We start from the raw sequence: 576,716 nt of genomic DNA, 5'->3' as shown, positions 1-576,716 counted from the left end.
TAAATTTATTTCTTTTCAGATATGGAGAGTCCATGACCCCACTTTTAATTAAGACAGTTATTTTTGACTAAACCTCAGGCACCTCTACACCTTTGTGGTGTTCCTTTTTCCATTTCCCTTCAGTCGAATGACTGGGGATTATGGGTAGGGGAGTGACACTTGACAGCTTTGCTGTGGTGCTCTTTGCCTCCTCCTGCTGGCCAGGAGTGATATTCCCACTAGTAATTGGAATGACGTCATGGACTCTCCATATCCGGAAAGAATGAAATTTATCGGGTAAGCATAAATTTAGTTTTTTTTTAAAAAAAAAAACCCTCTAACATTACACCCCCCGTCCCAATAAAAAAAAAAAAGGTTGAATGCCCTTTTCACTGCCACTTTGTAATTTTGTTTTCTTTTAAGATACGTTATTTTTTTTATTTTTTTTGGTGGGGGGTAGTTAGCGAGTTAATGGGTTTCTTTCTAATGACACGGTGAGTACACGGATCATGTAATTACTATTGGGAATATCACTCCTGCCCAGCAGAAGGCGGCAAAGAGCACCACAGCAAAGCTGTTAAATATCACCTCCCTTACCTCCAACCCCTGTCATTCTCTTTGCCTACGTTAGCGCAAGGAAGTGGTAAAGTTAGGTGTTGGAAAAGAAGATTCTTCTAGCAAGATTTTATTATTTTTCCGCAGTGCAAGATTGTTCTGCTTTGTCCTAGGGTGTAGCCGTAGTCCATATCAGTCTCTTCAGTAGAGCAGTGGTGGCTTTCAAGGAATGGGAACTTGTGGGGTACAATCCTCACTGCGCCTCCCATGTATTAATGCTGCCCTATCCATGCAAGCCTGAGTAAGATTGCTCAGTCTTTGTTTTTATCCACAGGTCCATGTGAGGGAACTGGCCTCCCAAACCTAGTGAGCTGCAGTGCTGCCTGGCAGAAGTCTTAAGGTAAGTGCTAACTTTTATTTTTTTCTGGGACACCTTGCAGAAAAAATAGATTGCGCTTTAAAATGCATTTCTGGGACAAGACACATTCGCCTATTGCTAGGGGGATTGTTTATTAATGGCAGCAATAGCAGGTACTGGGGACGAGGAGATTCTTGGCTCAGTAGGTGGTGGTGTTTTTACTTTACTTCCGACGGCTTTAGTAATACATTTAGCCGAACGGGAGATTAACGTTGTAACGCCCACGATGGGCGGAGTTAGCTAAGGCGGCAGTTTCTATTGCGCGCCCTTTTTCCCTCTTACACTTCCTATGTTCCGGAGTGGGGAAACTGCTGTGTCACAGATATAGCAGCGTTGCGGTTACCGGACCACAATTTACTGAAAAATAAAGTTAGAGTCCGGTTTATCTAACAGAATAGTACACTCTGTTTGCAGTCAGGCAGGTAAGCACCTCAGCTGAGGTGTAGAGGTTGTCCGGAGTGGTTTTTTGGGGCTACTTTATTGTTTTTATTAAAGCAGAAAAATAAAGCAGTTTCTTTTTACATTTTAAAGGAGCATTAATGTTTTTTTGGGGGGTATTTCCTGAATAAAATATCAGTTTGTTTATCTTTTATTCTGTTTATTGGTGAATAAAGATGGACCAAGAGACCCTGCACTATGTTACATATTCTTTATGTTTTGATGCTAATGTGGAACCACCAATCCCTTTCTGTTCCTCATGTATTGAGAGAACTTTACATTACAGGGATAGACTTTTTCCTGAGCTAACATTGTCGAAGGTGGATGCTGTTCAGGAGTCTTCTAACAATGTTCAAGATATGCCGCAGCTTTCTCCTCAAGCATCCCAAAATTTAGTGTCCATACAGCCAGTGCCCTGCGCTTCCTCTATTTCTCCACCTGGAGTTACCTTGCAAGACATCGCTTCCCTAATGTCCTCAGCGGTATCTAATGCATTGTCGGCTTTTCCCATGCTGCATGGACAGTGCAAGAGGAAATGTAAACAATCAGTGAGTAAGGTTGCTGACACAGTACAGTAGTGGCTATTCCGAATGTCCCTTACCAGAAATTTGAGGAGGAAGATACTTCGGTAGCATCTGAGGGTGAAATCTCAGACTCACAGTGTAATTCCTTTGGCTGATACTGAAGTTGTTTCTTTCAGGTTTAAGCTCAAACACCTCCGTTTGTTACTTAAAGGGACATTGAACCCAAAAATTTTCTTACATAGTAGATGAGGTTGAAAAAAGACCGAAGTCCATCGAGTTCAACCTATACAAATCTAAAATATATACAAAAAGCTCCAGTTAAGCGATTTAATACTAGCAATCATATCCATGAATTTTGTTTATAGACAGAAATGTATCCAAATAATTTTTAAATGTATCTAGGGTATTGGCATTCACTACCTCCTTTGGTAATGAGTTCCACAATTTTATTGCTCTTACAGTGAAAAAATGTTTCCGTTGTAGGAGATTAAATCTCCTTTCCTCCATCAGTATTTTATAGCTTTATTGTAAATACAGATACATCAAACAAACAGCGTATGTATTACAATCTTATTGCTCTTACAGTGAAAAAATGTTTCCGTTGTAGGAGATTAAATCTCCTTTCCTCCATCAGTATTTTATAGCTTTATTGTAAATACAGATACATCAAACAAACAGCGTATGTATTACAATCTTTTAGAGCATTATATGTTATACAGTATCTGTTCTACCGTGCCACATAATAATGTTTTAGACATTTAGGTATTTATTTTCACTTTTCTCTGACAATTTATCCTTGTGTGTGTTGTTAAAATGATGAAGCTGTGTTACCCTAGACCTAAAGGAGAACATTTGATGGTCCCACTTTACCAATTCCTCTTGTTTTTTAATCTGGCCCTGGTTCAAATTGTTTTTTGACTATCTTGAGAGTGGATAAGAGTGTCCAGGGATATGTTTATATTCAATCCCTGTTTGCGGGTTTTCATGTATTGGTGTATTGGGCGAGTAGCGGGTGGAAACATGACCTTTAGTTCGGATCAGTTTGTCCCATGTAGAAAACACATCCTCAATTAGTGGGTACTGCTTTATTTGTTGCCAGCCGGTGCTCAGACGAAATCCAAGCTAAGGATCCCACATTGCCCCTCTGGAGTATCTCATCATCAAGATGCACCCAGGCCTTGTTAGGCAGAGTGTGACACCACTCCACCAGTCTCTGCATACGAATAGCTTTACGGTACTGCTCCAAACGAGGAAGCCCAGCTCCCCCCCCCCCCCTCTCTCTTGGGAGGTAAATGGTTCTCCTCTCTATCTTAGGCCTAATTCCATTCCGTATGTATTCCTCAATTGCCTTTTGTATTTGATGCAGGAGGTGTGTGGCCATGGCCAAGGGTATTGTTTGTAAAGCATACAGGATTCTGGGAAGAACATTAATTTTTATTACTGAAATCCTCCACAGCCATGAAATGTTTTTATTTTTTCAGTTGTGTAGGTCTCGCGATATCTCATCCCTGATATGTCTATAGTTGTGCTCCACTAGATCTTTTATACTGGACATGAGGCTGATGCCCAGGTACTTCAGTTTGTTAGGGGCAATTTTGATGGGGTAGTGTAGGCGAAGAGTGTCAAAAGTCCTAGGCTGTTCTGATAAATTTAGAATCTCTGATTTTGTGGGATTAAGCAAGAAGTTTGACACTGTTCCATAATCCGCAAATTCTCTCATGGAGGCATGAAGAGATGGGATTGTATCAGATAACGTTAAGAGTATGTCATCGGCAATTTGTGCTCTGTTTTCCCAACCCTGACGCCTTTTATTGCCGGGTTGGCTCGTATCTTGCAAGCCAGCACCTCTATTGTGAGAGCAAACAGAAGTGGAGACAAGGGACAACCCTGCCAGATGCCATTATTCATTGAAAACTCCTCAGAGAGCACTCCATTAACCCTGACTCTGTCATTAGGTGTGGAGTATAAGGAGAACAACTGATTAACAAAATTAGGCCCAAATCCCCAGCTTGTGCAGTGTAAGGCACATAAATGACCAGTTAACCTGGTAAAATGCCTTCTCTGCATTGGGAGAGACCAACGATAGGGGGATATTTGTGTTGTGGGCATGGGTAATCAGTTGAAGGACCTTTACCGTGTTGTCACGTGCTTCTCTTGCAGGGAGACCAATTGAACTCCTGGAGAGTTTTTCGCGCCACTTGTCTGCGCCGACAGCTATCCCAGCCGCACTTCCTATATTTGTGGTAGTGTTCACTAACAAGGAGAAAGAAGCTGATCGTGATCCTTATTGCTCTGGCAAGTCTTTGGCTGTCACCTTAAATTATAAAGGCATTAGGCTGCTCTTAATGAGGGTTGTGAGAGTTTAGGGCATCAGAGTTTCAGCAAAAAGCAGCCATCTTCAATCGTGGCTTGGCTCCGCCCCAAAATGTTTGTATTTTAACAAAACCGCTGCAATGTAAACTTTAATGAATGAAAGTGCCCCTGTTTTTAATAGTATTTTTAAAAAACGGGCACTCATTCATGAAAATTTACATTTGTAAATTAGTAGCACACATGTATCAGGTGTATCATTTCTGCTACATTCTCAATAACTTTTATTTCTGAAAATGTATTTGTTATTAAATTAAGGTTAGAAATAATATAAAATGATGTCCCATATCGACTGATGCTGCTTCTAAATTCCAGCTATTTTCCAATACGGCTGATAAGAAAAAAGTATCTAACTGTATTAGAATAGAAAATAATAATTTGTTAGAGCTTTAGTGAACTTTGAAGCTATTTAGGCCACTATACTAAATTCACTTTGCTTGGATTATTAATATAAATTTCATTTTTCTTATTTTGTATTTTATACATAATCAATTGTTAAAGATTTTAAAAATAGATATGTATTGCACTGGAACAGTCGTGTGCAAACTTACTGACATAAGGGAACACATGGTCCAGTGAGCCATTGTATTCAAACATATGATTGGAATAATTCTGCTGCAGGCTGTATTACATTATATTACATCTGGAAAGCAAAAAACAAAATGTAAGAACATATTCAACATCTTATGCAAGCTGACAGTGATGCAATCTTAGAATAATGTAAAATTAACAGACTGTGATTGAGATCTTTTGTAATGTTTGTCAAATACGTTGCATTTCCCATCTGCTTTTAACTCGCACTGCACAGCAACCTCCCACCTGGTGTATTTTCATTTCAGATCCTTCTAAATGGTGAACAAATATTTTTTTTAATGTAAGGCAAAATTTTATTTCTTTGTTTGTAGATCAACACTACAGTAGACGAGAGAGACCCTTCAAATCCCTTTCGGTTTCCAAACATTGGAGTTGAGAAGTTTTTGGAGCTAAATTCAGAACAGAACCATGACGATTACTGCTTGGCTTATGTATTTACAGACAGGGATTTTGATGATGGCGTCCTTGGCCTAGCATGGGTTGGTGCACCCTCAGGTAAGAAGAGGGCCTTGAGCTCATTCTTGTAGCATCAGTCTTTATTGGTGCGTATTAGACACATTCAAAAATGTGTTTCCATTATTTGTTTGCAAAGGAATAATTGGTTTGAAATATTTTGTCTGCAAATCACTCATTAACTAAACAAGCAATGAATACAACGTTTGTTCATTTGTGAATATCTCTCTCTCTCTCTCTCTCTCTCTGTGAATTAACTTCTTACAACATATTTACAAATGTGATCTCTATAAAATTACATTCACTATGCATAATTTAGAGTAAGGTTGTTGTTTTGCTTTACCAATTTGATGCTACAGATTTTGTTGCGTGGCTATTAGTGTTATGCACATGCGTTCTGCTCATACAAACAAACACGTGAACGGTGTGCATAACTACATACTTAAATTTCTTTCATATACGTGGCGAGACTCCACGATCAGTTATATATTGGATTACATTCCTACCACTAGGAGGAGGCAGCATGAAGATGTGCATGATTACTTCAGTAAAAGGGGCTTTCTGTCTATGTTAAAGCCCGGTTCCCCTCAGAGTACAGTACTTGTCAGCAGGATGTACTTGGGGTATGGTTTATGATACGTTGGTTTCACTTAATTGGAAATCCCTCATAGTCCCTCTCTAAATTCGGTTGCCTCCCTTAACAGATCTACATTATACTCCTATTCCATTACCTCTGCTGATATTTTTCATTACGGGTTTGGCTGTCTTCTACTTAGTTGACAGTGGGTGAGTGTCTATTGGTAAGTATGTTTTAAATTTGTATATATAGACACTCATATAGCCATATTGTGGGCACTTTTAATTGCTAAAAGTTTATCTATATATAATATATATACTGCCCTGGGACAGAATATCACTATTAACCTTGCTTTGTACATTAACCTGTTTTGGCATGCTTTTTACCAAGCCAGCTGTAGTAGCCCCATGATTAGCTCAGCTACCTAGCAAGCAGACATGTTTAGAAATTGAATCCAGCTGCAGTTACTTACACCTTGATTGTGCCATCAAAAGTTAGTTTAAAAAACTAGACTGAACATGTTCCAAGGGATACTGGTATACCTGCATTAACTATCTGTAAAGCTACTTAAAAATATTATTTCTTCTGTTATGTGTGATCAGTCCACGGGTCATCATTACTTCTGGGATATAACTCCTCCCCAACAGGAAATGCAAGAGGATTCACCCAGCAGAGCTGCATATAGCTCCTCCCCTCTACGTCAGTCCCAGTCATTCTCTTGCACCCAACGACTAGATAGGATGTGTGAGAGGACTATGGTGATTATACTTAGTTTTTATGACTTCAATCAAAAGTTTGTTATTTTACAATAGCACCGGAGCGTGTTATTACTTCTCTGGCAGAGTTTGAGGAAGAATCTACCAGAGTTTTTTACTATGATTTTAACCGGAGTAGTTAAGATCATATTGCTGTTCTCGGCCATCTGAGGGAGGTAAAAGCTTCAGATCAGGGGACAGCGGGCAGATGAATCTGCATTGAGGTATGTAGCAGTTTTTATTTTCTGAATGGAATTGATGAGAAAATCCTGCCATACCGTTATAATGACATGTATGTATACACTTCAGTATTCTGGGGATGGTATTTCACCGGAACTACTCTGTTAAAAGTCACTAATCCTTTTAATAAGTATTTATCATGTTAAACGTTTTTGCTGGAATGTAGAATCGTTTACATTTCTGAGGTACTGAGTGAATAAATATTTGGGCATTATTTTCCACTTGGCAGTTGTTTGGTTTTAATTGTGACAGTTTCGTTTCTCTTCACTGCTGTGTGTGAGGGGGAGGGGCCGTTTTTGGCGCTCTTTGCTACGCATCAAAAATTTCCAGTCAGTTACTCTTATATTTCCTGCATGATCCGGTTCATCTCCGACAGATCTCAGGGGTCTTCAAACTTCTTTAGAGGGAGGTAGATTCTCTCAGCAGAGCTGTGAGAATTTTATATTGACTGTGAATAAAAACGTTGCTCTGTAATTTTTATGTCAAATTTAATTATTGTTATTTTACTAATGGGAACAAACCTTTGCTAAAAGTTGTGTTGTTTTAAAGTTTGATGCTATAACTGTTTTTCAGTTCATTATTTCAACTGTCATTTAATCGTTTAGTACCTCTTTGAGGCACAGTACGTTTTTGCTAAAAAAGATTATAACCAAGTTGCAAGTTTATTGCTAGTGTGTTAAACATGTCTGACTCAGAGGAAGATATCTGTGTCATTTGTTCCAATGCCAAGGTGGAGCCCAATAGAAATTTATGTACTAACTGTATTGATGCTACTTTAAATAAAAGTCAATCTGTACAATTTGAACAAATTTCACCAAACAGCGAGGGGAGAGTTATGCCGACTAACTCGCCTCACGCGGCAGTACCTGCATCTCCCGCCCGGGAGGTGCGTGATATTATGGCGCCTAGTACATCTGGGCGGCCATTACAGATAACATTACAAGATATGGCTACTGTTATGACTGAAGTTTTGTCTAAATTACCAGAACTAAGAGGCAAGCGTGATCACTCTGGGGTGAGAACAGAGTGCGCTGACAATACTAGGGCCATGTCTGATACTGCGTCACAGCTTGCAGAGCATGAGGACGGAGAGCTTCATTCTGTGGGTGACGGTTCTGATCCAAACAGATTGGATTCAGATATTTCAAATTTTAAATTTAAATTGGAGAACCTCCGTGTATTACTAGGGGAGGTTTTAGCAGCTCTCAATGATTGTAACACCGTTGCAATACCAGAGAAACTGTGTAGGTTGGATAAATACTTTGCGGTACCGGCGAGTACTGACGTTTTTCCTATACCTAAGAGACTAACTGAAATTGTTACTAAGGAGTGGGATAGACCCGGTGTGCCGTTCTCACCCCCTCCAATATTTAGAAAGATGTTTCCAATAGACGCCACCACTCGGGACTTATGGCAAACGGTCCCTAAGGTGGAGGGAGCAGTTTCTACTTTAGCTAAGCGTACCACTATCCCGGTGGAGGATAGCTGTGCTTTTTCAGATCCAATGGATAAAAAATTAGAGGGTTACCTTAAGAAAATGTTTGTTCAACAAGGTTTTATATTGCAACCCCTTGCATGTATCGCGCCGATTACGGCTGCGGCAGCATTTTGGATTGAGTCTCTGGAAGAGAACCTTAGTTCATCTACGCTAGACGACATTACGGACAGGCTTAGAGTCCTTAAACTAGCTAATTCATTCATTTCGGAGGCCGTAGTACATTTAACCAAACTTACGGCTAAGAACTCAGGATTCGCCATCCAGGCACGTAGGGCGCTGTGGCTAAAATCCTGGTCAGCTGATGTTACTTCTAAGTCCAAATTACTTAATATACCTTTCAAGGGGCAGTCTTTATTTGGGCCCGGTTTGAAAGAAATTATCGCTGACATTACAGGAGGTAAGGGCCACGCCCTACCTCAAGACAAAGCCAAAGCTAAGGCTAGACAGTCTAATTTTCGTCCCTTTCGGAATTTCAAAACAGGAGCAGCATCAACCTCCACTGCACCAAAACAGGAGGGAGCTGTTGCTCGTTACAGGCAAGGCTGGAAGCCTAACCAGTCCTGGAACAAGGGCAAACAGGCCAGGAAACCTGCTGCTGCCCCAAAGACAGCATGAACCGAGAGCCCCCGATCCGGGACCGGATCTAGTGGGGGGCAGACTTTCTCTCTTCGCCCAGGCCTGGGCAAGAGATGTTCAGGATCCCTGGGCGCTAGAGATCATATCTCAGGGATACCTTCTAGACTTCAAATTATCTCCCCCAAGAGGGAGATTTCATCTGTCAAGGTTGTCAACAAACCAGATAAAGAAAGAAGCGTTTCTACGCTGTGTACAAGATCTGTTATTAATGGGAGTGATCCATCCGGTTCCGCGGTCGGAACAAGGACAAGGGTTCTACTCAAACCTGTTTGTGGTTCCCAAAAAAGAGGGAACTTTCAGGCCAATCTTAGATTTAAAGATTCTAAACAAATTCCTAAGAGTTCCATCGTTCAAAATGGAAACTATTCGGACAATCTTACCCATGATCCAAAAGGGTCAGTACATGACCACAGTGGATTTAAAAGATGCTTACCTTCACATACCGATTCACAAAGATCATCACCGGTATCTAAGGTTTGCCTTCCTAGACAGGCACTACCAGTTTGTAGCTCTTCCATTCGGATTGGCTACGGCTCCAAGAATCTTCACAAAGGTTCTGGGTGCCCTTCTGGCGGTACTAAGACCGTGAGGGATTTCGGTAGCTCCGTACCTAGACGACATTCTAATACAAGCTTCAAGCTTTCAAACTGCCAAGTCTCATACAGAGTTAGTTCTGGCATTTCTAAGGTCGCATGGATGGAAAGTGAACGAAAAGAAGAGTTCTCTTTTTCCTCTCACAAGAGTTCCATTCTTGGGGACTCTTATAGATTCTGTAGAAATGAAGATTTACCTGACAGAAGACAGGTTAACAAAGCTTCAAAATGCATGCCGTGTCCTTCATTCCATTCAACACCCGTCAGTAGCTCAATGCATGGAGGTGATCGGCTTAATGGTAGCGGCAATGGACATAGTACCTTTTGCACGCCTACACCTCAGACCGCTGCAATTGTGCATGCTAAGTCAGTGGAATGGGGATTACTCAGATTTGTCCCCTACTCTGAATCTGAATCAAGAGACCAGAAATTCTCTTCTATGGTGGCTTTATCGGCCACACCTGTCCAGGGGGATGCCATTCAGCAGGCCAGACTGGACAATTGTAACAACAGACGCCAGCCTACTAGGTTGGGGCGCTGTCTGGAATTCTCTGAAGGCTCAGGGACTATGGAATCAGGAGGAGAGTCTCCTTCCAATAAACATTCTGGAATTGAGAGCAGTTCTCAATGCCCTTCTGGCTTGGCCCCAATTAACAACTCGGGGGTTCATCAGGTTTCAGTCGGACAACATCACGACTGTAGCTTACATCAACCATCAGGGAGGGACAAGAAGCTCCCTAGCAATGATGGAAGTATCAAAGATAATTCGCTGGGCAGAGTCTCACTCTTACCACCTGTCAGCAATCCACATCCCGGGAGTGGAGAACTGGGAGGCGGATTTCTTGAGTCGCCAGACTTTTCATCCGGGGGAGTGGGAACTTCATCCGGAGGTCTTTGCCCAAATACTTCGACGTTGGGGCAAACCAGAGATAGATCTCATGGCGTCTCGCCAGAACGCCAAACTTCCTCACTACGGGTCCAGATCCAGGGATCCGGGAGCGGTTATGATAGATGCTTTGACAGCACCTTGGAACTTCGGGATGGCTTATGTGTTTCCACCCTTCCCGCTGCTTCCTCGATTGATTGCCAAAATCAAACAGGAGAGAGCATCAGTGATTCTAATAGCGCCTGCATGGCCACGCAGGACTTGGTATGCAGATCTAGTGGACATGTCATCCTGTCCGCCTTGGTCTCTACCCCTAAGACAGGACCTTCTGATACAGGGTCCATTCAAACATCAAAATCTAACTTCTCTGAAGCTGACTGCTTGGAAATTGAACGCTTGATTTTATCAAAACGTGGTTTTTCTGAGTCGGTTATTGATACCCTGATACAGGCTAGGAAGCCTGTTACCAGAAGGATTTACCATAAAATATGGCGTAAATACCTATACTGGTGCGAATCCAAAGGTTACTCCTGGAGTAAGGTTAGGATCCCTAGGATATTGTCCTTTCTACAAGAAGGTTTAGAAAAGGGTTTATCAGCTAGTTCATTAAAGGGACAGATTTCAGCTCTGTCCATCTTGTTACACAGGCGTCTGTCAGAAAATCCAGACGTCCAGGCCTTTTGTCAGGCTTTAGCTAGGATCAAGCCTGTGTTTAAAGCTGTTGCTCCGCCATGGAGTTTAAACTTAGTTCTTAACGTTTTACAGGGTGTTCCGTTTGAACCCCTTCATTCCATTGATATAAAATTGTTATCTTGGAAAGTTCTGTTTTTAATGGCTATTTCCTCGGCTTGAAGAGTCTCTGAGTTATCAGCCTTACATTGTGATTCTCCTTATCTGATTTTTCACTCAGACAAGGTAGTTCTGCGTACTAAACCTGGGTTCTTACCTAAGGTAGTCACTAACAGGAATATCAATCAAGAGATTGTTGTTCCATCCTTGTGTCCAAATCCTTCTTCAAAGAAGGAACGTCTTCTACACAATCTGGATGTAGTTCGTGCCCTCAAGTTCTACTTGCAGGCAACTAAAGATTTTCGCCAAACTTCTTCCCTGTTTGTCGTTTATTCTGGACAGAGGAGAGGTCAAAAAGCTTCTGCTACCTCTCTCTCTTTTTGGCTTCGTAGCATAATACGTTTAGCCTATGAGACTGCTGGACAGCAGCCTCCTGAAAGAATTACAGCTCACTCCACTAGAGCTGTGGCTTCCACTTGGGCCTTTAAGAATGAGGCCTCTGTTGAACAGATTTGCAAGGCTGCAACTTGGTCTTCGCTTCATACTTTTTCCAAATTTTACAAATTTGACACTTTTGCTTCTTCGGAGGCTATTTTTGGGAGAAAGGTTCTTCAGGCAGTGGTTCCTTCTGTATAATGAGCCTGCCTATCCCTCCCGTCATCCGTGTACTTTTGCTTTGGTATTGGTATCCCAGAAGTAATGATGACCCGTGGACTGATCACACATAACAGAAGAAAACATAATTTATGCTTACCTGATAAATTCCTTTCTTCTGTTGTGTGATCAGTCCACGGCCCGCCCTGTTTTAAGGCAGGTAAATATCTTTTAAATTATACTCCAGTCACCACTTCACCCTTGGTTACTCCTTTCTCGTTGATTCTTGGTCGAATGACTGGGACTGACGTAGAGGGGAGGAGCTATATGCAGCTCTGCTGGGTGAATCCTCTTGCATTTCCTGTTGGGGAGGAGTTATATCCCAGAAGTAATGATGACCCGTGGACTGATCACACAACAGAAGAAAGGAATTTATCAGGTAAGCATAAATTATGTTTTTTTTCCTTTCCTTAAAAGCTTTCTTAAAGGGCAAGTCAACTCAAAAATTATTGCTACTTTATTTAGATTATGTAAATAACGATTTTTACGGCCAACTCTAGCCCAATTTTCATTTAAATATACTTTGCAGGTAAAAACACCTTACTAGTTCTCCTCCAGCCATATTGAAATGGCAGCTTCTACTACAGGATCCATGTCGATCCTGCACGTTCCCGTGTTTCGCGCATTCTAATGTACCGTTTTCGTCAAGAGGTCATTTGAAGTAACAAACAAAAAAAGAATGCTCATTAGCATAACGGTTGTTGTATGCAGAGGACCAGTGTGCGTTCCATTTAGCGGTCTCTGACTTGATTGCTAAGGAATGATTTAAACCGGGTGTGTCTGTTAATCCTTATTGCAAGGTTTAAAAGTGTATCCTTTTTTTCTTCATACTGGTTAAATTCTCAGACCAACTATTTCTATTACTGATGTAGCTACTATTTCTAATCTCCAGTTGTCCAGTCTCTCAGAACATTTTTTATCTGAAAACACTGTTATAGCTATTTAGGTTTGCTTCAGAATACAAATTATTTTATTTGTGATGCTGTATTTGATATTACAAAAATCTATGTCAAAAGCATGTCTGTAGCTATTATTACTAGGAGAGCCCTGTGGCTTATATCCTGGAATGCTTAATATGGTGTCTAAAGTTTAGGTTATTGTCTTTCCTTTAAAAGAAAGATCTCTACTATTATTAGAGATAAAGAAACTTTATTTCCTCAAGACAGGAAGTTTATGGAAACATTTAATCAGATATAATGATCTGACTCCTCTGTTCAAAGCAAGGTTTCCTATGGTTTACTCTGGGGACTTAATGCTCATTGGAACAAGTCAAAACAGGATAAGAAATCGATTCCAACCTTCAAAACTACTATTTCAATAGTATACGCACATATGCTACAATACCACGTGTTCCAGTATTTAAATACCACTCATCTCTGAGTAAGCAGTGAAATGTATTATAAGTGCGGCCCCAGATCCAGTAATAATGCTAGGGACAGTTCAGAACATTATTCTCAAGAATATTGCATTGGTTTAAGAACAAGGCCTCCAAAACTCCTGATATTTCAATGTGGCGGGATAAGGTTTCTGAGATTTTAGAAATGGAAGAGTAGCATTACATAAAGCATGATCAAATGGAGTTATATGCTGAAATAGGAATATTATGGGAAAAATACACTTACGCATTGAAAAAGCCATAACCATACTACCTTTGGACATAGTAACAATTGAATAAAATAGGACCCATCGTATAGATGGAAAATTGAGAGCATACACTACACATAGCTAAGGACTGCAACTAAAACTTAGATTAATTGACTAAGTCCACAAGACCAGATCTAGATGAATTTATATTGTTTTGGTTTGTACTATGGTTTTATAATGTTCAACTGTTGAAAATGAATCAGCATGTATATATAAATTAGGAGCTGCGCCTCCAAATCTGTAACGTTTTGAATAACAAATAAAACGGATTTGAAAAAAAAAATATAATAGAACAAGGCCTCCAAGAGGTTTTTTTTCTATCCATAAATTTTTTTTATTTTTTTTTTCAAACTTTCTCAAATTTCAGGGCTCTTCAATCTTGGCCTCTGTAATTATTCCAGTTTAATGCAAGAACAGGGAATGTGATTTTTTTTTCAAATCTTTGTTGTAGGAAGACACCTTCTGACCAATTTTTGATCTTGAACTCTAAACAGTTTGTAAGAACAAACAGAACTATTCTACCTGAAGCAAGGTAGAATATTTGTCCATGTTAGATTAAAGAATGCTTACCTTCCTAATCTAATTTACTCGAAAAATCAATTTCTGAGGTTTTATTTCTGTTTGTTGCTCTTCAACTATGGTCTAGCTACAACTGCACCCAATCCCTTCTGATCTTGGAAGTTAATCAGGGCCAGGCCTGGTCTGTACCTGAAAAAGAAAATCAAGGTTCAGTGCTTTTGCCACCCAAATTCGTTACCTGAATGATATCTTGGTACTAGCTCAGTCCTTTCCTTTAACAGAATTTCACACAAAACAACTATTGTTTCACTGTTATTAACCTATATGAACCTTTAGTCTCTTTCACTCCCTTTAGTGGCTCTGGGAAAATAATTACTAGGTCTCATGCTTACAGTTTCATATTCAATTTCATTTGCTCACTTTTACATGAGACCTCTTCAGCTTTATATGCTGCGTCAATGACACAAGGTTTATACCCAGCTATCTCAAAATATATTTTAGATTCCAATACAAACCAGTCTGACTTGGTGGCTGAATCATCAATTTATTATTCAGGAAGCTTTTTACTCATCCTACCTCATCTGTGATTACCACAGATACAAATTTTCAGGTTGGAGAGCTGTTTGGGGTTCTCTGACAGCACAGGGTTTGGGATCCTTAGAAGTGAGGTTTCCAATCCATATTATAGAACACTGTGCAATTCTCAGGACCCTTCAAGCTTGGCCTCTGTCAATAAGGGAGTCTTATCTCCATTTCCAGACAGACAATGCCACAACAGTAAACTGTCAACCATCAAGGGGATCTTAAGCGTGAACAATGGGAGGCAGACTTTCTCAGTCAGACTCTACATTAGGATGTGTTTTATCGGATTGTGGATCTTTGGGGCCTACCAGAAATAGATCTAAGGACATCTTGTTTGAATATCGAACTTCCCATGTACTTTGCAAAGTCCATTGATCCTCAAGCAGAGGTAGTGGATGCTCTAGTAGTTCCTTGCTCATTTCAACCTGCTTATCTGTTTTCTCCTCTGGTTCCTTTTTTCAGAGGGATTTTCAAGATAAGACTGGAAAAATAATTTGTAATCTTAATTGCCTCAGCACGGCCTTGCATGGCATACAGATTTTGTTCTTTGCTGGCTTGTTAGCTAAAGATTGAGAGTTCAATTCCATCTATGGCTACATGTTCTTCACAGTGCATATCCTTTCACTGATGTGTTACGAATATCCTTCCAAAAAGTTGCTAAAACCAGCTTTTTTTAAAGTCCAGTTATCTGCCTTGACCTCTTCCTTTGCGGTCAGACCTTTTGTCTCAAGGTCCTTTTTTCCCCACTGGAAAATGAACACTTAGGGCTCGATTTATCAAGCCTCTACGGCTGCAAGTTCTCTCAAGAACTTGCACTCCGTGATTTATCAAGCAGCGGTCACCAGACCGCTGCTTCCCTAACATCTACGCCACCTCTATTGTGGCAAAATTCAATCTCCTCGGTCGAGTCCGACCGAGGAGATTGACAGCTCCTGCCCTCGCGTGATTGGCTGTGCGCGGGCAGGGGGCAATGGCGAATACCTGCGGCTAATTTCGCCCCGCCACAGGCAAGCTGAGGCGTACTGGGGCGCGTATACGCGCCCTTGTACGCCTCAGCCTTAATAAATCTAGCCCTTAGTTCTGAGTCATAGAGGTTTCTCAGAAATCTTGTCTCTTGGAAAATGTATCACAAGTCTGGTAAACTTACGATGAGGTGGAGATCTTGATTGTCTTGACATTCTTTTAGAATCCCATGGATTTTTCAGTTTTTGCAGGATGGTTTACATAAGAGTTTATTTGCCAATTACCTGACAGAGCAGATATCTGCTCTTTGTTTGTTTCTCGGAAGATTGCTAGTCTTCCTGATTATTACTTGTTTTGTTCAGGCCCTCTGAAAAAAAACTGTTATCAAGCCTATTTCTCCTTAACCTAGTTTTAAACGCTCTTCCTTTTGAACCTATATATACAGTGGATATAAAAAGTCTACACACCCCTGTTAAAAAAAATGTAAAAAAATGAGACCAGGATTAATCATTTCAGAACTTTTTACACCTTTAATGTGACCTATAAACTGTACAACTCAATTAAAAAACAAACTGAAATCTTTTAGGTGGAGGAAAGAAAGCAAAAAAGATTAAAATAATGTGGTTGCCTAAGTGTGGATAGTTCAGCTGCTTTGCAGCAGATGGTTTGCGGAATGTGACCAGCTGCAGCTATTGTAATTTGACTGTGTACGGTCTAGCTGTTTATATGAGACCTTTTGGTCTTCTTCTGTTGTCTCCATGTGAGTTAGGTCTCTTTTCAGGGGCCTGGGTTCCCCTCCGGGATATGGTCGTTCCCTGTTAGGGGCACTGGGTGTGGTCTCCTTGGGTGGGGATGCTGTGTGTCCTTTTCTCTCTATGATCCTCTGTATGGAGGTGATGAGGGGACCAGCCTTTACTTGAGTGATTTTGGCCTTGGTGTATCCCCTTGCTTGTTGTCCTGCGGCTGTTTGAGATTCTTTGGCTCTAGTGTTGTCGTACGACTTTTTAACGCCTTAGCACTTTTGGAGTATTGGACTTTGGCAAGGAGTGGTCTCTTCCTTGGGTCGGGACTTGTGAGTTATCTCGTTATCCGGGTTGATCTGGATATTGCATTGATTTCTCCCTGTTGTCTGGTTCTTTTATGTCAGAGGGGGTGTTAAGTTCTCGGATATTGTTTGTTCAAACAATTGGGGGCTCGGATCTGTTTTCTTCCTGGTGCTTCCGGTTGCTGAGGCTTCGCTCAGTGTTTTCCTTTGTGGTGTTGTTGCTGGACTTTTTTACTCTAGGGCTGGTTTGGGGTTCCCCAGTTGCTGGGAACTTGGGCTATGTCCTTTTACTTGAACTAATTGACCTGGTCACGGTTGGCCAGGTTGTCTGAATGCTGATGCTCATTGGGTTTGACTTACGCCTTTATGGTCAGTTTCCTTTGGTCAGCTTGCTGTGGTAACCTTATGGATCACTGCTCTGCAGGCGAATGGGTTTGCAGTGTCTCTGCTGCTGCTATTGCACATTGGATGTGTGTTAGCAAGCAAATTCCTTATGGGGATTCCTTCCAAGTTCATCTGAGTTGGAGATTGATCTCTCCTTTTAGCCTGTGGCTTTGTGTCTTGTGGGCAGGTGCTCTGCTTTTTTGGCCCCATCCCTTTTCTTAGGGTGGGGGCTTATTCTCCTTATGGAGGTGTGGTCCCTTTTCTTAGCGATTCTCTTGGATTCAGGAGGTTGGAACTGAGAATTAACCTTTCAAAGAAGGTATTTTTCTCTGGTTTGTTACATTCCATCTGGAGTCTTGCTGGCTCTGTGTCGAGACTATGGTGGGCCTTTTGTTAGATTCCTTTGGGTCTACGGCCTTGTTGTCTGTTTCTAAGGAGTCGGGTGCGCACCCGTGCTCTGTTGGGATGGCTGTGGCCATACTTCCGCTTGTTTTTGAGCTGGTGTTGGGGTTCTTCTGTTTCCCTGTTTTCAAGACCTACCGATGCTTGGACTGGACCGGTTGGGAGTGGGTTCTGAGATGCGCTGTCATCTTCGGGATCTAGGTTGGCATTGTAGCTAGCCCCCTGGGTTTATTACAAGCTGAGGGTTCTGGGTGTAATTTCTCTCTCTCTCTTGGGGGGTGCAGTGGGTCTTGTTGAGGTTATGTGCTTCCCCTTTTGGAGCCCTGTGTGTAGGTCTAGCGGCTCGATTGCCTAGAGTGTGCCCTCTGTCTGGGAGTTCTCCCTTTGCAATCTGTTCTCTTGCTGGCCGTTTTTTACTTCTCAGCAAGTATTCTTCTGGGTCATCCTAAAGATGGCTGCGTGTTCTTGACTCAGGGTTTTCTTTGTCTGGGTCTGTCACACGTTCTTTTTATGTCTGAATATGATGGTATTCTTAGTTCTGACGAGGTGAAGACTCTGTCTTCAGTTGTCTTTCAGTGCTTTTGCACAATGTTGAGAGAGAGTTTTCTCTGCTCGAGGCCCGGTCCTAAGCCTCTGGTTTCTGCTTGGTCTGGGCATAGCATTCCCTTGTCTGTCAGGACCCATTTGGGTCTTTATGAACTGGGCTCAATATTGGGGGTTTTCCTTTTATGGATTTTGTGGTGACCTTTCGGTTCCCCTTCGGTTCTTCCTTGCCTTATCCCTTGGGGGGTTTAGGCTGGTGTTCCCCTCATTAGTGAGGGGTGAGTGGTGAGGAACCGCCTGTTGGGCGACGGTGTCTCCTGGAGAACTGAGGCTCAGTTGAGTCCGATTTTGCGGCCTCTAGATAGGCTTCTGGACTATCTGCGGGTCAGTGCCCTTGGGGCTTTTCCTTTTCACAATTTTCTCGGCTTCGGACGAAGCAGGGTTTTTGTTGGGTAGTGGTTTCTGGCTTGGTGCCCTCAGAATGGGTCCTCTATTGTACCCTCCCGTTTTGGCATTCAGTGTCCTCTTTAGCTTGTTTTCCCAAAATTAATGAATGCAGCTGTGGACTCTTTCCAATTAGGAAGAAAAACATAAATTATGCTTACCTGATAATTTCCTTTTCTTCCTTTGGAAAGAGTCCACAGCTCCCCACCCTTTTTCTACGTGGGGTGTCTTTTTTTTTTTTTTTTTTTTTTCTTCTGACACCTTTCTTTACCTTGATATTTCTTCTACTGTTCCTTGTTCCTCGGCAGAATGACTGGGGGATGAGGGAAGTGGGAGTAGTATTTAAGCCTTTGGCTGGGGTGTCCTTGTCTCCTCCTGGTGGCCAGGTTCTTATTTCCCAAAAGTAATGAATGCAGCTGTAGACTCCTTCCAACGGAAGAAAAGGAAATTATCAGTTAAGCATAATTTATGGTTTTTAAATGTTTAATGTAGATAGATCTTATTTTCAAATAGATGTTTTTTTCCGGTTTGGCTAAAAAAAATATGCAGTAGTTGCTGAGATAGAAAGGTTCTAAGGGGGTAGAAAGGTCAAAAATTTCAGTTTGAAATAGAAGCATTTTTGCAATAAACTTTCATCAGCAAAAATGCTTCTAGTCAAAGCTATAACTGTTTTTCTTCCGCATGCGCACATATCCTGTAAGGGCCTCTGCACCAGTATTCAAAGACCATGCTTACTCAGAGTTGACGGTGTTATGTATTGCTTCTGTAGACTGTATTTGTGTCAAACAAGCCACTGCTGACTATCTGCGCAGGCATGGTGTTTGAATACTGGTGCACAGGCCCTCACAGGATATGTGCATATGCCGCAGCTTCAAACTCGTTCTTACTGCCATGTGTATAGCCCTTCTTTTTACTGTATTTAATAAATGCTAAGTTTTATTTAAAAATACTTGGTGCACACTTTTTTTGAAAAATTGCCATATGCCGCAGAAAAACACTAATAACTTTTACTAGAAGCATTTTCCTTCTTAATATGAGGGAGAGTCCATGGCTTCATTCCTTGTGGGAAATACTGAACCTGGCCACCAGGAGAAGGCAAAGACACCCCAGCCAAAGGCTAAAATACCTCCCCCACTTCCCTCATCCCCCAGTCATTCTTTGCCTTTTGTCACAGGAGTTGGCAGAGAAGTGTCAGAAGATTTGGAGTAGTTCCTTATGGAGGGTAGTACCCTTTGGAATGGAACTGGAATTTTAAGTAGTCTTGTCAGCCTCTCAGCGAGAGCATTGACGAATTTTAGTCTGGAGATGCAGGGAGAGTCTTTCTGCGATCCCATCCAGACTCTTATTAACAGCTCCTAAGCAATCAGTGTTGACAAGTTTCACTGCCTGCTTCTATCACTCAAGTCCATGTCAGGAGCGATGCTACAAGACTGTCAAACTTGAGAGGCTGTGTTTCTGTTCCACGGCATAGATTCCGGTAGGATAGTTTCATTTTTTATACACACATTTGATAACGCAAGAAGACAGGGTCACAGTGTGACTCCTTTTATCTGAATGGAATCGAGGGTTAATGTCTCCAGAATGGGATTATTGAACGGGGGATTATTCACATATTTTAAATATGGTATTTATGCTATGAGATGAGGCTCAGGCAGATGTTGGAACGTACAGGTTTTACTTTAATTTTGGAGAGCTGCACAGCCTGTTAGGCTTGGCGCGCTTTTAGTGGTGCAGGGGCGGTCCTGCATGGCGCACCAAGTGACCAGGTGTGGTCACATTGATTCACTTCTTCCTGACCGTGCGGTTGTCTGGAGACGAAGCGGTTTCTCTCTTGGGCCTGGGTCATAGGAGATGGTGAGTGCCCCAGCCATTGGGGGTATAAAGGTGCCATTTATCTTTGTCTATAGTCCTATTTATAAGTGCAAGCTATGGAGGACTCTGATACGTTAGAGCAGAGCTTTCCAAACTTTTCATGTTGGTGACACACTTGTTAGACCTACATCATTTCGCGACACAGTAATTCAGTTGTACTGGCAAACAGGAGGTTAAACTAACTTGTTTTAAGAGATACGGACACATACATAAATTATATAATAACAAAATGTATTTACAAGTAACAGTAAGTATGTGCAAGTATTAAACAAAAGTTTAATATCACCAAAAGCTACTTACTATTTTAATAGGATGTATAAGATTGATAGGATGGACACAATTTCTGAATATTTGGTGGAATATTAGATAAAGACACTCGCATTTCATCATTAAGCATTTTTAAGCTTCCCCTTCCTATCCATATATCAAGAGCAGGAGCAGCAATGCACTACTGGGAGCTAGTTGCAAAAAAAAACCCCACTGACTTCTGACTTCAGCTCAGCGTTTAAGCTGCCGCCCTCAGAGCTTGGTGAGTCCGATTGACTACTGCCCGTGCTGCAAACACACTGCTGTCCCACTCACTGACTACACATACAGTCACGAGCCAAATAAGGAGACTACACATGCAGTCAGGAGCCAATGTGCCGCCAAAGCCACCAATGGCAATAGTTTCAGCTCCCACTGATCTGCGCCAATAGGTTAAGATCATCTGTGACCCCCTAGGTATCAATCACGTGTCAACCATGTGATATGCGTAGCAGGCAGACGGAAAGTCAGAAACCACAAAAAAAAAGTTTAAAAAAATTAAATTTTAAAAAATTAGTGCTGAAGCAGGGACACACCTACACACTGCTGCCGACACACAGTTTGGAAAGCACTGCGTTAGAGGATACTCCCTCTTTACCTAAATCTAATGCCTGTCTATATTGTGAGGAGGCCATGGTATACCCGCCTGCTCAATTATGTTCCATATGCCTTGATAAAGTAATTATATCAAAGAAAGCTAATATGTTTAGTACTACTGAGCCTTCTACCTCTGAGGAATCTGTCTCGTGAGGTGCGCCCCCTACAGTCATATCCTCATACACATCCATCTTCCTGTAGCACTCCTATTTCTCTATCTAGAGGGGCCCTTTTTATCGCCAGACTTTACTGAACAGTTACAGGCGGCAGTGTCTGCGGCCTTCAGTGCTTTACCTCACCCTGCTAAGTGCAAGAGAAAGATTAAATATTGCTCTCCTTCCCAGGGGTCATCGACTAGCTTATTGGATTTATCTGATACAAGATTATCCGATGATGAAGATGCCTCCGATACTTCAGAGGATATTCTTTCTGGTGCGGAATCTGCTGCCTCTAAGCCTCCAGCTGCGGAGGAACCAGACTTTAGATTTAGGATTGAACACTTATGCTTTCTACTAAAGGAAGTTTTGGCTACTTTAGAGGTTCCAGAACCTAAATTACCTGAGGAACCTTGTATTCCTAAATTAGATAAGGTTTACGAGGACAGGGTTGTACCACAGACTTTCCCGGTTCCCTTAAAGATGGCGAACATTATTAAGAATGAATGGGAAAGACTTGGTTCTTCTTTTTCCCTTTCTTCTTCCATTAAAAAATTGTTCCCGGTTCCGGACTCTGTTGGAGTTGTGGCGTTCTGTCCCTAAAGTAGATGGTGCTATATCCACGCTTGCTGAGCACACTACTATCCAACTTGAGGATAGTTCGTCATTTAAAGAGCCCATGGATAAGAAGCTGGAAACTCTATTAAGAAAGATGTTTCAGCATACAGGATATTTGTTTCAACCGGCAGTGGCTGTTGCTGCGGTTGCGGGAGCAGCTTCCTACTGGTGGGACTCCTTATCTGAGTTGATCAAGGTGGAGGGTCCCCTCGACACGATCCAGGAAAGGATTAAGGCCTTAAGGGTAGCTAATTCTTTTATTTGTGGTGCAAATATGCAGATTATTCCACTGAAAGCCAAGGCTTCAGGTTTTTCTGTGCTAGCACATGGGGCACTCTGGCTGAAGTCTTGGCCTGCGGACATGACTTCGAAGTCGAGACTTCTTTTCCTCGAATTTAAGGGAAAGATTATTTTTGGTCCAGTCCTGGACTCAATCATATCCACAGTTACTGGAGACAAAGGTGCCTTTTTACCGCAGGATAAGAACAACAAACCTAAGGGACAAGGTCCTAATTTGCATTCCTTTCGTTTAGACAAATCCTAATGTCAGCAGCCCTCTGCAAAGCCAGAGCAGTCCAAGGGAACTTGGAAACCTCTTCAGTCCTAGAATACATCCAAGCAGAATAAGAAGCCGCCGAGTCAGTCAGCATGAAGGGGCCGCCCCCGATCCGGCTTTGGATATGGTAGGGGGCAGACTGTCACTCTTTTCAGAAGCTTGGTTTGGGGACGTGCAAGACCCGTGGGTACTGGAGGTCATCGCTCAGGGATACAGGATAGGTTTCAAGTCTCATCCTCCCAGGGGCAGGTTCCTCTTATCAAACCTGTCTTCAAGGCCAGAAAAGATGTATGCTTTTCTAGGGTGTGTCAGGGATTTCTCCGCCCTGGGGGTCATTGTACCGGTACCTCCAGCAGAGAGAGGTCTGGGATACTACTCAAACCTGTTTGTGGTCCCAAAGAAGGAGGGTACTTTTCGTCTAATTCTGGATCTAAAGTGTTTAAACAAATTCCTGTCTGTCCCCTCGTTCAAGATAGACAATAGGGTCCATTCTTCCTTTAGTCCAGGAAGGACAATTCATGACCACGATAGACCTGAAGGATGCCTACCTTCATGTCCACATGCACAAGAAACAGTTCAAGTTCCTAAGATTTGCATTCCTGGACCAGCACTTCTAGTTTATAGCACATTCGTTTGGTCTAGCTACTGCTCCAAGAGTTTTTATAAAGGTTCTAGGGGCTCTGCTCGCAGTGGCCAGAACCAGAAGGATTGCAGTGGCGTCATACTTAGACGATATTCTGGTCCAGGTACCATCCTGTCATAAGCCCTTCTTACTCTTCTTCGATCTCATAGATGGCAGATAAACTTAAAAAAAGAGTTCTTATTCCCAGTACCAGGGTGGAATTCCTAGGTACGATAATAGACTCCATATCCATGAGGAGAAACGTTGCAAGCTAACTTCCAATTGTCTTGCCCTACAGACCTCCTTAAGGCCCTCTGTGGCTCGGTGTATGGAGGTAATTGGTCTCATGGTGTCCTGCATAGACATCATTCCTTTTGCCAGATTCCATCTCAGGGCTCTTCAGCTATGCATGCTGTGACAGTGGAACGGCAATCATTCAGATCTGTCTCTGATTTCTCTGGACAACCGGTCGAGATAATCGCTCTCCTGGTGGCTCTGTCCAGATCACCTATCCCAAGGGACATCCTTGAGAACATCCTAGGAGGTTGTGACTACAGACGCAAGTCTAACAGGATGGGGAGCAATTTGGGGTGCCAGTAAGGCACAGGGCTGGTTGACTCGAGGCACAGGGCTGGTTGACTCAAGAGGAATCCCTCCTCCCGATCAACATATTGGATCTTCGACCAATACTCTGAAGACTTGGCCTCTTCTGGTTTCGGCACAGTTTATCAGATTCCAATCGGACAACATAACCTCCGGTGGCTTACATCAACCATCGGGGGGGGGGGAATGAAGAGCTCCCTAGCAATAAGGGAAGTATCTTGGTTTCTGGAAAGGGTTCGGAGGCCCACAACTGCTCGCTGTCGGCAGTCCACATTCCGGGTGTGAACAACTGAGAAGCGGATTTCCTCAGCAGACAATCTTTTGACCCGGGGAAATGGTCTCTCCATCCCGAGGTGTTTGCGGAGATTTGCAACATATGGGGTACGCCGGAGATAGATCTCATGGTGTCCCAGGTCAATTCCAAGCTACCCAGATATGGGTCGCGGTCCAGGGATCCTCAGGCGAAGTTAATAGATGCATTAGCAGTACCTTGGAAGTTCAGTCTGATCTACATTTTTCCGCCGTTACCACTTCTCCCTCGTGTCGTGGCCTGCATCAAGCAGGAGCAAACATCAGTGATTCTAATAGCTCAATCATGGCCTCGTAGGATGTGGTTCGCGGACCTGGTGGGGATGTTCTCATCTTCTCCATGGAGGTAACCTTGTCGCATGGATCTGCTGGGGCAAGGTCCTTTGGTCCATCAAAATCTAGATTCTCTCTGAGGCTGACTGCGTGGAGATTGGACACTTAGTCCTAGCCGAGAGAGCTTTCTCTGAAAGAGTTATTGATACTCTCATTCAAGCTCGTAAGCCGGTTACTGGTCGCATCTATCATAAGGTGTGATTCTTTCCTTTCTCCAGGATGGTCTGGAGAAGGGCCTTTCTGCTAGCTCCCTTAAGGGACAGATTTCGACCCTATCTGCTGAGCTTCCAGATGTCCAGTCTTTTGTTCAGGCTCTGACTAGAATCAGGCCTGTGTTTAGATCTAGTGCTCCTCCTTGGAGTTTAAATCTTGTAAAAGTTTTGCAGAAGGCTCCGTTTGAGATGACTACCTTGCAATGTGAGCCCCCTTACCTAGTATTCCAAGCTGATAAGGCTGTTCTTCGTACTGGGTTAGGTTTTCTTCCTAAGGTTGTTTCAGATTGCAACATCAAGAGATTGTGGTTCCTTCCCTGTGTCCTAATCCCTTCTTATTCGAAGGAGCAGTTACTTCATAATTTGGATGTGGTTCGGGCCTTGAAGTTCTATCTTCATGCTACGAAGGAGTTTAGACAAACTTTTTCCTTGTTTGTTCTGGGAAGCGTAGGGGGCAGAAAGCCTTGTCCACTTCCTTGTCCTTTTGGTTGAGGCACATTATTTGCTTATCTTATGAGACAGCGGGACATAAGCCTCCTCAGAGGATTAAGGCTCATTCATCTAGAGCTGTGGCTTCCTCTTGGGCCTTCAAGAAGGAGGCCTCTATGGATCAGATTTGTAGTGCGACTACCTGGTCCTCCTTACATACCTTTTTCAAAATTTTACAAGTTTGACATTTTTGCTTCGGCTGAAGCAACTTTTGGGAGAGAGGTTTTTCAGGCTGTGGTGTCCTCAGAATAGGGTCCGCCTTTCTTTTTACTCTCCCGTTTCATTCAGTGTCCTCTAGAGCTTTGGTATACGTTTCCCACAAGTAAGGAATGAAGCCGTAGACTCTCCTCATATTAAGAAGGAAAACATAAATTATGCTTACCAGATAATTTCCTTTCCTTCTGTATGAGGAGAGTATACGGCTCCCACCCGTATTCTCCGTTGGGCGGAACTACATTTTTGTTTTGTTCCTATGGCACCAATTGTAGCCTGATATTTCTCCTACTGTTCCTTGTTCCCTTGGCAGAATGACTGGGATATGAAGGAAGTGGGGGAGGTATTTAAACCTTTGGCTGGGGTGTCTTTGCCTCCTCTTGGTGGCCAGGTTCAGTATTTCCCACAAGTAAGGCATGAAGCTGTGGACTCTCCTCATACAGAAGGAAAGGAAATTATCTGGTAAGCATAATTTAGGTTTTTGCTGATGAAAGTATATTGCAAAAATGCTTATATTTAGGTAGCCATGCAACGAAGTTGCAGGACAACCTATTGTTATTGTCAGGATTATTATTATTTTTTTAGGTGGCCAGCAACGAAGTTGCAGGACAACCTATTGTTATTGTCAGGATTATTAGGTGGCCATGCAACGAAGTTGCAGGACAACCTATTGTTATTGTCAGGATTATTATTATTTTTTTTTTATTATTATTATTAGGTGGCCATGCAACAAAGTTGCAGGACAACCTATTGTTATTGTCAGGATTATCATTATTAGGTGGCAATGCAACGAAGTTGCAGGACAACCTATTGTTATTGTCAGGATTATTAGGTGGCCATGCAACGAAGTTGCAGGACAACCTATTGTTATTGTCAGGATTATTATTAATTTTTAGGTGGCCAGCAACAAAGTTGCAGGACAACCTATTGTTATTGTTCAGATTATTATTATTATTATTATTCTTTTTATTCCGCCAAGCTTTGTATTCAATTGCCCATAACTGCTTAACTGTTTTTGCAAAGCTCTTAAAATCAGGTATGCTGGTACAGCCTATTGCTGTGCTACATCTCTTGCAAAATTTAACTCATAGGTCACATGCTCTGGCAGCCATATTGCTTTTTGCGCCAAATTTCGTCAACCGCTTAAAAATCTTTAGCTCTGGAGCTGCTTATTTTACAACTTTGAAACTCTCTGTGCTTAGTGCTACTATGACCTGAAATTGCTATTGCTCAAGAGAAGTGCCTTGGTCACATGATGTGGCAGCCATCTTGCATTTTGTGAAAATATTCAAACATCTTCTTCTTCTAAACCACTTAGTGCAATAAAGCGCAATTTTGCACATATGCTCCTTGCAAGGTCCTCTACCAAGTTTGTTCAAACTGCGATTTTTCCATAATCAACATGGCTGCTGTGAGACATTAACCTTTTTATCGCCATTTAATTGCGTAATTTTGCAATTTATACATTGGTTTTACAATATTTAAAAATATTACAGTGTAATAGACACATGATTACACATAGTCATAACCCTTAAAGACAATATTGCAGTTAAAATTCGCATTGCGCAATCGCCTTCGTGAAATAAAACATTTGCAAATTTTCATGAAACTTCTGCAAATTGTAGAGGTCTATAGTGAGCATTATTATGTGCAATTTGAAAGCCATACATTGCATAGCTTGGCGGCCATTTTGTTTCGTATGCGCCATTTTTAAAAACTATAAAAATCTTCTTCTCCGAAACCGCTTATGGGACAGACTTGAAATTTTGTTTATAGAGTTATCTTATGACTAACATTCAGATTTGTTCAAGAGAAGTTGATACGTCATGTGGTTTGGCAGCCATTTTGAATTGTTCAAAATTGCTTAACGATATATTTAAATTAATAATAAAACAAAAACCGTTTTACAAAAATGCTTTATTTTTGCCATGTTTATTGACATCTATAGTGAGCACTATTGTGCGTAATATGGAGGCTGTATATCTTACGATTGGGCAGCCATCTTGGTTTACGTGAAAATTTCGAAAGTCTATTTTCTCTGCAACCGCTTATGTAAGAACTGTGAAATTTGCTATACAGTCTTATATTGTTACCTAGATTCATAATTGCTCATTAGGAGAGAATCAGTCACATGATGCGGCAGCAATATCGGTTTTATGTTTTTCGTAATTATTCATAATTCAATACTTCCTCTTTTGAGTCAATTGCTCATAAAACACAAATTACTTATGCTAAACTCTTTAAATCAGGTATGCTGGTACAGCCTATTGCTCTGCTACATCTCATGCAATATTGAACTTATAGGTCATAAGGTTACGCAGCCATATTGTTTTTTGCGACAAATTTTGAGAACTGCTTAATAATCTTTAGCTCTGGAACTGCTTATGTTGCAACTTTGAAACTTGCTGTGCTTAGTGATGCTATGACCTAGATTTTCCATTGCTCCGAAACCACTTATGGGACAGACTTGAAATTTTGTTTATAGAGTTATCTTATGACTAACATTCAGATTTGTTCAAGAGAAGTTGATACGTCATGTGGTTTGGCAGCCATTTTGAATTGTTCAAAATTGCTTAACGATATATTTAAATTAATAATAAAACAAAAACCGTTTTACAAAAATGCTTTATTTTTGCCATGTTTATTGACATCTATAGTGAGCACTATTGTGCATAATATAGAGGCTGTATATCTTACAATCCGGCAGCCATCTTGTTTTATGCGAAAATTTTCAAAGTCTATTTTCTCTGCAACCGCTTATGTAAGAACTGTGAAATTTGCTGTACAGTCTTATATTGTGACCTAGAGTCACAGTTGTTCATGTTTAAGGAATTAGTCACAAGCTGTGGCAGCCATATTGGTTTACGCAAAAATGTTGAAACTGTGTTTTCTTTCCAACCGCTTATGTTAAAACTGTGAAATTTGCTGTATAACCATATATTGTCACCTAGAGTTACATTTGTTCATGTTGAAAGTGTAGGTCATATGGTGTGGCAGCCATTTTAAAAAAACACAAACATTTCGAAAATGTGTTTTTTTTTTTCAAAATGCTTATGTTAGAACTGTAAACAGTTGTTATATAACTAAGCGGTTTAAGAGAAGAAGATGTTTAAAGATTTTCGCAAAATGCAAGATGACTGCTACATCATGTGACCAAGGCACTTCTGTTGAGCAGTGGCAAATCTAGTTCATATCAGCACTAAGCACAGCAAGTTTCAAAGTTGTAACACAAGCAGTTATTATTCTTTTTATTCCGCCAAGCTTTGTATTCAATTGCCCATAACTGCTTAACTGTTTTTGCAAAGCTCTTAAAATCAGGTATGCTGGTACAGCCTATTGCTGTGCTACATCTCATGCAAAATTGAACTCATAGGTCACATGCTCTGGCAGCCATATTGCTTTTTGCGCCAAATTTCGTCAACCGCTTAAAAATCTTTAGCTCTGGAGCTGCTTATTTTACAACTTTGAAACTCTCTGTGCTTAGTGCTACTATGACCTAAAATTGCTATGGCTCAAGAGAAGTGCCTTGGTCACATGATGTGGCAGCCATCTTGCATTTTGCAAAAATATTCAAACATCTTCTTCTCTTAAACCGCTTAGTGCAATGACGCGCAATTTCTCCAACATAGGTGTGTCCGGTCCACGGCGTCATCCTTACTTGTGGGATATTCTCTTCCCCAACAGGAAATGGCAAAGAGCCCAGCAAAGCTGGTCACATGATCCCTCCTAGGCTCCGCCTTCCCCAGTCATTCTCTTTGCCGTTGTACAAAGGATTTTAGACAAACATCTTCCTTGTTTGTTGTTTATTCTGGTAAAAGGAGAGGTCAAAAAGCAACTTCTACCTCTCTCTCTTTTTGGATTAAAAGCATCATCAGATTGGCTTATGAGACTGCCGGACGGCAGCCTCCTGAAAGAATCACAGCTCATTCCACTAGGGCTGTGGCTTCCACATGGGCCTTCAAGAACGAGGCTTCTGTTGATCAGATATGTAAGGCAGCGACTTGGTCTTCACTGCACACTTTTACTAAATTTTACAAGTTTGATACTTTTGCTTCTTCTGAGGCTATTTTTGGGAGAAAGGTTTTGCAAGCCGTGGTGCCTTCCATCTAGGTGACCTGATTTGCTCCCTCCCTTCATCCGTGTCCTAAAGCTTTGGTATTGGTTCCCACAAGTAAGGATGACGCCGTGGACCGGACACACCTATGTTGGAGAAAACAGAATTTATGTTTTCTCCAACGGTGTGTCCGGTCCACGGCCCGCCCTGGTTTTTTAATCAGGTCTGATATTTTATTTTCTTTAACTACAGTCACCACGGTATCATATGGTTTCTCCTATGCAAATATTCCTCCTTTACGTCGGTCGAATGACTGGGGAAGGCGGAGCCTAGGAGGGATCATGTGACCAGCTTTGCTGGGCTCTTTGCCATTTCCTGTTGGGGAAGAGAATATCCCACAAGTAAGGATGACGCCGTGGACCGGACACACCGTTGGAGAAAGTAATTTATCAGGTAAACATAAATTCTGTTTTTGCACATATGCTCCTTGCAAGGTCCTCTACCAAGTCTGTTCAAACTGCGATTTTTCCATAATCAACATGGCTGCTGTGAGACATTAACCTTTTAATCGCCATTTAATAGCGTAATTTTGCACTTTATACATTAGTTTTACAATATTTAACAATATTACAGTGTAATAGACACATGATTACACATAGTCATAACCCTTAAGGACAATATTGCAGTTAAAATTAGCATTGCGCAATCGCCTTCGTGAAATAAAACATTTGCAAATTTTCATGAAACTAATGCAAATTGTAGAGGTCTATAGTGAGCATTAGTATGTGCAATTTGAAAGCCATACATTGCATAGCTTGGCGGCCATTTTGTTTCGTATGCGCCATTTTTAAAAAATATAAAAATCTTCTTCTCCGAAACCGCTTATGGGACAGACTTGAAATTTTGTTTATAGAGTTATCTTATGACTAACATTCAGATTTGTTCAAGAGAAGTTTATACGTCAAGTGGTTTGGCAGCCATTTTGAATTGTTCAAAATTGCTTAACGATATATTTAAATTGATAATAAAACAAAAACCATTTTACAAAAATGCTTTATTTTTGCCATGTTTATTGACATCTATAGTGAGCACTATTGTGCGTAATATGGAGGCTGTATATCTTACGATCGGGCAGCCATCTTGGTTTACGCGAAAATTTAGAAAGTCTATTTTCTCTGCAACCGCTTATGTAAGAACTGTGAGATTTGCTGTACAGTCTTATATTGTGACCTAGATTCATAATTGTTCATTAGGAGAGAATCAGTCACATGATGCGGCAGCAATATCGTTTTTATGTTTATCGTAATTATTTGTAATTCAATACTTCCTCTTTTGAGTCAGTTGCTCACAAAACACAAATTACTTATGCTAAACTCTTTAAATCAGGTATGCTGGTACAGCCTATTGCAATGCTACATCTCATGCAATATTGAACTCATAGGTCATAAGGTTTTGCAGCCATATTGTTTTTTGCGACAAATTTCGAGAACTGCTTGATAATCTTTAGCTCTGGAACTGCTTATGTTGCAACTTTGAAACTTGCTGTGCTTAGTGCTGCTATAACCTAGATTTGCCATTGCTCAACAGAAGTGACTTGGTCACATGATGTAGCAACCATCTTGCATTTTGCGAAAATCTTTAAACATCTTCTTCTCTTAAACCGCTTAGTGCAATAAAGCGCAATTTTGCACGTATGCTCCTTGCAAGTTCCTCTACCAAGATTGTTAAAATTGCGATTTTTCCATAATCAACATGGCTGCTGTGAGACATTAACCTTTTTATCGCCATTTAATTGCATAATTTTGCACTTTATACATTAGTTTTACAATATTTAACAATATTACAGTGTAATAGACACATGATTACACAGTCATAACCCTTAAATACAATATTGCAGTTAAAATTAGCATTGCGCAATCGCCTTCCTGAAATAAAACATTTGCAAATTTTCATGAAACTTCTGCAAATTGTAGAGGTCCATAGTGAGCATTAGTATGTGCAATTTGAAAGCCATACATTGCAAAGCTTGGCGGCCATTTTGTTTCGTATGCGCCATTTTTAAAAAATATAAAAATCTTCTTCTCCGAAACCGCTTATGGGACACACTTGAAATTTTGTTTATAGAGTTATCTTATGACTAACATTCAGATTTGTTCAAGAGAAGTTTATACGTCAAGTGGTTTGGCAGCCATTTTTAATTGTTCAAAATTGCTTAACGATATATTTAAATTAATAATAAAACAAAAACCGTTTTACAAAAATGCTTTATTTTTGCCATGTTTATTGACATCTATAGTGAGCACTATTGTGCGTAATATGGAGGCTATATATCTTACGATCGGGCAGCCATCTTGGTTTACGCGAAAATTTCGAAAGTCTATTTTCTCAGCAACCGCTTATGTAAGAACTGTAAGATTTGTTGTACAGTCTTATATTGTGACCTAGATTCATAATTGTTCATTAGGAGAGAATCAGTCACATGATGCGGCAGCAATATCGTTTTTATGTTTATCGTAATTATTTGTAATTCAATACTGCCTCTTTTGAGTCAATTGCTCACAAAAACAAAAATTACTTATGCTAAACTCTTGAAATCAGATTTGCTGGTACAGCCTATTGCAATGCTACATCTCATGCAACATTGAACTCATAGGTCATAAGGTTACGCAGCCATATTGTTTTTTGCGACAAATTTCGAGAACTGCTTAATAATCTTTAGCTCTGGAACTGCTTATGTTGCAACTTTGAAACTTGCTGTGCTTAGTGCTGCTATGACCTAGATTTGCCATTGCTCAACAGAATTTCCTTGGTCACATGATGTAGCAACCATCTTGCATTTTGAGCATTAGTAAGTGCAATTTGAAAGCCATACATTGCATAGCTTGGCAGCCATTTTGTTTCGTATGCGCCATTTTAAAAAATTATAAAAATCTTCTTCTCCGAAACCGCTTATGGGACAGACTTGAAATTTTGTTTATAGAGTTATCTTATGACTAACATTCAGATTTGTTCAAGAGAAGTTGATACGTCATGTGGTTTGGCAGCCATTTTGAATTGTTCAAAATTGCTTAACGATATTTTTAAATTAATAATAAAACAAAAACCGTTTTACAAAAATGCTTTATTTTTGCCATGTTTATTGATATCTATGGTGAGAATTATTGTGCATAATATGGAGGCTGTATATCATGTGATCTGGCAGCCATTTTGTTTTATGCGAAAATTTCACAAATCTATTTTCTCTGCAACTGCTTATGTTAGAACTGTGAAACTAGCTGTATAACCTTATATTGTGACCTAGAGTCACATTTGTTCATGTTGAAGGAATTGGTCACAAGCTATGGCAGCCATATTGGTTTACGCGAAAATTTCGAAAATGTGATTTCTTTGCAACCGCTTATGTTAAAGCTGTGAAATTTGCTGTGTAGCTATATATGCTTTTCAAAGGCGATGCGCGTGGCCACCTCTATCGCTGCTTGCAGCTATATTTTTTTATTATTATTATTCCGCCACATTTTTTAAGTGCTTATAAAAACAGCAGCATATCTCAAAAACTCATGAAACATGGCACAATGCTAAAGATCTATGCTGTGCATAATCCCGTGCAACATAAATCTCATAGGTCATGTGATCTAGCAACAATATTGCTTTTTGCGACAAATTTCGACAATCGCTTGAAAATCTTCTCCAGAACCGCTTATGTTACAGCTGTGAAACTTGCTGTGTGCACTGCTGTACTGACCTAGAATAAAGTTTGTTCAAGAGAAGTGATTTAGTCACATGACCTAGCTGCCATTTTGAAATGTGCGAAAATCTTTAAACATCTTCTTCTCTGCAACCGCTAAGTGCAATGAAGCGCAATTTTGCACATGTGCTCCTTGCAAGGTCCTCTACTAAGTTTGTTCAAAATGCGAATTTTCCATAATCAACATGGCTGCTATGAGCCATTCGCCTTTTTATTGCTGTTTAATTGCTTAAATTTGCACTTTATGCATTATGTTTACACTATTTAACTATATTACAGTGTAGCAGACACATGAGTACACATAGTCATGACCCCTAAAGGCAATATTGCAGTAAAAATTTGCACTGCGCAGTCGCCTTCGTGAAATAAAACATTTGCAAATTTTCATAAAACTTCTGCAAATTGTAGAGGTCTATAGTGAGCATTAGTATGTGCAATTTGAAAGCCCTACAATGCATAGCTTGACGGCCATTTTGTTTCGTATGCGCGGTTTTTAAAAACTACAAAAAAATCTTCTTCTCCGAAACCGCTTATGGCACAGACTTGAAATTTTGTTTATAGAGTTATCTTATGACTAACATTCAGATTTGTTGAAGAGAAGTTGATAGGTCATGTGGTTTGGCAGCCATTTTGAATTGTTCAAAAATGCTTAACGATATTTTTAAATTAATAATAAAACAAAAAACGTTTTACAAAAATGCTTTATTTTTGCCATGTTTATTGACCTCTATGGTAAGAACAATTGTGCATAATATGGAGGCTGTATATCATATCATCAATGGCAGCCATTTTGTTTTGCGCAAAAATTTCGAAAATCTATTTTCTTTGCAACCGCTTATGTTAGAACTGTGAAACTAGCTAAGTCACCTTATATTGTGACCTAGAATCACAGTTGTTCATGTTAAAGGAATTGGTCACAAGCTGTGGCAGCCATATTGGTTTACGCAAAAATTTTGAAAATGTGTTTTCTTTGCAACCGCTTATGTTAAAGCTGTGAAATTTGCTGTAAAACAATATCTTATGACCTAGAGTTACATCTGATCGTAATGAATGCATTGGTCATATGGCAGGGCAGCCATCTTGAAAAACGCAAAATTTTTGAAAATGTGTTTTTTTTTCAAAATGCTAATGTTGGAATTTTAAAAATTTCTATAAAGCTTTATATTGTGACTTAGCTGCTTGCATGCCATTGCAAAGTCGATGCGCATGGCCACCTCTATCGCTGCTTGCAGCTATATTATTATTTGTTATTGCTTGTACTATTATTATTATTTTTCCGCCGTTTTTTTTCAAATGCTTATAATAAACACAGCATGACTCAAAAACTCATGAAACTTGGTACAATGGTAGAGATCTATGATGTGCATAATCCTGTGCAAGATAAATCTTATAGGTTATGTGATTAGGCAGCCATATTGCTTTTTGCGACAAATTTCGACAACCGCTTGAAAATCTTCTTCTCCAGAACCGCTTATGTTACAGCTGTGAAACTTGCTGAGTGTACTGCTGTACTGACCTAGAATAAAGTTTGTTCAAGAGAAGTGATTTAGTCACATGATCTAGCTGCCATTTTGAAATGTGCGAAAATCTTTAAACATCTTCTTCTCTGCAACCGCTAAGTGCAATGAAGCGCAATTTTGCACATGTGCTCCTTGCAAGCTCCTCTACCAAGTTTGTTCAAACTGTGAATTTTCCATAATCAACATGGCTGCTATGAGCCATTCACCTTTTTATCGCTGTGTAATTGCGTAAATTTGCAACTTATGAATTATGTCTACACTATTTAACTATATTACAGTGTAGCAGACACATGAGTACACATAGTCATGATCCCTAAAGGCAATATTGCAGTAAAAATTCGCACTGCGCAGTCGCCTTTGTGAAATAAAACATTTGCAAATTTTCATAAAACTTTTGCAAATTGTAGATGTCTATAGTGAGCATTAGTTTGTACAATTTGAAAGCCATACAATGCATGGCTTGGTGGACATTTTGTTTCGTATGCGCTGTTTTTAAAAACTAAAAATCTTCTTCTCTGAAACCGCTTAAGGCACACACTTGAAATTTTGTTTACAGAGTTATCTTATGACTAACATTCAGATTTGTTCAAGAGAAGTGATAGGTCATGTGGTTTGGCAGCCATTTTGAATTGCTCAAAAACGCTTAACGATATTTTAAATTAATAATCAAGCAAAAACCGTTTTACAAAAATGCTTTATTTTTGCCATGTTTATTGACATCTATGGTGACAATTATTGTGCATAATATGGAGGCTGTATATCATGATCTGGCAGCCATTTTGTTTTATGCGAATATTTCAAAAATCTATTTTCTCTTCAACTGCTTATGTTAGAACTGTGAAACTTGCTGTATAACTTTATATTGTGACCTAGAGTCACAGTTGTTCATGATGAAGGAATTGGTCACAAGTTGTGGGAGCCATATTGGTTTATGCAAAAATTTCGAAAACGTGTTTTTTTTCCAACCGCTTATTTTAAAGCTGTGAAATTTGCTGTATAACCATATATTTTCACCTAGCGTTACATCTGATCGTGATGAAAGTATTGGTCATATGGTGGGGCAGCCATCTTGAAAAACGCAAACATTTCGAAAATGTGTTTTCTTTCCAACTGCTAATGTTAGAATTGTAAAAACTTCTATAAAGCTTTATATTGTGACTTAGCTGCTTGTATACCATTGCAATGTCGATGCGCATGGCTACCTCTATCGCTGCTTGCAGCTATATTTATTATTATTCCGCCACTTTTTCAAGTGCTTATAAAAACGGCATAACTCAAAAACTCATGAAACTTGGCACAATGCTAGAGATCTATGCTGTGCATAATGCTGTGCAACATAAATCTTATAGGTCATGTGATCTAGCAGCCATATTGCTTTTTGCGACAAATTTCGACAACCGCTTGAAAATTTCATCTCCAGAACCGCTTATGTTACAGCTGTGAAACTTGCTGTGTGTACTGCTGTACTGACCTAGAATAAAGTTTATTCAAGAGAAGTGATTTAGTCACATGATCTAGCTGCCATTTTGAAATGTGCGAAAATCTTAAAACATCTTCTTCAACCGCTAAGTGCAATGAAGCGTAATTTTGCACATGTGCTCCTTGCAAGTTCCTCTACCAAGTTTGTTCAAACTGAATTTTCCATAATCAACATGGCTGCTATGAGCCATTCGCCTTTTTATTGTTGTTTAATTGTGTAAATTTGCACTTTATGCATTATGTTTACACTATTTAACTATATTACAGTGTAGCAGACACATGAGTACACACAGTCATGATCCCTAAAGGCAATATTGCAGTAAAAATTTGCACTGCGCAGTAGCCTTCGTGAAATAAAACATTTGCAAATTTTCATAAAACTTCTGCAAATTGTAGAGGTCTATAGTGAGCATTAGCATGTGCATTTTGAAAGCCATACAATGCATAGCTTAGCGGCCATTTTGTTTCGTAGGCACCGTTTTTCAAAACTATAAAAAATCTTCTCCGAAACTGCTTATGGCACACACTTGAAATTTTGTTTACAGAGTTATCTTATGACTAACATTCAGATTTGTTCAAGAGAAGTTGATAGGTCATGTGGTTTGGCAGCGATTTTGAATTGTTCAAAAACGCTTAACGATATTTTTAAATTAATAATAAATCAAAAACCGTTTTACAAAAATGATGTGAAGCTTGCTGTATAACCTGATATTGTGACCTAGAGTCACAGTTGTTCATGTTGAAGGAATTGGTCACAAGCTGTGGCAGCCATATTGGTTTTCGCGAAAATTTTGAAAATGTGTTTTCTTTCCAATCGCTTATGTTAAAGCTGTGAAATTTGCTGTATAACCATATATTATCACCTAGAGTTAAATCTGATCGTGCTGAAAGTATTGGTCATATGGTGGGGCAGCCATCTTGAAAAGCGCAAAAATGACGAGAATGTGTTTTCTTTACAACTGCTAATGTTAGAATTGTAAAAAGTTCTATAAAGCTTTATATTGTGACTTAGCTGCTTGTATGTCATTGCAATGTTGATGCGCATGGCCACCTGTATCGCTCTTGCAGCTATATTTATTATTATTTTTTTTTATTATTATTACGCCACTTTTTCAAGTGCTTATAAAAACAGCATAACTCAAAAACTCATGAAACTTGGCACAATGCTAGAGATCTATGCTGTGCATAATCCTATGCAACATAAATCTTAAAGGTCATGTGATCTAGCAGCCATATTGCCTTTTGCGACAAATTTCGACAACCGCTTAAAAATCTTCTTTCCCAGAACTGCTTATGTTAAGCTGTGCAACTTGCTGTGTGTACTGCTGTACTGACCTAGAATAAAATTTGTTCAAGAGAAGTGATTTAGTCACATGATCTAGCTGCCATTTTGAAATGTGCGAAAATCTTTAAACATCTTCTTCTCTGCAACCGCTAAGTGCAATGAAGCGCAATTTTGCACATGTGCTTCTTGCAAGTTCCTCTACCAAGTTCTTTCAAACTGCAAAATTTCCATAATCAACATGGCTGCTATGAGCCATTCGCCTTTTTATTATTATTATTATTATCGGTTATTTGTAGAGCGCCAACAGATTCCGCAGCACTAATCGCGGTTTAATTGCGTAAATTGTATACATTATGTTTACACTATTTAACTATATTGCAGAGTAGCAGACACATATGAGTACACATAGTCATGGCCCCTAAATGCAATATTGCAGTAAAAGTTTGCACTGGGCAGTCGCCTTCGTGAAATAAAACATTTGCAAATTTTCATAAAACTTCTGCCAATTGTAGAGGTCTATAGTGAGCATTATCAGTTTTATATTTACCGTAATTATTTGTAATTCAATACTGCCTCTTTTGAGTAAATTGCTCACAAAACACAAATTGCTTATGCTAAACTCTTGAAATCAGGTTTGGTGGTACAGCCTATTGCAATGCTACATCTCATGTAACATTGAACTCATAGGTCATATGGTTAGGCAGCCATTTTGTTTTTGTGACAAATTTCGAGAATTGCTTAAAAATCTTCAGCTCTGGAACTGCTTATGTTACAACATTAAAACTTGCTGTGCTCAGTGCTGCTATGACCTAGATTTGCTATTGCTCAGCAGAAGTGCCTTGGTCACATGATGTAGCAGCCATCTTGCATTTTGCGAAAATCTTTAAACATCTTCTTCTCTTAAACTGCTTAGTGCAATAAAGCACAATTTTGCATATATACTCCTTGCAAGGACCTCTACCAAGTTTGTTCAAACTGCGTTTTTTCTTTAATAAACATGGCTGCCATGATACATTAACCTTTTTATTGACATTTAATTGCGTATATTTGCACTTTATGCATTAGTTTTACAATATTTAACAATATTACAATGTAATAGACACATGATTACACTTAGTCATAACCCTCAAAGATAATATTGCAGTCAAAATTTGCACTGCACAGTAGCCTTCGTAAAATAAAACATTTGCCAATTTTTGTGAAACTAATGCAAATTGTAGAGGTCTATAGTGAGCATTAGTATGTGCAATTTGAAAGCCATACTTTGCATAGCTTGGCGGCCATTTTGTTTTGTATGCGCTGTTTTTAAAAACTACAAAAATCTTCTTCTCCGAAACCGCTTATGGCACAGACTTGAAATTTTGTTTACAGAGTTAGCTTATAACTAACATTCAGATTTGTTCAAGAGAAGTTAGGTCATGTGCTTTGGCAGCCATTTTGAATTGTTCAAAAACGCTTAACAATATTTTTAAATTAAAGGGACACTGTACCCAAAAATTTTCTTTTGTGATTCAGATTGAGCATGCAATTTTAAGCAACTTTCTAATTTACTCCTATTATCATTTTCTTCGTTCTCTTGCTATCATTATTTGAAAAAGAAGGCATCCAAGCTTTTTTTGGTTTCAGTACTCTGGACAGCAATTTTTTATTGGTGGATGAATTTATCCACCAATAAGCAAGGACAACCCAGGTTGTTCACCAAAAATGGGCCGGCATCTAAACTTAAATTCTTGCATTTCAAATAAAGATACCAAGAGAATGAAGAAAATTTGATAATAGGAGTAAATTAGAAAGTTGCTTAAAATTTCATGCTCAATCTGAATCACAAAATACATTTTTTGGGTACAGTGTCCCTTTAATAATAAAACAAAAACCGTTTCACAAAAATGCTTTATTTTTGCCATGTTTATTGACATTTATGGTTAGAATTATTGTGCATAATATGGAGACTGTTTATCATGTGATCTGGCAGCCTTTTTGTTTTATGCGAAAATTTCACAAATCTATTTTCTCTGCAACTGCTTATGTTAGAACTGTGAAACTAGCTGTATAACATTATATTGTGACCTAGAGTCACATTTGTTCATGTTGAAGGAATTGGTCACAAGCTATGGCAGCCATATTGGTTTACGCAAAAATTTTGAAAATGTCATTTATTTGCAACCGCTTATGTTAAAGCTGTGAAATTTGCTGTGTAGCTATATATTGTGACTTTGCAGCTTGTATGCTTTGCAAAGGCGATCTGCGTGGCCACCCCTATCGCTGCTTGCAGCTATATTTATTATTATTATTCCACCACTTGTTCAAGTGCTTATAAAAACAGCATAATTCAAAAACTCATAAAACTTGGCACAATGCTAGAGATCTATGCTGTGCATAATCCTGTGCAACATAAATCATATAGGTCATGTGATCTAGCAGCCATATTGCTTTTTGCGACAAATTTCAACAACCTCTTGAAAAGCTTCTTCTCCAGAACCGCTTATGTTACAGCTGTGAAACGTGCTGAGTGTACTGCTGTACTGACCTAGAATAAAGTTTGTTCAACAGAAGTGATTTAGTCACATCATCTAGCCGCCATTTTGAAATGTGCGAAAATCTTTAAACATCTTCTTCTCTGCAACCGCTAAGTGCAATACAGCGTAATTTTGCATATGTGCTCCTCTACTAAATTTGTTCAAACTGCAAATTTTCCATAATCAACATGGCTGCTATGAGCCATTCGCCTTTTTATCGCTGTTTAATTGCGTAAATTTGCACTTTATGCATTATGTTTACATTTTTAACTATATTACAGTGTAGCAGACACATGAGTACACATAGTCATGACCCCTAAAGGCAATATTGTAGTAAAAATTTGCACTGCGCAGTCGCCTTCGTGCAATAAAACATTTGCAAATTTTCATAAAACTTCTGCAAATTGTAAAGGTCTATAGTGAGCATTAGGATGTGCAATTTGAAAGCCATACAATGCATAGCTTGGCGGCCATTTTGTTTCATATGCGCTGTTTTTAAAAACTACAAAAATCTTCTCCGAAACCGCTTATGGCACAGACTTGAAATTTTGTTTACAGAGTTATCTTATGACTAACATTTAGATTTGTTCAAGAGAAGTTGATAGGTCATGTTGTTTGGCAGCCATTTTGAATTGTTCAAAAACGCTTAACGATATTTTAAACTAATTATAAAACAAAAACCGTTTTACAAAAATGCTTTATTTTTGCCATGTTTATTGACAACTATGGTGAGCACTATTGTGCGTTATATGGAGTCTGTATATCTTATGATCAGGCAGCCATCTTGTTTCACGCGAAAATAGTTAGAACTGTGAAATTTGCTGTATAATCTTATATTGTGACCTAGATTCATAATTGCTCATTAGGAGAGAATCAGACACATGATGCGGCAGCAATATTAGTTTTATTTTTATCGTAATTATTTATAATTCAATACTGCCTATTGATTCAATTGCTCACAAAACACAAATTACTTATGTTAAACTCTTAAAATCAGGTATGCTGGTACAGCCTATTGCAATGCTACATCTCATGCAAAATTGAACTCATAGGTCATTTGGTTAGGCAGCCATTTTGTTTTTTGCAACAGATTTTGAGAAACGCTTAAAAATCTTCAGCTTTGGAAGTGTTAATTTCGTCGACTAAAACTAGACTAAAATGACTATAAAACTTAAGAAATTCTAATGACTAAAATACGTCTAAAACTAAAATGACATTTTAGTCAAAAGACTATGACTAAAACTAAATCAAAATGACATTTTAGCCAAGACTATGACTAAAACTAAATCAAAATTTGCTGACAAAAACATTTTATGCAAGTTGTTATAATCAATCCATATTCAATTACTGCTCTTTTGTAAAATTTACAAAACTTCATTTTATAAAATTTTAAGATAAACATGTTATATACCACAACAGTTAAATCTGTTAAATCTGTATTGCATGTTCAAACCTTAATACCATAAAAGAAAACAGGTTAATAAACCTTTACTCCAGGAGTTTATAATAGGTTTGGAAGTTCTAGAGCAGTGCTAATATTGTTGCCGAAACGTTTTTGAATCTGTGAACAATCAATTGATTCTTCCTATAGAAATAAGCATAAACCACGAATATAGGTTTAAGTTATGCTGTGCCTGTGCTAGCTGCAGAAACTTTTTGTTGTGTTGAGTTTCTTGATACTTGTTTTAATTATTAACAGAGAACTGTTAAAGTTTTTATATTGGGTAATATGTTCAATACAGCCAATACAGTTTTGTTTTTTTTATATTTTAAAGTTGCACTTCTTTTTGTTTATGAAACTTGGTTTTATTTCATTTTAAGTTTAATAAAGATGTTACATATCACAACGGCTAAATCTGTGTCTGTATTGCATGTTTAAACCTTAATACCATAAATATTAACAGGTGTTATGTTTACTCCTGGAGTATATAATCAGTTTGCAAATGATAGAGAAATGCTTAAATAATGCATTACACTTTAACTAAACCCTTTAGATTTTAGTTGACTAAAATCTACTGGAGATTTAGTCGACTAAAATGTATTGGAGATTCAGTCGACTAAAACTAGACTAAAACTAAAACAATTCAGATGACTAAAATATGACTAAAACTAAAATGGCATTTTAGTCAAAAGACTAAAACTAAGACTAAATTGAAACTTGCCGTCAAAATTAACACTGCTTTGGAACTGCTTATGTTACAGTTTTGAAACTTGCTGTGCTCAGTGCTGCTATGACCTAGATTTGCAATTGTTCAGCAGAAGTTCCTTGGTCACATGTTGTAGCAGCCATCTTGCATTTAGCGAAAATTTTAAACATCTTCTTTTAAACCGGTTAGTGCAATAAGGCAGAATTTTGCACATATACTCCTTACAAGGTCCTCTACCAAGTTTGTTAAAATTGTGATTTTTCCATAATCAACATGGCTGCTGTGAGACATTAACCTTTTTATCGACATTTAATTGCGTACATTTGCACTTTATGCATTAGTTTTACAATATTTAACAATATTACAGTGTAATAGACACATCATTTCACATAGTCATAACCCTCATAGACAAAATTGCAGTTAAAATTCACACTGCGCTGTCGCCTTTGTAAAATAAAACATTTACAAATTTTCATAAAACTTCTGAAAATTGTAGAGGTCTATAGTGAGCATTAGTATGTGTAATTTGAAAGCCATACTTTGCATAGCTTGGCGGCCATTTTGTTTCGTATGTACTGTTTGTAAAAGCTACAAAAATCTTCTTCTCCAAAACCGCTTATGGGACAGACTTGAAATGTTGTTTATAGAGTTATCTTATGACCAACATTCAGATTTGTTCAAGAGAAGTTGATAGGTCATGTGGTTTGGCAGCCATTTTGAATTCAAAAACGCTTAACAATATTTTTAAATTAATAATAAAACAACCGTTTTACAAAAATGCTTTATTTTTGCCATGTTTATTGACATCTATGGTGAGAATTATTGTGCATAATATGGAGGCTGTATATCATATGATCTGGCAGCCATTTTGTTTTATGCAAACATTTAGAAAATCTATTTTATCTGCAACTCCTTATGTTAGAACTGTGAAACTTTCTGTATAATCTTATATTGTAACATAGTCACATTTGTTCACAAGCTATGTCAGTCATATTGGTTTACGCGAAAATTTTGAAAATGTGATTTCTTTGCAACCGCTTATGTTAAATCTTTTAAATTTGCTGTATAGCTATATATTGCGACTTAACAGCTTGTATGCCATTGCAAAGGTGATACATGTGGCCACCTCTTTTGCTGCTTGCAGCTATATTTCAAATTGAAATGCACCCACACACATTTCATTTTGACGTTTCTGAAAGTTGCAGATTTTGATTATTTTGAGCATGCTCAAAAGAAGCAAGCAGGTGTAATAAATTAAAGGCTTGTTCAGTAGCATTTTGGCTATAGAGGTGTATGATAGATGTATTCACAGATAATGGTTTGTATATACTATTACCTGTATGCTACATTAGTTAGGATAAGTAGATTGTTTTCTTTTATTCCACTTTCACTGTGCTGCTTGTGCTTTTTTCCCTGGATGTTCTGTGCTTACTTGCTCAATGCAATGTCTTTTTTTTTTTTTTTTTGTCTGTGTAGCCTTTGTGGACATTAGCTTGAAGCATAGTTGGCTCTACCATTAATCCAAATAGACGTTTGCCTAAGGCCTTACAGGCCTAGGGGCCTTACAGTGTGTCTCTATCCTCATATAGGGATATTTTTTATGTGTGGCATGTGGATAGCATGTCAATGAGTAAAAAAAAAAAAACTGTTGGTTAATTGACATACATAGGAAGTTCCTGTGAGCTTTGTCCCTGACTTTCTGCTGGTTACTATGGTTTACCCAGGGACTACATGTTCCAAAATGCAGTTCTTCATATGGCCATCTGGGAGTATTTTTATATTGCTTATTTTTAAATAAAACATTTCTTTTACAAGATATCACGAGTCCACAGATTTCATCCTTACTTATGGGATTACGCCTCCTGTTTAGCAGGAAGTGGCAAAGAGCACCACAGCAGAGCTGTATATATAGCTCCTCCCTTCCCTCCCACCCCAGTCATTCTTTTTGCCTGTGTTAGTGATAGGAAGAGGTATAGTGAGGTGTTAGTTTAGATTCTTCAATCAAGAAGTTTTTTATTTTAAAATGGTGCCAGTGAGTACTATTTTTCTCAGGGAGAAATTGTCAGTCTATAACTTCCCAAGAGGAGTGGAGACATCTTATTTTCTGCCCTGATGTTGATGATCTTAGCAAACGTTATCTAAGATCCTGCTGGTTCCCACAGAGCAGTTGAAGGTAGTGTAAAGAAACATCTTCAGTGTGGAGAACTGTGTCATGCTACAAGCAGCATTGATGTATGTTCAGTCATTTGTTTCTGGGGAGACTTGATACATCAGAACAGGCTGACATTATTCTCTAACTGGGGAGCGGTAAATCAGTATGCACTATAGGAGAAATGGTGTACCTGGAATTCCCTTTTATTTTGCTTGTTTAATAGTGTGTTTGGTGTTTTCACTTTAAATATACTGTGTGGGCTGACGCTGGGAGATGCAGTTTGCATGACGTTATTATGGCTTCATAGCTAACTTGACAGAGATAGTCAATACTGTTGCACTTTTATTATGTAAAGTGCGTGTATAAGAGGGGCACATGGCGTTTTTTAGTATAAAATTGGAAGACCGACATGATGTTTTGTCGTCCCATGCAGGTCTCAGTATGGCTCGAGGTACGCCCACGGTGGGCGGGGCCTATTTTTGTGCGCCCAGCAGCGCAGTATTCTTCCGGATCGGCAGCAGGGTCCTGAGGCTCAGGTGGCGCCTAAGTCAGTTTTGCACTCGTCTGGTACAGAGAGACTTGGGAGCGCTTCTTCTGGTGGATCCGGGGGCAGGTAGGCGCCGCAGCAGAGCTGTGGCGAGGTGCAGGGGCCTGAAGTGTGTTAAAAATTGGATCCAAGTTGACAGAAATTGATATATAACTTTTCCAAGAACTGAGCAATATTAAGTTAATTTGGGCACATAAGGGCACTTTTTATTGTTGCGAAAGTTGTGTTGACTGATTGCAGTACATTTGTTGCGCTTTTATTATTTAACCCCTTAGTGACCAGAGCACTTTTCCATTTTCTGTCCGTTTGGGACCAAGGCTATTTTTACATTTCTGCGGTGTTTGTGTTTAGCTGAAATTTTCCTCTTACTCATTTACTGTACCCACACATATTATATACCGTTTTTCTCGCCATTAAATGGACTTTCTAAAAATACCATTATTTTCATCATATCTTATCATTTACTATAAAATAATTTATAAAATATGAGGAAAAATGGAAAAAAAAACACTTTTTCTAACTTTGAACCCCAAAATCTGTTACATATCTACAACCACCAAAAAACACCCATGCTAAATAGTTTCTAAATTTTGTCCTGAGTTTAGAAATACCCAATGTTTACATCTTCTTTGCTTTTTTTGTAACTTATAGGGCCATAAATACAAGTAGCACTTTGCTATTTTCAAACCATTTTCTCCAACATAGGTGTGTCCGGTCCACGGCGTCATCCTTACTTGTGGGATATTCTCCTCCCCAACAGGAAATGGCAAAGAGCCCAGCAAAGCTGGTCACATGATCCCTCCTAGGCTCCGCCTTCCCCAGTCATTCTCTTTGCCGTTGCACAGGCAACATCTCCACGGAGATGGCTCAGAGTTTTTTGGTGTTTAAATGTAGTTTTTATTCTTCAATCAAGAGTTTGTTATTTTAAAATAGTGCTGGTATGTACTATTTACTCTGAAACAGAAAAGAGATGAAGATTTCTGTTTGTAAGAGGAAAATGATTTTAGCAACCGTTACTAAAATCGATGGCTGTTTCCACACAGGACTGTTGAGAGGAATTAACTTCAGTTGGGGGAAACAGTGAGCAGACTTTGGCTGCTTGAGGTATGACACATTTCTAACAAGACTTGGTAATGCTGGAAGCTGTCATTTTCCCTATGGGATCCGGTAAGCCATTTTCTTAATTTTCAATATAAGAATAAGGGCTTCACAAGGGCTTTAAAGACTGGTAGACATATTTCTGGGCCAAAACGATTACTTTATAAGCATATTTATTGGTTTACAACTTTGGAGAGTTATTTTAATCTTGGGAATTCTGTTAAAAAAACGGCAGGCACTATATTGGACACCTTTTTCACTGGGGGCCTTCTCTAGTCATAGGCAGAGCCTCATTTTCGCGCCACTAATGCGCAGTTGTTTTTTGAGAAGCAAGGCATGCAGATGCATGTGTGAGGAGCTCAGATCCACTGAAAAAGCTTATTGAAGGTGTCAGTATATTTATGAAAATCTTAGCAGTGCTATCCAAATAATATATATAAGTTTATGGCAGGGTTATAAACACAATACAAAGAAATAGAAACCCTTATCAACCATGCACCTACTAGACCATACAATTAATATAAATATCTGAATTCTTTTATTTAGTTAATATCCATAAACATATTGAAGTATATTTGCAATAAAAGGAAATGAAACAAAATTTATATGCGTTAAAACCAACTCTTAAGATATGCTATCCTTCTTACAAAACCCAGAAAGATATACCTTCACAATTCAGCCTTTTATTTATTTAACACAATGGGACTAAAAACCTTTAACATCCAAGCAATACAATTCTAAACAGTGTTTATAAAACAATAGGATAATATATATATTCTGCTATTTAACTGCAATTTATCCTAATACAAAATTAACTGACAATATCAGAACTTGCATAGATGAGTTACTTGGTCAATCAGATACAGATTTAAACAATATATATATATATATATATAGGCTGTGAAATGCTAACTAAAACACACTGTTTCTTTAAATCTATTAAATACAAATTGACTATGCATATAACTTATTTTATAGTAAAACTTTTATATACATCACCAAATAACAGCAATCCAGTTCCCAGTTTTTGCAACGGATCCAATTTCACACCTCATATAAAATAAGTGTAATTGCAATGGAATAGGAGAAATATGGCCCACTTTGTTTTTGTAGTTTGACTGTGTCCCACGCAAAACAGTTTCAGTCAGTTCAAAAACTCTCTAGACCAGTGTCCCTCCTTCCTTCTTTATACAACTTATTATTGTAATCATTGGTGTGAAATATGGGTGGCCCTTCGAAACCTTGTCCCTCTATTGGTTAACTGGATATTCCATTTCCAACAGCCAAAAATCTTTCTGGCTGTAGTTCTCTCGTGGCAACACCGGGTGGCAGCATTATAATTAGACAGTACAAATAAATGCAGCATGACAAAGAAATACAGTTATACATTAAAACATCTTTCTTTAAAATGTATAATAACTGCCATAATGTCTTGCACCAGTCTTTCCCAATATCAATTATAGGTGAAGCGGCATCAGATTAATTTCCTGATCGTTTTGATATGAGACATCACATATATCTAACATTATATTAAAATAATTTAACACTGTTAATTATTAGCTTAAAATGCATTATAATTGTATCAGTATTCTGGCATTTCTTTGCAAATAACAGCTTATTTTTATATCTCCAGATTGGTAGTATTTAAAACTCCTGATATACTGCATTCACCCAGATGTAGTATGTAATATTTCTGTGTATTTCTTCCTGAATACATAAATCCTGTTTATGTAGATCTGAAATAAAAAATAAATGTTAATGATCACTTCTCTTCAGGTCCATAAACATCTATTCATGTTCTTAAACACACAGAGGTTAAGTAAGATCTTTTGTGTTTTCAAAACATATATATCATTTCTATGTATATCTGAATTTATTTCCTATATGAATATCCCCTGCAGCAATCATCCACCTAATACAATGTGCTTAATTTTAATATATATATATCATGAATCATTCCAAACATACATGGAAAACTGGCATTGTTCCCCTTGCAAAATGTATTTAATTTTATTTGTGTCACCTTCCCCCAAGAGGGGGTTTTGCAGTACGTCTTCAAATAGAGATTCAGTGAGATAGAACTGTTGTATTACACGTGTCAAATTCCAAAGGGGTCCTTGAACACATTCTTTTCTCACCTCACCAAATGTTCTGAAGTTATAAAAATCTGCATATATAGTCAAATGAATAGGGTCACTGAGCTATTTCCTTTAGAAAAGAAATGTTTGTGTGTTTTACACTACAGGGGTCATGCTTCAAAAAGGCTCTACTGATCGTCAATCCTGATAGACGTGTATTAGAAGCTGTGTTCAACAAACTCATGTTCAATTAATCCTGAGGTCTCATCTAACATATACAGTGTATAAAATATACATATATATATATATATATATATATATATATATATATATGTACACATATGTAATATTCATCATAATATTCATATACTCTGACAAAGGCGTCATTTGGTATCGTATTCCCCTCTGGGCTTGGTTGGGTCTCAGCAAAGCAGATACCAGGGACTGTATAGGGGTTAAATGTAAAAACGGCTCCGGTTCCGTTATTTTAAGAGTTAAAGTTAAAGTATTGGTGTGCAATACTTTTAAGGCTTTATGACACTGTGGTGAAATTTTGGTGAATTTTGAACAATTCCTTCATACTTTTGCGTATATTCAGTAAAAAAGTGTGTTCAGTTTAAAATTTAAAGAGACAGTAACGGTTTTATTTTAAAACGTTTTTTGTGCTTTGTTATCAAGTTTATGCCTATTAACATGTCTGAACTATCAGATAGACGACGTTCTGTATGTTCGGAAGCCAAGGTTCCTCTCCATTTAAATATATGTGATGAATGTGACAAACAAAGTAGGGACAATGATGCCACTGATAATGTTGCCCAAAATGATTCCTTAAGTGAGGGGAGTAAGCATGGTACTGCATTATCTCCTTCTATGTCTACACCAGTCTTGCCCACTCAGGAGGTCCCTAGTGCATCTAGTGCGCCAATCCTCCTTACTATGCAACAATTAACGGCTGTAATGAATAATTCTATTAAAAACATTTTAGCCAAAATGCCCACTTATCAGCGTAAGCGCGACTGCTCTGTTTTAGATACTGAAGAGCATGAGGACGCTGATGATAATGGTTCTGACATGCCCTTACACCAGTCTGAAGGGGCTAGGGAGGTTTTGTCTGAGGGAGAAATTTCAGATTCAGGAAAAATTTCTCAACAAGCTGAACCTGACGTTATTACATTCAAATTTAAATTGGAACATCTCCGCGCTCTGCTTAAGGAGGTGTTATCTACTCTGGATGATTGTGACAATTTGGTCATTCCAGAGAAATTATGTAAGATGGACAGGTTCCTAGAGGTCCCGGTGCCCCCCGAAGCTTTTCCTATACCCAAGCGGGTGGCGGACATTGTAAATAAAGAATGGGAAAGGCCCGGCATACCTTTTGTCCCTCCCCCTATATTTAAGAAATTATTTCCTATGGTCGACCCCAGGAAGGACTTATGGCAGACAGTCCCCAAGGTCGAGGGGGCGGTTTCTACTCTAAACAAACGCACCACTATCCCTATAGAAGATAGTTGTGCTTTCAAAGATCCTATGGATAAAAAAATTAGAGGGTTTGCTTAAAAAGATGTTTGTTCAGCAAGGTTACCTTCTACAACCAATTTCATGCATTGTTCCTGTCACTACAGCAGCGTGTTTCTGGTTCGAGGAACTAGAAAAGTCGCTCAATAAAGCATCTTCTTATGAGGAGGTTATGGACAGAGTTCAAGCACTTAAGTTGGCTAACTCTTTTACCTTAGACGCCACTTTGCAATTAGCTAGATTAGCGGCGAAAAATTCAGGTTTTGCTATTGTGGCGCGCAGAGCGCTTTGGCTGAAGTCTTGGTCAGCGGATGTGTCCTCCAAGAACAGATTGCTTAACATCCCTTTCAAGGGGAAAACGCTGTTTGGCCCTGACTTGAAAGAGATTATTTCAGACATCACTGGGGGAAAGGGCCACGCCCTTCCTCAGGATAGGTCTTTTAAGGCTAAAAATAAAACAAATTTTCGTCCCTTTCGCAGAAACGGACCAGCCTCAAATTCTACATCCTCTAAGCAAGAGGGTAATTCTTCTCAAACCAAGCCAGCCTGGAGACCGATGCAAGGCTGGAACAAAGGTAAGCAGGCCAAGAAGCCCGCTACCGCTACCAAGACAGCATGAGATGCTGGCCCCCGATCCGGGACCGGATCTGGTGGGGGGCAGACTCTCTCTCTTCGCTCAGGCTTGGGCAAGAGATGTTCAGGATCCTTGGGCGCTAGAAATAGTTTCTCAAGGTTATCTCCTGGAATTCAAGGAACTACCCCCAAGGGGAAGGTTCCACAGGTCTCAATTGTCTTCAGACCAAATAAAAAGACAGGCATTCTTACATTGTGTAGAAGACCTGTTAAAAATGGGAGTGATTCATCCTGTTCCATTAGGAGAACAAGGGATGGGGTTTTACTCCAATCTGTTCATAGTTCCCAAAAAAGAGGGAACATTCAGGCCAATTTTGGATCTCAAGATCCTAAACAAATTTCTCAAGGTTCCATCGTTCAAGATGGAAACCATTCGGACAATTCTTCCTACCATCCAGGAAGGTCAATTCATGACCACGGTGGATTTAAAGGATGCGTATCTACATATTCCTATCCACAAGGAACATCATCGATTCCTAAGATTCGCCTTTCTGGACAAGCATTACCAGTTTGTGGCACTTCCATTCGGACTAGCCACTGCTCCAAGAATTTTCACAAAGGTACTAGGGTCCCTTCTAGCGGTGCTAAGGCCAAGGGGCATTGCAGTAGTACCCTACTTGGACGACATACTGATTCAAGCGTCGTCTCTGCCACAAGCAAAGGCTCATACGGACATTGTCCTAGCCTTTCTCAGATCTCACGGGTGGAAAGTGAACGTTGAAAAAAGTTCTCTATTCCCGTCAACAAGAGTTCCCTTCTTGGGAACAATAATAGACTCCTTAGAAATGAAGATTTTTCTGACAGAAGCCAGAAAATCAAAACTTCTAAGCTCTTGTCAAGTACTTCATTCTGTTCTTCTTCCTTCCATAGCGCAGTGCATGGAAGTAATAGGTTTGATGGTTGCGGCAATGGACATAGTTCCTTTTGCGCGAATTCATCTAAGACCATTACAACTGTGCATGCTCAGTCAGTGGAATGGGGATTATACAGATTTGTCCCCGACGATCCAAGTAGATCAGAGGACCAGAGATGCACTCCGTTGGTGGCTGACCCTGGACAACCTGTCCCAAGGGATGAGCTTCAGAAGACCAGAGTGGGTCATTGTAACGACCGACGCCAGCCTGGTGGGCTGGGGCGCGGTCTGGAAACACCTGAAAGCTCAGGGTCTATGGTCTCGGGAAGAATCTCTTCTCCCGATAAACATTCTGGAACTGAGAGCGATATTCAATGCTCTCAAGGCTTGGCCTCAACTAGCAAAGGCCAAATTCATAAGGTTTCAATCAGACAACATGACGACTGTTGCATATATCAACCATCAGGGGGGAACAAGGAGTTCCCTGGCGATGGAAGAAGTGACCAAAGTAATTCAATGGGCGGAGATTCACTCCTGCCACTTGTCTGCAATCCACATCCCAGGAGTGGAAAATTGGGAAGCGGATTTTCTGAGTCGTCAGACATTTCATCCGGGGGAGTGGGAACTCCATCCGGAAATCTTTGCCCAAATAACTCAATTATGGGGCATTCCAGACATGGATCTGATGGCGTCTCGTCAGAACTTCAAGGTTCCTTGCTACGGGTCCAGATCCAGGAATCCCAAGGCGACTCTAGTAGATGCACTAGTAGCGCCCTGGACCTTCAACCTAGCTTATGTGTTCCCACCGTTTCCTCTCATTCCCAGGCTGGTAGCCAGGATCAATCAGGAGAGGGCTTCGGTGATCTTGATAGCTCCTGCGTGGCCACGCAGAACTTGGTATGCAGACCTGGTGAATATGTCATCGGCTCCACCATGGAAGCTACCTTTGAGACGGGACCTTCTTGTTCAAGGTCCGTTCGAACATCCGAATCTGGCATCACTCCAACTGACTGCTTGGAGATTGAACGCTTGATCAAAGCGTGGGTTCTCAGATTCTGTCATTGATACTCTTATTCAGGCTAGAAAGCCTGTAACTAGAAAAATTTACCATAAAGTATGGAAGAAATATATCTGTTGGTGCGGATCGAAAGGATTCCCATGGAACAGGGTAAAAATTCCTAAGATTCTATCCTTTCTACAAGAGGGTTTGGAGAAAGGATTATCTGCAAGTTCTTTGAAGGGACAGATTTCTGCTTTATCTGTTTTACTTCACAAGAAGCTGGCGGCTGTGCCAGATGTTCAGGCTTTTGTTCAGGCTCTGGTTAGAATCAAGCCTGTTTACAAACCTTTGACTCCTCCTTGGAGTCTCAATTTAGTTCTTTCAGTTCTTCAAGGGGTTCCGTTTGAACCCTTACATTCCGTAGATATTAAGTTATTATCTTGGAAAGTTTTGTTTTTGGTTGCAATTTTTTCTGCTAGAAGAGTTTCAGAGTTATCTGCTCTGCAGTGTTCTCCTCCTTATCTGGTGTTCCATGCAGATAAGGTGGTTTTGCGTACTAAACCTGGTTTTCTTCCGAAAGTTGTTTCTAACAAAAATATTAACCAGGAGATAGTTGTGCCTTCTTTGTGTCCGAATCCAGTTTCAAAGAAGGAACGTTTGTTGCACAATTTGGATGTAGTTCGTGCTCTAAAATTCTATTTAGAGGCTACAAAGGATTTCAGACAAACATCTTCCTTGTTTGTTGTTTATTCTGGTAAAAGGAGAGGTCAAAAAGCAACTTCTACCTCTCTCTCTTTTTGGCTTAAAAGCATCATCAGATTGGCTTATGAGACTGCCGGACGGCAGCCTCCTGAAAGAATCACAGCTCATTCCACTAGGGCTGTGGCTTCCACATGGGCCTTCAAGAACGAGGCTTCTGTTGATCAGATATGTAAGGCAGCGACTTGGTCTTCACTGCTCACTTTTACCAAATTTTACAAATTTGATACTTTTGCTTCTTCTGAGGCTTTTTTTGGGAGAAAGGTTTTGCAAACCGTGGTGCCTTCCATCTAGGTGACCTGATTTGCTCCCTCCCATCATCCGTGTCCTAAAGCTTTGGTATTGGTTCCCATAAGTAAGGATGACGCCGTGGACCGGACACACCTATGTTGGAGAAAACAGAATTTATGTTTACCTGATAAATTACTTTCTCCAACGGTGTGTCCGGTCCACGGCCCGCCCTGGTTTTTTAATCAGGTCTGATGATTTATTTTCTCTAACTACAGTCACCACGGTATCATATGATTTCTCCTATGCAAATATTCCTCCTTTACGTCGGTCGAATGACTGGGGAAGGCGGAGCCTAGGAGGGATCATGTGACCAGCTTTGCTGGGCTCTTTGCCATTTCCTGTTGGGGAGGAGAATATCCCACAAGTAAGGATGACGCCGTGGACCGGACACACCGTTGGAGAAAGTAATTTATCAGGTAAACATAAATTCTGTTTTTTTTTCAAAATTAGCGCTAGTTACATTGGGACACTGATATCTTTCAGGAATCCCTGAATATCCATTGACATGTATATATTTTTTTTTAGAGGACATCCCAAAGTATTGATCTAGGCCCATTTTGGTATATTTTATGCCACCATTTTACCGCCAAATGCGATCAAATACAAAAAATCGTTCACTTTTTCACAAATTTTTTCACAAACTTTCAGTTTCTCACTGAAATTATTTACAAACTGCTTGTGCAATTATGGCATAAATGGTTGTAAATTCTTCTCTGGGATCCCCTTTGTTCAGAAATAGCAGACATATAAGGCTTTGGCTTTGCTTTTTGGTAATTAGAAGGCCGCTAAATGCCACTGCCCACCACACGTGTATTATGCCCAGCAGTGAAGGGGTTAATTAGGAAGCATGTAAGGAGCTTTTTGGGGTATTTTTAGCTTTAGTGTAGTGTAGTAGACAACCCCAAGTATTGATCTAGGCCCATTTTGGTATATTTCATGCCACCATTTCACCGCCAAATGCGATCAAATTAAAAAAAATGTTACATTTTTCACAATTTTAGGTTTCTCACTGAAATCATTTACAAACAGCTTGTGCAATTATGGCACAAATGGTTGTAAATGCTTCTCTGGGATCCCCTTTGTTCAGAAATAGCAGACATATATGACTTTGGCGTTGCTTTTTGGTAATTAGAATGCTGCTAAATGGCGCTGCGCATCACACGTGTATTATGGCTAGCAGTGAAGGGGTTAATTAGGTAGCTTGTAGGGAGCTTGCAGGGTTAATTTTAGCTTTAGTGTAGAGATCAGCCTCCCACCTGAAACATCAGACCCCCTGATCCCTCCCAAACATCTCTCTTCCCTCCCCTACCCCACAAATGTCCCCGCCATCTTAAGTACTGGCAGAAACTCTGCCAGTACTAAAATAAAAGGAAAATTTTGGCTTTTTTGTGCATTTTTTTTAGCATATTTACATATGCTTATGTGTAGGATCCCCATTAGCCCCCAACCTCACTGATCCCCCACCAAACAGCTCTCTAACCCTCCCCCTCTGACTTAATGTGCGCCATCTTGGGTACTGGCAGCTGTCTGCCAGTACCCATTTTAGTGAAAAATATGCTGTTATATATAAAAAAAAATGTCCCTTTTCTGTAGTGTAGCTTCCCCCCCCCCAATACCAACCCCCCACCCCTTCCTGATCCCTTAGATGCTTTCAAAAAAATAAGTTTATTTTATATTTTTTTACAATCAACTTGTACCTTTTTTCTGTAGTGTAGCGGTTCCCACCCGCTCCCGCCCCGTACACGCGCCCGCCCGCGCCCCCGGCGATACCGCAACCGATCCCGCCCCCCTCTCTGACTAAGAAGCCATCGATGGCCGCCCACCCACCTCCCACTTCAGCTCCCACCCACCAACGAATGCGGCCATCGATGTCCGGTGCAGAGAGGGCCACAGAGTGGCTCTCTCTGCACCAGAGGGGTAAAAAATGTTATTGCAGGATGCCTCAATATCGAGGCATCCTGCAATAACCGGAAATCAGCTGGAAGTGATCAGGATCGCTTCCAGCTGCTTTCCAAACCGAGGACGTGCAGGGTACGTCCTTGGTCGTTAAGTGACTTTTTTAAGAGGACGTACCCTGCACGTCCTCGGTCATTAAGGGGTTAAAGGCGCAGTACACTTTTTTTAGTTCAAATTTTTTGGCTATGTAATTTGACTTCAGAGCTCAATATATCAAGTAAAGAACGACTATTATTGCTTGTCTGTTTAACATGTCTGAACTTGAGGAAAGTACTTGATCTATGTGTTTAGATGCCATTGTGGAACCCCCTCTTACTTTTTGTCCCTCATGTACTGAAAGGGCCTTACAATGTAAAGAGCAGATTTTCTTTAAGGAAAGTGTGTCTAAGGATGCTTCTCAATTTGATGAGAATCAGGGTATGCTGCTACTTTCTCCCCAAGCGTCACAACCTTTAACGCCCACCCAAGCGACGCCGGGTTCTTCAACCGCGTCTACTTCATTTACTCTGCAGGATATGGCTGCAGTTATGTTATCTACCCTTACAGAGGTTTTATCTAAGTTGCCAGTGTTACAGGGCAAACGCAGCAGGACAGAAGTCAATTTGAATACTGAGACCTCTGATGCTTTGTTGGCTATTTCCGATGTACCCTCACAGGGATCTGAATTGGGGGTCAGGGAACTTCTGTCTGAGGGGGAACTTTCCGATTCGGGAAGTTTGTTACCTCAGACGGACTCGCACGTCATGTCCTTTAGATTTAAGCTTGAACACCTCTGCCTGTTACTTCGGGTGGTTTTAGCGACTCTGGATGACTGTGACTCTATTGTGAAACCACCAGAGAAATTGTGTAAGATGGACAAATACTTAGAGGTGCCTGCTTACTCTGATGTTTTTCTGGTTCCTAAGAGAATCTTGGAAATTATTACGCGGGAATGGGAAAGATCCCATATCTGACACTGTTCGGGACTCTTGGCAAACAGTCCCTAAGGTGGAGGGAGCTATATCTATCCTGGCTAAGCGTACAACTATTCCTATTGAGGACAGTTGTGCTTTTAAAGACCCTATGGATAAGAAATTGGAGGGTCTTCTAAAAAAGTCATTTATTCATCAGGGTTTCCTTTTACAACCGACGGCCTGCATTGTACCAGTTACCACTGTGGCGGCCTTCTGGTTTGACGCCTTGAAGAGTCTCTTAAGACGGAGACTCCTTTAGAGGAAATTTTATATAGAATTAAGGCTCTTAAGCTGGCTAATTCTTTTATTACAGATGCTGCCTTTCAAAACTTTGGTCTGCTGATGTGTCATCCAAGTCAAAGCTTTTGGCTATTCTTTTCAAAGGAAAAACCCTATTCAGGCCTGACTTGAAGGAAATCATTTCTGACATTACGGGAGGTAAGGGTCATCTCCTACCTCAGGATAGAACAGCTAAACTGAGGGATCAACAAAATAATTTTCGTTCCTTTCGGAACTTCAAAGGAGTCCCCTCTTCTTCCTCCTCTTCCACTAAACAGGAAGGGAATTTTGCTCAGATCAAGTCCGTCTGGAGAACCAACCATGCTTGGAACATGGGTAAACAACCCAAGAAGCCCGCTGCTGCTACCAAGACAGCATGAAGGGGCGGCCCCCAATCCGGGTACGGATCTATTAGGGGGAAGACTTTCTCTCTTTGGCCAGGCTTGGGTAAGAGATGTTCAGGACCCCTGGACACTGGAAATCGTGTCCCAAGGGTATCAACTGGAATTCAAAAATTCTCTCCCAAGGGGGGGGGGTTTCTTCTTTCACGATTATCTGTAGACCAGATAAAAAGAGAGGCGTTCTTATGTTGTGTAAAAGACCTCTCTACTATGGGAGTAATTCGTCCAGTTCCAATACTGGAACAGGGACAGGGGTTTTACTCCAATCTTTTCGTGGTCCCCAAAAAAAGAGGGCACGTTTCGACCTATTTTAGATCTAAAAAGTCTACACAAGTTTCTCAGAGTCCCATCCTTCAAGACTGAGACTATTCGAACAATTCTGCCATTGATCCAGGAGGGTCAATATATGGCTTCCGTGGACTTGAAGGATGCATATCTTCATATTCCTATCCAGAAGGATCATCACCAGTTCCTAAGGTTTGCCTTCCTGGACAAACATTTTCAGTTTGTGGCTCGTCCCTTCGGGTTGGCCACAGCACCCAGGATCTTCACAAAGGTTCTAGGGTCACTTCTGGCGGTTATCAGGCCACGGGGCATTGCAGTGGCGCCTTATCTGGACGATATTCTGATCCAGGCGTCGTCCTACCATCTGACAAAATCTCATACAGACATGGTTCTGTCCTTTCTGAGGACTCACGGGTTAAAGGTGAATTTAGAAAAGAGTTCATTACTTCCATAGACAAGGGTTCCCTTCTTGGGAACTTTTATAGATTCCTTATCCATGAAAATTTTCTTGACGGAGGTCGGAAAGTTAAATATTCTGAATACATGCCGAGCCCTTCAGTCCAATCCTCGGCCATCAGTGGCTCAGTGCATGGAGGTAATTGGATTGATGGTGGCGGCAATGGACATCATTCCGTTTGCTCGTTTTCATCTCAGACCGTTACAACTGAGCATGCTCAAGCAGTGGAATGGAGATTATGCGAATTTGTCTCCTCAGATAGATCTGGATCAGGAGACAAGAGACTCTCTTCTTTGGTGGTTGTCGCCAGATCATCTGTCCCAAGGGACGTGCTTCCGCTGATCCTCATGGGTGATAGTGACAACGGACGCCAGTCTACTAGGTTGGGGTGCAGTCTGGAATTCCTTGAAGGCTCAGGGTGTGTGGACTCAGAGTCTCTACTTCCAATCAATATTCTGGAATTGAGAGCCATATTCAATGTGCTTCAGGCTTGGCCTCAGTTGGCTTCGGCCAAATTCATCCGTTTTCAGTCGGACAACATCACGACTGTGGCTTACATCAATCATCAGGGAGGAACGAGGAGTTCCTTAGCGATGACAGAAGTATCCAAGATAATTTGATGGGCGGAGGCTCACTCTTGTTATCTGTCAGCAATCTACATCCCAGGAGTGGACAACTGGGAAGCAGACTTTTTAAGCAGACAGACGTTTCATCCGGGGGAGTGGGAACTCCATCCGGAAGTCTTTGCCACTCTGATTCTCAGATGGGGCAGACTGGAATTGGATCTGATGGCGTCTCGTCAGAATGCCAAGCTCCCAAGATACGGATCCAGGTCCAGAGATCCTCAGGCCGAACTGATAGATGCCTTGGTCGTTCAACCTAGCTTATGTGTTTCCACCATTTGCTCTCCTTCCCCGGGTGATTGCACGGATCAAACAGGAGAGGGCTTTGGTAATTCTAATCGCGCCTGCGTGGCCTCGCAGGACTTGGTATGCCGATCTAGTGGACATGTCCTCTCTGCCGGCGTGGAAGCTTCCATTGAGGCAGGACCTTCTCATTCAGGGACCCTTCCGCCATCCGAATCTAGTTTCTCTGCAGCTGACTGCTTGGAGATTGAGCGCTTGATTTTATCTAAGCGGGGGTTCTCTGATTCGGTCATTGATACTTTGATTCAGGCACGTAAGCCTGTCACTAGAAAGATCTACCATAAGATATGGCGTAAATATCTTTATTGGTGCGAATCCAAGGGCTACTCATGGAGTAGAGTTAGGATTCCCAGGATTTTATCTTTTCTCCAAGAAGGATTGGAGAAGGGGTTATCAGCAAGTTCCTTAAAGGGACAAATTTCTGCTTTGTCGATTTTACTACACAAGCGTTTGGCAGATGTTCCAGACGTTCAGTCTTTTTGTCAGGCTCTGACCAGAATCAGGCCTGTGTTTAGACCAATTGCTCCACCCTGGAGTTTGAATTTAGTTCTTAATGTTCTTCAAGGGGTTCCGTTTGAACCCATGCATTCCATAGATATTAAGTTATCATCTTGGAAAGTTTTATTTTTGGTGGCTATTTCTTCTGCTCGTAGAGTTTCTGAGCTTTCAGCGTTACAATGTGACTCTTTTCATTCTGATAAGGTGGTTTTACGTACCAAACCTGGTTTTCTTCCTAAGGTTGTTTCTAATAAGAATATTAATCGGGAAATTGTTGTTCCTTCATTGTGTCCTAATCCTTCTTCTAAGAAGGAACGTTTGTTGCATAACTTGGACGTGGTCCGTGCCCTGAAGTTTTACTTGCAGGCAACTAAAGAATTTCGTCAATCATCTTCTTTATTTGTTTTTTTCTGGAAAGCTTAGGGGTCAGAAAGCTACGGCTACCTCTCTTCCTTTTTGGCTGAAGAGTATCCTCCGTCTGGCATATGAGACTGCTGGACAACAGCCACCTGAAAGAATTACGGCTCATTCCAATAGGGCTGTTACTTCCTCATGGGCATTTAAAAACGATGCTTCTGTTGAACAGATTTGCAAGGCTGCGACTTGGTCGTCTCTTCACACTTTTTCCAAATTTGACACTTTTGCTTCATCTGAGGCTGGTTTTGGGAAAAAGGTTCTTCAAGCAGTGGTGCCTTCCGTTTAGGTTCCTGTCTTGTCCCTCCCTTTCATCCGTGTCCTATAGCTTTGGTATTGTATCCCACAAGTAAGGATGAAATCCGTGGACTCGTCATATCTTGTAAAAGAAAAGGAATTTTATGCTTACCTGATAAATGTATTTATTTTACGATATGACAAGTCCACGGCCCACCCTGTCATTTCTAAGACAGGTAATTAATTTTGTTAAACTTCAGTCACCTCTGCACCTTTGGCTTTTCCTTTCTCTTCCTAACTTCGGTCGAATGACTGGAGTGGGAGGGAAGGGAGGAGCTATATATACAGCTCTGCTGTGGTGCTCTTTGCCACTTCCTGCTAAACAGGAGGCGTAATCCCATAAGTAAGGATGAAATCCGTGGACTTGTTATATCGTAAAAGAAATACATTTATCAGGTAAGCATACATTTCCTTTTTTCACACTTCTAACCAAGCCCCAAAGTTTTAGATGTATACGGATGTATACAGACTTCACATTGCGTCTGTTTGTATAATCGGTCTATTCATATGCAGAGGAGGTTCTGCTCTCAGCCCCTTTCAGTGGATGTTCCAGACTAATCTTATCAACCGTGCTAAATTGGGAGCTTCTGAGTACGTTTTTAAAAGATTTTATACTGGATTTTTATATCCGTACCTCTTCATATTATTCTTTTAAATTAAAATAGGTGTATACTGTCTCTTTAAGGAGAAAACACACAGCACACACACAGTTTAATATTAAGACATACATTAGAAAAAACAAATACACATTTCTGCATCAAACTTCCTCACATACATAGCTTATCATTTCATTATGACTTGGATAAAGAACACTTTACCTGGCACACTTCATCATGGCATATTTTGCTTGTGATATTTCACTGTGCCCAATATCTGGCATTTCTCTTACACTTTTTCATAGTGATATACACTTGATCTGGCACTTTCCCTGTGACACTTTAACTCCAAATCTCACATTTCACTAATTGGTTAGATTCTATACAGGTGAGTTAGTCACAGTGAGTGAGCAGCTGACTTGCCCTGGCAGGTAATAAGAATGTGACCTGTTGGGGGTACTTGAGGGTATAAATGAGACACTGATTTCTGTGATACACTAAATATTCACCTTAGCTGCATTAGGGCAAACACTAATTAATGGGCAAGTACTAGAGTACTTTTTGCCAATGATCCCCCAGGGGTACAGGTTTAGAAACAAGACTCTAAGGGATGATGATCTCATCGTGGATATTTCTGGAGAATGGTAAAGTGTAAAAAAAAATCTTATTGCTCTGAGAGAAATAATGTGTTATGCCAGATGCACAGACACTCCTGGTTTTGCCATAGATGTAATATTGGTTCATTCAGCAGTTCAGGTTAATTTGCAGTCAAAATGCATATACTGCCTCAATATAATATTGTTAGTGTGAAGAAATCCATTTATTATGAAGTATAAATATAAAGTAGAGTGTTTCACATAAAAATGTATATAATAGCTGGCACTTTCCTTTCATCCACATTAACACAGACACAATTTTTTGTGTGTACACCCATAACAGTTTAAAATCAGTGTGCATTCTTTTACAAACATTGCTGTTATTTCTCATTAAATGCTGATAGGCTAAGTAATTGCTGTCTGCGCTGGTTTCAGGCAGCTCCGGTGGGATATGTGAGAAGAGCAAGTTGTACTCTGATGGCAAAAAGAAGTCACTGAACACTGGAATCATCACCGTTCAGAACTATGGCTCTCATGTTCCTCCTAAAGTGTCACATATCACATTTGCACATGAAGTTGGACATAACTTTGGTTCTCCAGTAAGTTTTTTTAATTTTTTTTTCTTTTTTTATTCTTTTTTTCTTACTTTTAAATTTTTTTTTATTTATTTTTTTCTTAAACTTTCTCTTTCTCCCTATTTTTTCGTCTGTCTTTCTGTCTTTGTTTTTCTCTCTCCCTCTCTCTCTCCCTCTGTCTCTAGCTTTCTCTCCTTGTTCCTTTTTTTCTTCTTTTCCTCTAAGTTGGGACTATTATCCTAATTCATTTAGAGTGTTTTCCTCTAGGAACTATTATGTATCTATGTAAATAAAGTATTGCCTAACATTACTGAAATATTATACTGTATATTTAAATACTCCTAAATTAAATTAACATACAGCATGATAAAAGCAAAGCAATGCTATGTTTTAAACAAATAACTGCTTTCTACCCCGTGGGAATTGTTGTCCTTCAGATAAGGTTAATATCAAGAGAACCACATTAGCTTTCTTAATTTTGATGCATTAAATGGACCTTATAATAAAAGTATATTTCAGTACAAATTTATATTTCTTTCATGTAATTGGCAAGAGTCCATGAGCTAGTGACGTATGGGATATACAATCCTACCAGGAGGGCCAAAGTTTCCCAAACCTCAGAATGCCTAGAAATACACCCCTCACCACACCCACAATTCAGTTTTACAAACTTTGCCTCCTATGGAGGTGGTGAAGTAAGTTTGTGCTTGATTTTTATGATTTCTTCTGTGATGAGCGCTTCTAAGCATTCTGAAGCCCAATTCTCTCAGAGTAAAGTGTTTGTCAGAGGGATGTGAAGAGTATCGCCTATTTGATTTTATGGTTTCCCTCGCAGGAAATCTTTTCAAGGGTTCTCTGTTATCGGTTGTGGGATTCATCTTTTACCTCCTTTTTCACATCGACGATATACTCTTATATACCATTACCTCTGCTGATAGCTTTCAGTACTGGTTTGGCTATCTGCTATATGTGGATGGGTGTCTTTCGGGAAGTATGTATCATTATTTAAGACACTCTCAGCTATGGTTTGGCGCTTTATGTATAAAATTTAAATATATGTATTTCTTTCCTAAGATATGGTGAGTCCACGAAATCATCATGTGCAAGTGGGAATATCACTCCTGGCCAGCAGGAGGAGGCAAAGAGCAATAAAGCAAAGCTGCTATATATGTCACTTCCCCTACCCATAACCCCCAGTCATTCTCTTTGCCTCTAGTGCAAGGAGGTGGTGAAGTAATTAGGTGTCCTGATTAAGATTCTTCTATCAAGATTTTTATTTTTATTTTGAAGTCTGGGCAAGATTGCTCTGGCCTTCCATCACAGTTTGGGTATAGCGGTACTCCACGTTAGTTTCTTCAGCAGGGCTGGGGTAGCTTTAAAGCAGTTAGGAACTTGAAAAGCTGCCTTGGTATAGAAAGCCTGAGTAAGTTTACTTTGTCTTTCTTTTTACACAGGTCTTTCTTTTTACACAGGTCTTTCTTTTTACACATGTCTTTGTGAGGAGCGGCATCCTCTCATACTTTGTGAGTCGTCTGACTGCCAGACGGCTGGAATGCAGGTAAGTCCCTTTTTGTCTTCTGGGGCTGGGAGACAGGCACTAAAAGGGTTAAGAACCTCTTTGCAACGTTATGTGGGACATATATATCCTGTGTAAAGGATATGTTTGGCAGGCTGCAGGCACTTTATGGTCGCAGGAGACTAGGGGTTAATATGGATCCCCCTGATATTTGGGCGCATATGCTTATATGAAAGGTACCTAATGGGGTTAAAATTGACTCCTCTATTGATGGATTATATGAGTGTTAAACTGTAGCTTTGTAATGTACAGGCACGGTATTTGGAAAGAGCGTGCTGTTTGCCTTGTCTGCGCATTTGTTTGGCGCCATTGAGATGTTTCTCACTCCGTTCTAGGATCCCTAACGGAGGCGCCTTTGAGACATTGTCTCTCTAGTAGTCCGTGCGGTATAAGTGCGCTGAGTATTGGGGCAGGAATTTTACAATTATGTCCTGTATGGGAGACCTTGATGGTGATGTGCGGCTGGAAGTATAAAGCACAATGTCATTAAATGTTCGCGCTTCATTTCCATTCTGCTGCCGTGTTCCCCGCCTCCTTCACTGTGAAGGAGATACGGCGCCATTCTCTCTCGTGCTTGGTCCGGTCATGTGACCCCACATTATTAGTCTACTCCGGTGGAAAACGGAGTAAATATAGATCTGGGAGAAATATTATTGCAGACGTTTTCTGTTCACATAATGTTGAAAGTCTTTATATTCCTTGTGAGGGATATTGCATAATAAGTCATTTATTTTTCTATACCGTGGTTTTCTCCGTGTAGTGTTAACTATATTATTGCTGTCGTTTTCTCTTCTTCTGTTAAAGTGGCAGTTTGCTTTTCCTATTACATATTTAAATATTCAATTTATGTTCTTAGGAACAAATGTTTTTTGAGGTGCTGATGGATTATCTGTCCCTCATGTTGGCAAAAGAGTTTCATATGCTATTATTTTTTTTAATTTATTTTATCTGCATGTTTAGCTATTGCATATGTAGAGAGATTGTTGCCCTCTGAGTTTTTATGTCTCCCAGGATGATACTGTTCAGGCTATGCCACAGTTTTCTCCTTAATGTCCCAAGCCTATTTTGTGCCACATGCAGTGCCCTGCGGTTTCTCTCAATCTCCTGGAGGAATGTATTGCCAGCAAATTTTGATGCTCAGGTATTCTCTCAATATCTGTGGCTTTTTCTGCCTTTCCTTCAGGGAAGGCCCAAGAGGATATTTTTAAATATTCAGATAGTAAGGTTTCTACTCTATTCTGCTTGATAATGTTGCTATCTCTCTTAGCCTGATGTGGTGCAGTAGCTAGTAGCTTCTGATGGGGATATATCCGTTTCGGACAGTATAATTCCTTCATCTGATGCTAAAAGTTATCCTTCAGATTTAAGTTTGAACACCTTCAGTATGGTTAGAGGGTTTTGGCTAATTTGGGGTGACTCCGATACGTATGTCATTGTAGACCTTTAGAAAATAGAAAATTTTGTAAATTCTGGGATTCTTCTAGGGAAGTTTTTTCCGTTCCAGACCGTGCTAGGAAATTTTTCACAGGAATGGGAGAAATCAGGGATTACTTTTTTCCCCATTTTCTATTTTTGAAAGGATGTTTCCTGTCGCTGTTTCCTTTTAGGGTGCACAGTGCCTAAAGTAGTAGGGCATTTCTACTCTGGCTAGTAGCTATGATACCTAGAGAGGATAGCTGTTCTTTTCAGGATCATTGGGCTAACCTGGTGACTTACATAGAAGTTTGTATGGTTACTGTATCAAGTTCGGCATATTATTGTTACAATGCCTTTTTGGATGCCAGCCTGGTAGAGACTCCTTTGGAGCAGATCCAGTACAGACTTAAGGCTCTTAAGATAGCCACTTCTTTTTTTCTGATGATACCAAGTATTTTCAGCTGGGAGCCACGATATCTGGCTTCACTGTACTAGCCCGCGGGGCGTTTTGGATAGTGGATTTTTACAGATTTTCTGATGCATCCATACAAGGGTAAGGTCTTGTTTGGTACTGATCTGCAGGAATTGTTCTGATAAAGGAGTTTTGCCCCCGGTCCGGGATTGGTCCCAGTGGGGGGTTCATTATTTCTTTTTCTCTTCAGGCATGGATGCGGGATGTCCCAGATCGTCTGTGGACATAGTACTTCAGGATTTCTATGTGGTAGTCATTCCTTCCCTGCTTGAGGCAGATTCCTCCTCTCATTTTTATCTACAGGTCAGATAATTGTGAGGTTTTTTTTTTTTTTGTAGTTCTTTTGGGACTTCTTTCCCTGTGAGGGATAGTTCCAGTCCCTGTAAGAAGAACAAGGCTTAGGATTTTATCATTACTCTTACGTTTCCCGAAAAGGAGGGAATTTCGTCCTGTAGTAGACCTTAGAGTGTGTCAACAGGATGTCTCGGGGTACTGTTCTTTAATTGGAAACCAGTGGTTTACTTCTTCCTTTCTAGGAGGGTCAGTTCATAGTGAGCATAGTCCTGGGGTACACGTATTTGCGAGTTCCTGAGGTTTGTCTTTCTGTCAAACACTTTCAGTTTGGGACTCTCCCTTTCACCTTGCCATGGTTTTCAGAGGGGCTGTATTGGCAGGTATCAGGTTCAGGGAATTGCTGTGGGGTCATTCCTGGACGCCATATTGGTTCAGGCACCATCTTTTCAGCATGCAAACTTTGTTTGAGATTTTGTTGTTTCTTCATTCCTCGAATGGAGGTGAATCTGAAAATGGGGTCCCTTGGTTCAGCTACAGAGAGTTTTTTAGGGACCAGATTGGTTTCCTTCTTTCTGAAGATATTTTGGACAGAGGTCAGGAAATAGAGGATGTTTTCTTCTTTCCACTTCGAGACACTACTGTTTGGCTCTTTTTGGAGTCCAATGTATGGTATGGTCTGATGATTGCTTCATTGGACATCATCCCTTTGCTCGATCCATCTGAGAGTCTACGGTTATGCATGTTCAGATTGTGGACCGAGGATCTTGTGCATCTGTCTTGGAGAATAGATCTAGATGTCTACTGGGTACAGACTTCCTGAGCTGTTAGTTTTTTTTTCATCCCGGGAGTGGGTTTACCCGGAGGGGTTCTCCAGGTTAACTTTTACATGGGGGGTGCTGGAGTTGGAGATAACAGTACGCCAAGTTTCCAGGTTATGTTTAGGGTCAGAGATTAGCAGGCTGCTCTGCTAAATACCCTGGCGGTTCCTTGGGATTTCAGTCTGATGGCTCTCCTCTACGAGTCAATGCTCGTATCAAATGGGAGTGAACATCAGTATTGTTATAAGTTCCTGCATTTTTTTGATAGAAAATAGTGTATATGTGCGCTAGAAGAAAGCTTTCTTCTAGCGCACATATACACTATTTTCTATCCAAAAAATCACCTTTTTTTCCTGTTGTGAGAACAGGGAAGTATATGTAGCAAGGGTTTCAACTAGAGCCACACTAAAACACTTGTATTTTTCTATTCGTTCCTGCATTGTCTCGCATGATCTTGTTTTCAGACCTAGCGGAGATGTATTTTTTCCATCTTGGTGGTTGTTCCTGTGAAAGGACCTTCTAGTTCAGGGTTTTTTCTTTCATTCAACTTCTTTTTCTCTGAATCTTTCTGCTTGGAGATTGATTGCTTAGTTTTATCTGAGCGTGGTTTTTCAGAATCAGTCATTGAGATCATGATTCAGGCTCGCAAGTCTGTTTCTTGTTTGTTTTTACCATAAGGTATGGCGTAAATTCCCTGATTGGTGTGAATCCGTGAACTTCTCTTGGATGTAGGGTCAGAATTCCTAGGGGTTTTGCCCTTCTCCAGGTCTGTCTGGAGGACGGTTTGTCAGTCAGTTCTCTGAAGGGTCAGTTTTCTGCGTTATTTTTTTAAAACATTTTTTTACACAAGTGTCTGGCGGATATGCCAGACGTGTATACTTTTGTCAGAACCTGGTTAGTATCAGGCCTTTTGAAATCTGTTGCTCTTCTTGGAGCTTTATCTTTGTTTTAAGGTTTTTGCAGCAGGCTCAGTTTGAGCCTTAGCATTCCATAAGAGTTTATAGATTTTTTGTTATATACTCTGCTTGGTGAGTTCGGGTACTCTGGGCTTTGCAGTGTGATTCATGTTATCTTTTCGGATAAAGCGTTTTTTTTAACCTAGGTGGAAATTTTGTTTGGGAATTGTGGTTTCCTCTCTGTGTCCTCATTCTTATTTTTTGAGGTACGTGTATGCACAATTTGGATGTTGTGCCAGGCTTTTGTTTTTGTTTGTTTTCTCTGTATTAGAAAACTACTGCTACTTCTCTTTTTTCGGGTTGAGAAGTTTACTTAGTTTTTCAGAACTGTGGGGCTGCAGTTTCCTGAGAGAGTTATGGCTCATTATTCGAGGGTTGTCTCCTCTTCTTTTTGGGCTTTCAAACTGACGTTTCTGTGGAACAGATTTGCAAATCTGCAACTTTGTGTTTCTTTGCATTTTTTTCCCCAAATGTTACAAATTTGATTCCCTGTCTTGTTTGAGGCTTCTTTTGGGATATAGGTTCTTCAAGCAGTGTGGTGCCTTCTGTTTGGGTTACCTGTCTTGTCCCTCCCTAATCATCTGTGTACTCTAGCTTGGGTATTGGTTCCCACTAGTAATTGATGATTCAGTGGACTCACCATATCTTAGGAAAGAAAACATAATTTATGCTTACCTGATAAATGTGTTTCTTTCCGGATATGGTGAGTCCACGGCCCACCCTTTAGTTTAAGACAGTTATTTTTACTAAAACCTCAGGCACCTCTACACCTTTTGTGTTATCTTTTTTCTTTTACCTTCAGCTTTACTGTGGTGCTCTTTGCCTCCTGCTGGCCAGGAGTGATATTCCCACTAGTAATTGATGATTCCGTGGACTCACCATATCTGGAAATAAATAAATTTATCAGGTAAGCATAAATTATGTTTTTACTTATATTTGCCATGAGTCAGGTCTATGTGTATTTCCCTTTGCAGTCTGGCAGTTTCGTTATGGGAATCATGTTTTAGGATGTCTTACCTGGGGTATAGTCTTTTTTTCAATTTGACTTGTTTTTTTCTTTGAAAAACTCGTGGGCAAATTAGGCTTGCGAGGGTGCAAAATGCTGTTGTTTGTGTCACTCTTGGCGTGAGAATTTTTTTTTGTGCGAATGTGTGTCTGTAATGACGCAAGTTCGTCATTTCCTGCATCTTACTTGACGCTAGGTTGTTTGGCATGAAATTGTTTATGACACGAGTTGCGTCATTTCCGAATGTTTGTTGGCGCTAAAAAAAATTCTCAACTTCCTTTTGCGTTGTGTATCATACTTGGCGCCAAAAAAAATTAGTTTTATTTTACCTCACTTCCTATATGCTCCTTGCCTTCTTTATGCTCAGAGGGCTATGCTATTTGCTTTTTTTGCCAATTTTAGCATTTGCATTTTTTCCCATTCCTGAAACTGCTATATGTGGAAATGATATTTCTGTTTAAATGTTTTTTTTTTCTTTTACATTTTACAAGATGTCTCAATCTGATCCTGTCTCAGAATCTGCTGTAGGAACCATGCAGCCTGAACACAGTTCCAAAGCTAAGTGTATCTGTTGTAAGCTAGTGGAGATTATATCTCCCGCTGTAGGGTGTAACAGTTGCTTTTGCATGCAGAAAAGGTTTCTATTAGTGCTAGTACAGTATATGTTGTTCCTTCAACATCTAAAATACATGATATCCCTGTTGATATAAAAAATTATATTGCTAATATTGATATATCCTCCGCTGATGAGGATCTCTCTGACTCAGAAGATCCTACTTCAGACATTGACACTGATAAATCATCTTATCTTTTTAAGATTGAGTATATTTGTTCTTTATTAAAAGAAGTGTTGATAACTTTGGATGTTGAGGAGTCTGGTCCTCTTGATAATAAATCCAGTAAACGTTTAAATTCTGTCTAAACCTCCTGTGACTACTCCTGAGGTTTTTCCTGTTCCTGATGCTATTTCTGATGTGATTGCTAAGGAATGGTCTAAACCTGGTGGTACTTTTGTTCCTTCTTCAAGGTTCAAAAAGGTTGTATCCTTTGCCAGTGGCTAAATTAGAGTTTTGGGAAAAAGTCCCTAAGGTTGATGGGGCCATTTCTACTCTTGCTAAACGTACTACTATTCCTATGGAAGATATTACTTCTTTTAAGAATCCTTTAGATAGGAAAATTGAATATTATCTAAGGAAAGCTTATTTGCATTCTGGCTATATTCTCAGACCTGCCATTTCTATGGCTGATGTTGCAGCTGCATCAACTTTTTGGTTGGATAGCTTAGCACAACGGGAAAAAGACTCTGATTTGCATAGCATTGTTCGTTTGCTTCAACGTGCTAATCATTGTATCTGTGATGCCATTTTTTATTTCATCAAGATTAATGTTAAATCTATGTCTTTGGCTATTTTAGCTAGAAGAGCTTTATGGCTCAAATCATGGAATGCTGAGATGGTATCTATATCTAGGCTACTATCCCTATCATTCCAGGGTAATACTTTGGTTCCCAGTTGGATTCTATTATTTCCACTATTACTGGGGGAAGGGAGTTTTTTGCCTCAAGATAAAAAGTCTAAGGGCAAATCTAAAGCTTCTAATCGGTTTCCTTCCTTTCGTCAGAATAGAGAACAGAAAACCACTCCTTCCCTTAAAGACTCTGGCTCCAATTGGAAGCCATCTTAGAGTTGGAATAAATCCAAGCCCTATAAGAAACCAAAGCCAGCCCCCAAGACTGCATGAAGGTGCGGCCCTCAATCCAGTTCTGCTGGTGGGGGGCCGATTGAAATTATTTCAAGACATTTGGGCATGTTCCGTTCAGAATCGTATTCAGAATATTGTCTCTCAGGGGTATCAAATAGGTTTCTCCTGTGAGAAGATTTGTTCTCTCTCACGTTCCAACAAATCCTGTGAAAGCTCAGGCCTTTCTGAAGTGTGTTTCAGATCTAGAGCTTTCAGGAGTAATTGTACTAGTTCCAATTCTGGAATAGGGTCTGGGTTTTTATTCAAATCTATTCATTGTTCCAAAGAAGGAAAATTCTTTCAGAACAGTTCTGGATCTGAAGTTTTTGAATCAATTTGTAAGGGTCACAACTTTCAAGATGGTGACTATAAGGACTATTCTGCCTTTTGTTCAGCAAGGTCATTACATGTCCTCAATAGACTTACAGGATGCGTATCTTTACTTTCCGATTCATCCAGACCACTATCTATCTCTTTTTTAGACAAGCATTACCAATTTGTTGCTCTTCCATTTGGCCTAGCAACAGCTCCAAGAATCTTTTTGAAGGTTCTCGGTGCCCTTCTATCTGTATTTAGAGAGCAGGGTATTGCGGTGTTTCCTTATTTGCACAATATCTTGGTACTGGCTCAATCTTTTCATTTAGCAGAATCTCACACAAATCAACTTGTGTTGTTTCTTCAAAGACATGGTTGGAGGATCAATTTACCAAAGAGTTCCTTGATTCCTCAGACAAGGGTCACCTTTTTAGGTTTCCAGATAGATTCAGTGTCCATGACACTCTCTTTAACAGACAAGAGACAAATAAAATTGGTTTCTGCCTGTCGAAACCTTCAGTCTTGATCATTCCCTTCAGTGGCTATGTGCATGCTGAATCAATGGTGCAGGCATTATACTCGGATATAAGAGTTGATATAATTAAATCCCAACATTCAACTCTCTCTGTCCTGGTGGTTGGACTATCATCGTATTCTTCAAGGGGCCTCTTTTGTTCGTCCTTCCTGGACTGTGATTTCAACAGATGCATGTCTCACAGGTTGGGTAGCTGTCTAGGGGTCTCTGACAGCACAAGGAGTTTGGAATCCTCAAGAGGCAAGGTTACCAATCAATATTTTAGAACTCTGTGCTATTTTCAGGGCTCTTTGGGTTTGGCCTCTATTAAAGAGAGAATCATTCATTCGTTTTCAGACAGACAATATCACAACTGTGGCATATGTCAAACATCAAGGGGGTATTAGCAGTCCTTTAGCGATGAAAGAAGTATCTCCGATACTTTCTTGGACGGAATCCAACTCATGTCCAATTTCTGCAATACATATCCCAGGTGTAGACAATTGGGATGCAGATTATCTCAGTTGTCAGTCTTTACATCCAGGAGTGTGGTCTCTCGATCCGGATGTATTTGTCAGATTGAGACAGATGGTCTCCCCGAAATAGATCTGATAGCTTCCCATCTAAACAAGAAGCTTCCCAGGTACCTTTTACAGATCCAGGGATCCTCAGGCGGAGATGGTGGATGCGTTAGCAGTTCCTTGGTTTTACCAACCAGCTTATATTTTTCCGCCTCTAGTTCTTCTTCCAAGGATGATCTCCAAGATGTGTTTCTGATAGCACCAGCATGGCCTCACAGGTTTTGGTATGCGGATCTTGTCCAGATGTCCAGTTTCCAACCTTGGCCACTTCCTTTAAGTCCAGACCTTCTGTCTCAAGAGCCGTTTTTCCATCAGGATCTCATCGCTAAATTTGAAGGTATGGAAATTGAACGCTTAGTACTTAGTCATAGAGGTTTCTCTGACTCAGTGATTACTATGCTACAGGCTCGTAAGTCTGTTTCAAGGAAGATTTATTATCGGGTTTGGAAAACTTATATTTCCTGGGGTTTTTCTCATAAATTCTCTTGGCATTCTTTTAGGATTCCTAGAATTTTAGTTTTTTGGTTTTGAAGGGACAAATCTCTGCTCTTTCTGTTTTATTTCATAATAAGATTGCTATACTTCCTGATATTCACTGTTTTGTTCAGGCTTTGGTTCGTATTAAGCCTGTTGTTAAATCAATCTCTCCTCCTTGGAGTCTTAATTTGGTTTTGAAGGCTTTGCAGGCTCCTCCTTTTGGGCCTATGCATTATTTGGATATTAAACTACTTTCTTGGAAAGTGTTGTTTCTTTTGGCTATCTCTTCAGCTAGAAGAGTTTCCGAATTGTCTGCTCTCTCTCGTGAGTCTCCTTTTCTGATTTTCCATCAAGATAAAGCTGTTTTGTGGACTTCGTTTAATTTTTTGCCTAAAGTTGTGAATTCTAACAACATTAATAGGGAAATTATTGTTCCTTCCTTGTGTCCTAATCCTAAGAATACTCTTGAAAGATCTTTACATTCTTTGGATGTGGTAAGTGCTTTGAAATATTATGTTGATGCTACTAAAGATTTCAGAAAGACTTCTAGTCTATTTATTTCTCTTGTAAGATGTATCGAGTCCATGGATTCATCCTTACTTGTGGGATATTCTCCTTCCCTACAGGAAGTGTCAGAGAGAGCACCCACAGCAGTGCTGTCTATATAGCTCCCCCCTTAGCTCCATCCCCCAGTCTTTCTCTCTGCCTGCTTAACTGCTAGGAAGGGCAAAGAGATATGTGGTGACTAAAATGTAGTTTTTTATTTCTCAAGCAAGAGTTTATTATTTTAAATGGTATCGGTGTGTACTATTTACTCTCTGGTAGAAAAGGGATGAAGATTTCTGCAAGAGGGATGATGATCTTAGCACTTTGTAACTAAGATCCACTGCTGTTCTCACAAGGCCTGAAGAGTATAGGACAACTTCAGTTGGGAGAACGGTTTGCAGACTAAGCTGCATATGAGGTATGTGCAGTCTATATTTTTCTAGACAGACTGTGTTAAATCTAGAAAAGGCTGACAATATCCCCATGAGGGAAGGGTAAGCTGTATTCAGATACTTTAACAGGAATTTCAGCTTGCTTGCAAGGGCTCATTAGTTACTGGTGACACTGTTAGGAAAAAACGTTTTATTTTTTGATGCATTTATAACGTTGTTTTTTGAAGGGACTAAAGGGGTCATTGTGGCTTGGTTTTTAGTTTTGTAACTCACATGTTTAATTAAGAAACACTCTGGTGTTTCTCTGGTAGGCCTCAAAACATCAAGTGAGGTGGGAGGGGCCTTTTTTTTCGCACCTCAGTTGCGCAGTTTCCTTTCCCCTGAGACATATCACTGCTTCTCCTGTCGTTTCTGTTGTGTTTGAGGGTTATTAAAGAAGTTTTTCCCCCACAAATCGTTCTGAAGGGCAGGTAGGAGTCACAGCAGAGCTGTGGCTTGGTTCTGAAAGTCTTTTTTACTGGGGTTAACGTTTTTTTCAATCCGTTTTTACCATTTAAGGGTTAATTGTTTATTTGCATAGCTGTGCAAAGTTACTAAGCCTTTATAATTCTACTCTAAAAATTTTGTTAAGTTTACTGCTTTTTTACACTGTTTTGCAGAACTGGTGCAGCTTTTTTTCTCTTAAAGGCACAGTACCGTTTTATTTCTAAGTGTTTTTTACTTTGATTACAGTGTTTTCCAAGCTTGCTTGTTACATTACTAGCCTGTTTAACATGTCTGACACCAAGGAAAATCGTTGTTTAATATGTTTGGAAGCCTTTGTGGAACCGCCTCTTAGAATGTGTCCCAATTGTACTGATATGTCTATAAACTATAAAGAACATATATTAGCACTTAAAAATAGAGCAATAGATGATTCTCAGTCAGAAGTAAATGAGGGTTCGCCCTCTAGCTCTCCCCAAGTGTCACAACAAGTGACGCCAAGTACCTCTAGTGTGTCAAATTCTTTTGCTTTACAAGACATGGCCACAGTTATGAATACAACCCTCACAGAGGTTTTATCTAAACTGCCTGGTTTACAAGGAAAGCGGGACAGCTCTGGGTTTAGGAAAAATGCTGAGCCATCTGACGCTTTAGTAGCCGTATCTGATATGCCCTCACAATGCTCTGAAGTAGGGGTGAGGGATTTCTTATCTGAGGGAGAAATTTCTGATTCAGGAAAGACGCTTCCTCAGACACATTCTGATATGACGGCCTTTAAATTTAAGCTTGAACACCTCCGCTTATTGCTCAGGGAGGTATTAGCGACTCTAGTGGTTCCAGAGAAATTGTGTAAAATGGATAAATACTTAGAGGTTCCTGTTTACACTGTTTTTCCAGTTCCTAAGAGGATTGTGAATATTATTACTAAGGAGTGGGATAGACCAGGTATTCCGTCCCCCCCCCCCCTCCTGTTTTTAAGAAAATGTTTCCCATATCTGACACCATGCGGGACTCGTGGCAGACAGTCCCTAAGGTGGAGGGAGCTATTTCTACTCTGTCTAAGCGTACAACTATACCTATCGAAGACAGTTGTGCTATCAAAGATCCTATGGATAAGAAATTAGAGGGTCTCCTGAAGAAAATTTTTGTTCATCAGGATTTTTCTCTTCAACCTATTGCGTGCATTGTTCCTGTAACTACTGCAGCTGCTTTCTGGTTTGAGGCTCTAGAAGAGGATTTTCAGATGGAGACTCCATTAGAGGAGATTATGGACAGAATCAAGGCCCTTAAATTTGCTAATTCTTTTATTACAGATGCCGCTTTTCAACTGGCTAAATTAGCGGCAAAGAATTCAGGTTTTGCCATTTTAGCACGCAGGGCGTTATGGCTTAAGTCCTGGTCTGCTGATGTGTCATCCAAATCTAAACTTTTGAACATCCCTTTCAAAGGAAAGACCCTATTCGGGCCTGAACTGAAAGAGATTATTTCAGACATCACTGGAGGGAGAGGTCATGCCCTTCCTCAGGATAGATAAAATAAGATGAAGATCAAACAAAGTAATTTTCGTTCCTTTCGGAACTTCAAGAGTGGTTCCATTTCGGCTTCCTTTGCTGCAAAGCAAGAGGGGAATTTTGCCCAATCCAAGTCAGTCTGGAGACCTAACCAGGCTTGGAACAAGGGTAAACAGGCCAAGAAGCCTGCAGCTGCCTCTTAAGACAGCATGAAGGGGTAGCCCCCGATCCGGGACCGGATCTAGTAGGGGGCAGACTCTCTCTCTTCGCTCAGGCTTGGGCAAGAGATGTTCACGATCCCTGGTCTTTAGAAATTGTGTCCCAGGGATATCTTCTGGAATTCAAAGACTCCCTTCCACGGGGGAGATTTCATATTTCTCGATTGTTTGTAAACCAGACAAAGAGAGAGGCGTTCTTACGCTGTGTAGAAGATTTGCTTACCATGGGGGTGATCCGCCCAGTCCCAAAAGAGGAACAGGGACTAGGGTTCTACTCAAACCTGTTTGTGGTTCCCAAAAAAGAGGGAACTTTCAGACCAATCTTGGATCTCAAAATTCTAAACAAGTTCCTCAAGGTTCCATCATTCAAGATGGAGACCATTCGGACTATTCTGCCTCTGATCCAGGAAGGTCAATATATGACTACCGTGGATTTAAAGGATGCGTATCTACACATCCCTATTCACAGAGATCATCATCAATTTCTCAGATTTGCCTTTCTAAACAGGCATTACCAGTTTGTGGCTCTTCCCTTCGGGTTAGCCACGGCTCCAAGAATTTTCACAAAGGTGCTAGGGTCCCTTCTGGCAGTTCTACGACCTCGGGGCATAGCAGTGGCGCCTTATCTAGATGACATCTTAATTCAGGCGTCGACTTTTCAGCTAGCCAAGTCTCATACGGACATTGTGTTGGCTTTTCTGAGATCTCACGGGTGGAAGGTGAACATAAAGGAGTTCTCTCTTCCCTCTCACAAGAGTTTCCTTTCTGGGGACTCTGATAGATTCGGTAGAAATGAAAATATTTCTGACGGAAGTCAGAAAATCAAAACTCTTAACCACTTGCCGAACTCTTCATTCCATTCCTCGGCCATCTGTGGCTCAGTGTATTGAGGTAATCGGACTCATGGTAGCGGCTATGGACATAGTTCCTTTTGCCCGCCTACACCTCAGACTACTGCAACTATGCATGCTCAAACAGTGGAATGGGGATTATGCAGATTTATCTCCTCAACTGCATCTGGACCAGGAGACCAGAGATTCTCTTCTCTGGTGGTTGTCTCAGGACCACCTGTCTCAGGGAATGTACTTCCACAGCCCAGAGGGGCTCATTGTAACGACAGATGCCAGCCTGCTAGGCTGGGGTGCAGTCTGGAAATCCCTGAAAGCACAGGGCCTATTGTCTTGGGAGGAATCTCTTCTTCCGATAAACATCATAGAACTGAGAGCGATATTCAAGGCGCTTCAGGCATGGCCTCAGCTTGCTGCAGCCAAATTCATCAGGTTTCAGTCGGACAACATCACGACTGTAGCTTATATCAATCATCAGGGAGGAACAAGGAGTTCTCTAGCGATGATGGAAGTAACCAAAATAATCCGATGGGCAGAGGATCACTCTTGCCATCTCTCAGCAATCCACATTCCAGGAGTAGAGAACTGGGAGGCTGATTTCCTAAGTCGTCAGACTTTTCATCCGAGGGAGTGGGAACTCCATCCAGAGGTATTTGCTCAGCTGATTCAGCTATGGGGCACACCAGAATTAGATCTGATGGCGTCGCGTCAGAATGCCAAACTTCCTCGTTACGGGTCCAGGTCCCGGGATCCCAAGGCGGTACTGATAGATGCTCTAGCAGTACCTTGGTCCTTCAATCTGGCCTACGTATTTCCACCGCTTCCTCTCCTTCCACGTCTGGTTGCCAGAATCAAGCAGGAGAGAGCTTTGGTGATTCTGATAGCACCTGCATGACCACGCAGGACTTGGTATGTAGACCTAGTGGGCATGTCCTTGGTTCCACCTTGGACCCTGCCAATGAGGCGGGACCTTCTAATCCAAGGTCCGTTCTCACATCCAAATCTAGTTTCTCTGCGTCTGACTGCTTGGAGATTGAACGCCTAGTTCTATCAAAGCATGGATTCTCTGAGTTGGTCATTGATACCCTGATTCAGGCTAGAAAGCCTGTCACCAGGAAGATCTATCATAAGATTTGGCGCAAATATCATTATTGGTGTGAATCCAAAGGTTACTCGTGGAGTAAGATTAGGATTCCTAGAATATTGTCTTTTCTCCAAGAGGGTTTGGTGAAGGGATTATCAGCTAGTTCTCTAAAAGGACAAATATCTGCTTTGTCTATTCTACTACACAAATGTCTGGCAGATGTCCCAGACGTTCAAACTTTTAGTCAGGCCTTGGTCAGAATTCAGCCTGTATTTAAGCCTGCTGCTCCGCCTTGGAGCCTAAACTTAGTCCTTAGAGTTCTTCAAGGGGTTCCGTTTGAACCCATGCATTCCATAGATATTAAGCTTCTATCTTGGAAAGTTTTGTTCTTAGTTGCTATCTCTTCGGCTCGAAGAGTTTCTGAGCTATCTGCTTTACAGTGTGATTCCCCTTATCTTATTTTCCATGCAGATAAGGTGGTTTTGCGTACCAAACCTGGTTTTCTTCCTAAGGTTGTTTCTAATAAGAATATCAATCAAGAGATTGTTGTTCCTTCTCTGTGTCCTAATCCTTCATCAAAGAAGGAACGTCTGTTGCACAATCTTGATGTGGTTCGTGCTTTAAAGTTCTACTTACAAGCAACCAAAGATTTCCGTCAAACATCTTCATTGTTTGTTGTTTATTCTGGTAAGCGGAGAGGCCAAAAGGCTACGGCTACCTCTCTTTCCTTTTGGCTGAAAAGCATCATCCTTTTGACCTATGAGACTTCTGGACAGCAGCCTCCTGAAAGAATTACTGCTCATTCTACTAGAGCTGTGGCTTCCACATGGGCTTTTAAAAATGAGCCTTCTGTTGAACAGATTTGTAAGGCGGCGACTTGGTCTTCGCTTCATACTTTTTCCAAATTTTCCAAATTTGATACTTTTGCTTCTTCAGAGGCTTTTTTTGGGAGAAAGGTTCTACAAGCAATGGTGCCTTCCGTTTAAGGTCCCTGTCTTGTCCCTCCCTTCATCCGTGTCCTAAAGCTTTGATATTGGTATCCCACAAGTAAGGATGAATCCGTGGACTCGATACATCTTACAAGAGAAAACATAATTTATGCTTACCTGATAAATTTATTTCTCTTGTGATGTATCGAGTCCACGGCCCGCCCTGTTTATTTAAGACAGGCATATATATTTTTAAACTTTCAGTCAGCACTGCACCCTATGGTTTCTCCTTTTTCTTCCTAGCCTTCGGTCGAATGACTGGGGGGTGGAGCTAAGGGGGGAGCTATATAGACAGCTCTGCTGTGGGTGCTCTCTCTGCCACTTCCTGTAGGGAAGGAGAATATCCCACAAGTAAGGATGAATCCGTGGACTCGATACATCACAAGAGAAATAAATTTATCAGGTAAGCATAAATTATGTTTTTTTTCTGATTCCAGAAAAGGTCAGAAAGCCTCTGCCATTTCTTTGGCATCTTGGTTGAAACTTCTGATTCACAAAGCTTATTTAGAGGCGCGTCAGTCTCCGCCTCAGAGAGTCAGTTAATTCTACAAGATCAGTTGCCACATCTTGGGCTTTCAAGAATGAAGCTTCATTTGGTCTTCTTTGCATACCTTTTACTAAATTTTACCATTTTGACGTTTTTGCTTCTTCTTTTTTTAAGCAAACTTTTTATAATTTTTTTGGATTTAATTTCTCAGCAGAAATAGCTGTTTTAATTTTATGCCTCCCTCTATAGTACTTCCACATCTTTGGTATTATATCCCATCAGTAACTAGCTTATGGACTCTCGCCACCTATATGAAAGAAAATATAATTTATGTAAGAACGTACCTGATAAATTCATTTGTCAAGAGTCCATGAGACCCATCCATTTTTTGGGGGTTATGATTTTTTTTTATAAAGTACATTATTTTTCCTGTTCCTTTTTTCATGGTTTTACTCCTTATACACCTTACTAACTTGGCTATATGTTAAACTGAGTTATGAGTGAGGTGGGAGGTGTATTTATAGACATTTGGGGAACTTTGCCCCCTCCTGGTAGGAATGTATATCCCATCAGTAACTATCTCATGGTGTCTCGCCTCCATGAAAGAAATTAATTTATCAGGTAAGTTCTTACATAAATTATGTTTTTATTTAGCAAGGTGTATCCAGTCCACGGATTCATCCTTTACTTGTGGGATATTCTCCTTCCCTACTGGAAGTGGCAAAGAGAGCACACAGCAGAGCTGTCCATATAGCTCCCCCTCTAGATCCACCCCCCAGTCATTCTCTTTGCCGGCTCTAAGCACTAGGGTCTCTCTCGGGAGGGTAAAGTGAATGTGGTGTTAGAAAATCTACCATAAGATATGGCGGAAATATCTTTGTTGGTGTGAATCCAAGGGTTACTCATGGAGTAAGATTAGGATTCCCAGGATATTGTCTTTCCTCCTAGAAGGATTGGAGAAAGGATTGTCCGCTAGTTCCTTAAAGGGACAGATATCTGCTCTTTCTATCCTTTTACACAAGCGTCTGGCAGAGGTACCAGACGTTCAAGCGTTTGCTCAGGCTTTAGTCAGAATCAAGCCTGTCTATAAACCTGTGGCTCCGCCATGGAGTCTAAATCTAGTTCTTCAAGGGGTTCCGTTTGAACCTTTACATTCCATAGATATTAAGTTGTTATCTTGGAAAGTTTTGTTTTTGGTAGCTATCTCTTCTGCTCGAAGAGTCTCAGAATTATCTGCCTTACAGTGTGATTCACCTTACCTGGTGTTCCACGCAGATAAGGTAGTTTTGCGTACCAAACCTGGTTTTCTTCCTAAAGTTGTTTCTAACAAGAATATTAACCAGGAAATAGTTGTTCCTTCTCTGTGTCCTAATCCTTCTTCGAAGAAGGAACGTCTGTTACACAATCTTGATGTAGTAAATGCTTTAAAGTTCTATTTACAAGCAACTAAGGATTTCAGACAAACATCTTCCTTGTTTGTTATCTATTCTGGTAAGAGGAGAGGTCGGAAAGCGACTGCTACCTCTCTTTCCTTTTGGCTGAAAAGCATCATCCGTTTGGCCTTTGAGACTGCTGGCCAGCAGCCTCCTGAAACTATTACTGCTCATTCTACCAGAGCAGTGGCTTCCACATGGGCTTTTAAAAACGAGGCTTCTGTGGAACAGATTTGTAAGGCAGCGACTTGGTCTTCACTGCATACTTTTTCCAAATTTTACAAATTCAATACTTTTGCTTCTTCGGAGGCTATTTTTGGGAGAAAGGTTTTGCAAGCAGTGGTACCTTCCGTTTAAGGTACCTGTCTTGTTCCCTCCCTTCATCCGTGTTCTAAAGCTTTGGTATTGGTATCCCACAAGTAAAGGATGAATCCGTGGACTCGATACATCTTACAAGAGAAAACATAATTTCAGGTTTAGGCTTGTGGAAGCTGCCATATGCATTTTAAGTTCTTAGAATTGGGAAAACTTACAATTTTCAGATTTCAGGGGTGGAAAATGTTGCACAATGCATAATTTAGCATGTTATATTACAATCTCATGGTGTTTGCTGTCTCTTTACCAAGTTTCTTCATACAAGGAAACCTGGTGTAACTTTTTAAGCTAAATTTTACATAGTGCTATTGATTTTTACTTATTTTTGAAAGAACATAGCCATATATTTTTTGTGTAATTATATACGATTTTGTCCATATTGAATGGGGTTTGGCAGAAACAGGGGACATTAAACTGAAGGATAGATCATTATATTTTAACAATGAATGTGATATTGAAGCAGAAACAAAGTTAAAGGAAAAGTGTTGATCATATATTTTTTGGCAATTGTCAACTTCACAGAATACTCTACATACAAGCTTAGTTTTATTTTTGTTGTAATCACCAGCCTCACAAAACTTGCCGTGACCCAGATTCGAACAGGGGTTGCTGCAGCCACAATGCAGAGTACTAACCCCTATATGATCACGGCATGGCACAAGCTTAGTTTTTAATGAGTACTATAAATCTAATTCCAGACCATTAGTATGCAACCTTTTACCATGCATATTCTATTGAATTTTCTTGTTGAACTAAAGATTTCCCTTTTCTTTCTAATTGTGGTGAGGGTCCACGATTCATTACTTTTGTGAATTAATCACCTGACCACCATGAGGGAGGCAAAGACACCCTACACCAAGAGCTTTTATATCCCTCCTACTTCCCTGACCTTACCAGTATTTCTTTACCTCGTTCAAGGAGAAGGCGAAGCTGAAGGTGCTTTTTTATTTTATTTCGAATTTTTAGGGATATTCATCCCATTTTTTCCCCTCATAAGGAAACACTTGGAAGAGTGGGACAAAGGAGAGTACCGGCTGTGCTTCTTGTGGGAGTAGTAAACACCATTCTGCCATGGATGTTGCTGGGATAGTTCCTTTAGCCTCCTCCTGTCTGGCCATGAAAATGTACTCCTTTAGTATATCCTCTACTGTTAGTTACAGTACAGGATGGGCTCTCTACTGTGTCCTAGGACTACCATTGGGTAAAAACAGTGGAGGGGACTGTTGCAGGTTAAGTACCCATATGTCTTACATTAGCCAACAGGTTATTAGTAGTTAGACCTTGTGGTTTATTTCATAGCCATTCATAGTAGGATATCACAATACAGCTTTATACCATTCTTAAGCTGGGTTAACATGCTTTGTGTAGGTTTTTGCACAGGGTAGTCTGTGTACAGAAGGGTTTTTTGGGCATTTCACAGCAGTATTCTATGTTAAGCCTCATTAATTATTATCCCCTACATCGTGGTATAATCATTTCTATACCTTATGTGCTTTCAGGTGTGTAAATACTGGGGTTATCACGTAGGGAGTAGCAGCTTCTTTAAATGCTCTTGCTCTCATTGCGGCCGGCCTGTGTATCACTCAGTCATCCTTCAGACTGCATCAGGAGTGCTATTCAACCACCGGATCCTTATTGCAGTGCATTTAGAGGGGAAGGCTGAGCATCAAGCAACGGTCCGGTCGGACGGGAGAGTTTTAAGGACTCTGTGTCACACAGAGTTTTAATGCGCTCTCACTAAGACCCCAGTGGTTGACAGGAGTACATGTGTAACATATTCATTTTTTGGTAAACTATCCCATTTATAAAACACATCTGGAATGTTAGTGATATTTTAGATGGAGTTTCATTCATCAGTTGTAATGAAGATGTGCTATAACTTACTTTTTAATATAGATATGAAATTCAAATACCATGCCTCTGCCGCCCACGTCAGAAGACAATTTTTCTTTGAGCTAAAAGTTTGAATTTCTTGTCCAATCAGCACTCTAGCTACAGCAAAAGTGTCTTTAAGGGGAGATTGCTTATTCGACAACAATTCAAACCTTTATCTCACAGAAAAACTGACTATTTGAAGTGGGCTGGGGAGCGCAGGGTATTTTAATTTTATATGTGTTTTAAAAAGTAAGTTATAGCACATCTTTATTAAAACTGAGTTAAACTCCATCTAAAATATCACTAACATTCCGGATCTGTTTCTTATAAAGGGGAGTTTACCATCACTTTAATATTGCTCTTTAAGCGCAATTACCTCTATTATTTCAGTGATTCTCACAGTTACCGGCATCTTAGTGCTCCTCTCCTTGCTTTTTCACTTCAGGAACGCTAAACTGGTGCCAGGCATAGAGGGAGGAGGCAGAGAGCAGCACGTGGTGAGCAGGCCTTCACCTCTTCTTTTTTCTTTGAGTGGGACTCCATACACACCTAGCAACTAACTGACTTCCTGCTAGATACTGGAGGGGGTAAAGTACCTATGCCAGGTGCAAGGGGAACTTGCTTAGTTTTATTTGGCACACTATTAGTAAGGAGTATTTACTTCTTAATATGAGGAGAGTCCATGGCTTCATTCATTACTTGTGGGAAATACAGAACCTGGCCACCAGGAGGAGGCAAAGACACCCCAGCCAAAGGCTTAAATACCTCCCCCACTTCTCTCATATCCCAGTCATTCTTTGCCTTTCGTCACAGGAGGTTGGCAGAGAAGTGTCAGAAGATACGGAGTAGTTCCTTTTGGAGGGTAGTACCCTTCGAAATGGGACTGGAGTTTTAAGTAGTTTTGTCAGCCTCTCAGTGAGAGCCTTGACGAATGTTAGGGTCTGGAGATGCAGGGAGAGTCTTTCTGCGAACCCATCCAGACTAGTATTAACAGCTCCTAAGCAATCAGTGTTGACGAGTTTCACTGACTGCTTCTATCACTCAAGTCCATGTCAGGAGCGATACTACAAGACTGTCAAACTTGAGAGGCTGTGTGCCTGTTCCACAGCAGAGATTCCAGTAAGATAGTTTCATTTTTATACACATATTATAATGCAAGTAGACAGGGTCACAGTGTGACTCCTTTTATCTGTATGGAATCAAGGGTTAATATCTCAGGAAGGGGATTATTGAACAGGGAGGATTTATCACATAATTTACTTTATTATGTTTTATGCTATGACATGTGTGAGATGAGGCTCAGGCAGATGTTGGAATGTACAGGTTTCTTACTTTCGTTTTTGGTTAGCTGCACAACGTTTTGGGTAAGCTGCGCAACCTGTAAGGTTTGGCACACTTTTTCCGGTAGCAGGGCGCACCATGTGACCGGGTGTGGTCACAATGATTCCGCGGTTTACCGGAGACGAAGCGGTTTCTCTCTTGGGCTTGAGTCATAGGAGGTGGTGAGTGCCCCTGCCATTGGGGGCATAAAGGTGCCATTTATCTTTTTCTATAGTCAATCTTAAAAGTGCAAGTTATGGAGGACTCTGATACGTTGGAGGGTACTGCCTCTTTACATAAATCTAATACCTGTCTATATTGTGAGGAGGCTACGGTATATCCGCCTGCTCAATTATGTTCCACATGCCTTGATAAAGTAGTTTTATCTAAGAAAACAAATATGTTTTAGTACCACTGAGCCGTCCACCTCTGAGGAGTGTCTGGCTTGTAAGGTGTGTTCCCTGCTGTCATCTAGTATTACACATGCAGCTTCCAATTTTACTGCTAATCCTCTTCCTGGAGGGGCCCTTTTCTTCTACAAGATACGACGAGTCCACGGATTTCATCTGTATATATAGCTCCTCCCTTCCCCTCCACCCCCAGTCATTCTTTTTGCCTATGTTATACTAGGAAGAGGTAAAGTGAAAGAGGTGTTAGTTTTAGATTCTTCAATCAAGAAGTTTTTTATTTTAAATGGTACCGGTGTGTACTATTTTCCTCAGGGTGACTGCAGAAATCGTTTCTAGTCAGGAAAGAAGAACTAGACATTGTTCACCCTGATGCAGATGATCTTAGCAATTTTTTCTAAGATCCACTTGTTCCCACTAGCAGCTGAGGGTAACGCAGAGAACAAATCTTCAGAGTGGAGAACGCTGTCATGCTACAAGCAGCATTGAGGTATGTGCAGTCGTTGTTTTTTTCTGGGAGAGACATAGTATACCAGAACAGACCGTCATTTTCACCCATACAGGGGAGGGGTAAGCAGTGTACACTATATGTTACGAACTCAATAGTGTCCCTGGCAGTCCCTTTATTATACATGCCATACATTTTTATAAAGTGTGCACACAGGGTTACAAGCTGTTGTTCCACTTATATGTTTATTACAATTAATAAAGTGTACACACAAGGTTACAAGCTGATGTTTTCACTTTATATGCGTGGTGTGATGCAGGGAGAAGCGTTTCTGACATGATTACAAAAACTAGCTCAGGGATATTTTGTCTCTAAAAAGGAAAGAATTATGAAGTTCCTTATGAAACATGGCTTGGCAGACATTTTATCTTCCCCATGTGGGTTTTCGGACTAGAGTTGCGCTCCCAAGGGGGCGGAGCCTAGTTTTCGCGCACTTGCTGCGCAGTTTATATTCATCACTCAGAGGCTTGTAATAGGGTCTATTTTACTATACAAAACATCTTTTACCAAAGGCTTCAGTGTGTTCTGGGGGCAGGTAGACGCCACAGCACAGCTGTGGCAAGGTGCAGGGTGCTGCTTATAAAATAAATTATTTAAATGGTTATAAAACGATATATTATCAGTTTATTCAAGTGGTGCAATATTGTCAGAGTTTTTGGACTAGTGTCTAATATTGTTGCCTTGTGGAAAACGTTTATGGGTATTGCCAGAAAAATTGTTGCACTTTAAGATTTAAAGGCGCAGTCTATATTTCTCTTGTTAAGTGTATCCAGTCCACGGATCATCCATTACTTGTGGGATATTCTCCTTCCCAACAGGAAGTTGCAAGAGGATCACCCACAGCAGAGCTGCTATATAGCTCCTCCCCTAACTGTCATATCCAGTCATTCTCTTGCAAGCCTCAACCAAGATGGAGGTCGTAAGAGGAGTGTGGTGTTTTATACTTAGTTTATTCTTCAATCAAAAGTTTGTTATTTTTAAATGGTGCCGGAGTGTACTGTTTATCTCAGGCAGTATTTAGAAGAAGAATCTGCCTGCGTTTTCTATGATCTTAGCAGAAGTAACTAAGATCCATGGCTGTTCTCACATATTCTGAGGAGTGAGGTAACTTCAGAGAGGGAATGGCGTGCAGGTTTTCCTGCAATAAGGTATGCGCAGTTAATATTTTTCTAGGGATGGAATTTGCAAGAAAATGCTGCTGATACCGAACTAATGTAAGTAAAGCCTTAAATGCAGTGATAGCAACTGGTATCAGGCTTATTAATAGAGATACATACTCTTATAAAAATGTAATATAAAACGTTTGCTGGCATGTTTAATCGTTTGTATATGTGTTTGGTGATAAAATCTTATTGGGGCCTAGTTTTTTTCCACATGGCTGACTTGAATTTTGCCTAGTAACAGTTTCCTTAGGCTTTCCACTGTTGCAATATGAGTGGGAAGGGCCTATTTTAGTGCTTTTCTGTGCAGATAAAATTACTGACACAGACATCCAGCTTCTTCCTGCATGATCCAGGACATCTCTGGAGGGCTCAAAAGGCTTCAAAGTCGTTTTTGAGGGAGGTAAAAAGCCACAGTAGAGCTGTGGCAGTTGTTGTGACTGTTTGAAAAAAAAAAAAAGAAAAAAAAAAACGTTTTTGTCTTTTATTATTCAGTTTTGGGTATTAAGGGGTTAATCATCCATTTGCAAGTGGGTGCAATGCTCTGCTAACTTGTTACATACACTGTAAAAATTTTGTTAGTGTAACTGCCTTTTTTCACTGTTATTTCAAATTTTGACAATTTGTGTTTCTTAAAGGTGCAGTAACGTTTTTTATATTGCTTGTAAACTTGTTTAAAGTGTTTTCCAAGCTTGCTAGTCTCATTGCCAGTCTGTTTAAACTTGTCTGACACAGAGGAAACTACTTGTTCATTATGTTTGAAAGCCATGGTGGAGCCCCATAGGAGAATGTGTACTAAATGTATTGATTTCACCTTAAACAGTAAAGATCAGTCTTTAACTATAAAAGAAATATCACCAGAAGATTCTGACGAGGGGGAAGTTATGCCGACTAACTCTCCCCACGTGTCAGACCCTTCGCCTCCCGCTCAGGGGATGCACGCTAATATGGCGCCAATTACATCAGGGACACCCATAGCGATTACCTTGCAGGACATGGCTGCAATCATGAATAATACCCTGTCAGAGGTATTATCCAGGTTGCCTGAATTAAGAGGCAAGCGCGATTGCTCTGGGGTTAGGAGAAATACAGAGCGCGCAGATGCTGTAAGGGCCATGTCTGATACTGCATCACAATATGCAGATCATGAGGACGGAGAGCTTCAGTCTGTGGGTGACATCTCTGATTCGGGGAAACCTGATTCAGAGATTTCTAATTTTAAATTTAAGCTTGAGAACCTCCGTGTTTTGCTTGGGGAGGTATTAGCTGCTCTGAATGACTGTAACACAGTTGCAGTACCAGAGAAATTGTGTAGGCTGGATAAATACTATGCAGTACCGGTGTGTACTGATGTTTTTCCTATACCTAAAAGGCTTACATAAATTATTAGCAAGGAGTGGGATAGACCGGGTGTGCCTTTTTCCCCACCTCCTATATTTAGAAAAATGTTTCCAATAGACGCCACTACACGGGACTTATGGCAGACGGTCCCTAAGGTGGAGGGAGCAGTTTCTACTTTAGCAAAGCGTACTTCTATCCCGGTTGAGGACAGTTGTGCTTTTTCAGATCCAATGGATAAAAAATTGGAGGGTTACCTTAAGAAAAGGTTTATTCAACAAGGTTTTATTTTACAGCCCCTTGCATGCATTGCGCCTGTCACGGCCGCGGCGGCATTCTGGTTTGAGGCCCTGGAAGAGGCCATCCATACAGCTCCATTGACTGAAATTGACAAGCTTAGAACACTTAAGCTAGCTAACTCATTTGTTTCTGATGCCATTGTTCATTTGACTAAACTAACGGCTAAGAATTCCGGATTCGCCATCCAAGCGCGTAGGGCGCTATGGCTTAAATCCTGGTCAGCTGACGTGACTTCGAAGTCTAAATTACTCAACATTCCTTTCAAGGAGCAGACCTTATTCGGGCCTGGTTTGAAGGAAATTATTGCTGACATTACTGGAGGTAAGGGTCACACCCTTCCTCAGGACAGGGCCAAATCAAAGGCCAAACAGTCTAATTTTCATGCCTTTCGAAATTTCAAGGCAGGTGCAGCATCAACTTCCTCCGCTTCAAAACAAGAGGGAACTTTTGCTCAATCTAAGCAGGCCTGGAAACCTAACCAGTCCTGGAACAAAGGCAAGCAGGCCAGAAAGCCTGCTGCTGCCTCTAAGACAGCATGAAGGAACGGCCCCCCTATCCGGCGACGTATCTAGTAGGGGGCAGACTTTCTCTCTTCGCCCAGGCATGGGCAAGAGATGTTCAGGATCCCTGGGCGTTGGAGATCATATCTCAGGGATATCTTCTGGACTTCAAAGCTTCCCCTCCACAAGGGAGATTTCATCTTTCAAGGCTATCTGCAAATCAGATAAAGAAAGAGGCATTCCTACGCTGTGTGCAAGACCTCCTAGTTATGGGAGTGATCCATCCAGTTCCGCGGACGGAACAAGGACAGGGTTTTTATTCGAATCTGTTTGTGGTTCCCAAAAAAGAGGGAACCTTCAGACCAATTTTGGATCTAAAGATCTTAAACAAATTCCTCAGAGTTCCATCTTTCAAAATGGAAACTATTCGGACCATCCTACCCATGATCCAAGAAGGTCAGTACATGACCACAGTGGACTTAAAGGATGCCTACCTTCACATACCGATTCACAAAGATCATCATCGGTTTCTAAGGTTTGCCTTTCTAGACAGGCATTACCAATTTGTAGCTCTTCCCTTCGGGTTGGCTACAGCCCCGAGAATCTTTACAAAGGTTCTGGGCTCACTTCTGGCGGTTCTAAGACCGCGAGGCATAGCGGTGGCTCCGTATCTAGACGACATCCTGATACAGGCGTCAAGCTTTCAAGTTGCCAAGTCTCATACAGAGATAGTTCTGGCATTTCTGAGGTCGCACGTATGGAAAGTGAACGAGGAAAAGAGTTCTCTATCCCCACTCACAAGAGTCTCCTTCTTAGGGACTCTTATAGATTCTGTAGAAATTAAAATTTACCTGACGGAGTCCAGGTTATCAAAACTTCTAAATGCTTGCCGTGTTCTTCACTCCATTCCGCGCCCTTCGGTAGCTCAGTGTATGGAGGTAATCGGCTTAATGGTAGCAGCAATGGACATAGTGCCATTTGCACGCCTTCATCTCAGACCGCTTCAATTATGCATGCTGAGTCAGTGGAATGGGGATTACACAGATTTGTCCCTCTGCTAAATCTGGATCAAGAGACCAGAGATTCTCTTCTCTGGTGGTTGTCTCGGGTACACCTGTCCAAGGGTATGACATTTCACAGGCCAGATTGGACAATTGTAATAACAGATGCCAGCCATCTAGGTTGGGTGCAGTCTGGAATTCCCTGAAGGCACAGGGATCGTGGACTCAGGAGGAGAAACTCCTTCCAATAAATATTCTGGAGTTAAGAGCGATATTCAATGCTCTTCTGGCTTGGCCTCAGTTAGCAACACTGAGGTTCATCAGATTTCAGTCGGACAACATCACGACTGTGGCTTACGTCAACCATCAAGGGGGAACCAGGAGTTCCCTAGAGATGTTATAAGTCTCAAAAATAATTCGCTGGGCAGAGTACCACTCTTGCCACCTGTCAGCAATCCATATCCCAGGCGTTGAGAACTGGGAGGCGGATTTTCTAAGTCGTCAGACTTTCCATCCGGGGGAGTGGGAACTCCATCCGGAGGTGTTTGCTCAGTTGATTCATCGTTGGGGCAAACCAGAGTTGGATCTCATGGCGTCTCGCCAGAACGCCAAGCTTCCTTGTTACGGATCCAGGTCCAGGGACCCAGAAGCGACGCTGATGGATGCTCTAGCAGCGCCTTGGTTCTTCAACCTGGCTTATGTGTTTCCACCGTTTCCTCTGCTCCCTCGACTGATTGCCAAAATCAAACAGGAGAGAGCATCAGTGATTCTGATAGCGCCTGCGTGGTCACGCAGGACCTGGTATGCAGACCTAGTGGACATGTCATCCTTTCCACCATGGACTCTGCCTCTAAGACAGGACCTTCTGATACAAGGTCCTTTCAATCATCCAAATCTAATTTCACTGAGACTGACTGCATGGAGATTGAACGCTTGATTCTATCAAAGCGTGGCTTCTCCGAGTCAGTCATTGATACTTTAATACAGGCACGAAAGCCTGTTACCAGGAAAATCTACCACAAGATATGGAGTAAATATCTTTATTGGTGTGAATCCAAGAATTACTCATGGAGTAAGGTTAGGATTCCTAGAATATTGTCTTTTCTCCAAGAGGGCTTGGACAAAAGATTATCAGCTAGTTCCTTAAAGGGACAGATTTCTGCTCTGTCTATTCTTTTGCACAAGCGTCTGGCAGAGGTTCCAGACGTCCAGGCATTTTGCCAGGCTTTGGTTAGAATTAAGCCTGTGTTTAAACCTGTTGCTCCCCCGTGGAGCTTAAACTTGGTTCTTAAGGTTCTTCAAGGGGTTCCGTTTGAACCCCTTCATTCCATTGATATTAAACTTTTATCTTGGAAAGTTCTGTTTTTGATGGCTATTTCCTCGGCTCGGAGAGTCTCTGAGCTATCTGCCTTACAATGTGATTCTCCTTATCTGATTTTTCATGCAGATAAGGTAGTTCTGCGTACCAAACCTGGGTTTTTACCTAAGGTGGTTTCTAACAAGAATATCAATCAAGAGATTGTTGTTCCATCGTTGTTCCCTAATCCTTCTTTAAAGAAGGAACGTCTTTTACATAATCTGGACGTAGTCCGTGCCTTGAAGTTTTACTTTCAAGCTACTAAGGATTTTCGTCAAACATCTTTCCTGTTTGTCGTTTAATCTGGACAGAGGAGAGGTCAAAAAGCTTCGGCAACCTCTCTTTCCTTTTGGCTTCGGAGCGTAATACGCCTAGCCTATGAGACTGCTGGACAGCAGCCCCCTGAAAGGATTACAGCTCATTCTAATAGAGCTGTGGCTTTCACCTGGGCCTTCAAAAATGAGGCCTCTGTTGAACAGATTTGCAAGGTTGCGACTTGGTCTTCGCGTCACACTTTTTCAAAATTTTACAAATTTGATACTTTGCTTCTTCGGAGGCTGTGTTTGGGAGAGAGGTTTTTCAGGCAGTGGTTCCTTCCGCTTAATCCTGCCTTGTCCCTCACATCATCCGTGTACTTTAGCTTTGGTATTGGTATCCCACAAGTAATGGATGATCCGTGGACTGGATACACTTAACAAGAGAAAACATAATTTATGCTTACCTGATAAATTTATTTCTCTTGTAGTGTATCTAGTCCACGGCCCGCCCTGTCCTTTTAAGGCAGGTCTAAATTTTAATTAAACTACAGTCACCACTGCACCCTATGGTTTCTCCTTTCTCTGTTTGTTTTCGGTAGAATGACTGGATATGACAGTTAGGGGAGGAGCTATATAGCAGCTCTGCTGTGGGTGATCCTCTTGCAACTTCCTGTTGGGAAGGAGAATATCCCACAAGTAATGGATGATCCGTGGACTGGATACACTACAAGAGAAATAAATTTATCAGGTAAGCATAAATTATGTTTTTTCTTTAAATTATTTTTTATACATTTTGTGTACACTATACCATAAAGCAATTATAGTTATTGCTAGTCCGTCCAACATGTCTGAGCCTGAGGAAACTACTTGCTCACATGTGTTTAGATGCCATTGTGGAACCCCCCATTACATTTTGTCCCTCATGTACTGAAAGGGCCTTACAGTGTAAAGAGCAAATTTTCCTTAAGGAAAGTATGCCCAAGGATGATTCTCAGTCAGAGGAGAATCAGGGTATGCCGCTAAAACTCTCCCCAAGCGTCACAATCTTTAACACCCACGCAAGCAATGCTGGGTTCTTCAACTGAGTCTGCTTTATTTACTCTGCAAGATAGCTGCAGTTATGTAATCTACCCTTACAGAGGTCTTATCTAAATTGCCAGTGTTGCAGGGCAAACGTAGCAGTCAATGTCAGCACTGCAGTCTCTGAGGCCTTGCTGGTCATTCCCGACGTACCCTCACAAGAATCTGATTTGTTGGTCAGGGAACTATTGTCTGAAGGGGAGCTTTCCTACTCAGGAAGTGCGTTCCCTTAGACGAATATGGACTTTGTGTCCTTTAGATTTAAGCTTGAACACCTCCGCCTGTTACTTCGGGAGGTTTTAGCAACTCTGGATGACACTGATCCTGTTGCGGTGCCACTAGAGAAATTATGTAAGATGGACAAGTTCCTAGAGATACCTACGTATTCTGATGTTTTTTCCGATTCCTAAGAGAATCTCGGAAATTATTACACGGGAATGGAAAGACCAGGTATCCCTTTTTCACCTTATTTTAGAAAAATGTATTCTATTTCTGACACCGTCAGGCACGCTAGGCAATCAGTCCCTAAGGTGGAGGGAGATATTTCTACCCTGGCTAAGCGTACAATTATTTCTATTGAAGACAGTTGTGCTTTCAAAAAACCCTAATGGATCGACTAAAGAAGTTGTTTCTTCATCAGGTTTTTCTTTGCAGCCGACGACTTGTATTGTTCTCCACGGCGGCGGCCTTTTGGTTTGATGCTTTGGAGGAATCTCTTCAGACTGAGAAATCGTGGTCTGCTGATGTGTCATTAAAATCTAAGTTTTTAACTATTCCTTCAAGGGTAGGACCCTATTTGGGCCTGAATTGAAGGAAATAATTTGACATTACTGGAGGTAAAGGCCATGCCCTACCCCAGGACATAAGAGAATAATTTTCGTTCCTTTTCAAAATTTTAAAAGGAATATCTTTGGCTTCCTCCTCTAAGCAGGGAGGGAATTTTGCTCAATCCAAGTCTGTCTGGAGCCTCAACCAGGCTTGGAATAAAGGTAAACAATCCAAGAAGTTATAAAGATACAATAGATAGAGGCGCCAATGGTGCAGATCAATGAGGAATCTCAAGAACTACCAGTAAGAGATATGCACAGGGTACTCACTTGTAGCAAAGGCACTCAATTATGCCCATAGAAACAGGCTGGATTTTTACAGCAGTCCAGCTAGATTATCAAGGCCCCACGAACAACTCCAAGGTGCAGGGGATCATCAGGTCCAAAGTTTAAACCAAGAGGTATATAAGCAGGATAATAGGGTTAGGGATTCACACCCTAATAGTAGCGTAACACCAAGATATAGTGGACACTTAAAGTTGGTAAAATAAAAAAAAATTTATTTAAAAATTGTAAAATACACAACTCATTCTTGTGCCAAATAAAATCTTGGATAAGAGGAGAAACAATTGGTTAAATATTGGGTGTTGTCCTCCTGCCTTAATTTAAGTGGATGATGAAAAATATTGACTGCGGTCGATAGGATTGGCTAACCGAGCAATCCATCATCGACATTTATGATTGACAGGCTTATCCTCCTATCAGCAGGCCCAAATTACGAAAGAAATGGAAAACTTATAAATTAACCACTTGCGATATTAAAAACTACAAGCGCAAACACCATCATTATACTTATCAATAGAGCACATCATAGGGCTCACTATTATTATTGAAAAAACATTCAGCATATATTTCTTTCATATATTTATGGCCCAAACACTGCAGCAAGGGGGGTGTGCAGATGAAGGGTTTCGATTGGTTGTTCTACTTGTATTGAGAGGGGTGGGATTAGGGGAATTGTTAGTAGCGTAGCCCTATATAAGGATCAAACAAACTGATGTGAGACATGCCTGATGAAACAGTTCTTACTGAGAAACGCATTGCATTGTTTCTCCTCTTATCCAAGATTTTATTTGGCACAAGAATGAGTTGTGTATTTTACAATTTTTAAATAAATTTGTTTCTATTTTACCAACTTTAAGTGTCCACTATATCTTGGTGCTACGCTACTATTAGGGTGTGAATCCCTAACCCTATTATCCTGCTTATATACCTCTTGGTTTACACTTTGGACCTGATGATCCCCTGCCCCTTGGAGTTGTTCGTGGGGCCTTGATCAGCTAACTGGACTGCTGTAAAAATCCAGCCTGTTTCTATGGGCATAATTGAGTGCCTTTGCTACAAGTGAGTACCCTGTGCATATATCTTACTGGTAGTTCTTGAGATTCCTCATTGATCTGCACCATTGGCGCCTCTATCTATTGTATCTTTATAACAGATTGTCCATCATTGTATGCTGTTAGAGAGCTGCCTCCTGGATCTTCTCTACAATCAAACACACATTCCCAACATCAAGGATCTAAGCTGACATTTATTTGGACTTTCTTGCCCTCATATATGTACCAGTGGTAATATATCAGCTAATACTCCAGCTATTTTTATTTTATGAGAATTACATTTAGTCTGTGTTATTTAGACATTTTTGTGTATTCTTTGTTTTCCCTGATTTCCTCATTAAACAATCCAAGAAGCCCGCTGCTGCTACTAAGACAGCATGAAGGGACGGCCCCCGAACCGGGACCGGATCTAGTAGGGGGCAGACTTTCTTTGCCCAGGCTTGGGCAAGAGATGTTCAGGACCCCTGGGCACTGGAAATAGTGACCCACGGTTACCAATTGGAATTCAGGGATTTTTCTCCCAAGAGGGAGATTTCATCTTTCAAGATTATCTGCAGACCAGATAAAAAGAGAGGCGTTCTTACGCTGTGTAGAAGACCTTTTTTACAAGAGGGTCAATATATGACTACCGTGGATCTAAAGGATGCTTAACCCCTTAATGACAACAATGTACCCTGTATGTCACTGGTCGTTAAGGTTTTTTTCAGGAGATAATAGCACAAGTCTAGCAAGAACACGCTATTAATTCCCTCTCTCCAGCAGGCTTTGTGGAATAGAGCAGTCTCAATGCTGGTGGCAAGACCACGCTATAAAACAATCAAGTCCCAAAATAAGGCCAGTGACATACAGGGTACGTCGCTGGTCCTTAAGGGGTTAACTTCATATTCCTATCCTCAAGGATCATCATCAGTTTCTAAGGTTTGCCTTCCTGGGCAAACATTATCAGTTCGTGGCTCTTTCCTTCGGGTTGGCCACAGCACCCAGAATCTTCACAAAGGTTCTAGGGTCTCTTCTGGCGGTTCTCAGACCGCGAGGCATAGCAGTGGTGCCTTATCTGGATGATATTCTAATCCAGGCGCCAACGTATCAACTATCAAAATCTCACATGGACACAGTGTTGTCTTTCCTGAGAACTCACGGTTGGAAGGTGAACATAGAGAGGAGTTCACTAGTTCAACAGACAAGGGTTCCTTTCTTGAGAACTCTTGATAGACTCGATAGCCATGAAAATATTTCTGACGGAGGTCAGAAAATCAAAGATTCTAAATACTTGCCGAGCACTTCAGTCTATTCCTCAGCCTTCAGTGGCTCAGTGTATGGAGGTAATTGGATTAATGGTAGCGGCAATGGACATCATTCAGTTTGCTCGCTTTTATCTCAGACCACTGCAGCCATGCATGCTCGGACAGTGGAATGGAGATTATGCAGATTTATTTCCTCAGATAAATCTAGATCAAGAAACCAGAGACTCTCTTCTTGGTGGTTGTCGCCGGATCATCTGTCCCAGGGGACTTGTTTCCGCAGACCCTTGTGGGTAATAGTGACAATGGACGCCAGCCTTCTGGGCTGGGGTGCAGTCTGGAATTCCCCTGAAGGCTCAGGGTGTTTGGGCTCAGGTGGAGTCTCTACTTCCAATCAATATTCTGGAACTGAGAGCTATATTCAATGTGCTTCAGGCGTGGCCTCAGTTGGCTTCAGGCAAATTCATCACATTCCAGTCGGACAACATCACGACTGTGGCATATATCAGTCATCAGGGGGGAACAAGGAGTTCCTTAGCGATGATAGAAGTATCCAAGATAATCTGTCAGCAATATACATCCCAGGAGTAGAGAACTGGGAAGCAGATTTTCTAAGTTGACAGACCTTTCATCCGGGGGAGTGCGTACTCCACCCGGAGGTGTTTGCCTCACTGATTCTCAGATGGGGCAGACCAGAATAGGATTTGATGGCATCTTGAAAGAATGCCAAGCTTCCAAGATACAGATCCAGGTCGAGGGATCTTCAGGCCGAACTGATAGATGCCTTGGCAGTGCCTTGGTCTTTCAGCCTAGCTTATGTGTTTCCACGTTTCCTCTCCTTCCATGCGCGATTGCTCAAATCAAACAGGAGAGAGCTTCAGTAATCCTGATAGCGCCTGTGTGGCCACGCAGGATTTGGTATGCGGATCTAGTGGACATGTCCTCTCTACCACCGTGGAAACTTCCTTTGAGACAGGACCTTCTCATTCAAGGTCCTTTCCAAATCTAATTTCTCTGCAGCTGACTGTGTTGAGATTGATCACTTGATTTTATTGAAGCGAGGATTCTCTGATTCGGTCATCAATACTTTGATACAGGCTAGGAAGCCTGTCACTAGAAAAATCTATCATAAGATATGGCGTAAATATCTTTATTGGTGTGAATTCAAGGGTTACTCATGGAGTAAAGTTGGGATTCCTAGGATTCTGTATTTTCTCCAAGAAGGATTGGAGAAAGGGTTATCAGCAAGTTCCTTAAAGGGACACATTTTTGCTTTGTTAATTTTGTTTCACGAACGTTTGGCAGATGTTCAGTCTTTTTGTCAGGCTCTATCTAGAATTAAATAAAAAGAGAGAAGCGCTCAACCTGGGAACGAACAATAGCATAATAGCTTGTTCTATGGCTAGTTACCACCCTAGAAGCAGCCTCTTTTTGCTCAATATGTGCCTTTCACAGAGAAGAACTTTCCTGTAGCATATCAGTCTGATCCTGACTTCACAGTACAGTCCAGCCCCGAAATACCAGGCAATCCCTCTCTGAACAAGAGAAATGGCAAAACCCCAGACGTACGTTTCGGCCTATTGTGGGCCTCGTCAGTGAGGTGCAGCCATATCTCTCTAGGCACACTGAGCAACGGGTCCACATCTGGATTCCCGCATCACACTTAGGGAGACTTCCCTAAGTGTCATAATTTGCATAAATAAAAAGAGAGAAGCGCTCAACCTGGGAACGAACAATAGCATAATAGCTTGTTCTATGGCTAGTTACCACCCTAGAAGCAGCCTCTTTTTGCTCAATATGTGCCTTTCACAGAGAAGAACTTTCCTGTAGCATATCAGTCTGATCCTGACTTCACAGTACAGTCCAGCCCCGAAATACCAGGCAATCCCTCTCTGAACAAGAGAAACCGCAAAACCCCAGACGTACGTTTCGGCCTATTGTGGGCCTCGTCAGTGAGGTTCAGTGAGGAAAGTTCTTCTCTGTGAAAGGCACATGTTGAGCAAAAAGAGGCTGCTTCTTGGGTGGTAACTAGCCATAGAGCAAGCTATTATGCTATTGTTCGTTCCCTGGTTGAGCGCTTCTCTCTTTTTATTTATGCAAATTATGACATTTTGGTCAGTCTCCCTAAGTGTGATGCGGGAATCCAGACGTGGACCCGTTGCTCAATGTGCCTAGAGGGATATGGCTGCACCTCACTGATGAGGCCCACAATAGGCCGAAACGTACGTCTGGGTTTTTGCTGTTTCTCTCGTTCAGAGAAGGATTGCCTGGTATTTCGGGGCTGGACTGTACTGTGAAGTCAGGATCAGACTGATATGCTTCAGGAAAGTTCTTCTCTGTGAAAGGCACATGTTGAGCAAAAAGAGGCTGCTTCTTGGGTGGTAACTAGCCATAGAGCAAGCTGTTATGCTATTGTTCGTTCCCTGGTTGAGTGCTTCTCTCTTTTTATTTATGCAAATTATGACATTTTGGGAAGTCTCCCTAAGTGTGATGCGGGATTCCAGACGTGGACCCGTTGCTCAGTGTGCCTAGAGGGATATGGCTGCACCTCACTGACGAGGCCCACAATAGGCCGAAACGTACGTCTGGGTTTTTGCTGTTTCTCTCGTTCAGAGAAGGATTGCCTGGTATTTCGGGGGTTGGACTGTACTGTGAAGTCAGGATCAGACTGATATGCTTCAGGAAATTTCTTCTCTGTGAAAGGCACATGTTGAGCAAAAAGAGGCTGCTTCTTGGGTGGTAACTAGCCATAGAGCAAGCTATTATGCTATTGTTCGTTCCCTGGTTGAGCGCTTCTCTCTTTTTATCTATCTAGAATTAAGCCTGTATTTAGACCTATTACTCCTCTTTTTATCTATCTAGAATTAAGCCTGTATTTAGTTCTTCGTGTTCTTCAATTGGTTCCGTTTGAACCTATGCATTCCATAGATATTAAATTGTTATCTTGGAAAGTTCTGTTTTTGGATGCTATTTCTTCTGCTCAGAGTTTCTGAGCTTTCAGTGTTAGTGTGATTCGCCTTATCTCATTTTTCATTCTGATAAGGTGGTTTTACGTACCAAACCCGGATTTCTTCCTAAGGTTGTTTCGAATAAGAATATTAATCAGGAAATTGTTGTTTCTTCCTTGTGTCCTAATCCTTCTTCTAAAAAGGAGTGTATGTTGCATAATCTGGACGTGGTCCGTGCCTTAAAGTTTTACTTACAGGCAACTAAGGATTTCCGTCAATCATCTTCATTATTCATTGTTTATTCTGGAAAGCGTAGGGGTCAGAAAGCTACGGCTACCTCTTTCTTTTTGGCTGAGGAGTATTATCCGCCTGGCATATGAGACTGCTGGACAGCAGCCTCCTGAAAGAATTGCAGCTCATTCTACTAGGGCTGTGGCTTCCACATAGGCCTTTATAAACGATGCATCATCTGAACAGATTTGTAAGGCTGCGACTTGGTTGTCCCTTCATACTTTTTACAAATTTTACAAATTTGATACTTTTTGCTTCTTCTGAGGCTGTTTTTGGGAGAAAAGTTCTTCAAGCAGTGGTGCCTTCCATTTAGGTCTCTGTCTTGTCCCTCCCTCTCATCCGTGTCCTGTAGCTTTGGTATTGTATCCCACAAGTAAGGATGAAATCCGTGGACTCGTCGTATCTTGTAGAAGAAAAGGAAATTTTTGCTTACCTGATAAATTGATTTCTTCTACGATATGAGTCCACGGCCCTCCCTGTCAATTTAAGACAGATTATAGTTTTTATTATTTACAACTTCAGTCACCTCTGCACCTTTTAGCTTTTCTTTTCTCTTCCTATAACCTTCGGTCGAATGACTGGAGGTGGAGGGGAAGGGAGGAGCTATATATACAGCTCTGCTGTGGTGCTCTTTGCCACTTCCTGTTAGCAGGAGGATAATATCCCACAAGTAAGGATGAAATCCGTGGACTCGTATCGTAGAAGAAATCAATTTATCAGGTAAGCATAAATCTCCTTTCTCCGTCAGATTTTACTGAACAGCTACAAACGGCAGTGTCTGCGGCCTTCAGTGCTTTACCTTGCCCAGCTAAGCACAATCGAAAGGTCAAATATTGCTATCCTTCCCAGGGAAGGATTTATCTGATACAAGACTATCCAATGATGACGCCTCTGATACTTCAGAGGATGTTCTTTCTGGGTCGGAATCTGCTGCCTCTAAGCCTCCAGCTGAGAAGGAACCAGACTTTAGATTTAGGATTGAACACTTACGCTTTCTGTTAAAGGAAGTTTTGGCTACTTTAGAGGTTCCGGGAGCCAAAATTACTTGAGGAACCTTGTATTCCTAAACTAGATAAGGTCTACGAGGACAGGGTTGTACCACAGACTTTCTTGGTTCCCGTAAAGATGGCAAATATTATTAAGAATGAATAGGAAAGACTCAGGTCTTCTTTTTCCCCTTCTTACTTTAAGAAATTATTCCCGGTTTCCGGAACTCTTAATTAGAGTTTTTGGGGTTTCGTCCCTAAGGTGGATGGCGCAATCTCCACACTTGCTAAATGCACTACTAATACAGAAAAATGCAAGGTTCTACATTTTGGAAGTAAAAATAAGCAGGCAACGTATTTTTTAAATGGGACAAGACTTAACCAAACACAGGAGGAAAGGGATTTGGGAGTAGTAATAGATGACAAGCTAAAGATGAGTGCTGGGCAGTGGCTTCAACGGCTAATAAGATACTAGCATGTATTAAAAGAGGCATTGATTCAAGGGAGGAAAGCATAATTCTGTCACTATATAAAGCTCTGGTAAGACCTCACCTTGAGTTTGGAGTGCAGTTCTGGGGACTGATCGCTAAAAAAGATATTGCAGAACTAGAAAAAGTTCAGAGGAGGGCCACAAAACTAATAAGGGGCTTGGAGAAATTAACCTATGAGGAGAGGCTAGCCAAACTGGGTTTGTTTTCTTTAGAAAAAAGGTGCTTGAGAGGTGACATGATTACTTTATATAAATATATTCAAGGCCAATATACAGAGATCGCAGAAGCTCTGTTTATTCCAAGAAAATTGTTTATGACGAGGTCATAATTTGAGGTTGGAGGAAAGGAGATTTAATCTCCTGCAACGGAAACGTTTTTTCACTGTAAGAGCAATAAAATTGTGGAACTCATTACCAAAGGAGGTAGTGAATGCCAATACCATAGATACATTTAAAAATAGTCTGGATACATTTCTGTATATAAACAAAATTCATGGATATGATTGCTAGTATTAAATGGGTCACCTTTTAGTGGGGTTATTTAAGCTTAACTGCAGCTTTTTGTAAGTATTTTAGATTTGTATAGGTTGAACTTGATGGACTTCTGTCTTTTTTCAACCTTATCTACTATGTTACTATCCCGCTTTAGGATTGTTCCTAGTTTAAAGAGCCCATGGATAAGAAGCTAGAAACTCTAATGAGAAAGATGTTTCAGCACACAGGATTATTTCAAGCGGCAGTTGCGGCGGTGGCTTGAGCCGCCACTTATTGGTGTGACTCTTTATCTGAGTTGATGGAGGTGGAAGGACCCCTTGAGGCGATCCAGGAAAGAATTAAGGCCTTGAGAGTGGCTAATTCTTTTATTTGTGATGCAAATATGAAAAATATTCGCCTGAATGCCAAGGCTATAGGTTTTTCAGTACTAGCACGTAGGGCTGAAGTCTTGGTCTGCAGACATGGCTTTAAAATCTAGACTTCTTTCCCTGTCATTTAAGGGGAAGATTCTTTTTGGTCCGGTCCTGGACTCAATCATATCCACGGTCACTGGAGTCAACGGTCCCTTTTTACCGCAGGATAAGAACAACAAACCTAAGGGACAAGGTCCTAATTTTCATCCCTTTCGTTCAGATAAACCCAAATGGCAGCAGCCCTCCGTGAAACCTTTCTCCTGGAGGGCATTGCTCAGGGTACAGGATAGGTTTCAGATCTCATCCACCCAGGGGCAGATTCCTCTTGTCAAACCTGTCTTCAAGGCCAGAAAAACGAGAGGCCTTTCTAGGGTGCCAGTACCTCTAGCAGAAAGAGGTCTGGGATACTACTCGAACCTTTTTTTGGTCCCAAAGGAGGAGGGAACTTTTCGCCTGATTCTGGACCTAAAGTGTTTAAACAAGTTCCTGTTGGTCCCATCGTTCAAGATGGAGACGATAAGGTCCATTCTGCCCTTAGTTCAGGAAGGACAGTTCATGACTACTATAGACTTGAAGGATGCTTACCTTCACGTTCCAATACACAAGGAACACTTCAAGTTCCTGAGATTTGCGTTCCTGGACCAGCTCTTCCAGTTTGTTGCACTTTCATTTGGTCTAGCTACTGCCCCAAGAGTCTTTACCAAGGTTCCGGGGCTCTGCTTGCAGTGGCAAGAACCAGAGGGATAGCAGTGGTGCCATATTTAGACATCCTGGTTCAGACCCCATCCTGTCGGCTGGCAGGAGACCATTCAAAAGCTCTTCTATTTCTTCTTCGATCTCATGGATGGAAACTTAGAAAAGAGTTCTCTTGTTCCCAGTACCAGGGTGGAATTCCTGGGTACGATAATAGATTCCATATCCATGAGGATATTTCTTACAGACCAGAAACGTTACAAGCTAACTTCCAATTGTCTTGCCCTACAGACCTCCTTAAGGCCCTCTGTGGCCCGGTGTATGGAGGTATTTGGACTCATGCTGTCCAGCATAGACATAATTCCATTTGCCAGGTTTCATCTCAGGCCTCTTCAGCTGCATGCTGAGCCAATGGAACGGCGACCACTCTGATCTGTCGCAACAGATTTCTCCAGACAAGCGGTCGAGAGAATCGTTCTCTTGGTGGCTCTGTCCAGATCACATGCCCCAAGGGACATCCTTCTTGAGACCATCCTAGGAGATTGTGACTACGGCCGCAGGTCTCTCAGGATGGGGAGCTGTTTGGGGTGCCAGGAAGGCACAGGGCCTGTGGACTAGAGAGGAATTTCTCCTCCCGATTAACATTTTGGTACTTTGAGCGTTCTTCAATGCTCTGAAGGCTTGGCCTCTTCTGGGTTTGTCCCAGTTTTTCAGATTCCAATCAGACATCAAAACTGCGGTGGCTTACATCAACCATCAGGGGGGAACGAGGAGCTCCCTACCAATAAAGGAAGTATCTCGGATTCTGGAATGGGCGGAGGCCCACAACTGCTTGCTGTCAGCGATCCACATTCCGGGTGTGGAAAACAGGGAAGCGGATTTTCTCAGCAGACCATCCTTTCATCCCGGGGGAATGGTCTCTCCATCCCGAGGAGTTTTGCAACAGATGGGGGATGCCGTAGATAGATCTTATGGCGTCCCGACTCAATTCCAAGCTACCCAGTTACGGATCGTCGTCCAGGGATTCTCAGGTAGAGCTGATAGATGCATTAGCAGTGCCTTGGAGGTTGTCTAGTTTACATCTTTCCACCGTTACCACTTCTCCCTCGTGTAGTGGCCCGCATCAAGCAAGAGCAAGCTTCGGCAATACTAATTGCTTCATCATGGCCGCAAAGGATGTGGTTTGCGGACCTGGTGGGGATGTCTTCATCTTCTCCATGGAGGTTACCTTGTCGCAGGGATCTGCTGGAACAGGGTTCTTTTGTTCATCAAAATCTAGATTCTCTGAGGCTGACTGCGTGGAGATTGAACGCTTAGTCCTAGCCAAGAGAGGTTTTTCTGCAAGAGTGATTGATACTCTCATTCAAGCTCAAAAGCCGGTCACTTGTCGCATCTATCATAAGGTGTGGAGGACCTACTTATTCTGGTGTGTAGAGCGTGGATTCCCCTGGCATAAGGTCAAGGTTTCCAGGATTCTTTCCTTTCTCCAGGATGGTATGGAGAAGGGCTTTTCTGCGAGTTCCCTAAAGGGACAGATTTCGGCTCTATTGTTATTGCACAAGAGGCTCACTGAGCTTCCTGATGTACAGTCTTTTGTTCAGGCTCTGTCTAGACTCAGGCCTGTGTTTAGACCTACCGCCGCTCCTTGGAGTTTAAATCTAGTTCTTAAAGTTTTGCAGAGGGCTCCGTTTGAGCCTATGCATTTGATTGACATTAAATTACTGTCTTGGAAGGTTCTTTTTCTACTGACTATTGCTTCGGCACGCAGAGTCACTGAGATGGCGGAATGCGATGTGAGCCTCCTTATCTAGTTTTTCATGCTGATAAGGCTGTTCTTCGTATTGGGTTGGGGTTTCTTCCTAAGGTTGTTTCTAATCGTTACATTAATCAGGAGATTGTGGTTCCTTCCTTGTGTCCTAATCCTTCTTCACAGAAGGAACGGTTACTTCATTATTTGGATGTTGTTCGGGCATTGACATTTTATCTTCAAGCTTCAAAGAATTTTAGATAGGCTTCTTCCTTGTTTGTTATCTATTCTGGGAAGCGTAGAGGGCAGAAGGCCTCCACTTCCTTATCTTTTTTTGGTTGAGGAGTATTATTCGCTTGGCATATGAAACAGCGGGACATAAGCCTCCTCAGAATTACGGCTCATTCAACTAGAGCTGTGGCTTCATCCTGGGCCTTTAAGAATGAGGCCTTTATGGAGCAGATTTGTAGGGTGGCTACCTGGTCCTTCTGACATACCTTTTCAAAATTTTACAAATTGGACGTTTGTGCTTCAACTGAAGCAGCTTTTGGGAGAGAGGTTTTGCAGGCTGTTGTGCCCTCAGAATAAGGGTCTACCTCTCTCTTACCCTCTCGGTTATATTCAGTGTCCTTTAGAGCTTGGGTATATGTTTCCCACAAGTAATGAATGAAGCCGTGGACTCTCCTCATATTAAGAAGGAAAACAATAAATTATGCTTACCAGTTAATTTCCTTTGCTTCTGTATGAGGAGAGTCCACTGCCCCTGCACGTTTTTCTCCGTTGGGCGGACCTAAATTTTTGTTTCTTCTTCTGGCACCCTTTATACCCTGATATTTCTCCTACTGTTACTTGTTCCCTTGGCAGAATGACTGGGATATGAGGGAAAAAAGAGAAAGATAGGGGGCGCCCTAAGTGTAAAAGAGGGAATGTAACCAAATAAATCTATACTTATATGTCTATATATTAAGTACCTGTGTTATAAATATAGTGCTAACAAATCTAAGTATACTAATGGGATATCAATATAATATACTGTGTGTACCAATATCAATACGAATAAGGAGTGGTAAATAATAAAAAATGTGCAATATTATGCATAAATAATTAGTGACAATGTAATACAAAGTGAAACAAATGTTATACAATCATACAAACACAATGGTAATAAAGTGAAAAGTCTCTATTGGGATGGGAGGCAGCTATCTGTGATGATCCAGGCCAGGATCCAGGAGCGGCAATCTATGAGAAGAAAAAAAGTGGGGGAGGTATTTAAGCCTTTGCCTGGGGTGTCTTTGCCTCCTCCTGGTGGCCAGGTTCTGTATTTCCCACAAGTAAGGAATGAAGCCGTGGACTCTCCTCATACAGAAGGAAAGGAAATGATCTGGTAAGCATAATTTGTTTTTATCTACAATAACAGTGCAGTGTTTGCATATGGTTCCTGCTTACATTAAAGGGACAGTCTACACCAGGATTTTGTTTTAAAAGATAGATAATCCCTTTATTATCCTTTGCCCAGTTTTGTATAACCAACACAGTTCTATTAATACACTTTTTACCTCTGTGATTACCTTGTATCTAAGCATCTTCAGACAGCTTCCTGATCACATGACTTTTTATTAACTATTGACTTGCATTTTAGCCAATTAGTGCTGTGCTTCCTCTTAAATAACTCAAAGGGCGTCAGCACAATGTTATTTATATGGCCCACATGAACTAGCAGTCTCCTGTTGTGAAAACAAAATAAAAAAAACAGGTAAGAGGCTATCTGTAATGGCTTAGAAACAGGCAGAAATTTAGAGGTTTATATGATATAAAGTATATTAATATAACAATGTTGGTTGTGCAAAGCTGGGGAATGGGTAGTAAAGGCATTATCTATCTTTTTAAACAATAACAATTTGTGTTGACTGTCCCTTTAATGTGTGTATATGTTGCCCATTTGTTTTGCCTTGTAGGGTCTGATTATGAGGTTGTCATATGTATGCTATACTTCTGTGTGTGCCCTGCTGGTAGCAGTCTGAAGCTGTGATACTAGTCCTTTTAGAGGACAGATAAACAGGTTAATTTTCTTTTATGCAGCATTTAACTTTGAAATTGGTGCCTATTTGTTATCCAACATAATTAACAAGTACATAATAAAAAGACAATGCAATAACACTTGCTCTGATGCTCTGAATTTCAAATAAGCAATAGATTTTTTTTTTTAGCCAAATTTATTTTTCACCCTATTTTCCGGCCCCCTGTGTCATCCGTCGGCTATCAACGAATCGCAGACTAGTATACGTATACCCTATAGCTTGTGCACATGCTCAGTTGGAGCTTGCTCCCCAAAAAGTGTGTATATAAAAAGACTTCTTTAATAATGGAATTAAATTGGAAAGTGTCTTAAAACTGCATGCTCTTTCTGAATCATAAAAGTTTATTTTGACACGAGTTTAAATGTTTATTTAAGACTAAGTAATACTGGAAGGGTCTGGCAAGTAGGAGTGATATTAAAACTCTTGTAGGGTGTGTCTGCCTCCTCCTGGTGACTGGTTGATGCATTTCTAACCGTAATTAATTGTGGACTCTCACCACCAAGAAAGGAAGGAGTTTTAGGTAAGAATGAAAAGTTTTTTTTTGTCTGTCACATTTTTTTTATCAACTAGTCATATATTCTCTGATTTTTCTTTTATACAGCATGATTCTGGTTCTGAGTGCACACCAGGTGAATCAAAAAATATAGGATTTAAAGAGAACGGCAATTTTATTATGTATGCCAGAGCCACATCTGGAGATAAGCTCAACAACAACAAATTCTCCATCTGCAGTGTTAGAAACATCAGCCAAGTTCTAGAAAAGAAGAGGAATTCGTGTTTTGTAGGTATGTGCTTGATCAAAGACTTGGAATAAGTCTGTTGGCCTATGTTAGTTGTGTAATGCTTCAGTTATTAAGTAAAACCACACTGCTACAAGAGAGTTTGTACATTATTATTTTTTTTGGATAGTTCTTGATTTTACCAAGTTACTAGTTTTCCTTTCATTCCATCTATTGTTATGGTTTCCATGACACAGTCCCTTAATGGATGGGTAGAATTATTTAAAGGACATTATAATCTAAATTGAAATTGAATTTTTAAAACCAATTAATGTTATTGAAAGCTCTCACTGCCTTATTGATAGCTTTTACTGTGCACAGGACAAATGAAGTCATTTACGTCTGTAACAATGCATTTAGTCCCTGCTCTTATGGTTTTTATAATTAGAATAAAAAATAACTGGACATCAAATATTAAACTGTATAGCAAAACAAATGAAAATGTGGTAACTGTGTAAAAAATATATATTTGTTATTGCTTGTTATTCATGTATTTGCTCTATCCTATTTGTTACAGAGTCCGGTCAGCCTATCTGTGGAAATGGACTGGTTGAACAAGGAGAAGAATGTGATTGTGGTTATAGTGACCAATGTAAAGATGACTGTTGCTTTGATGCAAATCAACCAGAAGACAGGAAGTGCAAGTTAAAACCTGGGCGACAATGCAGGTATGCAATATACAGACATAGGAATAATGTGTGCATCCGCTTTCCAGGCCTGTAACGCTTGCAGTTAAACTAAAGGCCAGTGCCACCACAGTTTAAGCTTTAGTCACATAAAATTTATTTGATTGATCACAAATGTATACAATTAAACTAGTTAGAAAAAACAATCTAAAACTTTTAAAAATGAAAGTCATGAATAAATGTGATTAATAACTTATTTGAAAATCCTCAATTATGTATCGAGATCCCATTCTGGTAGCTACAGTTGTCTTAAAAACAAACAAACACAATACATAGTGCAACATGTAAAATGTATAAAATTGGGTGTACCAGCAACAACAAAAAAATACTATAAAGTTATAGCAAAGTTAATTGGTAGAATTGTTCTATTGTGTTCCCTCAGATAAAATTCCTGGCAGCAACATGGCAATTGTGTATACATTTCAGCCCTAACATGCGGCCGTTTCTACTTTTCACAGTATAAACATACAAAATAGTGATTGGTCACTTTTCTAAAAATAACAAAAAATTATCTTGATTGAATAACAATCCTAAAAACTATTCTAATAATATAAAAATTAGAGGCCATTATCCGCACAGTCAATTTCTTTTTTTGTGTGAATCCGTTTCACTGTGACAAATAAGTGTCAGTACAGTTAGTACAGGTATAAGAAACTAGTATAGCATTCATAACAGGGAATTAAGTTATTTTGTTGTTTAGCACTGTTACCTTCCAATTGCCACTGAAGTGTCCTTTTCGTTTACATGGGTATACTCACAAAACTATCAGGATCCAATCGGCTGATGTTCCCCTCCGCTAAGAGACGCTGATAGAGTTTTGCACATTTTTTAGGGCAAAATTACACCTACATTTTAATGTAATACTTCTGTGAGTCAAGCTATTGCCCCTTGTTACAAACCAGGGTTCACCAGATAAGAAATATGAATATAAAATAAAGGTTAATTGAAGCTCATTATAATGCATATGATTTGATTTAAAGGGACAGTTTACTCTAATATTTTCTCACTTTTCTCTTTTTTTTCTATTTTAAAATAGCTGATTTGCTTTTGTATTCCCACCAAAATAGATATAAAACAACCCTTCTCATGTTCCTACTGGTCTGTTTTACTGTTCTTAAACTGATAGAATAAAAAAAATTAGACCTGACTGTCAAGTTGGCTTTTTAACAGTTTCCCCAAAGAATCAAACCTGTATTAAAAATGTTTCGTAAATGAGTTGTGTATGAATATTTATTTAACTTGTGATTTCAGCCCCAGTCAGGGACCATGCTGCACTCCACAATGCACCTTTAAGCAGAGGAATGAGAAATGCCGTGATGAATCTGACTGCGCCCAGATGGGAACCTGCAATGGCGCCACTGCTCAGTGTCCTCCTTCTGAACCCAGAGAAAATCTAACCGAGTGTAACAGAGAGACTCAAGTCTGCATCAAAGGGGTATGTATTTACTTGTGCTAGTAGCAGTCATTTGATTTTTCTTTCTTTTTCTCCCTGTTAGTATGTTACAATGCATGAACCTAAAAGTCTCAGTCTGTTGCAAAGTTTATGGAACATAAGAGGCTCTCTGTCTAGGAGAAAAATGCTATTTAGACAATTTTGAAAAATGTTCTTATTTATCCATGTTACACCATGTGCTACACTAACAGCATTAAAGTGATGTGTTATATAACAAAATAAAACTAGCACTTTATGTTGAGCTCAGGTGCCATGGACATTGTCAACATTATGTATCCAAGGAAATAGTTAAACTATATAGAAAACAATTAAAAACAAATCATTTTTAGAAGACTTAATTTTCTTAATAAATGGAAAGAGTCAACAGCTGCATTCATTACTTTTGGGTATTCAGAACCTGGCCACCAAAAGGAGGCAAAGACACCCCAGCCAAAGGCTTAAATACTCCTCCCACTCCTCCCACTCCCCTCATCCCCCAGTCATTCTTTGCCTTTCGTCCCAGGAGGTTGGCAGAGAAGTGTCAGAAATGTTCGTTAGTCTCTTATGGAGGGTAGTACTCTTCGGCATGAGACTGGAGTTTTAAGTAGTCCTGTCAGCCTCTCAGTGAGAGCATGGGTGAAAGTTAGAGTCCGGAGATGCAGGGAGAGTCTTTCTGCGAAACCATCCTGACTCATATTAACAGCTCCACAAGCAATCAACGTTGACAAGTTTTGCTGCCTTCTTTTTTCTTTCAAGTTCATGGCAGAAGCGACGCTACTATCTGTCACACTTGAAGGGCCGTGTTCCTGTTCCACGGCATATATTCCAGTAAGATTGTTTCATTTTACTTTCATCATGGATGTATTGTAATTACAACTGTTTATCCGAGAGGGGCTACAACCTTTCTGGGATAACTTTAACATAGGGTCTCAGTGAGGCTCCTTTTTGTATCTAGGAATCAAGAGTTAATATCTCCTGAGGGGGGTTATTGAACAGGGTGGTTTATAATCATGTTAATGTGATTCTGTCTGTTAATGTGTAGTGTTGCTTCAGGCTCATGGCTATATTGGAACATAATGGCCTATGTCTAGTGACGCGGCCTTTACGGTCGGGCGCACTTTTGCATGGACTGCATGGTTTACCTTGTGACTCCATTTCCGCATTCCTGACCGTGTGGCAACGGAGAAATCCTGGTCCGCTGGTGTCTGGTTCTCTGAAAGTGGTAAGTGGCCCTATCCATTGGGGGTGTAAGGTGCCGTTTAGATTTTTCCTTTTTGGTCCATTGTTTATTCAGTGTCCCAGTTATGGAGGATTCTGATTTTTTGGAGACGGATGTCTCTGATTCAGACTCTACTTCTTGCGAAGAATATGAATTGGCCCGGGTGATACATGCCCATTAGTTATGTTCCGAATGCCGTTTTTAGAGTGCTCTGTTCCTCGAGATCTGGGAATCAGGTGCCCACTGAGCTATCCTCCTCTGGGGATTCTATTTCCCACAAGACGAGTTCCCTACCACCAACTCTTACTACACATGCAGGTAACCCAAATGCTATTTATCTTTCTATGCAGTGTGGCCTGTTCCCACCGGAGGTTATGACACAGTTCTGCATGGCCATGTCTTTGGCGCTGGCACATCTGCACCTCCCGGGAGTGTGCTTACGATATTGTCCTTGTTCCGTTAACCGGGGCTCATCAGGCGTGGCATCGTCTGGTACATTTCAGCCCTCCGGGGGAGCAACTGCCCTAAGGCCTTAGGGGGTCAACCTTCGGGGCCAGTGTTTTCTTTTGTCCCGGTGGAGGTATGTTGTGCCTTTCATTATAGACTGGCACGCCTTCGTGTTCTACTAAGGCACGTTTTTGGCGCTGCTGGATCCCACTCTTAATGGGTCTGGGGATTCTCAGTCTTATTCTTCGACTGGCTTGCATGCATAGACATAAGGGAATGAAGTAATCTTCTTATAGTCTTTATTTGTGTATCCTGTTCCAGTTCTGAGCTTGGAAGTCTCGGACCCCTGTTGGGCTGGTCCTGCGGGTCTGTCCGTTCTTCCTGGGCGATAACCTACGGGTTGCCTTATCTTTTATCTTCATTCGGTGAGGATGATTTTTATTTGGTCTAAAGCTCAGGTTGTGGTGTGATGTTTCCTTCGAGAACTTTCTTCTCTGGAATTGATACTGGCGTTTTTGTGGTCGCACTGTTTACAAAGGTGTGTCTGACTGTTCTTTATCACTCCATCTCGGGGGAGACTCTATGTGGCCTTGACAGTGCTGGGACCCTTGATTTCAGGCTGGTCCTGACTGGGTACAAATCCTTCTGTCTTTGAGGCCTAGTTCAGACACGTGGCGCCTTTTTTGGTCCGATAAAGGGCGCCTAGTGATCACAATATGATTGTGTGATTGTCTTGTTTTACAAGCTTCAACTAGCATCCTTTGAAGACTTGTGGGTCGAGACTTTCTGGACTTCTTCCGGTTTTTGTGGCAGCTTTGGCCGCTTAGTAAGTGAAGGCCGTGAGGCTCTGTCTTCCTTCAGCAGTTAGTCTTCTCCATATCTGGGGCGATAGGAGGTGTTCTTTTTCCAAGCTTTTTGCTTAGGGGATATTTTTCTGCCTGGGTTCAGGATGCTTTGAATTTATCTCCCTTGGGTGTGGTCCTCTGGAACGTTAATCTGAAAGGTTTATGGAGACTAGCCTTTCATCTACTCTTTTTCAGGTGACTGTTTTCGTTCTCATTTCCTTTGGGCCCTAGAGAAATTGCATGACTTTGTCGTGGCCTAGCACCTTGTTGGGGGGGGGGGGGGGTGGTTGACCTCTGGCTAAGGGTGTTCTCTTCCCTTTTGGCTGGGAATTATGAGTGAGTCCTGTACCCGTTCTTCGGGTTTCCCGGTTCTCATCCCCTGTGAGGTCTGATTGCTTCAGACGGGGTATCTTGTGTTCCCTGGAGGTGTCGTTCTAGGACGATTCTGGGTCCAGGGTTCTTGTCTTGGATCCTTCTTGGATGTCTGGAGACTTATGATCCTGTGGACTGGTTTGGGACGACTCATTTTTTTGAGGGACCCTATGTTGCGACATATGGACTTGCTCATTGGGCTTGCAAGTTGGAAGGCCAGATTTCACATCTACCTTCAGGTACTGGTTATCAACTTTAAGGCCTGACTTGTTCTTCGGACGGAGTGTGCTCCTCTTCATGGGGAGTTTTTTCTCTGTTGGGTCAACAGTAGTGTCTGGATGATTTTTTTCATTCAGTCCGTGTTTTGATCATACTATGGCTTCATGTCTTGTGGACATGTACGCTGTTCTTATTTGTGCCCTTCCCTTTTGAGGGGATAGTTTGTCTTCCTTATAAGCTGGGGTTCCTCGCCCTGGAGGGTCTTTGTCCTGCCCTGTGTGTAGGAGGTTGGGTCAGGTAGCTTATCTCTGTAAGGGGCAGCGTCTGCTGCTATGTGGGCTCTGTTCCACCTGTTGGAATTTGATCTCTCTACGTAGACTAAGAGAGCTGTGACAGATCTTCCTTCGGATCTATTGCACTTTTTTCTGTTCCAGGTCCAAGGGGGTTCTCCTTGGGAGTGCCTTATTTTGGAGGAGCAGATTGGGTTGGCACCCAAGCTCTGTTGGGGTGGGTGAGTTCCCCCCTTTTTTTCTTCCATTCCCTGGGGGCTTGTGGTTGGGGTCTTTCTGTCCCCCCTGTCTATCAGACATGTCTGTCGCTTGTGTTGGTCCGGTGTTGGAGCAGGATCTGAGTTCTGTTGCTCTGCTAAATTTGTCCTCAGAGCATTCGAGCCTCTTGAGGTTTCTCCTTTCTCCATGTTCAGGATTTGTGGTAAGGACTGGCGGCTCTTAGCCTGCAACGTTATCCGCTGGTTAGTGGATACTTAGCAATCTGAAGGATACTATCTTCAGCTGCTTTCTGCTTGCCCTGCAAGTATTTAAGTTTGAGTCATTTTTAGATGACTGCAGCGTGCAGTGTTTTTGCTTCAGGTGTTGTTCGTCAGACCTATCTGAGCTTGCTGCACAAGGTTTCGTTTCGGAATATTTCGGTGTATATATGTATATATACAATGTATATATGTGTGTGTGTGTGTAGATAGATAGATAGATAGATAGATAGATAGATAGATAGATAGATAGATAGATAGATAGATATAGATATATATATGTGTGTATATATATATATATATATATATATATATATATATATACGGTGAAGGAAGGCACTCACTGGTCTTTAATTCAAAAGAAAACTTTTAATAAGCGTGACGTTTCGGGGACACACTCCCCTTCCTCAGGAAGGGGAGTGTGTCCCCGAAACGTCACGCTTATTAAAAGTTTTCTTTTGAATTAAAGACCAGTGAGTGCCTTCCTTCACCATGTATACTTAACTGCTGGCACCCTGGCATCAAGATTGGTAAGTGAGAGTGCTCTCTCTCTCTATATATATATATATATATATATATATATATATATATATATATATATATATATATATATATATATATATATATATATATATATATATATATATATATATATATACATACATACATACATACATACATAGAGAAGTGCACTCACAGGAACGAACAACTGGCTCAATACCATTGTTAGCCTGTTCTATGGCGATTTACCACCTGGGTGCAGCTTTTATTTTTATATATATATATATATGTGTGTGTGTATATATGTATATATATGTATATATATATATATATATATATATATATATATATATATATATATATATATATATATGTGTGTGTGTGTGTGTTTTTTTGCAATTATTCATCTCTAGTATGTGTTAAATATATCTGAGTACAAATACACACACTGTTATTCCATCTCAGTTAAAATGTACATAGCATTACTGCAGAAATGTAAGATTGTATTGCTACAGCTATAGAGAAGGCAATGACAGCTATTTTGCCTTTAAATAAATGTAAAAGGTTTTTGCAACATTTTCCTAAACTTAGTAAATTAAGTTCTGGCCTTCAGCATACTGACGTATCCTCTACTGATGGGGGCTCCTCTGATTCATAGGATGCCATGTCAGAGACTGATATAGGCAAATCTTTGTTTTTATTTAAGTTAGAATATATTTGTTCTCTTTTAAAGGAAGTTTTGTTTACTTTGGGTATTGAGGAGTCTAAATCTCCTGATGATAAAGCTAGTAATTGTCTAAATTCTGTATTTAAGACTACTGTTATTACTCCTGAAGTATTTCCTATTCCTGACGTTATCTCTGTGATTGCGAAAGAATGGTCTGCCTGGTACCGCTTTTAAACCCTTCTTCTAGGTTTAAGAAATTGTATCCTTTTCCTGTAGCCAAGGATCCTTTAGATAGGAAGCGTGAATCTTATCCAAGAAGGGCATATTTACATTTTGGCTATATTCTTAGACCTGTTATATCTATGGCTGATGTTGCTGCTGCTGCTTCTACTTTTTGGTTGGACAGTTTAGCACATCAGTTGTCTTCAGATTCTGAATTATCTAACTATTGTTTTAACTCAAGATGCAAATCATTTTTATTTTTTTTAAATATCTTTATTCTATATCCATTTTCGTTTACAGAAGGAAACGGATAAGAAAATCACATTGAAATCATATCTTATATGCATATCTTGAAACATAATGAACAGCCTGAAATTGTACAAGACACACTTTAGATAAATTATATAATTGAAAACAATACACAACCTTCATAAACGAATGATGCAAATCATTTTATTTGTGATGCTTTATTTGACGTTGGGAAGATCAATGTTAAATCCATGTCTTTAGTCGTTCTAACTAGAAGAGCTTTATGGCTTAAAGGGACACTGAACCCAAAAAAAAATTTGTGATTCAGATAGGGCATGCAATTTTAAGCAACTTTCTAATTTACTCCGATTTTCAATTTTTCTTGATATCTTTATTTATTTGAAAAAGAAGGCATCTAAGCTTTTTTTTTTTTTGGTTCAGTACTCTGGACAGAAATTTTTTATTGGTGGATGAATTTATCCACCAATCGGCAAGAACAACCCAGGTTGTTCACCAAAAATGGGCCGGCATCTAAACTTACATTCTTGCATTTCAAATAAAGATAACAAGAGAATGAAGAAAATTTGATAATAGGTGTAAATTAGAAAGTTGCTTAAAATTTCATGCTCTATCTGAATCATGAAAGAAAAAAAATTGGGTTCAGTGTCCCTTTAACCCCTTAATGACAACTGACGTACCAGGTACGTCATGCATTAACTTACAGTTAATGACAATAGACGTACCTGGTACGTCAGTTGTCTAAGAGAGTGCTGGAAGCGATCGCAATCGCTTCCAGCAGCTCTCAGGGTATTGCAGTGATGCCTCCATATGGAGGCATCCTGCAATACCATTTAGAAGACTCCGATGCAGAGAGAGCCACTCTGTGGCCCTCTCTGCACCGGTAGCGATGGTGCCGGTTCGTTGGTGGGTGGGAGCACATCAGGGAGGCGGGTGGGCGGCCCATCGCTACCCGGCATCCGGTTCCTGTAAGTGCTATGTGCACGCCGGGTGCCGGGAGCGTGCGGGGGCGCGCGTGCGCGCGTGCGCGCCCGATTACATGGCCACTGCCACCAATGAGAAAGGAAGGGGGGACAAAAATATAATATAAATAAATAAATATATAAGGATCTGGGAGGGGGAGGGGGTTGGGGTATTGTGGGGGGCTGCTACACTACAGAAAAATGTAAACTGGCAATAAATTGCAAAAAAAAACACTTGTTTTGGGGGCAAATTGGGTACTGGCAGACAGCTGCCAGTACCCAAGATGGCGGCAATTAGGTAGGGGAGAGGGTTAGAGAGCTGGGGGGGGGGATCATGGAGGTTGGGGCTAAGGCAGGAGTCCATCACAGCTAAAACATTTTAATTTTTTTTATTAAAAAAAAGAAAAACTCCTTTTATTTAGTACTGGCAGACTTTCTGCCAGTACTTAAGATGGCGGGGACAATTGTGGGGTGGGGGAGGGAAGAGAACTGTTTGGGAGGGATCAGGGGGTGGGATGTGTCAGGTGGGAGGCTGATCTCTACCCTAAAGCTAAAATTAACCCTGCAAGCTCCCTACAACCTACCTAATTAACCCCTTCACTGCTGGGCATAATTTACGTGTGGTGCGCAGCAGCATTTAGTGGCCTTCTAATTACCAAAAAGCAATGCCAAAGCCATATAAGTCTGCTATTTCTGAACAAAGGGGATCCCAAAGAAGCATTTACAACCATTTGTGCCTTAATTGCACAAGCTGTTTGTAAATAATTTCAGTGGGAAACCTAAAGTTTGTGACAAAATTTGTGAAAAAGTGAACTTATTTTTTTATTTGATGACATTTGGCGGTGAAATGGTGGCATGAAATATACCAAAATGGGCCTAGATCAATACTTTGGGTTGTCTTCTAAAAAAAAATATATACATGTCAGGGGATATTCAGGTATTCCTGACAGATATCAGTGTCCCAATGTAACTAGCGCTAATTTTGAAAAGAAATGGTTTGGAAATAGCAAAGTGCTACTTGTATTTATGGCCCTATAACTTGCAAAAAAAAGCAAAGAACATGTAAACATTGGGTATTTCTAAACTCAGGACAAAATTTAGAAACTATTTAGCATAGGTGTTTTTTGGTGATTGTAGATGTGTAACAGATTTTGGGGGTCAAAGTTAGAAAAAGTGCGTTTTTTTCCATTTTTTCCTCATATTTTATAATTTTTTTTATAGTAAATTATAAGATATGATGAAAATAATGGTATCTTTAGAAAGTCCATTTAATGGCGAGAAAAACGGTATATAATATGTGTGGGTACAGTAAATGAGTAAGAGGAAAATTACAGCTAAACACAAACACCGCAGAAATGTAAAAATAGCCATTGTCATTAAGGGTAAGAAAATTGAAAAATGGTCCGGTCATTAAGGGGTTAAATCTTGGAATGCTGACATGGTGTATATAACGAGATTATTATCTCTCTCTATTCAAGGTAAAAATATTTTTGGTTCACAATTGGATTCTATTATCTCCACTGTTACTGGGGGGTAAGGGAGTTTTTCTGCCCCATGAGAAGAAATCTAAGGGTAAATTTAAAGCTCTCAATTGTTGTCGTTCCTTTCATCAGAATAGAGAACAGAAAACCACTCCTTCACCTAAAGCCTCTGGCTCTAATTGGAGACCATCTCCAAATTGGAATAAATCCAAGCCTGTATAAGAAACCAAATCCTGCCCCTAAACCTATATGAAGGTGCAGCCCTCAAGCCAGTTCTTCTGGTAGGATTCAGACTAAAGCTATTTCAAAGAGTTTGGACAGACTCTGTCCAAAACCAGTGGATTCAGAATATCATTTCTTAGGGGTGTCAAATAGGATTCAAAATATGACTTCCTTTGGGAAGATTCTTTCTTACCCATGTAACAAAAAACCCAGTAAAAATGTGTTTCAGATCTAGAACTTTCAGGGGTAATTCTCAGTTCCACAGGAGGAACAAGGATTTGGGGTTTATTCAAATCTATTCATTATACCTTTGAAGGAAAATTCTTTCAGACCTATTTTGGATCTGAAACCTTTCAATGGTTTTGTAAGAGTCTCAACTTGACTCAAGATGGTGACTATAAGGACTATTCTGCCTTTTGTTCAGCAAGGTCACTTCATGTCCACAATAGACTTACAGGACGCTTACCTTTCCATCGATCGAACAATCGATTCATCCAGATCACTTTCGTTTTCTGAGATTCTTTCTTTTGCAAGATGTACCGAGTCCACGGTTTCATCCTTACTTGTAGGATATTATCCTTCCCAACAGGAAGTGGCAAAGAGAGCACCCACAGCAGAGCTGTCTATATAGCTCCCCCCTTAACTCCACCCCCCAGTAATTCTCTTTGCCGGCTCTAAGCAGGAAGAGTAAAGTGAAAGAGGTGTTAAACTGTTAGTTTTATTTTATCTTCAATCAAGAGTTTATTTTTAAATGGTACCGGTGTTGTACTATTTACTCTCAGGCAGGAGATAGATGAAGATTTCTGCCTGGAGGATGATGATCTTAGCATTTGTAACTAAGGTCCACTGCTGTTCCCACAGAAGCTGGGGAGTACAGGAAAACTTCAGTGTGAGGAACGGTTTCTTGCTATACAGCAATGAGGTATGTTCAGTCATTTTTTCTGCAGAGACTGTGATAACTCAGAAAGGCTGACAGTATCCCCATTAGGGGAAGGGTAAGCAGTAATCCTAGTCTTATAAGGGGCATTACTAGCTTGCATAAAGGGCTAAACTTATGGGCACTCAGTTTGTATATGATATATAAGGCAAACGTTTGTGTGTTCTGGGAGTACTGTTTCTTAAGGGACAACTGTTTTGAGGGTAACACTTGACTTGTTTTTTTTTTTTTACACATGGCTTAAAAATCGTTTGGTAGATTTTGTATAGGCCCTAGCAACATCGAGTGAGATGGGCGGGGCCTATTTTCGCGCCTTTAGTTTGTGTAGACAAGCAGCAAGCTTCATCACCGGAGGTCCTGGTACACTTCTGGGGCCTAATCGAAGCTTTATCCCCACATTATTGATCCCTAAGGACAGGTAGGCGCCACAGCAGAGCTGTAGCAAGGTGCTGACAGGGTTTTTTTTTACCGGTTTTAGACATTTGTCAATCCGGTTTTCACATTTGGGGGGTTATTGCTTTATTTGTGGTGCAATCTAAAGCTTAGTGAGTATACTGTAAAAATTTCAGAAAATTTGAGGTAATTTAAAGCAGTTTTGCAGTTTGTGTATGCCTTTTTTTTCTCTTAAAGGCACAGTACCGTTTTTGAAAATTGTGTTTTTTTCATTAAATAAAGTGTTTTCCAAGCTTGCTTGTCTCATTGCTAGTGCGTCTAATTTGTTCACCTTGCAAGATATGGCCTCAGTTATGAATACTACCCTCACAGAGATTTTATCTAAGCTGCCAGGGTTGCAAGGGAAGCGCAGTAGCTCTGGGTTAAGAACAAATACTGAGCCTTCTGACGCTTTAGTGGCCGTATCCGATATTCCCTCACAATGTTCTGAGGTAGGGATGAGAGATTTGCTATCTGAGGGAGAGATTTCTGATTCAGGAAAAATGTTCCCTCAGACAGATTAAGATATGACGGCATTTAAATTTAAGCTGGAACACCACCGCTTATTGCTCAGGGAGGTTTTAGCGACTCTGGATGATTGTGACCCTATTGTTCCTGTTTACACTGATGTTTTTCTGGTCCCTAAGAGGATTTCGGACATTGTTACTAAGGAGTGGAACAGACCAGGTATTCCTTCGTTCCCCCTCCTGTTTTTAAGAAAATGTTTCCCATATCTGACACCATGTGGGACTCGTGGCAGACGGTCCCTAAGGTGGAGGGAGCTATTTCTACTCTGGCTAAGTGTACAACTATACCTATTGAGGACAGTTGTGCTTTCAAAGATCCTATGGATAAAAAATTAGAGGGTCTCCTAAAGAAAATTTTTGTTTATCAGGGTTTTCTTCTCCAGCCTATAGCGTGCATTGTTCCAGTAAATACTGCAGCTGCCTTTTGGTTTGAGGCTCTGGAAGAGGCTCTTCAGGTGGAGACCCCATTAGATGATATTCTGGACAGAATTAGGGCTCTTAAGCTAGCTATTTCTTTCATTAGAGACGCCGCTTTCCATCTGGCTAAATTAGCGGCTAAGAATTCAGGTTTTGCCATTTTAGCGCGTAGAGTGTTATGGCTTAAGTCCTGGTCTGCTGATGTGTCATCAAAATCTAAGCTTTTGACTATTCCTTTCAAAGGTAAGACCCTATTCGGGCCTGCATTGAAAGAGATAATTTCATATATCACTGGAGGGAAGGGTCATGCCCTCCCTCAGGATAAATCAAATAAGACGAGGACCAAACAAAATAATTTTCGTTCCTTTCGAAACTTCAAAGGTGGTCCCTCTACCTCTTCCCCTGCTGCAAAGCAAGAGGGGAACTTTGCTCAATCCAGGCCAGTCTGGAGACCTAACCAGGCTTGGAACAAGGGTAAGCAGGCCAAGAAGCCTGCTGCTGCCACTAAGACAGCATGAAGGGGTAGCCCTCAATCCGGGACCGGTTCTAGTAGGGGGCAGACTCTCTCTCTTTGCTCAGGCCTGGGCAAGAGACGTTCAGGACTCCTGGGCCGTAGAAATTGTAACCCAGGTGTATCTTCTAGATTTCAAAGATTCTCTGCCAAGGGGGAGATTCCATCTTTCTCAATTGTCTGTAAACCAGACAAAAAGAGAGGAGATCTTACACTGTGTAGAAGACCTTTTTACCATGGGAGTGATCTGCCCAGTTCCGAAAGTAGAGCAGTGGCAGGGGTTCTACTCCAATCTGTTTGTGGTTCCCAAGAAAGAGGGAACTTTCAGACCAATTCTAGATCTCAAGATCCTAAACCAATTCCTAAGAGTTCCATCCTTCAAGATGGAGACCATTCGGACTATTTTACCAATGATCCAGGAGGGTCAATATATTACCACCGTGGACTTAAAGGATGCGTATCTACACATTCCTATCCACAAAGATCATCACCAGTTCCTCAGGTTTGCCTTTCTGGACAAGCATTAACAGTTTGTGGCTCTTCCCTTCAGGTTGGCCACGGCGCCAAGAATCTTCACAAAGGTGCTAGGGTCCCTTCTGGCGGTCCTAAGGCCGCGGGGCATAGCAGTGGCGCCTTATCTAGACGACATCCTAATTCAAGCGTCGACTTTCCAACTAGCCAAGTCTCACACGGACTTAGTGTTGGCCTTTCTAAGATCTCATGGGTGGAAGGTGAACATCCAAAAGAGTTCTCTTTCCCCTTTCACAAGAGTTTCATTTCTAGGGACTCTGATAGACTCGGTAGAAATGAAAATATTTCTGACGGAAGTCAGGAAATCAAAAATTTTAACTACCTGCCGAGCTCTTAATTCCATTCCTCGGCCGTCAGTGGCTCAGTGCATGGAGGTTATCGGTTTAATGGTAGCGGCAATGGACGTAGTTCCATATGCTTGCTTACATCTCAGACCACTGCAACTATGCATGCTCAGACAGTGGAATGGGGATTATGCAGATTTATCTCCTCAGATAAATCTGGATCTAGAGACCAGAGACTCTCTTCTTTGGTGGTTGTCACAGGATCACCTGTCCCGGGGAAAGTGTTTCCGCAGGCCTACGTGGGTTATAGTGACGGCGGACGCCAGACTACTGGGCTGGGGTGCAGTCTGGAATTCCCTGAAAGCACAGGGATTGTGGACTCAGGAGGAGGCTCTCCTACCGATAAATATTCTGGAATTAAGAGCGATATTCAATGCTCTTCAGGAGTGGCCTCAGCTGGCTTCGGCCGGATTCATCAGATTTCAATCGGACAACATCACGACTGTAGCTTATATCAATCATCAGGGGGGAACAAGGAGTTCCTTAGCGATGATAGAAGTTTCCAGGATAATCCGATGGGCAGAGACTCACTCTTGCCATCTTTCAGCGATCTATATCCCAGGAGTAGAGAACTGGGAGGCAGATTTTCTAAGTCGTCAGACTTTTCATCTGGGGGGGTAGGAACTCCATCCGGAGGTGTTTGCTCAACTGGTTCAGCTATGGGGCACACCAGAATTGGATCTGATGGCGTCTCGTCAGAACGCCAAACTTCCTTGTTACGGATCAAGGTCAAGGGATCCTCAGGCAGTACTGATAGATGCTCTAGCAGTACCCTGGTTGTTCAACCTGGCTTATGTGTTTCCACCTTTCCCTCTCCTTCCGCGTCTGATTGCCAGAATCATACAGGAGAGAGCTTCAGTGATTTTGGTAGCGCCTGCGTGGCCACGCAGGACTTGGTATGCAGACCTGGTGGACATGTCATCTCTTCCACCATGGACTCTGCCACTGAGATAGGCCCTTTTGATTCAAGGTCCATTCAAGCATCCAAATCTAATTTCTTTGCAACTAACTGCTTGGAGATTGAACGCTTGATTCTATCAAAGCGGGGTTTCTCTGAGTCGGTCATAGATACCGTGATTCAGGCTCGAAAGCCTGTTACCAGGAAAATCTATCATAAGATATGGCGTAAATATCATTTTTGGTGCAAATCCAAAGGCTACTCATAGAGTTAAATCAGGATTCCTAGGATTTTGTCTTTTCTCCAAGAGAAAGGTTTGTCAGCTAGTTCCCTAAAAGGACAGATATCTGCTCTGTCTATTCTGTTGCACAAGCGTCTGGCAGATGTCCCAGACGTTCGGGCCTTTTGTCAGGCTTTAGCTAGAATTAAGCCTGTGTTTAAACCTGTTGCTCCGCCATGGAGTCTAAATTTAGTTCTTAAAGTTTTTCAGGGGGTTCCGTTTGAACCCATGCATTCCATAGATATTAAGCTTCTATCTTGGAAAGTTCTGTTCCTAGTTGCTATCTCTTCAGCTCAAAGAGTTTCTGAACTATCTGCATTACAATGTGACTCGCCTTATCTTGTTTTCCATGCTGATATGGTGGTTTTGCGTACCAAACCTGGGTTCCTACCTAAGGTTGTTACTAACAGGAATATCAATCAGGAAATTGTTGTTCCTTCTCTGTGTCCTAATCCTTCTTCTAAGAAGGAACGTCTGTTGCACAACTTGGACGTAGTTCGTGCTTTGAAGTTTTATTTGCAGGCAAACAAAGATTTTCGTCAAACATCTTCTTTGTTGTCTATTCTGGAAAGCGTAGGGGTCAAAAGGCTACGGCTACCTCTCTTTCCTTTTGGCTGAAAAGCATCATCCGTTTGGCTTATGAGACTGCTGGACAGCAGCCTCCTGAAAGGATTACAGCTCATTCTACTAGAGCGGTAGCTTCCACATGGGCTTTTAAAAATGATGCTTCTGTTGAACAGATTTGTAAGGCTGCGACTTGGTCTTCGCTCCATACCTTTTCAAAATTTTACAAATTTGATACTTTTGCTTCTTCGGAGGCTATTTTTGGGAGAAAGGTTTTGCAAGCAGTGGTGCCTTCTGTTTAGGTTCCTGTCTTGTCCCTGCCTTCATCCGTGTCCTAAAGCTTTGGTATTGGTATCCCACAAGTAAGGATGAAACCGTGGACTCGGTACATCTTGCAAAAGAAAACAAAATTTATGCTTACCTGATGATAAATTTCTTTCTTTTGCGATGTACCGAGTCCACGGCCCGCCCTGTCTTTTCTAGACTGTTAGTATTTTTTATTAAAAACTTCAGTCACCTCTGCACCTTATAGTTTCTCCTTTTTCTTCCTTGGCCTTCAGTCGAATGACTGGGGAGTGGAGTTAAGGGGGGAGCTATATAGACAGCTCTGCTGTGGGTGCTCTCTTTGCCACTTCCTGTTGGGAAGGATAATATCCCACAAGTAAGGATGAAACCGTGGTACATCGCAAAAGAAAGAAATTTATCAGGTAAGCATACATTTTGTTTTTCTAAACAAGCATTACCAATTTGTTGCTCTTTCGTTTGGCCTTGCAACAGCACCAATAATATTCTTAATAGTTTTAGGTTCCCTTCTATATTTAATCAGAAAGCAGGGTATTACGGTGTTTCCTTATTTGGACAATATCTTGGTACTAGCTCAATAGATTTCCAGATAGATTCAGTGTCCATGACTCTATCCCTAACAGAAAAGAGACGCTTGAGATTGGTTTCAGCTTGTCTAAAACTTCAGTCTCTTATCATCGCTTCAGTGGCTATGTTCATGGAAGTTTTAGGTCTCATGTTTGCAGTATCGGACACAATCTTTTTTGCTTGTTTTCATATGAGACCTCTACAGTTTTGCATGTAGCACCAATGGTCAGTTATTACAACTGATATACTTAAATCCCAACTCTCCACTCTCTCTGACTTGGTGGTTATACCATCACCTTATTGTTTAAGGGGCCTCCTTTGTTTGTCCTACCTGGACTGTGATCATAACAGATGCACGTCTTTCGGGTTGGGGAGCTGTTTGGGGGTCTCTGACAGCACATGGAGTTTTGAATCCTCGAGAGGCGAGGTTACCAATCTATATCATAGAACTCTGTGCTATTTTCAGAGCTCTTCAGGCTTGGCCTCTATTAAGAGAGAATCGTATATTCGGTTTCAAACAGACAATGTCACAACAGTGGTATATGTCAATCATCAAGGGGGGACTCATGGTCCCCTAGCAATAAAAAAGAAGTATCTCTAATACTTTCTGGGGCGGAATCCAATTCTTTTCTAATCACTGCGTTTCATATACCATGTGTAGACAATTTGGAAGCGGATTATCTTAGCTGTCAGATTCTACATCAGGGGAGTAGTCTCTCCATCCAGATGTGTTCTATCAGATTGTGCAGATGTGGGGTCTTCAAGACATAGATCTGATGGCCTCTCGTCTAAACAAGAAATTTCCCAGATACCTTTCCAGGTCCAGGGATTCTCAGGCGGAAATGATGAATGCTCTAGCTGTTTTATGGTTTTACCAACCTGCTTACTTTTTTTTCACCTCTGGGAGTGATCTCAAAGATCACAATGGAACAATTTTATGTGTTTCTGATAGCACCAGCATGGCCTCACAGGTTCTGGTATGCGGAGCTTGCCCAAATGTCCAGTTGCCAGCCTTGGTCACTTCCTATAAGACCAGACCTTCTGTCTCAAGGCGCAGTTTTCCATCAGGATCTCAAATCTCTAAATTTGAAGGCATGGAAATTGAACGCTTAATTACGGAGTCAGAGAAACATTCATGGTGTTCCACTCATAATTATTCTTGACATACTTTCAGGATGGTTTGGATAAGGTTTTGTCTGTAAATACTTTGAAAGGACAAATTTCTGCTCTTTCTGTCTTATTTCATAGAAAGATTGCTATACTTCCTGATATTCACTGTTTTGTTCAGGCTTTGATTCATATCAATAAATAAAAAGAGAGAAGCGCTCAACCTGGAAACGAACAATAGCATAATAGCTTGTTCTATGGCTAGTTACCACCCAAGAAGCAGGCTCTTTTTGCTCAACCTGTGCCTTTCACAGAGAAGAACTTCCCTGAAGCATATCTGTCTGATCCTGACTTTACAGTACAGTCCAGCCCTGAAATACCAGGCAATCCCTCTCTGAACGAGAGAAACAGCAAAACCCCAGACGTACGTTTCGGCCTATTGTGGGCCTCGTCAGTGAGGTGCAGCCATATCCCTCTAGGCACTCTGAGCAACGGGTCCACGTCTGGATTCCCGCATCACACTTAGGGAGACTTCCCAAAATGTCATAATTTGCATAAATAAAAAGAGAAAAGCGCTCAACCTGGAAACGAGCAATAGCATAATAGCTTGTTCTATGGCTAGTTACCACCCAAGAAGCAGCCTCTTTTTGCTCAACATGTGCCTTTCACAGAGAAGAACTTTCCTGAAGCATATCAGGAAATATTATGACACTTAGGGAAGTCTCCAGACGTGGACCCGTTGCTCAGTGTGACTAGAGGGATATGGCTGCATCTCACTGACGAGGCCCACAATAGGCCGAAACGTACGTCTGGGGTTTTGCCGTTTCTCTCATTCAGAGAAGGATTGCCTGGTATTTCGGGGCTGGACTGCACTATTAAGTCAGGATCAGACAGATATGCTACAGGAAAGTTCTTCTCTGTGAAAGGCACATGTTGAGCAAAAAGAGGCTGCTTCTAGGGTTTTAACTAGCCACAGAACAAGCTATTATGCTATTGCTCGTTCCCAGGTTGAGCGCTTCTCTTTATTTAATTGATTCATATCAAACCTGCTATTAAATTTATTTCTCCTCCTTGGAGTCTCAGTTTGGTTTTGAAGATTTTACAGGCTCCTCCTTTTGAGCCTATGCATTCTCTGGATATGAAATTACTTTCTTGGAAAGTGTTATTTCTTTTGGCTATCTCTTCTGCTAGAAGAGTTTCTGAATTGTCCGCTCTCTCTTGCGAGTCTCCTTATCTGATTTTCCATTAAGATAAAGCTGTTTTGCAGACTTCATTTAAATTTTTGCCTAAAGTTGTGAATTCTAACAACATTAATAGGGAAATTGTTGTTCCTTCCTTGTGTCCTAATCCTAAGAATACTCTTGAAAGGTCTTTACATTCTTTGGATGTGGTAAGAGCTTTGAAATATCATGTTGAGCCTACTAAAGATTTCAGAAAGACTTCTAGTCTATTTGTTATTTTCTTTGGCTCCAGGAAAGGTCAAAAAGCCTCTGACATTGCTCTGGCATCTTGTTTGAAACTTTTGATTCACAAAGCTTATTTGGAGTCTCCGCTTCAGAGAATTACAGCTCATTCTACTAGATCAGTTTCCACTTCTTGGGCTTTCAAGAAAGAAGCTTCAGTTGATCAAATTTGCAAAGCAGCAACTTGGTCTTCTTTGCATACTTTTACTAAATTTTACCATTTTGATGTGTTTGCTTCTTTGGAAGCAGCCTTTGATAGAAAGGTTCTTCAGGCAGTTGTTTGTTTGATTCTAGTGCCTTTAATTTGAGTTTTTTCAAAATTTTTAAGAAAACCTAAAAAAAAATTTGGATTTAATTTCTCAGCGGATTTAGCTGTTATTTTATCCCTCCCTCTCTAGTGACTCGTGGATTTCCACATCACTAGCTCATGGACTCTTGATATTTACATGAAAGAAAACATAATTTTTGTAAGAATTTACCTGATAAATTAATTTCTTTCATAGTGGCAAGAGTCCATGAGACCCACCCTATTTTTTGTGGTTATGATTTTTTGTATAAAGCACTATATTTTTTCCAGTTCCTCTTTTTGTATGCTTTTTACTCCTCCTTTTACACCTCACTTCTTGGTTACACGTTAACTAAGGTATGAGTGAGGTGGGATGTGTATTTATAGGCATTTTGAGGTTTGGGAAACTTTGCCTTTTCCTGGTAGGAATGTATATCCCATACGTCACTAGCTCATGGACTCTTGCCACTATGAAAGAAATGAATTTATCAGGTAAGTTCTTACATATATTATGTTTTTTTAATTAAAGGGACAGTGTAGTCAACATTAAAATATTAGGATTCAGACAGGGCATGTAATTTTAAACAACTTTCCAATTTACTTTTATCATCAAATTTGCTTTGTTCTCTATGTGTTCTTTGTTGAAAGCTAAACCTAGGTAGGCCCATATGCTATTCTAAACCATTGAAGGCTGCCTGTTATCTCAGTGCATTTTGACAGTTTTTCCATATCTGCTGATTATATAGTTGGCAAAAATGTGAATGGCTACACATTTTGTGCAAAAACAAGACCCCATAATATAATAAAAGCATAAAGGTTGTCACCTCTGTTAGTATAGCTATACTCAAAACATACACCATCATGTTTAAAATAATTAGGAGCATATCTAAAGCAGACTGTCTTAACTAATTTTGATATACATGATCTTATTATAGTAGCAGAAGTAATTATTATTCCTTCCATTTCTAAAATAACAATTAGTCACTCAGTTTCTTGACTCTTTTTTTCATATCCCTCTCATCTTCTCTAGCAATGTGCAGGCTCTATATGTGAGCGGTATGGATTAGAAGAATGCACATGTGCCAGTACAGACGGAAAGGATGACAAAGAGCTGTGTCATGTCTGCTGCATGGAGAAAAGTGAGATGCTTTAATAATAAATGTGAATTATGAAATATGTCAGCTTACTATTTAAAGGGATTTTAAACCCAAATGTTTTCTTTCATGATTCAGATAGAGCATTTAATTTTAAGAAACTTTCTAATTTACCCCTATTAATTTTTCTTCGTTCTCTTGGTATCTTTCTTTTTTTTTAAAGCAGGAATGTAAGCTTAGGAGCCGGCCCATTTTTGGTTCAGCAAACTGGGTAGCGCTTGCCGATTGGTGGCTTTTCAAATAAAGATACCAAGGGAACAAAGAAAAATTGATAATAGAGCGTGCAATTTTAAGCACCTTTGTACTCCTATCTGAATCATGAGAGAAAAAAATTGGGGTTTTATATTCCTTTAAACAATGCTGTTATAGACTTGAACTGCTAAGTTTAGAATAGAAGCATTTTTGTAATATACAGGTAGCCCTCAGTTTATGCCGGGGTTAGGTTCCAGAAGGAATGGTTGTAAATCGAAACTGTTGTAAATTGAAACCCAGTTTATAATGTAAGTCAATGGGAAGTGAGGGAGATAGGTTCCAGGCCCCTCTCAAAATTGTCATAAGTAACACCTAATACATTATTTTAAAAGCTTTGAAATGAAGACTTTAAATGCTAGACAGCATTATAAACCTAATAAAATAATCACACAACACAGAATATATAAATAAACTAAGTTAAATAAACAAAAACATTTGCTAAACAGCATTATAAAGCTAATAAAATAATCACACAACACAGACTTCACTTGTATTTTTCTGCAAACAGTTCTTTCTATGCATTCCAGTCTGGACTGAGATATAGACAGGAAGATCTTGTTCCTTTGAAATCTGCTCGATAGCTCAGGTCTGGTTAAACTGATTCATTTCAGCTTGCTTGGCTTTGCTGCAACACAAGCGGGCAGCTCCACCTACTGGCTATTTTAATTAATGCACTGCTTCTCAATGCTTTTCAATAGCAGTCACATGACTGGAAAAAAGGTTGTTATTCTGAAACGGTCTAAATTGAACCGTTGTAAAACGAGGGCCACCTGTACTTGTATTAGTAAAAAATACTTCTAATAAAAGCTATAGCTGTATCAAATGTTTATTTAAGTATGTTCCGGGCACCAGCATTTTAAATACAGCGCTTGCTCAGAAAGCATAAGGTGCTTGTACCATCTATTAATCAATTTGTTGACATGATATAAGTCCCACTGGCGCTCTATGCAGTTCCAATATTTAAAATGCGGGTGCATTGAAAATACCTAGCTAAAGTTGTGAATTCTAACATAATAGGGAAATTATTGTTCCTTCATAGATGTAATTTATCTATGTGCAAATCAATTTTGACCGGAATGTACCTTTTAAGTTTAACATACTTAATTATTTTTTATTTATTTGTATATCGTGCATTCCTGTTGTAAGAGAACATATTTTCTTCCCATGCATCCCTGATCAAAATCCTGCCATAGTATTCTATCTAAATGAATATACAGTTACTAGTTATGTATCTTATTCAGTTATAGAGACTAACAAAATCACAGGGCTGATTTATGAATGGTTTCTGAATATAACCAAAACCATACATTGGAACATAAGCCATATGGTCTACTTATGTATATTTTATTTTACATGTTTTACATTTAATATTTTACGCACTGAAGAGTCATCTCTGAAGTAGTATATAATATCACATTTCTGTCATTGTAATTTTTTTTTGCAGTGAAAGCACATACTTGTGCCAGCACTGGTTCAGAGGTTTGGAAAGCTCACTTTAGAGGCAAAACTATTACATTGCAGCCTGGTTCACCCTGCAATGATTTTAAAGGATATTGTGATGTGTTCATGCGATGTCGATTGGTGGATGCTGATGGTCCATTAGCCAGACTGAAAAAGGCCATTTTTAACCCAGAATTGTATGAAAATATTGCAGAGTGGATTGTGGTAAGTAGAGAGACATACTGCTTTAAAAATACTCTCCCACAAATTCTTAAAGGGACACTGAACCCAATTTTTTTCTTTTGTGATTCAGATAGAGCATGCAATTTTAAGCAACTTTCTAATTTACTCCTATTATCAATTTTTCTTCGTTCTCTTGCTATCTTTATTTGAAATAAAAGCCATCTAAGCTTTCTCCAACATAGGTGTGTCCGGTCCACGGCGTCATCCTTACTTGTGGGATATTCTCTTCCCCAACAGGAAATGGCAAAGAGCCCAGCAAAGCTGGTCACATGATCCCTCCTAGGCTCCGCCTTCCCCAGTCATTCTCTTTGCCGTTGCACAGGCAACATCTCCACGGAGATGGCTAAGAGTTTTTTGGTGTTTAAATGTAGTTTTTATTCTTCAATCAAGAATTTGTTATTTTAAAATAGTGCTGGTATGTACTATTTACTCTGAAACAGAAAGGAGATGAAGATTTCTGTTTGTAAGAGGAAAATGATTTTAGCAACCGTTACTAAAATCGATGGCTGTTTCCACACAGGACTGTTGAGATTAATTAACTTCAGTTGGGGGAAACAGTGAGCAGACTTTTGCTGCTTGAGGTATGACACATTTCTAACAAGACTTGGTAATGCTGGAAGCTGTCATTTTCCCTATGGGATCCGGTAAGCCATTTTCTTAATTTTTAATATAAGAATAAAGGGCTTCACAAGGGCTTTAAAGACTGGTAGACATTTTTCTGGGCTAAAACGATTACTTTATAAGCATATTTAATGGTTTATAACTTTGGAGAGTTATTTTAATCTTGGGAATTCTGTTAAAAAAACGGCAGGCACTGTATTGGACACCTTTTTCACTGGGGGCCTTTTCTAGTCATAGGCAGAGCCTCATTTTCGCGCCACTAATGCGCAGTTGTTTTTGAGAAGCAAGGCATGCAGATGCATGTGTGAGGAGCTCAGATCCACTGAAAAAGCTTATTGAAGGCGTCATTTGGTATCGTATTCCCCTCTGGGCTTGGTTGGGTCTCAGCAAAGCAGATACCAGGGACTGTATAGGGGTTAAATGTAAAAACGGCTCCGGTTCCGTTATTTTAAGAGTTAAAGCTTTCAAATTTGGTGTGCAATACTTTTAAGGCTTTAAGACACTGTGGTGAAATTTTGGTGAATTTTGAACAATTCCTTCATACTTTTTCGCATATTCAGTAATAAAGTGTGTTCAGTTTAAAATTTAAAGAGACAGTAACGGTTTTATTTTAAAACGTTTTTTTGTGCTTTGTTATCAAGTTTATGCCTATTAACATGTCTGAACTAGCAGATAGACGATGTTCTGTATGTTCGGAAGCCAAGGTTCCTCTCCATTTAAATATATGTGATGAATGTGACAAACAAAGTAGGGACAATGATGCCACTGATAATAATGTTGCCCAAACTGATTCCTTAAGTGAGGGGAGTAAGCATGGTACTGCATCATCTCCTTCCATGTCTACACCAGTCTTGCCCACTCAGGAGGTCCCTAGTGCATCTAGTGCGCCAATCCTCCTTACTATGCAACAATTAACGGCTGTAATGGATAATTCTATTAAAAACATTTTAGCCAAAATGCCCACTTATCAGCGAAAGCGTGACTGCTCTGTTTTAGATACTGAAGAGCATGAGGACGCTGATGATAATGGTTCTGACATGCCCTTACACCAGTCTGAAGGGGCCAGGGAGGTTTTGTCTGAGGGAGAAATTTCAGATTCAGGAAAAATTTCTCAACAAGCTGAACCTGACGTTATTACATTCAAATTTAAATTGGAACATCTCCGCGCTCTGCTTAAGGAGGTGTTATCTACTCTGGATGATTGTGACAATTTGGTCATTCCAGAGAAATTATGTAAGATGGACAAGTTCCTAGAGGTCCCGGTGCCCCCCGAAGCTTTTCCTATACCCAAGCGGGTGGCGGACATTGTAAATAAAGAATGGGAAAGGCCCGGCATACCTTTTGTCCCTCCCCCTATATTTAAGAAATTATTTCCTATGGTCGACCCCAGGAAGGACTTATGGCAGACAGTCCCCAAGGTCGAGGGGGCGGTTTCTACTCTAAACAAACGCACCACTATCCCTATAGAAGATAGTTGTGCTTTCAAAGATCCTATGGATAAAAAATTAGAGGGTTTGCTTAAAAAGATGTTTGTTCAGCAAGGTTACCTTCTACAACCAATTTCATGCATTGTTCCTGTCACTACAGCAGCGTGTTTCTGGTTCGAAGAACTAGAAAAGTCGCTCAATAAAGCATCTTCTTATGAGGAGGTTATGGACAGAGTTCAAGCACTTAAATTGGCTAACTCTTTTACCTTAGACGCCACTTTGCAATTAGCTAGATTAGCGGCGAAAAATTCAGGTTTTGCTATTGTGGCGCGCAGAGCGCTTTGGCTAAAGTCTTGGTCAGCGGATGTGTCCTCCAAGAACAAATTGCTTAACATCCCTTTCAAGGGGAAAACGCTGTTTGGCCCTGACTTGAAAGAGATTATTTCAGACATCACTGGGGGAAAGGGCCACGCCCTTCCTCAGGATAGGTCTTTTAAGGCTAAAAATAAAACAAATTTTCGTCCCTTTCGCAGAAACGGACCAGCCTCAAACTCTACATCCTCTAAGCAAGAGGGTAATTCTTCTCAAACCAAGCCAGCCTGGAGACCGATGCAAGGCTGGAACAAAGGTAAGCAGGCCAAGAAGCCTGCTACCGCTACCAAGACAGCATGAGATGCTGGCCCCCGATCCGGGACCGGATCTGGTGGGGGGCAGACTCTCTCTCTTCGCTCAGGCTTGGGCAAGAGATGTTCAGGATCCTTGGGCGCTAGAAATAGTTTCTCAAGGTTATCTCCTGGAATTCAAGGAACTACCCCCAAGGGGAAGGTTCCACAGGTCTCAATTGTCTTCAGACCAAATAAAAAGACAGGCATTCTTACATTGTGTAGAAGACCTGTTAAAAATGGGAGTGATTCATCCTGTTCCATTAGGAGAACAAGGGATGGGGTTTTACTCCAATCTGTTCATAGTTCCCAAAAAAGAGGGAACATTCAGGCCAATTTTGGATCTCAAGATCCTAAACAAATTTCTCAGGGTTCCATCGTTCAAAATGGAAACCATTCGGACAATTCTTCCTACCATCCAGGAAGGTCAATTCATGACCACGGTGGATTTAAAGGATGCGTATCTACATATTCCTATCCACAAGGAACATCATCGGTTCCTAAGATTCGCCTTTCTGGACAGGCATTACCAGTTTGTGGCACTTCCATTCGGATTAGCCACTGCTCCAAGAATTTTCACAAAGGTACTAGGGTCCCTTCTAGCGGTGCTAAGGCCAAGAGGCATTGCAGTAGTACCTTACTTGGACGACATTCTAATTCAAGCGTCGTCTCTGCCACAAGCCAAGGCTCATACGGACATTGTCCTAGCCTTTCTCAGATCTCACGGGTGGAAAGTGAACGTAGAAAAAAGTTTTCTATTCCCGTCAACAAGAGTTCCCTTCTTGGGAACAATAATAGACTCCTTAGAAATGAAGATTTTTCTGACAGAGGCCAGAAAATCAAAACTTCTAAGCTCTTGTCAAGTACTTCATTCTGTTCTTCTTCCTTCCATAGCGCAGTGCATGGAAGTAATAGGTTTGATGGTTGCGGCAATGGACATAGTTCCTTTTGCGCGGATTCATCTAAGACCATTACAACTGTGCATGCTCAGACAGTGGAATGGGGATTATACAGACTTGTCCCCGACGATCCAAGTAGATCAGAGGACCAGAGATTCACTCCGTTGGTGGCTGACCCTGGACAACCTGTCTCAAGGGATGAGCTTCCGCAGACCAGAGTGGGTCATTGTCACGACCGACGCCAGTCTGGTGGGCTGGGGCGCGGTCTGGAACTCCCTGAAAGCTCAGGGTCTATGGTCTCGGGAAGAATCTCTTCTCCCGATAAACATTCTGGAACTGAGAGCGATATTCAATGCTCTCAAGGCTTGGCCTCAACTAGCAAAGGCCAAATTCATAAGGTTTCAATCAGACAACATGACGACTGTTGCATATATCAACCATCAGGGGGGAACAAGGAGTTCCCTGGCGATGGAAGAAGTGACCAAAGTAATTCAATGGGCGGAGATTCACTCCTGCCACTTGTCTGCAATCCACATCCCAGGAGTGGAAAATTGGGAAGCGGATTTTCTGAGTCATCAGACATTTCATCCGGGGGAGTGGGAACTCCATCCGGAAATCTTTGCCCACATAACTCAATTATGGGGCATTCCAGACATGGATCTGATGGCGTCTCGTCAGAACTTCAAGGTTCCTTGCTACGGGTCCAGATCCAGGGATCCCAAGGCGACTCTAGTAGATGCACTAGTAGCACCTTGGACCTTCAACCTAGCCTATGTATTCCCACCGTTTCCTCATATTCCCAGGCTGGTAGCCAGGATCAATCAGGAGAGGGCTTCGGTCATCTTGATAGCTCCTGCGTGGCCACGCAGAACTTGGTATGCAGACCTGGTGAATATGTCATCGGCTCCACCATGGAAGCTACTTTTGAGACGGGACCTTCTTGTTCAAGGTCCGTTCGAACATCCGAATCTGGCCTCACTCCAACTGACTGCTTGGAGATTGAACGCTTGATTTTATCAAAGCGTGGGTTCTCAGATTCTGTCATTGATACTCTTATTCAGGCTAGAAAGCCTGTAACTAGAAAAATTTACCATAAAGTATGGAAGAAATATATCTGTTGGTGCGAATCGAAAGGATTCCCATGGAACAGGGTAAAAATTCCTAAAATTCTATCCTTTCTACAAGAGGGTTTGGAGAAAGGATTATCTGCAAGTTCTTTGAAGGGACAGATTTCTGCTTTATCTGTTTTACTTCACAAAAAGCTGGCGGCTGTGCCAGATGTTCAAGCTTTTGTTCAGGCTCTGGTTAGAATCAAGCCTGTTTACAAACCTTTGACTCCTCCTTGGAGTCTCAATTTAGTTCTTTCAGTTCTTCAAGGGGTTCCGTTTGAACCCTTACATTCCGTAGATATTAAGTTATTATTTTGTAAAGTTTTGTTTTTGGTTGCAATTTCTTCTGCTAGAAGAGTTTCAGAGTTATCTGCTCTGCAGTGTTCTCCTCCTTATCTGGTGTTCCATGCAGATAAGGTGGTTTTGCGTACTAAACCTGGTTTTCTTCCGAAAGTTGTTTCTAACAAAAATATTAACCAGGAGATAGTTGTGCCTTCTTTGTGTCCGAATCCAGTTTCAATGAAGGAACGTTTGTTGCACAATTTGGATGTAGTTCGTGCTCTAAACTTCTATTTAGAGGCTACAAAGGATTTCAGACAAACATCTTCCTTGTTTGTTGATTATTCTGGTAAAAGGAGAGGTCAAAAAGCAACTTCTACCTCTCTCTCTTTTTGGCTTAAAAGCATCATCCGATGGCTTATGAGACTGCCGGACGGCAGCCTCCTGAAAGAATCACAGCTCACTCCACTAGGGCTGTGGCTTCCACATGGGCCTTCAAGAACGAGGCTTCTGTTGATCAGATATGTAGGGCAGCGACTTGGTCTTCACTGCACACTTTTACAAAATTTTACAAATTTGATTCTTTTGCTTCTTCTGAGGCTATTTTTGGGAGAAAGGTTTTGCAAGCCGTGGTGCCTTCCATCTAGGTGACCTGATTTGCTCCCTCCCATTATCCGTGTCCTAAAGCTTTGGTATTGGTTCCCACAAGTAAGGATGACGCCGTGGACCGGACACACCTATGTTGGAGAAAACAGAATTTATGCTTACCTGATAAATTACTTTCTCCAACGGTGTGTCCGGTCCACGGCCCGCCCTGGTTTTGTAATCAGGTCTGATGAATTATTTTCTCTAACTACAGTCACCACGGTATCATATGATTTCTCCTATGCATATTCCTCCTTTACGTCGGTCGAATGACTGGGGAAGGCGGAGCCTAGGAGGGATCATGTGACCAGCTTTGCTGGGCTCTTTGCCATTTCCTGTTGGGGAAGAGAATATCCCACAAGTAAGGATGACGCCGTGGACCGGACACACCGTTGGAGAAAGTAATTTATCAGGTAAGCATAAATTCTGTTTTTTTGGGTTAAGAACTCTGGACAGCACTTTTTGATTGGTGGATGGATTTTTTCCACCAATCAGCAAGGACAACCCAGGTTGTTCACCAAAATGGGCCGGCATCTAAACTTAGATTCTTGCATTTCAAATTAAGATACCAAGAGAATAAAGAAAATTTGATAATAGGAGTAAATTAGAAAGTTGCTTAAAAATTCATGCTCTTTCTGAATCGCAAAAGAAAAATTTTGGGTTGTGTCCCTTTAACATGTTTCAATATAATGGGAGCATGGTAGTGCACCTATAGTTTAAAGGGACAAAAGTCAAAATTAAACTAGATTAGAATTAGCAAATATGACAAATGTAAAAATATTTCACAATAAGCTATGTTTGTCTCTTCTTCTATCTTTATTATAATTTGCTAATTTCCTCAAATGAACTGCCACAGCTGTATTGACAGCGACAAGCTGCCTTATGTTTGCAGAGTTATATTTGATTATAAAATATGTATAATATTTTTAAATTGCCTTTTATATAAAACAATTAAGCCCCTTTTTTTAAAAAAGCTTATAACTCCAGTATGCAAATAAAAACTCACTTCCTTGTTTTCCTGTCTGAGGAAAAACTCTGGGAATGAAGTCCTTAGGTTTAAAGGTGATTGATGAAAATTAAAAATGTGAAAGAACATACAAGTAACATTTGTGAGGCCTAGCAGTGCACAGATTTCACCAACTCTCAGGGCATGTGCAAACAAAAATGAATGACATAATCTACATCTGTATTATTGGTGGGTTGCATGCACAGTTGTGACTTCTGCAAGTTGCCTTGCTTCACCCCCAAGATGGGTCTATTTAAATTAAATTTATCCTTGCATGTCCCTTTAAACTCTAAACCCCTGTCCACTTTAGCACTAAATTGAATAGATCTTCATACCCTTAATTTAACAGAAAAGGTTGGTACTACTGCTGATGTGTTTGTGTGTTTTCTTCCTAAATGGAAAGAGTCCACAGCTGCATTAATTACTTTTGGGAAATAAGAACCTGGCCACCAGGAGGAGGCAAAGACACCCCAGCTAAAGGCTTAAATACTCCTCCCACTTCCCTCAACTCCCAGTCATTCTTTGCCTTTCGTCCCAGGAGGTTGGCAGAGAAGTTTCAGAAGTTTGTTTTGTCTCTTATGGAGGGTACTTTTCGACATGGGACGAGAGTTTTAAGTAATCCTATCAGTCTCTGTGAGGGCCTGGATAAGAGTCCGGAGATGCAGGCAGTTTTTCTTCAAAACCATCCCGACTCCTATTAACAGCTCCACAAGCAATCAGCGTTGTCTAACTTTGCTTCGCTGCCTGCTTTCTTCTTTCAAGTCCATGGCAGAGGCGTTGCTACTATTTGTCACACTTGGAGAGCCGTGTTCCTGTTCCACGGCGTAGATTCCGGTAATATCGTTTAATTTTACTTCATCAGAATGTACTATAACTTATTTGTTTTCCCGTAAGGAACTATCTTGCGGTGTTTATTAAGTATATTTATAGGGCCTCAGTGAGTATCTTGGAATCAAGGGTTAATATCTCCCTAGGGGGGGGTTATTGAACAGGGGTGGGTTTAATCATGTTTATGTGATTCAATCTGCTTATGTGTAGTTTTAACTGGGCTCTTAGAACATAAAGACCTTTGGAAGTGACGTGACCTTATGAGACTGGACGTTCTAGTCTTCCATTTCCAATTTCCTGACCGTGTGGCGACTGAAAAATTAGAGTCTGCTTGTGTCAGGTTCTGGAGTGCCCCAGCCATTGTGGATGTCAGGTGCCGTTTTAAGTTTTTTCTTAGTCCATATTATTATCTTCTCTATCTAGTTATGGAGGAGGCTGAGACTGTTCAAATTTCAGATTCTTCAACTTGTGAAGAATGCGAATTGGCCCCATTGACACAGGTCAATCAGTTATGTTTGATATGCTGTATTAGAGCGCCCTGTTCCTCGGGCTCGGGGAATCAGGGGTCTGCTGAGCCATCCAACTCTGGGGGTTCTGTCCTCCAGGAGACGTGTTCCCTACTACTACACTTGCGGGTAACCCAGATTATGTTTATCCTCCTTACAGGGCGGCTTGTTCACCCCCAGACGTTGCAGATCATTTTCGCTTTCACATATTTTTGGCAATTATGTCTCTGCAAAGTCCAGACGTTTATTTGCGTTTGTGCTCGTGCCCGATCGTCCCGGGTCTACCGGCCTGGGGTGGGCCTATATAGTTCCCTGCGGGTGTAGCTGTCCTTGCATGTTGTGCCTTTTGTTACAGAATAGCGCATTTTACTGACACGTTTTTGAGTTATTAGAGGATCCTATCCTTAATGGATACGGGAATCCGCAGTCTTCTACTTCGAATGGCTCACCTCATTAGACATGAGGGGATGACGTAATTCCAAATTGTCTGATTATTGAGATCTTTCCCAGTTTTTTGTTGGAAGATCAGGGTTCCGTTTGGCTGGTCCTGCGGGTATGCCTGCTTTCTTCCTGGGCGTTAACCTACGGGTTGCCTTATTTTCTTTATCCATTTAGGATGTCTTTTAATTTCGATTATGTTTTTCCTTAGGGAACTTCTGGGATCGATTCTCTCTGGTTGCTTCTTCTGAAGTTTAAGGGACTCGTTAGTCCTAGCAAAGAAAGTGATGCAGCGGTACTCCACTGACCCTCTGAGGGAGGATTTAGCCACCTTGACAGTTATGACCCCAGCTGCGGCTGGTCCTGCTGGGATTCAGATCTTCTGTCCTGTGGCTTATTCAGACACGTGGCGCTTGTGTTCTCCCTAGCTGGTCCGGTGGGGTGCTGAGTGCTCACATTATTATTTGTGTGTTTTCTTGTTTTTAATAAAAGTTCAGCTAAACACTCTAAAAGGGTCCGTATGGCTGGGAGGATTGTGTCAGTCCTTATTCAGCATTCAATCTGGTGACCGGGTCAGTGGAGTTCCGCTGCATCACTTTCTTTGCTCCGATTTCCTTGGGGCCTAGAGTTTCTTTCCTCTCTTGGGAGGATTGGGGGCCTAGCACCTCCTTACCGCTGTTCTGAGCGGTTTGGCCTTCTTGGACTTGTTCTTTCTGTGGTTCTCTTCTTGAGACCTTTTGGACTTAGTCCGTTCCTCGGGTTCCTTAGGGGGACCTGGTTCCCTTCAGGAGTTAGTTCCTTTGTAGGGACATGGGCAGTGTGGTCTCCTTGAGCTCTGTTTTGGGTTTCTTCCTTGGAGCTGGGGAATGCTCCACATCCTCCTTTCATCTTCTCCTCTAATTTTTTGGGGGTGATGTGGAGACTAGCCTTTGTTCAAGTGACTTTTTCCTCGAGGTATCCCCTTGTTCTTAGTCGTAGTGTGGCTATTGCGCCTAGGGTTCTAGTGACCTTGTTTCGGTCTTGCTTCCTTAGCTCCTTGGAGCGTTGGACTCTGGCAAGTGGTGGTGGTCTCGTCTTCTGGTTGGGACTTGTGAGTTTTTCTCGTTGTCCATTTTACTTTGGACATTGTATGGTATCTCCCGGGGGTCTGGTTTTATATCAGATGGGGGATTTCAGTTTCCGGGTTCTTGTTTATTTTTGGGCTCGGACCTCTCCTTGCTCTGGTTCTTCCGGTGGCTAAGGTTTTTCTCAGTGTTTCCTTTGTGGATCCCTTTGCGGGTTGTACCGGACTGTTAGGATCTAGAGCTGGTCCCGGGTTCCCCAGTTCCAGGAAACTTGGGCGGTGTCCTTTGGTTGAACTGGTTCAGTTAACCAGGTTTTTCTGGTTGCCGATGCCCCCTGGGCTTGCTTTTCGCCTTGGTCGGCTTGCTGAAGGAGTGTGATAGCTTCACTGTTCTGCAAGCAAAGGGGGTTCGCTTTGGAACCACTGCAGCTATGTCACCTTGTCTGTGTGCTAGCCAGTTAAATTCTTCAGAGGATTCCTTCCAGGTCAGGGCGTTTGGAGATTTGTTCTCTCGGTTCAGCGTATGGCTGTGTCCTGGGGGCAGGTGCTCTGTACTTCCGGCCCGTTTTCCAGCCCCCTTTGTCTTTGGAGGGGGGCTTATATCCTCTTTAGGGCTCTATCTTAGGGCTTCTCCTGGCTTCAAGAGGTTAGGACAGAAGGGTTAACCTATTTCGGAGAGGGGTATGCTCTCTGGGTTGTTCTGTCCATTTGGAGAGTTGCTGGTTCTGCCTTGAGTCTGTTGGGCCTTTAGCTAGATTTCTAGGTCTACGGTCTTGTCGACGGTCTCCATGTGGTATTTCGGGTTGGCACCAGAGCACTATTGTAATGGCTGTGCCATTTTTTTCCGCTCGTTGTTTGAGCCTGGGGGTTTTCTGGTCCCCTGGTTTCAGACCTGCCGATGCTTGGGCTGGCCCAGCTGGGGGTAGGTCCTGAGATCCGTTGTTCTCTTGGATCTTGGGGACACATTGGTACTCGTTGAAGTTCTGGGCTCTCCTTTTATTTTCAAGACCTATGTGTAGGTCTAGCGCTTTAAGTTGCCTAGAGCGTTTAGCACTCTACATTTTTTTTAGCCGCTTCTAGCAATTATTTCTTCTGTGTCATCCTGAGGATGGCTGCGTGTTCTTGACTCAGGTGCAAGTGAAGGGTTGCTCTTTGACACCAGCTACAGCGTTTGCGCCTTGATCGAGTGCTAGCCAGCTGTTTCAAACCTTGCAAGATGTTGGGAGAACTTTTTCTCTGTTCTGCTACCGGTTCTAAACCTTGTGGTTTCTTTTTGGATTAGGCGTGGCCTCCCCTTGTTGCATGACCCATTTAGGTCTTGCAAGCTTGGTTGATGGGGGTTTTTCCTTTTTATGGAGTTTGTGGTAACCTTTTTTCTTCCTTGCCTTATTCCTTTGGGAGTTTCGGCGGGGGCTCCCTTTGTTAGTAAAGGGTGTGTGGTGGGGGACCGACTGTTGGGTGACGGTGTCTCCCGGAGGAATGTTGGCTCAGTTGTGTCTGAGGTGTTGCGGTCTCTAGCTAGGCTTTCGGGCTATCTGCTGCTCAGTGTCCTTGGGGCCTTGTCCCTTTTTTGTTTTCTCGGCTTTGGACGAAGCAGAGTTTTTTGTTGGGTATAGGTTTTCAGGCCTGGTGCCCTCAGAAGGGGCTGCCTATCCTACCCTTCCATTTTGGCATTTAGTGTCCTCTATAGCTTGGGTATTGTTTTCCCAAAAGTAATGAATGCAGCTGTGGACTCTTTCCATTTAGGAAGAAAAACATAAATGATGCTTACCTGATAATTTTTCTTTTTTTCAGATGGAAGGAGTCCACAGCTCCCCATCTGTCTTTTTTTATGTGGGGCATTTTTTATTCTTCTGGCACCTTTTCACCCAGATATTTCTTCTACTGTTCCTTGTTCCTTGGCTGAATGATTGGGGTATGAGGGAAGTGGGAGGAGTATTTAAGCCTTTGACTGGGGTGTCTTTGCCTCCTCCTGGTGGCCAGGTTTTTATTTCCCAAAAGTAATGAATGCAGCTGTGGACTCTTTCAATCTGAAGAAAAGAAAATTATTAGGTAAGCATAATTTGTGTTTTCTGACTTGGTGGTTAAACCATCACCTTATTGTTCAAGGGGCCTCCTTTGTTCGTCCTTCCTGGACTGTAATCGCAACAGATGAAAGTCTTACAGCTTGGGGAGCTGTCTGGGGGGTCTCTGACAGCACAAGGGGTTTGGAATCCTCAAGAGGCGAGGTTACTAATCAATATTTTACAACTCTGTGCTATTTTCAGAGCTCTTCAGGCTTGGCCTCTATTGAAGAGAGAACTTTACATTCGTTTTCAGACAATATCACAACAGTGGCATATTTCAATTATCAACGGGGACTCGCAATCCTTTAGCAATGAAAGAAGTTTCTCTGATACTTTCTTGGGCGGAATCCAATTTTGTTATGCAATTCATATCCCAGGTGTAGACAATTGAGAAGCGGATTATTTCAGCCGTCATTCTCTACATCTGGGGGAGTGGTCTCTCCATCCAGATGTGTTTTTCCAACAGATATGGGGTCTTCCAGAAATAGATCTTCCCAGATACCTTTCCAGGTCCAGGGATCCTCAGGCGGAAATGATGGATGCTCTAGCAGTTCCCTTGTTTTACCAACCTGCTTAAATTTTTTCGCCTCTGGTTCTTCCAAAGGTGATCTCCAAGATCATAATTGAACAATCTTATGTGTTTCTGATAGCACCAGCATGACCTCACAGGTTTTGGTATGCGGACCTTGTCCCAATGTCCAGTTGCCAGCCTTGATCACTTCCTATAAGACCAGACCTTCTGTCTCAAGGCCCAGTTTTCCATCAGGATCTCAAATCTCTAAATTTGAAGGCATGAAAATTGAACTCTTAGTTCTTAGTCATAGAGGTTTTTTTGACTCGGTAATTAACACTATGATACAGGCTCGTAAGTCTGTTTCAAGGAAGATTTATCATAAGGTTTGGAAAACCTATATTTCATGGTGTTCCACTCATGAATATTCTTGGCATTCTTTTAGAATTCCTAGGATTCTACGGTTTCTTCAGGATGGTTTGAATAAAGGTTTGTCTGCAAATACTTTGAAAGGACAAATTTCTGCTCTTTCTGTCTTAGTGAATATCAGGAAGCTTAGCAATCTTTCGATGAAATGTTTTTTTCAGGCTTTAATTCGTATCAAACCTTTTTTCTTAAATCAATTTCTCCCCCTTGGAGTCTCAATTTGGTTTTAAAGATTTTGCAGGCTCCTCCTTTTGAGCCTATGAATTCTTTGGATATTAAAGTACTTTATTGGAAAGGTTTATTTCTTTTGGCTATCTCTTCTGCTAGAAGAGTTTCTGAATTGTCTGCTCTCTCTTGTGAGTCTCCTTATCTGATTTTTCACCCAGATAAAGCGGTTTTGCTGACTTTGTTTATATTTTTACCTAAAGTTGTGAATTTTAACATCAATAGGGAAATTATTGTTCCTTCCTTTTGTCCTAATCCTAAGAATTCTCTTGAAAGGTCTTTCCATTCTTTGGATGTGGTAAGAGCTTTGAAATATTATGTTTGAGACCAGTGTTCCCTCTAAGGCCAGTTTTTTGTGAGGCCCAGCAGTGAAACAGTTATTAAGAGAGCCATACCTTCCAGTCTGCATTGTGCAATGTTTGCTAATTGCTGGGTGTGGTTACTTGATTAACTGTTTTACTGCTGGGCCACACAAAAAACTGGTCTTAGAGGGAACAGTGGTTGAGACTACTAAAGATTTCAGAAAGACTTCTAGTCTATTTATTTTTCTGGTTCCAGAAAAGGTCAGAAAACCTCTGCCATTTCCTTGGCATCTTGGTTGAAGCTTTTGATTCACAAAGCTTATTTGGAGGCAGGGCAGTCTCCGCCTCAGTGAATTACAGCTCATTCTACTAGATCAGTTGCCACATCTTGACTTTCAAGAATGAAGCTTCAGTTGATCAAATTTGCAAAGCAGCAACTTGGTCTTCTTTGCATACATTTACTAAATGTTACCATTTTGATGTGTTTGCTTCTTCAGAAGCAGCCTTTGGTATAAAGGTTCTTCAGGCAGCTGTCTTTTTGATTCTAGTGCCTATGAAATGAGGTTTTTTTTTTTTAAAAAAAATATAAGAAAACTTTGTTAATTTTTGTATTTAATTTCTCAGCGGAAATAGCTGTTTTTATTTTATCCCTCCCTCTAGTGACTTCCACATCTTGGGTATTATATCCCATTCGTCATTGTTCATGGACTCTTTCCACCTATATGGAAGAGAACCTAATTTATGTAAGAACTTACCTGATAAATTTCTTTCATGGTGGTAAGAGTTCATGAGACCCACTCAAGTTTTGGGGGGGTTATGATTTTTTTTATATAAAGCACTTTATCCTCTTCCTCTTTTTTTATGCTTTTACACCTCACTAACTTGGCTATACGTTAAACTGAGGTATGAGTGAGGTGGGAGGTGTGTTTATAGGCAATTGAGGCTTGGGAAACCTTTGTCCCCTCCTGGTAGGAATGTATTTCCCATACGTCACTAGCTCATGGACTCTTGCCACCATGAAAGAAATTAATTTATCAGGTAAGTTCTTAAATTATGTTTCTTTCATGTAATTAGCAAGAGTCCATGAGCTAGTGACGTATGGGATATACATTCCTACCAGGAGGGGCAAAGTTTCCCAAACCTCAAAATACCTACAAATACACCCCTCACCACACCCACAAATCAGTTTTACAAACTTTGCCTCCTATGGAGGTGGTGAAGTAAGTTTGTGCTAGATTCTACGTTGATATGCGCTCCGCAACAGGTTGGAGCCCGGTTTTCCTCTCAGCGTGCAGTGAATGTCAGAGGGATGTGAGGAGAGTATTGCCTATTTGAATGCAATGATCTCCTTCTACGGGGTCTATTTCATAGGTTCTCTGTTATCGGTCGTAGAGATTCATCTCTTACCTCCCTTTTCAGATCGACAATATACTCTTAAATATATATATACCATTTCCTCTGCTGATTTTCGTTTCAGTACTGGTTTGGCTTTCTACAACATGTAGATGAGTGTCCTGGGGTAAGTAAGTCTTATTTTCTGTGACACTCTAAGCTATGGTTGGGCACTTTTTTAATAAAGTTCTAAATATATGTATTCAAACATTTATTTGCCTTGACTCAGGATGTTCAACATTTCCTTATTTTCAGACAGTCAGTTTCATATTTGGGATAATGCATTTGAATCAATCATTTTTCTTACCTTAAAAATTTGACTTTTTTTCCCTGTGGGCTGTTAGGCTCGCGGGGGCTAAAAATGCTTTATTTTATTGCGTCATTCTTGGCGCAGACTTTTTTGGCGCAACAAATCTTTTCTGTTTCCGGCGTCATACGTGTCGCCGGAAGTTGCGTCATTTTTGACGTTCTTTTGCGCCAAAAATGTCGGCGTTCCGGACGTGGCGTCATTTTTGTCGCCGAAAGCATTTAGGCGCCAAATAATGTGGGCGTCTTATTTGGCGCTAAAAAAATATGGGCGTCGCTTTTGTCTCCACATTATTTAAGTCTCATTTTTCTTTTGCTTCTGGTTGCTAGAAGCTTGTTTATTGGCATTTTTTCCCATTCCTGAAACTGTCATTTAAGGAATTTGATCAATTTTGCTTTATATGTTGTTTTTTCTCTTACATATTGCAAGATGTCTCACGTTGCATCTGAAAATCGCTGTCTGGTGCTGGAACTACCAAAGCTAAGTGTATCTGCTGTAAACTTTTGGTAGCTGTTCCTCCAGCTGTTGTTTGTATTAATTGTCATGACAAACTTGTTAATGCAGATAATATTTCCTTTAGTAATGTACCATTACCTGTTGCAGTTCCATCAACATCTAATGTTCAGAGTGTACCTGATAACGTAAGAGATTTTGTTTCTGAATCCATCAAGAAAGCTATGTCTGTTATTCCTCCTTCTAGTAAACATAAAAAAATCTTTTAAAACTTCTCTTTATACAGATGAATTTTTAAATGAACATCATCATTCTGATTCTAATGACTCTTCTGGTTCAGAGGATTCTGTCTCAGAGGTTGATGCTGATAAATCTTCATATTTATTTAAATTGGAATTTATTCGTTCTTTACTTAAAGAAGTACTAATTGCTTTAGAAATTGAGGATTCTGGTCCTCTTGATACTAAATCTAAACGTTTAGATAAGGTCTTTAAATCTCCTGTGGTTATTCCAGAAGTTTTTCCTGTTCCTGGTGCTATTTCTGAAGTAATTTCCAGAGAATGGAATAATTTGGGTAATTCATTTACTTCTTCTAAACGTTTTAAGCAATTATATCCTGTGCCGTCTGACAGATTAGAATTTTGGGACAAAATCCCTAAAGTTGATGGGGCTATTTCTACCCTTGCTAAACGTACTACTATTCCTACGTCAGATGGTACTTCGTTTAAGGATCCTTTAGATAGGAAAATTGAATCCTTTCTAAGAAAAGCTTATCTGTGTTCAGGTAATCTTCTTAGACCTGCTATATCATTGGCTGATGTTGCTGCAGCTTCAACTTTTTGGTTGGAAACTTTAGCGCAACAAGTAACAGATCATGATTCTCATAATATTATTATTCTTCTTCAACATGCTAATAATTTTCTCTGTGATGCCATTTTTGATATTATCAGAGTTGATGTCAGGTTTATGTCTCTAGCTATTTTAGCTAGAAGAGCTTTATGGCTTAAAACTTGGAATGCTGATATGTCTTCTAAATCGACTCTACTTTCCATTTCTTTCCAGGGTAACAAATTATTTGGTTCTCAGTTGGATTCTATTATCTCAACTGTTACTGGTGGGAAAGGAACTTTTTTACCACAGGATAAAAAATCTAAGGGTAAAAACAGGGCTAATAATCGTTTTCGTTCCTTTCGTTTCAACAAAGAACAAAAGCCTGATCCTTCATCCTCAGGAGCAGTTTCAGTTTGGAAACCATCTCCAGTCTGGAATAAATCCAAGCCTTCTAGAAAAGCAAAGCCAGCTTCTAAGTCCACATGAAGGTGCGGCCCTCATTCCAGCTCAGCTGGTAGGGGGCAGGTTACGTTTTTTCAAAGAAATTTGGATCAATTCTGTTCACAATCTTTGGATTCAGAACATTGTTTCAGAAGGGTACAGAATTGGTTTCAAGATAAGACCACCTGCAAAGAGATTTTTTCTTTCCCGTGTCCCAGTAAATCCAGTGAAAGCTCAAGCATTTCTGAAATGTGTTTCAGATCTAGAGTTGGCTGGAGTAATTATGCCAGTTCCAGTTCTGGAACAGGGGCTGGGGTTTTATTCGAATCTCTTCATTGTACCAAAGAAGGAGAATTCCTTCAGACCAGTTCTGGATCTAAAAATATTGAATCGTTATGTAAGGATACCAACGTTCAAAATGGTAACTGTAAGGACTATCTTGCCTTTTGTTCAGCAAGGGCATTATATGTCCACAATAGATTTACAGGATGCATATCTGCATATTCCGATTCATCCAGATCATTATCAGTTCCTGAGATTCTCTTTCCTGGACAAGCATTACCAGTTTGTGGCTCTGCCGTTTGGCCTAGCTACAGCTCCAAGAATTTTTACAAAGGTTCTCGGTGCCCTTCTGTCTGTAATCAGAGAACAGGGTATTGTGGTATTTCCTTATTTGGACGATATCTTGGTACTTGCTCAGTCTTCACATTTAGCAGAATCTCATACGAATCGACTTGTGTTGTTTCTTCAAGATCATGGTTGGAGGATCAATTCACTAAAAAGTTCATTGATTCCTCAGACAAGGGTAACCTTTCTGGGTTTCCAGATAGATTCAGTGTCCATGACTCTGTCTTTGACGGACAAGAGACGTCTAAAATTGATTTCAGCTTGTCGAAACCTTCAGTCACAATCATTCCCTTCGGTAGCCTTATGCATGGAAATTCTAGGTCTTATCACTGCTGCATCGGACGCGATCCCCTTTTCTCGTTTTCACATGCGACCTCTTCAGCTCTGTATGCTGAATCAATGGTGCAGGGATTACACAAAGATATCTCAATTAATATCTTTAAAACCGATTGTACGACACTCTCTAACGTGGTGGACAGATCACCATCGTTTAATTCAGGGGGCTTCTTTTGTTCTTCCGACCTGGACTGTAATTTCAATAGATGCAAGTCTTACAGGTTGGGGAGCTGTGTGGGGATCTCTGACGGCACAAGGAGTTTGGGAATCTCAGGAGGTGAGATTACCGATCAATATTTTGGAACTCCGTGCAATTTTCAGAGCTCTTCAGTCTTGGCCTCTTCTGAAGAGAGAATCGTTCATTTGTTTTCAGACAGACAATGTCACAACTGTGGCATACATCAATCATCAAGGAGGGACTCACAGTCCTCTGGCTATGAAAGAAGTATCTCGAATTCTGGTTTGGGCGGAATCCAGCTCCTGTCTAATCTCTGCGGTTCATATCCCAGGTATAGACAATTGGGAAGTGGATTATCTCAGTCGCCAAACGTTGCATCCGGGCGAATGGTCTCTTCACCCAGAGGTATTTCTTCAGATTGTTCAAATGTGGGAACTTCCAGAAATAGATCTGATGGCGTCTCATATTAACAAGAAACTTCCCAGGTATCTGTCCAGATCCCGGGATCCTCAGGCGGAGGCAGTGGATGCATTATCACTTCCTTGGAAGTATCATCCTGCCTATATCTTTCCGCCTCTAGTTCTTCTTCCAAGAGTAATCTCCAAGATTCTGAAGGAATGCTCGTTTGTTCTGCTGGTAGCTCCGGCATGGCCTCACAGGTTTTGGTATGCGGATCTTGTCCGGATGGCCTCTTGCCATCCGTGGACTCTTCCGTTAAGACCAGACCTTCTGTCGCAAGGTCCTTTTTTCCATCAGGATCTCAAATCCTTAAATTTAAAGGTATGGAGATTGAACGCTTGATTCTTGGTCAAAGAGGTTTCTCTGACTCTGTGATTAATACTATGTTACAGGCTCGTAAATCTGTATCTAGAGAGATATATTATAGAGTCTGGAAGACTTATATTTCTTGGTGTCTTTCTCATCATTTTTCTTGGCATTCTTTTAGAATTCCGAGAATTTTACAGTTTCTTCAGGATGGTTTAGATAAAGGTTTGTCCGCAAGTTCTTTGAAAGGACAAATCTCTGCTCTTTCTGTTCTTTTTCACAGAAAGATTGCTAATCTTCCTGATATTCATTGTTTTGTACAAGCTTTGGTTCGTATAAAACCTGTCATTAAGTCAATTTCTCCTCCTTGGAGTTTGAATTTGGTTCTGGGGGCTCTTCAAGCTCCTCCTTTTGAACCCATGCATTCATTGGACATTAAATTACTTTCTTGCAAAGTTTTGTTCCTTTTGGCGATCTCTTCTGCCAGAAGAGTCTCTGAATTATCTGCTCTTTCTTGTGAGTCTCCTTTTCTGATTTTTCATCAGGATAAGGCGGTGTTGCGAACTTCTTTTGAATTTTTACCTAAGGTTGTGAATTCCAACAACATTAGTAGAGAAATTGTGGTTCCCTCATTATGTCCTAATCCTAAGAATTCTAAGGAGAAATCGTTGCATTCTTTGGATGTTGTTAGAGCTTTGAAATATTATGTTGAAGCTACTAAGTCTTTCCGAAAGACTTCTAGTCTATTTGTTATCTTTTCCGGTTCTAGAAAAGGCCAGAAAGCTTCTGCCATTTCTTAAGCATCTTGGTTGAAATCTTTAATTCATCATGCCTATGTCGAGTCGGGTAAAACTCCGCCTCAAAGGATTACAGCTCATTCTACTAGGTCAGTTTCTACTTCCTGGGCGTTTAGGAATGAAGCTTCGGTTGATCAGATTTGCAAAGCAGCAACTTGGTCCTCTTTGCATACTTTTACTAAATTCTACCATTTTGATGTATTTTCTTCTTCTGAAGCAGTTTTTGGTAGAAAAGTACTTCAGGCAGCGGTTTCAGTTTGAATCTTCTGTTTATGTTTTTCATTAAACTTTATTTTGGGTGTGGATTATTTTCAGCAGGAATTGGCTGTCTTTATTTTATCCCTCCCTCTCTAGTGACTCTTGCTTGGTAAGATCCACATCTTGGGTAGTCATTATCCCATACGTCACTAGCTCATGGACTCTTGCTAATTACATGAAAGAAAACATAATTTATGTAAGAACTTACCTGATAAATTAATTTCTTTCATATTAGCAAGAGTCCATGAGGCCCACCCTTTTTTGTGGTGGTTATGATTTTTTTGTATAAAGCACAATTATTCCAATTCCTTATTTTATATGCTTTCGCACTTTTTTCTTATCACCCCACTTCTTGGCTATTCGTTAAACTGATTTGTGGGTGTGGTGAGGGGTGTATTTGTAGGCATTTTGAGGTTTGGGAAACTTTGCCCCTCCTGGTAGGAATGTATATCCCATACGTCACTAGCTCATGGACTCTTGCTAATATGAAAGAAATGAATTTATCAGGTAAGTTCTTACATAAATTATGTTTTTCCTGCCACTAGGAGGAGGCGAAGAGCTCTATATAAACCTTCCCACCTCTATAGTAATCAGTCTTGTCTTTGCCTCTGCTGGAGGTAGGTGAAGAATGAAGAAGCACAATATTGTTTATTTTTTTTCTAAGATATAGAGAGTACACAACATCATCAATTAGTAGTGTGAATATCACTCCTGGCCAGCAGGAGGAAACAAAAGCACCACAGCAAAGCTGTGTCACTCCCCTACCCACAATCCCCAGTCATTCTCTTTGTCTCGATCAATGGAGGAGGTTAAGTTTTGGTGTCTGAAGAAAATTGGATTTAATTTGCTACAAGCAAGATTTTTTGGGTATAGCTCTGCCGTAGAGTAGTGGTGGCTTTAAAGCAGTTAGGAACTTGTGAGTTGGGCCTTGCTTTATTTCCTAACATATTGCTGCCCTAGTATAGAAAGCCAGAGTAGGTTTACTCTGTTCTTTCTTTTTTCTTTCTCTTTTTTCTTTCTCTTTTGAGAAATGATCTGGGGTTTTCAAAACTGTGAAGGGCTGTGTGTAGTCTCGGTTTGTGGGTACTTCAACTGAGAGACATAGTATTTTTTAGTCAGGATGGCTCTTAGCGTTTTATTCTTGTGTGACTTTAATAGTAGAATGCAAGAGGTATTTCTGGTGTTATTTTGCTCCAATACTCCTGTGTGTTGCACCATTATGAGGGCTTCTCTATGCTAACTTTTAATTGTGGCTGTTTTTCCGGGAGAGGAACGCACGCTTTCTGCTTGATGCACCGTTTCTGGGTGCCGGTCATGTGACCCGCCCCTTCGATATGAAGAGAGAGTGGCGTAATTTTCTTTTCTCTTGCAAGGTGTATCCAGTCCACGGATTCATCATTTACTTGTGGGATATTCTCATTCCCTACAGGAAGTGGCAAAGAGAGCACACAGCAGAGCTGTCCATATAGCTCCCCCTCTAGCTCCACCCCCCAGTCATTCTCTTTGCCGACTCTAAGCACTAGGGTCTCTCTACGGGAGGGTAAAGTGAATGTGGTGTTAGAATTGTACTTTTTATTATATTCAATCAAAAGTTTATTTTAAATGTTACCGGTTTGTACTATTTACTCTCTAGCAGAAAAGTGATGAAGATTTCTGCTGAGAGGAAAATGATTTTAGCATGTTGTAACTAAAATCCAATGCTGTTCCCACACAGGAGGAGTACCAGAAAACTTCAGTTGGGGGGAACGGTTTGCAGGGTAATCTGCAATGAGGTATGTTCAGTCATTTATTTCTAGACAAGACTGAGATAATGCTAGAAGAGACTGACAATATCCCCATGAGGGGAGGGTAAGCTATGTTCACAGACATAGTAAGGAATTGAATGCTTACATAACAGGGCTAATTATGCTGGTTGACACTGATTCAGGGCAATCGATTGTTTATTTAAGAAAAATATCGTTTGTAGACACTTTGAAAGTCCTTTTGGGGTTCTTTCTGGGGTTATTACCCACATGGCTGGTTTTTATTCACTTAAGAGTGATTTACTAGGCCTCACAGCTCCGGAGTAGAGTGGGAGGGGGCTAATTTTGCGCCTCAGGTGCGCAGTTAGAATTGCAGAGAAGTTCATGTGGCTTCACATGGAGGGTCCTGCTGCTGTTTGAGGGCCTTATAGAAGCTATATTCCCCCTAAATCTGATCCCTAAGGGCAGGTAGGGCCACAGCAAGGCTGTGGCAAGGTGCTGTACTATTTTTAACCGGGTGTTGGCTTTAGGCTGCTCCGGTTTGGGCATTAATGGGTTAATCGTTTTGAAACTTGTGGTGCAATCTTATTAAGGCTTTAGGTACATACTGTGAAAATTTCAGGAGAATTGCTGCATTTTTCACTGTTTTGTAAAATTGTGTGCTCTTTTTATCTCTTAAAGGCACAGTAACGTTTTTTTCAAATTGTGTTTTTTATTTGATTAAAGTGATTTCCAAGCCTGCTTGTGTATATTACTAGTCTATTAAACATGTATGACACTAAGTAAAATCCTTGTTCAATGTGTTTTGAAGCCATGGTGGAACCCGATCTCAGAATGTGTCCCACTTGTACTGATATGTCTATACACTTTAAAGATCATATTGTTGCACTTAAGAATGTGGCCCAAGATGATTCTCAGACTGAAGGTAACGAGGGTAGCCCGTCTGCCTCTCCCCAAGTGTCACAACCAGTTACGCCCGCGCAAGCGACGCCTAGTACCTCTTGTGCGTCTAACCCTTTTACATTACAAGACTTAGCGGCAGTCATGGATAATTCTCTTACAGCCTTCTTATCTAAACTGCCCGTGTTACCCGCAAAGCGTGATAGCTCAGTTTTAAGAACAGATTATGAACATTCTGACGCTTTGGTAGCCCTATCCGATATACCCTCACAACGCTCTGAAGTGGGAGCGAGGGATTTGATGTCTGAGGGAGAAGTCTCTGATTCAGAAAGGGTTCCTCCTCAGACAGATTCAGATACATTGGCTTTTAAATTTAAACTAGAACACCTCCGCGTTTTGCTTAGGGAGGTATTATCTACTCTGGATGACTGCGACCCTTTAGTGATCCCAGAGAAATTGTGTAAAATGGACAAATACCTAGAGGTCCCTGTTTACACGGATACGTTTCCGGTCCCTAAGAGGATTGCGGATATCGTTACTAGGGAGTGGGATACACCAGGTGTTCCCTTTGCTCCCCGTCCTGTTTTTAAGAAAATGTTCCCCATACCTGACCCTGTTAGGGACTCGTGGCAGACGGTCCCTAAGGTGGAGGAGGCTGTTTCTACACTTGCTAAACGCACAACCATACCAATTGAAGACAGTTGTGCTTTTAAAGACCCTATGGATAAGAAGTTAGAGGATTTACTTAAGAAAATTTTTTGTTCAACAAGGTTTTCTTCTCCAACCTATTGCCTGCATATTTCCTGTAACTACTGCAGCTGCTTTCTGGTTTGAGGCGCTGGAAGACTCGCTCCAGACGGAGACCGCATATGAGGAAATTATGAATAGAATTAAGGCTCTAAAGCTAGCTAATTCTTTTATCACTGACGCCGCTTTCCAAATAGCTAGGTTAGCAGCAAAAAATTCAGGTTTCGCTATTTTGGTGAGCAGGGCGCTATGGCTAAAGTCCTGGTCAGCCAATGTGTCGTCTAAATCCAAGCTTTTGAACATTCCTTTCAAAGGAAAGACCCTCTTCGGGCCTGAATTGAGATTATTTCAGATATCACCGGGGGAAAAGGCCATGCTCTCCCTCAGGACAAGCCCTTTAAGACAAAGAACAAAGCTAATTTTCGTTCCTTTCGCAATTTCAGGAACGGCCCCGCTTCATCCTCTCCGGCTGCAAAGCAAGAGGGTAACGCTTCACAACCCAAGGCAACCTGGAAACCTTACCAGGGCTGGAATAGGGGTAAACAGGCCAAAAAGCCTGCAGCTGCCACCAAGACAGCATGAAGGGGTAGCCCCTGATCCGGGACCGGATCTAGTAGGGGGCAGACTCTCTCTCTTCGCTCAGGCCTGGGCAAGAGATGTACACGATCCTTGGGCATTAGAGATTGTAGCCCAGGGTTACCTTTTAGAATTCAAGAACTCTCCTCCAAGGGGAAGGTTCCACATTTCTCGTCTGTCTACAGATCAGACAAAGAAAGAGGCGTTTTTATGCTGTGTAGAAGATCTACATACAATGGGAGTGATCCACCCAGTTCCAATTGCAGAACAAGGACTGGGGTTTTACTAAAACCTGTTTGTGGTTCCCAAAAAAGAAGGAACTTTCAGACCAATCCTGGATCTCAAAATTCTAAACAAATTCCTCAGAGTCCCATCATTCAAGATGGAGACCATTCGGACAATCTTACCAATGATCCAGGAGGGTCAATATATGACTACCGTGGATCTAAATGATGCGTATCTGCATATTCCTATCCACAAATATCATCACCAGTTTCTCAGGTTCGCCTTTCTGGACAAGCATTATCAGTTTGTGGCTCTTCCTTTCGGGTTGGCCACTGCTCCCAGAATTTTCACAAAGGTGCTAGGGTCCCTCCTGGCGGTTCTAAGTCCGCGGGGCATAGCAGTGGCGCCTTACCTAGACGACATCTTAATTCAGGCGTCGACTTTCCAAAGAACCAAGTCTCACATGGAGATCGTATTGGCCTTTCTGAGGTCTCACGGGTGGAAGGTGAACGTCAAAAAGAGTTCTCTCTCCCCCTTACAAGAGTTCAATTCCTAGGAACACTGATAGACTCGGTAGAAATGAAAATATTTCTGACGGGAGGTCAGAAAGTTAAAACTGTTAACTACTTGCCGAGCTCTTCATTCCATTCCTCGGCCATCTGTAGCTCAGTGCATGGAGACAATCGGACTAATGGTAGCGGCAATGGACATAGTCCCTTTTGCTCGGATACACCTCAGACCACTGCAACTATGCATGCTCAAACAGTGGAATGGGGATTATGCAGATTTGTCTCCTCAAATTCAGTTGGACCAGGAGACCAGAGATTCTCTTCTCTGGTGGTTGTCTCAGGATCACCTGTCTCAGGGAATATGTTTCCGCAGGCCAGAGTGGATCATTGTAACGACCGACGCCAGTCTGTTAGGCTGGGGTGCGGTCTGGGACTCCCTGAAAGCTCAGGGCTTATGGTCTCGTGAAGAAACTCTTCTCCCGATAAACATTCTGGAACTGAGGGCGATATTCAACGCTCTTCAGGCATGGCCTCAACTAGCTGCGGCCAAATTCATCAGATTTCAGTCGAACAACATCACGACTGTAGCTTACGTCAATCATTAGGGGGGAACAAAGAGTTCCCTAGCAATGACGGAAGTAACCAAAATAATCAGGTGGGCGGAGGATCACTCCTGCCATCTCTCAGCAATTCACATCCCAGGAGTAGACAACTGGGAGGCGGATTTTCTAAGTCATCAGACTTTTCACCCGGGGGAGTGGGAACTCCACCCGGAGGTATTTGCCCAGCTGACTCAGCTTTGGGGCACTCCAGAGTTGGATCTGATGGCGTCCTGTCAGAACACCAAACTTCCTCTCTATGGGTCCAGGTCCCGGGATTCCAAGGCGGTATTGATAGATGCTCTAGCAGCGCCTTGGTCCTTCAATCTGGCTTATGTTTTTCCACCGTTTCCTCCTCTCCCGCGTCTGGTTGCCAGAATCAAGCAGGAGAAGGCTTCGGTGATTCTGATAGCGCCTGCGTGGCCACGCAGGACTTGGTATGCAGACCTAGTGGACATGTCATCTGTCCCACCATGGACATTGCCAATGAGGCAGGATCTTCTGATACAGGGTCCATTCAAGCATCCAAATTTAGTTTCTCTATGTCTGACTGCTTGGAGATTGAACGCTTAATTCTATCAAAGCGTGGGTTCTCTGAGTCAGTTATAGATACTCTGATTCAGGCTAGAAAGCCTGTCACCAGGAAAATCTACCATAAGATATGGCGGAAATATCTTTGTTGGTGTGAATCCAAGGGTTACTCATGGAGTAAGATTAGGATTCCCAGGATATTGTCCTTTCTCCAAGAAGGCTTGGAGAAAGGATTGCAGCTAGTTCCTTAAAAGGACAAATATCTGCTTTGTCTATCCTGTTACACAAGCGTCTGGCAGAGGTACCAGACGTTCAAGCGTTTGCTCAGGCTTTAGTCAGAATTAAGCCTGTTTATAAACCTGTGGCTCCGCCATGGAGTTTGAATCTAGTTCTTTCAGTTCTTCAAGGGGTTCCGTTTGAACCTTTACATTCCATAAACATTAAGTTGTTATCTTGGAAAGTTTTGTTTTTGATAGCTATCTCTTCTGCTCGAAGAGTTTCAGAATTATCTGCCTTACAGTGTGATTCACCTTACCTGGTGTTCCACGCAGATAAGGTAGTTTTGCGTACCAAGCCTGGTTTTCTTCCTAAAGTTGTTTCTAACAAGAATATTAACCAGGAAATAGTTGTTCCTTCTCTGTGTCCTAATCCATCTTCGAAGAAGGAACGTCTATTACACAATCTTGATGTAGTTCATGCTTTAAAGTTCTATTTACAAGCAACTAAGGATTTCAGACAAACATCTTCCTTGTTTGTTATCTATTCTGGTAAGAGGAGAGGTCAGAAAGCGACTGCTACCTCTCTTTCCTTTTGGCTGAAAAGCATCATCCGTTTGGCCTATGAGACTGCTGGCCAGCAGCCTCCTGAAAGAATTACTGCTCATTCTACCAGAGCAGTGGCTTCCACATGGGCTTTCAAAAACGAGGCTTCTGTTGAACAGATTTGTAAGGCAGCGACTTGGTCTAAACTGCATACTTTTGCCAAATTTTACAAATTCGATACTTTTGCTTCTTCGGAGGCTATTTTTGGGACAAAGGTTTTGCAAGCAGTGGTGCCTTCCGTTTAAGGTACCTGTCTTGTTCCCTCCCTTCATCCGTGTCCTAAAGCTTTGGTATTGGTATCCCACAAGTAAAGGATGAATCCGGGGACTGGATACACCTTGCAAGAGAAAACAGAATTTATGCTTACCTGATAAATTACTTTCTCTTGCGGTGTATCCAGTCCACGGCCCGCCCTGGCATTTAAGTCAGGTAAAAAAAATTTTGTTTAAACTACAGTCATCACTGCACCCTATGGTTTCTCCTTTTTCTTCCTAACCTTTGGTCGAATGACTGGAGGGTGGAGCTAGAGGGGGAGCTATATGGACAGCTCTGCTGTGTGCTCTCTTTGCCACTTCCTGTAGGGAATGAGAATATCCCACAAGTAAAGGATGAATCCGTGGACTGGATACACCGCAAGAGAAAGTAATTTATCAGGTAAGCATAAATTCAGTTTTCTTTATTGCTGGTTCGACTTAGAGCGTGCATTGTGTGAGCTAGTCTCTTTGTGCAAGGTCAAAAATTCTTAAGTTCCCTTATGTACAGTAGGGCACCTCAGAAATCTGGGGTGTAAAGGTTGTCAGTATTGAACATTTCATAACGTTTTTGAGACTTTTTGTACTTAAAGTGATAGTAAGGTTTTTTTTCATCAAAATTGTTTATTTAAAATAATTATTTTTTTTAAATCCTTTTTGTGGGATTTCTCCAGCTATGAACATGGAATCTGACCCCATTGTTTTGAATAAATATTTATTATGCCTAGAGACCCATATTGTTGCACCTATGCAATTTTGTGCCTCATGTTTAGCCAGAACTTTAGAATGTAAAGATAAATTATTGCCCGCTGAGCCAAATGTTTCTCAGGATGATGCTGTTCAGGCAATGCCACAGCTTTCTCCTCAAATGTCCCAAGCCTCTATGGCGTCACATACAGTGCCCTGCAGTTCCTCTCAGCCTCCTGGAGGAGTTTATTTGCCTGCAGAAATTGCTGCTCGGGTATCTTCTGCGGTATCTGCGACGACATCTGCTTTTCCTATGTTAAAAGGAAAATGCAAGAGGAAAATAAGAGATTCAGATAGTAATGTTTCTTTTCCACCTTGCCCTTCTTCATAATTCTGAGGAGGATACGTTGGTAGACTGTAGAGTGTAAAATATCAGATTCAGAGAGTATAATTCCTTCATCTGATGCTGAAGTAGTAACCTTCAGATTTAAGCTTGAACACCTTCATGTATTAAAGGAGGTTTTGGCTACCTTGGATGACTCAGATACTCCTGTCGTTGTCAACCCTAAGAAATCTAGTAAACTTAATAAATACTTTGATGTTCCTTCCAGTGTTTCCTGTTCCGGACCATGCCACGGAGATTATTTCACAGGAATGGAAGAAGCCAGGGATACTTTTTTCCCCGTCTCCTGTCTTTAAAAAAGATGTTTCCTGTCACTGACTCCATTAAAGGTTTGTGGCGCACGGTGCCTAAAGTAGAAGGGGCCATTTCTACTCTGGCTAAGATAACTACTATCCCTATAGAGCAGTGTTTCCCAACCGTGGTCCTCAAGTACCCCCACCAGGCCTGGTTTTCATTATAGCTGAACCAGTGCACAGGTGAAGTAATCGGCTGATCAGTAACCAACATGCTCTCATCCATCAGATGATTATTTCACCTGTGCTCTAGTTCAGCTATAATGAAAACCAGGACTGTTGGGGGTACTTGAGGACCACAGTTGGGAAATACTGCTATAGAGGATAGCTGCTCTTTTAAGGATCCAATGGACAAAAAGCTGGAGGCTTATTTGAAGAAGATGTATATTCATCAAGGTCTGCAATGGCAACCTGCAGTTTGTATTGCCACTGTGTCAAGTGTGGCATCTTATTGGTGCAACACCTTGTCTGATTCAATTTTAGTAGAGACTCCTTTGGAGGTGATCCAAGACAGAATTAAGGCTCTCAAACTAACCAATTCCTTTATTTATGATGCTACCATGCAAGTTATTAAACTGGGAGCCAAGATATCTGGCTTTGCTGTCCTAGCCCGCAGGGCGCTGTGGCTGAAATCATGGTCAGCGGATGTTACCTCTAAGTCCAAACTTCTGGCGCTTCCTTACAAGGGTAAGACCTTGTTTGGACCTGGTCTGACAAAAATAATTTCTCTTATTACTGGTGGAAAAGGGTCTTTTTTACCACAAGACAAGAAGAATAGACCTAAAGGACGTCAAAGTAATTTTCTTTCTTTTCGTAACTTCAAAGGAAAGTCTTCCTCTTCCAAGCAGGAACAGTCCAAGTCTTCTTGGAACACCACTCAGTCTTGGAACAAGGGGAAGCAATCTAAGAAACCCACAGCCGAGTTTAAATCAGCATGAATAGTTTGCCCCCGATCTGGGTTCGGATCAAGTGGGGTCAGATTTTCTCTGTTTTATCAAGCTTGGATATGAGATGTCCAAGATCCCTGGGCTGTGGACATAGTATCTCAGGGTTACTAAATAGAATTTAATACTTTTCCTCCCAGGAGCAGGTTCCACCTCTGAAGATTATCTGCAGACCAGATAAAGCGGCGTTCTTGAATTGCGTTCGAGACCTCTCTTCCCTGGGAGCGATATTCGCAGTTCCAGTAAGGGAACAGGGACTAGGATTCTATTCAAATCTGTTCGTGGTTCCCAAAAAAGAGGGGACTTTTTGTCCTATTCTAGACCTAAAGTGTCTCAACAAGTTTCTCAGGATACCATCCTTCAAAATGGAAACCATTCGTTCCATTCTACCTTTGGTCCAAGAGGGTCAGTTCATGACAACCATAGACCTGAAGGATGCGTATCTTCATGTTCCCATCCACAGGGATCATTATAAATTCCTGAGATTAGCCTTTCTAGACAAACACTTTCAGTTTGTGTCTCTTATTTGGTCTTGCCACAGCTCCCAGAATTTCCTCAAAGGTTCTGGGGGCTCTCTTGGCAGTGATCAGGTCTCAGGGGAATTGCAGTGGCGCCATACCTGGACGACATATTGGTTCAGGCGCCATCTTTTTAACAAGCAAACTCTCATACAGAGATCTTGTTGTCTTTTCTATGTTCCCATGGATGGAAAGTGAATCTGGGAAAGAGTTCCCTTGTTCCAGCTACAAGGGTAGTTTTTTTAGGGACCATAATAGATTCCCTATCTATGAGAATATTTCTGACAGAGGTCAGAAAATCGAAGATTCTTGCCTCTCTCTACAGTCTACTGTTCACAAGAATTAATAAATGAGTACAGCACCTGTTAGTACCTTTTAGTGAATATTTGTTCTGTTTGATGCCTGTGGGGAAAGGGTTACTGCCACCCTCACAGCAATGTAGAAGAATAGTATCCACAGCACCAGTTAAGGTAAAAGAAAAAACCTTTATTTTCACATTACATGCAACGTTTCGGCCTTCATGGCCTTAATCATGCATACAAAACATTTCAGCCTCTATCCACAATATATAGGCTGATCAATTAAAACATTAATTACTAACAGATTTGACAAAATGTTTCACACAGAGCAATTACTCCCTTTAGTGTTTATCATATTTTACTCCATCATATAAGATTTAACTCTCAAGTTACCAAAATACAATTGCTAGAGGAGTTTCCACTGAATGCACAAGTGCCATTAAAAACAAGAAAATATATAGGAACAAGTCTTACTGCAATCTTAAATATCTGTAGTTACACCACTAAAATATATTACTAACACCTTTTACCAATCTTTCTGTTAAATCTTACCTATATCTTTAAATAAACAAGAATCAATAGCTGGCTGTTAAATTTTTAAATTTTTAAAGTTTTACATTTAGAGGAAGACAGAGAAGTCTATTTCTCTATTTAACCTTTTAGGGTACAGACTAACTTGTGGATCCAGTAAGTTTCTTTTTGTTTAAGGATCCTCTCCCTGTCACCCCCACCTCTTAATGTGCCTACATTGTCAATGATCTGCCATCTAATTTGACTTATGTTATGGCCTGCCTGAATATAATGATTAGAAACAGGAGCTTCTTTATTACCACATCTCAAGTTAGATTTATCCTGACCTTCCTGGGTGATTGTGGCCACGGACGCCAGCCTGCTCGGTTGGGGAGCAGTCTGGTACTCGTTAAAGGTTCAGGGAATATGGACTTGGGAGGAGTCTGCTCTCCCCATAAATATATTGTAGTTGAGAGCGATTTACAATGCGCTGATGACTTGGCCTCAGTTGTCTTTAGCCCGGTTTATCAGATTCCAGTCGGACAACATCACCTCAGTGGCTTACATCAACCACCAGGGAGGAACTCGGAGTTCCTTAGCCATGAAAGAGGTGACTCTGATTGTTCAGTGGGTGGAAGCTCACAATTGCTATCTGCCATCCACATTCCATGAGTGGACAACTGGGAAGCGGATTTCCTGAGCAGACAGACTTTTTATCCCGGGGAGTGGGTTCTCCATCCGGAGGTGTTTTTCCAGGTTAACCCTCAAATGGGGGGTGCCGGAGTTGGATCTGATGGAGTCTCTGCAGAACGCCAAGCTTCCAAGGTACGGTTCAAGGTCAAAAGATCCGCAGGCCGCCCTGATAGATGCTCTGGCGGTTCCTTGGGATATCAGTCTGGCATATCCGTTCCCTCCATTTGGTCTCCTTCCACGAGTCATTGCTCGTATCAAACAGGAGAGAGCATTGGTAATTCTAATAGTTCCTGCATGGCCTCGCAGGATCTGCTATGCAGACCTAGTGAAGATGTCATCTCTTCCACCTTGGAGGTTTCCTCTGAGGAAGGACCTTCTAACTCAGGGTTTTTTTCCTTCATCCAAATCTCGTTTCTCTAAAGCTGACTGCTTGAAGATTGAACGCTTAGTTGTGGCTAAGCATGGTTTTTCTGAGTCGGTCATTGAGACCAGAATCCAGGCACACAAGCTTGTTACTAGAAATATTTACCTTAAGGTATGGCGTTAATACCTTTATTGGTGTGAATCCAAGGGCTACTCTTGGAGTAGGGTCAGGATTCCTAGGATTTTGTCTTTTCTCCAGGAAGGTCTGGAGAAGGGATGGTTAGTCAGTTCTCTGAAAGGTCAAATTTCTGCTTTGTCTATTTTGCGAATGTGCCAGATCTTCAGTCTCTTTGTCAGGCTCTGGTCAGAATCAGGCCTGTGTTTGTCTGTTGCTCCTCCTTGGAGCCTTAACCTTGTTCTTAAAGTTTTGCAGCAGGCTCAGTTTGAGCCATTGCATTCCATAGATATTAAGTTGTTATCTTGGAAGGTTTTGTTTCTTATTGCTATCTCTTCTGCTCTGAGAGTCTCGGAACTCTTGGCTTTGCAGTGCGATTCACATTACCTTATCTTTCATGGGGATAAGGCGGTTCTTCATACTAAATTGGGCTTTCTTCCTAAAGTGGTTTCGGATAGAAATATTAATCAGGAAATTGTTGTTCCTTCTCTCTGTCCTAATCCTTCCTCTCATAAAGAACGTTTGTTACACAACTTGGTATAATTCGTTTTGCTTATGAGACTGCTAGTCAGCAGCCTCCTGAGAGAATTACAGCTCATTCCACAAGGGCTATCTCCTCTTCTTGGGCTTTCAAAAATGAAGCTTCTGTGGAACAGATTTGCAAGGCTGCAACTTGGTCCTCCCTGCGTACTTTTTCCAAATTTTCCAAATTTGATTATTTTGCCTTGGCTGAGGCTTCTTTTGGGAGAAAGATTCTTCAAGCGGTGGTGCCGTGTCCTCTAAATTGGGTATTGGTTTCCACTAGTAATTGATGATGTTGTGGACTCTCCATATCTTAGGAAAGAAAACAAAATTTATGCTTACCTGATAAATGTATTTCTTTCCGGATATGGAGAGTCCACTACCCAACCCTTTTATTTTAGACACTTTTGTATTTCTTTTTTTTCCCCATTTCCCTTCGGTCAAATGACTGGGGATTGTGTTTAGGGGAGTGACACTTAACAGCTTTGGTGTGGGGTGCTCTTTGCTTCCTCTTGCTGGCCAGGAGTGATATTTCCACTAGTAATTGATGACGTCCTGGACTCTTCATATCTGGAAAGAAATACATTTATCAGGTAAGCATAAATTTTGTTTAGTAGCTTGCCAGAATGTGTTAATAATTTAATACTCTCTCCACTATAGTTATTCCTATACTTTATTGCAGATAGTGTAACAGTAAAATAAGTTCCCGCTATAGAAGGAACTTTTTATTAGCTTAGACTCTAATCTACCCATACATTACTGTGGATTAGTTAGCTCTAATTGTTGGGATACCTGATATTAGCACCATAACAACTACGTATCTGCTTATTGATTTCTTATTGGCGGATGCTACATAGTGTATTACTCTCCATCATCATTCTGGTTGTTAGAAAATTTTAACCTGTGTGTGCTTTTGTATGTTATGACCGGTTCTTTTTAAATTTAAATTCAATAGTTATTTGGCTATGAATGATTGTCACAATGAATACTCTTTGTAAGTATAGCACAGAGTAAGGCTAACTTTCTCTTTGTGGTGCAACTTGTTTTGCATTTTTTGGTAAAATTGTTACTAATTAGCCTTATACTCTGATGTTCAGTAAGCTTAATAATATAGAGTAATATGCAAGATATAGCTGCTTTAACATTAATTACTTATCTCCATACAGCCCTTAATTTGCTTCCTTGATATTTACTCTGTCGGGGGGTTGGTGGGAGGTTGCAACCTCAAAAAAGCTCTGATGCTGACAGCTAAGTTAACAAGCTTGGGATCATCGGATAGAGGAAGATTAGCTTGTTAATAGGGTATAAAATTTCATGCCAAGTGGCATCTTAGTAAGATATTCTGTCAAGCTGAATCTAGGCTGGAGCAGCACTCAAAACTGCGACCTATAATGGCCGCCGCCCGGAAATTCCCCTGACAAAATCATTTTTAAAACTAATTTTAACAAAGCTGCTTTTCTGTTTTCTCTTGTGCACCACACTATTAAAGCAAAGAAGGTAGCAGCACTCTCATAACAAACAAAAAAACTAATAAAAAGATTAAAACATTTTATGAGTGTGCTGCTACCTTAAATTTGATTTTTTTTTTTACTATTTCTGAAAACTGCCGTTTTTACATTTATCTTAGGCTGATTAAAAAAAAGGACTGTCCATGCAGTAACTATAATGTACATTTATATTAACTGTATTTTTGTTTCCTTTCAGGCACATTGGTGGGCTGTTTTGCTTATGGGAATAGCTCTGATAATGTTAATGGCTGGATTTATCAAAATATGCAGTGTCCACACGCCAAGCAGCAATCCGAAGTTGCCGCCACCTAAACCTCTCCCAGGTATGGAGAACAGAACAGAATTTCATGTAATCAGTTGTATTGCTTGTGTGTGTGTGTAAGATACAATAAAGTGAGCATGGCCAGGCTTAAAGGGTCAGTTTACCCAAAATTATTCTCCCCTTTAAATTGTTCCCAATGATCCATTTTACCTGCTGGAGTGAATTAAATAGTTTACAAGTAGTTCCTTTACCTTTATAGCTGATTTAGCCTGTGTTATCCCCACCTATACTGAATGTTTATATACTGGAGTCTATGCTATTGACAAGCCTATGTAAACACTGCCAGCAGAAGAAATTACACTCCCATTGGGGTGCAGGATAGTTAAAGGGACATTATACACTAGATTTCTCCAACATAGGTGTGTCCGGTCCACGGCGTCATCCTTACTTGTGGGATATTCTCTTCCCCAACAGGAAATGGCAAAGAGCCCAGCAAAGCTGGTCACATGATCCCTCCTAGGCTCCGCCTACCCCAGTCATTCTCTTTGCCGTTGCACCGGCAACATCTCCACGGAGATGGTTAAGAGTTTTTTGGTGTTTAAATGTAGTTTTTATCCTTCAATCAAGTGTTTGTTATTTTAAAATAGTGCTGGTATGTACTATTTACTCTGAAACAGAAAAGAGATGAAGATTTCTGTTTGTAAGAGGAAGATGATTTTAGCAAACGTTTCCACACAGGACTGTTGAGATGAAGTAACTTCAGTTGGGGGAAACAGTTGGCAGACTTTTCTGCTTGAGGTATGACTGGCCACATTTCTAACAAGACTTTGTAATGCTGGAAGGCTGTCATTTCCCCTATGGGGACCGGTAAGCCATTTTCTTAGATTAAGTAAAAGAATAAAGGGCTTTATAAGGGCTTAAAAAACTGGTAGACATTTTTCTGGGCTAAAACGATTACTTTGCTAAGCATATTTGGCAGATTATAACTCTTAATAGTTATTATAATCTTGGGGATTGTTGTTAAAAAACGGCAGGCACTGTATTGGACACCTTTTTCAGATGGGGGCCTTTTCTAGTCATAGGCAGAGCCTCATTTTTGCGCCACTAATGCGCAGTTGTTTTTGGAAAGCAAGGCATGCAGATGCATGTGTGAGGAGCTAAGAACCACTGAAAAAGCTTATAGAAGGCGTCATTTGGTATCGTATTCCCCTCTGGGCTTGGTTGGGTCTCAGCAAAGCAGATACCTGGGACTGTATAGGGGTTAAATGTAAAAACTGCTCCGGTTCCGTTATTTTAAGGGTTAAAGCTTTCAAATTTGGTGTGCAATACTTTTAAGGCTTTAAGACACTGTGGTGAACAATTCCTTCATGCTTTTTCACATATTCAGTAATAAAGTGTGTTCTGTTTAAAATTTAAAGTGACAGTAACGGTTTTATTTTAAAACGTTTTTTGTGCTTTGTTGACTAGTTTAAGCCTGTTTAACATGTCTGAACCATCAGATAAGCGATGTTCTATATGTATGAAAGCCAAGGTTTCTCCCCATTTAAATATATGTGATGATTGTGACATAGTGTCCAAACAAAGTAGGGACAATGATGCCTCAGATAATGATATTGCCCAAGATGATTCCTCAAATGAGGGGAGTAAGCATGGTACTGCATCATCCCCTTCTGTGTCTACACCAGTTTTGCCCACACAAGAGGCCCCTAGTACATCTAGTGCGCCAATACTTATTACCATGCAACAATTAACGGCTGTTATGGATAATTCTATTGCAAACATTTTATCTAAAATGCCTACTTATCAGAGAAAGCGCGATTGCTCTGTTTTAAACACTGAAGAGCAAGAGGACGCTGATGATAACGGTTCTGACATACCCTCACACCAATCTGAAGGGGCCAGGAGGGAGGTTTTGTCTGAGGGAGAAATTTCAGATTCAGGAAAAATTTCTCAACAAGCTGAACCTGATGTTGTAACATTTAAATTTAAATTAGAACATCTCCGCGCACTGCTTAAGGAGGTATTATCTACTCTGGATGATTGTGACAATTTGGTCATTCCAGAGAAATTATGTAAGATGGACAAGTTCCTAGAGGTTCCGGTGCCCCCCGATGCTTTTCCTATACCCAAGCGGGTGGCGGAAATAGTAAATAAGGAGTGGGAAAGGCCCGGCATACCTTTTGTTCCTCCCCCTATATTTAAGAAATTATTTACTATAGTCGACCCCAGAAAGGACTTATGGCAGACAGTCCCCAAGGTCGAGGGGGCGGTCTCTACTCTAAACAAACGCACTACTATTCCCATAGAAGATAGTTGTGCTTTCAAAGATCCTATGGATAAAAAATTAGAGGGTTTGCTTAAAAAGATGTTTGTTCAGCAAGGTTACCTTCTACAACCAATTTCATGCATTGTTCCTGTCACTACGGCAGCGTGTTTCTGGTTCGAAGAACTAGAAAAGTCGCTCAATAAAGAATCTTCGTATGAGGAGGTTATGGACAGAGTTCAAGCACTTAAATTGGCTAACTCTTTTATTTTAGATGCCGCTTTGCAATTAGCTAGATTAGCGGCGAAAAATTCAGGGTTTGCTATCGTGGCGCGCAGAGCGCTTTGGCTAAAGTCTTGGTCAGCGGATGTGTCTTCCAAGACAAAATTGCTTAACATCCCTTTCAAGGGTAAAACACTGTTTGGTCCTGATTTGAAAGAGATTATTTCAGACATCACCGGGGGAAAGGGCCACGCCCTTCCTCAGGATAGGTCTTTTAAGGCTAAAAATAAGCCTAATTTTCGTCCCTTTCGCAGAAACGGACCAGCCTCTAATTCTACATCCTCTAAGCAAGAGGGTAATACTTCTCAACCCAAACCAGCCTGGAGACCGATGCAAGGCTGGAACAAGGGTAAGCAGGCCAAGAAGCCTGCCACTGCTACCAAAACAGCATGAAGGGATGGCCCCCGATCCGGGACCGGATCTGGTGGGGGGCAGACTTTCTCTCTTTGCTCAGGCTTGGGCAAGAGATGTTCAGGATCCTTGGGCACTAGAAATAGTTTCTCAGGGTTATCTCCTGGAATTCAAGGAACTACCCCCAAGGGGAAGGTTCCACAGGTCTCAATTATCTTCAAACCAAATAAAAAGACAGGCATTCTTACATTGTGTAGAAGACCTGTTAAAGATGGGAGTAATTCATCCAGTTCCAATAGGAGAACAAGGGATGGGGTTTTACTCCAACCTGTTCATAGTTCCCAAAAAAGAGGGAACATTCAGACCAATTTTAGATCTCAAGATCCTAAACAAATTTCTCAGGGTTCCATCGTTCAAAATGGAAACCATTCGAACGATCCTTCCTACCATCCAGGAAGGTCAATTTATGACCACGGTGGATTTAAAGGATGCGTACCTACATATTCCTATCCACAAGGAACATCATCAGTTCCTAAGGTTCGCTTTTCTGGACAAGCATTACCAGTTTGTGGCACTTCCATTCGGATTAGCCACTGCTCCGAGAATTTTCACAAAGGTACTAGGGTCCCTTCTAGCGGTTCTAAGACCAAGGGGCATTGCAGTAGTACCATACTTGGACGACATCCTGATTCAAGCGCCGTCTCTGTCAAAAGCAAAGGCTCATACGGACATCGTCCTAGCCTTTCTCAGATCTCACGGATGGAAAGTGAACATAGAAAAAAGTTCTCTGTCCCCGTCAACAAGAGTTCCCTTCTTGGGAACAATAATAGATTCCTTAGAAATGAGGATTTTTCTGACAGAGGTCAGAAAATCAAAACTTCTAAGCTCTTGTCAAGTACTTCATTCTGTTCTTCGTCCTTCCATAGCGCAGTGCATGGAAGTAATAGGATTGATGGTTGCAGCAATGGACATAGTTCCTTTTGCACGAATTCATCTAAGACCATTACAACTGTGCATGCTCAGACAGTGGAATGGGGATTATACAGACTTGTCTCCGACGATTCAAGTAGATCAAAGGACCAGAGATTCACTCCGTTGGTGGCTGATCCTGGACAACCTGTCACAGGGAATGAGCTTCCGCAGACCAGAGTGGGTCATTGTCACGACCGACGCCAGTCTGGTGGGCTGGGGCGCGGTCTGGGAACCCCTGAAAGCTCAGGGTCTATGGTCTCGGGAAGAATCTCTTCTCCCGATAAACATTCTGGAACTGAGAGCGATATTCAATGCTCTCAAAGCTTGGCCTCATCTAGCAAAGGCCAAATTCATAAGGTTTCAATCAGACAACATGACGACTGTTGCATATATCAACCATCAGGGGGGAACAAGGAGTTCCCTGGCGATGGAGGAAGTGACCAAGATAATTCAATGGGCGGAGGATCACTCCTGCCACTTGTCTGCAATCCACATCCCAGGAGTGGAAAATTGGGAAGCAGATTTTCTGAGTCGTCAGACATTCCATCCGGGGGAGTGGGAACTCCATCCGGAAATCTTTGCCCAAATAACTCAATTATGGGACATTCCAGACATGGATCTGATGGCCTCCCGTCAGAACTTCAAGGTTCCTTGTTACGGGTCCAGATCCAGGGATCCCAAGGCGACTCTAGTAGATGCACTAGTAGCACCTTGGACCTTCAACCTAGCTTATGTATTCCCACCGTTTCCTCTCATTCCCAGGCTGGTAGCCAGGATCAATCAGGAGAGGGCTTCGGTGATCTTGATAGCTCCTGCGTGGCCACGCAGGACTTGGTATGCAGACCTGGTGAATATGTCATCGGCTCCACCATGGAAGCTACCTTTGAGACAGGACCTTCTTGTTCAAGGTCCATTCGAACATCCGAATCTGGTTTCCCTCCAACTGACTGCTTGGAGATTGAACGCTTGATTTTATCAAAGCGTGGGTTTTCAGATTCTGTAATAGATACTGATTCAGGCTAGAAAGCCTGTAACTAGAAAAATTTACCATAAAATATGGAAAAAATATATCTGTTGGTGTGAATCTAAAGGATTCCCATGGAACAAGATAAAAATTCCTAAGATTCTATCCTTTCTACAAGAAGGTTTGGAGAAAGGATTATCTGCAAGTTCTCTGAAGGGACAGATCTCTACTTTATCTGTTTTACTTCACAAAAGGCTGGCAGCTGTGCCAGACGTTCAAGCGTTTGTTCAGGCTCTGGTTAGAATCAAGCCTGTTTACAGACCTTTGACTCCTCCCTGGAGTCTTAATCTAGTTCTTTCAGTTCTTCAAGGGGTTCCGTTTGAACCCTTACATTCCGTAGATATTAAGTTATTATCTTGGAAAGTTTTGTTTTTGGTTGCAATTTCTTCTGCTAGAAGAGTTTCTGAGTTATCTGCTCTGCAGTGTTCTCCGCCCTATCTGGTTTTCCATGCAGATAAGGTGGTTTTGCGTACTAAGCCTGGTTTTCTTCCGAAAGTTGTTTCCAACAAAAATATTAACCAGGAGATAGTTGTACCTTATTTGTGTCCGAATCCAGTTTCAAAGAAGGAACGTTTGTTACACAATTTGGACGTAGTCCGTGCTCTAAAATTCTATTTAGAGGCCACTAAAGATTTCAGACAAACATCTTCTTTGTTTGTTGTTTATTCTGGTAAAAGGAGAGGTCAAAAAGCAACTTCTACCTCTCTTTCTTTTTGGCTTAAAAGCATTATCCGATTGGCTTATGAGACTGCCGGACGGCAGCCTCCTGAAAGAATCACAGCTCATTCCACTAGGGCTGTGGCTTCCACATGGGCCTTCAAGAACGAGGCTTCTGTTGACCAGATATGTAAGGCAGCGACTTGGTCTTCACTGCACACTTTTGCCAAATTTTACAAATTTGATACTTTTGCTTCTTCTGAGGCTATTTTTGGGAGAAAGGTTTTGCAAGCCGTGGTGCCTTCCATTGAGGTGACCTGATTTGCTCCCTCCCTTCATCCGTGTCCTAAAGCTTTGGTATTGGTTCCCACAAGTAAGGATGACGCCGTGGACCGGACACACCTATGTTGGAGAAAACAGAATTTATGCTTACCTGATAAATTACTTTCTCCAACGGTGTGTCCGGTCCACGGCCCGCCCTGGTTTTTTTAATCAGGTCTGTTGAATTATTTTTTCTAACTACAGTCACCACGGTATCATATGGTTTCTCCTATGCATATTTCCTCCTGTACGTCGGTCGAATGACTGGGGTAGGCAGAGCCTAGGAGGGATCATGTGACCAGCTTTGCTGGGCTCTTTGCCATTTCCTGTTGGGGAAGAGAATATCCCACAAGTAAGGATGACGCAGTGGACCGGACACACCGTTGGAGAAAGTAATTTATCAGGTAAGCATAAATTCTGTTTTTGCTTATTTTTAAATAACAATGCATTGATTTTCAGACTCCTAACCAGCCCCCAAGTTTTAGGCTCCTGTTTGTGTAAAGATTCTTTTCATATGCAGAGGAAGGGAGGGGGGAGTATCTGCTTTTTTATGCTATAGACCACTTTCAGTAGGTGTTCTAGCTAACCTTTTTAACAGTGCTAAACTGGGAGCTTCTAAGTAATTTTTTTTAATGGTTTTATACTGGATTTTTAGATCCATATCTGTGCATATTCTTTATAGTAGTGTCTATCACATGCAGTTAAATGAAAATTGGTGTATACTGTCCCGTTAGTGTTCATTTAAGCTTTGGTTTACTAACAGATATAAGGTAAGGAGCCAATTTTCAATAGGCTGAAGCCAGTTGCTGTTCATAGTTGTAACATTTAGACTATTTTATGTTGGCAGTGGAATCCAACAGGCTTGCAGCCCTGTGTTGGAGTAATTTGTACAAAAATTTACTATAACAAAAATGTTGCATATTCCAGAAGTCATTTTCATTAATTATAACATTGGAAAGCTGCATCATTTAAATATTGTTTTTCTCTATTTTGGAAATACACACTTTTTGTATTGATGTGATACCTGGAACATAAACGGATAATACTTACAGATGCTGGTTTTGAAACCGGTTTAAGACTTTTCATGCTTTACACTGTAATGTACATATTGGATGTCATAATTGTTCAATATTTTATTAAATGAATACCCTAAACTTCTCCTTTTTAGCTCATTTTATTTAATGCTTCTCATATGTAATTGCAGGCACCTTAAAGAGGAGGCGACCACCACAAACAACTCAGCAGCCTCCACGCCAGAGACCCCGAGAAGATTACCAGATGGGACACATGAGACGTTAACTGCAGCTTTTTTTGCCTTTGGTTCTTCCTAGTGCCTACTATGGGAAAGATTCACTCCAAAGAAAAATCTACCAACATTCACTATCCCTTCATTAGCAATTAAAATTAGATCCTGTTAAAAAAGCAAGATCATTACATACAAGAAGAGTTTTGCATTTTTTCCCTTTTAAAATTGAGAAACAGATGAAGAAATAACCGAGCTGTGTGGGTTTTTTTTTCTGTCATAAAACCTTTTTTTAACTCTTCTAATGGCACAAGTATTTAACTATTACAATGCTTTCATTTAATGTCATCCTTCCATTCCTCTGCTTCTTGTTAACTTCCAGTGAAACTTTTACCCAGTCATTGAACAACCTGTCTTTTTCAACTGCCAATCAAGGCTAGGAAGGTAGACCACCTCAGCATTGGAGACATCTCTTGCCAATGTATATAAATTGTTATATGCAGACATGTATTTCTAATGTACAAACGTACGTCTATGTGCAATTGTAAAAAACAAAACAAAAAAAACGAATACTGTAATTGCAATATGGATATGTTTGTATTATAAACATTGTTTTTCCACTCTAAATGAAGACATTACTGTTTAAGTGACATACTCAGGATAACAGAGGATTTGATGTATAAAGCGACTGTTTTTTTTTTGGTTTTTTTGGATTCTTTTACTAGCAGTGAAAAGAGAAATCCATCTGCATCTTTTTCGATAATCGCCTTAGTTGATTTCTTCATTTCATCGTTTTACTCCCAAGAGTTGCTATTTCAAATAGCATCCAAGACTGAACGTTTTTTTTTGGTTAATAATAAGTTACAGTTCTATAATACAAGACACCATTCTGGAAAATAAGACTATTTTTCTGATGATTTTAATATTTTCCTCTAATCCTTCAAATGTCAGCTCCTGATATTGTAGGCATGTAATTTTATTAAAGAGAAAGGCCTTCTCTAAAATTTTCTTTTTAAGAAATCCCTTGACCAAGGAGTAGTTGTACAGTATGATATTTTATGTTAGGAGATGGATTAAGGAGTAGCAAGTTGAAAGTGTATTCCTCCCATACTGTTGATAATACGTCCAGAGGATAATGTGCGCAGCATAAAGCTGTGTAGGTAAATAACCACTAAAGGTAGATTTGTGCTCGACACCCTATTTCTACAATGCCAGAGTTGTTGGTATTTGATTTTAGCTACCTTCTAAATTCAACGTAATAAAAGTTAAATGTCATTGCCATTTCCAATTTTGAACAGTAATCATATGTAATATGTTCATGCAGGTAATACTATGCATGCAATTATTTGGGCATTAAAAAGGCTTCTTATTTGCTATTTAAGTTCCATATGTACCAGTAGTTTGGGATTGACCAAAATGGATTGTGCATCTTAGTATGGGTTGAATAGTATCCATTTATTTATGCCCAAAAATAAATAACACACACTTTTGCTGCCAGAGAGAGCTTTTCTCTGATTGAGAGTTTGTTAATCTTAGAGTATAAAGTTTACACATTCTCATAGTTACATGCCAGCAAGGTAAAAAAAATACATAGCTAAAAACATTAAAAAAAAGTCTCTCAAGACTTAAATACACACAATCTCTTCCTTGTAAAATTGTACAGTGCGTTGTGATTTTTTTCAAATACACATCTTTTTGTACAACGATTTAGAAACAATTTTGTACATCCCGGTCTAGTAGCTAGGTAACTATAAATAATTCTGAAATTAACCTAAATGAATAGCATAGTTTTCAAATCATTTGGATGCAGTTGTTTCCAGAGTAAAGGAGTGTGGATAATGGGTTTGATTTTGGAAATTGTGGGTTTATTTGTAACTCTGTCAATGTGGTAAATACCTTAAATTGTGTAAACCTTATTTTCTGTACCCATGTTTTTTCTGTTAAACTTTGTCTGTGGTAATGTCTGGGGAATAATTCCTTGTTTTTATTTTTTAATTGTAATGTTTGATGAACAGAGAAATGTGCACTGAACCAATCCACAGAAAGTTAATATGTGGTAAGCAAAGCAGGAGAGGGTAAACAAATTAAATCTAATACTACTGTCAATTTAATGTCCACTGTGTTTTATACAGTATTTTTTGTTCACTTTGGAAATTTTTACTAAAATTGCAAAAAATAAAAAACTGTTGTGCAAAGATATGTAAGATTTTTTTCTGAAACTTGAACTGCATTAATAAATAGACTTGATGACAATATTGTATTACTCTACTTTGATATAAATCTACTAATTGTTTTTTGCTTTAGAAATATAGATTAGTATTTTGTTTTTGCTATCAAAGTGTTTGATAATTGTATCTGGAATCCCAGAGCCAGATAACACAAAACAAAAAAACTATAAAGGCTACTATTTTAAAGAGATATCACTAATGAATTGTCAGTTGATATCACAGGCATCATACACACCATAATCACATCAGACATCACACATGACATCTGCAGTCTACACCAGAATTTTTATTGTTTTAAAAGATAGATAATCCCTTTATTACCCATTCCCCAGTTTTGCATAACAAACAGTTATATTAATACCCTTTTTACCTCTGTGATTATCTTGTATCTAAGCCTCTGCAAACTGCCCCTTTATTTCAGTTCTTTTGACAAACTTGCAGTTTAGCCAATCAGTGCCTGCTCCCAGATAACTTCACGCGCACAGTGTTATCTATATGAAATACATGAACTAACACCCTCTAGTGGTGAAAAACTGTTAAAATGCATTCTGAAAAGAGGCGGCCTTCAAGGTCTAAGAAATTAGCATTTGAACCTCCTAGGTTAAGCTTTCAACTAAGAATACCAAGAGAATAAGAATTCCAAGAGAACAAAGCAAAATTGGTGATGAAAGTACAATGGAAAACTGTTTAAAATTACATGCTCTATCTGAATCATGAAAGTTTTTTTTGGCCTAGACTGTCCCTTTAATGACATTGAATGGAAAGCCATGCAAATTTGCACTTTTTGACTTTCCTTGGACTCCAGGTATGCATGGCACAGATTTGATGTGTGTTTGGGATGTTGCTTTAAGCCAGAAGGGATGGCTTGTATCTGCATAAACAAGTGTAGTTAATGTTGTGCAAGTCACCAATTCCAAAATAGGCAAAGCATCTGCACATCTGAATATTTCCTGCACCATATTTAATTGTTTGACATATTAGCTTAACACCAATGTGTAAATCATCTGACATTTTTGCTTGCTGGAATAAGATATTCCTTGTTTAGCTTAGCTTGGATGATCAATGCAGATGTTCTATTTCGTAACTGTTGATTTGGATGAAAAGCATTTGATTTCAGAAAATCTTTTAATTTTGTGTTTTACTGGCCAGTTAGAAATATTAGTTTATTAATTAGCTGCAATTTCTTTCTAGTGAAGTTTTTCAGCACTTAGGATAACAATTTGCTTCACTAAGCATGATTACAAATGTTATTTAAACGAATGTCCTTCAAAGGCCTTCAGGAGTACTAGTAGAAGCACTAGCATGACCATAAAATATTAGGTGTTAATTCTTAAGACAAATACAACTCGTGTGCTAGGATTTTACCCTTTTGAATAAAACTGTCTTACCAATTTTAAATATGTATATGCAAATGGTTTGTAAAAATTAGTTTTGGAGACCAGTCTGTTGCAATACAACTTTCTTATGGCCAGTGTCTGGATGAAGATGATGGTTAGGAAAACTTACTATCAATGTAGTGAAATCAAGATAATGAATGGCCCTTTTGCAGCAGAGAACACCTACACAGAATATGAAAGTAGGATCTGATTCTCCCAGGAGAGTGCCATCATAACTATTGTCTTTCAGAAGCTTGCCAAAAATGAGGGATGCCAGAGGTAGAAAATATCCTCAGACAAGAGGGAGTAGAGGCAATCCAGGTATATATAGAAAATTCACAAGATACAGCTGACAGCTTGAGAGGTAGCATTTGAGAACATTAAATTGCCTGATAAAGTAATTCTAAATATTACTTAAAATAAGCACGATAACCACCTTCTTTACTTATAGAATATGGGATGTGTTTTCTCATACTTAGTCTTTTGAAATTTTTGTTTAAAAAGTTTTGTTTTGGCCTATTTCACAGCTTTTTTTTTTTTGTTTTTGTATCTGCTTTATTAGCCAAAACTGGCTAAAAAATGGAACCCTTAGTCAGAATTTTTTCTCAAGCATCATTGCACATCTGTAGTGTGACAAAGTCAAAAGTCTATCCATGTGATCTCCCAAAGTTTTTGGAAGCTTTGATGTTACCTCTGTTTCAACTATTATTTTACACAGTTTTGTGGAATCTTACCATCAGAACTACATGTATGTTGGCTATTACATTAACAGGTGGAGTTGCATAATTGGCATGTCAATCTCCTTATATTGTATTTCATCATCATAAGATAATTTTCTTTCATATGATAATAGTCCTTAGAGCTCCGTAACATGAGGGATTTAAATACTGCTACTAGGAGGAAGCCAAGAACCCACACAAGCTTAAATTCCTCCCATCTCTCCCCAGTTTTGTTCTTGGACTTTCAGGAGTAGGTTGAGAATAGAGGTATTCCAGCTATTTGCTTGTGAATTTATAGATCAATGTGAGACCCTTTAACCCTGGGACATATCATTCAGAAAAGAAGACTGAAGAGATTTCCAGCAGGGACATAGGAATACCATGTTGTGTGCACAGCATCTCCCTAGGGATTTCAGCCATAACTACCCTCAGTCCCTTAACCTACCTCTGTGAGATAATGGTATTTCCTCTAAAATCCTCTGCTGTACTTGTACAAGCATTGGATGGGCTCTCTACTGGATACTGCTGCAGTTTGGTGCCTAGTAAGTAAGCCAGTCGAATAGTGCTACTTTAGGTAAGTCGCTTACCACAGCACAGACACAGCCCATAGGCTATTAGAAGGTACTTTCACACAGGTACAGCATAGCCAGGGGACTTAGCTACTCTCCTACTGACACCACTTTTTCCAGTTTTAAGGTACATGACTTTTCTACCTCAAATAGGAAGGCATACATAGGACACTTGACACACTTTTTTTACCCTTTGGCAGCCCTGGGACCTTCATTTTAGCGTTACGAAAAATAAGGGTATGACCCGTTCTCGCAACAAGCATCCGTTTTGGCTCTGCAGCACAAAAGCAAGGTTTTGGGGTATGTTTATAAGTGTTTATTATACAGTGTTGTGTGTCTGCTATACTTGTAAGTTTTGCTTATAATGGAACCCAGTGAAGAGTCATCTACTGTTAACTCTCCCAGTACAATTTTTTTTTTCTGTTTTGCGAAGCTGTTCCAGTGTGCCAGGTCAATGAACTTTGTAATAGTTGTGTACCTCATTTTTTTATTTTTTGCATGCAAATCAGCCGCATCCTCTTACTCTAAGGAATCATGTCCTGACCCTGTTTTATTATTTAGGGGGCTACTATGGACATAACCCCTGACTTTAATAATAATTTACACAATCCCTAAGACAAGGAAGCGTAAGGAAGTCTGGGGATTTACCTCAATCTTCTGATGTGAACATGCAAGCTCCTTTCCCTCAATCTCAAATTCTTGTCCTACTTCAGAGCTCTGACTCTGTGGACTCAATTCCATCTAGCTTAGATGGGGAAGTATCATCTGGTGAATTTGACAATGCTTTCAGATTTAATGTGGAGCATATGCACACCTTGTTGCATGAGGTACTGAGAACTCTGGGTATTTCTGAAGAAAAACCTGCTGAAATCAAGCCTATAAATCGGTTAAATGTTTTCAAAGCTCCACCAAAGATTCCAGAGGTATTTCAAGTTCCAGATTTGGTTTATGACTATATATAGCCAAGGTATGGAAACAAACTATTCCATTTGCTCCTTCCAGGTTTAAGAGGATGTACCAGATTCCAGAACAGAATGGGGAATTGTGGGACAACCCAAGATTGATGGAGCTATTTTCACTCTTGCTAGACGTACCACTATCCCCATGGAGGATAGCACATCTACGATAGGTTTAACTGTCAGTTTAAAAACTGACACGAGTGCCGATGACAAACATTACACATCAGATAGCGGGCACGTCATTGGCCAAGCCCCTAAGAGAGAACCAATTATATTAGAGAGGAACTCAACTAAGGCACTGATTGGCTAATGTTTCTTTAGTTGCTCACGCATGCGCCCTGGGTCGGGTTAGACGCCGATAATGGGCTATAAAATTTTGCTACTTTGTATCTGGAATTACACCTGAGGAAGCGGTCTGAGTAACCGGGAAACGCGTAGTGTAACATTGTTTTTAATAAATTTCTATTTTTAACTAACCAGTACTAGTAGCACGGCAATTTTTAGCAACTTTGCACATCCAACACTGGTAGCCATACTTGCACTCATCCGAATATTGAGCTGCAGGGAGATTCTAGTGTGCTACATTAGAGTTCGTTTGTGAGCTGAACAAGTGAACCAAGGGGATATCGATTCTATCAGTGAGCTGGACAGCTGACAAGTGTCCAGGAGGTTTTTGTGGCACTTCTCAAGTGCCCTACATCTTGTGAGTATATTTCATTTGTTGCGCTATATCAAATGATCACACTGATATACACTATTGTGGCACTTTTGTGTTTTTTGTCTTGAACAGCACAGTATAGAAGCAATTTTGATACATATCAGCTAGCTGGACGGCTGCTAACAGTTCAGAAGGCATTTGTGGCACTTCTCAAGTGCTGGAAATTTTGTAAGTAGTTTTTATTTGGGGGCAAGGCCTACTGAATTCAAAACGATACACACCATTTGGCGCCTCTTCTCTCTCTTCTCTTTTTGAAGGTATGGAAACAAACTATTCCATTTGCTCCTTCCAGGTTTAAGAGGATGTACCAGATTCCAGAACAGAATGGGGAATTGTGGGACAACCCAAGATTGATGGAGCTATTTTCACTCTTGCTAGACGTACCACTATCCCCATGGAGGATAGCACATCTTTCTCCTACATTGGTGTGTCCGGTCCACGGCTTCATCCTTACTTGTGGGATATTCTCTTCCCCTACAGGAAATGGCAAAGAGAGCACACAGCAAGAGCTGTCCATATAGTCCCCCCTCTGGCTCCGCCCCCCAGTCATTCTCTTTGCCTGCTCTGAACAAGTAGCATCTCCACGGGGATGGTAAAGAGTATGGGGTGTTAGTTGTAGTTTTATTTCTTCTATCAAGAGTTTATTTTAAAATACTGCCAGTTTGTACTATTTACTCTACAACAGAAAGTGATGAAGAGTTCTGTTAAGAGTATGATTTTAGCAACAGTAACTAAAATCCATTGCTGTTCCCACGCAGGACTGTTGAAACCAGAGAACTTCAGTTGGGGGGAACAGTTTGCAGACTTTTCTGCTCCAGGTATGACTAGTCTCTTTTCTAACAAGACATAGTAATGCTAGAAGACTGTCATTTTCCCTTAGGGGATCGGTAAGCCATTTTCTTAGACTCATAACAGAATGAAGGCTTATAAATGGGCTCTATACTGGTTGACACTATTGTGGGCTAAATCGATTGATTTATATATTATTTATATGACTTTTGGAGTGTTTTGTGATTTTGAAACACCTTTGGGAACGTTTTTATTACGCCTGGCAGTTATTTAGACACCTAATCTAGTTAGGAAGGCCCCTTCACTCTGGTATGCAGAGGGAGGAGGCCTCATTTTCGCGCCTCAGTTGCGCAGTTACTTTCTCCAACATAGGTGTGTCCGGTCCACGGCGTCATCCTTACTTGTGGGATATTCTCTTCCCCAACAGGAAATGGCAAAGAGCCCAGCAAAGCTGGTCACATGATCCCTCCTAGGCTCCGCCTACCCCAGTCATTCTCTTTGCCGTTGTACAGGCAACATCTCCACGGAGATGGCTTAGAGTTTTTTAGTGTTTAACTGTAGTTTTTATTATTCAATCAAGAGTTTGTTATTTTAAAATAGTGCTGGTATGTACTATTTACTCAGAAACAGAAAAGAGATGAAGATTTCTGTTTGTATGAGGAAAATGATTTTAGCAACCGTTACTAAAATCCATGGCTGTTCCACACAGGACTGTTGAGAGGAATTAACTTCAGTTGGGGGAACAGTGAGCAGTCTCTTGCTGCTTGAGGTATGACACATTCTAACAAGACGATGTAATGCTGGAAGCTGTCATTTTCCCTATGGGATCCGGTAAGCCATGTTTATTAAGATAGTAAATAAGGGCTTCACAAGGGCTTATTAAGACTGTAGACTTTTTCTGGGCTAAATCGATTCATTATTAACACATATTTAGCCTTGAGGAATCATTTAATCTGGGTATTTTGATAAGATTATATCGGCAGGCACTTTTTTAGACACCTTATTCTTTAGGGGCTTTCCCAAATCATAGGCAGAGCCTCATTTTCGTGCCGGTGTTGCGCACTTGTTTTTGAGAGGCATGACATGCAGTCGCATGTGTGAGGAGCTCTGATACATAGAAAAGACTTTCTGAAGGCGTCATTTGGTATCGTATTCCCCTTTGGGCTTGGTTGGGTCTCAGCAAAGCAGATACCAGGGACTGTAAAGGGGTTAAAGTTAAAAACGGCTCCGGTTCCGTTATTTTAAGGGTTAAAGCTTCCAAATTTGGTGTGCAATACTTTTAAGGCTTTAAGACACTGTGGTGAAATTTTGGTGAATTTTGAACAATTCCTTCATATATTTTCGCAATTGCAGTAATAAAGTGTGTTCAGTTTAAAATTTAAAGTGACAGTAACGGTTTTATTTTAAAACGTTTTTTGTACTTTGTTATCAAGTTTATGCCTGTTTAACATGTCTGAACTACCAGATAGACTGTGTTCTGAATGTGGGGAAGCCAGAGTTCCTTCTCATTTAAATAAATGTGATTTATGTGACAATGACAATGATGCCCAAGATGATTCCTCAAGTGAGGGGAGTAAGCATGGTACTGCATCATTCCCTCCTTCGTCTACACGAGTCTTGCCCACTCAGGAGGCCCCTAGTACATCTAGCGCGCCAATACTCCTTACTATGCAACAATTAACGGCTGTAATGGATAATTCTGTCAAAAACATTTTAGGCAAAATGCACACTTATCAGCGTAAGCGCGACTGCTCTGTTTTAGATACTGAAGAGCATGACGACGCTGATAATAATGGTTCTGAAGGGCCCCTAAACCAGTCTGATGGGGCCAGGGAGGTTTTGTCTGAGGGAGAAATTACAGATTCAGGGAACATTTCTCAACAAGCTGAACCTGATGTGATTACGTTTAAATTTAAGTTGGAACATCTCCGCGCTCTGCTTAAGGAGGTATTATCCACTCTGGATGATTGTGACAATTTGGTCATCCCAGAGAAGCTATGTAAAATGGACAAGTTCCTAGAGGTCCCGGGGCTCCCAGAAGCTTTTCCTATACCCAAGCGGGTGGCGGACATTGTAAATAAAGAATGGGAAAGGCCCGGTATTCCTTTCGTCCCTCCCCCCATATTTAAAAAATTGTTTCCTATGGTCGACCCCAGAAAGGACTTATGGCAGACAGTCCCCAAGGTCGAGGGAGCGGTTTCCACTTTAAACAAACGCACCACTATACCCATAGAAGATAGTTGTGCTTTCAAAGATCCTATGGATAAAAAATTAGAAGGTTTACTTAAAAAGATGTTTGTTCAGCAGGGTTACCTTCTACAACCAATTTCATGCATTGTCCCTGTCGCTACAGCCGCATGTTTCTGGTTCGATGAGCTGGTAAAGGCGGTCGATAGTGATTCTCCTCCTTATGAGGAGATTATGGACAGAATCAATGCTCTCAAATTGGCTAATTCTTTCACCCTAGACGCCACCTTGCAATTGGCTAGGTTAGCGGCTAAGAATTCTGGGTTTGCTATTGTGGCGCGCAGAGCGCTTTGGTTGAAATCTTGGTCAGCTGATGCGTCTTCCAAGAACAAGCTACTTAACATTCCTTTCAAGGGGAAAACGCTGTTTGGCCCTGACTTGAAAGAGATTATCTCTGATATCACTGGGGGTAAGGGCCATGCCCTTCCTCAGGATCGGCCTTTCAAGGCCAAAAATAAACCTAATTTTCGTCCCTTTCGTAGAAACGGACCAGCCCAAAGTGCTACGTCCTCTAAGCAAGAGGGGTAATACCTCTCAAGCCAAGCAAGCTTGGAGACCAATGCAAGGCTGGAACAAGGGAAAGCAGGCCAAGAAACCTGCCACTGCTACCAAGACAGCATGAAATGTTGGCCCCCGATCCGGGACCGGATCTGGTGGGGGGCAGACTCTCTCTCTTCGCTCAGGCTTGGGCAAGAGATGTTCTGGATCCTTGGACACTAGAAATAGTCTCCCAAGGTTATCTTCTGGAATTCAAGGGGCTTCCCCCAAGGGGGAGGTTCCACAGGTCTCAGTTGTCTTCAGACCACATAAAAAGACAGGCATTCTTACATTGTGTAGAAGACCTGTTAACAATGGGAGTGATTCATCCTGTTCCATTAGGAGAACAAGGGATGGGGTTCTACTCCAATCTGTTCATAGTTCCCAAAAAAGAGGGAACGTTCAGACCAATCTTAGATCTCAAGATCTTAAACAAGTTTCTCAAGGTTCCATCGTTCAAGATGGAAACCATTCGAACAATTCTTCCTTCCATCCAGGAAGGTCAATTCATGACCACGGTGGATTTAAAGGATGCGTATCTACATATTCCTATCCACAAGGAACATCATCGGTTCCTAAGGTTCGCATTCCTGGACAAGCATTACCAGTTCGTGGCGCTTCCTTTCGGATTAGCCACTGCTCCAAGGATTTTCACAAAGGTACTAGGGTCCCTTCTAGCTGTGCTAAGACCAAGGGGCATTGCTGTAGTACCTTACTTGGACGACATTCTGATTCAAGCGTCGTCCCTTCCTCAAGCAAAGGCTCACACGGACATCGTCCTGGCCTTTCTCAGATCTCACGGATGGAAAGTGAACGTGGAAAAGAGTTCTCTATCTCCGTCGACAAGGGTTCCCTTCTTGGGAACAATAATAGACTCCTTAGAAATGAGGATTTTTCTGACAGAGGCCAGAAAAACAAGACTTCTAGACTCTTGTCGGATACTTCATTCCGTTCCTCTTCCTTCCATAGCGCAGTGCATGGAAGTGATAGGTTTGATGGTAGCGGCAATGGACATAGTTCCTTTTGCGCGCATTCATCTAAGACCATTACAACTGTGCATGCTCAGTCAGTGGAATGGGGACTATACAGACTTGTCTCCGAGGATACAAGTAAATCAGAGGACCAGAGACTCACTCCGTTGGTGGCTGTCCCTGGACAACCTGTCACAAGGGATGACCTTCCGCAGACCAGAGTGGGTCATTGTCACGACCGACGCCAGTCTGATGGGCTGGGGCGCGGTCTGGGGATCCCTGAAAGCTCAGGGTCTTTGGTCTCGGGAAGAATCTCTTCTACCGATAAATATTCTGGAACTGAGAGCGATATTCAATGCTCTCAAGGCTTGGCCTCAGCTAGCGAGGGCCAAGTTCATACGGTTTCAATCAGACAACACGACAACTGTTGCGTACATCAACCATCAGGGGGGAACAAGGAGTTCCCTGGCGATGGAAGAAGTGACCAAAATCATTCAATGGGCGGAGTCTCACTCCTGCCACCTGTCTGCAATCCACATCCCAGGAGTGGAAAATTGGGAAGCGGATTTTCTGAGTCGTCAGACATTGCATCCGGGGGAGTGGGAACTCCATCCGGAAATCTTTGTCCAAATCACTCAACTGTGGGGCATTCCAGACATGGATCTGATGGCCTCTCGTCAGAACTTCAAAGTTCCTTGCTACGGGTCCAGATCCAGGGATCCCAAGGCGGCTCTAGTGGATGCACTAGTAGCACCTTGGACCTTCAAACTAGCTTATGTATTCCCGCCGTTTCCTCTCATCCCCAGGCTGGTAGCCAGGATCAATCAGGAGAGGGCGTCGGTGATCTTGATAGCTCCTGCGTGGCCACGCAGGACTTGGTATGCAGATCTGGTGAATATGTCATCGGCTCCACCATGGAAGCTACCTTTGAGACGAGACCTTCTTGTTCAAGGTCCGTTCGAACATCCGAATCTGGTCTCACTCCAGCTGACTGCTTGGAGATTGAACGCTTGATCTTATCGAAGCGAGGGTTCTCAGATTCTGTTATCGATACTCTTGTTCAGGCCAGAAAGCCTGTAACTAGAAAGATTTACCACAAAATTTGGAAAAAATATATCTGTTGGTGTGAATCTAAAGGATTCCCTTGGGACAAGGTTAAGATTCCTATGATTCTATCCTTCCTTCAAGAAGGATTGGAAAAAGGATTATCTGCAAGTTCCCTGAAGGGACAGATTTCTGCCTTGTCTGTGTTACTTCACAAAAAGCTGGCGGCTGTGCCAGATGTTCAAGCCTTTGTTCAGGCTCTGGTTAGAATCAAGCCTGTTTACAAACCTTTGACTCCTCCTTGGAGTCTCAACTTAGTTCTTTCAGTTCTTCAGGGGGTTCCGTTTGAACCCTTACATTCCGTTGATATTAAGTTATTATCTTGGAAAGTTTTGTTTTTGGTTGCAATTTCTTCTGCTAGAAGAGTTTCAGAATTATCTGCTCTGCAGTGTTCTCCTCCTTATCTGGTGTTCCATGCAGATAAGGTGGTTTTACGTACTAAACCTGGTTTTCTTCCAAAAGTTGTTTCTAACAAAAACATTAACCAGGAGATTATCGTACCTTCTCTGTGCCCGAAACCAGTTTCAAAGAAGGAACGTTTGTTGCACAATTTGGATGTTGTTCGCGCTCTAAAATTCTATTTAGACGCTACAAAGGATTTTAGACAAACATCTTCCTTGTTTGTTGTTTATTCCGGTAAAAGGAGAGGTCAAAAAGCAACTTCTACCTCTCTTTCTTTTTGGATTAAAAGCATCATCAGATTGGCTTACGAGACTGCCGGACGGCAGCCTCCCGAAAGAATCACAGCTCATTCCACTAGGGCTGTGGCTTCCACATGGGCCTTCAAGAACGAGGCTTCTGTTGATCAGATATGTAGGGCAGCGACTTGGTCTTCACTGCACACTTTTACCAAATTTTACAAGTTTGATACTTTTGCTTCGTCTGAGGCTATTTTTGGGAGAAAGGTTTTGCAAGCCGTGGTGCCTTCCATCTAGGTGACCTGATTTGCTCCCTCCCATCATCCGTGTCCTAAAGCTTTGGTATTGGTTCCCACAAGTAAGGATGACGCCGTGGACCGGACACACCTATGTTGGAGAAAACAGAATTTATGTTTACCTGATAAATTACTTTCTCCAACGGTGTGTCCGGTCCACGGCCCGCCCTGGTTTTTTAATCAGGTCTGATTATTTATTTTCTTTAACTACAGTCACCACGGTATCATATGGTTTCTCCTATGCAAATATTCCTCCTTAACGTCGGTCGAATGACTGGGGTAGGCGGAGCCTAGGAGGGATCATGTGACCAGCTTTGCTGGGCTCTTTGCCATTTCCTGTTGGGGAAGAGAATATCCCACAAGTAAGGATGACGCCGTGGACCGGACACACCGTTGGAGAAAGTAATTTATCAGGTAAACATAAATTCTGTTTTTGGAAGCAGTGCATGCAGCTTCATGTGAGAGGGTCCTGTGGCCATAAAAACGATTTCAAGAAGGCTTATTTCTGTGGTAAATAACCCCCAAGGAAGGTAAAAGCCGCAGCAAAGGCTGTGGCAGGGACTGTAGTGGGTTTAAACTGGTAAATTGAACAATTGGTGTGCAATACTTTCAAAGCATTAAGACACTAGGGTGCAAATTTTGTAAAGATCGGATATTTCCTTCATAGTTTTTCAAACATTCAGAAATAAAGTGTGCTCTTTTTATTATTTAAAGAGACAGTAACGGTTTTGTTTAAAAACTTTTTTTTTTTTTATTACGCCTGGCAGTTTTTTAGACACCAAATCTAGTCAGGAAGGCCCCTTCACTCTGTTATGCAGAGGGAGGAGGCCTCATTTTCGCGCCTCAGTTGCGCAGTTACTTTTGGAAGCAGTGCATGCAGCTTCATGTGAGAGGGTCCTGTGGCCATAAAAACGATTTCAAGAAGGCTTATTTCTGTGGTGAATAACCCCCAAGGAAGGTAAAAGCCGCAGCAAAGGCTGTGGCAGGGACTGTAGTGGGTTTAAACTGGTAAATTGAACAATTGGTGTGCAATACTTTCAAAGCATTAAGACACTAGGGTGCAAATTTTGTAAAGATCGGATATTTACGTCATAGTTTTTCAAACATTCAGAAATAAAGTGTGCTCTTTTTATTATTTAAAGAGACAGTAACGGTTTTGTTTAAAAACGGTTTTATTGCATTGATAGCCTGCCAAAGTCTGTCTAACATGTCTATACCTTCAGATAGCATATGTTCTGTGTGTATGGAGGCCAAGGTGGTTCCCCCTTTAAATGTATGTTCAAATTGTGCCATGGCGTCCAAACAAAGTAAGGACAGTACTGTCACATTTAATAAGGTTGCCCAATATGATTCTTCAAATGAAGGTAGTGGGGATAGTTCATCATCCTCTCCTTCTGTGTCAACACCAGTTTTGCCTGCGCAGGCGACACCTAGTACATCTAGCGCGCCAATGCTTGTTACTATGCAGCAATTAACTGCAGTAATGGATAATTCTATAGCAAATCTTTTATCCAAACTGCCAGCATTTCCCAGAAAGCGTGATTGCTCAGTTTTAACAGAGGATGAGCAAGTGGGCGCTGACGATAATTTATCTGTTATACCCTCACACCAGTCTGAATTGGCAGTGAGGGAGGGTCTGTCTGAGGGAGAAATTTCTGATTCAGGAAAAGTTTCTCAGCAGGCAGAACCTGATATCGTGGCATTTAAATTTAAGTTAGAACATCTCCGTGCCCTGCTTAAGGAGGTGCTAACTACTCTCGATGATTGTGCTAAATGGACAAATTCCTAGAGGTCCCTGTGCACGCTGATGCCTTTCTGATACCCAAAAGGGTGGCGGACATAGTGACTAAGGAGTGGGAGAAGCCAGGTATACCTTTTGTCCCACCTCCTATATTTAAGAAAATGTTCCCCATTGTCGACCCTAGAAGGGACGCATGGCAAACAGTCCCTAAGGTTGAGGGGGCAGTTTCTACATTGGCCAAGCGCACAACTATTCCCATTGAGGACAGTTGTGCTTTCAAAGATCCTATGGATAAAAAATTGGAAGGATTGCTTAAAAAGATATTTGTTCAGCAAGGTTTCCTTCTCCAACCAATTTCGTGCATTATTCCTGTCACCACGGCGGCGTCTTTTTGGTTCGAGGAACTAGAAAATTCGCTCCATAAGGAGACTCCATATGAGGAAGTCATGGACAGAATTCACGCACTAAAGTTGGCTAATTCCTTTATTTTAGATGACTCTTTTCAATTGGCTAAAAAATTAGCGGCGAAAAATTCAGGTTTTGCTATAGTGGCGCGCAGAGCGCTCTGGGGTTTTACTCAAACCTGTTCGTAGTTCCCAAAAAAGAGGGAACTTTCAGGCCAATTCTGGATTTAAAAATTCTAAACAAATTCCTCAGAGTTCCATCATTCAAAATGGAAACCATTCGAACGATTTTACCAACAATCCAGGAGGGTCAATACATGACTACCGTGGACTTAAAGGATGCGTACCTACATATTCCTATCCACAAAGGTCATCATCAGTTCCTAAGATTCGCCTTTCTGGACAAACATTACCAGTTCGTGGCTCTTCCGTTCGGTTTAGCCACTGCTCCCAGAATTTTCACAAAGGTGCTAGGGTCCCTACTAGCGGTTCTAAGACCGAGGGGCATTGCGGTGGCACCTTACTTAGACGACATCCTAATCCAAGAGTCGTCCCTTTCCAGATCAAGGGCTCATACAGACATTGTATTAGCTTTTCTCAGGTCTCACGGGTGGAAGGTGAACGTAGAAAAGAGTTCCCTGTCCCCGTCTACAAGGGTTCCCTTTCTGGGAACAATAATAGATTCTGTAGAAATGAAGATTTTTCTGACAGAGGTCAGAAAATTAAAACTTCTAAACGCTTGTCAAGTTCTTCAATCTATTCCTCAGCCTTCCATAGCTCAGTGCATGGAGGTAATAGGACTAATGGTTGCAGCAATGGACGTGGTTCCTTTTGCTCGAATTCATCTAAGACCATTGCAACTGTGCATGCTCAAACAGTGGAATGGGGATTATGCAGACTTGTCTCCCCAGATTCAAGTAGACCAGGTAACCAGAGACTCACTCCGCTGGTGGTTGGCTCAGGATCACCTGTCTCAGGGAATGAGTTTCCGCAGACCAGAGTGGGTCATCGTCGCGACCGACACCAGTCTCTTAGGCTGGGGCGCGGTCTGGGACTCCCTGAAAGCTCAGGGTCTATGGTCTTGGGAAGAGTCCCTTCTCCCGATAAACATTTTGGAACTGAGAGCGATATTCAATGCGCTCCTGGCCTGGCCTCACCTAGCGAAGGCCAGATTCATAAGATTTCAGTCGGACAACATGACTGTAGCGTACATCAATCATCAGGGGGGAACAAAGAGTTCCTTGGCAATGACAGAGGTATCCAAGATCATCAAATGGGCGGAGGATCACTCCTGCCACCTATCTGCAATCCACATCCCAGGGGTAGACAACTGGGAGGCGGATTATTTGAGTCGTCAGACTTTCCATCCGGGGGAGTGGGAACTCCACCCGGAGGTCTTTGCCCAGTTAACTCAACTATGGGGCACTCCAGATATGGATCTGATGGCGTCTCGTCAGAACTTCAAAGTTCCTCGATACGGGTCCAGATCCAGGGATCCCAGGGCGACACTGGTGGATGCATTAGTGGCGCCTTGGTCGTTCAATCTAGCTTATGTGTTTCCACCGTTCCCTCTCCTTCCCAGGCTGGTAGCCAGGATCAAACAGGAGAAGGCCTCGGTGATCCTAATAGCTCCTGCGTGGCCACGCAGGACTTGGTATGCAGACCTGGTGAATATGTCATTGGCTCCACCATGGAAGCTACCTTTGAGACAGGATCTTCTAGTACAATGTCCATTCGAACATCCAAATCTAGTCTCTCTGCAACTGACTGCTTGGAATTTGAACGCTTGATTCTATCTAAGCGTGGGTTTTCAGATTCAGTTATAGATACTCTGGTTCAAGCCAGAAAGCCTGTGACTAGGAAGATTTACCATAAGATATGGCACAAATATATCCGTTGGTGCGAATCCAAGGGTTTTTCTTGGAGTAAAATCAAAATCCCTAGGATTCTTTCCTTTCTCCAAGAGGGTTTGGAGAAAGGTCTGTCAGCTAGTTCTCTAAAGGGACAGATATCTGCTCTGTCTGTCTTGTTGCACAAACGTCTGGCAGCCGTGCCAGATGTACAAGCGTTTGTACAGGCGTTAGTCAGAATCAAGCCTGTTTACAGACCTATGACTCCTCCATGGAGTCTAAACTTAGTTCTTTCAGTTCTTCAAGGGGTTCCGTTTGAACCTTTGCATTCCATAGATATTAAGTTACTATCTTGGAAAGTTCTGTTTTTAGTTGCTATTTCTTCTGCTAGAAGAGTTTCTGAATTATCTGCTTTGCAGTGTACTTCTCCCTATCTGGTATTTCATGCAGATAAGGTAGTTTTACGTACCAAACCTGGTTTTCTTCCAAAAGTAGTTTCCAACAGGAATATTAACCAGGAAATAGTTGTTCCTTCCCTATGTCCGAACCCAGTTTCAAAGAAGGAACGTTTGTTACACAACCTAGATGTGGTCCGTGCTTTAAAATTCTATTTAGAAACAACAAAGGATTTCAGACAAACATCATCTTTGTTTGTCGTTTATTCTGGTAAGAGGAGAGGGCAGAAAGCTACTGCTACCTCTCTTTCTTTTTGGCTGAAAAGCATCATCCGATTGGCTTATGAGACTGCCGGACGGCAGCCTCATGAACGAATTACAGCTCACTCTACTAGAGCTGTGGCTTCCACATGGGCCTTCAAGAACGAGGCTTCTGTTGATCAGATCTGTAAGGCAGCGACTTGGTCTTCTCTGCATACTTTTGCCAAATTTTACAAATTCGATACTTATGCTTCTTCGGAGGCTGTTTTTGTGAGAGAGGTTTTGCAAGCCGTGGTGCCTTCCGTTTAGGTAACCTGACTTGCTCCCTCCCTTCATCCGTGTCCTAAAGCTTTGGTATTGGTTCCCACAAGTAAGGATGAAGCCGTGGACCGGACACACCAATGTAGGAGAAAACAGAATTTATGTTTACCTGATAAATTTCTTTCTCCTACGGTGTGTCCGGTCCACGGCCCGCCCTGGCTTTTAGTCAGGTTTGAAAATTTTTTATTCCATACACTACAGTCACCACGGCACCCTATAGTTTCTCCTTTTTCTCCTAACCTTCGGTCGAATGACTGGGGGGCGGAGCCAGAGGGGGGACTATATGGACAGCTCTTGCTGTGTGCTCTCTTTGCCATTTCCTGTAGGGGAAGAGAATATCCCACAAGTAAGGATGAAGCCGTGGACCAGACACACCGTAGGAGAAAGAAATTTATCAGGTAAACATAAATTCTGTTTTTGTCATTTGCAGTCTTTCTTGAGAGAGCTCTTTCTTCAGATAGGTCTTCTGCTTAAACCAGCAGTGTATATCACCTGCATGGCTGCGGCAGGGGCTCTCTGGTTTGATTCCTTACCTAAAAGGGCTGCAGAACAATCCTCTGCTAAGGACCTCCAGAATAGCGTTAAGGCACTTAGAATCGCTAATGCCTTTATATGCAACGCAGTAAATAGATGTCAAAAATGTCTATGACAGTCCTTGCATGAAGTGTCTTATGGTTAAAATCATGGTCAGCAGACATGGGGCCGATTTATCGAGGGGTGAATGGCCCCTGAGGAAACGGCAGTTATGAAGCAGCAGTCTTAAGACCACTGCTCCTTAACTGCTCCACTGCCTCTGAGGCTGCAGACAACAATCCGCCTGATCCTATATGATCGGGTTGATTGACACCCCCTGCTAGCGGCTGATAGAACTGCTTGTGCAATGTTAAATGCAGACAGCGTATGCTGTCGGCATTCAGTGATGTCTGGCGGACATGATACGCTACAGCGTATCATGTCTGCCAGACTTTGATAAATAGGCCCCCTATTATCAAAAATAGGTCGACTCTTTCCTTCCAAGGGAAGATTCTATTTGAATCTAAATCGGAAACAATTATTTAGACTGTTACTGGAGGAAAAGGAGCTTTTCTCTCTTAGGACAAGAAATCTAAGGGAAAGAGCAGACCATGTAACAAGCTTGGGTCCCTTTGTTCTTCAGGAGATCATAAGTCCTACCCCTTCTCGAAAGGCTGAGCTCTCCAAGCCGACCTGGAAGCCTGTTTCTTCCTGGGCAAAGAACAAAAAGTCCAACACTAAATCTGCTTGAAAGTGTGGCAGACTTTTCCAGAAGTCAAGGACCATTTGGTTTCCAATATCATATCCCAGGGTTACAGGATAGGCTTTCACTCAAGGACAATTCCATCTCTTGCATGCACCCAAAAATCCTGTAAATGCGGCTGCCTTTGTGCAATGTGTTTAGGATTTAGACAATATGGAAGTAATCATCACAGTACCTGTGTCTCAAAAGGGGTTAAAGGTTTTACTCCAATCTGTTCCCCAATAAGCAAGGGCCTTTCAAACCCATTTTAGACTTAAAAACCCTAAACAAGTTTTTCTTTCATGTAATTAGCAAGAGTCCATGAGCTAGTGACGTATGGGATATACATTCCTACCAGGAGGGGCAAAGTTTCCCAAACCTTAAAATGCCTATAAATACACCCCTCACCACACCCACAATTCAGTTTTACAAACTTTGCCTCCTATGGAGGTGGTGAAGTAAGTTTGTGCTAGATTCTACGTTGATATGCGCTCCGCAGCAGGTTGGAGCCCGGTTTTCCTCTCAGCGTGCAGTGAATGTCAGAGGGATGTGAGGAGAGTATTGCCTATTTGAATTCAATGATCTCCTTCTACGGGGTCTATTTCATAGGTTCTCTGTTATCGGTCGTAGAGATTCATCTCTTACCTCCCTTTTCAGATCGACGATATACTCTTATATATATACCATTACCTCTGCTGATTTTCGTTTCAGTACTGGTTTGGCTTTCTACAACATGTAGATGAGTGTCCTGGGGTAAGTAAGTAAGCTTATTTTCTGTGACACTCTAAGCTATGGTTAGGCACTTTTTTATAAAGTTCTAAATATATGTATTCAAACATTTATTTGCCTTGACTCAGGATGTTCAACATTCCTTATTTTCAGACAGTCAGTTTCATACTTGGGATAAATGCATTTGTTTCAATCATTTTTTCTTACCTTAAAAAATTTGACTTTTTCCCTGTGGGCTGTTAGGCTCGCGGGGGCTGAAAATGCTTCATTTTATTGCGTCATTCTTGGCGCGGACTTTTTTGGCGCTAAAATGTTTTTCTGTTTCCGGCGTCATATGTGTCGCCGGAAGTTGCGTCATTTTTTGACGTTTTTTTGCGTCAAAAGTGTCGGCGTTCCGGATGTGGCGTCATTTTTGGCGCCAAAAGCATTTAGGCGCCAAATAATGTGGGCGTCTTTTTTGGCGCTAAAAAATATGGGCGTCATTTTTGTCTCCACATTATTTAAGTCTCATTATTTATTGCTTCTGGTTGCTAGAAGCTTGTTCACTGGCATTTTTTTCCCATTCCTGAAACTGTCATTTAAGGAATTTGATCAATTTTGCTTTATATGTTGTTTTTTTCTTTTACATATTGCAAGATGTTCCACGTTGCAACTGAGTCAGAAGATACTTCAGGAAAATCGCTGCCCAGTGCTGGAGCTACCAAGCTAAGTGTATCTGCTATAAACTTTTGGTATCTGTTTCTCCAGCTGTTGTTTGTATTGCATGTCATGACAAACTTATTAATGCAGATAAAATTTCCTTTAGTACTGTTACATTACCTGTTGCTGTTCCGTCAACATCTAATTTTCAGAGTGTTCCTGATAATATAAGAGATTTTATTTTTTAAATCCATTTAGAAGGCTATGTCTGTTATTTCTCCTTCTAGTATACATAAAAGTCTTTTAAAACTTCTCTTTTTTGCAGATGAATTTTTAAATGAACATCATCATTCTGATACTGATAATGGTTCTTCTGGTTCAGAGGTTTCTGTCTCAGAGGTTGATGCTGATAAATCTTTGTATTTGTTCAAGATGGAATTTATTCGTTCTTTACTTAAAGAAGTATTAATTGCATTAGAAATAGAGGATTCTGGTCCTCTTGATACTAAATCTAAACGTTTAAATAAGGTTTTTAAATCTCCTGTAGTTTAAGCATCTCCCTGATGCTATTTCTGAAGTAATTTCCAGGGAATGGAATAATTTGGGTAATTCTTTTACTCCTTCTAAACGTTTAAGCAATTATATCCTGTGCCATCTGACAGATTAGAGTTTTGGGACAAAATCTCTAAGGTTAATGGGGCTGTCTCTACTCCTGCTAAACGTACTACTATTCCTATGGCAGATAGTACTTCATTTAAGGATCCTTTAGATAGGAAAATTGAATCCTTTCTAAGAAAAGCTTACTTATGTTCAGGTAATCTTCTTAGACCTGCTATATTTTTAGCGGATGTTGCTGCAGCTTCAACTTTTTGGTTAGAAGCTTTAGCGCAACAAGTAACAGATCATAATTTTATAGCATTATTATTCTATAACATGCTAATAATTTTATTTGTGATACCATCTTTTGATATCATTAGAGTTGATGTCAGGTATATGTCTCTAGCTATTTTAGCTAGAAAAGCTTTATGGCTTAAAACTTGGAATGCTGATATGTCTTCTAAGTCAACTTTGCTTTCCCTTTCTTTCCAGGGTAATAAATTATTCGATTTTCAGTTGGATTCTATTATCTCAACTGTTACTGGAGGGAAGGGAACTTTTTTACCAAAGGATAAAAAATCTAAGGTAAATTTAGGTCTAATAATCATTTTCGTTCCTTTCCTCACAACAAGGAACAAAAGCCTGGTCCTTCATCCTCAGGAGCGGTATCAGTTTGGAAACCTTTTCCAGTTTGGAATATATCCAAGCCTTATAGAAACCTATAGCCAGCTCCTAAATACCCATGAAGGTGCGGCCCTCATTCCAGCTCAGCTGGTATGGGGCAGTTTATGTTTTCTTCAAGGAAATTTGATCAATTCCGTTCACAATCTCTGGTTTCAGAACATTGTTTCAGAAAGGTACAGAATTGGCTTCAAGTTAAGGCCTCCTGCAAAGAGATTTTTTTCTTTCCCGTGTCCCAGTAAACACAGCAAAGGCTCAGCATTTCTGAAATGTGTTTCAGATCTAGAGTTGGCTGGAGTAATTATGCCAGTTCCAGTTCTGGAACAGGGGCTGGGGTTTTATTCTATCTCTTCATTGTACCAAAGAAGGTCAATTCCTTCAGACCAGTTCCGGATCTATCTATATTGAATCGTTATGTAAGGATACCAACATTCAAGATGGTAACTGTAGGACTATCCTGCCTTTTGTTTAGCAAGGGCATTATATGTCTACAATAGATTTACAGGATGTATATCTGCATATTCCGATTCATCCAGATCACTTTTAGTTTCTGAGATTCTCTTTTTAGACAAGCATTACCAGTTTTGTGGCTCTACCGTTTGGCCTAGCGTCAGCTCCAAGAATTTTTTTCAAAGGTTCTCGGTGCCCTTCTGTCTGTAATCAGAGAACAGGGTTTTGGTATTTCCTTATTTGGACGATATCTTGGTACTTGCTCAGTCTTCACATTTTCGCAGAATCTCATACGAATCGACTTGTGTTGTTTCTTCAAGATCATGGTTGGAGGATCAATTTACCATTCAGTTCATTGTTTCCTCAGACAAGGGTAACCTTTTTAGGTTTCCAGATAGATTCAGTGTCTATGACTCTGTCCTTGTCAGATAAGAGAAATTTAACATTGATATCAGCTTGTCAAAACCTTCAGTCACAATCATTCCCTTTGGTAGCCTTATGCATGGAAATTTTAGGTCTTAGGACTGCCGCATCGGATGCGATCTCCTTTGCTCGTTTTCACATGCGACCTCTTCAGCTCTGTATGCTGAACCAGTGGTGCAGGGATTACACAAAGATATCTCAATTAATATCTTTAAACCGATTATACGACACTCTATGACATGGTGGACAGTTCACCATCGTTTAGTTTAGGGGGCTTCTTTGTTCTTCCGACCTGGACTATAATCTCAACAGATGCAAGTCTTACAGGTTGGGGAGCTGTGTGGGGGTCTCTGACGGCACAAGGGGTTTGGGAATCTCAGGAGGTGAGATTACCGATCAATATTTTGAACTCCGTGCAATTTTCAGAGCTCTTCAGTCTTGGCCTCTTCTGAAGAGAGAGTTGTTCATTTGTTTTCAGATAGACAATGTCACAGCTGTGGCATACATCAATCATCAAGGAGGGACTCACAGTCCTCTGGCTATGAAAGAAGTATCTCAAATTTTGGTTTGGGCGGAATCCAGCTCCTGTCTAATCTCTGCGGTTCATATCCCAGGTATAGACAATTGGGAAGCGGATTATCTCAGTCGCCAAACGTTGCATCCGGGCGAATGGTCTCTTCACCCAGAGGTATTGCTTCAGATTGTTCAAATGTGGGAACTCCCAGAAATAGATCTGATGGCTTCTCATCTAAACAAGAAACTTCCCTGGTATCTGTCCAGATCCCGGGATCCTCGGGCAGAAGCAGTGGATACATTATCACTTCCTTGGAAGTATCATCCTGCCTATATCTTTCCGCCTCTAGTTCTTCTTCCAAGAGTATTCTCCAAGATTCGGTGATTTGGGGTTGACACTGAGCGCCTAGTGCTAGAGGGACCCTAGCTTTAATAAATTGACCCCTAGCGGTCAGAAAGGTGGATAATCAGAGAGAAAATTATCAAAGCGCCAATAGGACAAAGGCCGGGTCTAGGTTTAAAAATATGTCGTTTAATATTACAATAAATGTTTAAAATACAATAAAATATACCTAGAGTACAATAAAAAATATAATCAAGGATCCAAGATTTTACAATATGTGGCAACAATAAAAACAAATGTAACAAACCTTGACAAGATCAGTGCTTTGGACTGTCTAAAACATAATCTGTGTATTGGCAATATGTCTGCTAAAGGGTATACCCGTAGTAGGGGTGGCTGTCTGAGATGATTCACAGTGCTAAAAAGTGTCTCAAATTGACAGTGCTAATAGGTGTCTCCAAATAAATGTGAAAAAATAGTGCAAACAATGTCGCGAACAATGTTAATAATGTCGCGAACAATGTTAATAAAAGAACATGTTGATAAAACGTAGTGGATAAAAAACAGTTGTGGATAAAAAACAGTATGACAATCAGTTGAAATTCAACAATATACAAATTGTGTGGTGTAATCAAACAATAGGTGATTCTTGTGTACTCCAAAAGAAAATTATAACATGATGGCAAACTCCAAAAAATGATTAAAATAATGAAAAATGAAAAAAGAAAGAAAAATTCCTGAAAACAGTGAACAGTTCAACAACAATAAGGAATGTCAGAATTGAAAAAATGTACTTGTGTGTCCCAAACAAATGCAGTAGTTTTCCCAGTGTTATTTCCTAGTGTAGTCTCTCCCAAGTGTGCGGTGCAGATAGGACTCCTAAGTGTAGACCCAATCGGTTAGTTCAGTGTTCTGCCATATTGATCCTGTCTGTAAAAACAAGAGCAATAATAGTGCAGACGTTTTCAAAAATATCTACCTATCAGAGTATTACTTACCAGTCGACGCGTTTCGGTCATGCATTGACCTTTATCAAGACTGGTTTTTGCTAATTCCTTGTGTCTTTTTATACCTTTGTCTAATTATTGATTTTCGTACTACCGGAAGTGCAGTTTCCCACTTCCGGTTTCGGGTGGCAATAGTTAGTTGGTATCGTTATAAGAAAGAGCTTATCTATTAATCTATTTGCCGTTAGTTTATTTAGAATGGGGATAAAGTTTTGTGTCCTAAATACATGCAATTAAGTGTATTTCTTACTTTCCTCTGATTCCCGATTTTCTAGTGCTCTGATTGGTCGGATTTATTGTGATTTCCGACTTTCTAGGTATCTGATTGGTCAGAATTGGGGCGTTTTCCCTATACTTCTTGCTATTGGTGGTTTGTGTAAAACTTGTGAATAGACTCTCACAGCCTATTATATGTGAAGGTGTGTATTATATCCGTCTTCCTATTGGTCCCTGTATATTAGTGTATTAATAGTATGGTAACGATTTCTATACTATTTTAAATAGATATTGGTTGAAAATGTCCCTTTCTGCTCCGGTTTAGGTGGCTGTAAAATGGTGTGGAGACTGTTTGTAACAACCACCATTATGAGTCAAATTAAAAATAAAAATAATAATAAACGTGGAAGTGAGGATTAGGCAATAAAAGTATCCATATTTACATATTTATATATTATAACGAATACGATTTTGTTTTGTGCATTCTTCGCTTTTCGTAATGTTTAAATCTTATGCTGTATTAAACATATTATAAGGTACAGTGACACATCTATAATATATATATTTCCAATATTATTTCAATAGACCCGTACTTTATTGATCACAAATCTGTTCTAGATAGAGGGGATCATTAGCGCTTTTATTAATTAATCCTCAGTGGTATAATACTAATTGCTGTTCTTAAACAGTATTAAAATTCTTTCTGATTATCCAGCTGTATTTATTTTCGAGGAATGGGTTAATGATTTTTTTTCTAGTAGCTGGGTGTTTTGTCTCTTATTTATAAGTGCTCCTATTGTGTTATTCTGTTCCCGAATAAAACAATTCCTTTATATTCTTTTATTGATTTTTGGAGGGCTAATCGTAGGGGCCACTGGCTTAAAAAATTAAAACAACTTATCTGGTGATCTCTATGTTGATTCTTTATTTCTTTTTAGATTAATCAAACTGGAGAGTATATGAACATAGACTATATTCATTAACGCTAAAATATTCCAATGTACTCGAGATTTTTGTGGATGAGATCATGTCCCATCTATAGTTTTATTACATATTAGAATATGTGAATGTTCTCAAATGTAAGTGTGAATCTTATAGGTGTCCTCATGTGTAAGTGTGATGGTCGACATTGACACGGTGAACTGGTCCTTTTATATGGACCGTTTTTAGGTTAGCAATCTGATATATTCAACTGGTCTCCACTTTTGGGGCTAGATAGACAGTTTTAGAAACAGGTTTAGAGATGGTATATAGAGGGAGAAAGATTTGCACATAAATTATATACCAGTTCACCGTGTCAATGTAGACCATCACACTTACACATGAGGACACCTATAAGATTCACACTTACATTTGAGAACATTCACATATTCTAATATGTAATAAAACTATAGATGGGACATGATCTCATCCACAAAAATCTCGAGTACATTGGAATATTTTAGCGTTAATGAATATAGTCTATGTTCATATACTCTCCAGTTTGATTAATCTAAAAAGAAATAAAGAATCAACATAGAGATCACCAGATAAGTTGTTTTAATTTTTTAAGCCAGTGGCCCCTACGATTAGCCCTCCAAAAATCAATAAAAGAATATAAAGGAATTGTTTTATTCGGGAACAGAATAACACAATAGGAGCACTTATAAATAAGAGACAAAACACCCAGCTACTAGAAAAAAAAATCATTAACCCATTCCTCGAAAATAAATACAGCTGGATAATCAGAAAGAATTTTAATACTGTTTAAGAACAGCAATTAGTATTATACCACTGAGGATTAATTAATAAAAGCGCTAATGATCCCCTCTATCTAGAACAGATTTGTGATCAATAAAGTACGGGTCTATTGAAATAATATTGGAAATATATATATTATAGATGTGTCACTGTACCTTATAATATGTTTAATACAGCATAAGATTTAAACATTACGAAAAGCGAAGAATGCACAAAACAAAATCGTATTCGTTATAATATATAAATATGTAAATATGGATACTTTTATTGCCTAATCCTCACTTCCACGTTTATTATTATTTTTATTTTTAATTTGACTCATAATGGTGGTTGTTACAAACAGTCTCCACACCATTTTACAGCCACCTAAACCGGAGCAGAAAGGGACATTTTCAACCAATATCTATTTAAAATAGTATAGAAATCGTTACCATACTATTAATACACTAATATACAGGGACCAATAGGAAGACGGATATAATACACACCTTCACATATAATAGGCTGTGAGAGTCTATTCACAAGTTTTACACAAACCACCAATAGCAAGAAGTATAGGGAAAACGCCCCAATTCTGACCAATCAGATACCTAGAAAGTCGGAAATCACAATAAATCCGACCAATCAGAGCACTAGAAAATCGGGAATCAGAGGAAAGTAAGAAATACACTTAATTGCATGTATTTAGGACACAAAACTTTATCCCCATTCTAAATAAACTAACGGCAAATAGATTAATAGATAAGCTCTTTCTTATAACGATACCAACTAACTATTGCCACCCGAAACCGGAAGTGGGAAACTGCACTTCCGGTAGTACGAAAATCAATAATTAGACAAAGGTATAAAAAGACACAAGGAATTAGCAAAAACCAGTCTTGATAAAGGTCAATGCATGACCGAAACGCGTCGACTGGTAAGTAATACTCTGATAGGTAGATATTTTTGAAAACGTCTGCACTATTATTGCTCTTGTTTTTACAGACAGGATCAATATGGCAGAACACTGAACTAACCGATTGGGTCTACACTTAGGAGTCCTATCTGCACCGCACACTTGGGAGAGACTACACTAGGAAATAACACTGGGAAAACTACTGCATTTGTTTGGGACACACAAGTACATTTTTTCAATTCTGACATTCCTTATTGTTGTTGAACTGTTCACTGTTTTCAGGAATTTTTCTTTCTTTTTTCATTTTTCATTATTTTAATCATTTTTTGGAGTTTGCCATCATGTTATAATTTTCTTTTGGAGTACACAAGAATCACCTATTGTTTGATTACACCACACAATTTGTATATTGTTGAATTTCAACTGATTGTCATACTGTTTTTTATCCACAACTGTTTTTTATCCACTACGTTTTATCAACATGTTCTTTTATTAACATTGTTCGCGACATTATTAACATTGTTCGCGACATTGTTTGCACTATTTTTTCACATTTATTTGGAGACACCTATTAGCACTGTCAATTTGAGACACTTTTTAGCACTGTGAATCATCTCAGACAGCCACCCCTACTACGGGTATACCCTTTAGCAGACATATTGCCAATACACAGATTATGTTTTAGACAGTCCAAAGCACTGATCTTGTCAAGGTTTGTTACATTTGTTTTTATTGTTGCCACATATTGTAAAATCTTGGATCCTTGATTATATTTTTTATTGTACTCTAGGTAACATTTATTGTAATATTAAACGACATATTTTTAAACCTAGACCCGGCCTTTGTCCTATTGGCGCTTTGATAATTTTCTCTCTTATTCTCCAAGATTCTAAAGGAATGCTCGTTTGTCCTGCTGGTAGCTCCAGCATGGTCTCACAGGTTTTGGTATGCGGATCTTGTCCGGATGGCCTCTTGCCAGCTGTGGACTCTTCCGTTAAGACCAGACTTTCTGTCGCAAGGTCATTTTTTCCATCAGGATCTCAAATCCTTAAATTTTAAGGTATGGAGTTTGAACGCTTGATTCTTGGTCAAAGAAGGTTTCTCTGACTCTGTGATTAATACTATGTGACAGGCTCGTAAATCCTGTATCTAGAGAGATATATTATAGAGTCTGGAAGACTTATATTTCTTAGCGTCTTTCTCATCATTTTTTCTTGGCATTCTTTTTGAATACCGAGAATTTTTCAGTTTCTTCAGGATGGTTTAGATAAAGGTTTGTCCGCAAGTTCCTTGAAAGGACAAATCTCTGCTCTTTCTGTTCTTTTTTCACAGAAGGATTGCTAATCTTCCTGATATTTCATTGTTTTGTACAAGCTTTGGTTCGTATAAAACCTCTCATTAAGTCAATTTCTCCTCCTTGGAGTTTGAATTTGGTTCTGGGGGCTTTTCAAGCTCCTCCTTTTGAACCCATGCATTCTTTGGTCGTTATATTACTTTCTTGGAAAGTTTTGTTTCTTTTGGCCATCTCTTCTGCCAGAAGAGTCTCTGAATTATCTGCTCTTTCTTGTGAGTCTCCTTTTCTGATTTTTCATCAGGATAAGGCGGTGCTGCGAACTTCTTTTGAAATTGTGGTTCCTTCATTATGTCCTAATCCTATGAATTCTAAGGAGAAATCATTGCATTCTTTGGATGCTGTTAGTAGCTTAAACATAATAATACAAAGCTCTAAGTCTTTCCGAAAGACTTCTAGTCTATTTGTCATCTTTTCCGGTTCTAGAAAGGCCAGAAAGCTTCTGCCATTTCTTTGGCATCTTGGTTGAAATCTTTATTTCATCATGCCTATGTCGAGTCGGGTAAAATTCCGCCTTGAAGGATTACAGTTCATTCTACTAGGTCAGTTTCTACTTCCTGGGCATTTAGGAATGAAGCTTCGATTGATCAGATTTGCAAAGCAGCAACTTGGTCCTCTTTGCATACTTTTTCTAAATTCTACCATTTTGATGTGTTTTCTTCTTCTGAAGCAGTTTTTGGTAGAAAAGTACATCAGGCAGTGGTTTCAGTTTGAATCTTCTGCTTATGTTTTTCATTAAACTTTATTTTGGGTGTGGATTATTTTCAGTAGGAATTGGCTGTCTTTATTTTATCCCTCCCTCTCTAGTGACTCTTGTGTGGAAAGATCCACATCTTGGGTAGTCATTATCCCATACGTCACTAGCTCATGGACTCTTGCTAATTACATGAAAGAAAACATAATTTATGTAAGAACTTACCTGATAAATTCATTTCTTTCATATTAGCAAGAGTCCATGAGGCCCGCCCTTTTTTGTGGTGGTTATGATTTTTTTGTATAAAGCACAATTATTCCAATTCCTTATTTTATATGCTTTCGCACTTTTTTCTTATCACCCCACTTCTTGGCTATTCGTTAAACTGAATTGTGGGTGTGGTGAGGGGTGTATTTATAGGCATTTTAAGGTTTGGGAAACTTTGCCCCTCCTGGTAGGAATGTATATCCCATACGTCACTAGCTCATGGACTCTTGCTAATATGAAAGAAATGAATTTATCAGGTAAGTTCTTACATAAATTATGTTGTCTAGGTTCTCACTTTCAAGATGGAAACAGTCTTACCTTTAATCCAACAGGGTCAATACATGTCTGCTATAGACCTCAATGATGCATATCTGCATATTCCTATCCACAAAGATCACCATAAATTTCTAAGGTTTGTATTCCTAGACAAAAACTACCAATTTGTCACCCTTCCATTTGGTCTGGCTACAGCTCCTCACACTTTCACATGTGCTAGGAGCATTGTCAGCACAGAGCTCAGGGGATCTCAATTGCTCCTTATCTGGATGATAGCTTAGTGCAGGCTCTTTCCCTGCCTCTAGCTATTGCCCATACTCAAGGGCTTATACTTTTTCTCCAGAACCACTATTGGAGAATCAATCAATTCCAAAGAGCTCTATCTCTAGCTACAACGGTGTCCTTTCTATGATGTATCATAGATTCACTCCTATTGCATCTATTCCTGACAGAATCACTCAGGATAAAACTTCAGAAGGTGTGTCTATCCCTGAAACATGCTTCATTTCCAACAGTAGCTCAATGTATGGTGGTAGTGGGCCTTATGGCTGTGGCTTCAGATGCAGTTCCCTTTCCCCGTCTTCACTTGCGACCCCTTCAACTATCTATGCTCAGTCAGTGGTCAAACAATTATCTGCATTTGGAACAGCAGATTGTTCTGGATTTGTTCATCAGACAATCTTTCTTACAATATAAGGTCCTTCTTTGACTGTTGTGGTGTCTTTTCTTTGTCCATTATGGGCTATTGTGATGAGATGCCAGTCTTTCAGGCTAAGGCACGGTCTGGAATTCTCAAAGTGCAAGGAGTTTGGTCCCCTCTGGAGGTGAGGTTACCAATCAACATTCCAGAACTCTGAGCGATTCTTCATGCTCTTCAGTCCCGGACCCTCTTAAAAGAAGAAAGGTTTATCCATTTTCAGTCTGACAATTTTGTTGCGTTGGCCTACATAAATCATCAAGGGGGAAACAACAGTCAACTGGCTATGCAGGAAGTGTCCCAGATTCTGTCTTGGGCAGAGAGGAATCAATGTTCCCTGTCAGCAGTTCAAATTCTATGAGTGAACAATTGGGAAGCAGATTACCTCAGCTGTCAGTCGGATCCTCCAGAGAGTTGTCACTCCATCAGGACATTTTTGATCAAGTAGTGATCAAATGGGGTCTACCGGACATAGATCTGATGACCTACCATTTAAATTGCCAACTTACAATGTATTGTGCAAGATCAAGGCTCAAATGATAGGTACGCTAGATGAAAACTTCATGAACACATGGTGTCTGTTTCCTCCATTTGTTCTACTACCAAGAAATTGCTCTAATCAAACAAGTCAGCTTCTGTCATCTTGATTGCTCCAGCCTGACCCAGCAGAACATGGTATGTGGATGTTAACCAATGCATTCCATTGATATCAATTTTTTTTATCCTGGAAAGTGTTTTTCTTGCTAGCAATTTTTTCTGCTATGAGAGTTTCTGGGATCAGCTTTTTCTAGTGATTCTCCATTTTTAGTTTTTCACAAAGATAAAGCAGTACTTTGTACTAATTATGATTTTCTTGCTAAGGTGAATTCTTTGGAAAATAACAATCCACAGATTGTTGTTCCTTCATTGTTTCTGGATCCTACTAATTCTAAGGAACAAATTTCACATAATCTTGATGCAGTGAGAGTATTGTAGTTTTACTTTCCATTATTTGTTCATTACTCTGGGACTCGTAAAGGACAGAAGGCCTATACTGTAACTTTGCCTCTTGGCTCAAAAGATAATTCGCAAAGCTTACTTCACAAAGTCGCCCCCTAAATATCACAGCTCTTTCTAGATCAGTTGCTACTTCCTGTGTTTTCAAAATAATGCATCTTTGCAGCAGATTTGCATACCTTTTCAAAATGTTAAGGTTTTGCTGTTTTTGCTTCTTCACAAAATTTATGCTTACCTGATAAAATATTTTCTTTTAGAATGACAATAGTCCTTAGGCTCTGCCCATTTAATTTTTTTGGGCGATAGTTCTAAATTTCACCACTATAGACCCTGCTTTTCCTATCTGTTTCCTTTTCTCTGCTTGGCTATGCGTTAAACTGATTTAAGCTCTTGTGTGGGTTTTTGGCCTCCTCTTAGTGGCGGAAATTATATCCCACATATTACGAGCCCTATTGACTATCATATTCCTGAAAGAATAGAAGTTAAGGTAAGCATACATTTTGTTTTACTGTCAGTTCTTGTGTTTCTACTCAAGGTCATACCAAAATTTGATATTTCTTTCTAATGACAGTGAGAGTCCACGAATTCCATTCATAACCTTTACTTCACCTGGCTACCAGGAATATACAAAGACACCCCAAACAGAGCATTGACATATCCTCCGACTTCCCCTACCCCCTCAGTAGTTCTTTGCCTTGTTCATCAAGGTAGGCAGAGAGAGGTGCTCTGCTGAAGATAATGATTTTATTGTCCTCAATGGATTCTTTCCTGTAAGATATAGCAGGGTAGTTGTTGAAAGCCATGTAATTCTCTTAGTAGAGTTTTGGTGTATGTTAGCTACTGGATGTCGCAGGGAAGTTCCTATGCCTCTTCCAGTGTTATTCTGCTATCCTCCCTTTTAGACAAACCATGTTAGTTACACTAATTTTCCTTTGTGTTACAGAACTCCTGTGTGACAGAAACTGGGTAAGTCCTGACTACATTCTCTTCCCTCTCTAGTGGCTTGTTGCCTAAGGAGTTGGAGGCAATGGATAGATTGCCAGCAGGCTGGTTTATGACCTCATATACGTAGAGGGAATTGCACATGTTTCCCATATAACTTTATTTTTACTAACACTTGGGACAATTATGATTTCCATAAGGGACCTCAGATTAGAGGCCGTTTACTCAAGCGGCTTATACTTTGTAACAGTGTGTGACACCGCAGAGGCAGCACCGGGTCTTTTGACTGGACTTGCTAGTCGGACCCAGTGCATGCTGTATTAGCCGGAGTGGGCTGTAAATTGATGGGCCCATGTGATGCGATGCAGTGTGGTTGTGGGCTTCTCCACTTTCACGCCACAGGCTGCTTTGGCGCCATCCCCCCCTGTCAAGGTATCATTGGCACAAACTACACATCGCTACTACTCATAGCCAGAGCGACAACGTGGCAGAACTGGCCCAATACAGAGGTGGTGAAACACCTCAAACGGAGCATTTTACTGGATGCTAATGATAAAACGTTCAACAACTTAATAATCCCAGTGTAACTTCATGCAACCAGATGCAGGAATCGTTTCCCCTTACTACCAGGACAATCCTTCAGTATTTGAGTTCCACCTTAACATGGTATATGGTTACAGCTTGTAGATCACATCTACGCGTTTTGTCTGGCCTCCTTCAGACTTTTTCAAGACTTTTAGATCAGCCCTCACGACTTGCATCTGTTTTACAGTATCCTTCAAAAGGGATCCTGGGACTCAGGCTCTCATGGTATTCCTTCCCCCCCAACTTATACTGCCCTTGTGCGGTCTGCAGTTTCTCTGACCAGAGTATGCCGTGAGATGCCAATACTACATCTGCTACAGGCGGTGTCACTCCTTTTACATGCAGTACCCTGCTAGCCCGTTTCTCAGACACAATCTTGGATTGGGCCTTTCGCTCATGATTTTGCGACCCAATTACAAGTGCTATGCCAGATACAGGTGAAAGGAAGAGAAAGGGTAAACACTGTTCCTCTGAGTCTAGAACCAACAGTTCTGTCGGATCCATGGCGATTAGCCATGTGCAAATTTCTGATGTGGAGGATTCCTTGTCTAGTTCTGAAGGGGAACGCTCATCCTCTGAGGCCTCTAGAGAATCTGAAAGGGACTTGGAGGATATTACTTTTAGATTTAAAATTGAACACCTAAGATATTTACAGCACATTAGGCATATCTGAGTCTAAAGAGAGAAAAAACAGGTACAGAAATTGGATATTGTCTTTAAACCTAAGTTGAAAACCCTGACGTGTTCCCGGGACCTTCCTTGGTGGTGGACATTATAACCAAGGAGTGGGGAAAACCCTGGTGTTTCATTTCTTGTTGTCCAAATTTAACCGGAAGTGTGGAATACTGTACCTAAGGTAGATTGGCCATTTCCACCCTGGTTAAACACACTAGTATCCCTCTGGAAGAAATCATATCTTTCAAGGACCCAATGGATAGGAAGTTAGAGGGATATCTGTCTATTTTCCAACCAGCCATTAGTATTGCTGGGGCTGCCACCTTATCTGAACTTATTTCTGTAGAATCCCTTTTGGAGGATATCCAAGAATGCATTCAGACCCTAAAAATTGCCAATTCCCTAATTTGTGATGCCACCATTCAAATAAATTGTCTCAATGCCAAGAACTCTGGCTTCGCTGTGCTAGCTAGGAGGGCTCTCTGGCTAAAGTCTTGGTCAGCGGACATGTTCTCCAAGTCTAGGTTACTATCTGTGGCCTTTAAGGGAAAGTCCTTATTTGGCCCGGGCCTGGATTCAATAATTTCAACTGTCACTGGCAGAAAGTGTGCCTTTCCACCCAGAATAAGAAATCTAGAACTAAGGGTCCTCCTATGGAACATTTTTGCTCCTTTCATCTGAATAAGACACAGAGGAGTGCTTCAACAACCAAGTCTGAAACACCCAGGAGTACCTGGAAGACAAACCTGGTGTGTAAAAAGATGAAACCGCCCAAGAAATCGACCCCAGACACCAAGTCAGCATGAAGGGTCTGCCCCCAACCTGAGCTCAGTTCAAGTAGGGGGAAGGTTAGCTCTGTTTTAGGAGGTTTGGGCTCAATCCATTCAGGACCCTTGAGTTCTGGACATATCTCAGGTGTACAAAATAGGTTTCCAATCTCGACCTCCAAGAGGCAGGTTCTTCTATCAAGGATCTTGGGGAAGCTAAAAAAAAACAGCCTTCCTATGCTGTGTAGACTGTCTTCTTCCTGTTGTGCTGGAAGGTCAATTCATAGCTACCATAGATCTGAAGGACGTATACCTTCATATTCCAATTCATCGAGATTATAACCAGTATCTTTGTTTTGCTTTCTTGGACAAGCATTACCAATTCATTGCTATCCCATTTAGCCTAGCTACAACTCCCAGGATTTTTACAAAAATATTGGGGGCCCTCCTCGCTGTAGTCAGACTACAAGACATTGCAGTAGCACCATACTTGGATGACATCTTGGTTCAGGCGCCATCTTTACATTTAGCAACATCTCACACAGAGAAGTTACTCTGGTATCCACGGATGCATGACTGAAAATTAAACCTGGAAAAAGTTCTCTCACTCCCAACACAAGAGTGAACTTCCTAGGGATCATCATAGATGTAATCAGAATACATAATTATCTCACAGATCAACGCAGGGAGAAGCTTCAGGCTACCTGCCGTCTACTTCAGACCACTCCTTGGCCTTCGATGGCTCAATGCATGGAGGTGGAAGGTCTTATGGTTTCCGGCTTCGGACGCTATTCCTTTTGCTCGTTTTCATCTGAAACCTCTACAGTTATGTATGCTCAGGCAATGAAATTGGAATAATTTATACCTGTCTAAGGTAATATCTTTGGGTCCAGAGACAATAAATTCTCTCTCCTGGTGACTGTCTCAGGAACCCATTATCCATGGCATGTGCTTCCTGCCCCCATCCTGGGAAATTTTAACAGATGCGAGTTTGACAGGCTGGCAATCTGTGTGGGGTTCTCTGAGAGCTCAGGGAAACTGGCGACCAGAGGAAGTGACTCTTCCGATTAATTTCCAGGAGCTAAAGGCCAACTTTAATGCTCTTCTGTTGTGGCCCCAGGTACTTTCCATCTGTTATATCCAATTTCAATTGGATAACATTACTACTGGGGCCTATGTCAATCACCTGGGCGGAACTCACAGCTCTCTGGCAATGCTGGAAATGTCTCATATTCTTTAATAGGCTGAGACATACCAATGCCAAACATCAGCTATCCACATTTCAGGTGTGGTAAACTGGGAAGTGAATTTTCTGAGCAGGCAGACTGTTCACTCCAGGGAATGGTCTCTAAACCAGGAGGTTTTTAGCGAGATGACCCGCAGGTGGGGGTGCCCAGAGATGGATCTGATGGCTTCCCGTCTCATTGCCAATCTTCTTCAGGTGGAGTTGGTGGGCGCCTTAGTAGCTCCTTGGCATTTCAATCTACTGTATCTTTTTCCTCCAACTGTTCTGCTCGAGTAATAGCACAATTCAAACAGGAGGGAATTTCAGCAATCCTGTTAGCTCCTGCATGGCCACGCAGGACTTGTTATGTAGACCTTATGAGAATGAATAATTTTTTTCCAGAGAGGATTCTTTGAAGCAGTGATTGATAATCTGATTCAGGTACATAAACCTTTTACCAGACATATTTACCATATGGTATGGAGGGCTTATTTGTCTTTGTGCACGGAACGTAGAGTCCCTTGGCACAAAGTGAAGACTCTGCGTATCCTTCAGTTTCTGCAGAATGGTTTAGCTTTGGTTTCGGCTAGTTCTCTTAATGGTCAGATTGCTGCTCTTTCTGTATTGTTGCATAAGAGGTTGGCTTGTCTGACAGATTTTCTGTCGTTTATCCAAGCTAGCATTTATGAGATTCCCTCCCTATACTGACAAAAAAGTTTGATTTAGGATGTAGATTTTTGATGCTCCGGTTTCCCTGTGTTACAAGTTCTGCCTTCACATTTGAGTGGTACATTGAGGTTGGTGTTGTCACTCACAGTGGTGAAGAAGCTGCTAGAAGTTATATTATAAAGCATTATATATTTAACAGTATATTCCTGTAAACAAAACAATGAGTGATAATCCACATGCTTACATGAGAAACCTATTATGCCAATATAATCTAATTAGTTTCTAAGAGGAAGTAAGTAGGACTGGTATTAGCTGATACTATTAGCACATGAATAAACAACTGGTTGAAAACAGGAGACATAAGAAATGTGATTTTGTTTGACTATGCTTCATAAAACGTTTGGTCCCTCAAGTACTACTTGTATAAATAACCTTGAGGAAGAATTAAGTAGCAACATCTCTATCTTTACAGATTATACTAAATTTGATATGGTGATTAGAAAGGATGTACATTTGGATTCTTCCTTAGGATCCGAATGTGAAAGAAGGAGGCTGGCTATGGCATTCAGCTCTTTTCAAAGCTGGATTTATTCTTGTGAAAGTGCAACACACTAACGCCTAGATTTAGAGGCTCCTAACGCTGGTTTTTACCGCCCGCTGGTATTTAGAGTCAGTCAGGAAAGGGTCTAACGCTCACTTTCCAGCCGCGACTTTTCCATACCGCAGATCCCCTTACATCAATTGCGTATCCTATCTTTTCAATGGGATCTTTCTAACGCCGGTATTTAGAGTCGTGGCTGAAGTGAGCGCTAGAAATCTAACGACAAAACTCCAGCCGCAGCAAAAAGTCAGGAGTTAAGAGCTTTCTGGGCTAACGCCGGTTCATAAAGCTCTTAACTACTGTGCTCTAAAGTACACTAACACCCATAAACTACCTATGTACCCCTAAACCGAGGTCCGCCCACATTGCTGCCACTCTATTAAAAATTTTTAACCCCTAATCTGCCGACCGCACACAGCCGCCACCTACGTTATCCCTATGTACCCCTAATACCGCCGACACCTACATAATATTTATTAACCCCTAATCTACCGCCCCCAACGTCGCCTCCACCTGCCTACACTTATTAACCCCTAATCTGCCGACTGGACCTCACCGCTACTATAATAAATGTATTAACCCCTAATCCGCCTCACTCCCACCTCAATAACCCTATAATAAATAGTATTAACCCCTAATCTTCCCTCCTTAACATCGCCGACACCTAACTTCAAGCATTAACCCCTAATCTGCCGACCGGATCTCACCGCTGCTCTAATAAATTTTTTAACCCCTAAAGCTAATTCTAACACCCCCCTAAGTTAAATATAATTTAAATCTAACAAAATAAATTAACTCTTATTAAATAAATTATTCCTATTTAAAGCTAAATACTTACCTGTAAAATAAACCCTAATATAGCTACAATATAAATTATAATTATATTGTAGCTATTTTAGCATTAATATTTATTTTACAGGCAACTTTGTATTTATTTTAACCAGGTACAATAGCTATTAAATAGTTAAGAACTATTTAATAGCTACCTAGTTAAAATAATTACAAAATTACCTGTAAAATAAATCCTAACCTAAGTTACAATTAAACCTAACACTACACTATCAATAAATTAATTAAATAAAATACCTACAATTATCTACAATTAAACCTAACACTACACTATCAATAAATTAATTAAATACAATACCTACAAATAAATACAATTAAATAAACTAACTAAAGTACAAAAAATAAAAAAGAACTAAGTTACAAAAAATAAAAAAATATTTACAAACATTAGAAAAATATTACAACAATTTTAAACTAATTACACCTACTCTAAGCCCCCTAATAAAATAACAAAGACCCCCAAAATAAAAAAATGCCCTACCCTATTCTAAAATTAAAATAGAAAAGCTCTTTTACCTTACCAGCCCTTAAAAGGGCCCTTTGCGGGGCATGCCCCAAAGAATTCAGCTATTTTGCCTGTAAAAAAAACATACAATACCCCCCCAACATTACAACCCACCACCCACATACCCCTAATCTAACCCAAACCCCCCTTAAATAAACCTAACACTAAGCCCCTGAAGATCTCCCTACCTTGTCTTCACCACACCGGGTCCCGATTTGTCCAGAAGAGCCTCCGATGTCTTGATCCAAGCCCAAGCGGGGGGGCTGAAGACATCCATCCTCCGGCTGAAGTCTTGATCCAAGCGGGCAGAAGAGGACATCCGGACCGGCAAACATCTTCATCCAAGCCGCATCTTCTATGTTCTTCCATCCGATGACGAGCGGCTGATCTTCAAGACCTCCAGCGCGGATCCATCCTCTTCTTCCGACGACTAGACAATGAATGAAGGTTCCTTTAAGGGACGTCATCCAAGATGGCGTCCCTCGAATTCCGATTGGCTGATAGGATTCTATTAGCCAATCGGAATAAAGGTAGGAAAATTCTGATTGGCTGATGGAATCAGCCAATCAGATTCAAGTTCAATCCGATTGGCTGATCCAATCAGATTGAGCTTGCATTCTATTGGCTGTTCCGATCAGCCAATAGAATGCAAGCTCAATCTGATTGGCTGATCGGATCAGCCATTCGGATTGAACTTGATTCTGATTGGCTGATTCCATCAGCCAATCAGAATTTTCCTACCTTAATTCCGATTGGCTGAATCCTATCAGCCAATCGGAATTCGAGGGACGCCATCTTGGATGACGTCCCTTAAAGGAACCTTCATTCGTCGTCTAGCCGTCGGAAAAAGAGGATGGATCCGCGCTGGAGGTCTTCAAGATGGAGCCGGTCATCATCGGATGGAAAAACATAGAAGATGCGGCTTGGATGAAGATGTTTGCCGGTCCGGATCGACTCTTCTGCCCGCTTGGATCAAGACTTCAGCCAGAGGATGGATGTCTTCAGCCCCCCGCTTGGGCTTGGATCAAGACATCGGAGGCTCTTCTGGACAGATCGGGACCCGGTGTGGTGAAGACAAGGTAGGGAGATCTTCAGGGGCTTAGTGTTAGGTTTATTTAAGGGGGGTTTGGGTTAGATTAGGGGTATGTGGGTGGTGGGTTGTAATGTTGGGGGGGGGTATTGTATGGTTTTTTTTTACAGGCAAAAGAGCTGAATTCTTTGGGGCATGCCCCGCAAAGGGCCCTTTTCAGGGCTGGTAAGGTAAAAGAGCTTTTCTATTTTAACTTTAGAATAGGGTAGGGCATTTTTTTATTTTGGGGGTCTTTGTTATTTTATTAGGGGGCTTAGAGTAGGTGTAATTAGTTTAAAATTGTTGTAATATTTTTCTAATGTTTGTAAATATTTTTTATTTTTTGTAACTTAGTTCTTTTTTATTTTTTGTACTTTAGTTAGTTTATGTAATTGTATTTATTTGTAGGTATTGTATTTAATTAATTTATTGATAGTGTAGTGTTAGGTTTAATTGTAGATAATTGTAGGTATTTTATTTAATTAATTTATTGATAGTGTAGTGTTAGGTTTAATTGTAACTTAGGTTAGGATTTATTTTACAGGTAATTTTGTAGTTATTTTATCTAGGTAGCTATTAAATAGTTCTTAACTATTTAATAGCTATTGTACCTGGTTAAAATAAATACAAAGTTACCTGTAAAATAAATATTAATCCTAAAATAGCTACAATATAATTATTCGTTATATTGTAGCTATATTAGGGTTTATTTTACAGGTAAGTATTTAGCTTTAAATAGGAATAATTTATTTAATAAGAGTTAATTTATTTCGTTAGATTTAAATTATATTTAACTTAGGGGGGTGTTAGGGTTCGGGTTAGAGTTAGCTTTAGGGGTTAATACATTTATTATAGTAGCGGTGAGGTCCTGTCGGCAGATTAGGGGTTAATTATTGTAGGTAGGTGGAGGCGACGTTGGGGGTGGCATATTAGGGGTTAATAAATATAATATAGGGGTCGGCGGTGTTAGGGGCAGCAGATTAGGGGTACATAGGTATAATGTAGGTTGCGGCGGTGTACGGAGCGGCAGATTAGGGGTTAAGAAAAATATGCAGGTGTCAGCGATAGCGGGGGCGGCAGATTAGGGGTTAATAAGTGTAAGGTTAGGGGTGTTTAGACTTGGGGTACATGTTAGGGTGTTAGGTGCAGACTTAGGAAGTGTTTCCCCATAGGAAACAATGGGGCTGCGTTAGGAGCTTAACGCTGCTTTTTTGCAGGTGTTTGGGTTTTTTTCAGCTCAAACTGCCCCATTGTTTCCTATGGGGGAATCGTGCACGAGCACGTTTTTGAAGCTGGCCGCGTCCGTAAGCAACGCTGGTATTGAGAGTTGCAGTGGCGGTAAATTATGCTCTACGCTCCCTTTTTGGAGCCTAACGCACTGAAAACCCAGCCATTCTGTGAACTCTAAATACCAGCGGTATTTAAAAGGTGCGGGGGAAAAAAAGCCAGCGTTAGCTACGCGGGTCGTTACCGACAAAACTCTAAATCTAGCCGTAAGATCTATGATCTGATCCAAAAAGAGCCGAATGCCACAAGCAGCCTCCTCCTTTCAAATTCAGATCCTAAGGAAGGATCCAAATGCACATCCCTAGTGATTAGATCAGTAATTACTCTAAGTGAGGACATTTTGAACATTAAATCGCAAGATTTTTAGATTTTCAATAAAAAAAATACCTATTACTTAAACAGGACAAGACTCTGAGAACTAGAGGTGAAAAAGGAATTAAAGGCAAATAGAGCACAGTTTTTGGAAACTAAATATATATATATTGCAGAACTATAGAGGGGACAGGGCTACAAAAGTAAAAAGAGGAATGGAAGATTTAATCTATTAGGAGAGGTTACACAAAATTTGTTGGATGATTTTATATCCAGCTAAGTCTATAAGGAAATTGTGTCACTGTCCAAATACTTAGTTTTGGCAATGTTTATCGCCACAATGGATTTTAAATGTGATTAAAGTGCAGACTTTCATCTTTAATTCAAAGAGTTTAACAAAAATATTGTATGAACTATTAAGAATGCAATGTTCATATATAGTCCCCCCATTTCCAGGGGCTCAAAAATAATTGGACAATCTAATATAACCATAAATAAAATGATCATTGTTAATACTTAGTTAACAAACCTTTTGCAGTGAATGGCTGCCTAAAGCCTAGAACCTATGGACATCATCAAGTTCTGTATTTCCTCCATAGTCATGCACTGCCAGGCCTTTACTGCAGCTATTGTCTAAAGTTGCTGCTTGTGTGTTTGGTCTTTCTGACTTCTTATGTCATGAACATGCATTTCACTTACTGAATTGGGTTGAAGTCAGGTGACTGACTTGTCCATTCAAGAATATTCCACTTATTTGGTTGTATTCACAGTATTTTTTGGTTCATGGTCTCTCTGTACTGTGAAGCTCTACCCTATTTTAGTGACCCAGTTCAATTGGCAGCCATACATGCCCATGCTATAACACTACTCCATGTTTCACAGATGATGTGGTATGCTTTATTTCATAAGTAATTCATTCCCTTCTCTATACACTTCTCTTCCCATCATTGGTGCAGGTTGATCTTAGTTTAATATGTCCAACGAATATTGTTCCAGAACTGGGTAAGCTTATTTTATATGTTTTCTAAAAAAAAGTTTAATCTGGGCATCCTATTCTTCAGGAATACCAATGGTTTGCACTTTGTATTTACTTTCATGAAGTCTTCTTGTGATTGTAAACTTTAACAGAGGATTTACCACAAAGAAATGCCTACCTCCTGCAGAGTCAAAGTGCAAAGACACAGCAGCACCACTTTTATTCTCCAAAGTTATATTTTATTCCATTCACAGGATAGCAAAAACTAAAAACAGAACGACGTTTCGGGTCAAACACCCTTACTCATGTTCATGCAGTGTATATAGACATTACTGCCCTTAAATACCTACAAACAGGTGAGACCACATCTCCTTAATTAACATTCTTAATACATTTAGATGGTACACCTTCATATATACTGACCCCTAGTGGTCAACACCTTGATTAATTTATTCTTAAAGGGACACTGAACCCAATTTTTTTCTTTTGTGATTCAGATAGAGCATGCAATTTTAAGCAAGTTTCTAATTTACTCCTATCATCAAATTTTCTTCATTCTCTTGGTATCTTTATTTGAAAAGCAAGAATGTAAGTTTAGATGCCGGCCCATTTTTGGTGAACAACCTGGGTTGTTCTTGCTGATTGGTATAATAATTTAACCGACCAATCAGCAAGTGCTGTCCATGGTCCTGAACCAAAAAAAGTTTAAATACCTTCTTTTTCAAATAAAGATTGCAAAAGAACGAAGAAAACATGATAATAGGAGTAAATTAGAAAGTTTCTTAAAATTGCATGCTCTATCTGAATCACAAAAGAAAAACATTGGGTTCAGTGTCCCTTTAATATAAAAGATCTTTTTTCTAAAATAAAAACAAAAAAAACACTATGTACATAGACATGGAAAGCAGCAGATCAAATTTACAGATTTAAATCAATGACAATGTACCAATTTTCACATCACAATCTATCCCTTGTCCCAGAGATAAGCCTTTACATAAATACACTCAGATCAATTTCCCTATTCATCCCTTTAGGAATCAATGACTCTAGTTTATCTATCCAAAAGGCTTCATGCCTCCTAAGAAGTTGCTCCCTATTGCCTCCTCTCCTATGTATTGGTATATGATCAATAATTTGAAATCTCAACTGTGAGATAGTATGACCTTTTCCAAAAAATGATGTGCAACAGGAGCATTATGGTCCTTGGTCCTAATATTGGATTTATGCTGAAGCATTCTATCCCTGACCCATTGGGCAACATGGACACTTAATTAGATATATTACAAAGGTGGCATTACAATTGTAATACCCTTTAATACCCATTTCTCTAAGTCTAGCTGGGGCTACTACATCATCGCTCACAATTCTTTTTACCCTCAGCATTTGACTAAAAGGAAGTGACTTAATTAATGATGGGGCATGTGCACTAGTATAGTGAAGGAGGCTATTTTTATCTGTATCTTTTCTATACAAATCTGTTTTTAGAACACCCCTATCCTTCTAAACCTTTGTATCTAAAAAGTTTATAGATTCCTCACTCCAAATTAGTGTAAATTTCATACTCCTTGTTGCAGAGTTTAATTCCAGAACAAATTGTTGGCAGGTGCCAACGTCGCCCCACCAAATGCCAAATATATCATCTATGTAACGCCACCAGGTGGCGCCACATAGGAGAAAAAGTTTATTTTCATATACAAATCTCTCTTCAAAAATATTCATAAAAATATTGGCATAGGTGGGGGCGACGTTGGACCCCATTGCTGTTCCCTGTTTCTGTACATAATACGTATCCTCAAACAAGAAGTAGTTACAGTATAATATAATCTCAAGCAATTCAATGATAAACTGCTGCTGTTCCATTGAGAATCTATTACTTTTAGAAATGGCAAAACCTCTTGCATCCAAGCCACTAGAATGGGGTACTGATGTGTAGAGGCTAACAATATCCAAACTAAACAAAATGCATTTCTCCATAGACCCAGATAAGCTACCAATTTTCTCCAAAAAGTAATTTGTGTCTTTAATAAAAGATATGGACTGGGACACAAACGGTCTTAAAAGCTTGTTAAGGTATATGGAAATATTTGTAAAAATAGAATCAGTTCCAGCCACAATTGGACGCCCAGACGGGGCCTCCAGATTTTTGTGCACCTTAGGGAGTGTCAAGGTATATGGAAATATTTGTAAAAATAGAATTAGTTCATGCCACAATTGGACGCCGAGGCGGGACCTTCAGATTTTTGTGCACCTTAGGGAGTGTATAAAATACTGGGATAACAAATTCATCTTTTATTAAAAAATTCTTAGTATCATTATCAATGATACCATTCAGGGAAGCTCTCATTACACATTTTTTAAGTGTCCATGTGGCCTAATTTGTATTGGCGAGAAATTATTATATTAGGACCAAGGACTATAATGCTCCTGTTGCACATCATTTTTTGGAAAAAGGTCATACTATCTCACAGTAGAGATTTAAATTATTGATCATATACCCATACCTAGGAGAGATAAACTAGAGTCATTGATACCTAAAAGGGATGAATAGGGAAATTGATTTTATGTAAAGGCTTATCTCTGGGACAAGGTATAGATTGTGATGTGAGAATTGGTACATTGTCATTGATTTAAATCTGTAAATGTGATCTGCTGCTTTCCATGTTTATGTACATAGTGTGTTTTTTTGTTTTTATTTTAGAAAAAAAGATTTTTTATGTTAAGAATAGTTAATAGAATTAATCAAGGTGTTGACCACTAGGGGTCAGTATATATGAAGGTGTGCCATCTAAATGTATTAAGAATGTTAATTAAAGAGGTGTGGTCTCACCTGTTTGTAGGTATTTAAGGGCAGTAATGTCTGTATAAACTGCATGAACATAAGTAAGGGTGTTTAACCTGAATCGTTGTTCTGTTTTTAGTTTTTGCTATCCTGTGAATGGAATAAAATATAACTTTGGAGAATAAAAGTGGTGCTGCTGTGTCTTTGCACTTTGATATTGTTTTGGGGAAGTGGCAGTTTACCCCTCACAGTGTGCACATACCCTGGGACATTTGTGCTGGATATTACCTTGAGTTGGAATACATCCTGCAGAGTGTTCCTGACTTGGCTAGATGTTGTGAAAAAGTTTTTCTTCACTAAGGAAATAATTTTGCGATCATCCACCACAGTTGTCTTCTGTGGTTGTGCAGGCCTTTTAGTTTCTGATTTTACAAATGCCTTCTTTCTTTCATCCGATGGTTAGAGTCCATGAGTCATCACATGTGGGAATTAACCTACTAGGAGGGGGCAAAAGATACCCCAAAACACAAGAGCTTTAAATCTACCCCCTTCCCATTATCCTCATTCATTTTCTTCTGCATCCTTGATGCTCCTTCTAAAGGTTCCATTTCCTTTTTCAGATATATCTTGAAGAAATCTGGAACAGGAACACTGGCCAAAAGCTAGTTTTTGGAATACAATTTCAATAGGAAGAAAGCATGTGCTGTTCTCATGTACTAAACTAACCCCCCCCCCCACCACCACCACCAAAGAAATGATCAATGAAAATGTACTTAGTAGACCCAACATGGACATCTTGACAGATACTTCCAAATTTAAGTATTGTGAGGGATACTGCACTGTTAAATAATTTAAGACTGTCTTAGAAAAGATTATTTACTTTCCTATTTATGAGGCTACTTAGTCAGGGAATATTAGGAAATAACATCTGAGTACTTTTACCAAAATGCAAATAGTGCTTGCACAAAAAGATTGCCATACCCTTAACTTTATAGTATGTTTTGGTGCAATTGTATCTTTAAAGAATAATTACAAACTCCAATCCATTCATACTAATTTTTCAAAGAAATAAATGACTAGCCAAACGCTCCGCACACACACTTTCTTTAAAAATTACTTAAACTCTGATTCTATAAGAGTAATATCTGCTGCCGTGGAGTATAATATATAAATAATGTCTAAATTATATACCCCTATCTGCAGCTAAGATCCTTATGTAGCGGGAGCTGATATTACTTTTACTCCATCTATATTTTTCCATTCCTACATGGCAGAGCAAATTATTTTATCATATTAAATCAACAGCATAAGCAATATTAAAAAGTTACAATGCTCTAGTGATGCCATTGACACGCATTTTATATAACCCCTCAGAGGAAGCGTTATGTGAAACGCACATCAGGGGCACCCTCACATAGTCTCTCTTTTTAACCCTTTAGTGACAGGGTGAAAGTGCCTACATCGGAACACCTGTTCTGATGTAGACAAATTGAAACTACGCGATTGTGCATACGATCGCGAGATTTCAATTATTGGATCGCATCTGGGGGGCGTCCCTACAACCCTAGGAATGCCCTCCAGACAGCGATCAAGTCCTAGAAGCACAGAAGGCTTCAGGACAGCCGTTTGTTATGACGTTCTATTCCGTCATAACGGCTTTAAAGCCCAGTGTAATTATGACGGAATAGAACGACATAACGGCGTTAAAAGGTTAATATTGCTTACTCTGTTTATATAATATGATAAAAAATAACTTCTGCCGTGTAGGAATGGAAATATATAGAGAGAGTAAAAGTTATATCAATTATATCATTAAAGGGACAGTCTAGTCAAAAATAAACTTTCATGATTCAGATAGGGCATGTAATTTTAAGCAACTTTCCAATTTAAAACAACAATCTCCAAAATAAGGAGGTTAATTGGTGTGTGTATATATTACACAATAGCGATGTCGCGAATAGTCCCCGGCAAACATAGCATGTTCGCGTTCGCCGCGGCGGGCGAACATATGCGATGTTCGATCCGCCCCCTATTCGTCATCATTCAGTAATACATTGACCCTGTACCTTAAAGTCAGCAGGCACATTCCAGCCAATCAGCAGCAGACCCTCCCTCCCAGACTCTACCTCCTGGACAGCATCCATTTTAGATTCATTCGGAAGCTGCATTCATAGGGAGAGGAGGGACAGTGTAGCTGCTGCTGATTAATAGGGAAATCTATAGCTAGGCTAGTGTATTCAGTGTCCACTACAGTCATGAAGGACTCATCTTATCTCTGCTGTAAGGACAGCACCCCAAAAAGCCCTTTTTAGGGCTGCTTTTTTTTTTCTTCTGTGTAATCTAATTGCAGTTGCCTGCCTGCCAGCGTGTGTCAGGCTCACAGCGTATACTGTGCCCACTTTCCCAGTGCCACCACTCATATCTGGTGTAACAGTAGTGTAGATTTAAAAAAAACAACACTTTTTTGACTGTGTTAAATAATAGCAGTTAGTTTCCTTCACACATGTGCGTTTCAGTGCCTGCCTGCCAGGGCACAGTGTCACCCCAGTGCAACTCATATCTGGTGTAACAGCAGTGTAGATTTAAAAAAAACAACACTTTTTTGACTGTGTTAAATAATAGCAGTCAGTTTCCTTCACACGTGTGCGATTCAGTGCCTGCCTGCCAGGGCACAGTGTCACCCCAGTGCAACTCATATCTGGTGTAACAGCAGTGTAGATTTAAAAAAAAACAACACTTTTTTGACTGTGTTAAATAATAGCAGTCAGTTTTCTTCAAACGTGTGCGCTTCAGTGCCTGCCTGCCAGGGCACAGTATCACCCCAGTGCCACCACTCATATCTGGTGTAACAGTAGTGTAGATTTAAAAAAAAACACTTTTTTGACTGTGTTAAATAATAGCAGTCAGTTTCCTTCATACGTGTGCGTTTCAGTGCCTGCCTGCCAGGGCACAGTGTCACCCCAGTGCAACTCATATGTGGTGTAACAGTAGTGTAGATTTAAAAAAAACAACACTTTTTTGACTGTGTTAAATAATAGCAGTCAGTTTCCTTCACACGTGTGCGCTTCAGTGCCTGCCTGCCAGGGCACAGTATCACCCCAGTGCCACCACTCATATCTGGTGTAACAGTAGTGTAGATTTAAAAAAAAAACACTTTTTTGACTGTGTTAAATAATAGCAGTCAGTTTCCTTCACACGTGTGCGTTTCAGTGCCTGCCTGCCAGGGCACAGTGTCACCACAGTGCAACTCATATCTGGTGTAACGGTAGTGTAGATTTAAAAAAAAAAACCTTTTTTGACTGTGTTAAATAATAGCAGTCAGTTTCCTTCACACGTGTGCGTTTCAGTGCCTGCCTGCCAGGGCACAGTGTCACCCCAGTGCAACTCATATCTGGTATAAAAGTAGTGTATATTTAAAAAAAACGACACTTTTTTGACTGTGTTAAATAATAGCAGTCAGTTTCCTTCACACGTGTGCGCTTCAGTGCCTGCCTGCCAGGGCACAGTATCACCCCAGTGCCACCACTCATATCTGGTGTAACAGTAGTGTAGATTTAAAAAAAAAAAACACTTTTTTGACTGTGTTAAATAATAGCAGTCAGTTTCCTTCACACGTGTGCGTTTCAGTGCCTGCCTGCCAGGGCACAGTGTCACCCCAGTGCAACTCATATGTGGTGTAACAGTAGTGTAGATTTAAAAAAAAAAAAACACTTTTTTGACTGTGTTAAATAATAGCAGTCAGTTTCCTTCACACGTGTGCGCTTCAGTGCCTGCCTGCCAGGGCACAGTATCACCCCAGTGCCACCACTCATATCTGGTGTAACAGTAGTGTAGATTTAAAAAAAACAACACTTTTTTGACTGTGTTAAATAATAGCAGTCAGTTTCCTTCACACGTGTGCGTTTCAGTGCCTGCCTGCCAGGGCACAGTGTCACCCCAGTGCAACTCATATCTGGTGTAACGGTAGTGTAGATTTAAAAAAAAAAAACACTTTTTTGACTGTGTTAAATAATAGCAGTCAGTTTCCTTCACACGTGTGCGTTTCAGTGCCTGCCTGCCAGGGCACAGTGTCACCCCAGTGCAACTCATATCTGGTGTAACGGTAGTGTAGATTTAAAAAAAAAAAAACTTTTTTGACTGTGTTAAATAATAGCAGTCAGTTTCCTTCACACGTGTGCGTTTCAGTGCCTGCCTGCCAGGGCACAGTGTCACCCCAGTGCAACTCATATCTGGTGTAACGGTAGTGTAGATTTTAAAAAAAACACACTTTTTTGACTGTGTTAAATAATAGCAGTCAGTTTCCTTCACACGTGTGCGCTTCAGTGCCTGCCTGCCAGGGCACAGTATCACCCCAGTGCCACCACTCATATCTGGTGTAACAGTAGTGTAGATTTAAAAAAAAACAACACTTTTTTGACTGTGTTAAATAATAGCAGTCAGTTTCCTTCACACATGTGCGTTTCAGTGCCTGCCTGCCAGGGCACAGTGTCACCCCAGTGCAACTCATATCTGGTATAACAGTAGTGTAGATTTAAAAAAAACAACACTTTTTTGACTGTGTTAAATAATAGCAGTCAGTTTCCTTCACACGTGTGCGCTTCAGTGCCTGCCTGCCAGGGCACAGTATCACCCCAGTGCCACCACTCATATCTGGTGTAACAGTAGTGTAGATTTAAAAAAAACAACACTTTTTTGACTGTGTTAAATAATAGCAGTCAGTTTCCTTCACACGTGTGCGTTTCAGTGCCTGCCTGCCAGGGCACAGTGTCACCCCAGTGCAACTCATATCTGGTGTAACAGCAGTGTAGATTTAAAAAAAACAACACTTTTTTGACTGTGTTAAATAATAGCAGTCAGTTTCCTTCACACGTGTGCGATTCAGTGCCTGCCTGCCAGGGCACAGTGTCACCCCAGTGCAACTCATATCTGGTGTAACAGCAGTGTAGATTTAAAAAAAACAACACTTTTTTGACTGTGTTAAATAATAGCAGTCAGTTTCCTTCACACGTGTGCGCTTCAGTGCCTGCCTGCCAGGGCACAGTATCACCCCAGTGCCACCACTCATATCTGGTGTAACAGTAGTGTAGATTTAAAAAAAAACACTTTTTTGACTGTGTTAAATAATAGCAGTCAGTTTCCTTCACACGTGTGCGTTTCAGTGCCTGCCTGCCAGGGCACAGTGTCACCCCAGTGCAACTCATATGTGGTGTAACAGTAGTGTAGATTTAAAAAAAACAACACTTTTTTGACTGTGTTAAATAATAGCAGTCAGTTTCCTTCACACGTGTGCGCTTCAGTGCCTGCCTGCCAGGGCACAGTATCACCCCAGTGCCACCATTCATATCTGGTGTAACAGTAGTGTAGATTTAAAAAAAAAAAACACTTTTTTGACTGTGTTAAATAATAGCAGTCAGTTTCCTTCACACGTGTGCGTTTCAGTGCCTGCCTGCCAGGGCACAGTGTCACCCCAGTGCAACTCATATCTGGTGTAACGGTAGTGTAGATTTAAAAAAAAAAACTTTTTTGACTGTGTTAAATAATAGCAGTCAGTTTCCTTCACACGTGTGCGTTTCAGTGCCTGCCTGCCAGGGCACAGTGTCACCCCAGTGCAACTCATATCTGGTATAAAAGTAGTGTAGATTTAAAAAAAACGACACTTTTTTGACTGTGTTAAATAATAGCAGTCAGTTTCCTTCACACGTGTGCGCTTCAGTGCCTGCCTGCCAGGGCACAGTATCACCCCAGTGCCACCACTCATATCTGGTGTAACAGTAGTGTAGATTTAAAAAAAAAACACTTTTTTGACTGTGTTAAATAATAGCAGTCAGTTTCCATCACACGTGTGCGTTTCAGTGCCTGCCTACCAGGGCACAGTGTCACCCCAGTGCAACTCATATGTGGTGTAACTGTAGTGTAGATTTAAAAAAAAAAAAACACTTTTTTGACTGTGTTAAATAATAGCAGTCAGTTTCCTTCACACGTGTGCGCTTCAGTGCCTGCCTGCCAGGGCACTGTATCACCCCAGTGCCACCACTCATATCTGGTGTAACAGTAGTGTAGATTTAAAAAAAACAACACTTTTTTGACTGTGTTAAATAATAGCAGTCAGTTTCCTTCACACGTGTGCGCTTCAGTGCCTGCCTGCCAGGGCACAGTATCACCCCAGTGCCACCACTCATATCTGGTGTAACAGTAGTGTAGATTTAAAAAAAACAACACTTTTTTGACTGTGTTAAATAATAGCAGTCAGTTTCCTTCACACGTGTGCGTTTCAGTGCCTGCCTGCCAGGGCACAGTGTCACCCCAGTGCAACTCATATCTGGTGTAACGGTAGTGTAGATTTAAAAAAAAAACACTTTTTTGACTGTGTTAAATAATAGCAGTCAGTTTCCTTCACACGTGTGCGTTTCAGTGCTTGCCTGCCAGGGCACAGTATCACCCCAGTGCCACCACTCATATCTGGTGTAACAGTAGTGTAGATTTAAAAAAAAAAAACACTTTTTTGACTGTGTTAAATAATAGCAGTCAGTTTCCTTCACACGTGTGCGCTTCAGGGCCTGCCTGCCAGGGCACAGTATCACCCCAGTGCCACCACTCATATCTGGTGTAACAGTAGTGTAGATTTAAAAAAAACAACACTTTTTTGACTGTGTTAAATAATAGCAGTCAGTTTCCTTCACACGTGTGCGCTTCAGTGCCTGCCTGCCAGGGCACAGTATCACCCCAGTGCCACCACTCATATCTGGTGTAACAGTAGTGTAGATTTAAAAAAAAAACACTTTTTTGACTGTGTTAAATAATAGCAGTCAGTTTCCTTCACACGTGTGCGTTTCAGTGCCTGCCTGCCAGGGCACAGTGTCACCCCAGTGCAACTCATATCTGGTGTAACGGTAGTGTAGATTTAAAAAAAAAACACTTTTTTGACTGTGTTAAATAATAGCAGTCAGTTTCCTTCACACGTGTGCGTTTCAGTGCTTGCCTGCCAGGGCACAGTATCACCCCAGTGCCACCACTCATATCTGGTGTAACAGTAGTGTAGATTTAAAAAAAAAAAACACTTTTTTGACTGTGTTAAATAATAGCAGTCAGTTTCCTTCACACGTGTGCGTTTCAGTGCCTGCCTGCCAGGGCACAGTGTCACCCCAGTGCAACTCATATCTGGCGTAACGGTAGTGTAGATTTAAAAAAAAAAACACTTTTTTGACTGTGTTAAATAATAGCAGTCAGTTTCCTTCACACGTGTGCGTTTCAGTGCCTGCCTGCCAGGGCACAGTGTCACCCCAGTGCAACTCATATCTGGTGTAACGGTAGTGTAGATTTAAAAAAAAAAAAACACTTTTTTGACTGTGTTAAATAATAGCAGTCAGTTTCCTTCACACGTGTGCGTTTCAGTGCCTGCCTGCCAGGGCACAGTGTCACCCCAGTGCAACTCATATCTGGTGTAACGGTAGTGTAGATTTAAAAAAAAAAAACACTTTTTTGACTGTGTTAAATAATAGTAGTCAGTTTCCTTCACACGTGTGCGTTTCAGTGCCTGCCTGCCAGGGCACAGTGTCACCCCAGTGCAACTCATATCTGGTATAACAGTAGTGTAGATTTAAAAAAAACAACACTTTTTTGACTGTGTTAAATAATAGCAGTCAGTTTCCTTCACACGTGTGCGCTTCAGTGCCTGCCTGCCAGGGCACAGTATCACCCCAGTGCCACCACTCATATCTGGTGTAACAGTAGTGTAGATTTAAAAAAAACAACACTTTTTTGACTGTGTTAAATAATAGCAGTCAGTTTCCTTCACACGTGTGCGTTTCAGTGCCTGCCTGCCTGCCAGGGCACAGTGTCACCCTAGTGCAACTCATATGTGGTGTAACAGTAGTGTAGATTTAAAAAAAAAACAACACTTTTTTGACTGTGTTAAATAATAGCAGTCAGTTTCCTTCACACGTGTGCGCTTCAGTGCCTGCCTGCCAGGGCACAGTGTCACCCCAGTGCAACTGATATCTGGTGTAACGGTAGTGTAGATTTAAAAAAAAAAAACACTTTTTTGACTGTGTTAAATAATAGCAGTCAGTTTCCTTCACACGTGTGCGTTTCAGTGCCTGCCTGCCAGGGCACAGTGTCACCCCAGTGCAACTCATATCTGGTGTAACGGTAGTGTAGATTTAAAAAAAAAAAAAATATTTTTTGACTGTGTTAAATAATAGCAGTCAGTTTCTTTCACACGTGTGCGTTTCAGTGCTTGCCTGCCAGGGCACAGTATCACCCCAGTGCCACCACTCATATCTGGTGTAACAGTAGTGTAGATTTAAAAAAAAAACACTTTTTTGACTGTGTTAAATAATAGCAGTCAGTTTCCTTCACACGTGTGCGTTTCAGTGCCTGCCTGCCAGGGCACAGTGTCACCCCAGTGCAACTCATATCTGGTGTAACGGTAGTGTAGATTTAAAAAAAAACAACACTTTTTTGACTGTGTTAAATAATAGCAGTCAGTTTCCTTCACACGTGTGCGTTTCAGTGCCTGCCTGCCAGGGCACAGTGTCACCCCAGTGCAACTCATATCTGGTGTAACAGTAGTGTAGATTTAAAAAAAACAACACTTTTTTGACTGTGTTAAATAATAGCAGTCAGTTTCCTTCACACGTGTGCGTTTCAGTGCCTGCCTGCCTGCCAGGGCACAGTGTCACCCTAGTGCAACTCATATGTGGTGTAACAGTAGTGTAGATTTAAAAAAAAAACAACACTTTTTTGACTGTGTTAAATAATAGCAGTCAGTTTCCTTCACACGTGTGCGCTTCAGTGCCTGCCTGCCAGGGCACAGTGTCACCCCAGTGCAACTGATATCTGGTGTAACGGTAGTGTAGATTTAAAAAAAAAAAACACTTTTTTGACTGTGTTAAATAATAGCAGTCAGTTTCCTTCACACGTGTGCGTTTCAGTGCCTGCCTGCCAGGGCACAGTGTCACCCCAGTGCAACTCATATCTGGTGTAACGGTAGTGTAGATTTAAAAAAAAAAAAAATATTTTTTGACTGTGTTAAATAATAGCAGTCAGTTTCTTTCACACGTGTGCGTTTCAGTGCTTGCCTGCCAGGGCACAGTATCACCCCAGTGCCACCACTCATATCTGGTGTAACAGTAGTGTAGATTTAAAAAAAAAACACTTTTTTGACTGTGTTAAATAATAGCAGTCAGTTTCCTTCACACGTGTGCGTTTCAGTGCCTGCCTGCCAGGGCACAGTGTCACCCCAGTGCAACTCATATCTGGTGTAACGGTAGTGTAGATTTAAAAAAAAACAACACTTTTTTGACTGTGTTAAATAATAGCAGTCAGTTTCCTTCACACGTGTGCGTTTCAGTGCCTGCCTGCCAGGGCACAGTGTCACCCCAGTGCAACTCATATCTGGTGTAACGGTAGTGTAGATTTAAAAAAAAAAACACTTTTTTGACTGTGTTAAATAATAGCAGTCAGTTTCCTTCACACGTGTGCGTTTCAGTGCCTGCCTGCCTGCCAGGGCACAGTGTCACCCCAGTGCAACTCATATCTGGTGTAACGGTAGTGTAGATTTAAAAAAAAAACTTTTTTGACTGTGTTAAATAATAGCAGTCAGTTTCCTTCACACGTGTGCGTTTCAGTGCTTGCCTGCCAGGGCACAGTATCACCCCAGTGCCACCACTCATATCTGGTGTAACAGTAGTGTAGATTTAAAAAAAACAACACTTTTTTGACTGTGTTAAATAATAGCAGTCAGTTTCCTTCACACGTGTGCGTTTCAGTGCCTGCCTGCCAGGGCACAGTGTCACCCCAGTGCAACTCATATCTGGTGTAACGGTAGTGTAGATTTAAAAAAAAAAACACTTTTTTGACTGTGTTAAATAATAGCAGTCAGTTTCCTTCACACGTGTGCGTTTCAGTGCCTGCCTGCCAGGGCACAGTATCACCCCAGTGCAACTCATATCTGGTGTAACGGTAGTGTAGATTTAAAAAAAAACACTTTTTTGACTGTGTTAAATAAAAGCAGTCAGTTTCCTTCACACGTGTGCGTTTCAGTGCCTGTCTGCCTGGGCACAGTGTCACCCCAGTGCAACTCATATCTGGTGTAACGGTAGTGTAGATTTAAAAAAAAAAAAACACTTTTTTGACTGTGTTAAATAATAGCAGTCAGTTTCCTTCACACGTGTGCGTTTCAGTGCTTGCCTGCCAGGGCACAGTATCACCCCAGTGCCACCACTCATATCTGGTGTAACAGTAGTGTAGATTTAAAAAAAAACAACACTTTTTTGACTGTGTTAAATAATAGCAGTCAGTTTCCTTCACACGTGTGCGTTTCAATGCCTGCCTGCCAGGGCACAGTGTCACCCCAGTGCAACTCATATCTGGTGTAACGGTAGTGTAGATTTAAAAAAAAAAAAACACTTTTTTGACTGTGTTAAATAATAGCAGTCAGTTTCCTTCACACGTGTGCGTTTCAGTGCTTGCCTGCCAGGGCACAGTATCACCCCAGTGCCACCACTCATATCTGGTGTAACAGTAGTGTAGATTTAAAAAAAACAACACTTTTTTGACTGTGTTAAATAATAGCAGTCAGTTTCCTTCACACGTGTGCGTTTCAGTGCCTGCCTGCCAGGGCACAGTGTCACCCCAGTACAACTCATATCTGGTGTAACGGTAGTGTAGATTTAAAAAAAAAAAACACTTTTTTTGACTGTGTTAAATAATAGCAGTCAGTTTCCTTCACACGTGTGCGTTTCAGTGCCTGCCTGCCAGGGCACAGTGTCACCCCAGTGCAACTCATATCTGGTGTAACGGTAGTGTAGATTTAAAAAAAAAAAACACTTTTTTGACTGTGTTAAATAATAGCAGTCAGTTTGCTTCACACGTGTGCGTTTCAGTGCTTGCCTGCCAGGGCACAGTGTCACCCCAGTGCCACCACTCATATCTGGTGTAACAGTAGTGTAGATTTAAAAAAAAACAACAACACTTTTTTGACTGTGTTAAATAATAGCAGTCAGTTTCCTTCACACGTTTGCGTTTCAGTGCCTGCCTGCCAGGGCACAGTGTCACCCCAGTGCCACCACCGGGAGTTTGGTCTGTCACTGTGAAGCGGGCGTAACCCTTACACTACCTGAACGATACAACATCATACCTGATGTTTTAAAGCACGTTATTCCAAACAATTTAGGAATGTTAGGGGATTTATGCCCTTTATGGATTAAAACCAGACTCTGCATCAACTTTGTAATTTTCCATGGGAGTTTTGCCATGGATCCCCCTCCGGCATGCCACAGTCCAGGTTTTAGTCCCCTTGAAACAACTTTTCCATCACTATTGTGGCCAGAAAGAGTCCCTGTGGGTTTTAAAGTTCGCCTGCCTATTGAATTCTATCGCGGTTCGCCCGGTTCGCCCGTTCGCAAACAGTTGTGGAAGTTCGTGTTTGCCATTCGCGAACCCAAATTTTTAGGTTCGCGACATCACTATTACAGAACACCTACTTATATAGGCGCACCTAAGTGCTAATTAGGGCTGCAACAAAATGTTAAAATTGCACAGTGCAAACGTGTATATAAATGATCAATACATAATAATCATTCCATAATGAAAAAATATTTATAATAAATGAGGTAACAATATTGTGATTTAAAGTGCTAAATGTCATATGTCAGGGAATATTCACATATGTTCCCAAAGAGTGTTTTTGAAACAACAAAATCCAGAGTTCTGAAAAACTTATTGGCTGCTCTTCTTCTGTGAATGGCCGTTCATTCAAAAGAATCCTATAAATCAAATTAAAGAAGGCGCCACATAGCGTAGTACAGTCTTATAACACAGGTAAAATGATTATGAATGCAAATTCACTCACATTTGATGAAGCACATTGAAGTGCTGTACTTGAAGGCCAGATCTTCTAGAGTAACCTTGCTAACGCGCATCCCGTTTCAGGAACCAGGTAATAGGTATCAATCCGGTGGCAAACTGTAAATGTTGGATCCAAGGGTTGGGTGTACTGCCAGTTAGTTTAACTGCATCATACCAAAACCAACAAGTGTGCAAAAAGCAAATAGGTTAAAATAGTGTTTATTGTGGCAAACACATAGATAAACAGCAACGCGTTTCACAGTGACACACTGTTTCCTCAGGCTGAATTAACCTATTTGCTTTTTGCACACTTATTGGTTTTGGTATGATGCAGTTAAACTAACTGGCAGAACACCCAACCCTTGGATCCAACATTTACAGTTTGCCACTGGATTGATATCTATTACCTGGTTCCTGAAATGGGAGGCGAGTTAGCCAGATTACTCTAGAAGATCTGGCCTGCAAGTACAGCACTTCAATGTGCTTCATCAAATGTAAGTGAATTTTCATTCATAATCGTTTTACCTGTGTTATAAGACTGTACTACGCTATGTGGTGCCTTCTTTAATATGTTTTATAGGATAGCTTTCCAATTTACTTTTATCATCAATTTTGATTTGTTATCTTGGTATTCTTAGTTGAAAGCTAAACCTAGGTACGCTCATATGCTAATTTCTTATCTGAATGCATTTTGACATTTTTTTACAACTAGAGGGTGTTAGTTTATGTATGCCATATAGATAAACATTGTGCTCACGCCCTTAGAGTTACCTAGGAGCCAGCACTGATTGGCTAGAATACAAGTCTGTCAAAAGAACTGAAATGAGGGGGCTGTCTGCAGAGGCTAAGTTATATTAATAAACTTTTTACCTTCGTGATTACTTTGTAACTGAGTTGATTATGTAAAACTGGGGAATATGTAATAAAGGGATTCTCTATCTTTTTAAATAATACAAATTCTGGTGTTGACTGTCCCTTTAACTGCATTTGTTTGTTAGTTTTTTTATTTTATTTTATTAAAGGGTTGTTCATTTATAATTTTTGGAGTAATATTGAATTTAAAAAAAATATATTTTTACATTGTTCCAAAAACAAATGGTTCAAGCAGTGTTTACTCTAAACATTTTTCTTAGATAACTTTAAAATGTTAAAATAATGTTAGGCTAAGATTAATGTTTCTACATTTAAGTTTCAATTTATTTAAAACTTCATTAAGCGGACATGAAACCCAAATTTTTCCATTCATGATTCAGATAGAGCTTGCACTTTTACTTCTTTTATCAAATTTCCTTTGTTTTTTTCCTTTGTTGGAAAGCATACCTAGGTAGACCCAACAGCAATGCACTACTGGGAGCTAGCTGTTAGTTGGTTACTGTGCATATTTGCCTCCTGTCAATGGATCACCTAATGCATCCAGCTAGCTCTTAGTAGAGCATTGCTACGCCTCGAAAAAAGGATTCAAAGAGACTGAAGCAAATTTGATAATAGTGACGTATGTTGGAAAGTTGCTTACAATTATATTCTCTATCTGAATCACAAAATAAATATTTGGTGTTTAATGTCCCTTTAAGTTTCCTTTTTTATCCTTACTGTTTATATATTATGTATAAACTAAATACAATTTCTTTAAATATATATTTATGTGCTGTGGCTGTATGAAATAAAAGTAGTGGCTGTTTTCATTTTGTTATATCTCCTGAAACACTACTAATACACGATCATTAGTCTTTGGCTGGTACTCCACTGACTCGTCTGTCAATAATGCTCAATGCAAGTAGCACACACTGTAATAATCATCTGGAATCAGGTGCCAGTCTTGAAGATTTGAAAAACAAAACAACAACACATAGTTAAACTAATACTATTATTTTCACTAATTGTGTTAAAGCTATACAGGACTATACAGCCTCAGCATATTTCTGTCTCTCCTGAGCTAAAACTTTTTTTGGGCTCTAGTGCTATAGGATGTATACATGTTCATAAAGAAATGTTACTTGAAGAGATCTGTTTGGAAGTACAATATCATACTTGAGATATTTTTTTCCCCTTCTTTTCAGGTACTCCCGTTACAAAAGCTCAATGGAATAATATAAACTTCTGAAATGTTACACTCATCTTCAGGTAAAGACTGGCAACTTTTGCCCCAGACGGGCAAATACTACCCAGTGGCCCTGGTATATCAATCCACCCCTTTTAAAATGCTATATTTGATATTACAAAAAATGGTTGTGAATCATTGGCTATCATATGGCCCTTTCTATGACATGCATGTAGGGCAGCCTCAGAAAAATCAGAGATTAGCTTTATTGCAATTACATTATTATTTGTGCACTAGCTGTATTATGAAACATCCATAGGTAAATTTTGTTATGATTGTTTTACTTCTTTTGTGGTGAAAGCTACAAGAGTTGTGTAAAATATAAGCAGTTTCGTCATCTGCACCAGTTCATTTTTTAATTTGTTTCTGTTTTATTAGAAAGGGGTTTCAGATGAATGTTAGTTTAGATCAGCATGAAGAAATGGCTGTAGATACAGTAGTTCAACAAACTTCTTGCTTTTAAATCTATTGTGCAATGTCTTTTAAATATAAAATATTTAAACTGATATTTGTTATTGTGTCAGGATGAGTTCATCCAGTGGCAAAAGAAACCATTTGTTAAACTACCAGAGGGTTGCAGAGACCAGGAGACTAGTCAGCTGAGTAACTGCTAATATACCAAGCCCACCACGAAGTGCAATTGGCTTTTGCGTCAATTCTGTATTTAGACTACACTTTGAGGCATCCACATATTTTACTTGTATCTTTTGGGCTTTGAGGGTAGTATTGACAACGTTAAATTGTGAAGATTTGTTTATTTTTATCAATTTTTAGATCACATTTTATTTAGCAGTACAAATGAGTTATTTATAAATCCCAAATCAATTTCACATTAGGAAGTCTCTGTTAAAAATTAGGTATAATTAATATTGAATAATATCAAATATACTCACTATCTCTTAATATTTGGAGGAAATGTGAATAGGTAAAAAAGCCAAATGTTGTTAAATGACCTGGTAAAATAAAGGCTTTTTTATTATGTGTTATGAATTCATGATCCTAATTAGAAATTGCCCTATGCTAAAAGTGGCCATGTGTTGGTGATAAAATACTTTTGTAAGTAGGCCTTAAAATGATGGTAAACTTGATCAGTGTAACTATGATATAAATATAGCTATGATATAAATCCCGGCAACGATTTACACTTTTTTTTAATTCAGTGATGTTTCTTCATCCGACCAATTGATTTTCTGGCCTTTAGGCGGTCAAGTCCTTACACAGCATGCCCCTTGGATCAATTGCGTATGTGCTTCTTTATTTTCTTCCGGATCCCTGACTCTGCTGCCTAAAGGCCAGAAAATCAATTGACCGGATAAAGAAACATCACTGAATAATAACAAATGTAGATCGTTACCGAGAGGAGGAGCGGTATGAGTAAATCGGAGCGATTAGCTGTAAAAACACTTTTATTTTGAAGAGAAAAAAAAAAGTGGGGTTCGATTTATATCATAGTTACACTGATTTGTTCCAAAACGATCAAGTTAACCAACAATTTAAGATTGCAAACCTAGAAATAAGCAGATGTCCCATTGCTTTATTGCTGGTCTGTGACGTCTAACGAGCATACAAAAATGACTTTTTTCCACAGTACAGAAAAATCTGCTTAAAAAAAAGACAAAACTTGCGATACATTTTAGAATGATCTCTTTTACATACAATACAGAAAATATATTTCTCTATCATTTGCATGGAAATGAAAGTTCTTTGTGTATCATCTAAAAGAAAGCATTATAAAAGGTATTACTTTTTTCCATTTATGAAGAAAAGATGCTTCTGACCTCCCTGGGGTTTTGCATTGAGCGTTTGTCTTATAGCTTTTGTACCCCTTGTCCTGGCCTGTATGATATAGTGTTGAACCATATGGATTCTCATTTTCTCAGATTCAAGAGGGTTTTCAGATTGAGAGGTCTAATCAGCTTTCTGCTTGCAGCTTCTCCGTGTCCCAGTTTTAAGGGATTGCCACTGCTTCACCCATACCACATCCAGCCAGCCCACACCCCAACTCTACAATGTCCCTGCTGTGACCATGGCACAAAACACAGGTGCACCACTGCCCACCAGTTCCCAAAGCTCCCCATTTTTTTCACCCAAAAAAACATTTTACATGTTTAAATAGAGCTCCTTCATGTGCATGTGATACAATAGTTTTTAAGTTTAATGTCTCTTTAAACCTGGCTGTGTTTTTCCTAAAATTTCTAACATAAATACATCAAGTTCAAAAGTATTAAAAAGAGAATTATTCTCTGAAACATAACCGAAAATTGATCAGCACATTAAGCAAAAATATGACAGAGAAGTGAGTCAGTCACTGAGCACATTAGGTTTGCAATTGCATACTGCAGTGGTTAATAATTTGTCTTTAAATGCTTCCTCAAGTACAGGTCAGTTGTTAAAAATTAATTGAACACAGACATTTAATTAAATTGAGAACATCATATTTAAGGTATCAAAGACAACAGCAAAAAAAGTCTGTTCACAGGCATCTACTTTGAGGATGGCTTATATATATTTTATACATTTTTTGCCTTAATCATCTGTGCCTCTTCACTCTTTTTCTTTTTGGATTCACGCATTTCACATATTTTTTTTCCTGGGATGGAAGAACTTTGATGTTGTCAACATTTTCAGAACAGAAAGTCATTCTGTAAAAAGACAATTTAGAATTCAGCTACAGAAATGATTCTTTAAAACACATTCATTACTTTTGCCTTTTAGATTTTAAGATTAAAAAATCATGTCATTAAAGGGACAGCAAACAATTTAAGATTTGTTATCTTTCTATTGAAGGGTATTTTGCTACCACAATGACATTGGAAAGCCCTGGCTTCACAAAAACAAGGAAAATAGTGAATGGGGTTTAACCATTGAAAAACAATTGCAGTAAAAAAAAAAGTGTTAATATGCTCCAAAATAGTTCAGATTGTGCTGATATTCTAATCAGATTTGTAGTTAAAGGGATACTAAACCCAATTTTGTTTTCTTCATGATTCAGATAGACCATGCAATTTTAAGCAAATTTCTAATATACTCCTATTATCAATTTTCTTCGTTCACTTGCTATCTTTATTTAAAAAAGCAGGAATCTAAGCTAAGGAGCTGGCCTATTATTTGGTTCAGTACCTGGGTTGTGCTTGCTGATTGGTGGCTAAATGTACCCATCAATCAGCAAGCGCTATCCAGGCTTCTTAACCAAAAATGGGCCGTCTCCTTAACTTGGATTCCTGCCTTTTCAAATAAAGATAGCAAGAGTATGAAGAAAAATTGATAATAGGAGTAAATTAGAAAGTTGCCTAAAATTCCATGTTCTATCTGAATCATAAAAGAAAAAAATTGGGTTTATTGTCCCTTTAAACATTAAACAGGCATTGAGTTACTCTTAATTAATTTAATTCACAACATTTTGTACAAATACACTTGTCTAGTTACCTAATGAGACACATGTAACATTTTCACCAGTGTTGCTGAGGAACACACAAAACTCCTTGGAGATCAAGATGTGGGCTGTAGTTTTGCAATCATACATTAAATTAAACAATCTGCCTTTAACTAATCTGAATATACATATTTATATACTGTATATATATATATATATATATATATATATATATATTCCATAGGGGCCACTTAGGTTTCTACCATTATGCAGTATTGTCAGGACAGTAAATATTTAGTTTTCGTTGGCAAGATCAGACATCAAATAGTTAACTTACTTTTACTACACAGAAAATGAATCCCCCATTGAAAATAAGTCTGCTGAGTGTTCATATCCAGGATATAACTACTGCATTATTCTTGTTGAGTACTTACATACAGTTTGCACATATGCTGGCTGTAGCAGTGGTGTATTTCACTTAGATTTTTTTGTAGCCTCTGGAAATTCTACTTCCCTAAAGCCCTCCACCCTCAGCAATGATTATAATGATATATTTCACACAATCTGAAACCAGGGTTGCCCTCGCTAAACACAGGACAGTTGGCCTTGGCCAACATATGACCCTGGATGTACCAAATAAAGGTTGCTCTTTTTTTTGACTCAAGATTATATCTCAAGTAAAACATGCTTTTGTAATCAGATATTTTAATTAATATTTTTGCTTGGAATGCTTTCATTGCTAATAATATTATTCATTACATAAGTATTCCTCAAATGAGCACTAATTTGTCTGTGGACAGAAACCTCATCAGACTTACTAACAAAGAAAAAAAAAAAGTAATCTTCTCTAACGCACCCTGTTATTTTTTTCCTGTATTACTCGATTAAAAAAAATGTTTTTAACCTATTTTCTCTCATACTCAGAATCATAACGTACTAGAGGGGACATGGGAGTAGGTATACATGTTTGCAAGAAGTCTTAAACAGATATAAAACCCAAAATCTTTTTTTCATGATTCAGATAGAGAATGTGATTTTAAACATCTTTCTAATTTACTTCCATTATCATATTTTTCGTTCTTTTGGTATCTTTTGTTGAAAAGCAGGGACGTATGTTTAGGAGCCCGGCCCATTTCTGGAACACTATGTGGCAGAAGTTGTGTAAGAATTGTATCCATTGGCCAGAGTCAGCACTATTTCCTGTCATGTAGTGTTCCAGGTGCCTACCTAGGTATGTCTTCAACACAGAATATCCTGGGAACGAAGCAGATTTGATAATAAATTGGAAACTTTTTTTTTTTTAAATGGTATGCTCTGTCTGAATCACAAAATAATTTTTTTAGGTTTAGACACAATTGTATGTTTGTTTTTTTATTTATTTTTTGTTATGTATTTGTTATATCTTTTGTTAGTTTTTATTATTCTTGAGGTTTCATAAGTTATATCCAGGTGGTATTTTCATTTTTTTAGTTGTGTTTTTACTGGATTATGAGTTTGTGATAGTGTGGCATTCTAAAGAATATTTCCCTTGACTTAAATAAGATGTGCATAAGTAGCTGTAAAACCTTTCTCAATATTTGCATTAAAACACTGGGGTCATTTTAAAAAAAAAGTTTCAAAGTAATAACAATTGCAGGTTTGCAGCTGTTTCTCTGAGCTGAGAAAGTATTTTCATCTTTCCGAAAACAAAATCCCTATATTTAGTATGGAGATGAAATTAAGATCATAATCCATGTTCTTGATACTTTTCTACAGGATTTCAAGACCATTTTACACTTATCAAATTTGACTCCTAAAGGGTATTGATAAAGTCCTGAAATTGCCTTTTTTTTTTTTTTTTTTTTTAACATATTTGCAAGCATTCCAATATGATTTGGAATAATTCTGTTATGTTACACATGTACAAGACCACAGACAAAATATTAGAGTTGTATGTACTTGTATACATGGGGGCCGATTTATCATGGACCTAATGGTGCCAAATACCCCTTTTTACGCGCAAGCTTTCAGATTGCTGCTACTTAATTAATCTGCCGCCTCTGAGGCTGTGGACATCAATCCATTGATTGACACCCCCTGCTAGCGGCCGCAAATCTGCAGGGGGTGGCATTGCACTAGAAGTTCACCAGAACTGCTTGTGCAATGATAAATGCAGATAGCGTATGCTGTCTGCATTTATTGATGTCTAGCAGACATGATCGATACAGCGGTTCATGTCCGCCAGACAAATTATAAATCGGCCCCATGGTCAAGATCCATTAACGCACTATTCATCGCTATTGTATAGTCTGTCTGCAGTGGGCAGGTCATAAATGTACATATTGATATGTATTTAATGCATGATAACCTGTACAGCTAATGGGATCTGCAGGAAAAATGATAAAATGGAAATCACAACCACAAATTCTAGAGATGGCGCATAGCAGTCGTGTTCTGTAAATGTTTGTTTCTAATTCACACTCACATTGTTGTGATTGTCAGTTTCAGTACTATTATCTTCATAATTGTGATTTCAATAAGAATGGCATATTCGTGTATAGGATTTCATTGTTTGTCTTTTTGTTGGCAACCGAGATGTTGTTTTTTTTAAAATTAGAACGCGAGACAATCATGTTTTTAAAAACTGTGATTTATAATTTCTAAAACATCATGTTGCCATTTTCTTTCAATAATAGAAATTGAACAAACCTTGTTCTAAAACAGTGTAATTTGACTTTCTCTTGTAAAGGTGTATCCAGTCCACGGGTTCATCCATTACTTGTGGGATATTCTCCTTCCCAACAGTAAGTTGCAAGAGGACACCCACAGCAGAGCTGTCTATATAGCTCCTCCCCTAACTGCCACCCCCAGTCATTCTCTTGCAACTCTCGACAAGAAAGGAAGTATCAAGAGATATGTGGTGACTTAGTTTGTTATTTTTAAACAGTACCGGCGTTGTACTGTTTTACTCTCAGGCAAGAGTTTGTTATTTTTAAACAGTAACGGCGTTGTACTGTTTTACTCTCAGGCAGAAATTGGAAGAAGAATCTGCCTGGAGGTTGATTATCTTAGCGGTTTGTAACTAAGGTCCATTGCTGTTCTCACACATAACTGAAGAGTATGGACTTCAGTTGGGGGGACGGTTTGCAGATCACCTGCTTTGAGGTATATTCAGTATATTTTTTTCTAGAGAGATGATAAGGTCTAGAAAATGCTGACAATGACTGGTATATTTGAGGTAAGCCTGATACAGTGATTTAACAACGACTGGGATCATGCTTACAAGATAAGGGTAATATTCATGTTAACTCTCATATTACTTAGTGTAAAAACGTTTGCATAACTTACAGAAAAAATGTTTTTTTTCTGAGGGTGATAAATCTTTATTTGGGGCCTAGTTTTCCACATGGCTTGTTAGATCACTCCTAGGAGTACTTTTTTAAGGCCCTCTGACATTGAGTGCATGGTGGGAGGGGCCTATTTTTGCTCACTTTTTGCGCAGTTGATATTCAGACTGAGACATCCAGCTTCCCTAAAGGAGTCCTCTGGCAGCTAGGACCGCTATAGAGGGTTTTTATCCTGCAAAAATCATGTTTAAGGGCAGGTAGGAGCCACAGCAGAGCTGTGGCAGTGTGTTTGACTGTTTTTTAATGGTTTTACCGTTTTTCTAATCCGGTTTGGGGCCTAAGGGGTTAATCATCCATTTGCAAGTGGGTGCAATGCTGCTTTAGTCTCTTATACACACTGTAAAAATTTTGTAGAGTTTACTACTTTTTAACACTGTTTTGCAGTTTATGTGGTAGTTTTTTTCTCTTAAAGGCACAGTACCGTTTTTGTTTAATTGCTTTTTCACATTTATTAAAGTGTTTTCCAAGCTTACTACTTTTTAACACTGTTTTGCAGTTTATGTGGTAGTTTTTTTTCTCTTAAAGGCACAGTACCGTTTTTGTTTAATTGCTTTTTCACATTTATTAAAGTGTTTTCCAAGCTTGCTGGTCTCATTACTAGTCTGTTAAACATGTCTGACATAGAGGAAACTCCTTGTTCATTATGTTTAGAAGCCATTGTGGAACCCCCTCTTAGAATGTGTACTAAATGCACTGACCTTTCTATAAGTTATAAAGACCATATTATGGTTTTTAAAGATTTATCACCAGAGGTTTCTCAGGCTGACAAAAGGGAGGTCAAACCACCTAGCTCTCCCAATGTGTCAGAACCTATATCTCCCGCGCAAGTGATGCCAAGTACATCTGGCGCGTCCAATGCGTTTACCTTACAAGACATGGCGGCAGTTATGAATCATACCCTCACAGAGGTATTGTCCAAACTGCCAGGGTTACAAGGAAAGCGAGACAGATCTGGGTCTAGAACAAATACAGAGCTTTCTGACGCTTTAGTAGCTATGTCTGATATACCCTCACAATGTACAGCCAAAGCAGGAGAGCTTCTATCTGTGGGTGACATTTCTGATTCAGGGAAGGCGTTACTTCAGTCTGACTCTGAAATGACAGCATTTAAATTTAAGCTTGAACACCTCCGCTTGTTGCTCAGGGAGGTTTTAGCAACTCTGGATGACTGTGACACCATTGTAGTCCCAGAGAAATTGTGTAAAATGGACAAATACTTTGCAGTGCCTGTTTACACTGAGGTTTTTCCAATCCCTAAGAGGTTTTCAGAAATTATTACGAAGGAATGGGATAGACCAGTTGTACCTTTCTCTCCCCCTCCTGCTTTTAAAAAGATGTTTCCCATAGATGCCGCTACACGGGACTCGTGGCAGATGGTCCCTAAGGTGGAGGGAGCAGTCTCTACCTTAGCTAAGCGTACAACTATCCCCGTTGAGGACAGTTGTGCTTTCCTAGATCCAATGGATAAAAAATTAAAGGGTTTCCTTAAGAAAATCTTTATACAACAAGGTTTTATTCTCCAGCCTCTTGCATGCATTGCCCCACTCACTGCTGCGGCAGCTTTCTGGTTCGAGTCTCTTGAAGAGACTCTACAGGTGGAGACCCCATTGGATGATATCCTAGACAGGCTTAAAGCTCTTAAGTTAGCCAATTCATTTATTTCTGACGCCGCTTTTCATTTAACAAAGCTAACGGCTAAGAATTCAGGTTTTGCCATTCAGGCGCGTAGAGCACTATGGCTCAAATCCTGGTCAGCTGACGTTACTTCAAAGTCTAAGCTTCTCAACATTCCCTTCAAGGGGCAGACCCTATTCGGGCCTGGACTGAAGGAGATTATTTCTGATATTACTGGAGGAAAAGGCCACGCCCTTCCCCAGGAAAGGTCCAACAAATTAAGGACCAAACAGACTAATTTTTGTTCCTTTCGAAACTTCAAGAGTGGCGCAGCTTCAACTTCCTCTACTGCAAAACAAGAAGGAAATTTTGCCCAGTCCAAGCCAGTCTGGAGACCTAACCAGGCTTGGAGCAAGGGAAAGCAGGCCAAAAAACCTGCTGCTGCCTCTAAAACAGCATGAAGGAGTAGCCCCCGATCCAGGACCGGATCTAGTTGGGGATAGACTTTCTCTCTTCGCCCAGGCTTGGGCAAGAGACGTCCAGGATCCCTGGGCTCTGGAGATTGTTTCCCAGGGATATCTTCTGAATTTCAAAGCCTCATCTCCAAAAGGGAGATTTCATCTCTCACAATTATCTGCAAACCAGATAAAGAGAGAGGCATTCTTACGTTGTGTTCAAGACCTTCTGGTCATGGGAGTGATCCACCCAGTTCCAAGGGAGGAACAGGGGCAAGGATTCTATTCAAATCTGTTTATAGTTCCCAAAAAAGAGGGAACTTTCAGACCAATCTTGGATCTCAAGATCCTAAACAAATTTCTCAGGGTCCCATCCTTCAAGATGGAGACTATTCGAACCATCCTACCTATGATCCAGTATGGTCAATATATGACTACCGTGGACTTAAAGGATGCTTATCTCCACATTCCGATACACAGAGATCATCATCGGTTTCTCAGGTTTGCCTTCCTAGACAGGCATTACCAGTTTGTGGCTCTTCCCTTCGGGTTAGCCACGGCACCAAGAATCTTTACGAAGGTTCTAGGGTCCCTACTGGTGGTTTTAAGGCCACGAGGCATAGCGGTGGCTCCTTACCTAGACAACATTCTGATACGGACATTGTTCTGGCATTCCTGAGGTCTCATGGGTGGAAGGTGAATGAAGAAAAGAGTTCTCTCTCCCCTCTCACAAGAGTTTCCTTCCTAGGAACTCTGATAGATTCAGTAGAAATGAAGATTTTTCTGACAGAGGTCAGGTTGTCAAAGCTTCTAACTTCCTGCCGTGCTCTTTATTCCACTTCTCAGCCGTCAGTGGCTCAGTGTATGGAAGTAATCGGCTTAATGGTAGCGGCAATGGACATAGTTCCATTTGCCCGCCTACATCTCAGACCACTGCAACTTTGCATGCTCAATCAGTGGAATGGGGATTACACAGATTTATCCCCTCTGCTAAATCTGGATGAAGAGACCAGAGATTCTCTTCTCTGGTGGCTATCTCAGGTCCATCTGTCCAGGGGAATGAGCTTCCGCAGGCCAGAATGGACTATAGTGATGACAGATGCCAACCTTCTGGGCTGGGGTGCAGTCTGGAACTCCCTGAAGGCTCAGGGTTCGTGGACTCAGGAGGAAGCCCTCCTTCCAATAAACATTCTGGAACTAAGAGCGATATTCAATGCTCTTCAGGCTTGGCCTCAGCTAGCTGTGGTCAGGTTTATCAGATTTCAGTCAGACAACATCACGACTGTAGCCTATATCAACCATCAGGGGGGTACAAAGAGCCCCCTGGCGATGTTGAAGGTTTCAAAGATAATTCTATGGGCAGAGGTTCACTCTTGCCATCTCTCAGCTATCCATATCCCAGGAGTAGAGAACTGGGAGGCGGATTTCTTAAGTCGGCAGACTTTTCATCCGGGCGAGTGGGTGCTCAATCTGGAGGTATTTGCCCAGTTGATTCAACTATGGGGCAAACCAGAACTGGATCTCATGGCGTCTCGTCAGAACGCCAAGCTTCCTCGTTATGGGTCCAGGTCCAGGGATCCCAAGGCAGCGCTGATAGATGCTCTAGCAGCGCCCTGGTCCTTCAGCCTGGCTTATGTGTTTCCACCATTTCCTCTGCTCCCTCGTCTGATTGCCAAGATCAAGCAGGAGAGAGCTTCGGTGATTTTGATAGCTCCTGCATGGCCACGCAGGACTTGGTATGCAGATCTGGTGGACATGTCATCCTTTCCACCATGGACTCTGCCGCTGAAGCAGGACCTTCTACTTCAAGGTCCTTTCAAACATCCAAATCTAATTTCTCTGCGTCTGACTGCTTGGAGATTGAACTCTTGATTCTATCAAAGCGTGGTTTTTCCGAGTCGGACATTGATACCTTAATTCAGACTCAAAAGCCTGTCACCAGGAAAATCTATCATAGGATATGGTGTAAATATCTTCATTGGTGTGAATCCAAGGGTTACTCATGGAGTAAAGTCAGGATTCCTAGAATCTTATCCTTTCTCCAAGAGGGATTGGAGAAAGGATTGTCTGCTAGTTCCTTAAAGGGACAGATTTCTGCTCTGTCTATTCTTTTGCACAAACGTCTGGCTGAGGTTCCAGACGGACAGGCGTTTTGTCAGGCTTTAGTTAGAATTAAGCCTGTGTTTAAACCTGTTGCTCCGCCATGGAGTTTAAATTTAGTTCTTAAGGTTCTTCAAGGGGTTCCGTTTGAACCTTTGTATTCCATAGATATTAAACTTTTATCTTGGAAAGTTCTGTTTCTAGTAGCTATCTCCTCGGCTCAAAGAGTTTCGGAGTTATGTGCTTTACAGTGTGATTCCCCTTATCTGATTTTCCATGCAGATAAGGTAGTTTTGCGTACCAAACCTGGGTTTCTTCCTAAGGTAGTATCTAATAAGAACATCAATCAGGAGATTGTTGTTCCTTCATTATGTCCTAATCCTTCCTCAAAGAAGGAACGTCTTTTACACAATCTTGATGTGGTTCGTGCTTTAAAGTTTTATTTACAAGCTACAAAGGATTTTCATCAAACATCTGCTTTGTTTGTTGTCTACTCTGGACAGAGGAGAGGCCAAATGGCTTTGGCAACTTCTCTTTCTTTTTGGCTGAGAAGCATAATCTGCTTAGCTTATGAGACTGCTGGCCAGCAGCCTCCTGAAAGAATTACAGCTCATTCCACTAGAGCGGTGGCTTCCACATGGGCTTTTAAAAATGAGGCCTCTGTTGAACAGATTTGTAAGGCGGCGACTTGGTCTTCGCTTCACACTTTTTCTAAATTCTAAATGGTGCCTTCCATTTAAGTTCCTGCCTTGTCCCTCCCTTCATCCGTGTCCTAAAGCTTTGGTATTGGTATCAAACAAGTAATGGATGAACTCGTGGACTGGATACACCTTTACAAGAGAAAACAAAATTTATGCTTACCTGATAAATTTATTTCTCTTGTGGTGTATCCAGTCCACAGCCCGCCCTGTCATTTTAAGGCAGGTGTTTTTTATTTTTAAACTACAGTCACCACTGCACCCTATAGTTTCTCCTTTTTTCTTGTCTTCGAATGACTGGGGGTGGCAGTTAGGGGAGGAGCTATATAGAAAGCTCTGCTGTGGGTGTCCTCTTGCAACTTCCTGTTGGGAAGGAGAATATCCCACAAGTAATGGATGAACCCGTGGACTGGATACACCACAAGAGAAATAAATTTATCAGGTAAGCATAAATTTTGTTTTTTTGGCGGATAAATTATTGCAATGGAAGAAACCTTGTCCCTAAGTGATTTCATGATTTACAGTAAGCGATCTGTTAAAATCCCATTCTAGAAGATGATATCAGCTACTGCCACTTTCTTTTGATAGAAACTAATATCTTGCACTATTCTTTCTGATTTCTGAAGTAAATCTCGCCAACCTGAAAATGGTGCTCTCTCAATCAATAATTGGAAATAATGAAAAAAAAATACTTTTAAAATATTACAATTTATAATATAATCATTGAGCAAACGTCCTGTATACTCATCGGGCCTATATACATATGGTTATCAGGATTGTTTCCCTTACACACTGTACAAAGTGGTTAATTAAAACCAGCTGTATTGTAGCTTTAAGAGGTGTGAAACACCCATTGTATATGTCAAATTCGGTTGCATTCCAAGTTTCGGTTCTGATGACAAGAAATTAACAACCAAAAACATGTTTTCAGGAACTCTTCAAGCAAATACATGTTTTCAGGAACTCTTCAAGCAAAAACATGTTTGCAGCTGTGGGATTTTAACGTCCAAATCCGTTATGGATTGTTATCACTCCAAAAACATTCTTTCCATCTTCACTGAAACTGAAACCTCGTTATTGTAAATAATTGCTCCTATGCACGTGTTCTATGCTTGTCAAACAGGAAAGCTGCAGGATGTTTTGTGAGTTGTGATGAGTAGTATAACTAATAAAGGGTTACATTTGAAAACTTGCTTGTAAAATGGTTTAGAATAGTAGACACAATCTGTGCTGTCCCTGCTCTTAACATGAAGTATATGTCTGCTGCTCTTTGCAGTTTCAGGCTCTGTGCTGCAAGCATGCACTGATGTCATGTGACTTGAAGTGATCATTTGTTGATAAACTTAAAGGGACACTAAACCCAAAATTTTTCTTTCATGATTCAGGTAGAGAATACTATTTTAACCCCTTAATGACAACTGACGTACCAGGTACGTCATGCAAAAACAACCAGTTAATGACAATAGACGTACCTGGTACGTCAGTTGTCTAACAGAGTGCTGGAAGCGATCACAATCACTTCCAGCAGCTCTCAGGGTATTGCAGTGATGCCTCGATATGGAGGCATCCTGCAATACCTTTTTAGAAGACTCTGATGCAGAGAGAGCCACTCTGTGGCCCTCTCTGCACCGGTAGCGATGGTGCCGTTCGTTGGTGGGTGGGAGCGTAACAGGGAGGCGGGTGGGCGGCCCATCGCTACCCGGCATCCGGTTCCTGTAAGTGCAATGTGCATGCCGGGTGCCGGGAGCGTGAGGGGGGGGGGGACGCGCGCATGTTCATGTGTGTGCGTGCGCGCGCGCATTAGGTAGCCACTGACACTAATGAGGAGGGAAGTGGGGGGAAAAGATTTTAAAAATTTTAATATAAAAGGATCTGGGAGGGGGATGGGGATGGGGGTATTGTGGGGGCTGCTACACTACAGAAAACATTAAGAATTGCAAAAGAAAAAAAAAATACTTTTGTTTTTGGGGCAAATTGGGTACTGGCAGACAGCTGCCAGTACCCAGCGCCATTTAGCGGCCTTCTAATTACCAAAAAGCAACCCCAAAGTCATATATGTCTGCTATTTCTGAACAAAGGGGATCCCAAAGAAGCATTTACAACCATTTGTGCCTTAATTGCAGAAGCTGTTTGTAAATAATTTCAGTGGGAAACCTAAAGTTTGTGACAAAATTTGTGAACTTTTTTTTTTTTATTTGATCACATTTGGCGGTGAAATGGTGGCATGAAATATACCAAAATGGACCTAGATCAATACTTTGGGATGTCTTCTAAAAAAAAAATATACACATGTCAAGGGTTATTCAGGTTTTCCTGACAGATATCAGGGTTCCAATGTAACCAGTGCTAATTTTGAAAAAAAGTGGTTTGGAAATAGCAAAGTGCTACTTTTATTTATTGCCCTATAACTTGCAAAAAAAGCAAAGAACATGTAAACATTGGGTATTTCTAAACTCAGGACAAAATTTAGAAACTATTTAGCATGGGTGTTTTTTTTGGTGATTGTAGATGTGTAACAGATTTTGGGGGTCAAAGTTAGAAAAAGTGTGTTTTTTTCCATTTTTTCCCTCATATTTTATAATTTTTTTATAGGAAATTATAAGATATGATAAAAATAATGGTATCTTTAGAAAGTCCATTTAATGGCGAGAAAAACAGTATATAATATGTGTGGGTACAGTAAATGAATAAGAGGAAAATTACAGCTAAACACAAACACAGCAGAAATGTAAAAATAGCCATTGTCATTAAGGATAAGAAATTTGAAAAATGGTCTGGTCATTAAGGGGTTAAACAATATTCCAATTTACTTATATTATCTAATTTGCTTTATTCTTTACATACCTTTTATTGAAGAAATAGCAATGCACATGGGTGAGCCAATCACACGAGGCATGTGGAAAGCCACCAATCAGCAGCTACTGAGCCTATCTAGATATGCTTTTTAGCAAATGATATCAAGACGATAAAGCAAATTGGATAATAGAAGTAAATTAGAAAGTTGTTTAGAATTACAAGCTCTTTCTAAATCATGACATAAAAAAATGTGGGTTTCATGACCCTTTAAAGGTATATTAAATACTAAATAAATGCTAGATAGAATAATGCATTAAAAATATTAGTCTGATTATAACATGTAGATTTTTTTTTTTTTAAGTTTCATTAGGTGGTTAAATATTGACAAAATAAGTGTAAAGTTTAAGGGCCAGATAACAAGTGGAGCACTAAATATTGCTTGTGAGCAAGTGATATTAGCACTCCACTTTGTAATACCTGCGCACGATAATGTGCAGCTGCTATTACAAATGAATTGCAATGCGAACGCGAGCTTGCAATGGGCAGCATTTTTAAATATATATGTATATGAGTATATACATATATATTTATGAGTTAACAACTAAAAACATGTTTTCAGAAACTCTTCAAGCAAAAACATGTTTGCAGCTGTGGGATTCTAACACGTAACACATAAATATATATGTATATCATCATATACATATATATTTACATTGCTGTCTATAGGAACACACACTTCCCATAGACCGCAATGTAAAGGCACTTTTCAGTGCTGTTTTATTTCTAACCCCCACTCCCACTAACTTTTGACCCCAAAAACTGCCTAGTGCAGTTGTTTTTAATTAATTTTTAATTTTAAGGGCATTTGGGGCACTTTTAGAAAATTAACCATAGATCTTATAATTGAGCTTGAGGTAGCAATAACCAGCCACTTGTAATGACTGATTAATTATTGCGCTCCCGCAAACGAACACATTTGCCCGTTTGCGGGAGTGCAATAATTTAGTGCTCCACTTGTAATCTAGCCCTTTGTATCTATAAAACAATGGGAGCTACCATGATGTAACTTCAATTCCAATACTCCACAGCACCAAGGAATTTTATAAATCTTCTTTTATTGTTTTAAAGCATATAAAAACATAGACAGTGTGGATATGCAAGTTTGTAGAAGAAATTAATCAAGAAGTGGCAGGCCTGGAATTTACTCTGGTACATAGCGAAGAGAGAATGGTGTTTCTTGACAATGTAGTGTATAAAAAGGGAAATGACCTAAAAGTGGACATACATTGTAAAGAAACAGATCGTAACACCCTTTTGAGATATGATAGCTTTCATAACATCAAATGAAAGAACTCCTTACCTAGGAGTCAATTAATTAGAGTTGACAGAATTGTAAATGATCAGGAAACTAAGGTTTAAATAAATGGGGTAACAGTTCCTTGATAGAGGTTACCCAGTGGGGCTAATTGATAAAGAAATACAGAATGTATGCCATAGAAGGGATAAAGAAATAGCCAAACAGGCAAAGGATGAGAGATTGATATTCATATCCCAACATAGTGAGTATAGTGATAGGATATCTAATATCATTAGAAAACATTGGCACATTATCCAGAACTGTAATAAAGGAGTAAAAATATTACAGAATAAGCCTATTATGGCTCACAGGCGTGTAAAGAATCTTGGTGATATTTTGGTTAAGTCAGATTTAGGTTCTAATCAGAGAAATAAAGAAAGATATATTACTGAGAAAAATGTTGGTTGTTACCCTTGTTTGGGATGTAATTAAGGGGAGAGAATTTGTTCATCCTAGGAGTGGACATAAATTTAAGTTGAAATCCTATTATACATGTGAATCCACATTTGTGGTTTACATTATAAAATGTTCGTGTGCCCGAATTTATGTAGGAGAGACCACCCAAAGTATGAGAAATAGACTTAACCAGCATAAATCTAACATTCGAAAAAAAGATGAAAAAGCACCTGTAGCATGCCATTTTTTGGAGCATGGCCATCAGATCAGCCAGCTCCGTTGGCAAATCATAGATCAGGTATGTGCACCTAGGGGAGGCGGTAATGGAGAAATGCTTTTAAAACAGAGAGAAGCATTTTGGATCTATAAATTAGACATAATGTACCCCAAGGGGTTAAATAGAGAATGGGATCTGGCTGTCTTCCTCTAGGTGCACAGACCTTATGTCAGTCATTAGGATTGTCCCCACTGTAACCTCTAGTAATGCGTAGCTGTGTTTATTTATTGTAAATTTGATATGTATATTTGATGTGAAAAATATTCTATACATGGAAAAAGTTTTTAGTCTGATATGTACATTTGCTCCTTTATGTGTTTAACCTTGTCTTTTTTGCATTGAAGTTATTTTTGCATTGAAATTGTTTTTAATTGTGACCAGTAGATGTCAGTATATTCCAACTGAAAAGAGCTAGCTTTGAAAGGGTTACATACCTTGCAAGGCATTTTTTGAACTTCACTGTGATTGGCTGGTGTATCGTTATGTTTGCATGATTAAGGGACTGAGGTCCCAAAACGTCGCATATCCACACTGTCTATGTTTTTATATGCTGTAAAACAATAAAAGAAGATTTATAAAATTCCTTGGTGCTGTGGAGTATTGGAATTGGAATCGTATTTGTGGGCTGGAGGTCGCCAGCTTGTCCACTTTGCACCAGGTCCCAGAAAGGGGATTGCCCATTGCCGGTCTCCATGTGTTTTGCTGATGATGTAACTTCAATTACCTTCTCTGCTGTGGCCAATTAGGGACAGTTATAAATAGGTCACTAGAGTGTGCAGCCAATAGCTGTGTGGAATATAACAATGTTCTGCACTTCCATTTCTAACAGGAACTGAAAAGCTCACAATTTCAGAATGGGATTACAGGAAAAAGGGACAAAAAAATAAATAATAAAAGTATATTGCAGATGTTTGTTTTTATATATATATATATATATATATATATATATATATATATATATATATATATAAATCATTTTATATTACCATCTCAAAGTGTTTATTGTCCCTTTAACAGAGGATCACGTGTAGGTAAGTGAAATTAGAGTAGAATTGTCAGTATTTCAGCAGTCTGTCCAGCAAAATCTATACAAACTAATTAGACACTTAATTGCCCATTTTTATAGTCCCCTGAGTAGCAGCAACATTTTAAAGGTGCACTATGTCCCTATGTATAACACATATAGCCCAAAAAGAAGTGACACTGCACGTGTATTGCCCGTTTGTGTTACTGGCAAGCAATGAGGGTATTATACACTGCTTTGTGTTTGTTATTTGGCACCACCGTGGTAAAATCTCTTTTGTGTGGGAGCAGAGCCGGCCGTCTGGGAAATGGCTGCACTTTAAGTGATCTCCATAGGATAGGCCCAGAGTTTTGTTAAATAAGGATACACCACTAAAATGGAGATGCATATCTCCTAAAGCAGGTCCATCAATTTTCGCCAGCGTTGGTGCCCAGAAAATGGCCTAAATTACACACCCGTGACGCGACTGGCCACCACCAGCTACTTTAGTCCCCAGCTTCATTCGGGCCTACTCCAGAACTCCCAGAAAAAAAGCCAATCATGGCATAAACCTCTGCTGGGGAAGGAACCCTATCCCTCTAAGGTACTACCGAAGGCAGCTGTGGGACAGAACCACACGCAGCTCAGTAATCTAGGCCCCGGCTCTTTACTGGCCTACTATGGCCTTCATTGGATCTGGTCCTTATCCACCTCATCGTTGCTGGGAACCTAAAGACCTGCAATCCAAACACAGTAAGGGATGTTTTCTTTACCCTACAATCAATATTATGATCGTTATAACCATATATTCCTGAGGGGCCTGGCACATCAGAAGCCTACTCTGCTTCTATTCCCAAGAATCCAGCAATCCAAGGATCCAGCATGCAAGCCTACTAAGGTACCTCTTTCTTACATTATTAGCCTCATGTACAAATCCACAAATAGTATTATATGAAGACTTTTTACTCTAACATGAGGTGAGCTACAATCTCCTAAACCCTGCTAACAACCCCTACCTGGGCATAAAATATCAACACCAACAATACTACTACTGGGCTACCAGGTTGGATTAATAAACAACTAAAACTGCTTCAGCCTCACACATCTTCTTATAAAGCACTCTTTGAGGGATATATATATATATATATATATATATATATATATAAAAAGAAGCATCTTATCTTAGGATCGCAGCAGGGTTAACACTTCAAGCCTGAGGATTATCAATCAGATATACCTGGAAGGTCACAAGTTTACCTATAATTACTAAACTTCAGGAGAAGAGATATCACATCTATAAGAAGATGTCACTGAAGAAACAAATCAGACCAGACAGAGTGCCTAGAAATCACCATCATACTTAGCGCCGATCGCTATGGACAGATACCACAGGGCCCTGAGGCCCAGACCAAAAGAGAGACTACCGCTTAGAGATGTGATATTAAAATTCCAGGATTACCAACAGAAAGGGTAAATCATGAAGCAAGCTAGATCGTTATCACCCCTGAGCTTCCAGGGAACAGCACTCTCTATATACGCTGAGTAGAACCCTACAAAGAAGAAGGGAATTTGCACCTCTTCCCATTCTACTGCAAAAAACAACATCCCCTACAGGTGGGGATTCCCATGTAAAGTACAGCTCACATGGGAAGGCCAGAGGAAAACTTGTCCAAGCCCTGGAGACATTGAAGAATGTTGCAAGGAGTTGAATCTGCACCTTCCAAGCAGCAACAACCCATCATCAGCTCCATCCAGTCAGAGGGACACATCCTCTCATATAGCCCCCAGACCACAGAGAGCGCCTCTAATATAGAAAATGGGTGAGATCAATCCTTTTTCATTGTTTTGCCTTTCTTCTCTCCCTCTATCGAGACGTTAAACACGCAGGGCTCATGAACTATATGTACCCCTTGATTAAAACCTTAAATGGCGAGTAATTCTTTGTAGCTATTGTGTCTTCAATGATCAAACCATTGTCAAACTCTGGGGCACCATTAGCCCCCTATTGAATACTCAAGAGCTAACAGAATTGTTTTATGATTATGATGTTAATTACATATGAAACACTCTTCTCCACAGTTGAGAGAAGGGCACACGTTAGCTCACTATTGTTCAAAAATTGTTATGTTTAAAAATGTTTTGCTCACAAATGTTTTAGTTCCACTGTCACTATTCCATGTACTGTTCATAATGATGTTACCTACATGCTATTGTACCTATCAATGTATAACCCAACTAGAGATCTTTATCACACTCTCACGAACACAAACACCATGACAGCGGAAAAGAAAGATTAATTGTTTACTAGTATACCCATTAACACTAAAGGCCTCAATTCCCCTTTTAAAAGGTCGAAGGCATTTCCTGACCTCAATCACAAAAATGGTGATATCTTGTTTCTGCAAGAAACACATTTTAAACAGGGCAAAGAGCCAAAGTACTTCTCATCCAAATACCCCTATAATTTCCACAGCAGTAACCCTAAAAAGAAAACAAATGGAGTGAGTATACTTTCCACAAATCTACCCCATTCAAACTCCTTCATAAGGAGCAAGATAGAGAGGGCAGATACTTAGGCCTTTTTGGCCTCCTATATGGAAAACCAATAACATTAGTCAATATTTATGCCCCAAACACAAATCAAGCTTCCTTTTTTTCAGCACACAACAAACTCCATACTTGAGTACATAAAGGGTCCACTAGTGCTCGCAGGAGACTTTAACTTCCATTTGAATCCCATTACAGACAGCACCAACCCTCACTTAAAGCTCCCTACTAACACATTATATACAGTCTGGAACAACCTCTCACTGCTAACTCTCCATGACACTTGGAGGCATCTTTACCCCCATAAACAAGACTACACTTTTTTCCCTAACTCCTATAAATCTTATTCCAGAATCGACTACATAATGGCAGACAATCTTTCCCTTTTAAATCTCAGATATGCATGTATTATCCCTATTAGCTGGTCGGACCACTCAGCTGTCAGCAGCTCTTTCACCTGGCCTTCTATACCACTACGCCCATTTCAATGGAGGTTAGATGAAACGTTACAATCAGACCCTTTGATCAGAATAGATGTAGAGCGAGCACTACAAGAGTACTTCACTTTTAATGTCTCAGAAGATACAACACCCATCACCACTTGGGAGGCCCACAAGTGTGTTTTACAGGGTATCCTGATGAAGCATAAAGCCATAAAAAATAAACAAGCAAGACAAAAATATATCACACTGACCCAGACAATAGCAAATTTAGACTGTACCCACAAGAGGCACTCGACAGACTTGGTAACCCAACAAAAATCAGATTAAGCTAGAATACAATTTAATAAATTTTTAGACATCGAAGCCCAAAATACAGCTTTCTTTCTGCATCAAAAATACCACATACAAGGTAACAAACTGAGTAAACTGTTGGTGAGAGCTCTTAGGCGCAAAATTACCTAAACTTATATACACTCACTGACGACCAATGACTCAAACTAAAACAACAAATTCTCAAAAAATTTCCAACAAATTCTGTCAATATTATACCAAACTGTATGACCTATTTGCCAACCGCAGCATGGAGAGTCCCAGACAGAAATGCGAGAAGTACCTTGAACAGATACAATTACAACAAATCCACCCTGACCAACTTCAATCTTTAATCACCTACCAAGAGCTAGAACTAGCCATCAAATCACTCAAACAGGGGAAGAGACCAGGACCAGATGGGTATAGCAATTTTTATTACAAACAATTTAAACAACTCCTTTTACCACATCTCTTAAAATGATTCAACTACATAGGCCCTGACCACACATTCCCGTCAAGCATGTTAACAGCAAATATAACTGTCCGCCCCAAACCTGGTAAATTGACTGACTTACCTTCCAATTTTAGACCTATTTCCCTACTTAATGTTGACGTAAAACTCTACTCCAAGATATTCGCCAACAGACTTAACGTCACAAATTTTGCCTACCTAAGGAATTTATATCCAAAATCTCAGCACTATATACGACACCCTCTGCCAAGATCAAAGGTAATGGCCTTCTACCAGACCCCTTCCCAATACGTAATGGAACTAGGCAGGGGTGCCCCCTCTCGCCCCTCTTGTTTGTTCTCTCTATGGAAGTACTTGCTACTATTCTACGCACATCTCAGTATGTTGCAGGCATTAAAATTAAAGCCTCTGAATATAAATTAGCGCTATTTGTGGATGACCTTCTCATGACCCTCACAAACCCTCTAAGATCCCTTGTAGCAGCTCATTCCATTCTTACAACATACGGCTCTATATCTAACTTTTCTATAAACTTTGGAAAATCAGATCTCCTCCCAGTTCATATAGCAAAAGAGGATCTAAAATCCCTTTTATCGATTGCACCATTTTCCTTCAGATCCAGACTCCCTAAAGTACCTAGGTATTCACCTATCCCCTAATTTGACAGAATTGATTAAGCTAAATTATGAGTTACTCACATCTAATATAACCTCAAACGTAGAACAATGGGCCATCAAACCCATTTCATGGCTGGGGAGAATCAGCGCGGCGAAAATAACACTACTCCCCAAAATGTTATACGTCTTACAGAATGTTCCTATACCCCTTCCAAACAACCTGATCCCAAAATTGCAATCTATAATCAATTCTTAAATTTGGAAATCCAAACAGCCGAGGATTGCCAAATCCACACTATATAGAAACCCTATATAGAAAGACAATCTTTCCCTTTTAAATCTCAGATATGCATGTATTATCCCTATTAGCTGGTTGGACCACTCAGCTGTCAGCAGCTCTTTCATGTGGCCTTCTATACCACTACGCCCGTTTCAATGGAGGTTAGATGAAACGTTACAATCAGACCCTTTGATCAGAATAGATGTAGAGCGAGCACTACAAGAGTACTTCACTTTTAATGTCTCAGAAGATACAACACCCATCACCACTTGGGAGGCCCACAAGTGTGTTTTACAGGGTATCCTGATGAAGCATAAAGCCATAAAAAATAAACAAGCAAGACAAAAATATATCACACTTACCCAGACAATAGCAAATTTAGACTGTACCCACAAGAGGCACTCGACAGACTTGGTAACCCAACAAAAATCAGATTAAGCTAGACTACAACTTAACAAATTTTTAGACATCGAAGCCCAAAATACAGCTTTCTTTCTGCATTAAAAATACCACATACAAGGTAACAAATCGGGTAAACTGTTGGTGAGAGCTCTTAGGCGCAAAATTACCTAAACTTATATACACTCACTGACGACCAATGACTCAACTAAAACAACAAATTCTCAAAAAATTCCAACAAGTTCTGTCAATATTATACCAAACTATATAACCTATTTGCCAACCGCAGCATGGAGAGCCCCAGACAGAAATGCGAGAAGTATCTTGAACAGATACAATTACAACAAATCCACCCTGACCAACTTCAATCTTTAATCACCTACCAAGAGCTAGAACTAGCCATCAAATCGCTCAAACAGGGGAAGAGACCAGGACCAGATGGGTATAGCAATTTTTATTACAAACAATTTAAACAACTCCTTTTACCACATCTCTTAAAATGATTCAACTACATAGGCCCTGACCACACATTCCCGTCAAGCATGTTAACAGCAAATATAACTGTGCGCCCCAAAAAAATTTATATCCAAAATCTCAGCACTATATACGACACCCTCTGCCAAGATCAAAGTTAATGGCCTTCTATCAGACCCCTTCCCAATACGTAATGGAACTAGGCAGGGGTGCCCCCTCTCGCCCTTCTTGTTTGTTCTCTCTATGGAAGTACTTGCTACTATTCTACGCACATCTCAGTATGTTGCAGGCATTAAAATTAAAGCCTCTGAATATAAATTAGCGCTATTTGTGGATGACCCTCACAAACCCTCTAAGATCCCTTGTAGCAGCTCATTCCATTCTTACAACGTACGGTTCTATATCTAACTTTTCTATAAACTTTGGAAAATCAGATCTCCTCCCAGTTCATATAGCAAAAGAGGATCTAAAATCCCTTCAATCGATTGCACCATTTTCCTTCAGATCCAGACTCCCTAACGTACTTAGGTATTCACCTATCCCCTAATTTGACAGAATTGATTAAGCTAAATTATGAGTTACTCACATCTAATATAACCTCAAACGTAGAACAATGGGCCATCAAATGCATTTCATGGCTGGGGAGAATCAGTGCGGCGAAAATAACACTACTCCCCAAAATGTTATACGTCTTACAGAATGTTCCTATCCCCCTTCCAAATAACATGATCCCAAAATTGCAATCTATAATCAATTCTTAAATTTTGAAATCCAAACAGCCGAGGATTGCCAAATCCACACTATATAGAAACCCCCTTGTGGGAGGACTGGGAGTCCCAAACATTCACGACTACCGTAATGCTGTTTTCCTATCCAGAATCATAGTCTGGTGCTCATATGAGGAGCATCACCACAAGGAATGGGTAAAGCTCGAACATGATCTCTCAAATTACCCCCCAGCTAGGGTCCCTCTGAAAGACTGAAATTTGCCAAATAAAACGAATTACCCTAGTAATCCCTTAATCTCAGAAACTCCTAAAGTCTGGGCAGGCATAGTCAAAACCCACCCAAGCCTCTCCACGATACCATCCCCACTTACACCCACCCTAAGAAACACCAATTTTAAGCCAGGCATTTCCTATACTCCAACTGGTATCAGAGATATACACCTCCTCCTGCCCACATATGCTCTGGTGGAAGAAGGTAGGCTGCTAGACAAACAATCAATCCAACACTTAGGAGACGGGTTCTTCGCACACTGGTTTAGATACCTACAACTAAATCATTTTCTTCAAACTAAACAAAAAGACAATTTAACAAGACAACGAACCCCGTTTGAAAAGCTATGCAGTTCTTCCTCACCAATCCATCACGCTATTTCTTTGACTTATAAACTCCTGACTACACCTAGAGAGAATGACTTGCCGACTTACACTAAATCATAGGACAAAGACTTACCCTTCTTAATCTCATCGGCGGAATGGTGCTCAATCTTTACCTCAATAAAAAAGCCAAACACACTCAGCGAAACTGTTAGAGACGAATATTAAATTGCTAACAAAATGGTACCTCACATGATAAAGACTTAAATATATCTTCTCAAATTCCTCCAACCTTTGTTGGAGACTTTGCTCTAATGAGGGATTCCTGTTTCACATTTGGGCAGCATGCCCCAAAATCCAACCATTTTGGGCCTCAATCATATCATATACACAACGCACTTTAGAAACCCCTATAGACCCAAATTTGGATAAAAGACTAGCAATAAATTGAATTAATATATAAAGTTTGATATAAACATATTAAATATATTATAAATATATAGAGCAGTCTCTAAGATTAGCGCAATCAAATAAATAGATAGAATAAATCTAGTAACATTAAAATAGTATTTAATATTCAAGTTCAATGAAACACTTGGTTAAAAATAATGATGCCGGCATCTAAAAACAAACAAACATATGAGTGCGATAAATAATTGCACTGAAAAGTTAGATGTGTAACTTTAGCTAAAATAAATAAAATCATAAATATAATGCATATACGATAATGGAAACCTGAGTCCTCCTGGTTTGGATGATTATAACGATAATGTCCGGAAAAGAAATCTGTACAAACTTTGTTGCAAAAGTGAACTCCGGAATGTATATTGTATCCTCTTTTATTTCCTTTGGTGTGTAAACTGTTCAACGTTCTCTGTGAGCGGTGGAGGAAGCAGTACTCCCCGTGTGAACAAAACAGATCCGAATTGGAGTTCAAAGGTATTCCGGTGTAAACACCTGAGTGTTACCAGGGTCACAATTGTAGACCGGTGTTTTAGCCGGGATGTTACTAAACAGATGGATCAGTATGAGTAGGTCCTGGGACAGGAATTACACATATGGAGTCAGCTCAAACAAAGTTTATATAGCTGCTCGATGTACCTGTCCTCTCTACTTACGTATCCAATCTGAAATTAGCAAAGTATATAAGTTCGGTGCACAAGAGCAATAGGCAAATCAATGTTTCTTTGTTCTCTTGCTATCTTTATTTAAAAAGCTTAAGAGCCAGCCCATTTTAGCTTCAGAACTATGGATAGCGCTTGCTTATTGGTGGATACATTTAGCAAACCAATAAGCAAGTATAACTCAGGTTGTCAACCAAAAATGGGACGACTCTTAAGCTTTACATTCCTGCTTTTTATATAAAGTTAGCAAGAGAATGACACAAAAATTGATAATAGGAGTAAATTAGAAAGTTACTTCAAATTGCATGCTCTATTTGGATCATTAAAGGAAACATTTGGGTTTAGTGTCCCTTTAAAGGGACATTAAAGACTTTGAGATGGTAATATAAAATGATAAATTGTATATAATAAAACAACTCTGCAATATACTTTCATTATTTATTTTGTCCTCTTTGCCTGTTATTCCATTCTGAAATTGTGAGCTTTTCAGTTCCTGTTAGAAATGGAAGTGCAGAACACTGTTAAATCCAGCACAGCCATTGGCTGCACACTCTAGTGACCAGTTTCAGATGTGTCTGTAGGTGAGAACTTAGGATCCAGTGATCATCAATCTGTTTGGTTTAGTATTCATGTTCAGGAACTGTACACCCAGACTAAAACAAAAGTTTTAGACTTTAGGACGGCAGATTTTTCATTAATGGGAGAATACCTAAAAAACTATTTAAAGGGGAAAAATCTTATTACAGGGGTTCAAGAACAGTGGGAATTTGTGAAAGGTGCCATTTTAGATGCAACCGCACACTGTATTAGACATGTCTGTAAAAGTAAAAGAAAGCGGAAACCAATTTGGTTTTCCAAAGAAGTAGCACATGCTGTAAAGACAAAAAAGATAGCTTATAAAAATTACAGACACACACAAGCAGATGATGATATGAAAATATGGAGACTCCAACAAAAAAAGACTAAGCAGTTAATTAGGAAGGTTAAAGCTGATGCAGAAGAGAAGATAGCACAGTCAGTAAAACATGGGGACAAAACATTCTTTAGATATATCAGTGAAAGAAGAAAAAATAAGGTAGGAATAGTAAAATTGAAATCAGTTGATGGTAGAATAATAGAAGGAGATAAGCAGATTGCAGACTGTCTCAATGATTACTTCTGTTCTGTTTTCACTAAAGATTGTGAAGATACAATGTCTACATTAAGGGATGCTATGCAAAATAGAAACAAGCTTAACAGTAATCTTTTTACAGAGGATGAGGTTTTGTTAGCATTATCAAAAATAAATGTTACAAAGGCAGTGGGTCCTGATAATATTCATCCAAGGGTTTTAAAAGAACTTCGTTCAGTGCTAACTGTCCCATTAACTGATCTGTTTAATCAGTCACTATTAACAGGAGCTGTCCCAGATGATTGGAGAATAGCAAATGTAATACCTCTTCATAAAAAGGGCAGTAGAGAAGAATCTGGCAACTACAGGCCAGTTAGTTTAACTTCAGTAGTAGGGAAATTAATGGAAAGCCTCTTAAAGGAAAGAATTATGACTTACATAAAGACAAACAATTTAGAGGACCAAAATCAGCATGGTTTTACTTCAGGGAGATCATGTCAGACTAATCTAATTGACTTCTTTGATTATGTAACAAAAGTATTAGACAAGGGAGGAGCAGTTGATGTAGCATATCTAGATTTCAGCAAAGCATTTGACACCGTCCCACACAATAAACTTATTCACAAACTATATCTCCTTGGTCTAGATTCAAAAATTGTGAACTGGGTGGAATGCTGGCTTAAGGACAGAAAACAAAGTGTCTTAGTAAATGGAGTTCATTCAGCAGAGGGGGCTGTTACTAGTGGTGTTCCTCAGGGGTCAGTTCTGGGGCCTGTTTTGTTTAACATATTTATCTGCGATATCAGCAAAGGGCTACAGGGGAAAGTATGTCTCTTTGCAGATGATACAAAAATTTGCAACAGAGTGGATGTTCCAGGGGGGGTAGACAAAATGAGAAGTGATATACAACAATTGGAGGATTGGACAAACGACTGGGATCTAAAGTTTAACACAGCAAAGTGTAAAATAATGCATTTAGGGAAGAAAAATCCAAATGTTAATTACAGACTCAATGACACTTTACTGACTGTTACAGACGAGGAACAGGACTTGGGAATTATTATTTCAGATGATTTAAAACTTAGTAAACAATGTAGTAAGGCAGCGAGTAAGGCTAGCAGAATGCTTGGATGTATTGGTAGAGGTATTTGCAGCAGAAATAGTAAGGTTCTTATGCCACTTTATAGATCATTAGTTAGGCCTCATCTTGAGTATTGTGTGCAGTTCTGGAGGCCATATCTTCAGAAGGATATTAACAAACTTGAATCTGTGCAAAGGAGGGCTACCAAAATGGTACATGGTCTAAAAAATAAAACTTACCAGGATAGGCTCAATGACCTAAATATGTATAGCTTAGAGGAGAGAAGGGAAAGAGGTGATATGATAGCAACTTTCAAGTACATTAAAGGGTTTAGTAAAACTGAGGCTGTGGGTATTTTACATAAAATGGAAAATTCAAGAACAAGGGGTCATGAGCTCAAGCTAAAGGGTAGTAGATTCAGGAGTAATTTGAGGAAGCACTTCTTTACAGAAAGAGTGATTGATTTATGGAATAAACTTCCTCAAGAGGTAGTAGCAACAAACACTGTGGGGGACTTTAAAAATGCATGGGACAAGCATAGGGCTATCCTACGAACTAGATAAGTTTATACTGTTAGGTAAGGTGGGGCAGACTTGCTGGGCCTATGGCTCTTATCTGCCGTCAATATCTATGTTTCTATGTTTCTATGTTTCTATTTATAACTGACCCTAATTGGCCACAGCAGAGAAGGTAACACAAGTTACAACATGGCAGCTCCTAGTGTTTTATAGACACTAAAACTTTAAACTTAATTTGTCACTTTTTAAACAACTAATGAAACTTTAAAAAATACATCTACATGTTAGTCATGGACTAATCTTTTCTTTGAATGCATCATTCTATCTAGCATGTATTTAGTGTTTAATGTCCCTTTAAGCATTTATGTAGACTAATAAGTGAATATATGTTTCTAATCAGTAGACTTGGTAATAGTAATCATTTTCTGTGAGATTAAGACTGATTTTCTATTAGTTTGTATAGTAAAAAACAAAAGTTAAATGTCATTTTAACGCTATTCTGTAAACTACAGTTTCCATAACAACATTCTAGCTGGTGATTGGTCACGGTTAGTTTAAATAGAATTTCTTGCATAGATTATTTTATGACTAAGTGCCGCACGCCACAAAACATGTAAGGATTTTTCTTCCTCCTAATAAGCTGTATATTTTTTTTTACTTTATGGAATAAAGATGATGTTTCAACCACGTATTGGGTCACTGGAGTACTGCCGTATTCCTTCATACAATTGTACAACTTTCCAATTTACTTATGTTATCAATTTTGCTTTATTCTCTCTGCATCTTTTGTTGAAGGAGCAACAAAACACTACTAGTACAGATAAAAGAAGTACATTGCAAAGTTGTTTAAAATGTAATGCTCTATCTGAATCATGAAAGAAAATTTTTAGGTTTCATGTCCCTGTAAGATAAAATTAGTTCTTTTACCACTAGATTTTGAGTTCTGTGGCCAAAGGGGTGCGTTAGCTACGCGTGCTTTTTTCCCCCCGCACCTTTTAAATACTGCTGGTATTTAGAGTTAACAGAAGGGCTGCGTTAGGCTCCAAAAAGGGAGCGTACAGGCATATTTACCGCCACTGCAACTCTCAATACCAGCGGTGCTTACGGACGTGACCAGCTTCAAAAACGTGCTCGTGCACGATTCCCCCATAGGAAACAATGGGGCAGTTTGAGCTGAAAAAAAACCTAACACCTGCAAAAAAGCAGCGTTCAGCTCCTAACACTGCCCCATTGTTTCCTATGGGGAAACACTTCCTAAGTCTGCACCTAACACCCTAACATGTACCCCGAGTCTAAACACCCCTAACCTTACACTTATTAACCCCTAATCTGCCGCCCCCGCTATCACTGACCCCTGCATTATACAATTAACCCCTAATCTGCCGCTCCATACACCGCAGCAACCTACGTTATCCCTATGAACCCCTAATCTGCTGCCCCTAACCCCCGCCGACCTCTATATTATATTTATTACCCCCTAATCTGCCCCCCCAACGTCGCCGCTACCTACCTACAATTTTTGACCCCTAATCTTCTGACCGGACCTCACCGCTACTCTAATAAATGTATTAACCCCTAAAGCTAAGTCTAACCCTAACCCTAACACCCCCCTAAGTTAAATATAATTTTTATCTAACGAAATAAAATAAATCTTATTAACTAAATTAATCCTATTTAAAGCTAAATACTTACCTGTAAAATAAACCCTAATATAGCTACAATATAAATAATAATTATATTGTAGCTATTTTAGGATTAATATTTATTTTACAGGCAACTTTGTATTTATTTTAACCAGGTACAATAGCTATTAAATAGTTAATAACTATTTAATAGCTACCTAGTTAAAATAATTACAAAAGTACCTGTAAAATAAATCCTAACCTAAGTTACAATTAAACCTAACACTACACTATCAATAAATTAATTAATTAAATAAACTACCTACAATTATCTACAATTAAACCTAACACTAAACTATCAATAAATAAATTAAATACAAATACCTACAAATAAATACAAATAAATACACTAACTAAAGTACAAAAAATACAAAAAGAACTAAGTTACAAAAAAATAAAAAAATAAATAAATAAATATTCTTTGGGGCATGCCCCGCAAAAGGCCCTTTTAAGGGCTGGTAAGGTAAAAGAGCTTTTCAATTTTTATTTTAGAATAGGGTAGGGCATTTTTTTATTTTGGGGGGCTTTGTTATTTTATTAGGGGGCTTAGAGTAGGTGTAATTAGCTTAAAATTGTTGTAATATTTTTATAATGTTTGTAAATTATTTTTTTATTTTTTGTAACTTAGTTCTTTTTTTATTTTTTGTACTTTAGTTAGTGTATTTATTTGTATTTATTTGTAGGTATTTGTATTTAATTTATTTATTGATAGTGTAGTGTTAGGTTTAATTGTAACTTGGGTTAGGATTTATTTTACAGGTACTTCTGTAATTATTTTAACTAGGTAGCTATTAAATAGTTATTAACTATTTAATAGCTATTGTACCTGGTTAAAATAAACACAAAGTTGCCTGTAAAATAAACATTAATCCTAAAATAGCTACAATATAATTATTATTTATATTGTAGATATATTAGGGTTTATTTTACAGGTAAGTATTTAGCTTTAAATAGGATTAATTTATTTAATAAGATTTATTTTATTTCGTTCGATAAAAATTATATTTAACTTAGGGGGGTGTTAGGGTTAGACTTAGCTTTAGGGGTTAATACATTTATTAGAGTAGCGGTGAGGTCCAGTCGGCAGATTAGGGGTTAATAAGTGTAGGTAAGGTACTGGCGACATTGGGGGGGCAGATTAGGGGTTAATAAATATTATGTAGGGGTCGGCGGTGTTAGGGGCAGCAGATTAGGGGTACATAGGGATAATGTAGGTTGCGGCGGTGTGCGGTCGGCAGATTAGGGGTTAAATTTTTTTATTAGAGTGGCGGCGATGTGGGGGGGGGGCCTCGGTTTAGGGGTACATAGGTAGTTTATGGGTGTTAGTGTACTTTAGAGCACAGTAGTTAAGAGCTTTATGAACCGGCGTTAGCCCAGAAAGCTCTTAACTTCTGGCTTTTCTCTGCGGCTGGAGTTTTGTCGTTAGATTTCTAACGCTCACTTCAGCCAAAACTCTAAATACCGGCGTTAGAATGATCCCATTGAAAAGATAGGCTACGCAATTGGCGTAGGGGGATCTGTGGTATGGAAAAGTCGCGGCTGGAAAGTGAGCGTTAGACCCTTTCCTGACTGATTCTAAATACCAGCGGGCGGCCAAAACCAGCATTAGGACGCCCTAACGCTGGTTTTGACGGCTTACACAGAACTCTAAATCTAGGCGTTAGTGTTTTATGACACAACAGTATCTAGCACTGAGGAGATGAAATTGAAATGCCAGGATGTTTGGATCCTCCAACCCATAAATAGTTGTTTTTAATGTATATTTTATGTTATCTGTTATCTTATTATAAGAGAATTAGTAACAAACCTCTGGATTCTCTTAGCATATGAAGAAACTAGAAATGTTCAAGAAGCACAGAGGCAAAACAATTTGTATTTATTTGTATACTAGACACACTGTTATATAATTCATTTTGATGCATGGAAAATGTAAATGTTCTGTTTATATTAGCAAAGTGCATAGATATGTGTTAATTGGCAATGTTTGCTTTGCTTAACTAATTTGTAATGCTGATTTTTATGGTTTACATACTGATTTAATGGTTTTGTAAAGCATTTTGTAAATGTGTTATGTCCCTTTATGATTTAAGAAAATCGTGACTGTCTTACATTATGTAAACAATATGCTCTGTATTGTTGAGCAACGTCATATTATTAACCCAGCAATTAGCAACTATACTTACTGCTCTTGAGTCTCTCCAGATTTGACTCGTATGGTCTTAATGAGAAGCCCTGGGCGATCTGCTTCTGAGGTCCAAGGCATGATTGTTTGCACTGAATCCCAGATATTTGTCCAGACATCAAGTCCCTCCCATTTAAACTTGATCACAAGTAGATCCCCAATGTCCGTGTCCAGTGTAATAAGGAATGAATATGTTTTGTTACCTTTAACCCTTTCATTTCTATACAATGGAAAACAAAAGACGTTATTACAAATAATAGCAAAAGGAGGTTATACAGTACATTATTTTTCTTACTACTTTCAAAAAGTTTCAGGCATTGCAATAAGATTTTCTTCATGACTCAAGCAGGATCCAGTACTGTTCTCATGAATAGACAGATCATCAAGAGATACGGGTCAACTTTGTAAAATTTTGAAGCTGCAGCTTCTTACATTAAATACCAAACTAAATTAACCAAAACCTGCTTGTCTATTAAAAATTGCAACATATTAAAGTGATGGTAAGGCATAGTGTTTCTGAATTGCTAGCTTGTATCTAAGGATTAATATAAATGGACCTTCATCGTGAATTTTAAACACGCGATAAAACACACCTTAATTTTTTTTCTCTTTCTACTAAAATATCCCCCTCTGGCCGACCACCACAAACTATTTCTTTTTTTACGAAGTGACGTTTCCTCCTCTTCTCCAATAGCTGTGCTAGCCATACGGCACTCACCAGTTGATATTTAATACACCAGTGCTTAATTGTACACAGTCTATGTACATTAAAATTACTTTTAAGGGACATTCCAGCTAAAATTGGAATCCACACTGATGTAAATGTATTAGAAAAAAATCTTCTGACAAAAGCTATAGCTGTTTCAAAAGTGTGTGTAAATATGCACCAGCATTTTAAACGCAGCATTTACTCAGAGAGTCTACGGTGCTTGTACCCTCTGGTAATGACTCAGCTGCAGTATTTGAAATGCTGATGCACTGAGAATATCTAGCTATGCTTTACATGCACGTGCAGAGAAAAACGTTATCACTAAAACAGTGATACATTTTACTATAATCATTTTCGCCAATACATGTATATTACAAATATGTTTCTATTTAAAGATGTATTTCCTCTATGATCATTTAATTTGTGACCGGAATTTTATGCATTCCTCTGTTCTAGTCTGTACTTGCTTCTTATAGGTCTGTTTTTTTTCCTATTTAATTAGATTTAACTGTTATACAGTTTTCTCATTTAAATGGTTTATCTAATAAAAATGTAGGTCCTCTTATTGATTTGAATACTGATCAGAATCCAGGTGACCAAAAGAAGAAGAATATTAAATATATAAATAGCAACAACTATTACTCTCTTTGAGGACATTTTAAAAAAGGACATTTTATCATTGTGTCTTGGTCGTGACATCATAGACTTAGTGTGTTGCTACAATATGCTCTAGTTTCAATTATCTTCTAAAAATGGATGCAAACTTCAAAGTGAAGTTAACATTACAAAAAACATTTTCTTACTACTGAGTGCCTCCATATTTAACTCTGGCTCCTATCTTATAAAGGTACTAGTGTTTTCCCTGCATTAACAAAATACTCTCACTCTTCCATATCCCTCCATACAATAAACTCTAACTGTGACTTCTCTTCACTGAAATGAACATTCTATACCTCACTGCTATGAAATCCTACCCACAATGATTAACTCTAACCAGAGACCCCTACTGATATACATAAAATAACCAGATCCACAAAACAATTAACTTTCCACCTCCAAAATGGCATGTGCATTAACCCTTGTTGTAGTGGTACTCACGGCAAAAAAGGCACATTTTCAACATCTTGTTTTGTCCCTGTCAAAGATACAGTGAAAGTTGGTTCCAGCTCTCTCTCCTTAAGCTGATTGATTAAATGGATCTTGAACTGGTAATGGTAAACTGCATAGCATAAAGAAACAAAAACAAACATAGGCATCATATAATGGACTATACATTTATGTAATCAAAAAACTCAAGGGGTAAATATACAAAATGATGCTCTAGGGGGATTATAAAAATCACCTACCAGCTGCTGGTGCACATAGGCAAGGTGAAAAGTTTGAACAAAAAACAGTCACTCTTTATTGCAAGTGCTCAATACACAGTCACAATATGAAGGACAACCTTTCTATGCCTTGCTAATAATGTACATAATAACGATTGTATTACTTCTTGAAGACATCCCAGGAAATTAACACTATCAATGTTTTTGCCTACATGTTTAAGGAAATACTAAGTGTGACCTACTGTAAATGAAACAATTTGTAAATAAGGGAAAATTCAAGCACTTAAAAGAATGATGACTCTTGGTATAAGATATACTAAACATCAAGGGTAAACGTTTTTAATATAGTGTACATTTAAAAAACCCTGTGGGGGATTTGAGAAAAAAGTTGCCCCAAAAAGTTTTTTTTTTTTTTTTTTTAAATTCTTTATTTATACATCCAGCACTGAGTAGGGCAACAAATGATACATACAGAAAATTTGTAAAATATGATGACAATAGTTGCAACCAAAGACAGCACTGTATTTTCTTCTATAATCTATTAACATAGCTACTCCAGACATTACTTGTCTTCCCTCACTTCACATCTAACTTCCTACATCTAGTTCCCCTATTTGATAAGGCAACAGATAACAGTATAGTTTGCATAACATATTAGAGCCGATCAAAAGCTTTCCAAGAGTCTTTGGTGTTTTGTAGCTCTTTACAATCAGCAAGTCATTGCAGCTCCACTATGAATGCGTCTTTCCTTCGAAGTTGGGTGTTATATATCGACAGCTTAATTTCCCCTCCTCCCCATCCATCTCTGCTTCCTATTTCCTCCTGACTTGACCCAGAGCGCCCCCCCAGGGTTCCGTCCCAGCCTCTCATCTTTAGTGTCTCTATTGGTTCGGTACCTTGTTAATTGGAATGTTTAGAAAATGTTCCATTTGCCTCGTAACTGGGCTTCCAGAACAACCTCTGAATTTTTGAGTGGGTACAGTATTTGTCTCTGATGTGTTAAGTCTAAGGTATGAATCAAGGGTTCCCATTTGTTGAGGAAATGTTTAGTTCGTTTTATGATGTCACCCTGTGTGTCTACTTGTTCCCGAATCATTTGCTGTTGTAGTTCTAATTTGAGATGTGTCAGTGTTGGCGGGTCAGGTTCCATCCACTTCTTGAGGATAAGCTTTCTGGCAATCAGTATAACATTATGAACAAATATCATGTGTTTGTTTGTGTCCGATTGTGTGTGGAGGAATATCACTACGTGGATATTTAGGTCTATACTCCCTCCCGTAACTCTCATTGCCCATTTGTGTGCCATGTTCCAGAATCTCGTGAGTTTTGGGCATTGCCAAATCATGTGGAGGATGTTGGGGTTTGAGTGCGTGCATTTTGGGCAAAGTCCCGAAGTCTCAGGGCACCATTTGTGGAACATCTTTGGTGTTATGTAAGCATTATGTAGTAGTTTTGTATGTGATTCCCTGATGTCGTTTGATAATGATGCCTTCCTCACCTTTAAAACACTTTGTTCAATAATTTGGTCCGTGACTGGGTTTGGAGTCCAGGTGCTCCATGTATGTTGAATTTGATCTCTCGTGGTCCTGTTAGTCAGTGTTTGGAGTGCTTTATATGTATGTGAGATTGAAGTCAGTCCTCCCTTTGTCAGAGTCAGTAGTTTGTATATTTCACAGTTGGTGTCCGGCATGTCACCCGTCGCCAGAATGCTTTGAACATAGTGTCTTGTCTGTAAGAATGCGAAGTGGTGTTTGTAAGGTAGATTAAATTCTATTTGTAATTCGGCAAACGATTTGACTGATTTTTGGTCTGGCGTCAGGACTTGTCTGATAGTAGTCAGTCCCCTTGTTTCCCATTGTCTGAAAGGCGATGTAGTGAAACCCGCCTGAAAGTCTGGGTTACCTCGTAGGGGTAGGTATACTGTATTTTTGCATTTTATTTTCAAGGTTCTGCAGATTTTCCGCCATGCTCTTACAGGTTGGAGGAAGATAGTATTGTGCCCTACTGTTCTTTCTAACTGTGTGTGAGTCATGTGTGGGAGCATTTTTAATGACCAAGGAGCAATAAGTTCTGACTCTAGCGTACCATTTGTGAAGACATTTCTGTCCAAAAGCCAATCCATTACATATTTAGCTAAAGCTGCCCAGTTGTAGTACTCTATATTTGGGAGTGCTAGTCCCCCCATCTCTGGTGAGCACGTCATTTTTTTATGTCCTATTCTATGTCTTTTCCCCTTCCATAGAAAGTGAAGTATATCTCTATTCAGTGTTTGTAGGTCTTGTTTATGTAGGAGTTCGGGTAGCATTTGTAATGCATATAGCAGTTTGGGAAACAGGATCATCTTAATTAGCCCTACTCTTCCTGATAGTGTCAGTGGTAGTGGTATCCAATTTAGGAGTGTGCGTCTTAGTTCCTTGATTAGTGGTCTGAAATTAAGTCCATACCACTCTCTGGGGTCTCTAGAGAGGTTAATACCTAGATATTTAAACGAGTTAGTAACAATCTTAAAGTTGTCTTGTAGTGGTTCTGCTGGTGACTTATTCCTTAACCATAGCAGCTCTGGTTCGCCATTAACTAGAATTGCTGCTCGGGGTTCGTCATACAGTGCGTAGGTGGCTGTCATAAAGTCGCCCTGGATCCCAAATTTCCCAAGGGTTGTGAAGAGATGGTCCCACAGTATCTTATCAAACGCTTTTTCGGCATCAACCAATAAAATACAGGCGTCTCCCTCCTTCTGATCTCCCTCCTGTTTTCCTTCCTCCCAGTAGTGTGACAGAACTAGCTGCAATTTTCTCATGTTCTTAACTGAGGATCTCCCTCTAACAAACCCTGTCTGGTCTTCGTGTAGCAAGTCCGGTAATATCCCTGTCAGTCTGTTGGCTAGAATTTTGGTGAACAGTTTGTAGTCTGAGTTGAGTAATGAAATAGGTCTATACGAGGCTGTCAGTAATGGATCTCTGTCTGGTTTGGGGATAACTGTCACATTTGCTTCCGTGAATCTATTTGATAGGTCTGCCCTTCCTTTCATTATGCCATTGAACAATAAGGTGAGTGTCTCCGCCACCTCCTCTCTGATCATTTTATAGAACTCTCCCGGCAGGCCGTCAGGTCCGGGGGTTTTTTCAAGAGGCAAAGCGTCAATAGCCCTAGTGATCTCTAGGGAGTCCACTGGGCCATTTAGGATCTGTAACTGTGTCTCAGTTATTTGAGGGAGGGCCAAGTCCTTCCAAAAGTTTTGCTTCAATGCCTCATCTACTCTCTGTGGGCTATACAGTTTGGAATAGTAGTCTACGAATGTTTTGTGTATATCCTCTTTTTTTGTTAGTATTGTTCCCTGTTTCTGTATGGCTGCAATAGTGTTAGGTTTCCTGGTTAGTTTGGTGATTTTTGCTAGTAATTTACCTGTGCGATTACCATAATGATAGAATTTAGCCTGCATTCGAGTTTGGGCTCTGCCTGCTGTCTGAATAAGGTGGGTGTCTCTGAGGGTCTTGATGTCTTTGTAATGTAATCTGTTTTGGTCTGTCGGGTGTCTGAGGTATTGATTCCTTGCATTTAGGAGTTGGCGGAGAAGTAGTTCACCTCTCTCTCTGCAAATTTTTTTTATTCTGATTGCGTAAGTCGTGATCCCCCCTCTTAGCACCGCTTTTGCCGTTTCCCAAAACAGCGAAATGTCATTCATGTGTTGTTTGTTCAGATCTTTGTAAGCTAACCACTCTCCCACCAAGTGTTTTCGCAAGTTGAGGTCATGATACAGATGCGTAGGGAATCTCCATCCACACATCTTTCTCTGGGGGGCATCGGTAGTTAACACTAGTGTCACTGGTGAGTGGTCTGAAATGGTTATGGGATCTATCTTGATATCTCCTATCCTAGAGGCTAAGTGACTTGAGACTAGGAAATAGTCTATGCGGGAGAGTGTGGTTTTCGATGGATGTGCACATGTGTAATCCCGGGCCTCAGGGTTTCTTTCTCTCCATATATCTGTAAGACCTAGACTATTTTTAAAATTTTTAAGAATCAATGTTTCTCTTCTAGATCCTGTCCATAGCTGTTTGGGTTTTGTGTTGCTAGTGGGGTTACGGAATCTGTCTGCAGGTGTCTGAGGCGCTATATTGTAATCTCCACCCACTATAATGGGTAGGTCTGCAAATTGCAAGAGTTTGCTTTGGAGGTGTATTAAAAATTCTCTCTTCTGTGTCTGGGGGCCATATATACCGCAAAGAATCAGGGATAGTGCGTCAATTTTTAGTTTTATAATCAGATATCTACCCTCAACGTCAGAGATCACCTGTAAAATGTCGTAATTCAGTCCCTTTCGAAACAATATTGCAATACCTCTCGCTCTTTTGTTTTCATAGGGTGTGAAGAGTACTTCTCCCACCCATCCCTGTTTAAGTTTTTGATGTTCTATCTGCGATAGATGTGTTTCCTCTAGTATGGCTATGTCGGCCTTTTTTGTGTTTAATTGTCTCAGTATCGCCTTTCTTTTAATGGGTGATGTTATCCCTCCCACATTCCAGGTGGTGATTTTCATTGTGCTACAGTGGGTGTCCTGTGTGTATGGGTGTCACGAATTGTCTGGGTTGTGAGGTGTGAAGTGCTATGTATGAGTGTTGCAATATAGGTTAATAAGCGTTACTTACTGTTTCTTGCAGTGTCCAAAATCTGGCTATTTTCCCCCCTGGGGGAGCGCTCTTAGGTCTGATGGAGTCTATCTATCACTATGATAAACAATAAGCAATCAGGTTAGTGAGTTTTAACTTTTAAACTTTCAAAACCGTTTCTTGAATTTGTGCAAAAGAGACAAATACATGTAATAAACTTCAACAATATGACAGGCAATAAACAGTAACAAAATTTTCCCCGTTTCCCATTCCCCCCCCCCCACTTGTAAAGGATATAGGTTATCATGTCCTTTAGTTTTTAAGAGGCTTTACTCTATACTTCTTGAGGCCTTAAGTAGTGTCTCTTGTTTTCAAAAATCATGTGGCAGAGCGTGGTGGCCCTGTTGGATTATTATTTCTTGGTGTTTAAAGTGCTTTATATTTCTTCTTCTATGATCCTGACAGCAATTCTCATCTTCCTGAGATAGAGGGGCGGTTTTCTTGGTCTTGTGTTTGTCGCTGTTCACTCTCTCTCTGCAGGTGTAGCTTGAGCTGTTGTGGTGACTCAAAGAACAGAGGACCATTGGTTGTGTGCAGCCGTAATCTCGCTGGATATAGCAGGGCTGCAGGCCTGCCTTGCTCGATGAGTTGTTTGCAATAAGGTGTAAATTCTTTTCTTCTGGCTGCTACTGTTGCAGAATAGTCCTGGAACAAATATAATTTTCTGCCTTCAAATTCCAGCGACGGGACTTTTCTGTAGGCTTGAAGAATTGCTATTTTTGTTTTAAAGTTGAGATACTTCACCATAACTTGTCTCGATTGTTGGGTATTTTCCTCCTGTTTTCGCAGGTCGCCAACTCTGTGGGCCCTCTCTACTGTGCATGGAAGACATGACTGAGGAATGTGCAACAACTTTGGCAGGGTGTTTTCTGCAAAATCTATGAGTTGTGATCCTGGGAGAGACTCTGGAATTCCTACAACCCGTAGGTTGTTTCTTCTGGACCTGTTCTCCAGGTCGTCGATTTTGGCCCATAGCCTATCATTCTGCTGTTGCAGTGTTTGAATATTGGTCTCAGCTTCTCTATGGCGAGTCTCTCCCTCTGCCACTCTTTGTTCCACTTGAGTGAGTCTGCCATTAAAAGATTTTACTTCTGTTGTAAGAGAATCCATCCCTGTTTGTAACTGCTCAATTTTCGGTAAGAACAGGGCAGAGATCTGTGAGACAATTGGGTGGGTGTCCATAGGAATAGAGTTCGGCATATCCTCTGCCTCTACAGGTGTCTGTGTCGTCTCCATTTGATTTCTTTTCTTGTCAGCATTCTTAAGTCTGCTAGCCATTGTTCCTGTCTTTTTGTTATAGGAGTTATAGTATTTTTGCATGCAGCTTTAAAAGTCCCAGCTAGTGCTGCCCTATATGGTGTGTTTTTATATTTGGTTCACTACAAATTCGCAGCTTCTGTCTGTTTCCTTTCAGATCATAGAATGATGTCAAACTTAAGGCCAGTGATATGTTTGATAAGCGGTGGGTGGGCAGGGGGGGGCTAGGCCCGAGCCCTCTAGCCCTGCATGATGTATTGGTTACAGTTGATGTTTGAAAAAGGGGTTAATGGTTCTAGTGGTTTTAGGTTTTAGCCACCAGGACTCCCAATGTAGCCTTTTCAAAGTGTGCCCTAATTCCAGGGCTGAAGTGAGAGCCAGTTTCAAGGAGCAGGTTTTCTTAAAGTTGTGGCCTGTCTTTCAATGTCTGAGAGAGCATGCAGCATGTGTAATTTTATGCCCTTTTCCCTGCGTGACTGTTTTCTTTACCCCCTGTGACTTAGTTTTTGTTCCCTGTGATTCTGCAGTTTATGTGATTTTATGCGGGGCTTTTCCCTTTGCTGTGCGAGTGTGGTATGTAGAGAATGAATGTCAGCACTTTTCACTGCAGTTTTTCGCAGTTAATCTGGCTCTCACTTCACTCTCAGGTGAGCTGTGGCCTTTATTGTGCTGCGTGTTTAATAGTGGAGGTCCGGCAGCAGATTGGCAAAATGGCGGCGTTCCCGCCGTTATCTGGATCTACCCTCCCGGCCCCTCGGGTGCTTTAAAAATTTGTTCAGGGGTCTTACCGGGCACTTGAGGTCTTGGCACTTGTTCCCTGCTTGGTGTTTGGGAGTCGTTTGGAGTCCGACTTTGTCCGGTAACTTTGCGGCTGCAGCCGCAGCTTGTCTCTACTACGTCTGTCTGGCGGCTTTTGCGGCGGGGGAATCCAATGACTGATTCCTTGCTGAAGTGTCTCCGGGCAGTTGTGGTTTCCCCTGCCAAGGATTTCAGTGTATTTTAGGGGCACTTGTGAGGCTTTTCGCCAAGTTAGGGGCTGTAAGCAGCGGAGCTCCTTTCCCTGCTTCCACCCTCTGTGCCCTCCCACCGGAAGTCTCAAAAAGTTTTTTTTTTGTAACCTGGTGCACAAGGAGCAAGAACAAAGCATATAAAGACCCATGGTGCTTATACAAAGGATTGTGTTTTTCTGGAGAGGAGTTGTGAATTCCTTTTTGACAGTAAAGAGGGGCATTTCAGGTTGTTTACAAGGGATAATTGTTTGATTGACAGCTATTTAGAGGCAGTGCGGTTCCAGTAATACTTTGTAAACAGGGGATTTTATGATCTCTAAATTATTTTGGAAAAATACATAATACATGTATTCTAACAAAAGACATAATTTATAAAGAATAAGTAGCTCAAGGTAACTGTCACTGTGATTTTAGCTATAAGCACTAGCTGTTTGCTCACCATTCTCCTTCCCCATAAGGGATAAAGGTGTTGATGTAGAGTTAGTCAGACCCCTTCACTTTATAAAGCTACAGCTGCTACACCACAAAGGAATGATTCAGAGAGTAATTTAAGAATAATGAAAGCCACTGAAGAAAAGTGGGTGGATTAGAACAACAAATTGAGTGAAGAAATGGCTCAAATAAAAGGGAAACTATGTCTAAGTGACTTGAAGATTTAGTGGTACACAAGAAGGGGACAAAAGAACAAACAAAGTTAAATTAGTGGAGGGATAATATGAAAGGGGACTAAGGTTAGAGTAAAGTTAGTCTAATACATAACAAGGGAGAAGCAAAGAAAGAGAAATGAACAGGTTAACATTGCAAAAAAGGTCACATTAACTGGACTTGAAAAAGTTTTGCTGCAGGAATTATTGTACTGCAAATATATACTTTTATCTTTATGTCTAATTATCAGACCTACGTTTGTGGAATATGTCTGACAGACAAATTTTAAAGAATTGAATATGCCAAATATAATAATTATACATAATTCTTGATTAGTATTTTATTTCACATTTGAACAATTCTAGTGCCCACTCTGAGACTTTCTATAAACTCATACCTTCCTGTATCCCTTTAATGTTTTTTGAGCTATGAGCCTACGTTTCTCCATAGTCAATTACGTACAACAGATCAGCGCACACACTAGACCAGATAAATGCCCCCTGCATCCAATAATGTGAGCTCTGGACAGTCACATGGTAGTTATGACATTACAGCAAATGCTAAATGAGTTAGATGCTACCTGCCCCCTCTTAAAATGTTAGAAGCTATAGCACCATACATCATGTTAGATATTTGTCCTCAGCACATATATACCTGCACATGACCCAGACCAGATGCATAACTCTAGGGCCACTATGTGGGCTTTTGTATAGAAATAAGTATTTGTGTTCCTATTTGTAGGTGAATCAGATCATGCATTAATTGATCAATTAGAAAGAATGGCAGACTCTGGCATAAATAGTACATCAATTTGCACATGAAACAAAAATGGTTCCAAATAAGGCTGTTTTTTCAATGTATATTGATAGATTGTATATATATATATATATATATATATATAAATATGGGTTAATGTCTCCGCACTTAAATACAAAAGAAAAAGAAGACAAATGACACAAAGCTGTAAAGAACCAAAAAGATTAGTGTATTAAGCAACTGTGAAAGATATATACATAAAATCCTAAATAAAGAGACATACTCAAAACAAAATACATATAAAACAAAGAAAATCAAGCATACTGGGTGTCCCCAGTTTAAGAATCAATTCAGAACCAGTCCAGATAATACTAAATATATATGCTTATAAGCAAAACAAGGGGTTAAAGCAGGATGAGATGCAAGCAGTGATAAGGAGCAGTTCATGCAGGTGTCACAGTTAGTGGCAATTATGAAAAAATGCAGCACTTTATGCAGTGTAATTCATGCCCATAACAGCGTAATAAGCAACAAATGAAAGCAGGGATAATGCCAATGTAAAGCTTAGACAGTTCCTGTTAAGTATTTAACTTCTCAATCCGGGTAAACTCAAGGTGTAGGGGTAAACAACCCACTTGCATCGGCTGCGGTCTGGCGTCTGACGTCACCAGACAGAAGCCGATGCAAGCGGGTTGTTTTGAATCTCTGAATCCTGATTCAAGTATTCCACCTCATTGGAGATTCTATCAGCTGGATTGCTGCCAAGTCATCTTTCACATCCGGACGGAGTGGGTGAGATCGCTCATAGAACGCAACTTTAGGGGATTCCCTGTGTGTTACCAGCGGATTTTGGTCCTGGAGTGCTGGCGCTGTTTAAGTGTTCATACGTACATAGGAGAGAGTCTTTACCCCTACACCTTGAGTTTACCTGGATTGAGAAGTTAAATACTTAACAGGAACTGTCTAAGCTTTACATTGGCATTATCCCTGCTTTCATTTGTTGCTTATTACCCTGCAGTGACGTGCTGTCATAGGAGGCAGGTGAGGCAGCACCTCACCTGTCCTATCTGTGTAATTACACCTTATTTAATTAATTAAAAACATTTTTTATTTTTTTTAATAATTTTTTTGTGGGTATTTTCGGGTGACCCCCCCACCTTCGTTTGATAATTGTGCGTGTCACTCACTGCGCTCATGCACTGCATATTATTATATATTGATTCAAAAGAAAAATCCTAATCAAATACAACACATTGCGCAAGTAGGCAGAGGCTGTGAGCCCTACAGTTGCGCAATATGTTTGTATTTGTTTGTATGGGCCGGCAGAGAGTGAGACTGCCACCCAGTGGCTGCTGGCAAAAGTCTCCAAGTCCTCTTCGCGGCCCATACCGCTCCCAATGGAGGCTGGTCTATACCAGCCTCGGGAGCCCTGCCTGCCCCATCAGCTAATCAGCGCCGCGGTCCCAGTCTCACTGACAGTGAGTGACAGACTTAGTCAGTGGGGGTGGGACTATACTTGTGCGGCTGCGGCAGGCGGGAGATCAGATTCCAGGCGCAGAGGGAGACTGATGAGATGCGGCGCACGCTGTCACATGCTCACTTACTGAGACACTGAGCTGAGGACACGGACAGTGAGTGAAGAACTGGAAGAGGGTGAGTCTGGTGGTGAGAGGTTCAGGTTTAAAGCCTCAGGCGTCAGCAGGAGTGAGACCGTGGAGTGCCAGGACTCGTCTCAGAGTGGACGTGAGTCAGTGATTGATCCATTCCAGATCCTCATCCCATCATCAGCCAGGTCAGTGAGAGCTGCTGCAGCTGCCATGCTGTTCCTTCCCCCCAGGGCTCGGCAATCCGGCATGACCCACGTTGTTGCGCGCAGTTGCGCCAATTTCCAATACATAATATTTATTATGATTGTCAAATGTCAATCACCTCTTGGGCTGAGGGGGCTCATATCATGACCAAGACTAAGTTCATATTTAATAAGACAGAGTACCTAGAGGATTGCTCTTTTTTTGGTATGTCTTCCAAATCTCTGCCTGGCCTGCCTTGTAATATCCATAGTATTTTTTAATTTAATTTACAAGAAGAACAAATAGCTTGACAATAAATAGTTACAGGGGATTCTCAAAGAGGCTCTTTGAGAATCCCCTGTAACTATTTATTGTCAAGCTATTTGTTTTTCTTGCAAATTAAATAAAAAAAATACTATGGAATGGATATTACAAGGCAGGCATAGATTTGGAAGGCATACCAAAAAAGAGCAATGCTCTAGGCAGTAGGCACTCTGTTTTACACACATTTAGCTGTACATGACAATGTAATAAAGAGGGTGCACTTTAAGTCCCAGCATATAGTTGGTTAAACAGTAAATCTGCTTTATCTTCTTTGATAACTCTTGCCCACTGTCAGAGATGTGGATCTAACACTGTAATAATTTACTTATTGTGCCATAACCTGCATAGTAGAAAAAAAAGCTCTGTGTATTGTTTGAAACTTATGCATTTAAATTTTGTTTGTTTTTTGCTTTTAATTTATTTTTATTTTTTTAATTTATGAAACTGAGGATTATAAGAAACTATATGTCAGGAGCTGGTCTGGGTAACATGATCAATATGTTATTGGTAGCCAAAAAAAACCTTTCAAATCTGAGGTAAAACCATTCAACCTTCTAGGGTTTGGAGATATGTAGTTCCAAAGTGTTAAAATATTTTTGGGGCATAGTGAGTAATACATTTTAAAAAAGCTAGCAGACATAACAACTACTGTAATTTAGTGGTCAATCATTTGCCAGGGTACAGAGGTTCAGATCCTAATGAGTATCTCTCTCACACTCTCCAATGTTGTTCTTTGGTTTTAATAATTTTACACTGTATATGCCATGCTTGACACTGTGTGTGTGTGAGTGAGCGTATAAAATTGTGTGTGTCAGTGTATCTGTGTTTGTGTAAAAGAGTGTATTTGTGTGTGAGTGTATAAGAGTGTATCTGTGTTTGTGTGAGTGTATAAGAGTGTATTTGTGTGTCTGTGTTTGTGTGAGTGTATAAGAGTGTATCTGTGTGTCTGTGTGTATAAGAGTACATCTGGGTGTGTGTGTGTGAGAGAGTGTGTCTGGGTGTGTTTATATGTGTATTTCTGTGGTTGGGGGGCCAATCAATGGTATAGTAAGGGACCCAAACATTTCTAGTGGGGGCGCTGCCAGGGGTGGAACGTCAGGTGCGGATAGTAAAAAAGAAAATGACATATTCTAATTCATTAAAGCATGCTATTTTAAGACTCTGCTCCACTATATCTTTACCCCCCCCTGCAAAAGGTGTTAAACACATAGTAGAAGTACCACTCAGGCCTCACGCAACACCACTGGTCCTGAGTGGAAACTGACACTGATACAAATATCAGCACTAGTAGCGTGATTCAGTGGGTTAACTAGTGCTGCTGAATGTATTTGCGGCAGTTCCCACTCAGGACCAGCAGTGCAGTACTTATATTATGTATTTAACCCATTTGCGAGGGTTAAACACGTAGAGGTGCAGGTCACTAGTCTTAATACTGCATGCTCTACAGAAAAAGAGTATGTAATTTTAAAACTATAATGTCCCTTTAATTTCTAAATACGGTGATATATATATATATGTGTGTGTGTGTGTGTGTGTTTTCTTGGGGGTATCACAGCCGGTGCCTCACCAGCATCTGAGCTCACTGCACGTCACTGTTACGCTGTTATGGGCATGAATTACAATGCATAAAGTGCTGCATTTTTTCATAATTGCCACTAACTGTGACACCTGCATGAACTGCTCCTTATCACTGCTTGCATCTCATCCTGCTTTAACCCCTTGTTTTGCTTATAAGCATATATATTTAGTATTATCTGGACTGGCTCTGAATTGATTCTTAAACTGGGGACGCCCAGTATGCTTGATTTTCTTTGTTTTATATGTATTTTGTTTTGAGTATGTCTCTTTATTTAGGATTTTATGTATATATCTTTCACATTTGCTTAATACTTATCTTTTTGGTTCTTTACAGCTTTGTGTCATTTGTCTTCTTTTTCTTTTGTATTTAAGTGCGGAGACATTAACCCATATTTATGATAATGTTTTGGTACTGTGGCTAGAGTGTACCTTTGTCTCGGGCACTTATATCATTTATTTGGTTTTACTTTGTTGGTGCAGATCTCTTCTAAATATTTTATATATATATATATATATATATATATATATATACTGTGTATATATATATATATACATATATACATAGTACTAATTATTGAAAATTAGGTATTATCCAATTCACTACCACAACTATGTGTTAAAGGCCTGGTTAAAATTTTGATTTTTAATTAAATGTTTTGATCAATTTGCAGTCAAAACACAAACCCAAAAGTCCCCCAAAAATATCCAGACACATGTTGCTTAACTGTCAATGTTTTTCAAGTATATGTATCCCAATGTAAAGTATTTGTCTCAAAAGATTGTGAAATGATAGCCTGTATTTAGTTTATCTTTCAGTCAAATAGTATTTTACCTTTAACCTAAATATTTTCAAGGCTATGAGTCTGCTTGCAAAATAATTTAGAGAAAAGGCTTTCACATGCAGTTAGCTAACTAGTTGATGAAAAAAATGACTAAGGCAAAGTGCATGCACTAACATCTATCCATCTATCTATCTATCTATCTATCTATCTGTCTGTCTGTCTATCTGGGTCTGACTGGGACCAAAAATAGGCCTGGGCATTTTAAGGCAAAGCAGCCCAATACACCCTCCCACCATTTGTTATTTAACCACACTCTAAAGCTGACAATTCTTATTTGAAATGTTGTAGATTAGGGTTGCTGCTGATGAGCCTTGCTCTTTTTTCTGGTGGCCAATAACTGCTTACCTTTGTATAATATTGTTATTAGTACCTAATTTGAGTATAGACACAAGCAGAGCAGTAAACAAAACCTCTTATTTATTTATTTATCAAAAAAATAAAGTATATGGATTGGAATAGAGCACAGGGACTGGGGAATGAAGGCGCATGAAAAAATAGAAACTACTGTAAGTGACTAAAGCCAGGGATTTTAGGACTAAATACACTAACTCTGTGACTGCCCACTAGAGTCTAATACCTGACATATTGAAGAGGAAGGATTGTGTGTGTGTGACCTTTAAAAGTTATACAGTAATGTTGACAGAACCGGTTATATTATGTTTAAAATCAAGATTAGATAACAAGAATGAGTTTGATTTTATTTTTTTATAACACATTTTACAGATGTAAATATATATATTCTGAAATCCAAACCTTTTCCATTCCTATTATATTATATAGTAACATAGAAGATGAGGTTGAAAAAAGACTGAGGTCCATCGAGTTCAACCAATACAAATCAAATATACTTACAAAAAAGCTCCAGTTGAGCTTAAATTAATCCCACTAAAAGGTGACCCATTTAGTACAATCAATCATATCCATAAATTTTGTTTCTAGCCAGAAATGTATCCAAACCATTTTTTAATTAATCTAAGGTATTGACATTTACTACCTCCTTTGGTAATGAGTTCCACAATTTTATTGCTCTTACAGTGAAAAAACGTTTCCGTTGCAGGAGATAAAATCTCCTTTCCGCCAGCCTTAAATTGTGACCTTTTGTCACAAACAATTTTCTTGGAATAAACAGAGCTTCTGCCATCTCTGTATATGGGCTTTGAATATATGTATATAAAGTAATCATGTCACCTCTCAAGCACCTTTTTTCTAGAGAAAACAGACCCAGTTTGGCTAACCTCTCCTCATAGCTTAAATTACCCATTCCCCTTATTAGCTTTGTGGCCCATCTCTGAATTTTTTCTAGGTCTGCAATGTCTTTTTTTGAGATCGGTCCCCAGAACTGAACTCCATACTCAAGGTGAAGTCTTACCAGAGATTTATAAAGGGACAGAATTATGCTTACCTCCCATAAATCAATGCCTCTTTTAATACATGCCTTGTTAGCCTTAGAAGCCGCTGCCCTGCATTGTGCACCCATCTTTAGATTGTTACCTATTACTACTCCCAAATCCTTTTCCTCCTCTGTTTGGCTATGTCTTGTCCCATTTAAATAAAACATTGCCTCCTTATTTTTACTTCCAAAATGTAGAATCTTGCATTTTCCCGTATAAATATAATTTTCCATTTACCTGCCCATATTTCTAATTTTTGCAGATCCCCTGCTCTGACCTAATGACTTTACATAACTTTGCATCATCTGCAAAAATAGAGATGTTGCTATTTAATCCTTGCTCCAAGTCATTAATAAAAATATTATCAAGAACAGGGCCCAGTTCTGATCCCTGTGGGACTCCACTGATTACCTTTGTCCAATCTGAGTATGACCCATTCACTACTAGTCGTTGCTCCCTATCTTTTATCCAGTTATTTATCCATGAGTTAACATTTTCAGCTATTCCCAGTCCCTTAATTTTGTCAAAACCATAGGTGTTAGTTTTTTTTAAGTTACTCTTTCCATTGAAATCTATGGGGAGAATATAACATGGTTGCAATATCTGAAGTCGTACAGTTAGCGCACATCGGATTTCTGTCGCATGCTAACTTTTTATTTTCAACCTGTAATACGGGCGATATCCCGCACGTTTACTTTCAGCAGTATTAGTGCTTAATGCCGCTCCACTAATAATCTGGCCCTTAGTATTTTACATAGCAAAACATAGAAATGTAAATGTAGATTGTAAATTTGTATTTGGATCCTGGACATAAAGCCCATTCTGTACCTTGAGAACTTACAGTATAGGGCGCTTGAAGTGGCTCAGTAGCTTCAATGTTAGAAATGTCTCTGATTTACAGTGTACAGCCAACTATTGTAAACAGAAAAGATTGTGCCCGCTTTCTTGTGCGAGATATTAATATGTGCACTGGATCTTGTTTCTAGACCAATACCACGCCAATTTAAATAACTAATGGCTAGATTGCGAGTTTTGCGTTAAGCTGAAAGAGCAGCGTTAACAGGTCATAACGCTGCTTTTTCACTACCGCTGCTATTACGAGTCTTGCAGGTTTAGGGGCACCGCACACTTCTTTGGTCTTACGGCAAAATGACTTATGTAAACTCTTTTTTCTATGGGACTTCCATAGCGCTGGTATTACGAGTCTGTCCTGGGAGGCCAAAAAGTGAGCGGTACACCCTCTACCTCCAAGATCCCTAACGCATTCTAAAGTCAGTAGTTATGAGTTTTACACTACAACGCTGTAGCATAAAACTCATAACTAAAGTGCTAAAAAGTACACTAACACCCATAAACTACCTATTAACCCCTAAACACTATAATAAAATTATTAACCCCTAATCTGCCGCTCCGGACATCGCCGCCACTAGAATAAACATATTAACCCCTAAACCGCCGCACTCCCGCCTTGCAAACACTAGTTAAATATTATTAGCCCCTAATCTGCTGCCCCTAACATCGCCGCCACCTACATTATACTTATTAACCCCTAATCTGCTGCCCCTAACATCGCCAACACCTACATTATATTTATTAACCCCTAATCTGCCGCCTCCAATGTTGCTGCAACCTACCTACACTTATTAACCCCTAATCTGCCGCCCCTAACGTCGCCGCCACTATATTAAATTTATTAACCCCTAAACCTAAGTCTAACCCTAACCCTAACACCCCCGAACTTAAATATCATTTAAATAAATCTAAATAAAATTACTATCATTAACTAAATTATTCCTATTTAAAACTTAATACTTACCTATAAAATAAACCCTAAGATAGCTACAATATAATAACTAATAGTTACATTGTAGCTAGCTTCTGGTTTATTTTTATTTTACAGGCAAGTTTTTATTTATGTTAACTAGGTAGAATAGTTATTAAATAGTTATTAACTATTTAATAACTACCTAGCTACAATAAATACAAATTGACCTGTAAAATAAAACCTAACCTAAGTTACAATAACACCTAACACTACACTACAATTAAATAAATTAACTAAATTAAAAACAATTAAATACATTAAATTAAATTAGCTAAATTACAAAAAAAAACAAAACACTAAATTACAGAAAATAAAAAACAAATTACAGATCTATAAACTAATTACACCTAATCTAATAGCCCTATCAAAATAAAAAAGCCACCCCAAAATAAAAAAAACCCTAGCCTAAACTAAATTATCAAGAGCCCTTAAAAGGGCCTTTTGCGGGGCATTGCCCCAAAGTAATCAGCTATTTTACCTGTAAAAAATAAATACAAACACCCCCCCAACAGTAAAACCCACCACCCACACAACCAACCCCCCAAATAAAATACTAACTAAAAATACCTAAGCTCCACATTGCCCTGAAAAGGGCATTTGGATGGGCATTGTCCTTAAAAGGGCATTTAGCTCTATTGCAGCCCAAATCCCTAACCTAAAAAATAAACCCACCCAATACACCGTTAAAAAAACACTAACCCCCTGAAGATCGACTTACAGTTCTGAAGACCGGACATCCATCCTCAAGGAAGCGGCAGAAGTCTTCATCCAACCAGGTCGAAGTCCTCAACGAAGCCGGGAGAAGTCTTCATCCAAGCCTGGTGAAGTGGTCCTCCAGATGGGCAGAAGTCTTCATCCAGACGGCATCTTCTATCTTCATCCATCCAACGCGGAGCGGGTCCATCTTCAAGACATCCAACGCGGAGCATCCTCTTCATCCGGAGTCTTCTTACTGAATGACGGTTCCTTTAAATGACATCATCCAAGATGGCGTCCCTTAGATTCTGATTGGCTGATAGAATTCTATCAGCCAATCGGAATTAAGGTAGAAAAAATCTTATTGGCTGATGCAATCAGCCAATAGGATTGAAGTTCAATCCTATTGGCTGATCCAATCAGCCAATAGGATTGAGCTTGCATTTTATTAGCTGATTGGAACATTTTATTGGCTGATTGGAATTCTATCAGCCAATCGGTATCTAAGTGATGCCATCTTGGATGACTTCATTTAAAGGAACCGTCATTCAGTAAGAAGACTCCGGATGAAGAGGATGCTCAGCGTCAGATGTCTTGAAGATGGACCCGCTCCGCGTTGGATGGATGAAGATAGAAGATGCCGTCTGGATGAAGACTTCTGCCCGTCGGGAGGACCACTTCGCCTGGCTTGGATGAAGACTTCTCCCAGCTTCGTTGAGGACTTCGACCTGGTTGGATGAAGACTTCTGCTGCTTCCTTGAGGATGGATGTCCGGTCTTCAGAATTGTATGTAGATCTTCAGGAAGTTATTGTTAGGTTTTTTTAAGGGTGTATTGGGTTGGTTTATTTTTTAGGTTAGGGATCTGGGTTGCAATAGAGATAAATGCCCTTTTAAGGGCAATGCCCATCAAAATGCCCTTTTCAGGGCAATGGGGAGTTTAGTTTTTTTTAGTTAATATTTTATTTGGGGGGTTGGTTGTGTGGGCAGTGGGTTTTACTGTTGTGGGGGTTGTTTGTATTTTTTTTTTACAGGTAAAAGAGCTGATTACTTTGGGGCAATGCCCCACAAAAGGCCCTTTTAAGGGCTATTGATAGTTTAGTTTAGGCTAGGGTTTTTTATTTTGGGGGGGCTTTTTTTTATTTTGATAGGGCTATTAGATTAGGTGTAATTAGTTTAAAGATCTTGTAATTTGTTTTTTATTTTCTGTAATTTAGTGTTTGTTTGTTTTTGTTATTTAGCTAATTGTATTTAATTGTATTTAATTTAGGTCATTTATTTAATTGTAGTGTAGTGTTAGGTGTTATTGTAACTTAGGTTAGGTTTTATTTTACAGGTACTTTTGTATTTATTTTAGCTAGGTAGTTATTAAATAGTTAATAACTATTTAGTAACTATTCTACCTAGTTAAAATAAATACAAACTTGCCTGTAAAATAAAAATAAACCCTAAGATAGCTACAATGTAACTATTATTTATATTGTAGCTATCTTAGGGTTTATTTTACAGGTAAGTATTTAGTTTTAAATAGGAATTATTTAGGTAATAATATTAATATTTATTTAGATTTATTTAAATTATATTTAAGTTAGGGGGTGTTAGGGTTAGGGTTAGACTTAGGTTTAGGTGTTAATACATTTAGTATAGTGGCGGCGACATTGGGGGCGGCAGATTAGGGGTTAATAAATGTAGGTAGGTTGCAGCGACATTGGGGAGGGAGATTAGGGGTTAATAAATATAATGTAGTTGTTGGCAATGTTGGGGGCAGCAGATTAGGGGTTTATAAGTATAATGTAGGTGGCGGCGATGTTGGGGGCGGCAGATTAGGGGTTAATAAGTGTAAGATTAGGGGTGTTTAGACTCTGGGTTCATGTTAGGGTGTTAGGTGTAAACATAACTTTTATTTCCCCATAGGGGACGCTTCTTTTTTGCAGGTGTTAGACTTTTTCTCAGCCGGCTCTCCCGTTGATTCCTATGGGGAAATTGTGCACAAGCACCTACAACCAGCTCAACGCTGACTTAAGCAGTGCTGGTATTGGAGTGCGGTATGGAGCTCAATTTTGCTCAATGCTCACTTCTTGCCTTTTAACGCCGGGTTTATAAAAACCCGTAATACCAGTGCTGCAGGTATGTGAGCGGTGAGAAAAAACTGTTCGATAGCACCGCATAGCTCCTAACGCAAAACTCGTAATCTGGCCGACATTTTTTTATAATACATAAAATCTCTTACAAGATATAAAAAACTAATTCACAGTTTAATCTTTAATCCATACAAATAACACACCATATATACATATATATATATATATATATATATTCACAGTATACCCAAATTGCCCCAGCTCAAGCAGATTAATTATTCATTTACAAGTTTTGCTGTTGTTTTGTAACTAAAGAGGTTAAGTTCACATATGCAAATTGTTGTTGGTATTACACACTGTACAAAGGGATCATTTGCACTAACCGTCGCTGTACATTGCCATGCAGTATTGAACATTGCACTTCTGGCAGAGAACCCTCGCATCACACAGTGAAGTGTACTAAAATGCCACTTTGCAAGACTACGTTCAAACAATGATTAGATCACTTTAGAACATTTCACATGCACTTTTGATGCGGATACCTTTGCAACATAGCAATAATTTGACAATCTAAAGATCCTTGAACCCTGAGTGGTCGATTTATGAAGCAGTGTATGCTGCTTCCAACCCACTCCACTCTAGGTCAGCCTGAAGCGGAAGTTAAGAAGCAGCAATCGTAAGACCGCTGCTCCTTAACTCATCCGTCATCTTTGAGGCAGCGGACAGCAATCAGCCCGATCGGATACGATCGGGTTGATTGACACCCCCTGCTATGAATGTGCTGGGAATGTGAAGGGGGCGGAATTGCACAAGCATTTAATGAGAAATGCTTGTGCAGGGGGCGGAATGGCACAAGCATTTAATGAGAAATGCATGTGCAATGATAAATGTCGACAGCGTATGCTGTCAGCATTTATCAACGCTACAGCGGATCATGTCTGCTCGCACTGTAATAAATCGGCCCCTAAATTTCTTATTTCATTGAGTACTATATGAAACTTAAAATCATAACATTCATGATTTAGACCGAGCATACAATTTTAAACAACTTTGAAATTTACTTGTATTATTAAATTTGGTTCCTTCTCTTGTTATCCTTTGCTTAAAGGTTTATCTAGGTAACCCAGGAGCAGAAAATAACCTAGGTTCTAGCTGCTGATTGGTGGCTGCATATATATACCGATTGTCATTGGCTCACCCATGTGTTTAGTTAGAAACCAGTAGTGCATTGCTGCTCCTTCAACAAATGATACCAAGAGAATAAAACAAATTCAATAATAGAAGTAAATTAGAAAGCTGTTTAAAATTGTATTCTCTATCTATCTCTATTTTTGGGTTTCATGTCCTTTTAATAAGTTTTATTTGCTTTCGGTATCATATTTTTTTTTATTATTTTGTGCAATAGTAGAGGAAAAAAACTCTGTTTTTAGATTTTATTTGCAAGAAAAAATATGCTAGCCCCAATATATAATATATAAGGAAACAAGTTCTATAGCAGATTCCTTATTTGCAAAGCAACAATGGATTCTCCACAGACTAATTATGGCTATAAATATTAGTCTGTCTACAGAATAGAAATGCTTTTAGGTGTCAGAGAGCAATTACTGTGACTTTCCTGAGCTTGGCTAGGAGCCTGCATATCTTCCTTCTGGCTTACAAAAAAGAAATGGTTCAATAAAATCTTCACATTGGGATGCAGTCTGCATTTCCTTGTGTGCATATTTATATTAGAAGAACGTGTACTCTATTAGACTTAAGGAAATCAGTCTCTACTTGCAATTAAAGGCAAGAAAAAGGTGACTAAAAAATTACAAGTCTCAAAAATTAAAATATTCATTATCTTGTGCGACCAAAAAAGTTGTAGCTCAATCACAAAGGGCAAAATTCTGAACTGCAATATAGACACATTAACTCATACAAATCATCTTTTTGAGAAACTGCATTTGATTACAAAACGTTAAGTAAAATGTGTCTAGCAGACAATGCATTTAATTTACATACAGCTAGATTACGAGTTTTGCGTTATGAGGGGTGTGGTGCTAACTGGCACATTATTGTCACCGCTCACTTCCCTACTGCGCTGGTATTACAGGTTTACAAAAACCCGGCGTTAACAGGCAAAAAGTGAGCGTAGAGCAAAATTGAGCTCCATACCGCACTACAATACCAGTGCTGCTGAAAGCTGCGGTGAGCTGGTTTTACATGCTTGTGCACGATTTCCCCATAGACATCAATGGGGAGAGACGGCTGAAAAAAAGTCTAACACCTGCAAAAAAGCAGCATAAAGCTCTGTAACGCAGCCCCATTGATTCCTATGGGGAAACCAAATTTATGTTTACACCTAACACCCTAACATGAACTCCGAGTCTAAACACCCCTATTCTTACACTTATTAACACCTAATCTGCTGCCCCTGACATCGCTGACACCTACATTATACTTATTAACCCCTAATCTGCCGCTCCGGACATCGCCACCACTATAATAAACATATTAACCCCTAAACAGCCGCACTCCCGCCTCACAAACACTAGTTAAATATTATTAACCCCTAATCTGCTGTCCCTAACATCGCCGCCACCTACCTACATGTATTAACCCCTAATCTGCCGTCCCCACCGTCCCCGCCACTATACTAAATTTATTAACTCCTAAACCTAAGTCTAACCCTAACTCTAACACCCCCTAACTTAAATATAATTAAAATAAATCTAAATAAAACCTATAACACAAAACTTTGGGCCACATTCTCTGCAGAAGGTCCACAAAACATCTGAATCACATTGCAATTTAGATTGTATTTGTTACCCAATTCTTATTGTTTTTATCTATTTTATTGTTTTTATATCATGGATGGATCCATGAGTTTTATTGTACAATATACTGTCAGTTCTTGTCATTTCAAGAATTTTTGTCACACACCATAGAGTGTAAAATTTTTTTGTCTTTTTAGCCAACCCATTATTCATTCCTCAGCCATAGGCGCTGTACACTCCACCCTTCTTATTTTGTACTTCCCTGGGGCTAGTTAGGAGCCCTCTGTGCACAGCTTGAGGACCCAACTGAGCACTTGGTAACTACTATTTTCTTTCCTAGTCAAGTGACATCCTTACCAGTTTCCAAGCAGCTTTGGCACTTCATTCCACATTGAGATGGATTCTTTCGCTTCACTCAGACAGGAGATAGAGCTTGACACTCCTTATTCTATAAATAAAGAGGAGGAAGACTGTATAGACATTCAGACTATTTTTAAAGACCTTGAAAAATTACTGATCTCTGAGGTCAAATACAAGGCTGACATATCTTTTTTAAAGAAATGTATAGAATTAAACATTATACCCAAGGGTCTAATGGGGACTAAAGATTGTGCATTCCCTATTTGTAAGCCAAAATACTCCACAAGATGGACAGAGGCTTTATCATTAGCCTCTACCACATTAATGAATATAATTATAGAATATAGGGAAGATTTAATAAAACAAACTGACTATGAAATTAAGGAAGACAAAGAAATTCTGATGAACTTGGAAAGTTCAGGTATTCATATCTCAGAAAGAAAGTCTAACTTAGTCAAAAAAGTCACTAAGGTCAGAGAAGACGTGATTATAAAGAAAACCAAGAAGTTAAGAAGAGAATTAGACAAAAGGGATAGTGAAAACTCTGTCAATTCAGAACATGAGAAAAAAGATCCTAATTGCAAAGAGGCAACCGAAGAAAGATTAGAGATAAGGGATCTAGACAAGGCCCCTGAAGAAAGACCACAAGAAACATACCAAAGAACATATCACCCAACCTATAATAAATATAGATCCAATAACAAAAGATCCTATATAAATAGATCACACTGGGATAGGCGATATAGCCCAGATAGAGAAAAGTGATAATCACTTTTAAGATCAATATAATTATAGAAGGGATGATAGAGTCAACTGGAAACCAAGATATTTTAGACAACAACCTTATTACCAATATCAGAACAACAACTATAGACCACAAGATAAAGCTACCTATCAAAGGCATTACAACAACAAATAAAGAGATAGAGAAGATTATGACCAAGAATATTACCCTCGTGAGAATTACAGAAGAAGGGATCCAAGACAACAATATAGAGAACAGAAAGAAAACAACTACCAAACTCCAAGACAGAGAGATACGAACCAATATCCAGCAAGTATCTCTGACAGTGGAACACATTGGAAACACAGTAAAACATATTGGAGAGATAGAGCACAAGGAGGCCATGGGAAAAGAAATCTTGAATCAGACGAGAATAGAGAACCGAAGACGTCTGACAAAATTGCAAAAAGTAAAGAACAACTTAATAGAGAGAAAATGGAAGCTCAAAGAGAGCTAGACACATCTCTTAACCAAATTGCATCATCCTCACATTTTTTAAAGGCAAACCAACCGACAGTGAAGGACAAAACAAAACAGCAATTGAAGAACATGGATGGATATTAAAGAAGAAAAAAACTTGAGGCAAACGTGGGGTCATCAGGATAAATAAAAACAAAAATAGAAATGAGGACAAAACTGATAATGAGGATCCTAATCCTAGACCTACATCATCCAACTCTGGAAGCAAGATTAATAGAGATGGGATCTTTAATCTTAGCTCACATGAATTAAAAGATGAAGAGAGAGAAGTATTAAAATATGGTCTCTCCTTTGCTCCGGCGAGGAGCCTGGACAAATTTCAATCCTTTATAAACATCAAAGACTTCATAAGGAAATTAACCTTAAAACGGTATTTCCTAAAATCTGGAGCCAACAATACCTAAAAGTTATTCCACAGAAGATGGTCAAAATTCATATATCCATACCAATCTCAAACCAAAGTCCACATTTAATCCGATCTTTTCAAAAGGTAATGCAATTGAAGCATTTGAGACAATGGTGACTAAAGAGATTAGAAATATAAATCAAAATGGATTGAAAAAGGTGAAACAAAATCTATCTAAGAAACACATGGAGACTATAAAAAACTTGAAGCAACCAATCATCTCACTATAAGACCAGCTGATAAAGGAGGAGGAATTGTTATTCTCAACAGAGAGAATTACAACACAGAGAATGACCGTCTATTAAGTGACCAAACAACATATAAAAAACTTTGCAACAATCCTGTAGACCATTTTCAAAAAGAATTAAGAGAACTGCTAGAAGGAGCCAAAACATTATGTATACTAAATGAAAAGGAGTTTAGATATTTGGATATACAATATCCTATAACACCAATACTGTATCATTTACCAAAGATACATAAATCTCTTCAGAACCCTCCCGGATGACCAATAATCTCTGGGATAGGATCCCTCACGAGCAACCTTTCAGAATATGATGACCAGCATCTACAAAAATATGTGAGGTTCCTCCCATCCTATCTAAAAGACTCCACTCAGGTCCTGAATATTCTAGAGACCATCCCATCTCTAGAGGCTACCTCATGGCGACATGTGACGTAACTGCTTTATACACCAGTATACCACATAAAGAGGGCTGCGTAGCCATAAAATCTTTTTTGGATAATGATCCATTGATGCCAAAGGAACAAGCTGAATTTATATTGGATAGTATCCAATATATTTTAACACATAATTACTTTTGTAACGAGGGGACATACTATCAGCAAATCTGCGGTACAGCTATGGGGACCAGGTTCGCGCCTAGTTATGCAAATCTGTTTATGGGCAGATGGGAGAAGATCTTCTGGGACTCCTGCCCAGCTAGCGCAGACCTGGTCCTCTACTGTAGATTCATAGATGACCTATTGATTATATGGAAGGGTACAGCACAAGATCTCGAATATACCATAGAGATCATGAACCAGAATAATTTGAATCTAAAGTTCACCCATATATGGAGTCCAAAAGAAATCATCTTTCTGGACCTGAAAATAGAAGTCATGAATGGCAAATGGGAAACATCAACGCATTTTAAACAAGTTGATAGTAACAACTATATTCACTATCTAAGTTGCCATCATGAAAAATGGAAGAATAATATTCCAAAGAACCAGTTTCTAAGGGTCCAGAAAAATTGTTCAAATATAAATAAATGGGAAGAACAAGCCATTCGACTAAAAGAAAAATTTCTGGAAAGGGGCTATAATGAAGAATACCTGAGTCTCAAAATGGAAGAAGTAAGACAGGTGGAGAGAAGAGAGCTAATCAAATACAAAGATCGAAAAAACCCCAGAAATAAAAGAAATATTGAACATTCCCATGATTACGGAATATAGCAGCAATCGGCACATCATTGAAAGGATTTTTAAAAAGCATTGGTCCCTGTTGAAAGATGATGACATCATTGGAGATAAACTCCCCGATCAACCGAGATTTGTCTATAGAAGAACAGAAAATCTAAAAAATAGACTGGCACCAAACTTACAACGAAAGAAACAACCAGAAACACATGATGTATATGGAAAACAAATCAAAGGTTTTTTTCCATGCCCGACTTGTAAAGTTTGCAAAAGAGGAATTAAAGCAAAGAAATTTCATTCACTTTAGACTAAGGAACAATATGCCATCAAAGATCTAATAAGATGCCAAGATAGAGGGATCATTTACCTTATAGAGTGTTCATGTGGTCTCCAATATGTTGGCCAGACATCAAGAATCCTCATAGATAGGCTAAGAGAACACATATTGTTGATTGAGAAACTTAACATGGACACAATCCTATATAAACATTTTTCTACCAAACATAATGGCAACATAAAAGATCTGAAATTCATAGGCTTACAAAAAGTTAAAAAACATTGGAGAGGTGGTGATTATGAAAAAAGACTTCTTAAAGCATAATCCAATTGGATATTTTTATTAGACTGCTTACATCCGAAAGGTCTAAACAATAAAGAAGATCTATCCCACCTCCTAAATCTATAATACTAGTTTCCTTAGTCTCTATTGATATTATTCCACGCACCTGATCATTACAATATCACTCTAGCCCATTTATGTAATGAATAGCACATTGGTTGGACAGATTTGCAGTTAGTGCCTCAATCATTCTTCTAGTTCTAATCAAGGGTATATAGTGACATTGGACACACCGCCAGTGGATATGTTTAATTCTACTAGTTCACTGGGGGATTTTCAATGCCCTACCCCCCCCTTCTTTCTGTATGTCATTACACAGAAGGATATCAGTTTTTGCCCTTCTAGTGGCCAACGAGCCAACAATATTTACACAGACATCCTTTGACCTCATTTGGTCCAGCTATTAGTCCCAGGACTCCTTCCATTTATGATTTCTATTCTGATTCTATTTATCCTACTCATAGACACTATTTCAACTTTAATGGGTCCGTTCACATGACCTGCAAATAGTTATTTATGACAACTGACCTTATTTTGTCTGGTCAATAGTCACAGTCTTCCTCCTGTGTCAAGTTATTTATTCAATTGCACAACCTACCCTACAACGGTCAATAGAAACACAATCACAGCAAGATTATTGTCTCCACTATCCGTTTTTTGGGGTTGTCACCTTTTGGGGATGCTAATAGCACATTTCCCCTTTAAGGATAGGTCTCATACAGGCCACTTTTAATTTAAGATATCTATTATAGTTTTATATAATTTTTTTTTTTTTTTTTAAACAGCTTTATTAAGAAATTAGTAGAGTTTGTACAGACAGTGCATGTTACATTTCGTTAGAGAAAAAAATCACATTGATGATATCAAGTACAGGGTGTACTGACTGTTGACAAAGAATAATGCTGTCAGTTAGAATTTAAAGCTTTAAACAAACAAATAAACATACAGTAAAATAAAAAAATATATTAGTGTGAGAAACAACAATGTCTGAGTGATTAATTTCGTCGTGAAACTGCGTGAGACTGCGTGAGAAATTTCTTACTGTGGAACCTGGGATCTGGAGTTCACATAGTCCTCCCATATCACTTTCATTTGGGCATATGAATCTATGTTCTTGTTAGTCAAGTAGGAGTACTCCTCTAGCTCAAGAATTTGATTAAAAATGTGTAGCCATTGTGTTATATCTGGTACTATTCTGCTTTTCCAATTTTTTACCATTAATTTTTTGAGACTGTTGCTACCAATAAATAGTAAATTCCTTCTGTCCTTTGAAATCTTGCATGGGATGATATTAAAGAGCCACAGTAGGGGGTCCACAGGTAGAGAAATACCCAACATAACCGACATCTCACGTGCTACTTCCCTCCACATTCCCACTATTAGGGGACATGTCCACCATATGTGGGACATAGTACCTAAATGTACGCCGCATCTCCAACAGCTATCGCTACGAGTGGGGAATAGTTTATGGAGTCTGGCAGGGGTAAGGTACCATCTCTGAATTATTTTTAAATTCATCTCAATCAATTTGCTGGATGCAGAAATTCTAGTCACTGTCGAGAATATTAGTGTTCTGTCTGTGTCGGTCAAGTCGATCCCCAGTTCTCTCTCCCAACTATCAATATAATATGGGCTATTTGTTGTGGACTGTAGAAGGGCATAGGTTAGTGAGAGAGCTCTTCTAACGGGAGCCTTAGAGTTGCATAAGGCCTCAAACGGGGTTAGTGTGCGTAAAAAGTTATTCCTATCTTTATGTTTATAAATATAAGAGTGGCACTGTCTCAAGACAAACCAATTACTGAATGCCATGAGGCCTGACTCCATCAGTTCAGGGCTAGTATAAAGATGCTGTTCGTTCCCTAAATGCACCATCATGATTACTCTATTATTTTCTGTGGCAGGGGCCTGTCTGAGGAGGCCCAGCCCCGGGGGAAAGTCTATATTATCGGTAAGCGGAGTCAAGGGTGAGAACCTGGATGAGATGTGCGGATATTCAGTCAGGATCTTATCCCACGCTTTCATCGTTTCTAGAATGAGTGTATTTTGTATGATCTTATCTGGAAAGGTCGCCCGTCTCTGCCAACATAATGCCCCCAGGTGTCTCTGTTCTGTGATATCATGTTCTAACCTCACCCATGCCTTGTGTTCATAGTTTGTATACCAGTCTATCACCCTTTGCAGGAAGACAGCCTGTCTATATTTCGTCAAGTTAGGAACTCCCAAGCCTCCATCCTTAATGTGCATGCACATAATTTTTTTATTTATTCTAGCTTTTCTTCTATCCCAAATATAATCGAATATTACTTTCTGGAGGGTGTCTAAGAAATTAGAAGGGATAGTAATTGGTACTGTCTGGAGTATATACAGTATCCGTGGCAGAACATTCATCTTTGTGGCCTGGATTCTACCTAACCACGTAATGTGTTTGGAACGCCATGAAGACATGTCTGCCGTGAGGGTTCTTTGTAAAGTTTTGTAATTAAGTGCAAACATCTCCTTTTCGGAGGGGGCTAGCATTATCCCTAGATATTTTAGGCTATTTCTCTGGATTCGGAACGGGCATAACTCCCTGATCCGTTCCAGTGTATGTCCTTCACACTGGATGGGTAACATTTCAGATTTGTTTTTATTAATCAGAAAATTGGATGCCAAATGGAAGCTATCCAACTCTTCCAACAAATGGGAAATAGTCTCGGCTGGGGAGGTTAGGAAAAACAGCACATCATCTGCGAATAATAAAGTCTTATGTTCCCTATCTGCTATTGTGATGCCTAGGATGTCCCTATTTAGCCTTATATTTGCTGCCAATGCTTCTACTATGCACGCGAACAGCAGGGGCGACAATGGGCATCCCTGCCTCGTTCCATTGGAGATGTCTAGTTTCCCTGAGAATATACCATTCACCCTAACTTTAGCTGTTGGAGAGGTGTACAGGGCCATTATTTTTTAGATAAAACTATCACATATACCAAATTTCTGGAGTATCCTCCTAAGAAAAAGCCAACTGACGCGGTCGAAAGCTTTCTCTGCGTCAGTGGAGACCACCACTGTTGGTATTTTGTTACTTTGTACATAGTTGACGAGATGAATTGCCCTTACTGTGTTATCTTTCGCCTCTCGGGCCTGTATAAAACCCACCTGATCGTTACTTATGATGGACGGTAGGACTAATCCTAATCTGTTAGCCAATATCTTTGAATATATTTTCAAGTCAGTGTTTAACAACGAGATTGGGCGGAAGTTCTCAGGTCTATCTGGTGGTTTGCCCTGTTTCGGGAGCACCGTAATATATGCTTCTAAATTAAGCTGCGGAAATGGGACCTCCTCTGTTATATCATTGAACAAGGACACCATGTGTGGGATCAGAATATCTCTAAATTTTTTTAAATAGTTGTTAGTAAATCCATCGGGACCTGGAGCTTTATTTGATGGGAGTTGGGAAATAACTTCCTTTATCTCTTCGAGGGTTATAGGAGCTTTAAGAGTGTTATTCTGGTCTTGCGTTAGCTGAGGTAAAGGAATATTTCTTAGATAGTTCTGAATATACCTGTCGTGGCCAGGGCTATCAGTATGTAAGCTTTCCAAGTTGTATAAACGTTCGTAATATGTCCTAAAGGCTTCTGCTATTTTGTCTGAGGTAAATACTTCCTTATTGTGGTTATTTTTAAGTGTCAGGATATAACTCCTATTTATTTTTCTTTTTAATTTCCTGGCTAGAATTGGGCCACATTTGTTATCCCCTTCATAGTATTTTTGTCGCAATCTAAATGTCTGTCTCTTGCATTCCTTTCCCATGAATGAGTTAACTGCCTCCCTACATTCAGTTATTTTCTGCTGAAGAGCTAAATCTGTAGAGTCTGACTCTCTTTGTTTTTCTAGTGTCTCTAGTTGCTGTAATAACTCGTTGAGGGCCCTATTTGTCTGTTTGGTTTGGTGGGATTGAACACTAATTATCTCCCCCCTTATTACAGTCTTGTGTGCCTCCCATACCATTCTGATATCTGTCTTGGGGGTCGCGGTCGTGTTAATAGTAAAATATTCCGTTATTGATTTTTCTAAACGTTGGATAATGGTTGGGTCCCCCAGTATGCCTTCCTCCAATCTCCATGAGTGTTGTCTGCAGGGGATATGTGGCCAGTTAAACTCGCAGCTAACTATAGAATGGTCAGACCATGAATTTGGTAGTATTCTTAATCGTGTGACTCTAGCTAGGTTAGTGACATCTACCATTATGTAGTCAATGCGTGAGTGTCTTTGATGTGGATTGGAGAAAAAAGTATATTCTTTCCTATCGGGATAGAGTACCCTCCAGGCATCATGTAGGGCAAGATCTTTCAGTTGTACTTTAACAGAGTTAATCACCCGATGAGGAGTAGAAGAGGTATGGTTAGAGTTATCCAGTATAGGATTCATTGTAATATTAAAATCCCCCCCCCATGACCACCGCCCCCTTAGCTAGTTGCAATAACAGATTAGATAATTGTTTAAAAAAGTTATCTTGTTTTAAATTTGGGGCATAAACATTTACCAAGGTGACTACTGAGTTATAAAGTTTCCCTATTAAGATGAGATATCGCCCCTGTTTATCCGCGATTTTCCTAATTAGTGTGAATGGGATACCCCTCTTTATTAGGATGGCAACCCCATTTGTTTTGGCAGTGTTCGAGGCGTAGTATGAGTCTCCAAATTTATATGTAAAGGTCTTGGGTTCCCTACCTCTAATAAAATGTGTCTCTTGTAAAAAGACCACCTCTGCTTTTTTCTGTTTGAGGTCTTTCAGTGCTATATTTCTTTTGTACTGGCTGTTAAGTCCCTTTGTGTTAGTTGTAAGGAAGTGGAGATTGCTCTTTGTGTATAACATTTTAACTTGTTTCCCTTCCTCCACCCATTCTCAAGGTTTGAAAAGTGACTATGCTATGTGGGGGCTTCTTAGGTGATGGTATGACATTCCCAGAAAGAGGTACAAATGTGCAGCATTGATATATTCCCAGTTCCATTCGACTATCATCTTATCACTTATGCAGCTATATTTGTATTGCAGTTGATTCACTCCATGAAATTTGATTATAAGATTAAAACTTAAATTTAAGCATAAAAATAAATAACAATAAACAGTAAACAAAATCTTTGTCCCTTTGAGAGAACTGTCTCTCAGGGCCATAATATGGATGGGGAGTGTGTCCAGGACCACTCCTTAAACATGTAAATTTCTGAATTTCTTTCAACCTAAGGGTATGTGAAAAAAAGGCAGAAAAATGTAAACATAAACATTAACGTTAATTTTAAACTTTAAACATTAAACATTAAACATGGTCACAAGACTATTGTCCATAATGGGAGGTTCATTGGGTGAGCTGTCTGTGCTCGCTAAGTAAGCACGGCAGTGTAATTGTTCTTCCAACGGGCACCTGGGAGGTGAATGTCAATTTGGAGCTACAAATAAAGCCATGGCCCGGGGAAGTCATTGTCTATTATAATGAACGCTCCATAACATCTGGGAATGTTTATAATCTTTTAGTAAAGGAAAGAAGGAAGAGTAAATTAGATTGATCTCACCCATTACTTGGTCAGTTCACCAGAGCTGAGAGTTTAAGAGTCCACTTCCACTTCAGGGCTTGATGGTTGATCCAGTTCTTTTGCCTTCTTTCTCTTTGGTGGTACTTTGGTCCACCTCTGAATTGAGTCCTGATTAGGCTGTGTGCGTAGTCTGGTTTCTTCCTTCCCTACATCTGAAGGATGCGGCCGTCGAAAAGAGAGTTTCAAATCTTCTGCTAGGGCAGGTAGATCCTCTTCTGTTTTATAGATAATTGTACGCCCCTCATGAGTCACAATTAAACTGAACGGATAGCCCCAGCGGTATCGTATTCGTTGCTCCTGCAACACTTTAGTAATAAACCTTACTTCTCTTCTTCTTTGTATAGTAGCTGGGCTGAGGTCCATGAATATTTGTAGCTTATGGTCCACATATTGGATAGTAGGGGTGGAACGGGCTGCCTGCCAAATCTTTTCTTTTTCTGCGTAGCGTAGTAATCTTAGGATTATGTCTCGTGGCGGGGCGTTTGGAGGTGGGGGTGGTCTGAGGGCCCTATGCGCTCTGTCCAGTTCTATGTCAGGAATTGATTGATCATCCAAGAGAAGTTTAAACAGACCCTGTAGATAATTAGGGATATCTAAATGTGAAACGGTTTCAGGGACGCCCCTGATCCTCAGGTTATTACGGCGCCCCCTGTTGTCCAGCTCCTCTATCTTATCTTGCAGGGTCTCCATCTGAGCTTGTTGTATATTAACCTGTGTGGTTACGCCATCAAATAAAGTATTCATAGTCTCTTGTGTTTCTTCTACATATTCAATTCTCTGCCCCATTTCATTTAAATTCTGCTTCATGTTTGCTAGATCTTTTGTTATTAAGTCCTTAAGAGCATCAAAGTCAGCTTTGGTGGGTAGGTTAGCTATATCTGCTTTAATCTGCGTGGCATAAGACCATGAGATGTCTGTGGCTGGGTTCGCAGAGGTTTCTATACTTGGTGAGTCTTGGCTATGTGAGTCTCCCTCTTTTTGATTATTTGTAGGGCATTGGAAAAAATTGCTCACTGAAGTGGTAAGCTGTGAGTGCGATTTGGCCGCTTTGTCAGCTTTATTTTTAGCTTTAGATGTCATGTTGAATTTGTGGTAAGGCTTCTGCAAATTGTATGCACGTGGGAGAGGGTTACAGCACAGTAAAAATTAATTCACTTTTTGCGTTACTGACTCGCTCTATCTTCTCTGCTCCTTTATATCAAAGAATTTATGAAAAGTGTCCTGTTTGGGGGCAGTGATAAAATCAAGGCCTCTCTCCTCTAAGTAATTTCCCAAGTCTGCTTAATTTTTCTGCATTTTCCTGTGACCGGATTATGGGGTGCCTTCTCTACACATTGTTCGGTATAAGGGGACTTGCTTCAGTTATTAAGAGGCTTGAACGCTCCATTGTGAGTGAGCCTGCCTCCGCTCCAAACACTTCAGTGTCACCTTTTAGCTAGGCCGTAATGGCAGCGAAACTTTAATTTTGTCGTCTTTAATAAATAGCTGCCGTAAGGTTTGACGGCCGTCAAAATCAGTATGCCTGGTGTTTGGGCTTTAGCAGCGCTTATTGTCCCGGTGTAGTCAGTGTGTCAGTTCTTACCAGATGGCGATGCCCTTAAGTATCGGTGACGACTTATAGCGTTGTGACGGATCTGCTCAAGTACCCATGTCGGATCTTTCGGTCACCTCCACCTTTGCCGGGCATATCCTTGTCCACAATCTGTACAAAAAAATCTTTGGTAGAGGTCTGTAACCCTAAGTTAGTGCACAAAAGGAGTAGTCCCGGTGCCGGAGCTTCACACACATGCGGCCATTCACCTGCGTGGCCAGGCTCCGCCCCCAGTTTTATATAATTTTTAATGATAATTACACCAAGTTTCCATTGGTCGCTTGATTTGTTAGTCATTTTTATAGATATATTTCCTGTAGTGTTATAAATCCATTCCACAAGGACAGTTTTCAACAAGACCATCAACTTAGAGTTTCACATTGTATCTTTCAGACATATTTCTCTCAGGTCTTTTAAAACACACCAGCCAATATATCGCCAAGTCATATTATCGAGCTCATTCATACAACAAGAGGTCATTACTAGTGTGTCAATTGTTACACATACCCACAGCGGCTGCTAGTACTACCCCGCATCTAGTCCATTTGACTGCTAGTGGGGACAAGAGGTGGCGAATGAGGTTAGGAGCTGTTGTTTTTGAATGGGCATTTTCAACACTCTCTTCATTTTTAAACACTCTTTCCAGTTTCTATCTTTGTCACTTGCCCATATACCACTGCTATTGCTAGATTGCCCCACACATAATAAGAAGTTTCACCAGTATGTTGAAAGATTTCCACCTTAGGCTCCCTATATTGAAAACCCATGTCATATTATAAATATACTATGACAATAAAAGTGCCGATTTACTCTCAGTCACAATGACTGATAAGAGCTAGTAAGCTTATTTACGGCCATCAAGAGATTAATGCTGAATTGTTAGAGCAATATATATTTTTACAGCGGTCACTAAAAAAAAACAGCATCTAGTTCATTCGAGTGCCAGCGTACCCCCTTATGAAATTACGGTCAGGAGCTGTTGTTTTAATTTTTACAATCCTTTCATTCTTCTATTTTGTGCTGTAATCATGAGCACAACATACCAAACACATACCCCACTTGCCCAAAACATTACAACTGCTATTGACAGATCGTCACTTATTTAGAAATCATCATGATGTCTCCTTAGGCTCTCTACATCCAGAATTAACGTTATGTTTCACCTATCTAGACTATGATTATTCTGAAAATAACACTGACAAGAGCCAGCAAGTATAACTTATGGCCAATTCTCAGCAATATCACACATTATAAAGCCATCTCAACCGGCTCATATTTAAATAATACAATCTGAACATAATTTTACTTTCCATAAGATCAGACTGATTCACGCTTACACCAAATCAGCTGTCAAATAGTTAGCTCATAATATAATTCCTCATTGGTTGCCTGTAATTCACATGGTGTAAACAAACCATGACAGGCTAAGCACCATAACAACAAGACTCTTTTACGATTGGCCGGTTCACGAGTCACATGACATAATCATTAGCGATGTGAACATTAACGGCAAACAAAAATATCTAATATTGAGCCACAACTTATTTCGCCAATCTGACAAATCAATTGGGGAAGAGTATATAACAAGGCTTGTTCATTATATTAGAAAGTAACACGCAAATACATATTATAACAGGATTTGATCCAAACACACTTCCGTTTTTTTACATCCGGTTTAGATCAAGGTCAGCTAGACGCCCATTACTTAAAGGGTATATAAAGGGACCACTAGTTACACTAAACCTGTCTTGATAAAGGCCTGTGTCAAAGGGCTGAAACGCGTCGACCTACTGGTAAGAATAACTCTGAAAAACGTTTTAAATTTGAACCTATTACGCTATGTTACGTATTTTTTACAGGGACATTTAGGATAACAAGTGGTCAGTTGGACCGGAGACTCTCCCAGGACCTCTTGGAGGATCATCTTCATCACACATCAGGGACATTTCAGGATAATAACAAGTGGTCAGTTGGACCTGAGACTCTCCCAGGATCCCTTGGAGGATCATCTTCACCACACATCAGGTTTCCATTTTTGATATCTTCACCCATTGGATTTACAATATTGGATTTGTTGTTTATACACACTATAATTTTTCACTTTGTGACATTTTTCACCATTATATATATTTTTTCATTATTTTTCATTATATTTTTCATCACATTTTTATCCTATTTTAATTTTTAATTTTTCATTTTTTCACCATATTTTTTCATCACCATATATAAGTTTTCATTTTTTCACCTGCCATGTCATCGTCACAAAAACATTTTTAAAATTTTTCAACCTTTGAGTATCACTATTTACACTGAGTTTGTCACATTGTCATCATCATTATACTCATCATCTCGTCCACATTGTGTATACACTTGACACATCGTTTAGATACACCACATTGATTAAATGTTTATATGTATATATTTGCAAGAGATTGTAACACAAAACTTTGGGCCACATTCTCTGCAGAAGGTCCACAGAACATCTGAATCACATTGCAATATAGATTGTATTTGTTACCCAATTCCTATTGTTTTTATCTATTTTATTGTTTTTACATCATGGATCCATGAGTTTTATAGTACAATATACTGTCAGTTCTAGTCATTTCAAGAGTGTAAATAAATATTGTCTTTTTAGCCAACCCATTATTCATTCCTCAGCCATAGGCGCTGTACACTCCACCCTTCTTATTTTGTACTTCCCTGGGGCTAGTTAGGAGCCCTCTGGGCACAGCTTGAGGACCCAACTGAGCGCTTGGTAACTACTATTTTCTTTCCTGGTTTCTTATGCTTCTTTTGTTAATGGGGTGTTTGTGGTGTTTGATTTAGAATTGTATTTCCAGAGGATCTAGTCCAAAGAGAGAACAAAAATCAGGGATGTCTACTGTTTTTTGTAGACTAGTCTTTTGTTTTCATAGAGCACATAGAGTTGGAAAAGGGAATTCACACTTATATAAGATTTATTAGTTTCTAAGTAATGTAGTTAAGGGTATCAGTTCTCGACATCTCTACAATGTCTGTTTGGATAGGTCAGCAAAAAAACGTAAAACTGTTCCCCTTAATTGGATTGGTTGGGTTTTCCATGGTAGGTTTAGGATTTCTTCTTTATCTCCAAAATGTTTAAACTTGCTGATTACATCTCTTGGGGGAGCAATAGCCAAAGGTTTAGGTCAGAGTGTTCTGCGAGGTCTATCCCATGGAATATCTGTCAGAGAGGTTTCACCTTTTAGATGTGTGAATAAGGATGAAAATTAAGTGTACAGGTCTTTTTGGAGAACAGTCTTAGTATTGCCCCTGATTCTGATGTTTTTTTCTGTGGCTTCAGATCTCAAGGTCTTCTATCTTATCATTCAAGATATCAATAGTGTTTGCTTGGTGCAATATTTGCTCTTGAACCGGACTTATGTTGTCACAGACGTTCTCATTGTGCTTCAACACAAAAACCTAAAGTGCGTATTTCCTGCTTTAGGTACACCATTTCTCCCCTTATTCAGGTTCTAACAATTTCTGCTATGTCTTGTTTAGAAGAAAGTAATGACAAGAGGGGCATTGGAATCAGGGTTAAAGGCTTTGTATTGTTAGGAGTTTGAGGGAGCAGTGACATATTAGGTTCAGTCGTCGCAGGAAGTGATGGCTCCAAGCTGTGAGGGCTATGTTCATTAGAAGTAAAAAAAGGAGCTGAATGTATTTCCTTTCACACTGGAGGTTTTAGACAGCTTGATAAGTTTAAGGGGTTTCTATGAAGCCATTTATAAAAATGATATGGATCAAGGGGGTAAAACCAACAGACACCTTTAGATTAAAATGAACTCATTGCCAATTTGTTTAAAATATATACTGATAGCACAGTATTGGTGAGTTTATAGGCCCTGAATTAAAGTGTGGAAAATTGCTGCACTGTGAGAGAATGAGGCCGGTACCACTTACTGTAGAGTCTTCAGGCTGAGCCGGATAATCAATCCAGCATCACTGTCAGGGAGAAAGTTGGCTCTGGTAAGTTGGAAGCGTCAAAAATGTACTCTTTTATCCATGATGGCCTCTTCTTCTATTGTTGTGCATGGCAGTGAATAGATGGTTTGCAAATCCTCTGCAATTGGTCTTAAACAGATGTTACCGTGCCATGTGAAGGCTGTAGACTGCAACCAGTGCTACCATGAGCCTTAATATCACCAGAGGTTTGATTGTCAGCAGCAGAGGTGCAAGATTTGCGATTGTGGCAGAATGTTTCTTAGCTGGTGCAAAGGAGCTCCGGAATTAAGCAGCCATTCCAGCTGCAGCCAGTTCCGCCATCTTTATTAAGATTTAATCTACGTGGTTTCTTGTTTATAAAAATGGGTGTTTGTTTTAATTTTAAAAAATTGTGGACTTAGACATGGGAAAGGTTGCAAGGGGGGATCACAGGTTTAAAAAATTAATGGAGTTGGAAAGGATTATCCTCTGGGGTGATTAGATTTTATTAGATGGTATTTGTGTTGGGAGGCTGTGTAAAGCAGGTAATGTGGAGAGCTTTTTCAACTGTTTATTAAAGTTGATCACTGTGCTAGGACAAGGGTGCAGTTATAGCTATTGCAGTGTTGGGATAAACTATTCTACTATAATCCCCTTATATAAATTCTGTAATTATATATACTGCACTATTACATTTTTATTGTCCATATATACTGTGTATATATATATATATATATATATATATATATATATATATATATATATATATATAGTATAACGTTCTATGATATTTTACCATTAGCTTTAATGTTTCTTCAGTAATAATAAATGTCCTCTGTGCTTTCAATGGTCTAACTGTCCTTCAGGATGCATCTCATCATCGTTTAAATGAACCAGTAATAATCAATCCATTTATTCAATGTTTTAGAGGCCAGTGTCTCCAAAATGTATATCAAGCTAGCCTCTTTCTAAAGCAGTTTTTCACTTTCTACCGCTAGCCCTTCTCAAGGAGGAATGTAATTAATAATTAGCTATCACAGCAACAGATGTAATGGGTTTAAGGTTTCTTTAAGAGTCAAATGATTCTTAAAGGATTTATTTATATGCCCACACACCCAATTTCACATAGAAATGTTGTCCTTTATTTGGATGGAAAAAAATCCCCCTGGTGATTTCATCTTAATGACTGTAGTGAAAACACAGAAGCTAGCACCTGAGACACATGTCATTGATTTATTTACAAGCAATAGTTAATTTTGTGACTGTTTCTGTATCTACTGATGGATACTACAGATGAGATAATAGAAACTGCACTCTCTATAGCAAGTACTTATGTGTCAAGGATTCTTATTATCTGGTGTGGTATCTTGATATAGTGCAACAAAAGTCCTTTCCCATTGAGAATCTGCTTTAGGATGTGGAAAAAAAGTTAGAAAGACATGAAAGTTTTAGTTGCTTTGAAATCTACAGAACTTTCTGTCACAAAGCCAGGGTTTCAAATGTATTCACCTCTATCTGTTCATCAGAAGCAAGAATTCAGGGATGTTATAAGGTGTACTGGGGAAAGTACTAAAGTATCAATGATACTGGGGAAAGTATCAATGATACTGAGATTAAGCATGACATAATAACAAAGCCAGGGTTGAAAGTTTGTCTTAAACCCTAATAGAGTCCATGATGTCCAGAGGGAAGCTATAAAACTTGAAGTGGATTTTTTTAAAACTTGGTGTAAATAAAGAGTCTCACATTGAGTGGTAAAGTATAATTTTGCTGTTTCCAAAACCTTATGGTTCAGTGAGACTTTGTAATGAATTTTGCAAGTTGAATTGTATTTCCAAAAGTACACCGATTGCATGCTCATAAAAAAGGATTTAACAAATTTATATTAGCAGATGCCCCTCACTGATCAAGCAAAGGAGAAAAAAAAAGCTTTTTCAACACCATAAAGCTTATTCCATTATACTGTATTACCATTTGGGTTGCACAGTGCCATTGCCAAATGTCAGAGAATGAAGGATTACATTAAAAAGCAGCATGTTCAATATGCTGCAGCATACTTCAGTGATGTTATCATTTATAGTACAGATTGGAAATCCCACCATTCAAACATTCAGGCAGTACTTGATGCAATACGATTTCCTGGTTTAACTACCAATCCTACAAAATGTACTTCTGGTTTGGAGGAGGCCAAGTACTTGGGATATACCACTGGAAGGTCAATGGTTGAGTGAGAGCTTTTCTATGAGGTCTATGAATGAGGTTTTATTTCATTGTTGTACTTGTTTTTACTGATGACCGACAATAAATATCTCTGCTTTCATACTTACATCTGTGCCCAATTATTCCTGAGCTTTCCTATGTCTAACTAGTTCATATAGACAGTTCCTTTCAGGTTTTGCTACAATTGTAGCACCTTTGACAGATCTTACAAAAGCAAAGTCTCCAGTTAAGCTTTTAAGTAGGTGATGACTTCTCAAAAGATTTTACAGTACAGACATATGCTTCTGATGGTGGTTTAGGTACAGTCCTCTCCCACCTGTATCAGGGTAAAGAACATCCTTTTCCCTAAGCAGAAAATTAAGCCCACAGGAAAAGAGATACAGTATAGTGGGTAGGAATGCCTTGCTATTAAGTGGTCTCTAGGTGGTACTATTTGTTAGGAAGAAAATTCAAGTTTATTAAAGACCATGCTCCTCTAACATTGATGAGCCAGAATAAAGAATGGAATGCAAGACTTACTAGATGGCTAATGGTCTTGGCTACTTTGCTTTATTATAACATTCTGCAAAGCCTTCTGCCCCCATTCCCAAATAAGTACCCATTTTTCTTGCAGGTTTCACTTCTGTGATACCATCTGAAATGTTTGTATTTTATTACTGATGAAGAAAGAATATTGTGATCCTTCTGTGATAACTTAAAGGGAGATGAAACATCATGGAATTACAAACATTCTGTAGTCTTGCAATAAATGAAGATAGCAAATTAAAGGCATAGGAAAGTCAAAATTAAACTTTCTCGGTTCAGATAGAACATGTAATTTTAAGACACTTTTGAATTCACTTCTATTTCCAAATGTGCTTTGTTCTCTTGTTATCGGTTGTTGAAAAAGAACATGTACATATCCAACACTAGTGGGAGCTAGCTAGTAATTAGTGCCTGAACACATTTGTCTCTTGTGATTGGCTGACTAGATGTGTTCAGTTAGCTCCCAGTAGTGCAATGCTGCTCCTTAAAATTAGATAATAGAAGTAAATTGGAAAGTTGTTTAAAATTGTATGTTCTATCGGAATCATGAAAGAAACATTTGGGGTTTCATGTCCCTTTAATGTGAATATACTATGAATACACTGGCACCAGGTTTGCTGGCAGAACTCCTCCTACCACTTGCCTTATTTGGAGTAGCCAATTTCGACTTATTACTGTATTTGACAAGGCTTGCCACTGTCATTTTGTTACCAAAACTTGTATTGTTTTGCATTATATTATCTAATGATTTCTACTGAGACTAATTAGGGACAGTTATTTAGTTTCACAGAGAGTGTACAATCTAAGTTGCAAAGATATTTTTCTTTTGTCTATTTTTTTTTTACAGTGCTATAAAATAGCTTAAATTGATTTCATTGAATATTGTCTGTCTGAGAGGGTTTCTTTCATTAAAAAAAAACCCCAATGTGAATGTGCATTGGAACTCTCAACTTGCACAGGCAATTGTCCACAGCATGTGCAGAATAGACAACACAGCAATATCACACATGAGATATTGGGCTATCTCAGATTCTTTTTAAACTGGCTGTCTGGGTAACAAAGTCTAAAATCTCCTTATTGAAGCATATGGTGAAATTCTCTTTGAATATTAACATTTCAGCCAATAATTTGCTTTCCCAGATGCACAAGACAGCTGGCGCTCTACCACCCACTGTCCAGAGTATGCGACATATTATCAGTGACATTTACAGGAAGATAAAAATGTGCTACATAAAGGCAGATGTTTTTGATGCACAGAAAGGCAATATTTTCCGACAGTGAATAACAAGTGCAAAATCTTTATTTTTTTTTTTAAATAATAACTTGAAATGTTTTAAGCAAGATTATTATTTGTGAAAAGGTTACCAATATTCTTTTTTCTAAATGCACTTTTCACATTATGATACAAGACCTGTATTAATTGGAACTCTCAGTGATAGAGCTTCGAAGCCATGGGGGCCGAATTATCTCAGAATTATAGCTCAGAATGGAGCTTGATGCCCTTGCTCGCACTTTAATAAATAGGCGCACAAGGAATTACACAAAGGCATTTACAACCTCACTGTACCAAGTTATTTGATACAGTTGTACAGAGCTTGAGATTTGGTCAGTAGCGGATTTAAATTGTGTACCTAGGCATGTAACATCATAACACTTGTTATCTAGAGACTGAAATCTTCATGAATTATTTAAAATCAAAGATTCCGATGATTATTATAAAGCTTCACACAGTATTAGGGTTGGCTGTGTTCTTCTGCTTTAAAAAAGCAAAAGAAGGCAAAGGAAATTGCAATGGAATTTAACCATTTTAGCGATGCACGTTAGGAAAGAGCTTTGGGTGTAATTGTCCATTCATTCAATTTTATCTAGGATATGTCATTTTATTAAAAATAAAACATGAATCAGGCCAATCTGCCTTTGGATCCTTATCTTAACAAAAGTTATTGGTGGCATAGAGGTCTAAGTTTACAGGATAGAACTAGAAATTAGAGCATTTTCTTACTTGGTCTCTTAGGAAAATTATCCCTTCATGATGATTTTTCTTATGTTTAAGGATAAGTGAACAATATTGTTATTGGAATTATTATTATTCTAATAATATTAATATATTATATTAATAGAACAAAAGGAGAGAAAAAAGTAGAAACTAAGGGCCCAAGGATCTAAATCTCTCTGATCTGATGAGATTATCTAAGACGTCTTGTCTGTAATATGAGGTCCTTTAAAGAATTTTAGACACATTCATTTTAGCTTGAGAAGTGTTATCTTGATATGCAAGAGTATGGAAGTGAAAAAGAGACACCGACATTACAATGTAACACTACAAAAAATCCAAAGATTTGTGTGATTTCTCTCCATGCTGGCGAGTTTTTGATTTTAAGTCTCTAAGAGCACTTCCCCCTATAGATTTGCAAAAACGTTGTGGCCTAGATTTAGAGTTCGGCGGTAGCCGTCAAAACCAGCGTTAGAGGCTCCTAACGCTGGTTTTGGGCGCCCGCTGGTATTTGGAGTCAGTGATTAAAGGGTCTAACGCTCACTTTACAGCCGCGACTTTTCCATACCGCAGATCCCCCTACGCCATTTGCGTAGCCTATCTTTTCAATGGGATCTTTCTAACGCTGGTATTTAGAGTCGTTTCTGCAGTGAGCGTTAGAGCTCTAACGACAAGATTCCAGCCGCCTGAAAATAGCAGGAGTTAAGAGCTTTCTGGCTAACGCCGGTTTATAAAGCTCTTAACTACTGTACCCTAAAGTACACTAACACCCATAAACTACCTATGTACCCCTAAACCGAGGTCCCCCCACATCGCCGCAACTCGATTAAAAATTTTAACCCCTAATCTTCCGACCGCCACCTACGTTATACTTATGTACCCCTAATCTGCTGCCCCTAACCCCGCCGACCCCTATATTACATTTATTAACCCCTAATCTGCCCCCCACAACATCGCCGCCAGCTACTTAAAATAATTAACCCCTAATCTTCCGACCGCAAAGCGCCGCCACCTACGTTATCCCTATGTACCCCTAATCTGCTGCCCTAACATCGCCGACCCCTATATTATATTTATTACCCCCTAATCTGCCCCCCACAACGTCGCCGACACCTGCCTACACTTATTAACCCCTAATCTGCCGAGCGGACCGCACCGCTACTATAATAAAGTTATTAACCCCTAATCCATCTCACTAACCCTATCATAAATAGTATTAACCCCTAATCTGCCCTCCCTAACATCGCCGACACCTACCTTCAATTATTAACCCCTAATCTTCCGATCGGAGCTCACCGCTATTCTAATAAATGTATTAACCCCTAAAGCTAAGTCTAACCCTAACACTAACACCCCCCTAACTTAAATATAATTTACATATAACGAAATAAATTAACTCTTATTAAATAAATGATTCCTATTTAAAGCTAAATACTTACCTGTAAAATAAATCCTAATATAGCTACAATATAAATTATAATTATATTATAGCTATTTTAGGATTAATATTTATTTTACAGGCAACTTGGTATTTATTTTAACCAGGTACAATAGCTATTAAATAGTTAAGAACTATTTAATAGCTACCTAGTTAAAATAATAACAAAATTACCTGTAAAATAAATCCTAACCTAAGATATAATTAAACCTAACACTACCCTATCAATAAAATAATTAAATAAACTACCTACAATTACCTACAATTAACCTAACACTACACTATCAATAAATTAAATAAACACAATTGCTACAAATAAGTACAATTAAATAAACTAGCTAAAGTACAAAAAATAAAAAAGAACTAAGTTACAGAAAATAAAAAAATATTTACAAACATAAGAAAAATATTACAACAATTTTAAACTAATTACACCTACTCTAAGCCCCCTAATAAAATAACAAAGCCCCCCAAAATAATAAATTCCCTACCCTATTCTAAATTTAAAAAGTTACAAGCTCTTTTACCTTACCAGCCCTGAACAGGGCCCTTTGCGGGGCATGCCCCAAGAAGTTCAGCTCTTTTGCCTGTAAAAGAAAACATACAATACCCCCCCCCCAACATTACAACCCACCACCCACATACCCCTAATCTAACCCAAACCACCCTTAAATAAACCTAACACTAAGCCCCTGATGATCTTCCTACCTTGTCTTCACCATGCCAGGTTCACCGATCCGTCCTGGCTCCAAGATCTTCATCCAACCCAAGCGGGGGCTAGACATCCACTGAAGAAGTCCAGAAGAGGGTCCAAAGTCTTCCTCCTATCCGGCAAGAAGAGGACATCCGGACCGGCAAACATCTTCTCCAAGCGGCATCTTCGATCTTCTTCCATCCGGTGCGGAGCGGGTCCATCTTGAAGCAGGCGACGCGGATCCATCCTCTTCTTCCGATGTCTCCCGACGAATGACGGTTCCTTTAAGGGACGTCATCCAAGATGGCGTCCCTCGAATTCCGATTGGCTGATAGGATTCTATCAGCCAATCGGAATTAAGGTAGGAATTTTCTGATTGGCTGATGGAATCAGCCAATCAGAATCTAGTTCAATCTGATTGGCCGATCCAATCAGCCAATCAGATTGAGCTCGCATTCTATTGGCTGATCGGAACAGCCAATAGAATGCGAGCTCAATCTGATTGGCTGATTGGATCAGCCAATCGGATTGAACTTGATTCTGATTGGCTGATTCCATCAGCCAATCAGAAAATTCCTACCTTAATTCCGATTGGCTGATAGAATCCTATCAGCCAATCGGAATTCGAGGGACGCCATCTTGGATGACGTCCCTTAAAGGAACCGTCATTCGTCGGGAGACATCGGAAGAAGAGGATGGATCCGCGTCGCCTGCTTCAAGATGGACCCGCTCCGCACCGGATGGAAGAAGATCGAAGATGCCGCTTGGAGAAGATGTTTGCCGGTCCGGATGTCCTCTTCTTGCCGGATAGGAGGAAGACTTTGGACCCTCTTCTGGACTTCTTCAGTGGATGTCTAGCCCCCGCTTGGGTTGGATGAAGATCTTGGAGCCAGGACGGATCGGTGAACCTGGCATGGTGAAGACAAGGTAGGAAGATCATCAGGGGCTTAGTGTTAGGTTTATTTAAGGGTGGTTTGGGTTAGATTAGGGGTATGTGGGTGGTGGGTTGTAATGTTGGGGGGGGGGTATTGTATGTTTTCTTTTACAGGCAAAAGAGCTGAACTTCTTGGGGCATGCCCCGCAAAGGGCCCTGTTCAGGGCTGGTAAGGTAAAAGAGCTTGTAACTTTTTAAATTTAGAATAGGGTAGGGAATTTATTATTTTGGGGGGCTTTGTTATTTTATTAGGGGGCTTAGAGTAGGTGTAATTAGTTTAAAATTGTTGTAATATTTTTCTTATGTTTGTAAATATTTTTTTATTTTCTGTAACTTAGTTCTTTTTTATTTTTTGTACTTTAGCTAGTTTATTTAATTGTACTTATTTGTAGCAATTGTGTTTATTTAATTTATTGATAGTGTAGTGTTAGGTTAATTGTAGGTAATTGTAGGTAGTTTATTTAATTATTTTATTGATAGGGTAGTGTTAGGTTTAATTATATCTTAGGTTAGGATTTATTTTACAGGTAATTTTGTTATTATTTTAACTAGGTAGCTATTAAATAGTTATTAACTATTTAATAGCTATTGTACCTGGTTAAAATAAATACCAAGTTGCCTGTAAAATAAATATTAATCCTAAAATAGCTATAATATAATTATAATTTATAGTGTAGCTATATTAGGATTTATTTTACAGGTAAGTATTTAGCTTTAAATAGGAATCATTTATTTAATAAGAGTTAATTTATTTCGTTATATGTAAATTATATTTAAGTTAGGGGGGTGTTAGTGTTAGGGTTAGACTTAGCTTTAGGGGTTAATACATTTATTAGAATAGCGGTGAGCTCCGATCGGAAGATTAGGGGTTAATAATTGAAGGTAGGTGTCGGCGATGTTAGGGAGGGCAGATTAGGGGTTAATACTATTTATGATAGGGTTAGTGAGACGGATTAGGGGTTAATAACTTTATTATAGTAGCGGTGCGGTCCGCTCGGCAGATTAGGGGTTAATAAGTGTAGGCAGGTGTCGGCGACGTTGTGGGGGGCAGATTAGGGGTTAATAAATATAACATAGGGGTCGGCGATGTTAGGGCAGCAGATTAGGGGTACATAGGGATAACGTAGGTTGCGGCGGTTTACGGAGCGGAAGATTAGGGGTTAAAACTGTAATGCAGGGGTCAGCGATAGCGGGGGCGGAAGATTAGGGGTTAATAAGTGTAAGGTTAGGGGTGTTTAGACTTGGGGTTCATGTTAGGGTGTTAGGTGCAGACGTAGGAAGTGTTTCCCCATAGGAAACAATGGGGCTGCGTTAGGAGCTGAACGCTGCTTTTTTGCAGGTGTTAGGTTTTTTTTCAGCTCAAACAGTCCCATTGTTTCCTATGGGAGAATCGTGCACGAGCACGTTTTTGAGGCTGGCCGCGTCCGTAAGCAACTCTGGTATCGAGAGTTGCATTTGCGGTAAAAATGCCCTACGCTCCTTTTTTGGAGCCTAACGCAGCATTTGTTTTAACTCTCGATACCAGAGTTAAATTTATGGTGCGGCCAGAAAAAAGCCCGCGGAGCGTTAACAGCCCTTTTACCGCCGAACTCTAAATCTAGGCCAGAGTTTCTTGAAAAACTCAATATCAATATACGATGCAATGAATCACAATGGTATAAATCATTGAAGGACCTGAAAAAGCCTTACAAAATCAATCACCTTATAAACAATGCTTACTACCTAGGAGTTACTGACAAATTAGAAAAAGATTTTCTGACTGCCAGGGAGGCCACTCTTTATTTTTTATCTTATGTCCAGAAACAATTCCAAACTCCCCTGGAAGACAAAATGTTTCAGTGAATGATTAATTGTGTGAAAAAGCAAGTAGATACATTGATGTGAGACTCAGGATCAATGTACTAACAAATTAAATGACATCATTCTGCCTGATAACACATGGTTGGTCACATGGGACGTTGAGTCGCTCTATACCAGCATAAGAACTAAATAGAGGTGTAGAACCATGAGGTACTTCTTGTATCCCGTTAGGACTAAATGAATTTATTTTACATTTATTCAAATTAATCTCCAAAATGTGGCACAGCAATGTGCAATTTGTGCTCACATCTAAGCAAATTTATATTTAGGGTTCTAGGAATCATATTTTTTCTTTTTAAGAACATATTTTGTGTTTCTTTTTGGGCAGGACATCTAGACATCCTGGAGGCTGTTATCACTCAGCTAAATGGAAAAAATATGACCTTTAAATTAACATTTTAAGCTTATAACTATCATCTTTTTCTTAGATTTACAGATTTCCGTTGTAGTTTATATCATTGCCACTACAGAATACAGACAATCCATGGCTACAAACAGCAGTTCACAAGCTTTAACCATACACCTTCAAATCTCAAGGAACTCCCCATAGGGGGTATGTGAGGATAGGGAAGAATTGTTCTAATTTAACTTCACTTCAAATGGCAGCTAAAGATCTGCAAAAGAGGTTATTAGCAAAAGGAAATCAGAAAAAATATCTGATTAAGGCCCATTATAAAGATTTATAGTGTGATAGGCAAACGTTATTGACTCCTAAAAATAAATCATGTGATCCTCTTAATAATTCTTCAAGATTTATTATTACTTACACAGCCCAATTAGCACATATTAGGCAGATTACAAGTATACACTAACAGTTACGCGCAAGCTATATCTAGTTTATCGCAGCTGTGTAAACGTGTAAACGTAATTGCGAGGACCTCTGATGAAGTAACCCATTTGTTACGAAACGCGTTAGGCTCTGCCCCCCGCCAAACGTCAGTACTACACATGAGAATCCACACAGAGCTGCATAAGGACTAGGCGGCTGCACAATTGAATCAAGTGTAGCGGTCTAGAAGATTTCTTTTGGTGCTCCTTAATTTGAATACATTTATAGAGAGCGATTTAGCTGGTACCAGGTTTCTGTGATCTGAACAGAGGATCGTATTACCGGTTCGGCTACAGCTCTATAGTCTCTTATGTTTTTAAGACTTGATACTGTTAAGCTGTTATAGTGCCTGTTTATGCAAATAAGTAGGTATTGTATACGGATGTTTTATGGATACTAATAAACCCTCGTTGATACTTTAATTTATTGTGTTAGTAGTATTTACAAGATAAAGGTGTATATCAGCACATTGGTCTCCCCTATCCCCCCCCCCCCTCTCCACTGGCATTAAAACAGTCTGCTGTTAGAACTTCCCTGCTATCTGAGGAAGTTTGCAAGACCTCTGGAGACCGTGGACGAATAGAGGATCAAAAGGAGGAAGACAACACTAACACAAAGGCATTTTTCAAATACCTCATACCGTGAGGGTATATCAGGTGAGCGTGGATTTTTCACCTTTCATTTACTTGTATAGCTTGAACGTATTACACGAAGTGTGCCTTGTGCGCCTGTTTTGTTACCTACTTTTCAGATACCCAAGAGGAACCTCGCCCTGCGGGGGATCACCTTTACTTTCAAACGGGCTGCCAGACATAGCACACGGGAACCTGTACTGTGGCATATAAGGAACTTTTATACACCCATAGACTAACCACCTTTTAATACATGAGACTGTTGGCTACATAACCTGTATTGGTCTTATATATATATATATATATATATATATATATATATATATATATATATATATATATATATAAATATTCTGGATAACGGATGGGAATATATATTTAGACAAACAGACTACTCATAAACTTTAAGGGCTGATTATTGATTGTTTGTGTAATATATATATATATATATATATATATATATAAGTGCATCAGAGCCATTTGCAGTTAAGCAGATGAAAACATAAATAAAGTGTTATACTGTGTACTGTGTATGTATCTATGTGAAGAACATTGGAATGTGAAATATTCATATTTTCATGTCGGACTCGGGTTAGCGCACTTGGGAATATGGGATTTGGTTTGCATGCAAGTTGATTGTTTTTCCATTGACTTCTAGGGGGAAACATGTTATCGCACGTGATATTGTAAGTTTGGCTTTTTAGGCTTGTCGGTTTAGCATTTGAAAACAGTTTATTTTCAATTTGTAATACGACGTGTGCGACAAAACTTACTTCTACCGCAGTTAATGCTCGAGCAGGATTGTTTAATACCGTAATCTGGCCCTTAGTGTCTTACAGTTCTATCCTTGTATTTTGGTTCCTTAAAAACACCATAATTCGTATACACAGATAAAAAAGCAATTTCCATGAAAATATGGGCCGGTGATTATAAATCTGCTACAAATAACTATTTCAAAACTATTAAAAGACTTGCACCAATTTAAAGAGAAAAAAAAAAATACACATTATATCACTTATGCAAAGTTTCGAAAAACCATAAACTGACAAGCTCATTTATTTCCATACAGCTAGTTTACGAGTTTTGAGCGCTATAGGAAAATTAATGACTGCCACAAAATCATCGGTATTTAACCTCAATATAGCGCTGCTATTACAGGTTTTGAAAAAACCAGCTTGTGCGGGCGATATGGTGGCGTTAAGCTCCATACCTTACCCAAATACAAGTGGTGTTTTGACGTGCTCGTGCACGATTTCCCCATAGACATCAATGAGGAGAGTCGGCTAAAAAAAAAAGCCTAACACCTGCGATCGCGGAAACAAAAGCTTCGTAACGCAGCCCCATTGATGTCTATGGGGGAAAGAAAAAGTTATGTTTAAACACCCTAACATAAAAACCACGTCTAAACACCCCTAATAATGTTATTAACTCCTAATCTGCTGCCCCTAACATCGCCGCCACCTAAATACACTTATTAATCCCTAATCTGCCGCCCCTAACATCGCCACCACCTACATTACAGTTATTAACCCCTAATCTCCTGGCCCTAACATCGCCGCCACCTACCGATGTTATTAGCCCCTATTTATTGGGTGGGTTTTATTTTTAGCTTAGGGTTTGGGCACCGTAAAAGAGATAAATGCCCTTTAAAGGGCAATGCCCATCCAAATGCCCTTTTCAGGGCAATGGTTATCTTAGGTTTATTTAGATAGAATTTTATTTGGGGGGTTGGTTGTGTGGTTGGTGGGTTTTACTGTTGGGGGGTTGTTTGTATTTTTTTTTTACAGGTAAAAGAGCTGATTTCTTTGGGGCAATGCCCCGCAAAAGGCCCTTTTAAGGGCTATTGGCAGTTTAGTGTAGGCTAGAGGTTTTTTTATTTTGGGGCGGCTTTTTTATTTTGATAGGGCTATTAGATTAGGAGTAATTTGTTGTTATTTTGGATAATTAGGAGTAATTTGGCTTTTTTATTTTGATAGGGCTATTAGATTAGGAGTAATTTGTTGTTATTTTGGATAATTTCGTTTTTTATTTTGTGTAACATCGCCGCCACCTAAATACACTTATTAATCCCTAATCTGCCGCCCCTAACATCGCCACCACCTACATTACAGTTATTAACCCCTAATCTCCTGGCCCTAACATCGCCGCCACCTACCGATGTTATTAGCCCCTATTTGCTGGGTGGGTTTTATTTTTAGCTTAGGGTTTGGGCACGGTAAAAGAGATAAATGCCCTTTAAAGGGCAATGCCCATCCAAATGCCCTTTTCAGGGCAATGGTTAGCTTAGGTTTATTTAGATAGAATTTTATTTGGGGGGTTGGTTGTGTGGTTGGTGGGTTTTACTGTTGGGGGGTTGTTTGTATTTTTTTTTTACAGGTAAAAGAGCTGATTTCTTTGGGGCAATGCCCCGCAAAAGGCCCTTTTAAGGGCTATTGGCAGTTTAGTGTAGGCTAGAGGTTTTTTTATTTTGGGGCGGCTTTTTTATTTTGATAGGGCTATTAGATTAGGAGTAATTTGTTGTTATTTTGGATAATTTGTTTTTTATTTTGTGTAATTAAGTGTTTATTTTTTTTGTAATTTAGATAATTGTATTTGATTAATTTTTATTTTATTTTATTGTAATGTTAGTTTTTAGTGTAAGGCAGGTAAGGTTTTATGTTACTGGTAACTTTGTATTTATTTTAACTAGGTAGTTAGTAATAGTTAATAACTATTTACTAACTAGTCTACCTAGTTAAAATAAATACAAACTTACCTGTGAAATAAAAATAAAACCTAAGCTAGCTACAATGTAACTATTAGTTATTTTGTAGCTAGCTTAGGTTTTATTTTACAGGTAAGTTTGTATTTGGTTTTAAATAGATTATTTAGGTAATAATTGTAAGTTTTATTTAGATTTATTTTAATTATATTTAAATTAGGGTGTGTTAGCGTTAGGGTTACGTTAGGGTTAGACTTAGGCTTAGGGTTACGTTAGGGTTAGGTTTATGGGTTAATATATTTATGTAGTGATGCGGGAGGGTGGCGATTTAGGGTTTAACCCCTTAATGACCACAATATACCCTGTATGTCACTGGTCGTTAAGGGTTTTTTCAGGACATAATAGCACAAGTCTAGCAAGAACACGCTATTAATACCCTCCCTCCAGCAGGCTTTGTGGAATAGAGCAGTCTCAACGCTGGTGGCAAGACCGCGCTATAAAACAATTAAGTCCCAAAAAAAGGCCAGCGACATACAGGGTACGTCGCTGGTCCTTAAGGGGTTAATAGGTTTATTAGAGTGGCAACAATGTCAGTGAGCGGCGGAATAGGGGTTAATCATTTTATTTCAGTGTTTGCGATGCGGGAGGGCCTCGGTTTAGGGGTTAATATGTAGTTTATGGGTGTTAGTGTACTTTTTAACACTTTAGTTATGAGTTTTATGCTACAGCCTTGTAAAACTCATAACTACTGATTTTAGATGGCGGTATGGATCTTGTGGTTATAGAGTGTACCGCTCAGTTTTTGGCCTCCCAGGCAAACTTGTAATGCCGGCGCTATAAAAAACCTATTGAAAAAGGACTTTTAAAAAGTGCGGTACTGACGTTGCTTGACGGCCAAAAAGGTGTGCGATACACCTATACCTACAAGACTTGTAATGGCGGCGTTGGGGAAAAATCAGCGTTATGAAGCATAACAATGCTTTTTCACTCATAAAGTCAAACTCATAATCTAGCTGATTGTTTTTTGTGTGTGATTGTGGAACATAGAATAAAAATAATGAAGAAATTATCTTAGCAAATTTAATGTTTCTTGACTTGCATCTGTTAAAGAGTTTCGATGTTATAAAAGTAAGATTTTTTTGTAATAATGCCATTATCTGTCTATTTAGACCCCACAAATTCTTAGCTATTCAAACAATAATGCAATCAAAAATATGTAAAGTCTTTTTCAAGGAGAGAGATTTCCTGTTACGCTAATCAAATGATAAATACAAAACTAATGCTATGAAAAAGCCAGACATTGTGAAAAGACGTGAACCAATTAAAATGTGCATCTATCCATGCTGCTATAAATTCTATAGTGCTTAAATAAAATAAAAAGGTTTGTGTGTGTGTGTATATATATATATATATATATATAAAAAAAAATTTAAATAGGCTTTCAAAAGGGTTTTATTACATTAGATTATTATTTTTTTTCAGTCATTTCCCAAAAAACAATAAAATAAAGCATTTAAAAAATATTGTATGATGCTATATACAAGTAATATTTGGCTTTTAATTCTCTGCTGTTGCAAGCTGCAGTTTGAATAGATTAAATCATCCATATTATGAATACTATATTTCTGGGTCATCTACATATTTTGCATTACAATGAGGTAAAGCTAGAGGCATTTTTTTGTAGTATTTAACATTAAAATAGGTGTAAAGGACTTTTAAAGAAATTGGGGTGTCAGAGAAAAAAAAATGTATTGTCTATTCAAATATGCTGCTCTAGATCATTATATAGTTGCCATATCAATAGACAGTTACATTCGTAGAATAAGGTAAGCGTAATATGGTTGAACCCCCACAGACAATAGATGTCCAACTACTAATTGAAATACTTCAGTAGCTTATTCTATGTCATGTTGCTTATTGAGGGTGCAGCCTTATTTAGCCCACTTGTGCCTTTCACAGAACTAAGACAGTCTAGAGAAACCAAAAAAATAAATCTAAAAAGGAAAGCAGAAATTCTCCTTAGAATATGAGATAAGGCCAACCCAGGCTTAAATGTACATGTGTGGTAGGTTTTATCAGTAGGGTTCAACTCTATTCCTTCAAGCATAATAGGCATAATATGTTACCCAAGCAGGATCAAAAAGAGCACACAAAAGAAGAAGGATCAGTAATTAATTTGTCCAACACTATACTCACTAGCTCACAGATCACTTTGTTAAACAAAGGACTATCATTTGCATCATCCACTCACTTTGACTTATTTTCCACTATACTAGACATTAATGCTTTAGTTAGGAAAATCACGCTATATAAACATTTCTCACCACTATCACCAACAAATAGTCAATCAAGAGATATTCCACCTTTGGAAAATGTCACTATCACCACTGAACAATCCATAGGTCTAAAGTTCATTGACCAGCAGGATCTTAACACATTAGTTTCACTACAAGCCACAACACTAAGAGAAGCCAGCACTTATGACTCTATCCCTAAATTTAACACCTCCTCTCACAACAAATCATATTTTTATCCAGTTCACAGTAGAAGTTAATCAATAGAAATGTTTCAAAATTTGATAGAATTAGAGATCACCAATTTACACTCCTCATTAGAAACACCATCTAACACATGTCCTGCACTTATGACTAAACATAACCAAGCACTGTTGTCACTCAGCAACAACAAAGACATAGTAGTAGTCACCCCAGCAGACAAGGGGGGAGCTGTAGTCATTTTGAACACAGCTGACTACAAAAATGAAGTCTACAGACAACTTAATGATAGAGATTCATACCAGAAACTCACATTCAATCCAACTTACAAATACAAACAAGAGCTTCACACACTATTAGACTCAGCAGTAGAAGAAGGCTTCCTCAACTTAGATCTAGCTGAATATTGTCTTGTAGAACATCCTACCATCCCTATCTTTCGCACAGTACCCAAAATACATAAAACTCTTACCAACACACCTGGCAGACCCATTGTGGCCAGCCGGGGTTCACTGTGCGAGAGGATAGGTGACTGGTTAGACAATGTTCTACAACCCATTGTTAAGTCCCTGCCTGGCTATATACGCGATAGTACTCACCCTATACAACAAATACAATCAATATCCTGGCAAGAAAATTATACAGGGCTCACCATATACGTAACAGCCCTTTATTCTAGCATCTCTCATGAGGAAGGCCTCAAAGCTCTCACATACATGCTCAAACGATACACCAGTTATCCTGACCAATTCATTGCCTTTGTAGAAGAACTTACATCATTTCTTCTCACCCACAACTACTTTGTCTTTGAGGGCCAGTACTACCTCCAAAAATGTGGCACGGCCATGGGAGCCAAGTTTCCCCCTCTTATACTAATTTGTATATGGGATATTTTGAACATCTTTATCTTTTTGGAGGTGGGCTGGCCCTCGGCGACAAAGTAGTTGTATATGGTAGGTTTATAGATGATCTCATTCTCATCTATAAAAAGAACACTGAACTAACCATACAAGAAATGATTACTTATTTCAATGACAACACATTGAACTTTTAGAATTTACCCACAAGAACAATGACTTAACAATTGACTTTCTAGATCTTACTTTAGAACACAATGACGAAGGTCAGATAATAACTAGAACTCTCAGGAAACCCTTATCTAAAAATACCATTCTCAGAGCTGACTCCTGTCATGATCCTCACATCTCAAAAGGTATCCCCAAGGGCCAATACCCGAGACTACGAAGAAATTGTAGTTCTATATATCTTTACAACAAACAAGCAGTAGAACTCACCCATAGATTAGTGGCAAGAGGATACAAAAAAAGCACACTTCTCAAGACCAAATCCCAAGTAGTGAGAATGGATAGAAACACACTCCTTGCAAAGAGTAAAAGCACCAAAATTCAGACAACACCCACTAGTGAGAACAAGACCACTATACCCAGAGATAACATTTGTTTTGTAACCAAATACAGCAGTCAATTTTACACCATAGTTAAAATCATAAAGAAATATTTACCGGTTTTAAATGGAGACATCACTTTAAGACATAAACTAGATAAGAATATCAAATTTGTAGCCAAAAAAGCACCCACCATACGTGACATAATCACACAAAAATTCCATCAAAAAATCCCACCCAACATGAATTGGCTAACACCTACCAAAGGAAATTTTAAATGTGGTCATATTCCATGCAAAAGTTGTAAATTTACTGATACAAGTATCACATTCGACTCCTCGCAAACTAACAAATCATATCCCATTACCTCCAGAATGGATTGTACATCCACACATGTAATATACCTCATAACTTGCTTACATTGTAAACAACAATACACTGGCATCACAACACGTCCACTAAAAGACAGCATAAGAGAACATCTCTTATCAATAGAAGAAGAGACTCCGAGAACACCAGTCGCTAAACATTTTCACACACACAAACAGAAATTATCTAATTTTTCTTTTAAGGCAATTGAACATATTTCAAAAAACCCACTGGGGGAGATAGAAATAGGACATTACTAAAAAGAGAAGTATATTGGATATTCACACTACAGACCAGATTATCACAAGGCATGAACAAAAAATATGATGTGAGCTTATTCATAGACTAACTCACACACACTCAAATTGATATATTGTTTTTTTACTAACCAACAGTAGTTAATTGCCTCAGACTTTAGTTCTTTTTTTCTAAACTATATTCACAATTGTGCTCTATTGGCATACAATATATCATACAAACTCAGGTTTAAAAAGTTCAAATAGTCTTTCTTGTCCACCAAGGTTGCACTCTTTTATTACCTCTTCCCCTTCCATACATTCAGTTAGTTTAACATTTTAACCAACCTATAAGAAAATGTTTTTATCTTTTAGAGCATAGATGTTTCCATTATCTCTTTACAAATAGTTAGACACAGACAACCCTGCTACTTAGTACTATAAACAGATAATTTTCTATGATGTTTTCTAAAACAGTAAATCAACTATCTATTATATGTCTTTTATGCATTTTATGTAAATATTAGGATCTAACAGGGATATCTATAGAGATATACATCATCTAGCTCTTCCACCTACATCATCTCTCTAGTGCTCTTTATCTCTATTTTGCAATTGCCATCAAGACATAATGTTTCTTGCTTATAAAGTATTGAGCCTTTAATGTTATTAACTTTTTTAAATTATTATTAGCTTTTCTTGTCTGCCGCTCCTAACAGGGGGTCATTATTCAGCATATATGGGGACTGCTTTTGTAATCTATCCTATGGGTCATGATTCTATTTCATTTAGTAATGAGAATCACCCTTTGTCTTGAACACATATTCACAAGTAATAAGCAGCCCCAATACACTGTCTAATGACAAATTTATTCTAAACTGTAAATACTAACTGTATGGTAATACTTATATGTATTAGTTACAAGTTGGATTTTGTTCTAATATGTTTCCTCCAGCTGGACAGCAACATTGTGTATGTGAGCCATTGTTCTAACTGACAGGTGCATTGTGGTGTGCCATTTCCTTTTCACTAGTCTATACAGTTCATCCTATACAACAAGGGTTAACTATAACACACCTACCTTAATGCACCTCTCATTGGCCCACCATCCCTATAAGTTGACCTCCAGCAGCAGGAATCAATATCTCTGATGAAGCACATGTGCCCATGCACGAAACGCGTAAGATAGGAGCTTACCTGTGGTCCTATACAGAAGCCTGCTCCTAATAAACCTTTTGCATCTACCTAAAGACTCAGCGCTTCTGTTTCCTCATTCCCATAATATGTTGACAAACATGCTACTATAACTGTATGGGAAGGGATCAAGGTAAGCACTGAATGGTGAAGAATATAAAAAAATTGTAATATAATTGATGGATGAGTGAAAAATATGAATGATTTTGCACATAAAAAGCAATATATAGCCATGACACAAACACAGGCTCTAAAACATGCAGTAAATAGACTGTAAGCTCTTAGGAGCAGGGCCCACTTCCTCCTGTATTGGATCTGTTTTGTCTGTTATGTTTTTGTATCTTCTCACAAACAGGCCACGAAAGTGCTACGAGGCGGGGAAATATTCCGAAGGATAAGCCACTATGTCAAGCGAGCCTGTCAAAATATTCGAAGCTTCCGACATAGCGGCTTCACCAAGAGACATTTTCTATACATTTATATTGGCAATGTATAGTAAAGGATCCCTTGGAATAGAACTGCTGTTTACCTAACCACTAATCCTAATATCCCTGAACCAAAGTACACCACGACTGCAAACTAACACTACACTAAATAAAGATCTAACCCGCTATATACCACCACAAGTATCTATCCTATGAACCCTTAAACAGGGCCGGGCTGGGAAACCAGACTTGCCCTGGAAATGATAGAAGACCAGCCCCAGACCCCGCCCCTCCCAGCCCCAGACCCAGCCCCCCTCTTATTTCAGAGTTAATTTCAGGGAAAGCAAACGTTTAACCCTTTTGAAAGAATTAAACACATAGTAATTTTAAGCTCTTCATAACAGGGCAGAACTGTTAACTTGTAACATAAAACATAATAGAACCTATGAGGGAATGTGTACTGAGAGTTATTATGGAGTAATGTATATAATGTGTGTATTGATTATAAGGGGGAGTACAAACAGTGCGTATAAAAAGTTAAATGACTGTGTATGTGAACTTTCCTCACCTCCATCTCTTGTTGTTGGCTCTGCACAGCTTGGCTAAATCTGTCCTCCAGCTTATTGAGATTTAGACACTGAACGGAGATCTCAAACCATGATAGCAGCCTCTGACACATGGACCTGGCAGTGTCTTGCTGGTGCGGTGTCTGCGGGGTGGGCGGACTGGCACTACCTGGGGACGGCGCATTGCGGGGAACGACCCCAGGGTTTGAGGTGCAATGCCCTACAAAAGGCCCTTTTAAGTGCTATTGTAATTTATTTTAGTGTTAGGGTCTAGAGTTTTTTTTTGTCTTGGGTGGGTTTTTTATATTATGGGGCATTTAGATTAGTGTTAGGTATAATTGTGTTTTTTTATTTTGGATACTGTAGTTTATTATTTTTTGTAATTTAGATTTTTTTATTTTATTGTAACTTGGTATTTTTTAAAAAAATTTGTAAGTTAGGGGGTTTAGTTTAGAGCGGGGTTTGGTTTAGAGAGGGTTTGGTGTAGTTCTAGTTTGTTTTGGGAGGTGGCAGTTTAGGCCTTATTCTCCTAACCACCCCCCGTACCCTTATGGGGGTTGATTAGGTGATTTTTGTTAGTATTTATTAGACCTTAATCTCCTAATCACCCCCATACCTGTATGTAGGTTGATTAAGTAATTATTGATGGTTACCATTTATTAGGCCTTAATATATTATTTTAAATATTTATATTTAAAATAATAAAAACATTGAGCATTATACATAACCATGTATTGTATTTCAAACATTGTAGATATAATGTAGTCAGGCCTTGCATTGATATTCAATATTTAAACTGTTATGCATGTATGTTGCATAATGGTCTAAGTATTGGGTATACATTAAAATGTATTTACGTTAGCTTTATTTTTTTTTAGTGATAACATAGATATATATGTTAATATATATTTATGTTATAGTAGTCAGTAGCATTAAATTATATTTTAAATAACAGCCATGCGGTTATGTAGAACTACAATTTTAATAATACTGTCTTTAATAACAAATGATAAACACAGCAAGAAACATTAATTACATTTTAATGTATATGCAAATATTAAAGGGGCAGTCTACAATAGAATTTTTATTGTTTTTAAAAAAATAGATAATCCCTTTATTACCCATTCTCCAGTTTTGCAAAACCAACACAGTTATATTAACCCCTTAATGACAGAGGACGTACCAGGTACGTCATAGAAAAAACTTCCCTTAATGACAGTTGACGTACCTGGTACGTCCTCTGTTGTCTGAAGTGCTGGAAGCGATCATGATCGCTTCCAGCTGCTTACAAGGGATTGTAGTGATGCCTCAATATTGAGGCATTACTAAAATCCCCCATTTTACATACCGATGCAGAAAGAGCCACTCTGTAGCCCCATCTGCATCGGCTATGTATGTGTACAAATTAGTTGGTTGGTGGGAGCTGCTTTTACTAAATAATCCCTCAATGTTTGATTAACTAACCGATCCTGCTTTCTCTGCCTTTGCTGCCGGTGCGGCGGTTGCGGCCGGGGGGGCGGGGGGGGGGGGGGTTTGTGCGCTCGTGCGCTCGCACGCAAGATATACAGCCCACTTAAAAAAAGATTGATCTAGATGCAGTGGCATCTCTGTTCTTTAATAAGGGATCTGGGAGGGGGAGGGATGAAGATTATTTAGGGGGGCCAGCTATACTACAGAAAACAAATATTTTATATTTAAAAAGTTAAAAAAAACTATTTTGGGGGGCAAATTGGGTACTGGCAGACAGCTGCCAGTACCCAAGATGGCGGCAAATAGACAGAGGGGGAGGGTTAGAAAGATGTATGGGGGGATCAGGGAGGTTGTGGGGTAAGGGGGGATCTATCACTGCAGACTGTAAGCCAAAAAATAAATTTTTTTAAAATATATATTTTTATTTCAGTACTGGCAGACTTTCTGCCAGTACTTAAGATGGCGGTGACAATTGTGATGTGAGGAGGGAAGAGGGCTGTTTGAGGGGGGTCAGGGGGGGATCAGGGGTTGGGATGTGTCAGGTGGGAGGCTGATCTCTACACTAAAGCTAAAAATTAAAACCACAAGCTACCTAATTAACCCCTTAACTGCTGGGCATATTACAAGTGTGGTGCGCAGCAGTATTTAACGGCCTTATTATTACCAAAAAAAAAGCAACACCAAAGCCATATATGTCTGCTATTTCTGAACAAAGGGGAACCCAGAGAAGCATTTACAACCATTTGTGCCATAATTGCACAAGCTGTTTGTAAATAATTTCAGTGAGAAACCTAAAATTGTGAAAAATTTAAGTTTTTTTTTTATTTGATCGTATTTGGCGGTGAAATGGTGGCATGAAATATACCAAAATGGGCCTATATCAATAATTTGGGTTGTCTACTACACTACACTAAAGCTAAAATTAAACCTAAAAAACAATTGTGAAAAAGTCAACAATTTTTTTTATTTGATCGCATTTGGCGGTGAAATGGTGGCATGAAATATACCAAAATGGGTCTAGATCAATGCTTTGGGATGTCTTCTAAATATAAATATATACATGTCAAGGGATATTCAGGGATTCCTGAAAGATATCAGTGTTCCAATGTAACTAGCGCTAATTTTGAAAAAAAGTAGTTTGGAAATAGCAAAGTGCTACTTGTATTTATGGCCCTATAACTTGCAAAAAAAGCAAAGAACATGTAAACATTGGGTATTTCTAAACTCGGGACAAAATTTAGAAACTATTTAGAATGGGTGTATTTTGGTGGTTGTAGATGTGTAACAGATTTTGGGGGTAAAAGTTAGAAAAAGTGTGTTTTTTTTTCAATTTTTTCCTCATATTTTATATTTTTTTATAGTAAATTATAAGATATGATGAAAATAATGGTATCTTTAGAAAGTCCATTTAATGGTGAGAAAAACGGTATATAATATGTGTGGGTAAAGTAAATGAGTAAGAGGAAAATTACAGCTAAACACAAACACTGCAGAAATGTAAAAATAGCCATTGTCATTAAGGGTAAGAAAATTGAAAAATGGTCCGGTCATTAAGGGGTTAATATACTTTATACCTCTGTGATAACCTTGTATCTAAGCATCTTCTGACACCCCCCCTGATCACATGACTGTGACTATTTATTATCTATTGACTTGCATATAGTACTGTGTTGTGCTAAATCCTTAATAACGTCTCGGGCGTGAACACATTGTTATCTATATTACCCACACAAACTAGAAGTCTACTGTTGTGAAAAGCAAATACAAAGCATGTGATTAAGAGGCTGTCTATAGAGCCTTTGAATCAGGCATACATTTAGAGGTTTAAATGTTATAAAGTTTATTAATCTAATAATGGTGGTTGTGCAAATTTGGGGAATGGGTTGTAAAGGCATTATCTTTTTAAACAATAACAATTTTAGTGTAGACTGTCCCTTTAAAACAATATTCATTTTACATAATGCATAATTTTAAATATTGAATATTCATGTGTAGGCCTTAGCTTCTACAGTTAGTTTTAGTTTCTGAAAGTTTAGGGGTCAGTGTTTAAATGATATGCATAGTCATGTACAATGCATATTGTTTAAAGCATTGTACAGTATATATCTATAGAATCAAAATGATTTAATGATGTTTTTTCTTTTATTTGAAACATAAAAATACAGTCTATTCTCAAATATATATTTATGTTTGAAATAATAGCAAGCATCCATTAAATTCCCTTTTAGGATATCTACAATACTTTAAATAATCTACATTGTACATGACAATGCATATTTTGTCAAGGAGATGTGGTATACACCGGAGGGCTGGGAAATCATCGCCGTCCTAGTCAGGCTCCTGGTCTGCCGCTTCTTAAAAGGGGTGCCAATCGAGTAGGGTGCAGGGGATCAAGTCGCCCATTTAGTATGTTGTCAGCAATTTGATGAGGCACCTAGAGATTCCACTTGTTTGGGGGTGCTACTTTTTGGGAGGAATGGGAGACCAGAATTGAATTAAAATACTCTGAATATCAGGACCTTAGAACCAGATTACGAGTGGAGCTCAAACGTTTGCGAGCGAGCGATAAGGGGTTTATTACTCATATTACAATTTGAAATAAACGCGATCGCTTGAGCACAATTCACTCGTTTTGTTAGCACATCCTCAGAGCTCTGCTTAACTGTTTTGCAAAACAGAAATACTCAAAGATAGGGCTCAAAGATATGAAATATCAAGTGTTAGAAAAAAAGGCAGGCAAAGTGCTATAACATTGAGATACATCCAGTGCTACAGAATTTTGTGGCGCTATACAAATAAAGGATAATAATAATATGTACATATACATCTCTAAAGATGTATATGTATGTACAGTGCCCTTCACTAATATTGGCACAATTGGTCATTAAGAGCAAAGAAGGCTATGGCAAATTGTCTTTATTGTTTAAACTTTTGATCTTTTGTGAAAAAAATGCACAAAATTACTCTTCTCTCATGGATATCAAACAATTGCAAACACAACACAGGTTTATCCAAAAAAAAAGTCTTTGTTAAATATATGTGGCACAATAATTGGCACCCCTATGATTTCATTTGAGAAAAATATATTTGAAGTATATTCCCATTGATATTTTACATGTTTTAGTACACCTGGGTGACTAGGAATTGGACATTGTTCAACCATGACTTCCTGTTTCACAGGGGTATAAATATAAAGTAACACATAGTCTAAATGCATCACAATGGATAATACCAAGGAATATAGCTGTGATGTGCAGAAAAAGGTTGGTGAGCTTCACAAAAGGGGAAGTGGCTATAAGAAAATATCAAAAGCATTGAAATTCCCCATTTACACCATCAGGGCAATAATTAAGAGGTTCCAGTGTTTATAATTGTACTTAGACACAATGCTATCAATAGCATGAATGTTGGTAAATATGTGTGGCATGACAACTTTGAATAGTAGTCACTGTTTAATGTATTTTAATTTTTTCAATTTTTTTTTCATGTGTTTAAATGTTTTCATTTTAATTTAATTAAAGGGTTAAATATCAGCCACTTAAAAAGCTTCTTGAGTGTTGTAGTTTCTTCTCCAATACTGTGATCAGTTAGGGACTGATAAACTCCTGTACATATCAAACAATCACTGTACAGCACATTGGAAGATCAAGGGCCTACATTCCATTGAATACATTCTAATCTCTCTTGGGTTGTTGGAAAAACAAAATTTTCAGATTTAAAGCAATTCATGATTTAGATAGAGCAGTTCTTTCAACTGTTTCCCCCAAGACCCAGTGCCATGATACCACATACCTTTGCATCCCTATTTCTGTGCTTGAACATTTCTGAAGTAATATACAAGATAGCTGCAATTTTTGGTAAAGTGATTAAATATGTGTACTTTATTCCTGATTGTAGTCAAACTTTTACAGAGTTGTCAAAGGTAGTAACACACACACACACACTCATAGAACACACACACACACACACACACACCACACACTCTCATACAACACACACACACCACACACTCTCATACAACACACACCACACACACACACTCATACAACACACACCACACACACACACACCACACACTCTCATACAACACACACACTACACACACTATCATATAACACACACACACCACACACTCTCATACAGCACACACACTACACACACTATCATATAACACACACACTACACACACTATCATATAACACACACACACCATACACTCTCATACAGCACACACACTATCATATAACACACACACACACACCACACACTCTCATACAACACACACCACTCTCATACAACACACACACTATCATATAACACACACACACTCTCATACAACACACACACTACACACACTATCATATAACACACACACACCACACACTCTCATACAGCACACACACTACACACACTATCATATAACACACACACACACCATACACTCTCATACAGCACACACACTATCATATAACACACACACACACCACACACTCTCATACAACACACACACACCACACACTCTCATACAGCACACACACTACACACACTATCATATAACACACACACACCATACACTCTCATACAGCACACACACTATCATATAACACACACACCACACACTCTCATACAACACACACACACACACACCACTCTCATACAACACACACACTATCATATAACACACACACACTCTCATACAACACACACACTACACACACTATCATATAACACACACACACCACACACTCTCATACAGCACACACACTGCACACACTATCATATAACACACACACACACACACACACCATACACTCTAATACAGCACACACACTATCATATAACACACACACACACACCACACACTCTCATACAACACACACACACCACACACTCTCATACAGCACACACACTACACACACTATCATATAACACACACACACCATACACTCTCATACAGCACACACACTATCATATAACACACACACACACCACACACTCTCATACAACACACACACACACACACACACTATCATATAACACACACACACTCTCATACAACACACACACACTACACACACTATCATATAACACACATACGCACACTCTCATACAACACACACACTACACACACTATCATATAACACACACACACACACACACTCTCATACAACACACACACTACACACACTATCATATAACACACACACACACCACACACTCTCATACAGCACACACACTACACACACTATCATATAACACACACACACACCACACACTCATACAACACACACTACACACACTATCATATAACACACACACACCACACACTCTCATACAACACACACTATCATATAACACACACACACCAAACACTCTCATACAACACACACTCTGTCATATTTAACACACAACACACACACTCTCCTACAACACACACACAAGTCGCGACCCAGTAAACATGGTGTTGTGGCCCAGTAATGGGTCCCGACCCGTAGTTTGAAGAACCCTGAGATAGAGCATTCCCAATTTACTTTTAATTTGTTTTGTTCTCTTAATAGTATACCTAGGTAGGCTCAGGAGCAGTTGATTGGTGGTTGCATATATATATGCTTTATGTTAGTGGCTCACTAGAAGTGTTCAGCTAGATCCAGTAGTGCAATGCTTCTTTTCAAAAGTTGTTTAGCCCCTTGACCCAAAAGGATATATATATATATATATATATATATATATATATATATATATATATACACATACACACATACATACACGTTATGCAGGAACTTTTATTTATGGGTCTATAAAGGGTGGACCTAAAAGGAAGAGGTGGTGATATAGACAAGTTCTTACTGCAAAAAGAATGCAAATGGATTTTTAATTTAAGAGCATTAACTCCTAGTGGCCTAAATGAGGAGATTAACTATGCACCTTTTCTGTAGATTGTGCAATAAAATATAAATTATTACTATTATTTTACATAATTTTTCTTTCTCTTTTTCTTTTCCTATTTGGAACTTGTTATATGCTGTCAGATGGAATCTTGTATAACTTATTAGTACTTGATATATGTGTTATATATGACAATGATACTACAAGTACTATGAGTCTTTTGCTTCCAGTAGGAATTCTCTATCTCTACTATTTCTTGAATTATCTTGATCTTGCTAATATGTTTACAATTTATATGCAATGGAATGTAATCTAAATACAAATATTAATGAGTTATTATTGGCTCACACTATATGATTTGTATATATGTATATATACTAGAATGATTAGAAATTGTTGGGGCCCGCCATCATCATTGCATACATTTATTGATCAGAATGGTTATTTAATTTTTGATTATATTTAGTTATGGCGGAAAAATATAAAGTTCACCATCTATACTTTATATATATTAAAAAATGTCTTTAGGTAAGTGAATCCAAAGTATAAAATATATATTATTAAGATTTAGGCAAAATATGTTGCAATTCTTTACCTAAGATGGATACAGCAGTTACTTTGTTATTATTTCACCCGTGACATCACAGGATTTGACGTGAATAAAAGGCACTAACCAATCAAAGCAAGAGATACATGGCCAGACGAAGCCCGATTCAAACTTACTAAGTGCGGGTGAAATGCGCGTAGCTGAAGTTATATTGCAAGCTGAAGTTACATTGCAACTGGGGGTAGCAGCTGCACCCCCATGTTTGACCTGAAGACCATTGTTTGTGAAACCGACAATGAGGTTGAGACTATTCGACCCCTGTATATTTACGTTTTCCTACAACCATATCCGAAGAGGTAAGGGTGAGTGAATGTAAGTTTGCAGCACGATATGCTCAGCAGAAAACTAGAGTTCTACCAAAGCTTAAAGGGAAAGTACGGACGGTCCAAGGATGGGTCAAGTGTGTAAACTAGCTTGATACGAGTATCCGTTAACCTATTTAAGCTCTATCTCGGAGACTTTCCTCACACCTCTCATATGGTTTGGAACTACCTGCCATTACTAATCAACCCGGGGTATTATTGGCATACATCCCTCAGGGGTTAAGGAACAGAGTCGATTTTATACAGGGGTCTCAGGAAGACAATAGCTCCCTCCACATAACACAGTAACCCTTCATACAAGTATAGAACAACCATTCCTTAAGGAGGACTTTTTAGTTCCACGTTAAAGCAATAACTTTGGAACCTTACAAAGACTGCGATTATTGGATACATTTCTTCTGGACATTTGTAGGAATTTTTTACAACCTCCTGGCATGGTATTTTTTATAATATATTAAGAGGTGATCTGTGCCCTCTTGACCAGTCACCAATTGTAGATCATATTTCAACAGTGGTATATGGTATTATGGTATTTTAATAAATGAATGCACTAGATACGAGTTTGTGGGTGCGGTAATTAAATTTTTGTGTCTTCCCTGGTGTCTCTCAGTCCCTCATTGGGGCAATATTACTTTGGCTCAATAATCAGTGCTGGCTAATATACGGCTAGATTACGAATTTTGCGTTATGAGTGAAAAAGCTTCATAACAATGCCTTTTCACTACCGCTGGTATTACGAGTTTTGCAGGTATATCTGTTCCGCACACTTTTTTGGCCACAACACAACGTAACTACCGCAGCTTTCAAAAAGTCCCTTTTCAATGGGACTTCCATAGCGCCTGTATTAACAGTTTGCCTGTCCGGCCAAAAAGTGAGCAGTACAGCCCATAACTACAAGATCCGTACCGTAAACTGAAAGTCAGTAGTTATGGGTTTTATGTTACAAAGCCGTAGCATAAAACTCATAACTAAAGTGCTAAAAAGTACACTAACACCCATAAACTACATATTAACCCCTAAACCTAGGCCCTCCAGCATCACAAACACTAAAATAAAATTATTAACCCCTAATCTGTTGCTCCCGACATCGCAGCCACTATAATAAACATTAACCCCTAAACCGCCGTACTCCTGCATCGCAAACACTAGTTAAATATTATTAACCTCTAATCTGCTGTCCCTAACATCGCTGCAACCTACATTACTGATATTAACCCCTAATATGGTGCCCCCAAAATCGCTGCCACTATACTAAAGCTATTAACCCCTAAACCTAACCCTAGGTTTAACCCTAACCTTAACACATACTAACTTTAATATAATTAAAATAAATCTAAATAAAAATTACAAATAATACCTAAATAATTCCTATTTAAAACTAAATACTTACCTATAAAATAAAACCTAAGCTAGCTGCAATATAATTAATAAATAGTTACATTGTATCTATCTTAGGTTTTATTTTTATTTCACAGGTAAGTTTGTATTTATTATAACTAGGTAGACTAGTTAGTAAATAGTTATTAACTATTTAATAACTACCTAGTTAAAATAAATACAAACTTACCAGTAAAATAAAACCTAACCTTACACTAACACCTAACCTTACACATTACAATTAATTAATTAAATCAATTACATGAATTAAATACAATTAACTAAATTACAACCCCCCCCCACTAAATTAAACAAAATAAAAAAGAAATGATCAAATATTTAAACTAATTACACCTAATCTAAAAGGGCCTTTTGCGAGGCATTGCCCCAAATAAATCAGCTCTTTTACCTGTAAAAAAAAATACAAACAACCCCCCAACAGTAAAACCCACCACCCACACAACCAAACCCCCCAAATAAAATCCTATCTAAAAAAACCTAAGCTCCCCATTGCCCTGAAAAGGGCATTTGGATGGGCATTGCCCTTAAATGGGCATTTAGCTCTTTTTCAGCCCAAACCCTAAGCTAAAAATAAAACCCACCCAATAAACCCTTAAAAAACCTAACACTAACCCCCGAGATCCACTTACAGTTTTTGAAGATCGAACATCCATCCTCAACGAAGACGAGAGAGGTCTTCATCCAAGCGGGTAGAAGTCCTCAACGAACCCGGGAGAAGTCTTCATCCAAGCGGCAAGAAGTGGTCCTCCAAGCGGGCAGAATTCTTCATCCAGACGGCATCTTCTATCTTCTTCTTTCCGACGCTGAGCAGCTCCATCTTCAAGACATCCGGTGCAGAGCATCCAAGATGGCATCCATTGAATTCCAATTGACTGATAGAATTCTATCAGCCAATCGGAATTAAAGTTGAAAAAATCCTATTGGCTGATCCAATCAGCCAATAGGATTGAGCTCACATTCTATTGGCTAATTGGAATTTTTTACCCTTTAATTCCGATTGGCTGATATAATTCTATCAGCCAATCGGAATTCAAGGGATGCCATCTTGGATGACGTACCTTAAAGTAACCTTCATTCTTCAGTAGCCGTCGAAAGAAGAGGATGCTCTGCGCCGGATGTCTTGAAGATGGAGCTGCTCTGCGTCGGAAGGATGAAGATAGAAGATGCAATCTTGAAGATAGAAGATGCAATCTGGATGAAGACTGGCTGCCTGGAGGACCACTTCTTGCCGCTTGGATGAAGACTTCTCCCGGCTTCGTTGAGGATGGATGTCCGGTCTTCAAAAACTGTAAGTGGATCTTCAAGGGTTAGTGTTAGGTTTTTAAGGGTTTATTGGGTGGGTTTTATTTTTAGCTTAGGGTTTGGGCTGAAAAAGAGCTAAATGCCCTTTTAAGGGCAATGCCCACCCAAATGCCCTTTTCAGGGCAATGGGGAGCTTAGGTTTTTTTTAGATAGGATTTTATTTGGGGGGTTTGGTTGTGTGGGTGGTGGGTTTTACTGTTGGGGGGTTGTTTGTATATTTTTTTTTAGAGGTAAAAGAGCTGATTTCTTTGGGGCAATGCCCTGCAAAAGGCCCTTTTAAGGGCTATTGGCAGTTTAGTTTAGGATAGGGCTTTTTTATTTTGATAGGGCTATTAGATTAGGTGTAACTAGTTTAAATATTTGATCATTTCTTTTTTATTTTGTGTAATTTAGTGTTTATTTTTTTTGTAATTTAGTTAATTGTATTTAATTAATGTAATTGATTTAATTGTAGTGTAAGGTTAGGTGTTAGTGTAAGACAGGTTAGGTTTTATTTTACAGGTAAGTTTGTATTTATTTTAACTAAGTAGTTATTAAATAATTAATAACAATTTACTAACTAGTCTACCTAGTTAAAATAAATAAAAACTTACCTGTGAAATAAAAATAAAACCTAAGATAGATACAATGTAACTGTTAGTTATATTGTAGCTAGCGTAGGGTTTATTTTATAGGTAAGTATTTAGTTTTAAATAGGAATTATTTAGGTATTAATTGTAATTTTTATTTAGATTTATTTTAATTATGTTAAAGTTAGCGGTGTTAGGGTTACGTTAGGGTTAGACTTAGGGTTAGGTTTAGGGGTTAATAACTTTAGTATAGTGACGGCGACGTTGGGGACGGCAGATTAGGGGTTAATAAGTGTAGGTAGGTGGCAGTGATGTCGGGGACGGCAGATTAGGGGTTAATAACTGTAATGTAGGTGGCGGCGACATTGGGGGCAGCATATTAGGGGTTAATAACTATAATGTAGGTATCGGCGGTGTCTGGGGTGGCAGATTAGGGATTAATAAGTATAATGTAGGTGGCGGTGATTTCGGGGGCGGCAGATTAGGGGTTAATACTTGTAATGTAGGTGTCGGCGATGTCAGGGGCGGCAGATTAGGGGTGTTTAGACTCAGGGTTTATGTTAGGGTGTTAGGTGTAAACATAACTTTTCTTTCACCATAGGAATCAATGGGGCTGCGTTACGGAGCTTTACGCTCCTTTATTGCAGTTGTTAGGCTTTTTTTAGCCGGCTCTCCCCATTGACGTCTATGGGGAAATCGTGCACTAGCACATAAAACCAGCTCACAGCAGTGCTGGTATTTGTGTGCGGTATGGAGGTCAATGCTGCCATATTGCCTGCTAACACCGGGTTTTTGCAAACCTGTAATAGCAGTGCTATAGGGAGGTGAGCGGTGGAAATAACTTGCAAGTTAGCACCAAGCCGCTCATAACGTAAAACTTGTAATCTAGCCGATAGTCTTGGTGGTTCTTATGAACCACATTTTCTCTCTGTTTTTTGCATTATTATAGTTACTATTGCCTGGCACCCCTAGTCTGCTATATACTTAAGCTTGCAGACTGGGGAGGATTTTTGCTTTACTAACATTTGGTGCTGTGAGCGGTTTTCTTCAATTATATATATATAAATATACACACCTTTTAAACACTTTTTATACATGTAGTTCAATAATAAAGTTATATTTTATACTTAATATGTATACAGTATATGAGTGTAATACTTTATTGTAATATGTTTTACATGTGTTTTGTGATACTTTTATTCTAACCCTAACACTTCAGGTCTCAAGCAACTTTTTGTAGAGCTGTAATGTGTTGCAGTCGCGTGCAACACACAATTTTGATCTTGTAATATGACGTAATACTTAGGGCGCTCTGTAGGAATGTCGACTATGATAAACATTCTCTGGTTATTCAGTTTTACCCTGGATTTGTAATACCAGATCAATAGTGCTCCACTTGTAATCTAGACCTTTAAGGGGAATTCAATTCTTAATTTACTAGCAATTAAAATGTGTGACCGAATTATTCAATGTACAATTAAAAATATGTCTTTAATTTCAATGAGGAAGTGACGTTTGTTTTAAACTGACTGTGACTTAAAAATGCCTAATTTATTGGATTTTAGAAAAAAATAAGATCAATTGTTGTACAGACCTTTATATGGCATCTGAGCTCGTGTTTTGAGGAAAAGCTTTCGTCCACTTTGTAGCCTATTCGTCTTAATGTTGTATCCCAAAGTGTTGCACCGGTTCTTCCTGCAGCTCAGACACACTCCTTTTTCAAACGTGTTGATATCCTTGCACCAGTATGCCACACTCTGCTTGTCATCATTCAGTAGAGAGTCAATGAAAAGGTGTACAGATCTCTCATGGGCGCACTTCACTGTCTCTTTGAGCGCTGTTATAAAAGGATATAAAACAGTCTGTTTCATTGATGTAATACAAAAAACACTAAGCAGCGGGATATGCATAATGGAACCATTGCAATATGTATTATTCATCATTTTAAATTGATTTTACCTTTATTTTCTTTTGTAGGTTACTTCCTGTCACAGCCTCACAAGAGGGCTGTAGTATCTACAGGAAGGCAAAAGAGTAGCTTTGCCTTTTAAGTGGTTACAAGGTGACACCTGCAATAGCGGCAGTTTCTTGCCCATGCTCAGTTTGGAACTTCTGCTATAAAAATCAGGTGACAGTAGAACTTATGTTCGGTAATAGCAGCTTCCTTAGGCCTAGATTTAGAGTTTGGCGGTAGCCGTCAAAACCAGCGTTAGAGGCTCCTAACGCTGGTTTTAGGCTACCGCCGGTATTTGGAGTCAGTCAGGAAAGGGTCTAACGCTCACTTTCCAGCCGCGACTTTTCCATACCGCAGATCCCCTTACGTCAATTGCGTATCCTATCTTTTCAATGGGATCTTTATAACTCCGGTATTTAGAGTCGTGGCTGAAGTGAGCGTTAGAAATCTAACGACAAAACTCCAGCCGCAGAAAAAAGTCAGTAGTAAACGCCGGTTTAAAAAGCTCTTAACTACTGTGCTCTAAAGTACACTAACACCCATAAACTACCTATGTACCCCTAAACCGAGGCCCCCCCCACATCGCCGCCACTCGATTAAATTTTTTTAACCCCTAATCTGCCGACCGCCATCTACGTTATACTTATGTACCCCTAATCTGCTGCCCCTAACACCGCCGACCCCTATATTATATTTATTAACCCCTAACTTGCCCCCCACAATGTCGCCGCCAGCTACCTACAATAATTAACCCCTAATCTGCCGACCGCAAAGCGCCGCCAGCTACATTATAGCTATGTACCCCTAATCTGCTGCCCCTAACACCGCCGACCCCTATATTATATTTATTAACCCCTAACCTGCCCCCCACAACGTCGCCGCCAGCTACCTACAATAATTAACCCCTAATCTGCCGACCGCAAAGCGCCGCCAGCTACATTATAGCTATGTACCCCTAATCTGCTGCCCCTAACACCGCCAACCCCTATATTATATTTATTAACCCCTAATCTGCCCCCCTCAACGTCGCCTCCACCTGCCTACACTTATTAACCCCTAATCTGCCGAGCGGATCTCACCGCTACTATAATAAAGTTATTAACCCCTAATCCGCCTCACTCCCGCCTCAATAACCCTATAATAAATAGTATTAACCCCTAATCTGCCCTCCCTAACATCGCCGACACCTAACTTCAAGTATTAACCCCTAATCTGCCGACTGGAGCTCACCGCTATTCTAATAAATGTATTAACCCCTAAAGCTAATTTTAACCCTAACCCTAACACCCCCCTAAGTTAAATATAATTTTATTCTAACGAAATAAATTAACTCTTATTAAATAAATTATTCCTATTTAAATCTAAATACCTGTAAAATAAACCCTAATATAGCTACAATATAAATTATAATTATATTATAGCTATTTTAGGATTAATATTTATTTTACAGGCAACTTTGCATTTATTTTAACCAGGTACAATAGCTATTAAATAGTTAAGAACTATTTAATAGCTAAAATAGTTAAAATAATTACAAAATTACCTGTAAAATAAATCCTAACCTAAGTTACAATTAAACCTAACACTACACTATCAATAAATTAATTAAATAAATACAATATCTACAATTATCTACAATTAAACCTAACACTACACTATCAATAAATTATTTAAATACAATATCTACAATTATCTACAATTAAACCTAACACTACACTATCAATAAATTAATTAAATACAATATCTACAATTATCTACAATTAAACCTAACACTACACTATCAATAAATTAATTAAATACAATACCTACAAATAACTACAATTAAATAAACTAACTAAAGTACAAAAAATAAAAAAGAACTAAGTTACAAAAAATAAAAAAATATTTACAAACATTAGAAAAATATTACAATTTTAAACTAATTACACCTACTCTAAGCCCCCTAATAAAATAACAAAGCCCCCCAAAATAAAAAATGCCCTACCCTATTCTAAATTAAAAAAGTTCACAGCTCTTTTACCTTACCAGCCCTGAACAGGGCCCTTTGCGGGGCATGCCCCAAAGAATTCAGCTCTTTTGCCTGTAAAAAAAACACATACCCCCCCCAACATTACAACCCACCACCCACATACCCCTAATCTAACCCAAACCCCCCTTAATTAAACCTAACACTAAGCCCCTGAAGATCTTCCTACCTTATCTTCACCATACCAGGTTCACCGATCGGTCCTCGGAAGTCTTGATCCAAGCCTCGGAAGTGTTGATCCAAGCCCAAGCGGGGGGCTGAAGAGTGACGTCCATCCTCGGGCTGAAGTCTGGATCCAAGCGGCGGCTGAAGAAATCCATCATCGGGCCGAAGTCGGAAGTCTATCATCGGGATGAAGTCTTCTATCAAGCCGCATCTTCAATCTTCTTTCTTCTGGAGTGGAGCGGAGCCATCTTCTTCCAAGCCGACGCGGAACATCCTCTTCAACCGACGCCTACTAGCCGAATGACGGTTCCTTTAAATGACGTCATCCAAGATGGCGTCCCTCGAATTCCGATTGGCTGATAGGATTCTATCAGCCAATCGGAATTAAGGTAGGAATATTCTGATTGGCTGATGGAATCAGCCAATCAGAATCAAGTTCAATCCGATTGGCTGATCCGATCAGCCAATCAGATTGAGCTCGCATTCTATTGGCTGTTCCGATCAGCCAATAGAATGCAAGCTCAATCTGATTGGCTGATCGGATCAGCCAATCAGATTGAACTTGATTCTGATTGGCTGATTCCATCAGCCAATCAGAATATTCCTACCTTAATTCCGATTGGCTGATAGAATCCTATCAGCCAATCGGAATTCGAGGGACGCCATCTTGGATGACGTCATTTAAAGGAACCGTCATTCGGCTAGTAGGCGTCGGTTGAAGAGGATGTTCCGCGTCGGCTTGGAAGAAGATGGCTCAGCTCCGCTCCAGAAGAAAGAAGATTGAAGATGCGGCTTGATAGAAGACTTCATCCCGATGATGGACTTCCGACTTCGGCCCGATGATGGATTTCTTCAGCCGCCGCTTGGATCCAGACTTCAGCCCGAGGATGGACGTCACTCTTCAGCCCCCCGCTTGGGCTTGGATCAACACTTCCGAGGCTTGGATCAAGACTTCCGAGGACCGTTCGGTGAACCTGGTATGGTGAAGATAAGGTAGGAAGATCTTCAGGGGCTTAGTGTTAGGTTTATTTAAGGGGGGTTTGGGTTAGATTAGGGGTATGTGGGTGGTGGGTTGTAATGTTGGGGGGGTATTGTATGTGTTTTTTTTACAGGCAAAAGAGCTGAATTCTTTGGGGCATGCCCCGCAAAGGGCCCTGTTCAGGGCTGGTAAGGTAAAAGAGCTTTGAACTTTTTAAATTTAGAATAGGGTAGGGCATTTTTTTATTTTGGGGGGCTTTGTTATTTTATTAGGGGGCTTAGAGTAGGTGTAATTAGTTTAAAATTGTTGTAATATTTTTCTAATGTTTGTAAATATTTTTTTATTTTTTGTAACTTAGTTCTTTTTTATTTTTTGTACTTTAGTTAGTTTATTTAATTGTAGTTATTTGTAGGTATTGTATTTAATTAATTTATTGATAGTGTAGTGTTAGGTTTAATTGTAACTTAGGTTAGGATTTATTTTACAGGTAATTTTGTAATTATTTTAACTATTTTAGCTATTAAATAGTTCTTAACTATTTAATAGCTATTGTACCTGGTTAAAATAAATACAAAGTTGCCTGTAAAATAAATATTAATCCTAAAATAGCTATAATATAATTATAATTTATATTGTAGCTATATTAGGGTTTATTTTACAGGTAAGTATTTAGATTTAAATAGGAATAATTTATTTAATAAGAGTTAATTTATTTCGTTAGAGTTAAATTATATTTAACTTAGGGGGGTGTTAGTGTTAGGGTTAGACTTAGCTTTAGGGGTTTATACATTTATTAGAATAGCGGTGAGCTCCAGTCGGCAGATTAGGGGTTAATAATTGAAGTTAGGTGTCGGCGATGTTAGGGAGGGCAGATTAGGGGTTAATACTATTTATTATAGGGTTATTGAGGCGGGAGTGAGGCGGATTAGGGGTTAATAACTTTATTATAATAGCGGTGCGGTCCGCTCGGCAGATTAGGGGTTAATAAGTGTAGGCAGGTGGAGGCGACGTTGTGGGGGGCAGATTAGGGGTTAATAAATATAATATAGGGGTCGGCGGTGTTAGGGGCAGCAGATTAGGGGTACATAGGGATAATGTAAATAGCGGCGGTTTACGGAGCGGCAGATTAGGGGTTAATAATAATATGCAGGGGTCAGCGATAGCAGGGGCGGCAGAATAGGGGTTAATAAGTGTAAGGTTAGGGGTGTTTAGACTCGGGGTACATGTTAGAGTGTTAGGTGCAGACGTAGGAAGTGTTTCCCCATAGCAAACAATGGGGCTGCGTTAGGAGATGAACGCGGCTTTTTTGCAGGTGTTAGGTTTTTTTTCAGCTCAAACAGCCCCATTGTTTTCTATGGGGGAATCGTGCACGAGCACGTTTTTGAAGCTGGCCGCGTCCGTAAGCAACGCTGGTATCGAGAGTTGAAGTTGCGTTAAATATGCTCTACGCTCCTTTTTTGGAGCCTAACGCAGCCATTCTGTGAACTCTCAATACCAGCGGTATTTAAAAGGTGCAGCCAGAAAAAAGCCAGCGTTAGCTACGCACCCCTTTGGCCGCATAACTCTAAATCTAGGCGTAAGCTAGCTGAAAACAGTGACTGCAATGAGAATTTCTAATTGCTCATTTAGCAAAACAAACAAACAAACAAGTAAGCTGTTTGCTGTTTCTTCTTATGTTTAATTTGACAACATTTTTTTGTTACTAAATGAGCGCTGTTTTATATCAATTTAAATGCAAAAACAATCTGGTTGTCAACTCTAAATCTATTACAATATTTTTTTATACTAAATGTAGTTCAGCCTTAAAAGACACATGAGGCTTTTAAATCTAATTTAATTCATTTGGTTATACAGTAGCTTCAAGTTTAATACATTTATACTGCATATATTTCTTATAGATAGGTAAAAATAAATACAACAAAAATAACATCTCCTGTCTAAATGAAATCATGATTGTAATATGCTAGCTTAAATGTGCCTCCTTAAAAAGGGGTTGAGCAATCAAAGAGTGTGGTGCAGATTCCAGGAATCCATTATAAGACATATTGGACAAATAGTGTACTAAATACACCTGTTATAAACTTAAAGTTACAGATGAATGGGATAAGTAAATCTATTCATAACTTTAATTACTAAGAAAGGGAGTCTATGTTTATATATCTCCAGATGTCTTTTAACTCCAGTTTATTTTTAAATGCATATTATTAAACATTGCTTGAGCACAATATATAGTGCTTCTATTTTTGGGCTCCTATTACAAGTTTAAAGTTAGATTTTATATCTCAAGCGACATGGGTTTGCAAAATCCCTCACATTATAGAGTTCTATAGGGTGCACAGTAAAATTGGATATCGCTCAAGTGCTAATCCAATGGTGCACGAGTAGAGTAGTTCTTCATGTTGTGCCAATCTGCCGCTAGCAGGGGGTGTCAATCAACCTGATCGTATAGGATCGGGTGGATTGATGTCTGTAGCCTCAGAGGCAGTGGACCAGTTAAGGAGCAGAGGTCTTAAGACCGCTGCTTCTTAACTGCTGTTTCTGATGAGCCTGAAGGCTCAAACGGAAACAGGGGCATCAGGGACCATTCGGGCCTTGATAAATCGGCCCCATTAAGTGAAGCAATTTTCAACTAAAAATATGCTCTAATTAGTTTGTTAACATTTAATAATATTGAATATCATCATTTGTGGCACTGTTCCCTCTAAGGTGTGCGCGTGTGCTTGTGCACTCCTTTTTTAGAGTGAGCACACACAACATTTTTAAATGGTGATGACTCTGTTCTCCTGAAGGATTGTTGTGCTAATTGTTCTACGCTGTTTTCTGGGGTGACCCACAGTGGCTAGTCTATACATAGACGGGTGCAGAATGTGTACAATTCTAATGTAGGGGAGCCTTTTATTAGTGTAGGTTGAAGGTCCATCCAAATCTTTGAACCACATCCCATTCACTAAAACTGTAAACCACTGTAAACAAAAATGCATTTTCATAAGAATCTTTCAGACTAGGAAGAATTTGCTCTTTGATCATTGTTGCCAGCCCCAAATGTTAAGATTTTATCTTAAGAGACAAAATACCCTATCTAATTCGAAAGTGACATTTGAAAACTGTAAATAACATTCGATAATAGAATTTTTAAGAATATTCGTTCTTATCAACATTCTATTATGTAAATCAAATTTGTACAATAACATTCGTTCTAACATTCGAATTCGAATATAAACACATTCGCCCATCCCTACTGGGTACATAAAAATGTTTAACCTAGAATACGTTTGCTGAGCTTTAAAATGTAACTCTGTTAAATGTAATTATCAGATGAATGGAACTTCTTTGAAAAAGGGACAGCTCTCAGGAAGATACCCTGATATGCTTATGACACAAAGGAGACCCACAGATTAAAGTCAATTACACATTAAAACACCAATGAAAGACACTATCCAGATAGTTAATTACCTCTCACTGTGCCAATACACTGACCTTAGACATCACATCTAACCAATAATCTCAGAGAGACAAACCTTAATGTATGAACTGAAGTATGTAAAATGTGGTAACTTGCATATAGAATAAGTCACATATTTAATATGAAGCTATATGGTATGCCATCTATGAAATAGAAAATTATAAGTATTTTAATGTTATGTAATGTATTGCCAAGATATACAGATATGGGAAATATTGAACTAGCATACTGAACATAAGAAATATATTCTAAAACACTAAAGCCAGATTAAGAATCATATATTATTAATTCAGAATACATATCCATATACATGACACGAAATGTTTAAGGAAAGAAATATACCTATCCATCTACCTATCCCTATCCCTCTATTCATATATCCCTCTATCCCTAGCCCTCTATCCATCTATCCCTATCCCTCTATCCCTATATCTCTATCCCTCTATCTCTATCCCTATCCCTCTATCCCTAGCCCCTATCCCTCTATCCCTCTATAGATATCCCTCTATTCATATCCCTCTATCCCTATCTCTATCCCTCTATCCATATCCCTCTATCTCTTTATCTTTCTGCAGTGCAGGATCCCCCTAACCCTCCAACCTCCTTGATCCCCCCCTCAAACAGCTCTCTAACCCTCCCCCCTCTAACTATTGCTGCCATCTTAGGTACTGGCAGCTGTCTGCCAGTACAACCCCTTTTTAAATTTTTTTTTTTTAATTTTTTCTGTAGTGTAGTGGTCCCACCATCTCACCCCTCCCGTGATCATCATTTGTTCCCCCCTGCACCCCAAACCCCTTTTCTGTAGAGTAACTGCTCCATCCGTCCCTGTTCCTTTTAAAAAATAATTTCTGTAGCGTAGGGCCCTTCCACTCCTCCCTCCGCTGCCTCCCTCCCCCCCAATGCTGAGCTGCCCACCCCCCACCCACCCACACAGAGGCGTAACTAGAAACCACAGGGCCCAGGTGCAAGAATCTAAGAAGGCCCAACCCCACCACCCCTCCCCCCTCCAAAAAAAGGTGAATTTAATACATTTTTTTTTACATTTAACACAGAAAAAAATGTGAATCAGATTACATGTCTACAAAAGGAGGTACCCTGTGCCCACAGTCTGTGAGATGGTCTGACCCCCTATTACTGTATATATATATATATATATATATATATATATATATATATATAGTGACACTATTTAACCCCCCAGTACTGTATATAGTAAGTTAGTGACACAGTCTGTAATCTGCCGATGAGATGGCTGGCCTGACCCTACCTGCTCAGAACTTTATAAAGTGACCACAGTAGTCAGTGACATAGTCCAGCCCCCCGTACTGTATATAGTGGTACTGTATAGTGACACTGTTTATCCACTGCCCCCCCATGCTGTAACAAACACACATACACACACATACATGCATAAATACACACACAGTCACATACATACACACACACACACACACACCATACACACACACATAAACACCAATGGGTAAAACAGAAATACTAACCCCTTTAGTCATGTCACACTTACATGATATCAGTGCAGGCAGTGGTAGGTTAACGTTTTTTATTTAAAAAAAAAATATTATTTTTTTTTAAAGCTGGGCCCCCACCCTCAGGGGCCCAGTCACACCTGCAACCTCTGCACCCCCTGTAGTTTCGCCCCTGCACCCACACCTCCTGCCAGCACCAGCAGAAGATCATTACAGATGTGACACACACAGTGTCACCATCTGTAACGATCAGGCATCTGCACACATATGGAGGCGGAGCAACGATCACGCTCTGGCTCCATATGTGACAGATGCCTGGAGCTTCAGGAGCTCCAGCTCTCGGCTGTAACTTAACAGCTGAGAGTGCTGGAGCTTCCTGAAGCTATCTTGTGTCTGTGGATAAGGCCAGGTATGTTTGTCCTCGCGCATGACTACTACTGCGCATGACTGCATATGACAAACATACTTGGCCTTTTATAAATATAGGATATATATATAATAATTAGCCGGTGGCCCAGCACTCCTTCCAATCAGGTGTAATCTCCGCCTGGGTGCTATCCTCGTAGAGACTATGTAGAACTGTATTGATAAAGGAGGGCACTCACAGGACTTCTTTTTGGATCAAACAACAGTGCAAATTTATTTCCAAATGTGTTAAAACATTAAATTGAATGTCGACGTTTCTATCCCATTATGGGCCTTCTTCAAGACAAATATGATTAGTGCAATGCAGCGTGCATTCACTCACGACAGCGTACAAGCCAAACTCCCAAAAGAGCAGCGATATTGGTGATTGTTAGGAGTTTGGCTTGTACGCCGTAGTGAGTGGATTGAGAGACTATGCAGTTCCCAATCCCCAATTACTCATGTTATATCTTTAATTTATAATCTTCTGATTACACCTCAGGCGGATTACCGGCCACCCAACTCTAGATCATGGGAAAAAGAGTTACTATTCATAATGTCTAACAAAGAATGGAAATCAATTTACATTAATACTCACAAATCATCACAATTGGTCAAATTACTAGAAACTAATACTAAAATATTAACCAGATGGTATTTAACCCCACAAAAATTAAAATATATATTTCCAAATTCATCCAATCATTGCTGGAGACTCTGTTTAGAAGAAGGCTCCATGTTTCACGTTTGGTGGACCTGCCCCAAGGTTCAACCCTTTTTGGAATCAATTGTGACAAATATAAGAGACGCTCTGGGGACTCTAACACCACTAGATCCCTTAATTTTCCTCTTCCATATATACCCAAAACCTCAATCTAAGATTCATACAAAACTTTTCTAGGTGATGGTATGCAGCGCAAACCAATTAATTCCACGAATGTGGAAAAAGAGTAAATCCCCCTCTTTATCCATGTGGATTCAAGAACTACAAACTAACCTCAAGTTAGAAAGATGTCATTATTTAATATCTGTCAGGGTGCCAGGAATCAGACTGAGACAAGAAGTGCAAAAATAATCACACCTTTATTAATAACAAAAAATAATAAAAAGTCCACAAGTCAAATAACAAGCCAGGAGTCAAAACCAGAGCTGGTAGTCAGACGAGCCGAGTCAGGAGCCAAAGCGAATAGTCAGACGAGCCAGAATCAGGAATAAGGAAAACAGCAGAGTCAGGAACAAGCCAGGGATCAGGAACCAGGAAGGACATCAGACAACCAGGTAATACACAGGATCTCTCACAAACAGGTCTGAGACAATGCAAAGGCAAAGCATACTGAACAGAGGCCCTTTAAATAATAAGTGATGACATCACAATTCTGAGACTGCATCCTGTCTCACACAGATGATGCACACCAGTCTGGCCATAAAAGGAAGTGCAGGAAATGGGCAGCATCCCCCACAATACGCCATAGTCAGCAAGAGAGGTGAGTAAAATGGCTGCCAGAAGCACATGGTAAACAAAACAGGGAAGAAACCCTGACAGTACCCTCTCCTCAACGACCCCTTCCCCGCGGGAGGACAAAAGGCTTATTAGGGAAACGGCCATGGAAGACCAGAGGAGGGCAAAAGCATGAACATCAGGAGGGAACCCAAGAACGCTCCTCTGGACCGTAGCCCCTCCAGTGAACCAAATACTGTACACGGCCCCTGGACATACGAGAGTCAATAATGCTGCTGACCTCATACTCCTCATGGTTGTCAACAAAGATAGGACGGGGACGAGGTAACACAGTGGTAAACCAATTACAAACCAATGGTTTCAAGAGGGAGACATGAAAAACATTGGAGATGCGCATTGCAGGAGGAAGGTCAAGAGCTTAGGCCACAAGATTGATCCGTCGGAGTATTCGAAAAGGACCAACATAATGGGGAGCCAGTTTGTTGGAAGGCACACGAAGGTTCAAGTTGTGGGAGAACAGCCGAACTCTCTCACCAACCTGGTAGGAAGGTGCGGGCAGACGTCTACGATCAGCCTGGAACATTTGGCGCTGCATAGAACGATGAAGGCAATCCTGAATCTGCACCCACGTGGAACAGAGTTGCCGGAGATGCTCCTCCAAAGCCGGAATACCATGAGACATGAATGAATCGGGCAACAAGGATGGTTGAAACCCATAATTCGCCATGAACGGGGATAACTTGGAGGAAGCATTAATAGCACTATTACGAGCAAACTCTGCCCAAGGTAACAGTTCAGACCAATTATTGTGGTGATCTGAGACATAGCAACGGAGGAACTGTTCCAGAGCTTGGTTAGACCGTTCCGCAGCCCCATTGGATTGAGGGTGATATGCCGAGGAGAAGGAAAGCTGGATCCTCATTTGAGCACAAAAGGAACGCCAAAATCTGGAGACAAACTGGCTACCCCAGTCCGACACTCTCTCCTTGGGTAACCAATGTAAATGGAAGACCTCCCGGGCAAAAATTGAAGCAAGCTCCTGAGCAGTAGGCAACTTCATCAAGGAAATGCAATGTGACATTTTAGAAAAATGGTCAACCACCATAAGGATAACAGTATTGCCATTGGAAACAGGGAGCTCGACATTGAAGTCCATGGAAATATGTGTCCAAGGACGCTCACCATTAGCAATAGGTTGAAGAAGACCCACAGGAAGATGTCGAGGAGTTTTATTCTGTGCACAAACTGAGAAGGAGGCAACATACGCAGCAACATCAGAAGGAAGACCTGGCCACCAGAATTGTCGAGTGACAGACCAAATCATTTGGTTCCTGCCTGGGTGACCTGCGGCTTTAGGATAGTGGCAGTGTGTAAAAGTTTAGTTAGAAGATTCTCAGGAACAAAACACTTACCACTAGGTTTTTCAGGAGGTGCATTGGTTTGTGCAGCCAGGATCTCCTCCCCCAAGGGAGAAGTCAAATTATTATGTATGGCAGCTAAAATATGGTCAGGAGGTATAACAGGAGTAGGTACAGACTCCTCCTTGGAAAGAGAGAGGGCATCAGCCCTAACATTCTTACTACCAGGCAGGTAGGAGACCACATAATTAAACCAAGACAAAAATAGCGCCCATCTGGCCTGTCGGGGTGACAAACGTTTTGCTTCAGATAGATAAGTTAAATTCTTGTGGTCAGTAAGAATGAGAACTGGCACGCTAGTACCCTCGAGAAGATGCCTCCATTCCTGAAGTGCCAAAATTATGGCTAGTAATTCCCTGTCACCACTTTCATCACTGCACTCTGCTGGAGACAATTTCTTAGAGAAGAAACCACACGGATGCAAGGGACCGTCAGGCGTAGGACGTTGAGACAAGAGGGCACCTACTCCAGTCTCAGACGCATCGACCTTAAGAACGAAAGGCAGGACAGGGTTAGGATGAGCCAGAACTGGAGCAGCAGCAAAGGCAGTCTTAAGACTATCAAAGGCCTTAATGGCAGTAGGTGACCAATGGAGTGGATCATGTCTGTGATAGGTTTGACCAAGGAAGAAAAGTTTTTAATAAACTTTCTATAGTAATTGGCGAACCCCAAAAAACGTTGAATAGACCGAAGACCAACTGGGCGAAGCCACCGCAGAATTGCAGATAACTTGCCAGGATTCACGGAGAACCCTGAAACCGAGATAACATAACCTAGGAAGGTTACTTGAGTCTGATGGAACTCACATTTCTCGAGTTTACAAAACAGGCCGTTCTCACGTAGTCTCTGCAGAACCCGTGTAACATCAGAACGATGAGCCTCAGGTGTGTCTGAGTGTATGAGGATGTCTTCTAAGTACACCACAACACACTGTTGCAACATATCTCATAGGACATCATTAATAAATTCCTGGAAAACAGCAGGAGCATTACATAGGCCAAAGGGCATTACAAGATACTCATAATGCCTGCTCCTGGTGTTAAATGCTGTTTTCCATTCATGGCCCTCCTTGATCCTAACGAGATTGTACTCTCCTCTCAAATCAAGTTTAGTAAAGACCATAGCTCCCTTGAGGCGGTCAAAGAGTTCCATAAAGAGCAGAATAGGGTAAGCATTCTTAATGGTAAGATGATTAAGACCCCTATAATCGATGCATAGTCTTAACTCGCCATCTTTTTTCTTCACAAAGAAGAAGCCAGCCCCTGCAGGAGAGTAGGATTTGCGGATGATCCCCCGTGACAGAGCATCGGCAACATACTCTTCCATAGCACAATTCTCTGCAACAGACAGAGGGTAAACCCGGCCCTGAGGAGGAATGGCTCTGGGTTGCAGGTCTATGGCACAATCGTAAGACCAGTAAGAAGGCAACATACTGGCATGCACCTTGTCAAAAACATCTAGGAACTTTCGGTACTCCTCTGGCAATTGAGATACTGAAGAAGTGCACAAGACTTTAACTGGTTTCCGAAGACAAGTGGAAAAACATTGCGGGGACCAGGACAAAATTTCGGACCTGCGCCAGTCGAGACTGGGATTGTGCTTTTGGAGCTAGGGATAACCCAGAACAACTGGAAAATGTGGAAAGTTTATCACCTGGAACTGGAGGGTTTAAAAATGGAAAGCCCCAACAGCCATGGACAACGGAGCAGTTTCGTGAGTAACGAGTGTGGGCTGAAGGGGCCTGCCATCAATGGCCTCAATAGCAAGCGGAACGGACCAAGTCAAAACAGGAATGGAGTGCTTTGATACAAAAGCACTGTCAATGAAATAGCCTGCAGCACCGGAGTCAACAAGAGCCTGGGTGACTATGGAGGAGTCCACCCAGGAAAGGAGAACCGTGACCAAAGGTTTCTCCTTAAGCGGTTCCAGGGACGAGGATAAACCACCCAAGGTCTGCCCCCGACAGGACCTTAGGTGTGAGCATTTCCCAGCCGTGTAGGACAAGACTTCAAAAGGTGGCCCTGTAACCCACAATAGAGGCAGAGCCCCTCCCTCCTCCTAAAGGCCCTCTCCGCTGTGGAGAGATGCGTGAATCCCAACTGCATCGGCTCAGCAGTACCTGGTGACTCGGGACCAGGAGGCATGGGAGGAGAGGGAGGCATGGGTGGGAACAAACACGTAGGAGACAACGGAACAGGAGGCTTCCGCAAGCGCTCCTTGAAAGAGGGCCTCTCTCTGAGTCTGATGTCAATTAGGATAAAAAAAGACACCAATGCCTTGAGATCCTCTGGTAAATCTCTGGCAGCAACTTCGTCTTTAATCGCATCAGAGAGCCCATGAAAAAAGGCGGCAACAAGGGCTTCATTGTTCCAACCAACCTCTGCGGCAAGCATACGGAACTCAATAGCATACTGAGCAACAGATCTTGTACCTTGCTGAATGGACATGAGTCGTTTAGCAGCAGAGGAGGAGCGAGTCGGAAAATCAAAAACCCTTCGAAAGGAGGCCACAAATTCAGGGTAATTTGAAATCACAGATTTATTAGTCTCCCACAAGGGATTAGCCCAGGCAAGAGCTGCGTCAGAGAGTAACGGGATGAGAAATCCCACCTTAGCTCTGTCAGAGGGAAACGCCTGAGGTAACATCTCAAAGTAAATGCCCACCTGGTTCAAAACCCTCTGCACTGAATAGGATCGCCTCCATATCGCTGAGGTAGAGGTGCAGAACTGGACATGCTCCTGGTAGGACTAGATGCAGCAGCAGAAACAGGAGCAGCCATAACTTGTGGGACACTTTGGTCCAAATGTGCAGTGCGAGTCAGCAGGGTTTGTAGGGCTAGTGCAAATTGATCCAAGCGGTGATCCTGTTCATCCATCCTGGAAATGATGGCAGGTAAAGGTGGATTATTAGCACCATCAGGATTCATGACCTTTGCGTAATGTCAGGGTGCAAGGAATCAGACTGAGACGAGAAGTGCAAAAATAATCACACCTTTTTTAGTAACAAAAAAATAATAATAAAAAGTCTACAAGTCAAATAACAAGCCAGGAGTCAAAACCAGAGCTGGTAGTCAGACGAGCCAAGTCAGGAGCAAAGCGAATAGTCAGACGAGCCGGAATCAGGAACAAGGAAAACAGCAGTGTCAGGAACAAGCCAGGGATCAGGAACCAGGAAGGACGTCAGGCAGCCAGGTAATACACAGGAACTCTCACAAACAGGTCTGAGACAATTCAAAGGCAAAGCATACTTAACAGAGGCCCTTTAAATAATAAGTGATGACATCACAATTCTGAGACTGCATCCTGTCTCACACAGATGATGCACACCAGTCTGGCCATAAAAGGAAGTGCAGGAAATGAGCAGCATCCCCCACAATGCACCATAGTTAGCAAGAGAGGTGAGTAAAATTGCTGCCAGCAGCACATGGCAAACAAAACAGGGAAAAAAACCCTGACAATATCTGACACTTTAGATAAATACCATGATATGATGTTTCTTTGGGAAACTAGGCCCAATCAATAATTAAGATTCCCATTAGATACTCAACTAGTCGGTATATCCATTTATTTGAAGGAAGGCATCTATGATAATAGTCTGATAAAATGCAGTGAAAGTTAAAGGGATACTAAACCCAAATTTTTTCTTTCCTGGTTCAGATGGAGCATGCAATTTTAAGCATTTTCCTAATTTACTCCTATTATCAAATTTTCTTTGTTCTTTTGCGATATTTATTTGAAAATGCAGGAAAGTAAGGTTAGGGGCCGGCCCATTTTTGGTTCAGCACCTGGGTAGAGCTTGCTGATTGGTTTTCTACATTTAGCCACCAATCAGCAAGCGCTACCCAGGCTCTGAACCAAAAATGGTTGGACTCTGAAGCTTACATTTCTGCTTTTTCAAATAAAGATTGCAAGAGAACGAAAAAAATTAATAGGAGTGAATTAGAAAATTGCTTAAAATTGCATACTCTGAATCATGAAAGAAAAAAATGTATGTTTAGTATCCTTTTAATGTATACTCAAGATATTTGTGTTTGGACAAATGGTTGGACTCTGAAGCTTACATTTCTGCTTTTTCAAATAAAGATAGCAAGAGAACGAAAAAAATTAATAGGCGTGAATTATAAAATTGCTTAAAATTGCATACTCTGAATCATGAAAGAAAAAAATGTGTGTTTAGTATCCTTTTAATGTATACTCAAGATATTTGTGTTTTTTTTTATTTTTCTTTTGATGTTTCAAAAACTGTTTGTTTGTTCGTCAAGTCAGAAAGCACTTATTAAGTAAGTCTAATAATCCAAATGAACTGTGGACTAATTCCTAAGTTCAAGAACTATAATATCTATTTGTGCCAATTAATTTTGCAGAATCTGAACCAAACAACAAGACAAGAAGGACTATATAGAATCATATAGTAAAAACACAGTCTATGTCTTTATATCGAAGCAGATCCAATATAGCACAATCAAAAAAAGAGAGCTTACAGCAAACACTTATAGTGTTCAGTAGACCCAGGATATAAAACAGACTTTCAAAGTATATAGTGGACTTTTTACCCGCTTACTCACTGTTTTGCCTCTAGCATATCTGCGACTGCCCCCATGCCTTCTCGGTTCCAACTGGGGTTACACGGATATTCACAATCCTATCAGCTCATTGCAGCACAATGTACAAACCATACATACCCGCTAGTAGCAAACTAGTCTACGCTCTGGGACAGAAGATACACTATGGAGATGCTGGTACAACAAGGCTCTGATCTTTTGCACTTGTTCCCTATAGCAACTGCTAGTAAAAGCCTTTCTTTCAGTGCTGGTAATGCCCAGTTACAAATTTTCCACAAGCTCCTCCTTGCTTGTAACAATAATCCAAAAATGAAAGGTAAAACCAGGCTCCAAAAGTAAGATAAAGATGATTTATTATTCAATCTTAAAACATAACAGAACAGAACAAGCTTGGTCTGACGAGTTTCGGCTGCACAAGTTTGTCGTAATCATAGACCTTAACGAACTGCAGTTCACCTGTGGCTTAAATAGCCCTCGGTTGCCATGGGACACCCTCAGAGTTCCTCCTTACAATCTGTTACATACTTGACAACAAACATATAATGGAGAGCCCAAAGTTTCAGATAGAATAAAATCTTAACAAGCTTTTTCAAAAATCAACCTTAAAGTATCCATATATTTTATACTATTGTTTCATTTCTAGCTTAGTCATATTCACAAGCATTTATTTTTTTAGCAACGTTTTAGATATATACATAGTATTTAGGGATGGGTGAATGTGTAAATTTCTGAATTCGAATGTTAGAACGAATGTTATTACCGAAATTTGATTCACAAATCCGAATGTTGATACGAATGAATATTCTTAAAAATTCTATAATCGAATGCTATTTACAGTTTTCGAATGTCACTTTCAAATTCGAATGTTTATAATTATATCGAATGTCCACATTCGAAATTTCGAATTTAACATTCTATTTAACAAATACTATTCAGAAGTTGGGAATCTAGTAAATTGATATATAATAGATACAAATATATCAATTTGAATGTTTCTATTTCAATCGAATATTGCATAATTTGAATATTACATTTAAATAAAGAATTAGAAATACTATTACAAATATATAAATTCAAATTTTTCTAAACTAATATTTTCGAATGTAATCGTAAAATTAGAAACCAAACATTCAAAAATCGAATGTTAAAATGTTATGTAAACATTCGAAATTAGATTCGAACGAGCGAATGTGTTAAAATTCGTTTCATATTTCGAATGTTGCAAAACATTCGCCCATCCCTAATAGTAGGCTATATCACTGCTTATTTAAAAACCAGCCAAACGTTATAATTGCCATTTTACTAGTGCTGTTTCTTCAGCCCTAGCCAAACATTTTATTGAAGATCATACACAAAATGTAAATACTTTTTGTTGGAATGCTATATAAATAGTGAATAGAGTAATACGAGGGGGAGATAGGTTAAATATACTAAAAAGACAAGAGGTACAGTATATTGGATATTTAAATTGAAAACGCAAATATTGAAAGGTTACAATTCAGAGTTTGATGTAATAAATTATTGGGAGTAAGTTTTGTCTAATGATATAAATCCAATAGATTAGAACTATTTGAAGATTAGACACAGTACATAGTATACCCAGAATCATATACAGTACAGCAGGATATGGATAGCGCTGCGGAATCTGTTGGCGCTCTACAAATAACCGATAATAATAATATATGCCAGTGCCTCTTAACTCTGTAAGGCATACAGTAATTAAGCCTACTATATACATATATTTAAATTGCTGAAATAATGAATGCCTTTAAAAGAGGGTAAATCCTCATAATTTATAAGATATGAGATATAATGAAAGTTGGGTAATGATACAAACCAATTCAATCTAATTTATAAAGGAAAAAACGACACTAGTAAAATGGCAATAATGATGTTTGGCTGGTTTTGAAATAAGCAGTGATATAGGCTACTATTTATATATCTTAAATGTTGCTAACAAAAAGCTTGTGAATATGACTAAGCTAGAAATGAGATAATAGTATAAAATGTATGGATACTTTAAGGTTGATTTTTGAAAAGCTTGTAAAGATACTATGTGAAACTTTGTGATCTCCATTATATGTATATTGTCAAGTATGTAACAGATTCTAAGGAGTTAACTGAGCTCTGAGGGTGTCCCATGGCAATCGAGGGCTATTTAAGCCACAGGTGAGCAGCAGTTGGTAATGAAATTGCATGAAAATTTAAAATATGAATTTACTGGGTATCTATCTAATATATATATATATATATATATATATATATATATATATATATATATATATATATATATATATTATGAGTGTAAGTGTACTTTGCAATGTATTTTTGATGTGTTTTGTGAAACAGTTAAACAGAGCTCTGAGGACGCACTATACCAACAAGCGTTAACTTCATTGTGCTCAAGTGATCGTGTTTACTTTCAACTTGTAATACAAGCAAAAAACCTGACGCATTAAAACACCCATGATAAACCCCTTTTTGCTTTCGCGTAATTGTTGGCGCGTCACTCGTAATCTGGCCCATAGCATTTAGTTTATACTGAAGAATAGTTTTATTGTGCAACTGCTAATGGTGTAGGGCAGTTCAATCTGGTTGGTTTGATTGTGTTTAATAGGTGCCAAAGAACATAATAATTCTTTTGTACCAGTCTGTCATTTTGGTAGAATATTTTATGCAACCAATGGCAAACTGAAAGTATATTTTCAAACTCTGAGTGGTCTAATGTTATGTATTATTCATTCTATACAGATAATATGGGATTATAACACTATGATTTCCTTTCCTGGTAGGCAAGCAATATATATCCTTGCACTGAATCCTATACATGAATGATGTCTTGAAGGCATGGACAATTAAAAGGATAGCTTAACATGAGAAGATATACAAATAAACGTTTTCAAGGTATATTATATTACTATTTTCTTATAGACTTTGATATGCATTACGTATTTTTCCATACATTGCTGTTTCCATATATTTCTTGCAGTAGATTATTATAGAAAATATCTGATGCTATTTGTTAGAGACAGGATTTCCTATTTCATCCAGGAAATGTTTTTATTTTTGTATTTCCTTCAGACAATAAATGTTTTAGGTTGCCAGCAATCTCTCCTTAGGTATCAAACCTTTGTTCTTAAACTTTAGATATAAATATCCCAGCATACTGAGACACTTAGCAGCTTAATGTGGAAAGCTCTTGGGGCCTCACATTTAAAGTATGTTTCTGCTATTACAATTAGAGTGAAGTTCATAAATATCCTCTATGCTTTTGCCTTTTTCCTGTCACTCTACAAGTATGATGAACATTTCCTGACTATTTTGCTTATACAATACTTCCTTTCATTGTACATGCAGTCATCCCAACCTGCAAAAACTAATGTCAGGGAGGTGGCTTCACCCGCTACTGCACTGCCCCCCCCCCCCCCTCCGAGTTATATATTGGACACCTTGAAACCCTAAATAAGATAGAGTTATATCATTGAAGTAGCTTCCCACTAAAGTCACATTAAAAAAAAAAAAAAAGTAGCATTATTGCACACATACAATAAACCGATTTTCCACTGATTGTACACTTGTTGAATGCTTAAATATTTTAGAATACGAAGTTTAATTACGTGCAGTAAATAAGGTAGTATTTGTGTTTTATTTTATTAAAATCAGTGGGGGCTTTTTGGTTACTGATGCATGCTTTGAGGGTTCTATAACGTCCCAGCAGCTAAAGGCATTCCTTAAAGAAACACTTTTCCGGATTTGGGCTACATTGGATCATGGGACTTGGAGTTTCAGGGAGATTGCATTCCATTTGCTGGCATCAGGGAGCCGCTATTACAATGAGGGAGACTCCCTGAACTTCAGGGAGAGTTGGGATGTCTGTATATGAGATATACTTTATATTAATCTAATATACTACAACTGTTATGAGAGGAGAAACTACCATTTATGTAGTAAGTTATGAATGTGGAATACTTAAATACTCTGAAGCAGGTATAACATGTCATTAGAAACATGTTAAGGGAAAAACAATTTTACATTTCACTGTCCCTTTAAGCTTTGAAATGGATAATCCTTGTCACACAACATTAAATGCTGCTACAAGTCCCAATGTCACAGAAGTATTTCATTTGTCTCAGGATTTAAAAAGTACCTCAACAGAATGCAAGAAAACAATAGCCAGCCCTAGTTTATCATCCCAAATCCCAGCTCAGCACCCAAACTAATTCAGTGGAACATATAATATATTCTAAACTATATAAAAATAACTAAAAGAGACTTTGCAAAGTCCTTTCTGTGAAAGAATTAAAACTTAAACATGTAAAATACACAAATAAGTAGCTAGTTATGCATCAGGCTTCAGCACAGGATTAGTTAGATAGGCCTCATTTTATTTTGTGCTTGTCTCGATCAACACCTTTGTCCTATCTACAGGGCTGTAGCATAAACAACTTAAAGGGACACCTTGTAATTACAAGACATTTCTGTTATGTTGCTATAGAATAACATATCACAAAATCTAAATTTGTTTTTTTTTTAAACAAATTAACATATTTTTTTCCTGTTTTTCAATAATCAAACTCCATTTAACATTTGTCTTATCTGGGCTTTGGTTCACAGACAACAAGGTTAGCCACAGTCATAATGTTAGTATTAAATGCATTGCTTTGCAGTTGTTATCAGTCAAAACCGATTAGGGTAAGATATGTAGCGATGTTAGCCTTGATAAATTAGCATTTTCAGAGTTATTATTATTATCGGTTATTTGTAGAGCGCCAACAGATTCTGCAGCGCTAAGTTAAACAACATAAAAAGGGGCAAAATAAATATTGAAAGTATATTGCAAACATGATTCATTACACATAACTAAAAATGTTATAAAATAATCTCAAGGTGTTTACTGTCCCTTTATTATTTTTTTTCTTTGTTGCAACTAAAAGAGTACGTTATACATATATTTTAAACTGATATTCATATGTTTATTATTTTTTTGTTCTTATGCTTGTTGGGCATGTCACTGTCCACCTTAGAGTTTTCCTTATCAGCCAATTAGCTTCTATCCTAAAGACCAGTTGTGCACTTCCTTTTAGTTTCAAAATCAAAATATGCAGCTATAAAGGGACTTTAAACACTAACGGCTAGATTTAGAGTTTGGCGGCCAAAGGGGTGCGTTAGCTAAGTGTGCTTTTTTTCCCCCGCACCTTTTAAATACCGCTGGTATTTAGAGTTCACAGAATGGCTGGGTTTTCAGTGCGTTAGGCTCCAAAAAGGGAGCGTAGAGCATAATTTAACGCCACTGCAACTCTAGATACCAGCGGTGCTTACGGACGCGGCCAGCTTAAAAAAAGTGCTCGTGCACGATTCCCCCATAGAAAACAATGGGGCCATTTGAGCTGAAAAAAAACCTAACACCTGCAAAAAAGCAGCGTTCAGCTCCTAACGCAGCCCCATTGTTTCCTATGGGGAAACACTTCCTACGTCTGCACCTAACACCCTAACATGAACCCAGAGTCTAAACACCCCTAACCTTACACTTATTAACCCCTAATCTGCCGTCCCCGCTATCGCTGACACCTGCATATTTTTTTTAACCCCTAATCTGCCGCTCCGTAAACCGCCGCTACCTACATTATCCCTATGTACCCCTAACCTGCTGCCCCTAACACTGCCGACCCCTATATTATATTTATTAACCCCTAATCTGCCCCCCTCAACGTCGCCTCCACCTGCCTCCACTTATTAACCCCTAATCTGCCGAGCGGACCGCACCGCTACTATAATAAAGTTATTAACCCCTAATCCGCCTCACTCCCGCCTCAATAACCCTATAATAAATAGTATTAACCCCTAATCTGCCCTCCCTAACATCGCCGACACCTAACTTCAATTATTAACCCCTAATCTGCTGACCGAATCTCGCCGCTACTGTAATAAATGGATTAACCCCTAAAGCTAAGTCTAACCCTAACCCTAACACCCCCCTAAGATAAATATAATTTAAATCTAACGAAATAAATTAACTCTTATTAAATAAATTATTCCTATTTAAAGCTAACTACTTACCTGTAAAATAAACCCTAATATAGCTACAATATAAATTATAATTATATTATAGCTATTTCAGGATTTGTATTTATTTTACAGGTAACTTTGTATTTATTTTAACCAGGTACAATAGCTATTAAATAGTTAATAACTATTTAATAGCTACCTAGTTAAAATAATTACAAAATTACCTGTAAAATAAATCCTAACCTAAGTTACAATTAAACCTAACACTACACTATCAATAAATAAATTAAATAAACTACCTACAATTATCTACAATTAAACCTAACACTACACTATCAATAAATAAATTAAATACAATTCCTACAAATAAATACAATTAAATAAACTAACTAAAGTACAAAAAATAAAAAAGAACTAAGTTACAAAAAATTAAAAAATATTTACAAACATTAGAAAAAAATTACAACAATTTTAAACTAATTAAACCTACTCTAAGCCCCCTAATAAAATAACAAAGACCCCCAAAATAAAAAAATTCCCTACCCTATTCTAAATTACAAAATTTCAAAGCTCTTTTACCTTACCAGCCCTGAAAAGGGCCATTTGCGGGGCATGCCCCAAAGAATTAAGCTCTTTTGCCTGTAAAAAAAAACATACAATACCCCCCCCCCAACATTACAACCCACCACCCACATACCCCTAATCTAACCCAAACCCCCCTTAAATAAACCTAACACTAAGCCCCTGAAGATCTTCCTACCTTGTCTTCACCATGCCAGGTATCACCGATCGTTCCAGGCTCCAAAATCTTCATCCAAGCCCAAGCGGGGGCTAGACATCCATCATCTGACGGCTGAAGAAGTCCAGAAGAGGGTCCAAAGTCTTCATCCTATCCGGGAAGAAGTGTAGATCCGGACCGGCAACCATCTTCTTCCAAGCGGCATCTTCTATCTTCATCCGATGAGGACCGGCTCCATCTTGAAGACCTCCACCGCGGACCCATCTTCTTCTTCTGACGACTTCCCGACGAATGACGGTTCCTTTAAGTGACGTCATCTAAGATGGCGTCCCTCGAATTCCGATTGGCTGATAGGATTCTATCAGCCAATTGGAATTAAGGTAGGAAAATTCTGATTGGCTGATGGAATCAGCCAATCAGAATCAAGTTCAATCCGATTGGCTGATTCAATCAGCCAATCAGATTGAGCTCGCATTCTATTGGCTGTTCCGATCAGCCAATAGAATGCGAGCTCAATCTGATTGTTAGGGTTAGAATTAGCTTAAGGGGTTAAACAATTTATTAAAGTAGCGGTGAGCTCCGATCGGCAGATTAGGGGTTAATACTTGAAGTTAGCTGTCGGCGATGTTAGGGAGGGCAGATTAGGGGTTAATACTATTTATTATAGGGTTATTGAGGTGGGAGTGAGGCGGATTAGGGCTTAATACATTTATTATATTAGCGGTGAGCTCCGGTCGGCAGATTAGGGGTTAATAATTGTAGGTAGCTGGCGGCGACGTTGTGGGGGGCAGATTAGGGGTTAATAAATATAATATAGGGGTCGGCGGTGTTAGGGGCAGCAGATTAGGGGTACATAGGGATAACGTAGTTGGCGGCGGTATACGGAGCGGCAGATTAGGGGTTAAAAAATTTAAATATAGTGGCGGCGATGTGGGGGGACCTCGGTTTAGGGGGTACATAGGTAGTTTATGGGTGTTAGTGTACTTTAGAGCACAGTAGTTAAGAGCTTTATGAACCAGAAAGCTCTTAACTACTGACTTTTTTCTGCGGCTGGAGTTTTGTCGTTAGAGTTCTAACGCTCACTTCAGACACGACTCTAAATACCAGCATTAGAAAGATCCCATTGAAAAGATAGGATACGCAATTGACGTAAGGGGATCTGCTGTATGGAAAAGTCGCGGCTGAAAAGTGAGCGTTAGACCCTTTAATGACTGGCTCCAAATACCAGAGGGCGGTAAAAACCAGCGTTAGGAGCCTCTAACGCTGGTTTTGACGGCTACCGCCCAACTCTAAATCTAGGCCTAAATAATTGATTGCTTGATTGGTGTATTCAGAGCAAAGATTAGCCTGAGAATAATTTGTACTTGTATTTTTAAAAAATATTACTTTTTTAAATATTGAAAAATTAGGGTAAAGTCAATGTTCATAAAGCAGTGGGCGCTGCCATATTGTATTGCAATTATGAATGGGTATAAATGGTTTACTAGAGTGTGCAACCGATGACTGTGTGGAACATAGCTGTGTCTGCACTTACATGTTTAACATGGATTGAAAAGCCCAGAATATATTTAGAATTAAATTACAGGAAAGGATAATAAAATAAATAATGAAAGTTGTTTTACTATATGTAGTAATTAAACAATTTATATTAATATCTTGAGGTGTTTAATGTCCCTTTAACATAGCCTAAAGCTGGTCTTTTATATGCATAAGAAAAAATGTAATGCCTATTTAACAACCTTAACGGATTAGATATAAGATAAATGCATTTGTTCAGTCCCATTCCTCAATCCATGGAATTATCAAAGGAGCACACACAGAAAAAAGTGAAGATTCTACAAGTGTATGGCTGGCTGATAAACATTCAGTTCCCTGTTCTCCAAAACTGAGGTAAACAATTATTTTAGAACTAATGAGAGATTTTGTTCTTTTTAAGGGTTGCAGGTTCGATCCCCGGCAAGGTCCACTCAGCCTTTCATCCTTTTGAGGTCGATAAAATGAGCAGCGCCTTGAGACCCTTACGGATGATTAGCCGTGCTTTACAAAAACCCAATACATACATACAGAAACATGCATATCCGTTTAGTTTCAATTAAAGCTTAAACAACTTTAACATAACATTTTCTGTAAAAAATATTTAAAAAATGGTTATTTGCTGTAGTTGATGTTGAAATCTTATTTAAGACACTTATATGTATATGCATTAAATATATATATATATATATATATATATATATATTATGTTTTTGTTTAATTGAGTGAGTAAAACTAATTTAATTGATGATTAAAAATACAAAATATGATCTTCATAGTTTCTCACCAAAGATTCCAAACTCTGCAAAGTGGCTGTAGATGTGTCGGATGTGGCAACCTGGCTGAAACATGCCTCCATTAGGGTAAAAATCATAATGAGCAACAGGCTGATTGATACCAACACTTAATCCCATATGTTGCTGGGTGAATGTGTGAATGGCATCTACAAAGTTTGCATCATCTGGCGATAAACGATCTGTTGATGACATTCCCTCAAACAGTGGGCCAGCAGGGTCAAGACCTACAATATGAATAAAGTTAAGATAAAGTATTGATCTTAAAAATGCAGTGCCTTGATGCAATTTACTTGCAAAATATTAAAATATGTAATAGATCATTTTTTTATTATTTATCATCTAAGATATTAATCCACTATCATTAAATCATGTTATAAAATATTTTGCAAGTATGAGAATGAACATAAGATTAGCATGAATTTTAATCATTTAGACTACATGATAGAGAAGTGATATACATGTTAACCCTATGCAAAAACTAAACATTGTGATGTAAAAATGTTATTTCACTATAAGAATATAACAAAAATCAGATAAGTGTAGGAACATTCTATGGGTCAATTTATTATAGTGTGAGTGGATATGATACGATGTAGCGTTTCATGTCCGCTGCACATCGATAAATGCCGACAGCATATGCTCTCTGCATTTATCATTGCACCAGCAGGTCTGGTAAATTGCTGGTGCAATACCGCCCCTGCAGATTCACGGCCAATGGGCCGCTAGCAGGGAGTGTCAATCAACCTGATAGTACTCGATCGGGTTGATTTCTGTCTGCCGCCTCAGAGCAGGCGGACAAGTTATAAAGCAGGGTCTTTAGACCGCTGCTTCATAACTTCGGTTTTCGGCGAGCCTAAAGGGTCGCTGGAAACATGGGCATCAAGCTCCATACGGAGCTTGATAAATATGCCCCCAAATGTGTATTTTTATTTGCAGCATTGTGTTTTTATATAAGTCAGCACTAATGTAATATGGCTAAGGTGTCATAAAATTTAATTAGATTTTTGCTATTTTTAATAAATTTATTACAATAATAAACAATTATTTTACCCAATAGAGGATATTTCTCTTTGACAAATTGGTTTAGCAGCAGCCAAGCAGTATAAATGACAAAATCTTGTAAAATGTAGATGTGCTTAATTATTAATTTCCATGATATATATTGTGTGGTTCTTTGGGGAAAATTGCCAAAAGAGAAAAGAGTGCTTAAAACATTGGCGCTATACCCTGCTTGTTGTGTGAAAACAGCTAAACAAACCTGTATGTTTTTCTTTTTCTACAGCATATAGCTTTCCAATTCATCAGAAGCATATTCACTGAAAAGTGTGACAATAGCAATGTTTGTGTTCAGTTCATTATTATATTTATTAAAATATAAACTGACAACAAATGATATAATCCCTAAAAATGTCCAAAAAAAATGAAATTATATTTATTTTTAACCGCAGTGGTAATTCAATTTCCCCATAAAACTGAACATGCACACCAACATAAATATTACAAAATAAAAGCCATGTGAACAAATACAAAATGCTTTTTCACAAGGATTAGTCCAAATGTCATTTGAAATATGACGTGAGAATTTTTTTGGAAGGTTTTTAACAATATCTACTGAAACCATTTCATGGATTTGATTGGCATTGCATTTTAAATCACCATGGAAACCTGTGCATTAAACATATAAGTATAAACGTAACTGACTACTAACTTTATATTCATGGCAGTTCCCTTTTCAACAGTTTTTCAAGACCATTTTTAACTTAGCAAATTCTGCACCTCAAGGCAATTGATAAGACCTAGGAAGGGCTTTTCAGACATCTGCTACAATTTTTCATGACTATTTCTAAATATTTATTTGCTTGCACCATGTTAAATACTTTGAAATGGCCACTGGTAACATTCTAGAGGTTTGATGCAATTTAAAAAAACTTTCTAATTTACTTTTATTATTAAACTGTCTTCATTCTCTTGATAACTTTTTTTGAAAAGCAGGGGGCATAAACTCAGGAGCGTGCACATGTCTTGAACACTGTATGGCAGCAGTATTGCAAAAATGTTATCCATTTCCAGGAGCACTAGATGTCAGCACTATTTCCTGCAATGTAGTGCTCCAGACACCTACTTAGGTCGTAAATTAGAAACTTCATTGAAATTGCAATCTCTGTCTGAATCACAAAAGACAAATTTTGGTTTTCACATTCCTTTAATCATAAAACCCCAGGATACACTTTTAAACTAAAAGACTAATCACCTCTCAACCTGTTACCCATGATCCCATTCCCTACTAATTTCTTCCACCCATCTCTTCTACTCTAATCTCAACATTAATTATTTTTAATTTAGTTCTCTTTTCGTGCACATTTTCGGAACCTTTCAAGCATGTTCTAATTTCATCTATTCTAAAAAGGTTCTCTCTTGATCCCCCCTTACCCTCTTACTATTATACAGTCTCCTTGCTTCCATTTGTCTCCAAACTATGAGACATATTTATCTCTAATTGCCTAACACCTTTTATTTCATCCAACACATTACTAGACCCGTAACAAGCCACTCTAAACACTTCACAAAAGCAACACTCACAAAGGTAGCAATAATATAGTCACTGCCAAAGTGCCACTTCTCTCTCCTTAGTCTTTGATCTTACTGCATTGTTTGACACAGTAGATCATCACCACTTCTTAAAATCTGTTCACTCTTTTAGTATCAGACATATTCTTTTATGGTTTGCTTTTTTCCAATGTAACCATTCATACAGGATCTCAATAAACACATCCAATCCCTTGTTACTCTCTGTGAAAGTACCACAAGGCTTATAAATGGGTCCTGCCAATCACCATCTATCTATCTATCTATCTATCTATCTATCTATCTATCTATCCATCTTCCTCTGGAAAACATATATGTTCCTGTGAATTTCAATACCAATGTATGTGGCTGGTACCCAGACATATCTCTTGTCCAAAGAAAACAGAACCTACTTACTCAATGAGATATAACAAACTTTCTTTCTGCAATTTTCTCAATAGCCCAAAAACTGAGCTCTCTTTCCTGCTCCTATGCACTCCCCACACTTGAGTTCTAACTTGTAGTAGAAGACTGTAATCACCATTTCTACCTATACCCACTGTCTTAGGGTTAAACTTGACTCTCTTCTTACCAAATATTGCCATTTCATCTACATACCATCTCTAGAACAGGACCTTTCCTTAAAACTAAAATTCCTCCCATTTATAATTGTGAAATACTTCCTAGTGCCCTTCCTAACTACCTTTTCCACCACTTCAATATATCTTGAATGCTTTTTTTGCCAGACTGGGAAATCATTATTGGATGTTCCTCTTTTCAGTCTCTATACTGGCTCTTTACTGAATCAAATTGTACACATGCATTTTCAAAGAGCACTGAAAGATTTGAAACATGAGAGCCAATCTAACAGAAGTCATAGGTTGATCAAAGAAGATAGTTTGGGGAATGTGAAGATAAGTATAGGAATAAAGTTAGTGTAATTATTTTCAGACATGCATACCACTTTCCTCACAATTCACCACCACCTATAGACCATTATACTAGCAGAGTCAAACAACCGCTACATTATTATCTTACTCACCACATCCTCTAGATTGTAATTTTTTCAGAGAATAGCCCTCTTACTCCTGTATCAAATACATTTTCAACTAACTGTATTGTAATGTATACCCTTTACCAGTGATGGCTAACTTTGGCACACCAGATGTTTGAAACTACATTTCCCATGATGCTTAGGCACTGCAGGCTAGTTGAGCATCATTGGAAATATATTTCTGAAACATCAGGGGTGCCAAGGTTAGCCATCACTGCCCTTTACCCTGTATTCAGTGTTGTGGAGAACTTAATTTTTTTTGGTGATTTATAAAATAAATGGTAATAAAATAATATATATACATTTTTTTTTAATAAAAAGCCAATATGCACACCATGCACTACTGAAATGCTTGTATATAATATATTAAAGCATTTACTTTTTATTTTATATTCTTAAAAAAAAAAATATACCTGCATGCTATATTTTATAAAGAATAGTGCAGCAGTTTGTTTGTTTTTATATATAGGATAGGGAAATGATTAGCCAATCTCCTAACACTTTAGATTTCAAACTTGCCAAATTAAAAAAACAAACATCCAATCTAGTTACATGCTTGTGAAAAATAGCATTTAAAATTAAACAGTAAACATAATAGTCTGACAACGAATTGTTTATATGTGCAATAAAAAAGAAAATAGAAATGAAGCATTTGTCATTAATGAAAATGCAAGCAGAAACAAACAAAACATGTATTTAGTCACACATTAAATTAAGTGGGTAATTATTGTAATTGGTATTGAAATATTTGTTTTTGTGTGTTGTCATGAATGTTAATAAATAAGTTTTACCTGTAATTCTTCCAATTTTGTTTAAGCCACTCACATAACTGCCAGCAAACCCTGAAACATGGGCTCCAAGGCTGTATCCAATCAAATGAACATTGCTTATTGGTAAATGGATGGATGACTGAAAAAAAAACATAATTAAAATATGCAATGCAAATTATTCTATTTACTGTTAGTTAAGCAATAACAAATAAAAAGCGGTGATAAAAATGAACAGTTGAATCATTATTTAAAGTAAAACAAATAATTAAACAAAATGAGGTTTATTTAATTATCTAGCTTGGTAACTAAGATTTAAGACACTAAATGCTAATGATAACCTGAAGAAATTCATAAACTGTACCTGATATACAAAGATTAACCTACCACCTTGCATACAGGATGTTATTGACTTGCAGATTTAATATCAACTGATACCTCTTTAAAATAAAGTAATGGCCATTAAAATATTTAAAAAGGGTATGTTCGTTGATAATCTAATGCAATTGTATATATATATATATATATATATATATATATATATATATATATATATATATATATATATATAAATAAAAGTAAATATATAATTATATATATATAAGTAAATTTGTTACATATGTGCTATGGTACTAACTTAGCAATTCATGTTTGGTAATTTAATTTAATGTATAAATACAGATACAAAATTTGGTTTTTTTTTAGCACACCTTACAAAAAGTTTAAATACACATCTTTGAGAGTGCTGCCAATATGACCCAGTAATTACACAAACAAAAAGGTATCAGCACACATCCATTTTCAAAAACACAACATATTTTTTGAACTGCTGCAAAAAAATGCCTGCAAACAACATCAAGAGACAACTATTCTTTTTAAATAAAATTGGGATTTTAGTCACACAATATGGCCATATTTTGCTTAGTCAGTCACCAATTACAAGGTGCCCCGATATAGACTGGTCCTAACACTGCAGTCCTTTTTCCACAGAGGGCTGAATCATTCCTGCTTTTACTCTTCATAATAGAATGAGACTCCCTAGCTTAATATTCACAACTCTATTACACTGTCATGAGCACACCTGAGCTTGGGTGAGGTGCTTAAACCAATGGGAGATGGTCAGTCTCCCTGATTATTTTTAAATACAGATACAAAATTTGTTTTTTTAGCACACCTTACAAAAAGTTTAAATACACATCTTTGGGAGTGCTGCCAATATGACCCAGTAATTACACAAACAAAAAGGTATCAGCACACATCCATTTTCCAAAGCACAACATATTTTTTGAACTGCTGCAAAAAAATGCCTGCAAACAACATCAAGAGACAACTATTCTTTTTAAATAAAATTGGGATCTTAGTCACACAATATGGCCATATTTTGCTTAGCCAGTCACCACTTACAAGGTGCCCCAATATAGACTGGTCCTAACACTACAGTCCTTTTGCCACAGAGGGCTAAATCATTCCTGCTTTTACTCTTCATAATAGAATCAGACTCCCTAGCTTAATATTCACAACTCCATTACACTGACATGAGCACACCTGAGCTTGGGTGGGGTGCTTAAACCAATGGGAGATGGTCAGTCTCCCTGATTATTTTTAAATACAGATACAAAATTTTGTATCTGTATTTAAAAATAATCAGGGAGACTGACCACCCAAGCTCAGTGTAATGGAGTTGTGAATATTAAGCTAGGGAGTCTCATTCTATTATGAAGAATAAAAGCATGAGCGATTCAGCCCTCTGTGGCAAAAGGACTGTAGTGTTAGGACCAGTGTATAATATAGACTGGTCCTAAAACTACGGTCCTTTTGCCACAGAGGGCTGAATCATTCATGCTTTTACTCTTCATAATAGAATGAGACTCCCTAGCTAGACAGTGTAATGGAGTTGTGAATATTAAAGGGACAGTAAACCTTAAAAATAATGTTATATAATTCTGCAAATAGTGCAGAATTATATAACATTACATTAGCCAAACTTTTTAAATCATAATATTTCCCTTTTTATGTTGTAAAAATATCGCTGTTTTACAGACCCGCTCTCTGTACTCTGCTGAGCGGGTCTGTTGTTTTTACTGAGCGCATCGGGCCAGCTGTATAGTCACAGCCCGGCCCGACCGCGCCATTAGACACAGTGCAGCTCGCTCCCGCTGTCAGACAGAGCTGCACTGTGTCTAATGGCGCGGTCGGCCGGGCTGTGACTATACAGCTGCGCTCAGTAAAAACAACAGACCCGCTCAGCAGAGTACAGAGAGCGGGTCTGTAAAACAGCAATATTTTTACAAAATAAAAAGGGAATATTATGATTTAAAAAGTTTGGCTAATGTAATGTTATATAATTCTGCACTATGTGCAGAATTATATAACATTATTTTTAAGGTTTACTGTCAGGATCACAGGCAATGCCTGAAATAAAACAAAGTTTGGGTTGGACCACAGCCACTGAAATAATATTATAATGAGTAGTTGTTGCAGATTAGTGCAGAGGGCAGTTACAGGGACATTACCCCAAAGTAATGTGTAATAGCCCAACATGCACAGCTTGCAGTTGATATGTGAATTGAGGCTCACAGGTAGGTAATTGCTGTTGCAGCGTGTGTGGGGAGATTGGAATACAGCAACCTGACAGTGAGCTTGAAGTCAGAGGTTTAGACAATAACACAGTGTTAAGCTGAAATTATGCGCAATATAAAAGAAGTGAGCATGGCCATAAAAGTAACATGAAAAACAAAGTAACCCTTGTGGGTTAAATACCTGGTAGGCTGAGGCAAAAGAGATTATGTAGGGCAGAGTTCAGAGGACAGCTCGATGCAGCGGTTGTGCTGTGAGAGGAGAGCTGAGAGGCGCCCTGCTTGGCGTGTGACGTCACAGAGGCGGCAGATCCGTTAGCGCTGTGAGAAATACTGACAGGCAGTAGAGACTAGCCGATGCAGGAGTGATTCAGTAGAGCTGAAGAGCTAATCAGGATACAGCTTAGCTAGTTGCAGACGAACAATACCAAGCAAGGAAGGAAGTGGAATGCTGGTATTTAAGGTGATATTGGGAAATTTGTTAAAGGGGCAGTGTGACAGGCTAATACATGACAGGACTCCCCCTCCAAGGAGCAACTCAGGTGCTCAAGAACCAGGACGATCGGGGTTCCGTTGATGGAATCTGGAGACCAATCTAGGGGCTGATATGTTGGATGATGGCTCCCAGGAGTTATGTTCAGAGGAATAACCCTTCCATTTGATCAAGTATTGAAGAATGCCTCTTCAACGTCTAGAGTCTAGGATGTCATCAACTTCGTACTCCATATTGGGATCAATAGAGACCGGGGGTAAGGATTGTCCAGTTAGATGGTTACGTAGATGTTTGTAGGGTTTGAGCAATGCCACATGGAACGTAGGGTGTATCTTGAGCGTGGGGGGTAGAGTGAGATGAAAAGCATTACAGTTGATGATGCGCTGGATAGGAAAAGGACCTATGAACAAAGGTGAAAGTTTCCTTGAGGGTGTACACAAACAAAGGTTTCTGGTGGAGAGCCAGACAAGGTCACCCACAGAGTAAGCTGATGGAGGAATATGCTTACGATCGTAATATCTCTTTTGCACAACTTTAGCATCATCAATGGTTTGTTTGATGTTTGCGAAGTTGGTGATAATTGTGGATGTGAGATCAGAAATGTGTGGATGATCTGGAGTTTTTTCAGGGAGATATTGGAATTTAGGGTGAAACCCATAGTTGGTATAAAAAGGAGTCTGTTTGGTGGTGGAGTGTACAGTATTATTGAAGACAAATTCAGCGTAATGAAGGTATTGGGACCAAGTGTTTTGTGCGCTATGGCAATAAGAGCGTAAAAACTGCTCTACCCACTGGTTGCTACGCTCTGTTTGTCCGTTAGTCTGTGGATGGTAGGAGGAAGACAATCTCTTCTCAATGCAGAATTGTTTACAGAACGCCGACCATAGGGCACTGGTGAATTGCGATCCACGATCTGTGAGTATTTTCGTGGGTAACCCATGTAGTTTAATAACGTTAGTCATTAACAGGTGTATGGTTTCAGCAGCTGATGGTAACTTATGATATGGTATCAGATGGAGCATTTTGCTAAATAGGTCCACAACAACAAGAATTGTTGTGTAGTTACCTGATTGAGGTAAGTCGACGATGTAGTCAAGAGCAATGTGCTGCCATGGCTTATCTGGAGTAGGTATAGATAATAATAGTCTGAAGGGTGGTCTTTTAATTCTCTTTGTAGTAGTACAAATGTGACAGGAGTTAACGTACATGGCCACATCAGATGTGATGGTAGGCCACCAGTAGGATCTGAGTAGTAAATCCTTGGTTTTTGTTAAACCACAATGTCCACCCATAGGTGAGTCGTGAGCAGATTTCAGTAGCTGGTTACGAAGTGATGGTGGGATGTATATCTTTCCCTGGTAGCAATGAAGGTCTTCAGGGTTCTTCAGTAATAGGTTTAATGGTATAGTTGGATCTTTAGTTTGTTATGTCCGTAGATATGGAATGGTATCAAATAGGAAGAGGAGTATGTTTTCTTTGGGGATGACAAGTTGAGGGGTAAGTGAGTGATGCTGCGTATCTGGCAAGCGGGATAGAGCATCTGCCTTACCGTTCTTGTTAGCTGGTCGGTAGGTGATGAGGTAATTAAACCTAGAAAAGAAAAGGTTCCAACGAACTTGGCGTGCTGAGAGAGTTCTGGTGGTCTTCAGGTATTGCAGGTTTCGGTGATCCGTATATACTATGGTGGGTGTGGTTGAGCCTTCAAGGAGGTGTCTCCAATGTTCGAATGCTGCTTTTATCGCAAGAAGCTCTTTTTCCCCGATGGGGTATTGCCTTTCTGCCTCAGTTAGACTCCTGGAGTAGTATGCGACTGGATGTAAAGGTTGTTGATAGGCATCTCTTTGGGACAGGACTGCACCGAGAGCATAGTCAGATGCGTCCACTTCCAATGTAAAAGGTAAATCTGTGTTGGGATATCTGAGTATAGGAGCTGTAGTGAAACTCTTTTTTAGGAGGTCGAAAGCGTGTTGAGTGGAGGATGTCCACTTGAATTTGATGTTCTGTTTGGTTAGGTTAGTAAGGGGTTTTACGAGCATGGAATAGTTCTTAATAAACTTTCTATAGAAGTTGGCGAATCCTAGAAAGCTTTGGACTTCTTTCCTAGTGGTAGGAACTGGCCAATTCAAAACTGCCAGTATTTTGTTGTTATCCATACTTATGCCTTTGTCTGAAATGATGTATCCCAGGAAAGGGATGCTGTTGGTATGAAAGATACATTTTTTCTGCTTTCACATACAATGAATTACTTTGAAGACGTGCGAGGACTTGGCGGACATGGTTCTTATGTTCTGCTAGGGATTTAGAAAAAATGAGAATGTCGTCCAAATATATTACCACAAAGGAGTCCAATATATCCTTGAAAATATCGTTGATCAGATGCTGAAATGTGGCAGGGGCATTGCAAAGACCGAATGGCATAACGACATATTCGAACAATCCGTAACGTGTTCGGAATGCCGTCAGCCATTTGTCTCCTGCCCGCATTCTGATCAAATTATAAGCTCCGCGGAGATCCAGTTTGGTGAAAATTTTGGATCCCTCTAGACGTTCTATTAATTCGGAGATAAGGGGCAGAGGGTAGCGATTCTTTATAGTAACTTTATTTAGTTGTCTGTAGTCCACAATCGGTCTGAGAGAACCATCCTTATTTTTCACAAAGAATATTCCTGCAGCCGATGGAGAAGTTGAGGGTCTGATGAAACCTTTTTTCAAGTTATCATCAAGATATGTTCTTAGGTGTTGTAACTCAGGCTTAGACAGTGGAAAAATATGTCCACATGGTATGACTGCTCCAGGTAGTAAATCTATTGGGCAGTCATACGGTCTGTGGGGAGGAAGATTCTCACATTCAGTTTTACTGAATACATGGGAGAATTCTTCATAGTCTGTAGGAACAGTAGGAATATGACAATCTGTGGGAGGTTGTAGAAGTAAATGGGGAAAGCAAGTGGATTTACAATAATTGGAGTTAAATTGAATTGAAAGAGAGGACCAAGAGATACATGGGTCATATTGCCGGAGCCACTGTAAGCCTAAAATTAGAGGGAAGTCAGGTGATGTGATTACATCGAATTTAATATATTCTCTATGGTTACAGGGGGTTGACATGAGGATAGGGATGGTTTCATGTAACACAGGACCTGTGGACAAGAGCTCGCCATCAATACCCCTTAAAGGAACAGGACACAATTTTTTGAGCAGGGGTATTTTATTTACTTTACAGAAATTTACATCCAAGTATGAAAGAGAGGCTCCTGAGTCAATAATCCCTTGGACGTTCACTCGTGATTGGTCCCACTGTAAAACAAGAGGTATATTGCAATAATAGCTGCATTTTAGTACAGTTTTAATAGAGGAAGAGGGTGTTTTTTGCTTACCCTTTTTCTGGCGGGTGAGAATAGGACAGTCTTTTACCCCATGTTCATCTGAGGCACAGTACATGCATAAGTTCTGGGACCTACGTCTTAACTTCTCCTGAGTACTTAGGGGTCCACGTAGAAAAGCAATATCCATAGGTTCTGGTAGGGATTTAGAGTGTGTATTGGCTGTAATTGGAGCGGTTCTTTACCTAAATTGTGAGTCATGGGTGGATTTTTCGTGGTGTCTTTCCCTTAGCCTCCTATCAATGCAAATACTGAGGTCAATAAGCTGTTCTAGGGTTGGTGGTATTTGGGTACTTGACAACTCATCCTTAATGGCCTCTGACAGTCCTAGCCTAAATTGATTTCGGAGGGATAAGTTGTTCCACTGGGTGTCAGGGGCCCATCTCTTGAATTCAGCTATATATTCTTCAACCTCTCTTTTTCTCTGCTTTAGGGACCTCATAGCATTTTCAGCGGTTTGTTGTTTGAAGGGGTCCTCATATATTTGTGCTAAAGCAGAGAAAAAGGAGTCTAGAGAGTTGAGAATGACATCGTTATGTTCAAGAAAAGTATTTGCCCAGGCCCTGGGCTCTGCTCTTAGATATGAAATTGTAGTCAATACTTTTACCCTGTCGTTGGGGTAAGTAAAAGGCTTAAGGGTAAATAACAAGTAGCAGGAGTTTTTGAATTCCCTAAAAACTTTTCTGTCTCCAGAGAAGGGTTCAGGGGAGCTGATATTGGGTTCTTGTGGAGGGGGTTTCCTATCCACAACTTCCTTGATGTATGTTTTTAGATTGTCATTTTCTAGCTTAAGTGTAGTAAGTCCTTCAGTTAGGAGATCTACTTTGTTAGTAAGTGTTTGTATATGTGAGGCCATTTCAGTTGGGTCCATGTTATTAGGGCTTGGTATTTCTGTCAGGATCACAGGCAATGCCTGAAATAAAACAAAGTTTGGGTTGGACCACAGCCACTGAAATAATATTATAATGAGTAGTTGTTGCAGATTAGTGCAGAGGGCAGTTACAGGGACATTACCCCAAAGTAATGTGTAATAGCCCAACATGCACAGCTTGCAGTTGATATGTGAATTGAGGCTCACAGGTAGGTAATTGCTGTTGCAGCGTGTGTGGGGAGATTGGAATACAGCAACCTGACAGTGAGCTTGAAGTCAGAGGTTTAGACAATAACACAGTGTTAAGCTGAAATTATGCGCAATATAAAAGAAGTGAGCATGGCCATAAAAGTAACATGAAAAACAAAGTAACCCTTGTGGGTTAAATACCTGGTAGGCTGAGGCAAAAGAGATTCTGTAGGGCAGAGTTCAGAGGACAGCTCGATGCAGCGGTTGTGCTGTGAGAGGAGAGCTGAGAGGCGCCCTGCTTGGCGTGTGACGTCACAGAGGCGGCAGATCCGTTAGCGCTGTGAGAAATACTGACAGGCAGTAGAGACTAGCCGATGCAGGAGTGATTCAGTAGAGCTGAAGAGCTAATCAGGATACAGCTTAGCTAGTTGCAGACGAACAATACCAAGCAAGGAAGGAAGTGGAATGCTGGTATTTAAGGTGATATTGGGAAATTTGTTAAAGGGGCAGTGTGACAGGCTAATACATGACATTTACTGACCCTTTAAGCTAGGGAGTGTCATTCTATTATGAAGAGTAAAAGCAGGAATGATTCAGCCCTCTGTGGCAAAAGGACTGTAGTGTTAGGACCAGTCTATATTGGGGCACCTTGTAAGTGGTGACTGGCTAAGCAAAATATGGCCATATTGTGTGACTAAGATCCCAATTTTATTTAAAAAGAATAGTTGTCTCTTAATTTAACATATACAAATGATATGCCCTGGCTTGTAGGATATCTATGCATCTTGAATTTCTGCTGCAGCCAGGAAGAATTTTTTGATTCCTGGCCAGACTTGTATGGCTAGAACTTCAGGTACCTCAAATCCTTATAACTTATAGCAAAAATGGCTAAATATATAATTTCTAGTCTAATAGAAGGTTTAGGGGCATATTTATCAAGCTCCGGAAACAGAGGTTATGAAGCAGCGGTCTATAGACTGCTGCTCCATAACCTGTCCGCCTGCTCTGAGGCCACAGACAGAAATCGCCAGAAATCAACCTGATAGAATACGATCGGGTTGATCGACATCCCCTGCTAGCGGCCGATTGGCCGCAAATCTGCAGGGGGCGGCATTGCACCAGCAGTTCACAAGAACTGCTGGTGCAATGATAAATGCCAAGAGCGTATGCTGTTGGCATTTATCGATGTGCAGCGGACATGATCCGCAATATCGAATCATGTCCGCACGCACAATCATAAATATGCCCCTTAGTTTTTTTAATTTGTTGGATGTTTTTTAAATCAATGAGTCTGTTCTTCTCTAGCTGAACACATACATATATATTTCCTCATCCACCCAGTCAACTCTCATTCCATAAATTTGGAGAAAAACATTTCCATAACCAGTTTATAGCATTTTCTTTTAGTCTAAATATATCTCCATTGAAGTTTTCCAAGTTAGTGGTAGTTTCCTCAGCAAGTATCAGATCATAAGAAAGTTGATTCATCAATATATGGACAATGCTCTAATAAAGGAATTTTCAAGGAAGCCATTGACCAAACACAAAATGTTCTGCGTTTTGGTTGCTTAATTCTGACAACATTGTAACAATTAATTTCAGCAGAGTTCAGGTCTTGAAAGTTATATTGGATAAAGGTATTTAAGTCTGTGGCCACAGAGAATCTCTGTTCCAGAATCTCAAGCTCATGATAGTTCTCTTGACAAGGTACTCAATAGTAACAACTGGTTTGACAGATGCAGCTCTATCAGTAGTTCAGCTAGCCTGGTTTGACATCAAAGTTACCTTTTTATTTAACTTTAGTTGTGAAACCACCCCCAATCAAAACAGAGTTTTAAATAGTGGTTAGCCCTGAACAGATATTTCAAAGCGAGAAGCATTATTTAGCAAAACCTGTTTGTGCTTTCAACAACAACCTTTGCTCTGATATATTTGCTTCCTGAAGTATTTCAAAAGATAAAGCAAGATGAAAAGATGACCCTTTAGATTTAGCATGTACATTAAAGATCTGGTTTCTGGAACTTGTTTCCACTGTAGAGAAATCCTTTGTTTCTAGGCTTATTTTATTATTACATTGTGGAAGTAGTTGCACATATGAGTCCTTGATTCAGAAGAACTAGGGACTAGGAGATCTGATATTGTGACTGGAAATCTATTTTATTCCAGGTTCACTATCAGTTCTAGGCTATAAACTTCAAAGCGGTGTACATAAAGAAATACCTAATGGTATTCATTTATGCTTATTAGGTACAGGAGTTTATCTGGGATGGTGCAGAAAAAGGGATTAATAATCTTTTTTTCAGGTTACTTACAGAGTTTATTCCCCCGATGATCTAAAGCTCCCTTATCTCATAAGATTAGTTAAGATGTCTCGCCATTACTGTGAGATTTCTCAAACAATTTTATAAAGACACATTTTAGCTTGAGAGTAGTTTATCTACCTATTTAGGGGTTTGGAAGTAAAGGAGAGATACCATAATGCTCCAAACAATCCCCCAAAGATATGACAAGATTTCTCTCCTGGCCGGTGGGTTTTTGATCACTAGGACCTAAGAGAGCTTCTGAATTAGGAGAATTATCAGTTTTCATCCTTGTCTGATTTTTCTGATATTCTTAGTACAACATTTTCAGAATTTAAATTTTCAAGATATTAATTATGGGCTTGAGTCTGAGTTCAAACACTCTTGGGAAATGTTTTACCAGATCCAAGTGGCAAATTAATTCTTAAGTATTATGAAAATATTACACTTTCAAAGTAAAAAAAAATGATTGCAAGTGAAACCACATTCTGCTGCAGTAGTGCTCATAATTTGATATTTCCATTATTTTTATGCTTAAAGGGACACTAAACCCCAAAAAAATCTTGCATGATTCAGGTAGAGAATACAATTTTAAACAACATTCCAATTTACTTCTATTATCTAATTTGCTTCATTTGTTAGATATCCTTTGTTGAAGAAATAGCAATTCATATGTGTGAGCAAACCACATGAGGCATCTATGTGCAGCACCCAATCAGCAGCTACTGCGCCTATCTAGATATGCTTTTCGGCAAAGAATATCAAGAGAATGAAGCAAATTAGATAATAGATAATAAATTAGAAAGTTGTTTACAATTGCATGCTCTATCTGAATCATGAAAGAAAAAATGTGGGTTTTATGTCCCTTTAAATTAAGAAGAATTTCTTATCACTTTATGGACTGGTGCTGTTGATCAATAATCAAGTGTGGTAAATTATTTTTTAATTATTTGTTGTATAAGGGGATTTCTAACATATACTTTTAATTGATATAGCCCTAAGCAGTCTTCTGGACTGCAGTTTACCATTCCTAAATGAGAACATCTCTTTTGATTTAGTTTGCATGATTCATCATAACCCATAAAAAAATTGATAAACTGCAACATCATACTCACATACATACCACACAAAGATAAAAAATATTTTCACTATAACAATCATATATATTTGTTATGCTCTGCAAGGTTAAAAGAGATCAAATTGCTATGTTTATGCATCTTGTCTTTTCTATAAATGAAATACTTTGCAGCAAAAGGAAAAGACAAGTCCCCAATATCAATGAAATACTAGATGTGGTTAATAAATATAGCTGTTATATTTTACAAAGCAAACATTTTTTTCTGGAACCAATAAACACAGAACAGTAGTTAACTTAGCTAAATTACTTTGAGCTGATTATACGGTGGGTGCACTTCTGCTTTAACAAAGCCATAAATATAAGGGTAGAAAAACATTTCTGGAAGGTGTATATTTTAGAAGTTTGTTTCAAAGTATTACATATTTATAAAGTTTTATGCAAGAAAAAAAAGGAAGCATGAAATGCAATATCTTTTATATTAACTGTCTAAATAAAGGGTAATAGAAAGTGTGAGCTGTTTAATGTAGCAGTTACTGCCATTAATGATAGTATCATTTTATATAAAGCAACGTGTTTAAAAAAAAAACCTGTGATTCTCAACAAAGGTTTCACAACAACGTGCAGTGCCGAAGCCCTGGAAATTTTTCTCTCTCGGTACAGTTTGAGAGTGTAATCTATTTCTGTGTTTTTTATGTGTCTAGGGACTGTGTCACCCTTGTTTATATCGTATTGTGTTGGGTTGAAGGCATGCATGCATTGTAGGTTCAGTTCAATGAAGGGGTTATGCGTTTGTACGGGTGGGATGTGTTTAAGCACCCCAATCACAATTTTAGCACCCCCAATTCTCAAGAGTATCATCATCCATATATTTGCAATGCAATTCATCGCTACACATTGTTTGCCCTATCTAGCACATGGGGTACACGTGGAATGGAAAGTGAATGCAAGAAGTAAAATTTACCCCCTCTAGTATCACCAGGACCCTTTTAATGTAGCTTTGTGGAACCTTTTCTGGCACCCCAATGTTTTCAGGCTTCAAACCCCAAAAGATTTCCCATTATATGTTTGATTTTATAGATGTGCATAACTCTTAAATGAAATGGCAAATTTGACTCAAATGTATAATAGTTACTTTGACAGGAAGGCACATGAACTTATTTATCCCAGTTGTTGTGCACAAGCACAGTATGCTAACTTATATATATATATATATATATATATATATATATATATATATTTATATATATATATAACCTCAAAGATCGAATAAGCACTCACTGGGCTTCAGTCATCTGTGACAAAAAAACTTTATTTCTCAAATAAAGTTTTTTTGTCACAGATGACTGAAGCCCAGTGAGTGCTCATTCGATCTTTGAGGTTATTTGCTATATTCAGAGCACCCTGGCAGTTGAAGACAGATGGTGAGAGTGCATACACCCACAAAAACAAATATATATAGTTGACTGACTTCCCAACAGTGCAAGAAAGGGTAATTTTCTTCTACTGTTTTTCAGTTATGAACATAATATAAAGCACCTAAACTGATTTTTTTGCATCTGTAAATATTTCTAAGATTGAAACAAGGAATATAGAAATTAACCATAGCAAATAAAAATGTAAATGCATTATTTATGTAGCTATTAAGCATACTCATAGCTCATTTAAATATTCAGTCTATGAATATTTTTTTTTACAATATCTTAAAATAAAGAAAATTACATTTGTTTATCATTGTTGCTAACTTGTATTTCCAAATAAATACCCACTTATATATGATTCCTTCCTCCCCTGCAAACACCCACAACAAAATTAAACCCCTATATATTTCCCTATATTATTTGTCCCTTATATCTGATCCCCCTCCCCATTGCAAATACCCATCCAACAACTCTTCACATATTAAAAGTATCTCCCCAAATTAAAAACATGCAAAACGGTCCTAACGTAATAACAAATCCCGTTATGATTGGTTATTAAAAATTTTAATGATTTTTTTTGTAAAATGGAGATGGGAACCACAAGAAAAAGTAAAAGATAGCAAAGATCAATTAGAAGATGCACTTGTGAAGATTATTAAACCCTTCTTTGGAGAATGAAACTTTTAGGGGCCACATTTTTTTTATTGTGTTAAGGTTTTTATTTTAATATAGGTGTAGGGTTGGAGATAGATATGATACTGTTGCTATTATTCTCTACTGACTCTCCCAACTTCACAAAAAAATTAATTGCAACTTTAAATACTCAAGAGTGGAACAATGCTTGAGCTACGTACATTTTGAATGAGTTCAGTGTGATGGGTGACCATTCACTATTGATAGCAATTTAATGTTATGCAATGTCTATTGCAGCCTTAAAACAAGCAATCAAAACAGAATATCAACCATTAAAAAAGTATCTTAAAGCATAACTAGACCTTAAAATTTCAAAAGTTAAAACAAGAAATGGGACAATGTTTTTAAATGGTTGGCAAATGATTGGATGGCATTGTTCATATTGGAATAAATGGAATAATTATAGTGCAGGAATGCAATCATGAAGCTAATCTTTAATTTGCTATCTCATTTTAATATACAGGGTTTGCACATTTATTTACTAACATATTTAAAGAATTTATTTAAAACTTTACCTCAAGCCATTCTAGTAATTCAGCTATTTCTAGCCCAACTACTCTTGTGTTCTGCACTGCTACTGGATAGTGCACTTGGGCAGAGGTTAGCCAATCCGCAATAATGACATTGGTCTGTTTTTTGCTTGACTTGAATGCTGAAGCCATCTTATAGATCCAACTTTCTAGCATTCCATCAACCTAAACCAAAGAGATGAAGGAATCAGGAAAAACATATAAACATTGTTGAGCTTGTCCAGTTAAAATCTAAAAAGATTTTAGAATAAATGTGTAGTATTAAAGTAGGTAAACTATAGGTGAAATGAGAAATCTCTAACACCTCATCATTGATCAGATTTACATTACTGGCGAGGGGCGGAACTACCATTGGTGTATTAGGTGGAGTGGCACTAGGACCCAAGTGCTAGGCACCCTATAGCAGCTGGTCTGTCCATAGGCATGTGCAGAATGTTTAAAATCCTAATGCAGGGGAGTCTTTTATTAATACAGGTCCATCTTATCATCTATCTATCTATCCTCAAAATCATTACACAGAATAGCATGTATATTATTGGAGGCCTAAACATTTTTTGTACGAGTGCCCTTTTTTGAGTAGTTCCGCTACTGCCTCTGGCACACCTAATTTTCCCTACCCTTTTAACCTACATGTGACAGAAATGTCCCCCTGGCATCTATACAGACTAGTGGTAACCCACAAGCAATTATTGCCTCATACAATCCCTAATATTCTCTATAAATGAATGTACCAAGTAGCTCCAAACACAGATGATATGCAGATCATTGCACCTATTTGATTTGTGAGCACAATGCTTCTTTGTAAAAGGAACTCTATCTAGGCAATTTTCTACTTTACCTAATAAAAAAAACAAAACAGCTGCCTACATAAGTCTATAAGAAATACATAATAATTTAGTATCTACGTTTCTTATGCAAGAGTAGGAAAGTAGAACAAATTTCAAGCCATGGAAAAATATAGGAAAAAATGCATCACAACAAATATAAAAAAATGACACAATGCATGAATGTACTGAACAAAACTTATACTAGGAAAAGATAGAGGTCGTAAACCGAGCGCTAGTTAGAACGCCTTAAGCTGACTATCAAAAGTCCCCTAGCGGACTAGAAGATAACATATGATATGTGGGTGAGAGAGTGAGCGCTAAAAGCTAAAAAGGCTAAAATGACTAAAAGCCGTACAATTTATTAAAACAATTCCAATCTGCAAAATTAATAAAATATAGTTACAATGGCTAAAAACTACATGGATCCATGCTAAGTCTATACAATTACAATACACGTGCTGTACCAAGGTGATAGTGTACAAGATAGTATGTACAGCAAAAATAAAATAATACAAAGGTTAAATACAAATAGTTGGTTAATAACAAATCCTGTGGTATATGTAGCAAAAAAAAATGATTAGATGTGAGTAAAAAATAGTGACACAATAAAAAAAGGGAGTGTGTCAAATATCAACAAAAAAGTGTCCAATATAAACAAATAAATGAAGTCCAAAGTGTCCAATGGTAAATATCCAAAGTGCTGCTAAATAATGATCAGTCCACCTTCAATGTGTCATGGAGGAGTGGAAAATACACCATAAAAGATAAAAAATGCAAATATCCAAATAAATAACCAAAACAGTCAATGCAAAAGTCTAGTTCCAAATAGTGATTCCTATCAGTGCGGTGATATCAAAAGCAAAAAGTGGAAAAATAGAAAATATAAAAATAAAATACAAAAATAAAAATACAAAAACAAGGAATATTCTTAACCTGTAATTAAACAAGACAAAACAATAGTGCAATAACGTTTATACACTATAGAAAATAATTAGAAATAAGCTCACCAGTATGTCAACGGGTTTCGGCCTTTTCCAGGCCTTTTTCAAGGTACAGCACGTGTATTGTAATTGTATAGACTTAGCATGGATCCATGTAGTTTTTAGCCATTGTAACTGTATTTTATTAATTTTGCAGATTGGAATTGTTTTAATAAATTGTACGGCTTTTAGTCATTTTAGCCTTTTTAGCTTTTAGCGCTCACTCTCTCACCCACATTTCAAAACTTATACTAGGCTAATATCTAACCGTGCTATACATATTGTTATTAAACATTACAATTAACATTTTGTGTATTGCACATGGGATTTCTGAGGATTGCGGAAAAAATAATTAGATCACACTTAAGTGGTAAGTACTTAGGGGGCAATTTATCAAGCTGAGGTGGACATACGCGCCCCTGTCCGCCGCAGCTCGCCTCTGGTGGACTGAATTCCCTTGGCGGAATTCAGCATTGTATACGAGCGCTATTTTGCGCTCGAGTGCAAACCCGCAGGAGCTGTCAATCTCCTCGGTCGGACTAGAAACCAGATATTGAATTTCACCACTTTAGAGGTGGCGAAAGATTAGGGAATTGTGCTGATTGTGAGAACCTGCAGCCATAGTGGGTCAAAAGGCTTGCAAAGCCTTAGATAAATTGACCCCTTAGCATTTTATTTTTTCTTTATTGATTGTATATAACTGTGAATTTAAACCGTGCAAAGGGAATAAACACATAGTTAAAGTCAGCTCTGGCGCAGCAGTCTGTTAGTGTGAGATAGCTAAACACACCTGGTGAGCGAATGACCGGAGACACTTGTGTGTAGCCAACAGTCACCAGCTAGCTCCTAGCAGTATAAGATGTGCAACTATTCTTTTTCAACAAAGGATTCCAAGAAAGCAAAGTACTTTTGAAAATGGAATGAATTTAAAGGTGTATTAAAATGACATGCTCTTTTCGAATCATGCAAGATTTATTTTCACTTTCCAATCTCTTTAAATATTTTTAGCTATTGACCTAATATTTGAGAATAAGATGCATCAGGAATGGACAACTGGTGACTCATGGGCCCTCTGCACTATTTTTTGCAGCCCCCAGGAGAAAACATAACAAATAATCCATGCCATATTGTTTGTGGGCCTAATAAAAAATGAAAAATGTGTGTTTTGGGTACTTTGAGAACAGTGAATGAGTAAAAAAAGATGGCATGAACTCAAAAGAGCCCTCTAAAGGGCAGAACAGCTTATAGAGGGTATCCTGCAACCTTAGATGGACCTGTGCCACTGGACGATTTTAGGGAATATAATATTTGTGTGTTTAATAGACAAAATGTATATTCTGTCCTAAAGGTTTCTAAAATATAACAATATCCTCTATGTGTTAGGAATTTGCTCATCACTTGTATATATGAAAGCATGACTTAGAAAAAATGGAACCTATCTGGGAAGTCTGTGGCTGGATATAGTAAATATATTGCAAATTTAGATTTTTCAGATTACTTGAATTTTTGTTTTTTAAGATGAATCACTATCTGAAGTGGTATAGGTAAAATATATTTATAATAGAAGTGATTATTTCATACGGAAGAAAAAAAATTAGACTACAAATAATCTTCTAGCATAGATATGAAGAATCATAATTCAAACTGAAGTACTTACCGACCATCCATGAACTATCATTACTAGAGGAAGTGAAGTATTAAAAGAACATTTTTCTAGAGTTTCTGATTGAAGTGTTACAATCTGACACAAATCTTCATCTTTTCCATCCTCGTACACTTTAAATTTGGTCTCTGGTGTGTTCTGATTTTTTCTTATTCTTATGGCTTCTTTATGTTCATCTTTGGAACCTGTAATAGGACCAAAAATAAGCATTTTATAAATATAGAATATTCTTTTGCCTGTTGCATTGTTTGTCTTTGCATTTGTTTTCACTACCTATAGCAGTAAAACAATTATAACTAAAGTGGTTATATGTTAGACATAGTTATGCATTGTCACACTGCGTCCAGTTGCTTAGCCACCTTGTTGTCACGCCTTCATTTTTTTGTGGCTTGCACTTCAGTTACGCGGCCATTGGGTCATTTTTCCACGGCCGTTGTTTCATTTTGTTGTGTCCTCCATGTCTTGGTTACATAATTTTAGAAGAAGTTTTTCCTGCGGTTGGCGATATTTAATGACACAATGCACACTGTTTTTAGCCTGTTGTTTGGATATCATTCTTGGGTGCGCTATTTGTGAATCCTTAATTGGATTTCTTGTCGTCAATATCGACTACTCTTTTCGGATTATCCTCTTGTACTGACTTTGCCTGACAGTTGCCGTCCTCTGCCTGAACTTTACTTATATCTGGGATCCTGATTGTGTACTTCTGTTGCCCTCAAGTCTAGCCTGTTCTGACCACGTCTCTGGATTATCCCTTCATCTTGGTAGTCACATCCTGGGTCTTATCCAGGGAGTTGAGGCATTGTTTATTATGTCATTTCTCAGCCACTGGGTCCTTACCTGGACAGACGCTAACATCTCCATAAGTTTGACATGCATAGTGAAACACTTTTGTAATGTGCTTTAATTATTTATTTTGCCTGCTTGTCCTGAAATTTAAATCTGAAAAAAAATCCACTACCCCAGAGAGGCTGGAGTGCTTTTTATGGAATTCAGAACCATTACCATTCTAAATGGTACACAACAACTGCCTAATACATCTATGCAGGAGCTCATTTGTGTGTATGTATATATATATATATATATATATATATGTGTGTATATATATATATATATATATATATATATATATATATATACAAGATGAAGGAAGGCACTCACTGGTCTTTAAATCAAAAGTTTATTTAATCAAGCGTGCGTACGCTTGATTAAATAAACTTTTGATTAAAATACCAGTGAGTGCCTTCCTTCATCTTTTATACTTACCTGCTGGCACCCTAAATAATTTTGTTATTATTTTAACTAGGTAACTATTAAATAGTTCTTAACTATTTAATAGCTATTGTACCTAGTTAAAATAATTACCAAGTTGCCTGTAAAATAAATATTAATCCTAAAATAGCTACAATGTAATTATAATTTATATTGTAGCTATATTAGGATTTTTTTTTACAGGTAAGTATTTAGCTTTAAATAGGAATAATTTATTTAATAAGAGTTAATTAATTTCGTTAGATTAAAATTATATTTAATTTAGGGGGGTGTTAGTGTTAGGGTTAGACTTAGCTTTAGGGGTTAATACATTTATTAGAGTAGCGGTGAGCTCCGGTTGTCAGATTAGGGGTTAATAATTGAAGTTAGGTGTCGGCGATGTTAGGGAGGGCAGATTAGGGGTTAATACTATTTATGATAGGGTTAGTGAGGCGGATTAGGGGTTAATAACTTTATTACAGTAGCGCTCAGGTCCTCTCGGCAGATTAGGGGTTAATTATTGTAAGTAGCTGGCGGCGACGTTGAGGGGGGCAGGTTAGGGGTTAATAAATATAATACAGGGGTCGGCGGTGTTAGGGGCAGCAGATTAGGGGTACATAAGGATAACGTAGGTGGCGGTCGGCAGATTAGGGGTTAAAAAAATGTAATCGAGTTGCGGCGATGTGGGGGGACCTCGGTTTAGGGGTGCATAGGTAGTTTATGGGTGTTAGTGTACTTTAGGGTACAGTAGTTAAGAGCTTTATGAACCGGCGTTAGCCCAGAAAGCTCTTAACTCCTGCTATTTTCCTGCGGCTGGAGTTTTGTCGTTAGAGCTCTAACACTCACTTCAGAAACGACTCTAAATACCGGCGTTAGGAAGATCCCATTGAAAAGATAGGATACGCAATTGACGTAAGGGGATCTGCGGTATGGAAAAGTCGCGGCTGAAAAGTGAGCGTTAGACCCTTTAATCACTGACTCCAAATACCGGCGGTAGCCTAAAACCAGCGTTAGGAGCCTCTAACGCTGGTTTTCACGGCTAAAGCCGAACTCTAAATCTAGGCCTAAGTTTTTTAATATTGGAAGCACACATAGTAGCAACTATGTTTTGTTTTTTATGTGTCACCATACGCTTATAGAGTAATCCACGAATGTTCACATTATAATACATATATCACGTTTGTCCTTTTTCCTTTAGCACCCATTAATACACGCAATAACATTAATAATAATGTATCTAGATATTATCCATTACCTAAGATAATGTAATGAAGGTAGTCAAGCATGATAAGTACACAATGACATAATAACAAGAGATTGAACTTCTTGTCACAAGAAATACCTCTTGAAATAACTCGATGAGTATCAATACATAAAGTGTTATGAAACATTAACACAGAAGTAACATTCCAAGAAATCCGAGAAGAGCATTGCTAGAGTCTGACATTTATTGTTTTGACAGCTCATGAAACCCCAGCATTAGGATACATACTAATAATAGTATCATATGATTGGAACCCAAAGCTGTCAATCTACCGATTCTGTCCAATCGATAACTAATTACAAATTGAGTAAGGCGGGACTTCCAGTTTAACCGTCATATACTCCCAAACAATCGGCGGCTCGCCGCCTTTGACAAAGCCCGGAGGGGCGAAACTAGTCAGGAGTCATTGTGAGCGTTTGGGCGCTCAGTTTTTAAACAGCCTAGCACGACCATGTTAATCTAGAAAAAAGATATTTTCAGCTATACTACTTGTTGATTAGTCTGGGTTGTGCCAGACTTAGCCAGAGTTAATATTTAAAACAATATAGATATCCACTCTTTGACTGTGCGGGATAAGAGATAATATATGCTGCACCAAGCCCTTATGAACAGCAATTACAATAGCAAATACACTAACCGCGATAGCATTAACCTCAATTGATATAACTATAGATTGTGTTTGTAGCGCATACCGAGTTAAACCAAACTGTGACATATATTAACAATACAGTGATAGTGCTGTCTTGCAATAAAGATACTATAATTTTGGGCTATACCTTTGTAGCGCAAACAGAGCCAAACGAAATTGAGACATATTAGCAACACAGAGATAGTGTTGTCCTCAAACAATGATATTGTAAATTTGGGGTTGTATGTTTGTAGCGCAAAGAGAGCCAAACGAAATTGAGACATATTAGCAACACAGAGATAGTGTTGTCCTCAAACAATGATATTGTAAATTTGGGGTTGTATGTTTGTAGCGCAAAGAGAGCCAAACAGAAGTTGCAATACAGAGATAGTGTGACTTTAAATAAAGACACTGCAATTTCGAGTAACATGTATCATTAATAAACAAATGATTGTAGCATATGCTAGACGATTGGTAGCACTCATGTATACTTGAAGTGGAAGGTCACAGAGGCCTAGATTTGGAGTTCGGCGGTAGAAGGGCTGTTAACGCTCCGCAGGCTTTTTTCTGGCCGCATCATAAATTTAACTCTGGTATCGAGAGTTCAAACAAATGCTGCGTTAGGCTCCAAAAAAGGAGCGTAGAGCATTTTTACCGCAAATGCAACTCTCGATACCAGAGTTGCTTACGGACGCGGCCAGCCTCAAAAACGTGCTCATGCACGATATCCCCATAGGAAACAATGGGGCTGTTTGAGCTGAAAAAAAACCTAACACCTGCAAAAAAGCAGCGTTCAGCTCCTAACGCAGCCCCATTGTTTCCTATGGGGAAACACTTCCTACGTCTGCACCTAACACTCTAACATGTACCCCGAGTCTAAACACCCCTAACCTTACACTTATTAACCCCTAATCTGCCGCCCCCGCTATCGCTGACCCCTGCATATTATTTTTAACCCCTAATCTGCCGCTCCGTAAACCGCCGCAACCTACGTTATCCCTATGTACCCCTAATCTGCTGCCCTAACATCGCCGACCCCTATATTATATTTATTAACCCCTAATCTGCCCCCCACAACGTCGCCGACACCTGCCTACACTTATTAACCCCTAATCTGCAGAGCGGACCTGAGCGCTACTATAATAAAGTTATTAACCCCTAATCCGCCTCACTAACCCTATCATAAATAGTATTAACCCCTAATCTGCCCTCCCTAACATCGCCGACACCTAACTTCAATTATTAACCCCAAATCTGACGAGCGGAGCTCACCGCTACTATAATAAATGGATTAACCCCTAAAGCTAAGTCTAACCCTAACACTAACACCCCCCTAAATTAAATATAATTTAAATCTAACGAAATAAATTAACTCTTATTAAATAAATTATTCCTATTTAAAGCTAAATACTTACCTGTAAAATAAATCCTAATATAGCTACAATATAAATTATAATTATATTATAGCTATTTTAGGATTTATATTTATTTTACAGGCAACTTGGTAATTATTTTAACCAGGTACAATAGCTATTTAATAGTTACCTAGTTAAAATAATAACAAATTTACCTGTAAAATAAATCCTAACCTAAGATATAATTAAACCTAACACTACACTATCAATAAATTAATTAAATAAACTACCTACAATTACCTACAATTAACCTAACACTACACTATCAATAAATTAATTAAACACAATTGCTACAAATAAATACAATTACATAAACTAGCTAAAGTACAAAAAATAAAAAAGAACTAAGTTACAAAAAATAAAAAAATATTTACAAACATAAGAAAAATATTACAACAATTTTAAACTAATTACACCTACTCTAAGCCCCCTAATAAAATAACAAAGCCCCCCAAAATAAAAAATTCCCTACCCTATTCTAAATTAAAAAAGGTAAAAGCTCTTTTACCTTACCAGCCCTGAACAGGGCCCTTTGCGGGGCATGCCCCAAGAATTTCAGCTCTTTTGCCTGTAAAAAAAAACATACAATACCCCCCCCCAACATTACAACCCACCACCCACATACCCCTAATCTAACCCAAAACCCCCTTAAATAAACCTAACACTAAGCCCCTGAAGACCTTCCTACCTTGTCTTCACCATCCAGGTTCACCGATCCGTCCTGAAGAGCTCCTCCGATGTCCTGATCCAAGCCCAAGCGGGGGGCTGAAGAGGTCCATGATCCGGTCAAAGTCTTCATCCAAGCGGGGCAGAAGAGGATCTTCCATCCGATTGAAGTCTTCATCCAAGCAGCATCCATCCGGAGCGAAGCGGCAGGATCCTGAAGACCTCCAGCGCGGAACATCCATCCGGCCCGACGACTGAATGACGAATGACTGTTCCTTTAAGGGACGTCATCCAAGATGGCGTCCCTCGAATTCCGATTGGCTGATAGGATTCTATCAGCCAATCGGAATTAAGGTAGGAATTTTCTGATTGGCTGATGGAATCAGCCAATCAGAATCAAGTTCAATCCGATTGGCTGATCCAATCAGCCAATCAGATTGAGCTCGCATTCTATTGGCTGTTCCGATCAGCCAATAGAATGCGAGCTCAATCTGATTGGCTGATCGGATCAGCCAATCGGATTGAACTTGATTCTGATTGGCTGATTCCATCAGCCAATCAGAAAATTCCTACCTTAATTCCGATTGGCTGATAGAATCCTATCAGCCAATCGGAATTCGAGGGACGCCATCTTGGATGACGTCCCTTAAAGGAACAGTCATTCGTCGTTCAGTCGTCGGGCCGGATGGATGTTCCGCGCTGGAGGTCTTCAGGATCCTGCCGCTTCGCTCCGGATGGATGCTGCTTGGATGAAGACTTCAATCGGATGGAAGATCCTCTTCTGCCCCGCTTGGATGAAGACTTTGACCGGATCATGGACCTCTTCAGCCCCCCGCTTGGGCTTGGATCAGGACATCGGAGGAGCTCTTCAGGACGGATCGGTGAACCTGGATGGTGAAGACAAGGTAGGAAGATCTTCAGGGGCTTAGTGTTAGGTTTATTTAAGGGGGGTTTGGGTTAGATTAGGGGTATGTGGGTGGTGGGTTGTAATGTTGGGGGGGGGGGTATTGTATGTTTTTTTTAAAGGCAAAAGAGCTGAAATTCTTGGGGCATGCCCCGCAAAGGGCCCTGTTCAGGGCTGGTAAGGTAAAAGAGCTTTTAGCTTTTTTAATTTAGAATAGGGTAGGGAATTTTTTATTTTGGGGGGCTTTGTTATTTTATTAGGGGGCTTAGAGTAGGTGTAATTAGTTTAAAATTGTTGTAATATTTTTCTTATGTTTGTAAATATTTTTTTATTTTTTGTAACTTAGTTCTTTTTTATTTTTTGTACTTTAGCTAGTTTATTTAATTGTATTTATTTGTAGGAATTGTGTTTAATTAATTTATTGATAGTGTAGTGTTAGGTTAATTGTAGGTAATTGTAAGTAGTTTATTTAATTAATTTATTGATAGGGTAGTGTTAGGTTTAATTATATCTTAGGTTAGGATTTATTTTACAGGTAAATTTGTTATTATTTTAACTAGGTAACTATTAAATAGTTCTTAACTATTTAATAGCTATTGTACCTGGTTAAAATAATTACCAAGTTGCCTGTAAAATAAATATAAATCCTAAAATAGCTATAATATAATTATAATTTATATTGTAGCTATATTAGGATTTATTTTACAGGTAAGTATTTAGCTTTAAATAGGAATAATTTATTTAATAAGAGTTAATTTATTTCGTTAGATTTAAATTATATTTAACTTAGGGGGGTGTTAGTGTTAGGGTTAGACTTAGCTTTAGGGGTTAATACATTTATTAGAATAGCAGTGAGCTCCGGTCGGCAGATTAGGGGTTAATAATTGAAGTTAGGTGTCGGCGATGTTAGGGAGGGCAGATTAGGGGTTAATACTATTTATGATAGGGTTAGTGAGGCGGATTAGGGGTTAATAACTTTATTATAGTAGCGCTCAGGTCCGCTCGGCAGATTAGGGGTTAATAAGTGTAGGCAGGTGTCGGCGATGTTGTGGGGGCAGATTAGGGGTTAATAAATATAATATAGGGGTCGGCGGTGTTAGGGGCAGCAGATTAGGGGTACATAGGGATAACGTAGGTGGCGGCGCTTTGCGGTCGGAAGATTAGGGGTTAATTATTTTAAGTAGCTGGCGGCGACGTTGTGGGGGGCAGGTTAGGGGTTAATAAATGTAATACAGGGGTTGGCGGTGTTAGGGGCAGCAGATTAGGGGTACATAAGTATAACGTAGGTGGCGGTCGGCAGATTAGGGGTTAAAAATTTTAATCGAGTGGCGGCGATGTGGGGGGAGCTCGGTTTAGGGGTACATAGGTAGTTTATGGGTGTTAGTGTACTTTAGGGTACAGTAGTTAAGAGCTTTATGAACCGGCGTTAGCCCAGAAAGCTCTTAACTCCTGCTATTTTCCTGCGGCTGGAGTTTTGTCTTTAGAGCTCTAACGCTCACTTCAGAAACGACTCTAAATACCGGCGTTAGGAAGATCCCATTGAAAAGATAGGATACGCAATTGACGTAAGGGGATCTGCGGTATGGAAAAGTCGCGGCTGAAAAGTGAGCGTTAGACCCTTTAATCACTGACTCCAAATACCAGGGGGCGGCCAAAACCAGCGTTAGGAGCCTCTAACGCTGGTTTTCACGGCTAACGCCAAACTCCAAATCTAGGCCAGAGAATCTTCTGTATCAATAGAACAATACAGAGTCACACTGTTTACTTGGTTTTGTAATGTACTGAACATATGTGGCGTGAAGTCCTCTTTTACATTGAATGGTGTTATAAGACAATATATAATACTTATGTTGCGTAAAAACCAGATTTTCTTTAATTATAACGTTCACTCACACTATAGAACGTGACATTATCAAGTTGTACATAGGCAACATAAGTCAAGTATTGTTCTCTAACTTATACATACAAGTTATAAAACAAACAATAGAGGACAGGCTGTCCTAACAGGACCGAACAACAGCTATTATTGTTATAGATAAGGCAAGGATTGAGTGGACCAATATCTGGCTCATACAAATTAGAGCTAACAGGGTCTCTAAATATTATCACAGAGGGTGTATATTATAGAAGGATTATATATACACACCATTGGGACTCATCAGTACAAGTATAGCTGAGTAATTATAAGCATTACACAGGAGGAACATATCCATACATTACAGGCCTTTGGTACTATAGTCCTCCTTAAAGTGAATACATACTGTCTGATTACTGGATAGTGCTAGTGTCGATTTTAATTTGTGTGTTACCCTTATTTTTAAGTGCAATTCATAATAAAAGTTAAATTTTATTTTAACCCGTTCTGGAAAAACTACCTCACAGTCTAGGCTAAGAGTGCTTGTAGGTGCATACTAACAGGAGATATCCACATCTTCATGTGAGAGTCTTCTCAGTTTTCAGTAATGTAATTGTTTATGCATTTAGCACCATTCCCTATATGATTAAGGCTTTATTAACAAATAAGCATCAAGTTTGTAATAATATAATAGGGAAAAAGCCCTTGTAGTGCCATTGTTCGTGTGCAGTAACATAAGTAAAAGGAAACTACCCGATGTGGATCCACATGGATGTTCGTTCTTGTGGGTACCCACGGGTTTCTACCTATACTCCAGGTAGCATGAAGGGGGTAATAATATGAGGCAACTTCAGTTAGGTCACTTTGTTTATGGTTACTCTGTATAGTACAAATAATTGAGCTGTGTATATATATTTTATTTTAAAGAGATGTATATAGATTAGATAGAGTATGTTTTTCTATTTGTATATGTTTATACACATTCTCTTGTTAATGGGCTCTGGCTAGCACATTTTATATCATGACAGCGAGAGATACATTAATGATTAAGTGGTGACATATCACAATATGATGATATTTTGTATACCACGCTGTTTTTCACTGCTATTATATAATGGCTAATATAGTATGCTTTACTGTTGCTGATTAAGCAACATGATCGCCTTCAAGTCAATGTATACTTTTTAATACACTTCCGTCTATACGTTACCATGGTAACGAGGGGCCAAGTGATTGGTAATGACGTGTCATGCTGACACGTAACCTGATGACGTCATCACGTGATAACACGTGGTAACGTGCCTGGTAACGCAAATGGATCTTAACGGGTATTTAAAGCAGGTGGAGGTACGGTGGGGTATTTATGTTTGTTTGGGGTTCCGTTTTTTGGGAGCTCATTTTTCATGAGATTTGACAAAGGTGTGAATCTACGCTGAAATGTTATGTTGTTTTACTGATAATTTAGAATAAAAGTTACTTTTTATGAAGACCAGCGAGTGCCTTATTTTGATGGGATTATATATATATATATATATATATATATATATACACAGTACATATCTCTCCCTATCTATCTATCTATCTATCTATCTATCTATCTATCTATCTATCTATCTATCTATATATATATATATATATATATATATATATATATATATATATATATATATATATATATATACTGTATATATAGCAAGCATCAGCTATGTATCCAGTATGAATGCATGAGAGAAACAAGAGGTTTTCTTAACAATACACTCATGTCACTAAAACTAAAGTTAATGGCTTGGCAATTGTGTATAATAAGCAACTGTCACAGCACTGACAGCAATTAGCATTTAAGTCAAGTAAGTCAACGTTTACATGAAAACAACATTAAACATTTTATAATGTTAAGGGTATGACAATGACATATTATTTCTTCTGATTATTCTAGTCTTTACATCTTTTCTGTTGAGATATACATCTGAGACCTGTATGCAAATGTCCTTAGCTTAAACAATCTGTATGCAAACAAAGTACTTTGACCACTTTGAATCCCTTCAGACACTCATGACATTTCAGTAACGCAAAGATATTAGAGTTTCTTAAAATGTAACTGCACATAAATGACTGTAAGCTTCTTAAACGTACTCAGTCTGATGTGATAAGGATAAACAGAGACTGAACAAAATACATTTAAAATGATATGGAAGGGGGGCGGAGCTAACCGCCGTGCAGCTCAGTCGCACTTCTCAGGGGCTCCTGATATTTAGATTAGAGAAAGTGCTTTATTTTTAGATTTTAACAGCTTAGTACTTAAAAAGTGTGAGATATCCTCTCAAACTATTAGCAAGGTATCCCCTGCCTGAAATTCAAGCAAAAGCGCTACTGCAACGGGGAAGAAAAACCCTCTTTACAGCATACCAGAGCACCCGTGACTGGAAGCCGTCAACGCTCCACACCGGAGGGTACGAATTCCGCGCAGAGGTGCGGCCACAGCCTAAGTGGAGAAGGGGACCTGTAACACAGCTACATCCCAGCCGATAGCAGACAGACTGGTCCGACTGCGGGACCCAGCTGTGAATAGAGGCCACACGCCGCTTACAGAGACCGCTCACGCGGCACAGTTTGGGAACACTGAGCTGAAAGGGGAACACCTGAAACATCCTCCGGTGAGGGAAAAAGGACCATTGGGGTCAGTGCAACCAGTAAAGACCTGCTCACAAACGCCAACCTGGTTTGGCGCGAAAAACGGCCATCTTGCCGAGAACACAGAGCAGCCCAATACCGGAGGTAAGAGGCACAAGCCTGCAAACTACACGCATCTAATAAACCAGCACAGCATATCAATAGCCTCAAACAGTAATCTGATAAGCCATAAGGAATAAGGAGAACAACTTTAAGGCCCCAATAAGTGACTGATACACCCAGAGATAATAAATTGGGCCCATATCTAACGGCAACACTTTATCACACATCCAAGTGACAGTTTTAAAAGGAAGACAGCTTTTTTTTTTTCCCCTCTCATCTTCCTTGCTTTTTACCTGATTCTCTCTAATCACCCTCTCCCCCCCCCTTTCCTGTCAGACCGTAGTGCTGATAGGTCATACCCCACAAACCTTTTGCCGTGATCATCCTGTGAGGATAAATTCCCTGGGGAGAGGGGAGATACCAACATATCTATAGGTAATATCAGTATATCAACTGCATCTGAGGTTATACATTCTGGAGAGAGGGGAGACAGGGATCCTTCCTACATCAAAAACTACCTCTGGGGAGTTATTCTTACATAACCTCTGGGGATATAAGAGCCATAAAGTCACCGCCTTCATACCCACTGTGGTTTATATCTGCTGATAGTAGACTGGTAATCATATTGGAGAGGATAATGTGAATAACAACCTGACTACTGTGGGGGGACCTGTAATTTCTATTCCATAATGCTTGCAACATCAAAATAAAACATTCCATGTATTGAGAAGGAAAACAAAACCTCTTGTATCTGCCTGACTAACTAATATAAAGCCAACCCTGCAGGGTCATTTCTTTTGCACAAGGCCACTGTTTCTGCAACTGACTACCCAATCTGAACGAACAACTTCAAGCAACAGCAATCTAGACCCTCCCCCTACACCATGACCTCTAGAAGACCCACTAAGGGGGACAAAACAATAAAATCTACACCTGTATCCACATTCTTTAAGAGTTCGCAAAATAGTAAACAGCAAACAGATGCAGAGATGGAGGAAGAATCTGACATCGATTCTCAATTAGCTCCACAAGACAAAAGCCCACTAACGAAAGCTGATCTCAGAAATTTGGTTTCCAAGAAAGATATTACAGATAATTTTGAAAAATTATGGGAGAAAATTGATTCTATACACACATCTGTCACCAATAGCCTTTCTGAGTTTAAATCTGACCTGATGGAGATGGGTAACAGGATTGAGACACTAGAAGATCAAAAGGATGCCATGGTAGATCAGATGGATGAAATGTCCCAATCAGTGTCCTCTCAACAAGAACTAATGGAAGAGCTCCAGGATAAATTGGAAGATCTGGAAAACAGGAGTAGAAGGAACAATATACGCCTCAAAGGAGTTCCAGAAGAAGTGACCCCTACAGAGCTCCCAGCTTATCTCACTCAACTCTTCTTGCAGCTTACAAACTCCCCAGCTGATTATATCTTTCATATTGAGAGAGCACATAGGGCATTAAAAGCCAAACCCAAAGCAGGTCTTCCACCAAGAGACATTATTATCAAGCTAACTTTCTTCCCAGATAGAGAGAAAATCTGTCAGGAATTCTGTTCCACCTTTACAGAAAGGCTGTAATCTCTCTATACCACCTTTACAAACTCAGGCCAACCCCTTACCCTATTTAAAGTTACTCTTGAGGCCAGCCAGGTGCTTAGTGATTAAGAAATCAACCTAACTGAGCTCCCTGCACATGATTTGTGCTCCAGCTATTTCAAACCTTAGAAAGTTTATTCCTAAATCTTTAACCTGAATTTCTACAAGGAAACTGGATTGCTTTCTGCCTAGGCAGAACTTGCTACTTCTGCTCCGCTACTGCTGAAGTTTATCAAGTGATTTATTGACACTACAACAGCGTGACCTGCTTGTCACAATTTGCAAGATTGATACTGTTACAATTCCCGGTAAGCTGTTTACCTCTAATTCAACTGCCAGTCTGCATTGCAAGTTTCAGCAGACACGGAGCTGCTCACAGCAAGACATTCCTAAGCAGTGACATCACAACTATTCCAGACGGCTCAGCTTACAAGCAGATTTCATATCAGCTGTTCTACCATTCTGTCTCAGCCTGTCTCACTGATTCACACACTCTGCTGCTACAGAACATTTTCCTGCTAATCTCTATATGCAGGTAGTGTGGTCTCAGTGGTTTCCTAAACATTTTGGCTGTACTTAGAATTATATTACCAGCATAAAATCTTCATTGCTATTTTTCCAGTGTGGAAATTTATACTTTATTATTTGCAAGTATAAACATAGTGAGAGATTCTTCACCTATTCACAGATTAATCCAAGTTTGTGAATTCAATATAAACTCACTTTGTGCCCTAAAATTAACATTTATCCATATGTTAATTTACAGCTAAGTGATACAAAACCTATCATCCACAGTTGTGATCCATACAAAGGATTGAATTGATACAGTGAATTAATTCATTACGGAATCACTAAGCCTGTAAGATGGATCCAGTGGATTTACCACAGGTGGTTTATGAACTGTCACAGAAGGTGGACCAATTAGGTCAAGCTATGAACAGTTTACAAATAGAAAATGAAACTCTAAGAAAGGTCATTAGAGATTCCATAGGACACAAAACACCATCACAAGACACTCATCCTGAGCCACAAATATCCAGTCCTGATTTATTCTCTGGGGACAGAAGAACTTATCGTCAGTTCAAAAATGCCTGTTTGCTCACTTTCACACTCAAACCAAAGACTTATCCCACCGACCATTTAAAGGTTTTGACTATGATCTCCTATCTGCGAGGAGAACCCAGGATATGGGCGGACTCATACTATGAATCTAACAGCCCCATTCTATTCTCTCTCCCAGACTTTCTTCAGGCCATGGATGAGCTATACCTTGATACAAATTCACAGATTACAGCAGAAACAAAGATGAGAGCCCTCAAACAGGGTACGAAACCAGTTGAACAGTATATTACTGAGTTCAAACAGTATTCAACGGACTCTCAATGGAACAGGGTAGCCTTGAAAAATCAATTCCGACTGGGACTCTCTGATAGTGTTAAAGATGAGCTTGCCAGAGTGGAGCTACCTGACACATTGGAAGCATTGATGAGATTATCTATGCAAATAGACAGGCGCCTAAGGGAGAGGAAGTCTGAACGCCATGGTCCAGAACCTACTTATCGTAAGACCCCCACTTCCGCAGTACCCGTAGGCAGTGGTGGGACATCTCAGGAACCAATGGAGATAGGGCTCTTGAGGGGTCCTCTGTCTACTGAGGAAAAGCAAAGAAGAAAAACTCTCTCGTTGTGTCTTTATTGTGCTAGTCCAGCACATTCAGTCAAGGACTGCCCCATTCTTCTGAAAAACAAGAAAAGTAAGTGTCTGCTAACCAATTGTACTACCTCACAGCAGAACAAACCTAATTATTGTTTCATCTCTCTCTCTTTGCAATGGGACCGTAGACGCCTATCTTCTGAGGCCATTCTCGACACTGGGGCACATGGGAATTATATAGACATAGAGGTTGTTAAGGCAAATAAAATACCACTTGAAAAAAAAAGCTCTCCTGTCTCCATTCGTGTTGTGGATGGTACATACATAGCTAGCGGTCCGATAACACACCACACGGTTCCTTTAATGGTTACCACTCAAAACTGCCATTTCGAATACATGTCATTTGATGTTTTACCTTCTCCTCTTTTTCCAATCGTTCTAGGTATTCAGTGGATACGCCTCCATGAACCCTCCATAGATTGGAAAACCCTAAAAGTCACTTTGAACTCCTCTCATTGTAAAACAAATTGTTACCATTCAACACATACCATCCACATAACTGAACAAACTACAGATATACCTGAAGTATATTCACAATATACCGAAGTATTTAGTAAGAGGGAGGCAGAAACACTACCTCCACACCGTAGCTATGACTGCCCTATAGATCTGAAACCTGGTTCAGTAATACCACATGGTCATCTCTACCCTCTAAGCCAACCTGAATTAGCACATTTAAAAGGCTATTTAGACGAAAACTTAAAAAAAGGGTTCATCAGGCCGTCCGTGTCTCCTGCGGCAGCTGGTATGTTCTTTGTTAGAAACAAAGATAAATCACTACGTCCGATCATTGATTATAGAGAGCTCAATAAAGTTACCGTTAAAAACAGGTATCCACTCCCCTTAATTCCTGAACTTATTGAGCGACTCCATCAAGCTAAGATATTCACCAAATTGGACCTCAGGGGGGCCTACAACCTCATTCGCATAAGAGAGGGAGATGAATGGTTAACTGCGTTTAGAACGAGATATGGCCTATACGAATACCTGGTTATGCCATTTGGATTATGTAATGCTCCTGCAACTTTTCAGCATTACATCAATGATGTTTTCAGGGATCTCCTTGACATATGTGTAGTGGTCTATCTGGATGACATTCTCATTTATTCCCAGAATTTACAAGACCATATCAAACACGTCAGCTGGGTTCTATCCAGACTTCAAATACATCGATTATATGCCAAGGCCGAAAAATGTATATTCCATGCTGAAAAGATCTCCTTCTTGGGATACAATATCTCATCCGAGGGCATTCAAATGCAACAAGACAAAGTAGAAGCGGTAAAGAGCTGGCCTACCCCACAAAGCCGCAAGGATCTACAGCGGTTTTTAGGGTTTAGTAATTACTACCGAAAATTCATTAAAGGGTATTCTGGTATAGCTAAACCATTGACCTCGCTTACTGGTTGCACTTCCAGATTTCTTTGGAATGAAAAGGCAGCAGAAGCATTTGAATATCTGAAATCCTCTTTTACATCAGCACCCATTTTACATCACCCCAATCCTGATCTCCAATACTTCCTCGAAGTAGACTCATCTGATTATGCTTTGGGAGCAGTTCTTTCTCAGAGAAAAAGCCTAATGCATCCATTACATCCGATAGCCTTCTTTTCCAAGATGATGTCCCCCGCCGAAAGAAACTACCCCATAGGCGAAAAGGAACTTCTCTCCATCAAAAGAGCTTTCGAGACTTGGAGACATCTACTAGAAGGAACTCAACTACCAATAATAGTGTATACAGACCATAGAAATTTGGAATATTTACAAAGGAATAAGACTCTTTCCTCAAGACAAGTGAGGTGGAGTCTCTATTTCAGTAGATTCCTATTTCAGATAGTATATAGGCCAGCCTCTCGTAATGTTAAGGCAGATGCTTTATCCCGTAGAGACCCTAAACCCGATTGTAGCGAAACCCCTTCGGCTATAATTCCACACGACTCATACATTGGAAGCATTACCACCACAGCTTCCAAGTTTAAAAAAGCCTTGCAAACTGAACAGGAACTTCCACCTGATCTACGTATAGGATCGGATGGTCTCTACTACAAACAAAATAAGTTGTATGTTCCGACTACTTTAAGACAATACATCATTAGAGAACATCATGATACTCCTCTCTCTGGACACCCTGGGATCCAGAGAACTCAAGAGCTAATAAGTAGGGCTTACTGGTGGCCAGGAATGGCTCCGGAGATTCGCCTCTATGTACAGGCTTGTACTAGATGTATTACATCAAAATCCGAAAAAAGACCCCCATATGGATTACTCATGCCAATACCAGTCCCTGGAAGACCTTGGACTCACTTAGGCCTAGACTTCATTGTTGAATTACCTACTTCCGCCGGAATGAATACAGTCTTGGTTATAATTGACCTCCTCACTAAAATGGCTCATTTTGTACCCCACCACAAACTCCCAACCTCAGCCGAAACAGCTCAGTTATTCATTGATAATGTAGTAAAGTACCATGGAATTCCAGAGATTCTCACCACCGATAGAGGCACGCAGTTCACCTCTCGTTTTTGGAGAAACTTATGCCAGAAACTCCAAATCGACCATCGTTATAGTACTGCTTACCACCCCCAGACTAATGGCCAAACTGAACGATTAAACCAGTGGCTTGAACAGTACTTGAGGTGTTACTGTGCCTACCATCAGGGGGATTGGCATAAATACCTCTCTCTAGCTGAATTTGCTTACAACAACTCCCTTAACTCCTCTAGTAAAATGACACCTTTCTACGCAAATTACGCATTTCACCCAAAGATGGTCTTAACAACAACGGAATCCTGTTGTAACCCAAACGTTGAAGATTTAGCTGACCATTTACACGAGAATTGGAAGTTACTCCAAGAAAACCTCCAGACAGCTCAAGCTGTACAAAAGAAGTACTACGACCTCAGACGAAGACCTTCTCCACAATATTCCATAGGAGATTGGGCCTGGCTTTCCACGAAAAATCTAAAACTACAACTTCCCAGTAAGAAGTTAGCTACTCTGTTTGTTGGACCCTTCCAGATTATTAAAGTCGTCAATCAAAATGCTATAACCCTTCGCTTACCCTCATCTTTAAGTATACATCCCACTTTTCATGTATCCTCACTAAAACCAGCAGCTATTAACAGCACCCAAGTATTACCTCCAAAAACACAAATTCTAGAGGATAATATTTATGAAGTAGGAAACATACTAGACTCACGCATCAACAGGGGTCAACTTCAGTACCTGGTTAGGTGGAAAGGATATTCCTCTGACGAGGACACATGGGAACCCGTTAACCATGTCAATGCCCCAAGACTTATCTCTCAGTTCCATCGACGGAATCCCGAAAGACCACGCATGCAAGCCGTGGGACGGCATGCCTGAAGGGGGCATTCTGTCAGGAATTCTGTTCCACCTTTACAGAAAGGCTGTAATCTCTCTATACCACCTTTACAAACTCAGGCCAACCCCTTACCCTATTTAAAGTTACTCTTGAGGCCAGCCAGGTGCTTAGTGATTAAGAAATCAACCTAACTGAGCTCCCTGCACATGATTTGTGCTCCAGCTATTTCAAACCTTAGAAAGTTTATTCCTAAATCTTTAACCTGAATTTCTACAAGGAAACTGGATTGCTTTCTGCCTAGGCAGAACTTGCTACTTCTGCTCCGCTACTGCTGAAGTTTATCAAGTGATTTATTGACACTACAACAGCGTGACCTGCTTGTCACAATTTGCAAGATTGATACTGTTACAATTCCCGGTAAGCTGTTTACCTCTAATTCAACTGCCAGTCTGCATTGCAAGTTTCAGCAGACACGGAGCTGCTCACAGCAAGACATTCCTAAGCAGTGACATCACAACTATTCCAGACGGCTCAGCTTACAAGCAGATTTCATATCAGCTGTTCTACCATTCTGTCTCAGCCTGTCTCACTGATTCACACACTCTGCTGCTACAGAACATTTTCCTGCTAATCTCTATATGCAGGTAGTGTGGTCTCAGTGGTTTCCTAAACATTTTGGCTGTACTTAGAATTATATTACCAGCATAAAATCTTCATTGCTATTTTTCCAGTGTGGAAATTTATACTTTATTATTTGCAAGTATAAACATAGTGAGAGATTCTTCACCTATTCACAGATTAATCCAAGTTTGTGAATTCAATATAAACTCACTTTGTGCCCTAAAATTAACATTTATCCATATGTTAATTTACAGCTAAGTGATACAAAACCTATCATCCACAGTTGTGATCCATACAAAGGATTGAATTGATACAGTGAATTAATTCATTACAAAATCCTACAAGCGGCCAGGAAACATCCCACATATAAACATCAAGGCAATGTGATACAATTCTATCAGGATCTTAGTTTCAGGACATTGCAAAGGAGGAGTGCCCTTCGTCCTCTCACTACCCTACTCCGGAAACATCAGATTTTATACAGATGGGGATTTCCATTTGCTTTACACGTTACAAAAGACTCTAAAACAATCTCACTGAAAGACCCAGAAGACATCCCTGAAGTTTGCAAGATTTTGGCTTTGGAGACACCTATTATCCCAACCACAGAACTGAACCAAGAGAAGAATAAAAACCCAAGCAGACCACCAGATCCATCTAAATGGCAGAATATAAATTATAAAAAACAAAAGATTAAGGAAACAAGAGGGAAAACGTCATAGATGACAACACCTCCCTCCTGAAAACTTTTCTTTCTTTTTTCTTTAGAGTCTGAGAAGTGGGAAGGTTGACAAAAGAAACACTAAACGGAGATAATTCTGGACATCCACTACACTATCTGAAACCACTGTTTTAGGTTTCCTTCCCCGGGAGGCATGGTCCTCTCCATTGACATTCCCTCTCAGAGACTCTCACTAATCTATGGATATAGATGTAATAAGATGTTGCGGGGCCTTTAGTTTCCCCCGAGTATAATAATATAAGTTAATTTATTTTATTACTTGTTTCTATGTTATTCCAAAGTTCAATTATTAAGGGTCCTACTGTTGGAGACCCGGAAATATTGCTTTTTATGTTATTAACACTGTTTTTTTCTTTTAGCTCCCTCCCTATCCCCAGTGACGACACAGAAAAGTTCACCATATATATTTCCAAGTACCAGCACTCTATCCCAATAGATTTCCAGACTAGAGATCTTCAGGTAACAATTTTCCTTTTGCACCAACCCACAATAGATACAATAACATGATCCCTAGGATAAAGATATTGTCCCACAATGTAAGGGGACTAAATACTGACGTAAAACGACGCATGGCAATGACACAATATGCCTCCCTACATGCCAACATATTATTTCTCCAAGAGACCCACCTACTTAACGATAGAATCCCAAAATATTGGGCAAAACATTTTAATTCCCACTTCCACTCCACAACAACAACTAAAAAAAGAGGCACATCTATTCTTATCCACTCCTCACTTAATTTCATAAAAGAAGAGGTAATAGCAGACACTGAAGGGAGGTATATAATAGTTAAAGGGAGAATATTAGACACCGAAATTACTCTTTGCAATATTTATGCACCGAACGAAAACCAACATAACTTTTTCCAACACATATCATATCTACTCACACAATGGTCCCATACTAAAATATTCATGGCAGGAGACTTTAATATTACAATGCTAAATATCGAATCCACAGCAAAAAGACCCTTAACCAACAAACAAACCAGACATAACCGTATTGTCAAAACAATACAAGACACATTACTACCTCACTCCCTGATAGATACATGGACCACACTTTATGGCCTGACTAATGACACTACGTTTTATTCAGCCCCACATAAATCCTACATCAGATTGGATTACATATATGTAAGTCAAATACTGCAACCTCTATTGCATGGTTCACAGATCCATGCATGTGTGTGGTCTGATCATTCGATCATTACTTTGCAACTAGAAGGACTTTGTGACCCACACAGAAGTAAGACATGGACCTTTGATGGGTCGTGTGTCAGAAACCCCCAGACACATGACAATATACTTAGACATCTCACTGAATACTGGAGTATTAATACTGATACAGTGACTAACCCAGGGATCACGTGGGTGGCCCACAAAGCAGTATTAAGGGGGATACTTATTAAGGAGAAAGCAACACAAACTAGAAAGTACAGACAACAGTTAAAACAACTGCACACAGAAATAGAAGACTTAGAAAGGAAGCATAGACTTAGTGGAACAGTGGCCATTCAGAAAACTCTCCAATCCAAAAGAACTGCTCTGGCCGATCTCTTACAATCTCGTGCTATTAGAGCCAGTCAAAATTATCAGGCACAATACTTTTTATTCGCAAATAAACCGGACAGATACATGGCGCATAAAATCCAGGAAAGATGTAAAGCCTCAGTGATTTCCTCAATAGAGACATCTAGTGACTCAGTGACCTCACACCCCCAAGAAATAGTAGACACCTTCGCAACTTATTATGGGGAACTATATGACGGCAAAAAAATCTCACATGATAAAGAGACAGAGGAACTAACCTCAACCTTTCTCAGTCAGGATCTATTGCAGACTCTTTCTGAGGAACAAAGAGAAACCCTAAATGCCCCCATATCCTCTATGGAGGTGCTTGGGGCTATCAGAGACCTCAAACCGGGGAAGGCGGCGGGACCGGATGGATTCCCTGGCGAGTACTATAAACTATTTAAAGGCATACTAATCCCACACCTAGTTAAAATATGTAACCATATCATGGAGGGAGGGGTCATTCCACCAGAGCTCCTGGCTGCAAAGATAGTGGTGATTCCTAAACCTGGGAAGGATCAAAAAAATTTCAAAACTATGGTCCAATATCCCTGATCAATCAGGACCTTAAATTTTTTACTAAAATATTAGCAAACCGACTCAAACATATCATACCCCACCTGGTACACCCGGATCAGGTGGGTTTTATCAAAGGTCGAGAAGCCCCAGACAATATACGCAAAGTAACTAACCTGGTACAAGCCCTGACAGAATCAAAAGCGCCTTCCCTGCTCCTATCGTTGGATGCAGAGAAGGCGTTTGATCGCATTGACTGGGGATATATGTTTTCGGTATTACATAAGATGGGGTTTGAGGGAGCCATTATGAAAGCATTGAGGGCCATCTATTCCACGCCAGGAGCTCAGGTCTCAGCAGCGGGATATAAATCTAAGCACTTCCCAATTCGTAATGGAACCAGACAGGGGTGCCCTCTGTCTCCACTGCTTTTTGCACTTTGCATAGAGCCCCTAGCTGCTAAAATTCGCTCACAGACAGATATAACAGGACTTAAGACAAATAAGACGGAATATAAAATGGCCCTATTTGCGGACGACATACTCTTGACTTTGACGAACCCCCTAATCTCATTACCTATACTCCACCAAACACTAGATACATTCTCATCTATTTCGGGATTTAAGATTAATGCAGAGAAATGTGAGGCCCTCCCCATAGCGATCCCTCGACAGACACAGGAGATACTAGAAACAAATTTTCACTTTAAATGGATGAAGCATACTCTAAAATACCTAGGGATTCACCTCCCCTCCTCCCCGACACTACTATATAAAGTTAACTACCCTCCGCTGTTCAGGCAGATTAGGAAAGATATAGCAAAATGGAAAACCTACAAATTCTCGTGGCTAGGCAGAGTGGCCTCGGTTAAGATGAATATCCTACCAAGGATACTATATCTATTTAGAACCCTTCCTGTTAAAATGATTAAAACAGATTTAGAGACAATACAAAAGGACATACTTGGCTATATCAGAGGAGACAAAACAAATAGAATAGCGAGGCCAGTTTTATACAGACATAAAAATCTAGGAGGGATTGGGGTCCCTAATCTACTAGAATATTATAATGCTGCCAGATTAGCACAAGATAGCCTCTTAATGAAAAGGAACACAGAAGTTATATGGCCCACTTTAGAAGCGACTTTAGGAGGATGGGACGAGACTGACGCTATACTTTGGGACCCGGGGAAAAAAACGCCCCCTAGTGAGACAGATAAACCTTATGCTGCAAATCTCACTATAAACACTTGGAAAAAAACAAGTAGTAAATTTAAGATCCTACCACAACACTCCCTATACATCCCGATAAGATACATTTTACATGAAGAACTCAGGGTCCAAATACAGAAATGGGAAAACAAGGGATTATATAGAGTAGCTGACTTTCTGGAAAACGGAGCTATACTTTCCTTCATTCAGTTGCAGACAAAACTGAGCCCCCTTAAACTTCATTGGTATCTATATTTGCAGATACAATCCGCAATGCACTCATATTTAAGGAAAACTAGAGTTGGCCGCACAACACCACTAGAAGACATGTGTAAAACAAAGGACCGTACTAAACACACTATATCCATTCTCTATATAGCCATACAGGAATCACGACCAAAACTACTACTATGTTGGCATGGGAAAGGGAATTACATATTAGTAAAGACAACAAAGAATGGGAATTAATATTTCAAAGGGCAGACAAAGGACTCCTAAGTGTGGACCTAAAGGAAAATGTTACCAAGACTATACACCGATGGTATCTGACACCCATTAGAACGGCCCATATGCATCCACAGGGTAACCCACTATGTTACAGGGGGTGCGGAGAAAGAGGAACATATAGACATATGTGGTGGGACTGCAGAGTAATATCAGGCCTATGGAAAACTCTATCTTCTTTCCTTAGTCGGATCCTGAATGAAACGATAGATCTCACAATTCAACAGGCCTTATTACACATCCCTAGTAATAGATTTAACAAGCACATAAATACATTTATTAGGATAGCATGTACAGTCACCCGGACATGTATAGCCAGGTACTGGAAGACAGGTAGCCCCACCTGGACAGAGGTATACAATAAAATTCAGTACACATATAAAATGTACGACTTAACATCCAACACCTTAGACAATAAGGAAGTAGTCCAGGCAATATGGTACTATTGGATAGCGAAATGAACATTAGATACTTGTAACTAATGGAAAAGTCAACCCTAGGTGATTATTCTGCACGTCAATTCCTCTATCTATCACAATATATATAACAAACACTGAGATACAATGTGTCGTCACCCCCCCTCCCCGTCCCTTTCCCCTTTTGACCCTTGATAACCTATTTTACCTAACCTTACCTTCCCTTAGAGTTGTATTCTTTACTTACTCAGCTGTATGTGACTTGAGTAGGTTAGCTCAGATCGACTTAAAAGCTTTGGTGGAGTTCAGCGGAGGGCAAGTCTTCTATGAGACATAAGTACTATACCATCTCGTACCAAAGATTGCACGATAATATGAAGATAAAGTCTTTAATCTCTATTTGCCAACCCTCCATAGGTGTGTAAACTTCAGTAGCAATGTCTGAGTTATTTTTAATAATTATTAACTGTAGCATATACTGTTCAAAAAGGTCTATGTACAAACCTACACTCTGGATCCCATAATCATTGAGATCACTGCAGAGGAAGGTATTTCTGTTTCTGTAACTGTTTATTATTTCTGAAAAATAAAAAAATATTCAAACATAAAATGATATGGAAATAATATCAGTGTTAAATCCATTTTCTAATTTTCCTTAAGATAAGCATTCATTAATTGTAAATTAATTAGATAGACTTGGCTGCTGTGGATGTGTTATTTTTAATACAATAGACAACAGGGCATTCTAAGGTACTGTAAATGGGACTACAAAGAAGCTTATTGGTCCATAAATATAGACCAAGCACTTACAGGTCCCTTTGTTGTTTGCATGATGCTTATGCATCAGTTAGCTTCAGTATGAGCTATAAAATCAGTGTGCGTTTCAGTTAAAAATAAAGATAAATATAATGTAAACCTTTGATGATATGGCTAAATAATAACCCCATTCATATTGCTTCTACAGTTTCCCCTAACCATGAGGTCGCTAATTGTATTGTTTACAAAGGTTACTTCTGAATGAACAATGATATCAGTTTTCACTGAAGCTTTAAAAATAGACAAAATGGTAGCTCTGTAGCTCTTATCTTTGCTGCCATTTTGTAGATTTTTCTATAGATGTAAGAAATATATTTACAACTAATTTTCATTTTATGTCCTTAACCAGGTGAACATGAAAGTTTGTATTCCAGGGTCAGTTTGGTAAAATAAACACTGGGATCTGCATTCATTGGGGCCGAATTATCAAGCTCCAAATGGAGCTTGATGCCCCTGTTTCCGCGCGAGCCTTCAGGCTCGCTGGAAACAGTAGTTATGAAGCAGCGTTCTAAAGACCGCTGCTCCATAACTTGTCCGCCTGCTCTGAGGCTGTGGTCTTCAATCCGCACGATCCTATACGATTGGGCTGATTGACATCCCTGCTAGTGGCCGATTGGCTACGAATCTGCAGGGGGCGGCATTGCACACGCAGTTCACCAGAACTGCTTGCGAAATGATAAATGCCAGCAGCGTATGCTGATGGCATTTATTGATGTGCGGCGGATATAATTGTATCATGTCCGTCCGCACTTTAATAAATTGGCCCCATTGACTTGATTATATCAGATTTATGTCAAGTTAGCTTGTTAATTTATATCATTTTATATTTCTTTTCTCACAGGGAATGAATGGCGTAAAACTGAAATCTTTTTTTAAAGGGCCATAACCTTTCAGAAAACCCCTCTCGGCTAATACCAAGCGACCTCTCGCAATCCGCCTGTAATATTCATTATTATAACTTCAATTTTTGAGTAGGTAATTGTTGTATCTATTTGGTGCTTCCTAATGTCATTATTATGCTGGTGGTAATTTCTGTGTGTTTTGCCCATGCATAAAACCAATGTTACATTCAAAACCTTTTTGGGGTACTCAGTAATAAGTCAAAAAAGTGCTGTATGTGGCTTATCAAATCATTTTAGCTATGGAATTTAATAAGTGAAAAAATGGCCTCTTAAATGTGTTGTCAGGTATCAAACATTTGGCTTGTGATCAGAAAAACAGGACTTGCATATGTGAATGCATTGTTTCAATTTTATTTTTATTCAAACCATTTATAATTCCCTTAATGTTAAATTTAATGGCCCTTTAATATCACAAGTTATATATATTTATATACATTTGTATCAAAGAATATTGTGACCTTATTTAAGAAGGTTAGTTAATTCTGTACCTAGGCACATTGCAATTACTTGCTATTATTGTATCATGCTGCTAGCAGGTAGGCATAAGGATGTAGCTGCTATATTTGGGAGCTACACAGGGGAAAAGGGCAAAATTGAAGGCTTTATAACAATAGACAGCTACAATGTAGTAAATAGCAGCAAATAGAAAAGCAGGTAGGTTTGATTTCCATTGTCTACAATTATTGTGATATGTGTCAGAGCATGTCACACTCTTCTGAACTCCTCTTCTGGTACATTCAGTTGTTACAGAGGGCTTTGCCTATGCTTCTGTATATTCATTGTAGTGTAGTATAGTTGTTCTTCACATGAAACCTGACTTAAAGCGTTCTTTAAAGGAAATAAAACTTAAGATTTCAATAAACATGATTACATTTTTGTTTTTATAATAAGCAGTTCAGAAATAAACACGTGAAAATGCTCCTGGTTAAATTTATTTCACTGGTTCTGTGATAGCTGTTCCTGTGCTTAGAGGATATGTACATATGTCCCATGCATGCTCACTCAAACACTGTCTGACCAAATCGCTGATGTTGGCATATGTTTAAGTGAAGATTGAGTAGCACCAGCAACGATTATAAAGTTCTTTTATTGATCCTCAATTAAAAATCATCATAGCAGGACATGACAGGAAAAGTCAATAGAAAGACAGTAACCAGCTGACGCATTTCAGCTCCTGGCCGTAATCAAAAGACCAGAAAAGAAATTTCTTCATATGATGTAGTTCATATAATCATTTATTGTTCTTTTAAAAAATATCCCATTTCTGGTAATCCAGATAAAAGATGGCCCTGGATGGAAGAGGATTAATCTCTGATGAAGTGGATTAGTGGTTCACAAAACGCATAAGGTATCTTGAGAGAGTGATGTCACTTCCGGTTACCAAGTATCCACTTCTGGTTTTACAAGAGAGAGCCGGCAACCGTAACGTTACACTCTTGGCACACTAGACCACCAGGGATCTTTATGGATTTTTATATTGACTATTTCAACTATTTGGTTTTACCATTTATCCATTATTACTTATTTTAGCTGCTTAGTACAATATAAGGGTTTAAGTTCTCACCCTATACCTAACTGATTATAGAGGTTTTCAGGTATTTTTTGACCTATAACAAATGCGTTTATTTTTTCTTAGTTTTTATCTCGAGTTTAACTAAATATATTTTTTGTTTTAACCCAATTATAATAAATATATTTACATTTTAGAAAATAGGGACTCCTATTACCTTATTATCAGATATTTTATCTGGATTCTGATACAGTAATCTGGGGTCCTAAATGTCCACATTTACAGAAGCTTTTCCTTCTTTATTTGACAACATAACACATATAGGGATAGAGATACCTAAAAAACTGGCTACGTACCTCATTACATTGAAGTATGATAAGATTAACAGGTATGGATTATTTTTACCACTGCCATGGATTTTTAACAATATTACACTATATGGTTTGTGTTTTTGTTTGTGTTTCTTTCACTGCAACTTGGAGCGGTATTCCTACCAACCTAATGGACGACAACCAGGGTGCAGAATCAGACATGATGACCATATTGCAAACAAGGACCAGCAAGATTCTAAAATCACCTTTTTATTAAATATCATTAGCAAAATATAACATTTACAATAAAAAGCTGGACAGACAGCAATGTTCTGTTGTACTAGTTTCGGCCATCACTGCCTTATTCATAGACATAAACCACCTCTTCTATACTCCATGTTAAATACTCTTGGGTCAAAGCTGATTGGTTCATTCAGCCTGTGATGACTAAACCTTGCCAAATCACGTTATTCAATGGTGAGGTTTAGTCATTACAGACTGCACGAAAAATATTACTGTAATCATTAAACATTTTATAAACACTAGAACTGTCACAGAATTGCAAAATAGAAGTATACATTTTACCAATCCATAGGGGAAAAGAGACATAAGTGATGCAGTAAATTGCAGTAACACTTTTAAATTTAAATATAAACATTCAAAATAGCTCAACCGCACAGTCAGAGATATATGTACAGTATATACAGGATCACCATATTACATTCAGCCTGATGGGTATAACCTGAGCCAAAGTCTGTGGCATCACACAGATTAAGTACATATCTTCCTATTACTGTTACATTACTTTAGCCATAACTCCACACATATATTATTCACACAGGAATATTACTCCAATATAATATAAATACATGCACTTATCTTTTTCTTCATTCTCCATTATTTGGGAGATATGATTTACAATCTTTTTTTCTACAGCTGTATGTCTCTTTGTAAGGGCCCAGAAATTGTGTAAAAGCTATCATAATAGCTGCAGTGTACTGCACAGCCATACGTCCCTTCCTAACTTTTAATTGGATGAAGTGTGATATAGAGGGGTCTTTGCAGTCTTGGGCAAACAGTGGAGTCTGTGTGGTGTAGGGGCATGGATTTTAAGTATGGTATGATATCTATTGGTGATTTTAGGTGACCTATTGTTTCGTTTGGTCAAATAAAGACAAATAAATGCTGCAGGAGAGCTCTCAATTCAGCCCCGGCGTGCAAAATGCAAGAAGTAAGCTCTGACAGTGTGTTGCAGTAAGTTAATAGAGTTGATCTTACAATTTTAGCCATACAAATACTGTATTCCAAAAATGGACATTCTAATGAAAACAGAAATATACAAGTCCATTCCAGTTATGATTACAAACTTTTTGTTATATACTTTATTAAACAGAAACGACTCTAGTTAAAGCTATTACTGTTTTAGTAATAGTTTTTATTTAAAGTGACTTGCAGAGTAAACTGTGCCGTATGAGATAGCTTTTACTAAAAGCATTTTTACCTAATAGACTATATTGCAAAAAAAAAAATTCTAATAAAAACTGAAATGCTCTAATGTGCATTTAAATATCAACTAGCATGTACATATAAGTTGCTCTTCTTATAACAATATATTTATTAAAATGTAGTACATTTCCAGCTGTAGATAATCTAGCTTTAATGAGTTGTTACTAAAATACCTTTCATATTAGCAAGAACTGAAGTTTATTTGATTAAAGAAAGTGAATTAACGACATTACTTAAAGGGTCATTAAACCCTATTTTTTCTTTCATGATTCAGATAGAGAATAACAATTAAAACAACTTTTTTTTTTTTTTTTTAAAAAGTATTTTTATTGTATATCGCCATTCGAAACACGACGAAATAACATAATCTCAACAAAATTACTGTCACGCAGGACAAACAAAAAATTTACCAACAATATCTCTCAAAAAAGCAAAGGCAAAAAGAAACAAAAAGAACAACCATACAGAGAGAAAAAATAAAAAAATAAAAAAATTTCAACTACATTTTGTCCTTATAAGTTTACCCATATCCGGTAACATTGTAATGGCTAATATTTACCACATATACGTAGATAAAAGCAAAAGAAAAAGAAAAACAACAAAAAAAAAAAAAGAAAAAAAAAAAGGGGAAAAGAACCCCCCCCCCCCTACCGGAATCGAATATAACATTGCATATTGATCACCCAAATTTATCATTACCCTTCTTAATATATATCACCCGCATTCCTTAACCAGGTATTCGGGAACACCTGTAGTATAACCAACTCAGCAAAACTTACCGAGGCCAAATAGGGCAGTAAGATCTGCTTCTGGAGGCAGGAAGTATATGACTTAATAACCGGAGCCCAGCCTTCCAAGAATTTTCTAATTCTTCTTTCCGATAACTGCTGTAGATGAAAGGATTCAAAAATAATCTGAGCTTGAATGTCCCTCAGTACTGACGCGAGAGAAGGAGGTGTCTTTGATATCCATTTTTTAAAGATATTATATCTCACAATTAATATGATAGTATTTAGGATACACAGGGTCAGATTGGCTCTCTCATCAGGAAAAAGCAACACTATGTCTTTCAGCGAAAGGGAAATAGTACTTTCAAAAACTCTATTATACCAATATTGAATCTTCTGCCATAATTGCGAAATTTTAGGGCAGGTCCATAACATATGGCGAATATGAGCCTGAACACACTTAAAGGTTTTACCAGGAAAAAATTTAGCTAATCTCGCTGGGGAATAATAATAGTTATTTAATAGTTTTAAGTGAGATTCTTTCCAGCTAACTGCTATCGGATATCTAGCCACTGTCACCAGGCTGTTGATTAACATCTCCTGGTCTATCGATGGTATATATGGTAACCAGGATCGGATTAATTTATCCTCCTCCAGAATACCCTGTTTTGTCAACATAATGTCATAGATTAGTGAGATTGATGCATCACCAGCATTAAATTTTCTAATACAACTCTTAATCTCGGGCCACTCCCATCTTCCCGTTGCATACCATCTTTGACCACTGAGAAAATGTTGAATTTGGAAGTAAGCAAACCGATTAACACTCGGAAGAGAGAACTGCTCCCTAATAGTCTCCCAAGGTAAAATCTGACGATCAATATTAAGGAGCTGATTCAAGTATACCAACCCCCCAGTCTGCCAGACCTGAAAGCATTTTTGATCTAACCCAGGTAAGAATAAAGGGTTCCCTCTAATAGGTAAAAAGTCAGAAAAAAAAGGATCAACTTTACACAGCTTACAAAACTTATGCCAGATCACCACTATATTCCTTACTGAGATAAGGGAAAAAACCCTTATCGGTAGAGACTGCGGAGCACAATGAAGGAGAGCCGTTAAAGACCAAGGTTTGACCAGATGTGATTCCAGATCATATGTAGTGACCAGGTTAGACTGAGCAATCAAGTCAACTGCTATTTTAATTAATGATGCCCAATTATATAATCTAATACTAGGCAGGGCCAAGCCTGCCCCGTAAATTTCTGCATTAACCTATTATTCGAAATTCAGGATTTTTTAGATTTCCACAGAAACTTCGAAAACCACGAAGACAGGTTCTTTAAGTCCTTATTAAGGATCATAAGGGGTAAATTTTGAAGATAATAAAGACAACTTTCTAATTTACTCCTATTATCTAATTTGCTTCATTCTCTTGATATTCTTTCCTGAAAAACATATCTAGATAGGCCTAGTAGCAGCTGATTGGTTGCTGCACATAGATGACTCATGTGATTGACTCACCCATGTGCATTGCTATTTCTTTAGCAAATGGTATCTAAAGGATAAAGCAAATTAGATAATAGAAGTAAATTGGAATGTTGTTTAAAATTGTATTCTCTGCCTGAATCATGAAAAAAATTTTTTGGGTTTAATGTCCCTTTAAGTGTGTTTATTATTCCAAACGGGAGACAGATGCAATTTTCTCAAAAACATAAGATCATATTAAGTATATTTATAAAAGAGTATCATTCCTTCATAGGCAAATTAGTAAATCACTAAAAAAAATACTTTTGATAAGTTTGGTCACATTTTTCATACAATACATTAAAAAAACTTTAGTATATCCATATCTATCTATTTATCTATCTATCTATCTTTCTATCTATCATCTAAAAATAACATTTCTTCTGAGAGAACATAGCTATTTAAACTATTTCTTAGTTTACATTTGGCTTAGTGCACATAACTTAGTGTACCTGTGGGTTAGCATTCAAGTGAAATCTGGGTGAAGAAGGATTTAGCGTGGCCGCTCTATCCAATTCCCAGATGACAGCGCACCTGAGGCTTATGCTTGAGCATTGCCTTTTTACTTTCAACTTGTAATTATGAGAGTAAGAATAAGAGCATCAGTGATTTAACTTGAGAGGCGTTTATGCTCAACAGTACTAGTATTTTTGTGCTTGACTTGAAATGTAGGTCATAGTGGGCAAATCATGTGCACGCTCTTGAGCCTACCTAGATATAATGTAATGGAAAGGAGTTCATTGTCAGCCAAGGATAAAAAAATATAAAAAAGACAAACTGGATAACAGAAGTAAGTTAGCTTTACTTCCGTTTCTCTTCAGTTTCAGATAACTAACTATTCACTTCAAACACGTTTATCTCTTCATAATGCAGAAGCGTTTCAGTAAACACAAATGTATGTGACCGCATGTGAATTTGAACAGAAAACATCCTGTAAGTAAGACCTATAGCAGTAACAGTTTAACTGTTGTATTTTTCATTGTATTTTGTTCATCTCAGAGGAATGATTACCAGGCTGTAAGAAACATGATGATTGATAACAATTGAAATCAGATTTCAGTGATGTCTGCTGATCTTGTTACCTTTTTAGCAGGAGAGGGAGCACAATGTTGTCATAAATTCTTTCCTTCAATTTGTTAGTTAACATAATCCATTATTGTATGAGGGAAATAAAACCGCAGAATTGGTATTATACATGCAAACAATATCACTTACTGTAATTCTATCGCAGTGCCAATATGTCTAAAGCTCATCTTTATGCAGAAGAAAAATAAAAAATAATTTTTATTTTCATTCTAAATTGACACAGACATGAAGTCCAATGAGAGATCAAAATCTTAGGAAAATAGGCAAAGAAATTGTAGCACTTAACGAACAGCTGCTCTAGCCTTAAGCTTATCCTACAACTGATGAAAAATCCAGCCAATAGTAACACATTGTTATTACCTCTCTGTGTATGGGGATGTTAGAGCAAAAAAAGAGATAATGGGAAACACTGTATTGTATGTGACAGCAGATGTAAGATACAACTTTTGGGAATTACACAGTAGAGTACAAGCAAAGGAGATCACACAAATCAAATTAGATTAGCAGATGGAAAAAATGCATACAAATTATTTTATAAGAATTAAAGAGAGCTAACAACAATGTGTATTTATTGTAGTATTCTAACCTGTGTACCATAGTTAAAGGGACAAGATGAACACAGGTGCATTTCACTTTCGAATAGAAGCATTTTTGCAGTATGCATGTATTAGCAAAAAAGGCTTCTGGCAAAACCTATAGCTGCTTCAAGAGTGTATTTAAAGGAATAGTCTAGTCAAATTTAAACTCATGATTCAGATAGAGCATTATTTGTTCTCTTGCTATCTTTATTTGAATGTAAGCTTAGGATCCGGCCCATTTTTTGTTCAGAACCTGGGTAGCGCTTGCTGATTGGTGGCTACATTTAGATACCAAACAGAAAGTGCTACCCAGGTGCTGAACCAAAAATGGGCCAGCTCATATGCTTACATTCCAGCTTTTTCAAATAAAGACACCAAGAGAATGAAGAAAAAATGATAATATGAGTAAATTAGAAAGTTACTTAAAGGGACAGTTTACTCAAAAAATTTCTCCCCTTTAATTTGTTCCCAATGATCCACTTTACCTGCTGGAGTGTATTAAATTGTTTACAAGTAGCTCCTTTACCCTTATATTGGCATTTGAAATTGTTAATTTAGCATGTGGTATCCCCACCTATTCTGAAAGTTTGTGGCCGCGCGTACCAGCTATAGATAAGCTTTGTAAACACAGCCAGCAGAAGAAATTACACTCCCAGTGTGATAAAGCAGAGATAAGGTAATAAAATGTTGATTTTCCATTGTTCTCTCAAAGTATTGGTGATTGTTTTAAGGACAGATATAAGATAAAGAAGCAGGTATATGTGCACAATGTGATACAGTAATGAGATCTGATTATACCTACAAGCTCAACCTATTTTATTAGGCTGTGGCTTCAAAACACAAAATCAGAGCTTTAATATAGAGAAATAAACCTTAAAAAGCTAATTTTCATACATTTTTTACTCTGCAGTTGGTAAAAAAAGCAATTGTAAACACATTAAGGGAAAAACTATTTTACAGTATACTGTCCCTTTAAAATAGCCTGCTCTATCTGAATCATGAAAGTTTAATTTTGAGTAGACTATTCCTTTAAGTATGCTCTGTGCACCAACATTTTAAACACATCACTTGCTCAGACAGCCTAGTGTGCTTATATTATCTGGTAATGACTCAATGGGGCACACTTATTAAAGTGCGAATGGACATGATACGATGTAGTGTATCATGTCCGCCACTGTTAAATGCCGACAGCATACGCTGAAGGCATTTATCATTACACAAGCAGTTCTTGTGAACTGATTGTGCAATGCCGCTAGCAGGGGGAATCAATCAGGCCGATCATATAGAATCGGGCAGATTGATAACCGCAGCCTCAGAGCAGGCAGACATGTTATGAAGCAGCAGTCTTTAACTGTTGTTTTCGGCAAGCCTGAAGGTTAGTGCAGAAACAGGGGCATCAAGCTCCATTCGGAGCTAGCTTGATAATTCTTCGGCCCCTATGTGTTGATTGCTGGTATAATAAAAGCACCCACTTTTTTTGAGCAGCTGCCGTATTAAAAATGCTGGTGCACTGAGAATATCTAGCTATGCGTCACATACACATGAAGAGAAAAATGTTAACACTAAAACAGTGATAACTTTTACTGAAAGCATTTTTGATAAATATGTATTTTGTTAATATGTTATCTATTCAACAATGTAATTCATCAAAGTGCATTTTTTGCCACAATGTCTCTTTAAGTTATAATGTTTCTATTTATTAATTTGTATATCACAAAACTACTCTTTTTGTTAAATGGCAGTTATGACACTCTTTGCATTTAAAGGGACATTTCAGTGTAAACTATGCTGGTACTATGAAGTTTGCCACATCTGTGTTAAGAGTGTGTAGAGTATACTTGACTGCTATATATGTTCCATACAAGAGTTTGACAGGTATGCACCATTCAGAAGCTCACAAGCCTTCAACACCTTATGCCAGCTCCTGATACCAATCATGAAGCTAAAAGCTAATAGGTTTTTCTTTTCTTTTGTTTTGTTTTCTTTTTCTAATGCAATGTTTATAGTATAGTTCCTTACCAAATTCCCATGGAGCCATAGATCTCTAACATATGATAAAGATGTCATGAATGAGTAATACATGATTGAGACTAGCATTACTCCCCGTTACTGAGGTGGAAAGAGAGGTAACAAGCCATAAGCCCTTTGGTAAACTCACACAATAGGTACAGAAGAGGTAGAACGCAATACCAGGAGAGAAGCTCTAAAGGAGATGTTTTTTCATGAGAAAAGGATTAGATGAATAGAGAAGTCAGCCAGGCAGAGGTCAAACACAAAAGGACTAAAGGAAATGTAAACAGGAGACAAACTGTACAGCTAGGGGTAAAGCCAGGTAATCATCTCAGACAGAAGGCAAAAGCAAATACAAACGCTTGCAAGGTTGGCAACATCCAGTATTGAATAGGAAGAAGACAGTTAGGTCATGAATAGTGGCACAGTGGTAAGGAGATAGTAATAAGCACACCCATAAATGACAAGCAAACCGATACAAGGGGAACCAAATAGACTGCATTGATGCCATAAATAATTATCCACTCACCAGGGCCGGGCTGGGAATAAAACGCAGCCCTGGAAAATTTGGAGACCAGCATTATTTTCTGTTGAAAAATGGTGTGTGTGCATTATATAAAGGGGATTACTGGGATACTCCTTCCCCCAATATTTTGTTTCAGAATTATATTATATTATTTTGTATTAAACAAAGTTCCAGATTGTTGTTATATGCACTCTAAAGCCCAATTGCATATATTAATTAACCCTTAAAATTGTAGCTTTTCAGCCTCAGCTGCGGCAGCCCACTGGGAAATCGCCTGGTATCCTGATAGGCCAATCCACTCACAAAATGTTAAAGCATACATTTTAATGAAATTTACCGACATTATAGGACTGCTATTTCCTGAAATGCAAGTCACGTGCATTAAACAAAAAATCAGTAGATTGCACCTATATGACTCTCTGCCTCCTAATTTCATAAATGTATTTTCTTAATCAATGTGCAAGGGATTTGCAACCACAACAATCCTTTCTACCACCCAACATATACTTAGCCATCATTGAAAAGTTTAATACAGGTTAGTTCCCAAATGAGTGCTACTGGAATAGTTTTGTTTATGTGTTTATAGCTATTAACTCATTTAATAGAAAAAAAGCTTAACAAGTCTTCATTCTGTGCTTCATACATAACAACAATAAAATCTAAACAAAGAAGTCTTCTGCCTCTGAGACAGTTATGACAGCAGTAGAGATCATATGTTCTCCATTATAAAGGTAAAAACGCAGCACCAAATTAGGTTGCTTAGTTGTCATCCCTTCGTGGGAGGGGGAACAGATGCTGTGAACCATATCCAAATACACAACATTCACTTGCAGTTAAATCTTTTTGTTCTTGAGCATTAGCATATTTGAAAGTAGCACAGTGTCCTACACTTCCACAGTACAGGCATACATTCTCAGCACTGTGTTGCTGCATTTGATGACACACTAGTAATAGCTAGAATAAAGGAACATTCCTTTGACAGATAGTTCTCACTAAGTCTCTGGTCAAAACAGATAGCTAACAAGATGAAGGCATCCAAACTCCAGGAATATCCACTCAAGCCAGTTCAGGCATCACTGCAATACCTTTTTTGGCACACCGATGCAGAGAGGGCCACTCTGTAGTCCTCTCTGCATCGGCCAGTGATTGTGCCGATCGTTAGAGGGAGGGGGTAGCTGCAGGGAGGCGGGTGCGTGGCCCATCACTGGGAAACTTCTGGAGTCTGTCGGGTGTGTGGGGGTTGGGGCGTGCGCACTTTGTAAATTTGGAAGTGGGGAAAGGGTGGTGGGTGGCAGAGGAGGGGGAAATTAATGATTAAAAAGGGATCAGGGAGGGTATGGAGGGGGGCAGCTACACTACAGAAAATGTGGGCTTTACTTTTTTTTAAAAAAGCACCACATTTTATTGCAGATTGCATTTGATTGCAGATTACAGCTGCCTGTACCCAAAATGGGGGCAAATAGTTAGTGTGGAGAGGGTTAGAGAGCTCTTTAGGGGGGATCAGGGAGGTTGGGGGCTAAGGGGGGATCCTACACAGCAAATAGTTAGTGTGGGGAAGGTTAGAGAGCTCTTAAGGGGGGATCCTACACAGCAGAATATATTAAAAAAAAACACCTTTTATTTTAGTACTGGCATACTTTCTGCCAGTACTTAAGATGGCGCGGACAAATGTGGGGTGGGGGAGGGAAGAGACCTGTTTGGGAGGGAACAGGGGGTGCGATGTGTCAGGTGGGAGGCTGATCTCTACACTTAAGCTAAAATTAACTCTTCAAGCTCCCTACAAGCTACCTAATTAACCTCATAACTGCTGGGCATAATACAAGTGTGGTGCACAGCAGAATTTAGCGGCCTACTAATTACCAAAAAGCAATGCCAAAACCATATATGTCTGCTATTTCTGAACAAAGGGGATCCCAGAGAAGCATTTACAACCATTTGTGCCATAATTGTACAAGCTGTTTGTAAATAATTTCAGTGAGAAACACAAAGTTAGTAAAAAAGTAAACTTTTTTTTATTTGATTGAATTTGGCGGTAAAATGGTGGCATGAAATATATCAAAATGGGCCTAGATCAATACTTTGGGTTGTCTACTACACTACACTAAAGCTAAAATTAACCCTACAAGCTCCTTACAATCTCCCTAATTAACCACTTCACTGCTTAGCATAATACACGTGTGGTGCGCAGCGGCGTTTAACGACCTTCTAATTACCAAAAAGTAATGCCAAAGCCATAAATATCTGCTAATTCTAAACAAAGGGGATGCCAGAGAAGCATTTACAACCATTTGTGCCATAATTGCACAAGCTGTTTGTAAATAATTTCAGTGAGAACCCCAAAGTTAAAGGGACACTGAACCCACATTTATTCTTTCGTGATTCAGATAGAGCATGCAATTTTAAGCAACTTTCTAATTTACTCCTATTTTTAAATTTTCTTCATTCTCTTGGTATCTTTATTTGAATGCAAGAATGTAAGTTTAGATGCCGGCCCATTTTTGGTGAATAACCTGGGTTATTCCTGCTGATTGGTGGATAAATTCATCCACCAATAAAAAGTGCTGTCCAGAGGTCTAAACCAAAAAAGAAGCTTAGATGCCTTCTTTCAAATAAAGATAGCAAGTGAACGAAGAAAAATTGATAATAGGAGTAAATTAGAAAGTTGCTTAAAATTGCATGCTCTTTCTGAATCACGAAAGAAAACATTTGGGTTCAGTGTCCCTTTAATGAAAAAGTGAACAATTTTTTTTATTTGATTGAATTTGATCAATACTTTGGGTTGTCTACTACACTACACTAAAGCTAAAATGAATCCTACAAGCTCCCTAATTAACCCCTTCACTGCTGGGCATAATACATGTGTTGTGCGCAGCGGCATTAAGCGGCCTTCTAATTACCAAAAAGTAATGTCAAAGCCATAAATATTTGCTAATTCTGAACAAAGGGGATCCCAGAGAAGCATTTACAACCATTTGTACCATAATTGCACAAGCTGTTTGTAAATAATTACAGTGAGAAACCTAAAGTTTGTGAAAAAGTTTGTGAAAAAGTGAACAATTTGTTTTATTTGATCGCATTTCACAGTGAAATGGTGGCATTAAATATAACAAAATGGGCTTAGATCAATACTAAAAAAATATATATACATGTCAAGGGATATTCAGGGATTCCTGACAGATATCAGTGTTACAATGTAACTATCGCTAATTTTGAAAACAAATTGTTTGGAAATAGCAAAGTGCTACTTGTACTTATTGCCCTATAACTTGCAAAAAAAGCAAAGAACATGTAAACATTGTGTATTTCTAAATTAAGGACAAAATTTAGAAACTATTTAGCATGTTTTTCTTTGGTGGTTGTAGATGTGTAACAGATTTTGGGGGTCAAAGTTAGAAAAAGTTTTGCTTTTTTAATTTTTTCCTCATATTTTATAAAAAAAAATTATAGTAAATTATAAGATATGATGAAAATAATGCTATCTTTAGAAAGTCCATTTAATGGCAAGAAAAATGGTATATAATATGTGTGGGTACAGTAAATGAGTAAGAGGAAAATTACAGCTAAACACAAACATCGCAGAAATGTAAAAATAGCCTTGGTCCTAAAAGGTCAGAAAATGGAAAAGTGCTCTGGTCACTAAGGGGTTAACTCATCATCTGAGGTGGCAGACAGCAATCATCCCGATCAGATACAATTGGGATGATTGACACCCCCTGCTAGCGAATGTGCAGGGGGCAGCATTGCACAAGCATTTCACCAGAAATGCTTGTGCAATGATAAATGCGGACAGTGTATGCAGGGCGGACATGATAGCGTATCGTGGCCATCCGGGTATGGTAAATCTACCCCATAGTCTCTGAAATAATACTTTTAGACTAAAAAAATGTTCCTTCTTTACTAAGGATTGAACAGATGTAATACATTACATACAGTGGTGCTGACTATATGATTACCCATTTGGCCTCTAGTGTTACTCTAAACACCTTGCGCTAGATTACAAGTTTAGCGCTAAATTATTGCGCTCCCACAAATGGGCAAATTTGCCCATTTGCGAGAGCGCAATAAATAACCAGCCATTACAAGTGGCTGGTTATTGCTACCGTGACCTGGCAGTAGCAATTAGTGCTCCGAAAATTAACCAGAGATCAGATCTCTGGTTAATTTTCTAAAAGTGCCCCAAATTGTGCTAATATTGCTTGCATGCAAGCGAAATATGGCGCTCCACTTGTAATCTGGCCCCTTGTATCTACAATATATTTCTGTTCTTTTGCTATAGAAAAACATATCAGCCAAGTCTTATCATTTTTTAAACAAATGAACGTTTTGTTTACTGTTTTTCAACCACTCACCTTATTTGAAGGAGCCATTTCAGGCTTATCATAGATATTATAATTTTCTCAGTATAAAGTGCATTGTTTTATGTTTTTTATCTATTATAAAAAAGTAGAGACAAATATGTATCAGGGATAACCTCAACACATTTGCATTGTTCATGGGCATAAATAATGAGAATATATTGCAAAGTTGTTTTACTACGCATGACTTAATATTATATAATCTAAAGGTGTTTACTGGCCCTTTAAGCCTAAGGGAAAGCCTTTCCTTTTTTATTATATCATTCATATAGATTACTTATATGTTGGTTGGCTTCATTTCCTGTCACAAAATGAGAAATAAGTTTGATGCTTACCAATATACATTTTTATGCTCTAAATAGCTGTAATTGTTCCTCTTGAGAAATATTGGGTCCTCTATAGTTTAACTTTTTTTGTCTTAACTTGACTATATAACTGCAGTGGGAGATGATACCATATGTGAGAGCTGATGATTGTGCATTTCTATCTCCCCAGTGGATTGATTTTATTTACCAATTAGTGCAACCTAACCTAAGGACCACTAACACAGTAGTATAATCAGCACATGCATAATAAAAAGACAATGCAAAAGCACTTAGATTGAATTTCAAATGAGTAGCAGATTTTTTTCTGACAAATGTAAAAAATATCTATTATTATTATTATTCTTTATTTATAAAGCGCCAACAGATACCACAGCGCTACCTATGGGTATAAGGATAAAAGTACAATGGAGAAACAATAGGACAAAAGACAACATTTTACAGACAAATACAGGGGGGATTGAGGGCCCTATTCCAGTGGGAATTAACAATCTAGATGGGTAGGAGGATGGGAAACAGGAGGTGGGGACTGCAAAGATGAGAATGATATTAGTGAGGAGATAGAGGGCAACTGTTAGTTAAGTGAAGTTAGTTTGTTAATAAGTCGGGTGATAAGCTTCCCTGAACAGAAAGGTCTTTAGGGAACGTTTAAAGGAGGAGAGGTTAGACGCAAGTCTGACAGTTCGAGGAAGTGCATTCCAGATGGTTGGTGCCGCACGAGAGAAGTCCTGTAATCTAGCATGAGAGGAGGTGATGGTAGAGGATGCAAGGAGCAGGTCATTGTTGGATCTTAGGGGGCGGGCAGGAGTATATTTGTTGATGAGGGAGGACAGGTAGGGAGGGGCAGCATTGGTGAGGGCTTTATAGGTCAGGGTGAGCATTTTGAATTTAACTCTGTTGTGAATGGGGAGCCAGTGAAGGGACTCGCAGAGAGGTGCAGCAGAAACAGAGCATCGAGAGAGGTGTATTAGCCTGGCAGATGCATTTAGGATTGATTGAAGGGGAGAGAGGCGGGAGAGAGGGAGGCCAGTTAGTAAGTTGTTACAGTAGTCAAGTCGGGAAATTACCAGGGAGTGGATTAGCTGTTTAGTAGTTTCAGCACTACATTTTCCTTCCTAATGCATCAAGTGACAGCCATCAGCCAATCACAAAATGCATATACATATATCTCGTGAATCTTGCACATGCTCAGTGCCTCAGAAAGTGTGTACATAAAAAGATTGTGCACATTTAGATAAGGGAAGTGAATTGGAAAGTGTTTCAAATTGTGTGCTCTATCTGAATCATAAAAGTTTAATTTTGACTTGATGCGATTAATAGGAGTAAATATATTTATCAATAATCTTCCATTTCTGCGTTGAAGACAGGGAGCAAAATATTTAATCATGTTTTTTTCAAGAACCCATTGAGGGCTAGATTATGAGTGGAGCGCAAGTGCAGTTACACACAAGCGAAAAGGGGTGTATCATGGGTGTTTGTGCGTGTTGGATTTTTTGCTAGCTCTACAAGTTGAAAGTAAACGTGATCGCTTGAGCGCAATTGAAAGTTTATAAATTTACTGGGAACACACAGTTCCCATAGACCACAATGTTTTTTTCTAACACCCAACTCCCTCCAACTTTAGACCCCCAAAACTGCCTAGTGCAATTGCTTTTTATTCAATTAAATTGTATATTGCTAGATGTTTTTATGATTTATAATTGTATTTCCAATGTAGTTCTGACATTTTAATGACATAACTGGGATAGATTTAATCCCCATATTTTTCTGTTTTAACCCTCAACATATCCCTACTGCAATTAACCCTCTTCATGACTGCTTAATTATTATGGGTGTTTTATTTGTGAGAATGTTTTAAATTAATTAGCATATTTACACTAAGTTACTGAATATTCAATTCATCTAAGAAACAGCTTCATTTAATGAATTTATTTCCACATGCTATAGGAAAAAGAACAGTTTGCACAATTAGATGTTTTTGTGCTGGCAACTAAGAACAAATCTAATGTTTTGTTAATTATTTTAATAATAACAATCCAACTATTCCTCCTTAGCTTTATTATTCCTCACTACTAAGGAGAAGATAAGTTGTGTGCTGTAGAATTAAGCAAATCCCTGTTACTTAAATGTCAAGAACTATTATGCAGATCCATTAAATGCTTTTACTAATTACAACCAACCTGCCTTTCTACAACACTGACCAATCAGCCTGTGTGATACTTGTTCCTTTATTTGTACTGTAACACAATAACAACCTGCCTTTCTACAACACTGACCAATCAGCCTGTGTGATACTTGTTCCTTTATTTGTACTGTAACAATATAACAACCTGCCTTTCTACAACACTGACCAATCAGCCTGTGTCTTATACTTGTTACTTTATTTGTACTGTAACACAATAACAACCAGCCTTTCTACAACACTGACCAATCAGCCTGTGTGTTATACTTGTTCCTTTATTTGTACTGTAACAATATAACAACCTGCCTTTCTACAACACTGAACAATAAGCCTGTGTGCTACACTTGTTCCTTTATTTGTACTGTAACAATATAACAACTTGCCTTTCTACAACACTGACCAATCAGCCTGTGTGTTACACTTGTTCCTTTATTTGTACTGTAACAATATAACAACCTGCCTTTCTACAACACTGACCAATCAACCTGTGTGTTACACTTGTTCCTTTATTTGTACTGTAACACAATAACAACCAGCCTTTCTACAACACTGACCAATCAGCCTGTGTGTTATACTTGTTCCTTTATTTGTACTGTAACAATATAACAACCTGCCTTTCTACAACACTGACCAATAAGCCTGTGTGCTACACTTGTTCCTTTATTTGTACTGTAACAATATAACAACTTGCCTTTCTACAACACTGACCAATCAGCCTGTGTGTTACACTTGTTCCTTTATTTGTAATGTAAGAATATAACAACCAGCCTTTCTACAACACTGACCAATCAGCCTGTGTGTTACATGTTTTTGTGCTGGCAACTAAGAACAAAGCTAATGTTTTGTTAATTATTTTAATAGTAACAATCCAACTATTCCTCCTTAGCTTTATGATTCCTCACTATTAAGGAGAAGATAAGTTGTGTGCTGTAGAATTAAGCAAATCCCTGTTACTTAAATGTCAAGAACTATTATGCAGATCCATTAAATGCTTTTACTAATTACAACTAACCTGCCTTTCTACAACACTGACCAATCAGCCTGTGTGATACTTGTTCCTTTATTTGTACTGTAACACAATAACAACCTGCCTTTCTACAACACTGACCAATCAGCCTGTGTGATACTTGTTCCTTTATTTGTACTGTAACAATATAACAACCTGCCTTTCTACAACACTGACCAATCAGCCTGTGTGTTACACTTGTTCCTTTATTTGTACTGTAACACAATAACAACCAGCCTTTCTACAACACTGACCAATCAGCCTGTGTGTTATACCTGTTCCTTTATTTGTACTGTAACAATATAACAACCTGCCTTTCTACAACACTGACCAATAAGCCTGTGTGCTACACTGGTTCCTTTATTTGTACTGTAACAATTTAACAACTTGCCTTTCTTCAACACTGACCAATCAGTCTGTGTGTTACACTTGTTCCTTTATTTGTACTGTAACAATATAACAACCTGCCTTTCTACAACACTGACCAATCAGCCTGTGTGTTACACTTGTTCCTTTATTTGTACTGTAACACAATAACAACCAGGCCCGGACTGGCCATCGGGCATACCGGGCATTTGCCCGGTAGGCCGCAATGTATTTTAGCCCCGCCCACAAGTCCGCCCACTGCGACCTCAGTCAGTCACGCCACCAAAAAAAAATTTGACACCTTTTTTTTTTTTTATATTTATTTAATTAATCTTATCTTTGAAATTGTTATTATTGTTTGTTGTTTTGTTTCTCTTGAATCTCTTCATACTTTGTTAGACTCGCACTAGTACGACTAGTACTGCCATGGCCCATGGGCCATGGAGCCTGGAGGTGGCGGTGCGCATGCGGCCGTCGTACAGTAGGCCCGGCCCCGGCCCACAACCAACTAGTCTCTCTCTGCTCTGCTGGCTGGGCCTGGCTGTGAAATTGCAAATTGAAATTGTTATGATGATTGATGATCATCATCAGCCAGGCCCAGGCAGCCAGCCCATCCTGACTTTCAGGGCCGCCGCACCATCTACATTTCCGATTCCATGGGCCGCCTCCCCCTTTTCTGATTGGCCGGCCGCACGACAGTCATGCGCACTGCTTCCGGCGCCGGCCCCTTTGAGTGACGTCAGACTCCGAGTCCGACGTCAGTGCGTCACTCACAGGGGCCGGGCCGGAAGCAGTGCGCATGTGCGGCTGGGCAAATTAGAATGGGGAGGAGGGCGAGGGCGGCCCATGGAATCTGCCTGGAGACAGTGTCTGGACTGGAACAGGGGCCGGGCCGGAAGCAGTGCGCATGTGCGGCCGGGCCAATTAGAATGGGGAGGAGGGCGAGGGCGAGGCCCATGGAGAATCTGCCTGGAGACTGGAATATTTGGCACGCAAAGTGTGATAGACACACGCCCTGCACGCAGCTGCACACATGCCGCATTGCCTTGTGCCGGCCGGGTGACGGGTCCACCACCACCACCACGTGACTACTTGTCTCGTGTAGGGCGCCAAGGGCGGAGAAGACTAGCTGCTGGAGGCCTCACCTCAGGCCTGGCTGGAGCAGGCGGCGAGGCCGGAAATATGTTGCCCTGGCTGGCTGGGCCCGGGCCGGGTCGTGACTCTCATGATGGAGGAGGAGGAGGTCAGGCCTCTTTTTGGTCCCAGTCCGGCCCTGATAACAACCAGCCTTTCTACAACATTACCAATCAGCCTGTGTGTTACACTTGTTACTTTATTTGTAATGTAAGAATATAACAACCAGCCTTTCTACAACACTGACCAATCAGCCTGTGTGTTACACTTGTTCCTTTATTTGTACTGTAACAATATAACAACCTGCCTTTCTTTCATGTAATTGGCAAGAGTCCATGAGCTAGTGACATATGGGATATACAATCCTACCAGGAGGGGCAAAGTTTCCTAAACCTCAAAATGCCTATAAATACACCCCTCACCACAGCCACAATTCAGTTTTTACAAACTTTGCCTCCTATGGAGGTGGTGAAGTAAGTTTGTGCTAAGATTTCTACGTTGATATGCGCTTCTCAGCATTGTTGAAGCCCGATTCCTCTCAGAGTACAGTGAATGTCAGAGGGATGTGAAGGGAGTATCACCTATTGAATACGATGATTTCTCTAACGGGGGTCTTTTTCATGGGTTCTCTGTTATCGGTCGTAGAGATTCATCTCCTACCTCCCTTTTCAGATCGACGATATACTCTCATATACCATTACCTCTACTGATAACTGTTTTAGTACTGGTTTGGCTATCTGCTATATGTGGATGGGTGTCTTTTGGTAAGTATGTTTTCATTACTTAAGACACTCTCAGCTATGGTCTGGCACTTAATGCAAATTATATAAAGTTTTAAATATATGTATTGTACTTATATTTGCCATGAGTCAGGTTCATGTATTTCCTTCTGCAGACTGTCAGTTTCATATTTGGGAATATAAACACTTTAAGAAATGTATTTCTTACCTGGGGTTTAGTCTTTTTTCAATTTGACTACTTTTTGCAATTGCGGGTGTTAGCCCCGCGGGTGCGTCAAATGTTAGACTTTATTGCGTCATTTTTGGTGCAAACTTTTTTGGCGTGGAAAAATACGCAACTTCGTCATTTCTGGCATCATACGTGATGCCGAGACCTTTCACACGGCGGCGTCATTAGCGACGCAAGTGTGTCATTTCCGGTTATTTTTGGCGCCAAAAAAGTTTACGTTACGTTGTGCGTCATACTTGGCGCCAAATTTTCTTCATTATTTCAATACCCCATTGTTGTTTGCCTCCTGCTTTCTTTTCTATCAAGAGGCCTATGCTTTTGCATTTTTTCCCATTCCTGCAACTGTCATTTAAGGAAATAGATAATTTTGCTTTATATGTTGTTTTTTCTCTTACATTGAGCAAGATGTCCCAATCTGATCCTGCCTCTGAAGTTTCTGCTGGAACATTGCTGCCTGACATCGGTTATACCAAAGCTAAGTGCATTTGTTGTAAAATTGTAGAAATTATTCCACCGAATGTTATTTGTAATAGTTGTCATGATAAACTTTTACATGCAGATAGTGTTTCTATCAGTAATAGTACATTGCCAGTTGCAGTTCCTTCAACTTCTAATGTGCATGATATACCTTTATATTTTAAAGAATTTGTTTCTGATTCTTTTATGAAGGCTTTGTCTGCATTTTGACCTTCTAATAAACGTAAAAGGTCTTTTAAAACTTCTCATTTAGCAGATGAAATTTCAAATGACCAACAACATAATAATTCATCCTCTTCTGATGAGGATCTATCTGAAACAGAAGATCCTTCCTCAGATATTGACACTGACAAATCTACTTATTTATTTAAAATAGAGTATATGCGTTCTTTATTAAAAGAAGTGTTAATTACTTTGGATATTGAGGTAACCAGTCCTATTGACGTTCAGTCTAATAAACATTTAAATGCTGTTTTTAAACCTCCTGTGGTTTCCCCAGGTGTTTTTCCCATTCCTGAGGCTATTTCTGATATGATTTCTAGGGAATGGAATAAGCCAGGTACTTCCTTTATTCCTTCTTCAAGGTTTAAGAGATTGTATCCTTTACCAGCAAAATCTATAGAGTTTTGGGAAAAGATCCCCAAAGTTGATGGGGCTATTTCTACTCTTGCTAAACGTACCACTATTCCTATGGAAGATAGCACTTCCTTTAAGGATCCTTTAGATAGGAAACTTGAATCTTATCTAAGGAAGGCCTATTTATATTCAAGTGATCTTCTCAGACCTGCTATTTCTTTGGGTGATGTTGCGGCTGCATCAAATTTCTAGTTGGAAAATTTAGCGCAACAAGAATTGGATTTTAACATATCTAGCATTGTTCGCTTACTGCAACATGCTAATCATTTTATTTGTGATGCCATTTTTGATATTATCAAAATTGATGTTAGATCCATGTCTTTAGCTGTATTAGCTAGAAGAGCTTTGTGGCTTAAATCTTGGAATGCTGATATGACATCTAAATCTAGATTACTATCTCTTTCTTTCCAAGGTAATAATTTATTTGGTTCTCAGTTGGATTCCATTATTTCAACTATCACTGGAAGAAAAGGAGTTTTTTTGCCTCAGGATAAAAAACCTAAGGGTAAATCTAAGGCTTCTAACCGTTTTCGTTCCTTTCATCAGAATAAGGAACAAAAACTCAATCCTCCTCCCAAGGAATCTGCTTCCAGTTGGAAGCCTTCCTCAAATTGGAATAAATCCAAGCCATTTAGGAAACCAAAGTCTGCCCCTAAGTCCACATGAAGGTGCGGCCCTCATTCCAGCTCAGCTGGTAGGGGGCAGATTAAGGTTTTTCAAGGATTTTTGGATAAAATCTGTCCAAAATCATTGGATTCAGAGCATTGTCTCTCAAGGGTATCGAATAGGATTCAAAGTAAGACCTCCTGTGAGAAGATTGTTTCTCTCACGCATCCCTGTAAATCCAGTAAAAGCTTAGGCTTTTCTGAAGTGTGTTTCAGACCTGGAGTCTTCAGGGGTAATCATGCCAGTTCCTCCTCAGGAACAAGGTTTGGGGTTTTATTCAAACCTATTCATTGTACCAAAGAAAGAAAATTTGTTCAGACCAGTTCTGGATCTGAAAATTTTGAATCGTTATGTAAGAGTACCAACTTTCAAGATGGTGACTATAAGGACTATTCTGCCTTTTGTTCAGCAAGGACATTATATGTCCACAATAGACTTGCAGGATGCATACCTTCATATTCCGATTCATCCAGAACACTTTCCGTTTCTGAGATTCTCTTTTCTAGACAAGCACTACCAATTTGTTGCTCTTCCATTTGGCCTAGCAACAGCTCCAAGAATATTTTCAAAGGTTCTGGGTGCCCTACTATCTGTAATCAGAGAACAGGGTATTGCGGTGTTTCCTTATTTGGACGATATCTTGGTACTAGCTCAGTCTTTACATACTGCAGAATCTCACACGAATCAACTAGTGTTGTTTCTTCGGAAACATGGTTGGAGGATCAATTTACCAAAAAGTTTCTTGATTCCTCAGACAAGGGTCACCTTTTTAGGCTTCCAGATAGATTCAGTGTCCATGACTCTTTCTCTAACAGACAAGAGATGTTTAAAATTGGTCGCAGCATGCCGGCTCCTTCAGTCTCAGTCATTCCCTTCAGTGGCTATGTGCATGGAAGTTTTAGGTCTCATGACTGCAGCATCAGACGCAATCCCTTTTGCTCATTTTCACATGAGACCTCTACAGCTTTGTATGCTGAATCAATGATGCAGGGATTATACAAAGATATCACAATTAATATCCTTGAATCCCAATGTACGACACTCTCTGACAAGGTGGATAGATCACCATCGTTTGGTTCAAGGGGCTTCTTTTGTTTGCCCAACCTGGACTGTGATCACAACAGATGCGAGTCTTTCAGGTTGGGGAGCTGTTTGGGGATCTCTGACAGCACAAGGGGTTTGGAAATCTCAAGAGGCGAGATTACCAATAAATATTTTAGAACTCCGTGCAATTCTCAGGGCTCTTCAGTCTGGCCTCTGCTAAAGAGAGAACCGTTCATTTGTTTTCAGACAGACAATATCACAACTGTGGCTTATGTCAATCATCAGGGTGGGACTCACAGTCCCCAAGTTATGAAAGAAGTATCTCGGATACTTGCCTGGGCGGAATCCACCTCCTGTCTAATCTCTGCGGTGCATATCCCAGGCATAGACAATTGGGAGGTGGATTATCTCAGCCGCCAGACTTTCATCCAGGGGAGTGGTCTCTCCATCCAGATGTGTTTTCTCAGATTGTTCAGATGTGGGGGCTTCCAGAGATAGATCTCATGGCCTCTCATCTAAACAAGAAACTTCCCAGATACCTGTCCAGGTCCAGGGATATTCAGGCGGAAGCAGTGGATCCGCTGACACTTTCTTGGTGTTATCAACCTGCTTACATCTTCCCGCCTCTAGTTCTCCTTCCAAGAGTGATCTCCAAAATCATCATGGAACAGTCTTTTGTGTTGCTGGTGGCTCCAGCATGGCCACACAGGTTTTGGTATGCGGATCTGGTTCAGATGTCCAGTTGCCCGCCTTGGCCACTTCCGTTACGGCCGGACCTACTATCTCAAGGTCAGTTTTTCCATCAGGATCTCAAATCATTAAATTTGAAGGTATGGAAATTGAACGCTTAGTTCTAAGTCATAGAGGTTTCTCTGACTCAGTGATTAATACTATGTTACAAGCTCGTAAATCTGTCTCTAGAAAGATTTATTATAGAGTTTGGAAGACTTACATTTCATGGTGTTCTTCTCATAAATTCTCCTGGTATTCTTTTAGAATTCCTAGAATTTTACAGTTCCTTCAGGATGGTTTAGATAAGGGTTTGTCTGCAAGTTCCTTGAAAGGACAAATCTCTGCTCTTTCTGTTTTATTTCACAGAAACATTGCTATACTTCCTGATATTCACTGTTTTGTACAGGCTTTAGTTCGTATTAAGCCTGTCATTAAATCAATTTCTCCTCCTTGGAGTCTTAATTTGGTTCTGAAGGCTTTACAGGCTCCTCCATTTGAGCCTATGCATTCTTTGGACATTAAACTACTTTCCTGGAAAGTGTTGTTCCTTTTGGCTATTTCTTCTGCTAGAAGAGTTTCTGAGCTATCTGCTCTTTCTTGTGAGTCTCCTTTTCTGATTTTTCATCAGGATAAGGTAGTTTTGTGGACTTCTTTTCAATTTTTACCTAAGGTTGTGAATTCTAACAACATTAGTAGAGAAATTGTTGTCCCTTCCTTGTGTTCTAATCCTAAGAATTCTTTGGAGAGATCCTTACATTCTTTGGATTTGGTAAGAGCTTTGAAATATTATGTGAAAGCTACTAAAAATTTCGGGAAGACTTCCAGTTTATTTGTTTTATTTTCTGGTCCTAGGAAAGGTCAGAAAGCTTCTGCTATTTCCTTGGCTTCTTGGTTGAAACTTTTGATTCATCAAGCTTATTTGGAGTCAGGTCAAACCCCGCTTCAGAGAATTACAGCTCATTCTACTAGATCAGTCTACACTTCGTGGGCTTTTAAGAATGAAGCTTCAGTTGATCAGATTTGCAAAGCAGCAACTTGGTCTTCTTTGCATACATTTACTAAATTCTACCATTTTGATGTATTTGCTTCTTCGGAAGCAGTTTTTGGTAGAAAAGTTCTTCAGGCAGCTGTTTCAGTTTGATTCTTCTGCTTTTGATTTAAGTTTTTTTCTTTCAAAAGTGAAAATAACTTATTTTTTGGGTTGTGGATTATTTTTCAGCGGAATATGGCTGTTTTTATTTTATTCCCTCCCTCTCTAGTGACTCTTGAGTGGAAGACTCCACATCTTGGGTATTGATATCCCATATGTCACTAGCTCATGGACTCTTGCCAATTACATGAAAGAAAACATAATTTATGTAAGAACTTACCTGATAAATTAATTTCTTTCATATTGGCAAGAGTCCATGAGGCCCACCCTTTTTATGGTGGTTATGATTTTTTGTATAAAGCACAATTATTTCCAAATTTCCTTTGTTGATGCTTTCTACTTCTTTCTTTATCACCTCACTGCTTGGCTATTCGTTAAACTGAATTGTGGGTATGGTGAGGGGTGTATTTATAGGCATTTTGAGGTTTGGGAAACTTTGCCCCTCCAGGTAGGATTGTATATCCCATATGTCACTAGCTCATGGACTCTTGCCAATATGAAAGAAATGAATTTATCTGGTAAGTTCTTACATAAATTATGTTTTCTACAACACTGACCAATCAGCATGTGTGTTATACTTGTTCCTTTATTTCTACTGTAACAATATAACAACCTGCCTTTCTACAACACTGACCAATCAGCATGTGTGTTATACTTGTTCCTTTATTTGTACTGTAACAATATAACAACCTGCCTTTCTACAACACTGACCAAGCAACCTGTGTGTTATACTTGTTCCTTTATTTGTACTGTAACAATATAACAACCTGCCTTTCTACAACACTGACCAATAAACCTATGTGTGACACTTGTTCCTTTATTTGTACTGTAAAAATATAACAACCTGCCATTCTACAACACTGACCAATCAGCCTGTGTGTTATACTTGTTCCTTTATTTGTACTGTAACAATATAACAACCTGCCTTTCTACAAAACTGAGCTCATGGACTCTTGCCAATATGAAAGAAATGAATTTATCCAGTAAGTTCTTACATAAATTATATTTTCTACAACACTGACCAATCAGCATGTGTCTTATAATTATTCCTTTATTTGTACTGTAATAATATAACAACCTGCCTTTCTACAACACTGACCAATCAGCCTGTGTGATACTTGTTCCTTTATTTGTACTGTAACAATATAACAACCTGCCTTTCTAAAATACTGACAAATCAGCCTGTGTGTTACACTTGTTCCTTTACTTTTACTGTAATAATATAACAACCTGCCTTTCTACAACACTGACCAGGAAGCCTGTGTGTTATACTTGTTCCTTTATTTGTACTGTAACAATATAACAACCTGCCTTTCTACAACACTGACCAATCAGCCTGTGTGTTATATGTGTTCCTTTATTTGTTCTGCAACAATGTAGCAACCTGCTTTTCTACAACACTGACCAGGAAGCCTGTGTGTTATACTTGTTCCTTTATTTGTACTGTAGCAATGTAACAATCTGCCTTTCTACAACACTGACCAAGCAACCTGTGTGTTATACTTGTTCCCTTGTTTGTACTGTAACCATATAACAACCTGCCTTTCTACAACACTGACCAATCAGCCTGTGTCTTATAATTATTCCTTTATTTGTACTGTAACAATATAACAACTTGCCTTTCTACAACACTGACCAATCAGCCTGTGTCTTATAATTATTCCTTTATTTGTACTGTAACAATATAACAACTTGCCTTTCTACAACACTGACCAATCAGCCTGTGTGTTACACGTGTTCCTTTATTTGTACTGTAACAATATAACAACCTGCCTTTCTACAACACTGACCAATCAGCCTGTGTCTTATATTTGTTCCTTTATTTGTACTGTAACAATATAACAACCTGCCTTTCTACAACACTGACAAATCAGCCTGTGTGCTATATTTGTTCCTTTATTTGTACTGTAACAATATAACAACCTGCCTTTCTACAACACTGACCAATCAGCCTGTGTCTTATAATTATTCCTTTATTCGTACTGTAACAATATAACAACCTGCTTTTCTACAACACTGACCTATCAACCTGTGTGTTATATTTGTTCCTTTATTTGTACTATAACAATATAACAACCTGCCTTTCTACAACACTGACCAATCAGCCTGTGTGTTATATTTGTTCCTTTATTTGTACTGTAACAATATAACAACCTGCCTTTCTTCAACACTGACCAATCAGCCTGTGTGTTATATTTGTTCCTTTATTTGTACTGTAACAATGTAACAACCTGCCTTTCTACAACACTGACCAATCAGTCTGTGTGTTATACTTGTTCCTTTATTTGTACTGTAACAATATAACAACTTGCCTTTCTACAACACTGAACAATCAGCCTGTGTCTTATAATTATTCCTTTACTTGTACTGTAACAATATAACAACCTGCCTTTCTACAACACCGACCAATCAGCCTGTGTGTTGTACTTGTTCCTTTATTTGTACTGTAACAATATAACAACTTGCCTTTCTACAACACTGACCAATCAGCCTGTGTGATACTTGTTCCTTTACTTGTACTGTAACAATATTACAACCTGCCTTTCTACAACACTGACAAATCAGCCTGTGTGTTATACGTGTTCCTTTATTTGTACTGTAACACTATAACAACCTGCCTTTCTACAACACTGACCAATCAGCCTGTGTGTTATAATTATTCCTTTATTTGTACTGTAACAATATAACAACCTGCATTTCTACAGCACTGACTAATCAGACTGTGTGTTGTACTTGTTACTTTATTTGTACTGTAACACAATAACAACCTGCCTTTCTACAACACTGACCAATCAGCATGTGTGTTACACTTGTTCCTTTACTTTTACTGTAATAATATAACAACCTGCCTTTCTACAACACTGATCAGGAAGCCTGTGGGTTATACTTGTTGCTTTATTTGTACTGTAACAATATAACAACCTGCCTTTCTACAACACTGACCAATCAGCCTGTGTGTTATATGTGTTCCTTTATTTGTACTGCAACAATGTAACAACCTGCCTTTCTACAACACTGACCAGGAAGCCTGTGTGTTATACCTGTTCCTTTATTTGTACTGTAACAATGTAATAATATGCCTTTCTACAACACTGACAAGGAAGCCTGTGTCTTATACTTGTTCCTTTATTTGTACTGTAGCAATGTAACAATCTGCCTTTCTACAACACTGACCAAGCAACCTGTGTGTCATACTTGTTCCCTTGTTTGTACTGTAACAATATAACAACCTGCCTTTCTACAACATTGACCAATCAGCTTGTGTCTTATAATTATTCCTTTATTTGTACTGTAACAATATAACAACTTGCCTTTCTACAACACTGACCAATCAGCCTGTGTGTTACACGTGTTCCTTTATTTGTACTGTAACAATATAACAACCTGCCTTTCTACAACACTGACCAATCAGCCTGTGTGTTATATTTGTTCCTTTTTTGTACAGTAACAATATAACAACTTGCCTTTCTACAACACTGACCAATCAGCCTGTGTGTTATATTTGTTCCTTTATTTGTACTGTAACAAAATAACAACCTGCCTTTCTACAACACTGACCAATCAGCCTGTGTCTTATAATTATTCCTTTATTCGTACTGTAACAATATAACAACTTGCCTTTCTACAACACTGACCAATCAGCCTGTGTGTTACACATGTTCCTTTATTTGTACTGTAACAATATAACAACCTGCCTTTCTACAACACTGACCAATCAGTCTGTGTGTTATATTTGTTCCTTTATTTGTACTGTAACAATATAACAACCTGCCTTTCTTCAACACTGACCAATCAGCCTGTGTGTTATATTTGTTCCTTTATTTGTACTGTAACAATATAACAACCTGCCTTTCTACAACACTGACCAATCAGTCTGTGTGTTATACTTGTTCCTTTATTTGTACTGTAACAATATAACAACTTGCCTTTCTACAACACTGAACAATCAGCCTGTGTCTTATAATTATTCCTTTACTTGTACTGTAACAATATAACAACCTGCCTTTCTACAACACCGACCAATCCGCCTGTGTGTTGTACTTGTTCCTTTATTTGTACTGTAACAATATAACAACTTGCCTTTCTACAACACTGACCAATCAGCCTGTGTGATACTTGTTCCTTTACTTGTACTGTAACAATATAACAACCTGCCTTTCTACAACACTGACAAATCAGCCTGTGTGTTATACGTGTTCCTTTATTTGTACTGTAACACTATAACAACCTGCCTTTCTACACCACTGACCAATCAGCCTGTGTGTTATAATTATTCCTTTATTTGTACTGTAACAATATAACAACCTGCATTTCTACAGCACTGACCAATCAGACTGTGTGTTGTACTTGTTCCCTTATTTGTACTGTAAGAATATAACAACCTGCCTTTCTACAACACTGACCAATCAGCTTGTGTGATACTTGTTGCTTTATTTGTACTGTAACAATATAACAACCTGCCTTTCTACAACACTGACCAATCAGCCTGTGTGTTACACTTGTTACTGTATTTGTACTGTAACACAATAACAACCTGCCTTTCTACAACACTGACCAATCAGCATGTGTGTTATACTTGTTCCTTTATTTGTACTGTAACAATATAACAACTTGCCTTTCTACAACACTGACCAATCAGCCTGTGTGTTACACTTGTTCCTTTATTTGTACTGTAGCACAATAACAACCAGCCTTTCTAAAACACTGACCAATCAGCCTGTGTGTTACACTTGTTCCTTTATTTGTACTGTAACAATATAACAACTTGCCTTTCTACAACACTGACCAATCAACCTGTGTATTACACTTGTTCCTTTATTTGTACTGTAACACAATAACAACCTGCCTTTCTACAACACTGACCAATCAGCCTGTGTGTTACACTTGTTCCTTTATTTGTACTGTAACAATTTAACAACCTGCCTGTCTACAACACTGACCAATCAGCCTGTGTGTTATACGTGTTCCTTTATTTGTAATGCAACAATATAACAACCTGGCTTTCCACAACACTGACCAATCAGCCTGTGTGTTATATGTGTTCCTTTATTTGTAATGTAACAATATAACAACCTGCCTTTCTACAACACTGACCAATCAGCCTGTGTGTTATACGTGTTCCTTTATTTGTAATGCAACAATATAACAACCTGGCTTTCTACAACACTGACCAAGCAACCTGTGTGTTATACTTGTTCCTTTATTTGTACTGTAACAATATAACAACTTGCCTTTCTACAACACTGACCAGGAAGCCTGTGTGTTATAATTATTCTTTATTTGTACTGTAACAATATAACAACCTGCCTTTCTACAACACTGACCAATCAGCCTGTCTGTTACACTTGTTCCTTTATTTGTACTGTAACACAATAACAACCAGCCTTTCTACAACACTGACCAATCAGCCTGTGTGTTATACGTGTTCCTTTATTTGTAATGCAACAATATAACAACCTGGCTTTCTACAACACTGACCAAGCAACCTGTGTGTTATACTTGTTCCTTTATTTGTATGGTAACAATATAACAACTTGCCTTTCTACAACACTGACCAATAAACCTGTGTGTTACACTTGTTCCTTTATTTGTACTGTAAAAATATAACAACCTGCCTTTCTACATCACTGACCAGGAAGCCTGTGTGTTATAATTATTCTTTATTTTTACTGTAACAATATAACAACCTGCCTTTCTTCAACACTGACCAATCAGCCTGTGTGTTATATTTGTTCCTTTATTTGTACTGTAACAATGTAACAACCTGCCTTTCTACAACACTGACCAATCAGTCTGTGTGTTATACTTGTTCCTTTATTTGTACTGTAACAATATAACAACTTGCCTTTCTACAACACTGAACAATCAGCCTGTGTCTTATAATTATTCCTTTACTTGTACTGTAACAATATAAAAACCTGCCTTTCTACAACACCGACCAATCCGCCTGTGTGTTGTACTTGTTCCTTTATTTGTACTGTAACAATATAACAACTTGCCTTTCTACAACACTGACCAATCAGCCTGTGTGATACTTGTTCCTTTACTTGTACTGTAACAATATAACAACCTGCCTTTCTACAACACTGACAAATCAGCCTGTGTGTTATACGTGTTCCTTTATTTGTACTGTAACACTATAACAACCTGCCTTTCTACAACACTGACCAATCAGCCTGTGTGTTATAATTATTCCTTTATTTGTACTGTAACAATATAACAACCTGCATTTCTACAGCACTGACCAATCAGACTGTGTGTTGTACTTGTTCCCTTATTTGTACTGTAAGAATATAACAACCTGCCTTTCTACAACACTGACCAATCAGCTTGTGTGATACTTGTTGCTTTATTTGTACTGTAACAATATAACAACCTGCCTTTCTGCAACACTGACAAATCAGCCTGTGTGTTACACTTGTTACTGTATTTGTACTGTAACACAATAACAACCTGCCTTTCTACAACACTGACCAATCAGCATGTGTGTTATACTTGATCCTTTATTTGTACTGTAACAATATAACAACTTGCCTTTCTACAACACTGACCAATCAGCCTGTGTGTTATATTTGTTCCTTTATTTGTACTGTAACAATGTAACAACCTGCCTTTCTACAACACTGACCAATCAGTCTGTGTGTTATACTTGTTCCTTTATTTGTACTGTAACAATATAACAACCTGCCTTTCTACAACACCGACCAATCCGCCTGTGTGTTGTACTTGTTCCTTTATTTGTACTGTAACAATATAACAACTTGCCTTTCTACAACACTGACCAATCAGTCTGTGTGTTATAATTATTCTTTATTTTTACTGTAACAATATAACAACCTGCCTTTCTTCAACACTGACCAATCAGCCTGTGTGTTATATTTGTTCCTTTATTTGTACTGTAACAATGTAACAACCTGCCTTTCTACAACACTGACCAATCAGTCTGTGTGTTATACTTGTTCCTTTATTTGTACTGTAACAATATAACAACTTGCCTTTCTACAACACTGAACAATCAGCCTGTGTCTTATAATTATTCCTTTACTTGTACTGTAACAATATAACAACCTGCCTTTCTACAACACCGACCAATCCGCCTGTGTGTTGTACTTGTTCCTTTATTTGTACTGTAACAATATAACAACTTGCCTTTCTACAACACTGACCAATCAGCCTGTGTGATACTTGTTCCTTTACTTGTACTGTAACAATATAACAACCTGCCTTTCTACAACACTGACAAATCAGCCTGTGTGTTATACGTGTTCCTTTATTTGTACTGTAACACTATAACAACCTGCCTTTCTACAACACTGACCAATCAGCCTGTGTGTTATAATTATTCCTTTATTTGTACTGTAACAATATAACAACCTGCATTTCTACAGCACTGACCAATCAGACTGTGTGTTGTACTTGTTCCCTTATTTGTACTGTAAGAATATAACAACCTGCCTTTCTACAACACTGACCAATCAGCTTGTGTGATACTTGTTGCTTTATTTGTACTGTAACAATATAACAACCTGCCTTTCTACAACACTGACCAATCAGCCTGTGTGTTACACTTGTTACTGTATTTGTACTGTAACACAATAACAACCTGCCTTTCTACAACACTGACCAATCAGCATGTGTGTTATACTTGTTCCTTTATTTGTACTGTAACAATATAACAACTTGCCTTTCTACAACACTGACCAATCAGCCTGTGTGTTACACTTGTTCCTTTATTTGTACTGTAGCACAATAACAACCAGCCTTTCTAAAACACTGACCAATCAGCCTGTGTGTTACACTTGTTCCTTTATTTGTACTGTAACAATATAACAACTTGCCTTTCTACAACACTGACCAATCAGCCTGTGTATTACACTTGTTCCTTTATTTGTACTGTAACACAATAACAACCAGCCTTTCTACAACACTGACCAATCAGCCTGTGTGTTACACTTGTTCCTTTATTTGTACTGTAACAATTTAACAACCTGCCTGTCTACAACACTGACCAATCAGCCTGTGTGTTATACGTGTTCCTTTATTTGTAATGCAACAATATAACAACCTGGCTTTCCACAACACTGACCAATCAGCCTGTGTGTTATATGTGTTCCTTTATTTGTAATGTAACAATATAACAACCTGCCTTTCTACAACACTGACCAATCAGCCTGTGTGTTATACGTGTTCCTTTATTTGTAATGCAACAATATAACAACCTGGCTTTCTACAACACTGACCAAGCAACCTGTGTGTTATACTTGTTCCTTTATTTGTACTGTAACAATATAACAACTTGCCTTTCTACAACACTGACCAGGAAGCCTGTGTGTTATAATTATTCTTTATTTGTACTGTAACAATATAACAACCTGCCTTTCTACAACACTGACCAATCAGCCTGTCTGTTACACGTGTTCCTTTATTTGTACTGTAACACAATAACAACCAGCCTTTCTACAACACTGACCAATCAGCCTGTGTGTTATACGTGTTCCTTTATTTGTAATGCAACAATATAACAACCTGGCTTTCTACAACACTGACCAAGCAACCTGTGTGTTATACTTGTTCCTTTATTTGTATGGTAACAATATAACAACTTGCCTTTCTACAACACTGACCAATAAACCTGTGTGTTACACTTGTTCCTTTATTTGTACTGTAACACAATAACAACCAGCCTTTCTACATCACTGACCAGGAAGCCTGTGTGTTATAATTATTCTTTATTTTTACTGTAACAATATAACAACCAGCCTTTCTACAACACTGACCAATCAGCCTGTGTCTTATAATTATTCCTTTATTTATACTGTAACAATATAACAACCTGCCTTTTCTACAACACTGACCAGGAATCATGTGTGTTATAATTATTCTTTATTTGTACTGTAACAATATAACAACCTGCCTTTCTACAACACTGACCAATCAGCCTGTGTGTTATATGTGTTCCTTTATTTGTACTGCAACAATGTAACAACCTGCCTTTAAACAACACTGACCAGGAAGCCTGTGTGTTATACCTGTTCCTTTATTTGTACTGTAACAATGTAATAATATGCCTTTCTACAACACTGACAAGGAAGCCTGTGTGTTACACGTGTTCCTTTATTTGTACTGTAGCAATGTAACAATCTGCCTTTCTACAACACTGACCAAGCAACCTGTGTGTTATACTTGTTCCCTTGTTTGTACTGTAACAATATAACAACCTGCCTTTCTACAACACTGACCAATCAGCCTGTGTGTTATACGTGTTCCTTTATTTGTAATGCAACAATATAACAACCTGGCTTTCTACAACACTAACCAAGCAACCTGTGTGTTATACTTGTTCCTTTATTTGTACTGTAACAATATAACAACTTGCCTTTCTACAACACTGACCAGGAAGCCTGTGTGTTATAATTATTCTTTATTTGTACTGTAACAATATAACAACCTGCCTTTCTACAACACTGACCAATCAGCCTGTCTGTTACACTTGTTCCTTTATTTGTACTGTAACACAATAACAACCAGCCTTTCTACAACACTGACCAATCAGCCTGTGTGTTATACGTGTTCCTTTATTTGTAATGCAACAATATAACAACCTGGCTTTCTACAACACTGACCAAGCAACCTGTGTGTTATACTTGTTCCTTTATTTGTATGGTAACAATATAACAACTTGCCTTTCTACAACACTGACCAATAAACCTGTGTGTTACACTTGTTCCTTTATTTGTACTGTGAAAATATAACAACCTGCCTTTTTACATCCCTGACCAGGAAGCCTGTGTGTTATAATTATTCTTTATTTGTACTGTAACAATATAACAACCAGCCTTTCTACAACACTGACCAATCAGCCTGTGTCTTATAATTATTCCTTTATTTGTACTGTAACAATATAACAACTTGCCTTTCTACAACACTGACCAGGAATCCTGTGTGTTATAATTATTCTTTATTTGTACTGTAACAATATAACAACCTGCCTTTCTACAACACTGACCAATCAGCCTGTGTCTTATAATTATTCCTTTATTTGTACTGTAACAATATAACAACTTGCCTTTCTACAACACTGACCAGGAAGCCTGTGTGTTATTCTTGTTCCTTTATTTGTACTGTAACAATATAACAACCTGCCTTTCTACAACACTGACCAATCAGCCTGTGTGTTACACTTGTTCCTTTATTTGTACTGTAACACAATAACAACCAGCCTTTCTACAACACTGACCAATCAGCCTGTGTGTTATACTTGTTCCTTTATTTGTACTGTAACAATATAACAACTTGCCTTTCTACAACACTGACCAATCAGCCTGTGTGTTACAATTGTTCCTTTATTTGTACTGTAACACAATAACAACCAGCCTTTCTACAACACTGACCAATCAGCCTGTGTGTTACACTTGTTCCTTTATTTGTACTGTAACAATATAACAACTTGCCTTTCTACAACACTGACCAATCAGCCTATGCGTTATACGTGTTCCTTTATTTGTACTGTAACAATATAAAAACTTGCCTTTCTACAACACTGACCAATCAGCCTGTGTGTTATACTTGTTCCTTTACTTGTAATGTAACAATATAACAACTTGCCTTTCTACAACACTGACCAATCAGCCTTTGTGTTGTACTTGTTCCTTTATTTGTACTGTAACAATCCTTTCTGCAAAACTGACCAATCAGCCTGTGTGTTATACGTGTTCCTTTATTTGTACTGTAACAATATAACAACCTGCCTTTCTGCAACACTGACCAATTAGCCTGTGTGTTAAAATTATTCCTTTATTTGTGATGTAACAATATAATAAACTGCATTTCTAGAACACTGACAAATCAGCCTGTGTGTTGTACTTGTTCCCTTATTTGTACTGTAACAATATAACAACTTGCTTTTCTACAACACTGAACAATCAGCCTGTGTGTTGTACTTGTTCCCTTATTTGTACTGTAACAATATAACAACCTGCCTTTCTACAACACTGACCAATCAGCCTGTGTGTTACACTTTTTCCTTTATTTGTACTGTAACACAATAACAACCAGCCTTTCTACAACACTGACCAATCAGCCTGTGTGTTATACGTGTTCCTTTATTTGTACTGTAACAATATAACAACTTGCCTTTCTACAACACTGACCAATCAGTCTGTGTGTTACAATTGTTCCTTTATTTGTACTGTAACACAATAACAACCAGCCTTTCTACAACACTGACCAATCAGCCTGTGTGTTACACTTGTTCCTTTATTTGTACTGTAACAATATAACAACTTGCCTTTCTACAACACTGACCAATCAGCCTATGTGTTATACTTGTTCCTTTATTTGTACTGTAACAATATAAAAACTTGCCTTTCTACAACACTGACCAATCAGCCTGTGTGTTTCACTTGTTCCTTTACTTGTAATGTAACAATATAACAACTTGCCTTTCTACAACACTGACCAATCAGCCTGTGTGTTGTACTTGTTCCTTTATTTGTACTATAACAATCCTTTCTGCAAATCTGACCAATCAGCCTGCGTGTTATACGTTTTCCTTTATTTTACTGTAACAATATAACAACCTGCCTTTCTGCAACACTGACCAATCAGCCTGTTTGTTGTACTTGTTCCTTTATTTGTACTGTAACAATATAACAACCTGCCTTTCTGCAACACTGACCAATCAGCCTGTGTGTTAAAATTATTCCTTTATTTGTGATGTAACAATACAGGGAGTGCAGAATTATTAGGCAAATTAGTATTTTGACCACATCATCCTCTTTATGCATGTTGTCTTACTCCAAGCTGTATAGGCTCGAAAGCCTACTACCAATTAAGCATATTAGGTGATGTGCATCTCTGTAATGAGAAGGGGTGTGGTCTAATGACATCAACACCCTATATCAGGTGTGCATAATTATTAGGCAACTTCCTTTCCTTTGGCAAAATGGGTCAAAAGAAGGACTTGACAGGCTCAGAAAAGTCAAAAATAGTGAGATATCTTGCAGAGGGATGCAGCAGTCTTAAAATTGTAAAGCTTCTGAAGCGTGATCATCAAACAATCAAGCGTTTCATTCAAAATAGTCAAAAGGGTCGCAAGAAGCGTGTGGAAAAACCAAGGCGCAAAATAACTGCCCATGAACTGAGAAAAGTCAAGCGTGCAGCTGCCAAGATGCCACTTGCCACCAGTTTGGCCATATTTCAGAGCTGCAACATCACTGGAGTGCCCAAAAGCACAAGGTGTGCAATACTCAGAGACATGGCCAAGGTAAGAAAGGCTGAAAGACGACCACCACTGAACAAGACACACAAGCTGAAACGTCAAGACTGGGCCAAGAAATATCTCAAGACTGATTTTTCTAAGGTTTTATGGACTGATGAAATGAGAGTGAGTCTTGATGGGCCAGATGGATGGGCCCGTGGCTGGATTGGTAAAGGGCAGAGAGCTCCAGTCCGACTCAGACACCAGCAAGGTGGAGGTGGAGTACTGGTTTGGGCTGGTATCATCAAAGATGAGCTTGTGGGGCCTTTTCGGGTTGAGGATGGAGTCAAGCTCAACTCCCAGTCCTACTGCCAGTTTCTGGAAGACACCTTCTTCAAGCAGTGGTACAGGAAGAAGTCTGCATCCTTCAAGAAAAACATGATTTTCATGCAGGACAATGCTCCATCACACGTGTCCAAGTACTCCACAGCGTGGCTGGCAAGAAAGGGTATAAAAGAAGAAAATCTAATGACATGGCCTCCTTGTTCACCTGATCTGAACCCCATTGAGAACCTGTGGTCCATCATCAAATGTGAGATTTACAAGGAGGGAAAACAGTACACCTCTCTGAACAGTGTCTGGGAGGCTGTGGTTGCTGCTGCACGCAATGTTGATGGTGAACAGATCAAAACACTGACAGAATCCATGGATGGCAGGCTTTTGAGTGTCCTTGGAAAGAAAGGTGGCTATATTGGTCACTGATTTGTTTTTGTTTTGTTTTTGAATGTCAGAAATGTATATTTGTGAATGTTGAGATGTTATATTGGTTTCACTGGTAAAAATAAATAATTGAAATGGGTATATATTTGTTTTTTGTTAAGTTGCCTAATAATTATGCACAGTAATAGTCACCTGCACACACAGATATCCCCCTAAAATAGCTCAAACTAAAAACAAACTAAAAACTACTTCCAAAAATATTCAGCTTTGATATTAATGAGTTTTTTGGGTTCATTGAGAACATGGTTGTTGTTCAATAATAAAATGAATCCTCAAAAATACAACTTGCCTAATAATTCTGCACTCCCTGTATAATAAACTGCATTTCTAGAACACTGACAAATCAGCCTGTGTGTTGTACTTGTTCCCTTATTTGTACTGTAACAATATAACAACCTGCTTTTCTACAACACTGACCAAGCAACCTGTGTGTTATACTTGTTCCTTTATTTGTACAGTAACAATATAACAAACTGCCTATTTTTAATCTGAAATTACTTTAAAATGACTTTTACATCATTAACAAATAGTTATGAATATGTACATTATTTGTTAAATACAATTAAAGGGAGACTGGTCTCCCAAAATAGCTTTATCTCATTCTGAAGCTTATAAGGTACTTGTTACATGTATCTGTCAAACAATGCCAGAAATCATTGCTCAAAAATGTTATAATTATTTTCTCCTGGACTGGAGATTACAAGGAGATGGGAGATGCCTGTGCAATGTCAATCCTAAACAATAGAGCCAGGTCACAAGATGCTGAATCTCAGTCAATAGAGACAAAAATGTTTGTTTTTGTATTTTCTCAGGGGAAGTTAACTTTATCACCCTGTGACTGCAGAAAGATAGTCTATAATGTTCGACATGCCAAGTAACTGTACTGCAAGGAAAACCTTAACTGTACTTCATGCGAAAAGATGCTGCTTTATATCCACATTTTTCCAAACCTTTTTCTGAAATTCCGAATGTTGGATTCAAAACTCTTGTTTAAACTATATCTAGCAATACACTTGGAACTAGTGTAGTATGTTTTGTTTATTTTAACTACATCTAAAATAAAGTGCAATATGATCAAATGACACCAATTTAAACTATATGACCCCAAATAGAATATAAATCTTAAACTTGGAAAAAGTGTGCACTGTGTATATATATATCTATACTATAATCGCGTTTGTAACGTGTCCGTTTATGTAGCCAGTTGTGCACGCATCCTCAAAGGAATGTTGGCTGCGCAAGGCAGCCAAAAGAATGTTGGCTGCGATTGCAGCTAACAGAATACACCTGGATTCTTTTACCACCCTGCCATATTCGGAATCCACCTGGATACAGCGTAGGCAAACCCAAAGCCTTAAAAAAAAACACGTAACGGCCCGTAAGAAAAAAATATAAAAACACGTAACCGTTTACACAAAGTATAACAAAAAAACCCTAACTTCCTGCACAAAGTAATAACACACACCTAAACCGTCAACCCCCACATCGTAAAATAATAAAGTAATTAACCCCTAATCTGCAAATAATATAATTAAAATATTAACCCCTAAACTGCCAAGCCCACATCGCAATACACCTATTTAACCTATTTACTCTTAAAAAGCCAACCCCCCTACATCGTAATAAACCTAATTAACCTATTAACCCATAAACCCCCACATTGCAATAACCCTAATTAACCTATTAACCCCTAAACCACAAAAAAACCCACATCGCAATAACCCTAATTAATATATTAACCCCTATACCGCCAACCCCCCACAACGAAAATAACTAATTTAATTACTAAGCCCCCTAACCTGACACCCCCTAAATTTACCACAATTATTACTAAATTACAATTAAAATAAAAAAAACTAACATTAAATTACAAAAAATAAAAAACTCTAATATTACAGAAAAAAAAATATACCTAATCCCTATAAAAATAAAAAGGTCCCCCCAAATAAAAACACCCCCTAATCTAAAATACCAATAGCCCTTAAAATGACCTTTTGTAGGGCATTGCCCTAAGTTAAACAGCTCTTTTACCTCTAAAAAATACTAAGTCCCCCCTAACATTAGACCCCCCCACCCACCAAACCCCCCAAAATAAAAAAAACTAACTCAAAAAAATCTAAACTACCCATTGCCCCTTAATAAATTCACCCACCAAAAAACAAGTGCTTTCCAGTGTCTGAACCAAAAATTGTCTGGCTCCTTAGCTTAGATGGCTTCTTTTTCAAACAAAAGATAGCAATAGAATGAAGAAAAATTGATAACAGTAGTAAATTAGAAAGTTGCTTAAAATTGCATGTTCGATCTGAATCACGAAAGAAAAAAAAAAATGGGTTCATTGTCCCTTTAAAAGGGCAATCAGCTCTTTTTCAAGCCCAAAAAACCCTAATCTAAAAAAAACACCCCAAAAATTTAAATAAAAAAGTCTAAACCTAAGCCCCAAATAGGTACTCACTGTACCTGAAGTCTGGCGGAGGTCTTCTTCCAGACGGATCCATCATCTTCTATCTTCATCCGAAGTGAAGGCGGCGCAGAGCGGAGGTGCGGTGCTGTGTTCCCGATGCCTGGATTCTCAATGGCGGGGGTCCTCAGCAGCGGTGGTCCTCGGCGGTATGGAGGTTCCTCTTCATGCGATCGTCCCTCGCACACTGAAGACTGAATGCAAGGTACCCTATATTTATTGGGGTACTTTGCATTCCTATTGGCTGAAATTTAAAAATCAGCCAATAGGATGAGAGCTACTGAAATCTTATTGGCTGATTTGAACAGCCAATAGGTCAGTAGCTCAAATCCTATTGGCTAATTTCAACATTTCAGCCAATATGAATGCAAGGTACCCAAAATTGATTGCAACACCTTGCATTCAATCTTCAGTCTACGACGGACATCAGATGAAGAGGAGCCTCCATGCCCCTGAGGAACACCGCCGCCAAGGACTGCCACCGCCGAGGCCCGCCGCTGTTAAGGACCGCCGCTGAGGATCCAGGCATTTGGAACACTGCTCCGCAGTCTGTTATGAAAACACACACACTCTCACTGCTCTTACTTGGTGACACTGTGCTATATGAAGCTTACAAATAACTGTGCTACTTGAAAATGATGCCTATTAATTTCTGCCAGAAAATGACAGCCGTCATTACTACTTTTAACGCCTAGGTTATGAGTTTTGCGTTAGCCTTAAAAAGCAGCGTTAAAAACGCCGGAACATAAAACTCTTAACTAAAGTGCTAAAAAGTAAACTAACACCCATAAACTACCTATTAACCCCTAAACCGAGGCCCCCCACATCGCAAACACTATAATAAAATGTTTTAACCCCTAATCTGCCGAACGGACATCGCCACCACTTTAATAGACATATTAACCCCTAAACCGCCGCACTCCCGCCTCGCAAACACTAGTGTAATTTTTTTATTTTTATTTTTTAATATTTTTATTGAGGTTTTGAGTAAGGCATACAAAAAACATGAAAAGCAAATCACAATAAACGGGTTACAGGAATCGTAAGGTACATATCTATATGGAAACAAAGTATATTGCCAAAAAGAAAAATTCAAAAATATAGCCTGTTAGTATAATGCCTAATACTGTATGAGCCCCCTGAATGACTGAAGAGGCCACTCTTGGACCTCAAGTAGAAGCTCAAAACCATAAACAGGAGGTTGTTTCTAGTAAAAGAGACCACTTTTGGATCTCCAAATGGGAACCTCTATTTTATAAGTTAATATAGTCTCAGAAAAAGAAAATGTAAATATCAGGGTAGTGCAATATCATATTAAAGAGATATAACTAGAGCTTAACCTGCCAAGTAACTAGGGTAGGACATTTTAACGATGTAGAATAATATACAGAGGAGCCGCACTATGGCCTTAGAACTGTGGCTATGTGGGACCCAAAGTCCAATATATGTGGAGATCATGGTTCACTCTTAAAATATAAGCCTGGCAGAAGGAGGGGAATATAGTTGCCTAGCCATAGGACATCAGTTGTATAACTAAGTGGGGAGTGGTAGACAGTAATCAGGCTGTAAGGGATCACTGAATGTGAACAAGGTAACGTTATTTAAGCACCGCAGTACTGAAAGGATAATTTCAGAGTCCTAGAAGGGGCACACATAGAATATTAACAATCATATTGTAGAACCATAGTTAAAATAGCACAAAAACACTCTCAACATAAAAACCCATGCAATTAATAGAGGGGGAAAAAAAAAGAACACAAACTAGTAACTAACAATTAGACAGTGTCTTATGCTTTACTGGTGCTACTACCCTTAGCAGCTGTTGTATAGAAAGGGGTCTTCTGTAAGCCATCCCAGCCTCTTGTAGTGTTCACTGTTTAGAACCTAAGGCAAACCCTCAGGGAACCGCTATGCAAACTGAACCCATAAGAAATACAAGTAGGGCATGGTAGCAGTAAGGTATTATCAAAAATATACGAAGAGGTAGCCCTAGAAACTACCACTATGTGGACAATGGTGCAGAAATGTTAAATTAGGACCTTATTAAGAGCAAAGGGTATCATGTGTATGTAAGTGAATAATGGTAAACATTAAGCATATCGCATGGTATTATTAGATATGGGACAATTAGTGCGTCATAGAAACTTGTATTCTAAAAGGTTCAGTGGAAAATCCCAATGTGGCCCCGCATGAAATATTGGCATGTGTATTGTTATAGCCAAGGGATCATAAACACATTCACGCAATAAAACAGTTACCATCTGAAACATAAAATCCTGTTTAAAATATTAGATAAATCAGTCACTAAACACAAAGTCCTTAGGTAAGGGATGTTTTGTCCTTTGAGCTTGAAGATATTCACTAGAAGCCACAGGTATGATCGCACATAAAGGAGAGAGAAAAAAAATGTCATTGTCCCAGCTTAGCCATAGCCAATGTATGCGGATATTGGTGTTGAATCGCCATTACTTACATAGCAGTGATCATAAGGGGCAGCCCGGCGCGGTCCGCCAGGATCCCAGCTTAAGTTCAGCAGAGCAACATAGAAACGGGCATCTGTTATGACTGCCTTCCGGGCATACACATGCTCGATTGATACCAGCTCCCTGTAGGGAATTTGCGCAAGGAGCTGTCCTCCCGGATCTCCAAAGTTAGAGCTTACGGCAAAGGGTGATGTAACAGTGGGGGGTCCTCTAGCAGCTGCGAACTTGCCGCTTTGCAAAGTGACCGGCTCCCCAACTCCGGTTATATGGGTAAATCTGAGCAGTGTGGCAGCACTGGACCATGCGGATGATGAGTGGCAGGTCAGCTCAGACATCCAACGTCGGCCGGGTAAGTGAGCCTCCAGTATGGTCAGGTAGTCTGTGGACCTAACGTAGGTAGGTGAGTTCCGGGCGCCCACAAGTATGCTGCTTGGTGTCGTAGGAGGCATGGAGGGTAGGCTGGCGCCATCTTGTAAGACATGTGGAGCCGCAAGCCTTGCAGACCAGTGTACTAGCAGTGTATGTATCTCGGATAAACCATCCTTTAGCAAGCCGCAAAGTTTATCTTCAAATGCTTCAGTAAGCATTGTTAGGTGGCAAGGGCTACGGATCAGCTTACTCAGAGGTCTCTTCTTGCAGAGAAGGGGAGCGTGTTATTTATAGTCCACTGGTTTGGATTGTTGAAAAGTAGGGCCAGCGTTAAATATCTGGCTTAGTAACCCAGAATCAAGAGCTCCTGGGGGGGGGTTAATAATGCGGGCAGCCCCAACAGCACAGAGGAACAGGCACTCGGTGTGGGCTTCGTGGCTGCCTCCGTGTAGTTGAGCTGAAGAACATAGGCCGGTCTGGTTTGATGTTATGAACCCCTAGACTTCTCTAAAGTTTCTCTAGTCTGGACACCTTGGAACAGTAGGGAATACTGTGTTAGATTCAGTAAAAACACCTTTTGTAATCAAATATAGTCCAAGAGCTCTCCACAAACACGTCTTGTCGCAGCAGCTACAGGCTCCGCCCCCCTACTAGTGTAATTTTATTAACCCCTAATCTGACATCCCTAACATCGCCAACACCTTCCTACATTTATTAACCACTAATCTGCCACCCCAACGTCGCCGCTACTATATTAAAGGTATTAACCCCTAAACCTAAGTCTAACCCTAACCCCTCCTAACTTAAATACAATTTAAATTAAACTAAATAAATTTAACATAATTAAATAAATTAATCCTATTTAAAACTAAATACTTACCTATAAAATAAACTCTAAGATAGCTACAATATAACTAATAGTTACATTGTAGCTAGCTTAGGATTTATATTTATTTTACAGGCAACTTTGTATTTATTTTAACTAGGTACAATAGTTATTAAATAGTTATTAACTATTTAATAACTACTTAGCTAAAATAAGTACAAAATTACCTGTAAAATAAATCCTAACCTAAGTTACACTAACACCTAACACTACACTAGTATTAAATAAATTAACTAAACTACCTACAATTAATTACAATTAAATTCAATAAACTAAATTCCGAAACCCCCCCCACTAAATTACAGAAAAAAAAGAATTACAAGAAATTTAAACTAATTACAGCTCATCTAATCCCCCTAATAAAGTAAAAAAAAGCCCCCCAAAATAATAACATTCCCTACCCTATACTAAATTACTAATAACCCTTAAAAGGGCCTTTTGCGTGGCATTGCCCCAAAGTAATCAGCTCTTTCACCTGTAAAAAAAATACAATACCCCCCCAACATTAAAACCCACCACCCACATACCCAACCCTACTCTGAAACCCACCCAATCCCCCCTTAAAAAAACCTAACACTACCCCCCTGAAGATCTCCCTACCTTGATCTATCTTCACCCAGCCGGGCACAAGTGGACCTCCAGAGGGGCAGAAGTCTTCATCCGATCCGGGCAGAAGAGGTCCTCCAATGGCAGAAGTCTTCATCCAAGTGGCATCTTCTATCTTCATCCATCCGGAGCGGGTCCATCTCCAATCCTGCCGATGCGGAGCCATCCTCTTCAAACGACGTCCTAACACTGAATGAAGGTTCCTTTATATGACGTCATCCAAGATGGCGTCCTTTGAATTCCAATTGGCTGATAGGATTCTATTAGCCAATCGGAATTAAGGTAGGGAAAATCCTATTGGCTGATCCAATCAGTCAATAGGATTGAAGTTCAATCCTATTGGCTGATTGGATCAGCCAATAGGCTTGAGCTTGCATTCTATTGGCTGTTCCAATCAGCCAATAGAATGCGAGCTCAATCCTATTGGCTGATCCAATCAGCCAATAGGATTTTTCCTACCTTAATTCCGATTGGCTGATAGAATCCTATCAGCCAATCGGATTTCAAGGGACGCCATCTTGGATGACGTCATTTAAAGGAACCTTCATTCAGTGTTAGGACGTCGTTTGAAGAGGATGGCTCCGCGTCGGCTGGATTGAAGATGGACCCGATCCGCTCCGGATGGATGAAGATAGAAGATGCCACTTGGATGAAGACTTCTGCTGCTTGGAGGACCTCTTCTGCCCGGATTGGATGAAGACTTCTGCCCCTCTGGAGGTCCACTTGTGCCCGGCTGGGTGAAGACGACTCAAGGTAGGGAGATCTTCAGGGGGGTAGTGTTAGTTTTTTTAAGGAGGGATTGGGTGGGTTTTAGAGTAGGGTTGGGTGTGTGGGTGGTGGGTTTTCATGTTGGGGGGGGGTATTGTATTTTTTTTACAGGTGAAAGAGCTGATTACTTTGGGGCAATGCCCCGCAAAAGGCCCTTTTAAGGGCTATTTGTAATTTAGTATAGGATAGGGAATTTTATTATTTTGGAGGGATTAGATTAGGTGTAATTAGTTTAAAATTCTTGTAATTCTTTTTTTTTCCTGTAATTTAGTGTTTGTTTTTTTCTCGTAATTTAGTTTATTGAATTTAATTGTAATTAATTGTAGGTAGTTTAATTAATTTATTTAATGATAGTGTAGTGTTATGTGTAATTGTAATTTAGGTAAGGGTTTATTTTACAGGTACTTAGTAGCAGCGACGTTGGGGTAGAAAGATTAAAGGTTAATAAATTTAATATAGTTGCGGCGATGTTGGGGGGGCAGATTAGGGGTTAATAAATATAATGTAGGTGTCGGCGATGTTGGGGGCAGTAGATTAGGGGTTAATAAGTATAATGTAGGTGGCGGCGGAGTCCGGAGCGGCAGATTAGGGGTTAATAATATAATGTAGGTGTCAGCGATAGCGGGGGCGGCAGATTAGGGGTTAATAAGTGTAAGATTAGGGGTATTTAGACTCGGGGTTCATGTTAGGGTGTTAGGTGCAGACATAAAATTAATTTCCCCATAAGAAACAATGGGGCTGCGTTAGAAGCTGAACGCTGCTTTTTTGCAGGTGTTAGTTTTTTTTTCCAGCCAGCTCAGCCCCATTGTTTCCTTTCGGGAAATCATGCACGAGCACGTTTTGCCAGCTTACCGCTACCATAAGAAACGCTGGTATTGAGGTGAGACGTGGAGCTAAATTCTGCTCTACGCTCACCTTTTTGCGGCTAACGCCAGGTTTAAAAAAACCTGTAATACCAGTGTTGTCTTAAGGTAGCGTTAGAAAAAAAAGGCTCGTTATCCCCACAAGCCTTACCGACAAAAACTCGTAATCTAGCATTAAGAGTTGTCACACTTCTTGAGCATCTTGATTATTATGGTCTTTTACTGATATCAACTGTTCTGCCAAACTGTTGTGCAACTGTCATTATCAACAACGTGTCACAAAGGATCTACCTCTAGTATTTTGAGCAAATCAAATTGCAAATTAAATTGATAGAACTCACAATTTTCTGGTCACATTTGGCAGTTCTGTTCATCTGATAAACAAAACAGTAATTATCGCTTACAGCAGTGCGCAAATAGAACTACAAATAAAATATATTGAAAAACAAAAATCTGTAATGTATAACACTGTCTGTGCACTATCAAATAATAAATTATGAACAAGGATACAGTCCTTGAAATATACAGAAATCTCCAGATCTTCAGATGTTCAATTGCAGATAACCTCAAAATAAAAGGTAAGTAAAATAGTGAAGTTCTGTGACAGCAAATATGTATAACATATATTCAGGACCGTACTCACATAATTAACCTCTTTGTGAATCCTACTCCACCACTGGCAAGGCAAGGCAACAGGAGACCACAGGAAGTAATTAATATTTATTAAAAATATATATACCATAAAAGGACAACATTAAGTACACAGGCAGTATTCAAGGACCTAGTAACAGTTCAGATATCACAGTGTGATATCCGGCTTTCTCAGCTAATTGTGGTGGATCAGTTCGATTCCGTCACTTTGAAAGACCCGCTTTACATGCTGTGTCCAAAACAGGTAACTCTGAGATATACGTTGGAATTCTGTCCATCTTACCACCAGTTATGGCTCAATTTGTTTCAAAGAAATCTGGCACTGCCTAAAGCCAATCCATTCATTTCCTGACGGAATGTTCAGACTCACATGGGAAATTTAGTCCCATCTGGACTATGTCCATTGTCTGTGTGGACCCTAATCATGGATCATTTGACACCCCCTGGCCATCCAAACACTTGCAAAACAAAAGCTATGTAATCTTTGCTAACTTGCATCTTTGATTAATTTTGCTATGCAACATTTTAAATAACCAAGCTTTTTTAATTGTGCACTTTAATATTAGAGCAACATAAATGTAGGAATTATTGCAATTTTAAGACAAATATTGGTGTTACTGCAGTTTATGGTTGTAAGTAGATACATCATTGCAAGTGTTTTATGTAATCTATGTAAGAGGATGACAGCTTATGTCTCAATACTACTATATATATTTTTTTACTATACTCTTGAGTGACTTTAGAGCAAATCAATACATAATAAATTGAGAAATAATTTCCCATATAGCTACATGTTCATAATTTAGTCCTCCCTAAAAGCATACAGCACAGTAAATACTTTTACTTTCATTCTGCTTGTGTTTTAAATCAAATCCGATTTTAAATGTTTCAAAAAAGAGCTGACAGAAATCCAGTGAGGTGCATAATAACAATAATAAAGTTTATTATGCATGACAAACTGTGTTTAATGCTAATTACTTCTGATACTGGAGGGATAATAATGTCACATTTGTCAATTTGTGGAAGAATTGTAATATCTGATGTAAAATATAATGAGTAATTGACAACAACATATCCTCATTATAAATTTGATTTTTTATATTATAATCTCTCAAAAATCATATAATTGTTTACATGATATTCTATTTGAATTTTTAATATGTAGGCAATTTTCACACTTTATGCCAAAATTCAACTTTTTTCCAGATTACCTAATAAGTTTTTTTTAAAGAAATCCTGAAAAGCTGTCACATATTTGATCCACTTAATCATATTTAATCTAATAATAATCAGAAGGGGGCATTATCCTTGATTTCAATCCATCAATGATTTCCTCTCGAAAATATGTTTTCTTTCTGACTGAATTGATAGCCAAGTTTCTTGATTGATAACAATGCTATTTTATTTTGTTTGTTAAAACTCTACCACTGCAAACAAGTTTTCAACTAAGAAAGCTCACAAAAAGGACTTTTTGTATGTTAAATAAATACCTCTTTTCGAAATACAAATTTAGAGGTCTCCTGAAACTGACAAATACAATAGTCCATTCGCACCTCTTAAGGGTACAGGAAAGTTCTATTCATGTCACTACTTTGTTCACTATACTCATTTGCATGTGTCACATTCACTTATTGCCACCACAAAGATATTATCAATACTTAGTAGTATCCATATGAATGCCATACTTATCCTGGCATTATGGACTTGATGGAGTTACTTCTGGAGCCCAACATCTACAAATTACTTATTTTTATATTACATTTTTAATATTTGATTGTAAATCAAAAACAGTACTGGCGTTATTACAATTGCATTTTTAACCTCTTAACGACCAGCATCATACCCTGAACGATGCTGCTGTCCTGGCCCTTTTTTTGCTTCAATCTTGCTAAAAGTAGCGAGATTGCGCTATTTCTCCATGCCCTACGAGCGGGGCAGTGCAGAATAAAAAAAAAAACAAGGCTCTATTTCTGTTTAAATGTAGTGATGGCAAAAATGCTCTGGTATTTTGGGGAAGTTTTAGTCTGAAATGCCCAGTCCTTAAGGGGTTAAAGTAAACCGCTTAATTGCAACTTTAATTTTTAAGTATTGAAATCCGTTTCCATCAGCACCACTGCTAACCCATCTGGATACATATTTTAGGTTGTCATAATGGGCAGACTGTGCACTGTTTTTCTTTCCCTTTCACAAGTTCTGTTTGAAACAATATTTTTTTGTTTTTTGTTAAAGCTCTGTTTTCATATTGGCATCAACTAAAAACAAAATGGTGACTACAAGTTTATTTGCAAAACACTTATAACATCTTCTTTTACTGGATCTTAACATTATTTAAACTGTAAATCATGACCTAGCTGTCTAGCTACATTGTATCTTCCTAAGAGATCATTAAAAAGGATAGCACCTTTGTAACTGGGTTTTTAGAGTGCTTGCACCTACATTACTGATCTCATGGTCACAAATGCTTGTTTACAAGTTTACAAGTTAAGTAATGGAGATGCAGGCACTTTTAAACACACTCTCATGAGCAAGTTCAAACTAGTTAGCATGGAGGTGCGTCCCATATAAAAACCAAGTAAAAAAGGGGCAATCTCGTTTAATGGTCTCTTAGGAAGATACAATGTAGCAAGGCAGCAGGATGATGATTTACAGTTTAAATAATGTTAAATCCTGTAAAAGGAGATATTAAAATCCTTTTGCATAGAAACTCGCAGTCACCATTTTTTAGTCGCCAAAATGGAAATGGTGCTTTAACAAACAATAGTAATAGATATTGTTTAAAACAATACTTGTGAAAGTTGCAAAGCAACAATATAGCAAAAGAAAAACATAGCACAGTCTGTCCATCATGACAACCTAAATGATGCATTCAGAATGGTTAGCAGTGGTGCGGATGGAAACAGATTATAAAAATGAAAGTTACAATTAAGCAATCTCCTTTAAAAACACAAGTTTGATAATGCCACTACTGTTAGTGATAATGTAACGTGCAAGTGAGACTTACAATCAATGTATAATCAAAAACACGCCAATTGTAGATGTTGGTATACTGAAGTGACTTTCCTGTAAATAGCTTCTTTAATAGGGTTGAATTGAGCTTTAATAAATCAATATCATGCATGTTAATTTACCTCTAGAGTGTCTCCTGGGCAATTTCAGAGAGAAAATAAGGCTCTTAGGCCTAGATTTGGAGTTCGGCGGTAAAAGGGCTGTTAACGCTCCGCGGGCTTTTTTCTGGCCGCACCATAAATTTAACTCTGGTATCGAGAGTTTAATCAAATGCTGCGTTAGGCTCCAAAAAAGGAGCGTAGAGCATTTTTACCGCAAATGCAACTCTCGATACCAGAGTTGCTTACGGACGCGGCCGGCCTCAAAAACGTGCTCGTGCACGATTCTCCCATAGGAAACAATGGGGCTGTTTGAGCTGAAAAAAAACCTAACACCTGCAAAAAAGCAGCGTTCAGCTCCTAACGCAGCCCCATTGTTTCCTATGGGGAAACACTTCCTACGTCTGCACCTAACACCCTAACATGTACCCCGAGTCTAAACACCCCTAACCTTACACTTATTAACCCCTAATCTGCCGCCCCCGCTATCGCTGACCCCTGCATAATTTTTTTAACCCCTAATCTGCCGCTCCGTAAACCGCCGCAACCTACGTTATCCCTATGTACCCCTAATCTGCTGCCCTAACATCGCCGACCCCTATATTATATTTATTAACCCCTAATCTGCCCCCCTCAACGTCGCCGACACCTGCCTACACTTATTAACTCCTAATCTGCCGAGCGGACCTCACCGCTACTATAATAAATGTATTAACCCCTAAAGCTAAGTCTAACCCTAATACTAACACCCCCCTAAGTTAAATATAATTTACATCTAACGAAATAAATTAACTCTTATTAAATAACTTATTCCTATTTAAAGCTAAATACTTACCTGTAAAATAAATCCTAATATAGCTACAATATAAATTATAATTATATTATAGCTATTTTAGGATTAATATTTATTTTACAGGCAACTTTGTAATTATTTTAACCAGGTACAATAGCTATTAAATAGTTAAGAACTATTTAATAGTTACCTAGTTAAAATAATAACAAATTTACCTGTAAAATAAATCCTAACCTAAGATATAATTAAACCTAACACTACCCTATCAATAAATTAATTAAATAAACTACCTACAATTACCTACAATTAACCTAACACTACACTATCAATAAATTAATTAAACACAATTGCTACAAATAAATACAATTAAATAAACTAGCTAAAGTACAAAAAATAAAAAAGAACTAAGTTACAAAAAATAATAAAATATTTACAAACATAAGAAAAATATTACAACAATTTTAAACTAATTACACCTACTCTAAGCCCCCTAATAAAATAACAAAGCCCCCCAAAATAAAAAATTCCCTACCCTATTCTAAATTTAAAAAGTTACAAGCTCTTTTACCTTACCAGCCCTGAACAGGGCCCTTTGCGGGGCATGCCCCAAGGATTTCAGCTCTTTTGCCTGTAAAAAAAAACATACCATACCCCCCCCAACATTACAACCCACCACCCACATACCCCTAATCTAACCCAAACCCCCCTTAAATAAACCTAACACTAAGCCCCTGAAGATCTTCCTACCTTGTCTTCACCATACCAGGTTCACCGATCCGTCCTGGCTCCAACATCTTCATCCAACCCAAGCGGGGGTTGGCGATCCATCATCCGGTGCTGAAGAGGTCCAGAAGAGGCTCCAAAGTATTCCTCCTATCCGGCAAGAAGAGGACATCCGGACCGGCAAACATCTTCTCCAAGCGGCATCTTCAATCTTCTTCCATCCGGTGCGGAGCGGGTCCATCTTGAAGCAGGCGACGCGGATCCATCCTCTTCTTCCGTTGTCTCCCGACGAATGACGGTTCCTTTAAGGGACGTCATCCAAGATGGCGTCCCTCGAATTCCGATTGGCTGATAGGATTCTATCAGCCAATCGGAATTAAGGTAGGAATTTTCTGATTGGCTGATGGAATCAGCCAATCAGAATCAAGTTCAATCCGATTGGCTGATCCAATCAGCCAATCAGATTGAGCTCGCATTCTATTGGCTGTTCCGATCAGCCAATAGAATGCGAGCTCAATCTGATTGGCTGATTGGATCAGCCAATCGGATTGAACTTGATTCTGATTGGCTGATTCCATCAGCCAATCAGAAAATTCCTACCTTAATTCCGATTGGCTGATAGAATGCTATCAGCCAATCGGAATTCGAGGGACGCCATCTTGGATGACGTCCCTTAAAGGAACCGTCATTCGTCGGGAGACAACGGAAGAAGAGGATGGATCCGCGTCGCCTGCTTCAAGATGGACCCGCTCCGCACCGGATGGAAGAAGATTGAAGATGCCGCTTGGAGAAGATGTTTGCCGGTCCGGATGTCCTCTTCTTGCCGGATAGGAGGAAGACTTTGGAGCCTCTTCTGGACCTCTTCAGCATCGGATGATGGATCGCCAACCCTCGCTTGGGTTGGATGAAGATGTTGGAGCCAGGACGGATCGGTGAACCTGGTATGGTGAAGACAAGGTAGGAAGATCTTCAGGGGCTTAGTGTTAGGTTTATTTAAGGGGGGTTTGGGTTAGATTAGGGGTATGTGGGTGGTGGGTTGTAATGTTGGGGGGGGTATGGTATGTTTTTTTTTACAGGCAAAAGAGCTGAAATCCTTGGGGCATGCCCCGCAAAGGGCCCTGTTCAGGGCTGGTAAGGTAACAGAGGTTGTAACTTTTTTAATTTAGAATAGGGTAGGGAATTTTTTTATTTTGGGGGGCTTTGTTATTTTATTAGGGGGCTTAGAGTAGGTGTAATTAGTTTAAAATTGTTGTAATATTTTTCTTATGTTTGTAAATATTTTATTATTTTTTGTAACTTAGTTCTTTTTTATTTTTTGTACTTTAGCTAGTTTATTTAATTGTATTTATTTGTAGCAATTGTGTTTAATTAATTTATTGATAGTGTAGTGTTAGGTTAATTGTAGGTAATTGTAGGTAGTTTATTTAATTAATTTATTGATAGGGTAGTATTAGGTTTAATTATATCTTAGGTTAGGATTTATTTTACAGGTAAATTTGTTATTATTTTAACTAGGTAACTATTAAATAGTTCTTAACTATTTAATAGCTATTGTACCTGGTTAAAATAATTACAAAGTTGCCTGTAAAATAAATATTAATCCTAAAATAGCTATAATATAATTATAATTTATATTGTAGCTATATTAGGATTTATTTTACAGGTAAGTATTTAGCTTTAAATAGGAATAAGTTATTTAATAAGAGTTAATTTATTTCGTTAGATTTAAATTATATTTAACTTAGGGGGGTGTTAGTGCTAGGGTTAGACTTAGCTTTAGGGGTTAATCAATTTATTAGAATAGCGGTGAGCTCCGGTCGTCAGATTAGGGGTTAATAATTGAAGTTAGGTGTTGGCGATGTTAGGGAGGGCAGATTAGGGGTTAATACTATTTATGATAGGGTTAGTGAGGCGGGTTAGGGGTTAATAACTTTATTATAGTAGCGCTCAGGTCCGCTCGGCAGATTAGGGGTTAATAAGTGTAGGCAGGTGTCGGCGACGTTGAGGGGGGCAGATTAGCGGTTAATAAATATAATATAGGGGTCGGCGGTGTTAGGGGTAGCAGATTAGGGGTACATAAGTATAACGTAGGTGGCGGTCGGCAGATTAGGGGTTAAAAATTTTAATCGAGTGGCGGCGGTGTGGGGGGACCTCGGTTTAGGGGTACATAGGTAGTTTATGGGTGTTAGTGTACTTTAGGGTACAGTAGTTAAGAGCTTTATGAACCGGCGTTAGCCAGAAAGCTCTTAACTCCTGCTATTTTCAGGCGGCTGGAATTTTGTCGTTAGAGCTCTAACGCTCACTTCAGAAACGACTCTAAATACCGGCGTTAGAAAGATCCCATTGAAAAGATAGGCTACGCAAATGGCGTAGGGGGATCTGCGGTATGGAAAAGTCGCGGCTGAAAAGTGAGCGTTAGACCCTTTAATCACTGACTCCAAATACCAGCGGGCGGCCAAAACCAGCGTTAGGAGCCTCTAACGCTGGTTTTGACGGCTACCGCCGAACTCCAAATCTAGGCCTTATTGAGGATCTGAAAACTCATTTGAAGCTAAAAATGCATTATTATGATCACACTGAATTCAAAAGTAGCTTTTTCATCATAAAAAAGAGTGATCATCCATTCTTTGCAATGAAAGTTTAGGAATTTAAGAAATGGCTTATGTTTTTGTGGGGATGGGTGGGTTTGTTAAAAATAATAAATGTTTTTTTTTATATTCATTCATTCTAAAAAAAAGTTACATTTTATCTCGATGATATGTAACATGGGATTATTATATTTTCAATTTTGAATGTTGATTCTCATATATTTTAATAGAATGCTAAATGCATTTTGCGAGAATTTTCTGTGTAAATAAAAAATAGAATTGAATAGAGAAAGATTTTTCTTATCAGGCATGTACTGGTAGGAATAAGACTTTTTGCAAAAACTTCAACTGAACATTTGAGAAAATGTTCTGTATTTGATAGTATAATTTGGCATATTTTAACAAATCACTTGCATCTTTAAATTATTTTTCTTTCATTAAAGGGACAGTACACTGTAAAATTGTTTTTCCATTAATGTATTTTAAATGACTTGTTATAACAACTGCAGAGTATAAATTATTTGAGAAATTCCATTTTCATGCTTATTTGTGTATATGAAGTAGCTGATTTTGTGCTTTGAAACCACAGCCTATTACAATGGGTTGAACTTAAAGGTGATATCAGATCTCATTATGTTCTAAGTTTGTGTAAACAGACTTGCTTCCTTATCTTTTATTTGGCTGGAACACCAAAGTTCAATACATAGAGAGAACAATAGAAAATTATCATTTTATTACTTAACTACCCTGCCCCCCACTGAGAGTGTAATCTCTTCTGCTGGCTGTGTATACTTAGGCTATTCAATAGCCTATACTCCAGTATTAATTTGTTCAGTGTAGGGGGCGATACCACAGGCTAAATCAGCTATTTCAAATGCTGAAATAGGAGTAAAGGAGCTACTTGTAACCAATTTAATACACTCTAGCACGTTAAAAGGATCATTGGGAATAATTTAAAGGGGAGAAAATTTTTGGGTGAACTGTCCCTTTAAGGTGGAAAAAGTCCAGAATCCATTACTCCTGGAAATTACTTTCCCTACCACTAGGAAGAGGTAAAGATTCCAAAACCCCAAGAGCTCTATTTAACCCCTATCACCTCTATGGTAATTAGTCTTATCTTTGCCTCCGCTGAAGGAATGTGAAGAATAGTGATGTGCAGATGATTTCTTCATTGTGAGGGGTTCTCAGTTGAGGCCCATTTCCCCTCAGAGTGCAGTGTTTGTCAAGAAGTTTAAGGAGTTTGATGTGTATCTTATTTTCTTTCCTAAGATATGGTGAGTCCATGGCTTGAGTAATTACTGTTGGGAATATCACTCCTGGCCAGCAGGAGCAGGAAAAAGCACCACAGTTAAAGTGTTAAATATCACTCCCTTACCCACAACCCCCAGTCATTCTCTTTGCCTTCGGTGCATGGAGGAGGTGAAGTTTAGGTGTCTGAAGAAAAATTGTGATTTAATCTACAAGCAAGTTTTGGAGTATAGCCGTATTCCACGTCATTCCTTGTAGTCAGGTAGTGGTAGCTTTAAAGCAGTTAGGAACTTGTTAAGAGGTACTTACTGCATTTTCCTAACAATTGCTGCCCTAGTTTAGAAAGCCAGAGTTGGCTACTCTGTTCTTTCTTTTCTGTGTCCTCTCATACTTTGTAACTGTCTACATGCCAGATGGCGGAACAGGTAAGTGCTTTTTATTCCAGTTGGGGAGACCATGCACTTAACAAATGCTTTTTTATTGGGACATAGATAATCCTGTTGTATGGGTTACACTGGGGCATGAAGCAGGCACTGTAGCATGTATGAGACTAACATTTATACTATTTTAAAAAGAAAGGGTAAAATATTCTTATTAGGCTTTATTTTCTGACACATATTTACTTGAAAAAACAATACAAGTTTAAACTGAAAGTAAGGCTGAATTTTCTATTTCAGCAGCTTCTTCATTTCCCCTTTTGCTTTAAAATAAACCAATGCAACATTTTAAACTGTCCGGTTTGAAAAAATGGTTATTTCTGGTACTCAGTGTACCAGAAAGCTATTTTTAGTTCCTCTCTGTGTGGCAGCAGTATTTGAGCTCGGCAGTTGCAGTCACATGACTGGCTTTACTTCACAACATTTCTGAGGAAAAAGTTGTTTTTCTCCATTTCTGGGTGATCCGGTCTTAATTTGTAGTGGTAAGGCACCTCAATAATTGAGGTGTGGGGTTGCCTGAGGGGTATTTTAGAAGTTTATTTGATGTTTATTAAATGTTTCTTCTTAACTTTTCTCACATAATTTTAGCTGGGGATTTATCCTAATTTGGGATAAAATTTAAAGTGAATTTTTTCCTTGGCTTATTTTAATTGAATATTAAAATCTTTTAAACTTATCTGTACCAGTTTATTTACTTTTTCACAACATGTCTGATATGGAGCAAGAGTTCATGCTTATTATGTATAGATGCACAAATTACAGATCCTTTGCAATTTTTGTTCTTCATGTGTCAAGAAAACCTTGCAAAATAAAGGTAACATTTTTTAGCCTAATGTCTCTCAGGATGATGCTGTTAAAATAATACCTCAGTTTTCTCCTGTTACGTCCCAAGCCTCAATGGCATCACATGCAGTACCCTGCTGTTCCTCTATAACTCCTAGTGTAGCGGTATCTGCGGCATTAGCTGCCATTCCCAGATTACAGGGAAAATGCAAGGGGAAATCTAGAAATTCAGAAAGTAAGGTGTCTGTCCTCAGTTCTGCTTCCCAAGTTTCCCTTTCTAATAATTCTGATGAGGAAGATACATCGGGACTTTCTGAGTGTGAAAACTCATATTCGGACAGTATAATTCCTTCTTCTGAGACTGAGGTGGTATCCTTCAGATTTAAACTTGAACACCTTCGTGTATTGTTAAAGGAGGTTCTAGCTACTTTAGATAACTCTGATACCCATGTCATTGTAACTCCTAAGAAATCTAGTAAATGTAATAGTTTCTTTGAAGAACCTTCCACTTCAGAGGCTTTTCCTGTGCCGGACCATGCTAGGGAGATTATCTCACAGGAATAAGAGAAACCAGTGGTGTCTTTTTCCCCGTCTCCCATTTTTAAGAAAATGTTTCCTGTCAAGGACTCCATTAAAGACCCTTGGTATACTGTACCCAAAGTTGAAGGGGCCATTTCCACTCTAAGAGAACCACTATTCCTATTGAGGATAGCTGCTCTTTTAATGATCCGATGGACAAGAAGCTGGTGGCTTATTTGAAAATGATTTATGTCCATCAAGGTCTCTAATGGCAACCTGCGGTGTGTATTGCCACCGTGACTAGCGGGGCATCTTATTGGTTTGACGCCTTATCTGATTCTCTTCAAGTATAGACTTCCTTGGATGAAATTCAAGATAGGATTTAAGCTCTTAAGTTGGCCAATTACTTTATTGCAGATTCCATTTTACAGGTTGTTAAACTAGGAGCTAAAAGTTCTAGTTTTGCTGTCCTAGCCCGCAGGGCGTTATGGTTGAATTCCTGATCTGCGGATGTTTCCTCTAAAGTCAAGCTTCTGGTGATTCCTTACAAGGGCAAAACCTTGTTTGGATCCGGTTTGGCAGAAATTATCTCTCATATTTCGGGTGGAAAAGGGTCTTTTCTACCTTAAGATAATAAGAATAGGCATTTGGACTGTGGACATAGTATCCCAGGGTTACAGATTCCTTCTCTCAAGATTATCTGCAGACCAGATAAAGAGAGAGGCGTTCTTGAAATGTATACAACATATTTCCTCCCTGGGAGTGATAGTTCCAGTTCCAATGCAGGAAAAGGGTCTCGGGTTCTACTCCAACCTATTTGTGGTTCCCAAAGAAGAGGGAACTTTCTGTCCCATTCTAGACTTAAAGTGTCTAAATAAGTTTCTCAAAGTTCAATCCTTCAAGATGGAGACTATACGCTCCATTCTTCCTTTACTACAAGAGGGTCAGTTCATGACAACCATAGACCTAAAGGATGCGTATCTTCATGTTCCTATTCACAGGGACCATAACAGATTCCTGAGATTTGCCTTTCTGTACAAACATTTACAGTTCGTGGCCCTTCCATTTGGTCTAGCCACAGCTCCCAGAAATGTTTCAAAGGTTCTGGGGGCTCTTTTGGCAGTGATCCGTTCTAGTGGAATTGCTGTGGCACCCTACCTGGATGACATATTGGTTCAGCTGCCATCTTTTCAACTAGCAAAATCTCACACAGAGATAGTGTTTTCTTTTCTTTGTTCCCACAGATGGAATGTGAATCTGGAAAAAAGCTCCCTTTCCCCTGCTACAAGGGTAGTGTTCTTAGGGACCATAATAGATTCTCTATTGATGAAGATTTTTCTGACAGAAGTCAGGAAAAACAAAATAATTTCCTCTTGCCTCTCTTCAGGCTTCTGCTCATCTTTCAGTAGCTCAATGTATGGAGGTAATCGGTCTGATGGTGGCTTCCATGGACATCATTCCTTTTGCCCGATTCCATTTGAGAGCTCTCCAGTTGTGCATGCTCAGAAAATTGAATGGCGATCATGCGGATCTATCTCAGAGAATAGAGTTAGATCAGACATCAAGGGACTCTCTCCTCAGAGTTCCTTAGCCATGAAGGAGGTTACTCGGATTCTTCAGTGGGCAGAGACCCACAATTGCTGTCTATCTGCAATCCACATTCCTGGAGTAGACAACTGGGAAGCAGATTTTCTGAGAGGGCTTTTCATCCCGGGGAGTGGGAGTTCCATCCGGAGGTGTTTTCCAGCTTAGTCCTCAAATGGGGGTGCCGGAGTTAGATCTAATACCAAGCTATCAAGGTATGATTCAAGGTCAAGAGTTCTGCAGGCCATTCTGATAGATGCTCTGGTGGTTCCTTTGATTTTCAGGTTGGCATACCTGTTTCCTCCATTTGATCTCCTTCCACGGGTCATTGCTCGTATCGAACAGGAGAAGGTGTCAGTAATTCTAATAGCCTCTGCATGGCCTCGCAGGATCTGGTTTGCAGACCTATTGGAGATGTCATCTCTCCCACCTTTGAGACTACCTCTGAGGAAGGACCTCCTGACTCCTGATTCAGGGTCCCTTCCTTCATCCAAATCTTGTTTCTCTAAAGCTAACTGCTTGGAGATTAAACGCAAAATTCTGTCTAAGCGTGGGTTTTCTGAGTAGGTCATTGAGACCATGATTCAGGCCCGCAAGCCTGTTACTAGAAAAATTTACCATAAGATATGGTGTAAATATCTTTATTGGTGTGAATCCAAGGGCTACTTTTAGAGTAGAATTTAGAATTCCTAGAATTTTATCTTTTCTTCAGGAATGCCTGTAGAAGCGATAGTCAGTCAGTACCCTGAAGGGTCAGATTTCTGCTTTATCAGTTTTACTACATAAACATTTGGCGGATGTGCCAGATGTGCAATCTTTTTGTCAGGCTTTGGTCAAAATCAGGCCTGTCTTTAAGTCTGTTGCTCTTCCTTGGAGCCTTAACCTTGTTCCCAAAGTTTTACAGCTGGCTCCGTTTGAGTGGTTGCATTCCATAGACATTAAATTGTTATTTAGGAAGGTTTTGTTTCTTGTTACTATCTCTTCTGCTCGAAGAGTCTTGGAACTCTCAGCTCTGCAGTGTGATTCCCCTTATCTTTTTTTTCATGCCGATAAGGCGGTTTTTTGTACTAAGTTAGGTTTCCTTCCTAAGGTTGTTTCTAATAGAAATATCAATCAGGATATAATTGCTGTTCCCTCTCTGTGTCTTAATCCTTCTTCTTCCAAAGAACGTTTGTTACAGAATTTGGATGTTGTGCGTGCTCTTAAATTTTACAGGCGACTAAGGATTTTCGCCAGTCCTCTGCCCTCTTTGTCTGTTTCTCTGGGAAACGTAAAGGTCAGAAAGCTTCTGCTACTACTTGTCCTTTTCGGTTACAAAGTATAATTCGTTTGGCTTATGAGACTGCTGGACAGCTGCTTCCTGAGAGAATTACGGCTCATTCCACAAGAGCTGTTTTCTCTTCTTCGATTTTCAAAAATGAAGCTTCTGTGGAACAAATTTGCAAGGCTGCGACTTGGTCTTCTTTACAAACTTTTTTCCAAATTTTCCAAATTTGATATTTTTGCCTCGGTTGAGGCTTCTTTTGGGAGAAAGGTTCGTCAAGTGGTGGTGCCTTCTGTTTAGGACTGCCTGTCTTGTCACTCCCTATTTATTTGTGTCCTCTAGCTTGGGTATTGGTTCCCAACAGTAATTACTCAAGCCGTGGACTCACCATATCTTAGGAAAGAAAAACAAAATTTATGCTCACCTGATAAATGTATTTATTTCTGGATATGGTGAGTCCACGGCCCCACCCTATATTTTAAGACAGTTGTTCTTTTGACTATAACCTCAGGCACCTCTACACCTTGTGTTGCTCAGTTTTCTCCATTTCCCTTTGGTCGAATGACTGGGGGTTGTGGGTAAGGGAGTGATAATTAATAGTTTAACTGTGGTGCTCTTTGCCTCCTCCTGCTGGCCAGGAGTGATATTCCCAATAGTAATTACTCAAGCCATGGACTCACCATATCTAGAAATAAATACATTTATCAGGTAAGGATAAATTTAGTTTTTTTCTTTCCCATGAAAATTTTAGTCATTATCCTTCCAAGGATGTCACAGGGACTTGTCTTTTATCTCTTCCTTTTGGGTCTACAGTTAACTCCTATAGTATATTCTCTGCTAATATGTTTTCAGTGCAGGATTGTTTTTTACTGCTATTATGCATAGTAGGAGAGTTTTTAAGGTGAGTGTTTTCATTATTAACACTCATTTTAAAACCTTTTACGTGACATTATTAAATAGTATCTTTATATAGCCTGGGATCAGATTCATTTCTGGTTTTTTCTAAACAAGATTTTTTTTTAAAGTTAAAGTAATTTTAGTACCTTTTTAGTTTTTCCTTACTTTCACGGGTCTGTGCATTGGTGCGTTAGGATGCACGGTACGTGTGTGATGCAGCACGGGTGCATTGCGTCGGAGAGCACAGGTGCGTACATATGGGTGCGATCATTTCCATGCTTTTTTAACATTTTCAAATTGACATTCATTTGGGCGCTTCCAGCTATAGCTGTGATCCCAGGAGGGGGTATTGCATACTCATTCCCCTAGAGCTCTTTTGTTTATTGGGGGGTTATTATTTCTGTGTTTGTTCATAAATATCAGCTTCCAAAGAAGGACTAGGGACAGATTCCGAAGATTCCATATTAAACACCTTTCTACCTTTATTAAATGTGTTTATTGTAATCAGGCTTAGGTCTTCCCTTCTTCATACTTATGTGAGTCCTGCCTTAATGTTTGAATGCATTCAGACCAATCTAATGCTGCAATTGTTTCCAAAAGTATTATTGCTCCTTCTGTATTCAATACAGGAAGGTCTGGCTCAAATTGCTCCTGTCATTAAATAATTTATTAAAGCTACAGTGTCTGAAATGTTGGCATTCATTCCACCTTTAAGTAAACGTAGAAGGTCAGTGCCTTCTACTAGTAGTAATATTCCTGTATCTCATGAGGCTAATGAGGGTGAGTTTTTTTTTCTGATATTGGGGGGGGGGGGGGCTGTCTCTGATTCAGAGCCTGCTTCTTCCTCCATTTTATTCAAGATTAAGCACCTTTGTTCATTATTAAAGAGGTTTTGCTTACTTTAGAAATTAAGGATCATTTTCAGTTTCTAATGTTTGCTCTTCTAGACAAGCATTTTCAGTTTGTTGCTCTTCCATTTGGTCTGACTACAGCTCCAAGGATCTTTACAAAGATTCTGAGGGATCTTTTGTTTGTCATCATAGGTCAGGGAATAGCTGTGTTTCCTTACCTGGATGATATCTTGGTACTAGCTCCATCTTTACATACAGCAGAATCTCACACCAACTGTTGTTGTTTCTTCATAAACATGGTTGGAGGATCAATTTGTTCCTCAGACAAAGGTTACTTTTATGGGGTTCCACATAGATTCAGTCTCCATGATATGATTCAGTCTCTAACAGATCAAAGAAGATTGAAATTGGTTTCAGCCTGTCAAAATCTTCAATCGCTCCAGTTTCTCACTGTTGTTCTTTATATGTAGGTTCTAGGTCTCATGATTGCAGCATCGGATGCTATTCCATTTTTTCCTTTTCATATGAGACCTGTTCAGCCTTGTATGCTCCGACAGTGGTGCTGGGATCATACTCTGTTGTCTCAGAGAATTTTTCTAGGTTTCAAGACAAGACAGTCTCTGTCTTGGTGGCTGTATCTCAAGCTTATTTTGTGGGTTATTTTTTTGCTCCTGCTATTTGGTCTGTGATCACTACAGATACAAGCCTTTCAGGATGGGGAGCTGTTTGGCAGTCTTTGACAGCACAGGGAGTTTGGGCTCCTTTGGAGGCAAGGTTGACTATAAACATCTCAGAATTTTGTGCAATTTTCCGAGCTCTTAAAGCTTGGCCCCTTCTAAAAGGAGAATCTTTTCTCTGGTTCCAGTCACACATTTTCACAGCCGTGGCTTATGTCAATTATCTAGGGGGGACTCACATTTCCTCACCCATGAGGAAAGTTTCTCAAATTCTTTCATGGGCAGAGGATGATTGCTGTCTAATTTTAGCCATCCACATCCCAGGGGTGTTCAATTGGGAAACAAATTTCTAAATCCAGGGGAATGGTCTCTTTATCTGGAAGTGTTCAATCAGATCATTGATCTTTGGGGTCTCCCAGAGGTAGACTTGAAGGCCTCTTGGTTAAAAAACAAACTTCTCAGGTACTATGCAAGGATAATGGATATTCAGGCTGAATTTTTAGATGCTCTGATAGCTCCATTGTCTTTTTGGCTGGCCTATGTGTTTCTGCCTCTTGTACTTCCTCCGAGAGTAGTTTCCAAGATCAGGCAGGAGAATTTGTCAGTGATTCTAACTGCTCCAGTTTGACCTCGCAGAGTTTGGTTTGTGGATCTGGTTCAAATGTCCAGTTGCCCTCCTTGGCCTCTTCCTCTAAGGCCAGACCTCCTTTGTCAAGGTCCATTTTTCCTTTAGGATCTCTAAACTTGATGGCATGGAGATTGAACAGTTAGTTTTTAGGCATGGGGCTTTCTCTGAGTCTGTCATTGAAACTCTGATTAAGGATCAGAAGTCAGTTACAAGAAACATTTATTATAAAGTTTAGAAAACTTTTATTTCCTGGTGTCTTGACCATGTTTTTTCCTGGCATTCTTTCAGGATTCCTAGAATTTTGCAAGATGGTTAGGATAAAGGTTTATCAGCCAATTTTTTGAAAGGTCAGATTTCTGCCCTTTTTCTTTTGATTCACAAGAAGATTGATAATCTTCCTGATATTAATGGTTTTGTTCAGGCTTTGGTGCATATTAATCCTGTTACTAAACCAATTTCTCCACCTTGAATCTGGTTCTGAAGGTTTTGCAGGCTTCTCCATTTGAGCCTATGCATAAGGTGGACATTAAGTTTATTTCTTGGAAAGTCCCTTTTCTTCTGGCTATTTCCTCTGCTAGAAGGGTTTCTGACCTTCCTGCTCTTTCTTGTGATTCTCCTTATTTGTTTTTTTCATCAAGATAAGGCAGTTTTATGAACAAAATATGATTTTCTTCCTAAGGTTGTGTCCCTTCTATGTGTCCTAATCCTAGGAATTCTTCAGCAAGGCTTCTTCACAATCTGGATGTGGTTAGAGTTTTGAAGTATTATATCAATGTTACCAAGGATTTAAGACAAACTTAAAGTTTCTGCTGTTTCTTTGGCTTCTTGGTAAAAGCTTTTGATTCGCAAAGCTTACTTGAAGGCAGGGCAGATGACTCCTTATCGGATTACTGCTCACTATACTAGATCAGTAGCTACTTATTTGACTTTTATGAATGAAACTTCTGTTAACTAAATATGCAAGGCAGCTACTTGGTCTTATTTGCATACTTCCACTACATTTTACCAAATATGTCAGACTGACTACCATAGAGGTGAGAGGGGCTATATAGAGCTCTTGGGTTTTGGGAATCTTTGCCTCCTCTGAGTGGTAGGGAAAGTTAATCCCAGGAGTAATAGATCATGGACCACCACGAAATAAATACATTTATCAGTTAAGCATAAATTATGTTTTTTTATGTACATAAATATATTTATGTGCATAAAAAATTTGATTACAGAATACTTTAAAAGGACAATAGTCAAAAATTAAACTCTCATTCAGTAATTCATAATATATTAAAACGCATATTAAGTAGGCTCAGGAGTAGTAATGTACTACTTGGAACTAGCCACTGATTGTGGCAGCATATATATGACTATTGTCATTGGATCATCCAATGTTTTCAGCTAGCTACCAGTAGTGTTAATAGAAGTAAACTGGAAAGTTTTAAATTGTCTGCTCTATTTAATTCATGAAAGAAAAAAAATGTATTTTGTGCCCTGAGAACCCTCAATATAGGCCCAGATTACAAGTGGAGTGCAGGGTACGCCCTACACTTTCAATGGATATCACAACCTTGCAGGGATAGGTGAGGTGTCCGTGACTAGCTCTTGTAGTGTCCTTAGTATATCCTTTCTTTCTGATTAAATAATAGGAATAAAAAAAAAATGTAGTGTGAATAAAGTTAGTGGCTTGTCAAAAGACTGCTAGCGATATTTGGTGATGTTATGGAATAAATAAAGCCTGAGTGAAATACTGGATGTGTATCTGCATCTATATAATAACACCCAGCACTATATAATGACACAGTAGTAACACTGGCACATGGGTATAGCCAGACAAGGGCTGGTTATAGGGTCAGTGGTATCTGCATCAGTATAATAACACCCAGCGCTATATAATGACACAGTAGTGACACTGGCACATGTGTATAGCCAGAGGAGGGCTGGTTATAGGGTCAGTGATATCTGCATCAGTATAATAACACCAAGCACTATACAAATACACAGTAGTGACACTGGCACATTGGTATAGCCAGAGGAGGGCTGGTTATAGGATCAGTGGTATCTGCATCAGTATAATAACACCCAGCGCTATATAATCAACACTGACTCATGGGTATAGCCAGAGGAGGGCTGGTTATAGGATCAGTGGTATCTGCATCAGTATAATAACACCAAGCACTATATAATGACACAGTAGTGACACTGACTCATGGGTATAGCCAGAAGAGGGCTGGTTATAGGGTCAGTGGTATCTGCATCAGTATAATAACACTCAGCTCTATATAATGACACAGTAGTGACACTGGCACATGGGTATAGCCAGACAAGGGCTGGTTATAGGATCAGTGATATCTGCATCAGTATAACACCCAGCGCTATATAATGACACAGTAGTGACACTGGCACATGGGTATAGCCAGAGGAGGGCTGGTTATAGGGTCAGTGGTATCTGCATCAGTATAATAACACCCAGCGCTATATAATGACACAGTAGTGACACTCGCACATGGATATAGCCAGAGGAGGGCTGGTTATAGGGTCAGTGGTATCTGCATCAGTATAATAACAACCAGCGCTATACAATGACACAGTAGTGACACTGGCACATGGGTATAGCCAGAGGAGGGCTGGTTATAGGGTCAGTGGTATCTGCATCAGTATAATAACACCCAGCGCTATATAATGACACAGTAGTGACACTGACTCATGGGTATAGCCAGAAGAGGGCTGGTTATAGGGTCAGTGGTATCTGCATCAGTATAATAACACCCAGCACTATATAATGACACAGTAGTGACACTGGCACATGCGTATAGCCAGACAAGGGCTGGTTATAGGGTCAGTGGTATCTGCATCAGTATAATAACACCCAGCACTATATAATGACACAGTAGTGACACTGGCACATGGGTATAGCCAGGCAAGGGCTGGTTATGGGGTCAGTGGTATCTGCATTAGTTTAATAACACCCAGCGCAATATAATGACACAATAGTGACACTGGCACATGCATATAGCCAGACAAGGGCTGGTTATGAGGTCAGTGATATCTGCATCAGTATAATAACACCCAGCACTATATAATGACACAGTAGTGACACTAGCACATGGGTATAGCCAGACAAGGGCTGGTTATAGGGTCAGTGATATCTGCCTCCGTATAATAACACCCAGCGCTATATAATGACACAGTAGTGACACTAGCACATGAGTATAGCCAGACAAGGGCTGGTTATAGGGTCAGTGGTATCTGCATCAGTATAATAACACCCTGCACTATATAATGACACAGTAGTGACACTGGCACATGCGTATAGCCAGACAAGGGCTAGTTATGGGGTCAGTGATATCTGCATCAGTATAATAACACCCAGCTCTATATAATGACACAGTAGTGACACTGGCACATGCGTATAGCCAGACAAGGGCTGGTTATGGGGTCAGTGATATCTGCATCAGTATAATAACACCCAGCTCTATATAATGACACAGTAGTGACACTGGCACATGCGTTTAGCCAGACAAGGGCTGGTTATGGGGTCAGTGGTATCTGCATCAGTATAATAACACCCAGCACTATATAGTGACACAGTAGTGACACTGGCACATGGGTATAGCCAGGAAAGGGCTAGTTATGGGGTCAGTGATATCTGCATCAGTATAATAACACCCAGCACTATATACTGACACAGTAGTGACACTGACACATGGGTATAGCCAGAGGAGAGCTGGTTATAAGGTCAGTGGTATCTGCATCAGTATAATAACACCCAGCACTATATAGTGACACAGTAGTGACACTGGCACATGGGTATATCCAGTAGAGGGCTGGTTATAGGGTCAGTGGTATCTGCATTAGTATAATAACACGCAGCACTATATAATGACACAGTAGTGACACTGGCTCATGGGTATAGCCAGAAGAGGGCTGGTTATAGGGTCAGTGGTATCTGCATTAGTATAATAACACCCAGCACTATATAATGACACAGTAGTGACACTGGCACATGCATATAGCCATACAAAGGCTGGTTATAGGGTCAGTGATATCTGCATCAGTATAATAACACCCAGCACTATATAGTGACACAGTAGTGACACTGGCACATGGGTATAGCCAGACAAGGGCTGGTAATAGGATCAGTGATATCTGCATCAGTATAACACCCTGCACTATATAATGACACAGTAGTGACACTGGCACATGGGTATAACCAGAGGAGGGCTGGTTATAGGGTCAGTGGTATCTGCATCAGTATAATAACACCCAGCGCTATATAATGACACAGTAGTGACACTGGCACATGGGTATAGCCAGAGGAGGGCTGGTTATAGGGTCAGTGGTATCTGCATCAGTATAATAACAACCAGCGCTATACAATGACACAGTAGTGACACTGGCACATGGGTATAGCCAGAGGAGGACTGGTTATAGGGTCAGTGGTATCTGCATCAGTATAATAACACCCAGCGCTATATAATGACACAGTAGTGACACTGACTCATGGGTATAGCCAGAAGAGGGCTGGTTATAGGGTCAGTGGATTCTGTATCAGTATAATAACACCAGCACTATATAATAACACAGTAGTGACACTGGCACATGCGTATAGTCAGACAAGGGCTGGTTATAGGGTCAGTGGTATCTGCATCAGTATAATAACTCCCAGCACTATATAATGACAAAGTAGTGACACTGGCACATGCGTATAGCCAGACAAGGGCTGGTTATAGGATAAGTGGTATCTGCATCAGTATAATAACACCCAGCATTATATAATGACACAGTAGTGATACTGGCACATGGGTATAGTCAGAGGAGGGCAGGTTATAGGATCAGTGGTATCTGCATCAGTATAATAACACCAAGCACTATATAATGACACAGTAGTGACACTGGCACATGGGTATAGTCAGAGGAGGGCAGGTTATGGGATCAGTGGTATCTGCATCTGTATAATAACACCAAGCACAATATAATGACACAGTAGTGACACTGGCACATGCTTATAGCCAGACAAGGGCTGGTTATAGGATCAGTGGTATCTGCATCAGTATAATAACTCCCAGCACTATATAATGACACAGTAGTGACACTGGCACATGGGTATAGCCAGACAAGGGCTGGTTATAGGATAAGTGGTATCTGCATCAGTATAATAACACCCAGCGCTATATAATGACACAGTAGTGACACTGGCACATGGGTATAGCCAGAGGAGGGCTGGTTATAGGATCAGTGGTTTCGACATCAGTATAATAACACCCAGCACTATATAATGACACAGTAGTGACACTGGCACATGGGTATAGCCAGAGGAGGGCTGGTTATAGGATCAGTGGTTTCGACATCAGTATAATAACACCAAGCGCTATAAAATAATGTTTACCTTGATGTCCTTCACTAAGGTCTGTACTTTTGAAAATGTCCGCTCAGCCTTTGTATGCGCCTATCCCTGAAACCTTGTTAAACATTATTCATATTAAAATAGCGCTAGAAGAATTAGCACAACTTGAGACCTGAAGAAAAATGCTAGGGCTAAACTAAAAGTTCCACAAAACACATGTAAAGCATATTTAAATAAAGTATTACACTCATATATAAACATTTTGAAAAAAAAAAAAAAGTTTAATATTGAACAAAATGTTTTAAAAGGGTTAAAAAAGGATATTGTTTATGTCAAAATGGTTATCTGGGAAAGGCTCCAAAGTGTCTATCTACCTGTTTTTCAAAAAACTTTAAAGAAAGAAAATGATAGTGAGATCCACTTATCATAAAGAAGACAGGAAATCAAGCACTCTTTTAACTTTGTGATTCCCTGTCTTCTTTATGATAAGTAGATCTCACTATCTCACTCTTTACCTTTGTGATTCCCTGTCTTCTTTATGATAAGTAGATCTCACTATCTCACTCTTTACCTTTGTGATTCCCTGTCTTCTTTATGATAAGTAGATCTCACTATCTCACTCTTTACCTTTGTGATTCCCTGTCTTCTTTATGATAAGTAGATCTCACTATCTCACTCTTTTAACTTTGTGATTCCCTGTCTTCTTTATGATAAGTAGATCTCACTATCTCACTCTTTACCTTTGTGATTCCCTGTCTTCTTTATGATAAGTGGATCTCACTATCTCACTCTTTACCTTTGTGATTCCCTGTCTTCTTTATGATAAGTAGATCTCACTATCTGACTCTTTACCTTTGTGATTCCCTGTCTTCTTTATGATAAGTGGATCTCACTATCTCACTCTTTACCTTTGTGATTCCCTATCTTCTTTATGATAAGTAGATCTCACTATCTCACTCTTTACCTTTGTGATTCCCTGTCTTCTTTATGATAAGTAGATCTCACTATCTCACTCTTTACCTTTGTGATTCCCTGTCTTCTTTATGATAAGTAGATCTCACTATCTCACTCTTTACCTTTGTGATTCCCTGCCTTCTTTATGATAAGTAGATCTCACTATCTCACTCTTTTAACTTTGTGATTCCCTGTCTTCTTTATGATAAGTAGATCTCACTATCTCACTTTTTACCTTTGTGATTCCCTGTCTTCTTTATGATAAGTGGATCTCACTATCTCACTCTTTACCTTTGTGATTCCCTGTCTTCTTTATGATAAGTAGATCTCACTATCTCACTCTTTACCTTTGTGATTCCCTGTCTTCTTTATGATAAGTGGATCTCACTATCTCACTCTTTACCTTTGTGATTCCCTGTCTTCTTTATGATAAGTGGATCTCACTATCTCACTCTTTACCTTTGTGATTCCCTGTCTTCTTTATGATAAGTGGATCTCACTATCTCACTCTTTACCTTTGTGATTCCCTGTCTTCTTTATGATAAGTAGATCTCACTATCTCACTCTTTACCTTTGTGATTCCCTGTCTTCTTTATGATAAGTGGATCTCACTATCTCACTCTTTACCTTTGTGATTCCCTGTCTTCTTTATGATAAGTAGATCTCACTATCTCACTCTTTACCTTTGTGATTCCCTGTCTTCTTTATGATAAGTGGATCTCACTATCTCACTCTTTTAACTTTGTGATTCCCTGTCTTCTTTATGATAAGTGGATCTCACTATCTCACTCTTTACCCTTGTGATTCCCTGTCTTCTTTATGATAAGTAGATCTCACTATCTCACTCTTTACCTTTGTGATTCCCTGTCTTCTTTAGGATAAGTGGATCTCACTATCATTTTCTTTCTTTAACCCCTTAAGGACCAAGGACGTACGCCGTACATCCTCAAAAAAAATACACTTAACGACCAAGGACGTATGGCGTACGTCCTTGGTCTTGGAAAGCGGTGGAAGCGATCCTGATCGCTTCCAGACGCTTTCCGGTTATTGCAGTGATGCCTCGATATCGAGGCATCCTGCAATAACCCTCTTTGGCCATCCGATGCAGAGAGAGCCACTCTGTGGCCCTCTCTGCACTGGACATCGATGGCCGGTATCGTTGGTGGGTAGGAGCCAGTCTGGGAGATGGATGGGCGGCCATTGATGCATCTGCTGATGCAAGAGGTGGGCGGGATCATGGGCGGGGTCGCCAGGGGCATGCACGGACGCGCACATGCACAGGGGGGCCGGGGATGGGCGTGTGCATTGGTGGAAGCGTGTGGAAGCAGAATTTTTTTAAAAATAAAGTGGGGTAAAATTTAATTAAAAACAACATTTAAAGGAGCTGGGAGGGGGATGGGGGTTGTTCTTTGGGGGGGAAGCTACACTACAGAAAAATAAATAAATAAATAAATAAAAAAAGCATTTTTTTTGGTAAACTGGGTACTGGCAGACAGGGGGGGGGTCAGGGAGGTTGGGGGCTAAGGGGGAATCCTACACATCAGCATATGTAAATATGCTAAAAAAATGTAAAGATACCTTTTATTTTAGTACTGGCAGATTTTCTGCCAGTACTTAAGATGGCGGGGACAATTGTGGGGTTGGAAAGGCAAGAGCGCTGTTTGGGAGGTATCAGGGGGTCTGATGTGTCAGGTGGGAGGATGATCTCTACACTAAAGATAAAATTAACCCTGCAAGCTCCCTACAAGCTACCTAATTAACCCCTTCACTGCTAGACATAATACAAGTGTGATGCGCAGCGGCATTTAGCGGCCTTCTAATTACCAAAAAGCAACGCCAAAGCCATATATGTCTGCTATTTATGAACAAAGGGGATCCGAGAGAAGCTTTTACAACCATTTGTGCCATAATTGCACAAGCCGTTTGTAAATAATTTCAGTGAGAAACCTAAAGTTTGTGAAAAAGTGAACGTTTTTTTTAATTTGATTGCATTTGGCGGGGAAATGGTGGCATGAAATATACCAAAATGGGCCTAGATCAATACGTTGGGTTGTCTACTACACTACACTAAAGCTAAAATTAACCCTACAAGCTCCCTACAAGCTCCCTAATTAACCCCTTCACTGCTGGGCATAATACACACGTGGTGCGCAGCTGCATTTAGCGGCCTTCTAATTACCAAAAAAGCAATGCCAAAGCCATATATGTCTGCTATTTATGAACAAACGGGATCCCAGAGAAGCTTTTACAACCATTTGTGACATAATTGCACAAGATGTTTGAAAATAATTTCAGTGAGAAACCTAAAATTGTGAAAAAGTGAACGATTTCTTTTTTATTTGATCGCATTTGGCGGTGAAATGGTGGCATGAAATATACCAAAATGGGCCTAGATCAATACTTGGGGTTGTCTACTATACTACACTAAAGCTAAAATTAACCCTAGAAGCTCCCTACATGCTCCCTAATTAACCCCTCCACTGCTGGGCATAATACACGTGTGGTGCACAGTGGCATATAGCGGCCTTCTAATTACCAAAAAGCAATTCAAAAACAATATATGTCTGCTATTTCTGAACAAAGGGGATCCTAGTGAAGCTTTTACAACCATTTGCGCCATAATTGCACAAGTTGTTTGCAAATAATTTCAATGAGAAACCTAAAGTTTGTGAAAAAAATTGTGAAAAAGTGAACATTTTTTTTTATTTGATCTCATTTGGCGGTGAAATGATGGCATAAAATATACCAAAATGGGCCTAGATCAATACTTTGGGATGTCTTCTAAAAAAATATATATATATACATGTCAAGGGATATTAAGGGATTCCTGAAAGATATCAGTGTCCCAATGTAACTAGCGCTAATTTTGAAAAAAAGTGTTTTGGAAATAGCAAAGTGCTACTTGTATTTATTGCCCTATAACTTGCAAAAAAAGCAAAGAACATGTAAACATTGGGTATTTCTAAACTCAGAACAAAATTTAGAAACTATTTAGCATGGGTGTTTTTTGGTGGTTGTAGATGTGTAACAGATTTTGGGGGTCAAAGTTAGAAAAAGTGTGATATTTTCCATTTTTTACTCATATTTTTTTATAGTAAATTATAAGATATGATAAAAATAATGGTATCTTTAGAAAGTCTATTTAATGGCGAGAAAAACAGTATATAATATGTGTGGGTACAGTAAATGAGTAAGAGGAAAATTACAGCTAAACACAAACACTGCAAAATGTAAAAATAGCCTTGGTCCCAAACGGACAGAAAATGGAAAAGTGCTGTGGTCATTAAGGGGTTAAAGTTTTTTTTTTAAAAAAACTGTGTATTTATGGGTCTGCACCACTCCTCTAATAATAATTACTCCCCTCGCATACTTGCATGTTTATCTACCTGTATATATATCAAGCAAAATACCTTGCACCCGGTACTGCAGATCAACTTTAATGTTTTATTGTGCCACATCCGTGGTGTATATGGCCCAATATTTTGATCCTCAACCCGGATCTTTGTCAAGGTTACATTCACAAAAGTTTACTATATTACACAAACAACCAACCAGCCACGGGCTTCAAACCAGGCAAGAAGTTGCAAGTGTCTACTTCCGGTAATGGCATCACCATTATCGCTCCTACACATGAAGAAAAAAAAAAGTAATAAAACAAAATTTAGAGATAAAATATATAGGGGCAAATGTATCAAGCTCCGAATGGAGCTTGATGCCCCGTGTTTCTGGCGAGTCATCAGACTTGCCAGAAACAGCAGTTATGAGCAGGCGGACAGACATCGCTGGAAATCAACCCAATCGAGTACAATCGGGTTGATTGACACCCCCCTGCTGGCGGCCTATTGGTCGCGAGTCTGCAATGCTGAATATGGAGAGCGTATTGCTCGCCTTATTCAGCGAGGTCTGTTGGACCTGATCCGCAGTGTTGGATCAGGTCCGCCAGACCTTGATAACTATGGGCCATAGCCTGTATACAACACTACTTGTTCATGGGTAAAAACTCCTTATGCGGAACACCCACCTATAATGACAAATACCAAAACCCCTCCAACCATGTTACCATGGAAACTTGTATACAGTGCTTGCAACTACGGTAGCCCAACAGCTACATTTCTGTTGCAAAATAAATCTTATCAAAACAAAAAATAGCTGAACATCATTAAACACAGAAGTGGGCACCTGTCCCTCCAGTACAAATATACTTAAATAATATTTAATCTTTAGATCCTCTCATTCAGGTATGACAACTTAAATCACATGTACTGCCTCAACGGGGAAGACTACACTGAAACTAACTGTCTCAACATATATTTTTCTTCTATTTCTTATTGAGTATGGGGACCAAGAGTAAGGAACAAAAAATAATATTGTAATATTGTAGCAGATGAAAGTTTTCTGTCCATCAGAAAGCAGGATAGCCATATTTGTTTATTTAACCCCCATGGTGCCATCATCTGTAGTTTGTAGATCCACTCCATTTTCTTTTTGCAATAAAAAATGTATTGACATCACCTCCCCTAGGAAGTCTCAACACTGGATCAGTTGGCATGCAATGCAAATCAGCCACATAGTGCTTCTCAGTTACAAAATGCATCACAACTGGATGTTCACTGGAACCTTTATTTAGAGCTTAAGCCTTGAAGATCTATTGGCAATCCTCTCCTTGAGAGGGCACTCCGTCTTACCAACATAAGTAAGCCCACATGAGCATTTAATAATGTATGCCACTATCTGTGAGGAACATGTCAGTCACTGCTTCAGGAAAATCATTTTTCTGGTCCTAGGATAACCAAAAGAATTTTCAATGATTAAGCTGTTACATGTAGTATAACCATCTAAACGATGACAAACAGGGGTGACTTCCCAGCTTTTCAAGTTATAGCATTCCACAGGGTCAGTCCACACCAGGAGGTCCTTGAGTCTTCTGCCCATCTTAAAACCCACCATGTGTTTATGTGTTTTTTATTGTAATTTTGTGAAAGCAGCATTATATTGAGAAGATACCACCACACAGTACAAATATATTATATATGTGACTAACAGCTGTATTTTTGGTTCCATAAGAAATAAATGATAAATTAGGAAAATTTTGTACCTAAAATTATAACTGTTAAGGAACAAAGTTTATAGAATACATTTATTTAGTAGCATCAATGGAAAGCTTTATATCATACAAGATTTTATTTGTGTACATTTACTTGCATAACAGAGCTGTCAACATGGGCATCACCTATGATGTCTAAAAGTGATTGGAAGATGAAGCACATCAAATTTTATGAAAGAATTTCAATTTTTTTTTATTTTTTATAAAAATAGAATCTTCACAATACAATACACTTTAGGCTCAAGTATATTGCTGTAATATGACATGCATAATACAATAATAACTTGTGGCACAGTATTTGCACATTTATTTCCGTACTGTGGCACACATATTTTAGCGTGGATTCTTTAGACATAACAATCATAAAATATAAGAGACATACTTAAAGGGACATTAAACCCAAAATTTTTCTTTCATTATTTAGACAGAGAATACAATTTTAAACAACATTCCAATTTACTTATATTATCTAATTTGCTTCATTCTTTAGATATCCTTAGTTAAAGAAATAGCAATGCACATGGGTGAGCCAATCACATGAGGCATCTATGTGCAGCCACCAATCAGAAGCTACTGAGCCTATCTAGATATGCTTTTCAGGAAAGTAGATCAAGAGAATGAAGCAAATTAGATAATAGAAGTAAATTAGAAAGTTGTTTAAAATTGTATTCTCTATCTGAATCATGAAAGAAAAAGTTTGGGTTTAATGTCCCTTTAATACACCCACTGTAACTCATTGTGATAGCTAAAGCAAACAGTTATCAGGTTAAAATAACATTGCTTTATATTTTCACATAGATATTCTGCTTTTTATTTGGGGAAATACTGGTTTGATATCAAACTACAATGTTTTCACATGGACTAAATTGTCATATTTGTGATATGTTCATATACAGGTATTATTATACATCTAGACCCTAAAAAAGGAAGATGTTAGAAAGCTCAATGTTCATAAAATGCAAAAAATGCAGGACTAGCAAGCGGCACAGCTATGTGTATGGCATCCCCATGCTGACATAAAAAGCAAGCTATTAGCAGCCTAAAGAAGATTTGGCAAATACTATTGCTGTAAAAGTTTGTAGTTTAATCAGGGAAAATACCATTAGAAGAACAAATAATTGAAGAGTTTTGTGAGTAAAATTAGCATATACATTTAGGCTGACAGTCATAGACAGAGTTTGGTATATGTATGAGCCCTGGGAGATATATGAGACAAGTTAATGGATATAAAATGGTAATTCATCTTGATAGAGAATGCAATCAGTTAGCAGACAATAGCAATGCTGGGAAAGACTATAGCAGATGTAGCCTACATTTTAATTGTGTCACATACCAGCTTATTATCAAACAACTAAGTACCCTCATGGCTAATTTGGTAGATATATTAGTTATTAGATTTAATAGACTTTAGAGAACACAAATAATCAGTAGTGCAGCACTAGTAACCTATTATATTATACAAAAGACACTTACCAAAACCAAGGAGGATAAGCGAGCAAACAAATAAATAAATTATACCCCATAAGACAAACTGGTCTTCAAAGAGTGTAAAGCCTCCTCAGTGAGCCTAGTGCAGAACTGGGACATTCCATATGAACATAGGAATAGCAATAAATGTCCCTCTTGTCAGCCTCTACGGTATCTTTACAGCCATTATTAGAGTCAACCCACTCAAGAGCACCAGTTCTCTGCTAAAAAGTAGCTGAGAAGGCAATAAGGCTGACATAGGGCCAGATTATGAGTGGCATACTAACAGTTAGACGCAAGCAAAAGGGGTGAATCACGGGTGTTTGCTTTCAACTTGAGTGCTACACCTGACGTGCACAAACGTGAACGCGTGAGCGCAATTGAGACTTATGCTAGGATGATTACCACGTACTCAGAGCTCTGATTAACTGTTTTTCAAAAAGAAAAGTGTCACAAAACACATCAAAAACATATTACAAAATACAGTTACAATCATAATAACACCATCTAATAGAAATGTATATATATATATGTGTGTGTGTGTGTACATACTGTATGTATTTATGTGTATATATGTATTTACAGACATTTATACACATATAAACATATAAATACATAGGTATACATATATAGACATATTTATAAGTGCATTGTAGCCCTTTGCAGATGAAAACATGTAAAAACATTTATGCAATATACATTTTTAATAAAGTGTTATACTGTGTATTTACTGTACTGTGTTTACACCTGAAAACGTACTTCTAGTGGAGTTAGCATATGAGAAGGAGCGTTAAATACTGCTCCACTTGTAATATGGCACAAAGCAAGTTAGCCATGGCATCTGTGTTTCACACCAAAGTTGTACCTTCAACATTACCATTCTAGAGAAGCACAATTGATACAATTGGTTAGATTCATCAATCTGCAGATGGAGTGGGTTCATATGTTGTGAACCTATCTGCGTTTTATTGCAATTTGTTAACCCATATTTATTTTTTCACCTTTTCATAAATATCAGTTGCAGGCTCAAATGAGCGAACCTGTAACCGATCAGAACTTTCGGCCATTGGTAAATCTAGCCCATTGAGACTTTTAGTTGTCAACTCAAGCTCAGTGCAATCAGATACTGACAATACCATAAAACATAAATCATTAAGGGCTAGATTACAAGTGGTGCAATATTTAGCTCTCCAACTTTTCTAGAAGTTAACTTTTTGCCCGTGTTGGGTAGCGCTCATATTACAAGTTAAAAGTAAAAAGAGTGCGCAAGCAAGCGAAACCCGATGCGCAAAGAGTTGGACTGCGTTAACGTATTCTCCCCATTGACTTCAATGAAGTGCGCAAACTGAAAAAAGAAACAACTAACACCTATACTTGCATGCTAACCCAAACTGAGCTATTAATATTACACATTCCAATGTTCTTTACCTTGAAATGTATAGAATATTTATATTTAAATATATATTTCTATTTACAGTTTTTCTATTTACAGATTACAGTATTTCTATTTACAGTTTTATGGGTCTTAAACTGCTAATCCTTGTGTCCGACATACCCAGCATTCTAGTCTCCGTTGCAGCCCCGATTCGGAAAGCGTGGGACCCAAAGTCAAGTTGAGGGAGCCCCAGGACCCCTAGTACCTTCCTAAAAACTGATATAAACTGTAAGCGCGATAACGTGTCCCCGTTCTTATGAACAAGCAACGGTCCATCACCCCCTGGTCGCACCTGCATAAAAGCTGCCACTGCCTCAACCGGGCAACATGCCCCCCCTATTGCCCTGAGGCTAATAGCTCTCCCTCGCCCACCCTGGTCAGTCTTAGACTGCCGCAGCCATATGTAAAGGTCCCGCCCTTGGATCCACACGTCACCTCACTGAATACACCCCTATCTCTCTTAGTCGCACCCACCACCTCCGACACCCGAAAGACGGCAAATAAGGCTACCACATATGCAGCCCGGAAAAGCACCACCTCATATTTGTCTGAGCATACCGCAGCCAGTGCTCCAACTACCCTTTGTAACAAAGCGAAAATGACCGGTCTCCTCGACTCCGACACCCTTCCTCCCCTGCACAAACACCTGGCTGCCAGCCATACCACAAAAGATTTAGTAACATCCTCCCAACCCAAACATTGGCATAAAAAGGTGATTGCCGCAGCCTCCTTCTTACCATGGCCCTCAACACCCCCTGTCTTCCCCACTCCAATAGTACTGCCAACTAGCTCTGGGCCGTAAAGGCCCCCCCCCAGCTCCTTTTAGCACCACACACCATTCTCTCCATACCTGTGAGTAAGCCCTCCATGTGGACCCTGCCAAAGCCCTGAGTACCATCTTCAACAAGCCCCAAAGTCCACCTTCCACAAGTCCCCCAGGCACTGTGTCCCTTCCTCCTCCGCCAACGGAGCCAGCTCCCGGAACCTGTCCCACTGGAAGTGGAAAAGAGAGTCAGCTATCCCACTGGACTTACCAGGCACATGCACAGCCTTGAACAGCACATTACATCTCAGGCCCTTCAGCACAAACAAACGGAGGAGGACCACCACTGGGGGGAGGATGCCAACAAGGAATGAATTTCTGACACCACTCCCATATTACCTGAATGAAACAGAACTTTCCTGTCCCGCAGGAACCCCGGCCAAATAGTCAAGGCCACCAGTAACAGGAACAATTATAAGAACACCAAATTCTTAGTCAGGCCTCCCGCCTGCCACCCTTGCGGCCATGATTCCTCGCACCACTTACCCCCAAGATATGCTCCAAAACCATGAGCCCCCGAGGCATCTGTAAACAGGTTCACATCCGGGTCCTCCCACCCTTCCCGCTGGATTAGGGACCTCCCATTGAATTCCCCTAGGAATCTCAGCCAGAGTATCAGATCCTCCTTCAACGCATTTGTCAAGCAGACATGGTGGAAAGGCTCTTTTACCCCTACAGTAGCCAAGGATATCCTCTGACAGAACACCCTTCCCACCGGGATGATCCTGCAAGCAAAATTTAGCTTCCACAACAAGGACTGCATCTCTCTCAGAGTCAACTTCCTTCATCCCAAGGCTTGCCGTAATACACCACACAAGTCAGCCACCTTGTCCTCAGGCAAACTACACTCCATTTTTTCTGAATCAATGTGTATTTCTTTTTTTTTTTCTTTTTTTTCATTGAAGTTTCAAAGAGCAAAAAGAATACAGAATACAACATTTGCCCATTCATAAGAATAACATTAGAGTACAACACATAATATTGTGACACACATTTTATATATGTGGCTAGTAGAGGAGTTACTGTTCTAGGTATCAAGTTGAGTTATAAATTTTAGGGCTCACAGAGATAATCATGACAATAATAATATGAAAAAGGTCAACCTTAACAAGTAGAAACCTATGTTGTGTCTAGAGAGGTGTCAGATATAAGCTTGGGCGAACTGAGATGAAACTTCATTTTATATTTTGATAATTGAGATCTGGTCTCCACACCACTTCAATGTGTATTTCTAAGAAACTCAGTGCAACACAAGGGCCCTCAGATTTGTCCCCCGCCAGCGGGATACAGAAATCCTGAGCCACCGCTTCAAAAGCGTCCATCAACAGCTGGCATGAATCGCTGCCAGCAGGGCCCACAAACAGGAAGTCGTCCACATAATGGACCACGGAACCCAACCCCGAAACTCGCTTAACCACCCACTCCACAAAACAACTACATTTAGTAGGAGCATGAGATATAACAACCCATGGGTAAGCATAAATCAACAAAAAACTTCCCTTCAAACGAACATCCCAACAGGTGGTGGCATGCCTGGTGGACCGGCAATAACCAGAATGCTGCTTCCAGATCAACCTTCACCAGGAGGGCCCCCAAGCCCGCCTGCTTGACCAAAGCTACCGCATCGTCGAATGACGCGTACCTGAATGCCGCTAGGCCATGGTCGATCCCATCGTTCACCGAAGAACCCTTCAGGTAAGACAGATGGTGGATCATGCGAAACTGGCCTGGCACCTTCTTCGGGACCACCCCCAAAGGGGACAGCCTCAAGTTAGGTAACGGGCAAGATGAAAAGGGGCCCGCCATTCGCCCAAAGGCCATCTCTTTCCCCAATTTTTCCCAGACCACACACGGAAATTCCCTGGCAGACTTCAAGTTCCCCTGACCCCCCGGCCCCTTTCACCTCCTGAAAGGGTATGGGGAACCCGAGCTACAGCCTGTTAAAAGCAGCTCGGAATCACCCCATTTCCCCCTCACTTTAGCATACCGCTTTAGCCACGGGACCATCTTTCTGATGTCCACCGGTGACCGGGCCCTGAAGACTCACCTCCCCTGGTCTACTCCCGGTCTTTCCTTTTCTGAAGCATTTGGCAATGGACTCCCCGCATCCCAAACATTCGTGCTTGTATTTGCACAATGCCCCAAACCGACATTGCCTGTCATTAAACTGGAAGCATAGGCCCTTTTGGAGGGCCACTTCTGCCCCACTCCCGGCCACTCCTGAGTGGCCGCTCCCCCCGCCCGAAAGGGCTGGCCCCCACGCAATGGAGTAATTATCTTCAGCCAAATTCCCATGTCCCTGTTGTCCCACCTCATGTCCGGACGGACTGCTATCCGCTGACGAAACTGCTTGTCATATCTCCAACATGCCATCCCCCCATATGTACGGTATGCCGACGAGACCTCATCGAAATAACAAACCAGGGCAGAACCCTGATCAGGAAACTTCTGGACAATCACGCTAGCTAAAATACAGAATGCCCTGGACCAATTAGCGAAAGTTTTCAGAATCTTCCGATACTGCTTCTTCCGCTCCTCCTCCTTCTTCCCCTGTTCCCCTTTTGGGTCTTCTTTAAGTTCCACAAATTGGTCCATGGGGAGAAGAGAAAATAACTCTAGGAACTCCCTCTTCCATATCTTCTCCTTAACCTCTACTGCCAAATGCATCCCTAAGGGGCCTATCGAGCATAAACACGGCCTACGCAGGGCTTCGTCAGACACTCTGAACGTTACCGTCCCGGAACCTCCTGTTGCAACACCCACTCCCGCTATCCCGACAGCCGCATCTCCACATGGCGCTCCTCCGGGCCCCTTCCCAGCCCCTGTTACCGGTGTCCCAATTGGGCCCGGCCCAGGTACCGCCATCACTGCGGACCCAACTCCCATAACACTTGTGCCTGAGCCACTAGCTACCCATGCTCCTGCCGGTCTCCCTTGACCCTCATTCCCACAATGCTGCTCCTTCCTCACAATCAGCTCCTTCAGACCTTTCAGCAACTTATTCTGCATCTCACTCACACTCCCCTTTTGCGTAATAAGTGAAACCGTACCTCTTGGCACCTCTGCAGCAGTCCTGTGTGCCGTTTCTGCTCCTGAATCCCTTGAAGCTCCAGCCCTGCCTGACCTTCTTCCTTCCCTCACTGGCGACTCCCGGCTCCTCTCTGATGATCTCCTCCTAGATCTGGACTCCCTCCTCCTATCATCACTCCGACCTCCATACGTCTGCCCAGGGGTGCCCAGGTGAGCGAAATCCTTCTGTCCCCACTGGGTCTGCTCCTAAAAGGCGAAAGGGACCTCCCACGTCTCGGACTTGCCTCCCGGCATTTGCTAGGGGACTGTTCTCTCCTCTGAACACTCCCCACCTGTAACGGCATGCCGAAAACATCATCCAAAGCCCCTCTCCCCATCCTTTCCCCAACCCTACTGGTGTTGCACCCACCCCTCCCCCTCTCCCCGAAACCCTTCAACGGAGAGATAGACCCCAATAGCTGCGCCAAGGCATCGAGTTCCCCCACCTGGCCAGCTGTACACAGCTCCGGAACGTCCACCTCCTGTCATCCTTCACCATCAAAGTTGCTAGGGATATCCTCTATGACGAGGGAGTCCCTGTCCCTCTCCCATGTCCCATCAAGCTCTTCCCTCTGACATTCCTCTGGGGTGGAAGCCAATGGCACTAGTACAGAAGAAAGGGGGGCAGTTAGATAACAAAACTCAAGCCTCAAGGAAACATTTTTTGGGAAGTTGGAAAAGGGGGGTGGAGGGGGGGATGAAGGGGAGGAGGGGAGCTGGGATGGGCTGGACCTTGTACTATGCCACAGAAGGATGTGGCCCCCGGCCTGCCCTGGGAAATATGCAGTCCCTCCCCCAGCTAAGCTCCCTGAGGCCACCATGTGTTAAGGCCCTGCTGCCCCTACCTAAGCCCCCCTCTACTGGTCCCCTGACCAATGTCCAAATGGGCCCCCCCTTTACCTTTTCTTCTCTGGCTCCAGGCCTCCTATGGGGCCTTCCCATGCTAATTTTCAGAACCACCTACCTGGACCCGTTTAGTCCCACTGCCTAATCCTATTCCCCTGCCCATATAGACCCTGCACAGCTGTTCCCATGACTAACTTCCTCATGTGACATACAACCCACTAACACTATGCCCTACCTGCCCTAACTATCCTTCAAGGCGTTATGCCCTTTTCCCTCCCCCCACCTCATCTGGGCTCTCCTGCCTTCTACCCTACATACTTCCCTTCCAGGCCTCATTTGGACCCCCATGTGTGCACATCCCGCTTTCCCTCCCGGACCTCATGCGGGCCAGCTTATCCCTATCCGACCATTTTTCAGGCCCCCTGTGCACTCCAGTAGCTCTCCCACCCTTCATCCTGGCCTCATGTGGGCCTCCCAGCAATACCCCAGTCCATCTATGGACCCCCTGATGCCTCCTTCTACTGCCACACTGCACCCCATTCTTCGATAGCTCAGTTGCCTACCTCCTGTAGCAGCTGTTGCTGCCTCCTTCACGGATTCCTCCAACCTGGCTCCCACTCTGCGAGTCACACTGCCCACGTGACCACCATCTTCTTCCCGCGTCGTCAGCTCCGGGCATCCTCTCCTCTGTGGGCCACTCCTCCTCCTGGCTGGCCATCCCCTGCTCCCTCTGCTGCCAGCTCCAGCCGATCTTGCCGCTGACCGTCCTTTTCTCAGGCCCGCCTCTGGATTGAGGCGCTCCGGCGGCTGCGACCGCCGCACAGGCCTGGCCCTGGGGGATGGCTCTGCCGCCGCTGTCTGGTCCGGATCCCCGCCTCCTCCTGGTAAGACTCCAGCTGCCTGCAGCTGCACCAGCAGCCACTGAGCGTCTCTCTCTCTGGCGGCAGCCACCACAGCAGTGAACAGCTCCTTAAAATCCGACATGTGAGCAGGTAAGTACCCTCACGTTCTCTCCGGGCTTGATGCAGGTGAAAGAGGCAGAGCTTCTTCTCACCGTTAGGTCCGGATAGAAGATGAGCCTACTTCCTGCTCACAGTCTTTTAAAGGCTCCCCTGTGATCCAACCCCTTAACCTCTCTCTCAAACCCAGATCCTCACACTTGCCCTGCTCTGGGGTCAAATGCCCTTCCAAAATAGGCATTTCTCCAGGGCAGGCAATCTAACTATAAATGGGCATTTAATGCACATATACTATATACAGATATGAAACTCTTTATACAAACAGTTTGGGACTGGAAAAGATTTGGATTTTGGGATAGTTTGGATTTCAGAATATTTTTTATATTTGCAGTGGTAAAATGGAGAGGGGATAGGACCAAATGCAAACAGAAAACTCCTATGTCATTTAGGCAGTATTTAAATGTCATAATACAGTTTATACATACAACCTAAAGGTAGTTTTATATAATTTGCAATACTTTTGTATACATTGTACCATCAGAAACACAGTGCAGTATTGTAATCAGAAATGTAATAGTTGTTATTTTAAATAAATATAGACTAGAATTTGCATATTAGAAAACAAGAAACAAAACAAAAATACAAGCAGAGAAGATTGTAGGTCATCTTTGAAAAAGCTATGGCAAGGGGGCGGAGCCTGTAGCTGAAGAAGCAAGTCGCATACTAAAGAGGCTCCTGAATTTATTTGCCTTAAATTATATTAATCTAACTCCTAGAATAGGAGATACAATAGGGATATTGCTGAGAACATTAGCTGGGGACCTAATTATTGCAAGCTTGCAGCCTTTGTCTGTGCTGAAGATCTCACCAATAGCATGGAGGGAGCCATCTTTTCTGAGATTCAAGCCTTGTTTGCGAGGTATGAGCTGTTGATACTCGGTAGATTTGACTCCCTAATAGCAGCTGTGGAAGCGGAGTGCACCGGTGTGAGGAGACCTGAGCCTGCTGTGAAGGAGGAGACAGACCCCAGAGTGCAGCTCGACATCATGCAACTAAACATGGCGGAAGCTCCTGATATGCCTACCTGCCCTCAGGAGACGCGACGGCAGGCTGTAACTGTGGTGGATAGCTTCGGCAGCACTAGTGGATCACCTGGTGGACTGCACCAAGACCTATGGGCACTCAAGCACAGTATCCATGTGAACAAAGAAGCCCCCGCTTATCGCAGTGAGGCAACGGAAGCAGTTACGGTTGCTGGTAGAGATGTGGGTTGGTGTGTGGCCAGCGCCCGCGGTCATGTCACTGCCGACGTGAGTAAGGAGAATGCGGTTTGCCGCCATTCTACAGACCTGAGTCCCGCAGCCGCTTTAAATCTGGACACAGCCCTGCAGATTAGGATCTTACTGCTTGGGGGCACTTGGCTGTCTGACGTCCATGATCCAGTTGGAGTCGGGTGAGGCATTGGTCACAAACGGGGATGCGGTCTGTTCGGGACTAGTACATCTCTTGGTCCCTGCCGTTTACCCCACACTGTGTCTTGAAAACTGTTGCCTTGGCTACTTTAGTTGAAGCGGAGGATTTTGCTCTCATATATATAAAGCAACAGAGTCAGGGTGGATACCTCCAAATTTGCCTCTGTTACGCACCCATTGTTTGTATATATGGAACGGGTTTGTAGTGTGGGGGGTAGCGATCATACATATGTGTGGGGAGCCTGTTTGTATGAAGCCACAAGGTCTGAACTTGGATGGGCTCCCTACGCATTTCAGGATTGGAAACTTTATAATCTACTGCATGCCTTAATCAATACGCTCATGTTTAAGCATTTCTGTCTTTAGCATGAACTTGTCTCCTTTTATGTGTATAAGCTGCCTTTCACATATAGATGTTGTAATTTGTATCCACTCTCATTAGCATGTGCGTGAACCTAGGATGTAAAGAGATGACCTGAATGTTCTATGTATTGGTTACTTATCTTATATATGGATTGAAATTTGTATGCACACTCAATAGCTAGGGATGTGAAAGGAAAGGGTCTCACTTTATTAGGTTAGGTCTATAGAGGGGAATGTACTGGAATCTGCTGCTGGGGGAATCATTGCATGTATGAAACCATGGGATCTAATGGAAAACAGGTCTCTCTCACCAAGTTTGCACAAAGTGCAGCACCTGCCTACTGGTGCCATCCCACATAGCCTGATAGTACTGAAGCTAAATTGCAGAATAGTGTTACTAGTGGGCGCGCAGTATACTTGATTGACTTTCTTGGCGGTGGATATTATGATAATGTAGAGATAACACTTGTTAACGCCTAGATGCCTATATACTGTGTTGTGCTACTACTTGTTCCTGCCTCTCACTATGCACCCATTATAGAAAGCTATGCACTCCTTATATATATAAGCCGTATAACTATTATGGAAATGTTCATGACGTAGGCCAGAAGTTAGTGAGCGCATTACCGCTAGCTGTCGCCCATTACTCCGCCCCCCCTTCCCCCCCTCTCCTCCCCCTCCTTCCCCCCCTCCTTCTCCCCTCCTCCCCCCCTCCTTTTTCCCCCTCCTCCCCCTCCTTCCCCCCTCCTCCCTCCCCTCCTCCCTCTATGCAGTGGGAGATGAGAAACTTCCTCTCTCCACTTCTACTCCCACCCCTTAAGTGTATGGTAGGGGATCACTGACCATCCCTCCATACTTACTATTTGACAGAGTTTGGTAGTCTCTGTCCTGTCTGTAGAGCTCATGTTATAGTATGTTCCTAAATGTATGTATGAATTGCTCTCCGGATCTCACCATTGGAAGATGTATTATGATTATTGTTATGTACTTCAAAAAATGCAATCTGTTTATCTATGCAATTGTGTATTGATATTGGCTTAGGTTTATAGGTGCTGTATAAGTTTGATTAGCCGGAAGGATGCTCTAAAGTTATGGGGGTCGGGGCAACTAGCCTTCATGTTTTCTGTGTTCTTTGCAGCTTATGACCCCGAGGAGCTATACATAAAAAGAACAAGTGGTATTGATTTCCTTACCTAGTACCTAGATGCACGAGGTCCCTTAGGGGTGAAATATTAGCTCCTGCCCCAGTACCATATGATTGAATTTTCTTATGATTGACTATATACTTCCACTTATTAATACCTAGCCATAATATCAGTTAATGCAACCCTATTTCTCTGATATAATACATGGTGTGTACATCTCCAATATTGTTTTATCTCAGATTGCCTTCTCCTTTAATCTTACTTCTAGTTTCCCGGATCCTTCTGGGGTCCTAGCAGCCATATGAAGGAGCGAGTTGGTATAGGCCTCGAAAGGGTCTATATCATTTAATAACCCCCTGATTTGTGACGTAACTCTATTGGGGTCCAAAAGTGGCCTCAGATACCTTTGGGGGGAAAAGAGGGTGCTTGTTGGTTTGCTCTTCAATTTCTAAACATCTGAACTTTGTTTCTCCTAGGACATGCTACTCAATAGTCAGGTTAGGGGTCTTACCCCTATATACTCTTATGTATTTCACATGTCCATGTTAACTGTTTGTATGTTTACTATTGTCATAAGTTTGCTGGAGCAAGCGGTTTGCTGTCTTTGTAAATGCTATTCCCTCAATAAAAACTTTCAAAAAAAAAAAAAAAAAAAAAAAGCTATGGCAAAATGTGTCAGATGACACGGGGGTAGGTGGAAGATATGTACATCTTCAAAAGATTTTTTTATTTGTGCTATATAATAAATGTTAAGTTTTAATGACATAGTAAGTTGCTTTGCAAATCGCGAAATCACATGTGGGTTCACGTATTCCACATAGAAATCAATGCAGAGGACAAATAAACCCCCCCCACAAAAACCCTAATATGTTGTGCAAAGCCCATGACATATTCTCTTCTTTATTTAAATTTTTATTTGGTTTACAACATATATAATCAAACAATACAATACATTCAAAGCTAGTACATATAAAGACGAAGATCGTACCATGTTTGTTGTCCCCTAGTTACATATTTTAACAATGAGAAGAGATAACAGTACATATAGGGACAAACATTTAAGAATCAAGAATGAAAGTGCTGCTGCCACATTGTTTCTTGTTGTTGTCTGCCGCTTGCTTTGTTGTGTTCCTACCAAAGTAGTCTACTTCTATTCCTATACTCTTATCCCTTTGTATCTGTGCCCTGTGAATATCTGTGGATATCTAATGTATTCAGTTACATACTCTTTTTCTTTTTCAGCGGCCCTAAGTATTCCTCCCAAAGGAATAGTATAGAATGGTATTCTTCTATACGGTTGGTTTGTTGGTAATGGTATTTTTCCAGAGATAGTAATCTCGAAACTTGTTCCCTCCATTCTTGTACTGTAGGGGATCGTGTATTTTTCCATAGCCTTGGGATTACCTGTTTAGCACAACTTAACATGATATATAATAACATTAGCCTTAATTTACATTTTATTTTAGGAATCTTGTTAAACAAAAATATAGCTGGGTCATTGGATAAGTGAGTTGATATCACTTTCCCTATTTCTGCACGTATTTCACTCCAATAAGTTTCTAAAAGCGGGCAGCTCCACCATATATGTGAGAGATTCCCTTCCTGACCACATCATCTCCAGCAAAGTTTGCTGGTATTTGGGAATATATTAGATAATCGTGTAGGGGTTAGGTACCATCTAGTGAGTAGTTTCATATTTGTCTCTGTGATATTCATAGAAGATGGAGCTTTTCCCATTTGATGGAAGATTACTTGCCACTCGCTCGGTGCTAAAGATATATTCAACTCTTCCTCCCATACCTTAGTATATGCCGGCAATTGCTGTGAGTGTCTCGTTAATAGTAATCTGTATGAGTGCGACAACCCCTTCTTTGACAGGTCTGTTGTGTAACATATGGATTCAAATGTAGTTAGCTGCCTAGTAAGGTCCGTCCTATTCTTGTTATGGGTAATATAATGTGAGAGTTGTAGGTATTCATACCAGTTTTGACTGCTGAATATGTGTTTGTCCACTATTTCTTGTTTTGTTAGCATCTTGCCATTATTTAAAACTGAGTATGTGGGTATACAACACTGCAGGTTCATGCTATTGCCTTCCACTATGTTGTAGCTTACTGGGGAGTCTGTGTTAGTTAGTAAAGGAGTTAGTGGAGATGGAACAGATGATATATCCCGTTTGTTTTTTAGTAATGTGTCCCACACTTCGAATGTTTCTATTATTATACTTGTAGCTGTATTACTAATATTCCTCTGCTGTTTGCGTAACCAGCATTGACCGCTCAAACTTGGTGACTGTGCTAACTCGTGTTCTAGTAGTACCCATTCTTTATCTCCCAAGTGTTTACTCCAGTCTATTATTCTATTCATAATAGATGCTTGTTTATAATATGTTAGATTAGGCACGCTCAAGCCCCCGTTATGTCTATCTCTGTATATAACTTTCTTTGATACCCTAGGTATTTTGTTCTGCCATATGAATGTGTTAACATGGTTCTGAAGCCTATTTAGGTAAGATTTTGTTAGTGGAATGGGAACCGTCTGAAAAATGTATAGTATTCTCGGCAGAAATGACATCTTAAAAGCGTGGATTCTACCAAGCCAAGAGAGGTGTTTGCTTCTCCACCCCTGTAACTCTATTTGTAGTTCTTTTAACAATTTCATATAATTTAGTGTAAAAAGGTCTTCTCTAGTTTTTGCTACATGTATTCCTAAATATTTCAATGAGTTTTTCTGAATGGAGAACTGAAATTGGTTGCTAATTTGTTCTAATGTCGTTTCAGGCACTGCTGCTCCTAGAACCTCTGATTTAGTTGTATTGATTTTAAAGTAAGAGTATGAGCTATATCGGTCGAATTCATTCTGTAGTGCTTTAAGGGATGTTAATGGGTTAGTTATTGTCAGCATAAGGTCATCTGCATACAACGATAATTTATAGTGCGTATTTTTAATCTTAATACCCTCAATGGCTGTGTTATGTCGAATTTTGCAAGCTAATACCTCCATGGCCAGCACAAAAAGCAGGGGAGATAGGGGACATCCCTGTCTGGTACCATTTTTAATAGGGATAGTTTTCGATAAAGAATCGTTCAGTCTAACCTTAGCTGAGGGGTTGGAGTATAGTGCAAAAATCTTATCTATCATAAGAGGCCCTAGTCCGAATCTGATTAGAGAATGTCGCAAAAAAGACCAATTAAGCCTATCAAAGGCCTTCTCGGCATCGATTCCTAAGAAGATTGTGGGGATTTTTTCTCTTTGGGCATATTCCATGAGGTTTATCATTTTTACTGTGTTATCTCGTGCTTCTCTACGAGGCACGAATCCGGCCTGATTTACATGTATTAATTCCGGCAGGTATCTATTGAGTCTCGTTGCCAATACCTTCGCATAGATCTTCACATCTACATTTAATAAGGAGATGGGTTGAAAGTTAGCTGGGGTAGTAGAAGGTTTCCCAGGTTTCGGGAGCACTGTAATGTGCGCTTCTAGCATACTAGATGGGAAAGGCAAGGTCTCTGATATTTGATTAAAAATTGTCTGTAGATGTGGGATCAATATATTAGAGAATTTTTTATAATATTGGACAGTGTAACCATCGGGTCCAGGGCTTTTCCCCGAATTTAAGTTAGCAATGGCCAATGCTATCTCTTCTGATGTTAATGGTTTTTCTAATTCTTTGGCTTGGTCTGTTGACAATCGAGGTAATTGGCAACTTTCTAAGTATGACAACATATTTAGTGGGGATACATTGTGGTTATCTTTGTCCGCTATGTTATATAAGTTTGAGTAGTAGTTCTCGAATTGAGTAAGGATATCTGGTGTTGTTTTAACTTTACGTTTATCTGGTGTAACCAACTCATGGATGTATGTTTTGAGCTTTTTCAATTTCAATGCCCGTGCTAGCAATTTACCACTTCGATTACTTTCATAATAATAACGCTGTTTAAGTTTTATCGCCATAAGATTGTGTTCCTTGGTTAAAATATCTCGAAGGGCCTCTCTAGTGCTTTGTAATTCTTTAAGAACCTCCTCGTTCTGTGGGTCTTGTTTATGTATATATTCTACGTGGGAGAGAGTGTTTGAGAGGTCTACATATTGCTGCCTGGCTTTTTTCTTCATCTGTGATTTGATTTTAATGAATTCACCTCTCATGTAGCATTTATGCGCCTCCCAGACTATGTATGGATCAGTATCTGTTTGTGTATTAATCGTAAAGTATTCTTTCAAGGAATTGACTAGTCTCTCTGCGTGATTGGGCGTGTTGAGTATGGAGTCGTCAAGCCTCCATATAAAGGGGTGTATCGGGGTATCAGGCCACTGTATTTGCGTTATCACAGCGGAGTGGTCTGACCATGCTGTGTGTGAGATGTTTGAGGTCCGTATGGTTGTTAAACCACATTGATTGGTCATGATGTAATCTATCCGACTATATGTATGATGCGGTGACGAAAAGAATGTGTAATCCCTTTTATGAGGATTTATAAACCTCCAAACATCATATAAGTTATAGTCTCTCATTAATTTCCCCAAGTACAGTACTTAGTTACATGTTTTGAGGTTCTATTTGTGGTGTATGAGTTATCCATGCTGGGGTCTAGTGCCAGGTTCATATCTCCTCCCAGGAAGGTTACTCCCCTAGAGAAGTCTACGATCTTATCAAAGATTTTCTTAAAGAATGGTAATTGCCGCATATTTGGTGCGTATATATTTATCAAGGTTACTGGACTTCCATAAAGGAGGCCAAACACCCCTAAAAAAATCTGCCTTCAGTGTCCGACGTGGTTTGTATATGTTTAAAAGGTATATCTTTATGTATTAATATACTAACCCCACATTTTTTAGAATCTGCTGAGCTATGGAAGTGTTGGGTGTATCTTGTCCCTAAGTATTTAGGTTCATTTTTCCTTCTGAAATGGGTCTCTTGGAGGAATAGTATATCTCCCTTTTTTTTATAGAAATCCAGCAGTGCTATCGATCTTTTCTGTGGGGAGTTTAATCCCTTTGCATTTTGAGATATGATATTGATTATTTTGCTCGTCATGGTCTTGCTAATATGATACCTATATGTGTCTATAATGTATATATGAAATGTCTTCTAAGTGGCGTTGCAAGTCTGGTTAGGTTATGTACAGCAGCATATGCACACAGCTTTGAATCAAAATTACGTACAATAATCAACTATTAAGAAACTCAACAAAGAAATGAAAAGAAGAAAGAAAAGAAAAAAAAAGAAAAAAAAGAGAAAAAACAAGGCAATACAAACAAATTTAACAGTAGTTTTTTCGCTTTCTTTCTGTTTCCTGTTTCTTTAAACAAGTCTAACTAAAAATTAGAAGTTATTGTTGAAAGACACTCTAAGTTGTCTATAAAATGACTGAATTATAATACTAGATCTTATTTTTACCTGTTAACAAACAAGAGGCATAAACCAACGTTGAACAAATTTTTTGAAAAACACATAACAATATAAAAAGTTCTATGAGACCTTTTACCTTTTCCTGAAGTTTTCCCCTAAATAACTGGGGTATCGTCATATTGTCTGTTAACACCTTGAGTTTTAGATTCTCTACCTAACTCTAAACATTTCAGTTAGTGGTTATAACTTTGTATATAGATCTCAGCATATATATAACTAGCCTACTCTATATATATTCGCATACTTTCTTTACATTAGATAGTCTGTAAGTAGCCCTTTTACATTCAATAAACATAGTTTTACCCATCCAGGCGTGTGTCAAGTCTTTTAATCGTTATCTTGCATAATAGTTTTCGAGGACTGGGTCATCTTTTTCGCCTGCGGTGGAAGATGTCCACAGGAGGGACTACCTCCCATACTACGGGTGTCTTTGCGTTCTTTACTGGTATCCTTTTGTCTCTTTTTCCGTTGCGGTAGTGGCTGTGGATCTGTATCTTCCTGTTCGAGAGGTGGTTCAAGGTCTAGAGCAGCACAAAAGTCTGGTATCTCCGAAATTTTGGTACAGGAAAGTTTTCTGTTTCCATGCAACACATACAGATGGAAAGGAAAACCCCACCTGTATAGTATTTTTTTACTTCTCAGTAAAGATGTTAGTGGTGCCAATTCCTTCCTTCTTTGTAATGTCCGTTGAGAAAGATCAGTGTAGAACTGGAGCACATTGCCCCTGAACTTAACTGGTTGGTTTCTGCGGGATAAGTTGAAAAGTTCCTCTTTTTCTCTAAATTGTTTAAATTTTATTATAATGTCCCTAGGTGGAGCTTTATCCGGTGGTCTGGGCCTAAGGGCTCTGTGTGCTCTGTCCCAATTTATTTCCATGGAGGATGTTTCACCTCTGAGGTGGGCAAACAGCGCTGGCAGGTAGGTCGGTAAATCCTTAGGGAGTACTGATTCCGGAATTCCTCGAATTCGCAGGTTTTTCCTGCGTCCTCTATTTTCAAGATCCTCAATCTTGTCTTGAAGAGCTTCTATCAGGTCTGTTTGAGTGGCTGAGGATTCTTGAATTTGGTGTACTTCTTCTTGTATATTATTTGTATATTCTTCTAGAGTGTCTACACGGAACCCAATGGTATGCATTTCCTGTTTTAAGTCTGCCATCTCTTCTCTCATACAGGTTCTTACAATTTCTGCTATGTCTTGCTTTGAAGCTAATGATGACAATAAAGATGTGGGAATCTGTGAGAGTGAGTCTGATCCTTTGTTATGCTTATTAGGTGACTGTGACATTGGTGATAAGGCTTCCATAGATTCGTGTTCTGTGGGAGTAGAGTGCTGGCTTGTGTGATTAAAGAAGGATTCTACTGTAGCACTTTTCATTTGGCCTGATCTATTTGGTTTCAGAGGTTTTAGTAGTTTTCTGGACGCCATTACAAGTACTTTATTTCGGGTTTAGTGTCCACTTGTCTTATATCCTTTACTGTTGGGACTTATGGTGTTCACACAATCAGATTCACAGTTTCACTTATGTGTATTCTTTGATTGTCGTCCCTTTAAGTGTGTGTAGCTTTCTAGCGTTATATGTGTAACATTCCTCTTTATATTGTGTAGTTTCACAGTCTCTAAGGGTAATAACAATTTGAATAAGTCTCACCTCTGTGATCTTTAATGTCAGGATCTGCTGTGTAACCTCTCTTCTTTGGTAGGGATGTGACAACTAGGCCTTTTCCTCCTACTCACTCCCTTATACACAGCAATGTAAATGCTGCTGCGTCACAGCCCTTCCAGCCCAAATGTCTGTGTCCGCTTTGCTGACTCTTTAGACACTGCTAATCTATGTTGCCTCAGCCAGGGGTAACTTAAACCGCTTTCTCTTGCTCTGTATCTTCCTTCCTCAGTATAAGTGTCGCACTTACTTTCTCGCGAGCACCACTTGTAACTCCCGGTGCAGCTTAGTATCTCCGTTCGGTCCTCATATCACTGCCGAGCGAAACTGTTTCCCTCAGTTCTCATGAGGCATAAATTTGCTCCGCTTGCTAGGTGCTCTGAGTAGTACGGACCTGCTCTGCTTACTTGTAGGTTCTGAGCTGTTGTAGATTTCAGGTCCGTTCTCCCGCTCTCTAATGGCGGCTCCCTGCTGTTCTCATACTGTGCCGCTCCTGTCAATGACAGCCTAATTAAGTACTTTCGGCTTGTTATTAGTACCTCAAGGTTGTTGGCTCATGGTCCCAGCTGGGTTATATAGTAAATTCCAGTGTTATATCTAATTTTAAGCTTGCTGGCTTACGGAGCTATGGGTTTATGCTGCCATCTTAGCAGCGTCCGGCTCCGCCCCCCCATGACATATTCTCATTGAAAAGTGTACATGAAAATGCGAATATTTCATATTGTGAAAATGTTTTTGCAACGCAATATGTTCTTTTTATTTATAAATAAATATTTCTCTATATATGCGATGATATTTGGACTGATATATCTATTTATTGCGAGATATGTATATGAATATATTTATAGATATCTCGAGATCTATATGCAAATGTCTCTTTGAAAATCCCTCTGAGATATAGTTTAATGTGCCTAAGATTGGGCGCTAGCATGGGGTTTTAAATCAACCCGATCGTATGAGATCGGCCAGATTGCTGTCCGCCACCTCAGAAGCGGCGGACGAGTAAAGGAGCAGCGTTCGTAAGACCGCTGCTTCTTAACTCCTGTTTCCGGCGAGCCTGAAGGCTCACGCGGAAACAGTTACATTCAGGACCATTTGGCCCTTGTTAAATCGGCCCCCATATCTGTCTGCACGCCAAAGCCCAATACTTAAAACAATTGGAAAAATAACATGTTATTGCTTTAGCTCTCCTACCTAACACTGGGAGTGTAATTTCATCTGCAGGCTATGCTTACACAGCTTTTCTATAGCCTATGCTTAGACATTCAGTATCGGTTCGGATATCACAGGCAAAATCAGTTATTTTAAATGCTGATATAAAGGTAGAACAGCTATTTGTTAACAATTTAATAAATTCCAGCAGTTAAAATGGACCATTGGGAACAAATTAAAGGGTAGAAAAAAAAATAGGGTAAACTATCTCTTTAAAGCTATTTATTGATTAAACTTTGATAGAGTTCAGTCTCTCTCTAGTTTACAGGCTAGATTACAAGTTGCAATAGCTCAGGGAGTGTTATCTTTTATGAGACCTTACACAAATAATAATGCACAATCTGCTAATATTTTATGCTCCACTTCTAAACTAGCCAGTGTGTTTACAATTTCTGATACATGCTAAATCCAATTTATAAATGTAATAAAGTCACACAAAAAAATAAATGACAACATATTTGTTTTTCATTAAAATAACATTTATATATGTAAAATAAATGCAGGTTTTTTATGCTTGTGGAGATTTACTGCTGGGGAACAGTGTTCATATAATGTAAAATGATTTAAATGTACCAACATACAATACCTATAGAATTCAATCTGTACAATAGACTCCTGCCTTGAAAGCTTATGTGAATAAATGCAATTAACTCTACTGTATTGTGCTTCTCTTAGCAGTATGCTGCCACCAAAGCCTTAAAATACCAAAACAATGAGATGTAATTCTATTGGCAGAATCCTGTTTATTGCAAGGTATATTCGCAACATTACAAGACACCATAAGTAACAATCATATATGACCCTTTTGAAATGTAACTTGCAGTTGTTAAAGCTAGAATAGCAATGCTCAAAAAAAAAATAAAAAAAAATATTCACACGTTATAAAAATCTTATTCTTGTTAATGAAACATTAATACGGTCTTGAAATAAAACTACCTTTTATACTAGTTTGATTGCTTTCCAGCATGCTTAAATCATGATAAAATGGCTACTGGCTGGGTCAAACAGAATTAAATACTAATCTTAAAACATATCCATCTTTTTATCATGTTAGTACTTGAAAGCATACAGGGCTATTCAAAATCAAGAAGACGGCCAAGCGTGCATGAAAAATGTGTAAAATACTGGCATTGGCTATTAAAATTCACACTTAAAGGGACACTGAACCCAATTTTTTTTCTTTTGTGATTCAGATAGAAGATGAAATTATAATACATTTTCTAATTTACTCCTATTATCAATTTTTATTCGTTCTCTTGCTATCTTTATTTTAAAAGCAGGAATTTAAAATCTTAGCAGCCAGCCCATTTTAGGTTCAGCACCATGGATAGCACTTGCTTATTGGAGGCTTACATTTACCCACCAATAAGCAAGCGTAACCCAGGTTCTCAACCAAAAATGGTCCGGCTTCTATGCATCACAATCCTGCTTTTTAAATAAAGATAGCAAGAGAATGAAGAAAAATTGATAATAGAAGTAAATTATAAAGTTGTTTAAAATTGCCTGCTCTAATCTGAATCATGAAAGAAAAAATTTGGTTTTAGTGTCCCTGTAAGGTATGTGTTACAGGAAATTGTGCAGCACTTTTTGTCTTGGGGTGCTATTAAAAAATGCAGTTGTGTCCACCAGTTTGTATTACAATCTCAAAGGGACCTTAAACACTTTGAGATGGTAATACAAAATTATAAATCATATATATATATATAAAAACTCTGCAATATACTTTCATTATTTATTTTGTCCCCTTTTCCTGTAATTCCATTCTGAAATTGTAAACGTTTCAGTTTCTGTTAGAAATGGAAGTGCAGAACACTATTATATTTCACACAGCCATTGGCTGCACTCTCTAGTGACCTATTTATAGTTTTCTAATTGGCCACAGCAGAGAAGGTAACGTAAGTTACAACATGGAAGCTCCAATTGTTTAAAAAATTATTTTGTCAATATTGAAACAGCTAATAAAACTTAAAAAATACATCTACATGTTATTCTCAGACTAATGAAAAAACGGCACTAAAAAGTGCCTTTACATTGCGGTCAATGGGAACTGTGTGTTCCCAGTAAATATATGTGTATATGCTTATACACATGTGTATTTTATGTGTTAATATGTGTATATACAGCAGTTCAAAAAAAGGTTCAACATCCAGAAGGTATATATAAAACCTAGCGTTTATTCAAAACCCGTTGATAAAATATACAGTCCACATGCTACAAAGTAGCTATCTAAAAGAAGCAGCAGGTATTAAGCTTATGCATTTTGGCTACAGAGCCATAGTCATAACTTGTACTAAACCTAGGTAGGCTCATATTTTAATTTGTAAGCCATTGAACTGCCTCTTATTTCAGCGCAGTTTGACAGTTTTTGACAGTTAGACAATGCTAGTTCATGTGTGTCATATAGATAACATTAAGCTCACGCACGTGAAGTTACCTAGGAGTCAGCACTGATGGGCTAAATTGCATGTCTGTCAAAAGAACTGAGATAAGGGGGCAGTTTGAAGAGGCTTAGAAACAAGATAATTACAGAGGTAAAAAGTGTATTAATATAACAGTGTCAATTATGCAAAACTGGGGAATGGGTAATAATGTGATTGAGGCCTACTTCCTGCTGCTCCCGGAGCCCACAACAACTCTAATAAAGTTATTAACCCCTAAACCGCAGCTCCTGGAGCCCTCCGCAACTAAATAAACAACAATAACAAAAAATAACAAAATAAAAAAAAACCCTAGCCTAACCTAAACTGCCAATGGCCCTTAAATGGACCTTTTGCGGGGCATTGCCCCAAAGAAATCAGCTCTTTTACCTGTAAAAAAAAATACAAACACCCCCCCAACAGTAAAACCCACCACCCACACAACCAACCCCGCTAAATAAAATTCTATCTAAAAAACCTAAGCTCCCCATTGCCCTGATAAGGGCATTTGGATGGGCAGTGCCCTTAAAAGGGCATTTTGCTCTTTTTCTATGCCCAAACCCCTAATCTAAAATTAAAACCCACCCAATAAACCCTTAAATCAGCCAATAGGATTGAGCTCACATTCTATTGGCTATTCCAATCAGCCAATAGAATGCAAGCTCAATCCTATTGGATGATTGGATCAGCCAATAGGATGAAAGCTCAATCCTATTGGCTGATTGCAACAGCCAATAGGATTTTTTCAACCTTAAAGGGACAGTTCACCCAAAAATGTTCTCCCCTTTAAATCGTTCCCAATGATCCATTTTACCTGCTGGAGTGTTTTAAATTGTTTACAAGTAGCTCCTTTACCCCTATTTTGGCATGTGAAATAGCTGATTTAGCCTGTGGTATCCCAACCTATACTGAAAGTTTCTATACTGGAGTATATGCTATTGAATAGCCTAAGTAAACACAGCCAGCAGAAGAGCTTACACTCTCAGTGGGGGGCATGATAGTTAAGTAATAAAATGATACTTTTCCATTGTTCTCTCTAATTATTGAGCTTTGGTTTTCTAGACAAATATAAAATAAGGGAGCAAGTCTGTGTACACAAAGTGATAACATAATGAGCTATGATATTACCTGAAGCTCAACCCATTGTAATAGGCTGTGGTTTGAAAGCACAAAACCAGCTACTTCATATATACAAATAAACCGAAAAATTTAATTTCTCACACATTTTATACTCTGCAGCTGGTATAACAAGTCATTGAAAATACATTCATATAAAAACAATTTTACAGTGTACTGTCCCTTTAATTCCTATTGGCTGATAGAATTCTATCAGCCAATCGGAATTCAAGGGATGCCATCTTGGATGACGCCATTTAAAGGGAAACCTCATTGTAAAGAAGATGTCGGAAGAAGAGGATGCTCCGCGCCGGATGTCTTGAAGATGGAGCCGCTCCGCGTCGGATGGATGAAGATAGAAGATGCCATCTGGATGAAGACTTCTGCCGGCTTGGATGAAGACTTCGGCCGGCTTCGCTGAGGACTTTTGGCGCTTCATTGAGGATGGATGTCCGGTTTTCAAAAACTGTAAGTGGATCTTCGGGGGTTAGTGTTAGGTTTTTTAAAGGGTTTATTGGGTGGGTTTTAATTTTAGATTAGGGGTTTGGGCACCGAAAAAGAGCTAAATGCCCTTTTAAGGGCAATGCCCATCCAAATGCCCTATTCAGGGCAATGGGGAGCTTAGGTTTTTTAGATAGGTTTTTATTTGGGGGGGTTGGTTGTGTGGGTGGTGGGTTTTACTGCTGGGGGGGGGGTGTTTGTATTTTTTTTTACAGGTAAAAGAGCTGATTTCTTTGGGGCAATGTCCCGCAAAAGGCCCATTTAAGGGCCATTAGTAGTTTATTGTAGGCTAGGTTTTTTTTTATTTTGGGGGGGCTTTTTTATTTTGATAGGGCTCTTAGATTAGCTGTAATTAGTTTAAATATTTGATAGTTTATTTTTTATTTTGTGTAACAGTGTTTTATATTTTTTGTAACAGTTTTTTATTTTTTGTAACTTAGTTGTTAGTTTTTTGTAACTTAGTAATTATTTTTTGTAGATACAAATAATTTAAGTAGGGTTAGGTGTTTAAATATGTAATATAGTTTAATGTAATTTTAGTATAATAGTTAGGGTAGATTAATTATTAGTTTAATATAGTTTAATGTAATTGTAGAATAATAGTTAGGGTACGTTAATGAATAGTTTAATATAGTTTAATGTAATTCTAAAGGTAAGTTTAAATTTATTATAAGATAGGGATGAGTTAATATTTAATATAATGTTAGGGGGTTGTTAGGTTTAGGGGTTAATAGCTTAATTTAGTTTATGGCGATGTGTGGGGCTGGCGGTTTACTGGTTAATAGGTTTAGTTAATGGCAGTGATGTGGGAGGCCAGAGGTTTAGGGGTTATAAATGTATTTAGTTGCGGAGGGCTTCGGGAGCGGCAGGATAGGCGTTAATATATTTATTTAGTTGCGGTGGGCTTCGGGAGCGGCAGGATAGGGGTTAATATATTTTATGTAGGTGGCAGCGATGTCAGGAGCAGCAGATTAGGGGTGTTTAGACTCTGGGTTATGTAAGGATGTTAGGTGTAAACGTTACTTTTATTCTACCATAGAAATCAATGGGATATCTGGCAGCAGCGAACATAAGCTTTCGCTGCTTTCAGACTCCCATTGATTCCTATCTCATCTGCGGCCTCCAGGGTGAAAAGCAGGTACGGAATAGTGGTGAGCGTACCTGTTAGCAGTTTGATAACTAGCAAAAGTAGTCAGATAGTGCCGAATTTGTATTCGGAACATCTGTAATGATGTAAGCATCGATCTGTGTCGGACTGAGACCAGCGGATCGTATGTTACGTCACAAATTTCAACTATTTCTGGTCTGTAGGCTTTGATAAATGAGGCGAATCAGGCTCGCCACAATTACGCTGCAGAATTCCAGTGTATTTGCGGTTGACGGCTTGATAAATAGGCCTCATTATCTTTTAAACAATAAAAATGTTGGCATAGACTGTCCCTTTAAACTAACTGGCCTGTAGTTACCAGATTCTTCGCTACTGCCCATTTTATGAAGAGGTACTATATTTGCTATTCACCATTAATTTGGAAAAACTACTGTCAATACTGACTGATTAAATCAATCTATGCTCAAATGATGGATAAACATGATTTGAATCAGAATTTGGAAATCATTCAAATTTTGTTTTCAAACTTTCTTTCATTATATGTTAGTAATACATCTCCTGAAGAATCAACCCACAGTTGCTTCTTATCAGACTGATTAAAATGTAATAACTCAATGAAAAAAAAGTAGACCACAAACTTCTTTGTAGCCTTGGAGAGAAAAGGGCCTCTATGTACACAAGATGACTTATTTAAAGTCGTAAGTGGAAAGAATGAGCATGTATTCAGTTTTATCAATTCATTAAAAAAATTTAATTACTTTATTTCTGAGAACAAAAAACACTCTTGATAGGATGTAACTTAATAAATATTATCAATAATATTGGATGCGAAAGGGATCTGGTAATGGTCTATTTTCAAAATGGCAAATTTCCTTAAAGGCCTCTCCTCTTAGCTGTGAATATTTAAAGGGACAGTCTACTCCAGAATGTTTATTGTTTAAAAAGATAACCCATTTATTACCAATTTCCCAACTTTGCATAACGACACAGTTATATTAATATACTTTTTACCTTTGTGATTACCTTGTATCTAAGCCTCTGTAGGCTGTCCCCTTATTTCAGTTATTTTGACAGACTTGCATTTTAGTCAATCAGTGCTAACTCCTAGGTAACACTACGGGAGTGAGCACAATGTTAGATATATTGCACACATGAACTAGCGCTGTCTAGCTGTAAAAACTGTCAAAATGCACTAAGATAAATGGCGGCCTTCAAGACTTAGAAATTAGCATATCAGCCTACCTAGGTTTAGCTTGCAACAAAGAATACCAAGAGAACAAAGCTAATTTGATGACAAAAGTAAATTGTAAAATTGTTTCAAACTGCATGCACTATCTAAATCATGATGTTTAATTTTGACTAGAATGTCCCTTTAAAACAAATGAAGGTTTTCAGTACTCTGATCCTTTGCCAGAAAAACAGAGATAGCCTTCACTTTGTTCCTGTCAGTTTTTGGAACAAGGTGTAGGTTTCTAATGTTTTGGCAGGTACACTCACTGCTAAGCTATTGGAATGGTTTGAATGAGGCAGGAGCAGTTTTTTGTAAATTATCAAATATATTGGAGGGCAAAAATCAAACATCAGAGATTAAGCTTTCATTAAAATGTAAACAAGATAGAAATTTACTCTAAATGCTTCATTTTAATTCACAAATAAGTCGGCAATATCCCAACCTGTTACGGAATGCAGGGTCATTTGTAAAATGTTTATACCTCCTTATCCAGCATCTGTTCATTTAGCAACAAAAGAGTAAAAAATTTGACTAAGAAACTTACTGAGCTGATAAATCTGCTATCGTTTGCTATCACTAAGAATATTGATCCTTCTGAGATTTTACCTCCCATCACTTTGCAGCAGGCACAAGCATGTTGTTGATTATCCTTCTTGACAACAGGTTATTGGCAATATTCTGGTACTTAAGGGATATTAAACAATGCTCCATTGGCAAAAACAAATGTTCTAAACCAAAGTAAATATAAAGAAACAGATTGTGTAAAAATACAAAAAGACAGCTGATGGAAATAATATATATATCAGGTCTGAGGAAGGGACACTGTGCAGTCCCAAAACATCACAAATACATTTAAAATCACTTAACTTGGCTAGACTCCAGTAAGTGCTTATTTTGGATAATATATACTACTTTTTTATATCACCCTGGCAGTTACATGAGGTTGGTGAGAGTGCATCTTCTTTGGATATATATATATATATATATAACGTACTTCAACCATTCACGCCACTTCATACATATGGGGTAGAGCCACAACTTATTAACGCACATTACTGAGGCGGAGATTCCAAAACATGACAAATATATATATACTAATTGTAATAGGAATGATGAATAGGACTGTATCAGATCAAATGTAAACATTTAGGAGAGAGCAGCTACACTATATATATATATATATATATATATATATATATATATATATAGTATATATATATTTCCAAAGTGATGGAGAGAGACCTTTTAATCCTATATATAATCCGTTATTTGTTAACCCACTATATAAAATCTCTAATTTTCCAGGACCGAGTTGCTCACATACAAAAAGGATGCCAAGAAGAAGAAGTACTCTTCCATTCCTATTTTTACCACCCCATATAGTCTTGAATATGGCAAAATCTGTAAATTAATTAAGCAAAGTCTCCCCATACTTCAATTCTATGGCGGATCATAAGATCTAAAGTACAGACAGAACCGTCTATAACGGCAGCAAATGGTATCAGTGACTGTCTCAGGTGAGTGACTGTAATGAAGCTGTGGGAATCCAGCAAGGTCGCGGTGAGCAGCGTGATCACTAAGGGTTTTTAAAACAAAACCTTACACAGGACAAGAAAGGCTTTCCGGGGGGAGGTGTTATGTGCTATAGTAATCTGCTTGATTAAGAAAGTATGACCCATTGACTGTGAGAAATTGGAATAAAGTCATAAGGTGATCAAAAAGAATGAGGCCTATAGACCTTGTGTGCGATGAAAGCCGCGGTCAGCAGGCAATAGAATCACAGTGACTTTTTTCATACAGTTCCCTTAATGACTTTAGCATTACGAGGTGCACCTCTTTCTTTGCTAGGTTGGAATACCTTAAAGGAAATTTTATGCTCACAAGTAAAACGAGTATTTGAATTTTTAAAGAACTGGCTATTCAATGTTCACTGAGAACTCAGTTTGGGGCTTCTTTAAATGTGTATGCATTTGTATGTTTGAAAACAATGTTTACATCTTGACACCTATAGGGGTATTATATATGTAGGTTATATTCTGTTGATGCAGTAACTTACTGGTTTGATGAGTAGTTGTAACATTTACGCAGGTGTTTCTTTGCATCAAGTGGTTGACTTTGAAACGAATGTGAACAATAAAAATGCCCATGTTTAAGACTTAAAGAGTGCTGAATTCCCTTACTTTGGAGTTATAAGGGAGGATTACCCCTTTCCCTGTATCTCACTTTAAAATATGTTTAATATATATATATATATATATATATATATATTTAGCCAGGAAAAAATGCACTCTCAGGACTTTCACAAACAAGTTACTTTTATTTCTGTAACGTTTTCGGAGGTCTTGCCTCCTTCATCAGCATAGTTAAAATACAAACAAACCAACTTTTAAATAGTTACATACTCACTCCAAACCACTTCAAACCATTGCATTCACTGGCGCCAAATTAACGGTGTTGGACCGCATACTGCGTTCCAAGTGTGCTACGTGCCGGAAGTCGTGCGCCAGAGCACTTCCGGTTGTCAAATTTTAGCCCATAATCACTCGGCTTAACATTTAATAATTCCACAATCAGACAAAATACTGTGACATATTATGTGTTAATAGTTCTTTTAAACTAAATGATAAAGTGCAAAACAAGTGTGCATATATGGTGAATAATTAGCGTGACGGCCGCCCATCGTCATGGCAACCTAGCAAACAATACAAAGTATCCCTGTCTGGAACAGGGAAAAAGACTAACTGTAACAATCTTCGAAAGTGTATCCCAGAGTATGTTAATACAGGTAATATATCCTGCTAAATGACATATGTTAGAAAGTAGATAGATCTATGGGTCTACTTGTGAATGAAGCAAGGTAATGTGCTGAAATGTGCAAGTCTCACTGTGTTAAGTTATATAGCGAACATCGGGCTAGTCTACATCTTACTTTCATGTTCTCAGTATCGAATGAGGGGTCTCATGTTGAACTGCTTAACTATGATGTAATGCCCTTGATGTGTAAATAACTATTATGCTCAAAAATCGTATGTAAGAGATTTCCCAATTGTCATGGACTACTCACATGCATGCTATTCGCACAATTGCGCAAATATCTTATTTAAATTTTGTTGTATTTCTTAAGGGGGAATTGTACATCGTTATCACCCCTTTAGTGTAAGGGGGCCATACAATATAAGCATACTCTACTTTCATATTGAGACTAGCAGCACTCCCATTTTGTCATCACTCTGGATACCAATCACTCAAACTGTATTTGAACATATTACTAAAGAAGATTGAAAAAACATATAAAAACAATTGTTATAACGGTCTTTCCATTCACTGCAGTAATATCCCAAACGGGGTTGATCTAGCTCCAAAAGTCCAAGATTCGCATGTATAATTTACAAGGAGCGCCAAGTTGTTTTCTTCAGGATCTCTACAACATGGCTTGCTCTTTGTTTGATTCTATGAGTTCTTCCGTGTCTGTGGTCACATCCTTTTCTCATAGATTGAAATGGCCTGTAGATCGAATGCCTTATATGCACTGTGATCTCATATATATATATAGATAGATAGATAGATATACAATCCCAGAACCAAGCACTCTTGTTACTCTCAATTTTATCATATATTGCCAGGGTGCACGTATTAAGCACAATACATATCCATTAAAATCACGGCACTCTCCGGTCTTTAACATATAACATCTATTAATAGAAATATGTTAAAGATCAGAGAGTGCCGGGATTTTGATGGATATATATATATATTTACAACACAGAGATAGTTTTACAATACTCCCCAATAGGATTAATAGCATTGTAACAGTACACACAAGGATGCGTATTTGTTGAACTAAATGATGTCACGTATGTGACGAGTTTTAACCAATCACGCCACTTTAAAGCTAGGGAGAAGGAGCTGCAACCTCCATTTTTAGTTGGCATACCACACTCATACTACCTGATACCACTGAGGAAGAAGGACAAATTCTTTAAACCTTCAAAATGTGTCAGGTGATCTAATAAAATTAGACTTTTAAAACTTTTTTGAACCTTTATTGAAATGTTAATTGATGTTTCCATATACCCAATGGACTTTTAACTTCCTTGCGTACTGTGATTGAAACCCCATTAACTCGAACAAGTATTTGAAAAACTGTCAAGCCTCTGTTAAATACTGAGATCAGAAGCACCCACCACCACAGCATTTAAACTTTTTTGCAGTTCCGTGAACACCGCACGCGTTGTGGCTTTTTCACATTTGGGGTTGTGCAGGTATTAGAAGTTGCAAAATAACTTATTTTGCACGCTCGTTAACCCTCATAATCCAAAAAGCCAAATTGCGTGCATGCTCACGTATTCCCCCGTAAAAGTCAATGGAGAAGAAAGATAGAAAAAAACCCCACTAAACCCTTAATCTGTTGCGCAAAGCCCATGACATATTCTCCTCTAAAAGTGTATATGAAAATGTGATTATTTCATATTGCGAGAATGTTTTCTATTTATTTCTAAATAAATATTTCTCTATATATGTAAATAAAACACAAAAACAGAGCAAAATGCACTGAGAAAATAGAAAGCAAAGTACGATCCTGTATACACAGCCGGAATCCTCAATATAGACCATGATAGCTGTAATCAAGGTTCTGCTGTGATAGGCCGGACGTGTTGCTAGCATCCTCAAATTGAAATGTAACTACATAGGATAGGGAACAGGCAAAACAAGACAGCGCACCTTGGTTCAAGGTAAACTGGATACAATTTAATCAAACATAAAAAGTTGTGCTTGCACTTACTAGAAGTCAAAGCATATAGGCTTAAAACAAAGTGTCTGAGTTCCTCTGTTTCACAGTCTTTTCCTCCGACTTCGTAGAACTGACGTCAGAGTCCTGTCAGGGTTTCTGATCGAATGGGGAGTCCTCCTGAACTCACTCCTCTCCTCCTCCTCTAAGTGTTTCGTCCTCCCCCTTAGCGGACTTTCTCAAGATATCTGGAGATCTATATATGTGATGATTTATGGACAGATATATCGATTTATAGCGAGATATGTATATGAATATATATATATATATATATATATATATATACAGTATATCTAGATATCTCAAGATCTATATGTAAATATCTCTTTGAAAATCCCTCTGAGATATTTTTTAGTGTGCATACGATTGTTATGTGAAATCTTTTCATTATCTCCATAGTTAAACATATGTCTATACATATAAATCCATGTCTCTATGTATGTGCATGTATGTCAATGTAAAATCCCTTTGTCTGATTTTTTTTCTAATGCCTGAGATCTCTCTTTGATCCCTTTTAACTTTTGTGTGCAATATTTGTTTTAAATCATTTTTATAAGACAGTGTTAATATGAGTGTAAGTGTACTTTGTAATGTATTTTGGAAGTATTTTATGTTGCAGAAAACTGTTAACTACAGCTCTTCGAGCGCAGAAAAGATTGTTGCGTAAAAAGGGATTGCACGTGCGCAACAAAGATTTTTCAAGACTTGTAATATCTGCGCAATGGAAATTGTTTGCAAAAAGACCATATTGCACGCGGAAAACCCATAACGCACGACTTGTAATCTTGACCTCAGTGAGGCTGGCTTTGGGAACCTAATCCACTAAGAATAGAATTTGGACTGCTATCTATCCATATACTGTGTACTAAATTCCAACACCTTAATACTTCCAAAAAAACATGTTAACATTCTAAGCTATCTCAGATTACTATGAATTAGTTTAAATGAAAATATAAACAGCTCCCAACACCCTTCTTAGATATAAAATATATATATATATATATATATATATATATATATATATATATATATATATATATATATATATATATATATATATATATACAGATATATACAGGTACAAATCCCCAAATCCAGAATTTCAAAGTCCAAACTCATTCTGAAATCCAAATTTATGAATTAATATTTTTTAAAAAAAATAAAATAATTAAAATTACTTTTTTCCCTTGACAATAAGTCACAATCTTCTATGCCTGTGTCTTTGGCTTGACTTTTGTATTCTAAAATGCAAATAACAGTCCATATTTATTTCACAGAATAAATTACCTTTATGATTTCAGTATCTTTCCGATGGTACTATGTGTTTAAATGTATAAAATTATGTAGAACTAACTTTAGTTTATATGTATAAGATCTTTTATAACATGTAAATATTGCCTAAACGCCATAAGATATTGTTGTTTAAACTTGGTTCCATCCCCTCTCCAAACTGTCCCATTTTACAGATGCAAATATATATATATATATATATATATATATATATATATATATACTGTATATAAACTGATACTGTATCCAACAGGAAATGGATCAGCTACAACTCATAGGTTGATTTGCTGAAATTTTTTTGACTAATTTTCAGATGTCTAAAATATATTTCTTTCATGTAATTAGCAAGAGTCCATGAGCTAGTGACGTATGGGATATACATTCCTACCAGGAGGGGCAAAGTTTCCCAAACCTCAAAATGCCTATAAATACACCCCTCACCACACCCACAATTCAGTTTTACAAACTTTGCCTCCTATGGAGGTGGTGAAGTAAGTTTGTGCTAGATTCTACGTTGATATGCGCTCCGCAGCAAGTTGGAGCCCGGTTTTCCTCTCAGCGTGCAGTGAATGTCAGAGGGATGTGAGGAGAGTATTGCGTATTTGAATGCAGTGATCTCCTTCTACGGGGTCTATTTCATAGGTTCTCTGTTATCGGTCGTAGAGATTCATCTCTTACCTCCCTTTTCAGATCGACGATATACTCTTATTTATATACCATTACCTCTGCTGATTCTCGTTTCAGTACTGGTTTGGCTTTCTACTAACATGTAGATGAGTGTCCTGGGGTAAGTAAGTCTTATTTTCTATGACACTCTAAAGCTATGGTTGGGCACTTTATTTATAAAGTTCTAAATATATGTATTCAAACATTTATTTGCCTTGACTCATAAATGTTCAACATTCCTTATTTTCAGACAGTCAGTTTCATATTTGGGATAATGCATTGGAATCAATCATTTTTTTCTTACCTTAAAAATTTGACTCTTTTTTCCCTGTGGGCTGTTAGGCTCGCGGGGGCTGAAAATGCTTCATTTTATTGCGTCATTCTTGGCGCAGACTTTTTTGGCGCAAAAAATCTTTTCCGTTTCCGGCGTCATACATGTCGCCGGAAGTTGCGTCATTTTTTGACGTTCTTTTGCGCCAAAAATGTCGGCGTTCCGGATGTGGCGTCATTTTTGGCGCCAAAAGCATTTAGGCGCCAAATAATGTGGGCGTCTTATTTGGCGTTAAAAAAATATGGGCGTCGCTTTTGTCTCCACATTATTTAAGTCTCATTTTTCATTGCTTCTGGTTGCTAGAAGCTTGTTCTTTGGCATTTTTTCCCATTCCTGAAACTGTCATTTAAGGAATTTGATTAATTTTGCTTTATATGTTGTTTTTTCTCTTACATATTGCAAGATGTCTCACGTTGCATCTGAGTCAGAAGATACTTCAGGAAAATCGCTGTCTAGTGCTGGAACTACCAAAGCTAAGTGTATCTGCTATAAACTTTTGGTAGCTATTCCTCCGGCTGTTGTTTGTATTAATTGTCATGAAAAACTTGTTAATGCAGATAATATTTCCTTTAGTAATGTACCATTGCCTGTTGCAGTTCCTTCAACATCTAAGGTGCAGAATGTTCCTGATAACATAAGAGATTTTGTTTCTGAATCCATCAAGAAGGCTATGTCTGTTATTCCTCCTTCTAGTAAACATAAATTTTTTTTTAAAACTTCTCTTTCTACAGATGAATTTTTAAATGAACATCATCATTCTGATTCTGATGTCTCTTCTGGTTCAGAGGATTCTGTTTCAGAGATTGATGCTGATAAATCTTCATATTTATTTAAAATGGAATTTATTCGTTCTTTACTTAAAGAAGTACTAATTGCTTTAGAAATAGAGGATTCTGGTCCTCTTGATACTAATTCTAAACGTTTAGATAAGGTATTTAAATCTCCTGTGGTTATTCCAGAAGTTTTTCCTGTTCCTAATGCTATTTCTGAAGTAATTTCCAAAGAATGGGATAAATTGGGTAATTCATTTACTCCTTCTAAACGTTTTAAGCAATTATATCCTGTGCCGTCTGACAGATTAGAATTTTGGGACAAAATCCCTAAAGTTGATGGGGCTATTTCTACCCTTGCTAAACGTACTACTATTCCTACGTCAGATGGTACTTCGTTTAAGGATCCTTTAGATAGGAAAATTGAATCCTTTATAAGAAAAGCTTATCTGTGTTCAGGTAATCTTCTTAGACCTGCTATATCATTGGCTGATGTTACTGCAGCTTCAACTTTTTGGTTGGAAACTTTAGCGCAACAAGTAACAGATCATGATTCTCATGATATTATTATTCTTCTTCAGCATGCTAATACTTTTATCTGTGATGCCATTTTTGATATTATCAGAGTTGATGTCAGGTTTATGTCTCTAGCTATTTTAGCTAGAAGAGCTTTATGGCTTAAAACTTGTAATGCTGATATGGCTTCTAAATCAACTCTACTTTCCATTTCTTTCCAGGGTAACAAATTATTTGGTTCTCAGTTGGATTCTATTATCTCAACTGTTACTGGTGGGAAAGGAACTTTTTTACCACAGGATAAAAAATCTAAGGGTAAAAACAGGGCTAATAATCGTTTTCGTTCCTTTCGTTTCAACAAAGAACAAAAGCCTAATCCTTCATCCTCAGGAGCAGTTTCAGTTTGGAAACCATCTCCAGTCTGGAATAAATCCAAGCCTGCTAGAAAGGCAAAGCCTGCTTCTAAGTCCACATGAAGGTGCGGCCCTCATTCCAGCTCAGCAGGTAGGGGGCAGGTTACGTTTTTTCAAAGAAATTTGGATCAATTCTGTTCACAATCTTTGGATTCAGAACATTGTTTCAGAAGGGTACAGAATTGGTTTCAAGATAAGACTTCCTGCAAAGAGATTTTTTCTTTCCCGTGTCCCAGTAAATCCAGTGAAAGCTCAAGCATTTCTGAATTGTGTTTCAGATCTAGAGTTGGCTGGAGTAATTATGCCAGTTCCAGTTCCGGAACAGGGGATGGGGTTTTATTCAAATCTCTTCATTGTACCAAAGAAGGAGAATTCCTTCAGACCAGTTCTGGATCTAAAAATATTGAATCGTTATGTAAGGATACCAACGTTCAAGATGGTAACTGTAAGGACTATCTTGCCTTTTGTTCAGCAAGGGCATTATATGTCCACAATAGATTTACAGGATGCATATCTGCATATTCCGATTCATCCAGATCATTATCAGTTCCTGAGATTCTCTTTTCTGGACAAGCATTACCAGTTTGTGGCTCTGCCGTTTGGCCTAGCTACAGCTCCAAGAATTTTTACAAAGGTTCTCGGTGCCCTTCTGTCTGTAATCAGAGAACAGGGTATTGTGGTATTTCCTTATTTGGACGATATCTTGGTACTTGCTCAGTCTTTACATTTAGCAGAATCTCATACGAATCGATTTGTGTTGTTTCTTCAAGATCATGGTTGGAGGATCAATTTACCAAAAAGTTCATTGATTCCTCAGACAAGGGTAACCTTTCTGGGTTTCCAGATAGATTCAGTGTCCATGACTCTGTCTTTAACAGACAAGAGACGTCTAAAATTGATTTCAGCTTGTCGAAACCTTCAGTCACAATCATTCCCTTCGGTAGCCTTATGCATGGAAATTCTAGGTCTTATGACTGCTGCATCGGACGCGATCCCCTTTGCTCGTTTTCACTTGCGACCTCTTCAGCTCTGTATGCTGAATCAATGGTGCAAGGATTACACAAAAATATCTCAATTAATATCTTTAAAACCGATTGTTCGACACTCTCTAACGTGGTGGACAGATCACCATCGTTTAATTCAGGGGGCTTCTTTTGTGCTTCCGACCTGGACTGTAATTTCAACAGATGCAAGTCTCACAGGTTGGGGAGCTGTGTGGGGATCTCTGACGGCACAAGGAGTTTGGGAATCTCAGGAGGTGAGATTACCGATCAATATTTTGGAACTCCGTGCAATTTTCAGAGCTCTTCAGTTTTGGCCTCTTCTGAAGAGAGAATCGTTCATTTGTTTTCAGACAGACAATGTCACAACTGTGGCATACATCAATCATCAAGGAGGGACTCACAGTCCTCTGGCTATGAAAGAAGTATCTCAAATTTTTGTTTGGGCGGAATCCAGCTCCTGTCTAATCTCTGCGGTTCATATCCCAGGTATAGACAATTGGGAAGCGGATTATCTCAGTCGCCAAACGTTGCATCCGGGCGAATGGTCTCTTCACCCAGAGGTATTTCTTCAGATTGTTCAAATGTGGGAACTTCCAGAAATAGATCTGATGGCGTCTCATCTAAACAAGAAACTTCCCAGGTATCTGTCCAGATCCCGGGATCCTCAGGCGGAGGCAGTGGATGCATTATCACTTCCTTGGAAGTATCATCCTGCCTATATCTTTCCGCCTCTAGTTCTTCTTCCAAGAGTAATCTCCAAGATTTTGAAGGAATGCTCGTTTGTTCTGCTGGTAGCTCCGGCATGGCCTCACAGGTTTTGGTATGCGGATCTTGTCCGGATGGCCTCTTGCCAACCGTGGACTCTTCCGTTAAGACCAGACCTTCTGTCGCAAGGTCCTTTTTTCCATCAGGATCTGAAATCCTTAAATTTAAAGGTATGGAGATTGAACGCTTGATTCTTGGTCAAAGAGGTTTCTCTGACTCTGTGATTAATACTATGTTACAGGCGCGTAAATCTGTATCTAGAGAGATATATTATAGAGTCTGGAAGACTTATATTTCTTGGTGTCTTTCTCATCATTTTTCTTGGCATTCTTTTAGAATACCGAGAATTTTACAGTTTCTTCAGGATGGTTTAGATAAGGGTTTGTCCACAAGTTCCTTGAAAGGACAAATCTCTGCTCTTTCTGTTCTTTTTCACAGAAAGATTGCTATTCTTCCTGATATTCATTGTTTTGTACAAGCTTTGGTTCGTATAAAACCTGTCATTAAGTCAATTTCTCCTCCTTGGAGTTTGAATTTGGTTCTGGGGGCTCTTCAAGCTCCTCCGTTTGAACCTATGCATTCATTGGACATTAAATTACTTTCTTGGAAAGTTTTGTTCCTTTTGGCAATCTCTTCTGCCAGAAGAGTTTCTGAATTATCTGCTCTTTCTTGTGAGTCTCCTTTTCTGATTTTTCATCAGGATAAGGCGGTGTTGCGAACTTCTTTTGAATTTTTACCTAAAGTTGTGAATTCCAACAACATTAGTAGAGAAATTGTGGTTCCTTCATTATGTCCTAATCCTAAGAATTCTAAGGAGAAATCGTTGCATTCTTTGGATGTTGTTAGAGCTTTGAAATATTATGTTGAAGCTACTAAGTCTTTCCGAAAGACTTCTAGTCTATTTGTTATCTTTTCCGGTTCGAGAAAAGGCCAGAAAGCTTCTGCCATTTCTTTGGCATCTTGGTTGAAATCTTTAATTCATCTTGCTTATGTTGAGTCGGGTAAAACTCCGCCTCAGAGGATTACAGCTCATTCTACTAGGTCAGTTTCTACTTCCTGGGCATTTAGGAATGAAGCTTCGATTGATCAGATTTGCAAAGCAGCAACTTGGTCCTCTTTGCATACTTTTACTAAATTCTACCATTTTGATGTATTTTCTTCTTCTGAAGCAGTTTTTGGTAGAAAAGTACTTCAGGCAGCGGTTTCAGTTTGAATCTTCTGCTTATGTTTTTCATTAAACTTTATTTGGGTGTGGATTATTTTCAGCAGGAATTGGCTGTCTTTATTTTATCCCTCCCTCTCTAGTGACTCTTGTGTGGAAAGATCCACATCTTGGGTAATCATTATCCCATACGTCACTAGCTCATGGACTCTTGCTAATTACATGAAAGAAAACATAATTTATGTAAGAACTTACCTGATAAATTTATTTCTTTCATATTAGCAAGAGTCCATGAGGCCCGCCCTTTTTTGTGCTGGTTATGATTTTTGTATAAAGCACAATTATTCCAATTCCTTATTTTTTATGCTTTCGCACTTTTTTATCACCCCACTTCTTGGCTATTCGTTAAACTGAATTGTGGGTGTGGTGAGGGGTGTATTTATAGGCATTTTGAGGTTTGGGAAACTTTGCCCCTCCTGGTAGGAATGTATATCCCATACGTCACTAGCTCATGGACTCTTGCTAATATGAAAGAAATGAATTTATCAGGTAAGTTCTTACATAAATTATGTTTTTTATGCCAAAGAATAAGCTACTGAGCCACTGTTCGTTCCTGGTTGAGAGCTTCTCTCTCTGTGTATATTTGTATTGTTTCAGATGCAAACCACATTTTAATAAATCGTTTATTTATACATAATGTGCTGAAATTTCTCTATAATAAAAAAAAGAAAAATAAATGATACTTCCACTTTTCCACAGGGGGGAAAAAAATCTGCAACCAGTGCTTTGTTTCCTTTTAACCACTAGCAGTGTGGATAGATTATGTATCAATTAAAATGTTTACTCATTTTTTTCTACAAAATTCTACATGAAGTTTATGGCAATCTTTGAATATAAATAATGGGATAAACTTTCAATACGGAATAGAATACAAGAATAAAGACTAGACATGCAACAGGATTAAAAAATATACATAGTCAAACAATGAGCTATTCTCCTTGGATTCAGTGTGCAAACTCAATAACCTCAAATTATGCAAGTCATGATAGCGTGATGTTTGTTGTTCTCTTCAGTAAATATTCAACATGTATATGCATATGCGTCAATGTCCCTTAAAGGGACAGTCTACCCAATTTTTTTTATTGTTTTAAAAGATAGATAATACCTTAATTACCCCTACCTTAGTTTTGCATAATCAACACTATGATATTAATACACCTATTACCTCTGTGATTAACTTGTATCTAAGCTTCTGCAGAGTGCCCCCTTATCCCAGTGCTTTTGACAAACATACATTTTACACAATCCATGCTGACTCTTAAATAACTCCATGGGAGTGAGAACAATGTTATCTATATGACACACATGAACTAGCACTGTCTAACTGTGAAAATCTGTCAAAATGCACATAGATAAGAAGCGCTATTTCAACAGTTTAGAAATCAGTTTGAGCCTACCTAGGTTTAGCTTTCGATAAAGAATACCAAGAGAACAAAGCAAATTTGATGATAAAAGTAAATTGGAAAGTTGTTTTAAAATTGCATGCCCTATCTGATTCATGAAAGTTTAATTTTTACTAGACTATCCCTAGTGGATAGATTATTCTGTTAATAAGGTGTTGCTTAAAATAACATAAAATAAATGATTGCATTATTTAGGTAATATATATATATTTATTTATTTTATTTAAATGTAATTATTGAAACAAGACATACATACTATGTAAACAGCTTTGGGCTCCATGTATTAAATAGCGTTTATGCATCCTTACACACTTCGCTGAGTGTGTAATGCCCGCCCCTTCTCTTGCGCGATTGGTCGCATAAGAGAAGGGGCGGGCAATACACACTCAGAGAATGGACTGTCAATCACAGAGAGCGAGCAAGCTCTTGTGATTTCTCTTCGCCACCTCAGAGGGGGTGAAGAGTGTAAGATGCAGTCGTCTAATGAGCGCTGCTTCTTACATTGAGGGGAAGCTGGCTCGCATGTGTGAACCTGCCCCGCAAGCACTCAGGAGCAGCTTACACTGCTTCGTACATGGAGCCCTTAATCTTTGAAAAAACCCTTGGAGCATTCTGTAGTATAACTTAAAGGGACATTCTACCCAAAGTTGCAATCCACATGGATGCATTTCAGTTTTGAATCGAAGCATTTTTCTAATATAAATGTATTAGCAAAAAATTATTCTAGTAAAACGTATAGCGGTTTCAAGTGTGTATTTAAGTATGCACAGTGCATCAGCAGTTTAAACACAACACTTAATCAGAGAGCCTAAAGTGCTTATACCATATGGTACTGACTCAATTTGTTAATTGCTGACTTGATACAAGCCTCACTGGTGCTCTGAGCAGCTGCAATATTTAAAATGCTGGTGCACTGAGAATATCTAGCTATGCTTCACATGCACGTGCAGAGAAAAATGCTAACACTAAACAGTGATAACTTTTACTAGAAGCATTTTTGCCAATACATGTTTATTGCAAATATGTTTCTGTTCAAAGATGTAATTCATCTTTATGCATTTATATTTTGACTGGAATGTCCCTTTAAACAGTTTACAAGCAAATATGAGTTTGTTAATAAAAATTCATTATGTCTTGGAAAAGCTTATATTAGTACAAATTGTATTAAATTATTTCTTATCTGCCCTAAAACCATTCATGTAGAACTGATCTCTGTTGCATGCATTAGAAAATAAAAAAACATGTTTATACGTTTGGGCGTTTAGTGTTAAAATGATAGAACGTAGAGACGTACGTTCTTGACAAAAATCAGATATTAACAAAATAAGTATCCAAGTGAATGTACCAAACAAAACAGAAAGAAAAAAAAATACTGACAAAAACCTGATCTTTTGCTTGCCAGAGCCTCTGGCTGCGCTAATAGGAAGCTTAGCTCGTTTGGCTCCCGGGACCTGCACTAAAGTTAGTGCAGGTCCTGGGAAACGAGAACGTTAAGCTGCTGATAGCATGGCCGGGGCTCTGGCAAGAAGAGGATTGGGTTAGCACACTTTAAAGAGCACATTAAAGGGACAGTCAAGTCCAAAATAAACTGTTATGATTCATATAGGGCATGTAATTTTAAACAACTTTCCAATTTATTTTTATCACCAATTTTTCTTTGTTCTCTTGGTATTCTTAGTTGAAAGCTAAACCTAGGTAGGCTCATATGCTAATTTCTTAGACCTTGAAGACCACCTCTTATCTGAATGCATTTTGTCAGTTTTTGACCACTAGAGGGCATTAGTTCATGTGTGTCATATAGATAACATTGTGCTCACGCACATGAAGTTACCTAGGAGCCAGCACTGATTGGCTAAAATGCAAGCCTGCCAAAAGAACTGAAATAAGGGGGTAGTTTACAGAGGCTTAGATACAAGGTAATCACAAAGGTAAAACGTGTATCATTATAACTGTGTTGGTTATGCAAAACTGGGGAATGGGTAATAACAGGATTATCTATCTTTTTACTAGCTTATTTCTTATTTCTAGCTATAGGTTCAATTTTCGGGCAGATTTATTAAAGTGTGGACGGACATGATACAATGTAGTGTATCATGTCCGCCGCACATCGATAAATGCCGACAGCATACGCTGTCTGCATTTATCATTGCACAAGCAGTTCTTGTGAACTGCTTGAGCAAAGCCGCCCCCTGCTGCACAAGTCAATAGAAAGATCAAAACTAAAATATGCACGGGTGCAGTTCGCTTTTAAATAGAAGCATTTTTGTAATATACTTTCTGTGATAAAAAATGTATCTACTAAAATTTATTAACGTTTCAGTGGTATATGCAAATATTTGTGTCATAGAAGCCACTGCTGTTTGAATACTGGTGCTCAGGGAACTCATAGCATAGGTGTGTATGCAGCTGAAACAGCAAAACAATTTTTATTAGAAGCATTTTTGCTAATCAATGTATACAGCAAAAATGTTTCTATTTAGATCTGAAATTCACCCACGCACATATCTGTTTTGACCTTTCTATCTCTTTAAACAATGTATAGCTTGTTGGCATTTTTATAAATAAAAGGAAAAACTAATAAATATTATACTGATACATTTAATCTGGACATTAGCACAACATTCAGAGACATTTTAATGCTAAATTTAAAGAAAACCTCACATATAATGCAAATAAATGATTTAGGGCTAGATTACGAGTGAAGTGCAAAATTGTGCTTTTGCGAGCGCGATATTTGTGCTCCACTCAGTAATACCGGCGCATGCAAATGTGTGATGGTATTACAAGTTGAGCACAATGCGAACATGACCTCGCGTTCACGGTAGCATTAACCAGTCACTTGTAATGGCTGGTTATTTAACGTGCACCCGTAAATGGGCAAAATTGCCCCTTTACAGGTGCACATTGAATTAGCGCTTCACTTGTAATCTAGCCCTTAAATAGTTAAACACAGTGTTTACATTCAAAGACTTTTATTATCCCTTAAAGGAGCAAACATTGATCATGCATTCTTCCTATTAACTAAAAAACATGAGAAAGTTCTCTTAACGGATCTAATTATGACTGCAGGATTTTTGGTTGCTACGTTAAGTAGTTTCCCAGCAAACAATGAAGAGACAAAGCAATACAAATATGTTAAGGTAGTGAAAGAGTAAGACAGATAGAAACTGATCGTACTGAGCCACATCAAATATTTGTTATTTGCCTTTGGATATAATGATTATATACTGCTAAAATCAAGCTTTCTGCTGTAGATGCTTTTATATCTGCATAATAGATATATTAGTATTTTATTACTTACATTTTCTTTTTTCTTTAAATGCAAATATTTGGTTTGTGAGAAGAAAAATCAGCAAAAGTGAAAAAAGCTGGAATCTTCTCATATTTTCCCAGCCTTGAGAACCAATGTCAGGCAGCTGCAAATAAGAATGATGAATGGTCAGGACATTCTGAGCGATGAAGCCCATGTTAACAATTAACCTTTAAACTAACAGACCAAAATTTTGAAAAGTTCTCATTTACCCTATGCTTTTGCCTCACATTATCAGACAAAAAACATGTAATAGTCAGGATACCTGGTTATCTCAAAGACATCAGCGCCTCAGTTCTGAGAAAACGATGAAGTGTGTCAAGCCTTTTTAAAAGTTTGTGTCAGGTCACAGAAAGAGATCCAAGAGTTGATTGACCAATGGTACAGTATGATCAAATTACGAAATAAACAAACTTAGACACAAATAAGAGAGGACAAAATATGAGATTTTGTGTCTAAAAAAACATATTGCCTTAAAGGGACATGACAATGAGATAAAATGAAGCATTCAAAGAAAATATTAGTCTAAGAATAACATGTAGATGTATTTTTTAAACTTCCATTAGCTTTTTAAATATTGACAAAATAAGTATAAAGTTTTAGTGTCTATAAAACAATGGGGGTTGCCATGTTGTAACTTAGGTTACCTTCTCTGCTGTGGCCAATAAGGGACAGTTATAAATAGGTCACTAGAGTATGCAGCCAATGACTGTGTGGAATATAACAGTACTAGTCCTAAAGCCCGTTCACACAGGCCGTGTTATTGTTTCATATATTCTCTCTCTCTCTCTCTCTCTCTCGTGCGCGTGCGAGGTCGGGTGGGTGCGCGTGCGATCAGCTGTGCGCTTTCTAAGGCCAAGTGTTTGTCTGTACTGCGCATGACGGCTTCAGACAAACACTTGCCTTTTATAATACAGGTAGCCCTCAGTTTACGCTGGGGTTAGGTTCCAGAAGGAATGGTTGTAAATCGAAACTGTTGTAAATTGAAACCCAGTTTATAATGTAAGTCAATGGGAAGTGAGGGAGTTAGGTTCCAGGCCCCTCTCAAAATTGGCATAAGTAACACCTACTACATTATTTTTAAAGCTTTGAAATGAAGACTTAAATGCTAAACAGCATTATAAACCTAATAAAATAATCACACAACACAGACTTTACTTGCATTTTTCTGCAAACAGTTCTTTCTATGCATTCCAATCTGGACTAATTTATAGACAGGAAGATCTTGTTCCTTGGCAAGCTACTCGATAGCTCAGGTTCGGTTAAACTGATTAATTTCAGCTTGCTTGGCTTGCATATCTTTGCTGCAACACAAGCGGACAGCTCCACCTACTGGCTATTTTAATCAATGCACTGCTTCTCAATGCTTTTCAATAGCAGTCACATGACTGAAAAAAAAGGTTGTTATTCTGAAACGGTGCAAATTGAACCGTTGTAAACCGAGGGCCACCTGTATAGGATTCTGCACTTCCATTTCTAATAGGAACTGAAAAGATCACAATTTCAGAATGGAATTACAGGAAAAATAAATAATGAAAGTATATTGCAAAGTATTTTTATTTATACAGTTTATCATTTTATATTTCCATCTCAAAGTGTTTATGTCCCTTTAAAGTGAAGTAAATCCTAGCGTTTGTAAAACGCTAGGATTTACTATTGAAACAAATAAAGGGGACTTTGATTCATGAAGTATAAGATACTTCATGTAGAAAGCTCCATGGGCGCCAAGCCGGATTTACCACACGGTTATTGGCTAAGAGGTGAAAACGTCACCTCTTAGCCAATTTTTTTTTGCCGTGGGCTGCTGTACAAGGTAAACACAGCAATCGATTGAATCAAATAAAGGAGCTTTCTACATGAAGTATCTTATACTTCATGAATTAAAGTCCCCTTTATTTGTTTCAATAGTAAATCCTAGCGTTTGTAAAACGCTAGGAAGTACTTCACTTTAAGTCTGCTGTTGTTCTGCGGAATGCAGTTGGTGCAGAAGATTTTAAATTAAACTTTAGGATTTCTTATGTTTCATAACTGTCACATAACATAACATCACTGTTTTCTGTCAGAGATAGATGTATTTTGCAGCACCTTTACATAAATGCAATCCAAGCTGAGATGTGCAGCACATTGCTGTAGAAGCGCAAACTGCGTGAGCACACACTGTTTTCCTAACTCTTCGCAATGACAACAAGCAATTGCATATTTACTGACAACAGTAATTTGGAGGGAAAGCCCTAATTTCTGGTCTGTTGTACTTCTGCACTGGAAAATGCTTATTTAAGATGACCATGATTTTTCAAATGGATGAAACCACACAGATTTCATAGCCATATAAAAAAATAAAGCAAAGCTGGTTACAGATTGCCTTTAATATGCACTGTAACATGTTCATTTTTTACCTCCCCAGAAGGAAGCTTGAGTGCAGTGGGATCTAATGCATATGATTCCCTGTGTGTATATGTGTATTTTATTGGTATTTGTGTCAATATTAATCTGACAACAGACTGGATTGGAGAGGTAAATCCACTAAACCGCCAGGCAGGGGCGTATTTAGTTTTTGTGCTGCCCTAGGCAATCAGAATCCAGCTGCCCCCCCCAGCCCCCCCCCCCCTCCTGGATTTAGGTCATTTTTGGCCAAATAATTTTTTTGGTTAGGAAGTAATGTGACTTTTTTTTTTATTGCTGCTGCTGCTGCTGCATTTTAGAATAAAATTTTCCCCTGCCAGGGCTCAGCCTCAGAATAGATTGATTTTCAATTTTATTTTAAAATAAAATAACAACAAACCTAATTGTTTCTTACTTTCTCCCCAGCAGTGTGTATTTATTAATATAATACATGATACATTACTTAATGTTATATTTACAATAAAATTCCTATTTCCTAGAAAACTAGAGAATCCTTCCTATCCAGTATCGGTATGTATTCCAATTTCTAGTCTAGACAGTATCTTGAAAATAATTTAATTGAATCATGAAATGGCGGGGCTGGGGCGCATTATGGAGCTGTGGCATGCGGCTGCCCTACCTGATTTCAGTACCCTCAGCCTGCAGGCTCTTGTGCTAGCTGTTTCAGTCTTGTGTATAAAATCCCTGGTTGGCCTCAGCATATCACATGCTAATTACTGATGTTATTTATTAAAGTAACTCTCTATAATAGCAGCAGTCATGATGATCTGACTTGTCTCTACAAAGCTTAGCTGGTCAATGCTTAGCCCCCTGCCCCCCTGACATGATATCTCTTTGTCTTTTAATATTGTAGGTATGGGATTTCACTTCACAAGTTCACTCACTTTCACTGTTATGTGCCATTGTGCCCAAATAAATAAAGAACAAAAAATAACAAGATACTTGGCAAGTTGGCCTGCAAAGTTGCTATTTCACATGACATGAGTGAGCACTGCAGTCAGTTATATATATGTATTGTAGGTAGAAATCCTGGTAATAAAAATATATTAAAGGGTTCATTGTGTTTACACTGAAAAAAATCTAATGGTTTATTTTATTTACGGGTTTAGTGAACTTAATTAACTGATACCTATTGGACATAAGCTGGACTACAGATTCAGACATTTACAGAGCAATTGTTGGTAAACTTGTATTTACTAATATGTAATCAAACAAGTGTGTATAATAGAATGTGTATTTATATAGCATCATTACCCCATAAAATATCATTGTATGTGTTTTGCATTTATACGATTATTAGAACATAGGCTGCTGTTGGTGGTTGCCTTGTAGACATTCTTGCAAATAGTGCCAAGTTATTAGTTGTGTACAGTAAATTGGACTGTTTTTTGTTTGATTAATTGTTTGTTTTTTTGCCACTTACGGTCCTATTTACAAATAGTTTTTAAACATTTGAAAGTAGACAATTTAATATATATATAATGTGTTTGATTGCAGCAGCCACAGAAAATAACATTAAACTCAGACTGATTTATTGAAAACGTATTTATCTACAAACGGCAACATTTAAATTTTAAATATGTGAAGGTCACTGCTTACAGTGTAGATCATTGTCAAATCTAGTGTGTAACTGATATATTTTGTTACCCAGCTGGCTGCTTATGCTGTGCTATAGAGATGATACAGCCTTGTTTATGGCTTCTCTGAGTACTTACTATTCTGTGCCTGCCCACCGGGCACCCCCCTCCTTACCAGTCCTCTCTGTTTAAGGCTAGTCTGCTCCGCTGATGCTCTGGTCCTATGCGATCCCACTCACTGACTCGTCGTCGTCACTGCAGCAGTGTCACTCAGTCTGGTCTGTTTCCGTCTGCTTCTGTCTTTTGTGACTCACCACTAAGCCGCTTCTCACTGCCCTGGGAGGAAGATCACGTGCGCACCTGCGTGGCTCCCTCCATCTATGTGCGGCGCCGGCAACTGTGAGCAACTGTAAGCAAGGCGGGCGGAAGGTAGAAAATACCACATGAGCTTGGCAAAAGCGCCGAACAGAAAAAATAAATAAAATTTGTCCAAAAAAATAAAGAATAAAAAAAAAAAGCAGTTGCCAACATATCAGTGCCGCCCCCCCAAACCTGTCGCGATAGGCACCGGCCTTGTTGGCCTATGCATAAATACGGCCCTGTGGGGGGTATTGTATTTTTATGTACAGGTAAAAGAGCTGATTACTTTGGGGCAATGCCCTGCAAAAAGCCCTTTTAAGGGCTGGTAAAAGAGCTGATTACTTTTTTAATTTAGTATAGGGTAGGGACTTTTATTATTTTGGGGGGGCTTTATTATTTTATTAGGGGGATTAGATTAGGTGTAATTAGTTTAATAAAATTGTAATTTCTTTTTTATTTTCTGTAATTTAGTGTTTTTTTTTTTTAGTAATTTAGTTTATTTAATTTAGTTGTATTTAATTGTAGGTAGTTTAGTTAATTAATTTAATTATAGAGTAGTGTTAGGTGTAATTGTAACTTAGGTTAGGGTTTATTTTACAGGTAATTTTGAATTTCTTTTAGCTAGGTAGTTATTACATAGTTAATAACTATTTAATAACTATTGTACCTAGTTAAAATAAATACAATGTTGCGTGTAAAATAAAAATAAATCCTAAAATAGCTATAATGTAACTATTAGTTATATTGTAGCTATATTAGGGTTTATTTTACAGGTAATTATTTAGTTTTAAATAGGATTAATTTATTTAATTATAGTAAATTTATTTAGTTTTATTAAAAATAGATTTAAGTTAGGGGGGTGTTAGGGTTAGACTTAGGTTTAGGGGTTAATACATTGAATATAGTAGCGGCGACGTTGGGGGCGGCAGATTAGGGGTTAATAATTGTAGGTAAGTGGCGGCGATGTTAGGGACGGCAGATTAGGGGTTAATAAAAATTATTATAGTGTTTGCGAGGCAGGAGTGCGGTGGTTTAGGGGTTAATACATTTATTATAGTGGCGGCGATGTCCGGTCGGCAGATTAGGGGTTAAAAATTGTAGGTAGGTTGCGGCGACATTGGGGGTGGGAGATTAGGGGTTAATACATATAATGTAGGTGTCGGTGGTGTTAGGGGCAGCAGATTAGGGGTTCATAGGTATAATGTAGGTGTCGGCAGATTAGGGGTTAAAAATTTTTATTATAGTGGAGTGGGGCTCGATTTAGGGGTACATAGGTAGTTTATGGGTGTTAGTGTACTTTGTAGCACTTTAGTTAAGAGCTTTATGTTCCGGCGTTAGCCCATAAAGCTCTTAACTACTGAGTTTTAAATGTGGTAGGAGTCTTGGCTGTAGAGGCTGTACCGCTCACTTCTTCCAAGACGCTCCTTTTTAACCGTAACGCAGAACTCGTAATCTAGGCGTATGTTTTCTTGTTTTTGTTTTATTTGAGGCAAGAAACTACTCGAATCACTGAATCAGAAAATATCCTGTGGATTCCATATATCCTTTTACCTTTATCCTTTTTTCACTTTTTATTGTAATACTCAGAATGAAGTCAAGCCCTTGGAGTTGTGCTGCAGGAGGTAGAGTCTCAGCAACTGGCATGTAAGTGTCAATGTTTTTATATTTATCTTAAAGTGGGTTTTATATGTATGTGTGTGTCACTGTAAGCAAGTGTGTAAGTTTGTTCCTGGGTGTGTTGTTTGTAAGAGTGTTAGTTTATTCCTGTGTGTGTGAGTGTCAGAGAGAGAGAGCAAGAGTGTTAGTTTATTCATGTCTGTGTATGTGTGTGTGTGTGTGTGCAAGAGTGTTAGTTTATTCCTGTGTGTGAGGTAGAGTGTTAGTTGTTCCTGTTTGTGTGTGTGTATGTGTGTGTGTATGAGCAAGAGTGCTAGTTTATTCCTCTGTGTGTGTGTGTGTATATATATATATATATATATATATATATATATATATATATATATGAACAAATAGAACCCGCTCCAAAAGATATATAGGCAGTTTAGTAATGGAACACCTGACTAACAAAGTATTTGCAAGTGAACCAGTGCACGGAACTCATAAAAAATAATTATGTCCAAAATAAGAAAATTAGAAAGATGAGTTAATCCAGCACAACTATTATATAACTATTATCTACCTTCTCAGAGACGTCACCCGTTAACCTGGTAGGTTCGTGACCTGCTATTATTGTACAGCTGAACGGAGCAGCGTTACATCGACGGACGGAGACAGAAGGGCAGCTCACTACCGCTAAGGATACACTGGCCTGGTCTGTTGAGCGAGTGGCGATAAGCCTATGTTGTGAGCTGTGGGCTATTTGCCTTTTGACCCCGGTCTCTTATGGTGTCTATCTACTAAAGGACGCTTTGCAGATTTGCTCTATGTCAGCTATGCTTACTTTTGCTATGTACCACCTAATGCATGTGCTTTTTACTCAGTCCTGCTACATTATCATGCCATAAAATATTCAATCTGGCCGCTTTGAACAAATATCGGAAGCTGTGAGCGAGTATTGCTATACTAAGCTAATCCATGCATGTGCTTAACAACTGTCTATGCTTTAACATCACGCTTTGAAATTATCTGCTTTGGCAATTGCATTATGTTTGGAAATATCATCGGATGAATGTCTGAACTGTGCAATTAATATTTCATCATTTCAACAACTAACCGGCACTGTTTGCATGTATTGCCATTGTTTCAATAGCTGGCTTCAAACGACTCTGCTATAATAAGATGTTTCTTATGGACTAAGTTTTCAGTACTGTGAATTGGTACTTCAGCAATTATGTTACTTATGGGCTAAGATATATTTATATAGATCTGCCGTTTATATATTTCTGCTGCTTGAATTGTATACCTATGTTCTGATTCATATTTTGAAGTTATTTCTAGATTGTTCAGATAGTCAGTAGTACATATACCGGTATATCTTAGGTTTATTATTTTGGTCACCCCTAACCCCAGGGTTTTAGGATTACTCTGATTTAGGTTGCATACTATATACATGTGTTATAAACTATATTTAATCATAGAGATGGTTATGAATTAATAAATTGTTCTCTCTGACTTGAATCAGCAGTTGTTTGTGATCATTTACAGACTTGCCTTAATTTATTCATTGTGGCTTATATAATAGTTGTGATGGATTAACTCATCTTTCTAATTTTCTTATTTTGGACATATATATATATATATATATATATATATATATATATATATATATATATATATATATATGCAGTATATATAAGTATGTGTGTGTGTGAGCAAGAGTGTTAATTTCTTCCTGTCTGTGTATATGTGTGTGTGCAAGAGTGTTAGTTTATTCCTGTGTGTGTGTGAGGTAGAGTGTTAGTTGTTCCTGTTTGTGTGTGTATGAGCACGAGTGTTCGTTTATTCCTCTGTGTATATATATATATATATATATATATATATATACAGTATGTGTGTGTATGTGTGTGAGCAAGAGTTTTAGTTTATTCTTGTGTGTGTGAGCAAGTGTTAGTTTATTCGTGTGTGTGAGCAAGAGTGTTAGTTTATTTATGTGTGTAAGCAAGAAAGTTTCGGCTAGATTACGAGTCTTGCGTTATGAGTATGAGCATTAAGCCTCATAACGCTGCTTTTTTACTACCCCTGGTATTACGAGTCTTGCAGATTTAGGGGCACTGCACACTTTTTTGGCCTTACCGTAAATCAACTTACACAATTTGCGTATAGTCTTTTTTCAATGGGACTTCCATAGCGCTGGTATTACGAGCTTGTCCTGGGACGCCAAAAAGTGAGCGGTACACCCTATCCCGTCAAGATTCGTACCGCATTTTAAAGTCACTAGTTATGAGTTTTACACTACAAAGCCGTAGCATAAAACTCATAACTAAGGTGCTAAAAAGTACACTAACACCCATAAACTACCTATTAACCCGTAAACCATGGCCCTCCCGCATCGCAAACACTAAAATAAAATTATTAACCTCTAATCTGCCGCTCCCGACATCGCCGCCACTATAATAAACATTAACCCCTAAACCACCGCACTCCCGCCTCGCAACATTAGTTAAATATTATTAACCCCATAATCTGCTGTCCCTAACATCGCCGCCACCTACCTACATTTATTAACCCCTAATCTGCCACCCCCAACATCGCCGCCACTATATTATATTTATTAACCCCTAAATCTAAGTCTAACCCTAACATTAACACCCCATAATTTAAATATAATTAAAATAAATATAAATAAACCTACAATTATTACCTAAATAATTCCTATTTAAAACTAAATACTTAAAGGGACAGTCTAGTCAAAATTAAACTTTCATGATTCAGATAGGGCATGCAATTTAAACAACTTTCCAATTTACTTCTATTATCTAATTTGCTCAATTCTTTCGATATCCTTTGATGAAGATATAGCAATGCACATGTGTGAGCCAATCACACAAGGCCTTTATGTGCAGCAACCAATCAGCAGCTACTGAGCATATCTAGATATGCTTTTCAGCAAGTGATATCAAGAGAATGGAGCAAATGAGATAATAGAAGTAAATTAGAAAGTTGTTTAAGATGACGTGCTCTGTCTAAATCACAAAAGAAAAAAATTGGGTGTAATGTCCCTTTAACTGTAAAATAAACCCTAAACTAGCTACAATATAACTAATAGTTACATTGTATCTACCTTAGGTTTTATTTTTATTTTACAGGCAAGTTTGTATTTAATTTAACTAGGTAGAATAGTTACTAAATAGTTCTTAACTATTTACTAACTACCTAGCTAAAATAAATACAAATTGACCTGAAAAATAAAACCTAACCTAAGTTACACTAACACCTAACCTAACCCTACAATTAAATAAATTCCCTAAATTAAATACAATTAACTAAATTCAAAACAATTAGCTAAATTACAAAAAAAACACACTAAATAATAGAAAATAAAAAACAAATTACAAGATCTTTAAACTAATTACACCTAATCTAATAGCCCTATCAAAATAAAAAAAAGCCCACCCAAAATAAAAAACACTAGCCTAAACTAAACTACCAATAGCCCTTAAAAGGGCCTTTTGCGGGGCATTGCCCCAAAGAAATCAGCTCTTTTACCTGTAAAAAAAAAAATACAAACAACCCCCCCAACAGTAAAACCCACCACCCACACAAACAACCCCCCAAATAAAACCCTAACTAAAAAAACCTAAGCCCCCATTGCCCTGAAAAGGGCATTTGGATGGGCATTGCCCCTAAAAGGGCATTTAGCTCTTTTGCGGCCCAAAGCCCTAACCTAAAAATAAAACCCACCCAATACACCCTTAAACAATCCTATCACTAACCCCCGAAAATCCACTTACCGGGAGAAGTCTTCATCAAGATGTCCTCAAGGAAGCCGGCGGAAGTGGTCCTCCAGACGAGCAGAAGTCTTCATCCAGACGTCATCTTCTTCTTTTTTTTTTTTTTTTATTTAAATTCAGCATAAAGTCACAATACAAACTCAAATAGAGAAAAAACATACTTCAACATTTTTCCTTTCTTATCTTTTTGCACCACACAGGGTCAACACATTTTATGTTATACACTCTCATAAAAAAGAAAAATAAAAAATACTGTGATTTATATTTCCCAAAAAACAATTTAAATGCTGGACTTTTATTTTTCCCTTCTCCCCTGAAGGGGGAAGGAGGCAAAGAACCGAACAGGCTAACAAAATGTAACAAACAAAGAACAAAAAAGAAAAAAAGAGAGGAAAAAAAAAAAAAGAAAAAAAAAAAAAGAAAACAAACCCCCCCTTTACCCACTCCCTGCAACCTACCCGATATACTCTTTCAAAAATCTTGATTCCATGCCTGGGGGAAAACATTTAATAAAGTCAGTTCAGCAAAACTAATTGATTGCAAAAATGGGTAAAGAATCCGTTTTTGGAGTGGTCTTGGATAAGTTAGGATAGGTGGAGTCCATCTCCATAAAAAGTTCTTAATCCTAATTTCTGTCGCATCTTTAAGATGATATGATTCAAATACTATTTGTTCCTGAATACATTTAAAGATCAACGATAACCCTGGTACTTGCTTAGCCTTCCAATTTTTAAGCAAACAAGCTCTAACCAAGAGTATAATAGTATTAAGGCTATTTATAGTACTATTACTAATAGCATTTTGTGGGGGAACCAAGAGCAAAACATCCTCCAAAGATAATCCTATTGATACTTTGTATAGTTTATTAAACCAGAAAATTATCTTAACCCATAACTGTCTCACTTTAGGGCAAGACCAAAACATATGGCCTGTATCCGCTTTGTTATTCGAACAGCGTGGACATCTGCTGTCTAATGTTATAAAAAACCTAGATAATCTAAGCGGGGATAGATAAAAATTATTAATCAATTTCATGTGAGATTCCTTTATGCCCATTGAAACTTTACATTTATGGAGAGAATCAAAACTCTGTTTTATTTTTTTGTGATCCAATGTAGGAATTAATGAGGACCAAGAATTACAGATGTTATCTAGATATAGCAAGCCTTGTTTATTCAACATAATATCATATAACAATGAGATTGAAGAATCTCCTGCCAAGAATTTTTTAATACATAGTTTAACATCTGACCATGCAATTGATAAAGGGAAAAGCCAATTTTGTGAAACGAAAAAATGGGGAATTTGGAAATAGGCAAACAAATTCACTTTAGGCAACTCATATTTATTAAGCAAAGACCCAGATGTCTGAATTTGATGATTTCCATCTAATAACTGATTCACAAAAACTAACCCTTTTTGTGCCCATTCTTTAAATACTTTCTGATACATCCCTGGTAAAAAACTGGGATTACCAACAATAGGTAAAAATTCAGAAAATGTAAAATCTATACCAAGATATTTACAAAGCTTTTGCCAAGCAATAATTATGTTTTTAACTGTGAAAAGTCCAGAAACATTCTGAGGTAACTTATGTGCCGGAAAGTGCAAAATGGCCTTCAATGAAAATGGCGTGATTAAGAAAGTTTCTAAGTCTTCTGATGAAACAATACTAGTTCCAGCTAGCCAGTCTACCGCTACTTTAACCATTGCCACCAAATTGTATAATTTAAGATTAGGGAGAGCCAGGCCAGCCGATTCAGATTTTTGCATAAGTCTAAGAAGGGATATACGAGGTTTCTTATTATTCCATATGAATCTAGAGAACTGCGAATACATCTTCTTTAAATCTTTATTTGAGATAAATAATGGGAGATTCTGAAGAGGATAGAGAAGGCGTGGAAATATAATAGATTTTATTAAATTAATCTTGGCCATAATTGACAGCGGAAATACGGCCCATAGCTGCAAGTCCCTTGCAATTTTTTGAAACAAAGGCTCAAAATTCGCTTTATACCATTGAGTCGGATTCTTATGCAAGACTAAACCCAGATACTTAATAGTATCCACCACCTTAAACGGTATATCAAAACGTCATCAGCATACAGTAATGTTTTGAGTTTCTGAGGGCCCATCTGCACTCCTATCAGAATATCTCTAAGACGTATTGCTAACGGCTCGAGAGCGATATTGAATAATAATGGCGACAGTGGACAGCCCTGTCTAGTGCCTCGCTGTAAGACTATCTTAGGAGACAAAGATCCGTTAATAAGTAGAAATGATACTGGTTTTGAATACAATCTCGCTATAAATTGTGTGAACTTGCCTTTAAGCCCAAAATGATCTAACGCCCTGAAAAGATACTGCCATACAATGGAGTCAAACGCTTTGACTGCGTCCAATGATAAGATCGCTACATCAAGCAATAAGGGTTTCTTACTATTTTGATCTATGTTCCAAGCATAATCAAGAAAATTTATAAGCTTGCGGATATTTTTTGTAGAGTTCCTAGCAATCATGAACCCTGTCTGATCAGGGTGAATAATTTTGTGAAGGCATAAAGAAAGCCTAGAAGATATAATGGCCATTAAAATCTTGTAATCTGAATTAAGCACAGAAATTGGCCTATAAGAGGCAGGATCTTCCGCATTTTTACCTTTCTTTAAAACTAGAGATATATTGGCTGCGGAGAAAAAACTCGAAATCGTATCATCAGACGCTAAATAATAATTAAACAATTTTTCCAATATTGGCATAAGGTCTTCACCAAGACATTTATAGAACTCAGCTGGCAGCCCATCCGGGCCTGCCGCTTTGTTCAATTTAAGATTATCAATAGCATTTCTCAGTTCATCTATAGAGATAGGTGCATTGATAAGCATTAGATCGTCAGGATGTATTTGAGGTATCTTTATCCTAGTCCAAAACTTTTCCTGATTTGACTCATTTGATTCTATTCTGGAATACAGTTGCTGGTAATAGGAAAAAAAAACCTCAGAAATTTCTCTCGATTCAGTAAAGCGAGCGTTCGAGGTCTGAATAGCAAGAATCATATTTTTTTTCTTCCTTATTTTAGTTAACCTAGCAAGATGCTTAGCTGAACATCCATGAAAACCTTTAAAATGCAGGCTAATTTTGGCTTCTTCCTCTAGCGTTCTTTTCTTTAAAAATAGGTCTCTCTCTCTCCTATTTTCCAGATACTTCTTCCAGTTAGCTATCGAACGATCAACACAATATCTTCTGTAAGAATTCCTCACTCTATTAGTAATCTGAACTTCCCAAGCTCTATTCTTTTTCTTAACTAAACTTATATAAGCCTGAATTTCTCCCCTAATCACCGTTTTGAAGGCCTCCCAAAATACTTCGGGTTTTTCAGCATAATTCATATTATGATAACAATATTCCTGCCATACGGATTTCAACTTGTTAATAAATTTAGGATTAGAACATAAATATCTGGGGAAAAAGAATCTAGGTGTAAAAGGCCTATTTTCAGTTATTGGGAGAAATAAAGAGATAATCGCATGATCAGATATTATGATATCTCCCACCTCTGCTTCTAACTTGTGGACCACAAGAATTTCAGATATTAGGAAAAGATCTATTCGAGAAAATGTTCTATGTACTTTTGACTCACATGAGAAGCTCTGTATCTCAGGATTCTTGATTCGCCATACATCAGCCAGTTTTAACATTTGACAAAATTGCTTCAAAAATTTTGCATTTCTGTTATATTGTATTCTATTTTTACTGGAAAGTCTATCCAACGCAGGGCATAAAGTTGCATTAAAATCCCCTCCTAATATAATAGCTTCGGAGATAAAAGGAATTAGTTTTGCTCTTATTTCCTCCCAAAACGCTCTAGAGAATGTGTTAGGGGCGTAAATATTACATAGTACAAGATTTACATTTTTGATTTGAATTTGCATCAAGATAAATCTAGCCGCTGGATCTATTTCTACTTTACTCACCTTATACTCCAAATCTTTATGCAGCAGAATCACTACCCCACACTTTCTAGGACTCCCAGATGAGGAAATAACTTCCCCCACCCATTTAATTCTCAGTTTAGCAGCTTCTTGTGCATTAATATGTGTCTCTTGGAGAAAGACAATATCCGGTTTATTTTTAGCTAATGTTTTGATAATCACCTTACGCTTACTGGGGGAGGAAATACCCCCTACATTCCATGACAAAAATCTAATTCCTTCAGTCATTAAAACTCTTTAACAGATACTCTGTAAGTAGAATTACTAGATCAATTATATATCGGTGGAGGCACACAGGGGTGAGGGGAAGGGGGAAAAAAAAAAAAAAAAAAAAAAAGAAAAAAAAGAGAAACAAGAAAAAACATACAGTGACTTAAACCTAGCAGAAGCATTCATATTTGATAATTCTGATCTCTACTAAATAATTTCACTGAAAGCTATTATGAACAGCTATGCAATACCTAGATACTTCCTAATTTCAGTGACATCATTAAAGACTAATTTAGCATCTCCATCCTCCACTAGTATACGTGCTGGATACAGCAAGTGCGCTTTAATACCTTTGTTGATTAATTGTGTACAATATGGGGCCATTAATCTCCTTTTGGAGGAGGTCTCCGCTGAAAAGTCTTGAAATAATAATACTTTGTTATTTCCAAATACAGGGGGATAATTTTTTTTATAAAATTTTAGCAATTCTATTTTATCTTGAAATTTTAAAAACTTGGCTATGCACAATCTATTTTTTATGGTACCGTCAGGACCTGCTCTTTTAGGGCCAAGTCTATGTGCTCTCTCAATTATAAGCGGTAACATGTGAGTTGGCATACCTAGTGCTTGGGGTAAAGTATAAGAGAAAAACTTAGATAAATCCTCATATTCAGGTTTTTCGGGTAGGCCCACTAATCTAATATTATTACACCTGGAGCGATCTTCCAGATTCTCCAGGCGTATCTGCATATTTTTAATTTTAGAGTCTTGTTTATGGATTATGGATTCCTGTACATTCATTTGGTCTTCTAAGTCAGAGATTCTACCTTCGGCTTCAAGTAGCCTAGTTGAAAACTGCCTGACTTCGGTGGATAATGAATTTATTTCCAATGAGATAGTACCTAATTCTTTTTTGATAGACTCAAATTGAGGAGAGAATAAATCTGTTAATTTAGATAACAGGACATGATAATCCATAGTTACCCCAGTAGGGTCATTTAAACTGTCAGAACTAGAATCAGTTATTCTGTTTTTCTTATCTTTAGCTTTCACTGGCATTTTGGGCGAATTAGATTTCACCTGGGTGCAGAATTTTCCATTAAAATTTAAAGAAGGAAAATAACACGTGAAAAAAATAAAAAACAAAACCTGTGAATAGTGCAGATATATAATCTATAAATATTACATAATGTAAGAGCTTTTATAGCTTCAATGTTACTCAAAGCTTGTGCTCATCTGAAACAAACGTGATTTTTTTTTTTTTTTTTTTAAAGTTTTATATTTTTTCTAGTGAAGAAAAAAAAAAAAGAAGAAGAGCCAGTGATGTCAATTTAACTAGGTCTGACCAGTTAATTAAAATATGACTGTAATATCACTTATCCTGATTAGTCTAATATATTACCAAGATCTAGCGATCAATATAGGCAGTTTATGCTTATTATTTCAACGTATATGTGTAGTTAAACATAAGGCTTAGCTATAATGAGATGATACTTTGATTCTCAAGATAGATACCACCTTAAATACACAAGATCCAAGCCAGCACTCTACCATAAGCTAAACTAGCGCAATACCATATTTGGCTGGCCTGATTTAACATATTATTATAGACATTATATACAGAGATGACCAAGCTGAATACATCAGACAACCACCCAAAGATTTTAACTTTTTGTAGAATAATCACATGTTTAAGAGTACCGCTTTATGATTATAGAAAAATAATACAAATATCTACTGAAATAACAGAAAAGAAAAAAAAAAAAAAAATGATCAAGCTGCGAAAGATCCCCCTATAGGCCAGATGTATCAATAATTTAACAAGACAAATAGATAGAGCCTATAGTTGTCCCCTTATAACTTTACATGAGAGCAAATAAATCCAAAGAATAGCTTGCACAGTAAAATGCTATGTGGAATAGTGTCTATGCTTTTACAGCTGATGTATTTTCAAGTTAGTGCTGGATCCAGATGCAGGAGATACTGATGAAAAAAAGTCTCAAACTGCCCAGATGAATTAAACAGGGGTTACCACTTTTCACTAACTCTTCAGCAATAAAGTATGACACTGCTATACCCTAGGGGGCTTTATTACCCCGCAACGGGTACTGTGATACAGCCTGTGTTGTTCCAGCAATATAATGCACCTTATCGATTAGCACCACATTCAGATGCAGTACTGCTTATAACTTTATAGCGTGTAAAACAAGCCCAACGCTATTAAGGATAATAACTTGCTAAACCCAGGTTGCACATGTCTCCCATAGAATCACAGTACTTGCAATTTCTAGCTGAGTACAGAATAACAAAGTCAGCTGTTGAGATTCAGCTATAACAGTCTTCAGAAAAACCGGCCACTTCCTGGGGGACACTCACCCCAGCAAGAAATTTTCTCTCTTTTTTTATAATTTATCCAAACATGGTTTCAGGCAACAAGCTCACCACAGGTGTTAAGTAACAGGTAAACCAATCTGGTAAAGCAAAGAGCAGCACTGTTTCACAGGCAGGAGATAAACAGTAAACAACACCAATAATACCCTAGGAGGTGTTACCACCCCACAACGGGTAAATACTTTTACCAGCGCCTGTATTGCGTGATGACCGTTGAAACTCCTCGTCAGGAAGCAGAAACTCAGGTCCCTGTAATATTCCTGTTTGAAATTTTTAGTAAATGCCCGTCTCCCCAGGATGCGTTATACACCAACAACAGGAGGCTTAAATGACAAAATTTTCTCCATCTCCTTATGCGATACCCGATGTAGAGATCCGGTGATCGGACTTGGGGGTCCTTTGTAATGTTTGTTAGGTTGCGGCTCTGGCGATGGAGCCAGTGATCTCACCAATGGCGTACTTCCTGCTTGGGCTTGGTGGAATTTACCCAGCTCCCTAGGGTGTCGAGACACCAGCAGCGGGAAAAACAGCAAGGAGGATAGTTGAAACGAGCTGTGAATACTCCGTGTACCACGCCAACCTCAGCGTGCTCTGGTCCGGACAGCTCCTCCTTCCGGAAGTTCCACCTCTCACCTCTCTTCCTGACTTGGTGGATTGTGGGGCAGACGGCATCTTCTATCTTTATCCTTCCGACGCGGAGCGGCTCCATCTTCAAGACATCCGGCGCGGAGCATCCTCTTCAATCGTCTTCTTGCTGAATGAAGGTTCCTTTAAATGACGTCATCCAAGATGGCGTCCCTTAGATTTCGATTGGCTGATAGAATTCTATCAGCCAATCATAATTAAGGTTGAAAAAATCCTATTGGCTGATGCAATCAGCCAACAGGATTGAGCTTGCATTCTATTGGCTGATTGGAACAGCCAATAGAATGTGAGCTCAATCCTATTTGCTCATTTGATCAGCCAATAGGATTGAAGTGTTTTCAACATTAATTCCGATTGGCTGATAGAATTCTATCAGCCAATCGGAATCTAAGGGACGCCATCTTGAAGATGGAGCCGCTCCGCGTCGGAAGGATGAAGATAGAAGATGCCATCTGGGTGAAGACTTCTGCCCATCTGGAGGACCACTTCTGCCGGCTTCGTTGAGGACATCTTGCCGAATTTAGTTAATTGTATTTAATTTAGGGAATTTATTTAATTGTAGGGTTAGGTGTTAGTGTAACTTAGGTTAGGTTTTATTTTACAGGTCAATTTGTATTTATTTTAGCTAGGTAGTTAGTAAATAGTTAAGAATTATTTAGTAACTATTCTACCTAGTTAAAATAAATACAAACTTGCCTGTAAAATAAAAATAAAACCTAAGCTAGATACAATGCAGCTATTAGTTATATTGTAGCTAGCTTAGGGTTTATTTTACAAGTAAGTATTTATTTTTAAATAGGAATTATTTAGGTAATAATTGTAGTTTTTATTATTATTATTATCGGTTATTTGTAGAGCGCCAACAGATTCCGCAGCGCTATAAACAAAGGGGGAGTACAACAAAACAATTATAGGGTAGAGGGCCCTGCCAAGAGTTGCACTGTTGTAGTCAGCTCTTAAGAAGGTGATCTACAAACAGCTGGACTTTTAGGCTTACATGCTAAGAGGGTTCAGGGGATTGCAGTGGGGGAGAGGAACTGGTATTAGGAAAGGTTAGCGTAGGTTGTATGCGTCCCCTGAACAGTAGAGTCTTTAGGGAGCACTTGAAGCTTTTAAAACTAGAAGAGAGTCTTGTGGAGCGAGACAGAGAGTTCCACAAGATGGGAGCCAGTCTGGAGAAGTCCTGTAAACGGGAGTGTGATGAGGTGACAAGAGAGGAGGAGAGTAGGAGGTCATGAGCAGAGCGAAGGGGACGGGAGGGAGAGTATCTGGAGACAAGGTCTGAGATGTAGGGGGGAGCAGTGCAGTTGAGGGCTTTGTATGTAAGAGTGAGAGTTTTGTGTTTGATCCTAGAGGCAAGAGGAAGCCAGTGAAGGGATTAGCAGAGAGGCGCAGCATATGAAGAGCGACGTGTAAGGAAGATGAGTCTGGCAGAGGCATTCATTATGGATTGTAAAGGAGCTATGCGGCAGGTGGGGAGACCAGAGAGGACAGAGTTGCAGTAATCAAGGCGGGAGAGAATGAGAGAGTGGATTAAAATCTTAGTTGTGTCTTGTGTAAGGAAGTGTCTAATTTTAGAGATGTTTTTAAGGTGGAAGCGGCAGGCTGTAGCCAAGGACTGAATGTGAGGAGTGAAGGAAAGATCTGAGTCAAATGTGACCCGAGACATCAGGCATGCAGGGTAGGGGTAATGACGGAGTTGTCGACAGTTATGTTTTATTTAGATTTATTTTAATTATATTTAAGCTAGGGGGTGTTAGGGTTAGGGTTAGCCTTAAGTTTAGGGGATAATAAATATAATATAGTGGCGGCAACATTGGGGGCGGCAGATTAGGGGTTAATAAATGTAGGTAGGTGGCGGCGATGTTAGGGGCGGTAGATTAGGGGTTGATAATATTTAACTAGTGTTTGCAATGCGGGAGTACGGCGGTTTAGGGGTTAATATGTTTATTATAGTGGTGACGACGATGGGGCGGCAGATTAGGGGTTAATAACATTATGTAGGTGTCGGCGATGTTGTGGGCAGCAGATTAGGGGTAAATAAATATAATGTAGGTGTCGGCGATGTTGGGGGCAGCAGATTAGGGGTTCATAAGTATAATGTAGGTGGCAGCGATGTCCGGAGCGGCAGATTAGGGGTTAATAAGTATAATGCAGGTGTCGGCGATGTTGGGGGCGGCAGATTAGGGGTTAATAAGTGTAAGATTAGGGGTGTTTAGACTCAGGGTTCATGTTAGGGTGTTAGGTGTAAACATAAAATGTGTTTCCCCATAGGAATCAATGGGGCTGCGTTACTGAGCTTTACGCTGCTTTTTGGCAGGTGTTAGACTTTTTCTCAGCCGGCTCTCCCCATTGATGTCTATGGGGAAATCAGCTCACCGCTGACTTAAGCAGCGCTGGTATTGGAGTGCGGTATGGAGCACAATTTTGCTCTACGCTCTCTTCTTGCCTAAAAATGCCGGGTTTAGAAAAACCTGTAATACCAGCGCTGTAGGTAAGTGAGTGGTGACAATAACGTTCAAGTTAGTACCGCACCCCTCATAATGCAAAACTCGTAATCTGGTCGTCTGTTTGTTCCTGTTTGTGTGAGCAAGTGTGTGTGTGTGTGTGTGTGTGAGCAAGAGTGTGAGTCAGCTATACCTTTAAAACACAATACCTTTTAAAGGAGGTTTAAAATTAACCCAATGACTAATATTAGTAGTTATACATGAAACAACTATATTTTTCCTCTACTGCCCCTTGTTAGTAAATTCACCTGCCCACCCAGAAAGGAACACTTTACCCCAATTTCCTCTCCACATTAATTTGTGTCCAATGATCAATTTGAACTGCTGTTTACAAATATCTCCTTTTACTTTATTTTGGCATTTGAAATAGCTGACTTTTCATGTGGTATCCCTATCTATTCTGAAAGTTTATATACTTAGGTATAGGTTAAATAAAACCTGTGTAAAGTTAAAGGGACATGAACCCCCCCCAAAATCTTTCATGATTCAGATAGAGAATACAATTTCTAAAACGTTTCTAATTTACTTCTATTATTAAATTTGCTTCGTTCTCATGTTATTCTTTGTTGACGAGATACCTAGGTAAGTAGCGTGCATATGCCTGAGGCACTACATGACAGGAAATAATGCTGCCATCTAGTGTTCCTGCTAATGTATAACATTCTTGAAAAACTGCTGCCCCATAGTGCTTCAGACACGTGCACACCCCTGAACTTACCTTCCTGCTTTTCAACAAAGAATTACAAGAAAACAAAGAAAATTTGATAATAGAAGTAAATGGAAAAGTTGTTTAAAATTGTATGCACTATATAATGAAAGAATATTACACTCCCAGTAGGAGGTAGAAGAGATAAGCAATGAAATGTTAATTTTTAATTGTTCTAAGTTTTGGGCTTTAGTTTACAGGGAGAGCCATGTGTATAGCTACCAATCACCTGCTATTGTATGCACTATATAATGAAAGAATATTACACTCCCAGTAGGAGGTAGAAGAGATAAGCAATGAAATGTTAATTTTTAATTGTTCTAAGTTTTGGGCTTTAGTTTACAGGGAGAGTCATGTGTATAGCTACCAATCACCTACTAGCAGCACTCAGTAACGCATTGCTGCAGTGCCTACCTAGGTATGCTTTTAGAAAAAGGATACCAAGAGAACAAAAAAAATCTCAATAGAATTAAAATTGCATATCTAATCCATGAAAGTTTAATTTTGCCAGAATCACTTTAGCTTAGCAAACTACTATTCCATTAGAATACAACACTTCATTCAAGGACATATTATAAGACTTGTTCCATATTGGCTAAGAGGTAGCCTGTAGAGTGACAGTTCACCTCTGCCTCATTGTCTGTGGTTAGAGGTGGTGAGTTACCATGGAGCCTGTGATGTCACAGGGGAGATTTTGCTCACAAATAGGTAGCAGCTCTTGAGTCAGTGATCACATGACACTTGCTCTGACAATGGATAGGACATTAGTAGCTTATCATAGAAAAGCTTTTCAGTAGGCATTTTTTTTGTCTACAGACTAGCAGTTTGTGGTGTTTGAGTAGCAGATGCTAAAACTTTATAGTGTGACCCTTAAAGTGAAGGTCAATTTTTGGGATTCAAAATACATCATGTTGAAGATTATCTTAAAAACATTAAATTCGCTTACTTTATATGTATAAATAACTAACCCTTTGCCCAAAAAATGTATTTATAATGTTGCTCCGTTATTGCGTTTATCTCCGCCCATACAGGACTTCCTTATTCTGACTTGATGACGTCGCTTTGTTTCTTACAACGAGACTACGCTCGTGCACCCTTGTTCTGTTTGAAATGCGCATGCGTACGGTCAGCTCAATAGCGCATGCGCGTAATTAACGGCCGTAACTTTGTATGCAGTAATTTTGCGAGCAAACAACGAATGCGCGTTACGGGGACGAGCATGATGATGATGACGCGATGTTTACTTACACGCATGCGCATAAGCTGACAATGACGAAAACGAAAAGGGGCTGGACGCCACGGGGTAAAACAATAGATTGGAGCCAAAAGATGTCAATCAATAAAGGCACTATGACGGGCGGATTTTACAGCTGAAACGGAGCGGTTTCAAAACGTAAAATATAAATCTTTTGCTTGTATCTATCTATACTTTGATGAATGAACATCATACTCATTTTAGCTAAAATATTGAAAACTGCTAAGCACAACCCCAGACTTGACCTTCACTTTAATCAGAGACAATCTCTGAGATTTCACTGGATAAGATTCAGGATTGCCTGTAGATGATTAAAGTTGCCAATACTTTCTTTTGTGATGCTGTTGTGGAAATAATCTTCATCAATGTCAAAATGCAGATTGGCCGTATAAATAGAAGACACTCATCTTCGAGGTAGGAATCCATTGTCCAAGAAGCTTTATCATAAGGCCTGGAAATGTTTTCTTTCCTGGTGTCACAGTATGAGTTTCCTTGGAAAACTGAAATATGCTGTAGGGTTCAGAGTATCCAATACAACAGTAGTAGATGGCTGGGTAATCACAGTAATAGAAATCTGGTAACAAAAATATGATGCAGGGTCAGAGTATATAACACAGTTGTAGCAGATGACTGGATAATTGCAGTAATACTTGTCTGGTAACTGAGTTATGTTGCAGGGTCAGGGTATACAATACAGTTGTAGCAGATGATGCAGGATTTAGGTTATAGAATTTACTTGTAGCAAATTGCTGGATGATCACTATAATAGTTCTTTTTGAAATGAGATATGTTGCAGGGTTTAGAATATACAATATAGCAGTGTCCAGGATAAGTACAGCAGAATAAACAAAAAAATACAGCAGGGTACGTGCAGTCAGTAGAACTCAGGCAGAGAAAATCAAAAAAATACTTGAAATACACAGGGAAAAGGTACGTTGGAACAGACACAGGGGCATATCTATCAAGCTCCGTATGGAGTTTGATGCCCCGTGTTTCTGGCGAGCCTTCAGGCTGGCCAGAAACACAAGTTATGGAGCAGCGGTCTAAAGACCGCTGCTCCATAACCTATCCGCCTGCCCTGAGGAGGCGGACAGACATCGCCAATAATCAACCCGATCGAATACGATCGGGTTGATTGACACCCCCCTGCTTGTGGCCGATTATCCGTGAATCTGAAGGGGGGGCGGCGTTGCAGCAGCAGCTCACAAGAGCTGCTGGTGCAATGCTGAATACGGAGAGCGTATTGCAATGTCGGATCAGGTCCGACAGACCTTTGTTAAATAGGCCCCCTAGAGTAAACGGCAACTAAACTGATGCATTGAGCCTAGGCATGATAATTTCCTTTAATAGAAACTGAATCAGAGATCAGGTGGGAGATAACTAATCAGACAGGTTTCAGCATAAGAGGTTGATGCAGAAAGCCAATTTTAAGCAATTTTGTAATTTACTCCTATTGTCAACGTTTCTTTGTTCTCTTGCTATCTTTTTTTAAAAAGCAGGAATATAAAGCTTAGGAGCCGGCCCATTTTTGGTTGAGAATCTGGGTTATGCTTGCTTATTGGTTTGCTAAATGTAGCTACCAATAAGCAAGCGCTATCCAGGGTGCTGAACCTAAAATGGGACGGCTCCTAAGCTTTAAATTCCTGCTTTGTAAATAAAGATACCAAGAGGACAAAGAAAAATTGATAATAGGAGTAAATTTAAAAATTGCTTAAAATGGCATGCTCTATCTGAATCATGAAAGAAAAAAATTGGGTTTAGTATCCCTTTAACCCCTTAATGAACGACGATGTACAGGGTACGTCCTCTAAAAAAATACAGTTTAAGACCGAGGACGTACCCTGTCGGTCTGGGAAAATGGTGGAAGCGATCCTGTTATTGCAGTGATGCCTCAATATAGAGGAATCCTGCAATAACACCCGATGGCCGGTATCGTTGGTGGGTGGGAGCCGATGTGGGAGGCGGGTGGGCGGCCATCGATGGGCCCTATGATGTCGAGGAAGGCAGGATCGTGGGTGGGGGCAGCCGGGGGCGCACACTGATGCGCTCGCGTGCACGGGCGGGCGCGTGCATGGGGAGGTAGCGGGTGGGAACCGCTACACTACGGCAAATTTCTTGTGCACAGTGAGAAAAAGGGGGGGAAGGCAAGCAATATTTTTTTATAAACAATCAGGCAGGGGGTTGGGGGTTGGTCTGTGGAGGGGAGCTACAATACAGAAAAAAAACAAACATTTTTTTGCAAATTGGGTACTGGCAGACAGCTTCCAGTACCCAAGATGGCTCCCAATAAGGCAGAGGGGGAGGGTTAGAGAGCTGTTTGGGGGGTATCAGGGAGGTTGGGGGCTAAGGGGGATCCTACACAGCAGCATATGTAAATATGCTAAAAAAAATCAAAGATACCTTTTTATTTTACTACTGGCAGACTTTCTGCCAGTACTTAAGATGGCGGGGACTATTGTGCGGTGGGGAGGGAAGGGAGCTGTTTGGGAGGGATCAGGGGGTGGGATGTGTCAGGTGGGAGGCTGATCTCTACACTAAAGCTAAAATTAACTCTGCAAGCTCCCTTCAAGCTACCTAATTAACCCATTCACTGCTAGACATAATACACGTGTGATGTGCAGCGGCATTTAGCGGCCTTCTAATTACCAAAAAGCAATGCCAAAGCCATATATGTCTGCTATTTCTGAACAAAGGGGATCCCAAAGAAGCATTTACAACCATTGGTGCCATAATTGCACAAGCTGTTTGTAAATAATTTCAGTGAGAAACCTAAAGTTTGTGAAAAAGTGAACAATTTTTTTTATTTGATCGCATTTGACGGTGAAATGGTGGCATGAAATATACCAAAATGGGCCTAGATCAATACTTTGGGTTGTCTACTACACTACACTAAAGCTAAAATTAACCCTACAAACTCCCTACAAGCTCCCTAATTAACCCCTTCACTGCTGGGCATAATACATGTGTGGTGCGCAGCGGCATTTAGTGGCCTTCTAATTACTAAAAAGCAACACCAAAGCCATATATGTCTGCTATTTCTGAACAAAGGGGATCCCAGAGAAGCATTTACAACCATGTGTGCCATAATTGCACAAGCTGTTTTTAAATAATTTCAGTGAGAAACCTAAAATTGTGAAAAATGTAATTTTTTTTTAATTTGATCGCATTTGGCGGTGAAATTGTGGCATAAAATATACCAAAATGGGCCTAGATCAATACTTGGGGTTGTCTACTATACTACACTAAAGCTAAAATTAACCTTAGAAGCTCCTTACATGCTCCTTAATTAACCCCTTCACTGCTGGGCATAATACACGTGTGGTGCGCACTGGCATTTAGCGGCCTTCTAATTATCAAAAAGCAACGCCAAAGCCATATATGTCTGCTATTTCTGAACAAAGGGTATCCCAGAGAAGCATTTACAACCATTTATGCCATAATTGCACGAGTTGTTTGTAAATAATTTCAGTGAGAAACCTAAAGTTTGTGAAAAAAATTGTGAAAAAGTGAACAATTTTTTTTATTTGATCGCATTTGGCAGTGAAAGGGTGGTATGAAATATACCAAAATGGGCCTAGATCAATACTTTAGGATGTCTTTTTTTAAAAAAAAAAAAATATGTACATATCAAGGGATAAACAGGGATTCCTGAAAGATATCAGAATTACAATGTAACTAGCGCTAATTTTGAAAAAAAAAAAGTGGTTTGGAAATAGCAAAGTTCTACTTGTATTTATTGCACTATAACTTGTAAAAAAAAGCAAAGAACATGTAAACATTGGGTATTTCTAAACTCAGGACAAAATTTTGAAACTATTTAGCATGGGTGTTTTTTGGTGGTTGTAGATGTGTAACAGATTTTGGGGGGCCAAAGTTAGAAAATGTGTGTTTTTTTCCATTTTTTCCCCTCATGTTTTATAAAAAATTTTTATAGTAAATTATAAGACATGATGAAAATAATGGTATCTTTTGAAGGTCCATTTAATGGCGAGAAAAACGGTATATAATATGTGTGGGTACAGTAAATGAGTGAGAGGAAAATTACAGCTAAACACAAACACCGCAAAAATGTAAAAATAGCCTTGGTCCCAAACGGTCAGAAAATGGAAAAGTGCTGTAGTCATTAAGGGGTTGAAGAGACAGGGGCATCAAACAGGCAGGCATGACACAGGTGCTGTTTACCATTAGACAGGTGTTTAATCCAGTATCTCCTCCTTGGAACCTTTTTGGGCCTACGGGTGTTATAAACAACATCCTTTACACTTATGCATGGTTTGGACACTCATCTTCTGTCTCTAAGTAATGTCTTTTACATAATCTGGATGTGGTAAGGGCTCTTAAATTGTCTTTAGGGGCCAGTAAGATTTTTTTGACAAACTTCTTCCTTATTTGTCCATTCAGCAATTACTTCTGTTTCTTAGGTAAAGCAAATGATTAGTAAGGCTCTGTTTCTACTTCTAGGGCCTTTAGAAATTAATTATCTGTGGAGCATCCAAGACATCTATTTGGTTGTTACATTATTTTACTACATTTTATCATTTTGATGTTTTTTGTTTCTTATGTTTTTAGCAGGAAAGTTCTTCAGGCAGCAGTATCTGGTCATTAGTTTTGGTGTCTTTAGTTCAAGTTCTGCACTTTCACGGTTATCTTGTGGACTCCACAGCTTGAGTATTAGATCACAGATGTGATGTATTGTGGACTCTCAACACTTTATGAAAGATTTTTTTTATATACTTACCTAATAAGTTAATTTCTTTCATGGTGATGAGAGTCCTTGAGACCCCCCATTTTCTCTTGTAAGATGTATCGAGTCCACGGATTTATCCATACTTGTGGGATATTCTCCTTCCTTACAGGATGTGGCAAATAGAGCACCCACAGCAGAGCTGTCTATATAGCTCCTTCCTTAGCTCCACCCCCCAGTCATTCTGTTTGCCTACTCTAAGTACTAGGAAGGGTAAAGTGAGTGTGGTGACAAAAATGTTAGTTTTTATTTTCTCAAGCAAAAGTTTGTTATTTTAAATGGTACCGGTGTGTACTATTCACTCTCTGGCAGAAAAGGGATGAAGATTTCTGCAAGGAGGATGATGATCTTAGCACTTTGTAACTAAGATCCACTGCTGTTCTCACAAGGGCTGAAGAGTACAGGAAAACTTCAGTTGGGGGAACGGTTTGCATGCTAAGCTGCATTGAGGTATGTTCAGTCTATTTTTTTCTAGACAGACTGTGATAATTCTAGAAAAGGCTGGCAATATCCCCATGAGGGAAGGGTAAGCTGTATTCAGACACTTAGTAGGAATCCCAGCTTGCATAAAGGGCTCATGGGTTACTGGTGACACTGTTAAGAAAAAACGTTTTTTTATTGCAAACATAAAGTTTTTTGAGGGACTTTAAGGGGTCATTGTGGCTTATTTAAGGGTTATTAACCCACATGGCTAGTTTAGAAACACTCTGGTGTGTTTCTTTTAGGTGCCATAACATCGAGTGAGGTGGGAGGGGCCTATTTTCGCACCGCAGTTGCGCAGTTTCTTTTACTCAGAGACATCCAGCTGCTTCTCCAGAGGGTCATGCTGTGTTTGAGGGCTTAAAAGAAGTTTTTTCCCCCACAAATCTTTCCTAAAGGGCAGGTAGGTGCCACAGCAGAGCTGTGGCAAGGTGCTGAACGTTTTTTTACCGGTTTTTGACGTTTTGTCAATCCGGTTTATACATTAAGGGGTTAATCGTTTATTTATCTAGCTGTGCAAACTTACTTGCGCCTAGATTTAGAGTTCTGCGGCCAAAGGGGTGCGTTAGCTACGCGTGCTTTTTTCCCCCCGCACCTTTTAAATACCGCTGGTATTTAGAGTTCACAGAATGGCTGTGTTTTCAGTGCGTTAGGCTCCAAAAAGGGAGCGTAGAGCATAATTTAACGCCACTGCAACTCTAGATACCAGCGGTGCTTACGGATGCGGCCAGCTTCAAAAACGTGCTTGTGCACGATTCCCCCATAGAAAACAATGGGGCCATTTGAGCTTAAAAAAACCTAACACCTGCAAAAAAGCCGCGTTCAGCTCCTAACGCAGCCCCATTGTTTTCTATGGGGAAACACTTCCTACGTCTGCACCTAACACCCTAACATGTACCCCGAGTCTAAACACCCCTAACCTTACACTTATTAACCCCTAATCTGCCGCCCCCGCTTTCGCTGACACCTGCATATTTTTTTTAACCCCTAATCTGCCGCTCCGTAAACCGCCGCTACCTACATTATCCCTATGTACCCCTAATCTGCTGCCCCTAACACCGCCGACCCCTATATTATATTTATTAACCCCTAATCTGCCCCCCTCAACGTCGCCTCCACCTGCCTACACTTATTAACCCCTAATCTGCCGAGCGGACCGCACCGCTACTATAATAAAGTTATTAACCCCTAATCCGCCTCACTCCCACCTCAATAACCCTATAATAAATAGTATTAACCCCTAATCTGCCCTCCCTAACATCGCCGACACCTAACTTCAATTATTAACCCCTAATCTGCCGACCGAATCTCGCCGCTACTGTAATAAATGGATTAACCCCTAAAGCTAAGTCTAACCCTAACACCCCCTTAAGTTAAATATAATTTAAATCTAACGAAATAAATTACCTCTTATTAAATAAATTATTCCTATTTAAAGCTAAATACTTACCTGTAAAATAAACCCTAATATAGCTACAATATAAATTATAATTATATTATAGCTATTTTAGGATTTATATTTATTTTACAGGTAACTTTGTATTTGTTTTAACCAGGTACAATAGCTATTAAATAGTTAAGAACTATTTAATAGCTAAAATAGTTAAAATAATTACAAAATTACCTGTAAAATAAATCCTAACCTAAGTTACAATTAAACCTAACACTACACTAGCAATAAATTAATTAAATAAAATACCTACAATTATCTACAATTAAACCTAACACTACACTATCAATAAATTGATTAATTACAATATCTACAAATAAATACAATTAAATAAACTAACTAAAGTACAAAAAATAAAAAAGAACTAAGTTACAAAAAATAAAAAAATATTTACAAACATTAGAAAAATATTACAATTTTAAACTAATTACACCTATTCTAAGACCCTAATAAAATAACAAAGACCCCCAAAATAAAAAAATGCCCTACCCTATTCTAAATTAAAAAAGTTCAAAGCTCTTTTACCTTACCAGCCCTTAAAAGGACCTTTTGTGGGGCATGCCCCAAAGAATTCAGCTCTTTTGCCTGTAAAAAAATATATACAATACCCCCCCCCAACATTACAACCCACCACCCACATACCACTAATCTAACCCAAACCCCCCTTAAATAAACCTAACACTAAGCCCCTGAAGATCTTCCTACCTTATCTTCACCTCGCCGGGTATCACCACCGATCGGTCCTGGCTCCTAAATCTTCATCCAACCCAAGCGGGGGCTGGCGATCCATAATCCTGCGGCTGAAGAGGTCCAGAAGAGGCTCCAAAGTCTTCATCCTATCCGGGAAGAAGAGGCGATCCAGACCGGCAACCATCTTGATCCAAGCGGCATCTTCTATCTTCATCCGATGAGGAACGGCTCCATCGTGAAGACCTCCAGCGCGGATCAATCTTCTTCCTCCGACGTCCAACTGAAGAATGACGGTTCCTTTAAGGGACGTCATCCAAGATGGCGTCCCTCGAATTCCGATTGGCTGATAGGATTCTATCAGCCAATCGGAATTAAGGTTGGAAAATTCTGATTGGCTGATGGAATCCGCCAATCAGAATCAAGTTCAATTAGTTCTACCTTAATTCCGATTGGCTGATAGAATCCTATCAGCCAATCGGAATTCGAGGGATGCCATCTTGGATGACGTCCCTTAAAGGAACCGTCATTATTCAGTTGGACGTCGGAGGAAGAAAATTGATCCGCGCTGGAGGTCTTCACGATGGAGCCGTTCCTCATCGGATGAAGATAGAAGATGCCGCTTGGATCAAGATGGTTGCCGGTCTGGATCGACTCTTCTTCCCGGATAGGATGAAGACTTTGGAGCCTCTTCTGGACCTCTTCAGCCGCAGGATTATGGATCGCCAGCCCCCGCTTGGGTTGGATGAAGATTTAGGAGCCAGGACTGATCGGTGGTGATACCCGGCGAGGTGAAGATAAGGTAGGAAGATCTTCAGGGGCTTAGTGTTAGGTTTATTTAAGGGGGGTTTGGGTTAGATTAGGGGTATGTGGGTGGTGGGTTGTAATGTTGGGGGGGTATTGTATGTTTTTTTTACAGGCAAAAGAGCTGAATTCTTTGGGGCATGCCCCACAAAAGGTCCTTTTAAGGGCTGGTAAGGTAAAAGAGCTTTGAACTTTTTTAATTTAGAATAGGGTAGGGCATTTTTTTATTTTGGGGGTGTTTGTTATTTTATTAGGGGGCTTAGGGTAGGTGTAATTAGTTTAAAATTGTTGTAATATTTTTCTAATGTTTGTAAATATTTTTTTATTTTTTGTAACTTAGTTCTTTTTTATTTTTTGTACTTTAGTTAGTTTATTTAATTGTATTTATTTGTAGATATTGTATTTAATTAATTTATTGATAGTGTAGTGTTAGGTTTAATTGTAGATAATTGTAGGTATTTTATTTAATTTATTTATTGATAGTGTAGTGTTAGGTTTAATTGTAACTTAGGTTAGGATTTATTTTACAGGTAATTTTGTAATTAATTTAACTATTTTAGCTATTAAATAGTTCTTAACTATTTAATAGCTATTGTACCTGGTTAAAATAAATACAAAGTTACCTGTAAAATAAATATAAATCCTAAAATAGCTATAATATAATTATAATTTATATTGTAGCGATATTAGGGTTTATTTTACAGGTAATATTTAGCTTTAAATAGGAATAATTTATTTAATAAGAGGTAATTTATTTTGTTAGATTTAAATTATATTTAACTTAGGGGGGTGTTAGGGTTAGACTTAGCTTTAGGGGTTAAACAATTTATTAGAGTAGCGGTGAGCTCCGATCGGCAGATTAGGGGTTAATACTTGAAGTTAGGTGTCGGCGATGTTAGGGAGGGCAGATTAGGGGTTAATACTATTTATTATAGGGTTATTGAGGTGGGAGTGAGGCGGATTAGGGGTTAATACATTAATTATACTAGCGGTGAGCTCTGGTCGGCAGATTAGGGGATAATAATTGTAGGTAGGTGGCGGCGACGTTGTGGGGGGCAGATTAGGGGTTAATAAATATAATATAGGGGTCGGCGGCGTTAGGGGCAGCAGATTAGGGGTACATAAGGATAACGTAGGTGGCGGTCGGCAGATTAGGGGTTAAAAAAATTGAATCGAGTGGTGGCGATGTGGGGGGACCTCGGTTTAGGGGTACATAGGTAGTTTATGGGTGCTAGTGTACTTTAGAGCACAGTAGCTAAGAGCTTTATAAACCGGCGTTAGCCCAGAAAGCTCTTAACTACTGACTTTTTTCTGCGGCTGGAGTTTTGTCGTTAGATTTCTAACGCTCACTTCAGCCACAACTCTAAATATCAGCGTTAGAAAGATCCCATTGAAAAGATAGGATACACAAATGACGTAAGGGGATCTGCAGTATGGAAAAGTCGCGGCTGGAAAGTGAGCGTTAGACCCTTTAATGACTGGCTCCAAATACCAGAGGGCGGTAAAAACCAGCGTTAGGAGTCTCTAACGCTGGTTTTCACAGCTACCGCCCAACTCTAAATCTAGGCCTAAGGCTTTATGATGCTACTGTAAAAATTTCGTAAAGTTTACTGCTTTTTTACACTGTTTTGCAGAGTTTGTGCATATTTTTTTTCTCTTAAAGGCACAGTACCATTTTTCTAAGTATTATTTGCTTTGATTAAAGTGTTTTCCAAGCTTGCTTGTTTCATTACTAGCCTGTTTAACATGTCTGACATCAAGGAAAATCCTTGTTCAATGTGTTTAGAAGCCATTGTGGAACCCCCTCTTAGAATGTGTCCCACTTGCACTGATATGTCTATAAATTATAAAGAGCATATTTTAGCACTTAAAAATATAGCAATAGATGATTCTCAGACAGAAGGAAATGAGGGTTTGACATCTAGCTCTCCCCAATTGTCACAACCAGTAACTTCCGCACAAGTGACGCCAAGTACCTCTAGTGCGTCAAATTCATTTACTTTACAAGACATGGCCACAGTTATGAATACAACCCTCACAGAGGTTTTATCTAAACTGCCTGGTTTACAAGGAAAGCGTGACAGCTCTGGGTTAAGAACAAATGCTGAGCCGTCTGATGCTTTAGTAGCCGTATCCGATACACCCTCACAATGTTCTGAAGTAGGGGTAAGGGATTTGTTATCTGAGGAAGAAATTTCTGATTCAGGAAAAAGACGCTCCCTCAGACAGATTCTGATATGACGGCCTTTAAATTTAAGCTTGAACACCTCCGCTTATTGCTCAGGGAGGTATTAGCAACTGTAGATGATTGTGACCCTTTAGTGGTCCCAGAGAAATTGTGTAAAATGGACAAATACTTAGAGGTTCCTGTTTACACTGATGTTTTTCCAGTCCCTAAGAGGATTGTGAATATTGTTACTAAGGAGTGGGATAGACCAGGTATTCCGTTCGCTCCCCCTCCTGTTTTTAAGAAAATGTTTCCCATATCTGAAACCATGCGGGACTCATGGCAGATGGTTCCTAAGGTGGAGAGAGCTATTTATTCTCTTGCTAAGCGTGCAACTATAGCTATCGAAGACAGTTGTGCATTCAAAGATCCTATGGATAAAAAATTAGAGGGTCTCCTGAAGAAAATTTTTGTTCATGAAGGTTTTCTTCTCCAACCTATTGCGTGCATTGTTCCTGTAACTACTGCAGCTGCTTTCTGGTTCGAGGCTCTAGAACAGAGGTCGCCAACCAGTGGTCCATGGACCACTGGTGGTCCACGAGAAAATGTTGGTGGTCCTTGACACCATCAAGCAGGAATTCATCTCCTCTTATGGTGTCACCCCGTTGTGCCGCAATTCCCTACAGTGCCTGGCTGGACATCAGTGAAAACTGACGGAGGAGGAGGAGTTAAATTACAATCTCCCTACTCACATTGCGTATTGTATTATTTTTCATTCTAATAATTTTATTCCACATGAATTCCAGTAATTGCCATCCAGCAGATCAGCTATATCCCTCCAGTAGTATTAGTAATTGCCAGTAACATCAGTCGTTGTTAGCTCACATCCATTTTGAGAGCTTTCTTATATAAACTTAATTTATGACTCCAATGTCTGTCCATGATCATAAGTAGTTTTGAATAATTCCTAACTGGGGAGGTAACTTGGAAGTCTTGCGGTCCTTTTAAACATAATTCTTTTTTTCCCACTTTCTGCCTCTCTGTTTCCAGCTCAAAAGTTGGCACTCACCCTTCATCTGTCATTTGGAAGTATTTCCTCGGTTCTGTCATTTAATTAGTTAATTCCAAAAAATATTTCTTAAAAATGTGTAAATATATACATAATGTAAACTTAGCTATGGTTATACTAGTTATGTACAATATGTGTTTGTGTGTGTGTATATATATATATATATATATATATATATATACATATATACAGTATCTCTCTCTATATATATATATATATATATATATATATATACACACACATTATAGAGGTATGTACCTTTTAAAAAAAATTCATGTTAGTGGTCCACGGGATTCAAAATTGTGAGTTTAGTGGTCCCTGAAGTCCAAAAGGTTGGCGACCCCTGCTCTAGAAGAGGCTCTTCAGATGGAGACTCAATTAGAGGATATTATGGATAGAATTAAGGCCCTTAAGTTGGCTAATTCTTTCATTACAGATGCCGCTTTCCAACTGGCTAAATTAGCGGCAAAGAATTCAGGTTTTGCCATTTTAGCACGCAGGGCGTTATGGCTTAAGTCCTGGTCTGCTGATGTGTCATCAAAATCTAAACTTTTGAACATCCCTTTCAAAGGAAAGACCCTATTCGGGCCTGAACTGAAAGAGATTATTTCAGACATCACTGGAGGGAAAGGCCATGCCCTCCCTCAGAATAAAACAAATAAAATGAGGACCGAACAAAATAATAATAATAATAAAAAACTTCAAGTTGTCCCGCTTCAGCTTGCCCTGCTGCAAAGCAAGAGGGGAATTTTGCCCAATCCAACTCAGTCTGGAGACCTAACCAGGCTTGGAACAAGGGTAAACATGCCAAGAAGCCTGCAGCTGCCTCTAAGACAGCATGAAGGGGTAGCCCCCGATCCGGGACCGGATCTAGTAGGGGGCAGACTCTCTCTCTTCGCTCAGGTTTGGGCAAGAGATGTTCACGATTCCTGGGCTTTAGAAATTGTGTCCCAGGGATATCTTCTGGACTTCAAAGACTCCCTCCCAAGGGGGAGATTTCACATTTCTCAATTGTCTGCAAACCAGACATGGGAGTGATCCGCCCAGTTCCAAAAGCGGAACAAGGGCTAGGGTTTTACTCAAACCTGTTTGTGGTTCCCAAAAAGAGGGAATTTTCAGACCAATCTTGGATCTCAAAATTCTAAACAAATTCCTCAGAGTACCATCATTCAAGATGGAGACTATTTGGACTATTCTATCGTTGATCCAGGAGGGTCAATATATGACTACCGTGGACTTAAAGGATGCATATCTACATATCCCTATTCACAGAGATCATCATCAATTCCTCAGATTCACCTTTCTGGACAGGCATTACCAGTTCGTGGCCCTTCCCTTCGGGTTGGCCACAGCTCCCAGAATTTTCACAAAGGTGCTAGGGTCCCTTTTGGCGGTTCTAAGACCGTGGGGCATAGCAGTGGTGCCTTATCTAGACGACATCTTAATTCCGGCGTCAACTTTCCAGCTAGCCAAGTCTCCCATGTACCTCGTGTTGGCTTTTCTGAGATCTCACGGGTTGGAAGGTGAACATAAAAAAGAGTTCCCTCTTCCCTCTCACAAGAGTTTCCTTCCTAGGGACTCTGATAGACTTGGTAGAAATTAAAATATTTCTGACGGAGGTCAGAAAATCAAAACTCTTAACCACTTGCCGAGCTCTTCATTCCATTCCTCGGCCATCAGTGGCTCAGTGTATGGAGGTAATCGGACTCATGGTAGCGGCAATGGACATAGTTCCTTTTGCCCGCCTACACCTCAGACCACTGCAACTATGCATGCTCAAACAGTGGAATGGGGATTATGCAGAGTTATCTCCTCAACTGCATCTGGACCAGGAGACCAGAGATTCTCTTCTCTGGTGGTTGTCTCAGGACAACCTGTCTCAGGGAATGTGTTTCCGCAGGCCAGAGTGGCTCATAGTAATGACAGATGCCAGCCTGCTAGGCTGGGGTGCAGTCTGGAACTCCCTGAAAGCACAGGGATTATGGTCTCGGGAGGAAACTTTCCTCCCGATAAACATTCTAGAACTGAGAGCGATATTCAATGCACTTCAGGCGTGGCCTCAGCTAGCTGCGGCCAAATTCATCAGATTTCAGTCGGACAACATCACGACTGTAGCTTATATCAATCATCAAGGAGGAACACGGAGTTCTCTAGCGATGATGGAGGTAACCAAAATAATCCGATGGGCGGAGGATCACTCTTGCCATCTCTCAGCAATCCATATCCCAGGGGTAGAGAACTGGGAGGTGGATTTTCTAAGTCGGCAGACTTTTCATCCGGGGGAGTGGGAGCTCCATCCGGAGGTATTTGCCCAGCTTACTCAGCTATGGGGCACACCAGAATTGGATCTGATGGCATCCCGTCAGAACGCCAAACTTCCTTGTTACGGGTCCAGGTCCTGGGATCCCCAGGCGGTACTGATAGATGCTCTAGCAGTGCCCTGGTCCTTCAATCTGGCCTATGTATTTCCACCGTTTCCTCTCCTCCCATGTCTGGTTGCCAGAATCAAGCAGGAGAGAGCTTCAGTGATTCTGATAGCACCTGCATGGCCACGCAGGACTTGGTATGCAGACCTAGTGGACATGTCATCTGTTCCACCGTGGACTCTGCCAATGAGGCAGGACCTTCTAATCCATGTTCCATTCAAGCATACCAATCTAATTTCTCTGCATCTGACTGCTTGGAGATTGAACGCCTGATTCTATCAAAGCGTGGTTTCTCTGAGTCGGTCATTGATACCCTGATTCAAGCTAGAAAGCCTGTCACCAGGAAAATCTATCATAAGATTTGGTGCAAATATCTTTATTGGTGTGAATCCAAGGGTTACTCATGGAGTAAGATTAGGATTCCTAGAATATTGTCTTTTCTCCAAGAAGGATTGGAGAAGGGATTATCAGCTAGTTCCTTAAAAGGACAGATATCTGCTTTGTATATTCTTTTACACAAACGTCTGGCAGATGTCCCAGACATTCAAGCGTTTAGTCAGGCTTTAGTCAGGATCAAGCCTGTATTTAAACCCGTTGCTCCGCCATGGAACCTAAACTTGGTTCTTAACGTTCTTCAAGGGGTTCCATTTGAACCTATGCATTCCATAGATATTAAGCTTCTATCTTGGAAAGTTTTGTTTTTAGTAGCTATCTCTTCGGCTAGAAGAATTTCTGAGTTATCTGCTTTACAGTGTGACTCACCATACCTTGTTTTCCATACAGATAAGGTGGTTTTGCATACCAAACCTGGATTCCTTCCTAAGGTTGTTTCTAATAGGAATAATAATAATAATAATAATAATAGAAATTGTTGTTCCTTCACTGTGTCCTAATCCTTCATCAAAGAAGGAACGTCTGTTGCACAATCTTGATGTGGTTCGTGCTTTAAAGTTCTACTTACAAGCAACTAAGGATTTCCGTCAAACATCTTCATTGTTTGTTGTTTATTCTGGTAAGCGGAGAGGTCAAAAAGCTACGGCTAACTCTCTTTCTTTTTGGCTGAAAAGCATCATCCGTTTGCTTATGAGACTGCTGGCCAGCAGCCTCCTGAAAGAATTACTGCTCATTCTACTAAGGCGGCGACTTGGTCTTCGCTTCATACTTTTTCCAAATTTTACAAATTCAATACTTTTGCTTCTTCGGAGGCTATTTTTGGAAGAAAGGTTCTACAAGCAGTGGTGCCTTCCGTTTAAGGTACCTGTCTTGTCCCTCCCTTCATCCGTGTCCTAAAGCTTTGGTATTGGTATCCCACAAGTATGGATGAATCCGAGGACTCGATACATCTTACAAGAGAAAACAGAATTTATGCTTACATGATAAATGTATTTCTCTTGTGATGTATCGAGTCCACGGCCCGCCCTGTTTATTTAAGACAGGTAGTATATTTTTATTTAAAAAACTTCAGTCACCTCTGCACCCTATAGTTTCTCCTTTTTCTTCCTAGCCTTCGGTCGAATGACTGGGGGGTGGAGCTAAGGGAGGAGCTATATAGACAGCTCTGCTGTGGGTGCTCTCTTTGCCACTTCCTGTAAGGAAGGAGAATATCCCACAAGTATGGATGAATCCGTGGACTCGATACATCACAAGAGAAATAAATTTATCAGGTAAGCATAAATTATGTTTTTATATTTTTGTAAACCTTTTTTTTTTTTTTTTAAACAGGTCTCGAGCTTCCCAAGAAGATTAAGATTGAACTGTTCATCAAACCCATGGAATGGAGAAAGAGGTAAGTTCTTTGTTTCACCATCTCATTTTGGTTAAATCGTTTTTAAATGAGTGTTTTTTGATAAATGTATTTAGATATGTTTTTATATTTTTGTAAACCGTTTTTTTTTTTTTAAACAGTTCTCGAGCTTCCAAAGAAGTTTAAGATAGAACAGTTCATCAAACCCTTGGAATGGAGGAAGAGGTAAGTTATTTGTTTCACCATATCATTGTGGTTAAATCGTTTTTAAATTAGTGTTTTTTGGTAAAAGTATTTAGATATGTTTTTATATTTTTGTAAACCGTTTTTTTTTTTAAACAGGTCTCGAGCTTCCCAAGAAGATTAAGATTGAACTGTTCATCAAACCCATGGAATGGAGGAAGAGGTAAGTTATTTGTTTCACCATCTCATTTTGGTTAAATAATTTTTAAATTAGTGTTTTTTTTTATAAAAGTATTTAGATATGTTTTTATATTTTTGTAAATCTGTTTTTTTTTTTTTAAACAGGTCTTTAGCTTCCCAAGAAGTTTAAGACTGAACATTTCATCAAACCCTTGGAATGGAGGAAGAGGTAAGTTATTTGTTTCACCACATCATTGTGGTTAAATCGTTTTTAAATGAGTGTTTTTTGATAAAAGTATTTAGATATGTTTTTATATTTTTGTAAACCGTTTGTTTTTTTTAAACAGGTCTCGAGCTTCCCAAGAAGATTAAGATTGAACTGTTCATCAAACCCATGGAATGGAGGAAAAGGTAAGTTATTTGTTTCACCATCTCATTTTGGTTAAATCGTTTTTAAATGAGTGTTTTTTGATAAAAGTATTTAGATATGTTTTTATATTTTTGTAAACCGTTTTTTTTTTTTAAACAGGTCTCGAGCTTCCCAAGAAGTTTAAGATAGAACTGTTCATCAAACCCTTGGAATGGAGGAAGAGGAAAGTTATTTGTTTCACCATCTCATTTTGGTTAAATAATTTTTAAATTAGTGTTTTTTTATAAAAGTATTTAGATATGTTTTTATATTTTTGTAAACCGTTTTTTTTTTAAACAGGTCTCGAGCCTCCCAAAAAGATTAAGATAGAACTGTTCATCAATCCCTTGGAATGGAGGAAGAGGTAAGTTATTTGTTTCACCATCTCTTTTTAGTTAAATCATTTTTAAATGAGTGTTTTTTGATAAAAGTATTTAGATATGTTTTTATATTTTTTTAAACCGTTTGTTTTTTTTAAACAGGTCTCGAGCTTCCCAAGAAGATTAAGATTGAACTGTTTATCAAACCCATGGAATGGAGGAAGAGGTAAGTTATTTGTTTCACCATTTCATTTTGGTTAAATCGTTTTTAAATGAGTGTTTTTGATAAAATTATTTAGATGTTTTTATATTTTTGTAAACCGTTTTTTTTTAAAACAGGTCTCGAGCTTCCCAAGAAGTTTAAGATAGAACTGTTCATCAAACCCTTGGAATGAAGGAAAAGGTAAGTTATTTGTTTCACCATTAGTGATGTCTTGAATTGTTCGCCGGCGAATAGTTTCCGGCGAACATAGCTTGTTCGCGTTCGCAGCGGCGGGCGAACACATGCGATGTTCGATCCGCCCCCTATTCGTCATCATTGAGTAAACTTTGACCCTGTATCTCACAGTCTGCAGACACATTCCAGCCAATCAGCAGCAGACCCTCCCTCCCAGACCCTCCCAGCTCCTGGACAGCAGCCATTTTAGATTCATTTGGAAGCTGCTTTCTTAGAATAGAATATAATTTTTTTTATTTTTTTTCCCTGTGTAATCTAATTGCAGTTGCCTGCCAGATTGTGTGTCAGGCTCACAGCGTATACTGTGCCCACTTGCCCAGTGCCACCACTCATATCTGTTGTAACAGTAGTGTAAATTAAAAAAAAAAAAAAAAAAAACTTTTTTGACTGTGAAACATCAGTCTGCTAGTGTAATCTAAATGCAGTTGCCTGCCTGCCAGCGTGTGTGCCAGGCCCATTTGCCCAGTGCCACCATTCATATCTGGTGTAACAGTAATGTAAATTTAAAAAAAAAAAACTTTTTTGACTGTGAAACATCAGTCTGCTAGTGTAATCTAATTGCAGGTACCTGCCTGCCAGCGTGTGTGCCAGGCCCACTTGCCCAGTGCCACCACTCATATCTGTTGTAACAAACAGTAGTGTAAATTAAAAAACAAACAAAATTTTGACTTTGAAACATCAGTCTGCTACTGTAATCTAATTGCAGTTGCCTGCCTGCCAGGGTGTGTGCCAGGCCCATTTGCCCAGTGCCACCACTCATATCTGGTGTAACAGTAATGTAAATTTGAAAAAAAAAACTTTTTTGACTGTGAAACATCAGTCTGCTAGTGTAATCTAATTGCAGGTACCTGCCTGCCAGTGTGTGTGCCAGGCCCACTTGCCCAGTGCCACCACTCATATCTGTTGTGACAAACAGTAGTGTAAATTAAAAAAAAAAAACTTTTTTGACTGTGAAACATCAGTCTGCTAGTGTAATCTAATTGCAGTTGCCTGCCTGCCAGCGTGTGTGCCAGGCTCACAGCGTATACTGTGCCCACTTGCCCAGTGCCACCACTCATATCTGTTGTAACAGTAGTGTAAATTTAAAAAAAAAAACTTTTTTGACTGTGAAAGATCAGTCTGCTAGTGTAATCTAATTGCAGTTGCCTGCCTGCCAGCGTGTGTGCCAGGCTCACAGCGTATACTGTGCCCACTTGCCCAGTGCCACCACTCATATCTGTTGTAACAGTAGTGTAAATTTAAAAAAAATAAACTTTTTTTGACTGTGAAACATCAGTCTGCTAGTGTAATCTAATTGCAGTTGCCTGCCTGCCAGCGTGTATGCCAGGCCCACTTGCCCAGTGCCACCACTCATATCTGTTGTAACAGTAGTGTAAATTAAAAAAACAAAAACTTTTTTGACTGTTTAACATCCGTCTGCTAGTGTAATCTAATTGCAGTTGCCTGCCTGCCAGCGTGTGTGCCAGGCCCACTTGCCCAGTGCCACCACTCATATCTGTTGTAACAGTAGTGTAAATTGGAAAAAAAACAAAAAACTTTTTTGACTGTGAAACATCAGTCTGCTTGTGTAATCTAATTGCAGTTGCCTGCCTGCCAGCATCTGTGCCAGGCTCACAGCGTATACTGTGCCCACTTGCCCAGTGCCACCACTCATATCTGGTGTAACAGTAGTGTAAATTTAAAAAAATAAAACTTTTTTGACTGTGAAACATCAGTCTGCTTGTGTAATCTAATTGCAGTTGCCTGCCTGCCAGCATCTGTGCCAGGCTCACAGCGTATACTGTGCCCACTTGCCCAGTGCCACCACTCATATCTGGTGTAACAGTAGTGTAAATTTAAAAAAATAAAACTTTTTTGACTGTGAAACATCAGTCTGCTAGTGTAATCTAATTGCAGTTGCCTGCCTGCCAGCGTGTATGCCAGGCCCACTTGCCCAGTGCCACCACTCATATCTGTTGTAACAGTAGTGTAAATTTAAAAAACAACAACTTTTTTTGACTGTGAAATATTAGTCTGCTAGTGTAATCTAATTGCAGTTACCTGCCTGCCAGCGTGTGTGCCAGGCCAACTTGCCCAGTGCCACCACTCATATCTGGTGTAACAGTAGTGTAAATTAAAAAAAAAAAAACTTTTTTGACTGTGAAACATCAGTCTGCTAGTGTAATCTAATTGCAGTTGCCTGCCTGCCAGCATGTGTGCCAGGCCCACTTGCCCAGTGCCACCACTCATATCTGGTGTAACAGTAGTGTAAATTTAAAAAAAAAAACTTTTTTGACTGTGAAACATCAGTCTGCTTGTGTAATCTAATTGCAGTTGCCTGCCTGCCAGTGTGTGTGCCAGGCTCACAGCGTATACTGTGCCCACTTGCCCAGTGCCACCACTCATATCTTGTTTAATAGTAGTGTAAGTGTACATTTAAAACAAAAAAAACTTTTTGGACTGTGAAACATCAATCTGCTTTTTTGTGTCAGGCTCACAGCGTATACTGTGCCCACTTTCCCAGTGCCACCACTCATATCTTGTTTAATAGTAGTGTAAGTGTAAATTTAAAAAAAAATTAAACTTTTTGGACTGTGAAACATCAGTCTGCTTTTTTGTGTCAGGTTCACAGCGTATACTGTGCCCACTTGCCCAGTGGCACCACTCATATCTTGTTTAATAGTATTGTAAGTGTACATTAAAAAAAAATGACAGGCAGAGGCAGGTTGTGGTGCTGTGATTCCCTTTGGCCCTAGAATAATGCCCAGTGTTCATAGGCCATGTACTATGAACTCGAAAAGTTCTGAGGACATAGTTGACTTTTTAACACAGGACACCCAATCTTCTATAGCTTCCGCTCCGAACCTTGACACACCATCCTCTTTCAGCTTATCTACGGGCACCTCTCAAGTTACCACTTGCCCGCCTGCCGCCACCACCAACACTAGCACCACAGCCGCTTCACTTGATCTGTCAGAGGAGTTATTTACACATCATTTGGAAGAAATGAGTGATGCGCAACCATCATTGACAGAGGATGTAGATAACAGTGATATGTCTCAGTCAGGCAGCATTACAGACATGGACGTACGGTGTGATGATGATGATGTTGTACCCGCTGCTGCTTCCTTTGTTGATTTGTCAGATACAAGTGAAGCGGTTGATGATGACGATGCATCCGTGGATGTCCCGTGCGTGCCCGCTAGAAGAGAAGAAGAACAGGGGGAAAGTTCAGATGGGGAGACAGAGAGGAGGAGGAGGAGACTAGTTTGAAGCAGGGGGAGGTCGTCGCAAGGAGCTAGTGGCACAGTCAGACAGCATGCATTGGCACCCAGGGTCAGCCAGACAGCACGCCAATCAACGCATGCTGTTGCCACCACCAGAATGCCGTCATCGCAGAGCTCAGCAGTGTGGCATTTTTTTTGTGTGTCTGCCTCTGACAACAGAGATGCCATTTGCAACCTGTGCCAAAAGAAACTGAGTCGTGGGAAGTCCAACACCCACCTAGGTACAACTGCTTTGCGAAGGCACATGATCGCACATCACAAACGCCTATGGGATCAACACATGAGTAGAAGCAGCACACAAACTCAAAGCCGCCATCCTCCTCCTGGTCCAGCATCTTCAGCCACGTCAACCACTGCTGTCCTCCTTGCCCCCTCTCAACGATCCGCCACTCCGTCTCTCTTCCGGAGCATTTCCTGCTCATCTGTCCACAATTAGGTGTCTGTCAAGGACATGTTTGAGCGTAAGAAGCCAATGTCACAAAGTCACCTCCTTGCCCGGCATCTGACAGCTGGCTTGTCTGAACTCTTAGCCCGCCAGCTTTTACCATACAAGCTGGTGGAGTCTGAGGCGTTCCAAAAATTTGTAGCTATTGGGACACCGCAGTGGAAGGTACCCGGCCGAAATTTCTTTTCACAAAAGGCAATCCCCAACCTGTACTTGATTGTGCGAAAGGAAGTAATGGCATGTCTGGCACACAGTGTTGGGGCAAGGGTCCATCTGACCACTGATAGCTGGTCTGCAAAGCATGGTCAGGGCAGGTATATCACCTACACTGCGCATTGGGTAAACCTGCTGACGGCTGACAACCATGGTATGCGTGGCTCTGCAGAGTTGATGACACTGCCACGACTTGCAGACAGGCCTGCTGCCACCTCCTCTACTCCTCCTACTCCATCCTCTTCCATAACTTCCTCGGCTGAGTCCTCTTCTGCTGCTGCATCTTTCTCCACATCAACGGCACCCCCCCAGCTCCCCAGGTACTATTCCACATCCCGGATATGGCAGTGTCACACCGTCAGCCTGGAGCTGGGAATTTTTTTGCCACGTTACTGGATGCTCATGCGCAATGCCTGTAGGCTCATGCGTCCTTTTGAGGAGGTGACAAACCTAGTCAGTCGCACCAAAGGCACCATCAGCGACATCATACCATTTGTTTTCTTCCTGGAGTGTGCCCTGCGAAGAGTGCTGGATCAGGCCGTAGATGAGCGTGAAGAGGAAGAGTTGTGGTCACCATCACCACCAGAAACAGCCTTATCAGCATCGCTTGCTGGACCTGCGGCAACGCTGGAAGAGGATTGTGAGGAAGAGGAGTCAGAGGAGGAATGTGGCTTTGAGGAGGAGGAAGACCAACCACAACAGGCATCCCAGGGTGCTCGTTGTCACCTATCTGGTACCCGTGGTGCTGTACGTGGCTGGGGGGAAGATGATACCTTCAGTGAGATCACTGAGGACGAGGAACGGGACATGAGTAGCTCGGCATCCAACCATGTGCAAATGGGGTCTTTCATGCTGTCGTGCCTGTTGAGGGACCTTCGTATTAAAAAGCTGAAGGAGAACGACCTGTACTGGGTGTCCATGCTACTAGACCCCCGGTATAAGCATAAAGTGCCTGAAATGTTACCAAATTACCGCAAGTCGGAAAGGATGCAGCAGTTCCAAAATAAATTAAAAAGTATGCTTTACACAGCGTATAAGGGTGATGTCACAGCACAACGGGAATCTAACAGGGGAATGGGTGAAAGTAATCCAACTCCTCCCACAACCATGCCAGCAAGGACAGGACACTTTACAGACGTGTTGTTGATGGAGGACATGCTGAGCTTTTTAAGTCCTATGCATCGCCAAAGCCCTTCGGGGTCCACCCTCAGTGAACGACTCGACCGACAGGTAGCAGACTACCTCTCCTTAACTGCAGATTTCGACACTCTGAGGAGCGATGAACCCCTTGACTACTGGGTGTGCAGGCTTGACCTGTGGCCTGAGCTATCCCAATTTGCGATAGAACTTCTGGCCTGCCCCGTTTCAAGTGTCCTGTTAGAAAGGACCCTCAGTGCAGCAGGAGGTATTGTCACTGAGAAGAGAAGTCGCCTAGGTCAAAAAAGTCTAGATTACCTCACCTTTATTAAGATGAATGAGGGATGGATCCCAAAAGGACTGACATTGGGCGATACATTCGACTAAAAAAGCTTCCTTGGGCTAAAAATGGTCCACACGCTGCTGTATTTTATATTTGAATGCCGAATGACTTGCGTGACTTATTCGCCACCAACTACGGTTCAAGCCGCAATGTTTTAGGCCACTTTCTGCCTGGGAAACAAACATCAATTTTTCTGGCCGCTGCTACAGCAGCGGCTGCAACAATACCTAATTTTTGAGGCATGTGTACATGCCAAATTTTTCTGGCCTCTGGTGCTGCACTGTGGCTTCAAAAACCAAACCAAAAAAAAGGCACGTAACAGGGATTAAACTGATAGGAATAGTACTACTTAACACACCACTCCTATCTGGTGGCACAGTAGATTGCACGCAAAGTGCCCCAAATTTGAAGTAGGAGGACCGACCAAGCATCTTTTTCCATCTCCCGGTTCCTAAAATCCATGCCATATACACGTCCCCTGGCGCCGCAACTGCCTCTGGGAACCTTACATGCGTCCCAGACTTGTAATTCTCTGTCTGGGAAATTATCTATCAAATCTATCTATTTATCTATCAAACCTATCTATCTATCTATCTATCTATCTATCGTATCTATCAAATGTATATTGCATCTATGTATCTATCTATCTATCTATCTATCTATCTATCTATCAAATCTATCTATCTCGTGGCCGGACTGTTTTGTGACAGCCACTTGTGTTTTGGCCAAATGTCCATGGGCCAAATGTCCGTCAGCCAAATGTCCGTCAGCTAAAAGTCCGGCCACGATTTCACGCGCAGTGCCCCAAATTTGTAGTAGGAGGACCGACCAAGCATCTTTTTCCATCTCCCGGTTCCTAAAATCCATGCCATATACACGTCCCCTGATAGGGGGCGTAACAGGGATTAAAATAATCAGAATAGTACTACTTAACACACCACTCATATCTGGTGGCACAGTAGATTGCACGCGCAGTGCCCCAAATTTGAAGTAGGAGGACAGACCAAGCATCTTTTTCCATCTCCCGGTTCCTAAAATCCATGCCACATACACGTCCCCTGGCGCCACAACTGCCTCTGGGAACCTTACATGCGTCCCAGACTTGTAATTCTCTGTCTGGGAAATTATCTATCTATCAAATCTATCTATTTATCTATCAAATCTATCTATCTATCTATCATCTATCTATCTATCTATCTATCTATCATATCTATCAAATGTATATTGCATCTATTGATCTATCTATCTAATCTATGTATCTATCTATCTATCATCTATCAAATCTATCTATCTCGTGGCCGGACTGTTTTGCTACAGCCACTTGTGTTTCGGCCAAATGTACGTCGGCCAAATGTCCGTCGGCTAAAGTCCGGCCACGATTGCATGCGCAGTGCCCCAAATTTGTAGTAGGAGGACCGACCAAGCATCTTTTTCCATCTCCCGGTTCCTAAAATCCATGCCATATACACGTCCCCTGATATGGGGCGTAACAGGTATTAAACTGATCAGAATAGTAATACTTAACACACCACTCATATCTGGTGGCACAGTAGATTGCACGCGAAGTGCCCCAAATTTGAAGTAGGAGGACCGACCAAGCATCTTTTTCCATCTCCCGGTTCCTAAAATCCATGCCATATACATGTCCCCTGGCGCCGCAACTGCCTCTGGGAACCTTGCCATGGGTCCCAGACCGCACGTCTTGTAATTCTCTGTCTGGGAAATTATCTATCTATCAAATCTATCTATTTATCTATAAAATCTATCTATCTATCTATCGTATCTATCATATGTGTATTGCATCTATTGATCTATCTATCTAATCTATGTATCTATCTATCTATCTATCTATCTATCAAATCTATCTATCATGGCCGGACTGTTTTGTGAGAGCCACTTGTGTTTCAGCCAAAATGTCCGTCGGCCAAATGTCCGTCGGCTAAAAGTCCGGCCACGATTGCACGCGCAGTGCCCCAAATTTGAAGTAGGAGGACCGACCAAGCATCTTTTTCCATCTCCCGGTTCCTAAAATCCATGCCATATACACGTCCCCTGATATGGGGCGTAACAGGTATTAAACTGATCAGAATAGTAATACTTAACACACCACTCATATCTGGTGGCACAGTAGATTGCACGCGAAGTGCCCCAAATTTGAAGTAGGAGGACCGACCAAGCATCTTTTTCCATCTCCCGGGTCCTAAAATCCATGCCATATACATGTCCCCTGGCGCCGCAACTGCCTCTGGGAACCTTGCCATGGGTCCCAGACCGCACGTCTTGTAATTCTCTGTCTGGGAAATTATCTATCTATCAAATCTATCTATTTATCTATAAAATCTATCTATCTATCTATCTATCTATCTATCGTATCTATCATATGTGTATTGCATCTATTGATCTATCTATCTAATCTATGTATCTATCTATCTATCTATCTATCTATCAAATCTATCTATCATGGCCGGACTGTTTTGTGAGAGCCACTTGTGTTTCAGCCAAAATGTCCGTCGGCCAAATGTCCGTCGGCTAAAAGTCCGGCCACGATTGCACGCGCAGTGCCCCAAATTTGAAGTAGGAGGACCGACCAAGCATCTTTTTCCATCTCCCGGTTCCTAAAATCCATGCCATATACATGTCCCCTGATAGGGGGCGTAACAGGGATTTAACTGATAAGAAAAGTACTACTTAACACACCACTTATATCTGGTGGCACAGTAGATTGCATGCGTAGTGCCCCAAATTTGAAGTAGGAGGACCGACCAAGCATCTTTTTTCATCTCCCGGTTCCTAAAATCCATGCCATATACACGTCCCCTGGCGCCGCAACTGCCTCTGGGAACCTTACCATGGGTCCCAGAACGCACGTGTTGTAAAACTCTGTCTGGGAAATTATATATCTATCAAATCTATCTATTTATCTATAAAATGTTTATTGCATCTATTGATCTATCTATCTAATCTATGTATCTATCTATCTATCAAATCTATCTATCGTGGCCGGACTGTTTTGTGACAGCCACTTGTGTTTCGGCCAAATGTCCGTCAGCCAAATGTCCATCGGCTAAAAGTCTGGCCACGATTGTACGCGCAGTGCCCCAAATTTGTAGTAGGAGGACTGACCAAGCATCTTTTTCCATCTCCCGGTTCCTAAAATCCATGCCATATACACGTCCCCTGATAGGGGGCGTAACAGGGATTAAAATGATCAGAATAGTAATACTTAACACACCACTCATATCTGGTGGTACAGTAGATTGCACACGCAGTGCCCCAAATTTGAAGTAGGAGGACCGACCAAGCATCATTTTCCATCTCCCGCTTCCTAAAATCCATGCCATATACACGTCCCCTGGCGCTGCAACTGCCTCTGGGAACCTTACCATGGGACCCAGACCGCACGTCTTGTAATTCTCTGTCTGGGAAATTATATATCTATCAAATCTATCTATCTATCTATCAAATCTATCTATCTCGTGGCCGGACTGCTTTGTTACAGCCACTTGTGTTTCGGCCAAATATCCATCGGCCAAATGTCCGTTGGCTAAAAGTCCGGCCACGATCGCACGCGCAGTGCCCCAAATTTGAAGTAGGACGACCGACCAAGCACCTTTTTCCATCTCCAGGTTCCTAAAATCCATGCCATATACACGTCCCCTGATAGGGGGCATAACAGGTATTAAACTGATCAGAATAGTACTACTTAACACACCACTTATATCTGGTGGCACAGTAGATTCCATGCGCAGTGCCCCAAATTTGAAGTAGGAGGACCGACCAAGCATCTTTTTCCATCACCCGGTTCCTAAAATCCATGCCATATACATGTCCCCTGGCGCCGCAACTGCCTCTGGGAACCTTGCCATGGGTCCCAGACCGCACGTCTTGTAATTCTCTGTCTGGGAAATTATCTATCTATCAAATCTATCTATTTATCTATCAAATCTATCTATCTATCTATCATCTATCTATCTATCTATCTATCTATCTATCTATCTATCTATCGTATCTATCATATGTGTATTGCATCTATTGATCTATCTATCTAATCTATGTATCTATCTATCTATCTATCTATCTATCAAATCTATCTATCATGGCCGGACTGTTTTGTGAGAGCCACTTGTGCTTTGGCCAAAATGTCCGACGGCTAAAAGTCCGGCCACGATTGCACGCGCAGTGCCCCAAATTTGAAGTAGGAGGACCGACCAAGCATCTTTTTCCATCTCCCGGTTCCTAAAATCCATGCCATATACACGTCCCCTGATAGGGGGCGTAACAGGGATTAAACTGATCAGAAAAGTACTACTTAACACACCACTCATATCTGGTGGCACAGTAGATTGCATGCGTAGTGCCCCAAATTTGAAGTAGGAGGACCGACCAAGCATCTTTTTTCATCTCCCGGTTCCTAAAATCCATGCCATATACACGTCCCCTGGCGCCGCAACTGCCTCTGGGAACCTTACCATGGGTCCCAGAACGCACGTGTTGTAAAACTCTGTCTGGGAAATTATATATCTATCAAATCTATCTATTTATCTATCTATCAAATCTATCTATCGTATCTATAAAATGTTTATTGCATCTATTGATCTATCTATCTAATCTATGTATCTATCTATCAAATCTATCTATCGTGGCCGGACTGTTTTGTGACAGCCACTTGTGTTTTGGCCAAATGTCCGTCAGCCAAATGTCCGTCGGCTAAAAGTCTGGCCACGATTGTACGCGCAGTGCCCCAAATTTGTAGTAGGAGGACCGACCAAGCATCTTTTTCCATCTCCCGGTTCCTAAAATCCATGCCATATACACGTCCCCTGATAGGGGGCGTAACAGGGATTAAAATGATCAGAATAGTACTACTTAACACACCACTCATATCTGGTGGCACAGTAGATTGCACGTGCAGTGCCCCAAATTTGAAGTAGGAGGACCGACCAAGCATCATTTTCCATCTCCCGGTTCCTAAAATCCATGCCATATACACGTCCCCTGGCGCTGCAACTGCCTTTGGGAACCTTACCATGGGTCCCAGACTTGTAATTCTCTGTCTGGGAAATTATTTATCTATCAAATCTATCTATTTATCTATCAAATCATTCTATCTATCTATCTATCATATCTATCAAATGTATATTGCATCTATTGATCTATCTATCTAATCTATCTATCTATCTATCTATCTATCTATAAAATCTATCTATCTCATGGCCGGACTGTTTTGTGACAGCCACTTGTGTTTCAGCCAAATGTCCGTCGGACAAATGTCCATCGGCTAAAAGTCCGAGCACGATTGCACGCGCAGTGCCCCAAATTTGAAGTAGGAGGACTGATCAAGCATCTTTTTCCATCTTTCGGTTTGAAGTAGGAGGACCGACCAAGAATCTTTTTCCATCTCCCGGTTCCTAAAATCCATGCCATAGAAAACGTCCCATGATAGGGGGCGTAACAGGTATTAAACTGATCAGAATAGTACTACTTAACACACCACTCATATCTGGTGGCACAGTAGATTGCACGCACAATGCCCCAAATTTGAAGGTGGAGGACCGACCAAGCATCTTTTTCTATCTCCCGGTTCCTAAAATCCATGCCATATACACGTCCCCTGGCGCCGCAACTGCCTCTGGGAAGCTTATCATGGGTCCCAGACCGCACGTCTTGTAATTCACTGTATTGGAAATTATCTATCTATCAATTCTATCTATTTATCTATCAAATCTATCATATCTATCAAATGTATATTGCATCTATTGATCTATCTATCTAATCTATGTATCTATCTATCAAATCTATCTATCGTGGCCGGACTGTTTTGTGAGAGCCACTTGTGTTTCGGCCAAATGTCCGTCGGCCAAATGTCCGTCGGCTAAAAGTCCGGCCACGATTGCACGTGCAGTGCCCCAAATTTGTAGTAGGAGGACCGACCAAGCATCTTTTTCCATCTCCCGGTTCCTAAAATCCATGCCATATACACGTCCCCTGATAGGGGGCGTAACAGGGATTAAACTGATCAGAATAGTACTACTTAACACACCACTCATATCTGGTGACACAGTAGATTGCACGCGCAGTGCCCCAAATTTGAAGTAGGAGGACCTACCAAGCATCTTTTTCCATGCCATATACACGTCCCCTTGCGCCGCAACTGCCTCTGGGAACCTTACCATGGGTCTCAGACAACATGTCTTGTAATTCTCTGTCTGGGAAATTATATATCTATCAAATCTATCTATTTATCTATCACATCTATCTATCTATCTATCTATCTATCTATCTATCGTATCTATCAAATGTATATTGCATCTTTTGATCTATCTAGTCTATGTATCTATCTATCGTGGCCGGACTGTTTTGTGACAGCCATTTGTGTTTCGGCCAAATGTCCGTCGGCCAAATGTCTGTCGGCCAAATGTCCGTTGGCTAAAAGTCCGGCCACGATTGCACGCGCAGTGCCCCAAATTTGAAGTAGGAGGAGCGACCAAGCATCTTTTTCCATCTCCCGGTTTGAAGTAGGAGGACCGACCAAGCATCTTTTTCCATCTCCCGGTTCCTAAAATCCATGCCATATACACGTCCCCTGATAGGGGGCGTAACAGGGATTAAACTGATCAGAATAGTACTACTTAACACACCACTCATATCTGGTGGCACAGTAGATTGCACGCGCAGTGCCCCAAATTTGAAGTAGGAGGACAGACCAAGCATCTTTTTCCATCTCCGGGTTCCTAAAATCCATGCCACATACACGTCCCCTGGCGCCACAACTGCCTCTGGGAACCTTACATGCGTCCCAGACTTGTAATTCTCTGTCTGGGAAATTATCTATCTATCAAATCTATCTATTTATCTATCAAATCTATCTATCTATCTATCTATCATATCTATCAAATGTATATTGCATCTATTGATCTATCTATCTATCTATCTATCTATCATCTATCAAATCTATCTATCTCGTGGCCGGACTGTTTTGCTACAGCCACTTGTGTTTCGGCCAAATGTCCGTCGGCCAAATGTCCGTCGGCTAAAGTCCGCCCATGATTGCACGCGCAGTGCCCAAATTTGTAGTAGGAGGACCGACCAAGCATCTTTTTCCATCTCCCGGTTCCTAAAATCCATGCCATATACACGTCCCCTGATAGGGGGCGTAACAGTTATTAAACTGATCAGAATAGTAATACTTAACACACCACTCATATCTGGTGGCACAGTAGATTGCAGGCGAAGTGCCCCAAATTTGAAGTAGGAGGACCGACCAAGCATATTTTTCCATCTACCGGTTCATAAAATCCATGCCATATACACGTCCCCTGGCGCCGCAACTGCCTCTGGGAACCTTACCATGGGTCCCAGACCGCACGTCTTGTAATTCTCTGTTTGGGAAATTATATATCTATCAAATCTATCTATTTATCTATCAAATCTATCTATCGTATCTATCAAATGTATATTGCATCTATTGATCTATCTATCTAATCTATGTATCTATCTATCAAATCTATCTATCTCGTGGCCGGACTGTTTTGTGACAGCCACTTGTGTTTCGGCCAAATGTCCATCGGCCAAATGTCCGTCGGCTAAAAGTCCGGCCACAATTGCACGCGCAGTGCCCCAAATTTGAAGTAGGACGACGACCAAGCACCTTTTTCCATCTCCCGGTTCCTAAAATCCATGCCATATACACGTCCCCTGATAGGGGGCATAACAGGTATTAAACTCATCAGAATAGTACTACTTAACACACCACTCATATCTGGTGGCACAGTAGATTCCATGCGCAGTGCCCCAAATTTGAAGTAGGAGGACCGACCAAGCATCTTTTTCCATCTCCCGGATTAAACTGATCAGAAAAGTACTACTTAAGACACCACTCATATCTGGTGGCACAGTAGATTGCATGTGTAGTGCCCCAAATTTGAAGTAGGAGGACCGACCAAGCATCTTTTTTCATCTCCCAGTTCCTAAAATCCATGCCATATACACGTCCCCTGGCGCCGCAACTGCCTCTGGGAACCTTACCATGGGTCCCAGAATGCACGTGTTGTAAAACTCTGTCTGGGAAATTATATATCTATCAAATCTATCTATTTATCTATCAAATCTATCTATCGTATCTATAAAATGTTTATTGCATCTATTGATCTATCTATCTAATCTATGTATCTATCTATCTATCTATCTATCAAATCTATCTATCTATCTATCTATCTATCTATCGTATCTATCATATGTGTATTGCATCTATTGATCTATCTATCTAATCTATGTATCTATCTATCTATCAAATCTATCTATCATGGCCGGACTGTTTTGTGAGAGCCACTTGTGTTTCGGCCAAAATGTCCGTTGGCCAAATGTCCGTCGGCTAAAAGTCCGGCCACGATTGCACGCGCAGTGCCCCAAATTTGAAGTAGGAGGACCGACCAAGCATCTTTTTCCATCTCCCGGTTCCTAAAATCCATGCCATATACACGTCCCCTGATAGGGGGCGTAACAGGGATTAAACTGATCAGAATAGTACTACTTAACACACCACTCATATCTGGTGGCACAGTAGATTGCACGTGCAGTGCCCCAAATTTGAAGTAGGAGGACCGACCAAGCATCTTTTTCCATCTCCCGGTTCCTAAAATCCATGCCATATACACGTCCCCTGATAGGGGGCGTAACAGGGATTAAAATGATCAGAATAGTACTACTTAACACACCACTCATATCTGGAGGCACAGTAGATTGCACGCGCAGTGCCCCAAATTTGAAGTAGGAGGACCGACCAAGCATCATTTTCCATCTCCCGGTTCCTAAAATCCATGCCATATACACGTCCCCTGGCGCTGCAACTGCCTTTGGGAACCTTACCATGGGTCCCAGACTTGTAATTCTCTGTCTGGGAAATTATTTATCTATCAAATCTATCTATTTATCTATCAAATCATTCTATCTATCTATCTATATCTATCTATCTATCTATCTATCTATCTATCTATCTATCTATCTATCTATCTATCTATCTATCTATCTATCTATCTATCATATCTATCAAATGTATATTGCATCTATTGATCTATCTATCTAATCTATGTATCTATCTATCTATCAAATCTATCTATCTCATGGCTGGACTGTTTTGTGACACCCACTTGTGTTTCAGCCAAATGTCCGTCGGACAAATGTCCGTCGGACAAATGTCCGTCGGCTAAAAGTCCGAGCCCGATTGCACGCGCAGTGCCCCAAATTTGAAGTAGGAGCACCGATCAAGCATCTTTTTCCATCTTTCGGTTTGAAGTAGGAGGACCGACCAAGAATCTTTTTCCATCTCCCGGTTCCTAAAATCCATGCCATATACACGTCCCCTGATAGGGGGCGTAACAGGTATTAAACTGATTAGAATAGTACTACTTAACACACCATTCATATCTGGTGGCACAGTAGATTGCACGCGCAGTGCCCCAAATTTGAAGCAGGAGGACCGATCAAGCATCTTTTTCCATCTCGGTTCCTAAAATCCATGCCATATACACGTCCCCTTGCGCCGCAACTGCCTCTGGGAACCTTACCATGGGTCCCAGACAACACGTCTTGTAATTCTCTGTCTGGGAAATTATATATCTATCAAATCTATCTATTTATCTATCAAATCTGTCTATCTATCTATCTATCGTATCTATCAAGTGTATATTGCATCTTTTTATCTATCTAGTCTATGTATCTATCTATCAAATCTATTTATCGTGGCCGGACTGTTTTGTGACAGCCACTTGTGTTTCGGCCAAATGTCCGTCGGCCAAATGTCTGTCGGCCAAATGTCCGTTGGCTAAAAGTCCGGCCACGATTGCACGCGCAGTGCCCCAAATTTGAAGTAGGAGGACCGACCAAGCATCATTTTCCATCTCCCGGTTCCTAAAATCCATGCCATATACACGTCCCCTGGCGCTGCAACTGCCTTTGGGAACCTTACCATGGGTCCCAGACTTGTAATTCTCTGTCTGGGAAATTATTTATCTATCAAATCTATCTATTTATCTATCAAATCATTCTATCTATCTATCTATCTATCTATATCTATCTATCTATCATATCTATCAAATGTATATTGCATCTATTGATCTATCTATCTAATCTATGTATCTATCTATCTATCTATCTATCTATCAAATCTATCTATCTCATGGCTGGACTGTTTTGTGACACCCACTTGTGTTTCAGCCAAATGTCCGTCGGACAAATGTCCGTCGGACAAATGTCCGTCGGCTAAAAGTCCGAGCACGATTGCACGCGCAGTGCCCCAAATTTGAAGTAGGAGCACCGATCAAGCATCTTTTTCCATCTTTCGGTTTGAAGTAGGAGGACCGACCAAGAATCTTTTTCCATCTCCCGGTTCCTAAAATCCATGCCATATACACGTCCCCTGATAGGGGGCGTAACAGGTATTAAACTGATTAGAATAGTACTACTTAACACACCATTCATATCTGGTGGCACAGTAGATTGCACGCGCAGTGCCCCAAATTTGAAGGTGGAGGACCAACCAAGCATCTTTTTCCATCTCCCGGTTCCTAAAATCCATGCCATATACACGTCCCCTGGCGCCGCAACTGCCTCTGGGAACCTTATCATGGGTCCCAGACCGCATGTCTTGTAATTCACTGTATTGGAAATTATCTATCTATCAATTCTATCTATTTATCTATCAAATCTATCTATCATATCTATCAAATGTATATTGCATCTATTGATCTATCTATCTATCTAATCTATGTATCTATCTATCTATCTATCAAATCTATCTATCGTGGCCGGACTGTTTTGTGAGAGCCACTTGTGTTTCGGCCAAATGTCCATCGGCCAAATGTCCGTCGGCTAAAAGTCCGGCCACGATTGCACGTGCAGTGCCCCAAATTTGTAGTAGGAGGACCGACCAAGCATCTTTTTCCATCTCCCGGTTCCTAAAATCCATGCCATATACACGTCCCCTGATAGGGGGCGTAACAGGGATTAAACTGATCAGAATAGTACTACTTAACACACCACTCATATCTGGTGGCACAGTAGATTGCACGCGCAGTGCCCCAAATTTGAAGCAGGAGGACCGATCAAGCATCTTTTTCCATCTCGGTTCCTAAAATCCATGCCATATACACGTCCCCTTGCGCCGCAACTGCCTCTGGGAACCTTACCATGGGTCCCAGACCACACGTCTTGTAATTCTCTGTCTGGGAAATTATATATCTATCAAATCTATCTATTTATCTATCAAATCTGTCTATCTATCTATCGTATCTATCAAGTGTATATTGCATCTTTTTATCTATCTAGTCTATGTATCTATCTATCAAATCTATCTATCGTGGCCGGACTGTTTTGTGACAGCCACTTGTGTTTCGGCCAAATGTCCGTCGGCCAAATGTCTGTCGGCCAAATGTCCGTTGGCTAAAAGTCCGGCCACGATTGCACGCGCAGTGCCCCAAATTTGAAGTAGGAGGACCGACCAAGCATCTTTTTCCATCTCCCGGTTCCTAAAATCCATGCCATATACACGTCCCCTGATAGGGGGCGTAACAGGTATTAAACTGATCAGAATAGTACTACTAAACACACCACTCATATCTGGTGGCACAGTAGATTGCACGCGCAGTGCCCCAAATTTGAAGTAGGTGGACCGACCAAGAATCTTTTTCCATCTCCCGGTTCCTAAAATCCATGCCATATACACGTCCCCTGGTGCCGCAACTGCCTCTGGGAACCTTGCCATGGGTCCCAGACCGCACTTCTTGTTATTCTCTGTCTGGGAAATTATCTATCTATCTATCAAATCTATCTATTTATCTATCAAATCTATCTATCTATCTATCTATCTATCTATCTATCTATTGTATCTATCAAATGTATATTGCATCTATTGATCTATCTATCTAATCTATGTATCTATCTATCAAATATATCTATCGTGGCCGGACTGTTTTGTGAGAGCCACTTGTGTTTCGGCCAAAATGTCCATCGGCCAAATGTCCATCGGCTAAAAGTCCGGCCACGATTGCACACGCAGTGCCCCAAATTTGAAGTAGGAGGACTGACCAAGCATCTTTTTCCATCTCCCGGTTCCTAAAATCCATGCCATATACACGTCCCCTGATTGGGGGCGTAACAGGGATTAAACTGATCAGAATAGTGCTACTTAACACACCACTCATAACTGGTGGCACAGTAGATTGCATGCTCAGTGCCCCAAATT

At 39.4% G+C, this 576,716-nt stretch overlaps 2 protein-coding genes across 3 annotated transcripts in view; one reads left to right on the top strand and one right to left on the bottom strand.

The window, feature by feature from the left end:
• The window catches only part of ADAM10 (ADAM metallopeptidase domain 10), an 853,517-nt gene extending 682,877 nt beyond the window's left edge, over window positions 1–170,640 (top strand). For both annotated transcript variants that reach the window (XM_053717527.1, XM_053717526.1), the window contains exons 8-16: window positions 5,190–5,373; window positions 61,136–61,299; window positions 105,057–105,240; window positions 105,752–105,902; window positions 107,172–107,355; window positions 125,740–125,848; window positions 127,560–127,780; window positions 161,209–161,335; window positions 168,349–170,640. In XM_053717527.1, the coding sequence (XP_053573502.1) occupies window positions 5,190–5,373; window positions 61,136–61,299; window positions 105,057–105,240; window positions 105,752–105,902; window positions 107,172–107,355; window positions 125,740–125,848; window positions 127,560–127,780; window positions 161,209–161,335; window positions 168,349–168,443 (1,419 nt within the window). In that variant the 3' untranslated portion in view covers window positions 168,444–170,640. The remainder of the gene's footprint in view (window positions 1–5,189; window positions 5,374–61,135; window positions 61,300–105,056; window positions 105,241–105,751; window positions 105,903–107,171; window positions 107,356–125,739; window positions 125,849–127,559; window positions 127,781–161,208; window positions 161,336–168,348) is intronic.
• A 58,960-nt stretch (window positions 170,641–229,600) lies between these two features.
• LIPC (lipase C, hepatic type) lies at window positions 229,601–520,831 on the bottom strand. The gene is made up of 10 exons (XM_053717525.1): window positions 520,787–520,831; window positions 520,513–520,627; window positions 378,769–378,959; window positions 375,290–375,469; window positions 361,798–361,915; window positions 357,378–357,611; window positions 331,990–332,232; window positions 261,295–261,415; window positions 259,489–259,707; window positions 229,601–230,110 (listed from the first exon to the last, which is right to left on the bottom strand). The coding sequence occupies exons 2-10, from the start codon at window positions 520,592–520,594 to the stop codon at window positions 229,999–230,001; spliced, it is 1,500 nt and encodes a 499-aa protein (XP_053573500.1). The 5' UTR covers window positions 520,595–520,627; window positions 520,787–520,831; the 3' UTR covers window positions 229,601–229,998.
• Between the last annotated feature and the right edge of the window lie 55,885 nt (window positions 520,832–576,716).

This window comes from Bombina bombina, chromosome 6 (assembly GCF_027579735.1).
Source record: "Bombina bombina isolate aBomBom1 chromosome 6, aBomBom1.pri, whole genome shotgun sequence".
Lineage (NCBI taxonomy): Eukaryota > Metazoa > Chordata > Amphibia > Anura > Bombinatoridae > Bombina > Bombina bombina.
This window is presented reverse-complemented; position numbering and strand designations above follow the sequence as displayed.

Bases quoted from the DNA above. Each gene is read 5' to 3' on its own strand.
- LIPC (XM_053717525.1), bottom strand. From the start codon at position 520,594: ATGAGAAGATTCCAGCTTTTTTCACTTTTGCTGATTTTTCTTCTCACA. The intron at 378,960-520,512 runs GTAAGTAATAAA...GTCCTATTACAG, and splicing joins ATTTAAAGAAAAAAGAAAAT to GTTCCAAAGATGAACATAAA. The intron at 357,612-361,797 runs GTAAAACTTATT...TTCATATTGTAG, and splicing joins CAAAATTGGAAGAATTACAG to GTCTTGACCCTGCTGGCCCA.